At 44.1% G+C, this 574,626-nt stretch overlaps 9 protein-coding genes across 14 annotated transcripts; 4 read left to right on the forward strand and 5 right to left on the reverse strand.

Moving 5' to 3' along the window:
- Window positions 1-34,773: 34,773 nt before the first annotated feature.
- MED21 (mediator complex subunit 21) lies at window positions 34,774-38,433 on the reverse strand. The gene is made up of 4 exons (XM_063395495.1): window positions 38,275-38,433; window positions 37,951-38,065; window positions 37,631-37,731; window positions 34,774-35,469 (listed from the first exon to the last, which is right to left on the reverse strand). The coding sequence occupies exons 1-4, from the start codon at window positions 38,314-38,316 to the stop codon at window positions 35,293-35,295; spliced, it is 435 nt and encodes a 144-aa protein (XP_063251565.1). The 5' UTR covers window positions 38,317-38,433; the 3' UTR covers window positions 34,774-35,292.
- Window positions 38,434-39,402: 969 nt separating this feature from the next.
- Window positions 39,403-61,705, forward strand: TM7SF3 (transmembrane 7 superfamily member 3). Its single transcript, XM_063395493.1, has 12 exons — window positions 39,403-39,559; window positions 45,553-45,707; window positions 47,518-47,668; window positions 48,779-48,899; window positions 49,661-49,832; window positions 50,134-50,311; window positions 51,576-51,662; window positions 52,088-52,168; window positions 52,879-53,031; window positions 54,155-54,252; window positions 54,827-54,989; window positions 55,460-61,705. The coding sequence occupies exons 1-12, from the start codon at window positions 39,490-39,492 to the stop codon at window positions 55,720-55,722; spliced, it is 1,692 nt and encodes a 563-aa protein (XP_063251563.1). The 5' UTR covers window positions 39,403-39,489; the 3' UTR covers window positions 55,723-61,705.
- On the reverse strand, window positions 60,452-71,654 carry FGFR1OP2 (FGFR1 oncogene partner 2). The gene is made up of 6 exons (XM_063395494.1): window positions 71,512-71,654; window positions 68,498-68,634; window positions 67,270-67,387; window positions 66,244-66,386; window positions 63,162-63,275; window positions 60,452-62,807 (listed from the first exon to the last, which is right to left on the reverse strand). The coding sequence occupies exons 1-6, from the start codon at window positions 71,513-71,515 to the stop codon at window positions 62,670-62,672; spliced, it is 654 nt and encodes a 217-aa protein (XP_063251564.1). The 5' UTR covers window positions 71,516-71,654; the 3' UTR covers window positions 60,452-62,669.
- Window positions 71,655-72,919: 1,265 nt separating this feature from the next.
- INTS13 (integrator complex subunit 13) lies at window positions 72,920-90,101 on the forward strand. Its single transcript, XM_063395500.1, has 17 exons — window positions 72,920-73,053; window positions 74,149-74,380; window positions 75,294-75,368; window positions 76,140-76,342; window positions 76,586-76,666; window positions 77,836-77,926; window positions 78,862-78,990; window positions 80,622-80,706; window positions 82,521-82,610; window positions 83,075-83,164; window positions 84,146-84,324; window positions 85,061-85,231; window positions 85,612-85,766; window positions 86,712-86,942; window positions 87,860-87,999; window positions 88,650-88,785; window positions 89,610-90,101. Exons 2-17 carry the CDS (start codon window positions 74,156-74,158, stop codon window positions 89,647-89,649), a joined length of 2,121 nt encoding a protein of 706 aa, XP_063251570.1. The 5' UTR covers window positions 72,920-73,053; window positions 74,149-74,155; the 3' UTR covers window positions 89,650-90,101.
- Window positions 90,102-91,730: 1,629 nt separating this feature from the next.
- LOC134549670 (dystroglycan 1-like) lies at window positions 91,731-100,224 on the reverse strand. Of its 3 annotated transcripts, XM_063395499.1 has the most exons (7): window positions 100,037-100,219; window positions 99,531-99,850; window positions 98,838-99,076; window positions 97,786-98,115; window positions 96,338-96,558; window positions 94,569-94,709; window positions 91,737-93,682 (listed from the first exon to the last, which is right to left on the reverse strand). In XM_063395499.1, the coding sequence occupies exons 2-7, from the start codon at window positions 99,807-99,809 to the stop codon at window positions 92,526-92,528; spliced, it is 2,367 nt and encodes a 788-aa protein (XP_063251569.1). In that variant the 5' UTR covers window positions 99,810-99,850; window positions 100,037-100,219; the 3' UTR covers window positions 91,737-92,525. The 3 variants fall into 3 exon arrangements, with proteins under 3 accessions (XP_063251568.1, XP_063251567.1, XP_063251569.1); XM_063395498.1 differs by having other exon boundaries at window positions 91,731-93,571; window positions 96,338-98,115; window positions 100,037-100,224; XM_063395497.1 differs by having other exon boundaries at window positions 91,733-93,682; window positions 96,338-98,115; window positions 100,037-100,223.
- A 24,857-nt stretch (window positions 100,225-125,081) lies between these two features.
- ITPR2 (inositol 1,4,5-trisphosphate receptor type 2) lies at window positions 125,082-368,218 on the forward strand. Of its 3 annotated transcripts, XM_063395502.1 has the most exons (57): window positions 125,088-125,275; window positions 153,511-153,581; window positions 161,149-161,264; window positions 162,366-162,452; window positions 163,106-163,264; window positions 167,142-167,240; window positions 168,123-168,206; window positions 169,056-169,202; window positions 170,416-170,511; window positions 182,390-182,434; window positions 191,204-191,358; window positions 192,742-192,841; window positions 192,962-193,122; window positions 195,306-195,447; window positions 196,189-196,347; window positions 197,232-197,404; window positions 199,474-199,593; window positions 199,684-199,869; window positions 200,430-200,681; window positions 201,533-201,677; window positions 202,602-202,752; window positions 216,433-216,626; window positions 218,901-219,033; window positions 219,943-220,000; window positions 221,534-221,699; window positions 223,582-223,755; window positions 228,364-228,453; window positions 228,631-228,756; window positions 229,842-229,964; window positions 231,448-231,648; window positions 235,052-235,303; window positions 236,758-236,883; window positions 241,765-241,893; window positions 242,475-242,595; window positions 252,287-252,477; window positions 253,720-253,862; window positions 255,413-255,521; window positions 290,179-290,287; window positions 291,853-292,040; window positions 293,099-293,282; window positions 293,887-294,143; window positions 295,075-295,275; window positions 297,221-297,331; window positions 302,103-302,198; window positions 303,365-303,484; window positions 321,814-321,921; window positions 323,498-323,690; window positions 326,726-326,851; window positions 329,877-330,052; window positions 331,346-331,510; window positions 333,574-333,769; window positions 335,851-335,943; window positions 340,387-340,514; window positions 341,834-341,999; window positions 343,254-343,414; window positions 363,933-364,094; window positions 365,311-368,218. In XM_063395502.1, exons 1-57 carry the CDS (start codon window positions 125,184-125,186, stop codon window positions 365,395-365,397), a joined length of 8,103 nt encoding a protein of 2,700 aa, XP_063251572.1. In that variant the 5' UTR covers window positions 125,088-125,183; the 3' UTR covers window positions 365,398-368,218. The 3 variants fall into 3 exon arrangements, with proteins under 3 accessions (XP_063251574.1, XP_063251572.1, XP_063251573.1); XM_063395504.1 differs by lacking the exons at window positions 363,933-364,094; window positions 365,311-368,218 and adding an exon at window positions 352,411-356,407 and having other exon boundaries at window positions 125,082-125,275; XM_063395503.1 differs by lacking the exon at window positions 182,390-182,434.
- A 23,760-nt stretch (window positions 368,219-391,978) lies between these two features.
- Window positions 391,979-411,522, reverse strand: SSPN (sarcospan). The gene is made up of 3 exons (XM_063395505.1): window positions 411,044-411,522; window positions 400,228-400,314; window positions 391,979-395,422 (listed from the first exon to the last, which is right to left on the reverse strand). The coding sequence occupies exons 1-3, from the start codon at window positions 411,365-411,367 to the stop codon at window positions 395,057-395,059; spliced, it is 777 nt and encodes a 258-aa protein (XP_063251575.1). The 5' UTR covers window positions 411,368-411,522; the 3' UTR covers window positions 391,979-395,056.
- Window positions 411,523-438,091: 26,569 nt separating this feature from the next.
- Window positions 438,092-442,230, forward strand: BHLHE41 (basic helix-loop-helix family member e41). Its single transcript, XM_063395507.1, has 5 exons — window positions 438,092-438,402; window positions 438,658-438,721; window positions 439,003-439,110; window positions 439,331-439,442; window positions 439,569-442,230. Exons 1-5 carry the CDS (start codon window positions 438,341-438,343, stop codon window positions 440,573-440,575), a joined length of 1,353 nt encoding a protein of 450 aa, XP_063251577.1. The 5' UTR covers window positions 438,092-438,340; the 3' UTR covers window positions 440,576-442,230.
- A 13,291-nt stretch (window positions 442,231-455,521) lies between these two features.
- RASSF8 (Ras association domain family member 8) lies at window positions 455,522-530,333 on the reverse strand. 2 transcript variants are annotated; one of them, XM_063395509.1, is made up of 6 exons: window positions 530,170-530,333; window positions 493,567-493,648; window positions 477,792-477,987; window positions 463,787-464,676; window positions 461,669-461,813; window positions 455,522-460,570 (listed from the first exon to the last, which is right to left on the reverse strand). In XM_063395509.1, exons 3-6 carry the CDS (start codon window positions 477,892-477,894, stop codon window positions 460,449-460,451), a joined length of 1,260 nt encoding a protein of 419 aa, XP_063251579.1. In that variant the 5' UTR covers window positions 477,895-477,987; window positions 493,567-493,648; window positions 530,170-530,333; the 3' UTR covers window positions 455,522-460,448. The 2 variants fall into 2 exon arrangements, with proteins under 2 accessions (XP_063251579.1, XP_063251578.1); XM_063395508.1 differs by having other exon boundaries at window positions 493,511-493,648.
- Window positions 530,334-574,626: the final 44,293 nt, after the last annotated feature.

Raw genomic sequence — 574,626 nt, forward strand, 5'->3', positions numbered from 1 at the left:
AATCCTGCCTGCCTGGATATGTAGGATAGCAAGATACTGGCTGCCAGATCCTATTTCTGATCTTCCACCTCCTCCCAGTCGGTATCTGATGTCCTGGTTTACCATGTGTCCCAGCCAACAATTATGCCTGAGCAAGTCAATACTGAACAGGTGTCCCAGGGTGCAGCTTATCAGGTGCAGATTATCATTTCAATTCTACCAGGTTCAGGGACTTGTGAGCTCTTCAGAAACACACAGCCAGTCACTGTAGCACAAGAAAGTTGGGTCAGTGGCTTTTTGTTTATTTTCCCCCACTAATGAGAATTGAGAGCTGTAAAACTTCCTGTGTGGTCTGAAACAAGTCATTAGTTGAATTTGCTGTTGTCTGTAAAGAAATAATGTTTCACTGCCATTTATGCCCTTGAAAGTCAGCCTTCAGTTCACTGGGCCTCTGTAGCCATTTGCAAGTTGTTTCAGTTTAGGAGCATGGGATAAGAGTTAGAAATCCTCTCTGCTTAAGAATTCTCTGCTTAAGAACATTAAGAAGCATTTCAGTACTCATAAAAGTGAATGCTGAGCAAAGGTAATTTGAAAATTATTGCTGTCATTATCAAACTGCAGTACCAGTAAATAATGTGGTATTACAAATGCGGTAAATAATTTGCATCCATTTTCCACATTTTATTACAGTGTCTGTCTGGAATTTGAAGTGCTTCATCCCATCCAGTTTCTGTAGCTATGCCCTGGGGGATGATCAGGGTTTGCTGGTTCTGTTAACTCTTGAAAGCAAAAATCAAAAATGGCAATTGCATCAACTTCTTACAACCAGGGTGGAGGGGGCTCTCCTCTCAATGTCTTCAGTGCCAAATTCAAATCCTCCTTTAACCTCAGAACTAAATCCCTGGAAGTTTAGCCCTGGTTTTATCACTGATAACCCTCCCAAGACTTCAGAGAAAATACTCTGTGCAGAAGGCAAGAGCCCGGGCTGTATCCAGCTCTGGCAAGGCAGCTCAGACCAGCCGAGTCGGCAGGACCCTGCCATGCCAAGTGCACCCTGCTGGTGACTCACCTGCCTGGCTGGGTCAATGGCACCCTGAACTGTTTCCTTACTTACCTGAACTGCAGGTGCCCATGGGATGTGGGCACAGGTTTTGCTTTTGCTAGAGAGAAGTGTAGCAAAGTCTGGAGCGCTGACATGGCCCCATGCTTGCACTGTGCAGAGAGGCTGATGGTGGGAATGCAGATTGATGGTTCTGTACCTCATTTGCCATATGGCTGGCAGCTCGGCAAAGCCCGGGCTCTCCAGCTGTCACACGCCGTGGCACAGCTGACAGCAGCATGTGGCTCACGCTCCTCTTGCCCCCACTCGAGATGTTTTGAGGCTGAACTGGATCTGTGTTGCTACATGCCATCAATTCACCCCTTGGCTTGCCTAAAAAGCTGTCACAGCTGCTTGTGGCTGACATCTTTCAGTTACCGACGTGAAACACTCTCCGAGGGCCCACCACTGAGTTCCGTGTCTGCCTCTGGGAGGTTTCATGGGAATGAGCAGATAAGATTGCTTTTTTCTCTCATTGTGCCCATTGTGGCTATTCCTCAAAAGGCTGGGGCTGCTTTTCTGAGTTTATAAGGATGTAAGAGATGGCTCTGCAGGCCACCCGTGTGTGTGCTCCCTGAGTGTCCTCCCACAGGACAAGTGGTTACCCTGGAGCCGTGGGGCTGCATTTGGATGCCTGTGCACCTGTGTTGTTCAGCATTTCCCCCTAATCATGACAGTCACCCCCCTGCTTCAACATCTGATGCTGTTTCAGGTGGAAGAGGATTTGCCCTTCTTCATCAGTGTCAGCATACCCAGTGCACTGTCAAGTGGTTTCTCTCTGAATTTCCTGCAGCTCATGAGGCTGCTGTTGTAGGACAGCTGCAGCACAAGAGCCGGATTCATCCCCACGACTTCCTTCTCCTGGATTCTGCTCACACAGTGATTTTTCAGAGTGATCTGTTCCAAGGGAATGTGTAACCAGCTGTTGTCAGGATGGACCCACATTATGGACCCATACTGGTCCCACGTATGGCCAAACCAAGTTCAGGAGTAGCAGCTGATACACTGCACACACCTTCCAAACCATCAGTACAGGTCAAATCTTCAGGGTCCTCTAGCCTGGCCATAATGAAGATTCCCTTGGGAGGGCAGACTCAGAGATGCTTCTGCTGATCAGAACTTTATAGATTAAATAAAGGACTCTTAGGATCTCAGAATGGCCTGGGTTGGAAGGGGCCCTAAAGATCATCTTGTTCCAAGGCCACTGACAGAGCAGAGACACCCTCCACTATCCCAGCTTGCTCAGAACCTCATCCAGCCTGGCCTTGGACACTGCCAGGGATCCAGGAGAAGCCACAGCTTCTCTGGGCACCCTGTGCCAGGGCCTCAGCACCCTCACAGGGAACAATTTATTCCTCATATGCAATCTAAACCTCCTCTCTGTCAGTGTGAAGCCATTGCCCCTTGTGCTGTCACTCCAGCCCCTTGTCAAGAGTCTTTCTCCACCCTTCCCTTCAGGCACTGCAAGGCCACAGTGAGGTCACCCCAAAGCCTTCTCCTCTCCAGGCTGAACAATCCCAATTCCCTCAGCTTTTCCTCCCAGCAGAGTACAGTGCATTGTGTCTTTAGGTAGTTCTAAAAGGAGCCAGTGAATGTTTTGGTGAGTTGCTGGGTATATCAGGAGAACACAAGGATCTGTTGACTGACAGGCAGCCAATTCCTCAGATCCACGAGGTGATGGTTTGCTCAGGGCAGCTGTAGTGGGTTTAACTGGCTGCCATGCTGCATGGGCATGAGTCATTCAGCCTGGATTTAGCCTCACGCAGGTTCAAAGCAGGCAGAGCACATCCACACCATGCCTACTCTGCTGGGCTCTGGAGCTGATTTTGGGACCAGAACAGTGTTGTAGATACACTTGTAGCAGACAAGGAGCTGCATTTGTGAACTGGTACCAGCAACATCCCCTCCCAGTGAGATGACCCCATGGTGGGTGTCCCAGAGCAGGGTCCTCCAAGGATGTCCTGTTCCCACCAGGCCCACGTGGGGCAGGGGGCACGCCGGGGTGTGGGCGAGGAGCTTGTCTCCTCCTTGCCAGGTGGTGGCTGCACCTCCGTGCTGAGCTGCACAGCCCCTCTGGGGACCCAGCAGATGCAGCCCTGCACAACAGTGACATCCTCCTTTTGCCTGTGTCCCTCACGTTCAACACAGGCAGCCCTATGGCTGCCTTGGCTCTTTTGGCTTTCCAAGATCAGTTCAGACACAAACCTAGGCTGGGTCCAGTCAGGCTTTTCAAAGGGATCTAGGTGAGCCTGAATCCCTCGATTTTCAGTCTTGTATTCACAGATCCTATAAGGTCCCAAACTGAGATTCAGCCTTTCTAACATATCATTTATGCTTTTCCTCATGTTTTCCTCCTCTAATCTGAAAATTCACATTTTGCTTTCTGTTTGTGCTATTTTTTATCTTTCTTTACTTGGGTCTCAAGCATGCTATGCAGGCAGGCTCTTAATGCTGGCCTTGCTTCATCCATCAGCAGCACTCAAGCAATCCTTCCATGCTGGGCAGCAAGATCTGTTTCCAGACCCCTACTAGGCTCTGGCCCCACCTTTTGGAACACTTTTTGCCAACAGAAAGGTTTCATGCAAGGATTTTATGCCCGAGAGCTGAAATCTGTCAGCTCTTTGTTCCAGCTGTGGAGACAATTTCTTTTCAGCATCAAATGTAGGTGTGTCTCGTGCTCTGGTTTCCAGCTTCTAACAACAAAAGGACAAAACAAAAGGGCTTCTGTTCTCAGATAGCTTCAGAATAAGGTGAAGTGCTATATTTCTTGCAGTCATATCACTTCAAGTGATTTTGCCCTTGAGGACAGCATTACCTCACACACAACAAGAGAACGTCTGTGTGCTGAAATGTCAGGCCTCATGAGACATGGATTTCTCTTTGTAAGTGATGTAGCTTTCCAGTTCTCCCTCCCGGTTGATATTTTATTGGTTCTTGTACACAGCTTTGCACAGGTTTCCTTAACACAGTGGACAGTTTTTATTTAACACAAGGGAGGGATCAGTCACAGCAAGTGGAGCAGACAGGTAAAACTGCTTTAACACCAGTGCTCTCCTGCACAGCAGCATGTTTGCAGAGCCCTACGTCCCCCTTGGCACATTCTTGTTTAACAAATATCTCAATCTCTGTGGCTCTGCTTCAGCTCTGCCTTGTTTGTCTTGTCTTTCCTTGGTGCAAGTTCAGAAGGGCAGCACCTGCCTTCCTGTTTGTACATCAGTGCCTTCACCTCAGCCAGGGGCTCCTGACACTCTTGACACTGTGAGCTGCAGAAGCAGCATCTCCTGAGGCCATTGCTGGAGAAGGGGAACACAGCTGACATCTGATTCCCCAGTGAATCCATAGGCCCCATGCTAATTGCCTTTACACACTAGGCTGCACAGCCTAAGTGCAGGAAAACAGCTTGTGTCAATCCAGAGAACAACTAATGAGAATAACCAGCCATTAACACATCAAATCAGATAATAAATGCTGGAGAGCACATCTGATGGCTCAGAGCCTCTTGTAATTTGTGAGGGTTGTTGTGTTTTTACTTCCCAGTGAAAAAGCAGCCATTCCTGCACAACTTGGCTTCATAGGAAGTGGCTTTTCTGTGGATTATAGACCAAATAAAATGTATGGTGAATTGCAGCAGCTGGGGTTAAAATCCTAGACTTACCCATTAAAACCGTAGTCTTCCAAGGCCATGTTTCACCCTGCAGACCAAGGACTTCAGAGCCAGCCGGGGAAAGCAGAGGAGTCTGGAGCTCTGTCAGTCCAAAGGCTTTTACCAGCAGGCTCAGGTGTGGGGACTGGGGGAGAAGGGGCAGAGAACACACCAGTGAGGGGTAGCAGAATGCCCTCGTGTGCTGCTTCACCCTGGCCTAACTCACACAGGGTTTCTGTGTGTGAAGATTGCTTAGCATTAGTCCTTACTATAACCACAGACAAACTAAGGAAACACATCTGGGAACAGCAATTGGTGGAGTCCTCTAAACTTTGGTTAGATATTTTGCTTGCCAGTCTCAAAGGTCTCCCCAGTCAATTATGTATCTGTGTGACACCTCTCCACCGTAGAAATTGGCAATTGCTGCAAAGCCTTTCTCTTTGGTGTGGGGAATGGCTGAAAATCAGTAATCTGGAGAGTATAAATGCAGAAAATGAAGACTGCTGAGTGCTCTTTAAGCTGGACAGTGGTGAGAAGGGAGCTTGTATAGGCAATGGCATCACTAGCTGGGATTTGCTAGTGATGCCATTGCCTATACAGATGAAGCTGCTGTAGGATCTTTCATGACCCGTTCCCATCACTAGTAGTGTTCCTGGAGTGGGTGACAACCTTTCAGCACCTAACTTCATCCAAGGAAGGAGTCTTGCAGTGGCACAGAGCTGCTGGACACCTTTCTTGGGTATTTGCTCCAGCAGATGGACACCTGGAAGGGGCTGGAGCTGGCTGCTGCCTCATCCAGCTGCTTTGCAGAGCACAGAGCGTTTTTGTCTTGCAAGTGTCTCCTAAACACAGCTGCACCTCCTGCACCATGTTTTCCTCTGGTAAACCACTGAGACTGTGGCCTTTCTCCCGCCTCAGGACTTTTTAAGGATGGATTCTTCCCTCCTGGTACAGCACTCTGGAGGAAGGCACTGCTCATTTTGTTGTGTCTTTTGTGTGCATCCTCTAGGAGATAGAAGACCACAGTTCCCACCTAGGAGCAGAGCAACATAACAAGATCTGCAGCCAGACCATTTTCCATACAAAGCCATCTTCTAAAGCATTATTCTTCTTCTCAATGTACTAATGTGGCTGTAGAGCTGGAATAATTTTGGTATGGTTTGGTATTGAGGCAGATGAATTGTATTCCAGCCATGTACTGTGCCAGGATGCTCTTTCCTGCCAGTTTTTAATGTCACTCACAAGCAGCACATGCCCTCAGCTCCATTTCTTCACCCGTCCCATGGCATTATTAGTTTGGCATAATCAAGCAGTTGACAGCAGCTGCCTGGGGGAGTTTCACCAGAGAGACTGGCAGAAATATTTCCTCTTCCACCAGAGGACATATTTGAAATACTGGATTTATAAAGCCTGCTTCATTGCATGGAAAGGCAGCAAGGATCCTTTCTTGGGGAGTTATTGAGAGATCTGCAGATGAAAATCCTGCTGACAAGTTTTAGTTATCACTAAAATGAAAATATAATGTGTTTTTTCAGTTATTTCTCCTTTTGCCAAGATCTGATCCCAAAATGAAAAACACCAGAGCAAAAGAACTCTTTATGAAAATTACAGGAAAATTGTCCTATGAAATTTGAGACCTTCAATTAGTCCACATCAGGTCTTCAAGGGGCAGAGACCATCAATGAAGGAGGAGGACATTTCTTTTTCTGTGGCTCTAACTTGTTTTCAAATTGCTTTGGGCCATTTCCAGCCAGCCTAAATTCCAGCTAAATGTCTGTGCCTGTAGTGGGCTTAGTGCCTCTGGGGAGCAATTCTGAAAGCCTGAGGGAAGTGCAAGAGTGAGTGTTTTGAATCAGACAGCAGGAAACAGGAGACAAAGATGACACTTGGTGGCATTTAAGCCAGTTGAATATGCCCATTTTTTTCTGTTTGTTTTTTCTAATGGTGATACCAGCTGGTGTGTTTAAACATTTACTTCTGTCTTCTCTTTTTTAGGAGATGGGCTGTGTAGCAGGAGGAGAGAATTCTTTTCTTCTAAGGGGCATAAGGCACAAACTCAACCTCTGTCCAGTGGATGCTGTAGGATCCTTCTAGAAGGAGGATCTTGTCCATGGTTCACACTGTATCCCACAAGGAAGTGGGACTTCTAAGTGACTAGAAAAGCAGCAATTCAGAAACAATCAGCCATCTGAGCTGCACAGGTTAAAAGACAATAAATATTTGTACAGTAATTAGAATATCAAATAAAAGGACATAAAAAGTTCTAGTCAGGAGGGAAGCGGGTGGTGCTGTGTCAGACCAACCCTGTGTGGGCTGGATCTCTGCATCCTCCTTTGTGCAGTGCCAGGGGCTGTTGGTGTGCTGGAACACTCCGTGGTTTCCTGGATTTTCATAGGCATGATGCTGTTGACCATGGGGACATTATGCTTTTTGTCCTACCAGCTCTTCTCAGGAGGAAAATTATGGAAAGTATGGGTGTGAACCACATTGATTGTAGGACCAGTGCCAATCCTCCATCCAAAATATTTCATTTTAGACCATAAAAAGTTCTGTCAGAGTTGCTGCGTGGTTCTGGAGACCTAAGAGCCTTGATATTTTAGGCAGGTCCTTTTTCAGTCATCAGACAGCAACAGCCACTTTCAGTTCTTCAGGGAAATAAAACCAAAACACCGAGTGATGTCAAACTATGACATCTCTCCTCTCTGGAGACTGCAGCCTTCCAGAACACTGCAGGGAATAGGGAAGGAAAGGCAGAGAAAAGTGAAGTAATTGGTGCAGTGGAAACCAAACTGTCTTTTTCTAACCCCTGCTCCTGGGGTTGAGCACCAGAGGCATTACTGGCATGTCCAGGCAGTGACCCCAGAGTGCTCAGCTCCAGCCAGAGGTGATGGATAAACCCACAAACCCCTCCTCTTCCACAGGGAAAAGCATTTGGCTTCTGCTGAGGCTTCTGGGAGGATTTTGTCTTGCTCCCAGCACAGACCCAGCCTTCTCCTTTGTGAAAGGCACTGGCTTTGCTGTCATCTTTCAAACTGAGAATTCCTTATTGCCCTACAGGAAAGTGTGCCATGAGGAGGGGCAGGTCTCTGACATCCCATTTCCTTCTTCCTTGATTCCAGCCCCTGCAGTCTTTCCACACTCCCAGCTCTGGGAAGGCATTAAAAACTGTGGCTCATTTGTTTCTATCTTTACTAGTTGCACAGCCCTTTACACTGCAGTATTTAAATACTTTTAATGTATTTATCTTCCCAGTAGCACACTAAAATAGGGAAGGACCATTATCCAGAATTTACAGATAAGTAACTAAGACATAGGAGCCTTAATTCCCAGATTCTGGGATGCATCAAAAACAGTGTGGCCAGCACGAGGAAGAGATTCTGCCCCTCTGTGCCTGGTGTGCTGCCTCCAGGTCTGAGTCCTCAGCATAGGAGAGGCATGGAGCTGTTGGAGTGAGTCCAGAGGAGGGCCATGAATCAGAGGGATGGAGCAGCTCTCCTGTGAGGAAAGGCTGAGACAGCTGAGCTTTTTCAACCTGGAGAAGAGAAGGCTCCAGGCAGACACCACTGTAGCCCTCCAGCACCTAAAAGGAGTTTAGAAGAATGATGGGGACAAACATTTTGTCAGGGCCTGGTGTGATAGGACAAGGAGTAATTTGTTTTCAGTTGTAAGAGGGTTGATTCAGAGTACCTGTAAGGAAGAAATGGCTTTACAATGAGGGTGATGGAACACTTGCACAGATTGCCCAGAGATGTGGTGGGTGCCCTGTTCCTGGAAACATCCAAGACCAGGCTGGCTGGGGTTCTGAGTAACATGATCTGGTCAAAGATGTCCCTGCCCATGGAGGTTCAAAGAGCAGGGTTTTCCCTGGTTTTATGATTACGATTATAAACACAGCATGACCTTTACACAGAAAGACTATTACAACATATAATTCTATAGAAGTGAAAAAAAGGGAAAAGCTTTGCTGCTTCACAGATAATTTGCTGTGGCTTTTATATTCCCCAACCCTGTGAAGAGCCTTTGTGAATTTTCTTGCCTAATGCTCCAGTAGTAGCTCTCCTTTGAGCTTCTTATCTGTCAGCTAAAGCATTTTAGATAACACTTTTTCCATACACCCGACTTTTCAAGCACCTTGTGCATGCAAACCTGTGAATGAAAGTGGAAACTACAATGTGTCTCTCATGCAGCCACCTAAACACCTTTTTTCATTCTGTTTCCTGTATGAATGCAGCATCATTTCCAACTTGTGCACCCTCAGAAGCTTGGGGGTAAGTAGAATGGTGCTTCCAGTGTATTTTTGCCAATGAATATTTATCTGCACAACAGTCTTTGGCAGGATTAGATATTCCAACAACTGGAATGCACCTACACAGATCCCTCAGATAAAAAGGAATCTTCTCTCTTTTGAATGAGCAAAGAAAATCATAGAATCACAGAGTGGTTTGGGTTGGAAGGAACTTTAAAGATCTTCCAGTTTCAACCCTATGCCATGGGCAGGGACACCTTCCACTATCTCAGGTTGCTCAGAGCCCCATCCAGCCTGGCCTTGGACACTGCCAGGGATGGAGCAGCCACAGCTGCTCTGGGCAACCTGTGCCAGGGCCTCCCCACCCTCACAGGGCAGAATTTCTTCCTAATTTCCAATTAAAATTATCCTCTTTCAGCTTAAGACCATTGAATATATGCATTTAATATCTGCCAAACATATGCTTTGGCTGATCAGACCATGACTGGTTTGCAGGCAGAGAAATGCAGTTACTTATTTGCTCTTAAAGCACATTTCAGAGCATGTCTTGAAGTATTCCTTCAGTCCCCACAGTCCAGTTCATCACAAGCTTTTTGCTTGTTTTATTCTGGAGCATCCAGCTGCAGTGCTTTGAGGTGAGGACACCGGTCAGCTCAAGGGCCTAATGTCTGTTTGAGCAATGGGTACTTGGCTGAGGGAGACCTGAATCCCTGCTCAGGTTCCAGAGTGGGAATTTTGTAAAGCAGTGTCACCATCAACAGTTCTGATTTTTATCCTTTCCATTTTAGTTCAAATTTAAAAACGAAAGCAGGGAATGTAGGGGCGTCTTCACCTCATAAATGCATCTGTAAGGGACACATCTATTTTTTGGAGAAAGTACATGCAGCATGAGAGCTAACTTCAGTACATATCCCCTAAAATTTATGTCGGGCACTGTAAATGGATGGAGCATAAACCAGGGTGGTTGTCCAGTGAGAAGGCTGATTTCCTTTGCCCTTCACCCGTGTTTCATCTACAGACCTGTGGGGAGCATTTTTGGTTTGGAGATAAGATTACCCAGGTGAACACTGTCTGAAAGGGAAAAAGGAGAGCAACTAAGTCTGAGTTATTAAAACATGAGAATAGCTTAATTTCATCCTCTGCTCTCTGCTGACTCACTTTGACCTTGAACAAGGCTCTTTATGTTTGTCTGAGCATAAGAAAGGAGTATTAATATTTTCTGCTTCCTGGAAAAGGATGTGAATATAGTTCAACATTTCTAAGGTGCTCATATGGAAGGCACATGGGGGGACAGAAAATTGTTTTTCCATGTGGCACTTGCAGGAAAACTTATAACCACAATATCCACAGCATCGCAAACTTCCATTCAGGTTGTGTTGTCCCACCCAGGATATTACCTTTTTTACCCCTCTATAATTGCTTTTTTTCTTTTTTTTTTTTTTTTTTCTTTTTTTCTTTTTTTGTGAAAAAGTCAATCAAAACAACTCTTCAGTTCTAAGATTTGAGCTTGGAAAGAAAAAAACATACATTTTTGTCCTCTTACAAAAATTTGGTGATTTTGCTCAGAGAGATTCTGGCATCACTGTCTAATTAGAGGCAGTGACTACTGATTTGGGGTAAAATCCCTTTTGGGCCTTCTGTCACAAAACATCTGGCAAGGAAGTGCTCACAATGGAAAACCCTGGAAATGCCATTTCTGCCACCCTTGAGCCTCTGATGAGGCTGTATTTGAGATGGTGGAAATGTTCTGAACAAACAGTAACAGTATTTTAGGTAGGAAAGGAGACCTGTATTCTGAAAGGAGGATTTTGGAAACCCTGTGGACAGGTGCACTGTCTGTATTTTTATACAACAGAAAGTATTACTTCTTTAGATCTGTCAGTGTGACTTTGATTCCTGAGAAGGTTCTGAAACAGCTGTTAAAAAATAACTTTGTAGGTAGCTCAATGATGTAAACTGATAAAGGAAATAGCCAACAAGGATTGTTGAGAATGGATGATGTCAAGCCTGTGGAGTTTCTGCCTTTGGCTGCTTAAGTGGCCTAGTGGGGGAAAAAAGGAGGATACAACTCATGTGGTATAATCTCAGTCCCAGTGATATTTCTGGCTCTTCTTCATGACATTCCCAAGAGCAAACTAAGGAAACAGAGTGTTGATGTGACTGTGAGAAGAAAGGTGTGCAGTGGTTGGAAACTTGCTCCCAAAGAGTGCTCACAGCTCTTTTATGATGCTCTGCTCTGGCCCTGGCTCTGTTCTGCACTGCTCAGTTTGGAGGACAGTGAGAGAATATGGTCACAGTGTTAGGAACTGGGAAAATAAATCAAGGCTGAAAGTACTATGGAACAAGCATCAGAATTCAACACATGCTTGAAAATTTAGACAGAATCTGAAATGAAAGCAGCTAAAATTCAGCAAAGACAAAGTTTTTCTCCTTTCAGGGGAGAAATTCAGTAAACAAGCACAAAAATGGAAGTTATCAGCCAGGAAGCATCACAGCAGATTTTTCTGATTGCACCCTACTGATTTAAGGTAGCATTTTGTACCCTAATACCTAAATATGAGGACAACAAAGCACTAGAATGGATTTCCTATAATGACAATGAAATCTCTTGTTGAATGTTTTTTAAGAACAAGGGAGACAAACATCTTTTGAAGATTTCTAGGTATCATTCACTAGAGAGTCTCTTTTTATCCCCTCACATTCCTGATGTTCTGTGATCCACACTACAGAGCTCCAGTCAGGTACATGTCAATAATCAGATACTGCTGAGGAAGAGAAGAGCTTTGTTCTGACAATAAAACTCTCTTTCTGTAGGTAGCAGTAGCAATTGTTCCACTTTCTGAAGTAGCAGTGAACTGCCAGCTGGAGTCCTTTGTCTTGGCTGGAAGCAGTAAGTAGAAACAGGCAAGGGAAAATCACAGGAAAGTAACCAGCATAAGAGGGTTAGAAAAGGAAAGGTTGAGAAATGCTGGAGCAGCTTGGAAGGCATCGATGCAGGTGGGGCAACAACTTTGCATGTCCATTTAGGGATGAGCAAAAAAGAATGGGTTTCCTTTTCACCCAAAGGATTTCAGCAGGGTATCAGGATATCTGTCTGAAAGTGTGGCAAAGCGTTACTACCCAGGGATATCGATTTCTTAAGGTGAAGATAAAAACGTCAGGGTGGTGTCCAGATCCTTTTAGCCTGCTTCAGTGCAGGATGTTGGGCAAGATGATCTCCTGAGACTCCTCCCAGCCTGCTGGATCTGTGAATTTATCTCTGGCAAGCATTTCTTTTGGCATGGTGGGAAAGCATAGGGAAATGGAGCCAAATGAATGTATCTGGGAAAATCACTGTCTCTGGTAATGAGTGTGAACCTTGTCTGAAGGGAAGAAAACAACTCTGCTGCAACATGCCACTGCCAGGATGCTTTATAAACATCATTATCTTTATATTGTTTTTGCAACTCAGAGCCTTCCAGACTCCTGTTAAGGCCCTGAATTTCTTCCAGGGGCCAGGCCAGGCTGTACCTTGTAGTGTTTGTGTCCTATTCTCATTTATGCTCTGATAAGTCTCCTGAATTTTGGAGGACATCCCTTGTAAAGCTCTTCATGGGTCAAAATGTACTTTCAGAAACAGAACATGATGCCCACAAGAGTTGCTTTTGGTCTGCCAATATGGTAAAAATTCCACTGAAAGCTCATTCTATTGACAGTTAAATACATTTCTGGAAATTCTCATCTCATTTATTTCCAATTTGCTAAAATCAACTGGTGAGGACTAGGACTGCTGCCAGAACATGCCTTAACATCAAAAGTCTTCTCATCCTCCATCAGCATCTGCTTAATTGAGGCTGTAGAAAAAAGCATCTGCTGCCTTCCCTCTGTTCAGTGGTGAAAAGAAACTGCCTTTGCATTTGACAAGCTGGAAAAAGTTGAAATATTTGACTGTTAGACAGAAAATCATCCAGTGAATGTGAACCCAAAAAATGACACTGTTTCATGTGTTTCTACATAGAAACCCAAGTGCAGGCGACACACGCTGTGCTCTTTCAAAAGCCAAAGAAATTCTCTGCTTTTCCAGTTAGCTGGATTGCTGTTCATTTTTGAGAGGCGAGTCTTTCAGTGACTTTTCCTTTTACCATAATAATTTTTCTGCAGGAAAAACAGTTTCATGATGTATTACTGGGCCTGTCAGCAGGAAGAAATAATGAGCCTCACTTTGCCATTCTTTAGCAGAGAATTTGTTGAGGAAACAGCCCTCACCGCTCTGCAGTTGCATTGATGTGAACTCTGGGATGTGGATTACTGGTGCAGTTACCTGGGGAGTTGAGCAGCAAAAAGATGAAAAACATAGTAACAAACACTTTAACCAGGATATCTGCTTTTTGTGAGGTAAAGAAGAGAGCTTAGAGGCAGGAACTCTTCCATTAACTGGCATTAGGACCATACATCTCAAAGTGGGCATCCAGCAGCTGCTAGATCAGCCTGCCCCCCTGAAGACACTGAAATGGTTCCTGTGCCACACATTTACCCCTGGCACGCCCCTCCATGGCCCTGGGCAAGGCTGTCCTGAGCTCTCCTGATCCAGCAAGGTGGAACAGCTGCCTCAGCCACACAAACAGCTCCATCCTGAGCCATGTCCTGCTGCCTCCTGCCTGCTTGGGGCTCACACACTGAATTTCCCATCCAGGCAGAGGAGCTGAAGCTGCTGGGGAGGAGAACAGCAGTGTGATGGTTGGATGGGACAGAAATATTAGGGAACTCCCACTCTTTGGGAATAAAACTGTGTGCTCCCAGCCCCAACATGGGTTTGCCCTGCAAGAAGAGCCATAGAGGGACTTGCAGGGTTAGTTGGTGCATGGTTTTATCTCAGAGCCTGGGATCACAACACTAGATTTGCCCATCACTCAGACTTAAATGTATAGGGGATTAAGGCTTTGATTCAGGAAAACATTTCAACAAGAAGTCGTATCTTTAACAGAAGAACACTTCAAGGGCTGTGTTGAATCTGTAATAACCCCTTTTCTTTGATACTGTAAAATCTCTGTCAAGAAAGGCAGATTTCTCAGTGTCTTTAACTGCACTAGATATCTTGTGCAGGTAGAACAATGGAATAAGAAAAGAATGCTCTCAGAAGTGAAATTAAAAATACTTGGTACTTGCTAGAAAAATTTTAAAAACATTTAAATATGGAAAGCAATGCCATAAACCTGAATCAATAACTACAAACCTGAAATTCCCATTAAATGCTGAAGAACATTTTGCCTTATTGTAGACTACAGAACTCCTCCCTCCTGACAGCATGGTCTGATCTACAGTCACTGTGCCTTTACTCTAGACACTTCTAGAACAGTTTTACAAGAGGTTGTTTTTTTCCTTCTTCACTTTTTTCTGAAGCTTATTCTGTAGTTTTGAAACTTTGGATCTCCCCACTTTTCTACTCAAATCTCTTTAGACACAACTATATATAACTGAGGGATGAGCTCATCCTTCCCTTTCACAGAGGAAGGCAAAACCCAAACCAGGCTGGTAGACAGGGCAGGAAAAATAAAATGCATGTCTTTTGAGTACCATTAGACATTGGAGCAGACTAATACGGAACACAACAAATTCCCTTCCAGAAGTTTAAAAATCAAAACCAGATCCTTTTCTCAAACCAGGCTTTAACCAAAAAATGCATTACTGAAGGAAATTGGATGAAGTTTAGTTGCTTCTGTTATGGAAAGGGTCAGATAAGATGATACTAATGGCCTTTTCCAGCTTTAGAATTGCTGAGTACTTCATTGAATGAGCAAGAGAGTGAATTTTAAGTAGATTATTATTTTAAATTAAACCTCCCTTGCATAATGTGGCACTATATTCTCTCCTGCATTACCTGACAAATTTTTTCCTTCCCAAAAATAAATAGGGAAGCATGTCAGCTTTCCGCAGTCTCTCTAAAATGAATAATGCACCACTCAAAAGGATCCTTTTTTCTGTTTATTTCTGGCCCAAAAATGATTAGAACCTCTCAAGGAATTTTTAGAAATATCCCATTTTTGCTAAGTAGGCATTATTTTCTGACAAGAGAATTTGAGGGCAGATAGTCATTTCTCTGGAAGTGTGTCACTGACATTTTGAATGTTTGCCCATTGCTATGGGAGATGAGATAAGCAGCATAATATTAATCTCATAGTGAAGAAGTGAACATTTAAAAGTCTGTGAAGGATGGATGACACCATCACAGAGCTGTAACACAACTCAGGGGGTCATTTCATATTTCCAACTACACCTCTGAAGCAACCTGAGAAGGTATTTAATATTAGCCCTGCTGGTTTGGGGGTGGGCAGGCTCCAAGAGGGGCATTGAAGTGTTACAGCACTCAGCATGAAAAGTGCTGCAGGGCCCTGACTGCTGCATGAGGAAGGGGTGAACACAACACAGCTTCACACTCCTCACTGTCCCTGTGGCTGTGCTCTGACCAGGACTATAAAAGGTTCAGGTTGGATATCAGGAAGAGTTTTTTCCTTGGAAAGGTGGTCAGGCATTGGAAGGAGCTGTCCAGGGAGGTGGTGGAGTCCTCATCCCTGGAGGAGTTCAAGAAATGACTGGATGTGGCACTCAGTGCTCTGGTTTAGTTGGCAAGGTGGGGATGGGTCAGAGGTTGGACTCTGTGATCTTGGAGCTCTTCTCCAACCTGAATGATTCTGTTAAAAAAATCATTATTAGTTTGGATAATTTCTGTGCTTTGTTCTTCAAAGTCCTTCTTTTTGGCCACTCTTATTATACTTCTACATTTAATCTGCCAGAGGTTACAATCCTTTCTATTTTGTCCCTTTGCACATGCCTTCAGCTTTTGAACTTCTTTCTCCTGCCCTTCCTTGCTCTGCTGCAGAACAAAGCTGCCTTCTGCCCTTTCCTCAAGCCTTTCTGCAAAGGCACTGAACTATTGTCCTGGCACCGCTCAGCAACTTCCATCCAGCTTGCAGGAATTTAATTCTCAGAGTTGCTCCTTTTAAATCCTTTTAAAATGGTTTTTCCTTTTTATATGATTCCTCTTTCTGGAGCTGAGCACATCTGTAATGGATATGTGGCCTCTATAATACAGTGCACTGCTCAGGTCCAAGCCAAGGGCTGGGTCTTCTCTTACGAACTCCTTGAAATGGAAATATTTAAAAACTAAGTCCTAGGAAGAGAATGTAACCAGTGTGCATTGAGTGAAAAGTATTGAGCCATTGCCTGTGAAATTGCAGATGACAAACCAGTCTGTTTGTCCTGGCATGTGTGAGGTCACCATTTGTGCACGGCAGCTTATCTTGTAATCACACTGAGATGTTCTGGGCTGGAAAAGCTTCCTTGAGGGGACAAGTTGGTTAAGTGGCTGATATTTTCCAGCAAATAAGCCACAAACCCTTCTCTCAAGCTGCAATTCACAGGGTGGCAGGAATAACGCACATGTAAGGAAGTCAGCTCAGTGTGTTATCAGCCAGAGAAAGCAAAAGGAAATAAATGACTTTTGTTGTATCCTCGTAATTTCCCTGAAACATGGGAGCAGCTTCTGGAGTGATGGGAAAGGGCAGCTCTTATCAGAAAGAGTGACTGTGCATTTATCAGTATAATAAACATTGTGGCCATGCCCAGACCCACTTCTGTTCCTGCCTCCTTCACCTAAGGCTAGAAGGAAGGCTGAGGATGCAGTCTTACCTGCAGACCCATGTTGAGATCACAGGAAACTGTCACATCCATTTTCAGTATTCTTTCTAAAAATTCACATCCTGAAGCTTCAAGATCAAAAACCCAAACTCAAGCTCTCGGAGTGCCTGTCATGAATGTGTCCAGTTTGTCTGGAAACAGGCCAGGAGACCTTGCATAAAACAAGTCTGGACCTTCTTTACATAAAATTCCTGTCTAATCCAGAAGGGATTTTGTGTAGGGATGGCCTTGGGTGTATTTGCATATACCCAGGGAAGGGAGCAAGCCTTAACAGTGAAGCCCAGTGTAGTGTTAACTTGGACAGGAAAGTTTTGAGGGCAATGGATCACGTGGGGAAATGATACAAAAATGTAAACTGAAAGTACAGATAGTACTTGCTTAAGGATGTGTTGCAGCAGCAAAACTGTCCCATTTACTAACATTTCCAGGTCTGTGTGAGGGAATGTCAGCTTCAGGGTTCTTACCTGGCCCCATGGAAACTGCCAGTGCCATGGTCCCCCATGCCACTGCGACAGGAACTGTCAGGTGCTCTCTCCGTAGGGGTGGGTGCACAGGGGTTCTTTCACTCAGTAAATCTGAAATCTCAATTTCATAGCTTCAGACAGAAGGAAAAACCATCCAAGTCAAGCTGAATGTTCCCCTTGATTTCTAAGCATTCTTGGAAATCTCACAAGTTTCCATGTGAAACTCAGAAGGATCCCTTGTGGCACTGCTGTGACGGAAAAAGATTCTCCAGGTTTCTTGGCTCCAACTTTGGATAAACAAATTTAGCAAACAAAGAGTAAGTTAAAAGAGAAACAACCTGAACTGCAGCAAGAATTTGTTGTGACAACATCTGGCTGAGGTAACTGCTGCCATTTAACTTATTCCTATGCACTGTCTTCCTCCTCACGTGAAGAAAGAAGCTGTTTAATGACAAGATCCAGGCAGCTTCATGAGGAAGTTACTGGCAAAGGGGGCAAGCACAGGGGATAAGCACAGGGAAATTCCATCTGCTGAGTGCTCTCCCACAGTCCTACAAAACCTACACAAAGTTACATTTACCCTTCTGGTGATGGTCTCCTGACTTTAAGAAAGCTACCTCATTAATAGCAGTATTGTTAAATAATTCTGTCCAAGGTTGGAATATGCAGAGCACCAAGTGAACCAGCTTGGGAAGACTCAGGTTGGGGTGGAAATGATTGGCTAATGGATGCTTGTTCAGGGAATATCAATAACTCTTGTGACAGCTTGACACTGACCTTAAAAACAAAGAATGAAAATGAATTTATAACTGGCAAGCAGAGAAAGGGTTTAAAAACCTGGCTGGGTTTTACCCACATGGCTGCTCTTAGTCAAGGATTCCTAGGAGGAAAAGCACGAGGTCAAGCGGTGGCTCAACCCCACTTTATCTCCAGGACAGTGACAAATGGAGAGCTGGGTGGAAAATAGCTTGTGACATGTGCAGACTTTTCCATGGCTAGTCTGAAACTTTACATTTAACTGGTTCGGAGCATATGGGATGAAGATGGAGCAGTGAATAATAATGTATGCTTCAGTGACTTTCATATAACACTGCAATAACAAATAGGTAATAAAAATGTCACAGACATTGACAAAATACAGACTATCCTGTTCCTTCGCTGTGTTTTTGTCCCTAAATATAACTCAATATTGTGGCCATGATCTTTGCTTAATGGTGACCTTCAAGCTTAAAAACAAATTGGCTTTGTGGCTATATAAACACACACATACACAAAGGCACTCTGCTTTCTGACAGCAGAGGTAAAAACCCATTTCCCCCATAGGCTTTCTTGCTCAGAAATAATAGGAATAAAGTATCACATTTTTTTGCTTTCCCGAGACATTTATGGGAAGTGTCAGAAATACAGTTTTCCTCACTTCTCCCTGAAGGAGTTAGGGAATGACATCTTTAGTAAACACATCTTTAATCCTGTTTCCCCAAGTTGTTACATTGTTTATTCTCAGTTATTGCCTTTTTTTCCCCAATGTTAAGCATAGTATACAGCCTGAATTAGACAGTCTTTTCTTTATTCCTATTGTTTACCTCATGAAACTGAGGCAGAGACAGAATTAATAGAATTCAGGAATTTTTTGATCCTCAAAGTGCCCATCTCTCTCTGGCCCTTTTAATTCTCTTTCCTGCCCCTTCTTTGTCCTTTCCAGCCTCCTTCTCTGGTATCTTAAAACTATTTCAGGATAAAAATCAATGCATGTGTCATGAAGGAAAAAAAATTCTTTAGTGTTTTGGCTATGAATAATATTGAAGAGATTTTTATTTCAAAGATTTGAAACACAGCAAAAGCTAAGGCAAAGCAAAAATGCTTTTAGGCGAGAAAAAAACAATCAGAGTTTGACAATGGGGTGGCTCTCCTTCCTCCCACAGGGGGAAAAAAAAAGCCTGCAATAGCTTTTCCAAGATTTTTGGTTTCAATATGATTTCACACCAGGAAAGGACTAGTATGATTAATCTCTAAAAAAGGAAGATAAAGAGATTGGTTAAGGAGCCTTCAAGGTAAACAGTGGTCATCACTGTAGGTCCCTGCAAGATATTCTTGGGGAGGCTGATGGGGAGGGCAATTTAGCCTTTGACTTCCTCGAGGCTGGGATTTAACCCCAAAGGGAAGGGAAAAGATGTGAAAACCTTCTCCCGTGCTGCACTGCAAGTGCTTCTCAGTTCCTCCTTAGGGCAGGAGCAGCCAAAGGGTACAGCCAGCTTTAGCAGAGATTTTGGGAGCCTGACAGCACTCCCAAAAAGCAGATGCTGTCCTGAAGGCAAAGAACACTGAGCTGCACCATTGAGCAAGTGAACAGAGCAGAAAAAGGAGCATTGGCATAGGGGGCTCCATAAGGAGCCTTTGCTCCTTTGACAGAAATCACTCCTGAGGGGAGCAGCATTTTCAGGATTGCTCTGAGATGTCAGTGAACCCCCTGCCAGCTCCTTGGCATCCCTGCTGCAACTCAGATGTGACCTGTGGGCAGGGCCTTTCTGTACTTTATTTCCAGAAGGCTTCATTAACTCCAGCTGGATTTGCAGGAATCCTGAGTATTTTCTCTAGGAGCACAACCTCTTGGAGCACAAAAGCTCTGACAAACACCTGGAGCTTCTGACAGCTGTATCATTATCTCACCTTCTTTGTGAAGCCAGGAATAAAAGAGAAATCTTTTGTGCTGTATGTATTGCTTTGCTACACTGCTCTTTAAGCCACTCAGATTCTCAGAAAATTTCAGTTTCTTTTCTATGCTCTTATTCTGAAAATTGCAGGTATTGGTGTTTACCTCTGCCTTCAGCTCTTACGGATATAGGTCTTCTGTGCATGGTTAATCACATCTACTTCTGTAAAATAGCTTGTGTAGTGCTGCCTCTTCTCAGTGACACTAAGAGTGGATATTTCCCAGAATTGTTGTGCCACCATTGCTTCATGGTGCTGTCTAGATTACTTTTGAAAACACAACCACAGGTGCTACCACAGATTTCAGAGTTTTATCACCTGCAGGGTCAGCCAAACAGGAGTTTTCCATGTAAGGAAACCCTCTTGAGAGGTTGTCTTTCCCAACTCTAGTTTGTCATCCAAGCCCTAGAGTTAAAAGAGTTTTTTGAAGTCCCACCACAAGCACGTGTAAGCATGAGGCAGCTTTTTCTCCAAACAGCTTCTGTCTTCATCATCATCAGCCAGATTTCCAGGCTGCTCCCTGGGGGTGCAGCAGGACCATCAGGAAGCCCTTGCTGTTGTTTGGTATCAGCTCCACAGCATATTTCAGAAGGGCTTGTGAGGCCATGGTTCTGAGAGGTCTGTGCCTCAAGAGGAAGTGTGAGTAAATATCTAAAGATGCAGTCAGTCTGCGTGAAGGGCAGAGTTCACTCTAGATGGGCTCCAAGAGCAAAAGAAAGAGATTCAAGCACTTGAGAAGGTTTCTAACAAGCTCCAGCCATGGATGACTGGAACAATTCAGATCTAACAATTGTTTGATCATACTTCTAGCTCTGATAAGACATTTTTTTTGTAAATACAAGACATTATGCCTATTGGGCTCCAGCTTCATTTTAGAAAGTGGTTGAAAAATTACTTGGACAAAGCAATATAGAACTGAAAAAAAAAATAAAACAAGCACTTGAAAAAAACAAGTAGTGGTAAAAAACCTCAAAGTAAACACAAGATCATAGTCCTTTTCCATGAAGCATCATTTATATACCAATATTTATCATACTTATATACAATTTTTAAATTATGACTGTTCATTCTGTATGACTACATGACACAGCATTTCAGAGGTTTTTCCCCAGCAGATTCAAGCCATGAAATGCTAGAAACCTTGCAAGGTGGTTCTCTCAGAGCTTGTTCCCACTGCAGAGCAGGCACTTACTGTTGGTGTGATCCTGCAGAGTGTGCACTGCAGGGATCTGAGTTCCCTGCTGCAGGAAGTGAGTAACTCTCTTTGACTTCAGTGCTGGTTACTCATATCCTGTGTGAAGATGAGTGGGAAGGGGGGAAACACACAAGGAGAGGAGGATCCAAGAAAAGAGGGAGACTGAGGTGGGAGGGAGATGCACTGACCAACAGTGAAACCTCAGCCATTAGTGGTCCTCACTGTGTGGCACAACCTAGAGAAATTTCTCATCATGGGGGGAACACAAGTGGTAGGACAGTAAGATGATCCCTAATCATGATTATTTCCTCGGGTTTCTTTTTATAATTTCTCTTTCAGTCGCACATAGAAGAAAATGAAAATGCAGCGGCAAGTTTGTGTTCAGAGACAAACACTTTATGTGTGTGAGGTGGCTGTGCACGTATTTATATGCCCAAGATATAGTATTGGCTTTGGATATTTCAGGGTAAAGCTGGAAAACAGGCTTAGGAGTTACAGCCTTACTGCACACACTACTTCAATTACCACCCCTGACTTGTCTTTGCTTTATGGATCAGATCCAGGAATAACTGTGTAATACTTGACAAGAAGAGCCCTTACTGTGTGCAGCAACGTGTCACTTGGGAATCTAGAGAGCACTTGACAGCTGGATTCAGGCTTGCCCAGTGCCCAGTTCAGGTACAGAAATGCTGGATTATAGAAATGGCCACCGGCCTTGGGCCAGTGGTGACAGGAACACAGCAGCTGCCTTCGAGGGGGAAGGAACCATCTGTGTTTCTATAATATTCACTCTGCCCCTCTAGCAGAGGCATGAAGGGGTTCAGCCAAAGCTGAGGGAAAAGTGGCTGCACTAAAGGCATGCTTGGATGCATTTTTCCCTGTCAACTGGGGATGCTAGGTCTGGCATTTGGGTTCAAACTGGTGATTTACTGCATAGTGTGCATGGGCCAATAAACAGAGCTGGCTACAGCAGCCCCAGCTGACACTGGCATTCTCCAGTACATATAGCTGGGATTGGATTGATTTAATCCCTTGCTTGGACCATTAATTTCTGCATAAGTCTGGAGGCAGACAAGGAGCATGATGAGAAGCTGATCCATTGCTTCCCAGCAGAGGCAGTTCAGGATGTGCACAGTTTGGAGCAAATGGTATTGTACCAACAGGCCAGGCTGGGCACACATAAGTGCTGAATCAGGCTCAGAAAGAAGGCCAAGTCTAATGCACTGTACTTAAAATGCTTCCTGAAAGGCTTTGGAAACCTCCAACATCAGTGCAGATCATGTTCCTAAGAAATGGGTTCAAAAGAGGTCAGGACAGGTTTATTTTTATATTGTGAAAAAGCCTGAGGCACTTTAAAAAGTTTAGCAAACTCTTGTCTGCCATTAAGGAGACCAGCAGTGCCACCTGGGAAATGCTGTGCCTAAAACCACAGGGAGACAGAGATTCCCAAGGGGAACAGTGCTTCCATATTTTAGAGCTGATTTAAATCACTGTGACTGCATAGCCCACTGCGCACACAGTATCCATCCTGGCTGGAACTGTGAGCTCATAGTGATGCAAGGCATCAACACAAACCTCTACTGTCACAAGTAAAAGTATTCATAAGGGAGAAAAAAAATTAGGAGGGTCCTCTCCTCTCCTCTCCTCTCCTCTCCTCTCCTCTCCTCTCCTCTCCTCTCCTCTCCTCTCCTCTCCTCTCCTCTCCTCTCCTCTCCTCTCCTCTCCTCTCCTCTCCTCTCCTCTCCTCTCCTCTCCTCTCCTCTCCTCTCCTCTCCTCTCCTCTCCTCTCCTCTCCTCTCCTCTCCTCTCCTCTCCTCTCCTCTCCTCTCCTCTCCTCTCCTCTCCTCTCCTCTCCTCTCCTCTCCTCTCCTCTCCTCTCCTCTCCTTGAATCTCCTCTCCTTGAATCTCCTCTCCTTGAATCTCCTCTCCTTGAATCTCCTCTCCTTGAATCTCCTCTCCTCTCCTCTCCTTGAATCTCCTCTCCTCTCCTCTCCTTGAATCTCCTCTCCTCTCCTCTCCTTGAATCTCCTCTCCTCTCCTCTCCTTGAATCTCCTCTCCTCTCCTCTCCTTGAATCTCCTCTCCTCTCCTCTCCTTGAATCTCCTCTCCTCTCCTCTCCTCTCCTCTCCTCTCCTCTCCTCTCCTCTCCTCTCCTCTCCTCTCCTCTCCTCTCCTCTCCTCTCCTCTCCTCTCCTCTCCTCTCCTCTCCTCTCCTCTCCTCTCCTCTCCTCTCCTCTCCTCTCCTCTCCTCTCCTCTCCTCTCCTCTCCTCTCCTCTCCTCTCCTCTCCTCTCCTCTCCTCTCCTCTCCTCTCCTCTCCTCTCCTCTCCTCTCCTCTCCTCTCCTCTCCTCTCCTCTCCTTGAATCTCCTCTCCTCTCCTTGAATCTCCTCTCCTCTCCTTGAATCTCCTCTCCTCTCCTTGAATCTCCTCTCCTCTCCTTGAATCTCCTCTCCTCTCCTTGAATCTCCTCTCCTCTCCTTGAATCTCCTCTCCTTGAATCTCCTCTCCTCTCCTTGAATCTCCTCTCCTCTCCTCTCCTTGAATCTCCTCTCCTTGAATCTCCTCTCCTTGAATCTCCTCTCCTCTCCTCTCCTTGAATCTCCTCTCCTCTCCTCTCCTTGAATCTCCTCTCCTCGAATCTCCTCTCCTCGAATCTCCTCTCCTCTCCTCGAATCTCCTCTCCTCTCCTCGAATCTCCTCTCCTCGAATCTCCTCTCCATAGGAGGAGACATGACAGAGCCCATGGCTAGGAACTTTCTGATCTCCCCTGTTCCTGATCACAGCTTCTCTCTGCCCAGGGAGCAGCTCGGTTTTTCTGGAGGAAATGAAGGGTTTTTGGGCAGCAGAGCCAGCTGCAAGGCTGACGGGTTTTTGGAGTACAGTTGAGCCAGGCCCTTGAGGGCAGAGAGCCTTTGAGGGAGCACAGGGACGTGACTGGAGTGAGGTGCCACAGGAATTTGGCAGACACAGACAGCACCTGCCAGGCAAAAATGGGATGTGAAAAGCTTTGCTGAGTGGATGTAGGAAATGCTGGGTTGAGGGAGAGCATCAATGGGATGATCAAACTGGTGAATCCAGCTGCCTTAGCTTCAACTCAGTGTAAAGGTAGAAGGGGTGATGGGTCAAGGAGACCAGATGTAAAAATAGAAGGTTAACAATTGTGTGATGCCTGCAGTATGTTATGTTTATCATCTATTAGTGAATTACTCTCCTCCCTCTTTCTATCTCCCATCTTCTGACACTTGGAATAATTTTAGTGCACTGACATACCTCAGTTTAGAATAATCATCTGTATTTCTCATGAGTCTGGAAATAGAGTCTGACCCCAGGGACTGTGGGAGAAGCACAAAATTCACTGACCAGAAGCAGAGATACCAAAGCCTCCTCCATACAGACACCCACCCTGGTGACCTCAGTACTCAAGAACAAAACATTGTGCACAATGTTCACCTTTTGTTTTCTATTATCTGTCCTATATTTATTTTAATTAGCCACCCAATCTGGCTAGCTGTGTCTGGGGGCTTCCTGGTTAAAGTCTGTTCCAGGAGTATGTAGGTCAAGCCAGCCTATCCTTAAGAGAGGCATGAATTGTATTCCTCTGAAAGCTGTGCCTTCGTAGTGAGTCTGAGAACTCCCTGAAGTCTCTCAAATGGGATTTTATTCTTCTCCCTGCTCAGCACCTGAAGCTGTTTCTAACACTGATATGCCAAAGTAGGTATCTCCAAACATATGTGATAAGTAAACACAGCAGACTTGGGAATGAGGTATGTCTGCAAAACCCCTGTCCCACGGCCTCTCCGAAAAGACATCAAAGAAAGTGTGATCAGAGAGAAATGTCTGGTCAGCTTAACCATTAACACTGAACTATTCAACCTTCTTTATAAAGGCAAACTTGTGGGCAGCTCTTGTGGGATGATATTTTCCTTGGGTGACATCACCCTACAGTAATTTCTTGAAAATAGTGTGATGAAATATGCAAGGAGAAAAGTATTCTGGCCTTTCCAGACACCTGTGAGTCATCCTAGACTGCTTTTTCTACCTCCAAACAGAGACAGTTATAAAAGGTAGTTTTCTGAAAGCCATAGCAGTGACAGAGGCATTAATACAAAGAGTAATTAAAGCACATTGTTGATATATTCTGGCTCTCTCAACCTTTCAGGCATTCAGGCTATTTTCCCCCCAGCTTATACCCATTTCATAAAGTTTATTTTTATTGTATATCTCCATCCTTTGCAATATGAAGGCATGCAAACTTTAAAAACCTGATTAAATGGTTTCCTGGGTTTTGGAGCATTATTGTGCTGTCTGTGAACTGGTGGTAGCTCACTGGCTACATGAGGGAAAAAAATCAGCCTCAGACAGGAAACTCTAAAAGTACAGCTTTCATATTTTAGTCTCGTGTCCAGAGGACACTGTAGCTTTGGTCACCATTGTGCATGTGGCCCTGGTGACAAAGGGACACACCTCCCCTTTAAGCTGCTGTTGAATGACAGCAGGCCCCAGCCCTTCCCTGGTCCTTTTATCCTGTCAGACTGCAGGCACAGCCGGAGTGTGGTGGACACACAGACCCTGTCTGCACTGGGCAACCTGGCTGATTTGCCTTTTGAGTAACTTGTCCCATCCCTGCCCCTCACACACACATTTGCCACCCCCCCAGGTAACAAAGGCCAACTCTGTCTTCAGCTGATGCCCCCTTATCTCATGGCCAGTGTGAAATGGAGCAGTTCTGTGGTTCTTTGGGTAGGTCTGCTTAAAGCTGCTGCAATGAGGGATGTAAAGGAAATCCCTTCCCACTGCTCCAAGGCAAAATGCTGGGTTTGGATGGACAAAGTCACACCTGTCCCTCCAGATGGGGTATCGGTGCAATTTATTATTGCAATAATAAAACCTTGTGCCAATGTTCACCTTCTGTTTTCTAATAACTCTTCTTTGTTTATTTAGTTTAATTAGCCACCAATCTAGCTGTTCTAGGGGCTTCCTGTCTCGAGTGTCTGTTCCAGGAGTATGTAGGTCAAGCCAGCCTACCCTTAAGAGAGGCATGAATTGTATCCCTCTGAAAACTGTGCCTGTGGAGTGAATCTGAGAACTCCCTGAAGTCTCTCAAATGGGATTTTATTCTTCTCCCTGCTCAGCACCTGAAGCTATTCGACCTGGGGTTACAGACTGTTCTGGAATGGTGAATCTTTGCATCCAATTTTACTCTGTGTCTCAGTGCAAAGACTGGAGGCTGTGACTTCACCCTCGCCTTGGATATATTGACTCACACTAGGACATGAACCACATTCCTGCATTCTCAATCTGTCTGTCTGGATGAGTGACAATGTCAGTGATTCCAGGTGAGGTGAAACATTTTTGAAAGAAAAGTCTGGCATGGAACCTAGGGTTTGACAGTGGTGCATGGGTATCCCTTGAAAACTGTGAGCAAACATGACCACAAACAGTTTAAACAGAGACTCTTCATTCTCTGTAATTGTGTTCTTCTAGACTAAGAGACTGACCTGAAGATGTGCTCTCAAAGGACTGAGCAGAGGATTTTGTAAAAAAGGAATCCATCCAGGTGGTCCCAAGGAGGATTGCCTCCTTGTAACCAATTTTAGCCCACAGCTGTCCTCAGCACAGGGTTAAGGAGGGTTAACACACCAGAACAATGCATTTCTGGCAAGTGCAGCAGCTGCCTCTATTGTGTCTGGTCCAGAGTTCCTGAGTACGTCAGGACTGTGAATCATAAGGAAAAAAAAGAGTTGTGCAGTGCAATGTCTCCTCACAAGAATTCCAGTGCAACCCTGCAGTCCCGTTTCTGGGAAATCCCATCCTCTTTGACCTCAGTGGGGGAGAGCAATAAATCTCTGCTAACACCAGAGATCAGGTTTTGTGCGTATGCTGGTCAGAATTAACGTAACAAGGGCTAAACACGGGATGAAAGGGGAAGGGGCTGCCAGAGTTGGCAAAACAAACTGCACAGCACCACACAGTGTTTAGTTCCAAAGAATCCAGTGACACAACCCAAACCACACCACCATGGCTCAGGAGCCACCAGCAGTGGAGAACCACAGGAAGTGAGCACAGGTGATCAAGGGCACAGTTAAGGTGCCCATTCCCTGCAGGAGTAAGAAACTTGTTAGATGAAGAGCCTGGATAATCTAAGAAATAATGCAGTTCTATGCCACAAAGAGGTAACAAAGAATTCTAACAATCCCTGTCACTAAGACTAGGGCCAATGTCTTTTTGAAAAGCCGTAAGTCACAACACATGTGGTCTGAACATAGATGAGTCTGGAAAACGTACAGTTAACTGCCAAAATTCTGATGTCCCTTAGTGTCAGATGGGATGGACAGAAAGGAACCACAAGTTCCCTTTATGAGGGGAACAACAACTCATTTGCAGTTTAACTTCATTATTTCAGAAGTTGCATTATTGCAGCTTTATTCTGGCAGCCACCAATCATAAAGAGCTGTGCAGGATATAGGCACAATCTTGCATTTTGTGGAAATGTTATAATTTCATTACTCTAATGATCAGATTCATTTCTGACTCTGCTCCACAGGATTCTGCCTGATAGATTTTCTCTGAAAGGAATGTTGTTTTGCATTTCACCCCACAATTTACTGTGTATTCCACAACCTGTCAAAGTCAGGCCTTTAGATGAGGTTAATATCCACTGTTACACAACAGACAATTAAATATGACCTAGTCATAAAGAACAAGTCACACAGTTCAAGACCACTGGCATCTACAGATGCTGAGCCATTTTGTTAAATCATACAAGTGCATGACACAACTTTTGGGAAAAGAAAATTGATCCCTCACTACCCAGCTACACCTGAGATTAAAAACACTACCTTTTATCATGCCTCACCTCCTGAATTCCTTCTGTTAGAGTTTGGCAGGGATTTATTACTCAATTACTTTTAATTGGTCAATTAAGGACCAGGTGGAAGGAACCACACAGGTGCAAGTGGATCCCTACTCACACACCTGAAGCTGCTTCAAAATATCTGCAGAAGAAGCAGCCAAACACAATCGTTCTCTGCTGAGAAATACTAATGCCACAGCAGAATTGCTCTTTGCACACTTGAGCACACCAGAACAAACAAACACAGAGCTGCTCTTTCTGCCTCACTGGAGGATTTCACTCCCTCTCAGCACACAGGCCTGTTAGAACCACAGGAGGATTTCTCTTGCTGTTGACCAACACCAGCAAGGGCAGATCCCACCCCGTGCTCCCCGTGAATCTGTCTGGCACACTGAAAGCCTCAGGGCCTGTAGAGTGCCTGGGAATGTCAGCTCTCCTTTGATAAAGCACTCAGGTTTGGGCTCTTGGGCCTGAAGCAAGCTGGAACATTCCACCCAAATCCACTGTAGGCACCTTTCCATAGCTCCCACAGCACAAATTAAAACCATGTAATTTGAACCAGTTCCATCATTTTATGTTCAAACTCAGTGTCTTTTGGGGAAGAACGACATCGTGCATCCTTTAGCAATCAAATTTAGGTGTGACTTGGCTTCTCCATTGCTGAGGGTGAATGCCTGTCCATGCTGTGGCCTGAGCCCTAACTGATGTTGCAGGGAGTGAGGAGGAGGGACACCAGGAGATCTTTTTGTGAGTGGACATTAGACACTCACTCACTGCCCTTGAATTAATCCAAGATGCTCTTTCTCCTTCTCTGCAGTGTTTCCCTTCCATCATTTTACACTGTGCCTCTGTAAATCACACAGGAGCAGCACAGAGAGGCACGTGACACACTTTATGGTGCTGAGGACAGTCAGGATGCCTCCTTAGCTTTACACACACGTACCTGGTACCAGTGAAATACAGGATCTGCTTCCACTCCTTCAATCACCATTTGACAACAGCTGGATGGTTCTGGTGGCTTTTCTATAGCAGAAGTTGGACATATTACTGCAGTCTCACTGCCCTGCCATTCAGGGAAAGCTTCCTGGCAGCAGCTCATTGCCTTATTCAAAACACCACCAAGAGAAACCTCCATTGCCAAAGCTGTGCCTTCAATCCCAAGTGCAGTAAACACCCAGTGTGCTCACAGGCACATGCAGAGAGGTTTATCCGAACACTGCCCAGTTTTCAGAATTAATCCTTGCTTATATTGTTTGCTGACATGAACATTCAAAATAAAATGGCAGGCTGACTGTTAGGATAACCCACACTTTTTCTGATACCTCTGGAAAGAAAACAGAGAACCAGATTGTTTTTCTTTTCAGCAAGATTTGTTAGGGAACAATTGTATTCTGACTGCCCTGACATTTTTTCCTTCTACATCCACCTTCTTCAGTGCTGAAATAAAATCTGCCTTCCCCTGTTTTTTCCAGTGGAAGGCACCAAGCACATAAATTGTTACTTTTTCCTATTCATCATTCTGCAATACCTGGAGAAAGCACCAGAGAAACTCCTGCAGAAGCCCCACCTCCACAACGTCAAATGTAAGAGCTCTCTTTTTTTTTTGAGCTCTTAGCTTCAAAGGTGTTATGCTTTCTTTTAATGAACGTGGCTTCTCTCTCTTGGATCATGGCTTGACAAAACAATTGGGATTTTTCTCTAGCACTTGTGGAAACTTAATGTGCGTTTAATTGCTTTCCCACACAGCCATAGAATGGAGTACATTTTTTCCTGAAAGAGGGCTTTTATTCCAGTCTTCTCTTTTTAAGTGGGCAGGGTGGAGGAAGGATGTCTCAGAGCCAAATTACACAGTCCATACTCAGCTACAAATTTCCACTTCACAAAATGAATTCATTTAGGCCTTCAGTGAAGCATGTAAGAGGCTAAATCCAGGACCCAAGTAATACTTACAGTAAGCAAATATCAAGTTAAATGGTCAGTGGAAAACTGTTTGCACTGTTGTGTTATGCTTTTTGAGTGTTAGGTACAAACAGAAATTCAGAAGAAACATGGTTCTGGTGTAAACAGCTGTAAAATAGACAATCCTTTGTGCTCAGAGCATGAGGTGAATGTGTTCAGCTACTTGTCCATGCCGGTTGAGTGCAGCAGCAGCAAGAATATATAATTCCTGATCTAGCTACAGTGAATAAGCCTACAAGGCTTTCCAAGAAACAAAAATAAACATAAAACCTGCATCTAAGTGTACACAAACAGCATGCAGTCGTTGTCAAGCTGCACTCCTTCAAAGCAAGTTACACTAAGAACACTGAAACAGAAAGAAACTTCCTGAAAATCATTTCCACTGTGGATATCACTTAATGCAAGCACCTAAAGCAGTGCCTGACATACCTGAAATGTGAAAAAAAAAAAGCTGGCAAACTTGGTATTCTGTGCTTTTTGTTGCTAGAACATGGGTTACAGTAAAATGTTGCTGTCAGTCAATCAATAATTTGGTTTTAAGTCAATAGAAGTCATTCAAGCTTTCTTCCATAGATCTTAAAGAAAAAGTTAGAATAAAGTTTTTTCTCTAGCCTCAGGTTTGATGCCTGAAAATTGGGCTTTTGTTATTTCTTATGTAAGACTATATAACAAGCTATGTAAAACACAAATACAATTTCTTTCTGTAGAGGAGTCTGCCTTTGTCTAACAGTGAGTCAGCATCATCTGACATATCAATTTTCTCTAAGTGTAGGATGTGGATTTTGCATATCACACTCTCCAAGGGCACCTGTTGGAAACTTGGGTCGCTACAGCGTGGAATTTCACACCACACATAAGGTCAACTCAGTGGTCTCCCAGCACATTGCAAAGTCTCATCAATAGGAATGAGGCTGATATGAGATACCTCAAGTTTTCTGCCCTCCAGATCTGCCTTTCTATAATGGGGACACAACATTCCTTAACACTTTGTTGGTTCTTTTTGAAGCTGAGCATGTCTTGTATCCACAGGATCAAGAGGAGGGACCTCAGGAGGGGTCTAATTCCACCTGCTGAGCAGAGGTCACTCAGCTGTGAGGTCAGATCAGGTTGGCCAGAGCTTTAAGCAGACAAGTCTTGAAAAACCACCCCCAGGATTTTCAGCTTCTCTGGGGACCATGCTGCAAAATTTACTTGTCCCGATGTTGAAAAAGCTTTTCCTTGTGAACAGTCTGAACCTCTGTTGTTCCAATCTCCTTCTGCCAAGCACCACTGTGAACAGCCTGGTCCTGTCTTTTCATAAGCCCCCACAGGTGTGGGCAGGCTGCTGTTAGGTGTCCCAAAGCCATCCCATGGGCAGGCTGCTGTTAGGTGTCCCAAAGCCATCCCACGGCCAGGCTGCTGTTAGGTGTCCCAGAGCCATCCCATGGCCAGGCTGCTGTTAGGTGTCCCAAAGCCGTTCCTGTTCCCAGCCTAGCTCCCTCAGCCTCTCCTCACAGGGGATGTGCTGCAGCCCATGCAGAGCCTGGGGGCCCACAGCTGTCGGGAGTGTTCCAGGTGCATTCCACCACGTGCTGAACACAGGGAAGTGCTCACTTTCCTTCATCTCCTGGCTGTGCTCCCACTAACACAGCCCGGGATGCTGCTGGCCCATTGTACTCCCAGGGCCAGCTGCTGGCTCATGCTCAGCCTGCCGTGAGCCAAGGCCAGAGCTCCATCTGAGCAGAGCTGCCCTCCAGCCTGCCAGTCTCTGGCCTGTATTGTTGAAAACTCCCAAAATCTTTTGCTATCAAATGTGGGGATGCCCAAGACACTTTCCCCATGGCACACAGAGCAGAAGCTCCCAGATCTTCCAAGATCATCGGCAATAGAAGCCAAGATTAACTATATAGACATTAAGCTAAAATAATGTTAATGCACTTTTCCCAGTACCCTTAAAAGCAAGTGTACAAATTTCTCTGTATTCTTGTCTCTGAAAAAGAGAACAGCTGCTGCGAGGTGTTCCTTTCCTCCAAGCATGGTTGTTTATAATAAAGAAGACTAGGCTTTGATCATTTGCTTATATTTACTAAATTGATTCCAACATCTTTGCCAGTGGGCTGTATGGATTCCCAGCGTGAGATGCTCCTGCTCATTTGAAGTGCCTGAGATTGTTTTTCAATGGAATTTTCCATTATGCTCTGTACTATCTTTCTTCAAAGCACAATTTGTTCACTGGGCAGTACTCCTTGTCCAATATAACATGCAGAACCATTGCTCAACACTTCTCTTTTCTTCCCATGTGCCCTACCTCCATCTCTTCTGGTCTCAACCTAAGTTTCCTTTCTCAACTCTCTCGCAGGTAACCTGACATGTTTGTAACCAGCTGCTGTGTCCACTTTGTCCCCCACCCACCTCGCCTCCCTCTCTCAGGTATTAACATCTGGGAAGCACTCAAGGCTTCTCAGGGAAGACACAATGTCCACAGGCTGGGATGAGCAGAGGGAGCAGCCCTGGCAGGAGGACTCGGGGGTGCTGTGGTGAGAGCTGGCCCTGCCCCAGCCGTGTGTGCTGGGAGCCTGAACCCCCCTGTGCTGGGCTGCCCCCAGAGCCCCAGGGCAGCAGGGGAGGAGAATTCTGCCCCTCTGCAGCCAGCCCTGGGCCCAGCACAGGAGGGACAGGGAGCTGCTGCAGCCAGGCCAGAGCAGGGACACCAAGGGCATCAGAGGGATGGAGCAGCTCTGCTGGGAGGAAAGGCTGAGGGAACTGGGATTGTTCAGCCTGGAGAGGAGAAGGCTTTGGGGTGACCTCACTGTGGCCTTGCAGAGCCTGAAGGGAGCCCACAGGAAAGATGGAGAGAGACTCTTGACAAGGGCCTGGAGTGACAGGACAAGGAGAATGGCTTCACAGTGACAGAGAGAAGGTTTAGGTTGGATATGAGGCAGAAATGTTTCCCTGTGAGGGTGGTGAGGCCCTGGCACAGGTTGCCCCATCCCTGGAAGTGTCCAAGGCCAGGCTGGATGGGGCTCTGAGCAAGCTGGGATAGTGGAAGGTGTCCCTGCCCATGGCAGGGGGTTGGATTGAGATGAGCTTTAAGGTCCCATTCTATTCTATGATTCTGTGACTCCCCCACTTTTTCTAATGCACTGAAAGTAGGAGTGGTATAAATGACCCAGACCATGTAATCCTGCATCCCCTACAGTTCTTGCCTGAGTACAAGGAGATCACTACACAGTGTGTTCTGAACAGGGATGTTCAAACCCCAGCAGTAGCAGCTGGACAAATCAGCACATGATCAAGGGCAAAGGAATCCACACCTCTAGGCCCCCATCTAATGCTTTAAACAGTTGCAGCAAATCAATGTTTTCCCCCCTTTGTGGTGTCAGACCCAACAGAAGATACACACTTTGCTGACCACACTGCACACTGTGAAAGAGCAGGTGAAAATCTGCAACAGCTGAAGTGTTGAAATAGTGAACATACATATGAGGGAACTCATTTATACCTCTGGCTAAGGTTTACTTCCAAGTGTGACTACCTGTTGGATGCTTAACCAGCAACGAGAAGAAAGAGCTTCCACATTTAGGCAGTATCAAGCTGCAGAAATAGAGCAGTTTTCAAGTATAAAAAAATAGAAGGCTATGAAATGAAAAGAACTGTGGTTCCTGAAGATGTTGTACATGGTCTCCCACAGTTCCCAAGTTAACGAGTGTGAAGTGATGCACATGTTAAGCTGTAATAGGGAATCTACTACAAAGATCAAATCCCTTTTCCAGCAACATATAAATCTCAATTTAAGGCATCTCAAAAAAAAATCCACAGAGCCCAAACTTTTTCCTTTCAAAGTCCACTAATTCAAAAAGCAAGCAAACAACAAAAATTCACCCCACCCTAATCCAAACCATCTTGAGATGGACTGGATGTAGTTTTCCCAGGAAAAATCAAAAAACAGGCCCCAGGACTGATTTCAAATGAAAATCTGGCCTCTAAAGCCTCCCCAGGTAAAATAAATAAAGGACACATGGCTTGATAAACTGCCATAGGCCTGGGGCTGTACTGTAGCCTGTTCACCCTCCAATCTTTTTTTCCTTCTGCAGAATCCAATAGTACAGGAGTTTCACAACAGCAGAATAAATTTATGACTACAGAGATGCACATTTCATAAAATATTATTAAGTTATGAAATACCAGTCTCTTTAAGTACTTCCAGTTTTAGTATTTGTTAAGAGGTAGAACACCTTTGTCTTTTTTAATCCTCAAAACACTGTGCTGTGCTACACCAGTTCTTTTGCTGGGGCAGTCAAGTGAGAGGCTGCATCTAATTCCTTAAGGATCAGCATGCTAAAGGCGTTTTTGAATTGCTCTGATTTGTCTGGGTGCATTAGCAACATGTGTACCTTTCAAGTCAATGACAGTGTATCCAATATACACGAAGAGGTGATTTTGATCAGGAAATGAGCAGATGTTATGTGGCAATAACAAGGCTGGTGACTCAAAACAACCGAAAATGACCTGGTTTAACCCTAAGTTCATGCTCTGAACCCTACATTAGCTGCCGGTTTGGTGTGGGGTTTTATTTTAAATACCAAAAGAGATACTAGTATTTCTGTAGTCCTACAACAAAGAGCAAAAATTCATTCTGTGATTGAGTGTGTGAAGATAAAAACACCTCTGTTGAGGCCCTTGGGGACAACAGGAATCTTGCTGCTTATGATCACAGCATTCATATGGCAGCCACTGCTTACACTGAAAAGCAACTTTATGTAATAAGCTATTTTCAGTTTTCTCACTGCTGATTTTTATCCAGTTCTCCAGTGCCTCCCCATCACTGCCTGCTTTAGAGGCACTCACCAGTTGCCAACAGAATACAGAGTATCAGCAAAGCAGAGAAATGGCAGGAGCAGCAAGTGTGTCAGTGGCAACAATGGACTGAAAGGTTCATTTGTGAATTACAAACAATAATAAATGGCAAGATCAGACACCTGCAGGTTTATTCCCCTGTAAATGAGATGCCAATGACAAGAACAATCGCTCTGTAAACATCAGAGTTTACTTATCCTTTCACATGCTCTGTAAAGGGTGGTAAGCTAGCCAATCAACATTACCAGTGCTGTTAATTAAAACAATGACCATCACTGCATTCACAGCACTGTCTCCAGGAAACTCTGGCCAACTCACATGTGTCTGAGGCTTACAGAAAAAACATACCACAGCCATAGTGGGATTAACTTATACAAATACTTCTAATATGTAACAAATTCGATTGAAGTCATATTTGCGAACAGAAAGCTCGTTTTAAGTCAAGGAAACACACATCAATCCACGCAGATCCGGAGCAGAGCCCCTGTGGAAGCGTTTCTCACACAAACCCGCAGCCGAGCCCCGCTCCCGCCGCGCAGAGCAGCCCGCGGGAGGGCCGGCCCGGCCCGTCCATTCCCGCCGCATCCAGAGGCGTTCCCGAGGCTCTCGGCAGGGCCGCGCTGCCCCCTGGCGCTACGAGTCGGGCAGGGGCTGGCTGTGGGTGCCGCTGCGCGTCTTCAGCTGCGACTGGGCGATGTCGGCCAGGGCGCTCTGGATCTTCTCGAGCAGCATGTCCCCGCGGTACACCACCTCCTCCAGCCGCGCCGCCGCCTCGTGGTTCTCCTCCTCCAGCCGGTACAGGCTCTCGGCCTTCAAAGCAAAACCCGCATGATGCCCAAAGGGATTTGGCTTTCTATGTATTTTGCACACACTCCTACCTCTGGAAGCTACTGTCACACAGTCCTACTATTTTTCCTACCCTTTCCCTTAGGAGCAATAAGCTAACCCTTCTAATGCACACTTGGATTTCTGTTTAGTCTTATTCTTACAAAGAAGCCTGACCAGGACATTTTGTTTTCCAACCAGAATCTGAGAACACACAGAAAGGGAGCAAAGAAGCCCCTGAAAGAACTCCAGTGGGGTACAACCCAGGGAAAACTACCTAGCCAGCTACTCTTCTAATTGGACAATATTTATTAGATGTGCTAATTTGTTAAACTCATAACATCGTAAAAATCTGATGCTGGGTGTGCCCATGACCATTGGGACACCTGGAAGCTTCCAATCAAGGCCTGCTTTTTATTTTACTGTTTGAACACTGTTGCAAGAGTTTCCCCTTGACATTAGGCAACAGGGAAAATCAGGGATCTTCAGCAGAACCCTAAACTGACTTTGCTGCTCAAGGATGCTGAGGGAACAGCTGGTGCTCCCTAAAAGGAGAAAGGTCCTGTTGTTGAATAATTGACTGCAACTAATTGACAGATTAGAGCAGAATTTGTACTGTCAGCTTCACCAAAAGGGAACTCAAAAGGGTAAATTGTGTTGAGCATTTGTGTTGTAGCAGCTCCCTTTTATCATTTAAGACAAGACTCAGATCTGAAACTTACACCAAGACAACTTTAGTATAAAAAAGCAGATCAGCCTAAGTACAATTCTATTAACCAAGTATTGTCTACCACTTCTCAAAAATATAGTGCATATTTGAGAGTGTTTCAAGCATCTTCAACACCATTTCTTTGAAGACTATCAGAATATTTGATACTGCACCAAATTAAGCAACAAAAAATAAAAATAAAATCTGGAATCCAAGAGATGGAATACAAGCTAATAAATCTTAAAACCACCCCAGACAGAAAGTATCAGAAATTTTTGTGACATGAAGTTCTTCATTAAGACAGCAAGACACTGTTGAAGTATCACCTCTAAGGACAGCGTATCCCTACGGGATAAACAGCTCCTGCTTCTGGAGCACCCTGCTTTGCCCACACCTCCTGCCACTTTGATCAGATCCTGCCCAGTCATGGAAGAAATGGAATTTGTCTGCAGCAGGCATTCTATCTTCAGCTATTAAAAATGCACTGACAGGAAATTATGCTAGTGTTAATGAGCCCAATTAGGATGTTCAGCAATTACTGTGACTAGCAAAATTCCCAAATTTAACCTCCTCTGTTTAAAACCAAACGTGATGCCACTGCCAAGTAATTTCTCTTTGGCCCATTTGGTGTCAATCTTCTGTTAAACACTTTTGAATGGTTACAGAGTATTCAATATAGGTTTAAAACTTTCAGGAGATCTTAAAGGTGATCATCAGGTTGGTCAGGGAACCAGCACTCTGCATCCTTTATGCACTCCAAAAAGAAAATACTTGATGTAAATCTAGCCGTTAAAAGTCAAAAAGGAAAAAAAAAAGGTTTTAATAGGTAAAACCTGTGAAATAACAGAAAAAACCCCACAAATAAAAACCAAGTCTGACTGGTTCAAAAGAAGACTCCTTGTTATTGAAAAGTGATGGAATTATTTTGTGTCAGAGCTGAAGAACTTAAAGGACACCCTGCAAACTCTTTAACCAGAAACAATGTGAAAGAACAAAAGAGTTCTGTAGTGTTGGTTTAGTGGCTACAAAATGAAATGTGAGAAAATATGAAATATTACCCAAGTGGAAAAAAAAATTAATAAAACAATGTACTAAGCATCAGTGCTGTTTCATCTGTTCTGTTAATATCTGAAAAAAAGGGTGATCCATTTCCAGTACAGTGGTGGTGTGATAAAAGCACCTTTCTTTTTTTACATTTTAACAAAAAACTATGTCTGAATTATTGTCACTGATTGTAATATTTAGAACTAGATGCAAGTTCAGTATTTCCACTAAGCCTACAAAACACTCACAGGCTAGCCTCATGAAAAATTCAGGTTAGTACTAAAATCATTTTTCAATGATGACATGGCTTAGAGATGAAAAAATGTTTAAAAAAAAAAAAGAGGAAGTTTGCCTTCAGGAGTGTTCTGATACTGGAATTAGGAAAACTCCTACCTGCAAAGCTGCTGTGGATTCTTCACTGGGCAGGGAATCTATGAGAACATCGATGTCCTTGGCAGTGCGAGCGATCAGAGCCGCGAAGAGCTGGGCATACTCTGCACAAAACACAGCACAACTCAGGCAATCACTCAGGGAGTTATCACAAACAAGCACAACTTTGCTGCCACAATGTTATGCAGAAAGTGCAGCCGACATCCATTCGCGGCTTAACCTCCCTCGCTCCGCCAGCTACGGCGGGAATTATTTGCCGAGGCCGGGTTTGCATTCCCGAGCGCAGCACGTTCGCGAGTAGCAGCGCAGGAAGCCGGCCTCACCTTCCGTGGGGTTCACGGGCTGATCCTTGTTTATGGCGGTCTGGATGTTGCTGAAGGAGGCCGGGGGCCCGCACTGCTGCAGCACTCCGATGGCGTTACAGAACTGGTCCGCGAGCTGCCGGCACCAATTAACACCGCGTTAATCACCCTGCCCCACCGCTGCGGCCACCCCCGGCTCACGGCGCATCCCCGCCGTGTGGAGGGCGCACACCCCACACCCGCGGCCGCTCCCCCGGCTGGGGGGCTGCGGGCGGGGGCCGCACCCCCGGCACAGCCCGTGCCGTGCCCCGCGGTCCCGGGGGAGCGGAGGCAGCGGCCCCTCACCGAATTGACGGCGTCCTGCAGCTGTGTCAGCCGGTCCGCCATGGCCGCGCCGCCGCTGCCCAGCCTGAGGCGCGGGGCGCGGGCGCCGCCTGCCGGCCGGGAGGAGCGGGTGAACGCCAGGGGGGATCCGCCCGCAGCGATGGCGGGCAGGCCTCGGAACGGGGAGGCGCTGGAGGCACCGTCCCTGCGCGTTTAAGGAAAGGCTGGACTTGGCATCACCGCCACGGTGATGTTCAGTCACAGGGTGAACGTGATGATCTCAGAGCTCTTCTCCGACCTAAGTGATTCTGTTACTGCCACGGCCTGGGCAGCTTTTGCGGTGCAGCAGTTGCTCTGATCCCAGCTGAAAGCCGCAGCAGCTCTCGGGTGCTCCACTCCAGTCCTGATCTGAGCAGGGAAAAGCCAGAGCGTAGTGTCCCCAGCAAGCCAAATCAGAGCCAGCATCTGGCCACCGAGCCCAGGGGTTGGAGAATAAATGCCCTTTGTGCCAGTCGGTTTGTGTCCATCTTTCTTATCTCTGACAGCTGGGTACAATGCCAGCCTTCTCCCAGGTGGACCTTAGAGATCGTCTCTTTCCAACCCCCCACCTTCCGCTGTCCCAGGTTGCTCCGAGCCCATCCAGCCTGGCCTTGGACACTTCCAGGGATGGGGCAGCCACAGCTCCCCTGTGCCAGGGCCTCAGCACTCTCTCAGGGAATAATTTCTTCCTCATATCCAAGCTTTATTTCTGTCAGTTTGAAGCCATTTCTCTTATCCTGTCACTACATGCCTTTGTAAATAACCACTCTGTAGCCTTATCCCAGACGCTGTGGGAGCAGCAATGATACAAACTAATCCCCTCAAATTGTTTTCCCGACGGCACGGTTGGGTGAGGCTTTTGTTTGCCTGCGCACGTAAGCTGGGATGTGGGGGTCTCTTCACGCTCCGAAGTTAAACCCCAAGCCCCAGACTGCCACTCCGTAGTTAAACCCCAAGTCGCAGCCTGCTGCTGCAAACCCCACGGTGCATTTTCCGGAGCTCGTAGCTGTTACCGCGCCCAGGCGCTCCCCTCCGTTCCCCTCCGCCGCCCTTCCCGGCCGGGCCCTCCCGCAGGTGCCTGAGGGGGGCGGGAGCGACCCCTGCCGGGCGGGCCCCGCCCCAGCGCCCGCCCCGCCCCGCCCCGGCGGCCCGGCGCTTCCCGGCCTCGGCCCCCTTCCCCGTTCCCTCCGCAGCGCCATGTGGGTCTGTGCTCGCCCCGCGCTGCTCCTGCTGCTCGTGGGGGTCCTGCGCCATGGCGGAGCCTCAGGTGAGGGCGGTGTGAGCCAGGGCGGGGGGGCGCGGGGCGCTGTGGCCGCCATTAGGCGGCCGGAGGAGCCCGGCTCGTAGCGGGACCCGCGGGGCTGTGCCGGGTAATGTCCAGCGGCAGCGCGGCTCGGGGCTTGCTGCGGCTGCAGAGCCCTGTGGGGTGTCCCCGGTGCTGGCGCTGTCCGGGCGGAGGAGCAGGAGTGCGGAGCAAAGCTGCCTGCGGCGCTGCAGAAGCGCTCTGTGTATTCATGGTTATCTTCATCTTTCATGCGGACAACGAGAACCACCCTCTTTTTTTTTCCCCTTTCCCTCCTTACCCTTTTTTTCTTTTTTCTTTTTTTTTTCCACCTAAATTGCTGTGAACGCCATAATTTTAACTATTTCATGGGTAACTCGGAATAATTTTAACCGCGCCGTTGCGGGGATGCGATGCAGCGGATGCGGCTGGTGTGTGTGGCTGTATTCTCCGTACAGAAACAAGGTGGTATTTGCTACCTGTGAGCATGAATTGACATGGCAAAAGGAACGTGGTTAAAAGTAGGTTTGTGTTTGTTTGCTTGGTTTTTTTCCCCCGACCACGTACAGGTGGTCCTGGGTTCCCCCCACCCTAGGGGATGGCGGGTTGCAAACCACTGTCGCTATAAAACTAGGGAAAGGAGCAAAACCTGCAGTTTGCAGCTTGACTCGTAAACTTACTTGTTGCCCGTACTGATGTAATCTGACTTTATTTGGCATAGGCTTTTTTGGTAATTTCCCTGTGTTCCTGCATGTGACTAAAATAGGAGTTCAGAGTTAAGTGTGCTATAATAAGTATAGTTTGGGAAGATTTACAGTCACTTTTTTTTTTCTGGTTAAACTCTTATCTGTTTAAATAAAGGAAAAAATAAAGTTTCCTCTCAGAGATAATTCAGAGATAAGCAAGCAGTCCTTCATATTAGGGCTGATATAAGCTTCCTCTTCTTAATATTGCTTTATTTTTATGCTTGCTTCTAACCATACAATCATAGAATGGTTTGGAACATTAAAGCTCATCTCATTTCAATCCCCCTGCCATGGGCAGGGACATCTTCCACTAGACCAGGTTCCTCAATGCCCCACCCAACCTGTCCTGGACTGAATGAAGCTTAGCTGTCCCGAAGGAGACTCTTGGAATGCTTTGCAAGCCTGCAGGACAGCATTTGGAACCAGTCCCAGGTGTGGAAGGTTTCTCTCTGCCCCAGTCTCATGCCCAAGATCCTAAGGGAGAGCCAAGTATTCCCTATTTCTTGCAGGACCTAAAAGCTTTGGCTGGGTACCTGATGGTGGCAAGCAGGTGAGAATCAAGGCTCAGGGTTCTTAGACCTTAATGTTTATCTTGACGGATGCTAACAAGCAGTCTGTCTCCTGGACTTGATGAAAATGGGTCATGTGTTGAGTAATTTTTTTACAATATGTAAAAGGCAAAGCAATTATGAGACTAAGCAAACTGCTTTGCCTTGAAGGAACTTCTTGTTGTTTTTCCGTGCATGATCGAGGATGGAGGGGGAAAGTATTTCACTTGTGAAAAGCTAATAAGCTGTGTAATTTGTGTACCAGAGTCTAGCTGATCATTAGGGCCTTTAAACGAGGCCACTTGCTTAATGGTTCACTGATTTGAAATTGTCTTGGGGTTATTCAGTTGTGGACACCCATTTTGCAGGGATGGGCTCTGCTAACTCCTAATCCTTGAAGATTCTGCTTCATTCTAAAAGTGCTGATTAATAAAGTTTTTGCATGATGGCTTGTGTTACCTCTCTGGGCTTCTGATGGACTCCTCAAACTTGGTCTTTGTGCAGAAGTGTTTTATACATTGTGTTTGTTGTCTTGTAGTGAGCTCTATCTTCCTGAGGAGTTCAACTGGCTGTGTTTGCTATATCCAAACCGGGCTGGTTAGTTTTGGAAAAAGTAAAGTGAATTTATAGTGTAATCAGGACTGAGCAGTGCTTTTGTAAAGGGAGCTTATCTGGGTGAGATGTTTCTGTGCCAGCTGTTTAGTCTATGCAGAGATGATACTTTATAATAAGTTCACACATAACTCTTCCCTGACTGATCAGGCTGTAGAGACCTCTAGCCTGGTGAATAGAGTAGTCCTGTGGGATGGGAATGGTGCAGATGGTGACAAGCCACATTCTGTCGTGTCATCTGCGTTATGCATGAAGCTGTTCTGGGCATGAATCTCAGTACACACACAGTCAAAGTTCAGAAGCTTTCAGAAATGTTCCTGCTTCTTTTGGGAAAGGGGTAGGTGCTGTATTTTTGGGAGGGGGTTCAGGAGTGTGGGAAGACAGAGACCTTGTAGCTGGACTCTCCCATCATCCATGTCTGCATGGCCTTACAGGTCTGATAGGATATGGCTGCAGGCTTTATTCTGTTAAGTAACTGTATGCTAATGTTTGTCTTACTCAAACTGGTTGTCAGTCTGAGCTTGCACTTCACCTTCATTAAATGTCTTCATGTGACTACTTGTTGTTGTACTCTCTGCTCTGGAAAGTTCTCCTTAGCTCCTGGGGCTTGCTTACATCAGGGTGTTCTGCATATCCCCGGCAAGGTGCTTGGCATCCAGTAGAAACGTGTTTTCTCTTACTGCACAGAGCCTCTCGGAGGGAAGCATTGTGTTTGAACATGGCTCTGTAGGTGAGGACTGTTCTGTATGGGCAGCAGTGGCATTTCTTCAGTTGTGCTAGGTGTAATCAAGAGCCCCGTGTGGCTAACTGCTCCTGGTGGTGGGCAGTGACTCTTGGCCATTGGAGCTGGAAATGTGGTTTACTCAAAGCATCAGAGGAGCCAAGAGCTTGGCACTGAATCAGCACAATGGAAACGGTTCAAGCTGGGTGTTGCCTTTTGGGGAAACTGTGTGTCACAGGGAAGGGATAACAAATGCAGAGGCTCTGGAATTGATTGTCTTCTTGTTTAGTTAGGAATAAGGACTTTTCACCTCAGAAGAGCTCCAGGACGTTCTATTTCTTTGCTGTCTTTACCAGTTCTGCTCTTCGTGTGAGAGAAAAGGTAGTGTGGGGTGACAGAGTGGGCTGTTTGCTCTGCTCACCAGTTCTGTATGCAGGACTATCTGTGCTCCATGCTGGTGCTGTATATGCAGTAATACATGCTCAGTGCTCCATCTCTGCTCTGCTGCTTGGTTTCAGCAATGCTGACTTCCTTTGAGCATCTGTTCAGTTGATAAGCTCTGTAATAGTTTGAGTTCCTCTCATGTATCTAACCCAAAATTACTCTGATGTGCAGTGACGGTTACAGTTCTTCCTACAGGGCAAGGGAGAGAGCATAGCCTGACACCTCAGAGTGTTTCCAGACCTTCACTGTTGGAAGCAATAGAACAAGTTGGGATGCCTGGATTTTGCTCCTGTCTCTGTTGCTGACTTGCTGGATAAACTCTCTCACTTGTGAGGTGATGTTAACTGTGCTGCTGGTCCTGCAGCCCTTTCTGGTGGGCCACCTCCTGGTGAATCAAGCTTGCCCAAAGGAGAAGGTCGCATGCTGTGGCCAGCAGTACCTGGTCACCGAGGTCTCTGTGTCTGCTTTCAATGGGTGTTTGACAAGACTGAGCTCTCTGTGGCTCAGGGAGTCCAATACCTGTCTGGTATTAGAACCAGAGAAGTGGTGATAGCAACAGGCCTGGTGAATTGTGAGCTGGTTAATTTAATCACCAAATCACTTGCTCACCATCTTCCCTTTCTGTCTCAGTGCACCAGGAGTAACTTGTCAAATGACAGACATGGAAAAGGCTGGAAGAGTGCTGTGGTCTGTGGCCTTGGAGCAATTGCTCTTCCAAACACTTCTTAGAAGGTTCTGTTGCTCTGCAGTGCTCATCATCTTTTAGACCTGGTTGGAAGTGTGGTTCCAGGAGCCTGTGAACAGCAAGCTGAGCAATACTTGCGTGATGGGTGTAGATGTTCTTGTTCACCCTGAGCCTCTGCTCTTGTGCCTGGATTTTGGGGTAATGTGTGTCACATGTGCTGTTCTCAGAGCAGTTATGCAAACACTAAAGCAATATAGAACACCAGTCCTTAATTCACCATGCTAATTAAACTTGAGAGAGTGCCTCTGACATTTGGAATCTCATGATCACGCTGAAGTAGTGGCTGTGTGTCCTGCTGACGAATCTGTCCTTATTTATGCAGAGGCCCCTGGGTATGGGTACAGAGTGGAGGTGAGAAACGAGGTGGAGCAATGCAGTTTTTTCCCCTTGATGTAGATCACACAGAGAATGTGTATGGTTTCAGCTTTTTTTTCTTACAAGAACATCTAAGTGTGAATGACTTGTGGTTCAGGAAGCTCTGCTGAAGGTTTTAAAGATCAAAGAAAAATACTTTTCCTGCATTGTAAGCTTTCATTGTAAATTTCTGAGTGTATGGACGTATAGTCTGTGCCTTCTGAATGCTTTTCTTCAGCATTCATACCACTACTTGCATTTCTGGTAGAACATGAGCTAATAAGGAAAGATCTGAGGCTATCTGAATGCTGCTCAAGGGACTCTGAAGAATCAGAAACTGAAGGATACACCAAGTTTCTTTTGCAGCTTTAATTTTACATTAATTACTGTGTGAAAATTTGGTGTAGAAACTTCTATGTTAACACAAACTGCCGATGATGGGAGCAGAAAAATGGAGAATCTTTCTTTCCTCACAAGTGGTTTATGACCCCCAAATATTTTAGCTGAAGTTGTATTGGTAATGCAGTACTGATATTAACTGAATTTTGGGAGTGAGCATGTAAGGGTTGAAGTTCCTTCCCTCACTGTGTAGCGAGTGGAGGAGGCATGAGGGTGGGAGCTCCTCTCTTTGTACATATCAAAGGGCAAAGAAACTGGTGAGTGATGCAAGTTCATGGCAGGAGGGAGAGAAAAGTAACAGGAAAGTGGTTAGAGAGTACAGGTAAGAAAACTGTCCCGTTCCTTGTGAATGGGAGCCCCCCTGTGTCATCAGCAAGCGTCCCTCGGATGTGCTGCTGGTGACTGTTAGGGAACTTGGCAGTACCAGCCCTTTCCACCAGAGGCAACTGCATTGAGGAAGTGTGTGTGTGTGTTCAGGCTTGATAAGTTTTAGGTCTGTTTGGGTACAGAGGCTGGCAGAGGAATTCAGGGAAAAGCCTGGAAGGCATTGTGCAGTCTGGCTGCAGCTACCAACCAAAGAGCATCTTGTGGCTTCTGTGGCTGCTTCGCTTTCCTCCCTTGGCATCCCCTATCCCTGCAGAACTCAGTGCAGGGACAAGTCAGGCTTGCTTGCAGGACTTGAATGGCAAGCCAAAGCTGATTCTTAAAGATCTTATATCCTAGGTCATGTGGTTCTCTTTAAATTAAAATGACTGTGCATCATGGGGTTATGCTCATTGTAAAAAGAAATGGTCTAAGTTGTGTCTGGGAAAAATCAGTCAGATTTTTAGGTTTAGAGATGGGGATGCAGCAGTCCTAATGATTAAAAACTGTCTGGCAGCAAAAAATGTGGAATAGCTGAAAGTGGGTAAATACATGTGTGAAAACTACAGATTTGACTCTGTCTTCCGGAACTTGACTCCAGTTCCCATGGTCTGTAAGAATTCACCTGGAAAGTCTGGTGGATATTGTGCAAGTTGGCTGGCTGGTACAAACATACCCACCTGTATCTGCCAAAAACCCGACAGTGCTCAGTATCTTCTCTTACTGACTGTTTGGAGTGTAGCTGGCTGGTTGGCTGAGCTGGTGAGCTCAGCTGGATCAAATCCTGACTCCTGGCAGGAAGCCCTGTCCCTGTGCTCAGGTGCTGCAGGGCAGCTACCCTGGCTGTGCCTGTGTCTGCAGGTACAGCTGTGTGTGCAGCAGTCTCTGAAAGCTTGCTACAGCTCACAGGATAAGAGCAGCACAGAGCAACATCCTGCTCTGTTCCCAGCTGACTAATATTGGGCTACTGGAAACTTCCAGGCTTCCCTTAATTGCTTCCCTCTGGACCAAAAACAACCCTGTATCTTCCTTTTTTTGTAACGCAGGTCTTCTTGAGCTCTCCCTGGGAAAATTCAGAAATGTGCTACTTAACCAGACCAGTCCAGTGGAGGCTGTAATCAGGAACATCGCCAGCAATGTGACTGTGGTTATTTTTCAAGTGCATGCTCAGCAGAGTGATGTGGTGATATCCTTTGATAAGGTAAGAGTGTCACTTCTGTTAAGTGCTGCCTCTCTTTCAACAAAGGACTTGGCTCTGGTACATGTAAGACTAATAAATAAATAATGAGTGTCTTTTACCTGCTTGGCTTTTAGACAGTGTTACTGTAGCTTCAGAAATCATTTCTTGTACTTATATGCCACAGCTGCTATTTTGAAAGACTGAATGCTAAAGGCATGTGAGAGCTGACTTGAAAATGTTTCAAGGCTCTTTATTTGATGGAAAATGGTGCTTTTCTCACGTGGCTCTATTGACTGTTGTCCATCAGCTTGTCCTATTAAAACCAGATCTGTGTAAGTGTTTGCCAGATGCCTCACACAGGATCACTTTGGGATGTTTAGTTGTCTGCTGTTCCCATGGCTTGGATCTAACCACTGCAGATATGATGTGTTGTTATCCCTGCTCCTTGTCCTGAATCTAATTTGCCTTTGGTAACTCGGGGAGAAATTCTTCCATGTACTCCAGTGAAAGCTGCTGCTTCTAGGTTATGCAATAAAAGCATTCCTGCTGTTATACCCTGCATCCTAGTAATGGTGGGACAAAATAAGCCTAATCTAAAATACTGATTTTTGTTGTGGTGGTGCTGGGAGGCTCTCACTGGTATTTGAACAGAACATTGACTAAGCTGAACGTGGTAGATCGAGGTCTGACAGCTGCAATCCAGTTCCTCTCTCTCCACCAGCATGTTTGAAATCAGAATATACTGAGTGCCAAGACGTATCCTGGGAAGCTCAGAAGATGGATGACCTGTAACACAAGTCACCCAGCTCAGCCATCCTTGTACTGCTGAAACAGCCAGGATTACAGGGCTGAGGCATTACTGTTAGACCTGTTCAGTCTTTGCTTGCCGTTGGTAGAATCCTCTGCTGCCAGTTCAGATCCTCTTTGCATTCATGGGCCTTACCAGGCCAAGGGCAGTGATGCATAAATGCAGCCCTACTGCTTTTAGGGATGGCTTGCCTCTAGAAATACGAAGTTGAGCCAGACCTTGAAGTCTGCCAGGTCCAATGTGCTTCCTTACAGCATTGCCTGGGGTAACTGTGGCTGCCTTGGCCAAAGGCACTCTCCATGCTGAAAATGTGGCTGCAGGTCAAGTGGTTGTTCCAGCTGTGATACTGTCATTGCTGCCTAATGTTTCCTCAAGAGCCCTGGTTCTGGAAGGGATGGTGGTGCTGGGGATTGGGTCAGTAACTGGCCTGGCCCCAAAAACATCTGGCATTGCTAGGGTTAAGGCAGCTGTCATACAGTCATCTCTGTTCTGGTGGAGATGGGAAGGTGCTTCTGTATGCTGGTTCACAGAACATTTCCTTGTTGCCATCCCACAACATTTTGTGAAGGATATTCCAGTCCTTTCACATTTTTACTGATCAATCCATTGCCAGGTCTACTAGCTAGATTTCTCTGCTACTTGCTTGCAATTTTCAGCTCTTTAGGAGTCCCACACTTGTTACTGGGGTTTTTGAGCCTGAGCCAGGCAGTGTGTGGTGTCAGAGCTCCCTTTTTTCACCAGGTGGGGATGCCATCCAGAGGGATCTTGAAGGGTTGAGAGGTGGGCCTATGCAGACCCCATGAACTTCAGCAAGGCCAAGTCCAAGGTCCTGCATGTGGAGCTGGACAATTTCAAGCACAAATACATTTTGGGCAGAGCCTGATCTGTGGTAACTGGCATTGATGTGTGTGCCTGGCAGTTTTGTGGCAGGAAGGGGCTCTTTTGATATTATCAAAATGCAGAAACTGTGATATAAATCTTCTCAAGGAGAACTACTTGTTGCTATGATGTGTTTCTGTGCAGACTCCGTCGGTGAACAGCTCAGGAATTGGGGTGGACAGAGGGCTGGTGTCCATCCTTCGGCCTGAGCAGACCGTGTGTACGTGGTACGTGCGAGCCCTGGATGCCGGCCAGGTGCTCAGCACTGCTATCTCCATTCCCTACATGGAGAAAGGTACGTGCTCAGGGCATGCAGCTCTGCTCAGACAAGTCATCTGTGGAGTGAAGTGTTGACCTTTCAGTCTTACATGGTGGAAATCTGATGGTGATACCAGAAATTCTTTTGTGATGGGCTGAACAGGTTTTTATTGTCACTGCTGGATTGTGTATAGGATGTACTCCATGGTCTTGCCTTTGAATAGAAGCTTTTGAATAGAACACTGCTGTGCATGTGATCATGGAATCACAAATATGTTTGGATTGGAAGGAGACCATAAAGCCCATCCAGTTCCAACACTCTGCCATGGCAGGAACACCTTCCACTACTCTGGGTTGCTCACAGCCCCATCCAGCCTGGCCTTGGACACTGCCAGGGATGGGGCACACATCTTCTCTGGGCAATCTGTGCCAGGGCCTCACCACCCTCACAGGGAACAATTTCTTCCTCATAGCCAATCTAAATCTACCCTCCTTCAGCATAAAGCCATTGCCCCTCGTCTGGTCACTCCAGGCCCTTGTAAAAATTCCCTCTCCAGCTTTCTTGTGGGCTCCCTTCAGGTATGGGGAGGCTGCTGGAAGGGTCTCCCTAGAGCCTTCTCCAGGCTGAACAACCCCTACTCTGAGCCTTTGCTCATAGGAGAGGCAGTCCATCCCTCTGGTCGTCTCCATGGTCCTCCTTTGGACTAACTCCAGCAGGTCTACATCCTTCTTGTGCTGGGGTAGAGTTTTGCCAGAGCAGACTGGAGGGCAGAACCCCCCTCCCTGGGCCTGCTGCCCACTCCTCTTTGCATGCAGGATGCTGGTGGCTGGCTGGGCTGTGAGCACACATGGCTGGGTTATTTCAAGCTTCTCATCAGCCAACACCCCCAAGTGCTTTTCCTCAGGGCTGCCCTCAATCCATTCTCCACCCAGCCTGTGTTTGTGCTTGGGATTGCCCTGACCCATGTGCAGTCCCTTACAAGAGCTTTCACTCCAACACTCCAGTCACTGGAGTCACTCATGTGTGGGACCTGTCACAGGCTGCAGTGAAACCCTTTTGCTGTCTGCAGGGCCAGCACCTTTCTGTGCTCAGCAAGTGCATTGTGCCTGCAAGTGCATAACTGCAGTTATCTTCTCCGTGTTCTAGATCCTATTCCTGGGGGCTGCAATCTAGAATTTGACTTGGAAGTGGATCCAAATATTTACCTGGACTACACATTAGTTGATATACACATCAAGTTTGCCCCTGCAAACTTGGGATATACCAGGTATGTGGAAAACATCAGTGCACTGAGCAAAACCTTTTGTCCTGTGTTTGGCCAAAAGGCTGAAATAAGACCCTGCTGTAACAGCTGAACCATCCAGCTGCTGGCAGGAATCTTGTTTGCTGCAACAAATGTAAATGGGGAAAAGGAGGAGGGGAAGAGGTACTGCATGAGAGAGATAAAAGTTGAGAGTTACATCTTGTGGGGGAGGTTATGCAACTTCAGAAATGTAAGCAGTCAGTAAATACTGGATCTTTCCACTCCTTGTAACAGCTTAATTTGCTTGAGGAGCAATTGTGTGTTACAGCCAGTTTTATTTCTTTACTAGTACTAAAGCATGATAATGACCCAGAATTTTGTTTAACTTGAGATTTCAAGTTAGAAGGCATTATATCCTGAATGATGCCTGGTGTCACAAGTGATAGGCAGGGAATGGGGAAGACTGTGTTCAAACTGCATGGAAAGAAAAACGGTAATGTTGTAGTCTTTGGCTCTTGTGCCTCCTGGAATTCTTGTTATGGCAATTCATAGGAGGCCTCTGTAAGTGTGAAGGCAGGTACCTGCACAGACACCACCTGTGCCAGGGTGGTTCTGTGTGATGCTGCTGTGCCCTGTGCTCACAAATACAGTCCAGCTTTGAGTTAGCTGCTGGTGTGCACCTCGAAAGAGTAGAGGCAATCCCTGTGGGCAGGGTAACTGCTGGAAACTAATGTTAGGGTCTGGGCCTTGTGCTGGGCACGTGGCTGATGTGTTTTTCATTGCAGAGGTGCAAGCCCCCCCTCCTGTGATTCAGGGACTGGTCAGAGCTCACGGTGGCGGCTGCGCTATGATGTGTACCAGTACTTCCTGCCCGAGAACGACCTGTCTGAGATGGTGCTCATGAGCCACATACGGAAAATGTCTGGGGTGCAGAGCATCAGAGCCAATGGCGTGAAGGTGAGCCCGAAGCACTGGGAACCAGCCATGTGGTGCTCTTGTTTTCTCCTCCCCTGTGCTTATCTTCCTGGATGGGAGACATAAGCAGGCTCCCTGGCCCTGCTGTGGGTGGAATGGCAGCCTTGCCTGCCTTGGAGGCCAGACCTGGGTCAATAGTCTGGTAGGGAGCCTGAACTCTGCCCTCAGGCAGGGAGTAGCAAAACAGGAGTGGGACAATCCTCTCCTCTGACAGAAAAGGCAGTAGTGCTGGAGGGAAGGGTTCCATCCTGTGAGCCTTTAACACAGATACATACTTTTCCAGATGCTTACACTGACAGCTGATGACAAGACCAGTGTCTACTTCTCGTCACTTCCTGGACAAGGCGTGATCTACAATGTCATCGTGTGGGATCCTCTTTGGAACAGTTCTGCTGCATACATACCTGTGCATACCTATGCCTGCAGCTTTGCTGACCTGGTAGATAACTGCTCTTCCCTCAGTAAGTTGGGAATTGTCGGTCCTTGCCAATACCTCTGCAGCTTGTTGTGCTCCAACATGCTGAATGTGCTTTAAGATTGTTTTTCCAATGTATGTGGGAGATCTTTGTTTTACACTGTGTATATTTTGTTACTTTATGGTGAAGTCTATGTCTTGTTTGAGGAGAAAGTCTAGAATGATGAAGTAAGACTAGGGAGAACCATTAGCAATTAAAGGTTTAACTTAATGGAGGTTTAATATGTGGCTTCCAAATCTGAACTCTGTAGTGCCACCCCAGCTTTGTCCATTTCAAATGGATACATAATTTCAATTATTTGTAGGACTGCAGATGCTGGATGTGAAGCTGAGCTTATAAAACACAGACTAGATTAGGCTTCAGCCAGAATTTTCTAACTGTGCTGGTGCTAGCAGGAATCAGTAACCCACAGGTATTTTGAAAGGAGGCAGTCATCTAAAATAAGAATGAAGATAATGCCAGCAGTAGTGGAGTGACTACCAAGTCATGCTGCTTTGTACAAAGCTATATAACGATGGAATTTGAGCAGAAACAGAGCAGAGCTGCCACTCCCCTTATGAACCCAGAAGGGACATGAGCAATTGGTACAATTTGGTTCATAGAGTAAGATTTGTTCTCGTTATTTTCTTATATACTGTAACACAAGTGATTGTTCTCAAACTCGGTGTTGTCCTATGACTGTGAGACAAATTATCTAGGCTAATCCTCTCTAATTCAGAGCACATTGAAAATAGGGTTTACTTCTGCAAGTAGCTTTAATATAGGTAAGAAATTTGCATAGAAGACAGAGGTGAGCCATAATGGGATGCTGGTGATCATTTTTGTTGCATGGCAAATGTATGAGAGGGAGACAAATGGTGAAGGCTGTGGTGATTTAGCCAATAGTTGCTGCCTGGGTCAATAATCTCCATAGCATTGATTTTTATAGATGACTGGATATCCCTTTTTTTAAACCTGAGCAGAGAATTTTCAGGCAAATTTATATCTGTATTATAAAAAAGTTACATCTACTTACAAAAACTTCTCTTGTATAAGCAGGATGCTTTTGATTTCTTAATCAGTCTGGACTATTTCACTGTTCTGTTGAAGATCCTACCAAGCCAATTGTTAGTTCAGGCATTGCAGATCTGACAGAGTGGCAGCTCTCAAGTTGTCAGTAAAGTTTGTGACAGCAACCTGACCTTACCTTAATCTCTTTGTTGGGACTTCTAGATGGAATGCTCTACTAAACCCACCTTTGTTCTTGTAGGTAAACTCTCTACCAAAGTATTCTTCACTGCTTTTGCTGTTCTTGGTCTTTTCACCTGCTTTTTTGGACACAGATTCTGGAAAACAGGTAATGAATATTTAATTTCATCTCAAAATCTGGTTGGAACTTCATAGATGTTACTCTGTGTAACTTAGAATGGTGGTGTTATTACCTTGATAGTTATGCTGTGCCAGTTAGGTCCACTCCTTTGCTTTTACAGGCTCTGAGTCTTTAAGCTCAGAGCAGGAAGTTTCTGAGATGCAAAGAATAGAAACCTAGAACTAGAGTGCTGGGCAAGATAGCTATAAATATGGAATTTTGGACATAGAAATATGTAAATTTGCACTACTATCTGTAGTGCTTGAGGTCAGCCCTACTGAGAACAAAATGTTGTCTGGCTCTCTTTTTGTGAGCTGCTGTGTTCCTTCCCTGTTGTAATATGAAGATATCTGAAGAGCCACCAAAGTGGGCTTGGTATGAAGCTTGCTAAATACATTTTCCTTCTTCTCCAGATTTATTCTTCATGGGCTTCATTGTCGCAGCATTCATCTTCTTTGTATTCCTTACGAGGGTAACTGGCCTTAGCTATGATGGTGAGTAGATGTGTCAGGATATCCTGTGCTCTTCCCAAACTCCTGTAAGAACCCCTCAGGTACAATCTCAGTTGTGCTGTTGGCCAGCCACAGGAAGGATAGCAGGGTGATGCCTGGGTGCCTGAGCTCTGATGGCCATAGAGCTGAAAATGCAACAGAGTGAGTGTTCCTTCTGGCATCACGGTGATGCAGAATTAATAGCTGGATTTAATTTCAGTATCTAACCCAAGGAAGATAAGAGGTGTTTGGAAACTCTGGAAATTTGCAACATACTTTCTTCCTATTTTCACAATGCGTGGGCCTCTGTTTCAGATCAAATGCAGGTGTTGCCTGTAAAATGGAAGTAGATGGTCTGTGCCCACTCTGTTAGACTAGACAGAATTAGTTCTTTGTCTGTCCCACCTCACAGAATTCCTTTGTTGGTACATGTGCAGTAGCTGTAGCCACCTGAACTCCCTGGGAACTCAGGGTGCTGACGTACATGGTACCAAGGCCCCCATGCAAGACCCCTGCTACTCTTGCAGCAGCACATCCCCAGCTGCAGGCTGGCATCTAAGTGAAGTGCATGAAGCACGTTCTGATACTTTTAGTTGTTACCTCATGCAAACTCACTGAAAAGAGCCAAACAAGCATATAAATAAAGCTGCTGAACATGTTACTGCAAGAACTGAAGTTTCCAGAATGCTGGAATTTTCTCTTCTCTCTTTCAGTGCGTCTCATTTTGACAGCAGTGGCTGGAATTATTGGAGGCCTGCTCTTGGTTGTGAGCTGGTGGAGGTTTGGCTCTGTCCTGCTCAGCATGTTTGTTATTGGACTTGTGTTGGGATTTCTCTTCTCATCGACGGTCTTCTTTACTCCCCTAGGTAAGCACTGGAATCCTCTGCTGGGTGAGTGCTGTGTTCCTGCTGTGCTGCAGGCACGCTGCAAGGCTCAAGAGTGAATGGCACTTTCTGGTTTATCCTAGTGGGATGTTTAACTTTCCCTTTCCAGTGCTGGGAGGAGTAGAGATGTACCTGAAAGCTTCTTTCAGCTGTGCTGTAATTAAAGCCACTTGGGGGAAAGGAAACTGATTGTTTTGCAGAGAACTTGGTGACTCTTCCTACTTAAGCTGTGCGCTATCTCTGGAACACCAGCTCTGCTCCAGGCATGCACTTGCTCTCTTGTTCTCTTGTCCAGGACAAATCCCAGTAGAAAATCTACAGTCTAATTTGAAGGCTTCAGGCACAAAGGCCTAAGACAAATTGCTTAAAAGCCAGTAAGCCTGCTGAGCTGGAGTCCCTCAGGGACACCAGAGCATCAGCTATACTTTGTTGTAATTCTCACTCTCAAAACTTCTCTTTTTAAGGTCCCTTGGTGGGACAGTTTTTCGTTCTCCAGTCATCTGTGTTTGACTCAAGCCATGATTCTGTGATAATCCATGCAGTCCCTGGGTGCTCTTCATTAAAGTGGAACAGTGACTCAGCTGGAGGTCAGCTTGTCCCCTCTGGTGAATCCAAAGGCCTTGGAAAGCAGGGGGAGCAAAGAAGGGTTTGACTGATTGAATTTTCCTAAACCTAGAAGAACTTATTGCCTGGTAGTGTTGTGATGGCTACATTTGCACCATACTCTGGAGTCAGATGCAGATTTTTAGCTTAGAAACCCATAGAGGCACCAAAACAGCTTTTTATTGGGCAGCAATACTCTGGTACTTTTCATTCTTACCAGGTGAGGAACATGTACCTTGTCAAATATCTTTGTTTCATGGACAAGATCTTATGTTCCAACACAGAGTACAGGACCTGTGCTCAACTGGGACAGTTTTTCTGTTCTTGAGTAACTGTTCCAATACATCTTAAACAGTCAGGATTTGAGTTCAAAAGCTGGGCTTTTCAGCAATGTACTCCAGGTATTTCTGAATGTACAGAATTTTTTGGGGGAAAGGCTGACCCCCAAACACTGGTGAAAAAGGAAATGTTTCCCTCACTGGTAAATGTGGTGTCTTGGCAGGAGACTACAGGGTCTTTCGTGACGATGTGGTGTTCTGGGTGACCTTTACATGTGTGGCCTTGATGATTCCAGTGCTTTTTGTTGGCTGCCCAAGAATTGTAAGTAATTGTGCTGTCACCTCAGAAGGAGGGAGAATGGCGGGGGTGTGTGGGAGGGGTGTCAGACTTGTTAATGCAAAACTTTGCCCAGTAGGATATGTACAGAAAACTAAGCACAGCTTTGTGAAGCTCAGCACAGGGCCAGTTGCAGGCAGTTAATGTTCAGCCCCACTTGTGCTAAATGGTCTGTAAGCTACGGATTGCTTGGTGTAGTTTTGCCCACAGCATCCACTAAAACCTGCATTTAGTTGGCTTCTGGTGTCTTATCAGCTTGGCTAGATAACAGATGTGTGCAGCTGATTTATCACAGAAGAACTGATAAAAATTACAAAATACTTGCCCAGAGCAGCTGTGGCTGCCCCATCCCAGGCAGTGCTCAAGGCCAGGTTGGACAGGGCTTGGAGCAACCTGGGATAGTGGAAGGTGTCCCTGCCCATGACAGAGGGTTGGAACTGGATGGGCCATTTTAGGGCCATTTCAATCCAGGACATTCCATGATTCTCCTGTCTTAGGGTGTTGGGAAATAAAGAGTATTCATCAGTCTCCTAAAGCTGTGTTTTTTCTCCCTGTCTAGCTGAACATCCTGGCTTCTGGCATAGTGGGCTCTTACACGGTGATCCTGGCCATTGGTTGTTACGTCTACACAAGCCTTGCTTACATCACCTTAGACCTGCTCAGAAGAGTCCTCAACAATTACTTCAACAGAGCTTACACCAATGTGCCTTTTCAAAGGAATGGTGAGTCCTCCTGAGACTTTATTCTCCTTTTAAGGAAGAATCACTGCCTCTTTGGTTCTGTGGTAAACAGTGAGTGAGGGCAGGAAGGGGGTGGAAGGAGAACACAGTACAGTGTGAGATTTAACATCCACATGAGAAATTCTAGTCCTTCAAAAGCGATACTGAGTAGACTTAAAGGCAGGAACCTTCCTGCAGGTGTTGTGACAAAGGCCCCTGTGAAAGGTGCTGCTCAGACTTGGGCTGGCAGCTTGCTGAGGAGTGTGCAGAGTGGGCAGTCAAAGGCCTAATACAGGGAAGAGACTCTTCCCAACTCCCTGTGTATCCTGGCCTCTGCATGGAGTCACTCTGGGCATCTGAGGATGTGGGGATGATACTCCATTCCTTTCTATCACTAAACTAGTTCAGTGTTTGTGCTTGGGAAAGCAAAGGATGTTCTGCTTTGCTACAGGCATCTGTTTCTCTTTTTCTAGACTTCATAATCCTGTCGGTGTGGGCAATGCTGGCCCTCAGCGGGGTCACTGTGCAGCTCCGCCGGGAGAGGAGCGAGGTGCCCTTCCCACCACATCCCTATCTCACCTGGAAGAGGGAAAGGGAACGTAGAAGCACCAATGTCTTAGACCCCAGCCATCATATGCCTCCCCTGAGAGAGAGGATCCACAATAAGCTGCTGCATATCAAAGAGTTCTTCCAGAAAGACCAGCCAGCCGGGGAGAGAACTCCATTGCTTCTGTAACTTGCCAAATAACTGATGGGAATGGAGAGGGAGGATCTGGGAATGGTGAGATGATTACCAGCTACCAGCCAGTGGTGCAGGATTTACCACTGCTAATTTGTCCTGCTGAATAAGAGATGGCTGCTTGCCCAGCTTGGCAGAGCAGTTACCTGTCCAGTACACTACACGCTGTTTGTGACTCCTCTGTGGTGCACTCTGCCTGATGCAACCTGCTTGTGTCTAGCTGCAGATTCCTGTACTCGTGGCCAAGGACAGGCATTCATCCTGGGGGTTCTGCTTTGCTGTTTGGGTACGTGAAACATCAAACAGGCTTTGGAAAGCAACCTGCTGATTGTTCCCTTGCATGTGGAAATGTCTGCTGAGGTGGTGCCCAATTCACTCCCAAGGGTGGGCAGTCTGTCCAGCTGTGAGGGGAGGAAGAAGGACTGGACATACAAGGAGTTCTTCCAGCAAGAACTGAGCATCTCTTTCTAATACAGGTACAAAACATGTGGCTGCAGACACACTGGTTTCCAAGGAGTGTTACTGAACCTTGCAAGCTGAACGAGTGACTTGAATTGAAACTGCACTGAGTTAACTGTTGTACGTGTGCACTGTGGGGCTCGGGAACAGGGACTGATCTGAGACAAGAAGACTTTTTCCTTTGCTTTTGGGTGTTTTTGTAGCAGGCTGGTCATCTGGTCTCTGTGCAGAGATGGCTGCTGAGAGAACACAAGAGGTTTGTCTCCGTTTGCTTTCTGAATAGCCTGTGTCTTGTTTCTGCTCTGGTATAGTATCTTTTTTGATGGTGCTGTTATAAAAGAAAAAAGTAAATAAGCTCTTTGTAGCCAATGGCAATTTTTTCCCCCTGGAGTTGGCTGAAACACTAATTATTTATTTTTAATCATCTTTTAATTTTGCTTTAAGGGATGAAAACAGCATTCAGCTAGCAAGATACTGACCAGGAACCTTGCTGACTGTTTTTCTTACCTATTTGAATTGTATCTGCTCAAAACAGCATGTAATATAAAAACAGATGAGGGACCAATCTCATGTGGTGGCTTTATGCTCTTCCTTAAAAAAAAATCTCGAGAGCCATTTTCAAAATGTCGACTGGAGCAATGTTTTTGGTTCATCCCAAGGAGACCTGGGGGTATTTTACTTGTTTGTCCTTTGTGCCCTGTCCTGGTCTCTGCTGGGGTCTGTCATGCACTGAAGGATGGCTCAAGTCTCCCATCCTGTACCTTGACACAGGGTATGGCGACTCTTCCTCCTTCACCCTGTGTCTGAGCCTTCAGTGAGGCCAGCCAAGTGCCCAGTCCTGCCTGTGTGAGGTGAGTGGCTGCTCAGGTGCCTGCATGGAACCTCCATGAGGGGATTCCTCAGGAGTAGAAGCTTAAGCTCTCAGCCACCACTTCAGATTTTTGGTACAAAATCTGTAAGAAACAGCTCTTTCTGAGGAAACTGGCAAAAGAACCTTTTCTGGGAACTTCACTGAAAGTCAGAACACACTGGCATAGACAAGCATGCATGATTTTTAAATGGCTCTTCTTTAAGGAATGAGAGCTCAAAGACAGTGTCTGAAGTGACTGAACCCTTCTGATGTTTAGAGACAAATCCCATCATTGCTTGGAGTTGGACCATCTGCCTCAAGAGCAAAGCAAGGCTGAAATCCTGCAGTTGGGTCTTGTTGCCCTGTGCTGTTGTGTGGCACATGAAGTAAACAAGGAGCTCTTCCCTGGGTCCCTGCCCGTCCTCCCCGCACTGATCCTGAGCTTGTCTCTGCCGTGTGTAATGGCAAGCAGCAAACACTTCTGTGGTATAGAAATGCTCTTAAACATGTTTACCTTGGTGGGTTTTTATAACTGCTGCAATTAACATTGTGCAAGAAACAAGTTTAACTCTAATTTTCTATATCTTTTATAATAAAGATGTCTTTTCAATGATGCTTTTATAGTTTAGCCTCTGCCTTTGATCTCGTAGGGAGAGTTTGCTTTGAAAAATTCTTCTGGCCAAGGGCTGAGGCGGGGGAGCCTGGCTGGCATTGCAGTGACACCCAGAGGCTGAGAGCGAGGCGTGTGCTCTGTGCAGACACTGAGGGAAGCGCGTGGTCCAGAGAGGCTTTTTTTGAGAGCTTCATCAGATGAGGCTCTGGAGAACAAAGGAATGGTTGTCATCCCCTTCTTGCCTGAAAACTGGTCTGCAAGACCACATAGCAATCTTATAGCAGAAGTGGGCTTTGAACTGTTTTTCAGAGATCCTTTGATTTTCTGGATCCTTTGATCCAGAGATTGTTTCCTTTTTTTAGTTCTGCCAAGAGACGGTTCAGGAATTTTCTTCCATAATCCCTAAGGCACAGTGAGTAACAGTGGTGATGATCAGAATACATGAACTGATCCACTGCAGTGTTGAAGGCTTTTTTTGTGTACCCCTTGAGGTCTAGGGTGAGATCTGGTTAAGGTCTCTTGAAGGTCCCTTCTAGCACAAACCCTTCTGTGATTCTGATTCCCTTCTGTCCTTGCCTAGAGCTGTCCTTGATCTGAAACGGCTTCCAAAAAAGAGGGAGCCCCTCCAGTGAAATCAGTAGGCTCCATCTCAAAATGTGCATTTTCACTGAGCTTTTGAGCTTTTCCTCTCTCTGCCTTCTAACCTGTCAGCAGCTGTAGGTCTGCAGTGATCTTAGTAGTGTTTTTTTGGGGTGAGCTTTAGTGGAACTTTGGTTCCTGGTTGGTTTATCCAGCAAGGAGTCAGCATAAGAAACACGGAGCCTTTGGATATGCAACGTGAGGATTGTGTTAGGTTACTGTGTCCTGACGCTGGGGCTGGACTGCATTGATATATTGATATATCCAGATTTATTTGAATTTTGCTAATGTCCATCTGGTTGTCGTCCCTTCCCACATCCTGGATTGGTAGACTCTGGTGTCTGAGTTTTCTCTGGAAACAACAGCTCCCGTAACACTTCTGTGTGTTCAACAGATGCTTATTGTTTATAATATTTAGTTTATTGCTCTCAGAGCCTGTCTGCTCTCGCCCCCAGCTCCAGGCAGCCAGCTGACTCCTGCTGAGCATGAAGGGCTTTGTGCTTCCTTGCACGCTGGGAGAAGTCAACTTCAAACCAGAGCAATAAGCGAGCTCATTTTAGGGGTGAGAGGGAGTGGCAGGAGAAGAGGGGTGTGTAAAATTTCCCCGCCTGCTTCAGAACTAGATCTTCACAAGGCTGCCTCATGAGAAAAAGCACCAGTTCCAAATTTTCCATCTTATCTGGTGTAACAATAGATTATCTAATATGCTCAAAATGAGCTGGATTCAATTTTTTTTTATCCTGAATGCTGAGGGTGAGAGGGAAAGCCATATGCAAGAAGCAAACACAGAGAATTGTAGGAGGCAGCTGCTGTTTGCTTAGCCAGGAATGTAATGAGTTGCAGATGATGAGTCATTTCAATATTTGTTTATGGTGTTCCTGAACGTAGTATTAGAAAAAGGAAGACGCTGATCACCCTGCATCCGTTGGTGTGCTGTGTTGCTCGAGCTTCCCAGAACTGACTTCTCGAGAACAGCTCTGCTGCTGCTCACTGCTGGAAGAGCCAGCCTCAAGTGGACGGATTGGAGGATTTTTGGTGCTGAGAACACTGCAGGGAAATCACTGTCTGCCATTCTTTAAAAAAGTAATCCTTCACCTTGGGAAATGTAAAGAGAGTGCAGCTGGAATTGGTGGTTTCCCCTGTGCCTGTTTTCTGGCTGGTGCTTGAGGAGTGCTGCCAGCACGTGCTGCTTCCAAGACTGCAATGAAGCGTTTCCCTCCTCGCTGGGCAGTTGGTTAAGGCAGATGTCAGGTGAGTTTTTTTCTGAACGTGGCAAATAAAGACATTCCCTGATACAAGGGCCACACTGGCTTGCTGTGTCTGGGGACAGGAAGGTGGTTGCAGGCACCAGGAACTCAGTCCTTCCTCCTATGCAGTTCCTGTCCAGCCCAACCTGCGCTAAATGGTCTGTAAACTAAGGATTGGCTTGGTGCAGTTTTGCCCACAGCATCCACTAAAACCTGCATTTAGCTGACTTCTGCTGTCTTACCAGCTTGGCTGAATAACAGATGTCTGCAGTTGATTTATCACAGAAGAACTGATAAAAATTACAAAACACTTGTCCAGAGAAGCTGTGGCTGCCCCAGGCAGTGTCCAAGGCCAGGCTTGACAGGGCTTGGAGCAACCTGGGATAGTGGAAGGTGTCCCTGCCCAGGACAGGAGGTGGCACGGGATGAGCTTTAAGGTCTCACCTTCCCTCTGCCCTCCTGCTGGGAGCAGCACAGTGCTCTCCTCTGGTGGTGTGACCGCCCACCGTGCCCTGGACACTCAGGCTCCAGGCTCTCCAAAAAGAACAAGTTCAAGTTTTACACTCCACCAGCAGACTTGGAAATTCCTCTTTCAACCAGAAGAAGTGCTTAAGGAAATTCCCTAAGCCAATAAAAGTTTCATTTGGGCATTTACACACAGGGATCCCAGTACATGCAGTTCTGCATGAAAAGAGTGCCATTAGTTCTGTCTTTTATCAATCTTCTAATCCCATGTGCTTTAAAAAGTCAAGGCTGTTCAATGATCTTAGTTGTACAAACCAGCCCAATTTAGTTTCAGTTTGCCCTCAGCTGAACAGCTGCCACAAACAACAATTTTGGTTACTTTCTTTTTTATCTTGTGTTACCAACAAGGCTCATCTCAGAGCCAGTACCTTGCTTTAGTCATGGAGCCATCCATGTTTTCAGTCAACTTTATTGATAAAATAAGTTTACTGTACAGTACACAATTCTAGCCATAAATCCTTTTCAAGCCATTTGCATTACAAAAATAACAGGTATGCAATGAAAAATAGTCACTCCACACACTGTGAAGGCTCTTTAAAATCCTAAAGTGATCAGGGCAGGGGAATGAAAGGGGAGACGTATCAAATGTGAAGACTAGGAATAGATAAATTAAGTCACATTTTTTCTTTAATTTACAAAAATAATCACTAATCAAGCATTATTTCATAATAGAGCAACCTCAAAGTACTGCCACAGACCAAGAACCCTCTTCTGTATTTGGAAGCCAAACCAGAAGTCAGCCGTGAAGCTGAATTCAGCATCAAATGGATAGAAATGCTTCTTGACATCAGTGCATGGGTGAAAAGATGCTTCTAGAAACAAGAACAACTGAACCCAAAATTCCTTGTAAGTTTGCAACAACAGAACACTCCAGTGAAAAAAGATGTTGCTTCTGGTAAGTCAGCAGCTTGCAAGCCATGGCAGAAATGCAAAATCTAAATGAGAGAAGCACTGGCGAGGCTTTACAGTTAATATAAAAGCAGACAAAAATATTCTGTGCTTGAGCTAAAATGTTCCCCAGAATTTCCCCTCGGCTGCTTCACAAGTCTGGAAATGGCCATAACTTTTTTCCATGTGTGTGAATGTCCTCAGTGTGCACCTAAGCCCAGCAAGAAGCCAAGGTGCTCTGCAGAGAAGCCGCAGCTTCTCCAGTCTAAAGCAGGCTGTGAGAGTGGAGACCTGATTTACCTGTCCTTTCAGCATGTGTTCGTGGAAAACAAGCATTTACTGCCTGCTAATGCTCTTTTCACACTTATTTCCTCTTAAAAGCACTACGGGAAGGAGCAGCAACAGAGAGAACAGAACAAATGTGCTGAGCTGCTGCTATGTCAGTTCAGTGCCACTGAAAGTCCCCCTTTAGGCCTCTGGAACATTTACCTAGAGCTCAGGGAAGCTGTGCTGGGCCACAGGAAGCTGTACTGAAGCTGGCATGCTTGGAACTGTTGGATGCTTAGTTCCTTCTGTGTTGTTGTCACTGAAAATCAAACTTGACTAAATGATGGTTGATTTCAGGATTGCTCAGCTCATGTTGCTTGGTGGGTTATTGAGCAGCCAGAATGTTAAACTGTGGGTGGCAGCTGTAGTTCCACAGTTTTCTGTAGCTGACAGCTTTCACTCTGCTGAACTCACTTTAAAACTTTCCTGATAGAATAAAGAAAGAAATTTTCCTTTGGAGAAAGGAAAATTAAAGAGTATTAATTGCAGGCTGCCAACTCTGCCATGAAGCTGCTTCCTCCTTCCTCTACCCCTCCTTTCTGCTGCCACTGCTTTTGTCCTGTGGAGTTGCCATTCCTCACTTAGGAAGTTTGGGCAGGCAACTGGAGAAGAAAGACATGGGACTCGTGTGGCTTCTTACTGACAAAGAACTGAGATGGATTTCCTCTCCCAAAGGTAAAAGCTGAGGCAGAGTTGTATTGCTACCTGTGTTCCTGAGAACAACAAAGTGGGAACAGCTCTTTCCATGTTCTCATAATACAATTCAGTGCACATAATTGAAAGTATTTTGTTTCATTTAAAAACTCCAAACTATTCATGGACAGCATTCCTTATGTTTAAAAATTGGCCTTGTATTTGAAAGCGATACCCCAAAGCTAAATGACAGAAATCCTTAAATTTTATGCTGCCTATGTGCCCCTCCCATCAGAGGTTTGTTGCAAAATGAGAATTTATTAAAGCCAAAACAAAAGTAAAAAATGCTATGTGGATCATGCAAAGCATATTCATAAGTAACTATTTTCTAAGGCGGAGATCAGACTTGAAATCTTACCTGTATTATCTAAGAGTTGCACTGAAGTTCGTATGAACAATAATTTATATAAATTACTTGAAATCTCACCTTTTATCTGTAAAATGAGTTCATATAAAAAGAATTTGCAATTCAGCAAGTGCATTAATCCATTTCTTACTGAGGTTAGATCTATGGCAATCAATCTGTCACTGAGGGTATTGCAGAATACCAGCTGAATTTATGTAACACAGTGTAAAAGCCACTGAGCTGGAGCTGGATGCATTCTCTTGCTGGTGCCCTATTCAGTAACAAGTGCTTGACCAGTGCCCCCTGATGCTCCATTGGTTTGAGTGTGCAACTGAAGCTTGCTGATTCCCAGAGTCCTTAGCTTTTCCTCAGGCTCAGATCACTGCTTGTCACTAATCCTGACAGGGACGTGCTCTCTGATGCATCCTCTTTCTTGAGGTTCAGAAACGATTCTCTAGTGATTTGTAGAATTTCTCTCAAGCCTTTGTTTTCTTGCTAAAACCAGGGAGAGAAAAACACATTAATAGAACTCCAGGAAGAAATCAGGGTAACTGTTAAAACCTCCCCCTCTACTCCAAATGAAAGCATAAGGAGTAGAACACTGATTTGAAATCAGTGCTGTGTCATCTTCTCCAAGGGAGCACAGAGGTTTCTGATCCTCCTGCTCTCTTGGATGGGCTTTAAGCATCCCCTCCTTGAGATTAAGCTGTAGTGGTACTTCCCCTGCTCCAGCAAGGCAAGGGTGACACAGCAGCAGTGAGTGTGAGTTTTATGCAGTGTAACTTCATAAAACACCTGGGAGGATCTTTACTCCCTTCAGTATCTGTGCCTGTGCAGCTCTCTCCTCACCTCGAGCTGGGTGATGCGCTCCTGCTCTTTGCAGCCGTGCCTTTCATCCACCTCAATGGCTTTTCTCATTACTGCTGCCATCTCTGTGATTTGGTCCACGTGCACTTGCAGCTCCTGAGATACAACATTTAGTATTATCTTAGTGATCTATTTTCTGCATTATTAAAAAAATAAAAATATTGTTCAGCTACTGCGACACTTTTTTATCACAGACCTCAATTTTGGAAAACAAATTCTCTCTAACTTTACGGTGTGGGTAGCCACAGTGGTCCTGTTTATTTAAATAAACCTGGTTTGCCCCACAGTGATCCCTCTCACAGGAATTTGATAGAAGCTTAACCAACTGTGATCCCTGGCTCTAAATGGCTACAAGCTGGTGCTGTGCTTGCCCTGACCAGGCCTTCCTGTGCAATAGGAACTGTGTGTTATTTTGGATATGCAAAACTGCTCCACTCCTGTGAGAGCAGCAGGGAAAGCCACATTCTTTCCAGGTGTTTGAAACCTGATCTCCAGTACCAGCCCATGGACAGGCATTTCTCTCCAAAAAGGAGCAGGTGCAGAGGTCATCCTCACTATGTCACATATTACACAACTCACACCCATCCTCTGCTCTCTAGTTTAGATACTTTTGCTTGAATCCACCTCCAATTCCAGCTTATCTGGGCTCTGGACTTCAGAGGTTCAGGAAGAAGGGTCAGTGCTGCCTTTCCCTGCAATGCTGCATGAGCAGCCTGTGCCCCTCTGCCATTCACTGCTGCTCAGTTAAGCCAGGCAGTTTAAAGGTATTTCCCACAGCTTCATTTTTCAACTTGTCTCTTATTCCAGCTCTGCCATGCTCCCAGTCTAGTTGTGCCTGACCTGGCCTTTGGACAAAATCCACAGTATTTATTGGCTAGTATCAGGCAAAGCAGGACAGGGGGCTGGAATGAAGGAGACTAAAGCTAAATCCCACTTCTAAATTATAAATTTGACAGAAGATGGATACAGCTGGCAGATGATCACCTTGGCTTTAAACTACCACAAAGAACTGCCTGGAATCATAAACTCATCTGACTAAAACACATCCCCTTTACTGAAATAAACACCAGCCCTTTCCTCTCTGCCATTCCAATTGCCCAAGCTGTAGTTTAGCAGTTGCTAAATCCCCACTCTCAGTGTGAGGGGGTGGAGAAGAACTTGCTGTAAATCTTTATTTTCTTCTCAGTTTCCAGTGCAGGTGATGACATGGAACTTTTTTTTTTTTTAAGAACTCTCAAATTTAGCCTGACAGGAAGCTGTGGTCAGGCAAGGATGCGCCCTCGAGGGCCTGGGTAGGAGCTGTGGGTTTCAGATATATTGCTGTCCTCTCTGCTTCCTGCTTTCACAGCGCATGTGGGCTCTGGATCAATACACAGCTTTGGTCACTGATATTAGGTCAGATCCTAACACAAAACTGGAAGGCTCTGCTCTGGAAGGCACATGTGGAAAACTTAGATGGGGTAAAGCCAGAGAGTGCAGTGATGGTGAAAGCCTCTGTGTATCTCTCTCTTTTGTACACATTGGGGTTTTCCTCTCCAGAGAGATAAAAACCAAAAAGGAGCCGCACCCATTTTAGGGCCTTGTTTCAGCTGAGCAAATTCAAACAGCACACTTAGATCAGGGTCACTACCACCAACACACCCTTTTCTCCTGCAAACAACACTATCAAAAGACATTGTTGTTCTGTTTAAGGGAGGTGCTTCTTCATCTGCAGCAACCAATGCTCTTGTAATAATCTGTAAACAGGCACTAAAATAACAGCTGCACTTGGGAAAACAGCATTGCTGGGAACAGGGAGCTTAACTCCTTGGGAATAATGGATTGTTTCTTAATAAGAGAGAATTATTTAAAAAGTGCTTCAACACTGTTCAATCTTCCTGAATATGAAGCTTGAGCTAGAGAATAAATAATGAAACTCCAGAAATCCTTTGTGTCAGAATAAGGGTGATAAATCTCTTTCATCAGGCATTCATGAAGGAAGAGGTTTAATGAAAATATTGAAACCTAAATCTCCTGTTCCAATTACATTGTGAGATATTATTTTTCCTTTGCCCTGTTTTGCCATTGAAGTGCTCCCAAATGAACTATCACAGTCCATTCCAGGATAGATAAAATTTCATTTTACCCTCTTGTGTTGGTTCTCCTGAAGCTGGAGCAGATGCTATACCACGTTCTGAGGTAACTTCTGTTGAAAATTATCTATACCTGTCATTTTCCAAGATTTCATGTTAAAGATACAGTTCGAGTCCAGTAATATTTTTCATACCAATGGCACCAATTACACACATAAGATGTTGTAAGCTGGCAAGAAAAAATCAAATTCTTAAATTGTTTTCCCAGTAAGCAGACCCTAACTTTGCTTTGCAAACTTAAGTTAGCTGAGGGCAAAGATTATTAAACACTTAAACTTGTTTGTCTACACAGCTGCATTGCTGTAATGATTGTTACATTTTCAATGAAATGTAATATTTTGCTAAAAAGCTCCTGTTTAGATCTCTTACTGATCCAGAATAATGAATTCCCCGAAAATTTAGAAGTCCTTTTGACTCTTGAATAACTGAACTTGTGTTTCCTGCTTTGTCCAGTTATTCAAGAGTCAAATGGACTTTTAATTTTTAAAATTTATTTATAATATTTAGGGGAAAATATTTGAATAATTGAATTTTAAAAGCTTTTTCCTCCTACTCTCCCTAAGCACAGGTTTATTAATTATTTCTTGGTGTCACAAGCATAAGTTAAAGCTAGTCTAAAAGCCTGACTATTACTAACCTCTGGCAGTGTAACAGGGCAGTTGCCTTAAAGACTGATGTGAAACAAAAGTAAATTAAACAAATGCAGTAATGAAATGCTACCTGTTGAAAGCTTTAATAAATGAGAAGCTGGTAAGGTTGACTTACTCAACTGATAGTTTCCTGTTTGTGTTGCATGGAGTGGAATACAAAAATCAGGACTCATTAGTAGTACAGTGGGACAAAAATTGACACCGAGTGAGCTTTGAATTGATCCACTACAAACGAGGGTGTTAACTAAAAAACAAAGCAAGACACCTCAATGAAGTTATTACCTTGGAATGTTGCTCTTTTAACTTCATTATTATACTTGGATCATCCTTCTTGCTTGCCATAAGCAACCTGAACATCTGTTCTCTGTACTTGCTCATGATGAGTTCCAGAGCAGACTGGTGCTCTTCGAGAGACGTGCGCAGCTCTGCCAACAGAGGTTAAAATGCAGTTTTAACCAAAACGCAGAGAACCAAATCAAAATGCACGAGTGTTTCAGCTTGAGAACACCGAAATGAGCCTGTAACTGAGAGTCCCCACTGCCTGCACCACGAAATCTGCACAGGCTCTGCAGATGGCTTTAATGGTGATCAGCCTGGGACAATTCCTGGGCAGTAACAAGCAGTCTTTTGTTCGTGTGACTTCTTGTTCAGTCCCTGTGGCTGACAAAAGCCATCTGGAGTGTGGCTGAGCAGCTTTACCCCCGCCACACTGTACTAAAGGCAGGAAGGAGCTCACAGATCTGTTTTAATCCACAGCTTGGTAAAACCAGAGTGGGAAAATGCTTCTGTTTAAAATATACTGAATCAAAGGATAAATGACCCGAGATAAGGCAAGACTCATCTGAATTGAGATCACTGAATACTTTGCTGAATGGAATTGTTAGAGTACCTAAGGCTTTCCTGGAGGAACAGTGCATACCTAGTGTACCGAATTCCAGAAGGAATTATATTTCTGTACTTACACCACAACTTGTCCTGACTGCTCCTGTTATTTTCAGCAGCGGTTAAACACTTCTCCAAAAAGATCCCTATCTTGCAGAATTAAGTTCTATTTATCTCCTCACTTGTGCTGGACATTAGGTAAGGACCAAAAAAAGTCATTTTCCCAAATCTCTCTTTTTCTTCATCAGTCCCAGAGTTGAACTTTAGGACTCTTGAATTGCATCATGATCAGTTAAACTGACAAACTGAAATTAGAAGAAAAAGTTCTTCTATAGCTATGTTTTGAAAAAAGATCAGTGGGAAAAGTCTCACTATTTCCAGTGGTACAGGCTGGAGCTTGAAAAGGACAGAACATTCATATTTTACCTTTGTTTTCCTGTTGCAATTCCCTAATCTGTCTGTTTTCCTGCTGGATACCCATTACTAGAGTAGACCGAGGGCGATGTCTTGCTACTTCATTGAGCTCTTGGATTTCTTCCTGGTACTGGTTATTACAAAAACAAACCAACAAGGCACAGCATATTTGATTAACCAAAGACAGGTATTACTCAGCAGGTCACAAAGCACCAGTTCTACTGTCACTCACAGTCTGTAACCAGGAAGACAATGCTTGCTTTTTAATAAGAATATCAAGCACACACCCGAAGGTGTTGCAGACATCCTGTCCTTTAGAGATGCAAAAGAATCACATTTGTTTTTAAACAAGTTTCACACCTTAGCTCTGTGTAGCAGATATTATTTAACCTTTAGTTAGTGCAGGCCAAGTTCACCATCAAGTAATTTAAAACTCATAGAGATGTGGTAAAGACAAACCATGAGGTATTAACCTCTTGACATTTACTGTGGCTTCCCAAAACCCTAAACCACAAGGCTGTGTGGGTACAAGTCACTCAGGCCCGAGTCAATGGACCCTGACTCCCAACAGAGGGGGAAATGTAATACTCTTGATCTGAAGCCATGGAGCCTCTGCATGACTCATTTTACAGGGCTCAATTGCATGCAGAGTTTTATTATTTTATAGGCCCATTAACATAACTTGGGTTCATTAAAATGACAGAATGAACTCCCATATGGAGAGTCACAAGACATCTTTACGTTTTCCCAGGAGTTGTCTTGTGAAAGTCACACACAATCTAACAACATGCCTAGAGCAGCTTAACATAAGAATACCGATGAGCACAAAAAAGTCCAAAAAGCAATTTGGAAACAAAAGGAAACAGTGCAAAGACAAAGCATTCTGTACAGAAGAAAACATGGCAGAGCTTCTGTATGATTAAAGGGGCACGCTGAAATTAATAAAAATAGGTAGTATTGCACTGGAGAGCAAAGCAAGAGACACTATAGGGTGGTTTGTAAGATACCAAGCCCATTTCTACCAGTCTTCTTCAAATATATGCTTGTTTTCAATATTTAAACTGGAATAACTGTGGAGATGTTTTCACAGTCTCACACTATATAAACAAGCTATTTCTGGATGAGAGCCACCCTCTGCTAGAAAGGCCCATTAACCCAACACGCCGCTGGTTCTGTGCTGCCCAGGAGCCCCAGGGGCTGTAAAGGCTGTCCCTCCCGGGCAGGCAGGGCCGGGGCAGACCTGTTTCATGGCTTCCACCCGCTTGTTGAGCGCCGTGGTCTGTTCGATGAGCGCCTCGGCCGCGCTGTCGTGCTCCCGCAGCCGCTCCACCAGCGCCTTCGCGTCCGCCAGCGCCTTCTCAATGGTGCAGCTCATTCCTGGACACGACAAGGGCGGCGTTGGCACCGCGGCCCCTCTGCCGCAGCACCGCTGCCCAGGGCACGCAGCAGCTGCCACAGGCACGGTGCTGAGCACAGAACGCTGCGCACTGCACGTGCTTCTGGCAGAGTGATACACACAGTAAAACAATGGTATAGCAACTCATTCATTTTTAATGCGACTTTTTTTTTTTAATGTGCCCTCCTAACAGGTATACTGCAGGACAACTGAGGTATAAATCCAGCACAAAGAGAATGCTGAAGGATTACAGTGGCCTGGATGATTCTGATGACTTAAATCAGCAGAGAAGGAGCAGCTCAAACTGAGTAGAGAAAATTGCTCAGGGAAAGTTCAGACGACAAAAGGCTTGGGTTTTGTTCATGTCTATAAATGAACATGAACATCACTGCATGGAATGGAACTGTGACATTTTCAACAGCACGGAGAAAAATAGCAACTCAGCTAATGAAAAGAACCAACTACACCCCTAAAACATCAGCCTGCTAACAGCAGCACTTGTTTACAGGAATTACAGATTTTCAGAACTGCCAAACTTGCAAAATGCTTGTGCCTATTGCCAACAATACTGGCCTTTACACTGCATTTTTTCATATTCGTGCTTGGTAGGTTAAGTTTCAAGACCAAGATTTTCAGCCCGTGTTTTTATTTTCTTTTAAGGAACCTCAGACTTACTCGACTGAAAAGGAAATCTGTTTAAACCCCTTGAACAGTCCTCAGCAATCAACAGGGATAGAAGTTTATAAGATTTATGGGACTTGTTGATATCAGGCTAAATATTTGGTTTAGGAAATGTTCTAAGATACAGAAAGAATGGGTTAAATCCATTTCTTAGCCAGGCTGTTTGCAAAAGTCAAGATTTTTGTAAGCATTAAAGATTATTGAGTCTTTCCTCAGCTACATGAAAAAAAATCACTTCAGGCTGATTTTCTAACTTTCTCGGGCACCTTTACGAATCATAGCCCAGGATCTTTAAGCCAAGCTTAAAGAAATCCTCAAATTTGCCTCAATTGACCTTTTGTCCCTGTCCCAGGTAAGCAGTAGAAGGAAGGATATTTCAAACATTAGACATTTCACCTGTGTTTTCCGGGACTCATGTGCTACCAAAAGCAATAGCATTTTGGCATGTGCACGTTTCCTGTTTGTCAGAGTTTGCATTTAACTTTCCATATGATGTATTTGAGATATCCAGGTCTCCAGCAGACTGCTGTGCTATCACAGGTAGGTAAATTATTCACCCTGACTCAGCACTTGGAGCTCTTTCAAATACGACATGGAAAGGAATCAGACTGCACTGTTTTTAGGGATCTGCTTTTCTTGCTCCTCCCTCCAGTCAGATCTCCTACAGAAACATCCCAGACAAAAGATGACCTTCCACATTAACTGGCTGAACTGCAGCACAAATTGATTTGGTGGAATCCATGTTGCTGCTGAAGAGCAGCTTTTAACTTAGCTCACACCAGGAATTCTCTGGCCAGAATAAACAAAGCTTCAGAGGCCTTTCCATGAGCTGGGAATACATTTGGCATTCAGACTACAATGCACTTAACACCTCTGGTAATTTGTCTGCATCCATATAAATTTTTAAACAGTGTATGTTTAACATATGTACTTTCTCGGTTTTGCCCCACCCGGGCATGCCAGAGAAAGGAAGTTTGTTTGTGGCAAAGCCACTGATGTTTCTTTTCACAGGGAATGTGCTGGGAAAGACGTGTGGAATGCCCCACAAATTCTGCAGTCACTGTCCCCTGTCAGGCCAGGGCCCAGCTCCAGTTTTCAGGCAGCACTTTGTACCTCAAAAAGCAGAATCATCGTGTTTATCATGGAAATTCACAGTGGCCCCAAATCCTGACTATGGTACCTTTTGGGCAAGACACTGGTCCTCATCCTTGAAACCTCAAATACTCTCTGCCTGCCTGTGAAAAACAAAACCATTGCCTGATCCTGAAACTGAGCTAAACCTATGAGTTAGCCTGGATATTTAGGGGATGAGAAAAGACCCAGTTAATCAAATATAATTGATTTAAGCAAATGCTTATCATGTATTATTTTTTAATGAGCATGATGATGGGAGCTGAAGTTAATGATTCCTGAGCCCTGCCCTAGCAGCGATGCCCAGCTGCACAGATGCTCGTTAGTGCAACCTTGTCAACAGGTAGCAGAGCACCAACTCACCCCAGCAACACTCCCACTACACGCTGTCACTTCCTGCTGTTTGCTAATGCCTTTCATTACCAAATTAAACACCAAAGAATAAAGATCTCTGTGCGACCACCGCCTTCTCTTAACTTTCTGCCTCTTTCCTTTTTTTATATTCTTACTGGAAGCCACTTTTTCCCACGGCCTGTGGGTTTTGTAACCACGGAGACCAGCTTCGCAGCGCTGAGCCAGAACGCAAATTCCAAGGAATTCCAAGGAATTTAGGGCTGTGCAAAGGTCCCAGCGTGACAGGAGCATGCCGGGGGTGTCACCGCCGCGCTCCCGGTGTGACAGGAGCATCCTGCGGATGCCACCGCCGCACTCCCGGCGTGACACATCCCGAGGTGTGCCCTCCGCACTCCCGGTGTGACAGGGGCGTCCCGGGGGTGTCACCGCGGGGAGCGTCTGTCTCCTCCTGTCCCCAAAACGCGGCGCCGCCGCAACGCTGAGGAGCGACACCGGCGCCTGTCGTGACCCGGCGCGAGCCGATACACGTGAGGGGTCCCCGGCCCGCCCCGGCCCGCGGGTCTGAGGCGGGGGCAAGGGCTGTCCTCCTCCTTCACGGCGCCCCAATGCAAGACTGACCGCCTTCCCGATCGCCCGGCGGCGCCCACAACGGCAACCCCCCGCCTTGTCCCCGAGCCCTCCACGGAACTTACTCATGCCCGGAGCTCCGGCCGCGCCGGGGGTGAGCCCGGACCGGCCCCGACCGATGTCAAATGGCGGCGTGAGGGGCGGGCGGCGCCTCCCGTGCCCGCCAGGGGGCGCCGTGGGGCGGGGGCGTCACCGGCCGCGAGCCGCTCTCGCGAGAGAACGCCCCCCCGCGGCCGCCGGCCCGAGATCTCGCGAGAGGACGCCCCGCCCTCCTACTGATCCCGAGTCCTGCAGGTGTGAGCAGGGCGTTGAGCCAAACCTCGAGGTTTGTGTTAAGTTGTACATTAGCAGCTCTAGCGGGACACTTAGGATTAAGCAATTGCACTATGAATAGGTTTAGATTGGATATAAGGAAGAAATTGTTCCCTGTGAGGATGGTGAGGCCCTGGCACTGGTTGCCCAGAGAAGCTGTGGCTGGCCCACAGTGACTGGAAGGTGTCCCTGCCCATAGCAGGGGAGATGGAACGGCATGGGCTAATAGGGTCCCTCCCAGGTCAGGGCTTCTGTGTGATTCTATGAGCGTATGCTTGTCTCACCTTTAAGAAAAAGAAAAAACGTCTTTTGGGGACTTGTCTCCCAAAATGACTGGGCCGTGTGGCTGAGAGTCATCAAGAGTGAAGTGGGCAGTCACTAGGGGAAAATTAATGCCGGCGATCGCAACCACCGACCCTCTCCTAAAAGACCCCAGACTCAAATGGAGAGAACTCCGGCTGCGCAGTAATGAGTGTCAGAAGCCAGAGATACACCCAGCAAACGGGATTGAGTACTACTTCCGTAACCTGCAGCCCGTGAACAGGCAGCTGATGCTTCTGTTTCTTAAAATGTATAAATTGTGTGAAGTTTCGGTGCTCGGGCAGCCTCGTGCGGGGATGCTCCTGCTCTTTGCCTACTTGAACACAGTATTCCTCCGCCAACTGGAATCACACGCGCAGCTCCCGCCCTTCGATGTGGGCATCGTGCCCGGAGATCTCGCGAGAATACGGCGGCCTCGGTGGGGCCCGCCCACGGGGCGTCCACGTGCTCTCGCGAGATCGCGGGCTCCTGCCCCCGAGCCGTGTGGGGAGCGCAGGGACGGGCGGGGCGTCCGCGCCCAGGCGGGATCGGGAACAGGAGCGGGGCCGGTACCGGCCTCGGCATGTCGGGCGAGTGATCCCGGCCGGGCGCTGTGGCCCGGGGAGGTGCGGACAGGGGCCGGGCGCTCCCCCCGGGGGAGCCGCGGTGCCGGCGGCGCCCGTGGCCGCGCGGGGCCCCCGCGGGCTCAGGGGTGGGCGGAGCGGGGGGGCCTCCGGCCGCCTCTCCCACCCCCGCGGGCGCCGGGCGCGCAGGCCGGACCCGGGCCCCGCGCTCCCCGCCGAGCCGCCCGAGGAGGGGGAGCAGAGCGCCGCGGGGACATGGAGGGCGCCCGGCCGGAGGCGCCCGCGCCTGGCCCCGTCTAGGGCGCCCCGCGGGCCTCGTCCCTCCTCCTCCTCGGAGCGGGGCCGCGGCCGCGCCCGGACGAGGCGAGGAGCGGGAGCGGGTCTGCTTCACCACAGGAGGAGCCGGCCCAGGTGAGAAACATTTGCCGTCCCCTTAACGCTTTCCAGCGGCGCTGCCCCGGCCCCTCGGGCTCCCCGGCACGCCGAGGGCCGGCTGCGAGTGCTCGGGCCGGGCAGGCAGCGGCCGGCGCTCCCGCCGGAGGGGCCGGGTGCGCTCTGGCAGCTGCAGCCGAGCCCGGGGCCCAGGCCTGCACCGCTCCCTCCCCCCGAGGAAGCCGCCGCCTGACTTCCGCGATCCTCGTTGCTTTACTATTTTAGGTTTTTTGAACGAGCTTATATGTATTTTTTGTTTTGTGCATGCTGTAATTCAGCAGGAGTACGTAGAAAAATAAATTCTTAAGCTAGAAATTGCCGTTTTCGCTGGTGCCCAGCGACAGGACAGGAGCAGTGGCCATAAACTAAAACACAGGAAGTTCCACCTCGACATAAGGAAGCGCTTCTGTACATGGAAGGTGGCAGAGCCCTGGAGCAGCTGCCTGGAGGGAGTGGAGTGTCCTTCTGGAGATGTTCCAAACCCACGTGAAGGCGTTGCCCGCTCTAGGTCACCCTGCAGTAACAGGGGGATGGAGCCGATGATCTCCGGAGGTTCATTCCAGCCCTAAGTGCTCTGTGATTTTTATAATTTCACGCTTGGTGTATTTGTCAGTGAGATGTTGCAGTCCACGTGCAACTATTCGTTTAAAAATAAGACGTATTTAGCAAAGACAAGACTGAAAATCAGCCTAAAATTCTTACTATGCTACTTAAAGGTCTTGAAAACTTCATCATAATTTTTTTGCATGTTACTTATTTTAGGAAATGAACTTTAAATAGAAGCAGTCTCTGTACTTCTTTAAAGTTGATTTTAAATAGAAAAGTGGACAGAGTAATAATGTGCTTTTTTGTTGCCTTTTCAGCAATATAGTTCCACTTTTTTCTATATTTTTCCTCCTGAGAAAAAATAGTTCTTCTGATAGAAAAAATGTAATCTACTAAATATGAACTCTAAAACTTGGGTAGTTCTAGGATGTTATGTGTAAATTGTGCCATCATCTTATGGTGTATTTTGTTTGGTTTTTTTTTCACTGTATGCAATTTCTTTCTGCTTTCGATGTCTGCTTCTTTCAGGAAGAAAATGAAAATATTTTCTGAGTCTCACAAAACTGTCTTCGTTGTGGATCACTGCCCTTACATGGCAGAATCATGCAGGCAGCACGTGGAATTCGATATGTTAGTGAAGAACCGCACCCAGGGCATCATTCCTCTGGCACCCATCTCCAAGTCCCTGTGGACCTGCTCCGTGGAGTCATCCATGGAGTACTGTAGAATAATGTATGATATTTTCCCTTTCAAGAAGCTGGTAAGTTCTGCCAGTCATGCTGCACGTCATGCTCGATACAATAAGGGATGTTTGCATGTTTTATTTAAGTCTTATAATATGTCTGTGTTGTTTAAAGTAAAATATCAAATATAGTTGATCACTTAAAGATTTGTTTCTGCTGTTTATAGATAGAGTCTTTTAATTGGTTTTAGTAGCATATGAATCTTATTACATATTTAGTTTTGGAGTCTTTCACTGTCTTAATGTCACTTTTCAAGTTGGTGCAAAACATGGAGAGGTGCTTTAGGGCAGCTTAGAGATTCATTATTGTGCTCTCCTGAGCTATGACTTTACAAAAGCTTAAATGTGGTATTGTCTCAAGTTGAATTTTGTTGCTAAACACGCGTGGTAGCTGTTCATAAGAGGTTTGGTGTCAGCTTTGAAGGAGTTCTGGGCTTTAGGAAGAGGTGGGATTGCTCTGGAGTAACAGTTTTGAAAAGTGGGAGAGCTTCCTGGCACACACAACTCCTTGTTTAGAAAAACTTCTTTTCTTAGTGCTGTTAATTAAATCTTGGTAGATAATTATCTATGATGTACTGTGACAGATTTTGGAGAATGATGTACAGTTTACATGTTATAGTTTACTTTATTTTGTAGCTATTCGACTGAAAACATGATTAATTCTTAAAATATTAATACTTTGAAAATCTGATTTGATGTACAAATGATTTTGTGGTGTACAAATATAAGTAGAAGTTGTTAATCCTATTACTGAGGGGAAAACTGAACATAGCAGAAGTGTGTGATTTTTGTGGGTTTGTTATTTTGAATTGGGCTTGTCATTGCACGTTATCTCCAGACTAACAGAAAAAAGAGCAATTCATGTTTGTTTAAATTTGGGGAAGTAACAATATAATGGCTGCTGTCTTAATGTGCTTTTTTATCCTTGTAGGTGAATTTCATTGTGAGTGATTCTGGGGCTCATGTGTTGAATTCTTGGACTCAGGAAGATCAGAACTTGCAGGAGGTATGAGTTATAGCTGTTCTTTCATTTTGTAGGTCAGACTTCATTGTGAAGTAAACACTGTGTTCAATATGAAATAACTGATTAATTACAATGTTGGTGGATCTAGTCTGAAATTGTTGTGTAGTAATTTCAAATAGCTGCCTGTGAGCCTGGATTACTCTATAGACAAAATTTGAAAAGAATCTGGTATCTTTAAGTAGAGACTTAAATTTTTAAACATTATGAAGAAATTAGTTACGTACACCTTTTGTAATTTGGTGCTACTTCTTGAACTTAAATTATTTTTAAAAATATATGCATGACAGGAAAATAATTTGTGTTAAATACATTAATTGTTAATGTCCTCTTTATGGTCATGTTGTTTCATACTGAAAGGGCTCATTCTCTGAAAAATTTACTTTTGAGGAAGAAATAAATTTCCAAATTCTCAGAGAGCAGAAGGCAACCAACAATGTTAGAATGTCTTTTGGGTGTTGGATATAACTTGTTAGTGTGGTCAGGTATTTTTCTGTAACAAATGAGAATATCTAGTCACAATGAATAAACTGAATTGCAATGGATAATTTAGGGGCAAATATTTTCCAGAAGGCTGCCAATAATGTTCTTTAGTTGTTGCATGCGCTCTTCTCCCACATTAATGTGCATGTCAAGTGTTCAGATGCTGACTGAGGGGGCGGGGTGTGGCAGGTCCCCTCGGGGTGTGGCAGGTCCCTCGGTGTGTGGCAGGTCCCTCGGGGTGACGGCTGTTGCTTTGTTTGTTTGTTTGCCCAGCTGATGGCGGCGCTGGCGGCCGTGGGGCCGCCCAACCCGCGGGCAGACCCCGAGTGCTGCAGCATCCTGCACGGGCTGGTGGCGGCCGTGGAGGCGCTCTGCAAGATCACCGAGTACCAGCACGAGGCGCGCACCACGCTGATGGAGAACGCCGAGCGCGTGGGCAACCGCGGCAGGATCATCTGCATCACCAACGCCAAGAGGTGCGGACACGGGCCCCTGCCCTGCACACAGCCAGTCCGCACATTCCCACTGGGGCTGCAGGCAGCCTCTTTGCTCAGGCCCTTCTTGGAGCACTCTCACCTTATCAAAGGTTTTGTTTATGGGGTTCTGACAGTAAAAAGCCAAAAGTTTCAAAGATTTCCTGCTTTAAATAGAACATTCAGTGGCTTTGAACAGGAGGATTGGTGGTGCAGCCTTAAAAGAAATCCACCGTTTCTTTGCAGTGACAGCCACGTTCGGATGCTGGAGGATTGTGTTCAGGAGACCATTCATGAGCACAACAAGCTTGCAGCTAACTCTGACCAGTGAGTATGCTTTTTACAGAGTTTCTTGAGTTTCTGTCTTCTAGGAAATATGGATGTATTTCTGTCACAAAACTCACTCTAATGAACTATATGAAAGATTGTGTGAAGTAAAGGTGGTAAATCATGATACTGTTGTCTGAGAGCTGGTGTATGATCGTTGTCTTTCCAGTATCATCCTTCATAGGGCAGGATTTCTTTAGCTTATTACCTTCTATATCTGCTTCAAAATGAGACACACAACTTTACCTTGTTACACGTTCTGTTTTTAATCACTAATTCATCTGAAGAAGTTTTTCTTGATAATACTGTGTTAGTTTATGTTCATCTTTCTTTGACTGAAACAGCTAACTTCTTTGAAACTAGTTTTAGCTTCTAAATGACTGTATTGCCTGGAACTTCCCTTGGGATAAAGGAATCTTGAAATACAGGGTGCATCTCCTCTCCTCTGATAAGTCTTTGTCTAGTTAAACTCTGAAGTGTTTGGCCACAGCACTGTGTTGCCTTGTAAAGTTGTAATAGGTTGAGATCCTATTCCTGGTTGCTCCTCAGGCACTTAAATAGCAGAAGCAGCAATCTCCTGTTATTTCCTGCTGCAGTTGCAGGTTTGTGAATGTATAAAGGATCCTGCCCAAGGGATTAGGTGTTAAATCCATTGTAAAGACAGGGATGTGTCATTCCTGTAGGTACAGATGTGGTACAATGTCTGTATCTCTCCAAACTTCCAGCCAATCAGGATATCAGTATATATCCCATTACATGTCCCATCTCTCTGTCCTGTTTGGGCAGTTGTTCTCGTGTTCCCTGGAATCCCCTCATTCATACCTACACTCAGACCTAAATCCTCTGTAGTGTCAATATTCAGCTGAATAAAGCTGAACAGATTGCACCAGTTAAGGACTTGCTCCATTGATGTGTCCAAAAAGAAGCACAGTGCTGTAGCATCTGAAAAGCAAGAAATGTTAAGCTTTTATTTTTATTCTCGTAAGAACTTATTTTGAAGTCTGTGCTGTTGAATATCGTATCTGTAACCTAGTTTCTGCAGCACACTTTCAGAAACAACATTGTTGTTAACATATGTTATGACTCTGTGTTCTACATACCAGAATTAATTTAATTTTAGGAGATAGTCTGCCACACTGTAGGCTAAGCAGAATGTTTTTATTTTTAAGTCTAATGCAGATTCAGAAATGTGAACTGGTGTTAATCCACACGTACCCTGTTGGTGAAGACAGCCTTGTTTCAGATCGTCCTAAAAAAGAGGTGAGGAGCTTAAAATGAGAAAAGTTATCCCAGGATTAGGAACCATGTCAGACTGAAAATAGTGCAAATTATTCTGGGTTGTTCAGTAGCAAAAGCAGATGTGGTGGTTGTTTGAAACCAAGTACATACAAAATATCTGTAATGCATTCTGCTATTCAGCAGTCTGCTCTGCATTTTAATGTGCTCTCTGTTAGAAAAGACAGCAGAAAAATGTCTTAACATGAAAAGCATGTATTGCTGCCTATTATTTAATGTGTGAAAAGGAGTAAAAAGGGCTACCTTCCTGTGATTCATTTCTACAGTAAAAAATTGTGAATGGAGAAAAACAAATTGTCTACTTCCCTCTGTAAGGCAGCCACTGGGTTTGGGTCTTGGGATGGGTTTTTTTCTTTTTGATTGGCTGGGATTCTTGTTTGGGGTTTTGAGAATTGTTGTTGTAGTTTTTGGTTTGTTTTGTTTTTGAGCCCCAACTCAATGTTCCTGTTGGCTAGGGAAAAAAAATCAAATGCATCTTCTAGCTTGTGTTTATTTGGCTTGTGTGTGTATGATGCACTTACAGGTACACATCTAAAAATTACTTTGCTGCTGGTTATTCAGCAGCTACAAGAATGAAAAACTAGGCCCAGAGCTGCTGCTAAGATTTATTCCCTAGGCTATGATACTAATTCTTCCTATTAACAATTAGTGACTCAAAATTTTTAGCACACTTCTGATTTTTTTTTACCATTTGTAAAGAATTGCATCTGTAGCACTTGGCATAAGCTCAAAATTCAGAATGAAAATAGTGTTTTGCTTCTTGCTTGGTAGTTTTCCCTTGTGTGGGTTTTTGAGTGGTACTTTTAGGAGTATAAATGCTTATTTGAGAGTTAAACAAACTGTAGTGTTGGATGATACCACAGCCTAAACCATGAATTGTATATACCAATTTATTTCAGCTGTCTCCTGTGCTAACCAGTGAAGTGCACAGTGTCCGTGCAGGGAGGCACCTGGCTACAAAACTGAATCTTTTAGTACAGCAACACTTTGATCTGGCTTCAACCACAATAACTAACATCCCTATGAAGGTAATACTGTGTCTACAGCTCTGTGTTAACCAGCTGCATCACTTCTAAATTTGTTTGAAAATTTTTGATGTTTTTTTTAATTGAATTTTTACATTGTTTTTTCTCTCCATATCATACTTTCTGTTTTGTTTTCTTTTCTTAGCCCACATTCAATGTCTGTGATCAGGTTAGTAAAAATAAAGAAAGGGAAAAAAAAGTAAAGAAGGATCACAGAACAAAATGTTGTATTGCTGAATCTCAATTTTTGATGTAGCAATACAAGTGTTATTTCAGTTCTGTTTGTGTTACTTTATATAAATACAGTCTTATTTACCTCAGATCAATTTGTCTGTGATTCTTTTGTCTTTTTCCAGTTGTGTTTAGATCTTCTTGACCCTTGTGCATTATAGTGGCATAGTGAGTCTCTTTTTCCTCTGTTCCATTACCATGCCCACCCAACAAAAAGGTGTTTGTAACTAAAAGCTGCTTTTTCACCAAGGGTTTTCCAGTGGGTTTTCTACTCGGAAGATCCATAAACGTGAAATGGGGACAGGATATACCTAGTTATGGTGATATTCAATTAAGCATCTCGTGCCAGAAGCGATGTCCATATTTTAAATTTTTTTGCTGCTTGGAGGGAAATTAGTGCAGTTTAGAATGTCAGGTGTTAAGTTGACAGTAATTTTCTGATCAGGCAGCAGGAGACAAATGAGACAAAAGTGTCAGTATTCAAACAAAAGAGCCATAGGCAGGTAACCTTCATGATTTAAAAACTTCATTAAGTTGTAACACAGTCAATCATTAATTGCATCTTTGAAAACTAGCAGTATTGTGTGGATTTTATAAGTTAAAACATGATATCAAAGTAGTTTTCACAACTTTTATGAGAGTTTGACATGGGTCATGGCATAAATGTGACTTCAGTTTGCAAATACCTTGTCTGTAAATTTCTGACCTGTGTGCTGCTGGTGTGCCTCTCCTTCTGCCTTTGTCCTTATAGTAATAGACTATGTTGGGTTCTCTGTGTTTTTTTCTTTTTTAAAATTGTTTTTCTTTTTAAACTTAGAGTAAATTATCAGAGTTACTGTTCTGTTTTTGCTGATCCTCTGCAGCTGTTTAAAGATGCAATGTCCTCTTTACAAAAATCCATTGTTTTAGTTACAAACTTGCAGCTACAAGTGCACTTATTATCTTAAATAATAAGTTCAAAATGCGGGGTTTCGTTGGGTTCTTGATTTTAGTTATGAAAAGTAATTGTCACTCTACCCTGCAGTGACCCTGTGTTGGTGCTCAGGAAGTTGTAACTGCTGGGGTTTATGTAACATTTTGTAGGCTTCCTTAACTTCACTAATTTAAACCAAGCAGTTAAGCCTAGTTTTTACCTGTATTTGATGCTCTGCACCTTGTCCTGACACTTGTATAAAGAGGAATAGGTTTTCAAAAAAGGAAGTAAGAGGAAAAGCAGCTGGCTGCATCTTTAAACTGCTCAGGGAGCAAAGTTTCCTCAACATTGCAATCCCGTTGTTGTCTGAGGCACTTGGAGACTTTTTGTTTTCTTCTGGACTGAAAGGCAAATGTAGAATCATTCGTTTATGAAAATGGTGACCTCTAGCTCAAGTAATTCTGTTTCTGTCTGCCTTTCTCTTTTGAAGGAAGAACAACATGCTAACACATCAGCCAACTATGATGTGGAGCTGCTCCATCACAAAGAGGCACACGTGGATTTTTTAAAGAGTGGTAAGTAGCAATGGCCTCTGCAGGTGGCCTTGGATCAGCCTCTTCGGGAGTATTCACAAAGAAAGATTGTGAGCTTCAAATCCATGTAAATGTCAGGCTCAAGTAGCAAATATTTCAGTTATTCCTTGCAACCCAAGAAACTTTGTTTGTAATGTTGGCACTGGAGTTTTACTCATTATTCATATATTTTTGTACAGCAATAGAAATAGAGCAGTGAGAAAACAGGTCAAATTCACATATATTCAGAATATTTTGGGTTGGACTCAGTGATCTTGGAGGTCTCTTCCAACCTAGTGATTCTGTGATTGCTGTGAATTTTGAAGGGCATGTTAGCTGCTTACTTAGATATAAAAAGTAGGTGAGAGACCAGATGTGCAGGGAGATTTTACAAAATGAAGTCACTCTTGTGGATATTTGTGTAAAATTATGCCTTACACAATTGAATTTTATTAAGTAATAATAATTGGCATCACTTACATCCCCCAGACCTGTTTATGACAAGAATTGCTTTGGAAAAAACAAGACTTGTTTGGCTATTGAGATTGTTTTGTTGTATTTCAAATACCTACGATCTTCTTTCCTAAATTTGGAATTCCTACCTAGTATTTCTCTGAAGTGAATTTTGAATAGCTCAACCAAAGTTAGAAAAGCACAACACTTAGCCTTTTGCAGAACTATTTTGTCGATGAAACTGCCTGATGAAAAGCTGTGTTAAAAATCAGCTTATAACTTCTGTGTTAGTAGAATTAAATGTCATATGATCCATAAGTAGCAATTTTGGGGAGTCTGTGCTTTTTTCCCATTACTCTCAGAAAGAGGAGGTAACTCCTTTGTCATCTCCAAGTGCTGTGCTCCCAATTTTAGGGGAGGGACGACTGAAGATGGATGAGCAGCACAGGGTGTCGCAGTAATGACCTCGGCCTCACCTGGTGTTTTGATGTCGAAACCTTAAAGCTTTATTGCCAGGGCTCAGAAGCAGCTTTGTAAAACCTGTTGGCTCAAGGAATTAGGTGTGCTAGGAAAACACAAAAGCAAACCCTGACTGCATATCCTCTTCACATTTTTCCCATCAGAACTTTGAGAGGAAAAAGTCTCTTCTTAAATCCTGTGATTTTTTGGGTTCTTTCATTTGTTCCTAAATACATACTTGAGCTCTGGTGCCAGGAAAGCAGGAATTCAGTTACATTTGTCTTATTTCTCTGAAATGTTGCTAAGGAATTTTCAGGTTAAATAAGTTTGGCCTTTAGGTATTCTGAGAGATAATTTCTGAAATTGTTACAATTAATTTTAATAATAAAGTATTTCCAGCACCTAAATATTTTATTAATATTACTAACACTATTTTAATAATATTTTAATAATAAAGCATCTGTGGTCAATAGAACACATTGAGAGAATGCAGGCTGAATCTGACATAGCAAAAAGACTGGATGATAAGACCTAATACTTGTTTCCCCAGAAAACTAAACTTGTCAAATGTGCCTTTAGATGGGTTTAATTGACTTTGGGAATATAGTATGTATGAGAAACAGTCAGCTTTAGCATTTAAGAATTCTGATTTCTGTGTGGAAAATCATAAAAAAGATACTGTCCTAAAGTCCTGAGCATTTTAGCAGGGAAAAATTGCCTGTTGCTGACAGAACTAAACATATGTGGAACTTTCCAATTGTCAAGTCAAAAAGTATCTAAGTTTTAATTTAGATTCCATTGTGTATATGTTCGTGTTACATACATTTTGTACCTTAAATGTTTAGAATTGTGTTACTGTAGTAAAGGAACTCTGGTTGATCACCCCTTTCTGCCTTTCTGTGCAGGTGATAACCACATGGGTGGCAATAGCAGAGAAGGCACATTTAAGGAGACGGTGACACTCAAGTGGTGTACTCCTCGCACCAACAGTGTGGGTAGGTGACATGGAATCCTCCAGAACTGCTTGGTAACCTGTACAAATCTGAGAACAGGAGAGAAAGACAGGGAAGGTCTGAGGTAACAGAGGAATCGTGCGGCTGTTCAGCTCATGCACCTGTCAGCTATGAGCAGTTTATGTTGACTCATTGAGCTAGCAGGCCAAAAATACAGATAAGAGAAATAAGAGCAGACTGACTGGTCAGTGACTTAATTCAGGAGGTAAAGAATGGGGGTTTCTGCTGGAAACAGGGTTGGGAATGTATGAGATTCTCAGAGCTGTGGATTCTTGGGAATCCTCCCAGTGAGGAGATGGTGAAAGGATTTTTAGATTGAGAGGCATCTAGACTTTTTAGTTCTGCTCATTGTGGACTTGCCTCCTCCTCTTCCATTCTTTTATTTTGTGGACCTTTTTTTCTGTCTCTGGAATGACACTCAACTTTTCTACTGCTTTATTTTTCAGAACTGCACTATTGCACTGGAGCATACAGAATTTCACCAGTAGATGTAAATAGCAGACCTTCTTCATGCCTTACAAACTTTCTCCTTAATGGTAAATTTGTGTCCTTGGCTAATTATTCCATGTTATAACTTTAATTCTGTAAATAGAGCACTTGGCACATTTTGATTTGTATAGCAGTAATGTCTATATACTGTAAAAATACAAAGTTTATTTTAACATGTCCTATAAATAAGAGAAGAAAGTTGTTAAATGTCCTCAAAGGCAAATGTGTTTTGAAACTTAAAGATGGGAGTAAAGATGAAAAGAAGGAACAAGTATTGAAATGGTGGTTTGTGTGTTTGCAAACAAAATAGCATTACAAACGTCCTTTTAATGGAATTTGTGCTTGAATCAAGTAATTTGATTGTCTAAACATGCAGTGGTTTTATTAAACACTCTATCTTAGTGTATTTTTCTCTAGAGAATGTGTAGTGAAAATGTCCTTTGATTGATAAGAATGGTTAGAACCAAAATAATTAGCGGATTTCAGATAAGCTCACACTTCTGATTTTTGCTATTTTGGCTTCCTGATAAAAAGAAACTTATTTGGAGAATGCACCCTTTTATGCTTGGTGTATTTTACTGAAAATAAGACAAAGGCAGCTTTATTTCTCTGGCTGAAGAACAGTATCCATTCTAAGCATTAGTGAGTGATATCAGCTGATACCTGTATACTCAAGAGGTTATGTTATTTCTTTTTGAAAGTTGCTTTTAATGAGATTATTTCTGCAGCAGGGCCATTTGACTGCCTTAGGAATATGTATTTTTTCCTAAGAAAAATATCCTATAGGAAACATGATTGGTTGGTCTAGGAGAGGCCTTTTGGTGTTGCTTTGTAAAATTTTAAGGAGCATATACCCTGTCCTGTGTCAAGAAATGAGGAGATGGCAGTTGCTTGTTCAGCTGGGGGAAGACACCACCTTGGTGGGTTCAGATTCTCTTGGCTGAGCACAAACCTGTATTTATGCAGCTGGAAATTGAAAATTGCAGCACACAGGAACCAATGAGTGAAACTGCTCTCCCTTGCACCAGGTCGTTCGGTGTTGTTGGAACAGCCACGCAAGTCTGGCTCTAAGGTCATCAGCCACATGCTGAGCAGCCACGGGGGAGAGATCTTCCTGCACGTGTTGAGCAGCTCGCGCTCAATCCTGGAGGATCCCCCCTCCATCAGCGAGGGCTGCGGCGGGAGGGTCACGGACTACAGGATCACAGTAAGGGCCTTTCTGTCCTCCCCGCTGCTTCTCCACATGACCACACATGCAGGGCAGTAGATGTGGGAGGGAAATGCTGGAGTGGACAGCATGGGCAAACTTTAATAAATACCTTAATAGGTATTTAGTAGAAAATACTGCATTTGTTGATTGTTATACCTGTTTCATAAAAGACTTAAGTGTGTCAAGGAATGCCTCCTTAATGCACTAGGAGTGTTTGAAGTTCTGGTTCTAGAAAAGCATTTTTCTTGGCAAGTTTCTTCTGTGGGTTGGATACACATAGGACTATATTGTGCTCATTGTCAAAGCACAGATTGCACAGGAGTGGTTTGTACAATAAATAGAAAGGATGAAGTTGGCAGCTTTGAACCCTGATATCAGACAATCAGCGCACATGCATTTTGTTTATCCTTTTTTTTTTTAACACATTTTTGATATCTTTTGTAAACAAGCAGAAATTCCTTCTGGAAAAATGCAGCTCTTCCCATGCATGCAATACCTTGCAGATGTGCAAGTCCTCCTTGTAAAAACCCACACACTGATTTTTACCCCGTATTTCTGTTTTTGTGTTCCCCTGGTTGATGCACGAGAGCTAGAGTCAGGGCTGTGGTTGGTAGGGTCCCATGTGGCAGTGGGGTGGTACAAAGGGATAAGCAAGGCTAAGCTCTTTAGCCCCTTCACTGAAAGTTACTTTGTTAGAGAAATGCCTAATTGTATCTTGTTTGGTTATCATTAGGATTTTGGTGAATTTATGAGGGAAAACCGATTAACTCCTTTTCTAGAGCCCAGATATAAGATCGATGGAAGTCTTGAAATTCCATTGGAACGTGCAAAAGATCAGTTAGAGAAACATACTCGTTACTGGCCTATGATTATTTCTCAGACCACCATCTTCAACATGCAAGCTGTAAGTAACCTGGGCTGTGTACATTTTTGTTCTGCTCCTAGTTTAAGTTTCCCCTTGTCACTTGATGAAATACCAACTCTCTGGGGTGATAAATCCCTTTTTATCAGGATAAAATCAATTTTCAGCTTTATTTTTCCTGAAGTACCTCTGTATTTAATGCAGTAGGCTATCGGAATGCTATTTAAATAAAGTGATTTGACCTGACAGTTGCAGTTCTGCTGGGTAAAGGAAGCATCTGGTCATACTTAGAGTTAGTGCTAAACTGAGGATAAGAGGGTGGGGGTTTGTTGTGCGTTACCTCATTGCCTTTAATTTTCTTTCCCTGTTGCTCTCCTGTGACACACACAAGTTTTCTTGTTCGTTTCCGTTTTGTCTTGCAGGTAGTGCCATTAGCCAGTGTGATTGTAAAGGAAGCAATGACTGATGAGGATGTGCTGAATTGTCAAAAAACAATATATAATTTGGTAGACATGGAGAGGAAGAATGATCCACTGCCAATTTCAACAGTTGGTACCAGAGGAAAGGGGCCAAAAAGGTTACATGCATATCTCTCTTTGTTGCTGCTAGACTATTTTCAGAAATACTCTGTTGACCATGTTTTCCTACCAAATTTTTAAAATGTAGCTGAAAGTAATACATAGTAAACTAAATGCTGTATGTGCACAACCCAAATGCTGTGAGTGCTTGACATGTGTAATTTAGGGGCTATAACAGTACTGATACTGCTGTATGTTAAGGAAAAAACTTATATAATTTTATTACCTAAGAATTTAAATATTTAAAAAAATAAGAAATGAAAGATAGTTATCAGCAAAGGTGAGAAATTGATACAAATAGGACCACTAAAGTGGAATAATTTCAAATTAATGAAAATGAAACCTCAAGTATATTATAAACGAATGGTACATTAAAATTGGGATATATTTGAATTGTTTTGGAACAGTTATTTAAAATACAGGATGCTTGTTTAAAATAAGCATAGAATATTCTGATCCCTCAGTCATTGGGATGTGTTCCTTGTGTTTCCAAGAATTGATTGAAAAGAAACTCAGCTCCTGATTGGCCTACATGACTGGGAGTTGTTGACAGCAGTGTGGTGCAATTCTTTCTTGTTTTTAACCGAAATAATGTAATAATTAATCTGCATGTCAGTACATGAGTGTCCCTCTGACGCTGCATTGTTAGCAAGCACCTGAGAGATTTCAGCAGTGCCTTTTGGTGGTGAGATCTTGTGGAACAATATGATTTCAATGGACATAATCCATTTCAATTCAGACTTTACTCTTGGTGTTAACTGAGGAGTGTCAATGTGGTTTCAAGCACGGAGTAATCCCAGGTGGAGGAACCTCAAGTACAGGAGGACAGATAATCTCTTGGGAGTTGTTTTTGGTTTGGGGTTCTGTTCTGTTAAGTCTGCATTCATTCAGTCAGTGGTTGAATGGTTTGATAATCCTTGCCATGATCTGTCCTGGCCCTCCAGGGACGAGCAGTACCGCATTATGTGGAACGAGCTGGAGACCCTTGTGCGAGCACACATAAACAACTCTGACAAACACCAGCGCGTGCTCGAGTGCCTCATGGCATGCAGGAGCAAACCCCCCGAGGAGGAGGAGCGCAAGAAACGAGGCAGAAAGAGAGAAGACAAAGAGGACAAGGCAGAGAAGCTGGGCAAAGACTATGAATCGGATAAGCCATGGCAGGAATCAGAGAGGTACATTGTCCTGAAGTGAAATCTAACTGTAGCATAGCTTTTGTTCTTAGTTGTTGGCCACTTAGCTGGGTGTTTTAGCTTGAGGAGTTCCTGCTGTTGGATTCCTCCACAACCACACTGTTAGCTATTAACCACACTATCAGAAATTAAACTGCTTTATGGAAATCTGAAGCGTGGTGGAAAATGTGGGACAAGTTTTCTTCTAAGCTGTAGATAGTTCAGTGTTGAGGTTGAACAAACAACCCAGCTTGATTTGGCTCTTCAGCAGTGCATCAGGATTAATGCCCATTTACCTCCTGTCTGTAATTCATGTTGTTATTGTAGCTTGTTTGAGTGGCAAGCACCTGTCAGTCTGTTCTGTATTCCTTCTTTCAAACTACTTTCTACAGAAATCCAAAAAACTCATGGTAATAAGCTTAATTTCCACGTGTTTTGTGCATGCTGGGATCATTTAGGATAGGAGGGCCTTTTCATCGACACTGCTGTCTCCATGCTGATGACATTCCATGCCTTCCTGTGAATGGTCATTCCTTCAACTTTGCTTTCATATGTGAACAGAAATGGGGACTGAGATAAAAGGGATTTGGTGCAAACAGGTCTGAATTCACCTAGAAAAGATAATAGGAAATTGTCTTTCTATATATATTTCTTTTTATTTAGTCTTTCCTTCAAAATTCAGACATCAGTTCTCTCAACAATTGAAGTGAAACCATGTATTAAGAACCTTTTCTTTATGTAATGCTTTATACAGAGAATTACTTGGCTAGAATTCCCTATTGGTTGTCACCCACTCCAAGGGGTCAAAAGAAATTCTTATGGTATGGGTCCTGTATAATTTTGAGGAGTACAGAAAGCTATCAGGAATTATTTCCTGCTCAAGCATATTTTGCCTCATCTTTTCATTCCCTCTGAAAAAGGTTAAAAGGTCTTTTGGATCGGGAGAAAGAAGATCTGGCAGAAGCTGAAGTTATCAAAGACTCCCCTGATTCTCCTGAGCCCCCCAACAAAAAGCCTCTCATTACAATGGATGAAATGCCCACAGTTGAAAAGGCAAAAGGTAAACCAGAACAATTGCAACAGATTATTTCTTTTAAAGGTAGATGTTGTTACATTAGTCTATGTTTTCCAAAGTAATGAGGTGAATCATTTTGGAGTTAAAGCTAAGTCAGTGATGATTATGTTTAATTAAATGCTAAATGTTGAGAAATTCTTGGAAAACCTGTTAACCTCACCAGGTCAATGCAGAAAGGGAGATCCCAAGACACTGTGTGGGTTTGCTGATCCACTCTTGGGTTGACTGGGGGTTGGTGCTGTTAGAGCTACTGTATGTGAGAAATGCAGTTTGAGGGCTGGTATCAGAAATCACTGTCTCTTGCTGATAAATAATCAACTTGCCTAAGCAGTGCAGTTGTCAGGATGGGCAGTTCTCACTGACTTCTCTTCCTTAGTGTGAATTATTTTCTATCACAGTGGCTGAGCTGAGGCTGAGGTCCTGCATTTAAAGCAGAGTCCATCTCATGTGCAGCAGCTCCTCAGCCATTATCACTTTGCATATATTCTATTTATTCAGCCCTTATTGCAAGTTTGTTTAATATTAGTGGTTTTAACGTGTTGTATTACCATAATCTGTAATTCCTTTAAGATGTTGTAATGATGTAATGTTAATTCAAAAATTTCATCACTTAGACTTTTTATTTACAATTTTAGGGCCAATGTCCTTGCTGTCTTTATGGAGCAACAGAATTAATACTGCTAACTCTAGGAAACACCAGGAATTTATTGGTCGGTTGAACTCTGTCAACAACAAAGCTGAGCTGTATCAACATCTGAAAGAAGAAAATGGGTTTGTATCAGGAAATGCATCACTACCCATATCTTGGCAGTAGTCAGCGTGGAGTTTACAGCATTAGATGCTACACTTTTGATGATTAAAATATTTAAACACATTCCTTTGCTTCTCAGCATTGATAGAGAAGCACAGCAGTGTTTGATTTTCTGTTTGCATCTGTGCTGAGCAAGACTGACTGCTGAGAGCTGGGCTTCCCTGGGCCTCAGGGATTGCCCCTGCAGCAAAACTCTTACTATCAGGGGGTTAAACAGTAACTGAGATTTTCTGCTTGCTTTACCTTCCAAAGGAATGGCTGATACAGAAATATTGTTGGTAATAGTGACCTATAAATACTATTGGTAATAAAGTGGTTGAATCTTTGGCTGTGGTGTAATGAAGTTGTCAGTAGTCCATGGTCTATGAAAAATACTGGAAAATCAGACCAGCCTCTTCTGCAGGAAATCAGATGATGGCAGACAGTGATGAGTGTAAGAAGGGTGAAAATGAAGTCCTTGGAACAAATGGCTATAACTCAAATTTTCATAATGGATTCTCTAGTCACATGAATGTTCTCCAGTCACATGAATATTTTGGATTTTGGTGAGGTTGATGGTTTTTCACAGCTGAAATGTATCTCTGCAGAAATCTTTCTTTTATGTACTGACTGCTGCTTAAAGAAATATGAAGAGGAGATACGGTTGAATATGTTGGGGTAGGGAGAGACAGGACAGTTAGTGAAGTAAAAAACATTTATGAAAGCATTTAAATCTGATTTTTTTTAAAAACTGTTGACTGTTTTTCCAGTAACAAGCCTTACCAATTGTTGTCTTGCCTTTCAGAATGGAAACAACAGAAAATGGAAAAGCAGGCCGGCAGTGAGGATCAATTCTGTTTCTTGGGACAAAACTTGGCCAAATTGCAAAAATACTTAATGCTGGAATTGTTCTTGGTACTGTTTCAGTACAATTGTATAGCTCTGGTTTGATTGGTTTTTACATTTTCTAGTCCTATTTTTGCTATGGAGTATGAAATCTGCATATCACGTTAAACCAGCTATGTGCAAATAGGAGCTGTCCTGAAGCCTTTTCCAGTTGTGCTTTAGGATGAAGAAAACCTCTGCTGCCATGGAGTAAATCAAGTAATCAAAAATGTTAGCCAGCTTAAAGTCTTTGCCCAGAAGTATTGGATACTATTTCTAAATCAATGATGACTGTCTTTTAAAAAAAATAAAATTCAAGGAATTTATCATCTGATAACATCATTAATTTTGGTTCATGAATACCTTTTATTTATGAGGATTTCTCAGGAGTTCAGAATTATGGAAAAGACCACACACTGAGTACCAGACACTGAGCTGAGAGAGTGCCAGTCTCGGTTTTCATCTTGAGGGGTGGGAGGGTGAGGGGTTTTCCAGGTAAAAATTGTTGGTTTAAAAACTTTTAAAAAGTGGAATAGAAATGGTCTTTAGAAAGCAAAGCCTTTCAGGTTCTTGTGTTGGAGTTAAGGCTTTGTAAGCAAAAGTACAATAAAACGTTTTGCAAATAATTACTTTTTTGATGGAGTGTGTTCTGTGGGATACCTGTGGTGACGTGTGTGAGAGACTGAGCAGGAATGCTGTGAAGGGGAAGGTGGGTGGGTGGTCTGCCTTCAGTCCTTTGGGTAGAGCCTCTCACTGGGGAGTAGAATGCTCAACTGGGAGAACCCAGGCAGTGTCTGTGATCTGATCCCCTGTCAGATTTTGGGTTGTCTTCCACATGGGCTAAGGAAAGATGAAGTCCTGAAGCTCTCCAGGAGTGTCAGCCTTCCTCTGATTTGCATCTGGCTTCCGTAAGCAACTGAAGGGCTCACAGATTGGATATCTTACAGTTGTTTTGAGACACATCTTTGAGATTTTCTAAAACTAAATCAATGTATTCACCTTCAACTCTAAATACCATAGTTTGTGATGTGTAGATCTGAACACAAATATTCTTCACTTAACATTTGTAACAATTCTTTTTTCAGCTTTGCTAAAGTACCATGAATAATTTCAAGGTGATTATTCAGCCACTCTCATAAAGGTGTGTTTTCAGTTAAATCATTTTAGAAGCATTTTTACAGAGTGATTAAATAGTATTTGCATGGTAGTATTTTCTACCGTATTTTAAAATATTTGTAGCTTTTACAGAAGCAATGTGTAACTCTTGGAGATCCTAGTCTGAAGACTTTTACTGCTTTTATTTTTACTACTTCTTTGAAAACAGAATGTCTTGCATCACGACATCTCTTGATATCCTATCTGAAATGTTCTGATGGAGAAAACTGACACAAAAAAACTGCTTGTGATAACTTTTTCTGGGTTTTAATGAGATTTTACTGCATATCACTCTGGAGGTTTCTCTTATTTACTGGAGGTTTAAGTCTGGAAGATGGGGAGCGTGTAAATGTCAGCTCTGCAATTTGCTGGGCTGGAGAGTTAGAGCTGCAAAGCTCATCCTGTGCCATGGGAATTGTGTGTTACATCTCATGTGCCATTAATATTCAGCTGCACTCCTTGAAAACATACACAGGAATTAAATACTTCATTAGCAGAAGAGAAATTTAATAGCACCTGCTATTAAAATATGTATTTGTTTAGCTTGTTTACTAATTCCATTCTCCACATCTGGAGCATCTGCCAGGTCAGACTGGTTGGTGATGAAATGAGCAGGGCCTGGGGACTGAGTCTGTGCTTGAAGAGTCTCACGGGGACACAAGAGAGGGCAAGGGCTGATCTCTGCAGCTCTGGAAAAGACATTCCATACTCCTCCTGCCCTGCATAGTGGCACTGGTGCTGCTTTGCTCCTATTTCACACTCTGCCTTCAGGTTTAGCAAAGGTTTTGTCGGCTCTAAAAAGAGTTTATAGATTAAATTGGGAAGGTACAGATTAAGTAGCTTAATCTGTAATTGTGATTGGAAACTGTGGTTCATAATTATGGATTGCATTTTGTATATGATAATTATTAAACTGGAAGGATTTAAAAATGTTTAAAAAGTCCTTAGAAATTCTTCTGCAGAACTTTAGGAATTTTCTGTGGTCCTAGAACTGTCTGAGGTGGAAGCAGACAAGAGAGAGTTCTACTGTAAAGAAGGCAAGCCTGGAACTCTAAAATCTATCTTTAAAGGTACATTGCACCAAATTACCTAACAGGAAGAGTTCAATAGCCACTATTCCTTTAGAAATGCTACATATGATGTATTTATAGAAACACTTTAAAAAGTTTTGAGAGATTGAAAAGGACAGAGACAACATCAGGCTTTTTATTTTTTATTTTTTAATTCTAAAATTTCCAGGTGGCCTACAGACTCCAGGGTTTTAGCACCTCTGAATTTCAATGGAACCATCATGTTTTGTGGTGATCCTTCTGTGAGAGTTCTGCCTGTTCTGTTTAAAATGTGTATTTATGAGACTGGGAGACATAATGGAGTGAGATTGGCTCAGCACTGCCTGTGACCCCTCGTTCCCAGCAGCATTAACTTGATGTGTATTTTCTTGTTCTGACTTCTACAGGGTTGTAATTCTACGCCTTCATCAGGAGCTCTCTTTGCCTGCTTCACTTGGATTCTGCTTTTGCCACTGCCTCTTTGTGAGGTGTGGGTCAAATATGTTCTGTTCTAATTTGAAACTTGGTAAAAATCACTAACTGGCTATCTGTGTTGGAGTTTTTTGAGTGTTATGGACAGCTAATGCAATTTCTCTTTTTGCAGATTTGCTCTCAATACCATTTAGCAGTTTTTATAACTGAAGCCTCTGGATGTTGCCTTGGCCCGGGTGGGTGGTCAGAGCCTCTGGATAGTGGGGAGGGAGTTGGTATTTTGGTGGCTGGAAGGGTGGTGTGATGTGAGGGATCGGCCTGGGATACTGCCTGAGGGAGGGAAGTGCTCCTGGAGGTGGGATCCATACTGGAGGTGAGAGTGAAGCTCTGCACTCGTGTACAGGGGCTTTGCGAGGTCTCAGGGCGTCCAGTTCCACATCAGCATGGCTTAGCTGGGAGTCTGTCTGAACCATCACAAGCTGTGCTCCAGGAATCCTCCTGGGACACCTGCGAAGCCAGCAGGCCCCTATTGCCAGCAGCAGGCCAGCAGTGGCACAAACAGTGCTCAGTAAGGCACAAGGGCTCCTCCTCGTCATCGAGTTGTTCTTGGCTTGCAGTGTCGGCCCGGTGCTGCTGCACGGCCCGGGGAGCGGCTTTGTGCTGGCTGGGCAGTCCTGGCTGTAGGAAATGCTCAAAGCCCCATGGATTCTGTACTCTGGCAGCATTGCTTGGACGAAGTGTGGGCTCACAGACCCAGCTGGCACTCTCAGTTTCTCCAGTGCCTGCTGGATTTCTTCTCTCCCGCACCAGCTGGAAGATCTGTTGGCGCTTGCACACACAGAGCTGTTGTACCAGGAGATGAGCGTGGAGCCGGGCTGCAGAGCTGTCAGCACGATGTCTTTGGGACTGCTGGAGTTCAGGAAGAGGGAGAGCTTCTCCAGGAACAAAGCCACCCTTTTCCTGTCCCTCAGGAAGGAGGAGTAGCTGTTCTTGGTCTGCACGGTGAAAAGGTGGCACGGTAGCTCAGGGGGCTTCAGGAGCTCGATGGTGAAGGACTGCCAGGCTGCCAGGCCTCCGGAATCCGTGGCACACAGCACAAACTCCTGAGGGGAATGCTGGAAGTCGATCTCTAGGGGATAGCCGTGCATGGCCTGCTGGGAGGTGTTGAACTGCAGCCAGCTCTCGGGTCCCGACGGAGAGCCATCGGCTGGGAGGATTTGTAGGGATAACTGCGTGGAGTTGCCATCTTCCTTGTCATAAAATGTGTTGGCAGGTACAGGGAAAAAGAACAGGCATCCAGTGGTTGCTGTTAGGAACTTAATGGAATGAACAACCTTTGGGGAAGTGTTTGCTTGCCCTTTAGAGAGGAAGGAGAAAAGGGAGGGAAAGAGTTAGGAGGGAAAAATTGCTGTCTCTTGGTAAGTAATGGCAGAGAAATCTTGTCAGCCTCAGGATTGTGGAGTGTGCTGAAACTTAAACTTAACAGTCTTGTCCTTGATCACATCTTAACCTCATTTGTTAAGCATATTTAGATATCTGTTTATTTAAAGAGCTGTAAATATCCTCAACACTGTTTTGTCTAGTCCAAAGTATTAGTCAGGTCATGTATAGCCCCTTTCCAAACAATAGAATCTAATTCTAGTAACTTTTACTCAGAAATACCACAACATGGTATTGTTTTGTCTTCCATTTCCATCATTATTCATGGATTTTTTTGTGGGGGGAGGGGGGAATTTTGGGAGAAAGTGTGGATGCCTGGGATGAGATTGCTGTGAGTGCTTCACATCTGCCTGGTTTGAAGAGTTGCAGAGAATTTGGGAGCAGACACCAGGTAAGCTGGAGGATGATAAAGTGTGGGGACAAATTTGAAAGGAAATCTCCTCTCTGTGACTGTCAGGTGACGTTTGCTGCCAGGCTCAAGGAGCGAAGGATCACAATACAGAGTTCCTGCAGCTTGTGACAAAAATGGTCTTCTCTTCCTGCCATTGTTACATCTTGTGTACTTGTGCTCTCTGCACTTTATGGTAAGGACTAGTAAAACCATGCCATGTTATTCTCTTCCTGTGCATTACCTAATGTGAATATTAGGGAGGGATGAATTCAGGACACGAATATTTCAGTCCTGATAGTCTGAAGACTGCATGGGTTCTAGTACAGGAAACTAGAGACACCTTGCAGGGTGGATGAAAGGGTTGATGGCAGCTGTGTTCAGAAGCAAGAACAGAAAAGTAAACTTGTTTTACCTTGGGTTACAGTCTGCAGCTCTTGTGAAGCAGAAAATGGAAGAAGAATCCATGCACTTTCTACAAACTGTAGTCCTTCAGATGAGGGAAACAGCCAGGCACTTGGACCCAGGCGTGATGGCAGCAGTGTCTCACCCAACCCTGTGAAAGTGAGATCATTACAGTTTAAGGTGAAAGATCATTTGGATCTATGTAAAAGGAATCTTATGTCAATAATGTCAATAATGGGAACACAGCTTCCAAACTGTATTATCTATTTATGGCATGTGATTGAAAACCTTTGCCAGTTTCTGCCAGCATAGGAAGGACCATGGGAAGAAGGCTGGAGTTCAATTCCCCTTTAAAAAATGAGGGAATGGAAATGGCTTCTACCTCTGGAGAAGGAAGTTTTGGGGTGTTTGTTTGTTTGTTTGTTTGGTTGGTTTTTTTTGTTTGTTTGTTTGGGTTTTTTAAAATATTTCTACATGGCCTGTGCTTGCAAGAGTGCTAATAGCAGTAACGTGTTAGGGCTATTAGGGTTAGGGTTTTGTCCATCTGTGGGCTTTGGCAGATCACAGAATGGCCTGGATTGAAAGGGACCTTAAAGACCATCCAAGTCCAACCCCCTGCCATGGGCAGGGACACTTTCCACTATCCCAGCTTGCTCAGAGCCCCATCCAACCTGGCCTTGGACACTTCCAGGGATCCAGGGGCAGCCACAGCTTCTCTGGGCACCCTGTGCCAGGGCCTCACCATCCTCACAGGGCAGAATTTCTTCCACATTTCTAATCTAAACCTGCTTTGTCACTTTGAAGCCATTACTTCTTGTCCTGTCACACCCCACATGCTTTTGTAAAATAGTCTTTCTCCAAATGATGCTTGCTTGGATGCCTAATTGCAAACCTAAATACCTCAGACTACAGTCTGAGTACAGGCTTTGTGTACAGATTTAATGTAGGTTTAACAAAGTTTTACAAATAAGATGGCTCTGAAGGGCATTAACAAGGCTCTGAATTCTGCACTTCGTAACTGTTTAAAATCTACCATGTGTACATTTTTACAGATTTAATGTAAGGTGACTCAGGCATTATCCCACAAATTTACTGAACTGGCACTACAAACAATCCATCTCTATTGCCTATTATACACTGAAGCCTATCACAGATTCATGCATTTGGAGGAGGAGGCAGACTAAAAGGTGTGTCTGGCCTAATGCTTTACTCCAAAGGATACTCAATTACTTCTGTGTCATGTTTGATGAATATTTATAGTTCAATCCTTTAAAACCCTTCAGAATGTTCTTTAAGCATCTTTTCTAATGGTGTATTATCCTTACTGTGAGAAAGTTTATCTAATGTCTAACTTAAATCATCTTAACTGCACTTGAAGGTCATTAGTGCTGTGTTAGTTCTCAGGGGATTCTGAGAATGCATCTTTCATCTTTTAAGCAAAAATATTATACAAATCCATGTATTTTTTCAGTCTTCTAGACTAATTATTTCAATTTGACATGTTTTCTAGAACACTGACCATCCTTGTGTTCCTTTGGAGCTTTTTAAGGGTCCCATCTTTCCTTAGATAGGATGGTCAAAGCTGGGCCCAATCATTCAGCTGAGCTGTTATCTGCTCCCATCTAAGCAAAACAAATGCATTCCCTTATTGGGGAGACTGCTGCTGGCACATGCCTAGTGCAGGGAAGTTGTGCTTTTGCACAAGAAACTGTATTGGACTATTCTGGCAGGACTCAGGGCAGGAAAGAGAACAAAAGGAAAGTCAAATCCTAAACATACCCGCTATGCTGCTGGGCAGGTGAGAAGTGGCATTAAATGAAGTCACCAGAGGTGCTTCTACAGCATCTGGCTTGATGCCTGAGATGTTGTATGACTCCAAGGCAGGCTCGGTGACATTTGGCACAATCCCACTTGTTCCCAGATCTTTGTCTGCAAGCAATTCCTCTGTTCCACCCGATAGAATCCTTGTGGGTTGTGGCTCTGTTCTGAGCCTGCTGCTCCTGTAAGAAGGAGGGAATGTATTTGTTGGTCTGGATAATCTGGACATGTGAAAGGCAGAAAAGTCTCCTGGCACAGTAAGGACTGGAGTGGTGTCAGGGTGAGACAGAGTGATCAGACTTGGTTTATGAAGTGCTTCAGCTTCACCAGGGACAGTGCTGTGAGGGAAGCTGGCTGAGGCTTCAGCACTGAAAATCAATTTGGAGTAGAGGGACTGTCCTTCTCTCTGGGCTACAGAAGAAGCTGTGCTTTTCCCTCCAGCAAATGAAAAGCCACTGGGCTGTGGGATAGTCACAGAAAGTTTAGACTGAGGTTCACAGCCATTAGTGAACACTTGGCTCAGACTGCTGCTTGCTAGGACAGCTGGGAATGTGTCCTTGATGGGAGATGTGAAGCCAGACAAAGCTGTGGCCCTTACTGAAGCTGCTTGGAATAGTGAAGGGAGTGCATCTGGACAGAGGGATGCAGCAGAAAGCTTTTCAAGTTCTGGAAAATTACTTTTTGCCTCATTGCTGTAATCTGGCACTTCTGATACTGACATTGCTCCCAGCAAAAAGGGGTGTAATTCTGCTGTGGGAGAAAATGCCTCTGCTGAGCTGTGAGGCCACTCCTGAAGAACGTTTATCACCCATGGCCTGGAAAGCTGCTCTGTGCCTGAAGTGATGTCCTGTATGAGATGGTATGTGGGCATCTCTGACTTACTGGAAAGGAAATAGGAGTCTGTCTCAGGCACATGAGGCTCTGGCTGCTCTAACAGCAAGGATGTCCCAAAAGCTCTAGAAGGCAGCATTTCCAGTTCAGAGAAGAGAAGCATTGTTTCAGTAACCAGTGAAGGTGAAAGATCTGGGAAATGAGAGTCTGCAAACACAATGGGTACTGCAGGGGTAGTTGGCATGTCCCATGCTGAGTCCATTTCTAGGGTGACCAGGCTTTCTTGACTTGCAAGGTGGATATTATTCTGCATATTGTAACTTGCCATGGCTGTACTTTCTGCACAGAAAGTTGGTAAGCTCTGAGTAGCTCTGAGTGATAGCACGAGTGGTGTGAGTAGCTGGCTTGGCACAGGAAAGAAAAAAGGCCTGGAAGCCTCTCCTGCAGCTGGTCTCTGGGTAATTCTAGTTGGCTTTAATGCAGGTGTTGGTGTGATCATTAACTGCCTGCGGTGTTGTCTTGGAGACTTTCTTTCATACTCCCCTCTCCTGAGTATTCTCCAGCCTGCAATTTCATACCCTAGCAGCCGTGAGAGGTGATGTGAGTTCACGTTGTGCTGCAGGACCTGGATGAATTCGTGGAGCAGGGCGAAGCCTCCGCAGGTGACGGGCCAGGAGAGCCCCAGGTAGTGTCTGGCGGCGAGGTCGATGTGCGCGGTGTCCTCGGCCAGGACGTGCGAGCCCGCGGCTGCCGGGCCCGTGTGCTGCAGCAGGGTCAGCAGGGAGCTGTGCAGGTGCAGGTACTCGGCCATCCTGCACACCACCCACAGGCGCTCCCCAGCTCCCAGGGCCGCTGCTCCAGCACAGAGAATGATTTCAGCACGAGTGATGGGAGCCTCCTTCCCACACCTGACATTGCAAATCCAGAATTAGAGTGGTTAAGAGCAATTCTTTTTACCCCTCCCTGTTTTTGGGAAGACCCCTGTTTGAATTTAGTCAATCGTTGCTCAATATTTTACACCTTAATCCAAAACTTCCTTCTCCTTGAATATAAGTATGTTTCCCATTCCAATAACTTCACTAATTGCTAAGTTTGGTCCCACTGCTTGTGCAGAGCATAGCAGCATGGGCTGAATTTCCCAAACACTGTCCTCACTATGGAAGTAATTCACTTCAGATCTATTCCCAGTCCATTAGACACCAAATGTAGGAACTTACACTGAGAAAGTACCATCAGACGTAACAAAGAGTGTCTTGTGAAGGCAATTTGGAGCCTCCCTGGGAGCCTGCCTGTCTCCCTGCTCACAGAAGGGTTAGGAATTGGAGCAGGGAGGTTAGATGCCACCTGTCCAATGGAGAATCAGTGTCCCTGTGCTGCTGGGCTTGCATGGGCTCATGCCCATGTTTGCTGTGCACTGGGACAACAAAGCCTCCTGCTTTTATATTCAACATATGCTTGAACAATATTTTGTGGGGGTTTGTTTTGGTTTGGGTTCCCTGATATCACATTTCCACAGCAGGAAAAAACTCACCCTATGTCAATTAGGGAACACCCATCTCTTTTTCTTAAAAATTGTTTTTCCCTCCCCGCAGTGATTAGAGCAGAAGCCATGGAGGCCAGCAGTACTCACTGGAAGCTGTTCGGCATGTGCTTCAAGTTCTGCATTTCCAAGGATAAGCTGCTGTCCTGCACATGGATGGTGAAATTTCCAGCAGCCCTAGGTGTTTCCTGGGCAGGCACCCCTCCAGAGGCAGCAAGGTTGAGCAGGTACACTCCTCCCTCCCCTGCCATCGGCAGCCCTTGCAGCATGTTTGTTCCAGGGTTGAATTCCAACCATTTTGGCAAATCTGCACCACTGGCTAAAGTAACCTGTTGCGTAAGAGGATGGCAGAGAAACAGTGATAGGAAATGATGTTACTACTCCAGTTTTACATAGTGTAAGTTCTAGCTGGACAAAAGTTCAGAAACAGCCACAACTGATCCACTTAAAAATCCTAGAAACCACAGTACCTTGGCTTTTCATGTAGTGCTTACATGTTTGGGGTGTTTTTTAGCACAGTGGCAACCCTTATTGTTCATTTCCAAGACCCTGCATTCTTTAGACTGCTGGTATATAAAACACAGGTGTATGTAGGTTGTTTATTTGCTCAGTAGGGACTGCTGCACTGGCAGTGAATAATAGTGAGATTTTTGCTATCAGTTCTACCTGTTTCTGCTACATCTGAGGCACTTTCTAGAAGGAGATTTTTAGTGAGTTCATTTTAAATGTAAAGTGAATGTGTTTCTGCAGGATTGTATCAGGAAATGTATTGAATAGCATTACCTTGTACTGAGTTATCGTTCCCTGAAAGACCAACACTGGCATTGGATAATAGAATATTTTTCCCATGAAGACAGTTGCATTTGGGATTATTCCTTGTAGGCTCTTTGTTTCTTCCCATGTGTTATTCGATCCCTTGGCAAGATCAGCAGGGGAGCTCTCACAGACAGACAGCAGCACAAAGAGAAGAGGGAGCAAGGCCCTCAGCCCTGGGAGCAGAGGGGACCCCGAGGCAGGAGAGCTGTGCTGGGTGTGCCCTGGGTCCCTGCAGGCATCTTCCATCTTCCTCCAGTGCCACTGGCAGCTGGGTGCTGCTACAGAAGCTGTAGGGGAAAGAGAAAACCCAAATCTTGGGCACGTGCTCCTCAGACCAGCCAGCTCCATCTCCCAGAACACTGCAGGCCAACTCTCTGAGGCTTCTCATTGCACTGGTTAAAGCCCTGCTGGTCTCTTTGGGTCACAGTGACATTTGGGAAGGGCTCCGGGCTTTAAGAAGCCTCGGTACTCACCATCGCTGCTCTGTTCAGCTGAAGGATTTCCACAGGCAAACAACACGTAGCACAAGGCTGGTTCATGGTGCTTTTTAACCCAGCTGCCTTCAGCCTCGCTTCTGCTCCCATCTCTGTTTCTGCTGTGATAAAAGCCCACTCAGAGGTGAAATGCTACACCAGGGCCTCATTAGGGCGGTCTCCAACATAAGGCAGAGGGCAGAGCCAGGAGAGAAACACAGTAACCTGACCTGCCAGGATTTTGTGGTGTGGTGGAAGCAAAGGGAAAGCTGAGTATGGCAAATGGCATTGATCATGGGGACAAAGGCAGGCTGAGACTCACTGTCCTTTCCTGTGTAGCATCAAGGGCTGGTTTGATCTGCATCACATTTGATGCTGCTTCTTCAAGAGAGCAGAAAAGCAGAAATAAGGCTCTCATAAACCTGTGAGCAGCTTCCAGCTTTTAGAGGGACAGTGCATACAATATGCTTGGTCTGTCCTGCTTAAGGCAGCTTTATTTAAAAGTGTACAAGAAGAAAATAGCATCTACTAGCCCAAATGATACAACTGAGAAAGCATGGATGATGTTTTGGAGCCAGATGATTGCAGCAGCAGGGCAGGGAGTGCCCCTTTCTTGGTACAGCTCTGACAGCAGGATGGCTTGAAAACCACAGTCTGCTTTGCTTTGGCCCTACGGACTCAGGGGCCATTTATCAAGCAATCAGGTTTTGCTCTGCTGGTTTTTAACAAGTGTTTTCTTCCTTCTGTTTGTGGGTGTGTTTGCAGTAGTCGCCAAGCTCTCTGTCATGCTCCGTTGTGCAGATCCCTTCCATTTTAGCCACAAGTGGAGCATGCTTTGGAAAGAGCAAGAAGTGATGATGCAAATTTAACATAAAGACAAAAATTGTGTGATATCTGCCAAAAGACAATGGTTTGCTAGAACTTGTAGTGTGTTCGTATACTCTGGAAAAACAGAAACACAGTTGCCCTGCTGATAGGTGTGCAGTGCTTGATGTCATTGTCTGCTTTTGGCCAGAGATGAATCTTTATCCAGCAAAGTCTGTTTCCCTTGCAACCATGAGTAGCTGTGAATAAATCAAAAGTTTGTGGTTCTTTGATTATGCTCAGCCATGCTGAGAAACAAGTTGCTAAACTGACCTCTGCATTTTTCACTGTCAGTCTCCCATGTTCTTTTCTCCTGCAATCCATGAAAACAATGACAAGTCCTCATTCACCCCTTACGAAAACAGGGAATAGGTGGTGCGGCAGAAGTTAAAGTTGGAGATGAGGACTTTATTTAGGGAATATAATTCTTATGCAAGGGAATGGGTGCTTGACAGCTGACTAATCCCTCCTAATGAATTTGCCTCCTGAGAGCTGAGTAAATATTGCCATGTAACCATGCATGAATCACCAACATGCTCTGAAAGGATGGGAATACTCTGAGATCTCTTGGTTGCTGTGAGCTGACAGTAGTCCAAACCACCCCTGGAAGAGCAACATTTGCCCAATTCAGGGATCCAAAGCCTATGGACACACCTTTGCTTCAGGTGGAGGAATGTCAGTGACTGTTTCACCCGTTTGGGTCCTGTCCCTCCTTGGTAACGTTTGTCCTCCTGGCTTTGACAGCAGCAGACATCACGTATTTACCCTGTAGTGTCAGGTGAGGCAGAATATTTTCACACTGCTTGCTTCTGTGATGTTCTGGGTATAAACTTACAGAAACCTCACATGAATGTGCAAGGGCTTAAAATAATTAGATTTTTAAAATTTCTCTCGAGCCTCCCTGTAATCCTCACTGTTGTATAGTTACTGAGCTTGTAATGAATTGTTCTTGTTAAATTGCAACAGAGGCATGTGACAGTCTGTTGGGTAAATGCCTTTTGATAAAAACAAAAATGAGAGTGGGAGAGAGACTTCATACAGGAGCACGTAGTAACAGGACTGGGGGAATGGCTTCAAGCTGTGAGAGGGTGGGTTTACATTGGATATGAGGAAGAAATTCTTCCCTGTAAGGGTGGTGAGGCCCTGGCTCAGGTTGCCCAGAGCAGCTGTGGCTGCCCCATCCCTGGCAGTGTCCAAGGCCAGGCTGGATGGGCTCTAAGGAACCTGGGATAGTGGAAGGTGACCCTGCCCATGGCAAAGGGCTGGAACTGGATGCTCTTTAAGGTCCCTTCCAGCCCAGGCCACTTTATGATTCTCTGAAACTATCTCAAATGTCACTCTCTGTCTAAATGCAAGGAAACTTGAGAACAAATATAGCTAATCTTTCCCACACAGAACCAAGAAATATCAAAAGTTTTATGGAATAACTTCATTCTCATGTGATTTCATGACCAGGGTTTACAGATAATGGTGGGCAAATGAATCAAACGGGATCTTTTTTGGGAACCTGTAAATACTTGTAAAGACAAAAATAACTTGCTTATTTTGCTTCACTTATAGTTTTAGACACCTTTTTCTACAAGTGTGTGCTACATTTATACAAATGTGATTCTGAAACTGGGAGGAAAAGCACCCCTTAATCCTTATCTGAAACACCAAAGTTCACAGCTGAAGGACACCCTATCTTCTGTTTTCTTTTTGGGTGATCTTGCAAAATGGAAATTGTGACTGTCTTGTTTCCCTGTACTGCCCCTGCCTAAGGCACTCTCTTGTCACTCCTTCTTAGAGGAAATGGGGAACAAATGTCCAATACTTCTCTGTCCGTGCTTAGCAAGCCTGTTTGGCAGGGTTCAGGGTCTCCTGCAACATCCCAAATAGCCTAGAATGGTTCAGCTTTACAGCATATAACACAAAGGTAATGTTTTTTTGATGAGGTTGTTTTTTGTATCTATTAAATCCCCAGCACCTGGAATCAAATAATTGCTTGGCAATATTAACCTCCTTTCAAGGCTCTTTTGATATTCCAGCCCCCTTCTCTGCTGCAAAGGAAACCAAGATCTTTTCCCAGTAGCCCTAGAAAACTCATCAAGCAGAAGGTGACCTCAGAACAGTATTTTGGTGGCCTGATTCATTATTTTTGCCATGTCTGAAGCTGGCAGTGCTGGCAGCCCTGGAATCCATACATTGATAACTTGCCAGGCAGTTTCAGAATGGTTTGTGTGGACATAACAGGGAGCCTGGTAGTAGCACACTTTCTGCTGAATTGTTCAGTATGAGTTTTCCACCTTTGACACCCATTAAATTCCAGGAAAAGCCTCCTGTGTTGGAGTTGCCTAGAAACCTGTGGAGATATGCCTGCAAATTGGCTATTGGTGCATTGAGTCTCATGCAAAATGTGGGAGATGTTTTTGCTTGGACTGTTGCGATTATAATATTGCCTGTTTCTGGAAGGCAGAATCCTGGACACTGCATGTTGAGAAAGACAGAAATTAATGTGGTGGGAGAAAGGAGCCTGTATGTTACAACCTGTATGTCACAACCATGGCACTCCTGTGTTGCCAAATGTGAATTAATTAGGAAGTCAAGGTTCTGGTATCCGGGATAAGTGTCAGAAAAAGGGTTGGGTTTCTTTTCATGCCCTTTGTTCAAAACAATAATGCACCCCCTTCCCACCCCCAATTTTATTAATTTTAATCATGCCGGTGTTTTATCATTAAGTGGCTGCCTCAGGTTTTATTTCTTTTTCTCTTATTTTAAAGCAAATGGGAGAAAGAGTGCAAAGGACAAAGGAACAACACCTGAGGGAAAGACGCTGCTTAAACCTTGTCTTTACTTGCTTCTATTTCTCATTCTGCTTAGCAGTGGGAAAGTATTTTCACTTCCCACCCCACTTCCATCCCAAACCCTTATGTTTCCTCTGAGAAATTGTCTACATGGGAAAGTTTTAAACATGAAAGTCAAGGGATGATTTTATACTAAGGTTAAATTTTGTTTTAACTGCCCATGTGAACACTGTTGTTTTGCTACAAGCTTTTTTTCCTCCCAAATTATGTGGGTTTTTTCCTCTTTAAAGCTCAGTTTATGACACTGCAAACTGATTAAACTGATCTGAAAAAGGTTGTACTAAAAGGATTCAGGCACTTACAGAGTTACAGCTACATATCTAGCAGATAAAGCTTTCCTGCTCAGACAAGCCCTCACTATTTCATCTTAGCTGTTTGTTGGGTTTTTTCCCAAGGGAGAGCTAAAAAGTGAGAAGAAAGAATTTACTTCAATGATTTCGCTTTCTAAAGTGCCATCTTTTTGTCTTCCACTTCAGTTTCTTTGAAAGTGAGGAAAATGGGTTGAATTCAAAATGTCCTTTTTTTTTTCTAATGAAAGATCATATTTTCATAAACTCTGAAGTAATATTAAATTTGTGTCTTTTCAAAGTTATTAATTATTTAATAATTCCTTTAAGGGAAAGATCGCCAGGTTGGCCTGCTTAAAGCTGTTGTAGGAAGGTTCTGTTTGTAACAGTGTGCTCTTTGGGAAGGGAGGTGGGAGAAGATGCTAGAGCTGCTCATAAAGCAGGACTTTTGCCTGTACATCCATTAAATTCATTGTGAGACCTGCAAACCTTTAAAACCTCATTAAAACTGCATCTCTCCAGCTGTTAATACCAAAATGGGCTGTCACTTCAAAAGGGATTTTAGAAATCCTGTCAGCTGATACCACTCTGAGCTGTCCTGCATGGCAAAAGGAGCTATTGGCTGAAGTCTTCCAGCAAAGTCTTCGTTGTTGTTTCATTTTTCTTTTTCCCTCTGCCCTGTTTTTGGTCAAATGGAGGTGTCTGAGCAGAGCTGAGGTTTGCACAAACCCCAGGGCAGGATAGAGGCTGGTGTGCCAAGTTCCAGCCTCGTGTGATTTTTCAAAAGGGGGTGGGATTTGTACCAAGCAAGGAGCACAAGGCTTATAATGGCCAGGCTGACAGGACCTTATTTATGGTGCCTGCTGCTACTCCCGGGCCCAGCCTTTGCGTTCAGCCAGTGTTGCTGCCTGCCCACTGCAGGCTCTCAAACCAAGTGCTGTAATAACCCTAAAATGGTTTGTGTTTCACTCAGTGGGCTCAGTTTCACCTGGCTCTCAGCTGATGTGACAGTTTGGACACAGCTCCCTTCCCCTGGCACCAGCCCCAAATGTGTCTCACAGCTCTCTGCTAAACCCAGTGCTGGTACTCCACTAACACAGATGCTGCTGCCATTGCTCTGTCTTTGTTTCTGTCTTCTCTGCTGGAAAGAAGGAAAAAAAATCCCATTTCCAAGTGATCAGCTGTGGATCTTCTCATAAGGAGATCGAACACAGCCGTGCCTGGGAGTGATGGGGAAGCTGCAGAGGAGATGGCAGCGTTGCCCAGCAGGTGAGAGGCTGGCTGGGTCCAGGTGTGCTGAGCACCTCCTTCCCCCTGAGGCGCTTCCAGAAGTGCTGAAAAGCACACAACTGAGCTGTTCTCCCTCCTTCACCTCTGCTTGTTTTGTAAAGCCGCTCATAAAGCTCTCTCCAAAAAGCAAATACCAGCTGAGCCCCCGTGCCTGTCTGTGTGGCAGAAGCCGAGAGGCTGTTGACTGATGGAGGAAAGGAAGGAAATTAACAGCCAGAACCCTCTCACCAATTTCTCCTCCCAGATGTTTTTCTTTCGATGTTTGTTTTACTTTGGCAAATGACTAAACAAATTGCTGTCTGAGTGGTGCAGCTGATGGAGTCTGGTTTCCCTCAGGTTTTTCTGCAGTTCCCTTTCTTCTGACTTAATGATCTCAGTTTCATCCTCTGCTGTATTTTCCAGAGGGAAGGGCAGCCAGGAGCTGAGCAGGGCTGCTTTTGGCTTTTTCCTCCCTAAGTGGGGATGTGGTTTTGAATTTCCATCCTTTAGCCAGCTTCTAGTTCTCAAAAAATCTTGAAATAACATAATTTTCAAGGTCTCCATAAGATCTTCCCCCCTCCAAATGCTATAAACTGGCTAATAATGGGATCAGGCATTTCTGGCTGGGCAGAGGACGGGGTTCTTGGAGGGGACAGGCTGCAATTGCACAAGCTTTGTTTCCTCACTGTCCCGAGGTGGAAGTCAGTCCCTGGAGCCTGCTTTGTAAAAAGGCCCCTTGTTTTCTGCACCACTTGGAGCTGTCTGGGCAAGCTGCTCCTGCTATTGCTAAAAGCACTTGAGCAGAATAAAAATCTGTATCCTCAGCAAAGCACTTGAGGCTGGGCTGCTTCAGTTGCAACCGAGCAACAAAAAGACGTGAAGAAAGCATAGTATCACTTTAAAATAAAGGAGTTTCTATGATAGTTACAGTAAAAGTAGTGTTTATGTTCACTCTTGACTTGGTAATGTTTACAGCTTCCTTTCCAAGGGTTGCCCAGAATTATGAGTGCGATTCAATTTCTGCCTCAATTTTTTTCAGTTTATGCCAATTGTCTTTCTGTAGGTGAAGTTAAGTGTTGCCCAGAAAACCACAGTGCAGGGAAAGTGTTGTGAAAGCAATGATTGAGGCCTCTACAGAGAGGCAGCTGTGACTCTGCTTTCATGAATTATAGGACATGTCTTTCAGGAATTATATGACTTATCAGTGATGAAGCCAGATCTTTGATAGGGGATTGAAAGTAATCCCTTAATATTTAATATGTGAGCATTAAAAGCAACCAATTTGTCAGATTTTAGAGTGGGTTGAGACTTGCTCCAAGGCCCTGGTAAGTATGTGCATGACTCATGTTGAGGTGCTCCAGGGTTTTCATGGAAGCTTATCTGTATAATAGGGAGAAAAAAAGAGGAGTGGAAAAGCAGCTCTTGAGGGTTTGAATAAGTTTAACAGAGGGAAAGTGAGGGAGCTATAAACTGTGTTGAACTTAGGGGACAGAGAAAACCAAACCCATTTCGTTTGTATAGATGCCATGTGCCTGAAATAAAATTATGCATGAAATAATGTAAAAAGCCTTGAGCTGAGCTTTGTAGCAGCTCTTATAAAAGACAGCAGAGGTTTTTGTGGGGTTATGTTTTCACAGCCGGGTCTCAACAGCAGGTTTTGGTGCTGTAATAAGGCTTTTTATAAACTAGCTAAGTTTTTAGGAAAAGTTCAAGCTCTTTTCTTACAGTCCTTCAGAACTTCTGCAAACTAAATTATCCATTTAAAGTTCTAACTATAGATCTAGAAGCCTTACTTGAGGCACTTATTTCTGCAAATATTAGTCTGGCTATTTTTATTTTCTTTTCCTCCCAGGCTGTTGTGCCTGGATGCTTTTATTTGCATACATAATGTCTGTTCTTGCAACAGCCCCTGCTCTGGAAGTTGCCAGGGTAACAGCTTTGTCTGTTGTTTCCTTCTGAAAGCAGGGTGAGAGTGGCACCCCGACCTCCTGGCTGGGTGCTGGACCGGGAGCCAGCAGAGCTGGGCTCCATCCTGGATGCTGGCATCTGCCTTCGCCCCAGGTGCCCTTGGCAGAACCAGCAAAGCATTTCAGAGGTGTTAGGTATTTATGTATTATTTATTTGTTTGTGTGCCCGTTGTTGGGCAGCCACCCAGTCCCTGCCTAGCAACCTCTGGCATCCACAACATTTACTTAAAGGACCCTTCCCACATCCAAGGGCTTTCCTCACGTCTCGCTGTCCACCCCTGACCCCGCTTCCCCTTGCCCACACCCCAGTGGGACTCCAGGCCTCCCTGCTTCCCCCTAATTCTCTGTAGCTCCTGCCATTTGCCTCTTGGTGTCTCTATTTCCCTTCTGGCCCAGGTTTGCCCTGCTGACTTCAGGCCTGGTTGTCACTCTGGCTTTCCCTCTGTTGATCTGTAATTGCCACCAAGCCGTTGGGCAAATGTTGACATTTTTCAGGACCAGCTGCTTGGAGAAAGGCATCTCAGGACGGTTCTTCTGTTACTGAAACTTGCAAACGTTTTCTTTGTATGTTTCTACCGCTTTCCTATTTCTCAAATATGCCTGGACATGTCAAAACGGTGATGATCAGCTTGCATTAAATAAATTAGCTTAATACTGCTTGACATCATTATCTTTAGCTCATCCACTGAAAGCACCTAAAGAGAAAGGTTGGTCTTGGTTTTTATTGGATTTGGTTTTGTTTGTTGGTTTTTTTTTTTTTTTTTTTTGGTTTTTTTTTTTTTTTGGGTCTGAGAGATATGGAGCTGGAAAAGAGAAGGTTGTGTGGAGACCTCACAGCACCTTCCAGGATCTGAAGGGAAGAAGATGCAGAGGGACTCTGCATCAGGACCTGGAATGACAGGAAAAGGAGTAATAGGTACAGATGGAAAGAGGGGGAATTTGGGCCAGATGTATGGAAGAAATTCTTCCCTGAGGGCAGTGAGGCCCTGGCACAGGTTGTCCAGAGAAGCTGTGGCTGTCCCTGGATCCCTGGCAGTGTCCAAGGCCAGGCTGGATGGGGCTCTGAGCAACGTGGGACAGTGGAAGGTGTCCCTGCCCATGGCAGGGGGGTAGAACAAGATGATTTTTAAGGTCCCTTCCTAGCCAGGCCATTCTGTGGTTCTAAGCTGAGTTTGTGGGACTGGAGCACTGAAAAAAGCCATTTATCTCCCAGCTCCGTTTCTGTGTGTCTGCCAAGTGATAATTGGGGGGAAGAGGAGCCCAGCCCTTACGATGCCCATTTGGTCCGTGACTGACAGATTTATGATAGGCTGCAGTTTCCTCCGTTTGTCTGGCAGCAAGCGGCAGGGCCGGGCGATTGTGTGCCGGCCTTCCCAAAGGGGAGCGCTTCCAGCTGGATCCAGGGCACAGGAAATGATCTAGAGAAAGCCTTTTGGTGACAATTAACAGAATTCCTGCTGATAACTTTTTTTTTTGTCCTCTCCCTCAGAACGTTTTTACAGCAAGCTCTAAATGGCTGTGGAAAGGCATTGGAGATGGGTGGTTACAAATATTTGATGAATGTGTCATGGATAAGGTTTATTTCTGTTGAAAGTATAATTATTTTTTTAAATCCACACCTCCTTAGTATTTTACTTGATGACCAGAGCAACATTAAAATTTATTTTTCTTCCAAGATGGTAAAGCCCTAAAACCCAGCCCAGTCTGGCCTCAAGCAAGGAAGAGTTATTGTAAACTGCTCGTTTTGCCAGGAAAAGCAAGGGGCTTGAGTCCTGGGGTCATCAAAGTAGTGTCAAATTGGGAGAATATGCTTAAACCCCTCCTTCTCCCAGTTTCTCTAATGCATTCCTGTGTGAGGCATCTCTCTTGAAAAGGGGGAAAATAAATATTTATTTGTGATTGCATGGGATCATCTGTGGCAAAGGAGGGAAAATACTGGTATTGGCTGTTCTCCCTCAAAAAACTTTTAAGAGTTGCTTTAGGTGCAATGTTTGAAACCAAGTACCTTTCCTTAAAACTTCATGGTCCTCAGATCTGAAATCTTTGGTATTGGTTATTCTCATAGAAAAGGAGGAGGAAAACAATTTTTTTGAAGGGCTGATACACATGGGGATTAAGCAGCTCTGTTTTCAGTAGACAAATTACAGCTCAGAAAATTAAATTTAAAGTAAGATGAATATTTGTCCTTGGGAATTTGACACCTGTAAGCAAAAACCTCTTTGTTTTGAGAGCTTAAGGTGCTGCTGTAGGCTTTGTGCTGGATTTATGCTTGAAGACTTCTTTTCTCCAGCAATTTTTATTGCCCTGGAGTGTCCAAAATGGGGTTTACTAGAGAAGGGCAAAAGAGAGTGAAGCTGGTGTCATAAGAGGGGTCAAGTTTTTCTGCTGGCTTGTTCATGTTGTCAGGGGCTCTTGCAATGAAGTGCTACAGGGGAAAGTGGCCTTTCCTTGCCTGAGCAGTGAGCAGAGCACAGGCAAACTGCTTTTATCTGTGGTGCAGCTGGTTTGAATACTGACAGCTCGGACCTTTTGATCTGCCATAGCCTGGCTGCTGGTTTTGTCTGTGCAGGAGCAAGCCCAGGAGCACAGAGTGGAGAAGGAAAACTGCAGTGGTCACAGAGGATGGAAAACAGGCAAGTGATGAGACCATGGAAAATACAGTAAGAAAATGTAGGAAAAATGGACAGTCTGGAAGAGTCAAATATTGCAGTGGTACAGGAGAGGCCACATCCTCATCTGTACTTCTGTGACTTCTACCCAGAGGCAGCTTGGGCTTCAGCTAGAAAAAAGTGTTTTCTTTGTATACAGAGATTTCAGTAATACTGGGGAGCAAAACATCTTGTAAGAGTAAGCTAGTTTTTCAGCTTCAGAAATCATCCTGTAAGAATTCCCTTTGTGCTTTTACAAAAGTGCTCCCCTTTCCTTCCCCCACCTGTGCAGGTGAAGAAGGACTGGAGTCCTGCTTGTTTGGTTGACTGCATTTTTGTTTTTGAATGAAAGAAATCTATACATAAAATCTGTATAAATCTATCTGTGTCTCCTTGACATGCATTAGTGCTGGCCCCACAACAGGCAGGGTGAGCACAGCAGCTCTGCCTCACCTACAGACAACAGGCATGTGAAAAATCAAGAGGAAATCTTCACCTTGAATCCAGGCATGAAAGGAATTGTTCCCTGTGAGGATGGTGAGGCCCTGGCACAGGTTGCCCAGAGAAGCTGTGGCTGTCCCATCCCTGGCAGTGGACAGGCCTCTCAGCAACCTGGGATAATGGAAGACATCCCTGCCCATGGCAGGGGATTGGAACTGGATGATCTTTAAGATCCCTCCCAACCTAAATTATTCTATGATTCTATGTGAACCCTAAATACTTCCACTAGACCCAACTGCTGCTGGGAAGGTATTGGGGTTTGTAAACCTGTGCTACCCCAAAACCAAGGGCTCTGTGATCCCCTGGGGATAACTGGAGGTAGGGCAGATCTGCAAACAACTGTGTGTGGCAAGGCTGATCCAGGCACTGCTCACAGGATGAAATGATGCTGAAAATAATGTGTCAGCTCACAGCTTTGAAGAGAACCTGCTGGTGGGTGAGAGAAGGGTCCCTCCCTACTCAAGTCAGAAACCCCAATTCCCTCAATTCCCCATTTGCAGCATTGGCTTTTAAGAGCTGTGCTTGTCAAGAGGCTGCTCTGTGGTGGGATAACCGCACTGTTTTAATTTTATCACCTCTTTTTCAGAGGAGGCTGAAAATGTCTTGTCCTCGCTCTTGGCTTGGTGGAAGAAGGAAGCCAAAAGAAGGAGGTGATCTGGCAAAGCCAACAGCTGCTTGAAGCGCTCCAGGCCTGTCTATGCACATCCTCGCTCCTGAATTCCTTGGGTTTCCAGAGTAGCTAGCCAGAATGCTGAAAAAGCTTTCTCTTTAATCTCTTGATCTCCACTGTGTGTCTTTGGCAGTGCAGGTAAAACAGAGGTGCACGCTCCATGTACTGGTGTTTCCACCGGTGTAAACACGAGAGTCTCGGTAATTACCGAGAACAATCTGAGCGAAACATCTTGTCTCTACAGCTGGTTCCTGTCCCAGGGACACAGGAGCAGGCAGGGCAGGCACACTTGGCCTGCCAGGTATCACGAGTATCTCTCTCTACTCAAACAACAAGAAATGAGATTCATTCACTCTTTGCTCCCACTAAATTCCAACTCATATACGAAGGGAAGTTTTGTCTGACAGGTTTGCTGGGAGTGATGGTGGAGATTGCTGTGCTTTCAGCCATCCATTTGGTATATGCATCCTAAATTCATGAGGTGGCTCTCCCCAGGCTGCAGCTTTGCTTCAGGAGCTGGCAGGCCCCAGCCCTTGGCATCGCCTCGGTTTTCACTTTTGGTGTTAGAAAAAATGACGAGATGCTCCAGTGTTTGCTCAGGTCCAACCCCTGGAATAGGACACCACCTTTACTAAGCCCCAGAGAAGGCTCTACTATTTTATTTTCTCAATTTTAATTTTAAGCAAAGAGATAATCCAGCTGAAAACCAAGAGGATGACATGATATTAAGAAGAGTGAAATTTGGTGTGCAGATTACAAACCAGTCTGAATCCCACTGCATGAAAATGTTCAGCAATACTGCAGAGCCTGACTGCTTCCCCCCAGGCTTCAGCTGCAACTGAGGACAAATCCCAAGGAGAATTCTGTCCACTAGTAGCAACAAGACTCTCCCTCCATGTGTGTCAATATCTACATCTACATCTGCATCTGCATCTGCATCTACATCTACATCTGCATCTGCATCTGCATCTACATCTACATCTACATCTACATCTACATCTACATCTACATCTACATCTACATCTAATTTTGGGCTGGCCAGAAACAGAACAGTTTATGGGAACTTCATTTTTAGGCAGTCCTTGGGTCTGTTTTGCAAGAGGTTTCTATGTATGTCTGTGTATGTAGGATTCTCATCTGTTGAGCATGTAGCAAGCAAATGTAATTGAGCATGAGGAATGCAATTATTTGGACTTTGTCTACATTAGGAATATTCTCCAGCTGGGAGTTCAAGATTTCTTTCTCTCCCTCTTCTCCCGTGCTTGAGGCCAGGTGGTTTTGGATGGATGAGGCAGCAAACTTGAGGCAGAGTCTGGAAGCTGACTCTTCAAATGCAGTGCTCAAGGTGTTTTGTGGAGCAGAGGAGACTTAATTACTACAGAGCTTATTTGCCATCTTAGCTTGACACATTTTAGAGGATATACAGCTGTTAGAAAAAATGGTTTTGAACCATCATCAGTAAGTGCTGTAAAATAAGTGCCACAAGCCAAATTATTTTCCACTCCAAGTCGAATTTGCTTCCCTTTTTTCCTGTCTCTAATCCAAGCCATGATTAGTAATGCTTACCTCTCCTAAGCAGCTGTCCCATCAGTATAATGTTTGAGCTTGTTGCAGAGCAGTCACAGCTTGCCTATCCTGCCTGCCATTGTCTTCCTGCAGGTTTGGAGCTGTTGTCTCACCCCCAGTGCTCCTGGGAGGAAGCACAGAAGTGGGTCCTTTGTGGATGTGGATTTTTCACGGTTCTGCAGGTCCAGAAACAAGGACCTGTGCTGTGGAGCTGGTGGGCTGGAATGGAAAAGTGGACGCCAAAAGTGTAATTGTCTGTTTGTGAGTTTGTTGTACCTCACTGTGAAGGTGAAGCAATGATGACCTGTGGGACATGACTCTGGTTCTGCCATTGGTTTCATACACGTAGATTTGGGAGGGAAGAGAAAAAAATACCCTGCACAAAACACTTTCATATCAATAAACACAAAATACTGTGCAAAAGGCTAAAGTTAAACTTACTCCTGTTTTGGAGACTGGGGGAGACCTTCAGGCATCACAACACCCCTAGGGGGGATTGTGTGTGATACTAAAAAATAAATTAACAACCTCATGTTGGAGAAATTACTATCCTTGTCTTTGGGAAATTTTCATTCAAGCCCTTCACAGTGGTGTTACAAAGCATAATTATATGACTTGAGGTGCTGTTAGATAGATGCAAATTTTCTGGGTATGCTATCTCTCCATTTAATCAGTTATTTGTTTGCCATTTGGGTACAGAAAGTACTTTGTTTAAAAATTAGTTGAATACACTTCCAGTAACAGCATCAGTGGGAAATAATGAAAAGTAGCTGATTTACTACTAGTAAAGAGCATCCAAGAGCTTCCTGGTGTATCTCATTTACTCTGAGATTTATGCAATACACAGCTAATTCCACACACAAACAAGCCATGCATGGCTCCTTGTGTTCTCTGTTTATGCCCATTTATCTTTAACTTTGTTAGAAACACAGAAGCTGCCTCCTTTATTTGCTGGGTGTTCCCTTTCATTTGAATCCTACTTTTCATTTTTTGTGGATATCTCTTTGCTGTTAACATTGTTGTGTGTTGTGTGGTACACTGGTACTTTTTTGGAAATGGGTTGTAAGAATTTTGCAGCAAGTTCATAGATTTTGTTCAGGGAATACAAATCATCCTTGCTGCAACACTGAACTGATACGTGATGCTGTGGAGTTCATCAGCAGCTGAGGCTGAGGAGTTCCTCAGCAGCTGAGGCACACACACGGGAGTCTGGGATAGAAGAGTGGGCACCACATCCAGGTGAGAAACTTGGAAAAAATCCCACTGAAAAAGGTAAAGGTTTTTCTGCACTTCAGGGGCTGAACAATATGTGCGCTGATTTTTCCTTATTCTTTCACAGCCCTCACCTGAGGTCACATATAAAGGTGAAGTTGCTGCCTGGTGTGTGCAGGATGTCATCATGCTGAGGTCCTAATGACTGGCAAGGGCTCTGAGGGAGAAGAATAAATATTCACTGTGAAGAACAAATGCCAGTTATTAGTTTGGCATCTGAAGGAAAGCAACAAGCCTCCTTTCTCTGCAGAGTAATGTCTGGTTTCCTTTTAGGGGGAGATAAGGGAGGGGTACCTGCCAATAAGCAGCAGACACTGCCCTTCCCAAAGTCCTGCACCTCCCACATGGAGATCACTCTCTGCCATGTGTATGACAGCCTTTCAGTAGGGGTTGTCCCCTTGCAATATAAACCCTCTCAACTCAAGCATCAATAAAGGAATCATGCCTCTGTGCTAGCTGTGAAAATAGAAATTCAACTTGTAACACAAAATAAAACACAGCAGTCCCTCCTGGGGTTCTGCACCATGTGTAGAAACTGGCTGGAGAAGTATTCACCATGGAGGAATATCCTGTGCCTGACCTGTCATAGCCTGCTCCCTCTGGGCTCTGTGCCTCCAGGTCTGTGGAGTTTCTGTGCAGTTGTTTTGATGAACAGATACTGCAGCTGGATGGGGATGATCTGTGGTAAGAGCTCTCTTAATTCAAATTTGACTGTAGAGGACTACACCAGTCAAGCCTGCGTCCTCTTTTTCTACAGGATGGGTTTAAACCAGACATCCTCTCCATGCCTTGATGTATCCTTGGGATTTAAAGTATGGGATCCAGTGGATTTGCTAGTGCCAGGATTTCCCGGTGGTTTGAGCACTAACTTGGGACTTGGAGACATCTCCACTGTGCCTTTGGATTCATCATGTAAGTCTCTTTCCAAAACCACTTGAGATTCAGAGAGGAGCCTCTCAGATTTAAGTCAGATAGCAGTCTCTCAGATTTTTCAAAGGCAGATAGACAAGTTAAGAGCCAGTGTCTCACTGATCTCTGCAAGTGCTTCAGCTGGGTCACAAAATAAATAAATCTTCCTACATGTCTGCTTCTCGGTGACTTAATTCATAAATATCTTCCCAGATCTCTCAGTTCTTCCATTCCTCCCCTGACTGTACCCTACTCAGGTGATTAATACTTTGCTTTCTCACATGGGGATTGTCAAGATATGTTCATTAATGTGGTTTCATTAATTATGTACGGTGGAAATGGGGGATAAATCAGTTTTTCAGATGAGATGGCCAAGAGGAAACTTTTATCTCTCAAAATACACGGAAAGATTCTTGGTGCTGGGGAGGGCTGCTTTTCTCCATGGCTTTCAAGATCCCCCGTGCTCACTGTTCACGGCTCATGTGCGTGATCCAGGGGCTGGAAAGGACGAATGAAGACACCAGGAAGCAGCAGCAGCCAGACATGACCTGTCCCTGCCAGGGAAGGATGGAGTGGCCTTGGGGCTGTTGCAGAGATTGAAAATAGGAGGTACAGGGGTGATGGGGAGGAAGAGCTGAGTGAGGATTAAATGAGAGCTTGGCAGCATGTTCTGGGAGCAGGAGTGGGCTCATCCCAGCATGGGAATGCTGCAGAAATGGTGCCTTACTGGTGCTTTTCACTGTCACAGAAATGGCACCAAGGACCAAGCACATCCTCTGCCCCCTTCCCTGTCCTGGAAAGGGGTTCAGCAGTGTCCTCGTGGAAGCATTTGCCTGTTCCTCTTTTGCTTTACCAGCCAGCTGCCAGGGAGGAAGATCAGGGGATTTCTACAGGCTCTGGTCGCTACGTGAAGTATGTTCTTCTCCTAGATGTCAGATAACAAATTGTACTGTGAGGGGGAAACTGATAGAAATCTGCATTTTCCTCCTTTTTGCCTTTACATCCTCATTTTCACATTAATAATCTCTCTAATAAATTTGTGGGTGAATGCCCATCCAGTCTGCCCTGATGTGATCCAGTCCTATACCTCGTGAGACTGTTCTTGGTGCTTGCAGAATAATGAGTGTGCACCAGGCAGGACATGTCCTGTTGGTGTTTTTATGTCCCTGCCACTGGAGAGGTGGCACTTCCCAGCCTGGTTGTGAAACAGAGGTGCTGATGGTGCTGATGTCAGAGGGCAGGCTGCACTTCTGTGTTACCCATCCCCTTTCAACCAGCACTTTATATCTCTGCAGATCGCTGAGGAGATAATGTCAAGGGCAGTGCTAAATGTATCCATGTGCATTATAAATGTTGGGGTTTATTAGCTATCTCCAGCAGTTTCTTTGCCTGTGACATGCATTTCTGCTGAGCTTTTTAAGCAAAATCCAGTTTCATTGGTAAAATAATTCATCTGCTGCTATCTTTTCCTTTCTTAGGTTGGCAAAATAGAAATAGTGGGTGATGGTTCTGCTTTCATTTGTGCATTCGTTTGTGGTTGCCTACAGATTAGTTAAAATCTAATTTCCTAAACACATTCCTATTTCTAACTTCCACTGCTGGAGAAAAGCAAAACATCTTGCAAGAGATGCTGAGGAACAGGAGGTTATTTCACCAATTTAGGTGAAATCCACTGAAACATGGATTTATTACATCAAGCATCCACATCACGGATCTATTTAAATCTTATGATGCCGGAGGATATGAAATTGCATGTCTCAGCTTTTCAGGATTTAGCTGTTCTGCTAACTTTTGCCGTGGCTGAGGAAGACACTCAAATGAGGAACATATTTAAAAACTACCCACAAAGTAAATGCAAACAAAACCCTGTGAGTTCTCACGGACAAGGCATGAACATAAAACAGTTTTTTCTGACTTATGTCTTACACCTTTAATACAGTGTTAAATACTGGTAGGGGACAGAGGCAAATGCACATGGCATTCCTAAATGAAGAAGCAAATCAGATATTTCCATGTGATTAGTATGCAGGTTTTTGTTTATAGTTGTTTTTTTTTTTAAAGTTCCAGATAAATTTAGCAGTTCAGCATTCAACATACTTTTAGGTAAGATTTTTATTTCAACCCACTGCATTCTGGACTGGTAGGAAGAGAGAGACTCCAGTGTGGGCAACCCAAATATGCTGTATGTTTTGATGATGCCCATAATTCCATATTAATTTATAAAAACCCACCAAAATTGTTTCTCCTTTCTTATTCTTACTCAAGCTCTCATTTCCTGGGCACAGCTGGGCTGAGGTGACAGAAATCCTTTGAGAGCATCTCCCACATAGGGCACCTCCTTCATCTAAGCATAAAATCAGTTTAAATAATGGTGGTGTGAACCTCAAATCTTGGTCCATATTTGCCATCAAAGACATTTTCTGTCTACTTGGAATCACAGCCCAGTCATTTGGCTGTGCTAATTAAATAATTCCACAGTGTCCTGGAAAGTAATGTGCATTTGGGAGAGGTAAAAGTAGAACTGACCTTGGAAAGAGCCAGCACAGATCAGAGGTGAGGGCGTGGGAGGCTGAGATTGTCAAAGAGGATTTCTTGGACCTCCCCATCCAAAAAATCGCTAGACACACTGACCAATACAATTCCTGATCTCTGATTTTCCCTTCCAAACACATTTCTGAGAAACACTAATTTTTGAGGTGAGGGAGAGGAGTGATGGCTTTAAATGGACTTTAATGACTCCAGACCTCCCTAAATGACTCCTCTGGAAATGCAGTGCCAACTACCCAAAGCCTTGTATTGCCTTGTGTTCCCCTCCCTAAAATGGTATTTTCAGTTTATTTTACCCATCTGAAAGCTAGAATGGGCCTAAGGTGAAGATCTGTGGCCCCTGCTCTCATGAGGGAAGGCTGGTTCTGAAAAAAGCTGGTTTTCCTAATGTTTCCTTGCCTGAACCTGGACCAGATAGAACAATGCACTTCATCCCAAGGTTAGAAATGCTGGCGTGGCCCAGGAGGGATGAGCCTGGTGGCAGCTGATTGACTAAAACTAATCACAATTTTTCCCCCCCTCTGGTAATTTTTAATGTGCCCCCAAAAGCAAAAAGCTGTCCACAGCCCTCTTTTTTTTTCACTCTCAATATGGCCAGTATGCTGGTGAAAGGAGACAATTCTGGGAAAAAAAATAGAGCTGTGTTTATTTTGCAAAAGCTTTTCAGAAAGGAAAAAAAATTGTCGATCAGAAAAAACATTAAAAGCACAAAGCTTTTTAAGCAGTGCTGAAGTGTAAAGCTTCCAGAGGTTTGAAGCATCTTTCCTGAGGCTCTGCATGATAAAATTAGGAAAGGTAGGGAGGTACTCCTCAGGTATGCTTTCCAAGGTCCATGGCTGCAATTAAACTGCAGCCATACAGCAATTACAGATATTTTTCACTTTTTTAGTTAGCTGCTAACAATTGCCACCTTACCCAGCTTGGAAATACAGCTGCATATTTTAGACCTCTTATCAGAACTGTCGTTTTTCTTAGACTTTACTGTGGAAATTTTTGCAAAACTTTCTTAATTTTGGAGTTGAAAAAAATTTGCAACATTGAGTTTATGTGGGATATTTGCTTGCATGGTTTAAAATACATTTATTTTAAATATCTGCTGTATATTTCTGGTGCTGTATCCGCACTGTAACTGGTGCCATTGGGTCAGCCAGTATTAATGATAGCACTCAAAACACAATTGCTTTTTAATTACAGTCACTGTCCTCTACAGGGGGCTTTTTCTTTCCCCTTTTATGACCATGATTCACTTTTTTTGCCTGTGTTTTCAGGTTTCTGAAGCCTCAGGACAGCTGGCAAAAGAGAAAATTCAAACAAGGTATGTGCCCTTTTCTCTGTTTGGTGGGGAAAGGCTTCGTTTTGAAGCAGCCAAGCAGCACAGCAGCCCCAGGAGACAGTGGCTGATTAACAAGCCTGTGGGGGCTGGCAGTGAGGGCTGCAAGGTTGGAAGCAAACCCGGTGTAGCCGCTGGCACTTGCTCCCTGCAGGAATAGTGAGTTCATTTTTGTGCGCTTCCTGATGCTCGCTCTGCGGTCGGGAGCTGATAGAAGGCAACGCTTCAACTTCCTGAACCCTCTAAATAAAGCATCCTTTCTGTAGGGCTCGGTTTGGGGGTTTTTTTTCAGAGAAAGGCACATTGTGCTTTCTGCTTTGGTTAGATTTTCATGTTTGGCCCTTTGAATGGAGAGCTTTGGTGGTGGAACAGTTGGAAACTGATTTCAGAGAGGCTCAAATGTCTGGCAAGGGGAAATATCTTCACTGGAATGGCTTGGAGCTGCTCTCAGGAGTTTATTTACATAGCTGCTGTGTTGTGCCACAGCTACAAGGGTGGCCAAACTTCCTCTTTAATCTAAACTCCTTTTACTTAAGGTATTAATTCACAAATAGCTTCAGTTTTCTTTATTTCTAGGTTTGTTTCTTTCAAGAGATTATTATGGCAAGGCAGTGATAATTTAAATACTTGAATTAATATGTCTATTAGCTCTTGTAAATTCAGATGTAGCAAAGAGCAAGTCAGACAGCCTCTGTCTGTTCATTCTCACCATGATGTGACCCGGTGTGCCTGGACAGTGAGGATGCAAAGCTCACACCCATTTCCTAGTGAAACCCCCAAGAGCTCGCCTGCAAGAGGTGTTCATTTTCTAATGTTAAAAAATGTGTTTCCCTCCAAGGGAAAGTCCTTTACAAGACAAGGTGTTAGGAATTGAGCTGGAATTTCCTGTTCCTACCTAAGCCAGGTTGAATGAAGTAAGTAAACTAGGACTGAATGCTCCATATTCTGGTTTTCTCATTATTCTCAACCACGTAATGATGCTTATTTTGCATGATTCACTGCTTTATTACATTACTAAATCACACTTGTGTCTGTCAGGCCTCTTTTTGCCCGGGGTACTCTGTTGCAGTAATTTTTTTTAACCAGATGTTTGATATTTTGTATGGCTCCAATACCAACATACTGTTTGAAACAACATCAGAAAGAGTTAACTCCCACAAGGAGAAAAAAGGCAAAATGAGTCCCCACAGCTGGCTATCTCTCAAGAAATCAGCTCCTGCTCTGACGTTTGCTATAGGCAAAGTAAAACAAAGCTCTTGCAGCAGTAAATCAATTCCTGTGTGCGGGTACTGTCAAAATGAGCTGTTCTGGAGCTCTCTGATCCAGCCTGTGGGCCAAGTCACACTGATTTTATACACCCCAGTGTTTTGAAATGCCATTGTGCTCAGGGAAGAACTTGTCTGGCTCAAATATGAATATCCACAAGGTAACGGGTGTCTTCAGCTGCTGTGGGAAACTTCGTTGGGTGCCTTGAAAACCCAGGCCTTCCTTAAGTAAGCTGTTAATTGTGCAATGCTTGAGATGAGCTTATTAAAAATACTCCAGCTACTGATAGGTTTTAAAATCAGAATTGGATTTTAAATAACAAAATGTCTGGATTCTTTTTTCTTGTCTATTAGAAAGATAAGAAACAAACCCAAAGCTTTGAGTCCAAACTTTCATATAGCTTCATGCTAAAGCTTTGGGGAGCCTGCCTGGATTTTGGCCTGCTCCCATCTACATCTATTGTATTAAAACAGTTAAAGGCATTCTTCTCTTCCCCCTTTTCCCCTGCAGCTGGAAAGCACTCTCCTCTGCTCTCCAGAAAACAAACATCAATGCTGCCTGTTGTATAAGCTCTGGTTGGTTCAGTTTGCTTCCCTGGAGTGGCCCATATATCTGTAACTGCATCCAGCAGGGAGGCTCTGTAGGTGGGAGATTAAAACCTTTCCAATCAGACATTTTTCAAATGCATAAAAATCTCAGCTTCTGTCAGGAGCCTCCCCTGTTTAGACAAGGTGAGCAGGAAATTCAAACATCTTCCTAAGATACGAGGGGTGGAAAAAGAGCAGGAATAGGATGGCATTGGCCTATTTAACTCAGTGAGTTTTTGGAGTCTGAGGACTTTCTAATATTGTGTATTTTCACATCTAAGGTGGATGCTCAGTGCTGCAATGGGGTGTTTGTGTTGACCTCTCTGTGGATAAGCTGCTTCTCCTCTGCCTCAGCACTGGAATGAACATCAAAATCTAGGACCTAGACATCAAGGTAAAATTTCCCTGCATTAAAATACAGTCAAATACTCCCATAAAGAGATTTAATGTCAGAGTACCACTGCAGAAATGGCTTGAATATTTTCTTCTCTGAAAATGAGTAATAGATTAGAAATGAGAGTTGACAAAGGAAGACTTCTTCACTTTTAGAATGCACAGAGGAATATCCCTGCACCAGGGCAGTCTGTCAGCACCAGCTGATGGTTCCTGCATCTGGGTCCTGTTTCACAGCAAAGCCTGTATTCCCAGCTTTGGAACCAAACATTACCAGAGATAACTGATGGAAAACATATCGCAGTTATTGACTAAGCAGCCTCACCTTCACCCTGCAGATAATTACAAAGTTAAAACTGTAGTAAAAATATCCATATTTATCCAAATAACCCATTTGGTGTATTTCTGCTCCAGATAAATGAAGAAATATTCCATTATAATTTCTGGCCCTGATTTATCTTTTTCTATGTAGACTTGTTGTGACAAAATCTCTTTCATTTTAATTAAAATTGTCCAGATACCATCTTCATAAAACTAGCACTCAGGCATAATCATTATTTTTAATAGAAGGGAGTTAATGCTTGTTAAAAATGCTGGAGGACTGTCCCTACTTATGTTTCCTGAATGCAAGGAAGAAGGGAAAAGGTTTCTCAGATCTGCTTTTCGAGGGTGCTCAGATCTGCTTTTCTACCAGTTTAAGACCTGGCCTACAAAAGTGAGTAAGTGCTGGCTTATTTTGAGCACACAAATCATCACCTGGTAACTTCAATGGGATTATCAGGGTGTTTCATTGGCACAGTTTAAAATGAAGCCTAAATACTTGACTGCCTTTGGGATATGACTTTTTCTGCAAAACTGCTGATTTCACTGGACTCACTTTTAGTTAACAGCTTTCTCTGCTTGGATTGAGATTTCCAGTTCATTCCATGTGTATCACTGGAGAGTTATGAGGTGGCAGCCGTGTTCAGCTGCTGGCACCATCCAGCCTGAGCCAAGATGAACCAGCCTAGAAGTGAGGGAGAATGCAGCCTGTGCCTTGGTTTCCTTTGGGGGGGAAAGAAGCAAAGATGACTCCTATCAAAGTCCCACAAAAAGTGTAGCACTCCTATCAGTTTCCAGCTTTGCCACGGCAAGCATATGCCAAATATTATCTGAAGTGACCTGAATGAACCTTCTTGCAGTGCCAAAACCTGTGGACTCCTTTCTGCCCATGCAGGCAGAGCTGTCAAGGACACAGCAGTCCTGCCTCGCTGCTGACAGCCCTCGGGGATGTCTCAGGTGCCAAAGGACATTTCAAACAGCCCCAATAACTTCTGTTTAGGCAACAGAGCTGGCCCCTCCTGGCAGAATGGTCCCAAATGGGGCTTTGCTCCCAGGCACACCAAGGACAGACAGCCCTGCTGCTTGGCCAAGTTCTGAAGTTCATTCTCAGGAATACTCCCACTGATCTAAGGCATGCCAGGATTTCATTTACTGTTTGGAAACGTGAAACCACCCTGGCTAAAGTATCTTAATTAGGCCATTAGAGCCTGGTATAAAATGGCTGAGATAAACAGGGTCAGGAGGGCAAAGGATATTGTCAGTGCATTGTAAAGCTTTTGCTGCTCAGCTCAAACTGTTCAGAACCACATTTCCATGAAATAAAACACCTGAGCCCCCTGTGTGGTGGCTCCTGGAGGGCCCTGGGTGAATGCTTTTCACGTAGTCAGCACGTGGGCAGGGAGCCAGAGCTTCTCTGTCCTCTGGTGCCTTGTGCTGCTTGGACTTTCAGTTTCTAATTCTGGTGTGTTTTAAATAAGTCCCGTTTGGGGGTTTACTGTGAGTGTTTGGGGCAGTTTGAAGGGCCTCATCTTTGGTTTTCCTGTGCAAGGGCTGGTTCCCAAATGAGGGCTCTGGCACCTGTTCTCTTCCTATGGCTTTTCCAGGCAGGATTTAACAACTGTGATGACTCCAGGAGACTGAGCTGGAAGAATTTGGGGATGTGTCAGATCTAGGGCCTGTATATGTGTGTACACAGAATCACAGGATGGATTGGGTTGGAAGGGACATCAAAGCCCATCCAGTCCCACTCCCTGCCCTGGGCAGGGACACCTTCCACTATCCCAGCTTGCTCAGAGCCCTGTCCAACACAGCCTTGGAGACTGCCAGGGATGGAGCAGCCACAGCTGCTCTGGGCAACCTGTGCCAGGGCCACCCTCACAGGGAAGAAATGATTCCTAATATCCAATCTAAACCAACCCTTTTTCAGTTTAAAGCCATTCTCCCTTCTCCTATTGCTCCATGCCCATGTAAAAAGTCACTCTCCAGCTTTCTTGTAAGGCGCTTTTAGGTACTGGAAGGTGCTACAAGGTTTCTCTTGTAGCCTTCTCTTCCACAGGCTGAACAAATTCCACTCTCTCAGCCTGTCTCCACAGGAGGGGTCTTTGCTGGTGTCTTTGTATCCCAGCAGGTACAAAAGAAAGAAGAAAATCCAACATATTCACCATGAAAGAGCAAAAAAGGAACCTCTAGAATGGCATAACATAATTCTAGATGGTAAGACTTTTTTTTTAATTTGGGGACTCATCGTTTCTGATCTCAACAATTTATGCTCAGAAGCGCAATAAGGTTGGAAGTTGCAGATTTGAAAGATTAAATCTAAGTGTGAAACCCTCAGCTTGTTACTCACTACCAGCAGTCTGCACGCTCCTGTGACTGGATAAATATTCTTACAATTTTAGAGTTAGTACATGATCAGGCTTTTTTGTTTTTCTTTTTATTCCAAACAATATTTTTTAAATACAGTGGTTAACAAATACTGTTACTGAGTTTGCTTGTAACTAGGAGAGCTCTCTCAGGTAAATTACACCTGAAAAATCATAAAAAGGTAGAAATGGTTTGATTCTTAGAACTGTTTGTGAAAATCACATTTTTTGTTTAAAGAATGCACAGTATTTTTATGAACAAGAGTCCCCTGCTGGGGATAGCCTTACCTTTGAACTGAACACCTCCATCCAATCCTGGGTGCGTGGTTTGGTGGGCTGGTCCTTGGTTTTGGGCAGGGAACTGAAGCAGAGCAGGTTTGTGCAGCCCAAACCCCCCTGAGACCCTTTAGCCACCGAGGTGTGGGCTGAAGCCTCTGGCAACCATGCCCTCTTCCAGCTGGGCGTGTTGGGGGATCCCTGGCAGCCCCACTCTGGTGAGCGTGGGGAGCCCGCAATGGCCTGGGCAGAAAGGGCTTCCTCCTCCATGCTGAGGGTGGGTTTTTTATTGTTAAATTGGTGGTCATTTTCTTATGGAAATGTGTGCTATTGGGGGTGAGAGCAGCCCCAGCTGAGAGGGGCCCTCAGCCCTGGGTGTCCCTGTGTGCAGGGAGGGCTCCGAGCAAGGCCCAGGCTCTGCTCCGGGGGCCCAGCAATGGCACCAGAGGAACGGACAGGGACTGATCCCAGCAAGTTCCACCTGGGCAGAAGGCAGAACTTCTGTCCTGTAGAGTGACCGAGGACTGAACAGATTGTCCAGAGAGAGTGTGGAGTCTTCATCACTGAGGATATTCCAGAACCAACTGGACACAATCCCAGCCCCGCGCTCTGGGACGGCCCTGTTGGAGCAGGGAGGTGGCAGCAGCTGACCCGCTGTGGCCCCTTCAGCCTGACCCAACCTGGGATTCGGTGAACTCTTGCACAGCACTGCGGCACGGTCTGCTTTTTTACTAAAACACTAACGAAAGGAGTTGTGGTTCCTGAAGTTTGCAAGCCATAAAATAGAGGGTGACACTTCTGGCGACCACGCCAGGCACACTCCCTCAGCGGAGCGGGCGGCTGTGGGGAGGGGTCGCCGTCCCCTCACGCCCCTCGGCTTCGGCTCTGCACCCCTCAGCCGCTGCCCCCAAGGGTTCCAGCCCCGGGCAGCCGCTCGCAGGTAATCACTGACCGGGGGTCTCGGCAGCCCCTCTCCCGGCCGGCGGAGGGCCGGGCTGCCTGCCCGGGGCTCGGTTCCCTGCCCGGGGCGGGGCGAGGGCGGAGCGCGGGGGGCGGGCGGGGGCCGGGCCGTGCCGAGTCGCGCACCGCGCTCGCGCTCCTGTCAGCCCTCACGGCGCCTCAGGGGCCGCGCTCAGCCCCCCGCCCGCCCGCCCCAGCCCCCGGCCTCCCCACGGATCGCTGTCATTTGCTTTGGTTTTATTTTAATTTTATTTTTTTTTCAACCTCGAAGGGGAGGAGCGCGGAACCCAGCTGGAAAATGAACCAGAATGTCTGAGAAAATGTCCAGCTTTCTGTACATCGGGGACATCGTGTCCCTGTACGCGGAGGGCTCCGTCAATGGGTTCATCAGCACGCTGGGGTGAGTGCGGGCCGGGCGGCGGAGCCGGGCGCGCTGCGCGGAGCCGGCCCGCGGGCAGCGCCGGCGGCAGCGGCACAGGAAGGGGCGGCAGCGCTGCTCGGCGGAGCGGGGAAAGTAGGAAGTGATGGGGAGCGGCGGGGGATGAGAGAAGTTCCCGAGCCGGGCCCGGGCGGCCGCGGTGCCGGCGGCGGTGCCGGGATCCCCGCTGGGCTCCTGCCGGGGCTGCGCCCCCGCGCCGGCCCCGAGCGCAGCACCAGAGCCCGCTCTCTGCCTTGCCCAAACGCCTTCCTACGGTCTTCACGTATAGCTGACCTTTTAATTGATTAATTAATTAAGTTTAATTGCCCGTCCGAGAATTTTTGACAAAAATGTAAAAGGCAAAACCTTTGCTTTCTTGCTCATCGTCGTATCCAGCTCGTTGAATGTGCATCCCTTTATTTCAGGTTTGTGTCCAGCACAATCTGATTGTCAGTGATGAGAGCTTTATAATCAGATGTTTAGCTTCATGGGGATGCTTTTCCTGTGAGCTCTTTCTCTTTGCGAGGTGAAAAAGATGTATTTTAGCTGTGGTTACTTCACTGAGCCGCTGCTCGTTTCAAGTTTTCATTGACCGTGACTGCTTTAAATTCCCCTTTTGGAATCCAGGAGGGAAAGCCTCAGCCCAGAGTGACAGAGATGCACCAACATATTTCTTTGCGTTGATACATTTTTAAAAACCATCCTGTATTTCGGTTGCAGTGACCTGTCCCGAGGTTGCTCTGATGTTTGTAGGAGAGCTGCAGGAGCTTCAGTGACTTTGTGGCATGTCCTGAAACCTTTGCCACTGGAAAGAGCTCCTGTGCTGCATGGCTGTAAGTGACGTGGTTGGCAAGGCAGGTCAAACTCTAGTAAATGTCTGCTTAAACGTTAGTGGTACCCTCGGAGTAGCAGTGAAACTTGCTAAGGCAAGTTAATGTGTCCCTGGGGATCGCTCCTGTGTTTGTGTTAGGCTCCCTGTGTTCTGAGATCCCTGCGACTGGGGGACTGTTGGTGTGAAAATACAAACAATGAATGTCTAGCTTAACTTGGTGTGCTGTTGTTACTGGAAAAGAGCTAGTGTTCAAGGTCTTTTATATATTTTTAAATCTTATTATTGCATCCAATCCTTGCTGTTCACTCTTTTGATCTGTTGACAAGTGTTTATCCATGGTGTGTTCATCTATCTGTTAATTTGGCGCCTTGTCTCTCCATGACTCCCCATGTTGTCTCACATCTTTTGTTTTGCTGACTCCTACAACTTTAAATTCTGTCTGAAAAATTTTGCTTTCTGCAGCTGTTAATTGCTGGATATTGTTTCTTATTCGTGTTCTCCCCAGCACTTCCTTTTTGCTGGCATGGTCTGTTGTTGGTTGGTGGTGTTGTTTTGTCTCATCGCTGGGTTCTGTTATCCGGAGGAAGCTGAGTGTGCCGTGCTTTTGCTTTTCATTGTGTTCCTCCTTTCTGAGAACACCTGCTCGTGTCATGGATGTTTCAGCTGGGACTGGTGCTTGTACAACTCTCACTTAAATACGAGTTGGCATCGCCTGTCACAGGGTTCGCACTGCTGATCCTCCCCCGATCCCTCGGAGTTCAGGCAGGACATTTACTCCTAGTTTTATAGAGGAGCAGCCAAGATCCAGGCTTGCCTAGGGCACATGGGAGCTCTTCACTAGAAGAGACAAGTGAGCTCGAGCCAACATTTTCTATCCAGGCTCTCTTTTAGCCAGAAAACCCAGCACAAGAAAACTACCTGGGATGAGATAGGAGTTCAAGAATGCTGATGTTGGCTTTTCAGCACAGCTTTTTTGTGCCCTGCTCCCTGGCACGGTAAAGGCAGAACCAGGAGGTTGGAGTGGAGGAGCTCCGGGAAGGTTGAAGTCACCAGTGGAAAACTCCCATGGCTACTCAATGGGAATGCTGGCCCCTCTGCTGGTAGTACAGGAGCTTGGACTGAAATTTAAAATTGTGATGCCAGGCGACATTATCTGTGCCAGCTATTGCAATTGCTTTGGAATGGCTGCAGCAACACAGGAGCCAGAAAAAACTCCTATGTTCAGGAAAAAAGCTTGGCCAGCTGCACTTTTGGTGTGCAACTGTTGCTGAACTCCTGCACCTTCTGCATTCCTGCAGGTTCTCTGCAAATCTCTGGAAAGAGCAGGCCTCACCTTCCAAAGGTGCCTTTAGATGGTGAGGAGTGGGGTAGGATTGGAAATGATCACTTGCTTCCTTTGGCTGATGTGAATCCTTGTTTGATTACTCTTGCTGGGATTGCTCAGGGTGCTGTTCGGAAAGGTGCCAGCACCTCTCTTACACTGCTGAGTCCACTGGGGAGTCCCATGCTGTTTCAAAAACTTGAAATCCAGCTCAGGGCTCTGTTCAGCAGAGAGCAAGTCCTGTTTATATTAAGCTGTCAAAGGCTAATTGTTTCTTAATCAAAGTGCGAGCAAGGCCATTCTATAAATAAGGTAAAAAAGTGCACAGCACCTCTCCAAACAGGGTAAGTCTGTCACATCAGTGGACATCACTCCTTGAAGGGTTGATCCAACTCATGAACATGAGTTTTGAGGGAGATTTCAAAGCATAGGATGTTTCTTGAATTTTGGAGTATTTTTTCCTCACTTGCCACTGCAGGAATTTTCACATGCTCAGTGTTCCCAGAAAACTAAAAGCTGAGAGGAAGATGTAGCTGATCATGTGTTGGGCCAGGTTAATATCTACTGTAACCTGAGTGTGGAAATCTTGCTCTGCTGTAGTTTGGGAGGTATAAAGCATCTCTTTTTAGGAGACAGAGGATCTGTGTCCAGGTGAGCATGCTGAGAGGTGCTAGGTGAGGGCAGGAGTGCCTTTCCACACCTCCTTCTACAAAGGGGGTTTGAGAATTGCTGGAACTATATTCTGTAAGTGGGTCCCAAAGGCTTGGAATACTTCTTGGAGCTGGAAGAAGCCTGTGTCCTTGCCCTCGCCCTCCTTGTCTCTGAATGGTTTCAGTGCTATGACAGCTGCTGGATGTGAGCATGAAGGCTCTGCTTTCAGCTTTGATCCCTCTTAGTCAGAAGAGGAAGCTGAACCTCTCTTCTGCATCTGGGGTTAGTGCTGTACGCTGGGATGGGAACACAGAAGTTGGGCACGGCTGCTCCAATTCTTGCTCTATATATTAAAAGAGAGCAGTTTTGGAAGATGAGGTGTAACCATCTGTCTCCAGGAGAATGTTCCAGGCTGTGGATCCCACAAGGAGAGGGGCACCTCTGGATCATGGTAAAGGAGAGGGTTTCAGGCCTCAGCATTCTCTGTTGGCTACTGCAGACCTTTGGATTTTTGAGGTACTGAGAGCCCAAGAAATTCCCTGCTCTTTTTTTCTGCTTGACTTTGGGTTTCTTCTGGGTTTGGATGCTGCTTTGGGGTGATGATGATGTGTAGTCTGGCTTTTCCAATCTCAAGGCTCTCTGGGTTTCCTCACCTGCCCTCCTTCCTTTTACAAAATGAGAATGCTTTTGGATGTATGAGCTGACAGTCGAGGAAATGTTTGGGAAAAGCAATTTACATCTATTGGTAGCATTCTGTCATTGCAAGGTAGGTTTGATACTGGATTATTGAACTGTGCTCATCCAGTAGGGCTTTCCCTTGTTTCTTTAGCTTGTGATGTGTTTTGGCTTCTGCCCAGTTGGAGGCCTTATGTTCCGCAGGAGATGTGTGGCAGGGCCAGACAATGAATCCAGTGATCTCACATTGTCCTAGGCTGGTGTTGAGACCACCTTTCCCAGTATTTTGGCTGTGAATGCTCTCAGTGATGCATGGTGGCAATTAAAACTGCATTAATCACCTATCAGTACAATGGGGGCAAGAAAATATTCTTGCCTGGAGAGGTGGAAAAAAAAAAAAGTAAGTAATGCCAATGGCCAGGATCAGCTGTAGGAAAGTTTGATGATGGGCCTGTTCGTCACCATGGGGAGCTGCATGCCTGTCTCACCTCCATAAATGTGCAGTGAGAGATCTCCTGGGACACAATTAATGGAGCATGCGGCAGGACCTGCCTGCTCCCTGATAGATGGCCCTGGATGACGAGGGGTGCTGAGATTTGCTTCTAATTAGCAGCAAAAAAAAATTGTAAAATATTTTGGACTCATTTCCTTGCATGTAATGTTGATTTGTCTTGAGCAACTTCTCCTTATTTGTGGAAGTGCTTGCTGGAACTTTCTTACTCAAAATATCCCAAGTTTATTCAGGCTTCTTCACTGGGTTTTTGTGAATTAGTTGTCTTATTGAACTTGGGCTTCACAGAGTGGTTGAGTCAATCGTACTCTGTGAAGAGACAAGATTAAGTAGGAAGTGCTTAAGAAGCAGCATAAATCAAAATGTTGCAAGTATAACAAAGGTTAAAGTATGTCACCTTGGTGGCTTCAGGAATGGTGCTAAGAGAAAAGATGTAGTGACTGAAGATGCTTCCAGGACACCAAGTTAGTGTTTTCATCCTATGGTTAAGGAACAGGGTATCTGTCCTTTAATTAATAGCAATTTTTTCTTTCATGTGCCAGCTGGAAAAAAGGTAATTAGTCAGGAAAGAATAAAAAGCCTGAAGAAAGTGAGAGTGGCATAACTAGAATTAATCATAATTTGATTCTGACACATGGAGAATCAAATAATACCTAAAAGAGAGGCTCCCTAAAATGGAGTCTGAATTTCAGCTTTTCTGTGGGAAAAAGTACTTGTATGTTTTGTTTCCTAGGTACTTTATCCTCTAGACTGATAGAACCAAATTTGAAATTTGACAGTTTTGATTGTGTAATTCTGATTGGTTTTTTAAATACTCTGTAGGATTGGTATTTTCAGGAATATGTTCTCTTGGTTGTCTCTCTAATGCAGCAGCCCTGATCTGAATTCTGCAGCTGCTTTGAATATATGGTGATGTACACTTTTCAGCTGCACAGTGTATTTCTTTTCTGTGATAACTAATAAGCTCTATTAGATGCATTATTAACTACTTTCATTGATCTTACAATAAATGCCATGTAAGTGGAGATGTAGGCATATAAATACACCTCTGTATCTCACATACCTTGCTATTCAATCCATATATCAAAGCTCATATCCTCTGTAATTATCCACTCTCACCAGCAATTAGGCACAGCTCCAGCTTTTATAACAACCTTATTTTGATGCTTGTTTCAAATACTCAAACAGCAGTGCCATCTTTAAATAAACAATGAGACAAAGCTTTCCACAAAGCAGCCCCTGGGGAATGCAGCAGGCCATGAGCCCCAGGGGAAGTTGGTTTGTTTCAGAAGTTTTACTTGTTCACAGAGCGCAGCCTTGGTGTGAGGGAACATAACATTAGACTTAATTACAACAGTATGATTTATGAGGCTGTATGATTAAATGTAATATCCTTGGTTCAAAGGGCTCATTCTCAAACAGAATTGGAGAGAAAAAGGGGGTTGAGGAAAGAACAGATAGATTGATGTGGAAGTGAGTTTAGCCATAAGCTCTGTGGTGGTAACTAGAAATAAGAGAGGACTTGGATTTTGGACTGAGACAGGACATACAGCGTCTGTAGTTCTGAGCTGGGCTGTGGGTGATGTGGGGAGTAGTCAGGAAAGAGAGGGGAGATTTTTTGACCTTCGTGACCTGAACCACCTTTGTATGGTTCTTACTAGCAAAAACAGTTACCCTGTATTTTAAAAGTACTGCAGAGGAGGAAGTCAGTCAATCTGTGACTTCCCAGCCTGGCAGCTTGTTTGCCAAGGGGCACATGGACCTTGGCTCAGCCAAGTGTTCCACAGCACAGCGAGGTCTTTGGACCCCTCCACTGCCGGTGCTGCTCAGCTGAAGCCTGAGCCTGTTTGTTGGGCAGTAGCACAAAGCCATCTCCTCTGCACTTGAAAGTCTGGTTTCTGCTTGCTTTAAAGGTCTGCTACTTATTGTAGCAGAAAAGGGGTGAGAGTGAAGCTCCATCACTTTGATACACTAGCTATCAAAATGGAGAAAAGAAAACCAGCAATATTTCAAACTTTACTCTTTACTTACTGTTCTCCACTTGATCAGAGATGCATATTTTAATTCCACTAAGGAGATAATCCCCTGATGACTGATTCCTTTAAATCTTCATTTGTTATTTGTAAATCTGATTCCATCTAATTACTTGAACCAGCAGTTCCACCACTATATAGATGTGTAGGCACTTCCTGACACATCCTGGTTTCAGCTGTTTATGGTGCTAAACCTTCATATTTGAGACCCAGGGTAGATGCCTGGAGCTGAATGTTTTGCTGTGGAAAGTTTCAAGTAAAATTGCCTTTCTGAGAACAGGATTAGCCAAAAAACCCCAAACAACCACCAAACCAAACAAAAAAGCATGTTATCCCCATTTTTTTTAAAAAACCCCAAGAGTATTGAGGATGTGTGCCAAGAGTCTTCTTGAGCTGCAGGGCTCTGTCCAGCGCCACTTCTCCAGCATGGGGGGCTTGTCTTTCTCTGCTCCTGAGGAGTTCTGCCCTGGTTTAGCAGGTGTAAGTTGAGGAAAGATTTCATCCTAAGGCTTCATGGGCTGTCGTGATACCTGCCCCTTGCTGGGGGCAGCAGTTTTACCTGGCAGGGGCAGCTTCTCTCTGCTGACACTGAGCACCAAGAGCCCTCAACCTGACCTGCATCCGTGTGGGGGGTGAATCCCAATTCCCAGTATTTCCAGATTCCTTTCCTGGGGGAGGTCACAGGAGAGCTTCAGTTGTCCAGATGCTTTGTGTTCCCTGTCTCTGGAGAAAAAAAAAATCTGGTTTTAGTGCCCCTTCTTTAGTTCACTTCAAATATGAAACAAACAGAGAAATTACATTCTTGCAAGGTAAGGCTTTGGAAACAGAGTTAAACAAGAAAAACACAGGGTTAAAGTGTACTCATTCATGTCTGATATTAAGTACTGTGTGAGGTTTTGAGGGGCTGTTTTGGCTGTGGCAGCCAAAAGGTTGTGTCAGGAATGGTCTTGTTGCTCTTGTTGGTTTTGTGACTCTTTCTGTGCCTCAGTCTCTGTCTACCTCTTACTCGTTTGCATGTTTTGATTGCTGTTGAGTAGAAATAAAGCGTTGTCCAAAGTATGTGATTTAAAAACAATTCTTATTTATTGCTTAGTAACAGAGGGAAGAGGACCCTGAAGAGTGGGCTATAGGCTGCAGAGAAGAATGTGAGGAAAACAGCCTCCCCTGTCCTTCCAGTACTTTCTTGCTGGATGATGAAAAGGAGGAAGAGTGGTGTGTTGATGAATTTAGGATGAGAAATGAGCAGAGCAAGTGTTAGAAGGGAAGTGGGGCTGAAGAGGAGCAGGAGCTGCAGTTATCAAGACATCTGCAGCCCCTGTTGAGAGAGAATAGCTCTGAAAGCTACTGACAAACTTTGTTCTTTTCAAAGGGAAGAAGTCAGCCATTGTGTTGTTTACTTTGCTATTTCAAATGTTTGAGGCCTCCATTAAGGCTGGTGAAATTTCAAATACTCGAATAGTTGTTTGTTTTTGTTCTGATGAATGTTTTATATCACCTTCTCCAAGAGAATGTCTGAGGTAAAATGTCAGTTCCTCACAAAGAAATTGTAGCTTTAAGATTGCCTGTGATGCCTTTTGTAACAACAAAAGTTAGATATAATGAATTGTGGTACTTGGTAATCTTATACAATAGTTTGGGCAATTCATTTGAAATGTCCCTTTAGGTCATTGCTGCTGCCAGAGTGAAGGTATTTGGTTGAAATTTATATGAAAATAGTTGGCAGAGGAGGCTGGAAGAGCATATCCAAATGTGGTGGTTATCACTGTGGGTGCCTTCCAGCTCAGCTTGCTCTGTGATTCTGTGATTTGACACCAAGTTAAGCTTCCTCCAGCTCTTTTCTGTATGATATTAAAACAGTAGTCAAGTTTTTGTTCTTTGACCTCTGACAGATAAAAATCAATGTCATTTAAAAGGAAAATCAACAAACAAACCCTGAAACGAGGCTCTTTATTTGAAACTCAAAATACAGAAACTTCTTGTGATTCAATGCTTGGGCTTCTTATCTTGATTTTCATTTAGAGGCTTGTTTGAATTTCAAACAGCTTTTTTATTCCCTGCACTTGACACACACAAGTTAATCAGTGCTGCAGGGGCAGTTGAAAGCATGCAGAATTAGGGAAACAACTGCTTAAACTCTTAGTAAGCCCCAGATTTTTTATACCTGCTTCCCACAGTTAAAAGACAGTAATCCAGTTCTTAAGAGTAAATTTTGGGTAGCTGTGTCACTTTGAGCACTGCAATGTGGAAAATTTAACTTGGCAGCTTTAGAGGGCAGCAAAGTTGGATGTAAGCAGGATAGTTTTGTCCTGAATCTTGCAATATCTGACTTGATTTGTAAAATCCCAACTCTTACAGCTCTCTTACTTTTTGATATCCTCAGCTTCTCCCTCGTGTGCTTTGCTAAAATGTTCTCAGTCATCTTTTCAGTCTGGCTAATATTTGTTTGCTGTTCAGAAACAATAAATAAAGAGAGGAAGCAAAACCGATGTATTAGGAAAGACTGGATATCACTTTTGAAAACACTGAGAGCAGATCTTTGTTCAGTTGTGAATGCTGAAAAATGTTCAAATGCATCACTAAGCAAGTTTCATTCTTATGATCAAAGAATAAAAGTTTAAAGCCTTCATAGAAAGTTGGGGTTTTAAAAAATCCTTTTTAAAAAAAAGAAAACAAAAACAAATCAACAAACTGTGTGGAGTGAAAAAGGTTAGTGTTAGTGGTTAGTGGTTAGTTTTCTTTGATGTTTTGGATAATTATTTTAGGTTATCAGTTTTTGCTAAGGTGGTCTCTGTTTCAGCTGAATGTACTGTCCTTGCTTTGCTGTCTGGCTCTGAGGGTGCCAGTCCATAAATTCCTGTTCCAAATGTGACAGGGCTCAGTGAGCTTGGCTCTTTACAGAGGACAGAAAAGTCAGGGTTTAGTGGAGAGTTTTGTGGAATTTCCAAGGGATAGAATGAGGTTTTCCATCAGACTTGCTGGAATAAAAATCAGGTAGGACAACCTCTATAATGCTTCCCAGGTTGAAGATAGAACTTAGGAGGTCAAACTTTCCTGTCAGACAGGTTTCATAAGTCCTGAACTGATGTATAAGTATTTTGGATTTTAGTGTTGCTGTGAGGACTGTAAAGCTGATCACTTTACTAAATACAGGAAGTCCAGGTTTCAAATAAGATTTTCAGGTATCTCTGTAGATATCCTTACTTATCATTGTAGCATTCTATTTATAAAGAATAACCTTGCCTTTAAATCATAAAAGTACAAAATAACATACAGAAAAATTAATGATTTTTTTATTTTTGTGGTGAGGAGGTAACAATTTATTTGTGTCAGGCTGGCCAAGCTGATTAAAGGGTTGGAACATCTCCACTGTGAGGAAAGGCTGAGAGAACTGGGATTGCTCAGCCTGAAGGAGGCCACAGGAAAAATGAACTCTTGACAAGGGCCTGGAGTGACAGGACAAGGGGCAATGGCTTCACACTGACAGAGAGGAGGTTTAATTTGGGTATCAGGAAGAAACTGTTCCCTGTGAGGGCGGTGAGGCCCTGGCACAGGGTGCCCAGGGAAGCTGTGGCTGCCCCATCCCTGGCAGTGTCCAAGGCCAGGTTGGATGGGGCTCTGAGCAAGCTGGGACAGTGGAAGGTGTCCCTGTCCATGGCAGGGCATTGGAACAAGATGATTTTTAAGGACCCTTCCAGTCCAGGCCATTCTATGATATTATATATTTTTTCCTCGGAAAAAGTAAGGCACAAAATCATTGCAAAGCTTCATGACATTATTCCCTGTATCTAAGTGCTTTAAGATGTAAGTCTTACACCTGCAAATTTGTGGACTTTAACTGCAAATATGTCATGAGACAAATTTTCAAAAGAACCTGTTGAATAGGATACAAATTCTGAGTTTTTACTACCCTGGCTAGATCTTCAGGAGTATTAAAAGCTAAATTAGGATTTGATCAAGAAACCCCTCAGAGGCAGGCACCTGGCTGTTCAGATAGGGCACTGCTGTGGCTGCTGGCCAGCTGCAGGGTCTGGGTTAGAGGTTTGCTCAGTTTGTGTTAGCAGTGACTTCCCTTGCAGAAACAAAACAAGGTCAGGACCTGGCAGGCAATTAAGTCTTGTCTGTATTAACTTTTGTAGTTGAACAGGTTTTTCTGTCACTGAAGGCAAGGACCAATGAATATCCCACACCCCCTCCCCCTGTAATATCTAGGATACACTAAAACCACGGTATGCAAAGTTTGGTTACTACGGCTCGTTTGAGGCTGTGCACGGGGCTGGTGGAGTCAAACTCTCCATTTCATCTGATCCATTTCCTTTCTCTGCCAGATTAAACTGTCCCTGTGATTAGGCTGCTCTTAATGGAACTGTTTTCCTTCAGCAGAGCTGGAAGTGGGACAAGTGCTGGTTTGAGTTTTCAAGCATGGATCTAAAGTATATTTGAAGGGAAACAGTGGATTAAAGGGTGGGACATGAGCAGAGGAGCCACTAGCACAAGGTTGTTGACAGATTGTGGAATACAACCAAAGACTCTGAGTTCTGGGCCAGTGCTCTTTCATAAGCATTGATCTGGAGAGCTGTTCAAATTGTTTCATGTTGGTTTATCTCACAGTAACTGGGCTTACGCCAGTAGTGACAAAGCTAGTTAGTTCATTAAGGTTCCCATGTGTCAAAAGTTGTGTTGTTGTATTTTAAGTATGCATCTAAAGACACAGAATTTATAATTTTGAGAAAATTGTGTGCTGAAGATAGTCTTACATTTGCTGGCATTATTGTTACGCTCACCCATTGGGGGGAACCTTACTGACTGATGAGTATAATTAATGTTCTTCATTTGTAATGGAGGTGAGGGAGAAAATTCTGCTTCCTTTCCTGCAACCTGATAACTGGAGCAATAGAAGTCACCATCCAAAGCACTTACACTTGGTAAAGCTGCATAAAAACTGGGCTGTGTTACCCAAGAAACTTCTTAGAAAGAAATTCAGCATCATCAGAGTAAGGTGTACAGGTCTAAATGAGTGCAGAGAACACAAGAGAAAAACACGCCTGAAGGAGTGCAGGGAACACAGGAGAAAAACATCAGTCATAGACCAGAAAATCTGCTATTTTTTGCAAGAGCAATAAAATGAGTGTGCCGCTGAGCACTCCTCTCTGAAAACTGCTATCAAAGAAATTCCTGCTGTTTGATATGGCCTGGGTTCAGGAAAACAAGAATTCACTAGTCCTCAGACTCATTGGACTCAATGATCTTAGCGGTATTTTCCAACCTAAATGATTCTATGATTATATAAAACTATTCCGAAATGACTGATGAAAAAAAATTACCTGACACCATTTCAGAATTTTCTTTATGGCAGAAACAGCCCTTAAGTCTCCAGAACTGACATAATTGCTTCAGACTAAGAGTAATCTGGTATCGTGGGATGGATCCAACTTCCGAATTTGTGACTGGTATTCATTTGGATCCATGGCGCAAGAAGCAATCACAGAAAAGGAAAGAGATGAAAGAGAATTGATTTGATTTCTAATAGAAGAACTGGAAGCCTTGGGGGTAGAATTTAAGCAATAATAAAAATGCCATCTGGAAAAAAAGCTGTGTGCATCAGTAGGAGTCAAAGCAAAGAGGTTTCCTAGTGACACTTCGGGTGATGATTTGCAGGAAAAAGTGAAACCTTTTATGGGCAGCAATTAAAAACTGTTAGGGAAAAAGGGAAATGAGCAGCAAATAAAGCCACTTTCAAACAGCAGGATGGGGTCACTGAATTGGTCTAAAATGTATTTGCTGTGGTTCTGATCTACTTTTCCACAAAATATAGGTGAGGAGAGCTTTGGACAGCTTTGTGTTCGAGCCTCAGCAGAATCTTGACTTTAGAAATGACCTTGCAGAGCAGTTACTCAGCTGTGGAAGCGCAGGGGTGAGAAGGCAAGGGGCAGCTTAGAAGGTGGCAAAGTAGGACAGAAATTTTTGAGCTCTTTGGGGAGAACTCCTCTTGGTGCTTAACATTTCAAATGTTTTCCTTTTAATTTATCTGAGGAAGGAGTAAGTGGTCAGTGTTATGCTGAGGCATCCTGAGAGCAGGTGACACATTTCGCTGTAGGAATTAATAGGGCTGTACTTTTGAGGGTGCTCACCCTGATCTGGGAGCAACAGGGTCACTTTGATGCCTCACCCAAATGAACTCTTTGCAGATATTGTCTTAGGCAGAAGATCAAGGAACTATTTCAAGGAATGAGTGCTGAAAAAGGCATTGCTTTTTCTTTCCTTCTCATAACTTGCAAAACCTTCTGAATAAAGTGCAAAGCCTCCTGAATCATTCACCTGATGAATGTATTGCTCCTGGAACAGATTTCAGACCAGCCAAAAGCTTTCACAGGAGACCATTTGGACTCTTGCAATCATATTGAAAGCATAGCATTCCCCCAAAGTGGCAAGATCAAGATTTTCTGATCTCATCAGGCAGGTTTGGAATTTAGAAATGAGGTTGTACACAGGCGGTTACATTCATTCAGAAATTGTATCGTGGCTTTGAAACTGCTGAAACTGGGGGTGCTGGAAGAGTCATGGCTGATTTGAAAATTGTATGACTTGGTGGCATGTAAGCACAAAGTGGAAAATGGTGCAGGAAATGTGACGTTGGCAAGACAGATAAAAGAGAGAGCCCAGCTCAACAGTGTCTTACGAAGGCATCACTGGAGCGTGTGGCTGAGGAGCTGAGGGTTTTTTTTTCTGCCAGAGGGTTGGTAGTTATGACTGCCCACTGACACAGTCGTGATTTATTTCACAAAATCACCCGGTGCTTGTGAAGGCAGGCACCAAAGGGCACTGCAAATAGGAGAAACTTGACTGAATGACTCTTGTAGATGTGTAAACAAGAGTAAATCATCTGTGGATCAAAGGAGAATTAGGAATTCCAAGTATTTTGCTAAGTCTTTGCAACTGCAGGCGTCCAGAAAAGACACCGTACCTCAGTGTGCCCACAGGCTGATGGGTGTGGGTAGAAAGGATCATTATGGACTTCTACCTTCAATTCTTATTATATAGATTGAAGGAAATGAGGGCACTGTGTCTCATTGCTTTTGAGGAATTTAAAACAGGAGTGGATGAGAATATGAATTATACTCCAGAAGTTATTTTGTTTCAATATAAAGCAAATCTCTACATTATGAACAACTTTGGGGGTGATGTGGACTGTGTAGAGGACCAAACACTAGGCTGGAAAACTTGTTCCAGCCTGTTTGGTAACATGGAAATCTCTTAGTTGGAATTTTACAGGAGAGCCTATGAAGTCCAGGGATTGACTGGATGTGAGTGACACGTAATGAATCATGGAGAATTCAGTCCCAATTGCCCTTTGTGCCACCTTTTCCTATGTGGCTGAAATATCTCTTAAAATAGTCTACCCTTGTAGTGACAAGTACATAGACTGAGAAGACCAAGTTCATGTCCAGATCAAGAATAAAGATTTCCAACAAGCTGAGGTGAAAGAAAGCATTTTTTTTTTCAGTAGCTGCTTTTCATCTATTATTTCAGTTTAGCAGAGGTCATAGAAGAATTAAAGGAATTTTATCCCTTTAGCCTGAAAGGACTGAAAATATCTTGTCAGCTCTTCTTTTCAATCACTTCAGTCCTCTGAGGATAGCAAAGATATTGTATTCACAGGTTTGCCTGAGTGATGAAATGTCTTCAGGTATCTTCAAATGCTGTCAGAGTGGTCTCTGCACCTTGGCTGTGGGTATCTGTGTTGGTGGATGATGTTACCCATTGAATGAGCTTTGGAATTCTGTGTTTTGGCTGGGTTTTTGTTGTTTTTATGTACTTGTAGCTTGAGGGATCAAATCTGAGTGTTTTTTTTCTATAGATTGTTGAGGGCACTCATTTCTGTTAATAAACTGGTGCAGGTTTTTTCTCCCTGACTTTTGCAGCCAGAAGAAATATGGATATGTATGGTATGTTAAATACCTTAAATACCTTAAATACCTTCTGCGAGTTTTCAGTCCTTTTCCATATAAAATGGGACTGAACTATTGTGAATGCAATGAGGTGTGGGTTATTTAATCTAGTTGAAGAGGAGAGGGAGGAGGATTTTCTTGTGCATTGTAAATATTGGTGGCTCTTTCCACATGGTTTGGTCCTACTCTGGGAATGAGGAACTTTCTCTTTGGAGGATGCTATTCCCACCTTAAACTGGCAGCTGGGTGTCCAGATGAAAATCTGTATGTCTGGATTTTTGATTCATATTAGCCCTAATGTGGCAGGAGATGCTTTCAAATGGGTCTTGCCTAGAGGGAATTACAGGGGATGCTGTGAAGTCTCATTTTACTTCTTCCACCTTGACTACAGTGTGTGGAGAGGAGGGAAAGTGGATATTTGTGCCATCCCTTGCAGGTAGAGAACTGAGCACTTGCTGGTCAGTTGTTTTCTGGGCCCTGTGTTGCCAGAGTAAGTCAGCAGAGTATCTGATTTAAATGCCATTGAAAGTCTGCTCTACAGCTATGACAGGATCACTTCAAAGTTAGTTGGCAGGAACTTAGCAGAACTTTGGTGAGTGAAGTGCTGTGATACTTTTTTCAAATTTCAGGATGACAAGTTAGAGACAAGCTTTTCTGTTGTGTAAACACAGATCTTTAAACACAAACAAATAGTTATTTTTGGTGCTCTTTTCCTATGACAAAAATTAAACTTGAAAGGTAAAAATAAACAAAAACATGTTCTAAAACTTTTTCAGATTAAAGGTTAGAAAAAAGAAAGAACAAAGGCTTGAGCTCACTTCCAACTCACATAATTGCTGACACAAAGCTGCAGTCCAGCCAGATGAACAGCACATTGTGAGGTACAGGAATAATTTGTAGTCCTTTTAAGTAACCAGAGTAGGAAGCAGCATATACATGCAGTGGAATAAATACTTGTCTCTGCTTCAATTTTTCTAAGAAATATGATAATATTTAGGTTTAACCAGTATCTGTTTCTATCTTAATGGATCACAAGAGAGCAGTTAACTTCTGATGTCTTATTTAGGGCACTGTATTGATGGAAGAATTTATATGTGAGTAAACCATGGTATCAGCCATGGTTGTGTCTTTTGCCTTGGTGAGACGTTCTTCAAACCACCAAGGCTGTGGATATACACTTACTCTGCAAGCTGTTTTTTATCAGTGGCTTCACATTACTGCTCCCATCAAAACAGTTTATGTGAGTGTTTCTCAGCCCTCTCTAAGCAATATGAGCTCATATACTTAAGCAATTTAGTAGATGATTTGTGCTAACGGGGTTGACTGTTGCTTAGAGACCCTCAGGCTCTGAAAGGTACTAATGTGAAATGAATGACCCAGATTAATGTTTACTTTTGCCCTTGCCTGCGTTTGGGTCAGCTTAGTTCTTTTTTTGAATGTTGTGATATATGGATCTTGTAACTCAAAGGAGTGTCAGGTATGCTGTTTTATTTCCATCTATCAAATCAGAAAATAGTGGAGAATTCTGCTCCAAAGAGGTGCTTGGGGCAAGGCTGGTAGCTGGGATTTCCAGTCAGGGAGGAAGCTTGGGAAGAATGTGTCTGTTTTAGCGGGAGGCCAGACCTTCTGCCACTCAGGCTGAAGCGTCTCAATGTCCTTTTAAACGGAAGTGTTAATCAAAATATAGCAGACTAATTGCTTATGTGAGTGGATGAGATTATCCCAGACAATGTGGTGCTGTTTGACTTGGAAAAGGAACTGTGTAACCATATGCAAAGCTACACCACAGCGACAGACGATTGGCTTTTTGATTAGGTCATAAAATCTGGGAGGTGATAAAAATGGAGCGATTTTTGGGCTGGGTGCTCTGCTATCTTTTCAGATCAGCTTATAGCTGTGGAGTATTATTTACTATGCACAAGTGAATAGGGAATAGTAGCTGAGGCAGTGGGCAGGTTTTTAATCTTAATGTGCCAGGCAGCAGGTTAAGCTCTTGTGATAATGTGTCTGAGAGCTTTGTGGAGTGATAAGGAAAAGGCTAGAATAGTTTTACTGTGGTAAATATTATTGCACCATGTTAGATTAGAACTTTTAAAATGGGGGTTGTTTGTACCAATTAGTTTAACTTGAAACTAGATGTGAGCTTTGGTATGCTTGTTTTTGTGTCCAAGTTCCCTTCGCAGGGAGAGTGTGCAGAAGCAGTTGCTGCTACAAAGTCTCTATGGGAACTGGGGGTGTCATGAAAATAAACCTCAGGATCTCAGGCGTGCCTGTAATTGCATTTAAGACCTTACACTGACACAAAGAGATGGAATACACAAAGCACCCTGAAAAACAGAATACCTTCTTCCTGAGAAGAGCTGCTAAAATGTATCCTATTTACTTTGTCTGCTCTGGACAGAGAGAGCTGACATCTCTAAAAAGGGAAACAGGGGGCTTTCCATTGCATTTCTGTGTGGTCCCCACCATCCTGGTTGAGAGTTGGTCATGCAGGAATAAGGACTGGTGGCTACTTAGTCCACCACCCATCACATTCTGACCTTGCTCCAGTTCACTGTGGGAGCTCCATGGTCTTCTTCAAACCAGGTCATTTCTTTTCTCCTGTCATCCCTCATATTGTTTCTGTCCCCCTCACTCGTGCCTTGGAGCCCTGTGCCATCCCATCGCCAGCTTTTCCCATACCTTGGATTCTGCCCTTCCTCACCCCCTGTTGCTTGAGGGCATCAAGAACTTCTCTCAGGACAAGCTAAAACCCCTGTGTGCTGCAGCCAGGGCTCTCTCTGCGTGCAGAGGAGCTCATCCCAAGGCTGTCCCTCTGCCACGCCTCCTGCCCAGCCCGCCGAGCAGCTGCTTGCCCGGCGCTCTGACAGGTCCTGCCGGTGAGTGCAGAAGGGGAAATGTTATTTTTTTCCCATGTATACAATGAAAGGAAGCGCCGTAATAAATGGAGTGAGGTAAAAAGGCTTTCCCGGCACATTACCTTCTAACACTTCTTCATCCTGTTTCTGTGCTCCAGGTCCCACTCTGCTGTGGGGAGTGGGAGTGAATTCCCCACAGCTGGCTCCTGCCAGCCCCCAAGGCCAGGCTTCCTCAGGCAGGGAAAGCCCTGCTTTGTCCTGTCAGGGGGATGAGGACATCTCTCCCTTGGAACTGGGCAAAGGAGGGTCTCTTGCACCTTGGCGCACTGGAGCTGGTGTAGGGAAGTGCTATTTCATTGCTAACAGAGCAAAAGGATTAATAAAGTCTCCAGAAATTATGTAAAAGACAAGAGGGGTGGGTGGAAGGGTGGAGAGAGGAAATACTTGGAGATGTCTGCAGGGCTTCCTGTTTGCTTCTGAAAATTATGACTCAGATCCCCCAGAAACAAAAGAGAGGGGTTTGAAAAATGGTGAGATTTTAAAAAAGTAGTTGTGTGTGCATCTGTTCTCTTGGTCTTCTGGTTTTTGAGTTCTCAGAACTGGAGGCCATTTTTCACTTTTTTCAGGGCAGTGGTGACAGCAAGGAACACACACTCTTTTCCTTTCCAGTGAAAGTAGAGGGGTTTTTAATATCTCTCAATGCAGCATGAGGAAGGAGACCAATAGAAAAGATACCAAAGATGGCATGGTTTGGAATAAAATTTGTGACAGCATCACACTTCTTCTACAGTTGATTGCTTTGGCTTGAAGAGCTTTTGCAACAGGGTTAGGTGTAACCCTGGAGCTGGTTTGCCTTTGCTTTCTGAGGTATACTTTGGCACAGGAGGGAGAAGGTGCGCTGTGTGTGCCCGGATTGTGTTTGATACTGATCCAGAAGTAGGAACTATGCTCCTTTTTCCCAGGTCAAACACAGTATGCATCTTTAAAAGCCATGGATTCTGTGGGATTTGTAGCATGAGTGTTGATAAGTGTATGTGTGTACAGCAGGATTGCAGTTAAAAAGGAAAAATGAAGTGGATATCATTGTTCCGCTTATCATATCACCAAGTGCAGGCTTTTCTAGAAAACTTGATTTCTTTGTTTCTCTGCCAGTTAATTCCCAGTAAAGGTATGTAAGTGATAAAAGACTCCAGTTTCCCAGTAGAAAGTTTGATTATTTGCAGTTGTTTTTCCTCCGTTAAGGTGTCAGGATAAAGCTGTGCGAGGAGACCTGGAAGCATTTCCTTCAGCTGAAAAGAATGCTGCCGAACTGGAGGGCCTGAAGGTAAAAGGCCAAACTCATTTCTTTGTAACAGAGCTTGTTGTTAGGACACACCTTAGAAGGTGATCTGACTGACAGCTGACAGCACAGCTGGAGAGTCTGAGAGCTCCTTGGTGCTCAGCAGTGTCATTGCTGAGAGCTCAGGTGGACCAAAAAAATCTGTATTAATAAATAAACTTTCAAAAATAAATATCACACCTGCTCTTGTGTGCTCTGGGGTGCTGGATGCAATAGCCTGTACTGGTGTAAGTGTTTCCTGGAGTGATTTTTCCACTAATGCTGTCCCCAGACACTCTGCAGGGATGGGGCTGGAGGGGTTCTGGAAGCTCCTCCTGGAGTGTGCAGCCACCCTGGTTCGAATGCTGAGCTCTGCTGAGCAGATGTGGGGTTTTCTGTGCCTCAGAGCCTGGGAGAGTCCTTGGGCATGTGAGACTCCTGTTGTGAGTGTAGCCTCCTTGTGGGAGATGCCAGCCTGCCTGGTGGTCAGTTTGAGAAAGATCTGAAACAGTTTTGAGGTGGGAACACGCTTGTTATGTAGTTTTCCTGAACTTTATGAGACGTTCCCACAAGTACAACAGGCTCCTTTTCCACCCTTAACTTCACACCTGTCCACTTGCACAGAAGTGACTGTTTTGCCAGCCTGCTTGTGGCTGCTGTTTCGTGACTTTCTTACTTCCCAGCTCCTTCCGCTGTGGCCACAGCATTCCCAAGCATTTCCTCTTCAGGTTTCTGCTCTGTGCTGCTACGTGGGGCTCTCAAGAGAGTGTGAACAGGTCGGAGGTAGGTGTGGCAAAGGGCTCCCAGAGCTGCTCTCAGCGACTGGGAAAGCAGCTCTGAGACAGTCTGGAACAGCTCCCAAAATGATCTCTCCCCGTAGGAAACTGACTCTTCTCAGTTTTAAAACAAGTAAATAAATAAAACCACTGTGACTTCTCAGCTGGTTTCTGTTAGGAAGGGTTTTTTTTTCACTTGCTGCTGAAGAAAGAGAAGAGCAAAGAGAACATGCAAAAATACCTATCCCAGCTGCAAAAATTTGTAAACATTTATTGTTGCAAAGTGAAAATAAAAATCATAGAATCCTTTGTGGAGAGAATTGGAGCACGTGTTAATGTGGAAGTGTCTCCTGTGCACCATTCTCATTGCCACCAGTGGGAGCTGAACACATCAAAGGGTGAGCAGACCTTCAGGGTATTCTTGCCAGCCAAAGTCATTGTCCCCAGGAACAGAAGTCAAGGCTGAAACCAGCAGCAGGGTTTTGGGAGCTGGATTGCATGCTGGCTACAAGCTTGGTGGTTATGCTGTTCAACCTGTCTCCTTTTATGTGAAGGCAAAACCAGGCAGCACCGTAATTCCAGAGAGATGTCTCAGCAAGGGGGTGATCAGGAAAGGTTCATGTTCCCCCTGTAAAGCCCAGGTGTGCACCCAGTGCCAGGATATTGCACATGTCATGGAGAGGGGCTGTGAGTGGGGGAGCTCAGGATGTTGTTGTGTGAGTGTGCTTGGTGCTGCAGACATCTTCTGGGGCTGCTGAAGGAAGGTACACTAAAGGAAGGATATCAAAACTGCTGGGTCAGGTGCTGAGCTGCTGCAGAAAAGGGCTGTTTGACTTGTTTCAGTGGAATTGCATGTGTTCACACACATTGTCCCCATTGTTGGCCTCTGGAATGAGGTGAGTCCTTTCTTTGTTCGGTATCCTGACATATAACAGATTTTGTAACATGGAAGGTCTTGTTACCTGTATTGTCTGAAAAATTGGGGTTTTTTTAACTTAATCAAAAATTAGGCACATAAAATTTACCTCTCCTGTGTGAAGTGCACTGCAGAATGTGTAAAGTGTCAGCATTTTGGTTGAGCAATATTTTCCACTCACATTTTTACATAGTATGACGTGTACTGGATTATTGCTGTTTGTGTTACAAAATGGAGAAAGAACTTGGATCATTTTCCAGGATTTACATTCCAACCTGTGTTTGCAGGACTGATAATATTTTCATGTGTATTTGTGTATGTATATGTTTTTCTAGGCATGTGTTTGCCTATGTATATGTTGTCATTCCAGATGCTGAAGTTCATTATAGGCCTTACAGTAGCATCTGAGGCTGGTTTGTCTGCTTAAACAACAATATTTTTATATTGTGCTATTTCAGCAAAGTCTCCTAATTTTTTTCCTTTGCTTATGCTTCCTTTCTACAGTAAGTGTTGCCACTTTGATGAGTAGGTGTGACTGCTTTCATTATGGGGATGAAGTCACTTTGTGATCACTGGACAGATATTGGCATTTCTCAGCGGTGTTTTCCTGGGTATATCTCTCCATTTTCATTAAATGCTGTTAACAGTGAAGGATCCAGCCTTTCTGACTCCTTTTAATAGCACATAGTTCTTCAAAGCAGTCCTTTCAAGTGGCCATTCACAAATATGCGCAAAGCTGAGGAAAGAACCTCAGATTCTTCTGCTGTAAACTAAACGTAGAATTTCTTTTGATTTGGATTATTTTCCCTATGCTGCTGGCTTAGCTTTGCTGTGTCTGGCTGAATAGGTAACTCTGCAATGAGTTCTGCTTGGTTTTAGGAGCAGTGACACTGTTACTAGTGTCTCTTTTCTGAAGTCACTGTGTACCATGGAAATTTAAACTGCTCAGTGTGACAGGGACTGGTTAGTGGGCTACATGCCTAAAATTCACATAAAGATGCAAGGTTGCTTCTAACACCCTCATTTTTAGTTCACAGTGGTCCCAGTGTCAGTGTTTCTGTGTGTTAGGTTGATATACCTAATAATTCTATTTTATCTGTGCTTTCTTATATTGAGAGAGCTGAGTTGCAGACCTGTTATGGGTGGTTTAAAGATGTGAGCAAGCAGAGTTAAAGTCATGTGTGTAATCTTGATTTTCTCATTTACTTCTAAGTTTGGACCAAATCCTGGACTTGTTACGGTGTTTGCATTCCATATGTAGTTAGCTGGATTAGGTGGAAATGCTGCAGAGGTTAGACTGTAATTAAATCTTTGATGAGTGACCCTCAGTGTGAGGTGCTGACACTGCTGCTTCTTTGAACTTCATCCCTCAGTGCACTTGTGGGAAGCTGGGATGATGGGGGTGAAATCCTGGCCTCAGAGACATTGGTGGAAATTTTGTCTGTTCAAAGACAGCCAAGATTTCACCTAAAAGGAAAATGTTAGTAATGGAAAAAATGCTCAGTCCTCCAGGTGATACGCATTATTAGTGGGTCTGCAAGCCACTAAAGAAAGCCTTCAGAAAGCTTTCCTAATACTCATTTTATAATTCCAGGTTTTTTTAGCTTTAATACAAATTTCATCCAAAAGAGGGTTTGCCTGTGGAAGTGTTTTCCAATTAAATGCTTTTAGGCTGTCGCAACATCCTTGTATGACAGACTCTTACTTTTCATATTAAAAAAAATAGAAAAGAAACAAAGGAAGAAATCAACCATTTCCTTGGGTTTATGAGAATGTAATTTGTTTATCAAAGGCACTGAGACAGACTGAAGCCAAAACCTGCCTGGTGTTGTAGAGAAGTACAGCAGGACTGGGTGTGCCTGGGGAGGGAGCTGGGTGGGATAGGCTGGCACACCTCCTCCCACTGCCAATTCCCCATGGAATCACTGAATATCCTGAGCTGTAAGGCCCACAAGGATCACTGAGTCCAACTCCTGGCCTTGCACAGAACAGCCCCAAGAATCACACCCTGTGCCTGAGGGCATTGTCAAAACATTTCTTGAGCTCTGTCAGCCTTGGGACTGTGACCAATTCCCAGTCCTCTTCTGACAGCAGAAAATAGGTGTGCTTGGCACCACTGAAATGACTTGATGTATGTTGTATTTATGTGAGGATCTTGAAATACTGTGCTAATGTTCATTTACTTAACAAAAATTAGTATGTCCAAACAAAGCTCTGTACCATTTTCTTGGTGCATTAATGGCTTACCTATTATGCAGGCCAAGAAAATTGCAAAACTGAGACTAAAATCTAAGAACCATGCTTTCTCCTTTCCTCTGTAACCTCCAAATAACATTTTATCCCATTGTAATAATTTATTTTAGCTCTGTTCTTAGAATTTAATTGAAATTGTGCAATGTTTTAAATGTAAATATAGTGATAAAAAGGGATAAACAAGTTCTACTGAACAGAAGCTTTTGCAAGCTAAAAGCATGACTGGATATAACACAATACAATTGAATAACAAAATGACATTCAGGATTTATAGCTGGATTACTTAATTGAGCAGAAAAAAATTCTGCTTTTACTCCCCCCCCACTCCCCCTTGGCATGCAAACCTGCAGGTACAGTTACAAGAATATATGAATGTACTATCAGATAAGGGAAAAACTTTGGGGCTAATTATTTGTGCAGTTATTAGTGCAAATGTGGAGCTGCCTGCATGTATGGTGGTATTTTTGTTTCCCAGTATGTGCTTGGGATTGTGCTTGCTCCCCTTGTGTCTCCATTTGATAATACAATTTGATAATACAATTCCAAGTGACCCACACAAGCATTTTTTGGGATAGTGGGAACGGCTGAGTGTTCCCGCTCCGTGTGGCTGAGATAAAATGCACCCACATCCTTGTTTCACATTGAAGATTGTTCGTGGTGAAATTTGTCTGCTGTTTTAGACACCTTGAGGAGTTTGGAATGTTTTAGATGCATACAATTTTGCTTTCCCAGTGTAAGGGTGTTTATTAAACAACTCCTTTCAACCTGTTTTATGCTTTGTGTTTGTGGCAATTAAAATTTGTTCAGAAAGGAAACTATAAAGTTCTTCAGGTTTGAGGCAGGCAGGAGCCAGACTTTCTTGTCTCTGTGCTGCTGTACCTCACTGGTATGAAGTTCTTTAAATATTGTGTTCTGTGTCCTCCCATTTGTCAAAAGGACTTTTTAGCATGTAATCTTCTAAATGGTACTGAGATTTAATAGCTCTGCTATAAGTGCAAGGAAGAGCCTTTTCATTTTCTGTGCGAGCTGGGATTAAAGTAAGCGACCCTAAAAGATGTGAAAAGATGATGGTGAAAATTTTGACTTTGGGAAGAGACAGGAAAAAGGACACATTTCACACAGCGTGGCTAAATCATAGAGCTGTAAATCATTCGAAGCAGGATTGGTAGTCAGAAAGGAGAATGAACTCACATTTTGGGAAGGGTGAGGTAGGATGACTGTAGATTTTTGGCAGGACACCGCTTGAAGCACACAAGAAGTGGGCTGACCTAGATGCCTGATAAGAGGCTCAATGAAATGAAAAGTGGGTGGACTTGGAGAAGAACTGGGTGGATCTGATTGTTTTGGCACTTAGGTATTTGATGTTTGATTTCCAGGGCAGCAAAATTTTAATCACCTATTGTTCGTTATTGGTTGGTTTCTTGGTGGTATGACTTGCACCTCTCTTCCCAAGCAGTAGCTGGGATGTGTGGAGCACTGGAGAGGCTTTGTGCTGCAGTTTGGGAGGAAAGAAGTGTTCTGGGTGGCAGGTGCTCTGGAGGAACATTTCTGTGGAGGAGGTGGTGTGAAGGGACATCTGAGGAGCAAAGTGAGGGAGGCTTTGGGGGCCTCCCCTTTGCTCATGAGGGGAGGTCGAGGTTATGTGGTTTTGGATTGGAACCTCAGCATTTTTTGTGAACAAATATGTTGCTGGGCTCCACTGGCAGTTAAAATATCCAGCTTCTCTTGCTGGATATTCTCTTGCCTGTCAGCAACTTTACCCCTCTTCCTGCAGCTGTCCAGGCCTTGTGCTGCTCAAAAAGGCACTGAAATTATGATACCATTGAAAGAGTAAAAGCTGAGCAACTTGAGTGTCTTAGGTTGGAGACATCACCTCTAGCTTAGTTCATTCAGGTTTTTGAGGAGTAAAATACTCCATAGATGAATTAATGGTACTGAGTGTGTAATAGACATCAGCAGCTGGGTCTTGTATGTTTTAACAGTTTACACACACACACATGCAGTTCCATGTATGGGACAGTCTGTGTGCTCATGTGTTTATTCAGGTATTGTTGTACTTAATAATATTGGCTATGATTATTGGGTGGAAATATCTGTTGGTGGGAAGAGACAGAATACATTTCAGGGTGGTATTTTTGAAACTCAAGGCACAATGCTAAGATAAATTATAGTATGTGGCTGCTTTCTTTGACAACCTAAAAAGCATCTTATGTTATGAAAGAGAACTAAAATTCATGAAACCCACCATAATTCATTTTCTATTGTTTTCTCACATTGGTTTTTGTTCTTTCAGAATGCAACTGTATCTCAGTAGTAAATCTAAAATAACTCATCACAGGGAACAGTCCTTCTAGGATTACAGCTGTACAACTATTCCTTGACTCTTGCACTACATCTGCAAGTTCCTAGAAACCTTTGGTGTATTTACCTTTAGCCTGTGTTAGGTAATCAGGGGAGCTTGCAGGACACAAAGACTTATGGAACATATATGATTCCTATCTATGAACGCAGGCACCGCTAGACTTGTGCCAACACACCTTCCTTATCAGTTACACTGCTGCTGCTCAGTCCTGCTCCTCCCACCCCGGTGTCCTTCCTCCCATTTCATCAGAGAAGGGACAGCGTCAACTCCACCAGATGATGGGGGAGAATGGAAGGAGAGGAAGAGAGGTACAGAACTCTATAGGTTCATGCTTTGACCACTTGACATAGGGCAGAACCTTCTTCCTGCAGTGACCTAACACTGAACAGATTGTCCAGAGAGGACATCTGGACAGAGTGTCCTCACTGGAGATATTCCAGAGCTGTGTGGGCACAATCCCGTGCCCTGTGCTCTGGGAGGCTCTGCTGGAGCAGGGAGGTGGCAGCAGCTGCCCCACTGTGGCTCCTTCCACCCTGATCCATCCTGGGATTCTGTGATGGTAGTGGAGAGTTGCAACTGCCTTTGCTTTCCCCTCCTGCTTCTGTGGAGAAGCACACCTTATCTCCTAGGCATTGCTTTAGGTAGCTCCAATTCTTGTTTAATGAGCCTTTGTACACTGTAGCTGTGTACACTTCTGTACACTGTGAGGCCTTAATGGCTTAAACACCTGCTGGTCTGTGAGGTTGGCTGCCTGTGGCATTGTGATGAGGAACTGCCCTTGCTTGCCCTGCAGTGAGTGGAAAAACTTCCACTGGCTTCAGTGGGAGAATGACTGGGCATCTGTGACAAGCAGTCCCATGAGCGTTGTTGCTTTCAGCCCCTAATTCTGCAATTACGGAATACAAAGGCTCATGCGTAAAGTCCTGGGGTGTAATTACTGTTTTCACTCTCCTGATGATTTATCTTAGGCCCCACCAATGAACTGTACAGCTTAATTACAGCAGTTACTTGGAGCGATTGTGCAAAGCCCAGGTATTTACTGTGTTCAGGAAAGAACTAGCTCAGCTAGAGATCATTTCATAAATGTGCAGGCATCTCCTTTGTCATTTATGTGCTGCCAATGTATGGAAAACTGAAATGCAATTGTGTTGTATGTGCCAGGTGCTGAATGACAGCAGAGAGCACAAAGCAGTATTGTCTGCGCTCCAGCTGAGGAATTAAACCCCTTGAAGTTTGTTAAAGCTTCTCTGATAGTACCACAGTTAAGTGACTTGAATATTGGCACCATGACTTGGATCACTATGTTTACATAGCTTGCACATTTTATGGTATAATACAATAAATATAATACAATAAGCTCTGCCTTTATCTGAAAAGCCTGGTCTGGTGCACTTTGCCCTCCTATTCAAACCTACAAGCAAGTGATCCTAAAGCCTGCTGTGGTGTGGTCTGACAGTCACTGCAGGTGCCCAGGACCTTTTGCAGCCAAGCCTGTTGTTTGGTTTCACACGTCTCAAATGGATTTGTTAACAGGTTACAGAGGTCTTGAATTGCTGCTTGTTTAACACAGCCACCTTGCAGGTGCCAGTAACAAACCAGCAGCTCTTTTGGCTCATTATAAAAGTGGGATTTGAATATTTTGAATTACATATCAGAGGAAGTGGTCTGTGTTTGAGGAGTCTCTTCTGTTCCCCTCAACAGGGCGGGCTGAAGTCTTGCATCATGTGCAGCGTGCAGCTCAGCTCTCCCTACTGTACAGTAACAAGCACATCCAGAGCAAACAAGGAGCTGTTAGACTCCCTGAAGGTCATGGAGCTGGAATACAGGATGAATGGCATTATGTGGAAATGCTGGAGATTAAATTGTTAATTTAATGACTGCTAAATAAACAAGGCAATACTTCCCTCAGATTTTTCTCCTGTTTTATACGAAACAAAGGTGTGAGAAGCTGAGGTGCTGAGCAGGGGCTCGGGAGATAATGTTCCTGCTCTGTCATTCCACTGCCCTGCCACATGTCAATCAATTGTCCTGTGCTCTGATTTTGTGTCTGTAGGATGGAAGTGGCACCAGTTCCTTTTTCCTTTGTTTTCTCTGATGTCTTTGGTTCCTGCATGCTGCTGAAGTCATTTATGGTCCTTATCTTTGTGGCTTTAGAGAATTCTCAGCAGCAAGTGATTGATATTAATTGTTGCATGTCTGTTCTCCTCAGGGACAGTGTGTTTGAGCACTGCAGCTGGCTGGCTCAGGGAGTGTGCAGGATGTCATTTGTTTTCCTCAGCACCAACACTTTGTTTTCTCTCTGGCTTTTGCTGCACTGACATGCCATGGTGAAAGTTTTGTAGTTCACCCACAGTTGTGGTTGTCACCAGGGTGCACAAGTTGTCACTAAGGAACACAGGAGGTTCCTTGTGAGTTGTGGTTGGCTTTTCTGTATGCCTCCAACCTGAAGTGCTTGAAGTCAAACCTTACAGGTTCCTCCTTAAAAACCTTTGAGAGATTTTGTTGAGAGTGAGAAGTACTCCTTGGCATTAAAATCCTTTGGCAAGGCTTCTGTTAAGGTAGTCCTTTCCAGTCAGCTCTCTGTGACTGCACGTTTTAGGTGCTGTTTATAGGAAGCTTTGGCCTATTAGAACATGGACAGAGCACAGGATGCCTTCAGGACTCTTCCTGAGTCCTGCTTTCCAAACCTCACTCTGTTCTTGTTAAGCCTGGCCTAACCTAGACTGTGAAGAACACAACTCCCGAAGAGCCCCTGCTTGCTCCTGAAACGGCTTCTTCAATTCCCCTTCCTCACTGACACCTCATGCTTGCATTTAGGTCTGTTATGAGGTTGGAACTGCTGACTTCCAAAATTCTTTGTCATTTTTACTTCTGGGAGCTGCAGTGGACACTTTGTCATCTTGCTAGAGGTAGAAAATTCATGGGTGTGCTGCGCTCGTGGCTGGAGGCAAAGCCTTCACCAACTTGAGTGAAAGCTGAATGCATCTATTGTGCAACTTGGCTGAAGCCAATTTGTGCTTTTTCTGGCAATTTCCAACAAAAATGCTGCTAAGAATGTTGCTGTGAAGTGGCAGGGCAGTAGTGTGTCCTTAAATATGATTTTCCTGAATAATTGTTTTAAATGGGCAAATTATTTACAGGATGCTTCCTGAAAGGAAGCTGAATTTATGTCTAGGAAGTTCTGAGATAAGTTTAACAATTCATATTTTAAATTTTTATTGTTTATTTAACTTCTAAAATATTGCAAGAAATATATTAGATTTGTCATCTAGATTTTCTGCTGTGGATTAAAGAAATGCTTATTCATTTTAGCACAGGAAACTGTGGTCTTGGGAGTTTTGATCAGAGCTGAGCCTTAATTCCACATGTCTCCTCAGAGGAAAAGGATGGGAAATGGTGAAGAGGAAAATCTGACAGCAAACTGTTTCTGGTTGAGGGTTAATGGCTCTGATGAAGGAAAACATAAATTTTACATGGAGCATCATTGTATGTGATGTGACAAAAGGGATTTTAACTGGATTTAAATGATCTGAAACACAGACCATAATTCAGTGCAGTAGAAGAAATCCTCTCTCTATAAGGAAAATGTAGACTTTCTTGGTTATGCTTAGTAAGTGAATAACAGAGTTTTTCAGGTTTTTTTTTTTTTTGTATTACACTGGAGAAATGTGGAAGTTTTTGGATCTGTGGTGTGGCAGGCATGTCTGTGCACTTACAAACACTGATGGCATGTTTTAGTGAGTGTGATCACTTTTGTTTTTCTAGGTTAGTGGATGACCGGTGCGTGGTGCAGCCGGAGGCAGGTGACCTTGCTAATCCTCCAAAGAAGTTCCGAGGTCAGTAACCAGGGATCATTTCTCTTTCATGACCGACTGATGCTGTTCTAACTCCTTGGGCACTTTTGTCATGTAACTTCCCACAGGGTTTGTGGACACAGGGACAGAGCTTCAAACTGGAACATGAATGGCAGATTTTGAGAACGAAATACAAAATTTGCAAAGCCACAAGAGGCAGGTGGAAAACATGGGGAAAGGGCTGAATTTTCCTGTAGTCCGAGAGCTGCTTGCTCTGTTCTGTGTGTTGAACACTGAACCCCTGCTCTGTTACAAACTCTCTGCTCCAGCCCTGCTCTCACTGTAAATGGGAAAGAAACTTGTGAGGTCCAAAGCTACTTGAGCTGATGGATTGTTTATTTTTTTTCAAGATAAGATACCATTTTAAGGAGTACCCCCAAATATTTTGTCAGCTTTTTGTTTTGCTTTTGCTTAAAACTGTATCTGATTTTTTTTCAACTTGACCTTGTAGATTTGGATAATTCTGCTCTTTTGCTTATTGGAAAAAGTGCACTAATAACATTTAGTTTTTACTTCTTGACTGCTAAAACGTACTCTTAACTATGTCAGAGCAGAGCCTTACTAGTCTGATCCGGGCCTCTTTTGGCTTAAAAGGGCTTGGATTCACACTGGTTCTGAGGTAAAGAGAGTATGACTTGCCTGACTCAGAGCAAGGGAAATGTGTTTCGTGGCTGTTTGTATCTATTTTCAATCATCTTTAAGATCCCATCCAGCTCCAAACCATTCTATGATTTTCAGGGGTTGCACTGACATGCTTAACCATAGTATTTTATTTGCAGTGTTTATGCTACTATTGCAAAAATAAATCATTTAAAACATTGGGAGGGGGAAGTTCTGCTTTCCCAGAGAATTCCAGACTTTTTTCCATTATATATTCAGGAAACATCAGCAGTTGGTTCCAGTTCCAGCTGTGAGCATTCAGCACACTGGCAGATACTGGAAACCAAGAAAGTGAGGATGCATACTTAGAAACTAGCAGTAATAAATTTCAGTTGTTTGTGTGACTGAATAACTTTAAAGCAGAGCTGGGGGTAGCATCCAGTGTGGCTTTCAGGCTACTTAACTGTGATTTCACCCTCTCACTGCCTGCAAGTACGTGTGTAACTCACAGTTTCCAAGTTGCACAAAATATCACGTGGGGATTCTTTGGACGATATTTCTGTCGCTGGACTACCCCGATGTGTTCCTAAAGTTGAGCATATCCAGGTTTCTAGATGAGACCAAGGTCACTGGGAAAGGTTTGTGATAGCATAGTGGAATACACCCAAATGCCTACAACTAAGGATCTCAACAGAGCTTAAAAAGACAACCATAATTTTTTCACTATCTAGTGTTTGAGGGCTTGATTTTATAACTTCAGTACATTAGAGTTCTTTTCTTGCAGCTCTGTGTTGTTCGTTTCTAACTTCAAAAGGCAAAGAAAGCAAAAGTTGATAGGTTTCTGTGTTGATGATTTGGGCACTTTGATGCAGGGTGGAAGCTGACTGAACTCCCAGCACTAATTATTCGCCATCAGTGGTGGCAGCACATGTGGAGCAGATGTCAGAGAGGGCTGGGACACTGACAAATGTACAGCTGTTTTCTGCTGCTGGGGAAACCAGGGGCTGTACTCCTGAGTTACATCCCAGCTTCTGTAGGGGAGAGGTTTCCATTAGTCGTGGGCAGTTTTGGCTCTGTCCCTTATTGTAACCTCTGCATGTTGCTTGCGTAACACATCCCTTTATCTCCAGTTGCCTCTGCTCCCTCTTCTCTACAGCATCAAACCTTTCCTTTCCTCTAACTCAGATCCTCCTCTTCTTGGGGATTCCCTCTTCTCCCTCTCTCTCTCTGCCCCAAAACTCTTTAGTACCTACTCTCCTCCTCCCTGCTGCTGCTTAGCTCCCTTTGCAGTCTTTCTTCCAGTCACTCCTTTGTTGTCTCTACTTTATAGTGCACCATAGCTTAATTTTGGGACTGCTGGCATGGTGGTAGCATGCAGATTTGGATGAGCTGCAACACAGAATGATTTGGATTGGAAGGGACCTTAAAGCCCATCTCATTCCAGCCCCCTGTCATGGCAGGGACACCTTCCACTATCCCAGGCTGCTCAGAGCCCCATCCAGCCTGGCCTTGGACACTGCCAGGGATGGGGCAGCCACAGCTTCTCTGGGCACCCTGTGCCAGGGCCTCAGCACCCTCACGGGGAACAATTTCCTCATATCCAACCTGAATCTACCTTTTTTCAGTGTGAAACCATTCCCCCTTCTCCTGTCATTCCATGTCCTTTTTAAAAGTCCTCCCTCCAGCTTTCTTGTGAGCCCTCTGAAGGTACTGAAAGGTGCTATAAGGTCTCTAACACCTGCAGGAGAAACAAAATTAGTGAAAATATAATTGTCGCATTAATTTATTCAACCCACCCTTCTGTAACAGCATGGCTGTAGTGTTAGGGGCATCAAATATAATTTTCCTGCTGCTTCAAGTATCCATAATCCATGTGTGTTCAGGAGGATGGCTGCAGGAAAGATAAACCTATCATTTGGATGCTTCATCCTTCATCCTTTAAGACAAATTCTAAGTGTGAGAATAGGTGGAGCACTACTGAGAGCCCAGCAGAAACTTGCTGTCTAATTGAGATTTAGTGCCCTGAACCATGAAGATGTCTTTACCATGAGAGCAACCAAAAGCACATCTCTGCCATGCTTTGCTAAATTTCTTGGCTCTGCTCAGAGCCCTGAGGCAAAAGAGTTGCTAAATATTATTCTTACAACCAAAAACCTAAGCAAAATCCATATTTTTCTCCTCAAGAATCTTCTGGGAAATAGCTTTCAGTTAAAGCAGCAAAGTTAACAAACCAGACAAAAACTGCTTTAAGTAGGTTCTTAACATGAAAGGAAGACTTAGGCATGAATGATTAATTGAATGATTAGACATAAGCAACTGAAAATAGCATCTGAGAGCAGGATGAGGAGGGCCTCCTCACTAATAGGAACTGCTGTCTGTATGGTTTACAATGTTTTTATCACTGATAGCTGAACTGGCGTTGATTTGAGGTTAGAGCGCGACCTGGGAGTCAAAGAAGTATGAGAAAAACATGTTTCTAACAAGATGTTTAGATTTCAAGGACTGACTCTGAAAATTAATATCAGAGAGGACTGTGTTTGCTCTTTTTTGGTAATATTTTATCAACCCTTTCCCCAGTGGGAGGGACAAAAAAGAAAGACTGTGGTTTTGAACTGCTTCTATCTCCCCTACAGGGTTCACTCAGAGACCAAATCAAGGTACTGAGCTATTGGCCTGAACTGAAAGCCTATGTAAAGAGGCGTCTCAAAATAGCAGTTTCATTTTTGTTATGTGTTTACTTTCTTTTTTTTTTGAGTGGGTGGTTGCTATTCTGGTTGTTTCAGAACATCCTGCAGCATGTTAAGCTAAGGAAAGATGTGGTTGCTTCTCATTTTGTGTCCGCATGAAGAAGCTGTGCTCCCCATTCCTCTCCCAGTCACACTGGGATGCACATCCAGGTTTGCATCAGTGCAAAGGAGGGTGGGATTTGGTCCCACACGTGTTTCCTGGAGCCTGGTGAAAAAACCCCACAAAACATTTACTGTATTGCAGTGGAATTGAAGGGGCTGATCAAACCAAGTGCTTCATGTCTTCATTCCAGCTGAAGCTGGTGAGATCCAAGGCACTGAGTGTGGTGATAGAAATGCAGACCTGGGTTCACAGAGACTGGGAAGAACAGTGTGTGCCAGGAGTTGTGTACCTCTGAGGAAAAGTCACATCATGAGCCACACAGCTGCAGGTTCCCTTAGTCTGGGACCCTAAACAGGCTTCAGCTTGATGCTCCTGTCCCTAGTGGGAAACACTTTCAGCTTCTGAGGTGTAAAATAGCACAGATAAGACCTGCTTGTTGGTCAGATTTAGCAGCTCTGAAAAAGGAGCATGCACCTCTCTCCTATTTTAAATGTAAAATGCCTTAAGTTTTTAAACTGGCCTAAACTTCCTTACTTGTAACTTGTATTCCCTTCTTTTCTTGGGGCTTCTGCAGTGAAAGTGTTGCTTGAGTTCCTAAATATCCTCCTTTGCCTTTCAGGTTTTAGTCTGATCTAAGGTTTTTCTGACATTGTTCTTTTCTCTTTACCTTCCATTACCTTTCTCTACACTCCCTCCTTTCTTTCTCCCACCCTTTTCTCTTCCATCTGCCATTCTTCTTTTTCCTTGCCTTTACATAATTTTGGTTTATTCTTTTATTTTCTTCTTGTTTCTCCCAGTTCCATAATTGCTTTTATTTCCTTCTTGGACTCCTGATAGCTTTTTCTGTTGTCCTGCCTAGGACTCTTCATTGCCCCACTCCTTGTTCCTTCACATTTTTTCCTTTTCATTTTCACACTAGTTTTTTTTACCTTTCTGTCTATTTTTTTTCCCAAAACAAGTAGATTTGTACACACTGTGATTTTATCACCCTGTTGCTTCCACTTACCCATTTCTCTGGTTTAAGTAAAGCCATGTGATAATTTCTCTAGTTCTGCAAACCAAAGAAATCTTCCATGGTGGGCAAGAGTTGAATTTCTAACACTTAAAAAAAACCCCAAAAAAGCCAAGAGAGAGCAGGGAGAAAAAGCGTCTCACAAATATTGTTCTAAACCATCTTTATCCAATATCAAGAAACAGTTAAAGGGTATAATAGGAATTATTTTCATTTTCAGACTTCCTGAGTGAAGGTGTTATTTGCTTACCTTTGATATTAACCTTAATTAATCCTCAGGAAGAGAAGCATTTATGTAAAACACCATAAAGTAATGGATTGGGAGCTAGGACCATCTGGGAATGTCTGGAGAAGTCAGAAGAGACGTTCTGTCTCATGAGTGGGTTGCTAGACTGACCTCCAGGAGGGAATGGCTTTTTGATCTGCTGTGGGGTAGAAAGTTGCTTTATAATCTTATGCTTCAGCTTCTCTTTTTTTCCTGTTTATTTGAACTGAAGCATCTCTAGGGCAGGCACTGTTCCACACCCTCTCAAGGTTTAGGATCATGAAGCTTCAATTTACATATTGTTGTTACACTCATAAAATAAATGGAAAAACCCCCAGAGAAAAATTATGAGATGACCTGGTTTCAATGTATGTGGAATCCTAAAAAGTAAAATAAAATAGGAAAAAGCTTGTCTGGAACAAATAATTTTTTTTTAGTTGATAAATGAAGGGAAATACAATTGAAGTAATACTGATTTGAAAAAGTGGTAGCACTGTGCTCTGGTGTCCCTCTGCAGAGTGGTGGCACTGTGCTCTGGTGTCACTGCAGAGTGGTGGCACTGTGCTCTGGTGTCACCCTGCAGAGTGGTGGCACTGTGCTCTGGTGTCACCCTGCAGAGTGGTGGCACTGTGCTCTGGTGCCACTGTGCAGAGTGGTGGCACTGTGCTCTGGTGCCACTCTGCAGAGTGGTGGCACTGTGCTCTGGTGCCACTCTGCAGAGTGGTGGCACTGTGCTCTGGTGTCACCCTGCAGAGTGGTGGCACTGTGCTGTGGTGTCACCCTGCAGAGTGGTGGCACTGTGCTCTGGTGCCACTGTGCAGAGTGGTAGCACTGTGCTCTGGTGCCACTCTGCAGAGTGGTGGCACTGTGCTCTGGTGTCATCCTGCAGAGTGGTGGCACTGTGCTCTGGTGTCATCCTGCAGAGTGGTGGCACTGTGCTGTGGTGTCACCCTGCAGAGTTGGGACTCTGCAGGAGGATAGGAAGCACAGTGTTTACTCAAAGTAGCAGGATGTGTGGGGAGTAACTGAGAAATGAAGACTGGTCCTATAAAAAGAAGGTATTGTTACTTCAGAGAAATAAATGTTTCATGAAGCCTTCTGAGAAAGCATGGTACTTATAGATTGTGACAGAAAGTAATAGCAGACTTTTTGTCTTATGAGCTGAAATCCTGATACTTCAGGTAAAATATCCTATAATATACAGTACAATTTAATGGTACACAGCACTTTGAGGGTTTTTTCCCCTACCTTCTTGGTTTTCAGGATATTGTAAAAATGACCTGGGATTTGTGTACTCTAGGTTGTGTGATATAATTTCCATTAGAAATGTAAAATGAAAGAAAACACCTTTGCAGAGTGGCTGGGTTTGCTTTGATAAGGATTTGTAGGACTTTTCTGTGGAACAGCAACTCAGGGCTGTGAGGAGGGAGCAAATCCGTGGGCATTTTGGGTCAGTGCCAAGGAAAGTTCTGCCACCGAGGGTGATTTTGTGTGAACAAGCTTTGCTGCTTGAACAGGGGCTGGGTCAGTCCTCAGCCAGTGCTTGAGTGTCTGTGCCAGTGAAATATGGAGGGCTCGTGGCTGGGGACAGACCTTCCTTTGACATCCACAGACTGCAGCCCATGCTGGGGAAGAGTTTCACCCTGCAACACCCAGGCAGTCCTGCATGTCCTTATCACTCCCACAACAGAACTCTTCCCTCTTCTTGCCTGTTGATCTATGTGGTGTGTGAAAGGACAATTACCAACATTTGCTATGTGAAGTGTCTGTCAAGTCTTGCTGCTTTTAGAGCAGTTGATGATTGTGACTATGCAAGACTAGATGTTGTTTATCATTCTAAAACTAATTGGCTTCGGATGAATCACAAGCCTCTATTTCCAGTTTATAGGACTGTCACTAGACAAAAAAAACCCCAAAACTCTTGAGTAGAGAATTTCACAAAATTCAGTTTTTGCCAATTAACATTAACTTTCAGTTATTGATTATGGTGTTGGGAAATAAAGATGAACAATTGAACAAGCATTTAGGGAAGAACCCCTTGGTTTCATTCCAGACATCTCTCTCCTTTTTTGATCTGCAGCCCCCTCACTCCACATGGAGATAGGATGAGGGTCAGTGTATTGAAATTCTCTTTCTTTTGCTGCTCCTCATTTCTTATTTGGCATCTCAGCATTGGCTGCAGTCTCCTCCTTCTTCTCCTCCTCCTCCTCATCCTTTTCTTTCATTGGCATAGCCATCCTGTTCAGGTGGCTCCTCTCTCCTCACCTGCTTTTTTCCTGCTCTGTTGGACTGTGGTCATGTTCAGCTTGTGTCACTTTGATTAAAACCCCCTAAGAATAAAAACAACTCAGTGGAGGCATGTGGAGACCCAAGCTCTGTGTGATCCTGCTTGGTGAGTGGCTGCTGAATGCCCCTGCCACCCTTGGATTCAGCTGGAGCTGGATTCAGGAGGAGCTGGGCAAGCCAAGTGTGTGGCACACAGACAGCAGGACCATGCTGCCAAGGTTTCACGTGCCTTCAGTCAGTGCATCTGTGATGTTGGGGTGATAATAAAGCAGCAGGCAGATATGGCAGGATCACAGCCTGGGGCTCTTACAGAGATTGCACGAAGTGGGAACGTGTGGGGCTTTAAAGGCTTTAGGTTCAATCTAATGTTGTACCACCCTATTTATGTATCATTACCTCCAAGCTGACTCGGTGGCTGTGTTTAAACACCAGTATCTGGACATTTCTGGACAAAAAAACCCAACCAAAGTATACTTACAAATGAAGGAAATGTCCTTCAACATGACTTAGGAGTATTTCTTTCAATCTTTCCCCAGACTGCCTTTTCAAGGTGTGTCCTATGAACAGATATTCAGCCCAGAAGCAGTACTGGAAAGCCAAGCAAGCCAAACAAGGAAACCATACTGAAGCAGCACTGCTGAAGAAACTTCAAGTAAGAGACATCTGTATTTGTAATCTTATCTCAATCTGCAGGCTGTAGAATTACAATAGCACCAGAAAGAATAATAACAAGTGCCTTGGGAACCACTGTGATGGGTATTATTATGCCACCATAGCAACTCTATATTCTCCTTAGCTCTCCTACCTCCTGACTGGCATTTATAGCCCCTGGCCTGGTGTTTATCTCACTTTGGGCTGGAGGTTTTGCCTTTGCTGTAAGCAAGGTAGTGCTTGCAGAAGTTTTATAAAGTAAAAATGGAGTTATTAAAATCAGAATGGAGCCCTGCTTTAAGTAATGCTGAAAATCCTTACCAGGAATTAGGCAGAAGAGATGTCCTCAATGCTTTAGCCAGGAAATTTCTCAAAAGTGTGTTTGTCCTTGCCTTCAGTCTAGGTGATTCTTTTGTGAACCCTTTTGCAGATTCTATTTTGCCTTGAATACAGTGGATGGAGCAACTCCTCTGTTTCTGAAAAACAGCTTGCCTGATGTTATAACTGAGTGCAGGAGCCTGAGTGAAAACAAGGTCCTGTCACACCTGGATGACAGTTCTGTGGGCAGTGGAGAGGTCACCAGTGCTTCCAGTTAAAAACAGCAAGGAGGGCGCGTGGTGTGTGGCCAGAGTTACACAGAAATTAGTGCTAGAAGCTGAGAGTTTGCTCTGTGGCTGTGATTGACCCAGACCATTGTGTTTAATCTTGATGTTGCCATGTGTGACCTGTTTTTGTTTTGTTATAAAGTCCACGTGTTTATATACAATTAAACCCCAACTAGTAAAAGGAGTGTTGACAGTGAAAAGCTAATCATAGGCCCTTTTTTGTCCTCTTCAAGATGAAATAAAGCACCTGGAATTATTTTTTGGGCTTGAAAATTTTTAAATAGCTTGCATTTCAGGTGTGACCCGTAAATTGTGACAGATTCTATTTTGGGTAATAAACAAACCAGAATCCGCATGAGGATTTGGGTGCTGATATTTTCAGTACCGAAATGCTTGTAGCTTGCAGGATTTAAATGCAATGCAGTTTTGTTTTTGCACTGTGTATCTCATCTCAGGTACTTTTTGTAGAGTCTAAAGAAATAATCATTCTCTTGCAGCATGCAGCAGAACTGGAGCAAAAGCAGAATGAAAGCGAGAACAGAAAACTGTTGGGTGAAATTGTAAAATACAGCAATGTCATCCAGGTAAACCTATTGAAATCCATCGGCCTTCTCAGTATTGGAAAGGAAACAGTTGTTTCATTTCAAGGTTACAGTGAAAATGAAACTAACTACCTGCTGTAATCTGGGTTGTCAAGGGTCAGGTAAACAGAACTTGGTGAAGTTTACAATATTGTGCTTTTCTGCCTGTTTCAAAGCCTACCAGAAGTGCTGCATATTCCTGTTTAAATAATATGTCATAATAAAAATTCTATGTGTATTTCTTGGTGCTGCAGTTTAGAATCTGAATGTAAATATGTGTCTGTTTTCAAGACTTATTTCAAAACCATGCTATAGAGGTGCTGTGCAGCTCCTTTTAAATCACTGAAGTAATCTGTATTTCATGGCATATAAATGAGACAGGAGCTATGTTCTTAAGTGCAATACAACTTTTCTGTAATGGATGCAATTCCTGAAGGGAACCCTGCAGTGGACCCTTGCCCTGCTGTGAAATTGATCCCTGACACATTTCTCTCAATCTGAGATATATCATCTATTTTCCTAAAGTGGTGCATACTTCGATAAGTGCCTTCTAGTTTTATTATAGAAATCTCTGCAGTGTGAAAGCCTGCGCCTCCTCTTTTGACTGGAGGGAGAAAAAGCCACTTGTTTTTTTAAAAATTATTCTTTGTTCCCAGCTACTGCACATAAAAAGCAACAAATACCTCACAGTCAACAAGAGATTGCCAGCTCTGCTAGAGAAGAATGCCATGCGGGTGTCCCTGGATGCTGCAGGGAATGAGGGCTCCTGGTTTTATATCCAGCCCTTCTGGAAACTGAGGAGTGAAGGTGACAATGTAAGTGGAAATACTGCATGTGTTAAGAAGGAGAAGGGAGAAGAATTCCAGGAGATACAATTTCTTTGCTGCAGGCTTATTTCATAATGGATTCAGTTCAGGAAAGAAGAAATTAGAAGAGTAATTGGGACTATTACCTTTCATGTGTAACTGGAAAGTGTTACTGAATTATATGGTCTGGAATCTGATGTGTTTCCACCTTCAAGCAAGCTCCTCTCTGTTGGGGCATCTTTGCTAAGTCTACCTGTTGTGTGCAGATTTGCAAAGCTGGCAAGAAATCACAGTTTATGCTAGAGTGTTTTTTTAAAGGTTTTTTGTTAAGTTTTATGGGTAATTTTTTTTCAAGAGGTCAGTAGAGAATGTCTCTAGGAAATACATCAGCTTTCTTTAAATCTGTATTCCCTTCTGATGTGAAAATGGTATCTATGATTGGAGCTGGGTTGAATAGTCTGGAAAGTCTTTTCTGGGTAGGTTTCGGCAAGAGTCTTGCATAGTGATGAGAGGAAGAATGCACAGGAGACCTGTTTGCTGCAGATCTGAGGACTGTGCCATGAGATCACAACTCCCTTCTTCATTCTGTGGCTTGGTTAAGTGCCTGATGTGGAGAATTCAGATCTGCTTTTGGGAAGGCCACACGATGATGAACTTGTGTGGTTTTATATTATAGACCTGGCTGGCAATGTTTGGCTGCTTTCCCCTGTGCACAATCAGTGAAAGCCTTCTTAGGTTTGTAGAAGGGAATGCCTCTTTTTTTATGTATTTTCTCTCATTAATTTTGTGGTTACCCAGCCCTTGGGATGCTCTCCAGGATGATGAGTGTGGTTGCTTGCAACTCCTTTTGCAATCTGTTGTGGAGAGCTGAAGGATTGCATTCCCAGCTCCTGGTCAGATATCCCTAAAGTCAGAGTCTTTCCCTGCTCCGTGTAGTGATCAAAAGGGTGTGCTTAAATCCTCCTTTTTCCCAAAGCCCATTGCAAAGAAATACAGCAAATACAGCCCTCAGGGGGGCCTCTGCATGGCTTTTCAGCTGGGGAAAACAAATGTGGCTCAAACATTACCCTGGTATTTCTTTTTCTTCTTTGAAGAGAAAGAAGGGTGGCTTATTATTTTGGCCTAATTCCTTAGAATAACATCAGTTCAGCATCTCTTAATTAATTTTACTAATCTTAATTAATGCCTGGAAAATAAGTATGTGTGTCATGCTCTCCAGAGGGAGGACATGGGATTCCCACCTGTCATCTGCAATGCCGCTGTGAGCCCTCACAGCTGAGAGCAGCAGAACCATCCTAGGCCTTCAAAGCCATGCTCAGTCCTGCAGAGGTTTTGATTCCATTTCCCACTGCTGTGCACACATACGGGTTTGGCAGCAGCCCTGCTGATGTACACAGCCTGCAGATCAGTGCAGTGATGGCAGCACCCCCACTCCACAGAGCCCTTTCCGAGTCCGCTCCCTGTGGGGATTTACCCGGCAGGCTCTGAGGGCCCAAACCGGCCGAGGCTTCTTCCTAACTCAGTGGACCCAGTTCCTCTGAAAGGAGGAACTGCTCCTTTTCTGTTTCCAGGTTGCCTTTCAGAGCTGGAAACTTGCCATTGTAATTTACAGAGGGAATTTACAAAGGGAAGTTGTTACTTTTTTCTACTAGGCCCAAACGGAATTGACAATTTTCTTTGCAAATTTCCAGTGATAAGCATTAGTCCTCTGGTAGTTCTCTCGTAAGTGCTTTTGTACGTTTCTACCTCTTCAACAGGTACACAAGCCAGGCAGGTGTTTCACAGAGGACAGGAGTAGCAAGTGATGGGGGAAATCCTCATTTTCCTCTCACACATGGAGGTTGGCTCCAGCCCTGTACCCACTCCTTCCTTTGCAGTTACTCCCAGACATGGAAACCTTTCAATTTCATGGAGTTAGCTTGGTATATCAGGCCCTTACTCTGCTTGGAAACTTTACTTTTTAAACTTTGTTTCTCTGCTATAATAAGGAAAGTCCCTAAGAAAAAAGGTTTTATAAAGTCTTTTAAGCAAAAGAAGTGAGTATTGAATTACTGTGTGGATGACTGGCTACTGTGTCAGGTAATGCAGGCAAGGTAGAGCCAAATATGCCATATGTCCTAAAAGAAAAGGAATCTGGGAATCTCATACAGAAAGTCATGTGTGTGACTCTTCTGGTAAGTGATTACAGTTTTTTAGCCTTGTGAAATATTTTAGAACTTAGTTTTCTGAAAGAAGGTTAGCTTAGTTTCACCAGCAGCTGAATAATTTTGCAAGTCAGTGAAAATAATGAAAGAATATGACTGAAAATTTACAGTAATTGGCATAACTACAATATTTTTTGCAGACTTTTAATAAGTCTTCATCATTTTTGAAGCTGCTCTTCAGTGGAAGATAGGACTGATTAAGGCTAGAGCTGCTTCCAGATGGACTGAACAGCAGAATATGCCCTGATAGCAGGATTGGTGCTATGTGGATTGCACTGCAGTTATCTGCTGTTTTAGTGTGGGTTTTTGGTTTTTTTTTTCCTTTTAAAATAAGATGCTTAATGATGTGCTTTCTTACTGATTTATTTGTGATGGTCCTGGTGTAGATGCAACAATTTTGAAGTCCTGATTCCACTTTGCAGGATGCAAACCTGGTGTTATTTTGGTTAATGAATTGTCTGGTCATAACTTCTTTAAACAGGCTGTAAGTAATGTCTGTGTGAAGCATGGCATGCAGGAATGTATTGCATAAGAAATGTGTCTTACAGGCATCTTGTCATTATTTTGGTTCCCTTATTGAACTTGTTCCGTAGGATTTCTGTGTATGATCTGAGCATGGTGACACTGTCTTATGCTACTGTTTATTTTAGCTGTGTTGGTAAAGAACAGGCAAACTTTCCTTTTCACCTCTGTGGTGAGTGGGCCAAATTCACCTGCACTGAAGTTGCACAAGGCTGAACTGGGCTCAGCTTTTTCAGAGGAAATGTGCTGATCAATGCAGAAAGTGTTTTTGTTTATTTGTCTTCTAAAAGAAAGCATGGCTTGTGCAGCATTTCATGTAGTAAAAAATCACATGTAGCCACTTGTCTTCATGTGTGTGTGCTCAAAATTGCTGTGAACAACATAAGCAAATCAGAATCCAGTGCCAACCAATCTGTGTGGATTGATATTTTTTCATTTTTTGTTTTCCCCCCTTCCAGGCATGAATTGAATTCTCCATATGCATGTCTCAAGCAGATTTTAGGTTAATGAAATTTTTGTATATCGTTTTGTATATTGTGAAGAATTGCAAGAGCATGGGAATGTGCTTGCAGGGAGCCAGCCAGAAATTCCTCTTGCAGAGAGGTGGTCACTCAGCTGCTGTACCTGCTGCCTGTGCTGAGCTCAAACACCATTTAGGGGGCAACAGCAGAGGGGATGGAGTGTGTTCACCTCTTTCTGAATTTCCAGTGATTTCTGTGCCTCTCTAGGTTGCAGTCAAGCAGTCTGAATCACACAACTGCTGAGTCTGTCAGGACATTTGCCAGCAGATGGTCTACAGAGCTGGGGGCTCATGATTACTTTCTAAGCTTTCTCTGCAGTAAAGAGAACTTAATGTAACTTTTGGATGAAGTGAGTTGCTGCTGGAATTTGTAGATTCATATCTATTTCATGGTCTGGAGTTTCTGCTGAACCAGGGGACATGCTTATTGGCAATGAAAGGGTTCAATAGTGGGAAACCTTGAACCCAAGTGATTGCAGATTGTGGGTGAACAGACCTGCTGTGTGACTTGCCTGCAAATAAGTTCACTGAGTGCCATTCCTACAGCATGCATTTGAGTAATTTTCTAAATATGCTACATTACTTCATTTTATTGGATAACTACATAGGTCTAAATTGCAGTTTTATTTCTGACTTACAGGTTGTGGTGGGAGATAAAGTTGTTCTCATGCCAGTCAATGCGGGACAGCCTCTGCACGCCAGCAACATTGAGCTTCTAGATAACCCTGGCTGCAAAGAGGTGAGTTCAGGGGGGCAGGAGGGGTAACTGCTGATCTGAGATGGTTCTAGAAAGACTGAAAGAATTGGGATTGTTCAGCTTGGAGAGGAGAAGGCTTTGGGTGACCTAATTGTGGCCTTGCAGTGCCTGAAGGGAGCCCGCAGGAGAGAGACTCTTGACAAAGGCCTGGAGTGACAGGACAAGGGGCAATGGCTTCACACTTTGGAGTAGGTTTAGATCGGATATGAGGAAGAAATTATTCCCTGACTCAGGTTGCCCAGAGCAGTGTCCAAGGCCAGGCTGGATGGGGCTCTGGGCAACCTGGGATAGAGGAAGGTGTCCCTGCCATGGCAGGGGCTTGGGACTGGATGATCTTTACATCTTTTCCAACCACACCATTCTGTGATTCTGTGACATGTTGTTTTTTACTGGTAACTAGAACTCACCATGAGCCCACCATGGGCTCAAAGCCAGCATTAAAAACTGGTTCCATCTTAGCCTCAAAAACCCAAAAAAGGTGAAAGATTCTCACTGCAGTGATGTCCTGGCACTGAAAACTCTGTGAGGTTTCCTTGAGTATCTCAAACTTTGAACGATGTAAGATTAAATCCTCATTCAGCATCTCTTTGGGATTTCTTGGTAGCTGTCAGCAAACAGAGCAACATTGCCCACCCAGTCTTCTCCAACATTACAATCATTAACACTTGGGAGCTTCAGGACTAGTGTCAGGAACTGTACAGATACATAGATAAGCCATGTGCCCTGCAATCCTAGATGTGGTGTGGTCTTTCAGAAGAATGGAATGTCTCAAAAAGAAACTAACATCCCCTAACACTATAATTGCATCTTTTTTTCTTTCTTTTTTTTCCTTTTTCTTTTCTTTCTTTTTTTTTTTACCTGTAGGTAAATGCTGTCAACTGTAACACAAGCTGGAAAATAACTTTATTCATGAAATTCAGTAGTTACCGAGACGATGTACTGAAAGGAGTAAGTATCATTTTAAATTGGTTTTTGAATCCAAAAGGTCTTACTGTATTTGACTGTAGAGAAATATTACCTGGTGAATAAAAGAAGAAATGAGGACTTTATGGAGATGTTCAAAGTGGTATTACAGGCTTATAGATGAGATATGATATAGATGTAATAAGACAATGTAGCTTTGCACGCTGAGGTATTGCACAGTTTCATGCCTGTAGATTAATCTCTGAGATAATTTACGTTTTCATTTCAAAGACAAGTTTAATTTGTCCTAACATGTACCTTAACAAGTTATTATCAACTGGCTATTTTTCAGTAGGTGTCAAGGTACCAGCAGTTTTGGAAGAAGAATTTGAAAAGGACAATGGTATATTTGTGTAGACCCATTTAAGGATGGTGTTTCAAGTCTTGGGGAGAGGCACGAGGAAACAAAAATGATTCCAGCAGAAGAAATAGAGAGGGGGCATGGGTGTTGATTGCAGAGTAGAAGAGATAATACAATGTTAGAAAAATCTTTTTACTTCCCTTAAATAGTAAGAGAGATTAGAAATGAAAAAATCAATTTAGTAAAGTTAACTAGAATTAAAAATCACCTTTAGGTTAATTTTTGCTCACTGTTCATTGTGGTGCTTTCCCAAAAGGTCATGGGTTTCCTGCAGGACTGAATTATCCCATCTGATTTCCAGACTTGGTGCTAAGTTGGATGCTCTTCACTTGGTACCTGCTCCAGCAATAGGAAACTCAGAAGTATTTTCTTCCCATCAGCTCTGCTGGCATCACTGGAGCTGTTACAAATAGAAACTGAGTCTGGTGGCTTTGCCTACCACTGAATAGTGCTTCTTTTTCATATTTCTGTAGGGAGATGTTGTGAGGCTGTTTCATGCAGAGCAAGAGAAGTTTCTGACCTGTGATGAATATGAGAAGAAGCAACACATTTTCCTCCGCACTACGTTACGTCAGTCAGCCACGTCTGCAACAAGTTCTAAAGCACTGTGGGAAATAGAGGTATGTTTTTCTTCTTTTTATAAATATTTTAGGACCTGAAGGCCAGGGTTCAATAAAAAACTTCATCACAACATGACTCATTCATAGGCTCCTGATATCATCACACACCTCCCTGTAACTATTATTATTTCAAGAAGTGGTTTGTGTAGGATGAACCCTGAGAAGCTGCTTTATTGCTCTGTGTGTGTGAAGAGAGGAGGCTTTCTTACTATATTTACCTGCACTAAAATGAGGAAGAGTCAAATTTCAAATTCAGACTTGACGTAAATGGTGTGATTTTATCAAAGCCAATCAAAGGACACTCACCTCTCCTGAGTTTTGAGTGTTTACGTTTAACTTCATGTGCAGTATAAAAAATGGAAATCTATGGCTGACAGGAAATCTCCCAAACATCACACAACAAGTCAACATTTGTTTAAAGTTAACCTGAATAAAGGTGATGTTGTGAATGGGGGTGATACTGAGAAGGGAACTAGCAAACATTTTTGTTCAACTAAGAAACATTGGAAATTGGTAGATCTCAAATTTTTGCTGTTACAGTAATGTAATTCCTATACCCAAAAGTTCTTGTGTGATGAACAAACTTTGTGCATTTAGAACAGAGTCTTCAGAAAAATGGTTGTTTTTTGTCTGGATAAGGATTGTCTGGAGTACAGTGTATTGGAGATTCCTCCTTGAAGGAGACAAACACTGCTAGATGTGAAGAAAGCAAATAACCTACAGCTCAGTCAAGGGATAATAGAAGTAACCTGAGATATTTCAGATGATATGAAGATATATCACTTGAATGAAAAATTTTTAGAAGCCTCTAGTATTGTCAAAAATAGAGCTGGTATAATTAGTTAAATAATGTAAGATGGTTTGAATTTTTCTTTTAAGTAGTGCCTGGTAGTGTAGAACAGCTCTCCTAGCTTTCTTGAACTGCAGATTCACACCATGTCACTTAAGAGCAAAATTTGGCTCATCGTGTTTGCAGGGAATAGATTAATGAAAGCATGGAAAGTAATAGAAGGAGTATTTCCTGGCACTTGGCAAGAAGTAAATGTAAGTAGTTTTTTATCTATGGTGAACTTCATGTAAGCACAGAATTCCTCTCTTTGGCAGGCTGTAATGATGTAATTTGCATACATTTATTAGGAGTGAGCTGCAGGAAATGTCAGTGATCTGAAGTATGATCTTGAGGAGCATGATTAAAATCTAATTCTTCTTTTAGGTTGTCCACCATGATCCTTGCCGGGGAGGGGCAGGACAGTGGAACAGCTTGTTTAGATTTAAGCATTTGGCAACTGGGAACTACTTGGCTGCAGAGGTAAGAATGCCAATTAAACCAGTGTTTGTGTGCTGCCTAACCAAGTCCTTCTGGTTCAGAACTGCTGTAGCAGGTCTGCAGTGTAGATCTTCACCAAGATCCCACACTGGGCCCCTGCTGGGTCACTCTGTATTGCTGTACCCAGAGATTGTGGGGCAAACACCACTGTTAAACATCCACCATGTTTATACTGAAAACCCCTGGGTTCATTTATCTCTCTGCTGCAGTTTGCCCTTGATTTTTGGAGTGGTGTTGTGACTGTGTATTGGTGTCATGCGAATTCATTGTGATTATATAGGCTGCAGGGTTTTTGCCTTTTGATTAAAATTTGAGTAAAAAAAGACCCCAGGAAGTCTCTGCCCCTTTAGATGGAATGGAAGGTCCCAGAGGAGAAGGAAAGTCTTGCAACTTCTCTGGTTACAATCTGGTACTTTGTATTAAGGCAAAAGAGTATTGTGACTCCCCAAAAGAGCAGCTTAATATCTTTTAAGACTGCTTAAAAATAAAATATGGCTCTTGACAAGGCAGAATACAGCAGATAATATGAAGTGTATGAAATGGTACAGCCTTGGATATTTTAATGGTTGCAAGAAGCTGTGAACTTTTTAAGTCATACCTTTTTAAGTCATACCTAATCCGTATCCACAGGTCTGTGTCCAAGTTTTATCAATAGAGTGAAAAGAAGCAGGATTTTGTCCCACTGATTTAGTTAGGATTGCTTATTTTAACTTATGCTTTGAAGTATGAGTGCAAAAATTTACTGCAAGAGTAAACTTATAAATCACTATATCTTAGGGAACCCCTGAAAAAAGACTTGCTCTGACTGGGTTGAGTTAGATATACAGCAGTGCAACTTCTGTATGCAGACAACTCCTTAGTATTCCCAGGGTGCTGCTTTCATTTTCCAGCTCCTGTAATTGCCTGCACTGAGGAAGAACAAACACGAGCTATCAAACTTTCATTTATTTCTAATTATGTCAAGGCTATTATCAAAACATAAACAGTGGACTGCTAATAATAGCTAATTTTCAAGAGCAGCCAGTACTCCCACCTGAGAGTGGGAGTATTTTCCTTTCTGCTTACAGTGAGTGATGCTCCCAGTAGGAAGATTTTACTAGCTGAGCTTATGGAGAGTCAGTAAAGGCATTGAGCATACTGAAGGGCTTCCTTCTTCCACCAGGTGATCTGTCTGGGGGATTTTTAGGTGAAAAATCTTCAGGTGAAGAGGTGCCAAGCTGCACTGAATGTCAGACCTGAGCTTAGGTCCTTTTTAACTCTGGAAAAGAAATTCCCATCAGGCAGACTTGTAATATGGAGAATATAATTGGCAACAGTGGGTTGAGAGCTGGAAGAGATTTTGGGTTGAGCAGAGGTGATATGCTGGGACTGGAGAGCTGCATTAGTGACTGGAGAGCTGCATTAGTGACTGTGTCTGTGAGGTGTAAAATATTTGTGGTGGAGATATTAAAGGTACTGCTGTAATAAAACCCTGTGAACTGTATTTTGCACAGTTCATATGTCAGGCACAACACGTCAGCCAGCCAGACACGTCAAAGATTTATGAACAGGGAGACAGACACCTCGTGTGCGTGACCTAACTTTAAATCAGTTGGGCAAAGCCTACTGAACACTTATCTGTGCTCTGGCAGCACAGGGAGATTACTCATGGTATGGATTATCAACAGCGTCACACGTTGCCATGACCTGATTTTGTTTAAGCCTCCATGATAAAGATATCCAGAGCAGAATAAAAAGTACAAAACAAGAAGAAAATTCACAAATCTTTTAAGCATTCTGTTGTTGGCTAATGATGCAATTTCTGTCACAGTTTGAGCTGTTGTAAATCAGTGTTCATCACTGTTCATAACTGTCTTTTTTCTTACTTCATCCTCCCTTAAATCAACTTAATGTGAGCCATGAAGGCATCTGCAGGAGAGTCTTGCATGGGTCAACTCTCAGACAAGGTGCAGAGGTGTCATTCATCTGGGTGCCTCTCTTTTCTCCTCTAATATCTTGTGTGAGCAGCCTATGCCTTCTCTTTTCCTTGGAATTGTCCTGTGCCAGATGTAATTGGTCAGTCTAGTTTGGGATTTGGGGGCTTACTACTGAGCCACATTGTGAAGGGATGCCCCTGCAGCTTGTTAAGGCCAGGGGATGATCTGGAGACTAGGAAAACTGAAGATGCATGCCTCAGAGAACTAAGGAATTTAAAGCTGATAAAGGTGTTTGAATACTACAGAAAGTGAATTAATTAAAAAAAGAAGTGAGGCAATACCGTTGTTTGGTAGGTACTTGGTGAGTACTTGTAAATTGAATTGTTACAAACTTGAGAGTATGAAGTCAATATGTGTAAATCCTAAATTCCACGTTCCTTAGAAGTACAGTCAATCATCCCGCTTTTGTTACCTTTCAAAGCCCTCTGATATCTTTGACTTCTGACAGTCTCACGTAGTAGTATTTCCTTTAGTCCTCTTTCCACTTGGCATTATTTAGCCTAATTTTAATTACTGTGCTTTGAAGTTCTTTAAGACCTACTAATACCTTAAAGCAAGCTAGATCCTTCTCCCAGACTCTGGGCTGAAGGTGAGCCACCCTGAGGGACCCACTGCTGAAGGAGTCACAGTGGGAGACACTTGGTGATTCCACACAAGGTGATTCCTGCACTGTCATTCCTCTGCTGCTGTGCACACCCTGGGTCTGTGTGAGCACACTCAGGGTGTCTGTGTGCTCTCACACAATTACTTACCACACAGGAGGAATATACTGAAGAAAGGGTTTGATGTTTGGTGGTAAGATTTGGGACATTGGAAATCTGGGTATGTGGTAATGATGTCTGACATTAGGAAATCTTAAGCCACAGGCTTTGACATTCCCAAAAAAGTGGAACCAAATAGGCAGCTGAAAAATTGGAAAGAGAAATTGCCTTCTTTGGAGACAGCGGGAGTTCTTCTGTTAGTGTCATAAGGGCTTGTTTTCACCCCAAAGAGCTGAGCCAGATCTTCAGCAGGAGATTTAGGCACTAAGCCACCAGCTAAGATCCAGGCTGCTGAGTTTCATTCTCAGAACAGAGTTTTATTCTCATCTTCACAGAATCAGCAGTCTTTTAGAAAAAGTTCTGCAGAAGATCCTTTTTATAGCCCTGGTTACAGCAAAATGACCCAAGTTATTTTGAAGCTTTACACTTATAAAGAGAGGCTGTAAGGTTAGGTGAAAATTGGATGTTTCAAAGTGACAAAGATTTTCCCAAAAGTCTTTTCAGTGCATGTAGCCCATGTGGAAGGCACCCAAAGCTATCTGTGTGTGTGTGAGAGTGAGCTGCAGTTTGCTTGAGCAGCCTTGCAGATGCCGCAGGTTGGGACCACACAGCTGTGCCTTTCTCATGAACATGCATAACCTTTTCAATATTTTAAATTGCCAAGATAAAAGTCTCTTTGAACTGAATATCAGCTTATCAACTGTGCTGAACCAAAACATGCACTTTTAATATTCCACATGTATAGCAGCTCTGGTTCTGTGATTTCTAAACTGGGCAATTCATACTGAAACTATTAATACTCGTTTTATGAGGCTATACATGTGCCCACACACAAGAAATGTAGGATAAGTCTGTCTTTTCATATGAAGCATCTCAGGTGTGGCTAAAGTAATTACAAGGTCTATCTGCATCTATCAAATCACATGCTGGTCTCAGATATTGCAGTAGACAGTAGATAAGCCACAGTGCATTGCTTGTGAAACCTTGTGAGCACGTACATAATCACATTGCAGAATTTGTAAAGAAAAATCTCTGATAATTCTGTTTTGCTTACTTGAATAGAGTAGAATGACTAGGTACCCTTGGCCAAAATATGGCAAAATCAGGTGAGGTCTTTAACACCAAATTAGCTCTACTAAACTCAATAAGTTAAGACAAGGCAGGTAAAATGGCAGCCTGAAGGTTCATGTTCTGTGCTTCTCCAGAACTGTGGTCATAAACAATTACTGCTGTGGAAAACTTCTCTGGCTTTCTAAGAGAGTTCTCCTTCCTCTCTCCATAAGGGTGAAAGGGAAGGGTTTAAGCTCTAAAATGGATCAACTGTGATCAAAGTTTTGTTCTAAACTCTGTTCTTAAAGTCCCACATAAAACATCCTTCCAGCTTTAGGATTATTTTAGCACTAAATACTCAGTGGAGTTTCTTTTGAAGGTGGGAACGATTGAAATCAGATGGGCTGAGCAGCACAGGATTACACACACAGGAGATGAAATGACAACTAGATGAATATTAATTGAACAGGAAGTCCAGTCCAACTTGCCAAGGCTGTAGTTCAGTGGTGGAGCTCTGCAGGGGCAACACAGGCTTCAGAAATGTCCTTTTTCCTCAGGTATTGGATTGTGCAGACACAAGGTGCTGTCCCTGAGGTGGTGGTGTCATGGATTCTGGTGCACGGGGAGGAGGGCACAGTGCTGGAACAGTGTCACTTGAGCTAGGGCACCAGAGCACGAGTGTTCTGGGTGGGTTAACAGGGGCTGCTGAAGCCTTGCAGGACTGTCAGCTGATTCTCACCATACTGGGGTGTAAAATACTTGCTGAAAACTCTTGGATCAATGGCCAATAGAAGTTACTCATGTTTCTCTTTCTTGAATAATTTCTTCCCATATTACCTCACTCTACTTTTCTGTCAAAATTGCCCCAAACTGCCCCTTTCTTTTCAGAGAAGCTTATGTACATCATTTACTTTAAACTGAGAATTGCTGTTAAATTTTGCTTTTACAGTCCATGGCGGGGGGGTTGGAACTAGAGGATCTTTAAGGTCCCTTCCAACCCAAACCATGTAATGATTCTGTGATTAAAAATAATAGCCTGCCATGTTATAGATATTGTTATGGTATGCATTTATGCAGATGGACAGGACCATAACCTTCACAGGAAATTTAAGCCTGTAATAATCACTTGATTTGGATCATGGTGAAGATAACTGAGTACATGCTCAAGTTAATATTGAGAGAAAACAATCCTCTCCTGCCTTCTGAATAGTAAGGATTGTCACAAGAATCCCACAAGAATAGAAAACAAAGCATTTAATGAGATTTTAAGAAAGATTACATTATTGTATGGGTAATACTCAGCATTAGCTAAGACAAAAGTAATGTAGAAGGGAAATCAGTTCTTAAACTTGATGCTGTAAACCAGGATTAAACTCCTGGAGCCCCAAAGAAACTGTCTCTGTTTTATGGACTTTTCTTCCACTTCCTTAAACTGCTGGAAAATGGAGTCCCTTGTAGGATGTGTTATTAAGGCATCTGAGATTGATTATTTGAAATCCATAACTTAGGCCTTTTGTTGTCCACTTGCTGAAAACTGGACTACTGACAGACATGTTTTTTATTTAGGAAGCAACAACGGAACCACTGTTTGCCAGTGTAATTTTATTTTCTTTTTTTGAGTGACATGGAAACAAACCTTTGCAGAAGGACTTGTTCATGCTCTGGTCATGCAGAGAGTGAGAACACAGTGTTAAATGCTCTGTGGTTCCTTCTGCCTTCAGAAGAGTGAGGCAAGTAACAAATGAAATAATGAAATGAAATGAAATGAAATGAAATGAAATGAAATGAAATGAAAAAATAAAATAAAATAAAATAAAATAGGCCCTGTTTAACTGAGATGTGAGCTACCTTTACTCAGGAACAGTTTGTAAGCTGAAGAAGATGCCAGGAGATGGCAGCATCTACCAAGGCCTCCACACGTTTCCTCACAGTTTTCATTCCTTGGTACTGTGGGACCTCCTCACCTGGAGACTGCTTGAAAATCTTCCTTTGGGGCTGGTTTTTCCCAGTGTCTCTTCACTAAATGTTAACACAGCATGCTGGTTAATTTCTGTCTGTTTGGCTCAGTGATTAAAGGTTCTCATAAGAAAAAGGTTTTGCCAAGGTGGCAGGTAAACTCAGCACTGGAAGCTTTATTTCAGTTTTTCACTGTCTCATAGGAGTGTGGGTTTGTTTTAAAGCTCTATAAGGAGTGAAGGATAATTTACAGCTATGCATGAAGAGATGGAAGAGATCCAGAGGGCATCCAGAGGAGGAAGAGGATGGATTACTGATTTACAGAGCCAGCCTGACCTGTTCTGCAGACTTGGATGTGGCTTTTTAAAGTGACAGATCTAGAAGGATGTCCATTTAGCAAAACCCAGAGCTAGATTTCTGCAGGATTTTTAAGAATCTTGAGAATGCAACTATATTTCTTGACCTGACTTGTCTTGACTTTGGTGCAATCTGTCAATGTGCAAATACCTTCATAAATCTGGATCTCAGAGGAACATTTTTCCCCCCATCCAACTAATTTCAATTGTGACCTGTGAGAGTGTTCAGCTTTTTCAGTCCTGCCTGAAGCTGGCTGCATTTGGGCCGTGTTTGTACATCTACAAGCTTTAGGAGTAAGGAAGTACAAAGACGTTAATGCAGCATTTATTGACATTTAGTCATTACAAGGTCTACTTGTGCTATTAAAAATACATCTTGCATTTTGATGTCTTTCAAAACAGCAAATGTGGACATGTGGTCTGTTTTTAAGTGCATTATTTTTGTTTATTTTTTCAAGATCCCTTGAGAAGCTTTTATTCAATTGTGTTTGTGCCTCTTTATTTGTGATGCTTGATGGAGGTTTCCAAGACTTCCCTCCTTTGTTTTTTATTATTTTTGGGGTTTTGTGTGTCTGTGGTTTTTTGTTTGGTTTTTTTTTTCTTTCTTTTTAACAGTAGAAACGTCAGTCATGTCTAATTCAATCATCCCTAGTTACTCCTGTAAGGACCTCTAAAAGGCATATGGGATATTAATATTTAGAACATCACTCTTGAAGAGATGAGGATGCTTTCTTTTATATAACACAGGTTGACACGGAGCTGCTGAAGCTCAGACTAAGTTTAAGGCCCAGCATCCAAGTTACACTAAAGGATCTCTTAGACATTTTTCTTTCTTTTGACTTCCTCTGCAGAATGGGATATGGGTGAGTGAGGCTGAGCACTGGTTTCAGGTTCTCTGCCCTGGATCCCAGTAGAAGAAATGGAATTTCCCAGTTACCACTCATAACATGGAGCTACTCCAGCTTATGCTGCTTGTGTGAGACCTTTAAATCTGTGCTGTTTAGGCATGGCAAAATGCTGGCCTGCCATTGCTTACACAGCACTGGAAATGTTATCAAGATGATCTTCTGGTAATGAGGGTGAAAAACCAGGGCAGAAAGGTGTTGGTGTGCTGCTTCTCATTCCTGTCTTTGACTTGCAGGGGGGCCTGAAGCAGACAAAGAGGTTCAGCTTTCCCAGTGCTCCCTGGAAACTTATCTGATCTGCTAAGACACAGCTCAGGAGGAAAATACAATCCTGAAAGAGCAGGCCTTTTAAGATTTTTAAACTTTCCTCGGAAGATGATTATCAGGAGCTCTGTGCCAGTGCCCAGGAAGGGTGAATGGAGTTTATCGAGGTAGTTGTAGCCAGTCTTTGTCTGGCAAGTTAATAAGGTGGCAAAAGTCTCTTGAATGTCACTGCAAGTCTTTGAAATTGTGCAAAAGTCCTTTGGATTTATCGAAAGCTAATCAGTATGACATTAACAAAGAACAAAGCAAGCCTAATGAAGATGAAAGATTTGAAAAGTGGATTATTTTTCTTTTGTCCAGGCTTTTCTTCCCCGAAACACTTGCCCTTGTTGACTGGGTAACGGGCTGTGTGTTAACAGGCTGGTTATCAAATGAAATGGGGACTCTTTGAGTGTGTTGAATTAGATCCTTTTATTCTTTGTCTATCAGGGTTTCCTTCATAAATGCAGGTTTTTACCAAGTCATTAAAATGCTCATTTAGCTGAAATTTGGCAATCTAATTCTTCCCCTGACAGGATGTTTTAAATATTCTTTACCTAGTCAACAAAATTTGATTAAAATCAGCATGGGTGTTTCTTTCCCCAAACTCCTCTCTCTCTTTCTTAATTGAGTGTCCAAAAATAGCCTGTTTGGGTACTTTTCATGCATTCCTCCAAGAAAACAACATTCAGCAGAAATGTGGAACTTCAAACTTCTTGGATTGGAAAGGATATCTAAGTGTGTGAAGATGCAAAAATAAAATTAAACCAGGAATAAACTGTGAGATGATCTGCACAATAGTAGAACCCCAGGAAATTATGCACTGTGGACTCGTGAGGTTTGAAAACTTTAAGGTACAGCTTTCAGTGGCTTTAATCAGTAGAGATGACAGAGCCTGGAACTTCTAGTGCTCAGTCTAGTGGAATCCCTCTCAGGATTAGCAGGTCACTTACATTCTTTCAGCACCAAATATCAGAAGTAACACACAAACACACAGAGATGAAAGTTGTCTTCCTGCTATGCAGACTTTACAGGTTTTGTAAAGTCATGAGGTGAAAATTCAGGAATGAGATTCCTTGCCCTTTCAAGTAGTTTTAACCAGAAATAATTAAAGACCGTGTCTATACCTCAGTTTTCCACGTGTAAATGCTGATTTCTATTATGAGTTTGTCATACATACTCTCTCCTGGGGCCTCCTGCTGCTCCAGCAGGATGAGGATGTTGATACGTGTATGCATTCAGACATCTGAGCTTTTCACATACCACCCTGTACCAAGGCTGAGCCCGAAATCTGTCCAAGAGACACCAATGTTTGTACTCAGGAGGACCACCTGCAGCACTGACCCTGACCTTCAGGCTCTCTCAGATAACGCTGAGTCCATCACATGTTCGGGATTTGGCTTCTTGTAGAGGAGTGCGAGTAAATGGTATTTAAGTGTAGATTTAAAAGAAGGTATTGCTTTCTCTGTAGTTGCAAATCTGTCTCTTAACTCCCAAAAATGAATGTCAATGAAAAACTCTTATTGTGGTACCTTGTTCTTTCCCTTTCATGAAAAAGTGAAAAATGGCTATACCTGAGTCTGTTGAAAAACAAGCAGAAGAGGATTAGGATTTCTGGATTATTCTTTATTGGAAAAGAAACTGATGGAGATATACTCTAAAAAAATAAGATATACTCTAAGAAAATAATATATAATGAAGCTATTACAATAATAATTTATACAATTACACTTGCTTAACTCTGCAGTTTGCAATTCATCATGGTGCATATTGGCTGCATGCACTTTCCAGTGGCATTTTGCAGGAATAGTCACTGCTGTATTTCAGCTGCAATTCAGTAAACTGCAATTTCAAGACATCCAATGACACAAAAAAGCTTGAAAACTATTGAGCTTTATTGAGGCCTATTTTAGCACAGCATTCTTACTTTCTCAACACCTGCAGAAAATTTTACTTGATTTCATTAGTAGCAAGATAAAAAATATTAATGTTGTTCTTTTCAAGGCTTCTTTTGTTTTGGCCGTTTATTGAAGAATGTGGATGTGATCTTACATAAATCAGAAAAAGCATTAGATCTTGGAGTGCCACTGTGTCCTTAGGTCATTCTGGGCTGGGATATTGAAAGGGACTCAGAACAGGTGTAATATGGCACACAACACTGGATGATTTATGCCCCTTCCACCTGGAGAACGTAGCATGGCATAACAGCAACTGGTCTGTTTTTTAGCAAACCTCAGCACCAACAATCTCAGCTGAAATGAAAATGAAAGTGGCAACTGCCACTTTCAGCAGAGCTGAAAATGGGGCCATGGATGTCAGCCTGAAAACTGAGTTCCATTGTGTTTATGGTTTAATGTCAGCATCTCAAAACTTTCTCTAAGCAGTGTATTTTTGGTTTATTGTTTCTGTAACAGCAGGGCAGGAAGAAGCATCATTAAGGATGCACTTGATTTCTCACCTGAGCCTTCTGTCTCCATCACTCTCAGTCCACAAGTGACCTGTTTTGGAAGTTTGAGGGCAGTCTGTTCAGTCATTTTTCAAGAAGGCAAGAAGTGTCAGGGGAGGGATATTTTTCTAATTTCTCCTGCTTACTGCTTTATATATTACTTACTGCTATATATATTATTTTTTTTAATTGCCATTATGTTGAAAGCAAACAGCTGAAGGATATGAGAATTCAGTTCATACTGGGTAGACAACTGTATTCACTTGAGCCCTTCAATGATAACCTGTGGGATCGAGTCCTCAGTGCCAAATTCTCTGTGTTTGCTCTAGTAACAAACACAAGATGACCCAATCTTTTTCTTGCTTGCTTGCAACCAGCAATATCTGAAAGTAGGATAGAAATTTACCCTTTCAGTACCTTCTCTGCACCCGTGCTGGAAGGCCACAGTGCATGCCTGGGACTGAGGGCCAATGTCTGCTAATTTTCTCTCTTCTTTATGGGGGACCAAAGGCAGAGAGCTCAGCTTGGCTGCTAAAAATGGGACACCAGGATTATTTTAAGGTGTCAGGTGAACAAATGTCATGCTGAAAGAACTGTGGAAACTTAAGAAGGAACCAAAACTATTTGAAAACAGTTACATATGTGTATAAGTTTTAGGTTTTTTGGTGTTCATCTCTTATTCCTGTTGCTGTATAGCAGTAGCAAGAGGGACTTGGAGTTGGGAGACCATGACAATATCAGGGAGGAGCAAAATGCAAGATTTGAGACAGCACAGGGAGGAAAGCAGGCTCTCTAAATTAGGTTTTTAATGGTAACACAGTGGCTAATGCAAAATATGAAATGGAGACAGAATAAACCTTTGGTCATTTCTGTGTTAGCACATCAAGTTGTGACACATAGGGAAGGTATTTTCAGCCATTTGATGAAGATCTGAAAGTTTTTCCCCTTTCTTCAGGCTAATGTTGTGGAGAAAAGCAGTCATTTTGAGGGGTTCAAGAGATATAAATTATTGTTTTCTAATAAAAGCCTTATAATCTTAACAAAATCTCTTCACAACAGTTGTCTGTGTAATGTTAGACGTATGATAATGTGATATTGAAAAGTTCCACTGGGATTTGTGCATCTTGCCCTGTGCAATTCTCTTCTGACTCTTCCACACTGGTAATGCCAAATTCAAGCCAAGAAAATGACAGTACTCATCTGTAAGATGTATACACACTGTAATTGCCTAAGAACAAAACTGTCTTATATAACTTATAATCTCACTTCAGCATTTTCAGTGCTTTGATGGCATATCTTATGTCAGGGAATATTGGTAAATATTGACGCAAAATTGTTTCTTTGTGTAAATCAAATCTTGAAAGATTTCATGTGCAGCCAGTGAGTGGGTGTGTTTGTTTTTGTTTATTTGTGAACATATCTGCCTACATAATCCCTCATCTTATAGGCTACATATTTCCCTTGTCAAAAGTACAATGATATGAAACAGCTGTTAAATAGTAATACTTAAATTTATTATTGTATAGCATTTTTCATCCAAGCTTCTCATTTTACTTTAGTATTAATTAATGCTTGATAATCCTGATATGACATAGAAAATATTATCCCCATTAATAATGGTTAAACAGAACCACAATGTAATTAAATAATTTTCTCTAGTGTCACTCCTGTTTCAAAGATGTGTTCATTCTGAGTTCACCATCTTCTGTACAATCTCAGTAGACATAGAGAATGTTAGTTTTTTATCTCAGTCTATCTGCCCAGGGTCATTCCTGGCAGTGATTGTGTGTGCATGTGTGTGGGTGACTGTAACTGGCTGCATTTAGAATAGTAACTGTGCTTTCTTCATCCTTTTTGGATTTTGTTATTTGAGATTGCTCTTGAGTTAACAGGGTTGATTGCAAGATGCTCTTTTAGAGGTGAGGACACAGCCAGCTAAGTCAGCCAGAAATTGAAGCAGTAAGTCTTTTACTCTCACACTGCTTCTAAAACTCCACTCTCCTTTTGCAGGGTGGAAACATAACCGAGAACTGAACCAAACCCTCTCCCCCAGTTATGAAATGTCTGAAAGCTATCGAGATAGTATTTGACTTGTTTTCTTTTCCAGCTTAACCCACACTACCCAGAAGGTAATAATGAAGGAAAAGCTTTGGTAAGTGGAATTTATATGTTGCATATAACCTGGGGAATGCTGTGTCCTTAACCCAGCACATCCTGACAAATGGAAGCCCTTCATAGCTTTCCTTTTCCTTACGTGTTCCAGCTGCTGGGATTATTTTCCATATCCTGTGTAAGGTAGGAAGCATCTCAGAACTGGCAATTCAGAAAGTTTTCCCCCATTTTGAAACAATGATAAGAAACTTATTCAAATTCTGCATCAGAGTGGCATTAGTTGAAGCTGTTGTGCTTGTTATCTGACTGCAGGTATGAAATGTATTCATTCTTCTTAGCTCAGATGTGTTGCTTCATGGCAACAGCCTTTGCCTGGTACAGCACTGAGAGCATTTTAGCTAATTCTGACTAATGAGGCAAGGCCAGACACGGAGATTATAGTGTGTGAAGGAAGTGGAGTTAAAACCTTGGGGTCTTATTGTTACTAAGTCAACAAATATTCCCGAAAAGAATCATTCCTCCATCGGATTCATAAGATTGCCTTGGAAAGACTGAGATCTTCTTCCAAAAAATTCAATTTAATTTCTTTCTGCTTGCCTTCCGGCTTTTGTTCTTTAAGAGGACACATTTTCAAGTTTTTCTCTGCACAGGGAAGAAATTTTTGATTTTTCATGACACGAAACCCAAGATTCTTACATAATCGTATGCCTTGAGGACTGCAATTTTAATAAAAATGGAGACTTTCATAGGAGTTGGCAACATTGGTTTCCATCTTCACTGATATTTGGCATTAGTGGTGATTGCAATAACAGCTAAGCTGTCTAGAGAAGTGAGAATTCTCTCCTATGAAAGTACAGAAGTTCCACCAGTTGTTTCTTTTTTGTGTTGTAATGAAACTTGAGGCCTTTGGAACTTTGGAATAGAAATCAAGATCAGTTGTAGAATTCCCCAATGAGTAGGTGTTAGACCCTTGTCACTGAGTATCCAATCCTGTTGTACCAGACTGTACTTATTTATGGTGTAGGTTTTCCCTCTGTAGCCATTTCAGTTCATCTAAATAGTTAAATACTCCCTGGACTGGATAATGACAAAGGCACAAGAGTAATCTAAGTGTGAATGTTAAAAGTGATTTCACTATCAGTTTGGCTTATTCCTCCTGGGTATTGGTTTCAACTAAAACCCCTGACCAGATAAATCATGTTAGAGAAATACTTCCAATAAAAAAGTAATCAAAGCCGGTTGATGATAAAAACTGATGTCTCTGTGGAAATTTTAATTTATGCAGTCAGCACTTCCCTGTGAAAGATGTTTTGTGAAAGAACTTCTAGCAATTTTTGGTAACACCTCCATGTAAATCCAAGCCTACAGGCTCTATTAGCATGGTAGAAATCCCTTTGGATCCTTCACCCCTTTATAATCTTGTTGGAAATGATGAGTCAGCAGTGGCTATTTAAGCCTTCATTCTGCCCTTGAGCAACCAAATAGAGAAACTTCACATCCTTGTGCAGGAATTTTCTTTTATGTTACAATGATGCAGTGTATTGAATTGTCCCTCAAAAGTAAAAGAATCTTATAATATTTGGAGTTCTTTGAGTGTCAGCTATGTCAGTCTTGTATCCAATGGCACATATCCTGGAGCACACAGGCTTTTCTGGGGTTATCATCTAGTGTTTCCTCTGCCTGGTCACTGCCTAACTGGTTCACTGCAAAGGCATCTTCTTTGCCATCTTTTGAAGCAATTAATTTTGAAATACTGCCCATGAAGTAAATCTAGAGGGAGGAGGTTGAACTGGACCTACCCCAGCAGAATTTGAAGTCTGAGTAGCTGCGAAATGGGGGATGAATAAATGAATCCTTGTGGCTGAAGGGCTGAACATGTAGCCTGTGCTCGAGGCCAAGGTGGCCAATGGCATCCTGGGGTGCACTGGGAAGAGCAGTGCCAGCAGGTCAGGGAGTGATCCTGCCCCTCTGCCCAGCCCTGGGAGGCACATCTGGAGTGCTGTGTCCAGCCCTGGGATCCTCAGCACAGGAGGGACAGGGAGCTCCTGCAGCAGGGCCAGCAGAGGCTGCAGAGATGATTCAGGGCCAGGAAAGGCTGAGGGAGCTGGGGCTGTCCAGCCTGGAGAGCAGCCCCAGCTGAGAGGGGCCCTCAGCCCTGGGTGTCCCTCTGTGTGCAGGGAGGGCTCCGAGCAGGGCCCAGGCTCTACTCTGGGGGCCCAGCAATGGCACCAGAGGAACGGGCAGGGACTGATCCCAGGGAGTTCACTGACCATGGGAAAAACTTCTTCCACAAGTTGCCCAGAGAGGGTGTGGAGTCTCCCTCACTGGGGAAATTCCAGAAGGGTCTGGACACAATCCTGTGCCCTGTGCTCTGGGATGGCCCTGCTGGAGTACAGAGATGGCACCAGCTGACCCAATTTGGCCCCTTCAGCCTGACCCTTCCTGGGACTCTTTCTTTTTTCTACTGGGCTATTGGATGAAAGGGTAGCAGCTCCCTCTCTGTTGTCTGGGTTTTAAAGGCAGCACAGCCATCTGTGCATTCTGTGCCAGCCCTGAACTCCTCAGCGTGTGCTGGGGCTGCTTGTGCATGTTCACAGCCTGGTTTACATGGCCTGATCCCAGTTGCTCAGGCAACTGCATTTTGGGAAGCAGCAACAGAGAAGGGTTTTCCATGATGCAGCAGTGGGCAAAGACACCAAGGTTCTGCCTAAGCACATCTTTTCTGCCTTGCCTTAAGTGACTAGAGTCTGAAAGGGTTTTGGCTCCAGAGAACATAAATATTACAGGAAGTCACCAGGACTTCTGTTCCCAAGCATTAAAGGTACGTTTGGACTGAAGTTCATTGCTTGTTTATGAGCTGCTTCTTGACAGTCCAGCCAAATTGTCTTGTGAAGCACTGCTTTTAATTCTGGCAAAATTTGGCCTCACAATGAGTTGATTAATATTCCCACATCTAAGCTCCAGAAGACTTTTTTAAAAAAAAAAAAACAACAACCCAGAAAGACCTTTTTGTGATTTAAGGGTCTTACAAAAAAAAAAAAAAAAGGCTTCTTAATCTCTGAGAGTCTAGGAGATTTTAGTGTATCATGTATCAAAATGCAGTGCTCTGTGTTACAGCTCCCACTAAACCCAAAATTGGTGGTTTTTATGCTGCAAATTACTATGTTTTTTCTAAGGGGAGAAATGTACAGCATCAAGAAGGATGCTACAAACATCAGGGAAATGCTGGAAACAGCTGGGAACCTGGCATTTGTTAGTGCCTTTGTGTTAAAGGCTGACTCTGGATGGGTACCTTATCTCCATTTGTCTGCATTTTCATGAGAGGGCTAATTCTAACCAGTTCCAATCTGTCTTTTATTTTTGAGTTTTTTGTTAGGCTTGAGACTAGTGTGCACTTACTTATCTTGTAAAGAAGTTGGGCAGTCCTACCATGGGCTGCCATGTGCAATTTGATGTATCTCCTTTGACTTCTGTTTATCTATTTTTATGAAATCCCAACATTCTGCAATTCTAACTTTTCCCTCTTGCTGCCAACCTAGGAGAATTATTTTTCTGATAAACATTTTAAATTAATTTTAAAACAAAACCTTCCAGAAATGACATTTATTGAATTATATATTTTACATGGGTGATGCAGTTTAAACAAGTGGAATAGACAGTCTGAAAAACATTGAAAGGAAAAGAGAAAAGAAAAATCACCAGCTTAAAAATGGCAGCTTATATAAAGCCAGCAGTCAGACCACTGGGGAGGCTGGGGGAGAAGGGGAGACACGGATGCCGGCACATTATTATTATTCTGCTGTTGCACACGGGTCTGAATCAGCTCTGGAAATGCATACATTGTTTCTTACAGAATGTCTCTGGCTCCTAACAACAGGATTGCAACGTGATGTCTCTGCTGAAAATGCAATGACTCACAAATGAGTCAACAGTGAAGGTGTTACAGGAGGCTAACTGCTGTGCTGTCTGCCAGGGCTCCTAGCAGGCAGGAGCAAGGCTGGCCATTCATTTACTCCATTTGCTTCTCATAAAAAATTTTTAAAATAATCTAACCTATGGAGTTCTGCTCACGTTACTGTTCTGTGAAAATGCTGGCTTTGTAAGAGCCTCCTAAACTGGGTTAACATATTGAGATACCACATTGCTTTGGATTTAACAGGCATTTTCAGAACTCTGGCTGCTATTAAATTTAATTTCTGCTGAAATCTGTAGTGCAGCTTAATGTATTCATTCAGGAGCAGGGCATTATCTTTGTCTGTCTCTATGCCACAAGAGGTGTCTTCACCAATTGGAATTGTAGATCAGGTTTCTAAAAGAAAAGGTATTTTAGGTTTGTCATGTTTTTGTATTGCTTTTTGCAGTTGAAATGAAGGCCCTTCTGTAAGCAAAACTACATGTGAATATCTTGAATTTTAGGTATGCCCAAGTTGAGCTAAATAAGCAAGATTTGGGATAGGTAGCAATTAGTAACAAATTCTATTAAGAGCTGTGAAAAGGGTTATCTGGTGGGCTGTAAGTCTCAAGGAGGACAAATCTGATTGGACCTGATTATTTTGTCATTGATTCGAGCATGGGATTTGTCTCTCCTTACATTTGTCTTCCACATGGCAAGCAGTATGTCTGTGCTGTTTTTCCTCTTTAAGCTTCTTTTTAAATCTTGATGCACTGTAAATCAGTGGTGGTAGCCCAGGAGTTACAGACTTTGCTGTGGGCCTGGATCAGTATTTCCCCTTCTCATCAAAATGGTGTTTTTCCTCACTATTCAGGACTTTTTTTTTTGAATGTTCTGCCTTTGCTTCCCTAGGTAGGTCCCACCTGGAGAAGTGCCTTGGCTGTGTTGTGGGAGTTTGCTCAGTTCCTCTTCCTGGGTGTGATTATTGAACTTCGCTGCTGCAGAACAAGTCTGGGGGCTCACAGTCCTCTGTGCCAGTGCACATTGGGGTTTTCTTAGGCTGAAGGAGCTGACTGTGCTCTTTGTACCACTGATACTTACACCAGGTTATTTGGAAGGCTGGGTCCAGCTCCTGCCAGGCAGAAGCAGACTGAATATGTCTCTTTTATATCCTCATGAGTGATTTAACCAGCGCACAAGAGCGAAGTGATTGCACCTTCCTCACCTTGGATATGTGTCTGATGTGACTTGTGGCTAGTTTGTTGTAGTTTGGGACAATCAAAGCTATATACATTTTCCTTCCAGCAATGTACTATTTAGAAATATTGTTTTACCCACAGTTCTCTATACTGCTGGCATGTAATTCACCTATTTTGTTTTGTTTTGTTTTGTTTTGGTTTGGTTTTTTTTTTTGTTTTTTGTTTTTTGTTTTTGTTTTTTATATAAGTGTTGGGAGTGCTTTCCTTGGCTGTCACTGACCACATTGCCAACATCTCTGAAACTGTTCCGTTGGCTTTCTCTTCACACTGCTTTAAGTTGAATTTTCTTCTCTCTGCATTTGAGTTCCTTCACAGTTCTTTTCTTCTTTTCTCTTAATTGAATCCAGTTTTGCTGGCTGCATTTGCTCATATGCCAGTTTCTACCTGAGCAAATGTCATCTTGTTTTCATCTGCTTAAGAATGCAGTGCTTCTCCTGAGCTACTGTCTAATTAATTTAAACTAGCCTAGTACTTTCACTTTTTTCCACATCCTCACATGGACTCATCTGCTGATTCAATAATGGCTGGGTTAAGTGCGGATTCTGACAGCAGCTTACTAAATTTAATTTATCGTGAGAAGCTTTCTGTATGCAAGTGTCTGTGCATTCTCTCTCTCCCACACAGGCATGTGCACGTGCACTGGGACATAAACTGAGACACAGATGCAAATCCATGTTTGTTCCTATGTAATGGCAGCATTGCTGTCTCTTGTGTAGCCCTTTTATGCAACTTGTTTCCAGAGCTGTCAGGTTGGGGGTCACTTCTTGTTAGATTTTTTTTTTCTATGAGTAGTGCTTAACTCCCATAACCCAGGCTGAGTTGTGAGATTCAAATTCTAAAATAATGCTTTAAGGAGAGTTCTGAGGTTTGTGGGGGAGTTCAGCCTGGAACTGCTGTACAGCTCTCGTGCAGGTCTGATTTTGCTCAGCTAAGCTTGGCATTGAAGTTAGCAGTGTTGCAGGCACTGTCTTGCCCTTTGTTGAAGTAGAATTTCTTTTCAGGCTAAAAACCAGATCTTGGTCCTATGTCTGCCAGCTGGTAAGCCTGATTGGTGGGATGTGGGGCTGGAGAGCCAATTCCATTGCTCAGCTGGATCTGTACAACTGTTGGAGGCACCAGGGAATGGGCAGGGTTAGCCCCAAACTGCTGGGTGAACTTCTCCACAGAGCTAATGGTTGGTGTGAACTGCTAAAGCACAGGAGACCTGCCTTTGACTCTGCCTCCTGCCAGCTCACCCGGTTTATACACTGATTCTGGTGTTCTGTGGTGGGGAATATCCCTGTGCCCAGCCTGGATCAGGCATCCTGTCCATGTTCCCTCCCAGTATGGTTTCATATTTTGGTCTGTATTTTACCCAGAGCCCCAGGATAAAAAGACAACCATACAATTATGAAGTGTCCTGCCTTTTTGTACACCTGTCATTTCAGTTTGGAAATTATAGTGAGTTGGGTAGTTTCTGGGAAACCCCTAACTAGATTTGAATGTAAGTTGTGGAAAATTTCAAAAAGTTTGGATGCTGTTCTAAACTATCCTGTGCTACTCACCCTTTTGCAGATCTCTTGAATTTTAAACTGAATTTCCAGTTTTCTGTTTTGTTATGAAGTGTAGGAAGTAGTTTTTCATTTAATATTAGACTGACTCACACCTGTTAAGCTCTCAGAAGGATTTTTTTATTGTTTCTGTGGCTTTTCAGTTTGTGTCTTATCACAAGTAAGTAAAACAAAATGTGTATGGAAATCACTAAAGCAATTTGCTATTCTCAATCTTTGCATATAGGTTAATTTTTTTGGCATTTTTCTGTAGTATTTTTGGGCATGAGATACAACAGGATGTGGGGACTGGCAGATGAGTTTACCCTTGTTCAAGTCATAGGAGATGGTTGCTCTTTGTCTTAGCAAGCCTTCCTCTCAAACACTTCTGGCAGTACTCTAATGACTAGAGGAGCCTAAGAAAACTTTCTTTCTCTATTTTTTTTCTACTCTCTCCATCTTTGATAGAAGCTGTGGGATGGAAAGCTGGCCTTTTGTAAGCTTGATAATGAAAATATGGATGTTTTGGAGGGATTCAAAAAGTGCCTTGAAATGAGTTGATAAGTAACGCTTTCTCCCACAATTTCATTCATCCTTGATTTTGTTGCTTAATCTCAATTGGCAATATGGATAATCAAAGCTTTGCCCTTGATTATCTCTTACAGTTTGGTTGTAATCAAGCTACCAATGCAAACCAAGTACAGCCTGGCCTTTTATGTTCTACAGCTCTTCCTTAGTGGTGTATTGTAAATCATTATAATTGCATTTCATGCTTCCAGGGTTGGGTTTTTTTTCCTCTTTCGCCTTTCCTCATTCCTCTTCTCCTCTCCCTCTGTGATGTATTTTGTGTATGTGAAGGGCCCTGGGCTGCCAGTCTCTTAATTGGTTATCAGTCTTTTGTAAGATGTGTAACTCAGCACCCCAGAGGAGCAGCTTTTACTCACACCAGTAATTCTGTTGGTTGCTGCATGGATACAGACACAGATTCCAAATTACTCCTTCAAGAAATGTTCTCAGGAACAGGAAAGGTGGCACTTGGAGTCTGTAGGCAAAGGTATGTAGGTGACTAACGATACGAGGATGGTGCTGCAGGGTCACAAAACTCCTGTGGACTCTCAGCAGGCGGTGAGAGGAAGATCCCACCTTAGCTCTCGTGCCTTGTTTGCATTACTCTGTCCCTCAAAGAGAACAACTCCTGCCCCTGCAGGGGGTAAAATCAGACCTGGGTTGGACCCAGCCTCGGGTGTGTTATCAGCCTGTGCTGAGATTTGTAATACAATCCAGCTGGGGCTTTGCTTCCCATAACAAGCTGGTCCTGATGGAGCAGCTGTTCTGGCTCTTGCTGTTTAGAAAGTGTCCACAGGACAAGAGGAAACGGCCTCAAGCTGTTCCAGGGGAGTTCAGGTTGGGCATCAGGAATAATTTCTTCTTGGAAAGTCTGACAGGCGTTGGAAGGAGCTGCCCAGGGAGGTGATGGAGTTCCCATACCTGGAGGTGTTCAGGAAACAACTAGACATGGTTCGAGTTTAGTTGACAAGGTGGTGATCAGTCAGAGGTTGGACTCAATGATCTTGGGGGTCTTTTCCAACCTAAATGATTCTGTGATTCTCTGAAAGTGTGCTGCTGTGATACTACCATCTGAGAGGAAAAAGCCATCAAACTTACATAAAACAACAATGAATTTAGGCAAATTGCTTACTTTTAAATGCCCTCCTTGTCTAAAAAAAAAAAAAAGCTAATTTTCATTAATTCTGTTCTTTCAAACATGGCCCTTTCCAGACCAGCACTGGGTAGTTGCATCAACTGGGAGTGAGGAGTGAGGGGTCTGCAACTACTGCAGGTTTTTTGAAGCTGTAGGTGTCAAATAGAGCATATCCAGTGCTGCAGTGCCTCTATAGCTTGGGGCATGCTGTTGTTCTAATGACTGCCTGAGACCTCATGGAGCAAAGTGCATCCTTTGTGTCACTCCAAAGCCAGTCATGGTAGATTCTTGCTAGAAGGTAAAAAAAAAAAAAAAAAAAGAAAAGAAAAAGAAAAAGTTCCAATTCAGATGTATTACTTGCCTGCAAGGTAATTGAAGAATTTCTAATGGGCCCTGATGCAAGCAAATAACCCTTGTGCCTAATCAGCAGAGAGACGGCGACCTTCCTGCTTCAAAGAAGAAACGCCAGGCAGGGGAGAAGATTATGTATACTTTGGTCTCTGTGCCACATGGAAATGACATCGCATCTCTCTTTGAACTGGATGCCACCACCCTTCAGAGAGCTGATTGCCTGGTTCCAAGGTAAAATAAAAAAAAAAAGGAAATGAAAAAAGGGCAAAAAATAGTGCTGCATTGACAGGGTTTCTTCCTGGCTTTATGCTGGTGAGTAAAGCAGAAAAAAAATCAAACATGAGCAAGTATTATCCCTCTGTTAAAATTTGAGGAGTGTTCATGGATAAATAAGGGATGTATAAAACATGATACTGCTGCTGTGACTGGGTAAAACAATTATAAGGATAAAACAAGTGACAGAGAGAATCTGTGAAGAGAAAAAATAATAGTCTAAATATTGCACAGATCTGTGTGAGGATAGAATTGAGCCCTGTGCACTGTTTGAAAAAAATGTACTTTTAATAGATTTAACTGAATTGTTCCCAACAAAATAATGTGTGTGGTGAGCTGGGCTTCTGTTTCCCTGACAGATCATGATGCCACTGAGCACATTTGTTATTCAAATGTATTCAGCAAGTGGCTTCTGGGTTTTGATTGGCACTATTTGAAATTTTAGCTATGTAGCATAGCTGAGATTGGTTAGATAAGTCACACGATGTTGGTTGTGACTGAATGGGCCTGCAGACACTTGGGGCTGGTTGTTATGAGGGTGGGTTTTAAAGCTGGGTGCCCACAAATACTGATGTATGTGGCTTTGAAGTGTGTTTGCTATGCTAAGTTCTGCCAGATAATTTGCTTACTTGAATACTCAAAAGCCCATCAGCATGAAAGGGAGAGCGTGAATGGAGACCACAGTGAATATATTTCAAAAGTAAAATTCAGAGTTAAAATTGTAATTGATTTCTCAGCTCTGCTTTTTGATAATACCACAGATTATCATATGGAAAGAATTTGGAAGAATCTCATATCTGCTCTTTGTTCACTTGATTTTCAGTTGAGAACTGGTACTGTAAATGCTTGCTCTGGAACAAGGGCTTGCAGATCATAATGATGAAGCTGTGAAACCACGGTCAGCTTTACTTGCTGGCTTTTGTGCTGTGACAGCTTAAAAGGGTTCATTATTCTGCAGAAAAGAAAATAATAAAAGAATTTGGTTTATTCATAAAATGTATTTCTGTTCAGATGGGATTTTATAACATCTTCCTTTTAGGTTTTTTTTTTCTTTAAAGCATATTTTACTCCTAGACTTACATAAATACTCAAACCCAGCATTCTGCATAATCCCAGGATGCTGGCTGTTCTTGTTGCATCTCTGCTGTGAGTGAGAAAGAAGGAGTCAAGGGAAAGGGGGACTTCAGCGTGTTTTATGTCCACCTCTCCTTTTATTGCAGTGGCTGGTGTGGCCCCTGCTCTCCAGCCTCATGCCACAGGCAGGTGTTGCAGGGCATCCCACTTGCCCATGTGGGCTCAGGACTGATCCATCTCAGGTGCTGTTTGCTCTGCCCCCTTTAGGAACTCCTATGTCCGACTGAGGCACTTGTGCACCAACACGTGGGTCACCAGCACCAGCATCCCCATAGACACTGAGGAAGAGAGGCCAGTGATGTTAAAGGTAAACAAAATCCCAAACTCATTCCTGAAGCTGTCTCACTTCTAACCTCTGAAATGTGCATAATAATTCGGATAAAGGTAAGAGGATTGCTCACCCACTTTAAACCAAAATCTCTTGCAGATTGGGACGTGCCAAACCAAAGAGGACAAGGAAGCTTTTGCCATTGTATCAGTTCCTCTGTCTGAGGTCAGAGACCTGGACTTCGCCAATGATGCCAATAAGGTTTTAGCATCAACTGTTAAAAAGCTGGAGAATGGAACAATAACCCAGAATGAAAGGAGGTTCGTGAGTTTAATTTTTTGCCCTGCTAAGTTGGTGTTTGGTTACTCATGATAACCATGGGTAGGTGATATCCACGTGCACAGAGGCAACTGGGAGAGGACACTTCAGTTCTGAGAGTGCCAGCCTGGAGTTGGAGTCCACCTCTGTTGGTGCACCCTTGCTGTATCTCAGGTTGATCTGTGTATCTCCTGTGTAAAACAGGGTTAAACAGCACTTCTCCAGCTCACTGACCACATAACTAAATGGGTAGTTCCTGGGGAAATATCTTTGGATTTCCTTGATAATCTGCTTCTGAGCTGTAATGTAAGGATGCATTGCATCTGATTCTGATGTACAGGAAAGCAGCCCTGTAGGGCTCTTGACTTGTGGGAGGTTCACCACACTGCAAATCTGCAAAAGCCTTGGAAGGAAGTCTCAGTGTGACTGAGAAGCTACGCCAATAATCCCTTTGCTTTCTTATTTCTATTTTCCCCTGTTCTCTTTTTCCGTTTTACATAATTTTGGTGTTTACCCCTTGTATTCATCCCCATTTTGTCTGTGGCACTATTAGAATGTCTGCTCTTCACACTCTCCCCTGAATCAAGGGATTTTGTTGTACAGTGTTGTACATTGTAGCCAGATATATTCTGCTGCCAGTGATGTAGTTCACTATTTGTCTTCAGCTGCCTGTGGTTAAACTGAATATAACATATCTGGCAGTGTGGATTTATAACTCTAATACATCATATGCAGCTCTTTTTTTTCTGAAAATATTAATTTTTGGTGACGAAACAGAATTTTTGCACTCAGTTTCCAGCAGCAATTAGACCAACTGGTTTAATATCCTAACAGGCAGATTTGTAATGGCCTGGGTGTTGGGACTCAGCCTTGAAAAGCTGCGGGGCCATTTCATGATTGAGTTGACCCAGAGAGGGATACAAGAGTGTCCAGGTGGGATGTCCCTGTGTGAACCTGTCAGTCACTGTCAGTATTGGCAGGTCTTGATGTTGACAGATTGGTGCAACAAACATGTAAAACATTTCAGAGCTGTTTCACTACGGTGCCATTATTTGTTCTTGTGATTTCCTTTGGAAAACCCCCTAAACAATCTCTTTCCTGTCTTATCACCTTCTAACATAGAGAAGTGGGAGTCCTAACAGTTTATTCCTCATTGCTGCATCCCTCAGCTGCCTTTTCTACTCTGTCTTGTGAGTGTGACACACACCTTGATGTGTTCTACCAAGGGGCTGAGGCTTTTAGAGCTGCAGCTCACTCAGGGTTTAGGTGAGCAGCCCAGCTCACCTGTGGATAATGGGAACTTTGTGTCTGGCTCCCACAGATAACTGAAAATCTCTTGGGGATCTTCTGCCTCTTTCATAGCTGGCAGATTTGTTAGTATAGACTAGACATTGACCAAACTGAGATGATGCTGAGTATTTCATGTAAAAGATTGTTGGTGCAGTTAAGGGATATTCTGTGAAATCCGTGGACATCTGTGTTTCTCACTGCATGCATGGCAAGGTGTTAGTAACAAGGAGGCAAAGATGTCTTTGTTTTCTTTTTTCCCCCCATTTATATTCTGTCTTTTTGCATTTTCTGAAGGTGGGAGAGAAGGAATTACTACTGCCTCTGTCGTTTTCAGCACCTGCTTCTGACAAATCTTTTGTTTAGCAAAGGGTGAAACAAATACAGTTTCTTGGGTCAGTATATATAGGAAAACAGTTATATATGAATATATAAATGAAAAAGCATATATATGAAACAGTTTCATGGGTCAGTAGGGAAATTATCTAGTGGCAGAATGTTTTTATTCCTCTAGTGAGTCCATCATCTTGTTTCATGGACCCATGATAAAGCATAAAAATCCTTGCTAGGCTGTGGAAGTTTGTTTTTACTGCTCCTGGGCCTTGAGGCCAGCTGGTATAGATTTTGGGTCTCTAAATACTGTGTATCAATCCAGCAGCCTGTATTTTTCTCTTGTTTTCCCTCTGGTTGTTGTTTAATGCCTTGATAAACAGCCCTGTGATTGATTTAAGCTTCTGCTGAACCAAGGCTTGGAATCCTTAAGTACATGTCAAACTTTGCAGTGATGGAAGTTCCATTGTGCCAGGTAAAGCTTGGCATAAATGTGATTTTTGTTCTTAATGAATCCTAGCAAGAGTTGAGTGACTGTTTATAATAATGATTTGTCTATTCATTCTAGGTTTGTAACCAAGCTACTGGAAGATCTAATTTTTTTTGTTGCTGATGTGCCCAATAATGGGCAAGAAGTTTTGGATGTGATCGTTACCAAGCCAAACCGGGAACGTCAGAAATTAATGAGGGAGCAAAATATATTGGCTCAGGTATGTCCTACTATGTTAATAACTTAATACAATTAATAACTTAATTGTATTTGCAAACAGATTGCAGGAGAGAGTGATGTGAGAAAAAGTTATTTTTGGATAACCTGGCTTATGCCGGGTTGGGTTTGTGTCTGGTTGGATTGGGTAGAAATGACACTGTTTGATCAAAGCTCATCTCTTGGTCCCTAAATCAGAGTCAAGCACAAGGGGCTGTAGAGGGCTCCTAATTTCATGTGGTTCTGATAAGATTTAAGGTCATGTTTGAGAGCAAATTGTTCACAAAATTTGAGACAAAAACATGGTCCCAATCCTGCAAGTGTTTCCCACATAGTGCCCCTGTGGAACTCCGACTTTGCATGAGGGCAAACTTGCAAATAAATAAAATTAATGTCCTTTTTGAGAAGTCAACAGAAAGAAATTTTAAAAAAGGGGAGAAGGATGAAATTAGACAGCAGCCAGCATTGTCCTCCTTTTTCATCATTAAATTATCCAAAGTTAAGATATGTAACTAAAACTGTTTAAAGTTGAGGCTAGTAAAGAGGAAGTAATGTCAATCAACTCAGTGGGAAATGTAAAGCTAACCCCAATTGCAAAAAGCTGTGATGTCTCAGATTGTGTCCTCACTTGTGTTTAGGCAAGGCTGTTGGGCTGGTCCTGTCAGAGGACATTTCCATTGGCTGCTGTAGGTTCAGCAAAAATCTGGGTCTGGTTTTCACTCTCAGTGATTTTGGTTTTGAACAGATCTTTGGCATCCTCAAAGCTCCTTTTAAGGACAAAGGTGAAGGATCGATGCTGAGGCTTGAAGATCTGGGCGACCAGAGATACGCTCCCTACAAATACATGTTAAGATTATGTTACAGGGTTCTAAGACACTCCCAACAGGACTATAGGAAGAACCAGGTCAGTGGTATTGAGATAATTTTCCTCCAGTTTCTATAATTGTATGTCCTGTGTTTGACACGGCTCTTTGCTCTTACAAGTGGGATTCTGTGGTAATAGGAAAAGGCCTTTTTTTATGTGTGTGTGTAGCTTAGTAGTGTGTGAATTGAAAGTTCAACAATAAATATCACAAGTTCACTTTGTACTTTTGCAGGCTCAGACTGAGACTGGGGTTCACTGCTTCATTCATGAGCTTTCTGTTGTTAAAAATTTGTTCTTGGAGCCTGGATTGTAAAGTGGGAAATCTGTAAAGCTGTCTGTTTCTCTTGCTTAAATATTTGTAGAGGGATGGCAGTGAGTCAGAACAGAGGTTGTTATATCAGGCAGCCTGATTTCCCACTGCTGGAGACTCCCTGTGAGCAAGAGGTATTTCAGAACATGGACTAAAGGGACTGGAGATAAAAGCCTGAACTTCTGTGTGGCTTCTTTGTTTTCTTTCCAGTGTTTTACAGAAATATTTCTGTCCTGAACAGAGAGAAAAGGAGGAGGGAAGAGTCAGGAAAAAGGCTTCTTAAATGTTATAAAAAGTTTTCTGTGTTTCTTTCTTGCTTTTTTTTTTTTTTTTTTTTTTTTAAGAGGTTGCCATTTCTTGAATTTTGTATATATTTCCATGGATTCATTTCTTTGGTTTCTGAAAGAATAAGAAGAGAGTTAGTAATCCCCTATATGGAATCTGTTCCTCAGGGTACATATTTGAGGTATTCAGAAGTTCTTTTGTTCAGGCCAGTTCAGAGAGGAAAGTTTTGAGTGTTATTTTGATTGCTAACTGAGCTGGATGCCTCTGGTTCTAAAAGAGAAAACATTACTGCTCAGCAGGTCATCATGGGAATTTTTCCTTTTTTCAGGAATATATTGCTAAGAACTTCTGCGTCATGCAGTCCCAGATTGGTTATGATATTCTGGCAGAAGACACCATCACAGCTTTGTTGCACAACAACAGAAAACTGCTAGAGAAACACATCACAGCTAAAGAAATAGAGACATTTGTGAATTTACTCAGGAGAAATCGAGAGCCAAGGTTTGGAGTGGTCCACCTAGCATTTTTGCAGTAGCTGTGAATTGCATGCTGTTCATTGCTTTGCTGTCTCTTTCTCCCTGTTTTGACCTGGCAGACAAAAACCCCACCTTGTACAGAAAATATTAGAACTACCTCTAATTCTTGGAATTTAACCATATTCACATTTTAAAGCCAGAGCTGACTGAAAAGAGGGCTTATACTTACAGGACAACTTCGAAAATTTGGTCTCAGTTCTGACTGGGGCAAAGAGAAATGAAGAAAAAGTTTAATTTCTCCTGACTCTGCAACTTTTCTGTGAAACTGCCACTGACTTGTGTTGGTTTCCCTGCTTATAACCCTGGTGTATACCATACACTCATGACAATTTTTCTAAGCTTTTGATAATTTCAGTTTTCCTGCAGGTTCTGATTCCAGGTCAGACCTGAGAAGGGCTTGGGACACTGAAGATCCCATAAATCTGTGTCCTAGGCCAGATTTTGTTCCGAATTAAAATTTCTGGCCTTGAACTTCACTCAGCTGATTTTTTTTAAAATAAGCTTCAGGTCAGAATATTAAAAAAAGATTTATTTTTAAATGGAAAAATGTTTTTATTACTGGATTTTCAGTTGTAAAATTAGCAAAGTAATACAAGTATAAGAAATGAACATACTGAAGGCCAAATACTGTCCTCTGTAATTGTGCATACCATTTTCCAGATAGCCATTAAGGATATTGCTGAAAGCCTTGGTGCTTCACTGCCTCAATTATTTTCTATATGCCTGTTTTGCCTCATTCTGTAATCTTCTTGCCTCTCCCATGCTCCGCTTGGCCAATATGAAAAGGAATCACAAGATCAGCTCTGTCTCTGAAGGGTCTGTGTTTATTGAAAATTGCGCATTGCGTTTTCTTGTGGTGGAGGAAGTAATGGAATTTGTGCCATAACCACATCATGTAACTGCTGTGTATCCACTTCTTTGCGGAATTCAGGAGCAATAAGTGTTTCAAAATTGCCCCTTGCCAGAATGGTGTGATCTGAACGGTAAAGACTTGATACTGATTTTCATGGAGAGTCTTGTACATTTTCGCAGCACTGTTGGGGTGAGTGAGAATTGTGGCATTCTGCTCTAAAACACGAGCTACAAACTTAAAAACCTTCCTGAGTTTTGCCTCCAACCAGGTGACTTCCCCAGAATTCCATGCAATTATGTGCTGTTTGCTTAATTTTATCCTTGTGATTGCTATGCACTTTTAATTACCAGTTGCCCCAGAGCTTCATTTCAGTTCTGTGTGGATTTTTTCTTAAGTCTACCCTAAAAATGCTGTCTGTACTCACACACTGCAGTTCCCAGACTTTAGTGGGAACTGTGGTCTGTGCTAGAGGTTCAAACCATTGGATCTGTGGATGGCTGATAGGAGATGGTCAGAGTTTGTACCTGGATTTCTAAGGAAGTGGAATACAGCTCTTGAGCACCTTGTTCAGTTTTAGCTACATTTGCTAGAGGAGTGGTGGACTCAGAGATATTTAATTCCTATGAATATCATGGAGAGTGGAAACTACATAGAAGGAAGAGGCCCATTTTATATTGCAGTGTGTCAAAGGCTGCAAAATGTATTAGTTATTGCACACACAGGAATCCCTGAAAAGAGACAAACCCATGTACCTAATGAATGTCCCAGCTGTGAGGAAAGCTCAGCCTGAACCTTGTTAAACATCAGAAGACCTAAATTTGAGAGACAGTCATAGGAAACTGATTTCCCTATAAAGCTTTGTTCTGTCTACTTTACATGGAGTGACCTCTTTGCATGCAGAGTCCTCCTACCTACAGGTCCTGACAGATCTGCACTCTTCTCTGGTAGTTCAGCATTCCCTGGCAGTGTTCAAGGCCAGTTGGGTGGCGCTTGGAGTAACCTGATCTGGTGGAAGATGTTGTGAGTTGCAAGAGTATGAACTGACAAAGATCCTATATCGATAAATATCATGACACAGAGTCCCTCTAGTCTACCCATCCTCTAGTGCTGAGTGCTATTGCCATTCCCCAGTAGTACTTTAAGTCTCATGTTCTGCTGCATCTGTGGGTTTTTGACTGCAGATTCTTGGATTATCTGTCAGACCTGTGTGTATCTAACACCACAGCAATACCAGTAACTCAGGAACTCATCTGCAAGTTTATGCTGAGCCCAGGGAATGCTGACATTCTCATCCAGACCAAGTGAGTATCTGTAATCAGAACATGCCACCTTTTTGTTGTCTGCCCCAGCACTTTGCTCGTGGCTCCATTGTGACTGGTTTGTGTTTGCAGGCTGGTTTCAACCCAAATGGACAATCCCTTGGAATGCCCAGTCATCTCGGATGACATTGATGAAGAGGAAGTGTGGCTTTACTGGATCGACAGCAACAAGGAGCCTCATGGCAAAGCCATCAGGCATCTGGCTCAGGAGGCAAAGGAGGGCACAAAAGCTGATTTAGAAGTTCTTACCTACTACAGGTAAAACTGCTTATTCAAGGGAAGAAAATGTAAACCCTCCGAGGACCCCCAGTGCTGTTCTTATCCAGTTCATTTGCCAGTATCAAAAAAGGAAATCAGGTCATGCCAGAAACTGAGATTAAAGTTCATTTCAAGTTTTTCTTGTGGGAGTCATCACAGTCTCTGCTGCCTATTTCAGGCAAATCTCGAGTTTCCTTTGCTCATCACATTTCTTTGTGTGTCTTTTATATTTTGCCTCTAACCTTCTATTTATTGGGCTTTAATTTTAGGTTGTACTGCCCTGGAAGCAAGGCATGGTCTGAGGACAGAGTGTCCTGAGTGTCTTGAGGATTAGAGAAGAAATGGGATCATGGAATAATGTTTTATGAAATTGAATCAACAATTGAACAAATAGTTTTTAATGTCAAGTTGCTCCCTTGCTTAACAAAGTCACTCTTGTTATTTTTTAGGATTTATACAAGAAAGGCTCACAACAGGCTTGTAACATGAGATTCTGAGGTGTGTTCTTTCATTTCCAACCTATTTCCTTGAATACCACATTATTACCTTTTTTCTTAAAGGTACCAACTGAACCTCTTTGCAAGAATGTGCCTGGACCGCCAGTATCTGGCCATCAACCAGATTTCTGCCCAGCTCTCAGTAGACCTGATCCTCAGGTGTATGTCTGATGAAAGCCTCCCCTACGACCTGCGGGCTTCCTTCTGCCGTCTGATGCTGCACATGCACGTGGACAGAGATCCCCAGGAGTCTGTGGTGCCTGTCAAGTACGCCAGATTGTGGACTGAAATTCCTACCAAGATCACGATTCATGAGTGAGTTGAAAGTATTTCAAACTAAAGTACAAAAGCTCTTTGTAGGGTTAATCTTGGAACAAATCGGTTGTAGATGTCCAATGTCCACAAAACATATGTGTGAAAAGGCATTTTGTTGCAGAGGACGGAACTATTAATTATTGTTACTCTTGGAAACTTCTATGGGCAGCTTTCAATCATTAAATATTTAAATTTTATTTTTCACTATGTTCTTTTATTGAACAAGCTGTGGAAGATGAAGTGGCCTTTCCTCAGACCAGCTGCACTCAAGTAATCCAACTGTGTCTCACATGGCAGGTTTGCTAGGCTGGAACACAATTTTATACCTCAAGTTCAACAGAAAGCCACAGCTGGAAATCCAGAATTAAGACACAGCTGCTGTCCAGAAACAGCTCACAGAGGCTTTGGCCTTCACTTAGTAAAGTACTTAAGCATGTGTTAAATTTAATTTTGGAGAAAGGACCATTGATTTCAGTGGAAAACCTGTCTGGCTTCACTGATTTGATGGAGCAGCAGCACGGGGATGCTCCCAGCCAGGGAGTATCTGGCTGGAGAGACAGAGGAAGAAGCACAGCAGTGCAGCAGGCAGTGTTGTTTCTGTTAATGACCTTGTTGAATTGCCACAGCAAGATTTAAGGGTCTTATCTGCCACAAGAGTGGTATTATCCTGTCTATGTTCTTCCCATTCACTTCAAGCCTTCCTGGTACTGTTGGAGGAAAGGTTTGTACATCCACTCTCCTTATCTCCAAAGAGCTCAACTGAGTAATTTCAGAGTGTCATGATCAGTTTGTTTTTCTTTTAGTGACAGCTGATCCTGAGGTGTTTAATTTTTCTTCTTTCTGTATTGTAGGTATGATTCCTTCACTGACTCTTCAAGGAATGAAATGAAGACAAAGTTTGCACTAACAATGGAATTTGTAGAAGAGTACTTGAAAGAAGTTGTGAATCAACCCTTTCCATTTGGAGACAAAGAGAAAAACAAACTTACATTTGAGGTACTTCTCAGCTGTCTGCATCCTACTTACAGTATTACTCATTTCGGATAAGTTGACATTGCTTCTTTCAAAATAAAGCCAGTTGTAGAATAAATGTAGGTGTAAAATAGCCTAAAGAAGCACCTGTTCCTAATTCCATTCTTCTTGGTGATGACTGGTACAGCAGAAAATAATATTCTTGTCTGCTGTATTTTTCCAACCCTTCCTTCCTTCTCTTGAGGTGTTTGCATTTCAGTGGAGGGAGAGGGGATTTCTGGAGGGTGAGTGGTGAATATTCCTGCTCTTTCTACATTAGTGAAATAACTTTTGAGGATTCTTCAGTATAAGTGAGTGCTGTTTTCTGTACAGGGTATTACACTCAGTGAAACACTCTGAATAACTTAATCCTGTGGTTTAAATGTTGTTTGAAATTCCTGACAGAAACTCTACATAGGCCTGGATTTTCTAGGTTTCAAATAGCAAAGAATAAAGGGGAAATGCTTACAGCTTTTATAGTTCTTCCTCCAGCCTACTTCTCTTTGTTGCTTTTGCCTCTGGTCACCTGAAATCACCTCTGTGCAAACTTATCACTTACTTTTCATCATCACTTACTTTTCTGCTGACTTCCATCTTCCCCAAAGCTTCTGCCTCTTTAAATAATTTCCCAGAGTCTTTCTTCTTGGTCTTACATATTTTCACAGATGCAATTTTTTTCCTCTGAAGCCTTCCTAAATCTCACCTTGGTTTTGCTGTCTGCTGTAACCCGATGGACCAATTGCTTTGTCTAATCCTACAAACATTTAACATCACTGGCCTTAGTCCAAAAATCAGTGGGAAGACCTGTGCTTGGAATGCACTCAAGATCTGAATCTTGTAGAAGCTGCTGCATGAAATGCAACCACAAACGACAAAGGCACCTTCATTTTTAATTTCTTTTTCTCATAGGTGGTACATCTGGCTCGAAACCTCATATACTTTGGCTTTTATAGTTTTAGTGAGCTTCTCAGACTGACCCGGACACTGCTGGCAATTCTAGATATTGTTCAAGTGCCCATATCATCATACTTCGAAAGGCTGAGCAAGTTTCAGGATGGAGGTGAGATGAGCAGCAAAGACTGTTACTCCTGTGGGTAATTAGCTTTTTAAGTTGGAAATAATTTATGGAAAATCTCATTACTCTTTCAAGGTTCTGTATTCACACATCAGCCCACCTACAGGAATGCATTACGGGGATATTAAGATGGTCAGCTAAAAAATAACTTTTTGAACAGAGCTGGATCCTTTATGACTTGTGGGTACTGCAGTGGTGTTGCTGTTCCTTCGCTTATTTGGAACTTTCAAATTTTGTTCTAAACCTCAGTGCCCCTTGCTCTGAACATCCTGAGGGAGTTCAAACAGGGTTTTCCTGGGCACAGGGATTATGGTGGTTCATCTGTGGCACAGCTGATTGTTAATCTTCTTAGCACTGCACTGAAAGGGAGAAGGAGATGGTTCTCATCCCACAGTGGCAGAAGTACTCAGTGCAAGTCCAGAGGGGGCCATCCTCTGCCTGTGTTTGTCAGCTTAGAATATTCTTCTTTGAACCCAGACCACAGTGCCCCTCTGACAACACTAGGACTATTCTGTATGTCCCACTGCCTTTCCTACCATGGTTTAAAACTGAGTTGAAGAATGAGCATGCCAGGAAGGTGCTGAAACATAGCAGTTTAGTTTTCCTGCGTGAGTGGAAGAGAGGTGTGACAGTCGTGTGGGCTGAGGGTCCAGAAAACTGACTGATGGCAAATTCTGTTTTAATATGTAGCTGGTGTTGCCAGCCAGCTGGCTCACAGCACCAAAATGGATGAGCTGTCTTGTTGGAAACAATTATTTTGTGTTTTCTCTGGGAGACCTTTTCCCAGCCTTGAGTTTTTCTAATCATCATTTTGCTCAGTCACTCCCACAGATGCCCTGCAGGAGTGTGCTGTTCTTCACAACTTTTTTCCTCTCTGAGGTTCATACACTCTGGAGAGGTGTAGACTGTCATTGTCATCTCTGAACCAAGAAGTCATATGCTTGGTTCTCTTGATCTTCTCTCCATCACTGCCAGCAGACTTTACTGAAACGCTCTGGAAGTCTTTCCTGCAATGCAGTGCACACCAAGTCGTGCTGTAGCTGGCTGCAGTCCCTCCTCAGCACTAGAGACTCTATGCCCAGACACTTGGAATTATGTTTTCCTTTTTTTGTCCCTGAAACACTGCATTGCAGACTCTCTTCTTCAATGGCTCTGGACACAGTTAGACTCCAGACACAATCTTGGCATATTGGCAACATGGGACATGCAGATGTGGTTCTTCTGCTTAGTTCTCACTCTGCCCAAGCCTTTAATCCTGATTATACATCTCATTCAGTGTTTTTACTCACATTCATTACCCATAAAATCATGTTTCATCCTTAATTCCCTTTTATTTCTGTTGAAGGGTTTCCTTTCAAGATGTGCAAGAGAGGAAGGAACCACCCATCAAGGGCAAACAGACCTGCTCTCAGTTATAAGAATTTCCTTAGTAATTCCATGCAAATCAATGAATTTGCTTTGAAATAAATGAGTGTGAAGGAATGCTGCAAATGGTACCACCATGCAAATGAAAGCTTAGTAGCATTTTTAGTAATGCTCAACCATGTCCTGGAGCCTTGTTGGAAACTTTTTGTCAGAAACCTGATTTTGTCTCATGTTCTTTCAGCAAAAAAGGCACAGAACAAAGGTGTGATTTTTTTATGAGCTTCAGCCTTAGTACAGATTATTTAAATTTCTTTCCTGCTGTAGCTGTCTCCATGGCTGTTTACTTTTCAAACACTGACCAGTTCAGGTCAGGATGTGACAATCCATGAATGTTCTTTTGGTAGCTACCTATGGGTTGGTTTGGTTTGTTTGGTTGAGGTTTTCCCCCTTTTTCTACTAACTCTGTGTCTAGAAAGCCCATTGCTTTGGAGGGGTTTTTTGCTGTGCAGACTGTTGTCAGTCCTGTCTGCAATCTTACAGGACTTTGGGGATATTAGCTCTGCTGTCTAGACTTAAAAACAGGCATTGAAACTTTGCCGTGTTGAGACAAAATGTCTTTATGTAGAAATAGCTGTAAGACTTCCTGGAGAAGCCTTCTACAATCTTAGTAAAAGAAAAGGATGTTTTTGGATGGTCAGATCTTTTCTTCTACCTCCCTTTTCATTTCTGATTCAGGAGCTATAAACCACATAAACTGTGCCTTCACTTTGCACTGGAAACAGAATGGTCCTGAATATATAACTGCTGTGTCCAAGCATCTTGGTTTTCCTCCTGCTTTCCCTGGAGATGCAAACTTACCTGCCCATGAGCTATATAAAGATGCATGTGTCACAAGGATGAAGTTTAAGCAGTTTAATAACTCCTGTTCACTATTTTTGAGCACGCAGCTTATAAAACTTCATGTTCAAGAACATATTTCTGTCTGAAAATCACATGACTCAAGCAAAACAGGGGAGCACTTTTCCTTGAGGAGAACCACACAAGAATCAACCAGCATCATGTTGGTTGCACATTGCACCACTGAGGGGTGGTGCAGGGCTGGAACCTCTGCATGTGTTGGACTGTAGATGATCCCAAAGGTGACTCCAGAAGCACAGGTGTTCCCTAGGTCCTGTGGAGTCTGGATCCATCTTGTCCAGGATCCACTGGGGATCCTGAGGAATGAACAGGATCCCTGGTGGCAGGCACAGAAATTGGTCTTGGAATTTTTTTGTAGATCTCCCCTCACTCTGAGAGTAAGGATTGTTCACCATGCAAAGCTGTAGGTGTACACTGGTTTTCAATTTTAAGTAATTATAAGATTGTACACCAAAGCTTTCCTTTCCCTTTTTACATAGATACCCTCTCTTATAAAACTGTGTTGCTCAGAACATGTTGTTTTATTAATTACCTGTCCTGGCTTTTTATTCTCTCTTTAAATTTACAATACTGGTCTCCTAGGCTATTAAAAAGGATTAAAGTAGAAATTATCTCAGTCTGGGCTTCTTTAGATTTTGGAAAATGTGATGGAAATTTCTAAAATCAGAATGGTCTATTGATTTTTTCCAGCAAGTGTTTTCTTATTCATAACTTCCATGAAATACAGACAGATGGATTGTTCCCTGCCCTCTTTCAGGGTGGTGGGAGCTCTCTCTCCAGTCAGGTGGGTGAGGGTGTTCTTGCTTTAGAGGAGGTCAGATTCCACTCTCCCATATCTCTCCAGACTGCAGCATCCTATCTGGCAGCTTCAGTACTTATAACAGCCATGCCAAGCCTCTGCAGAATATTGCAGGTAGGTGTCCCTCCAACACATCATTACTCTAGGAATGTGCAGGTTACCAATAGCTCCTTTTTAAAGAAAAAAAAAAGCTTCCCTGAGTGTCAAAAATCATTACATTGATGTTCTTTAAACAAACAAACAAACAAACAAAAAGATATGGATTGTTTCTGTTGTGATTTTTGGGTATATGTTGTAAATGTATGGAAATTTAAATTTTGAAGTTTATAGAAGTTGTGGGGCTTTGTTTGGGTTTTTATGTTTGTTGATTGAGTAGTTTTTCGTTAAAGCTTCCAGTCAGGGATCACAAATGTTTAGGCATAAGCTTTAATTCAGTAAGAACATGTATTTCATTCCTTGAACTTAAGGCTTTGAAGTGTAGCTCTAAACTCCAGTTTTGACAAACACTGAAAGCCAGTCATGATGCCTGAGACTGACAGTTTCTTGGTATAAACAAATATGTTTAAATTTTATCAAGCATTAGGGGCATGATCCTGTAAATCTTTTGTAGAAAAAGTGCTACTGAATACCAGCTTAGGTTCTGTATATTTTAATTTTCATCCCTATTTAAGTGTAAATTTGCATAGATTGATAGGAAATCTATATTTAACAACAAGAGTTTTTCAATAGTTATGCTGATTCAGAAATGCAGTTATTTTCATGTTCTAGAAAAATGACTTAAAAAGATGTTTGCCCAAATGGATAAGTCATGTAATTCCTATTCTACAGCTGTAGGAGATAGAAGGTAGCATCTCTGTAGAAGTTAAGAATTTTGGTCAGAATCTATGTATTTTACATGATAGGTTTTATATTTTATTTTTCTTAAAATGTATTGATTTCTATGGGAAAATCAATGCTGAATAAATCTGGGGACAGGTAGGCTAAGGTGTCTTTCCATTAACTTGTTCCATGTCAGTAGCAACAAAAGCTTCCAACATCTGATTCTGGTAATGTGAAGTTTTTGGGAACTGGTGAGCTGAATTCCTGACTGGTTTGACCAGTCCACATTGTGAAAACTGTCATCAGGATTTTGGGAAATATATTAATGATGGGTGGAAGAATGTGGTGAGTCTTGGCTGTAGAAGGCTTTCCTGGAGGTGTGCACCTCAGAATTGAAAGAATCAAATTTTCAACCAGCAATCTTGAGCCTTCTTCCCTGTTTAATATTTATTTCTTGAGTACACCCACTTACTTCAATAAAACTACTTGTTAAGTAAGGAATTATGTATGACAAGTGTTGAACTGTTGAGGCAAATCTGCAACATGGGATGTATTTTTAGGCTTAGGCAGGAAGACTTATTTAACCTTTTACCTTAAGAAGCCCTTTTTCCTTCTTTGCTTAAATTCAGAGCTACCTTTGTGACTGAGGTAGTCCTTGATGTTTTCTGGGGGTTTCTCTGTCTTGGGTTGGCAAAGATTCAAAAAACACCGAATCATAGCATGGCTTGGGTTCGAAGGGACCTTGAAGATCATCTCATTCCAACCCCCTGCCATGGGCAGGGACACCTTCCACTAGCCCAGGTTGCTCTGAGCCTGGCCTGGAACATGGCCAGGGATGGGGCAGCCACAGCTTCTCTGGGAAACCTGTGCCAGGGCCTCAGCACCTTCAGAGGGAACAATTTCTTCCTGATATGCAATCTAAACCTATTCTTGTCAGCATGAAGCCATTCCCCCTTGTCCTGTTGATCCTTATATTACTGTAAATGTTAAGTCTGACTTCCTCTAGAAGGCTTAATTTTGTTGCCACTGTCAGATATTTTAACCAGAATTAAATTTAATGTGCATGTAATTTTCATGTGTGACCTTATTTCATGTAGACAGATTGGAGAAAGCTGGCTAAGAAACATTTATGAGAAAAGATCCTGTAAAAAGTAAGGATGTGTATTTCTGGAAATGCTTCTTATGTAGATTGCACCCTAAAAATTAATTGACTTGAAAATCTTGCAATGAACTTCTTTTTTTGTTTCAGTCAGTATGTCTTAAATTTGACTTATTTTTGTGGATATTTGAAGCTGTTTTCTGTTTCCTTTTTTTCCCTTTTAGATTCTAAAAAATTATATGGGTTATATAAAATATACTACCTGTATCCTAAAGAGGCATTTTTTTTCTTAAGGAGAAAATGAGGATTTCATTTAGTGGTGCTGTCATTCTGGCACCTTTCAAGAACATTATAATCTCTTGCAGTTTTAATTAAAAGGTAAAGTCATTGCTTTCCTAGTAAGTGCACCCTGCTGTATCATTCCAGAGTAAGGAGCCAATCTGCCTTGTCCAATACTGCTAATTTATTCTCTGTGAATTAAAATGCACATCTTTCTCTAGGTGCTATTTGCTCTTTCAAATAGCTGATTTTAGTCAAACCATGCAACTACAGCATATGTCAGGTCTGAAAGAGGAAACAACATGGTCGTAGCAGCAGGTAAGCTACACATTTACCATGCAGCTCTGTGCTGTTTAGTTATTTTGCTTGGGAATGAGAATAATGACATGCCAGAGAACATGTCCTTGAATTTGAGCTCCATGTGTCTTGGGATGCACTTCACAGCTGAAAAAGCCCTCAGTGGTACAAACCTGGGTTATCAGCAGAGTGTGTCTGTCCATCAGGAGCTGTGCAGTTTTCCTGAGCCAGTGTCCACTGACATCAGTGGGAGACTTTTGGTTCCCTTTGCTCAGTCTTTTTGAAAGGACAGATTTTCAAAACTGCCTATAATAAGCTTAAATTGCTCCCACCTCTGTGATTCTCACAATAAATGTGTTGCCCACAATTGCCCAAGGAGATGCCTCTTTTTACCTGTTCAAACTGTGGTCAGATATCCCAGCTGCTTCATGTTGCACCTGGGTCTGTACCTTGGTGGTGTGTTCCTCCTGCAGACCGAAGGGACACGAGATTCCACCCTGCCAGGGGCAGAGCAGGGGAGGCCTCACCTTCTCCTGGAGTCCTCAGTGCTGGTGAGGTCTGCTGCCTTCTCTCTGCAAAGGAGTGCTTGTGTTCCTGGGTGTCAGGGGACTCTTGTCAGACTTCTGTCACTGTGACACAGCCCAGGAGCCTCCTCAGCTCCAGCTCCAGTTAGGTCACGTTTCCTTCCAGCCCTTTTGGCTGCAAGTAGAGGTTCACAGTGACTGGAAGCACCAGTGAGGCCACTGAGGGTGGAGAACAAGGCTGCACTTGCCTTTTCTGTGGTCCCTATGGGTCCTCTGTGTCCAAGAAGGACCAGATTTCATCCAGGACCATTAGAAATCACTCTACTGCTTCTCAGCCCTGCATCTGTGTCTGTTACCTGCACTTTTGTCTAGTTAACAATTTGCAGTATCTTCTTTGAGGCATACTTGGATTAGCAGGGCTAATGAGGCAGTGGCTGCCTGGCAGACTGGAGCAATAATTTATACCAGCAGTTTACAAGAAAAGAAAGGTTACAAGAGGAAAAAGGAAAGTTAACTGTGTTAGTCACAGATATCTCCAGAGAGGAAAATGCTCTTCAGTGCAGAGTATGGCCAGACCAAAGGGTAGGTCAGTCTGAGAGCTTAATTCTGTGGCATGAACCATTTCTCTTTCCTCTTTACTCTTTCCCTCATTATAAGACCTGTGCATTAATGGGATTCCAGAGACCATTGCTCTTCTAGGAATCAATATCTGTCTTACAGATGTAACTCAGCTAGGAGGCTTGATTCCCATGGTGCTTTTTATCCTCAAGGCCAGCATGCTGATGTATGTCATTTTTCCTTGGACTAATGTCCGTGGCATGAAAACCATGCTTGACACTGCTTTGTGGTTTTGGGGATAGGCAAAAAAGCCCAGGACCTGCAGAATGTCAGGAGAAGGTGGAGTCTGGTGGAGTTTCACCATGGCTGGGCAGCTGAGAGTTTATATATAAAAAAGGGAGGGTTTGTGGATATGTTGTGGTGAAGTGGAGACTGGAGTGGCCAGATCCACTCAGGGGCTGGGTAGCAAATGTACGTGCATGGCATATTGTAAGTTTTTTCCTTTGTTTTGCCTCATTACTTCTGAGGACTTTAATATATGGAAGTGATCCTCACTGTGTATCCTTAATGCCAGGCATTAGGTTTTCTGTAAGCCTTACCTGAGGTCAGCTAGTTATTGAGCGATGAAAAATGGTTTAATGAAGACATAAAGTGTGATTCTTGGCCTGTTTATGGTAGGTTCTGAAGTCTTTATGAACAAATTCTGTAGAAAACCTGTAAAAATTAATACCTCTTTCACAAACAGAGCTATAAGGCTTTAATGCTTCTGGCAAATAATATACAGCCCTAAAGAGTTTGAAATAAAATGTGTTCCATTAGGTAGTGAAGTGTTGTTATTATATGGCCTTAAAATGGCTGTAACTTTTCATGCAGAAAAATTAAATTGCATGAAGCAACGTAGCCAAATCAGCAAAGAAATTTAGAGCTAAAGCTGCCATTGGATTCTTAATCTTGCCCTTGGTATTTAGACGTTGCTGCACACGTGGTCCTGACGGAGGATCCCCGAGGACTGGTGGTGTGTGTGCTTTAAGGTGGCACTAAAGCTTTCTTGGGAAGCTTTTGGTGGAGCAGTACTGTAAATCCCACTGAAATCCCCAAACCCAAGGATATTTGGAGTTCTGCTGTTGTGGATACTGCCTTAAAACCTGGTTGAACACACTTGCACTGACACATGGGTTGAGACAAGTTCCTGTGTTCTGGTTTTGGCTGAAGTATCAGTGTCCTAATCAAAAGCATGCTGAGGTTTGATGACATCAGAGAGTTGTTTCTATAACTTAATAGCTACACAGACCATCTGAGAATGGTCATATTTTTGTAAAGCCTTTGATTTCTTCCTTTTGCCTCCTCTTTTTTTTTGTAAGCAAGATTGAATAATATATTTGATTTTTATGGGCAGGTTAATGAAGGTTGTTTGGGTAGTGGATGCACATACACTTGTCTTTTCTGGTCATTAACAGATTTCCTGAAGATCTGATCAGATCTTTCAGTACCTGAAGGGAACCTACAAGAAAAATGGAGAGGGACTACTTACTCCAAGGGCATGAAGTGACAGGACAAGGAGAATGGCTTCAGACTGACAGAAAGAAGGTTTAAGTTGGATATTAGGAAGAAATTGTTCCCTGTGAGGGTGGTGAGGCCCTGGCACAGGTTGCCCTGAGCTGCTGTGGCTGCCCCATCCCTGGAATTGTGCAAGGCAGAGCTGGATAGGGCTCTGAGAAACCTGGTGGAAGGTGTCCCTTTCTGTGGCAAAGGGGTTGGAACTTGGTGATGTTTAAGGTCCCTTCCAGCCCAAGCCATGCTATGATTCTGTGTGGCAGCTCCCATTGAAGTACTTTGTTTCCAGAAGCATTGAGCATCCAACTGGTCCAGTCCCTAATGAAAGCTGCTGGGTGTTAAAATCCTTTTGAAAATATGGGCACTTGTAAAATTTCTGTGTAGGGAGAGGAGCACTGTGGGAAACTGTTCAAGCTAAAAATAGCTGAGCAGTTTCCAAAACGGACTCCTAGGAATCTATCTTTCATCCCTCTGTGTTGAAGAAGACTGAACAGCAATGATAGTAAGAGCAGGCTCTGTCCCCCCATGGAAACTAGGGGCCAGATCAGGTGCCTGTAGGTAATTTTTAAATAAACAAGGCTGCATGTTGGTTCCCTAGCCTCTTGGGGATTTCTGTGGAGCAGAGGAGTGCTGGCTCTAAGGGTATCTGCCAGCTTTTGAGGCTCACACTGACTATTCACCCTCAGCTTCTGCCCAGTTCTCTGCACTGTGTGTGAAATACCCAAAATTCTGTGGGTCCTGGAGAGCAAACTGAGGATGCTCCATAGCAATGGGCTGGGAACAATTGGAAGAAAAGGCACGAATTGCCAGCTGCCTCTGACAGTTGTTTTTCTTAGTGAATATGGTATTTTGTCACTTACCATCCATACTGTATTGCATAGCAGATTGTTGTTTACTTTTATATTCTGCTTTTAGAATTTTTGCAACCAGTAAATGACTTATCAAGAAAATATGTTTATGTGGAAAATGAAGTGTCAAATTATCCACTGTTTCGATTACTTGGGTGGTTGTTATTTTTTTCCCATAATTGACTCCTCTGAAAAGCCTTTCTTCTCAGAGAGGCCGCTGTGTTGTCAATCGTGCCAAATTGTATGAGATTATGTGCTACAGTTTTGTGACAGAAACTGATACTCATTAGGAAGTTGTGATCACTGTAATAAAAAGTAATGAAAAGGAGATGCACAGTTGTCTATTCAAAACATGACAAGCATTCTCTTCTCTCCTCTTCTTTCAGTGTCTGTCAATCTGCAGCTCCTTTAAATTACCACTTGTGCATAGTGAATTCACTCTTCCGTTGACTAATCTTGTTGCGACTGTACACTCAATAGGAGACATTTCTAATGGGTCCACTGCTTATGGAAGGCTTTTGGCATCTGACTTGTGTTGGCAAAGGGAGGAACAGAGAAGAAGTGAAAATTGAAAAAAGATTCAAGGAGATTTCCTTGCGTTCTTTTCCTCTGTTGGTCAGTCACGGCTCTGAGCACTTCTGCAGCAGTTTGCTGCTGAGACAAGTAGTTGGTTGCACACATTAGCACCTCACAACATTGCAAGGACTGTTCTCTCCCTGCCACGCTTCACAGCCATATATAAATGTTAGCACCGTGACCTCCAAGAAAACAGCCAAAGATGAGGGCAGCAGGTTAAGGGTGGCAGTACCATATGGAGGCACAGCTCAGGCTTCTCTTTACTTATCTCTAGCAAAGTGCACATAAAAGTAATCAGGCTTCACATCTACTTGCTCTCTCTCCTGATTTATCTCAGTTAACTAGCTGAGGCAGTAAGTTAATTTTTCCTTGGTCATTGGTATTCAGGAAGCACTTTGGAGATGTGACTAAGATCAGAGCTCCCTTATTTTAGTTGTTGTGTGCACATGTACTAAGAACTTAAATCTCTTTTATTGAGCCAGTGTATTTTGTCTTGCATTGTTGCAGGCTTAGCTGACAGAGAGCCCGTCCCTTTTTAAGCTTGCAGTAACCTTCCTGCGTGCCTTACCTCAGGGCAGCACACCCTTCCCTGCTGGGATAACTGTGCTCAAGCAAGACTGCTGCTGGCCCCTCGTGCTTGTGACTGACAGATTTAAATCCATGCTTAACACGGTCCAGGCTTCCAAGGCTGGACAGACAACGCTGAGCATCACCAGTGCTGATTATTGGGGGATCTTTTGGAAGAGAAGCTGCTGCCCACTCCTTATGTACATAAAAGATCTCCATGGCTTCTTTCACAAAGTAGAGCAGCTCCTCTCAGTGTTGAGACACATCAGCTGCTTCACTGCCATCCATGAATCTGCTGCCTGACTGCTGTCTGCTCCTTGGAGAGGGTTGCATTTCATTAGCACCCTGCAAAACCGAGTTGTTGAAATACCTTTATTGAAAAGAAATGCTGAATTGCTCCAGTTGCTGCAGCATTTTAACTCTGGGATTGTTCTCTTCAAGCCTGCTCTGAATTAACTGAAAATTATAGTCAGCATCAGGCAGTTGGTTAAAAAGTTTTCAAAGATGACACCTTGCCTCCCTGCTGTTACTGACAGAAATAATGCAGTATTGAATCACTACCCATTTCAGCTGTAAATACTGAACTGGATTAAGTAGACTTTTCTCTTACTAAAATCCTTTCCTATGCATTAATGAAATGCTGTTTGAAATGGCAGGGATAATAAGTACCACCTTAATCCTCCTTCACTTTCCCACCTCCATCTTTTGAGATCAGTTGCATTAAGGTCAATAGTGAAGGAATGCTGTGGACAGAGGGTTTATCCTTATTACTGATGCTATTGGGAAGCAGCTTCATAGCTGCCTTTCACTGCTTTGTGCCACCTTGGACCACTGGTGTTCTGTGAGTAACAGGAAAGGACAACAGTCACCTCCTTGCTTTTTATTCCTGGATAAAAGGAAATATTCCTTTTCTAGGCGTTAGCTGAGTGCCTCAGAGTCTTTGCTATTGCAGGCCTCTCACTGTCCTTCCTAGAGGTGAAAAAAGTGGTCTACTCATTTATGGAGGTCATCCTGAAATGCAGAGACAGTGACTAAGTCCTCTTCATGGAAGGAGTTGAATACCATTCCCTGCCATGCCCGTGCAGCTATTACTCCAGTAACAGCTGAGAAATAAGCAAGATATGGTCTGGGCAAAACCCCAGCTTTCTTTCTCCAGGAACAAGAGGTCCATCCAAGATGTTGTCTGTTATCTTGTCCACAAGACACTAACTAACTTTTTTGTTAGCTTTACACCAAGTAGATTTCAGTCTTGAAGGGTGAGTTAGGAACTTTTCAAGATGAAGTGGAATTCTTCTTCCTCATTTGGGACAAACTGTAGTTGTGTCTTGTTTTTGAGAAGAGTATCTTCTGGACTTGTCTTAGACCTAAGTGGTTTCCTTATCATTAACCCCAATGACTGAAGTTTGTTTTAGAAGAATTCCTGAGCTTTCCAAATGCCCTCTATTTATATTTCCCTCTGCACAACTGAGCAAAAGGGATTTTGAAACAATGTCAGGAGAGATGATGGTAACTTCTCAGCTGAGGTGTGTGGCAGCAGTATTGCAGGCCATGATGCAGCTGCCCAAGCTAAAGGTCTTGTTGTGGGCTTATCTGGCAGTGTTAGCACAGAATGAAATGGATTTCATTTATTTCATGGTTTAAAGATGAAGAAGATGCTGGTTTAACTGAAGGTACTTTGAGAGCTGAAGGTCCTCCACGTAGTACTGTAGCTTTGCACAGGTACACCGAGTAGTGGTCAATACACATACTTGCTTAACAGACTGGGAGAAAGGAACTGGGAAGTGGGAGAAAGATATCCATCCCATATTATTCCCACACGTTTTACCTGTTTTGAAAGGAAAACACACCATTTTAATTTAGTGTCATGAAGGGTATTTGTGATGGTTTTATTTGCTTTATACCTGTTCAGTCACAACTTCCTGTGCCTGCCTAATGTGAGTTTGTAGTTTGACTTCTAGGGTTTTTTCCCTAACATCATGCAAAATCAGAACTACATTTTTCCCCCTCTTTTTATAGGGACTTGAAGTACTATTTTCAAAAGACTGATTCAGAGTGATTGCACACAAGACCAGATGCTGAATGGGACCTCAAACCTGACACTAATCTGCCTCATTCACTTTGAAAAAGCACCCTCTTTGTGTTTTTCGCTTTTAAAGTCAGGGCCAAAGGCACCCTCTCTCCATACACATTGTAGTTGAGCTATATGGATTGAAGAAAGAAGAGAATAAGAGGAGGATTTTGCCAACAAAATAAAATATAGCCTTGGCTTTTTACAGCAGATTATCTGGGAAGAGGGTTTCTTCAGTGTGAGTAAAGCTTGGCCATGGCATGGTGATTAAAGTGTACTGAAGGACAGACTAGAACTATTCAGGCTTCTCTCAGCAAAGCTACATTTCCTTCAGTCTTTTCTCTGGTTTTAGTGTAGCCTAGGTCCTGGCACTCTTCCTGTTAAGAGATGCTGTCATTCCTTTCCTTTCCTCCATTCATTTCTATCTGTGCTTTGCCAGAAAGGAAACTGATTCATGTAGGTAGGGAGCACGATATTCTCACACTTTCTTGTCCTACCTTTGCAAGGAAGTCACTGATTCACTGAGATGCTCTTCCTATCAAAATTCACTATAAAGGCCAATGTAATCTGTGGGAACAGATGGTATTTCTTGATAGATTTTGCAGTGTACCATTGCAACCTGGATAAAGGTTTTGCCACATAAGTATAAAATAACTTTTTCCCTCCTGAATAACTTACGAAAGGCACTGTGATTACAGATACTGGTTTGACCTTCAGGAGTGCCTTCAAGCCTGGAATTCTGGGACTTTCTTTTGAAGGGGGATGGTTGGCTGGTTGTGTCAGTTTGGTTTGGGTTGTGGCCTGTCATTTGAACCACACAAAGAGATTGATCAGACTGGCACACCCTCATCTCTTTACTCTCTTTCAGTGTGAAAACTCCTCCCATGTGGCTCCAAATTGCAGCAATAGATGGTATTAATAAAATACCAATAAAAGTTTTCTAATGATAAACATAGGTACTGGAACTGCTTGCCTAGGGATGCTCTATAATACTGGATATGCAACACTCAGTTTGCAAATATTCTTAAAAATGGGTTAAACAAACCTCTTTAAGAAATTATCTTAGATGTGGATAATATACCTTCAGGCAAAGGAATGGGTGAGATTTCTCCAGTTCTACTTTTTATCATTTGTTGAGCATGTTAACAGAAGTCTGGAAATATTTTGGCATATTTACCATCTGTTGACCTGTAAGAAATGATATCTTGGAAAATCAGCGTAGAAAATTTTTGCTTAATTGGGTAATTTGAATGAATTCAGGAACTGAGAGCTTCTTTTTCAATATGCCTCTTGAGACTGGAAAGGGATTTGACAACATGTGTGTATGTGTGATACATAGCATTGTAAACATGCTTTAGTCCTAGGAAATATGTCTGGTTTTGTTTAATACACAGGGAACAATGTCATGAGGACCATCCATGGGGTGGGAGAGATGATGACCCAAATGGTGCTGAGCAGAGGGTCTGTGTTTCCCATCAGTACCCCTGACATCCAGCCAAGCATTCACCCAAGCAAGCAAGCCACCACTGCAGACAGTGAAGATGTCATCGTAATGGACACCAAACTGAAAATCATTGAGATTTTGCAGGTAAAAATGAGGGGTGGCATATTACACTGCAGTCCTTTCACAGTTCTTTACTCACAGAATGGCCAGTTCTATGTTCCTACTCTTCACTGGGCTGCTCTCTGTAGAAATAACTCCTTGATATGAGGAAGGGTAGTCCTCTGTGTGAACAACTGTAGAGCTGTGGCCCTCACCTGTTGTACCAACTTCACTTTTGAAGGAACAGGATGCTGCAGAAACTTTCTCACTGTAACTGAAACGACAGAATTTGTCCTCTGATCTGCCTCACTGATGATTCCTGAAGACAGTGTGTCTATTTCCAGTTTGTTTCACACTCATTTTGATTTAAGCATTTGACCCCTCTGTTGCAGTAGCTGGAGGAAGGGCAGAATTGGCCCTGGCCCCACTGAAGTTGTGCAAAAAAGTGCAGTTTTGCAATTTTGCAGTGCATGTGATGCATTTCAGATTTCCACTGCTGGGCTGAGAACAGTCTGTGGGCTGCTGTGATTTCTCCCAGCTGACCTGATGGGCTGTGTGACCCCAGCCTGCCTCCTGAGACTCGGTTTTCACTTTGTGCTCTTAAGAAGTGAAGTGGCGCACGCTTGCTCTGTGTATCGAATCCCGCTTTCTGCAATTCTTAGGTCCTGAAGGAATGTTTCAGTGTTTTCCATAAATTCTCTGGATTTGTTGGTACCAATGTCACTTCTGAAGGATTCCATTTGTGCTGACTGCTCATAAATTATTTAAATTAATTACTTGTCATCTGAAAGGCTATCAGTTGTTAGAATATACTCAATACTGCATTCTTTGGTTCCAGGCCTCCTTTACTTCAAAACCTACAGTGAAAGACAGAGAGTTATGAAATTATATGACCTAAATGACACCATTCATGCTTTTCATTTTCCTTGTTTTTATGACTGAATTTCTCTCTGTACTATCTTGCTTTACTGGTCAATGCCTAGGAGAATGATTCCAGGACCTTGTCCTGTGCATTCCCTGAGGGAATCACATTTTGTCTCACCCTTTCCTTTTTCACAGCACATTCATTGCAAGAGCACTCAGGATTGAAGAGCACTTAATCCTAATTTTTTACTTAACCTGTGGTTTGTTAGTTAAGGATTAGTCACATGGTCAAATTACTTCAGATAAGCAAGTGGTCATATGCTAGGTGAATCCCAGTAAATGTGCATATATATTATCCTAGCCCACAAGAAATACAAAATAATTCAGTTTCATTTAAAATGCAATGAAGAAGGATTAATTTAAGTCATGTTACCTTTCATTTCTGTGTTATTAGCCTCAACGGCAAGTAAGAATATTCTAGATTTATTTTACTAACATGTATAGCAAGTACAATGGTGATTAAAGCTATTCTATTCTCAGAAATATTTCAGTTTATAGTAATTTAATTCTCAACATATCTTCCTATTGCTTTAAGTAAAGACTGTTTAACTTATGATTTCTATTCTGCCCTCAGCCAGAATTAAACAGATGTTCTGATAGACTTAAGTCAAGCATGCAGGGACTCGGGAAATTTTTATTTTTAAAAATCTGGCTTGTACAGTTCAGGGGCAACTTAATCATGGAACCAAAATAGACAAATTTTACTACAGGGGGTCTGGGAAGGATGTTTGGCTTTAGCTGTAGATCAAAGAAACAGGTTGCCACCATTTGCTAAGTCACTTTTCAAATCACCAGTCATCTCAGCCTTGGAAACTCAGCATATGTCTTTCATCCCCACTGATTGTAAAGTATGTTAAATGATCTTAAAGGTGTTTGATTATGTACTTGCATTTCCTATGGGTAAGAAGCATCCATGTGTATAAGTGTCAGCCCTTAATTTGATACTATTGCTTCCAGCCTAGTTGTTCTCCTCATTATTCCAATATAAAAGTAGCACTTCTAGGTCTGAATTAGGATTTTTCCTCTATGAGTTTCCACTTTCACAGCTGAGGAACAAAAAGGCATTTTTCAGGCATCTGAGAGGATGAGCCTTGAGCTTGTTGTGCTTGTTCTCTATTCCACTCCATGGGGCATTGGAATTCCAGCTGAAATATGAAATAATTGTTGTCAACGTGAGTTTGAAGGTTCTAATCTGGCTGGCAGGCAGTGAGGACAAGGCAGCTTGTTGGAGCCTCTGGACACACCCAGTGGTACTCAGCAATCCATAGGGTGGAGTTCAACAAGTCTCAGGATGGGCAGGGTGAGGAAAGGAATCACAGAAAACCGGTGAATGTAATGGATTGTTTTTTCATAGTAGACTTAAATTAATTTGCTTCACTTTTTCTTTTCTTGTAGTTTATTCTCAGTGTTAGACTGGACTACAGAATATCCTACATGCTGTCTATCTATAAGAGAGAGTTTGGGGAAAACACTGAGAACGTTGACTGCTCTACATCATCCCCACCTGACACACCAGGCACTGCCTCAGGTAAACCTTGCTGTTTTCTTTCAATGCAAATTCTGGGTAGGCGACTGCAAACACTGAGCTCAATTGCAGCAGAAAGACACAGGCTGCTGCAAGTTGAAAAGCTTGTGAAAAAATAAACATTTTAAGAAATTCCACAATTTTTTTTTTGCTGATCTGTCCTCCCCGAACAGAAAAGTGATTCCTTTTTCCCCACCATGGTATTTTGTTCTTTTATCTGTGCTCTTCCTGAAACACTGCATGGTGGCAAGTAAAGAATGGTTGGGGATGGATGAAGACAGGTTTATGTGAGGTGAACGTGGTAGAGAAATGATTTGGCTTTCCAGGGAGCCTTCCCATGCACACAGAAGTGCTCAGAAGGTCTGTGTGAACACCTGCAAGTAGGGGAGAATTACTCTAGTTGGAGGTAGGCATATGTATAATACAGGGGTCCTAAAATCTTAAGTAATAAGTTATATTAAAGCCATTCTAAAGCAAAATGATAGTAAATAACTTGGTTTATGGTAAATATTCTAAAGTTCATGCATATGCTTTGTTGGGGTTGGCTCATGTAAGAAAAAACGTAAAAGTTTGACAACCTGTGTCATTTGTGTGTCACTGCTGGGGGCCAGTACAGCTCCTTGCACCATGTGGCTTTGGTTCATCACAACAATTCTCTTCTTCAGGAATACTAATACACAATTTAACTCTGCCCCATATCCAGTTTGTTCTCTGCTACTCTTGTAGAAAGCAAATTCTGCATAGTTTGGGAATGACTAGTTAGACATTTACTTGATACCATCTGCTGTAAAGAGGAACAGAATTCCATTTTGCTGTGCAGATTAAATGATGATCATTGGCGTGTTGTGTTTTGGTTGGGTTTTTTAAATTTTTTGTTTTGTTTTAATTTTTTCTTCTGTTTTTTTTTCCCAGCAATTGTTCCTGACATAGATGAAATTGCAGCTCAGGCTGAAACCATGTTTGCTGGCAGGTATATTCTCTGAAGTTTTACCTCTATGTATATTTATATATCTTTTTGTTAACCTCAATATTTCTCATGGCCAATCTCTGTTCATTCTGTGTTTTATTTTTTTGGCCCTTTCTCTTCCTTTGCTGGCTTGTTAATTGTATAAGCCATACTTGAACAGAAACATGCCAGGAAAGACCTGGATTTCAATCAAGCAAACAGCCCAGCTGGCCTGGATGGTGTGGGATTGGCTATGACCACCCTCTTGGTTGTTAGAGAGTTGGTAGAAAGTTTTTGTCAAGTTCCCAAAGGTGGCTGGGGAATGGTGTTGAGGTGGAATGGGCTAAAACACGCTAATTTTCTGTGTATCTTGTAATGCCCCACATAGGTGCTGAAAAACCACTCCTTTTCTGGTGTGCCTTATGGCTAAAGCCCCAAATTTCCTGGGTCAGCAGCTTGCTGTTGATCCTCAGTATTTCTTGCAGACCGCATGACCTGTTGTCATTGCACTTGGTGTTCAAACTCCTTGGGACAAGGGTGTCAACAGTAATCTCTCCTGTGACTCCTCAGATCAGGAGTGGACCACTTGCCATGATCTCCTGGTCCACCAGAGGCCTGTAGATCACAATTTATGCTTGCAGAATTTTGGAAGGGATTTCAGCTACAATGTGAACAGAAAAAAATAACCCATGGAAAACACTCACACTGGAGAGTTGTTACCATTATCACTATATTGGTTTAATTTTACGGATGTAATTATAACTATACCAGTAAAAATTAATTCCATTTAGACAAGGCCATAGACTTAAATGTTTTTCTTGGAGCTGAGGAGAAGGATCCACAATGTGGGCACTGTCATCTTTCCTCTTTCAGTCCCTCATGCATTCTCAATCCTTACCAGCACAAGCAATGCCTCCAGGCCTCTCCTGAACTCCCATAATGTAAAACAACACACAGCCCTTGGCATCTGCAACTCTAAAATGAACAGAGAGACCGAATGGTTTCTTGGAAACATTATTTCTGCTTTGATATGTTAAGTGTAAATCTGCTTTCTGCCGTTCCACATTATGAATATGATTCCAGAAATATGATGCTTTTGGCAATTCTTGCTATTTTTGATCTTATTTTTTCTTAAATGAAATTTTAATAGCAGCTGAAAAAGGAAGGAGTGAAAAGGAAAGGGTCAAATTAATCTCTGATAAAATGAAGTTTACTTCATTTAATTTGGATTGGGGATGAGCCTGGTTCAACTTATCCACAACATAAATGAATGCTTTTACAATATAGATTTTAATCACAATGTTTGACACATTTCATGCTTACTTCTGCTCCATGGTGTCCATTCTGCTACAAGACTGCTTCAATAACTGTAGGATAGAAGTCCTTATAAAATATGTTAAAGTCATATTTATAATTTCCTTTGTGCAGCATATTTGATTTTATTTTAAGAGCTCTGTCGAGTGAAGATTGTGTATAGAGGCATATTTATCTCAAGAGCTTTTTTTTTTCTTATTTACTTTAGTCTATTTGGTCCTTTTTCCCCCATTTCTGTTGCAGAAAGGAGAAGAATGCAGTTCAGCTTGATGACGAAGGGGGCAGAACTTTTTTACGGGTCCTCATTCACCTCATCATGCACGACTACCCCCCGTTGCTCTCGGGGGCTCTGCACCTGCTGTTCAAGCACTTCAGCCAGAGAGCAGAAGTTCTGCAAGCATTCAAACAGGTATGGATGGGCTGGTGTTATCCCAGGAAACTGAAGGCAGGGAGCCTTTCCAAAGGCTGCTCTGCTACTGAAGTTGCTGTTTGTGGCATTACAGTGGTACTTTCTCAGAGGTCAAGTGTCAGCAGACTCCTTTGGCCGTATGTGCTGGTGTATATTGTAGTTCTGTGCCCCCAGAAATTGTTATTTCTGGCACTGCACCATTAGGGAAAACGTAGGTCTGTGGAGAGCCTGTCACAGGATCCCTCAGGGACAGAGCCAGTGCCTCACGTTTGACAAGCAGTGAGACTTCCCTGTCGTCAGGGCCATTCAGGCAGGGTATTGTTATTTTGTTATTCACCTGGTGCTTCTAATTCTGACTCAGGTGTCTTTGCACGGGGCTCCTCTGCCTGATCCAGCTCTGCCCAAATAGCAGGAAGGCAGGGGTAGAGCCCAGCCTGTTTTCAGCTTTTATTCCATCCCTGTCTAGCAGTGCATGTGCAGGCTCCATGTGTCCGTGGATTAGGATGGGGAGATCTGATGTCATGGGGCTGCACCACGGAGATGCCTCTGTTACGTAACCCTTTCTAGCATATGCTGATAAGAACATCTGATGCTTATTTCAGGAGCTCATGTTGTCTCATCGTTATGTAAGGTGGGGAGGTTTCTCTCCTGTGCAAACAGATGAATGATAAAGACCTGAAAAGCTTTTGTTTAATGTTTTTGTTGTGCAGCATAATGGCCTCCCACCAGGTATTTAAAGTTAGGCTCTGCTGGTTAGTTGCATAAATAGCTGTTATTCCCAGGTACGCAAGGACTGATTTGCTTAACGTGTTTTTGTGAAGGATGGAAAAGGCTCATGGAGAAATAAACAAAAAAGACTGTAGAGCACATGGAATAAGAATGCCTGCAGTTGAGCAACTTTCATAAATTCTGTAAAATAACAAGGTTTTGCCAAGCCAAGAGATATGATGATGATGAAAACTTTATATTATAAAATAGTGAATATTTGCCTGGATGTCATATAGTTTTAAAAACAACATCTCTATCAGTGTTGTCAGTGACCTTAATCTTTTACATGAGTATGATTTCTTAATAATGTTTATTAATTTACTATAAAGATTGCTGATAGTTTTTTGGCATATTATCTTCATTAATAATCTTGGGACAACAGAGAGCATTACAAAGAAAGAAAATGTGTGGGTCATGCTAAATCAAGAACTACACATAACAGTGAAAAAACCCAGATAATTTGAGCAGTACAGAAAAAGGAAGAAATGAGATTAATCTTAATAATTAACAACCACTCAGATGGTGAGAAATTCCATGAACCTGAAAGTCAGTTTGTCAGCTATATTCAGAGAAGTTTTCTAAGCTGGTCTAGCAGTGTGAAAGTCTGTTATTTTTCAATATTTGAGTATGGTGGTGTAGGAGATAATTAAAATTGCTGGCCATTCTGACTTTCCTTTGGATGTCCCTTGTCATACCATCCTTTTTTTTCCCTTTTTTTTTTGTGAAGTACAGTGCTGAAGCAGTAGCTATCTCCATTAGTTTAATAGTGTGTAACTGTATTGTTTAATGCCATGAGGATCATGATCAGTACATCAGAGCTCACTCTGCACAGAACTCAAGAGCCTGTAAATCTGCCTGTGCTGAAAATGTTTTGCAGTGTATTCAAGGTGAGAGAATGTTGTGAATGTTGTAATTATCCTGTTTTGGGCAACTACAGCCTCTGGCTCTGCTGAAGGTTTTTGATGAATGGGGGCTAAAAGCCTGTGTGTGCCATGTTTCAATTGCACAGGGCACCTGGAAAGAGAGGCTTAGAATGGGAACTGTCAAGCAAATTACCCAGCCATGAGTGCTGGTGCTACTGCTGTAACAGCTTTACAATTTTCTACATTTCCAGGTTCAGTTGCTGGTGTCCAATCAAGATGTGGATAACTACAAGCAAATCAAGGCTGATCTTGACCAGCTACGTCTGACTGTAGAAAAATCCGAATTGTGGGTTGAGAAGAGCAGCAATTATGAGAGTGGAGAGGTGGGCGATAATCAAACCAAGGGGGGAGAGGAGCCAATGGAGGTGGGTTTAAAGACTTTGCTGTCAGAATTGTTTCAATATTGATAGGTAGTTTTATGAACAACTGCAAAATTGTGGTCTGGTTACGCAAAGTGGCAAAGTGAGAATGTGAAGTATTCTGGCTGAACTTTAGGAACTGACAAAAAAGGAGATAACACCTCTGTCACCAATATATTCAATAGTGTCTGCTGGTGCTTTCAGTAACTGTGTTCTTACATCACAGAGCTGCCTTCCTTTCTGGGTGCAAGCCACAGTGTGCAGCAGCACTCTGGAAATAATCTGGGGACTGGCAGTTGGGTTGAGTTGTTGGAAGAAAAGAATAGACAGTGTCCTGCAACTAAGGGAGAGAAGCACAATCAAACCCATGCTTTCAAACATCTCAAGTGATTCCACTCTTCACCACATGAGACTGACCTAAGACTGTTGAGATTTTGTAGGTGAACTCATGTTTTAATTTCTTTGGCCCTTGTCCTACCACTTTGTGAGGATTTGCTCTTTGTGTACTCTATACTGTTTGATGTACAACTTGAATCTAGGACCTCTTCTTTTTTTTATATTTTATTTTTTTTAGATTTCATTGTTTGGATTTTTAAATTTTGCTTTTCAGTGCAAACTGAGATCACCATTTAATCATTTAACTCCAGCATGAGCTTTTAAGAAAACACAAAGTGTTGCTGTGATTGAGCTTTATGCCATAAGAGTAGATAGAGCAGGCTTTTCCACCAACATTTATTCCCACTTTTCCCTTTTCATCAGAGGAGGTGGAGATGAACAGCTGTGATTTCTGAGACAGCATTTTCCTTGTTCTCTTTCCTGGTGCCAAAAAGGATGGGTAAGGAAGGCCCCAGGGAAGTAGAAAGCCAGGTAGATATTATACTGCATTGTGAAGGCCACACATTTGGAAAAAGCTGGAGCCATGGAGAAGAGAGAGGATGCTTGCAAATATCTGTGACACACACGTGGCCTTTTAGATGGGAAAGCAGGTTTTTGGTGGCTTCATCCAGGGGCAAATCGAACACTTCAAGGAAGAATGCCAAATTCTTGTAATAGTGTAGGTCCTACTCTGTCTCTGATTTATCTTAGCTGATGTTCTGATACCACATCTTTAGTGGTGTCAAAGTTAGGGAGGAATCTGGAGTTGGAGCATAAGTATGTGGTATTTCCTTCCTTCTTTCCTCAATCACAGCTCTAGTAAGAAAAAAAAAAATGTTCCTTTATGTATTTAATGAATTGAAAAGGTACTGGGGAAACAGAATTACAGAATTAATAAGAATTCAAAGCAGAATTATAAAGTTTTTTAGTTATAATACATTTTAGAAGTGTAATTTATTTCCTATGGGTAGCTTTGATAGCAAGGAAACTCCAGGAAAAGGGAGCAAAACAATGTGTTTGAAACAAAGGCACCTCTCAATGGGATATTTTGAGTGGTTTTTTTCCCATGAGGCACCTGTGGGTCTGTATGGATTAGCAGTGCTTCAGTAGATGCACAATATTATCTCTGGCAGATCAGAGAGATTATTGTATCAGAGCAGTAATACGTAATCTGCTGGTAATTCCCTGAGAGCTGTGCCAGGTTACAATAGCTCACAATATTGTCCATCATTGTTTCTCCTGCTAAATTCTTCTTTAACAGTGAAGAGGTGTTTTTACCTGGCAAAAAAGTAACATTAGACAGTCAGTACTCTCTTTGAGGTCTTAAATCAGATGTAGGAGGTGTGATGCTGGGCATAATCTGCAATGTGTGAAGCAGGTGGCTAACTTTAAGCAGATAAAAATCCCATGAGATCCATGCTTCCTTGGAATGGATACTGGATATTCAGAGCTGGATGAACTTCTAGGTCTTTAGGGAATATACCTCAATTGCCTGTGGCTAATTTTTCCCAAACAACATTAAAGTGCACACAAGGACTTAAATGACATTCTAGAACATCCTTACGTTAAGTCCACGTTTCTGTTGTCACACGAAGCCTGTTGAAGGATGTGCATAAGAGTTTAAAAATACCTTTTTTTTTTACCTTAGTCTTCTTGGGTAATTGTTTTCACCATACCATCATAACCTGTAGGCCTTTTTTCTCTTTTTTTTTAAGTCATATGACTTCAGGGATTTGTAGAAAAAAGGTCTTGTTCTTATAAAAGTATCCAGAGTTTTACACAGGAAAAATGGCACATCTTACATCCATGCAGGACTGTCTTGATAGGGACTGGAAATCAGAGTTGGAAAGAGTACTTGGAGTTAGGTCAGACATAAGTGAGACACCAGTAGGGTTAGGAAGAAATGCTGAAATTGAGCTCACATAAGAGCCCTGCTTGAGAAGGGGAAATCAGATAAAGCCCGATCACTTCATTCTTCCTAGGAAGGATGTTCTGTATCTGTACAGATACCAAAGACCATGGAAAGTGATTTTTATTGTCTTGTCCCTGGAGGATACTTTGGTGGTGTAGCACCAGATACACAGCTCTGAGAAAGAGAGACAGGCTCAGTGAAAGAACTTTAAGGAAAGAAGCTGGAAGAGAGTACAGTGGCATTTAGGGAATTCCTCATCTTTTCCATTTGCTGATAAAGTTCAGCGAGGTTTCAAGTGGTCTAAACTTTGAGCACCTGTAAGCACCTAGTGTTCCCTTATTTGCTTTCTTTTGTGGTCTGTGGTTCTGGGAATGTTTGAACAACATCACAAATACGTCGAGGCTGTGAACTGAGAATTCTGCGTGTCCTTCATTCCCCTGGTAAGGAAATACAGCCTGTGGAGGGCAAAGCTGTGCCAGGGGACACTGACACGTGCCTGGCACTGCTGTCCTGCTGGGATGAGGGGGACTGGTCAGCGGTGGGAAACTGCTCAGACTGATGCAGAGTGTTATTCCAGGACTTTTATGGATAGAGGAAATAGTCTCTTTCAGAAAATACAATTTCCTAAAGGTGGGGTACTCAGGTGAGAACCTTTCTCACTGAGATCTCTGTGCCTGCCTGTCCCCTGTGGAAAAGTGTGACAGGGAGTGTCTGTCATGGGGCATAACGAGGCTAGAGATGCAACCAAGTGTCTTTGGTATCCCAGTGGTGTGATTATCTCTTGGTAACTACATGCCTGGCATACTCTTATGGGTTCAATAAACAATTGTTTATTTTATTAAGAGAAAGGATTCAGCAGTTTAATGCTGATCAGTACTTCCAGATAAGACATACAGTTTACATGGATTGTAAAACTACTTTGATGAAGGAAGGATGCTGATAAAACTAACAGGTAAATTAATCTTGGTTAACCCACAATCCCAGAACGGAGGAGGGTGGTTAATTATAGCAAAAAGCCTGAAACATCTCCCAAAGTATTGATTCAAACAGCTAGAGAGATGGCAGCCTGCATACTAACAAACCTAAACAAATAAAATCTGCTCTTGTTACGTAGATCAGCACTGAACAGCAGTGCTGACACTTATAAACAGCTTCCATGGCCAAATGGTGCAGCTGTTCTTACCTCCCTGGAAATTAGGACCAGATGGGATTTATAGAACTCCTGAACTTCACCATCAGCTAAGAAAGTTCAGAGAGAGGTTTCAGGATATATAAACATTCAGATTGGCGTGCATATGTTTGTTTTAGTGTATTTCTCTTTTCTAAAACAGTAGGAAGTTTGAGGACACAATGAAACTCAGAAGTACACCTTTTTCTTCTTTTTTTAATGCTGTTGCACTGGTTTACATCCTTGTGGTCATACTGTGAGTCAGTCTCAAGATCTGCTAGAGTTTTTCTTCATGCTTTATAACTTCAGCATTCTAAGTCCAATATTTCAATTTGCTTTTTTTTTCCTGTTAAGAAAGGCTTACCACAGCTGACAGCAGAAACCCCCCCAACACTGTCAGTATTCTTAGTGGCAGTATTTGTGTACATGTTCTGCCATGTTTTGATTGAGAGGTATGCATGGAAAGGTGCGTGGGTGTTGGCAGTTCCTTGCTGACTTCATTTCTCTTATTTATCATACCCAGCTGGGACTTTCCAGAACCCAGGGCCCAGAGCATACAGCAGCACAACTTGATGCTGCAGTTTAACATATGGTTCCTATTTGTTTTTAAATCTTCCCTGCATCATCCAGAGATACAGGCAGAAGCATCCCCTTTTGTGGGAGGAACATCTCTAATTTCCACATGCTGCTTGTTCCTGTGCTGATGAGACCTCCACCCTGCTTAACTGTAGAGGTTGTCTTAAGCTCTTTCTCCAGACATTTTAGTGTTCACATACACAGATTTTGTAATCTTTCCAGCTGTATTACAGATTTTTGGAGCATGTGGTCACTACTGAAATACACTTTTGGTCCATCTTCTTGCAGTATTTAAATTCCTTGGTGTGCCTAGTCTGCAATTTAGGGACATTTCAGGATGATCAGAAGCATGAAGACATAGAGTAATTGCCTCAAATTACATTGGAAATTTGAAACAGAGGAAGGACTTTAGTGTAAATCTTGTCACTCACTTGATAAAAAATAAACGAGTTTTTATTATCTGTGTTATATCAATTCTGTATGAGCTGCTGTAATACTTTGTCACTTGCTGCTATTAAATACAATTAATTCATGTTGAGGAAATTGCAATAAATCTCCACTTGTCATGTGTTCTTTACTACAGGAATCAAATATTTTGAGCCCAATACAGGATGGGACCAAAAAACCCCAGATAGACAGCATTAAAAGCAATAACTACAATATTGTTAAAGAGGTTAGTATATCTGCCAAGAAACTTGCTTGACATGTCTGTTTGATTAGTAGTTTGAATAATTATTTTTAAAGAAAGTATCTGTGTTTGTTTTTATGTGACTTGACTGGTTTCTTTTCTTGCTTGCATGCTTATTTATGTGTTTGGTTTGTTGTTGTTTTTTTTTTTTTTAATTTATAGATTTTGATTCGACTCAGCAAACTTTGTGTTCAGAATAAAAAATGTCGGAATCAACAGCAGCGTTTACTGAAAAATATGGGTGCCCACTTGGTAGTCTTGGACCTTCTGCAGATCCCCTATGAAAAGGTTATTTTCCCAATTTTAGTGGTAGAGAACATGAACTCAGGGAAGGGAAAGGCCTCAGCAGGCCCAAGAATCAATGGAAAGATTTTTTAAAAACGGAGTTGTTAGCTGTGGTACAAACATGAAATGATGATGTCATTTTCTAACTTAAGAGTAGTGAGCTTGGGCTCAGTTTAAATACAGCTGCTTGCACAGTTTTATTTAAAATTTAATATTTATTGCCTTGGGTACCTGGATGTCACAGTGCTGTCATTCCTGTACCCTTTCCTGAAGCAGGCAAACCTTAGGACCAAAAGCTTTCACAGATCAAATCTGAAATATCTTCTTTGTTTTTATGGTGGATGTCTCTAACCTATTTCCAATTGCCATTTTTTTCACAAGATAAAGTTATTTGGTACTGATTTGGTTGAATTGAGCATAGAAATTAATGAATAGGCTTTGAATAGCTAGGCTTTGAAAGAGCACATCTTTCTAGATCTTTTAGGAATCCCTGAGAGGAGGTATAACCTCTGCTGGGTTATGTTTTCCTGTTATATGTTATATTACTGGGTTCAGCTGTTGTCAGTAAAATAGTGCTTGTCCATACAGGTGGTTCATCAAATCATCCTTAGGATACTATGTGAGAGGAATATAAAATGGGGATGAAACTAGAGATATATTTGTGTGGGAGTATGTGTATGAACACATGCACACATACATCTGTTTCTGTACGTAGCTATAGAAAAGCCAAACCTTTGCCAAAGCTTAAAAGTAATGCAGAGAGACATTTTTGGTTTGTTTTGCTTTTTTCTAAATCAAGCACCTTAGCACTCTTTTAAACTAGGAAATTATAACCACACATGAAGAAATCCTACTTTGATTTTATGCTCCTACCTGTGATTCCCTATGGTGAAGTTGATTCAGAGTAAGGTACAGCTGCTAATGGACTCTGAAGGAAACTATGTTAGTTACTTTTTACCAGAGGGAGAATTCCTGCCCTATAAAGGCTCAGGAGAATTGGTTTATTCCTGGCTGAATTTATGTTGTATGGTTTTAACAAGGATGTTTAGGTATAACCAGCTGATTTTGTTTGTCCTTTCTTCCTGCAGAGTGATGAAAAGATGAATGAAGTTATGAATCTAGCCCACACTTTTCTTCAGAATTTCTGTCGAGGAAATCCTCAGAATCAAGTTCTCCTCCACAAAAATCTCAACTTGTTCTTAACTCCAGGGGTAAGTATTTCATTTGAAGTAGAATATGATAATTGGAATTAAATTTGGGTTTGCTGAAACATCCCAGTGCTAAATAAATAATTTCACTAAATTATGCCTCCCATCCCCTCTCCTCTCTCATTTCCCTTAGTGTTGCTTTTTATGTCATTGGCTTTAATGTTGCCATTTTAAAAGTGGAAAACAAAAAATGAAGAAACCTGGGGTTTACTGGAAGGATCTATGAATATGTGTCACATCATTGTGTTGAACTTGTCTCTGATTTTATTCATCCTGACTCACTCACTGATGAACTATAAAGTCAAGGTAGAAGATACCGTGGCTGCTGTCATAAACCTTGTGTGACAACAGAATCAGACCCTTACATTTTTGTTGATGATGCTCCCATTTGATTCAACTGATCTAAAGTCTGACCTTCTATTAAATCATTGTCTTTACAATACATCTTTTTATCACAATCCCTTTGTATATATTTGTGTGTGTTTACAGACATATTAATACAGAATGACACTTGCTCAGTGGATCTACCGAGCAAAACATGCTTTTATTAGAAGAAGTTGTGAGTTTGAGGGTTGCAGACCCTGGCCTGTGCACATTAGGAACTATCGTTCTGTTTTTATTTATGCTCTTTTGTGACATTAGTGAACAGCCCTGAGCTGGCCACAGTGGGAACCAGGGCCTGGATTCCATCACATCCCACACTGACACTTAACTCAGGTGCCAAGTGTGGAGCCAGCTTGCACTTGTATTTCTGTTCTTTTGAAGCTGATTTCCTGATCATCCCACTTACTGTGCTTTTATGCACATTGTGGAGCAAACTTGGTGTGGATTCCTATCAGATGGCACTAATACTTTAGGAGTACACCTGACCCTCAGGAGCCTTTAGTCCAAGGGACCAACCTAGAGCAAAAGCCCCAAGAATGCACAAAGTCTGGGTGCTGTGTCCTCAGCTGCACCCCTTCTTGCTCCAGATGTGTTCCTCTTGTTCCATGCTGCTCACTGATTCACAGCCCTAGGCTCCCTCTGCAGTCGGTGTGGAAAGAGACATTCTCTTTGAGACCATCAGGTTGTGTGTGCAGGGACTTGCCTGCTGGAAATGCCTCCCCTGTGAGCCCCAGCGAGAGCCAGAGCAGCTCATGATCTCATCTGGTGGCCTCGTTGCAAAGTTTGATGGCGAGTGGGGCCAGTGTGGTCTGTGGTGTCTCGTATTCCAAAGGCCCTGCAGAGTGCCCTAGCAGTGTAGAGTGTGTGTGTGTGTTCACTTCCACATGGACACAGGTTTGGTTTATGCCCACTTTAGGAATGTTTGTACTCATAGGGGAATGTGGAGAAATCCCCTCAAAACTGGAAGCTGGACCCTGGGATCATGGAAAAGGATTTCTCCCATTTCCCTTGATCAGTGCCTTCCTCTGCTGGAGAATCCTGTGCCTCTCTCAATCTCGAAGCAGATCTGCTGTGCTCATGAGGCTGTTTCTGATCTGTTCAGCTCCTGGAAGCTGAGACCATGAGGCACATCTTCATGAATAATTACCTCCTGTGCAACGAGATCAGCGAGAGGGTGGTGCAGCACTTTGTGCACTGCATCGAGACGCACGGCCGGCACGTGGAGTACCTGCGCTTCCTGCAGACCATCGTCAAAGCAGATGGCAAATACGTGAAAAAGTGCCAGGACATGGTCATGACAGAGGTAAGCAAAGTCTTCACATGTTAATCACTTGAGAATTTTGAGGCTGTTTTTGCTGCTCTTGATACCAATGAGATATAACGGCATCCTCGCTTTAGAATTTTAAGCGGCGTCACAAATAATGAATATTTTAGCAGACGTTTTGGGGAGTTTGATCTAATTTTGTAAGGCCATCTGTATAACTACTCGAAAGAAAACATGAGTGTTAGCATGGTGATACAGAGATGTCTATTTGTAGATGATGTAGCATGGAAATCTCAGAGTTACATAAATCTTCATTTTCCTGTAATGTAATTTAGGACCACTTTTATCAATGCTTGTGGCATGGGTTTGCCATACAAGAGGCTCTTATTTCTATGGTTTTGTCTAAATAGTGTTGTAGACCTTTTTTTTTTTAGCATGAAGCAATTCTAAATCCTGGTTTCTGTCTTTTTTGGGGTTTGGTTTTATTTCAGAACATTTCTGTGAGGGTCAGTAGAGCTGCTCTAGCTTTAACTGGCTGGATTCAGAGTCTGATCCAGCAAATTCAGCCAAGTGGTTTGTGGACAAATCTTTATGCCAATAAATTTCCTAGGAAAATACCTAATTGACTTTCTCTGCAATTAGGATTTGATATATTATGAGCATGATAAATGAAGTCTTCAACTTGCAGACACTTGTGCATTTAACTGTAATTATGTTAAGAGTTCCTTGAGATTAGTAAGTGGGTAAAGTTGAATATGGTGAAAAGTCATGGTAGGATTAGAGTCCAAGGAACATTTTTTATTTGCTTTACAAAGTGCTTTTTTTTTGGCTTGGTTTGGTTTTTTATAAGAGATGTCTTCACAAAGGAATCAGAGATAAGCTTTAGTTTTTTGTGGTATGAACAAAACAGAATCCCACTGAAATTTTATTCCACAGCAACACGAGGAAAACCTTCTAATTAAGAAAATAAAGCTCCTGCCTACATGGATAACCTTTAATGAAATTCACCTCAACCTTTTCAATTTGACTGAAGTATTTTAACATGCAATATCAATTACAAGCCTTTGATTTACATAATTCAAACACTTCTTGTGCCTTTGTGGTTTTAGATTTTTCTGCTTCTACCGAAGGCTCTTGTAGAAGTCTTTTTTTATCATCAAATAAAATTTTCAGATTTTTCTCTATTTCAATATATTTTGCTATTGACCTATAGCAGCACAAAGAGAAACTGTCATATTGCATTTTCAAGCTGACCCCATGATGAAAGTAGAAATGAACTTGGATATGGCATTCACATCATAAGTCCTGCAGGAGTTTCTTGGGGGGAGGGAGCAACCTTGTTTTGATGAAATAGGGTAAGATAATGATCTGTTTTTCAAAAAGTAAGAAATTACAGGTAAGTAATTATGATTTCTTAGAAAAGGATGCTAATTGTGAAACTTGAATGGCAATCCACTCTAAAGGGAACAAATGGCTGGAACTTGCCACAGAGTTGGGACAGTTTCTCTGTAGACAACTGAGATGTACTTTGTGACCTTAAACAAGTGCTGTAGCTTTTCCTGTGCCTCCAGATGGGGCACATAAACAATTCACCACAAGACAAGATAGAATATGACTGTACAGGTTGCCTCAGCTCCTCCTGCATATTCTTTCACCCACAGGAAGTATATTGTAGCTTATTCCTGTTTACTGGGAGTGAGGGATAATCCTCATATTTACATGTTCTAGAAAGTGCATGCAGATAAAGGAGCACCATGGCAAGAGAATACTGTCATAAAATCCATTGGACATCCCCAATCTGGCTGATTTCTTTGTTCTCATCTCCTTGGTCTCCATGTCTGCAATGATGTTTACCAACCTGGAAGGTTCCTTAGGGCACCTTTTCTCATTACAAGCAGGCTTTGAGGTTCCTGGCAGAACCCTGCCTGTCAGTGCAAACACTATTACAGAAGGGAAAGCAGAATTTACTTTGGGCCAGATCAATGTGGCAGCAGAGTTTTCTACTACCTGTAGTATTCTGAGGTAATATTTTGCAGAGTATCAACAGCTGCTCCAATACTGGACAGCCTTTATTATATTACCATAGAATTCTAGACTTGCTGAAAAATATACATTATGGGCAGAAAATGCTGCTGGGTTGTTTTGTCCTAAGCTCTCATCCCTTTAAATTTTTTTTTGTGTACTGTGGATTGTCCAGAAAATGTCTGAAAAGTCATGGTTATAGAAATACTGTAGAAACCGAAAGATAAATGAGAGATAGGAATTGCAGGAAAGACTGAATTCACAATTCGCTCCAGCCAAATGTCAAAGTAAAAATAAGCAACAAGCAGGGAAAGCACAAACAGAAAAGCTGTGAATTCAAAATTTGAAGTGTGGAAACCCTGGAAAGTGTAATGAAATGTTTTTTGACTTTTCATTCTGGGAGACTAATTTTAATTCCTGTTCTTGCTGCTTTCCCATTTCTCAGCAGCTCCAGCAACCTTTATGACTACCCGTGAATTGAGTAAGCTGGGATTTCATATCAAATATGGACTGGAATAGGTCAAGTGCCTAATTCACAAAATAAGTGTGATTTTTGAGCTGCCAGGGTGTGTTCTGTACTAGGAGGGGTTTGTGGGAGCTTATTTCACCCACATTGAGAGTGGATTGAGCTTCAGAGGACAGTGGTGGAGAGAGGATTCCAAACAGGGTTAGAGCAGAGCTCTTCAGTGAGCTGTGCTGAGATGGGGCTGCCGGCATCCAGCGCCGCTCTGGATCCTCTTGAGATGAGCAGAGCACTTGTAGCAGAATCAAACATTTATCACATACACCAGTTTTCTGTTAAGTGAAAGTGCTGACATGGCACTGACAAAGTCATGACCCACCTGCCAGATATGCACAGGGTGGAGGAATCTCCCTTTTTTTCCAGTACTGAGCCAGGGCAGGGAAAAGCTGGGTTCAATTCCTGGGCCACTGGCTTTTTGCATGAGGCAGCGTGGAAGATTTAATCTCACTGCACCTCAAGTGCCTATCTATGAAACAGGGATAATAGTGCATCCTGGGCTCCCAGCAGGAGGTGAGGATAATTAATTAACTTCACACAAACATAGAGATGGTAGGAATAATAAGGATGGCGTGCTGTCTTAGGTAAAGACAGAGCTACACAGAAATTAAACCTCAAATTCACCTTGCATTAGTGTGAGTTATTCCAGATTTGCACTTCTGTTGATAAGAGCAGAAGTTTGCCTTGGGTATTGTTTTGACATGTTCATTTGGCAAACGGCATCAGAATAAATTTTGTTTCATTGTTTGGGTTTTAGCTAGAGAGTTTCCGCATGCTTAGAGATGAAATAAGAAATTAGAAAAATTGTAGAATCGTTTATGTTGGAAAAGGCCTTTAAAATCATTGAGTCCAAAAGGATTGCAGCGCAGGGCGCTCAGAACCTTGTGATCTCTTTCTCAGCTGATAAACGGCGGGGAAGACGTGTTGATATTCTACAACGACAGAGCTTCCTTCCCGGTGCTGCTGCAGATGATGTGCTCGGAGCGCGACCGAGCCGACGAGAGCGGGCCCCTGGCCTATCACATCACCCTGGTGGAACTGCTGGCCGCCTGCACCGAGGGCAAGAACGTGTACACAGAGATCAAGTGCAATTCACTGCTGCCCCTGGATGATATCGTGAGGGTAGTGACCCATGATGACTGCATTCCTGAGGTACGATTCACAGGGAACCAGACTTCGCTTTCTTAGGATCACAGACAATATTTTATTGCTTATAATGTGCTGACAAGTTGAATATTTGCACGGGAAATGGGCTGGAAATGGGTGGTGCTTCTGAAGGTGAGTAAGTGAGAAAGGATAGACAGTATTTATTCCACAGAAAATTCCATGTCCTTAATGCTCCATTTGTCAGCTTTTCAGACACTTTGTTTTGTTTTGGGTTTGTCCAGCCACTGGCAGGGTTTAATGCTCTCATGACTTCTGGCTGAAGCTGTGAAGACCCAGCTGAGTGTTGGGTAAAGCCAATGTTTTGTCGCTGCCTGAATTGCTTGGAAATGATGGATAAAATTCTGTCCATGCTGAAGTTAGTGGGAATTTGCTTGAAGTCTCATTTTATTAAACTCAATTGCAGTCCTGCAAATGTTTTTATCGACTGCATACGAAGGCACAATTCTGCATGTGCCATGCTAAAGTTGGACTGTGATATTATCTGGTGGAAAAATGGGGCTCAAAACAACAGAACTGGGGCCTGCAGGAGTTAAAACTCCCTCTGTGCCATAGAAATTGCCCTTGTGATCAAATTACCCTATTATTAAAAAGAAATATGTTTGCTTTGCCCAAAAGTTCCCCTTAACATTAATTTCAACAGATGGTAATGAGATAAAAAATCCCAAACAAATGAAACCCAAAGGTCTGATCTGAGCTTTTCTCTTCACAGCATTGAACATATGCAACTATCTCATCTCCCTTGACCGTGACAAGAAATTTTCAGTGCATTTGCATATGTTTATATTTAATCTATACATTTTGGGCACTGGATATCCATTTTTGTGCTGTGCACATGCAGATTTGTCATGCCAGAGAGGAGTGCAACTGCAGTCCTCATCCTAGGCCCTGTGCTGCCATTGCTGCAGTCCCAGTGCACCACAGCCTTTCTCTGTCATTTAGATCCCAAATGCAAGTGCTGCATTAGGATTGTGGAAATACAGGGACTTCGGTCTCAACCGTGCAAAAGACTTTTTATTTTATATTTGGCAAGCCTGTCACAAGACTTCAACCTACTCAGTCAATTGGCAGCTGCAGGGGTGTCCTGCATTTTGACAGCCTCTAGCTTTGGAGCCAGGCCTTGCTGGTCTTAATATCAGTTAAATACCAGAATCATTACTGGTTTGTTTTGTGGGGGTTTTGTCATTAGAGTAAGGATGTTTGCAAAACCTTTTCATTTTTCTTCCTGTGGTCTTTCAATAAACGCATTAAGGCATGTGTTGCCCTGCTTCTCCCTAAATGTTCAGAACCAAACATATGCATCATTATGGTTGTGAATGTTTGTTAGCATTGTTAGTAAAGGTTCATCTTTTATTGTTCAGTATTTTTGCAGATAGAAAACATTATGTTAATTGTTTTTACTGTTCCATTCTATAGTGATTGTGTTTTTGCTGTTCCTGCAGGTGAAAATTGCATATGTTAATTTTGTTAACCACTGTTATGTGGATACTGAAGTGGAAATGAAAGAAATCTATGCCAGTAACCATATCTGGAAACTTTTTGAGAACTTCCTTGTTGATATGGCAAGGGTAAGTTTCACCAGGTGTTAAATATTGCAGAATGGTCATGGGTGACAATTGAACTGGCAGTAATGGGGTTTTTTTGTGAAATTCTTTTATTTTGTTAACAATTTTTGTTCAAAGTTGACAATAGGATAGGTGTGATTGGTTTGTTGGTTTGTTTAACAAACAGTCATTTCTATGATCTTTATCATCATTTGACCTGCTAATTACTAGCAGCCTTCTCTTTCTAAAAGGGCATCTTGGAACCCGTGCCTTTCTCTTTTCTTACAGAGAAATAAATTGGGTGAGTGAACATGGTTGAGAGCCTGTGTATATCTTTTGGGAACGTGCATTACATGTCATTATGGTGGTGACTAAAAACCCCCCACATCTGTAATCTCTTCCTTTATTCTGCTGTTATAGTGAGGATCACGGATCAAGACCTTCTCTGGCTCGTGTTCCTTCTTTAGTCTCTATTTTATTTAGTCTTTTATTCTCCTGTCACTGCATTCTCATTGCCAATGTGGAAGGCAGGTGTGGAGCTGTGGTCCCTTAGAATACTAATTCAAATATAAATTACAGCTGCAAGATGACAGGGCACAGTCAGTACCACAGGCCTGCCATTCCTGTGGTCCTCAGTGAGCCTCATGGTGTCAGTACTTGTTGAATTAAATTTTAAGTTACAAGTTGAATTAAGCTTCCTTTCCCAGGGATTTTGAAGGCACAAGAGCAATCTTATGACTTCCACAGGGATTAAATGCAATAGTAGAGCAATGAGGGGAAGCTAGTGTGATGTAATGATTATAGCCTGCACGACACATCATTTTCTAGGAGGTTAATGCTTCTTGTAATTATAAATAATTACAATATTAATGACAAACAATGGTGTTGCTCGTTCTGCTCAAGAAGTAGAACCATGGGGTTTTGGGGTTTTTCCAGTCCATGGTCCATTACATTTTATAATTCTTAAGTTCTCACTCCTTGCATTCTTCATTTCATTGAAATGAAGAAAAAAAAGGTAAAGAATCTCAGTTTGGTCCAGCAGACATTGACCCCAGAGTAACAGTGTGCCACAAAATAATTCCTGTGAGACCTATTGGGAGAAAATATCATGAATTTTAGCTAAAAGAAGAAGGAATGCAGAGACTTGGGCTGTACAATAGGTGCTGGGACATGTTCATTTCTCTGTGAAATAGAAACCTTATACATGGTTGAGGGGGAGGTTATTGTTGTTGTGGTGGGGTTTTTTTTGTTGTTGTTTCTGTTTTGGGGGGTTTTGTTTGTTTGTTTTCTTTAACCTCTTTATTTTTCCCTAGGAGCAGGTTAAGGCAGGGATGTTTGTGCTCTCTTTTATTGGTGGTAGCCATTCTCAGCAGTAATTAGTCCTCTTCAAACCCTGTTTTCTTGCTGTTTTGTCTCTGTGGTTGTGTTACACAGTGAGAGCCCTCCTGGACAAAACAACCTGGGTTGAAAATTAGGATGAGAAACATCCTTGGAGGAGCATTCTGACTTTTAACCTTACTGGTTTTACCTCAAGAAGTATTTCCTTCTATTTAATTCCCTTTCTGGGTTGCCCTTTCCTGACATGCCCTGACCCTGACTTTCCAAACAGACTATCTCTCCTCCCTAGCCCTTGAACGTGGCCAATTTTCTGTGCCCCTGGGCTAGAAGCAGACAAGTAGAAAGAGGGCTCTGTCCAGGTTTCCTTTCATGAACCTGGAGACAAACTGCACTGTGCTAAATGCTGGAGGCTTGTCCTGATGCTGGTGACCATCGAGCTTGTTTTCACACCCCTCTCTCCTAAGGCAAATTAGACTCCAGGTTTTCAGAGGTGAAGAGAGAAAATGCTGCATTTTGTGTGCAGGTGCTGTTGGCAAAATGCAGCTTTATTCTGCTCTCCTGCAAGCGTGTCAGAAGTGCTCTGGTCTATCCTGCTCTCCAGCCATAGATAGCTGTGTTTTCCAGGTTATGGAGTGTATTTGTTCAGATTTGGTGCTCTGGGGCCTCAACAGAGCCCGTGTGTTATAAATACATCAGCATTCTGTAGCTATCAGGACAGTTAGAATGCTGTCAGGCTCATGAAAGATGTTACAATAGCTTTCAAAGCATTTAGAAAAAGAGCCCTTTGATCCTCTGTGTTCCAGTGAGCTAAAAGGGATGCTTTTGCATGGGGGAAGGGGAAACACTTTTCTTTTAGCTTCTACAAATGCCTGTCAGTGGGTGAGTTTGTGCGCTTTGAGTCTGTTATTGGAGAGCACCAAGGTGAAAGACGGAGAGTGTTATCCTCAGGTTGGGTTCCTTCTGTTACAGATATATATTAAAAGAAAAAACAGCCTGATTTTTTTATCTGTTTCTGGATTGAGGAAGGAAATATTTTGTCCCCAGTTGTCATTTTCCTTTCAACAACGTGCTACATTGCAAAGCAGGCATGAGGCGGATCCGTGGATAAACTGGGTGTGCCAAAAGCTGTCGGGCTTTCAAAGACACCCTGCTTCTACAGCTTCTGCCAACCTACTTTCTGCTGGGTGTGACTTGCAGCCTTGTGCTGAGCAAAGTGGGTGCTGCTGAGGGAAAGGCTTCCCTTTCCTGCGTGTGGCCCAGCCCGTGTAAGTCAGCAGCTGTAGTCTGAGCAGGATTAAAAATAAGAGCCGGGGATCTGACAGCTGTAAAGTCATCCTGGCTTTCTCTGCAGAATTTTTTAAGTATTATTCATGTGAGTTTTGGTCCCAAAGCCTCTTAAGGGGTTTTTAAACACTGCTTTCTCAATCCTCATCTCCATTTCATGCATTTCATTTTTTTTCTTCTTCCACGGAGGAAGATCTTTCAGTCCCCAAAGGGCAGAGGGATAAGAACAAATGAGAGGATTTCCAAATTCCTTCTGTGCTGGGAATTTTTCAGACCAGTGCTGGAGCAGAGTGGCATTCCCACATATGGCTCTGCTTTTCAGACAGCTGAAGGGGAAAGCTTAAAAGTGTTCTGAAATTTAGTTTTGGTGATTTCTGCATTTGCTGTGCTAGCACTGCACGTGTCCCTGTCTTCCTATTGGGATTGCAAGTGCTGAGCTCAGAGCTACTGGTTCCAGCCAAAACTGGCATGCAGATTAATTAAAGGCAAAAGAACTTTCAGAGATTTTTAGTTCTATGATCTCTTAAAAATAATTAAACAAGTTTTGATTATTAACTGAATCATTTACCTTCATGCAGACTGGGGGTGGTGGTGGTGTCACACTTTTCACAAAACAGAAGGGCTGATGAGTTTGCTGTTTCATTTTAGCCACTGTTGCTTCTCCCTCCAAAATCTTTCCTGGGGTGATAAAAAGTGCACTCTGTGGAGGCATGACTGATTTATCTGACACATTTTAGATAAGCAGACAAACAAACTCCTCAAGATGCCTCATTTGTCTAAGTCTGAAGTTATCTTTGGTTATTCCTCTGCCTACTACATGACAATGCTTGTGTGCTAGAGCCAAGGTGCTTCTGTGTTCCCCTGAGCTCTATCATACCCTCAACACAGGTGCTTTTGGATGTCATGTCAGTAAACTTCCTTAAAACATTCCGGGTGAAATTGCTGTCTTGTAGTGACAGTGGCAGTGTGTAATTAGAGAGAATCTACCCTGTGTGAGATTCAGGTGCTGTGGATTATCTCTCTGCTTCTGTCACCAACTTTTCCCTGTGACCTTAAGCAATTCAATCAGCTTCTCTGGACTCCCCATCCCTGAAGAGATGTAATGGTAAGTGTGTGCCACTCAGGTTTGGGGTTATGTGTTAAATGTACAGATGGCAGTGAAAAGGCTGGAATTTTTGTATGCAAAATAAATTCTGCTTTTACATAGATTCCATAGAACATTGCAGTCGTCTCTGGTTTGCGTAGGTGAAAGAGAAAACAACTCTGCCTTCATTTCTTGTTAAACATGACTACAACTGCTTATTTAAAGGCTGTTGAAGAGGTAGTATGACAACTGTCTGTACTACTTATTTGTCCAGTCTTCCCTTTCTCACTGTTTTTGGCTCTCTGTAGACTCCTTTCAGTACTGTGTACACTGACACATGCAAAGTCAACATGGCTCCGTTTAGATGTTCACAAGTGTCAAAGACAAATAAAGGAAATACTGAAGGATGTAATCCACACCAGCAATTTTTCCCTTTCTTTAAGTGTGACATCTTTATGAAGCAACAAACTTTAAGTGTCGTACCAAAGGGAGTCTTCAAGAACCTTTTGTACAAATCTTCCCACTTCCTCCCACCATTTAATCATCCTTCTGTGCTCCAGAGCTGTCCTGGTATCATCCATTCCCTTCTTTCATTATTTTAGCTTGGCTTCTGTATTTTCCCCATGTGGCTTCCCAAAGAAATGCTGCCTCTCTTCCAGTACCATCCTACAGCCTGTTGGTATTGAATGTCTGTTTCCCTTCTTTCCCTCTAAAAACATTTTTCCTGCAAATGAGCTTCACCTTTGCCACCCAGCTGTGGTGATTAATTGTTGAGAGAAGCTAAATGTTGTATGAAATCTTTCTAACCTCAGTTGTTTATGTCTCATCTGTCTCTGAAGCATCTTCCAACCAGCCCTGCAATGGGAGGAAAGGTCCATTTTCTTCTTGAATCTGTCTAAATGTGTAAGTGGCATGCAGTGTGCTGATTTAGGGGGATCTTTGCTTCATGGTGTGGGAAAGAAGAGGCAGGCAGCCAGAAAGAACTAGTTCAGAAGAGAAAGGTGGACCTCCAAGAAGAAAGAAAAGCTACAACAAATCCAGCTTCAACTCTAACATAGTTCTCTCTGATAGACACTATACAAAAATCTTTTGTTTTTACTTTAAGAAGAAATATCAGATGTGTTGTAATAAATCCAAAATAAAGAAGCTTGCTTATTGGGGAGAACTAAATCTCATTGTTTCCTCCTCCTTCCCTGCAGGTTTGTAACACAACCACAGATCGTAAACATGCAGACACGTCTCTGGAGAAATATGTCACTGAGCCTGTCATGAGCATTGTGAGTGGCTTCTTCAATTCACCATTTTCAGACAACAGCACCAGCCTCCAGGTAAGGAGAAGAGACACAGACAAATAAGTTATTCAGATCGTTAACGAGATACCTTCTGCTACCTGCATAGGAATGCTGTCTCTTTTCATCTTCCTTTTATTTCTCTGTCCCCTCTAATGGCACTGACGACCAGCTTAATCCCTCTTTAAAACACTTAATTCTTCATTTCAATCATTTACATTTCGAACTAGTAGACAGCTCAATGTGGTCAGAGTTACTTCTGGCTCTTGTGAATTCACTGGAGGGGGTTTCCTTGCAGAAAAATCTTTGTGTGAGGGAGATGCTGTATCCTGTGACAGAAGGGACACATGCCTGAGAACAGGAAAAGCTCCTCTGTCCTTCTGGTGTGTACTGTGTTTGCTTGATATCAGTGGCAATCTGAGGAAAAATTGCATGATTTGGATTTTTAGAGGCGCAGCATTGATTTCTGCTCCTGCCAGACCTAAAGATCAAAGAGAATTTAATAGAGCTGTAACTTGAGTCTACGAGTTAAAACCCCCTTGGTTTAGGTTGTGTCAAAACCTTGGGCAGCTGTGAGGAGATCCTTAAGAGTAAAATTCCGTGTTTGTTTTTGTTTTCAGACACACCAGCCTGTTTTTATTCAGCTGCTACAGTCTGCTTTTAGAATTTACAACTGTACCTGGCCAAACCCAACACAGAAAGCCTCAGTGGAGTCCTGTATCAAGACTTTGGCTGAAGTGGGTAGGTGCCAGGTTTTACTTTGATTATTGCTCTTCGTGTTTAAAGGTCAGACTTGAAGCTTGACAGTTTTTAATTTGACTCTACCATCCTGAAATTGTGTCAGTCGTGATCTCAGAAATCCCACTTTCTGAGGCTAAATTCTTCCTTATTTTATAACCCATTCAAACCTGCCCCATCAAATAGGGTTGTTAGGGTGGAACTGGTAGGGCAGAGGGATGAGCTTGCTAAGTGAGCCATGACTGAGCTTTCAGCCATCAATTTTAATTTGATGGTTGAAATTCTTGATGATTTTAACTTTTAAATTCAAGCAAGTTATGATATTAAATCAAAACTTAAGCAAAAGAGTCCCTTTTCAAATATCTTTTTTTAAAACTTCTTATCATACATTAAAAAATATTCTTTACCAGAACATTGCTAAGACTGGCAAAATTTTATTAAGTTAAATTTCTGTAAATATGATTTTAAAGTCTTCGGCCATGACAGAATAAAGGATTATTCAATGTAGTTTCCAAAATCAGTGGTGCTGGTTGCTTGTAGAATAGGATTCTGCTCAGTGTGAATGAATGCTGACTAGAGGCAGAGATACATAGAAATTGGCTAAATTCTGTTGTTGATACATTTATTAAAAAGTATTACTAAATAATGGTAAAACAATATGAGAGGGTCCCAGAGCCATCTGCAGCACTGTAATAATCAACTCTAAATTTAGATTTTTGGAATAGCGTTCCAGAAGTATCATTGAACATTTTAGCCAAAACATCTCATTAACTTTCTGTGTGAATGTGAATAGGCAGTCACCTAAAAATTTAGCAACCTTCAATTGTTTTATTTGTAGTGCAAATGATTTAATTATAGATCCATCTGGCAAAGGAACTTTGGAGGTTGAAGACATTTTATTTCCTTTATTCTATAGCTACTACAGTCTCACATAAAGCTCCATCTCTACAAATTCTTGTTTTGTGTGTTTAACACTTCTGTCCTTGCTCTTCTCTGGCATTTCTGGAAACAGTCATCAATAAAATACTTCCTTTGGGAGTCTGGGGAAAGGGGGAGAAGCTGGGCGTGTGAGAGTAGATTTGAGACCAGCCATGCCCTCTGTGTGCTTGTAGACAGCTCAATGTCTTCATTTCTGTAGAGCTGCATTTAAAATCAGATTCTAGCTCAGAGAGGCTGTTGTGTTATCTCATCAAGATGAGGCTGTTTGGAGACATCTGAGTGTGGGTTTATTTTCCATTTGGCTACGTGCCCACAGCACACAGCTGATTCTAGCATGAAAAATTCCCAGCAATTTCCAGCAATCCAGAGCTCCACTGATTGCTGGATGAGTCAGGCCAGGCTCTCGCTGGGCTTTCTCTTCTCCCAAGGAACATGTGCTAGGACAAGAAGAAAAGGCCTCAGGTTGCACCAGAGGAGGTTTAGGTTGGGTGTTAGGAAAGATTTCTTCACGGAAAGGGTTGTTAAGCACTGGAACAGGCTGCCCTGGAAAGTGGTTGAGTCATCATCCCTGGAGGTATTTAAAAGATGTGTAGATGTGGCACTTAGAGACTTGGTGTAGTGGTGGACGTGGCACTGTTATGTTACTGCTTGGACTCTATCTTGAAGGTCTCTTCCAACCTAAATTATTCCCTGATTCTGCCCTGTTGAGACAGCCAAGCTGAACCTGTCCCCACAGCAGCTTGAGAGGGAAACCACGAGTCACCCTAAGGGGATGGCAGATCCAGCTTCATGCCAGGTGTGCCAGCACATGAAAGGGCTGGTGGGCTTTGGTGGGCAGTCTTCTGTGTGCCTCTTGTTTCTGGGGGCTCCAGGAACAGCTGATGTCTGGAGTTTGCTTCAGATATGTGATTTTATTCCCTATTTGTGGAATTCAATTTCCATCTCCTCTACAGTCCTTTCTTTCATCCTGTTTTCTTTTTTTCTGGAGATGGCTTGGAGTGTTTTGTTTTGTGTTTTGTTTTGTTTTGTTTTGTTTTGTTTTGTTTTGTTTTGTTTTGTCTTGAAGTAAGATCTTGTGCTGTCCTGTGGGTCCAGGCTTTTTCTTGTTTCTCTGGCTTCCCACCCCTGGGACCCCAGCCATGCCTTGGGCACTCTCAGGCGTGGCAGAGCGGAGCTGAGCTGCCAGTGAAGGGCATCATTCCGTGTCCTCCTCTGGGACTTCCCTGCAGCAGCAGCAGGAACTGCCAGGCTGGCAGCCTCAGAGCAGCTCCCTGAAGGCACACAGCTTCCCCATTGCTGATTTCCCTGCCCATATCATAACAATTGTTTGGGGATTCAGCACTTGCAGCAATATCCAGGATGGTAAAATTGTGTCAGACAATTGCCGCGTTTGTATTGAGTGTTTTATTTTGACAGTGCAGAAGGGAAGAGGTGAGGAGGATTTCCCCAAAAAGCAAGTTAGCTGGAGAAGAAGTAGAAGCAGAGTTTTTGACAAGCACTGCTGTGCAAAATTTGCCTGGCCAGTGGAGATTTTAACCGCGGGTGGTACTCGGTGCTTTTAGACACGGTGGCAAACATGTCTTGCCTGGGTTAATGGAGTAGGCCTGCTCTTCTCTATGGAAATTTTTGGAAAAGCTGCTCCAGCTGGGAATACCAGAGGCTTTTACAGACAAGGCCCTTCTGTGATTGCAGTGAGTGCCTGGTGCCTTTCTCTGTCGAGTGTTCCTTTGCCCAAAATGATGCTTCACTGTGAGAAGCCAGAGGCATCTTCCATAATACAAACACAGCAACCTTCTCGTGCCTCTTTTGCTGCCTGCATATTTGTACCTTTTTTTTCCCTCTACTGACTTGAGAATATGACAGCTTTAATGTCAGGGCCTTCGTGTTTCACAGCAAGGCTTTAAAAAACGTCTAAAAAGATTTTGCCTATATCAGAGATGGAGTATTGGATAGATTTACAGCAGGAACCAAAGACTTCTGATGGAAAATAAGGGTAGTATAGATCTGAAAGAACAAACATGATTTTTTTAAAAAATTATTTTTTGTTGATATGTCATTGCTCTGGATTTACAAATGAATCTCAGGGGAAGAAAGATCATACACAGATTTCCCAAGATATCAAAGATCCATATAATGACAGACCCACTTCAGAGCAAGTTTGGGTAACACACTCTGCTCAGTCCTTTCCTGGTTTGTTGCTGGCAGGTGGATCTCAAGAGCTTAAGATCATTACATGTGCTTTCTGATGAGCACTGTAAGAGTGTGCATTACTTTCCAGGTCTACAAAAGGATATCTTGCAGAAGCTTATTTCTTATAACCCTGGTACTTCAACTCCACTTTACCACCAGGGAAAAACTGCATAAGCTCTTCAAGCCTCCCTTGCTGCTTTGTCTCCAGGCACTTTCCTGCCTCCAGTTCAGCAGGAAGCATAGAGGCTTGCTCCCCTTCTTCAGCAGTCCCCTCTGTGGCTCCAGGAGGTTTGGAACACAGGTACCAATGTGCACCAGGTTACTATTGCTCAGGAAACATTCAGCTGCTTGGCATGAACAGAAACACCTGTGAAATTCCATATACCTATATAGATATATACATACATATATGTGTGTGTGTGATTTGTTCATGGATTTCTGAAGCAGGTTATCATACTGTTGAGAATGAACACATACATAGATCTTTTTGGCCTTTTTCCTTTTATTACATAGGACTGAGCTTTTGCTTGAAAATATAGTCCAAAAAATGAATAATCAAAACAGCTCCCATCTCCCTAGTAAAATAGCAACAAATGAAAAATATTTAAAAGGTCTCCAGACCTTTGTGAAAACTGAGGAGATAAGACATCCAAATATTTAATTTATTTCAAATGAATTCATTATCAAAGGACTTTCAGTTCATGCATTTTATGATCTTTGCAAGGTTGAGAAGGGTAGAGGCCAGTCTCAAAGTCTGCATTTTAAACCAGCTACTGTCTTTCTCTAAAGATTGGGGAATATCACCTGTCCTCACAACCAAAGATTGCATATCTTAAATTACACATCCTAAATGGTATTGAAGCAGGGTCTTTCCCGACCAGTCCTTCAGGACACATGCAAAGAACTGTCTTTGCATCTTAATTAAGGCAGCAATTCTTGTATCTTCACCTCTGAGCATCACCTTTCTTTTCTGTAACAAGGGCAAATTCAGTTGTCTTACACCCTTGTCTCTGTAGTATCCATTAGTTTTCTCCCTTATGTTGTTAAAAATTGAATCTTTCCTCTGGTACCGTGTCTATCCCAAGGATGTGCTCTGTCTGTGCCTGTGCTGTGACCACCAATAATGAAATAATTGGAATTTCCCAGATGAGCAAACAGTGCCAGATAGGAACCTGCATTTTGTTACACTGTGTCTCTTGGCAGACCCTTTAAAATAAAAATCTGTTAGCAAGCCAAATTGCATTAGTCACTGTCAGATTATGTTCTAGGGTGTTATGCAGGAGAAGTGAAAGGAGAATTCTTGTTTCCATCCTACCGAATTTGAGGTGAGCCCTGCAAGATTGCTATTTCCTAGGTTCAAAGCTGGAACAGGTACAGAGGAAGCACTGCTGTGGTGGTCAGGGAAAAGGAGAACTGCGTTACAGGAAGGGAATTCAGAACCTCCATGCATTTTCCCTAGCAAAACACAGACCTGTGTTGTTGCTCTTTAAAAGTACTTAAGAAGATAAATAGTCGCAGAGACATTTAAGCTGAAGGACAGTGCTGACCCAAAACCAACTGGACATAAATTACACTAGGTTGTAAATAACCTAAATAAATTTAGATTGTAAATCAGAGGATTGGAACCAACTTTGGAAGGATGTCCTTGGTCAGTGGGTTGACAGAAAGTGGAGGGAGGAGGGATAGCAGATAAGCTGCCATCATTTTAAATGGGGCTCAATAAATTTTTCCAAATATATTAAAGAGCATAGGTTGTCTGTAACAGAGCAGATGGTTTGAAGGTGTAGTGAAGTCCTTTCTGGTTGAGTATTTATTCCCTAATTTGAAGTCACCAATACCTCCTTGTACAGAATCCAAAAAAAATCTCTCCTCTGGTTCTCCTTAACCATGCTTTTATGCCTTCTAAAGCCCTTTACTTTTCCCTGACAAATTACAAATAGGAAACATTAAACATAAAATCTAGGTCACATTTTGTTGCTTATTTGAAATTATTATGTGTATTTTAATGTCCATATAGTTTAATTTTCATATAACAATTTTTCAGTCCTAAAAATACATTTAATTCACTTCCCATTTGAATTTTAAAATCTTTTTTCCATTTTATAAAAAGCTAGACCTTTATTTTCAATTTTTAGTTCAAATAAAATAATTATCCTGTTGTTATTTTTTTGACAGCAAGAAGAATACATTTCAGATGAAGCACATATTTTATTCTATTTTAACTGTTTGTGTTTCCCTAATTGCAAGAAAAATTCAATGATGATCTTTTTACAGGCTGATAAATATTTTAGTGTAGATTTTCTGTTGGAAAAAAAAATCCAAGTGAAGGATACAAGATTGGCAGGTTTGCGTCTTGTCTACACAAAGCTTTTATTTCCCTTAAAAAGTCTTGCTGTTGCTAGCATTAGTGTCTCTCCATCCAAATGCATTTGTTAAGCAGTCAGTAAATGATTAAGGAGCTGGAGGGACTGATTTATGGAACAAAATTAATTGAACTAAATATGCATCACTCGGTTACGTGACAACTGGGAAGTGTGGGAGAAGATGATAGAGCTGTCTGCAGCTACCAGGGGGTGTAAACTGTGAGCAGAGCAAAGGATGCACAGCCAGGTACAGCTGGAGCTTTCTCCTGACCCAGACTGCCCATCACACTCCTCCTCGAGGGGCTCTTGGGGACCAAATGCCTGCGTGTCCCCCTGAAAACCCTCCCCAGGGATGCTTCGGGGTTAATGAGCTGTGAAATCACCACACACTGGTGTGTTCTGTACATACTGCAAAAGCCAGTGGAGTGAAATTTAAAATTAGGCAGCAGTAGGTGGAAATAGCAAGAGCAGTGAGGTTCCTTATAGAAAGATAGATTATTCTGAAGAATGGGCATCCAAGGAGAATTACAGGCAAGGGGCACTTCCTGGAAATCCTCAGGACTAAATTGGTCCTTAGACTCAGGCAGCAGCACAGTGAAAGGACAGTGCTTCGGGAGGTATTCCTGAAATAGGTCCAATTGCTGTGCTTCTGTGAAGAGAACTACATGCAGGTAATTTAATAAAATAACACCTAGGCCCATTTCAGCCTCTCTGGACTGTGCTTCTGGGGCTTTGCTGGCGCTTGCTCATCGAGACTGCCTTGATTTTTACCTGCTTGATTCTTGGCATTGATGGTGCCCTTTTCTTTTGACTCTTTGAGTACTATTTCATTGTTTAACCAGTCAGGGGAAGGAAAGCTGCTGATCACGGAATGCCCACAGAACCATCCTGCATGGGGCAGGGCATTTTGCTGTGACCTGGCTGAATTCATGGCACTGCGTTTCTGACCATTGCCATGGGTCGTGTTTGCTCGCTTCTCTTGGCTCATCTTGTCTCTCTTGCTGAGAGATAATTGGGAGCAGCAGATGGAGAGTCAGTAGTCTCAAAGATTTCCCAGAAATTCCATCTCCTGTGACACTGGCACAATGGTGTTGTGTATTCAGGATGTAATTAGCCCCGTGCACAGTGCCCCAGGTGGGAAATGGGCACTGTAAAAGCCTGGATGTGCCCTCCACTGCAGGGCAGAATTTACCTGGGCTGAAGGCATCACAGAATCACACAATATTTGAGCTGGAAGGGACCCACAAGGATTATTGAGTCCATCCTGGTAAGTATCCTGTTGGATACTTATGTACAGACAGCCACGTAGCTTTTTCTAAGTTCACCAATCAGATGAAAGACAGAATTTTACCCCCTCTTGGCTCCTTTGTCTACCAGCTCCAACCATACTTTGCAAGTTTGAGTGCTGTCCAAAAGTATTTCTAAGTGGAACAAAAATAAACATGCTTTTAAATATTTGATGTTGATACTTTAAGGGAGATTGACACATTTTGAAGAGGAAAGCAGCCTACAACACCTAAATTAAAAATAAATATTTATGTTCACATTTGTTCATCAGCTTTCCAAAATGTAAAAATATGTTTCATGTTGTTTTAAATAATGAAATGTGAAACAAATGAAAGATAAACTTTCTACAAGCTGAAAAGAAATAAGAAGACAAAGGCTTTGTTTATAGCTTAGACTTCAACAGTGCCCTTTGACAACCAATACAAATCTTAATTACAAATGGAATTATACATGTAAGAACTGCTCAAAACAAAGGAGTATTTTTTTTTCTCTCTGGTTTTCTTTGTGATAGTTTTAATTAGCTGCAACTCTTTGAACAATCATAGTCCTTGACTGCTCCTCAGACACTGATGGAAGTTGTTAACTTCAAATGGCATCTATAGGCCTGCAGAAGTCTGGGTTTCCTCTGAACAGTGTGCTCCCCATTGCTAAATTTATTCTTCGATATATCAGGATTCTGCAAACATTCCACTTAATTGAGAAGTGAGCATTGTCCAGTAGCATTGCAGTGATTGACATTAGGACACAATAAATTGGATTAATAGGCTGCAGCACCCTACCCACACTGGCAGAACTTTAATGAACTTCTCTAGTAAAGTAGGCAGCAACAGGGCAAATGTGTTTTGAAAAACAGCCCAGTTGAATTATATGGAAAAACAATCATTAGAAATAATGGCCAGCCATACATGGCATTTTCCACATGTAATCAGGAACCTGCCTTCAAAACAAATGGAGAGTGAAAAGGAAAAGTCAATTTGTGTCTTCCCAGCTTACCCTAATTGTTTTTTCAGTTCCCTGTGGCCAACCATTTAAAAGAAAGTGCCTATCAGGAACGGAATTAGAGAATTCTCTTCCATCCTAAAGGAACAGCCTGATCCGGGGGGAAGCCACAGTCCTGCATCAGGATCCAGCCTTGCAGTGGGAAGAGGGGAGGGTGCCCTGAACCTGTGGGATCCATTAAAGGGAAGAGAGTTCCCCTGACAGAACTCCCTCGCTGCAGTCTCTGAGGCTGGGAGGTGTCACAGGCAGATTTAGGTTTATAATAAAAGCTGCCATTGCCATCTAGTCCTGAGGGGAAGAGAAAGTTTGTGCCTGGGCTGTGTGACTCACTGTGCTTGGCAGCACTGCAGCCTTCATTCAGCAGGGCTGTGTGGTGCCTGTGCCTGCACGTCCTCCCGTGGGGCTGGAGGCACGGGCTGTTTGGGACAGAGGGCATCTGCTGGCTCCACAGGTTCAGGAATAAAGCTGCATATGGTTTAGAGCTGCGAGGGAGAGCTGGGATATTTCTGATGCCTTCCCCCACTGTGGAAAGCGTGTTAGTGTGGAATGGTGGGAAATGCCTCAGAGAAACATTGTGCAGAGTTACAATTTGGGCTAATGGTTTATTAAAATTCAGCTTGTTTCAATAAGGAAAAACAAAAAATTAGTTCTTATTGTTCATTATTACAAAAGGATTAGAACTGCTCAATTTTACTTTTAAGTTTTTATTAAACATAAGCTGTACCACAGAAATTAAGTGAAATGACATGGAATACAAAGCCTAATCACTGGAACGTGACCTGATCTTTCAGAGATATTGATCATAGAGTCATGCAATTGTTTGGGTTGAAAAGGACCTTAAACAGCATCCAGCTCCACCCTCTGCCATGGGCAGGGACACCTTCCCTATCCCAGGTTGCTCAGAGCCCTGTCCAGCCTGGCCTGGAACACTTCCAGGGATGGGGCAAACTCTTGCTTGTTAGTTGAGTTTCAGACCACTCGTGCTGAACCAGAGAACAATGTCACTCTGATCTCCAGTAGAATGGAGAGTAGCAGCTTACACAGATTTTACTGGGGGAGAGGGCACATACCTTCTAACATTCTCTTTCAAACTTCCTCTTCATACAACAGTTCAGGATGCAATAGTAGTTTAATAGAGGATGCCCTGTAAGTCTCTCCTCATTTTTTTTTATTCTCTCTTCTGTCATTTCTCACCTCTTAACTCTAAAAAAGAAAAAAAAATAGCATCTTTTAGCTATAGATTAAAATTTTTAACTATCAGTTAGACTATCAGATGTTTATTAACAACTGGATATATTGCAGTGGCATCCAGGCACCATCCAGGAATCCAGGGCTTAGCAACCCTAGCAGTGTAGGAAACCCAGAGAGAAGAGGTGACAGTATTTTTCAAATTTAATTTTTATGCACTTGGTTCCTCAAGGTCTTCACAAGAGAAACATACAGTAAAGCAACAGGGAGTACTTGCAATAAATTGGATAAATGTGCATATGTCCACTAGAAAGAAAAATTTCTGAATTTCCTTCTGAATAGAGTGAAACTAACTGTTGAAATAATAACATTCCTTTTGTTACTCTTATTAATATCTCTGGATTTTTTTCAAGTTAGTAGAAAAATTATTCTGTTTTAAAAAATAAATGTCTGTGTCTATGAAAATATATACTGGAAATGATCCTCATTTCATTTAAAGTAGTACAGCTTGCTTTCTTTAACTAGATTATGGCTGATTTCTACCACTTAGGTGTGCTTATTTTTAAGGGATTTTATTTTTAGGATCCTTATTTTTAAAACCTGTTGAAGTGTTATCACTCTGCCCCTTAACTTCAGTTGGGATCAGGCTTTTGCATGCCATGATCTCTGTAAGATTTTCAAGTTTTTGCCACTGTAAATGTAAATTGGGTTTTTCCTTCCTATTAAAGCCAAGAACCGTGGGATTGCAATTCCAGTGGATTTGGACAGCCAGGTGAACACTTTGTTCATGAAGAGTCACTCCAACATGGTGCAGAGGGCAGCCATGGGGTGGAGGATGTCAGCCCGCAGTGGACCTCGCTTCAAAGAAGCTCTTGGTGGGCCTGCCTGGGATTACAGGAACATCATAGAGAAACTACAGGTACAGAAACAGCAAATGGCTTGGGCAGCAGTGGGACTGCAGTTATCTCACATGTGCCAGATACGGAAAATACCAGAGACAGGCCCAGTGCATTTTGAGTGCTGGATGAGAGGAGCCACTGCACTTCTGTGTGGGGGCGGCTGAAGGCTCAGCTCTGCAGGATCAGTATTTGGCTCCTGCAGAAGTCAGAGAGGAGGAGGAGGTATCACAGAATGAGCTGAGCTGGAAGGGTCCCACAAAGATCATCGACTCCAACCCCTGGCCCTGCTCAGGACACCCCAACAATCCCACCCTGTGCCTAAAAGTGCTGTCCAAACACTCCTGGAGCTCTGACAGACCATTCCCTGGGGAGCCTGTTCAGTGTCCCAGCACCCTCTGGGGGAAGAACCTTTTCTGATATCCACCCTAACCCTCCCCTGACACAGCTCCAGCCGTTCCCTCAGGTCCTGTCCCTGGTCACACAGAGCAGAGCTCAGGGCCTGTCCCTCCTCTTCCCCTCGTGAGGAAACTGCAGAACTGCAGTGAGCTCTGACCTCAGTCTGCTCTTCTCCAGCTGAACAGACCAAGTGCCCTCAGCTGCTTCTCATGTGGCTTCACCTCGAGGTCCTTCACCATCTTCATGTCACTCCTCTTGTCACCTACACTGTGGTGCCCAAAACTGCACACAATATTCAAGTTGTGTTCTCCTCGAAATGATGCTCCAGAGAGCAGCATCTCCTTTCTGCCTTTTTAGGCCACATGTCCTTTTCTGGCTGCAGAGGAGATACTGGAGGCTCTGGGTCACGTTTGTGTCTCTGGAGATGGCCATGACATGGAGACTATCCTGTGCATGCAGAGCCTAAACAGCATCAGGGGTTTATGACCCGAGAAAACAGCAGGACCCAGACAAATGGAGGGGCCCTAAACACCAAGGACACAACACCTGAGAAGACACATTAACTGTGTCTGATGAGCATTGTTTTTCCAGCACACCATCATCCTGACTGTTGCCACAGGTTTTGTGAGCACTAGCAGAGAGGAGAAATTCAGAAGAGAGTAGCAATGGGCACCTTCTCCCCCTTGCCCTGCGTGAGGAGTGGCCTGAAGAAAGGCTTGAAGTGGTTTTACAGCCATCTGGGTTGCCCAGGGCTCCTGCAGCTGGGCATCACACTGGGCCAGGCCGTGCATCCCACCAAACTGTGCAGCTCCATGGCGATGTTGTTGGAGTTCTCAGTAGTTATGGATGTTCTCCTGTCCTCCCAGGACGTGGTGTCCTCCCTGGAGCAGCAGTTCACGCCCATGATGCAAGCTGAATTCTCGGTGCTGGTTGATGTGCTGCACAGCCCAGAGCTCCTGTTCCCCGAGGGCAGCGATGCCAGAATAAGATGCGGCGCTTTCATGTCCAAGTAAGTGTGCAGAGAGGCCTATTGCTTCTTTGGAAACAATGGCAGGGTTTTAACATTTTCAACAGCACTTACCTCTGTTTTCAGCAGAGACTTAAGCAAGCAGGTGTCCAAGTTCACTGTTGAAAGCTTGAAGTGAGGTCTTTTGCTCCATATTTTATATTTCTCAGTAGTTTTGTTTGGAGAGGACAGAGAGAGAGAGGTTGCTTGTCTTATCTGCTGGAAATGGGATGTTAGTGGCTTGTTAAAATTGTGGCAGGCTCAACCTACTTCTGTTTTCTCAATGGGCTACTTTTGCTATTACATTTCACCAAATCTACAACAGAAACTTAGATTTTCCATAGCAGAATTTTCAAGAATTCATAATGAAGGAGTGGGCTGCTCAAGGCTTGTGGGTTTTTTGTTGGGTTTTTTTGGTACAGCAAATCGATATTTTTATTTTAAACTGCCAACTGCTCTTTGAAAATACATTTCACTGGGACCCCTATCTGGTCTTGAATTATTAGATGTTTTATTTGCAGTCTGTGCATTGGAATAGAGTCTTGCAAATTTTTTATTAGTCCTCAAATGAGATGCCCTCCCTGCCCTTGAGAAACTATAATTTAAACAGAGATAACTTGGGGGAAATGAATGCATTTGGCAGCTCTCCTGATTCCTTGGTTATTTGCATATTCTGCAGAGGTAGCATTATAACAATATACTTTATATGTTTGGAAAAATCAGAAATAAAATTAATTTTGAGATTATCTCATCCCATGTCCCCTGTCCAAACTCCTGTTTGAAGCCAGCATCAAAATGCAGAAAAAAAAACCCCAAAACCTGTCCAAGGTCTTCAGATTTCCTTCATTCCTATTTTCACAAACATTTCTCCAGCAATGTGTGAACCAGTGCAGGGACCTGTGCACAGATCTGTTCTGCACAAAGACACAAAGGCTGCTTCTGGTATCGGCCTCAGCTGACTGAAATCCAAACTCCTGTCACAGTCATAGCTGGAGACAGAAATGGACCTTGATTTCTGGCTTGCCAAGTGGCTGTGTGAATGTAAACAGCAATTACGTTTCATCCAAATGTCTGTATTTCTGAATGCTTCCATGTATGGTTTTTTTGGAAATCCTTTTGGCCGAATACCATTTGCTAATTACTTCATAAATATTTTATAAGCATCATAGAAGTTGGAAGGTGTAAAGGTTGTAGCTTTTAAAGTTTGCAAGATGCATGGTGAACACTGGTTGCCTTTAAATAATGCTTAAAATCAGTTACCTTTAAATAAAGGAAGGATGAAATAACAAGTATGGATCTTAATCTGGAAGTCCTCATAAAAAGTGGTTGTAGAATTCTGCCTTCTGTATGGGCAGTAAGATATGCAAATTGACACAAAAATCTCCCAACACCTTGAAAGTCCCGTTTCCTTTTTAATTATGATTTCTCTTGACCACTTTTATTTCCTTTCCTTGAGGAAAAATACAGTGATGGGCAAATTTTGCATAAAGAAATTGTAGTATGGCTTAGCAACAATATGCAGGGTTCTTTAAGTTTTAATATTTTACTTTCAGGTTGATTAATCACACAAAGAAGCTAATGGAGAAAGAAGAAAAGCTCTGCATTAAAATCCTTCAAACTTTACGAGAAATGCTTGACAAGAAAACCAACTTTGCAGAAGAGGTACTGCTACCACTTTAATAATAAATATAGAACTAACAGCACGGTATTCATAACAGAATCTGACACGATTTCAATTTTGTGCATTTTTTAGAGATAACCTGGTGTCTTAGGAACAGTGTGGTAAGGTAGGAAGTTGGTTTGGAACAAAAGAAACTCTGCCTTGCATAGTTTTGTGTGAGGAACTTGATAGGAGTCAAGGCAAGAAAGATGAAATGAATTAGCAGTAGCAAGTATTACGGTGTATAATTATTATATATTGGATATTCTCTATTTCTGGAGATTAGCCTTCATTTGTCACACCCGACTTTACCACAAAATCAATGGAAATAAGGGATTTTTAATTGCAATTGTACAGTTTTTCCCTGCTGCCTGTGGTGTCAGACTTTTGTACTCCACGTGCTTTTTAATGCTTGCAAATGTGTGAAAGGAAATCTGCAGTGTTTAAGCAGAGCTGCCAGTTTGGGGAAGAAGTGACATAGTCTGTACTCTGTAAGTGTCTAATTATTTCTTGCATTCCTCTCTCCCTTCATTGCCCAGTTTCCTCTTGCAAAACCAAATCTTTCAAATGCCTCACTCCTTTTGCCTATTCCTTTGGCTGTCAGTAGGCAGATTCAGATGTAGATGTCAGCTGTCCCTGTTCTTTCTAGCCTGACCCGGTGTCTTTTGTGTAGTTTCCTCTTATCCATATTTCTGGGTATTCCCCAAATCCTTTCAATGTTATTCACTCTGAAATATGAATCATGGAGCTATCATCTAATCTCTCAGTGCTGACATCACACCTGCCCTGTGCAAAAATAACCAGTGTAAGCAGAGGAAACCAACCCCATCTTCACCTCCTCCTCAAAGAAAACTGTGGTTAGGCCTGGGCAGACAAATTCTTTTTAATGTCATAAAAAGAATTTCACAGGGGAGGAAGATATTATTATTATTTATTATTATTCATCTTTATTCCAATAGCAAACTGGGTGCATAACACCACTGCATCACGTGGGAAAAATAATTTGCTTTTGTAACTGACCTTTGCCAGACCTCTCCAAAAGAATTACATAGACCCACCATGAGTTAACCTCATCTGAGGACTACAGGGGAGGAAAAAAGGCAACACTTTTAATGTAGGACTTGAAACAAGCAAGAAGATTTAGTTGCTCCTTTTACCCTGTTGTGGGTGCTGATAAAGGGAGACAGAGTTAAGGGAGGGAATTCCCATCAGAGGGAATGTTCTCCATCAGTCTGTAAAGGCTCTGCTTTTCAGGAGTGGGTAAAGGAGGTGTATTCCCAAATCCCTCAGGTGATCTCCCCCATGTTGGGGGAGCATGGTGGGTGGAGAAGCTCTTTCTAAATAGAATTTCTCCTCCGTGCTTCCTCTGGAGTCCCATTGATTTTACACTGAGTAATGTGATGAATCAGTGCAAACAAATATGTGAATAAACAAGCTTGGATATGCTTTGCAAGTGCTTCTCTGGCTTGCTACTCTTATGAGTCATTGTTCAATGCCATGGACTTCAGAACAGTAAAAATAGCACAATGAATAGCCTCATGTGCATGTTTCCCTTTTTTTTTTTTTGTAGCTGTGATCTCACTGCCTGCAAAGTTATTCAACTACGGCATGCAGACATTAAAAAAAAAAAGAGTAGTACACATATAATGGTCATAACCAGAACAAAGCTACAGAGGGATCTGGGACATTTTGAAAGGAAGCCTGAGTTTGATAATCATCTATCAAATTGTATTTTCTGTGATAAACCTGACAGAAATGGTAACCCTCCAGTTTCTGCAGACTTTCTCTCAGTGAGAAAGAAGGATGAAATAATGAAATAAAATTTCCTCATCTTGCTTCATGTTAATTCCCACCACTGAGCATCTTCTACTGTCTTTGTCCTTCATTTGAAGGTAGCCTATGTCATCTGCTGAAGGAACAGGAGGCAAAAGGGGAGTAGGGGCTTATTTCACTGATTTTATACCTGCATCCACTCTGTCAGCTCTATTGTTGCACCTCTCCTTGGGGGTGAGTTTCAGGTCTCCAGTGCCCTCCTGGCTCCACATCCTTGGATTTCCTTGCAGTCAGCCTTTGAGGCAGCACTCTTGTCTTGCCTTGTCTTGCAGCATCACAGCATCTAATCGTGCTGGGAATCAAAGTTCAATTTCAGAAGTTTGATGTAAGGTATATAAACGACACATAAAACCTCCTGGCCATTGACTGGCTCTCATAAGTAATTGTGGGTGATTATTGCAATCTTCTGGGAGTCCTGCATTGAGTCCTAGCCCTGGTTGTATTGATTAGGTCACTAACTGGAGTGAAACCTGATCTACAGCCCCCCTCTTCCAGAACAGCGTTAAAACACTTGGGGAAAGCTGTGTGGAGGGAGCTCACATTGCCTCTGTTCAGATAGCTACATGTATTTATCTATGTGTATTTATCTAAAGCTCACTTCAGACTGACTATTTGAGAAGAAAAGCAAGAGAGACAGAAAGGACTGTGCTTGGACTAGATCTACCCCATCTATATTTGGGGCTAGAATCGCTGGCTGTTTTTATACCCATTTTGCAAAGCCAGAAGGCTCTTGGACTGGGATTTCTGAATTTAGTTAGGCATATCTTTTTGTGTTTCATCGTAGTGCTTGATATTAATTTAATTTCTGTGTGAATGTTGCCTCTAGACCTATTTATAAACCTCAGTTTGAATCTGAGTAACATTTCCAAAAGCACCTGAGACACGTAGACTGATGTGTGCTCACTTTCCAAATGACTGGAGCAGTTTAAAATCTTAGCATTACCTTGCTGCCCTTCTTAAAGTGCTTGTCCATACAACAGAGCTGGTGGGCCAGGAAGGGTGGTCCAGCAGCTTCAAAGAGGGTTCAGAAGCTTAAATTAAACCCTCCTCAGTGAACTGGATGAAGTTGTTGAACTCTTTGATGTCATGGTGCTCATATGGCGATGTCTTGCCTCACTCCAGCTGCTGGCATGGTAATGCCTTGGGTATGGACAACCTTCTGATTTCCCAACTGTTCATAAATCAGGTCAGCACATCTGGGGGAAAAATATCCTGTCTGCTACCATGTGTGTATGTTACATCTGATCAGACGTGCTAATGGATGATGGGGTGTTACAGAATGTGGCAGAATCCAGGCCCGTGTGCCCCTCCCTAAGGCAGCTCCTCTGAGAAACACTACTGGAAATGAATGGAGCCCTTCAGGAGGGGGTGCCTGTGCTGCAGAGCACACACTTTATACTTTTTCTTCCTGTTTTAGGTGTTGAACTTCAGTATAAATAATAGAAAACTGCGTTTTTAAGTGTCAGTAGAACAAAGACTCTGTAAGCTGCTTAATTGTCAGAAATACGTTGTTGTGCTTTTTTGCCTTTTTTGGAAAAACTCATGAAAAATGTTGGTTTTCTCTTAGACATTTGCACTAGTTCATGATCTAAAATCATGGAAGTAGTTTTGTGGCTTTTTGTTTTGCAGGGTTAATGTTTCTGCATTCCACTTTAGATATGATATGTAAGCTATGAAATGTAAGCTATGAAATGTAAGCTGTCCTCTCCCCTTTGTTTGCAGGACCACCACCAAATATACATGTGAAAAAAACAGTACAGCTTTTGTGGAAATACAAACTTATTTTATTCCTGTAAGATTTGGTCCCAGATGTGGCCACTGCTGCCTCTTGGTCATTTTGTGCCAGAAAAACTGAATCTTTCATGTGGAGCTGTTGACAAAACTCCAGTGAGTTTGTCAAAAGCAATAGTTCCAGTTTATTATTGTATTGATCTACCAGTCAAGCTGAAGCCAGTGGGAGCTGCAGGTCTTTTTCTGCTGGGGTAAATGGCCTCAATGGGTTTTAGAAGCCAGGAGATTTTGTTGGGAGCCACTACAGTGTCCCAGCGTTGCAGTTGAATCACAGACATTCTCAACTTAAACTGCATTCTATTCTATAGCCTCATTTTTCAAGATGATTTGACTTATTTCCATGTGCAAATTAGGCAGCATTCAGATAAACAGCATTTGTAGGTAAAAAAAAAGCGGAGGAAAAAGAGAATAATTGTGAAAATGTGTTGCTTGCTGAATGTATCATACCTCAAAAGAATGCTTATTTTAAATAGGAGAGCAGGATCCAAATTCCTTTATCTGTGTTACTACTCACATTTTGGGTTAGTGGCACTGCAGGCATTTTGAAGAATTGCATTTAATTTTTCCCTCTTTCTGCTGTCAGTTTTATTTGTGCTGATGTATAAAAATACCTGTGCACTGGCCTGTTTTTCCCTGTTGTCAGGAGTTCATTCTCCTCACTGAGCTCAGTGTGCCTGTGAGGTGATAGGGGGTCAGAAACACCACAGGAGAACATGTATGCTTAGTGCTGTTTGTACTGATTTTTTTTTAAAAAAAATCACTTATCTATTTTAGCTGATAAAGGACACTCTTGCAGGATCCTGCATTAAAAGCTCATTCCTTAGGACGCCAGTTCACAGGGAGGGACTGGAGGTGCAGGGAAGAAGAATGTTTGGTTATCTCCAGCAGTGCCAGCCTGGTTGTGACCAGCACTTTTGGTATGGTTAAAAAACTGCTGTTTGTGGCTTTGTCGTGGGAGTTAAATGATGAGTGAAAACTGAAACACAAGAGGGACAAACCCCTTGGTCTTGGAGATGCTTTGAGGGGTTTGCATCAGCTGCAGAACCAAAGCCTCCAAGAATTCATTGCAGCAGAGGATTCAAGCTTTGCTATTGCCCTGAATCCTCTGAGCCAGTAATTGCAGTGGCAGGAGCACCAGAGCTTTCAGATATGCAAGACTAAACACTGGATGTGGTCAGAACCTTAAAGTGTGGTAATTTCTCATTAGATCCACACACTGACATTTTACAAAAGAGAGAAAACCTACAGAAAAACAAATGAGCAGTTTCACTTTTCCCCCTCTAGGCTTCAAGCTGGGATAATTAAGCAAAGGGACACCAGGAGGCATGTGATGGTGTTGTTTGTTCTAGCCAGGTGTTGTCAGCCACAGTGCTCAGAGCCTCGGGCCATCAGCCACTGTTGTGTTGTTATTGCTGCACATTTCTGGGGCTGTGACAGGCAGCGTCAACCAGAATATTCAGAATTAGCATCTCTCATCTTTGGGGTACCCCTTATCCCTCCTGTGATGTGCATTGTTCTGGACTGAAGGACAATGCTGCTGGACAGCCCCCAGATATTTTGCTGGATTTTTGATCACGCACATTTGTTGCTGATGCAAAATCCTGTGAGAACTTGGTATATGAAAAGCGTGACTTATTTTTAAGGGTATTTTTTTTTTCTGTAAGTAACAGGCCCTGGGATTTGCTCCAGCTTTGGACCTGTCACCTGCTGGTGTCACCTTCAGAAGCCTGTTCAGAGCCACTGTGCTCGGGCCATTGAGGCACTTACACAGGTCTGTGCCGTGGGTAGTTTCAGGCAGAGTGCATTGCTCTTGAGCTGGACAAGAACTTCATACTCAAAGTCGTGTATCAAAGACAGGTAATTCAGGAGACATGATCTAGTGGAAGGCAGCAGCAGTTTAGTCTGCTGCAGGGGCAGTGAACACAGACCTAACTACACTGCAGTCATGATTTTGCCCTCTCTTTAATATGCATCATTGTCAACTCACCATGATGCAAATAAAGCATCTCAGAGACCTAAAGGTACCTCTGTCTCAGGTGATAGTTTAGTGAGCAGTGGTGTTCACTGCTCTCTGGTACTTACTCTTTTCTGTTTCAAAACCTTGGTTATTTTTCCCTTGTTTGTTCTTCAAGTCACAAACAAATCTAATGGCAGGATGCCCAAGCTGTAAAAACACATGGTTGTTAACACATTTCATCCAAAAGATTGTAGTCTCTCAGCAGCTCATATTTATCAAATTTTAAGAATATGGTATGTTGTTATCCAGTTTTCTTTCAGAAATATTAAGCCCCAAATCCTGATTGATAAATTATTTTGAAACGTGTATCATCTGCCCTTCTCACATAAATCATCTCTCCTCTAAAGGAGCATCTGATGCTGGAGAATATTTTTTGTAGCTACTGATTTAAACAGCATCAACCAAACCAATAAAACTGGAGTAGCTTTTTCCTTGCTCTGAACTTCAAACGACTCATTTCTGCTCTGGAGTTCCCCCATTACACAGTGTATGGGACAAAGGGGGTTTGCCCTTCTTATTCCACATTAACTCCTTCCTATGGATGTGATCTCAAGAAGAGCAAACCACCAAGAAAATCTTAACTGCCTGCAAACTGTTTGACATCCTTCTCTATTGATATTGCTATTTGTTAAAAATAAATAAAAAAGAGTGCAAGAGAAGAGAGCTGTCTAATAAATGAAACTGTTAGAGCTCTGAGGATGATTCATCTCACCTTACTCAGGTACAATATTCATGGAACTGATCAGGATCCTTTTTGTGAACAACAGCAACTAGATTTTCTTTTGTTGTTGTTTTGAATACATGTGAGATGAATTTCACTAAAGACTCCATTACATCCAGAAGTTAAATTCCATGCTCACTATAGCTCTTTGAATCAAATTCTACATCATGAAGACAACAGGATCAAGGTTTTCTCCCTGACCTGTTTTATTTCTATATTTTAAATTATGAATAAAACAGATTTTTTTGATTTTAGTGGAAGGTTCTAGCAGATCCTGGATTGGCAAGGGACTAGGTAAATGACCAAAGATATGTTGTAAGTTAATATGTAAAATGGCTCAACTCAAGTTTTATCATATGGTTCATGTCTCCAGGTGTGTGGAGTTTTGTGTGAGAATGATTCATGTGCATAAATAGAAATATTTATTTTAGCTTATTTATTCCTATTCCTTCTCTTTTTCTTTCACCTCCATGGTGGAGTTATATTAGAAGATAAATATTAGAATGTTCATTCAGTGTCTTAGCATATTCTTTTTAGTGGAATAGATGGTCTTGTTTAGAATGATATATGTTAATGCTCTCAGAGTTACTTAACAGGAGGAAAAACATAATTCCCATGGCCACCCTAATTTTAGTGTTTGGTGGTTGTTCAAAGCTCCCAGCTGACATCCCAAGGAGCCTTTGTACTTATTTGCAGAGCAGGAGCAATGGGTGCAACAGGGGTTTCCATAACCCTGGGAGCAGCTACACTGAGGTGGGAAGGGAGTCCAGAGGAACACGGGAGAGAAACAAACTGCAGGCACCCTGAAGTTTGAGATGGTTGCAAGGATTTTTGGGAGTTAGGAGAATAAAACTGCATCAACCTTTTTCCTGACTATGATTCTGGAAGATGTTTCTCCCCACACGCTTCCCACTCCCTTTTCAGAATTAATTCCTATATGAAAAGGCCACATTTATGAGCAGCTTCAGTGCCACTGCCAGGTAATGGTTATAATTCTTACTGGGAAGCACAGAGAGTGCTGCAGTATCACAGAGACCACAGTGTGGCAACTGTGGACTTTTCAGAAACATCTCCTGTCTGTGGGAGCAGGTCAGCTGCTGCTGCTGCACGGCTCAATTCCCACAGCAGTCAGATCTCTGCAGCAGTCGTGGAGGGGGCGAGAGAAAATGTCTCCTTTGGGTTTGAATTTCCTTGGAAGGGGAATAGGGTTCTTTTGTTTTCTGGGTGGGTTTGTTGTTGCTGTTGTTGTTGCCGTTGTTATTGACTATCACAAATTTGCTGCTGCTTTATTTAATATGTTTGAGCAACAACCCTGTTTGTACTTTGCAGTCGCACCAGAGATAGCAGTGAGCAGAATTCAATGCCTTGTATTAAGGATGGCCAATGAATATTTATGATAGACCTAGGGAGCCAGTAATAAAAACGAAATCGGCATGATGCCACTAGATCCAAACCTTTGATCTCTGTTTTAAGAGAAAATACAATAAAGCAGGGGATAATGGACTCATTATAATGGAATGGTTAGTTATGGTTACTTAGGGCAGCGTGAATAGGTGGCATTACACAAACTGCTCTAGTCCAATATTTATGATCCAGAAATGTGTTTCAGGCATTGAGTTTCTACAGAAAACATCAGTTTATGATATTGTTTTGGTTTAGTCAGTCCAAGCACAAAGAATTAAAGATATATCCCTTTCAGATACCAGGATGAGGCATGCTCTTGCCTTACTAGGGACAGCAAAAGCACTAAGAACCAGCAAGGCCCTTCCACTCGACCTCCTTCTGTGCTTCTGCTCCTCATCCATCACCCTGTGAGCAGGTAGAGGGAGGGCTGAGCATTGCAGAGGGGTGGAAATTAGATTCCACTCCCTGCCCAGGCTGTCTTACCAGGTACCAGCTGTGAGGGGACGCTTGGGATCATCAGGAGAGAGGGGACAGCTTCCAGTTTGATATCACCAGGAGCATGCAGGGGCGGTGGCTGGAGATGTGTGCCACAGCTGGATGCATCCACCTCCACCAGGAGCAGGGAGAATCTCCTGCAGAGTGCTGAGACAGCTCCTGGGAAGCCTAATGAAGGAGCTGGTATTCGCCAGGGATGGGGAGCAGGAGCGAGTGAGCTATTTTTCTTTTTAATGGTTGCAATTACTTGCTTAACACCCCTGCCACACCAAGCAAGAGGCAGAGGAGGGCTGATTCCAGGCTGTAGATGAAAGCTGATCCCGAGGTCTCTGTCTAGCCAGGCAGGAGGAGGAAATGGAAACTCACTGTTTTCTGATTAGTTTCAAACTGATGTAATTTCTAAGGGACTTCATCACTAATGACATCTGGCAAGGGATTAGTCTGTAATGTGGCCCATCTCCCCCTACTCCCCCTTTTCAAGAAAAAGAAAATATATGCTGTATTGAACTTCGGAAAACAGCTATTAAGCAACCTCAGTAACGGCTTCTGATAGGATTTCTTTTTCTTTTTTTTTTGGTCTGATGAGGATTTTACCCAGCATGTTTGGCCTTGGAGGAGTGCCTGGATGGTATTGCCAGCTGGAATTGTCAGAGCTGCTTTGTCTTCTGTCCCAGGAAAACAGAAGCCTGGCAGGCAGTCACTCTCGCTCTTATTTCATATCCCTGCTTAGTCAGAGTTGCCAGCCCCAAGCACTGAAAACCCTGAGTCAGGCCACAAACAAATCACGAGATTTGGCTTGAAAATCATGAGATTTTTTAATTACAAATAGTTTATTTGGGATTTCTCTGAGTCTTTAGAGTGTCTGTTCTTCCAATTTTATTGTACAAATCCCAGAGTTTGAGGTATGCTTTGTTGAATTACACACGTGTTTATTTACTTGAAATAAAAGCCAGGTTCATTTATGGTTACCTGGCCTCTGGAGTTCATGAGGAAAAGACCAGAATACTTGGAGGGGATCCTTTCTACTGCCAGAGGTGCCAGCAAAAGGCATTGTTGGCCTGAGCTGGGGCACAGGGAGATGTGCTCAGCAGGGTGGGATGGGTATTGGTAACTCCAGGTACAGAGCTATCACTGGGGGCTGTGGACAGGGCCTTGTCACTCTGAAAATTCCTTTTGGCAGACTTGTACAAAGCATTTTGTCCCCAGTCACTGAGCAGTTACACCAGCAAAGTCTCCTTATATTCCTTTTTCCTGCAAGCTTTTTACCCTTCCTCCTCCCACCTTATTTTTTACTACTTTTCTCCTCTTTCTTCCAAAAAACTTGATTTTTTGACTCTTTGGCTGTCTGCAGTAGCATTTGTGTCCCATTAGCCCTCCATACAGTAGGGTTGGATACCAGTCTGCCTGTCTCTGCTGCAAAAGAAATTTAGATAACCTTGACTCTCGGGTCTTTCAGTTTTAAGACTCCTTACTGCTTCCAGAGGAACAACAAGCTTCCCTTGAACCAGGTGTTTTCTCAGCTGTGACCAGTTAGAGGTTCCCAGCTCTAAGGTTCCTCCCAGACCGCTCTACTGGGTGCAGTTCAGCATTTTAAGAAACCAGACTCTTCAAATATACAAATATTTGACTGTGGCTCTCTAAAAATGAAAATCTTTGCATTTAAACAAATGCTGGAAGCCCTGCACATCATTGGGAAGTTCTTCTTTTACAGTTTTTTCGAAAGGGCTAAAAAATGTTCCTGGAGAATAGACTGTGCAACCATGAGGATTATTAATTTTGCAAGGAGACTCACATTAATGAGGTTGCTTTTGTGAGGCAGAGGATGTTAACAGTGGTAATTCACTACTGGCAATAAAGTGTGGGTTGGTCAGTGAATTCACCCAGGATGGCACAGAGGATTGTTCTGGTTATATGTCACAGTCTTTCTTAAATTTGCCTTGGTTGTTGCTGGCACTTTGTTACAGCCATAAGAATTCTCACAATAAAACCAACCATGAGGACTTAGAAAGGGCTGTTTGAAAAATGGAAGTTGAACCATTTCTTCTTTTCCTTCATATTTAAGTATTCTTACAGCAAATAACATCATGCATGGGAAAATCTTCGATTTTATTGTTTGAATTTTTGTTCTGTGTGGGGAAATGTTTTCATGAAGAAAAAAAACCCAAAAAAACAGTCAGAGCAGCAAGTTTAGGAGATTACTTAGGGTTGGGGTGTGCTTAGACAGAAATGAGTAATTTGCACTGCAGAAATCTGGGCAGAGTGGTCGATATTTGTGCCTGTGCAGGGCCTCAGGTGAGGGCAGTGCTGGCTGTGTGCGGGCACAGGGCTGGGAGGTGACAGCTGAACTGCCTCCTCCTGGAGTCCCACCTGATGCTCAGCCAGGCTGCCCAGAGGGGTTTGCCATCCCCAGTGTGGTCTGCAGGGAGCCACTTGACTTAGATGAAGCTGTTTATATAAAGAGATTATTTCCATACATGCGGTACTGAAAGAGCTTGTTTTAACTCAGTAGCAAATTCTAGCACACTGGGTACTCTAAATGCAGGTCTTTTACTTCCCTTTTCTTAAAAAAAAAAAAAAAAGTTTAAAAACCCCCAAGAAGTCAGCTATTTGATATATACTTTAATTCATCATGTATTTAATCTATTTTTTAAACTATAAACAATTTGAAACTAAAGAAATAATTCCTTTGTTTCTTTAAACTTGCTCTCTCTTTCCTATTTTTGCATATACTTTTTCCTTTTTCTCTATTTTTTTCCTGATTTTTAGCTGAAGAAAGACTTTATTTGGGAGCAGGAAAGGAAATCCTGCTGGAATAATGTTTTCTTTTGATCTACCCCACAGTTTATGGCTTCTGTGTCTTAAGTTCAGTCCTTTGATCACTATCTGTCTGTTTTGCTGCTAAGCCCTATGCAGTGTGATTTTACTGTTGAGCCAGCTGGGGCTCTGCCCCCTGCAAGAACCGTGAGGTTGTAAAATCAGAGTAAATTAAAAGAGTTTTCTCAAGCCTCTTCTGCATGATTCTCAGCTCTTAACTTCACAGCTGAAAAGTGGCTGCTGTCTTGCCCCTGCCGATGCTGTGCCCGTCCAGCTCCATCTTCCAGCAGGGGCCTCCAGAGCCCCAGGAGGTGGCAAAGCAGCACCAGGCAGCTGCAGCCCTGCACAAAGGGGCTCTTTCACACGCGTTCCTGCTAGGAAAGCACATGTGCAGCTTAAAACAAGTTCCAATGCCCATCTGACTTGAGCAACAGCCATCCTGGGGAAGCTGTCTTATTTTTTTTTTTTCCCCTGAGATTGGTCAACAGATATATTGCCCCCATGCTTGTTTCTGACTCGGTGAGCGCTGTGTTTAGGACCAGAACTTCGGTAATTTCTAGATTTTTTTCTGGTGAGGAGGGTTGCTGAAGGACAAGAGAAGGGAACTGAGGTTGCCCCTGCCAGGCTACTGTGCACAGGGAGGTGCCACCACCGTGGGCATGTGTCAGTGCAGCACAGGGTACTTTTAAGTAGCACAAGCTCACTCCCGTTTCAGGCTCCTCTCCAGAGGACTGAGTGACTCACCTTGAGAGATCTCTCTGAAAGTGGAAGCAGGACTTTGCATATGACAGTGCAGAACCTCGCAGGTTGGCAGGGCGCCCGTCTTCTCCTCCCTAAATCAAGGAGTGTGCTCCCGGGCTTTGTGAATGAAAGATTTGTTGGGGGGAAAAAAATGGCATAAAGTCTTAAAAAAAAATTATTAAGCTTGGCTTACTGTGTAAATTCTTGTTCTGAAGTTGGCTTCTATTAGAAAAAAACATGCTTTTAAAAATTTGCTGAAATGTTGGCATACATGAAAGGAGTCGCTTCTTGAGTTGTTCAGACTCCAGAGACTCTTCCTGCTGTGTTGGCCAGCTTGATTTGCAATGCCTGTTCTCCTGAAGGAGGATTTCTGGGTCAAGGTGGCTCCAAAAATCTGCAACCCAAGGGGGTGATCCAACAAAAGACAAAGCAGAAGGGCTTGTATGGAGCACCCTCCCCTTCAGACGTGCCTGGGCACACAGGCACTGCTGGCCAGCGTGGCTGGGGTGCCTACCAGCTTCCGAGGATGTTGGTTAGGAGACCTGAGACACGTGTTAACCCCACGCTCCTGTGATCCGTGGCTGTCATACCTGTGGAAATGTTTACAGCCGTCATACCTGTGGGGATGCAAACCTGCCCACGGTGACACTGGGAGGGACCCCCTTGCCTGGAGGGCATCTGGCTTTGACACGGGGAGGAGCATGCTTTATCCCCAACAGCCAATATCCATCCATTATCAAATGCCACCTGCCTTGTTTGCAGAAAACCCCTCCAGATGACACTGGAGGCACTTCCAGACCCAGCTGGGTGCGTTCCTTTGTCACCAAGGCTGGGAGCTCCAGAGGTCCCTTCTATCCCTAACCCAGGGACTGTGTGAGTGATCAGTGTGGTGACTGGTCACCACATCAGGCTGGTCCCCAGCCCTGCCCACACGTGCCAGGAGGCCGATTTGGGGGAGAGCCCCGGGGGCACAGCGGTGCCCGGCGGTGCCCGGGGCCGCTCCCTCGGAGCAGCGCTGTGCCGGGGGAATGCGGGCGAGTGCAAGGCGCCGGCTTCCACCTTTAGAACCGGCCCCGTGCTGTAATCGCCTTTGCCCGGGCAGCGATTTAATGAGCTGTTTGGGCATGTGACCGCGGCGCATGTGAGCGGGGCCGCCGGGGGAGGCGCGGGCGCTGTTATGTAATGGGCGCAGTGTCTGGCGGCGGGGCCGCGCTCCCCGCGGGCTCGGGGCGCCGCACGGAGCTGGGAAATGGCTCCCGAGCTGCCTGCGGGGCCGGCTGCGCACGGAGCAGCATCCCCGAGGCGGCCGGGAACTGCCCTTATGTAACGCGGCGGGGGACACACAGAGCCCCCGCTCCTTCCCCTCTGCCCCCGCCTCGCCACAGAGCGTGGATCAGCGTTTTGTTTATCAACCTGCCCCTCTCCCGCTTCGCCGCCGCCTCCAGAAGCGGCTCCGCAGGCAGCAGAGGCGCCTCCCCGTGCTGGGGATGCGGGATTTGGCAGAGGATGCTGGAGTGCAGGCTCTGAGGTTTGGGCGTGCAGGTGGCCTGTGAGGAGTTTCCATAAATTATTGTGTGTGTGACTCCCCGGTGGCATTGCACAGGGGTGCCTGTGTGAAGCTGCAGATGTTCTTGCCATCAGCTTCTCACCTTTTATCTAGTTCTCTGTAAAGGAAAAAAAAAAAAAAAAAAAAAAAAAGTTCTGTGACTGTGGGGACAAAAACAAACAACACAAAACCAAAACCCAAACCAAACAAAAAAACCCCACAAAACAACAACAAAAACACGCAAAAAAACCCCCCACCACGAAATGTGGAACATCTGGGGCAGCTTTAAACTTAAGTAACAAATTTTATTGATAACCAGCTGAGGAGCCAATTGATATAACACAGCTGAAAGACAGAGGAGTGCTTCCCCCATCCCCACCCTGCAGTATTCACCATTTCTCCAAAGTACCATTTGAAATCCCATCCTTCCTCCTCTGATGGAAGCTAATGTTCATTGTCTTGCCCTTGAAAAGAATAATAAAGCTGCCCAGGAGCTGTGAAGAAAGCAAACGCTCCAAAATTTTGAGCTGTATTAAATCTCCTCTACTTTCTAAGGGCCAGAATATACTGCTTACAGGCAGCCTGATTGCATGGCAGTCAAAACATTTTCCTCTTAAACATTTCCCCTGCCACCACTACAGTAAGAAAATAGCCATTTATAAAGCTGTGCTTGCAACAAACTCCAGTGCTGTTTGATAGGATCAGGTGTACTGGTTGTGCATCTGGGGAATATTCAACAAATAATATCACTTTATATGATACAGATTCTATTATCCTGTATTTATTGTACTTCCAAGAGGAAGTTGTTGTTGGAGTTGTTTTTGTATTAGTAGGCATCACAAAATGATATTTTGTTTTGTTGGTTGAAGAGGTTTTTGTCTTCCCTTCTGTTGCTTTTCCTCTATTTTTTCACTTCACCTCTCTATATACAGCAAACCCATGTTTAAATATACATTGTTATGTATAGTTACATAACCCTGTCTTGCAAAGTGCTGAAAAATGATCCCTGGCTTTATCTTCTGAGTATTTTTTAAAAGTAACAGGTTTTGTGTATAATCTAGCACAGTCAAAAGACAGAGGGAGACATGCTGCTGCTACATAAGGATCGTTTTCCACAAATCAGAACAAAAATAATAGAAATTATACCCCAACAAATATCATATGCTGTGTTTTTGCTAGCCAGTGAGTCTTAAAACCAGACAGTATAAATGCATTTGCTAATGAGTGGATACTGAGTTGATTTAATGAGTTGTGATGCAGTTGGTGACTGCTCATTATCATCAGAGAATTTAACTTGCTGCAGCAACTCAGAAAATAAATGAGTACAGCTCAGACTGGACTGTGTTGAGAGTGAAATGAGAACTTTTCCTCTCTGCAGCTTTGGCACTCTTTGGTTTTTCCTGCTTCATATCAGCCATGCTGAGCTGTGTTTCAGGTCCTTTGACCATCCATTGCTGATCCTTCCAAAGATGGGTCTGGAAGTGGTGCCAGACCCTGCCTCTCATGAGCAGAGGGAGTGCCCAGACAGGTAAACAGATTCAGAGGTCTTGACAGCTGGAGATTAACAACAGGCCTCCTCTCAGAATAAAGGGCCATTCTTCTCGCAGGGTGTGGACAGGGAATATTAGGACTCTGGTTATCATCTAACAGGCATTACAGGAGATAAAGAAGCTCCAAAGGTGAGGAAAGCTCGCACTACAGCTTGAGCAGGTCAGGTTGCTTATGAGCAAAAGCATTCCAGGAGTCCTGCTGGACTCTGCCAGTGCTAAAAGTGTTGAATGGAATCACCTTACCCAGGTAGCACTTACAGAAAGAAAACAGCAAAACCCTTCCCATTCTGTAGCCTGCATTTTATGGGGCTTCATTCCTTAAATACTGATGTGCCCTCAGAGCTGTGGGCTACTAGATACTGCAGAAGCACAGCACATAAATAATGACATTTGTTTTATTTTGGAGTTGTTAGAAAATCAGTGTCCCCGTAGGGTATCAATACAGTAGAAGAGGGTTTGTGTGTTTGTGCTTCAAGAGAAAAGTTCTTTATCCTTAAAATAGACGGTTGCAGAGAAAACTGATAATTTTTTTTCTTCCTTCGTGCAGAGTTTTAGAATCTGGTTCTGATTGCTCGGGCTTTGCTGCTATTGCCTGATTTTTACACAGTGCTGGAACTCAGAGATGTATGCAGTGAAACTTTAAAACTTTGTTGAGTTTTGGAAATGTTCACCTGTTAAAAAAAAAAAAAGAAAGAAAGCCAGCCTACAGAGAGTTTTAAAAATAGCCCAAGTCCTCCCGGAATTCAATTACAGATGCCTGCCAGCTGCTTCCCCTGCCCAGGACACACATTTCTAGTTTCTCTGTTCCTCTGGATGTTCCTTGCAGGGGAACAGCCCGTGTGACATGACTGATGAACAGAGAGATTGGAGAGAGAGGTGCTGGGGTATGGCCCCCTGCCATCCTTCCATCCCACCTGCTGCTTGGGCTGTCCTTTCATAGTCACGATTTGAGCTGTGCGATTGTTGTACAATGTGGATGCCGGCTGTGCGGCCACTGCTGGGACTGGCACTTTATTCTCATGCTATGTGCAATGACTTTTTCAAAAGCTTTTTATTTAGCCCCTGTAGCACTGCGTCTTACAAAAAAAAAAAAAATCACATTATAAGAATCCCATCTTCTTGGATCTGTATTCTGTGTGAGTTCACAGGCACACATTATGTCCCCCATTTGCTAAAACACCGAAGTGCAGACCCTGAGCTAAACTGCAGGCTTCATTTCCCCTGGAAATACATGCAGATGGTTATAAATTTGTCCATAAGTGCCCATGATGGATTCTCCCATATTAGGGACTTGGCCCTTAAGGAATTGTTTCCAAACTTGTGGTGTAGGATCAAAATTAAAAAAAAAAAAAAAAAAAAAAAAAAAAAAAAAAAAAAAAAGGCAAAACACCATAACTCTGCTTACTTATTAAATTACATGGACTGTCTTTTGGTATATATCATCTTTTTTTTTGGTCTGGTTGCAGATGATTCAGCTGTCCAGTTGCAGGAGAACATTTTCCAGCAGTGTAGTTTGGATGTAATCCTCTTTCTGGTATTGTCCTGTTTTCCCCCCATAGGCTTTCTGTGTGTGCCCATCTGTGTGTGGCAGTGACAGGAGCTTTCCACCCAGTCTGGCTGTCTGCAGGATCTCACTGGTTCTGTGCTGCCTTGCTCTCTTGGGTATCGTTTGACTCTTTGATTGGGAAGAATATGGTTTGAGGGTTTGTGGCAGAAATTCATTTACTAATTCATAGGGGAGGGAAGTGGGGGAGGAGAGGGAAGGGAAATAATTCTTTGGTACAGAACAACAATCCTCCAAGGACATAGTTACAGTATTTCTTGTTAAAGGACAACGTGTTTGTTTTCAAATTGTGTAGAAAATGCAGTGATTCTGTGGCTTAGGCTGTTGCCTACTTAGCACACAGCTATGCTGCAGATACAGCTGTTCTGAGCTGAGCAGTCCCTGCTTGATGTCTGGTCCCACTGATTTCACGAGACAATTCTTATTCACAGGTCTTCACATAATATGTCATGGCTGCCTGAGAGCTGGAGGTATGAACGCGTTGTTTGATTTGAGATTTCTCAGTGATTTTTAATTTTGGTGCAGAGATCCCAGCAGAACTGATTTTAATTAAGAACCTGATCCATAGCTCTTAGATTTAATGATGGGATGTGCGTGCTTACAGTGTGCAGTGCTGCCCTGCCTTAGGGATCTCTAGGCTAGCTCCAAATTAACCCATTTCATGAATTAGTTTCACAAGCAGAGTTTTGCAGCTTCCCTTTCTGGTGCTGTCTTGTTTTGTTTTCTGAGGTTCCTCTCCATAGTGATGCATGGATGCACCCACAGCCTGTTATGAACTGAGGTCAGATTTGGTGTTAAAATCAGGCTGTTTGATATGTAGATTTTCTTTTCATCCTAAGATTTTAAGTTAGGCTAAAGGTCAATGCTTCCAACTTTTATTTTTGAAGGAGGCTGATCTCTGTGTGATAAAAGTGACGAAGCTGATGTCTGAGAAGCAGAAGTGCACACAGCAAGTCACTGGAGCTGACAGATTTCAAAGGGGTGTAGCTGGTTGTGTAAGCCACTAGCTTGGATGGTTTGATGTAATGCTGTTTCCAGACACTGTGGGGATTGCATGTGCCAGTGCTGGTTGTTGCCAGACAGAAACCACAGCAATTCACCCTCAACATAATTACCACCTACAGCAAGGCTAGCAGCTTTTAAATGAGGAGGAGTGGGATTCTTTATCTAGGAAAACACCAAGGAGTTTATGTCTTTCTGTAAATCCATGTAATCTCTTCATTAGAAGGGCAAGGAATAGTGACAAACCTCAGCCAATGCTGTGCATAATGAAGTATTTTTTAAATACTTCCTTTGATATTAAACTGTAGCACAGGCAGAATCCAGAAAAATCAGGTAGCATTTCTTGCAATTCATACAGCATTAGCAATGGTTTTGGGCATGCAGCACAGCTCTCTTACATGGGAAGCTTTATTGTACATTTTGAGTACTTTGTTTCCCTCTCTCTGGATACTAAAATTAATAATATTGTAGGTATTGCTCTAGCCACTTACAGGCCTCTTTTGGATGGTTGGTTGTTTAAAATATACAGCAAAGTTGTTAGAGGGGAAAATGCCAAGTTAAAAATTTGTATTTAATTCTTTACTTCCTTTTCTTACCTACTTTACTAATTCCTCTCATTAACAGATTAAGAAACAAGTTGTCTTGCAACTACAGAGGTTGTTTGTGTGTGGATGGGGGGATTGTCTCCTTCGTGGAGTACAGACATGCAAAAACAGATGCTTGGGATTTGGTTGTTTTGCTGTGCTGGTAGGAGGAACCGATCAGGGGAATGTAAGGTGGTTTCCTTTGCACCTGATCCCAATCCCATTAAAGCCAGTAAAAAGATTTCTAATGTTATTAGAGCCATGATGGGATCACTCCAGCTGCACTTTCCTTGTTCCCCTGCTGCTAGCATTGCCTGCTCAGTGTTCCCAGTGGGATCAGTCATAACAAGCAGGAAGTTTTGCACCCTTGCCCACTGGGAAACTGGTGTTTACTGGTTTAAAGGTTTCCCAGTCCTTGCACCTGCTCCTGACCATTACAAAACTTGTGTAGCTGTAGTAGAAGTGCTGATGGGGAGAGCCGCAAGGGGACCTGAGCACCCACAGTGCTCTTGAACAAGCCAAGTGGGCCCCTGGCGCTGCGATATTTAAAATCTGCCTACCTGCTTTGCAAACAGAATCAATTACTTTGCCATTTATGTGGTCTGTATTATTCCTTCATGTAACTATGGGCACAAAGCCTGATATTGAAAAGTGATCTCTTGTGGCACAGATCTAGGGTTTCAGTCATTTGGATGAGCCCCTTTTGATTTGTGCCATGAAGGCTGAAAGATGGTTCTGTGCTGGCGAAAACTCAGGGTGCCTTCAGTGCAAAATTAATTACAGTGTAGGGGAATGCACCCACTGCCAAAAATATTTGACAGAGCATGAAAGGAGTCCAGTTTGCTCTGTTAGGTATGTCTGCAAAATGCTGGAGGGGTACCTGCTGTTTGCTTATGAAACATTGCAGATATGCACATCTGTGCTCGGCTGAATCTCATGAGCTGAGTGCCCCTCTCTGCATCCCACATCAGCTCCAACTTCTTGATTGCTCCTCAGCCTGTAACTTGCAGCTCTCCCACCACGATGTTCTGCTGTCCTGCCTCATGGAAGGGTTTGGCCATCACAGCTTTGCAATAAATATATCTGTAGTCTTGTTGTTGAGGCATCTTAATTAATGTCATAAGAGCCAGCTATGCTTTTGATGTGTGTGAGCTCCTGGCTGTGGAATACTTGAAATTGTCATAAATCTCCTTGAGATGGATTTTTCATCCCCTGAAACATAACCCCAGCCCCACTTGGACCTGAACTTCTTTTGTGTGTAATTTAATACCAGAAGCAGGAGAAAGCATCTCAAGTGATTTCCTGTGAACCTTTGCTCGAGGTGAGGGAGGAGACAAATGCATTCACTGTCTGAAAAATGGTTGGCTGTTGAATCAATAGATCAGATAGTTTGATGTGAGGGAGTGAATCTCTTTTGCCACTATTAGAAGGGTATGAAGCAGATTTTCTTTTCTCATTGAGACTGTCTGACAGGTGCAGTGGTAGCTAGGCCAAGAGATGGGTTTGCATTTGTTATGCCAAAAAATCTCTAGCCTTGCTCGAGGCTGAGGGCATTCAGTAGGCACACAGCTCACTGTCCAGCAGGCACAGTCAGCATCTCCCCACAAAGACCCAGTGCTCTTTGAAGGATGTGGGAATACATTGTAATATCTCATGTGAAAGCTCTGTCCTTCAATGCAATCAGTGTGGGTGATACCATAAACCCTGTGGTATTATTTACAGAGTAACTTGCACTGTTAGAGGGAAAATTTAAAATAATTGTGGTTTTTTGACTCTGACTGCACTTCCCTCTGCCTGTGCTGTGTTGGCTCAAGTTTGGAGTCCTAATTTAAGTAAAACTTTAGGCAGGAGGACAATATTCTGAGGCAAGCTGCCTACCTGCAGGTCCCATTATCATCAGTTCGAGTCAAAGACCGTAGCATCCTTCAGGAGCAGACTGGAAATTAAGGCCTGCAAGATCTGGCCATGTCCCCTCAATCCTACTTTTGTTTTTTGCCTTAGGATAGATTTATATTTGCATGTCACAAAGCAGATCATAATGGCTATCTCAGAGCTCGTTGTTATTTTGCAGTGTTTTTATGAGGCCAGCAGCCTAATGCTGCAAAGTTGTTTGTAATGTTAAGCTTCTACACCTAAAGCAGTGAGGTATCCATGGTAACTGTCTTGCCTGTACACAGTCCCTCGGCAGCCTTTTCACACAGGTCAGAGCACGCACATTCCCAGAAACCAACTCAATTTAGTCTGCCTTAAACATCAGCTAGTTTTAAAAAGACATTGGCTCTGACTTTTTTTTTTTTTTTTCTTTTTTTGGTAATAGAATTTCATTTTAATTAGCCATTCAAGCGTTCTGCTAGTGAAAACAAAATAAAGCACCTTTGCCACTGTAAATATGTCTGTTGCTCAGACTCATTCAAATTAAACCTAAGTCTTGTGCTAAAAATGTTAAGGGCTTTGCAGCAAGCAAATTCCAATTTAAAGTTTCTACTTAACACTGCAGAAACATCCTGCTGTGAGATTTAGCAGTAATAGCAAATAGCAATAGCATTTTTTCATCTAGGTCCTCTGTCAGTACTTGGTATACTCAATTTCCTTTGACTTCTCTTGTAGTTGAGTCCAAGATTAGACTTCAAAAATTATCCTACTTCCTTCCCTATCTCCTTGTTGATTTGCAGAATACATGTTCATTAAGATGAGTTTCTGTTCTTATCTATAATGATTTTTGTAGTTGTCTTAGGTACTTATCTGCATATACCAAAGCCTGAGGAAAATTCTCTACAGAACCACCTGCTATGCTTGGAACTTTTTCATCTGCCAGCTTGCTCCCATCTCGAAGTTTTCCTGTCTAATTTTTTTGGACTTAAATTTGCTTCATCTTGGTTTGTTCTGTCGGTTCCAATGCTTTTGCTATAATGAATCATCAGGTGTGTTTCTGCTGAGAGTTTGGGTTGGTGACTCAAGTGTGGAGGAGAAGGAAAAGGCTCAACTTTTAACCAGATGCTTCCTTCCCAAATGCTCATTGCCCTTTCCCAGTCTCCTCCAGAGCTGCTTTGTTAAACAAGAGGCACAATTATCAGAGTAACTGAGGGGCAAAAGCTACAAATCAATTGTCACATGGATTATATGTCCTTGGTACAGCCAGGGGACAGGGAGGAAAAAGGCAAATTCAGAGGGGACAAGGAAGAAGAAAAAAGATGGAGGAGAGTGAAGCAGGAGAAACAAAATCCAGATCCTCTCCTGGTCTCCTGCATCATCCCTTCTGCACTATATAAATCTGTCAAGCTTTTGGCTGAGTCTCAGCAGCTCATGGTGCCACAGTTAGAATACTAATACTTGCTTTGACTTCCACGGAGTTTTAGGCCAGAGAGGGACATTAGGTATGTAAGTGGAGGCATCGGGTGACACTCAGTCCTTTGCAGTCAAAAAGCTGTTTCATCATCAAGTGGACTCACAGGGAGACAAAAAGGCACTAATATGTATAGGAAACTAATTTATGTAACAAAGCCTTTGCAAAGTGGTAATTAATTAAAGGAACTAAATAATGGTGACGTTCTGGTCAGTGTTATTTAGGGCTAAATGAGGGATCTGGTGTTCATAGGCTGTCATCAGAACTGAGAAGGCTGGAGCTGTGGCTGTCTCTGCCATGCAGAGACATTCTTTAGTGCCCTAGAGGATGAGGTACTTTGGATTTTGTTAGTACAAAACAGAAGAGTCTTCTGGGAGTGAGAAGGAGAATTCGGAGTCACCTGGCTGAGCAAGTGAGTGTGTGTCCCCAGGTCCACACCAGCAGAATGTCTCACTGGTAAGGGAGCCTTGAGCTTCTCTCTAAAAAGCTGCTTTTTGTTCAAAAGTTGAAGAGTTTCTACCATTGTTTTTTGTATAAACCAGTAGTATTTTGCTAAGGGTATTGATCAGATAGATGAAATGCAGACCTTTTTCACGTTAGGATTTTGGTAGTGTGTTTTCTTGCCATGGCAGTTCTGTGTTTAGCTTGTTGGAGTTAGGGTTCCAGCTGATATTTTGGGTCACTGTAGTGCTCTGCATGTCTCTTCATCAGAGATTTCATAAAAACCATTTTCCTCTTGAACCTACATTGGGTTGCACTGTTTTTTGGATCCAATACAAATAGACTTGGTACACTTAATGGTCTCTTTTAAACACATGTGGATTGCTAAAGAGGGTCACACCAGAGGATTAAGAGTGTTTCTTGCTGTGTGGCCATCACCAGATGCTTCAGAAGGTCTAAGAACCCCCACTGCAGGCAGACTTCAAGTTTTCTATTCTTCCTGAAGTCTTGGGATAATCCTTAACAGTAAGATCATAAATCTGTGGGCCCTAAAGCAAGAGATTTTGTTTTCTTTCCCATAGTTGTTTTTTTAACATTTGCTATTGTAACTGGTTTTACTTGTCTATAGAAATGCCCAAATCCTCTTCTGAGTCTTGCTGAATTCTTGGCCTTGGTGACTTCCCATGGCCATCTAATTATGTGTGGGCTAACAATTACTTCTTTATCACTTTTTCCTTGACCCTTTTTACGTTTCATTGGAGGCCATTTTTGGGTAGCAGACAGTGATTCCCAACCTCCAAATCTCCACCCCGTTAAAGATTTGCTGTGCTTTTGCCATGTCTTTTCCAAAGTGAGCAATCTCAGTCTGTAATACCAGAATTTTTCCAGACCTTTGTATGCTCCCAGCACTCCTCTGAGCCTTCTAGGAAATGGCAATCTGTTGAAAACAGAGGACTTAGATGAAAATGTGTCACTGACCCAACTTAGAGCACTAATTTTGTCTATATAATTTCCCACCCTCCTCCATGTTTTCACAAGGTTTTTTGCTGCATTCAGAACAGAGGATTTTACCAATAATCAGAATAGCCTAAGCAGTCAGTTCTGTAGCCCCTAAAACTGTTGGTGGATTTTGTTTTGTGTTCATTAAAAGCACTGACTTGGTGCCATGCCTGTGCAGTTTAATTCCCAGTTACTGGAACTGTAAAATTCTTCTTGGTTTTCATAATGCTGTTGAGCCCTGATGTTGGGATGTTGCATGGCATTTATCAGAGAGATGTCAGGAGTGGGGATATCAGTACCCTTGAAACACATGAGAAAAAAAATGCTGCTACAGGACTTCCAGAGCAGGTTTCCTACCGGCTCCCAGTCAATCTGTGCTGTACTTAACACCTCTAAAGGAGTCTATGACATTGTATTTCCATAGCTACATGCTGTGCATGTAGGAACATTCCAGTGATAATATATTTATCCTTGGAAGCAGTAGACACTTAGGCATTATAATGGCAACAGCGTCATAATAGATCTATGCTAAAATCTGGTTAGATGAAATAGCTAATGCACAAGTGCTGCAGTCTTATCTGGGACATAAATAACTCCACAATTTTAGCAAATATTAAATATAAAGGGGCAAGTTAATATTATGGGTGAGCAGCTTGCATATTAAATTCTATATAAACATGCATATGAAAAGTTGAGACAGGCTGATGAAAATGTGACTTCATCTCCCCCTTGTCTGTACCTTCGAACAGCTGATTTAATTTCAAGCAAATTTTGGTCATTTTTTTCAATCAATTATGGAGTGGCTTCAATGTTTTTGGGTTTTTTTCTGTTCAGCATAGAAGATAACTTTTTCCTGATCTTGGGAAATTTAGCTTTTAGAAATTGTTGTTTCTCCTGAAATAAGATGACAGCTAAGACACTATTGAGCTCTGGTGTGACAGCAAATATATCTCTGAAAGTTATTAAAATAAAAAATGTTACTCTCTTAATACAACGTTTCAGTTTTCTGCAGCAACTTTGGCTAATAGAAATAGTTTATGAACCTTCTGCTGCAGTGTTGCACAAAGTCAGAATTATTTCCATGGCAGTCTTCAAAGGATTTTATTGGGTTTATTTGTTTGAATTCATGAAATTTTAGACTCCAAGAGTGAAAAGCTAATATTGGTCTCTAATTTAAAAGGACTGAGAACTGCTTTGGAAACAGAGAGTTTTTTCCTAGCAAAAGTTGCCTTCAAAAATCAGAATGTCTGTCTGTCATTTGGAAGAGAAGCTCTGTCATAAAAAGTTCAGATATGTCAGGAAAGACCAGCTCCATCACTGAGTCACTGCAGGTTTGTGAATCAGTAAATTATTATGGGGAAAATCCTGGATAATCCCTGAATGAGCCTGGAGAGGTGCTTGGCCTGCTCACTTATGAATGGCATTAATGGGAGATGAGGTAGCCTGGCCTAGCCCAGGGTCTGAGCCAGGACCTGGTTACTCATTGCTGAGGAGTAAACCTACCAAAGGCCTTTTTTCCAGCCTCCTGAGGAACTCAGCACCAGGGATATTGTAGAGCCCAGCTCCTCTCTGTGGCAGCACAGCCTTTGCCAGGGCAGGAACAGGAGCTCAGATCGTGAATGACATCGTTTTAGTCACAAGATGATCTATTTCTCATACTTGATCAAGAGGTCCTTTCCTTCTGGTGTGGCTTTACCTCCTAATCCTGTATTGCCATTATTTTTTAGCTACTTAGGAGTGGATTTGCTGTTTGAGGAAGAGGAGATGTGGCTCCTTGTGGTGACAGCCAAGTGTCAGCAACTGTGTCCTTGCTGAGAGTCGGCAGAAGGATCTGACAAAAATCAACAAATCTACCAGAGGAGGTTGCTTAATATTTATTTGATATTTGCCACCTCTGGCAATCAAAGTCATGAGTCAGGCTCCTAGAAATGATGAAACTACTTTGGTTTGGTTTCTTAACAATCAAAACCCCATCAACATATTTTAGGGTTTTTTTTTTTTTCTTTTCTTTTTTTTTTTCCTGGCCCTCTTGGTCTGGCCACACGGGTTTCACATTTTCAAGTACTATTCCCAGGACCAGGAGCAGTAGAAATTAGCATGGTGGTGGGGTGGTTGATTTTGTTCTGGACTTCTCTTCTAATGTAAACTGGAATTCTCATACAAAACTTTAGGTGCTGAACTTCAGGTGCCAGCTATCATCCTGGTATCATCCTGAGAAGGATTATACAGTTGGGAGAGTTGACATGAATAGAAAATTCCTGATCAAATTTACTGGAAATTTATTCAAGCTGCTACTACTACTTTTTTGTTTTGTTTTGTTTTTAACTGGGGAACATGAATTATAAATATTTTCAAATTATCCCTGTCAAAATGGATAGCTAATAAAGCGCTAGACTCGTAGTGTTGTCTAACTTTGCTCTACTTTTCTGTTTGTCTGAAATGCCACCTAATTTCATAGATGTAGTGAAACCAGTGCAGGAGCTGGCTTTGTTCCAGGTGGGAGTTGTTCTCCTCTGTTTAGAAAAGGAGGGGGAGGCTTTGTTTTCCCTGCTGTGCTGTGGAACGCAGAGCGAAGGGACGATCTGCCCATCTCTGCAGTCACCACTTAGGACATCTCCTGCTCTATCCTGACCACACCCAGATTATTTTTTGGAGCTGATTGGTGTTGGTTTTCCAGCAAAGTGGATGCTAAGACAATGTTTCCACAAACCACTGATAACACTTCAAATATTTCTGCTGCCCTGAACTGCTGCAAGGTTGGTTCCCTTCAGCGTTCCTCTTTTACTGTGCAGATGGAAGCTGCTGGAATATGTTTTGACCAGCTGTTTTACTCTGCACTAGCCACAAGTATATTTGGAGACTGACACAAGCACATATACACACGTGGCTTTTTCCCCTTAATGCCTACAATCCAAGAAATCAGCAACAATTCGGTATCTGTTTCCATCTAAGAATGCAAGAGGCGTTTCTCAGAAGTGTCAGGTGCGTTGATCATTTTGTCAGACTGGCTCCCAGGGCACTCTGGATGCAGGGTTGCTGATCATTGTCCAAAGCACATCTTTAAATCATGGAAAGACAGAATCTGGCAGTTCCATGTGTTGAATATAGTGGTGTTCAGGCAGAGGTGAGTGGTACTAGAGGAAAAATGGTCAGTTTTGACTTGGTCCTAGGATTATTTTGAGACAATTCATACGCCCCTTGATTATTTTGCAAGAATGCTGAGAATTAGTTTCTTTTAATATCACTTTGAAAAAAATAATATAGACATATAGAGCACTTCTAACAGAATAATTCATATTAACTGTCAACATTTCTGCTGGTTGGAGAACGTGACAGAGGACATGGTTTAATGTCATGTACGCAGTAAAAGCAGAAACCATTAAGAACCAATGAGAAGTACTCATTTAGTATTCTATTAGTACTACCCACAACTCATGTCAAATCCAAAGAAAAATTTCCAGAAGTCTATAACCTGGATTGTAAAATAAGTCTGATAACCTGATTTGGGAAGTGCATAGGTTCTTTCAAAGGTAAGCAGTGACATAAGTACAAATTTGTAATTTCAGAAGTGTCATCATCAGTCTTCAGGGTGACCTCATTGTGGCCTTGCAGTGCCTGAAGGGAGCCCACAGGAAAGATGGAGAGGGGCTCCTGACAAGGGTCTGGAGTGACAGCACAAGGGACAATGGCTTCACACTGACAGAGAGGAGGTTTGGATGAGATATAAGGAAGAAATTGTTCCCTGTGACGATGGGGAGGCCCTGGCACAGGTTGCCCAGAGAAGCTGTGGCTGCCCCATCCCTGGCAGTGTCCAAGGCCAGGCTGGATGGGCTCTGAGCAAGCTGGGATAGTGGAAGGTGTCCCTGCCCATGGCAGGGGGTTGGAACTGGGTGACCTTTGACCCTTTCAGCCCAAACCAGGCTATCATTCTATGATTTTGTGGTCTTTACTACTAGACAAGGAAGAGGTCAAAAAATCAATGGAAATGTTGGCAGGTAAAAATGTGCAGAAAACTGAAATACAGAAGTGCCTCCTGAGCAAATTTGAAAGCCCTGAACCAACAGGTGAAGATTCTGCTGTATCTGATCCAAACCAGGGCAGGCACTGCATCTGCAGAGCATCCCATAGCTAGTAAATCAGTTATCTGAAATCCTCTGGCTTTGAAGTTCAACATAATAGCAGCATGGCAAAAGAGAATAATGTCATGAAATTGGTGTTTGGCCACTTCTATTATTTTCCATTGCTACCTGTTACAAATTGCACGTAAAACGTCAAAGCACAGTAGTGCTCATAAGTATGCATCTGGAAATTGTCTGTTTTGGTAAATATTCACATTAGGGCACTTGGGGGTAATTTTTTTTTCTTGCAGCGCATAAGGAGTTCCACACAGAAATCCTGTTAAAAAATAATAGGATTTGTGTGCATAACTCCCTGTGCATCACTTTGAAAGTTTACCCCCTGCAGCATAAGAGTTAGATAATTTTAGTCTTTGAAAATTGTGCTTCTCAGATCTAGTCTTTTCCTACAGTCTGTTATTGATGGTGCAATTGTAAATGCTTCTGAATAATCGTGATCAAATCTTACATTGTTTTCCTTCTGTGGAGGAGAACTTGAGTTATTGTGTGTTTCAGTGCTTTGTCTTGTACTGGAGGAAGTATGAAAGGAAAAATTACAGAGGTGCAAACATGACCTGGTTTCTAAGTGCACAGTTTATATGCACAAGTGACAGATATAAACAAAAATGTTTGCCCACAGCAAAGACTTGTTCTCTCTCTATATAAATGCATATATACATAACTGGAGATCTGATATTTGAACTAAAAAAAAAAAAAAATCAGCAGCTGCTAAGACTTTATGGCCCAGTAGAAAAATTGTATAATTACAAAATCAAACTGTGTTTTTCCAAGTGTTTTCTTCTCAGTCTACATCTAAACGTCCCAATGCTGAGGTTTTCACTAACCCAAACAATTTTTCTCTCCTGCTGTATTCCTAGTGGAGACACTTTTTAGAGTTACTGCCAAAAAAATCTTTCTCTTAATATGATGCTTTCCTGAGTTTCTTCAGGGTGCAAAACTGGACAGTAATCAGGCAAAACCTGTAGGGTTTTTTTGCTGTGTATCCAGTATTCTTTTCCCTATCCATATTGAAAATGGACTGGCAATAGCAGTTGTTTTGCAATGGTTTGGCATTTAAGCTTCCAGCTTTCTATGGAACATGGAACTGCAAGGGAAAAAAGAATTAAAAGACTGCTGAAAAAATGAACTCCTTTTTAGAGCAACTGTAGTTTGGTTTTAAAGAAGGTAATGCTTGTTTTTTTTAATCTGAACCTGTTCATGCATCTGTGCATTAGTTACAGTCTCAAGTTTATCAGTTAGTATTTGTGATGCAGGCAATTTGTACTGAGACAAGTGGGATTCCTCCCAGTTTTGTGTAGGATTGAACAATGGCACATTTTAAATGTGGGGTGTCTCTGCCTAATGAGAGACAGCTGAGAGGTGTGGGTGGCCAGCTCTGCTCTCCTAAGAGAACTGTGTCATGAAGTCTGGTGTATATTTTGGGTTTTTTTTTTTCTTTTTAGACTTGGATAAAAGGCATTTGCCTGGCAAAGTGTGTGTCTGCTCCTTCTCCTACTTAAGTTGCTGGCAAATCTCCCGTTGATTTTAGTGGAAGCAGAACTGGACACCAGCTGGATCCAACTTCATATTTGAAAGTGCTTTTTTCCCTGGGGTGCATAAATGCCCCAGTGTGGAAATAACTCTGCTGTTGGGTGTCATATTTTATTGCTGAAAATATATGATTTTCAACTATCAGTTGGCTATGAAAACATCTTTTTGCAAAAAGATCAAAACCAAGAAAAAGCTCACTCTGTGTAAAAACAAACAAACAACTTCCCAAAACAAACAACTTCCTCCAATTTGTGAGCCCCCTGGAAGTTGCTGGCATCATGAAAACAGAAATTTTCCACTTTGTGGACATAATAGGAGTCAAGACTTCAGGGCTCTCTTCCAAGCCGGTGCTTGTGCAATACCATGCGTGTGGTAGCCGTGGCCTCAGCTGATCCCTTTTGGAGATGGAGAGATTTCGGTGTCATCTTGCATTTCAAGAGCAGGTTGAATAATAATTTAAAGGGTTATAAAACCACGTGTGGTATCTTCACAGAAGCCACTTGCACAAAACTCCTTCTCCCACCATGTTTTGTCTCCAAGAGAAATAAGGGAACAAAATGAGTGAAAAGCAATAACAACAAAAGCAACAACCGAAAAATCATCCTGAAGCAGCCCCTCAGACCAAGAAGAATAGAAGTTTCATTTATAAATAATGACAAGAGACATGTAGAAGAAGTAGGTGTCTTTTAAACAGCCTTCATAGAAAGCCAGGCTTCTAACCTCATCTATATTTACTACAGGAAAAGGTGGCCTGATGTCTTCATAGATTATGTGAGATGACATATTTTTGTCACCCCGCTTGTTCTCCTAATGTAGACCACAAGATCTTCAAATAGTTTCTGTCTGAGAAGCCACCTAGTCGTGGTTTAGTAACTGCCAGCAGTGCAGACTATCACACCTCTTCTTAAGCTGTTCCAATAGCTAAATGCCACTACTGTTACATAAAATAAAAATAAAATTCATAACCCACAAACTGAATAACCCAGCTGCCTCTGCCACTTTTCTAGCTGAATTTCTCTGTTTTCAGCTTCTCACCAGTATGTCTTGCACCTTTTATCTTTAGACTGAAGTCATCCATTATATCAGATTTCTTATGTAGATAGTCAGAAACAGAGTTCATGCTTAGGCTGATAAACTCAGTAGATTGAAAGCCTTGAATTTCTGATGAAAAGGCTTGTTTTATTCTCTAATCACTCTCATGGAGCTTCTCCAAACCTGATCCAATTTGTCAGCATTCTTCTTGAGCTGTGGACGCCAGCTTGTGATGTGGTATTGCTACAGTGATGTGCCCCTGCCTGTGAATCAGTGAGACAGTCTCTCAAATCCCACATAACAGCTCTTCTTACCCTGTGCAGAACTGTGGGATCTGGGGACTCGTCTTACACTGATTTTTCTCCTAGGCCTTTTCATTCTTCCCCAAAGCCATGATCTCCTAGAACAGAATCCTCCAGTTTTTTGTGTGTTCTGTATTTTATTAAGACATACAGAGGTTTGGACATAATGACACTCATATTGTTTACTTCTAGTCAGTTTAATAAATGATGCCTAAATTGTTAGTGGTGACTTGATCTTGTCCTCTCTTTTTTTGTGTGTCCTTTCCAAACACAATTAATAATTATTTTCTGTATTATTTAATTTCATTAAGAAAAGCCCCAAATGAGGCAGACAATGCATACTTCATGGGTTTGCCCATTAGAAGCCCATACATTTGTTTATGAGTTCTTGCTTTAAATTGCACATTGAATTCTGTCAGTCACTGAGTTGTTAAGCCATTTGATAACTCTCCTTCTGGGCTTACTTAATCAAAAAATTTGCCTCACAGGATTGTGTCACACTGCACAGTTTACCAAACTTTTCCAGGATGATATTTTCATTATTAGGAAAAGCAGAAGATAATCTTCAGAAGTTTCAGGAGGTCTGTTTTGGTGAACCTGTATTGAGGCAATTACTTTACAACATGACACCAATATTAAAACTGCCATCAGTATATAGTAACTTCCTTTAATTTTGTGTTAATGGAATGCAAAATCAGCCATTCCTTTGCCTCTCCCAAAACTGATATCAGACTCATGGCACAGGGTTGGATATCATTAAAAAGTGTAAGTACTCCCTGGTACTTTTGGAAAAGTACCACTGCATGTCTCACAGTTCTCAAGGATTTTGTGTCTCTTCCAAACTTTCTGAAAACCTGTATTAGTAGACTAGAGATCCCCAACAGCTCCTCTTTTACACTTGGCTTGTAAAATATGAAGATTTAATAAGCCTAGTTTTCATACCTCCTCCTGGATTGATGCTGAAATATGCTCATAACATCATTTACTGTATCACAGAAATACTGGTTTGATGTAGCTGCCTTTTCTGTGTAACCACTGATAATCTGAGCATTTCCACTTCATTAATTTAATACAGAGTGAGAACCAGGAGACATCACCAGACCTTCTAGTTCAGCCACTGAAACATCACATGTTAAATTCCAGTTCCCTAAGGAGTGTGCAGAGTTATATAAGGCAGGACAGATAAGTTTTGGTGGTGCAATAGGGAGAGCTGGTGCTGATGCAGGTATCCATGATAACCCTTAGGTGCCTCTCTCAGCCATTGCTTCCTGGCACATCCTCATGTGGAACCAGCCTTTTCCAGGCTCAGAGAGGGCAAGTGAATAAACCATTGTATTAGGGCATTTAAATCAACTTAAAGACCAACGAGTATAATGAAATACGGACTGAGAAAATGGAATTTGTTTGTGTCTACATGTTCCTACTGGAATAATTATTCCCTATTGGAAACTTTTGCCTGTCAATCCCTATCTATTTAAAACTGCAACAACAATATCCAGTTGTTGCTTTCTTGTGTCCTCAGTCTTTATCCTAGCTTTTGTTAGGGACAATGCAGTGGTATTCATCAGCAACAATAAGACTGTTATGTTTCCTCGTGTTTTTTCCAAAGCTATACAATGTTCTAGCCATTATGGAAGGATTGCAGTCAGCTGAGTGATGTTTACATGTCACTTCCATACCCTAATAGGAGGTATAAAAAAAAGTGTATTGTAGCCAGCAGGGGAGAGATGCAGCTTGGAAGGTCAGGACTTCTGCCTCGTATAGAAACACAGTCAGGGAAGATAGCACTGCACTGCCTGGTGTGCTTTTATTTTTGGCCTCTGCTTTAGTGCCACGAGTGTCAGTAGTAGCTGCAGCAAACTGCTTATTCATGCTGCTGCTGTGATCGTTTGCTTTTGGGCAGCATTAATTTTGTGGCTGTGCTAAGTTAGGAATCCATTTCCAAGGACATCAATGGTGTGGCTGTCTGGCTTGTCCTGGCAGCAGCTGGTCCCGTCCGTGTGATGGGGCTGTTCTTGACTGTGTTTGCTGGCATTCCCATAAAAGCATTCCCACACACCTACACCAGCGGGATCAGCACTTTTTCTGGAAGCAGGGTCTTTCCAGCTTTTTCTGGGATGGTGTCTCACAGTCACATGCTGGAGGCAATGGGTGTTTCTGGTACATTCCTGGGGCGTTTCTCTGTGTATTTCTCAGCCCTGGTTTGTGTGACTGGGCTCTTCTGCTCTTTGTAGTGGCAATGCATTTCACAAGACTCATGGAAGTCATATGGCTGCCTGAGGTCATCACAGAGGAGATGAAGATCCCAAGTTTGCAAATATGTGGGTTGTGCCTGGGGGTGCATTTCTGACACAGTTGTCAGGCAAAGCAGAGGTTCCACCCCAGTTCTGCTTTTCAAACATGGCATCCTTGACTCTTGACACTTTGGCTTCTGGGAACTATAACTATTGTGTGGATTCATGGGAGGCTGAGAGAGCAGGAATCCTAAAAATTAAGAGTTCTTGGAAGAAGAAATGAAATCTGTTCCTTAGTTTGGATATGGGTGGAGCAGGAGTCCCCTTTCTGTAGCCAGCTGGAGAAACATCTTCGTATCCCCTGGTGGTTTTGAAGGTAACAAGGCAGGAAGAAGAAATGAGATGTGCTGGTAGTTACTTGCTTCCAGGTAATCAGACCCCAGTGCTTAATCACTCAGTTTATTAGTCAAATGCTATTTTATGGTTTTAAACATTCTGCTTGATAAAATTAGGGCTGTTTTGGTTGAACAATAAAGCTTGTGACCACAGGTAGTATTCTTAACTATATATAGATGGCTTTTGGTGTTTCTTCCCGTGACTGCACTGTGACTGTTTATATAATTTACCATTAGTCATCTACAGACTGCACAGGTTGCTGGTTGAGGAGGTTGAGTCAAACTGAGTGGTTAGTCAAGTGCTATGGCAAATGCCAGCCTTGCTGATGAAGAGATCGTGCCTCAAGGCTGTGCCCGTTCTGGATTGGGTCCTAGTAGGGAGTTAGGAAGGCTTTCTGCTCTGTGGTCCCATTTGTGTGACATTTTTATGATTCTGCAATATATATGCCTGGGAAAGCTTGAAAAGGGGCTTTAGCCTTTTTCTCAGTCCATGTTTATTAGTTCTGGTGGGAACTCTTTTCCCATCAATAATATGTTTTTCTTCTTCAGGAGACAAGGAAAATGAGATTCACTTTGCCATGAGACACTAGGTTTTGGTCCCAGCTAGAGACAGGATGTTGAGCAGGAGGAGCTGGTGCTCTTACCCATCTTAAAATTGCTCATGAGCTTGGTTACTATACCTTGTACCACTCCAGATTAAACCCCATCACAACCAGGCTGGGAAGAAATTTGTCTCTTTGTGAGTTCCTTAGAGACTTCTGATTCTTTGCCTTCCTGTGTAGTGCAGAGCACACTGGATTAACCTCATCTGAAAAATCCACCCAGTAAATTCCCTGTAGGTGACGCTTCTTGTTTTTCTTGCAGCTATTGTATTAATAATTTTTGATATTTTACTGTAGGCCTTGGACTTTGCTTGGCTGTTTGAGGGAATTTTGTACAGACTATAATCAAATGAAAACATCAAAATGTGAGAACTAGGAGAGAGTGGCTGGTTGGTGTTGTCAGGCAGCACACAAAGTCCTGCATTTTTGGCACTTCTTTCAGGTGGACAAAGCCATTGTCTTCAAGGCCCATGAAGCAGTGAAGCCCCTCTTTGTGGCTGCCACTGGAAATATTGCCAAGTTAACAGAGAAGTGGGAGTGTGAGAGTGCCTTGGACTTGCTTCCCCACTGCCTGCTGTCTGTGGTAGCCACAGAGATGTTTTGATTGAAGACTTGACTGCTGCACTAATGTGCAGGCACTGACAAGCTGCTGAATGATGAGAATGCTTCTAGTGCATGTTTTTTAGAATTTTTTCATTAAAACCAGCAGTTTAGTAAAAGTAGGGAAAAATTATTCAGTTTTACTGCTAAACTCTTGAAGTGACCAATTTCCTCCTTCTGTGCTGAGCACTTGAGACCTTACTTATTCCTCTTTGTGAAATCTGAGGTTACACATATGCCTACAGTTGTTATGTCACCTGCTGCCTCTGTAAAGCTGAGCATTGACTGCAGGTGTTCTGTGGAGACTGAAGGCAGAATAAAAATGCCAAATAATTGGTACCCCTGACTCCCGATCCAGTGTGTCTTGTATTGCAGAACATAAGTAAAATGAAAGAGAAGATCTTCAGAGAGCTGCATGCAAATTTTGACTGGTTGTGGTTTTGGAAGTCAAGGAACAAGGCAATACAGAGAATGCTTTTTAAGCTGTTCTATCAAATGTCATATCTGTGTTTTAATATTTTATGTGATGTGGCTTCTTTCAGATGATCAGCTGGATTATCTGAGATCAGAGAAAGGGAGTGGTACTACTCAGCTGCAGAAAATAGGAAGAAAGTGCTGCCATGGCAGGGTAGGGCACAGACACACTGACTGCAGAGCACTGGCTATTTGTGGAGCTTGTTTCAATATACGCGTCTCACAGATAGCCAGTCAGAGTTACTGTAGTGAAAGTGTTTTATTTATAATCAATAAGTTTAAAGCAAACTTAAAAAAAAGTTTATACAATCCTATTTTAGAATTTTACCCCTGGGATTTCTTAGATAAGACCGTTAGATATTTTTCCTCGACAACTTTCCTACTTGTGTGCTTAGTAATTATAATGGAATGACCTACTAAATTATGTATCTGTGTTAAACAGCTTGCTTTTCAAACAAAGGAAATTGGCCACAACTCTCATTTCTTCTATTTTTATCTTTCTTTTAAAGGGCAACACTTTAAGGAAAATCCTCCTGTATCGGTACTTTAAAGGGGAATGTGGAAGTGGCATGAATGGGCCCCTGTCTGCCAGCTACAGCAAAACTGCACAAGTGGGAGGTAAATCAACACACATCATTTCAAGAGTGCAAAATTAGCAGCACCATTTTTTCTAATAGGCACATTGGACATGCTCCAGGCATTCAGTTGGTAAATAAATCAAACACGTTCTGTAACCACTTAGAAGAGAGGTAGTATCAGGCTCTTCTATTTTTAAGTTGCACACACTTGTCTCAGATTGTGCATTTGGAGGTACCAAAGTAGGTTCCAGTAAATCCCCATCCAGAAATTCAGAGAAGCAGAAAACTTTTGAAGAGAGATGATGTTGTTTCTGGAAACAAAAGAAATTTTTTTCATGGTCCAGATCCTTTACTGATAAGATCTAAGGAAAAACTTCTCACAAAAATACTGGTTAGACAACGCAACAGAGGTTGTAGAATGTGTCAGTTCTTGTTACAACTTTACTGGACAAGACTGATGAATCTGTCCTATCTTCCTGTGGGCAAGAAGTTTCAGTAGATGGTGTCTGTAGGTCCATTATAATCTAATTTTTTTGTATCATTCTGCTGTAGAGGCCACAGGAAGTTACTGCAGAGTGGTTTTTGGAAAACCCATAATAATGGATGTCATAGGAAGTGAGGCTGGAGCTGGGTATAGAGCCAGGTCAGAAATGCATTTTGCATTTTCAGTGCACACTGAAGGCATGCCCAGATTTGACAACTTTTGCAGATATTACCCTCCTTAACTATTTCAAAGTAGACACTGAAAATATTTGCAGTCTTAACATCCTATATGCCAAATTTCACTCTCTAACAAACATAAGACTGAAGTTTTGTTTTTTTTTAGTTCTCTCTAAAAAGTGTGTCTGTGTGTATGGCTTCATCACAAAGTCTGAAGCATTTTAATCAGTTTAATCAAAGTAGTACTGGCTGATTAAAGCAGTACTGTATTTTTACTAATCAAGTAGGTGCAGTTACATCTTTAGAGAAGTATAACAGGAAAGATGATCATCTGTGATAATAAAAGTTGGTTGATTTAATGAGCTAATACAATTTAGCAAAATTTCTTCAACGCACACCTTTAATTTGGATTAACTTAAGTCTGTGTTCTTAAAGAAAACGTGATGATGATGATGATGATGATGATGATGATGGTGAGGATAATGGTGATGATCTAGGAGTTGGCAAAAGCATTTGACTGGAAGGTCAGACCCATAACCAGGGTGGATTTACCAGGATACAACTGTAGTGTAGATTAGGCCTGGGACTGAAAAGCAGATTTAGAAAGAGTCTCAGAGTACTGACCCTACTCAGAGTTCAGTGTATGCAGCAGTGGAATTAAAAAAGGGTTCAGTGAACAAATCAGTGTCCTTTCCAACTTATTTATTGTCTGAATATCATGACAGAACAATGGCTTGGGGATTTGTTTTATTTCTTATTCTTAGAGCCCAACATTGCAGTTTCATACAAAAATCTTATTTTGTATGAAGAGAATTTTGCCTGACAGAATTTCAAAATTAAATTTATTACGTTGCTATTGTGTGCTTTATCACTACTAATAGGTTCATTTTCATCTATGTGTATGAAGCAAACACAAATGGTATTTATTATTTGTCTAATTTGCAGGTGGATTTTCAGGACAAGACGCAGATAAGTCTGGGGTGACCATGTTTGATATCCAATGCCTCCTGGACAAAGAAGGTGCCTCAGAGCTGGTCATAGATGTGATAGTGAACACCAGGAATGACAGGATTTTCTCGGAAGGCATTCTGCTTGGTATTGCACTGCTGGAGGGTGGAAATACGCAAACACAGGTACTTATTTAATCTGCTTATTCACATATTGATTCTCAGGTGCATGTGGTGTGCAGACAAATAAAGAGAACCTTTTTGCTGTGAGTTCTGTGAAAAGTTTGTCACTAGAATATGTACCACTGTAATACAAATGTAAATATGCCCTATTACTGTGCAGTAGCTCTTCAGCAGAAGAAAATGTTTTTCAGCTGTCCCTCTCTGTGTAGCACCATGCTGCTTTTATTCTGGTCATTGCCATGTGAGTATTATCCCCAGTTATTTTATGTCACTCTTTGTAAAATTAAAAATTATAATACCTCTAAGTGTATAATAACAAGTTATTTTCTGGAAACCCTCTGAGACATTTATCAAAATCTCCAAAGAGAAAAAAAAAATGGCCATTTGAGAGGATCAGTATCCCATAAAATATCTACTTTAAACTATGGTTTCTAGGTTTTTTTGTGAATTATATCCCTCTCACCCAGATTTAGCCAAATCAGATGATTGAGGGAAGAGAGAGAATTGATATACTGAGAGAAGGCTGGGAGAAGTGGGATTGTTTATAAACTTTATAAACTGTTGTAAATGGTCCTCAGCCTGCTGGACAGTTATCCTAAGGGACTCGACTTAATAACCTAAAATAATATTTAATAATAAATTCTGTCTGTAGCACAAAAAAATTGAACATAATCCAAGCTATAATATTACATATTAGATGTTCCACGCTTTCACTTGTTACATAATAAGTTACTTTTCACTGTTATTTGTAGATGGAATATCATGACTAGTAAGCCTGGAGAAATGGAGAGTGTCACAAAGTAATTTAACTTCAAGTACAATATTGTGACATTTAAAAGACTGCAAATAGCACTGCTCACCATTTTACTAAAATTTTAAAACATTATCATCAGTCTTTGTTATGAGCCTTGTATATCACTTCGTGAAAGAACTGGTCAGGCAGTGGCCAACATTTGGTCTGTGTAAGTGATTATTCATCATTTGTTTCAGAAAAAAAAAATGTGCTTTTGTATTTCTTCTTCCTTAGAACATTGATATCTAAAGGGGGTTTTTTTTTGCAGTATTCGACTTACCAGCAACTAAAGGAGCAGAAGAAGTCAGAAAGGTTCTTTAAAGTGTTGTATGATCGCATGAAGGCGGCTCAGCAGGAGATCCGATCCACTGTGACTGTGAACACTATTGATTTGGGGAGCAAAAAGAAAGAGGATGACAGCGACCTCACCATATCTGTTCCCAAAAAGAGAGGTAAGGGGGGAGCAGGGCATTTTCCCTGGGAAAGAGGGGAGCAGGGCATTGTGTTGACACTGCATGTGCTGCACCACTGATGCTCTGCTGAGTTGATCAATAAGCTTTAATATTAATCATTGCCAGTTTGCATCTTTTACCTGGTTTTCTCTGAATTATGGTCCATCTCAGGTTGGCTACGAGGAATTAGCTTTAATGAAATCAGTGAAGCTCTGCTAGTTTGCATCAATAAAAGATATTGAGCCATATTTTTAGAGGAGCAGAAGCAGAGGCTGCTGCTATTGGGGATATTTCACAAGAGCAAGCACAGGAACTGATTTCCCACCCTGTGGTCTTCCCATTGTTCTCATCATTTATTGTATATGGGAGAGAAATAGTAGGGCTTTTTGTGTTAATGTTCTGTTTCAGTCTGGTTTGTGGTTTTTTTGGAACGTGCTATCCCTGCATGAATGTTGCTTTGATATTCTTTGTGAGTTGCCTAGAGGTCTTTGAAAAGTTAGGCACCAACAAAGAAAAAGTTGCATTCATTATTATTGTTTTCTTATTGTTTAATCAAATGGGGAGAAAGACTTTCAAAAATGAAGGAAAATTGTCTTGTTTTCAGTTAAGGATTCAACCCTGCATCTGAAAGAGGGAATGAAAGGACAGTTAACAGAAGCATCTTCTGCAACCTCCAAGGCTTACTCTGTGTACAGAAGGGAAATGGACCCAGAAATAGATCTGATGGGCTCGGGAGCAGATGCTGCAAATGCAGAAGAAAAGTCTGCAGAAGAAGCAATCATGAGCCCTGCCATTGCAATCATGCAGCCAATACTGAGATTTCTGCAGCTGCTGTGTGAGAACCACAACCGAGAGCTCCAGGTAAAGTGTTTTGAGCTGAGCTTTTATAGGGGTTATTAGAGGGGGGCTGCACCTTCCTAAGGGGAGAAAAACATGCCTGTGCCTGGCCCCTGTTACAGAATAGGGCTGTCTGAAATGTTGGGGTTTTGGTCCAAGGGATAAAATAACCCCTCTCAAGAACCATTTGGGTTCTGTGTTGGAGGAGTGCATGTTTATATCCTCAGAATTTCTTAGGGATCCCAGCACAGCCACATGGCACTGAGAAGGGTCTAAATGTCCCTGTTAGTAAAGTTCCTGTGCACAACTGGTGGATCACTTACCACAGACTTGAAAAGCACAGGAAGTTTCTAGGTACTGTCCTTTTCCCAAAGTATTACAATTGAAGGCTTTAAGATGCTCTGTGTGTCCCTGTTCTTTTGGTAGAAATTACTGTCCCCATAGCAACCTCTTCAAAGTGTATTTTCTGCAAATCCACCTCAGTGCTGTGGGCAGGAGCCTCCCTTCCAGCTGTGGCTGGGGTGGTTTGAGCTGAGCTCCACACTGTGCCACCAGACCTGCTCAGCTGTGGGGCAGCAGCTTCCAAGAGAAGAGCTGCAATGGGTGGGTGGGAGCAGATCTGCAGGACGTATAAAAGAGATTTAAGGCCAGTGCAGATGTTTGCCAAGTTCACTTTCCTAAGCCCTCCTTGCTCTATGATTTAATCAGATAATAGTTCTCAATTGCTGCATTAAGGCCTAATATATTTTCTATGGTAGTGCAGTGTACATTGGTACCTGAGACACTGTGGTCATATGGTTATAAATTGTATCCTTCAATGTTTTCATAAAAAAAGACTTTGTTTGCCTTGACTTCTCTCTTCTTTTTTTTTTCTTTTTTTTCTTTTTTTTTTTGTGTGTGTGTATATGTGTATTTGTGTGTGTCTCTGTGTCTGTTCCTTTCCTGCACCTACCAGAATTTTTTAAGACATCAAAACAATAAAACAAATTACAACCTCGTTTGTGAGACCCTTCAGTTTTTGGACTGCATCTGTGGGAGCACCACAGGTGGGCTGGGCTTACTGGGGCTTTACATCAATGAGAGGAACGTGGCTCTTGTCAACCAGACTCTGGAAAGCCTGACGGAATATTGCCAGGGCCCGTGCCATGAGAACCAGGTAGGGCTCAAGAACTGCTGGATGCAGAAGGCTGTACCTGAGTGTTGGTGTCTGGGTGCTTATCACAAACCTTCCAGTATTCCTGATAACAGAAATTCACTTGGAGCTGCTATGACTGGACTTAACATGCTTCAAGCTTTCATGAGGCCTGAGCAACCCTTTTAAGTCAGAATCCAAACCAGACTCTTCCTGCAGTAACTCTTCTTCCTCCCAGGGTTTGCAGTCCTTTTGGAAAGAGTTTCATGTTTTATGTTGCTCTGTCCATGGCTTTAACCTCACTTTGTGAGACTGGATTTGGAGTCACAGTTTTGGAAGTCCATTGCAAACACAGACTTATGTTCTTCATTTTCACACCATTTTGCCTTTGCTGGTCTTTATGCACCTTGCTAACATTTACTTTACTTTCTGCACATAACTGCCACAAAGTTTAACGTGCCCTCCTGCCATACCACCTAGCAGCATCTTTAATTATAATATCAGTAATGAACTGAATAAGACTAAAGACCATTTAGGTCTCCTGTGCCTTGCTCACTGCAGCCTTTTGAAGTCACACAGTTGTGATTTTTGGTAAAAGTCTCTTTAGTGCCGTGCTGAAGAGCTGTAGAAAGGTGAAGGATGTGATTACATGCTGCCATATTTGATCTGAAGAGAACTGCAGTAAAGTCGTCACAGTGGATGAAACTGCAAAATTTTTGCTATGGATTAGCAGTGGGAAAATTGTGGTGAGCAGAATTACAGAAGTAATCTGTTCTCTATGCTAGAAATAGCTGAAGAAATATGTGCAATATTAATACTTCTTTATTAATGTGCACCAACGAAATGTAAAGTGCTGTTACTGCCATTGCTGGTAATCAGCTGCCTTTAGTTAATATTTTAAAAACAAACAGAAATCCTTTAGTGGACTAAACTTTGAACAGTCATATTTAATCCAATTATGAATGGGAAAAACAACTGTAAAGAAAGTATAGCTACAGGACTGGAGATGAAAATAATGTCACAAGTTAATGTGTTCTCCAACAAAGTTACGTGAGAAGCACTGGAGGAACACTGATATGGAAGGGAATGATGAATTACACTTTATTACTTAGACCTATCTGCTGGGAAGTTACTCAGGATTTGAGTTACACTTGTTTACACCAACTAAGTCTAATTCAATATATTTCAGGGGCTCTGTGCTCCTGTTTTTATTTCCTCCCCCTCTGTCTTTCTGGAAGACTTTTCCTTTCCTATTGTCTCATAAACCTGCCAGAGGAAAAAGTGCCATAGGCTCTTGTATAGCTGACTCTTATGCACAAGGCCTAGAAGGTCCAGAACTCCAGCTGAGAAGACATTTGGGAAGTACCACTGGTCACAAACACAGTTTTGAATTCCGTATCCAGAAATACCCTTCTTTGCAGCACATGTCCAGATGCATGGAGAGAACTTTGATTTTCATGAATATTTTATGCTGTAACAGCAATATTAATGCTGGCTGCTGAGGGCAAATGAAGAATCTGAGCGTGCAAATTTGGTTGTGCCTGCAGTTGAGCTTGTCTTTTATGTCTGAGGCTGGCGTGTGCTCAGCTGAATCTGGCAGTGCTCCTGAGGGCTGCTGTCTGCAAGTTGTACCACTTGGTGCCAAGCCCTGCGGGATTCTCTGGGGGTAGATTTTAGCTTGCACCACCTTTTTTCCAGTTGGGTATTTCACTGCTGGCAATGTTTGGGTTAGTTCTGTACACACAAGTCTCCCCCAGCACTTCTTGTGGCTTGTTTTCAGGCTGTTCTGCTTTGGCTGAAAGGTTATCACTGTTGCAAGGTGTTTTAAGTTGTGGGTCCTTCTTTTGGAAATTTCCTGATGTGCATATTCTCTTCCTCTCTCTGGGTGTATTGTCTCCCTCTTTTTCCCACTCCTCCCCTCCCTTCCTTCTGCCCCTGCCCCATTCCCTTCTCTTCTCTTATTTTGCAGACATGCATAGCCACCCATGAGTCTAATGGGATTGATATTATAATTGCTCTCATCTTGAATGACATAAACCCTCTTGGCAAATACTGCATGGACTTGGTGCTTCAGCTCAAGGTACAGTATATGTAAATTTGTTTATTTGAATTTGGGTAGCAACAGAAGACATACCTATGGGAGAGCTCTAGGCAGCCTGACATTTACTTAATCTTACCATAGCACAATATACACAGAAGCCTTAAAAAAAAAAAAAAAAACTTGCAAAAGAGTTCATCTCAGCTTCTGAATCCTTATCAGGCCCTCTGCCACAGGCCTTTTGACCCACTGCTGTGTTTGGAACTATGTCCTCAGCTTTTTTTTTTTAAAAATCCCATCAGTCAGGCATGATACAGCTAGCATGAAAAGTCTGTATTGTGGATGTGAAATCTCTCCAGAGGGATAAATAGCCACACCGTACAGACATGCAACAAGTCAGGCATTCTCTCTACATACCGAACTCTTAAAAACTATTTGAGAAGAAAATGCTGTGAGAAAGAATAATACATCAGATGACCTGCAATGTCAAATAAAGTTGAAAACAAGGTTCAAGTAAATTGTACTTTATTTCCCTTCTCAGTGTCCTCTGAGGGGAAACACAAAGTGTAGAGTGTGAGGGCAAAGCCTGGAGTGGGAGGGCTTGTAATGTAATTTTGTTGTGTATTCTGGGGAGAGCTGGACAGGCTCGTAGATAAGTTTCTCCTGTCTGTGTGCCAGTGCATGCAGAGGGGAGCTCTGCAGTTGTACTCTCTGCCAAGCAGGGTAGACTCTGTCCAGGAGGAGCCCTGGGTTATTGCCTTTTCTTGCCTCCCAAATTAAGTATTTCCATTGCAGATGGTCTGTTTCCTCCCCAAACCAGCAAATACTTTGTGGTAGCTGCATTGCATCATGTTGGCAATGTTATACATGTCTAATAAAATAATTAATATAGCTATATATCATGTACAATGAAACATTGAATCAACAGTGCCTTACATATGATTTTAATAACTGTAATTACATTTTTGAATGGCAATGTAATTCAGACCCCCCTCTAGCAAAACACTTAGGCAGACATTTAACTTTGAACATGCAGACAGTTCTTTTGAAGTCCAAATTTCAGTCTCTGTAAAGATGTAGCTGTGTTCACTCCAGTGCCATTTTGATTTATCATTGTCATGAGGCTAGCAAATGCTTGTAGAACAGCTCTTCTGTGTAGTAACCAAAAACTGAGTTCAGACACACCTCTGCAAGGACCAGTGTGACCCTGTTCACAGGAGGCTGGCTGTGCTCAGACTCACTCAATTGGCAAAAACTGTGGTGAATGATCACAGAGGTTTAGACTGTGGAAATGATTCAGATTTTGCAGAATCGCAGAGTCATTTGCTTTAGTAGGGATGTCTCGAGGTCAGCTCGTCCAAGCCCTCTGCTCAGGCAGGATCAGCTAGAGCAGGTTTCTCAGGACCACAGGACCTGTCTGGCTGAATATCTCCACAGCTGGAAACTCCACAACCATTTTGGGCAGCCTATCCCACTGTTTGATCCCTCTCACAGTTTAAAAGTGTTTTCTTGTGTGTAGATAGAATTTAATGGGTATTTTATTTTGTCTCTTTTTTTCCCCCTCTTACTGGATACTGCAGAGAGGGGCCTGGCACCTTCTTCTGCATTTCCTCCCACCAGGTATTTATGCACATTGATAGGATCCATCTAAGCCATTCGTCCAGGCTGAACAGTCACAACTTTCTGTGTCTCCTTAAATGAAAAATGCTCCATTCCCTTCATCATTTTTATGGCTTTTTCTAGACCCATTCCATTATGTTCATGTCACTTTTGTACTAGAACTGGACATGTTGCTGGGCAAGTTGTGATCTCAAGAATTGGATCCAAATTAAAAAGTTGCTGGTTTTGATTTTGAGTGGCAACACATTGAAATAATAAAGCAATGAGTTTACCAAGTAATGTTTAACACTGACACTCTGTCAGTGTTCATAGGCAACTTTGAAGTCGCAAATACATAAATTTTGCAGTGAAAATACAGAATTCAAAGTATACAGGCCCATACATTTACACTTACAAACAAGCTCAGACACTGTTTTCAGGGAACATTGTGCATTGAACTTACACCCTCCAACCAAAGGAAAGGCAATGCCGTTACCTTTTCCCATGCCATCTTAATTTAGCTTGTTTTGCACATAGTTTTTGACGTGGTATTTAATTACATCTTCATGCATTATATTTTCCAGTGGACTCCCATGTAATTTAGTGAGCAGAGCAGGCAGTGTCCACTGCGTGCACAGATGGCCAGTGTTCTATTCTGCCTCTTTTTATTTCAAATGTGACCCCCTGGCCTTCCTTACTGACCAGTGTGTAAGCTCTGGCACACAGTAAGAGCTCAATATCTGCCACATCTGTGACAGGATGAAGAGACATTGTCATTCAAAGGGTACAGAGAGTCTTAAGAAAAGTGTCTTCTTTTTTCCCCTCATAGCTGCATCTAGTTGCTCCACTCACTAATTTGTTTTTCCAAAATTTTTATGAGGAGATGAGATGAGAGCCCAAGTAAAGATGAAATGAAGAGTAGAAGGGCTTTGGGCTGTGCTGGTTTTTAGCACCTGAAAACTGATTTTTCACCTTCTCAGTGTGTTATGAACTTTGTGCTGTATTTTTCAAGTGATGGATATCTTTTCCTTACTGATGTTTGGGATTAGAAATCAGATCCTAGGCTCTCCAACTGTGCAGAAATACACAGCCAAATAACCATCTCAAATGCCTGCTGCAGTTCTAGGCCATGGCAAGGCACTTTTGCTGGGTCAGTAGTGAGAAGCTGGCTATTGATGACACCAAGTCCTACCTACCCTCTACCTTTCCCAGCTTCCTGGAAGCTGCAGCAGGCTTCTGTCCATCCCTGGGGCTGCCTGCACTGGAAAAAAGCTTCAAAGTCCTCCTCAGCCATGAGTGAGTGGACTGATGCCTTCCTCCTGTTTCCTCCCTTTCCTTACCAAGCTACCTGGGAGCCTCTCGTGGCCCCTTCCCTCCTCCTCAGTTTGAGATCTTACCAGTGCTGCCACTACTGACTTGGTCGCCACTGTAAGGGAAGTCTGCAGCAGAAAAGGAAGCATGCTGCTTTTCAGAGAATCATCCTGTTAGGAATCCTCATCAAAATGCTGCCCTCTCCCTCCCCCTGTTCTCGTTCACTGCGCACATTAAACGTCTGCACTGTTGGTCGCAGGGTGAAGAGTCTGACTAGACCGTTCCCATGGATGGTCCTGATTTGATTTGGGAACAGAAGGAAAGGGACATGGCAAAAATCATCTGGAGTGCTGTTCTCCATGAGCCAGTCCCAGTTAGATCTTTTCTTCTCATCTCTTGTTCCTTATCTCATGCCCAGGCTTCTCTGTCCTGGCTTCTGTCTCTGTTCCCAGTCTCTTCTCCCAGAAGTTTCTAATTCCCCAGTTAAGTCTTCATTCTAATCTACTCTTCTTCCATTTACCTTCAGTATCATCCTTCAGTCCTCCAGTCAGAGGTGTTTAATCCTCAGCCTAACACTGCCCTGAGCAAGCTGCTTTGAGCAGGGGCTGGACTGCTGGAGTCTTAGTTCCGAGGGCAGCCTTTAGTGTGTGGTTTTATGATCCAACCTGCACAGTTTTGTGATTCTGTGCTCACCAGGAATAACCCCTGTGGGCTTTTAGCTGTGAAATTAGTGTGTTTCTGCTCTATAATACTCAAATTGTAATTTACGAAATGCTTCTGAGTTGGACAAGTTTGACTGGGAGATGACAATTTGTGTGATTGTTCTGTGGCCTCTAGTGCTACATATTTTCAGCTCTATCATCAAAACTTGGAGATACAAAGGCTGCTTAAAACACAAATTACTTGAACATGTAGGGAGTAACATCTCTCTTTTTGCCCTGGTCCCAAAAGCAGATGAACCCTTTTCCTCTGAAACTACCCATGCCAATTACCTGAGGCACACTGGAGAAATCTTGTCTGGAATAGTTGATAATGGCAATAAGCAGCTCAGAATGAGGCTGTAGAGTGGGTTGGCAATTTTTCTGGCCCTTACCTCTTCCCTTGGGACTGCCTCCTGCTTCCAAGTGTTCCAACAGCTCAGTGTGTAACAGGGAATGATGGGGATGCTGTGACAGGTCACCTGAGGCAACCCTGCTCTGCCAGGAAGCAGCCAAAGCTCCAGAACTGTTCTTCCTCTCCACTTCAGCTGATTCAGCTGGAAGACAGGCAGGTCTCTGAAATCTGAGGCACCACTGGGCTACCGTGGCTAAAGCTCACGCTGTGTGATCCTGAGGAGCGGTCTTGGTGAAAAGCAGCCAGTTGGCAAAGCAAAGATTGTCTTTATATATTCCCCCAGGAATATTTAGCAGTGAAACAAAGTCTCGGAAGTGTATGAAAACAGTTTATTTTACAGCTTTTCAAATAATAACCAGTTGGACTTCATAAAAACCAAAGGGGAAGGAAACCTGCCTTAATGATAAAACCTTTTATGTGATATGTTTTGTAATTACCTCTGTTGAGACTCATTTCAACAGAAAGCCAAGGCAAAAATTGCTAGGTGGGCAATAAGGAAAGGAAATGGAATTTAACTTCTTGTGCACAGTCTGCAGCAGCACTGTATTTAAGTCAAATATTTTTCAGTGTTTAAAATTTTCCTTCCAGTATAGTGCACAGAGTTAGTGTTACAGTATGCTGACGTTAAAAAAAACCCTATTAAATATTTCAGTAAAATAAAAGATGCAAATGGTTGAAAATCTTATCCACTAAAAAAGTGGTCCTCATAATCTCAATTAAAACAAATGCAAGGGTCATTAATCCATGAAAGAGAGTTAAAATTTGCATTAATTTGGTTTTGTATCTCTAGAACAATGCCTCCAAGCTTCTGCTGGCTATTATGGAAAGCAGGCAAGACAGTGAGAATGCGGAAAGAATCCTTTTCAACATGAGACCAAGAGAACTGGTGAGAAAACTTGTGAATATTCATAAATCTTTTGGCTGAAAAAAAATCTGTCATTAAAACATTTTAAAAATGATCTGTATCCAAGCTGAGAAGTGTTGGCAGCGTATGGTGGCACAATGTATCAGGATAGTACTAATTCACAAAAAGTACTTTAAAAGGATCAAGCATGCATGATTTCAGTCTTTACGACTTCATTATTTTTATCCGTTCCAAGCACTTTTCTGTAATTGTTTCCTAACTAAATTATCATATTCTGGTAGACTGTCTTCAAGTGCAGTTTGTCAGGGGCTGGCAAATTAAGCTTGTACAGTTTGTGAAGCAGTGCTAACAGAAATGTGTGTGTAGACACAGAATATATTTAATATACATGTATGTTATTTATTTATGTCTCATGAACAAAGAGAGCTCCAAGCAGTGGTTGCTGTGTTTTGGAACAACCCTGATGTTTATGGAGGTCTCCAGGAACTTTAAATGGGTTGGAAATCTGGGGAACTCATTTCCAATACGACTTGACTGTGTAACAACAGAGACTGAGCAATCTGAGAATTCTTGATGGATTCTGGGGAAGATTCTGGGGGCATCATCCCTACCCTCAGGCAGAGTCCCATGCCTGCTGCTTTCAGGGCATCACCACTAAGATGGCATCTCAGCAGGACGAGGCCATCCCTAGGGTACAACCTCAGGATCAGGCCTTGTGTGGGGAACCCTATGGTGGTCCTGTAAGAGGCTTTTGAATATTTGGAATTTCCCCAGCACCCTGCCCAGATCTTCCTTTCCTTTTTGGTTTAGATGTGTTTTTTCCTGTGAAATTGTCTGACCTGCCCTGGCAAGAGGAAGATCATGGCTGCACTCTAAGTGCTGCACAACACTCCCTGCCATATCTAGGCCTGTTTTAGAAGCATTTGTGACAATACCTGCTCACAAAGGCTCAGCATTCCTGTTCCTTCCTCATGGCTGCTGATGAAAAATGTGGTAGTTTGGAGCTTCATAAATCCTTCAAGCTTGTCTTTATTCAGACAGTGTTTCTCAGGCTGCTCGCTCTTGTTGCAGAACTGCAGGGCACCCATCCAGGCTGGAGCTGAACAAAGTGGCTGTGTTCAAACACAGTGTGTTTTCCCCAAGAACCACATTTATTTCATCTCTCCCTGGCTGGGTTTGTGTTGCAGGTGGATGTGATGAAGAATGCCTACAACCAAGGTCTGGAATGCGACCACGAGGAGGAGAATGGAGATGATGGCATCTCCCCAAAAGATGTTGGCCATAATATCTATATTTTGGCACATCAGGTATGTCTTGTTTTGTGATGGCCCCCAGAAAAGCATTACGTGGTTGAACTCTACATTGTCACAGGTGGAGTCATGCACGTCAGTGGTAAGAGAGAAATAACAATGTGTTTATTGATAAAAACCAAAGTTTGATAGCAGAGGTGACAGTGGGTTAACAAGGTTCAGTGGCAAGGCACACTTGATTGTTTACTGCATACAGGACAGGCTCAGCCAGCAGTGTGAGGGAGACCCTCCCTCCTGAGTCATGATGTTAAGGAGGGATCTCCTTGCATTCTAAACTCCTTCTCAGAGGGGAGTTTAGGTGCAGCTGGATCCAGACTTAGTCCCAGATTTGCCCAACAGTTTATGTCTGAAGGTTTATCTGCACATGATCAACCCTTTATATCATTTAGCCATCAAGATTTCAGAGTTTAGCATGCTCTTACCCACTTACCAAGAGTCTCTTGTGGTAAGGAATCCTTCAGTCTTGATGAGCAACCTTGAGAGCCATCCGCTGCCCAAGGGGTGATGGTCCTCTCACTGAGGAGAAATTTCACACAATTTGTTATTTGTGTGAAATAGCAATGTAGAGCAAAACGGTGACTGTCCACTTAGCTCTGTCTTCTTTTAACATTGACAAATCATTTATATCAATCAAGTAACTGTGTTCCCATTATTGGTGTATTCATAATAGTGCCTTCAGTTGTGATACCAAGTGAACTTGATTTCAGAAGACTCCTATTATTTTAGATATATTACTTTGCCAATAAGAATAATTGGGCCTTTTCACTGCTTTCTCCTTTCAAATTATGCTGTAGTGCCCTCAAGCTTTTTTCTGATCACTTTTACTTCTCTACTGGTAAAGGTAGAATGTACACTGAAGGTTGTTATTTAATGGGCTATTTATTCTTCAGAGTAGCTGGTGTCAAAAATAGTTTATCTTTCAATTATGTTCAGAGTATTGAAAAGTTTTTTTGTAATTGAAAGAGTAAGGACCATGAATTTCTTGGCTATGTCATAAACTACAGCATTTGATATTTCATGTAAGAGCCAAATTTAAAAAAATATTTTTCCCTAAGTAAAAGGGATGGGGATAAGGGAGTGTTCCTCATTCATAATGTTTATTAAGTATTGTTAGGAATTAAACACTTAGTGGAAAAAAAAGAAAAGAAAACAATATATAGTTAAAGTAGTATTATGCAATGTTTCTTTCAAGCAAGGAATGCAAAAAAGCAGTTACTGAGTTATGCTGGTGTGCTCCCATCACATTTAAATAAGTAGGTATTGTTACTGTGTTGCTGATGGTGTGGCTGACCATGTTCTACTCTCCTGCTGTGTGTGGGGTTGTTCCTAAGGTACCCATCAGAGATGACAGTATTTTTAGAAAGCATCTGCAGCTCCTTACCTTGTCTGTATATAATCCTTGTCTGAATGCTTATGATGAAAATTTAAATGCCTGCCAAATCGAAATGTTGGTGTTTTCTGTCTTCTGCCTACAGTTTGTGTTAAATTACTTAACAAGGTCTGTGACATGGAAAATATGGTTGGGGGGGTGGGATAGAGGCCTAAAGCTGTATGTGAAATATCTGCTGGGGTCATTTTACACAAGAGGTCACTGCCAGGGGTACCCCAGCTGGCTGAGGTGTAGGTTAAGCTCTGTCCCTAGGTTCATATCCACAGTGCTGGAGAGGTCCATGGTGCCACTCCACAGCTATTCCTGATCCATAGCTGATGTTTCAGTTGCATAAGGGTGGATATTTTTACAGCAACGTACTGAGCTCCTTCCTGTTCTGTAAAATTAAATGTCATGATTGGCTCTGTATGCTGTAAAAATATCCATCTTTTTACAAAAAAAAAAAAAAAAAAAAGAGAAAGAAAAGGGCTGTTTTCTTTTTCTTGCATTTCTGTAACATAGTACGGGTGTTTACAATAGCTTTGCACCCATGTCAAGCCCCATATCAAAACAAAGCAATGCAAGGACAGGGAATTTGGGGCCTTTCTGTGTCCTCTGCTAATGAAAGGCTACAGTTCTTGGCACAGACCTGCTGATCTTTGACCCCAAACTTCTTCCATGTGTGCCCTTTTTGCTCGCCCTGGGATGGGCAGGATATGAGCATGGACCCTTGTCAGTAAGGCCATTGTTGCTGTGTTCCCTTGCTGGCCTCAGTCTCCAAACACCCTCTGCTTTGCTGTCAGAGTGTCTTTTGGTGCCTGGACCTTCTGCTGGGCTTAGCTGACCCCATTTATGTAATATTTCTTTGCTGTGGCCGTTCATGTGACTCACCTTTTTCCTACAACCAGTGTGGCTCTTCGGTCACTTTCCTTACACTTCCTGGTCACCACTTGCTCTAGTTACAGCTTTTTGGTCCCTGTGTAATAGCAGAATCAAGACTGAGAGTTCCCCTTTTTGCTGTTCCAGCCCTCAAACACAGACAGTTTATTTTGGGGAGCTCCGACTTTCAGTTTTTGTCGTTGCGCTCTTCAGGGCAATGCTGGGTTCTGCATTTTGCCACCACTGCATCCTTCCTTGCCCTTCCTGTGGTTGATTTTACCAGAAGCATGAGGCATTCTTGTAAATGTTTGACCCACAGTGCATAGAAAGTTGTACATGTGTCACAAGCAAGGCTGAGATTTCTGTTAGTAAATCTTCCTCCAGCCCCTGCCCTAAATGTGCACATTGTGCACACACAGAGGAGTGTGGGCACAGGAGCTGTGTCATGCCAGTGATCACACGTCTTCCACATGTTTCTTTGTCCTCTCTTTCCTTTATTTCTTCATCTTCCTCCAGCGTGCCACGTGCCATGGCTGTGCTGCTTCCCCTGCACTGACCCCTGGCTGTCTGGACACTGCTGCTCCTCACTTTTCCTGCTCCTTGATGAGCAAAGGGGAGAAGGGAGGGCCACTGGGCAGGAAAGCAGAAAGCAGAACTGAGCTGTCCATGAGGAGCTGCCCTGAGCTGCAGTCCTACTCTGAGCCTGGTTTTGTGGCTCCTTCCAGATGTGGCTCTTCTACTGCTGCTTGTGGAGCAGTGACACGAACTGGTGCTCGAGGTCACATCCTGGAAAAACAAGCCTGTTATTGGTAGGTAGAAAGGGTTCACAATTTTCCTGAAGATCCACGGAGGAAATTCTGTTTTCTTCCTGTGGTTCAAATGTCAAGCCTCGACCTTGCTAATTCCTTGCAGTAGTCTCGCCTGAGTGCCAGAGGTGTGTTATGGACAGTTCCATCACCTCTTACACCACATCTCTTCCAGCCTCAGTCAATAAGTATGGTATTTTTACTGCTGTCCTCTTAAGAGATTGTGTTAAAGCTGGTCACACTTTGTTTTACAAGGTTAGTAAGGCTGTCCCTGAAGAGACTTCATCTTGATGTGATGTCCCTGTAGGAAATTACGAAAGCTTTTGACACAGCAGCACAAAAAAAAGTTTCATTCTTGCTCCTTATCTGCAGAAGCATTAGTGTAGGAGAATTAAGTTTTTAAATGGTTACACAAGAAAGAAATTAGAAAAATCTAAAGAAATCCCCTGGCTTTTCAGATGACTGCTTGAGCTGGCTGCCTGTTTGTCATAACAAAGTACTTCAGAAGTTTGTAAACTAAAACACAGTACTTCACTGGCAGTATTTCCATGAGGTTCATGACCCCTTTGATATACTATGAAGCAAGATAATGCAGTGATTACAACTAGAGGCTCCTGTAGTCTGCATGCACACACACACATGCAAATATACACATATATATGTATTTGTGCTTCTGTTAGCAGAAAATACTTTGGAGTGTTTATGTTTTTCAGCTCATGCAAACTGTCTAAATCAGGCATGGAGCCCAAGCTAATCCACTGTACCTTTCAGCACGGGCTTTATTCATGAGGGTCACAAGAATGTGAAATAACTTTACATAGCTTTTTGTCAGCTTGCAGCATGGCAAGAGTGCACTTTCATCTGCCTGCAGAGCTGTGGAGAGACGTCCTTGATCTGGAAGGCTGTGAGTGGCAGGGGCAGCAAACTGTAACAAAACTTTCAGATTCCCAATGCCTTTTAAACTCCTCTGCCTGGTTCCCAAGGCCGTGGCAGGAGTGTAGGGGTACTGACGCAGCGTGTCACCCCTTTGTGATGCACGTTCTGTGCTCTCAGGCTAGCAAAACGTTTTCTCAATTTTAAGTTTCTGCTTAAATACAGGAGAGGGAGCACAGGTCTTGGAACTCCACAATACCTTTGTCACTTCCAGGTAAATAGAAGGATATTTGTTTGGTTGTATTTTTTAAATGAGATTAAGCTAAAATATTATTTAAATCGCAACCAAGTAAACTACTTACATTTATACAATTATACCTGGTGCCACCAAGACTTAATGAAAAATATTTCCTCACCCCATAAGGTTAGAAGAATTATCACTGTCTGATGTCAGTGTAGTGAAAACAAATTTGAACCAGACTATCTTCTGATAGACTAACACAGTTGGAAGTGTCCTTCCATTTATAAGTTCTTAAAATAAACCGAGGAAAAAGGTAAATCTGCTGTGAACTGTAAGGTTCTCACTGCAGGTACTGCCAAGGACACATATCTTCCTCTCTGGTGCTAATTTTAAATGGGCTTAGCAAAATAAGTCATTCAGCCTTATATATTTGTTAGTATATTAATAACAGAATCAAGGGGTTTTTTATCAGACTTGGCAAGCATTATCAAACTAGTGTCTTATTGCCATGTTTACTTCATTGCTTAACAGTGTAGACAGATGAAGGGTATTTGCTAACTAGGCAATTAAAATGGCAATAATTGATGGCATAGATTTATAGTTTGGGAGTAGAGATACACTACCAGCTATTTTTTAAGTTACTATTTTTGACATTGGAAATAGGAGAGGTTTGATAATGAGACTTGGATATGATACATTTATTAAGGATAAAATAAATTCAGTTTTAAAAAAAGTTAGCTATCCAAATAGGAAAAATTCTAAGAAGCGCAAAGCCTTTTGTTTCTGTGGGTTTCTCTTTAGTCTTTCTCTAGCTTTCATCAGATCTGAGTACACCCAGGACTGGGACCACCTTTGTTTTCCACATCAGTACTGTGCCTACAGCTGCATGGTTCTGGGACTCCTACATGCTCCAGCAGAACAAAGAAATGACAATAATAGTTGTTTGAGAAATTTTTAAAGAATTAATCCTACTTTTTGCAAGATTTTGGAGCAGTTAAAAGCTCTCGTTGATTTTATTTGCCCCTTTTTAAGTAGGTGGTATTACCTGGTGTTACAGATAAAGGCACCAAGGCAGAGGCAGGCACAGACAGCAAGTCAGGAGCTGTCATGGGAAGCAAATCTGGCTTGTATGATCCCTGGTGCTTTGCTTTGACTGCCACGTTGGCTTCCCTCCTGTGCTCACTCAATCCCAGCTACTTTGCTAATGTGGAAAGTTGGCATTTATTGGGCAGTGCATAATCATTGAGCACATTAGTACTTCAAAAGTCTTTTAGAGACATGCTAACGTGTGTTTTTCAAATAAACTTTCCCGTGCTGCTGCTATTATGGGTTGCTGAGGCAAGAAAAGCTTTCATAAGGTAACGGATGCAAATGTGTTCATGTGTGTGAGGGAGGTATTGTAAGGCTTAAGGGGGGTTTTGTGGGTGGTTATTTTTGGTGTTGTAGTTTGGAGCAGTTCCTGGATTTCCTTCACTGTGCTGTATTTTAACTTTTAGACAGATTCACTTAGACCTTTGTCCTTCTTTTCCCTCGAGTATGTGTGTGCATGTATAAAATAAAAGACAATTATTAAAACTTACACTAAAAGGTAGAGGTAGATTCTTGTACTCATCCATTTGTCTTGACCTGAGTATAATTCAAGCCAGGTTAAGGGTTTCCATGGCAAGAGATCTTCCATGGTTTAATGTATGAGGAAGCAAGAAATAACACTGTAAATGTCAGGCTCCAAACCTGGAATAGGATCACTGCATGTGACCCCTCCAAAGCTTTCTGAACTGAGTGGGTTGTCCCAGGTTCACCATACACTGTTCTGCATGAAGTGTGATTGTGGTCAGACATAAATTCAGGGTGAAATTTGGCTTTTTGAAAAGAAATGTTGCTGAAGAAGGCAGAAATTCATTGCTCAGTAGTGTGCATTGACAAGCACCTTCTCTAAGACACAGCAGAGAAGCACCTGAAAGGCTTTTTAGGAGAGGGAACTGGTGGCACCAGTTACAGCCCAGCAGTCTGCTATGGGCATGAACTGGTTGGAACTTTAATACCATGGTTTTACCATGGAAATGAGATAAACAGAAGTCAAGTGGAAAAGTCTTGCAAGAGCACCTTCACCCTTGATAGTGGTTGCATTACCGGCCCGTAACATTTGCCTAAAAGAAATCTCCCTGTCCCTGAGAGCTGTGAGTTCCCGGAGCATTTTGCTCTGAAAAATAGGCTCATCCAATTGGGAAGCAACTTTGAGCTCAGGCAAGGATCCTCCAGATGAGCTAAGGTCTGAGGACCACACTGGTGCAGTAAATTTTTTAAGTTTGCTGAGTTCTTTCTGCTCATCCTCTGCCTCAGGTAGTTGCATGTCTGTCTTTACAAAACACTAGGTTGTGTCTAGGTTCTGATGACAAAGATTTTCAGTTGATTCTGTTTTGTGAATGAAATGTCTTCGTTCATTTGAGTTCTTACACATCTCTGACTGGTACAAAATAAATAAATGTTTTAGTGTATGAGATTAGGACTTCGGAAAAAAGACCACTGGTTATATTGAGTGCAAATGGAGATGGCTCACATTTTGTGTAGCAATGACCATTGTCAAATTGTGCAGCTGATGTGGAGAAGAAGCAGTTGGCAGGTGTTGTTGGAGATTGTCCTCCCAAGTACCAGATGACAGATGGAGAAAAACATTGTACACAATTAAATAAATTAAAAGGACTACCTTTTGAGGCCAGAAGATGATGGACTCTATCCTGTATAGACAGGATAGAACTGTCTTTCAGGAGGAATAGCTGTGAGTTTGTGTGATGAGGATGCTCTCTTTCTGCAGGGCAGGTAAAATTTTCAAGCTAAAGGATGTCATTTTTTGCAAGGCTATGCTGAGCTTTGCATTTTTTTGGTGTTTTTTGTTGTTTTTTTTTTTCTCTGTCCTTAACAGAGAAGCTCTTGCTGTTAGCAGTGCCAAAACAAAGGGCTAATGGGACCAGTCCCAGAAACCATGACTCTCAGGGGACTCATAAGCTTGGCTGCCAGACCTGCAAGTTTTCATGGAACTTTTATGCTCCACATGTTGTTTTGTAGTTATCATCCTGATGAGACAGGCTGTGGCATCAAAATGACACCGGCTAATTAAATGTCAGGAGAGTCCAAAGATGTTGCAAGGCTTTTACACTGAGATTGCCAAGATTGAAACAGAAGCCAGTGAGGCACATCACCCTCCTTGTGGCTCATTAGGATGGGATATAACTCCACGTTCAGTCAGCTGCAGGATGGAGAGACAGTATGGAGGCTGCCACGAGGGCTTGACACTAATGAGCACCTGAAAGGTTAAATAAATGTCTGTGGCTGATGTTAGGTCTCAGGTTATAACCTTGGCAACTTGTCCTTTGATGTGTTCTTTTTCTCCCCTTCTCCTCGGAAGCATTCACCCCAGAATCATCTTCTGGCTTTGATAGGGATCTACATGGGGACCTCTGTTTTCCATCTGGTGTTGTGTTGACTTAGGCTGCTAAGAGCTGCTAGGATTCAAGCTACAGCTTTTTACTGTAGGTTGGCCACAAAAGCTTAGCTTATTTTAATTTTTCTGGTTTTACTTCTCTAGAATAAGATGAAGTGTCTATTTTACATATGTGTGTGATTTATTATATGTGATGTTAATGAGGGATATATCCTGTTTGACTGTGGCAACTTTGCCTTTCACTAGTGCACAGGTGGCCTTAATATTTCTGCTTTGTGGGTTTCTTCTTCTATCTTTAACTTCTGTAATCCTTGTGTTTTGTGGTTTACAAGATTTTTTGTCATTGGAAAATATGTTGAATTGGTGTCGGGGCCCAAATGTTACACCAGAAGAAATATCCTTTCTTTGTCAAATGTCTGCATTGTGAAATCTTCACATTAGTCTGTGGTTTTACTCTGAAAATTGGCTGTGGGACAATGAAATACTGTTCAAGATATTCTCTGCTCTCAGACTCTGTTTACAGCCCTGTCCTAGGAATAACCACACTACATTTTTATTGCTGTCTGAAGCAGCATGGGATGGACAGAGGGACTTCAGTCGTGCTTTGGTTCTCTGACACCCGTGGGGCATTTACCTCTCTTCCCACTTGAAGAATGGGTCTTCATTTAGCCGTGTCCACAGCTGGTCTGTGTGGGAATGCCTCCACTCCAAGTGGGCAAGCAATACTGATTTATACCAGTAGAGAACTGGCCCTGTTGCCCTCAAACCATACTCTTACCCTGGAGCTGCCGGCTCATGTTTGTCATGCTTTGAGAGTGATGGTATAGGGGTCACAAGGAGGATGGCTTGACTTAAAACTTTCAGATTGAAATTGCTTGGAGAAGCACTATGTAGAATTAAGCACAATTTTCCTTGTAAATTGAGTAAAGTCAATCCAGAAGCTGTTGAGGGGCAATAAATGCAGGACCACACAATGCCATCTTTCCAAAGCCGCCCTTCAAACCACACTGCACATTCAGCCAGCCCTGAGTGCTGTGTGCACATTTCACTGGCTCAGAAATGTATGTAATGTAGCTATTTTGTTCAAATTGCTGCAAACTCCCCTTATTAAGGAAGTTGAATTACACAAAGTATGGAGTTCTTGCTCGTGAAACAGAGCTGGAGCTTTTCCATTAGGGGTAACCTTCAAATCAACCAAGGTGTACCTTTTTCTTCTACGTACAGCCCAACTAAAACATTTTACCCTATGCTGGGGTTTTGGTTTGAGGGAAAGTGAGGATAACCTTGGAAATACCATGGAACTGAAATCTGGTCTCACGAGTATCAGAACTGTTCTAATAGACCTCAGATATCTGCATTGTGAAATCCTGCACCCTAATTAAAATTGGAGGGGGCATCTTCTCTAACAAAGACATACCTTTTTATGTTCAGTAGTCATTGAAGTAATTACAGGTTAATAAAAATAAAGAGCATTAAACAGAATGTCAAAATATGTCTGTTCCTCACAGTTGCTCCGTTTTAACTCTCATCTCCTGTGATGTCACAATTTAATTAGGTATCTCAGTCACCATAGAGTTTTCCAGACAAGATCTGAGTTTGTAATCTACAAATCAGCAGAGCTCAGTTGCCATCCTCTGTATTTCATTCATTTAACACTGTGCAGAAAAGTGAAAATGAGGTTCACCTTGCACTTTCTCTGAGGCAGCTTTATGAGATACTGAATAAAAGTGTCCAGCTGTGAAATTCAGTTTTAACAGCTGATTATGCTTTTCTACACCAAAAGTGAGATGATCAGTTACCTATGATCACCCTCAGACCTGCACACAGATAAGCATCGAATCAGCCTGGGGCTAAAGAAGCCTTTTCTCTGCCTTTTTCTATGGGCAAGGATTTTCAGAGTTTACTTTACAAATGATGGTGTAGCCTTAAATGAACTTTATTTGGAAAATCTTTCCAGCTTTTTCTGTCTTTGAGTCTGCAGAACGCCATTTAAGTGCTAGTTAGTTGGGTAAAAGAGCATCATTTGTGAATATCTGATAAGGAGAGATAGGAAATTTTTACTCCCACCAAGAACTCTTATTTCATAGGTGCCAGGTGAAAGTGCTTTCCTGAGGACAATAGCCATAATACAGAGTTAGAAAGAACAACTCATCATTTTACATTCTCTTCTCTCTGGTTCTATGCTGCTACTTTTATTTTTTTAGGAATGTTTTGCTCTGCTGATTGGAGGGGGAAGCAGAGATTCAACAGCATGGATGAAAACGCTGGAAAATCTCACCATTGTAATTGTTTGAGGGGAGTCGTCTCTCAGTTCCTGTCCACCTCCACACTTGTACCCCCCCGTTTTGTACCCTACAATGTACATACATCAGGCCCAGCAGACAGCAGGAAATCCATGTCTGCTGTGAATTCAGCAGGTTTCAGCTTCAGCTGTTTCCTTGCTCCTTCAGTCTCGTATGTTTTTGACTTTGAATGAGCAAGTTATGCTCCTCTGTGTGTTGCGGAACTATGTGTTGAGAAGGTGAGATGTGAACAGGGCTGGCTATGAACAGGGTTTTTAATTTGACATCGACGTAACTTGAATCACAGGGTCTGAGCCATGGTTCCAGGCTGCAGCTGAGGAGTTAAGCCCCTTTAACGTGCCTCATTGAAGACAGTGAGATGGCTTATCCTGCCTTTGCAGGGGCTGTCTTCCAAGCCACACCTGCCTATGGCAGAGCTGGTGATGATGCCAGGTTGGGTTGGTGAACTGCATGCAACTGAAGGGGTCACAGTGTGCCAAAGAAACCATGGCACTGTCCTGAAAATGTAAGAGGGAGGACAAGTTTAGGTAGATCCTGAAGAGGAGGATGAGTCCGTTCTGGAAGGATCAACCCATGAGGAACTTTCTGCTCATGGTGCCAGAGACAGCGATGTTGAGTGCCAGTCAACGTCTCCTGGTCTTATGGCACACAGAAGGAAGTCTGGCCATATTTAAAAACTTGAAACTGTGGTTCCCCTCACCACAGTGCCCCCAAAGTAAGAGTCAACAGCAGTTCCTCCTTTTGTTTGTGCTAGCCTGCCTTTTCTAGAGAAGCCACGTAGTAGACAGAAGAAGATAGCTGGCAGAGAGTCCCATTCTGCAGAGAAGAGAAATATACAAAGTGAAGGGCTTGGGAGCAAAAGCATTTTAAGAGTTCCTGGAAAGGATGTGCCTTTCATAGCTCTCTTATCTCGGGCGAATTTATGTATTTTGGATGTGTATAAAGTGTGGCTTTTAGAGGTGAACAGTTCTCTCGCTGTGTGGATTTGGGATCCCTATACCTGCTGGTTTGGGCCTTTCCCAGACTGTGTCTATACCACATTGGTGCCAGTGTTTTTGCCTGCCTTTTATGGAGTAGCATGTGGCTGGGATCTTCTCCTTCTGCTCTGAAAAAGACTAATTGGGAAACTCTGCTCTTCTTTTCTTTCTTTTCCACTGAACTTTCTTGTCACCTCCCTATAATCTTGTCTGACACTTCCATCACCCGTTTTCCTTCCATCCTGTATTTTGCAAAATTTTGCTTATAGTGATCACGGGAGGAGTAATCATAACTGAATGCAGTTGTGTCCTCCTGTTGGAATATTCTGGACTGCATACTGCTGTCTACATCCTATGTCCACTGCTGTCCAGTATGGCCAGAGTCCATACTGGACAGCACAATCCACACCAAAATCCAAATGTATGCATTGGGCTGGTCTGACTCAAGCAGGCACAGCTGCCCGTGACAGTTTACACGTAGCCTGTGGAGATGTTTCACACCCATCCACCTCAAATTAATTTTGTTTGGTTGCAGCACATTTTGTCTGACCTGAACTTCCCCACACATGTGTACACTTCATGTTTTTGGAACTCAGCTTTGCCTGCAAAAGAAATTAGAAAGGAGGCAACTGGAAGTAAAGTTCATTGAAATATTAACAAGTCATTTTGTCGTCTGCTGGTTTTCATCAGGGTAAAAAAGAACAGCAAAACCACAACAAAAATAGCAATGAAATTACTATGGTGGGCTGCAAACATAATAGTGATAGAGTTCACTTAGCTGTGGTGGTTTCTTTTATGTGATAATATTGAGGTGTTTTATTTCTCCCCTGTGAGGTAGATCACTATTAGCCACAATTTGTAGTGTGCCCCATGTGGAGGCTGGGGAGGAGAGTTGGTGCCTCAGAGGTTACACGAGGCCGTGGAAGACCCAGCAACAGAATCCAAAGCGTCTGGACCACCCAGGGACCTGCTCACGTACCACAAGCCATCAGGGAAAGATTAACTCCAAACCCTTTTGGTTGCTCTGTACGGTATAATTGTCTAAATGAAATCAATGAATACTTGATTTGAGAGTCTCCCATTGCTCCATCCCTGCTGTTCCTAATGTTTGTTAACAGATTGCTTTGTGGCAGAGTGCAAAGGTGCCGCTCTATAAAACTGTAATGACTTCTGGAAAGGAAGTTGCCCTGTGTATTGCAGAAAGCACCATTCAGTCTTGATTGGAACATGGGGAGCTGAGAAGTTGTTATTGCTTTTAGTACAGCTACTTGGAATAAAAATTTCTGCTCAGTTATGGTTAAGATGACATCTCCTTTTTCCCTGCTTTTTTCTGTCCTTGTTTACCAATGGAGTTGGAATGTTCTGCTGTGCCCTGGGCAGGGAGCTGGCACATGGTAAGGTCCTGGCACACCAAGGAGAGGAGCTCCTTTTCTGTCTCCTATGCTCCTCTGTCTGTCACCCATCCTGTTTGCTGCTCCCTTGACTTTCCCTTGGCTGTTTTCTCTCAGTCCCTGGTTTTATTCTTGTCAGTCTCCAGCCAGCTTTTTTATCCTTTCTTGCTCTCTAAGCAGAAAATGAAGTGTTTGGTGAGCTGACTGGGTTATCCCTGGTGAGGGGGTTTGGTGGTGCCAGATCTGACACTGCCTGGCTCTGGGAGCCAAGGGACTGAAGAGGACAAAAGAGGAGGAGACTGAGGCTCTAAATGAGCCCCCGTTGCACAAGCCTGTTGGCACAGCAAGGTGAGACTCGTCTGAGCATTATTTTGCTGTAAGTTACATTTTGTCACAATTTCCCCTGGTGAAAGACCACTGGCCTTTGGGCTGCCAGCGCACACTGCAGGTGTGTGGTTACTGACAGGGTAGGGGAGAAGATAATTCACAGCAGATCTCTCAGATGTCACACCTCGGGCATCAGGCACAAACACTTGCCTCACTTTCCCCAAGGGCTGTCGCTCATTAACTTCCAGGCCTGTGGAGTGGCCTCCCTGCCCCGCCAGGCTCGAGGGGGCTCGCTGGCACCCCAGAGGGGGAGCAAGGCAAGGGCAGGGAGGGCTCTGTGCAGTGTGACAGCTTACAAGCTTGTCCACACCAGTTCCCTCCCCAAAACAAGCCCCAGTCTTCAGCACAGTCCCAGTGCTGCCTGACCCAGTGCCCTTTCCCTGCCAGGAGTGCCCTGAGTGCCAGGTATCTCCCCATCACATGCCAGCCTTGCTGCTGCCTTACAGCTGGGAGAAGAACTGAGAGAATTGGAACAAGGATAATAACTGTAATAATTATTTCAAGAATTTTGTTTCTATTTTTTTTAAATGTTCGTTATACTTCTTAATAGTAATACTGTAAATGTAAATTGTATCAAGACACAGGAGCTGTTTGTGCTATTTGTGTCTTTATTTCTGCTTCTCAGCCAGTTATCCAGTGCTTTTTGTACTATTCCATCAACCTTTCCTAGGAAATCGTTTAACATGTTTGACACTTAGCCTGTGAACTGACTCTTCCATGAAAACCCTGATTGCTTACAGGACACTAAACCTCACTCATTTAGATCCCTTTATACCATTCTAGTCATAAAAAATCATCTTAGTTCCCCCTCTCCACCCCTTCCCCCATGTTTGGCAGTTTTAAAATGCTGAGGAAGGAAATAAATCTCTCAGAATTTGGAGGTCTCCAACATAGTGTCTGTAGATTGTATTTCTTGTATTTCTTGTCCTTTGGGGGGCTTCAGGAAAGCCTGGTGTAATCAGCAGCAATTTTGACAACCATCTCAGCTGTGTACTGGGTAAGACCTCATGCCCTTGATGAGAACTTGAGAGGCTCCTGCAGTTTACAAGTTACAACCAGGGACTGACACATCCTTATTAAAATACGGAGGGGCTCTGTGTTTTACAGAAATATTGAAAAGTGGAGAAAAACTTTCTCTTTGCAAGCAATTTTTTCCACATGCACACATATATTCACACACTGGTATTTTGGCAAACCAATCTACTATACCACGTCAGTGAGTTAATGACAGGCTGGTGAAATGAATGTTCACAGCTTTAAATCAGTCTTTTCCTTAGGAGCATTTAAATAACTTCATTTTTGTTCAAGGTAATCTTGACTATAAAGCTACAGGCCTGCAGGAAACCCATATATTAATTGCAAAAGCTGGTTCTTCTGTGGTTTTCCACACTGCTGATCATATATGGCATCCCAGATGAGTAGCAGATCTGATTTTATAGTCATGTTGTGCCAGGAGTTTAGACTGAGTATTACTTGTAATTCTGTCATTTATCTCTACTGTTTCTTTATTAATGTCTTCAGCGTTCTTGGCCTGTCCTCAATCTTTCACATTTTGTACTGATGCTTTATTACAGTGTTTTCCAAATTTTTTTTAAGTAAAAATCTTTCACGATGAACAGCAGTCCTTCCTTGGGAGCTGACTGAAAGCCAAATGATCTTTATTCATATAGCTATTGCCTTGCACATCCCCTCTTTGGAAATCACTGTTCCATTATGTGCTATTGTTTCCTTGTCCCTACACGCCTTGATGAGCAGTAAAATACAGTGTTGACATTTAAAATATTGTCACTGGCATGGCTGATATTTGAGTGAGTGAGTGAGGGAGTTTTCTCCACAATGGTGATTTTTCTGGGGCTCTTTGCAAATTCAGGCTCTAGTGATGGTTATTTTTTTGTATCAGTTACACTTGCAGTGTATTTCTGAGGTGCATTTTTGAGCTTTGCTTTACAAACACGAACGGAACTGTTCTTCTCATTGTAGTTCCTCTCAGCCATGTCCATCCTGTGTTTTGTCCTCCAGCTGCCCCAAAAGATTTGTGCAGTACACTGGATATAACACTTCACTGCATCAAAGCAGTTAAATATGAAAAAAAAAACCCACTCAGAGCTTGCACGGCCTTTACCCGCCACGCACAAACTGTCACCTAGGGTGTATTATAAACTTGGATAAGCTTCCTGTATTCTAGGTTCACAGTTTGTCACTGCATTGTTATTTTCATTGCTGTGTCTTTGATCTCACAAAAAGCCCTGCCCTGGTCAAGGCATCTGTTGACACAGTCCCCCTGGCCCACGTGGGCCTTTGAGCTCGTTATGGGGCGAAAGAAGGATCATGACAGCAGGGCTTCAGAAAACACCATGGCTGCCAAATAACAGCATTCCTAAAGCTGTTCTGTGTCACACTGTGGGCCTCTGCTTTGGATCTGAGCCCTCTCAGATTGCTGTCCACTTTTGTTCATCAGTGTGGCTGTGGCAATACAGAAATATTAGCAGTAGTTATTGTTGTGTCGACGTGGAGGAACCCATCCTATGAAGGAACTGCAATATGAGCAGAAATACGAGCCCTTTGCCCTGAGCTTACTGTCTGAATGTCTAGAGTACACAGAAGGTAAGTGGGTATTGAGAGATCTGGAAGCTGAGAGAAATGAAGTTATGAGTGAAGAAGATTCAGCTTCACCAGCTGAAGACTGCTGGTGCTTTTAGGTAGGTTCCCCATCTGAAATGTGCTGCAGCTCCTCCAGCTTGGTCAGCAATCCCTTGTTGTTTCTGATGTGTCTTTTCTGGCAGCTGAGGCTGGCACAGAAGATCCAGGCTTGTTCTTCAGGTCACTTTGTCCAGTGGCTGTGCTGGAAAGCCCCAGCTGTGCAGTGCTGGGCTCTGTTCACACATCAGCACGGGACAGTCACAGCCTAAAGCACAGCCTCAGAAAGCAGAGTGCAGATCACCAAATACTCACTGTTTTAAAGAGTGTGGCTGCTGTTCATGTGAAACCTGGTAGCAAAATATGCTCAATCTCCAATCCCCAGCAGGCTCTGAACACCCTGTTCTAGCCAGTCCCATTGGAGCATGAGAGGCTGACATGGTTTTCCCTTCTACTCCATGTGATAAGGGAATTTCTGTTACTGATACTTACCAAGAGAGGCTTCTACAGTAAAAGTCATGGACAGTTCAAAGCATATCAGGAAGCAATACCTGGACTTTTCATATGGTTAACAAATGGCATTTCCAATTCTGTATACAAGTTCAAGTACGAATATAGAAAGTTTTTTGTGGTACTAATGGAAATTTCTGAATCTATAGCAGGTCCCTTACTCGAAACTGGCAATAGTCTTAATAAGAAGAACTATCCATATGTCCTTGACTTGTCATTTGTTAGAAAACTCAAAATCTTAATGGTTCACATTGGAAAAATAAAGGTCAAGATACAGGCAAAGTTCCTCTGTATTACAGAAGATAATAAAAGGGGAATATATTTGCTCCTTCAAATATATGCTAATTCATCACTCCAAGCACGGTGTGATTGCATTCTGTCTAGTCAGTGCTCTTCTTCGTATCTTAAAGAAGAGATATAGCCAAAGTAAAGGGCACTTGGAGATAGATAGGGAAAATAATTGAGTCACAGAGAGTCTTCTGTTTGAGGAGGGATGGGAAGGATGGGGATTGTTTTAATTTGAAGAAGAGACAAATAAAAGAGAACGTGACTGTAGTGTACAGAATGATGAATGATATAGAGAAGGTGAACTGGGGCACTCTTGCTTGCCCTTTTGTAAGTATAGAAGCAGAGGGACATCCAATAAAGCAGAAAGGCAAAAGTAATAACACTGTTGGAAAGGCATTTTTAAACAGTAACTATCTTGTTTCCAATGGCTCTTCTTCTTTCTCCACGATTCTAGATCATGGCTTGAGGGGCATGCAAAGACCTCTAGGAGATGAATTCAAGTTGTCTTGCTAAGCAGTTGTGGTCATGCTGCAAAACTGCTGGTTGAATCAATTTATTTGGCTTGTGTGAAGGGGAAGAACTTGTCAAATAGTCTTAAAGAACCTTTTTAGTCTCAAAAATAGGTGTGAGTTTAGGTAAAGACGTTAATGTGTGTAATGATACTATCCATGCATAAGCTAGATACAGCTAAAAAAAGTAACTATTCAGGACAGAAATCTACTACTGATAGAAGGAATATTCCTCTGCAGTTAACCCCCATGTCATTTCTTTGCTGGTCTCCCTGAATATCTGCTTGTGACACTTTTATAGAATGCTGATGTTGGGCCACGTTGGCTCAGGCTCTGCTGTCAGGACCAAGCAGACTTCCATCCCCAAGGAAGTTGTTGGAAACACATTTATTCTTCCTGAATATCCCTTTCTGATATTCTCTTACTTTTGGATGTTCCATTTTTTATTTATCTTTATTTAATAAGTTTGTATTGAGATCCAGAAGAAAATTTATTTTGATCAGTAGATTCTAGGGAACTTCAATAAATGGACTAAATTGTATATGTACCTCTCCCCTGCGTTATTGTCAAAAAAAGGGAGATAATGAGACATGCAAATTCCAGATGAGTGAGATCACGTTCTGGTTAGATTATTACACTATCTGTTTGGACCCATTGTCACTTTTAGCCTTAATCCCTGTCAGCCTTTTTGTAGCTGTGCAATTATTTTATAATTCCTCGCCAGGCTGTGCTATTTTGTGTAGCACAATCCTGGCCCACCTGTGGTGACCATCACTTCAAAGCCCCAGTTCCTGTGGTCATTTTGAGTGCATGCCTGCCTCATTTCTAATGGTCTGTTGTGGTAATGTCAGAAGCTGTGATGATTCAGCCCTGGATCACATCTGCAAGGTGGCTTTTCCTTTCCTGCTGCAGTTTTTCCCATCTTAAAACAGGTGAAATGCCTCAGCTGTTCTGGATGGAAACCACTTGCTATGATGTAGGGAAAACTGAATTTTTAGTAATTTCCTTATGCCTTATAATTAGGTCTTTGTTTTTCACTTACCTACAGGACATTGTGAATGCATTTGCCAACATTTTTCTAAATAAACTTTTGTACAGCAGAGGAGCATTTAAAATATCTACTACTCAACACAGAACAGATGTATTTTATCAATCATGTGAAGTGTATAACCTGTAAAAGCTTATAGGAGATACATATTTGTGTTTATGTGTGAATGTATTGATTTGCTGTGTATATAAACTGTACACTTAAGGATGTATTTGCCTGGCACTACATTCCAGCTCCCTCAGAAATAGTTACAGCCCTGGAATACCAACCTACAATACCTAGTTTAGCCATTTGAAGTCACTGAGAAAAATTAATTGTAAATGTAATTTAGTACTCAGAGGTATGCAAATTTTATGTCTAAACTCAAATGAAAAGAAGCATTCAGTCTAATTTTTTGGCATTTGTCAAAATCCCTCCAAAAACCATCCAGCCTGCAGGCTAAGCTGCCTTTCATAAATCTCAACTGAAAACTTTCTGCTGACTTCTTAAGACTAAATAGTTTTTATTGTTCTCGAGTAATTACATTTTTGTTGTTATCTGTGGAAAGAGCCCCACTGGGTTGAGCATGTAAGTATATGGGAATGGGGGAAGGAGGGTTTGTGTTAGTTGAGATGATGAAGCTGAAAACATAGCAGCAGGACATAAATCAGATTTTTCTTCTTTTTCTAGTTGGCTTGTCACAATAAAACACTGCAACAGATGCTGAAGCCAGGGTCAGATCCAGATGAAGGAGATGAAGCCTTGAGGTTTTATGCCAAACATACGGCACAGATAGAGGTAAAGGAGTGCTCTCCAGAAGATGGACTATGAGACAAGTCTGCATCTTGCATGTGGTGTATCTCCTCTTTTTAACCTTCCAAATGGTGTGGATTATTTACAAGGAGAAGGTTGAATAATATGCTTTTGGCTGTGGGAGGTAAAGGAATACACCTGTAAGAAGTGGCTCCAAAGCATTGCTTCACAGTAGCTTTCCTGTGTGTTACCAAACAGGTTTTGTCAGGGAAGTAATGCCTGTGGATAGGAGCTGTGTCATGAAGTCAAGAATCATCTTGTATGGTACATCACTTGAATAAATAATCATGAGTTTCAAAGCCACTGATGCTGGCTGATCAAATTAAAACTCTGGCTGGAGTACAAAGAGGTTTTGAAGTGGTGTAGACATTCAATATGGCTTTTGTTTAAAATACTAGGGCTTGGCCTGGTTCAGCAGTTCTGTTCTCTGTTTTAAACTTTACACCTGCCATGGATTGGACTTAGACAGAGGTCCACAGAGTTATCCCACCACAGGACAAGTGGAAGCTCCACAGCCTTAGTTGTTCAGAGTGCAGCTCCGTGCTCCTCTTAATGCATTTTAATACTTTGGGTGCTGCTGAGATCTCTCTTAGCAATTATCAGCCAGTTTATCTGGGTTTATCTTGTAAATTTAGGCATTAAACAAGCACTGTGGTCAACTTTTATGTGGCCAATAGCTTCTTCTGGAACAGTGAAACTCAACCCAGCATTGCTGCTATACAGAAGAGATAATTGCTTGTCTTTGAAAGCAGTCCTAGACCTGTTTGGTGTTTCAGATATTATCTCCCCTGTATTAACGTATCTCATTTGTTTGATTTGAAATTCAAATAGTGGTGCTTTTTTATTTTCACCAGTGGCTGTATGGAGTCATGGTTGTAGGAGTCAAAAAGGGGTTTCTACCCATTTCTGTATTTTTAGTAATGCAGAGTCAACGATCAGAATGGGGAAGCAATTTTGATGGCAGTGTGGTGAGATGAAATAAAATCTAGCTTGCTCACCAGTAACTTGGTAGGTGCTGAAATGCAAACAATTCAAAACCTTGGGTTTTGTCAAGTAAAAAGAAAAACACTGACAAGATATGGGTGCTGCCTGAGTAGCAAGGTGCTGTTTCTGCATGTTCACCTTTACAACTTATCCTATCATAGAAATAGATTCAAGATGAGAAAAGCATTTTGTAATCAGAGCAGAAAGCCCCTGAACTTCTCCACTTTTTACTGGGAGAGATTTGTTTCAATTTGCTGACAAATTGGAGCATTCTGAATTACAGCATTTTTTATATTTGGGTAAGTCTGAACCTAGGTTTTTCTTGAGACTTCTATTTGCCACCTTATTCAGGCAGGCTTTTGAAAACAAAAACAGCTTTACTCTGTTTTGGGATTGATTAGTTCAACTTTATTGTAATGTTCAAATAATTAATACATTATTTTATTTGTATTTTAAATAATACAAACAAGACAAATTATTTTATTTGTAAATAAAAGGGGAGCTGTGAACAAGAAAAGATATGACAAAATGATTGGATAGTCAGTGACTCTGACAAAAATGTGCATTTTGTTTGTAGATTGTTCGCCACGATAGAACAATGGAAAAGATTGTCTTTCCTGTCCCCAATATTTGTGAATTCCTCACTCGGGAATCCAAAAGTCGGGTGTTCAATACGACAGAGAGAGATGAACAAGGGAGCAAAGTCAATGACTTTTTCCAGCAGACTGAGGATCTGTACAACGAGATGAAATGGCAAAAGAAAATTAGGAGTAAGTACTGTAATTTTTAAAAAATAGCTTCATTATGCTAAAGCCTTGCTTTAAACCTTCAAATACTTTCATTTTAATGATACCCTTTTCTCTGTTCACCCTGACACTACAACAGGCAAAACTGTTCTGGGCTTGAGAGTGTAGGTCACCTGAGATACTTGCATGCTACCATAAAAGAAGTGTAATATGGAGCAGTTTTTAATGTGCTCAAGATGATGTTTTGGACTCCAAAAGTTAAATGGAGGGATGGAAGAACTGGGTGTAGTTTTACTAGTCTTGATAGCATTGCACCTAATTAAGCCAAGGCCCCTAATATTTAACAAAAACATGTGTAGTGCATATTTGAGGTTTGCAGATTCCTGAAAGGCCATTAAAAGACTCATAAATGTCAGTCACTTAAAAACATCTCTCACCAGAACCTCATCTGCTTTAAATCTGCCCAGCTCCCATGGAGTCAGTCCCCTCTGCCAGTCCACATCAGCCTGGCATGACTGGGCTGCAGGGTGTCCAACTGGCCCATACTGGTGCATGTCCCATGGTCCTGGGAAGGCAAAGTCTGGCCTTGAGCTGCTTGGTCAAGATCATGGGGGACACCAAGAGGAGGGGCAGGGGACCCCCACCAAGTACCCTGAGTGTCTTCAGCTCCCTGGTGGGCAGAACAGCTGCTGGCCCTTGGCAGGAATGGGGCTATTGCCAATGTCCCTGGAGCAGGGGGCTCCTTCCAGCTCAGCCACTGTCAACTCTGCCCTTGGCTTTTGGAGCAGAAAGTTGTACTTCATATATCATAAAATCGCAGAATGGTTTGGGTTGGGTTGGGAGGGACCTTAAAGATCACACAGTTCCACCTCCCCTGCCATGGACAGGGACACCTTCCACTATCCCAGGTTGCCCAGAGCCCCATCCAGCCTGGCCTTGGACACTGCCAGGGATGGGGCAGCCACAGCTGCTCTGGGCACCCTGTGCCAGGGTCTCACCACTCTCACAGGAAACAATTTCTTTCTCATATCCAATCTAAATCTACCCTTAGTTTGAAGCCATTGCCCCTTGCCCTGTCATTCCAGGCCCTTGCCAAGAGTCTCTCTCCATCTTTCCTGAAGGCTCCCTTCAGGCACTGGCAGGCTGCAATTAGGTCACTCCAAAGGCTTCTCTTCTCCAGGATGAATATAAATAAAAATGCCTAAAAGTGATCACTTCATTCACTGCTAAAATGCAGATGCTCTTGGAGCGTCACACATCATCTGCTCACAGCAATTGATCAGGAAGGAAGGAAGGAATAGGGTCTAGAGCAGCAGGATAGTCAGAGCAATGTGGGAGCAATTCTGAGTGCAATGGAAACATGGGTGTTTTTTATGGATGCAGTTTTGCAATTCTGCAAAATTGCATTCATGCAATTTTTTATATGTCAATTCCCAGGCTGTAATTTTCAGCAGCAGCAAGTCTTCAGCATGAACCCCATCAACCCAAGTCTGCTTCTCTTGGTGGCACCCTAAAAACTTAGTAGTGACAAACTGACAGTAATAGAAGTTGAAAAAGACGATTCCAGAATCTGCAGTCTATTTGGGAATAAAAGTAATTGTATTGTAGAAAAATTACTTCTGTAAAAAAAATCATATGTGGGGGTTTTGTGTTAGAAACACAAATAAAAGAGCCAACCCAACAATTAGATAGACCAGATCTGCCTAATGCTATAAACAAAAAGAATTTCTTTATTTTTATTCAGAACAGAAATTTCTCAATTCCTTTCATCAGTGGAATAGCCCACAAGTCTCCACATTGGGTTTTTTTTTAATTATTTGAAAAGATAATACAGGTTGAAGCTGGGTTCATTCTTTAGCCAAGGGTCTGTTAGCACGAAGTCTGTGCTGCTTAAATTGACAGATGTCATTTTTGCAATGGCTCCAAATTGAATCTCAGCAGTCAGCAGCACAAGGTTATCACAGTGAAATCTGAATATTTACCTAATTGCTATTAAAGACTATTTAGACTAAAGTCTGAGACAATCATATGCAGTTGAAGGAGTCTGCTGTTGGTAAAAACTTAGCTGGGTGCTCTGTGTAGTTGCAGGAAGTTTTCAGTACTTTAAAATCTCGTTAATAGGGATGCATCATGTTTGAAACCTCTCTGACCAGAGATGTTTTCACAGTATTGCACATAGGATCTTGTTTCAAATGTTCATTTAAATGTATTTTAGTGCATTGATACATATGAAGTGCTTGCCTGAGTCTTAGCACCCTCTGATCTTGTTCCTGGCCTTCTTGCTGAACCATGTATGTGACTCTGGACACAAATTCAACCCTGTTTTGCACTGTTTCTCTTTTTAGTCTTTTCTAGCTAGGCTAAGGTTCTTTGGGATAGGGACTATTTCTGTGTGTTTGTACAGTGCTTCACATATGGAGATCATGGCTTGTTTGAGTCCTTTTAAGCACAAGTACAAGCTGTTTGTCAGCAGGTGACCATGGGCTTCTGAGCATCACACAGGAAACAGTCAGCTTTTGTAGAAACAAAACCCAGGCAGACCAAATTTTGCCTGCTTCCCAAGCAGAACAAAATGTTTTTAGTTTGACAGAGGTGGGGAAAATACTGCAGTTCTGAAACCATCCTTATTCCATTGTTCTTTGCCTATGTCATCAGTGTACTTGGTCCAAATAGGTCATCTGGGTGATACATTCTGGCTGTTCTGGTCAACTGGCATTCAGAGTGCTAAAATCTATTTGTTTCCTTGATTTTATGTCCCCATGCACAGAAGCTGCAGATTCAGATGCAGCTAAAAAGACTCCCTTGCAAAATATCCAGGCCTAAAATCTTAACAGAGGCAAAAATCCAGTATATAATAAACTGTATTATGATCTTTGGATTAAAAGCTCTACTTGAACCTTTGTTTTATGGCAAACCTATGTTTAATATTTGTCTTTTAGTTAATTTTAAAGATCTGCATATTTTCTACATTAATCTGTATTTAATTCCCTTGGAGCTATTGGTGATTGAGTTTCTGCTTGCTTTCAGCTTATTGATTGCTGCTTTTCTCCCCTTTCTAGATAATCCAGCCCTGTTTTGGTTCTCCAGACACATCTCTCTGTGGGGGAGCATTTCCTTCAACCTTGCTGTATTCATCAATTTAGCAGTTGCTCTGTTCTACCCTTTTGGAGATGATGGAGATGAAGGCAAGTAGAGTTTACCCTTATTTTTTGTTTTAATTTTACATTCTTTGATTTCTAAGGTAACAAATAAAGCTGCATTTTCAGGTGCAGTCATATCTAGAAGCCATTTAGTGTCTCCTAAGTAGGTACCAGATGTTGTCTGAAATGTAGTGGTTGATCTGTGTGTCACGTGGCCTACACAATGCAGAGCAGAATGAACACAGCATAAACTGGAGATTATCTAGATGATCTCAGCTAATTTTTTTATATTGCCATATTGCAGTGTCCTACTGCACACATTTAGCTGCAGCTTCTGAACTGAAGGAGGATTCCTGGCAGCAGAGGGACAGAGATTCCTTAAGCCTGACCAAATTGAATGACTTGCAGTCTTGAAAACATATGGAAGAGAATTATTTGAAAACTAGCTTGTTGGCTTTTGACTATGTTGTTTATTGGGATAAAAGGGCATAACTGTAGCAGAGGATAAATGTAAAAATACTCTCAGAACTTATTATTCTGTCTCTGCTTCATCCCATGTCACAGGAAATATTTAATGAAATTTTTTTATTTGCTATAAATGCAGCAGACTAGCAGGAGGCCTCTTTGAAGCCCAAACAAGCTTAATTAGGATAAAGGAGACTAAATAGTTCAGAATACTGGTAATAGGAGCAGAGCCATTCACCTCTGCACCTTTGATTCGTGGCCAGTCAGTAATGTGACTGAAAGTCACCTCTGTGTGGTGGCATGTGAACTGGGCTGGTGGAAGCAGTCCAGCTTCTGGTAGACACATGTGCTTTTCACAAACACCACAAGTGGCACTGGCAAACATTCCTGCTGGCTGGTGGAACAGAAAGGCAGCAGATTGAAATATATTGGCATGGGGGCCATGCTGCCCTCGCAGCCCACGGGGTGCTCTCTGCAGCTCACAGCTCAGGCAGCTCCACAGCCTCCTGGAGGGAGGCAGAGCTTGCAGGGCTGTGCCTGGAGAAGGGAAGCATCTTGTCCACGGTGCTTTGTAAACTGGGGAGTCACTCAGAGCATGTTAGAGCTCATGGAGGATGAGAGGAGAAATGAAGGGTTAAAAATAAACCTTTTAAGCTCCTAAATTTTAGCTAATCTATACTCGTGGAAATCCTCTAGTCTGCAATCAGTAGGTATTAATACTTATTCTGAACTGCAGATTTGTATGGCATTAGTTTAAGTGGCCCCAGTAATCCAGTGACAGCGCATTTCAGGATTCCATCTCGTGGGGCTTGCAAAGCCAAAGCGACTCCTGAGCAATAGGGAATAGGTGTGGCCAAATTGGATTAGCAGATCATGAGGCAGCCTCCTTCCTCCCAGCCTCCCTCTCCACCAAAGCCTGATCCAACAGCTGGAGATTGTCTCCCATTTTTCCCCTTCACCCTGTGTAAATCCACCTCTGTTCATCTGCCTGAGGTGCCTTGGCTGATCTAATGATCCCAAAATTCTGCCATTCAGTAGGTACTTGCAGTTCTTATGTAATATGACATAAGCAAAACAGCTCCAGCTGAAGGCTGTTCCTGAAGGGAGCTGGAAAGAAAGAAAGGAGACAAGAGCACATGGTGACAGGACAAGGGAGAATGGCTTCAAGCTGACACAGAGTAGGTTTAGTTTAAATATTAGGAAAAACCTCTTCCCTGTGAGGGTGCTGAGGCCCTGGCACAGGGTGCCCAGAGAAGTTATGGCTGCCCCATCCCTGGCAGTGTCCAAGGTCAGGCTGGATGGGGCTCTGAGCAGCCTGGGCTAGTGGAAGGTGTCCCTGCCCATGGCAGGGAGAATGGAAATTGATGATCTTTAAGGTCCCTCCCAACCCAAACCACGATTTTGAGAAGACTCCTTGCCTCCAGAGTGCCTCTCTGCACGTGGTGCTGCTGTGGGTCCTGCAACGTGAAATTGCTGGACCTGTAGTAGGGAAGAAGGAAAACTGGTTTGTGAAAGAACCACAGAGAATTTTGGCCTTACCTTTCAGATGGGCTTGAAAGTAATTTTTAAGGATCCATTAAAAGTTTCCAATCATGTTGGCAATGAAACTCTGACACAGCTGACCTTGAACCTCCCACCAGGGATAGAAACACTCCTGAACTTTGGAAAAGTTCGGATGCCATCTGAATGTTGAGGCTAGGGCCTCATCTCATTGTTTTCTAATCCCAGTGATGCCGCTCAGCTGTGTATCTGTTGCCAAAGAGATAGCATGATTCCTATTGTGAGTCTAGCTAAATTTTCTATTCCCTTCTCCCCCGTCACTGACCTCTCAGTTCATCCCGTAACAATAGAAGTCAGTGTACAAGTGTGACAGCGCCCCGAGATCTGAATGTGCTTTTTATATCACAGCACATGGTGTGTTTCCAGGGCTTTAAGCAGAGGGGTGAGGGGAAACAGGGGCATCGCTCGAAACTCGTGGAGCGCCTGCAGCCAGCATCCTGCGGAGCAGCAGGGACTGGCTGTGCGGGCGGTGCCCGCCCGGGACCGCTCCGGGCACTGCAGGTGCTGCCCGGCCCTGCCCGGCGCTGCCCGGAGCCGCTCCCGCTGTGCCGGGGCCCCGCTGCCGTGCACGGGCGGAGGCTCCCGCGGAACACCCGCGGCCCTGCGGGAGGGAGCCGCTTTCTCGCGGCTGGAAACGTGGCACTGCAGCGCGCTGCCGCTTGCTGTGCTGCCCCCAGGACCGGCTATTTCTGTAGCTGAGCAATCACGGAATCAGACCGGAGGGGCCCTAATGATCCCTGCAGAAGGGAGCTGATTAGTGGCTTGCTTCAGGAGAAGGGTAAACTGTTCCATCTCTGAGCACTCCCTGGATTTTAATGGAAATTTCATTAGCTGCTTGTATTATTACCTGTGCAAAAAGCAACAATACTCTGAGAATAATAGCTCCTGCTGCAATTAGGGCAAGCCGTGGTCAGCAGTTGTGATGCATGAATCACGCTTTTGTTAGCTCTGCTGGCAAAGGAATTGATCTTTTGGATTCGTTTCTTGGTGAAAAATGGAGTCTCCAAAGATGCCTTTCTCACATCTCCCTTTCTCCTCTGTACAGGCACGCTCTCGCCGTTGTTTTCCGTGCTCCTCTGGATAGCAGTGGCCTTTTGCACAGCAATGCTGTTCTTCATCTCTAAGCCTGTTGGCATCCGACCCTTTTTGGTGTCTGTTATTCTCAGGTCTATATATACTATAGGGCTCGGTCCTACCTTGATACTCCTTGGTGCTGCTAATGTAAGTACTTCAAAAGCAACCAGAATTTCCCTTTCAGCAGAAGGAAAGATATTAAGGGTCTCCTATTAAAAAACTCCTTTGATTAGAGCTGTGTAAAAACTTCTTTTTCTGGTTCATTGGTTAAGCCAAAAAAATAAATCATTTCAAGTCATCCTGAAACAGCAGTGTCAGCGAAGTGGGAAGCTAAGAAAAAAGCTGGTTTAGTTTTGTGCATATGCAAATATTTTAAAAACAAAAACAATATGAAATTTAAAGAAATATTGCTGCATAAGGGCAATCAAATCAGCAGTTTCTCATGTTAAAAGAATAATTTTCTCTACCAGTGCTCTCAGCACTATTGACACAAATTTGTGAAATGTTTCTGAGATCTTAAATATATTCTCAGGAAGAAAAGAGTTTTCAAAATTAAAAATTCTCTCAGCCCTTTGCCAGATCCCTTAACTTAGACATGAATAAGTTTGCATGCTTACTGAGCTTGGTAAGATACACAGTCGTTCTCACAAGTCATCTATTTAAATTTCTGCCTGACTGCTACAGCTCTAATTCACCCCAGCACGAAGTATTGGGCTGTTTGCCACCAGTTCTGTATGTGAGAGTTTCACACACTGAAAAACACCCAGACATATAGTCAAAGGTAAAGGCAAGTAAGCAGCACTTGCCCACATCAAATTTGTGAACAAAGGAGTCGTGTTGAGTCCTCATTCTTTGTCCTGGACTGCCAGAGAGATGAGGTGAGACCCTTTCCTGTTCACCTCTGCACTGCTGCTCGTGTGCAGGCAAAGCTCAGGAGCCATGGAGAATCTGCTGCTGTTGTTTAAATGCTATACTTCAAAAATGCCCTCAGTTCTGAGGGCTTTTCTAGGGATTTTAAATTGAAGAACACAATCTGAAGGAAATAGATCTCACACACCCCCACACACACTTTCTGTTGTGTTACTATTGTTCTCTTGGTAGTAGCATGCCTAGCTACTCTACATAGTCTCGAGTCTAAACTCAAAATTCACTCCCCAGCTGGATTTTAACGCCTCGTGACATTAACCCTGTCCACCTATTCACTAATGTTATAGGAATAAATCACAAAGTAATGAGTGCAGTGTTGGAGAGGAGATCTACTTCCACTCACCCTCACGGGCTCATTCCCAGTGTGCTCTCAGAGCTGGATTTCTTTCACCTCACTCCAGCTATCTAAAGGTTGTTCATTTGGTCAAACCAACCTATCTAGACAGCAACCCCAACAATAAATATCAGGATTTTTCTGATGGCATAAACCTAGCCTTTGTTCCCCCTGAACAGCTCTGTAACAAAATCGTGTTCCTGGTGAGCTTTGTTGGGAACCGTGGGACTTTCACCCGTGGCTACAGAGCGGTCATCATGGACATGGCGTTTCTCTACCACGTGGCCTATGTCCTGGTCTGCATGCTGGGCCTCTGCGTGCACGAGTTCTTCTACAGCTTCCTGGTAAGTACGTGCTGCTGTGGAGGGGAAAACTTTGCAAAAATAGAAAATACCGTTACCCGTGCAGCTGTCTTCAATTTCTTCCTGACAATCAAGCCAAATCTTGTGTATTTTTAGCATGCCGTTGTGTTGCTGCCCCTTAGGAGCTGCTGTTTTTATTAGAACCTGTTTGTGTTATTTTATCTGTTTTAGAGCTGAAAGTTTGCTCCTTTCTTCTCAGACAATCATCACCCAGCCCACTCCTTCCCAGCTTTCTCCATACTCTGTGTCCACGGTTCCTGTAGCTTCTGTCAGTCCTGACATTCCGGGGGCAGTTGTCCAGGGCTGTGTGCATCATACCTGTTCCAAAGGATCCCATTCCTCATCCCCAATACACGCTTAACAAATTACTTGGGAAATGGGGATGGCACGCCTCTGGTGCAGCAGGAAGATTCATCGCTTGAAATGTATCCCACTTCATTTTCTTTTGTTGCCATTACCCAGATGGAATGCCTTTTAATAACGTGGTACAGGTGCAGTGAAAATGAATCACACAAAATTATGCTAAACTCCACTAACTGTTCCCTTCATGCTGAGTAGCACTAAGAGGTGTTTCACTGCTCTTCTTTGCTAATCCTTTTGCTCTATAGTGGAACATGTGAAACTTGTAGGGAGACTGACTAAATTGTGGTCATTTACATGGGTTCACTTTCCTGTTGTGTTTTTTCTCAGCTTCCTGAATAGTGGTGAACTCCCAGCACTTCAAAGATGTGTTAAGCACACTAAAATTTTCAGGGGTTCAGTACTAACTCAGGTAGAGCTCCTGTTGAAGTCAGGCTTTCCAAATTTGACATTAAAGTCTACTTCAAAGTTTGGGCAGATTTCAAAGGAGCCAAGATTGTGGCTGTAGCTGCAGGACCCTCTTCAAATGGATATAACTCTCCTCCTTAAAAATGCACAAATTATCTGCTGTTTCTTCAATGAGTTAGGTGATCTCTATCCTAAAATACTTTGTGGAGTGTCAAGCAGCTTAAGAAACATTTTATGTGCTCACTGTTTTTCAGTGACTGCTATTGAGCAATGTCCGTGATTCATGGACTTCATCCATGTGCCCACTTTGCTTCCAGGTGTTCACTTACTAGTGGATGTAGTCTAAACTCTAATACTTGTTCATAACTGTCTCCCCTCTTTCTTCCTTTATTATTAATCCTTTCACAAGGCTGTGGATTTCAGATCTTCTAAATTGTGGCTAATACCTTCTTCTGTGAAGCATTTTGATAAATCATAGTGTGTCTCTTTATATCTGTAATCTGAGTGCTTTAAAGTAGAAATACATGCATTATAGATAAGGTCCAAAGCACTATAGAACATCAAGAAAATTGTAAGAGAAAAAAAAGTTACAAGTTCTTGTAAAGCTTCTGTCACATTTAATTGCTGGTTTAGACTTCTGACATTTAAAGCAATATTATCTTAATATATACTTTTCTTTAAAGTTAAGTACCAGGAAAGCATATAGTGCAGGGTAGAGAAGAATAGAAGTTTCTAGTCTTATACAAACAGTGCCATGAATTTACCTTTGTCCTAAAAAGAGGTGGCCCCAATCCTGTCTGTGTGGCATTTACATGATGCCATGAGCTCAAAGAAAGTTTACAAATATGTAATTACATGTATGAATACATTTTTGAGTTGCAGCCTGGGCATGTTTATCAGAGATATAACTCGAAAAATTATTTTATAGATATAGATCCATAGTATGAAGACACTTCTTAAATTTTAATCTAGCCTGGTTTTAAACACGGGGAAACAATGGATCTTGATGGTGGGTGTTGTCCATCTCTGAATCAGGCTCAAATATACTTTGTGCCTTTTGGATTTTGCTATAATTAATTTTAAAATTCAAATTTCTGTGCTAGATTTCCTCCTCCATAAGTATGCCCAGCTCCCACTGAAAGCAATGTGAGTTTATGGAGCTGAGAATGTAGAACATGGCTCAATGCATGTTTCAATAGTTCAGATTGTTTTCCTGTGTAGCATCTATATATTGCCTCATTTGTATTCATTTTTCCTCTACTCTCTGCCTTCCCCAGCTGTTTGATCTGGTGTACAGGGAGGAGACATTGCTAAATGTGATAAAAAGTGTTACCCGCAATGGCCGTTCAATTATCCTCACTGCAGTGCTAGCACTCATCCTGGTTTATCTCTTCTCCATCATTGGCTTCCTCTTCCTGAAAGATGACTTTATCATGGAGGTTGACAGGTTGAAAATCAGGACCCCTGCTGCAGGTATTGTTTTTTATATTAAAATTTGCTTCCGACTTATCCCTTTTTCTGTCAGCCTAACCTAACTTTTCATCTAAGGACATCAAATTTCTTTATTTGTGCCTGCATGACAGCAGAATTAATTCCATATACCTTAGAACTCAATTAATTATCTGTATAAAATTTAATGTATATAGGGTTGCTTTAGTCTGGGCTTATTTGTTGAAATGCTAAAATCTAACACATTTGATTTATTATGTTTGCTCCACAACTTGTGATAATGTTAAAAAAATAATCTGTACTTCCTAAGTATTTTCCTAAGTGAAAAGCAGCTCAATGTCAATTGTATTGGTTCTCTCCCACCTTAAAAGCAGCTCATAGGAATTTCTGTGTACTGTATGAGGCATGTGATCTTAACATGTTCATTAGCTGCATTCATTTCATTGCTTTTTAAGCTTCATCCAGCAGCAATTTATTACAGAATTCACATTTTTACTGATATGAGCATCTTTTAAATTCAGTGTGTATTTCATGATCGTTGTCATTAGTGTATAATCCTGGCTTCAGTAAAGTCATTGGGAGGTTTGGAACCAGTTTTAAAAAGGCCAGGATTTCATCTTTCTGGAATGAGAGACTTTAACAAAGTGAACAGAGAGTTACAAACTTGCTTTGCTAGAAAAGAGCCAGGTCTGGTCTCTTGAGAGCCTTGTATGTGCTGCCAACCAGCCTGCTGGGAGCATGGGCAAGGGAACAACTGGCTGCAGAGAAATACTTGAGAATAGCCAGTGATTAAATTCCTCGAGGCATGATTTTCCCAAATGCTGAGCTCTTCAGACCTGTACACAGGCACAGAGCTGGCAGAACCCAGCCGGGGCTGTGCACGCTCAGTGTTTGCCAGTCTTTTCCTGAAGCTGTTTTTTCGGGATTTAAAGCTGACAAACAAGGCAAAGGTCATTCAAGACTCATGGGCCTGGTGTACTTCAGCAGCTGGTTCAAAACCATATTTTAAAAAAAGGAACCTGACAGATTTCTTTAGCATACTGTGATTTTCTTTTTTTTGCCACTAATCATCCATTAGTAGCTAAATTAGCTTATATTTGACTTACCATTCGCTTTTGGGACAGAACTTAGGGTGTGAAGCCTCATTTTGAAAGGTAGCTGTGACCATCTTAATAAAACAGGCTGCACACAGCTCTGGTCTGATCCAGGGCAGCAGCTCCTGCGTGTTTGTGTTGCTACTGTTGAGTTCTTGGCAGATTTTTGTGGTGTGGGTATGCTCTTGCTGGCTTCATACATTGCCATTTCTGATCAAAAACTCATCAAGAAAATATGCTGACTGCATGTTGATGGAACATTATGCTTCCCAGGACAAGTGCTTTAAATTTTTTCTTTATAAAGTAGCAGAAAGAGTAAGTCAGAGTGCATGTTTTCTGCATTACACATACTGTCTTAGCCTGTTATTTTGTTGTATAGTTTTGCCTTCATTTTTTTTCTCCTTAAACCTTTTTGTATCTCTAATTTGAAATGCAGAAAATTGTTGAAGGTGCACAAGAGAAAATTGGTTTGATAAAATCAAGCTGATGTACACATTTACCACTTTGGGAATGTTAAATTAGTGTTTTACACAAACCCATACATATTTACAAATGAGTACCAAACTGTGTTATAATCCTTGAAAACCCTTAAATATTCTATGTTCAGGATAACTGAACGTCAGCTTGGTGTCCTTCTTGTCAGCCTTTGTGAATAATTTATCTAATGGTTTTAAAAACTGACATTATTTTCATATCTGACAGTTGTTTCTTGCTTTGAATATATTTTGTTCTCACCAGAAGCAGCTGCATTTGATGTAGATTCATTAATTTCAGGAGATGAAATGGGAATAGCTGTGATATACAGTAAATATAAAACTGTGTTTTTGTTCATTGTGATTGCTTTGAGCTGTTGAGGCAGACTCTTTTGAGGAGGGAGGAATCGCTGGTGTAATTTGTTCTGTTTTTCTTCTTAACTCTCCAACCCGGTGATTCGCTCCGAGAAAATAATGATTTAAAACTTAACATCAGTGTTGTACCTGTCTCTTTGTCAGCATCCCGCTTTTTCCACAGGTATTGGTGAAGTTCCCACTACAACCCTGACATCAATGATGGGAGCCTGTGCAAAAGAGAACTGTTCCACGAGCATCCCAGCTCTTAACCCAGGTCAGTGCAGAAGTTCCCTCAGACCGATGATCACTTAGAGCAGAGGGATCCCTGGAAATGTCCAAGGCCAGGTTGGATGGGGCTTGGAGCAGTCTGGTCTGCTGGAAGGTGTCCCTGCCCATGGCAGAGGTTTGGAATGAGATGATCTCCAAGGTCCCTTCCAGCCCAAACAACTCGGTGATTCTCTGATCTGTGTGTTGCTGTTGCAGGGACTTCTGCTGGTGTGAGAAGTGAAATGACTGTTGTGAGTCAGAAGTGCTCAACTTCTGCAAGGTTTGGAGCTCAGCTGGCAGCTTTGCCATTAATGGGAGAGCTTCCCACACCTGGTTTCCAAATGCACTGACATTAATTTTGTTATTAAAAGAGCTTGCTGAATCATTATGCTTGAACATTCAGGTTGCTTCTTGCCAAGTGACTCAGCTGAGAGAAGCTGCTTGCTGCTTGTCTGCAGCATCCTCACCTGCACACTCTGAATCACCGTTAGATCCAGTTAGGGCCACAGAAATTCATTTTCATGGCGTAGCATATCTATCAGCAAGCTTTTGCGTATTTTTTCTACAAACATCTGGGCCTGGGCTGTATTGTAGCCAGAAGTCCTAAGAACCCAGCCACAGGCCCACATGTCTGTCTCACTCTTTCCTTGGGGCAGTCTAGTTGAGGTGGCTGGCGTTTCACTGCAGGTATCAAGTTTGGTTTGATGTGTTGTGGCCTTTGCAGTGGAGGTGTGTGCACAAAGGATGGTCTGTAGGCTCAAAATATTTATTGCCACAGTTGTCTGTGGTTGCTGGGGGCTGAAAGAGAGGACATAAATGGTCCCTTCCTGTGTGCCAGTATAATGTTGTTTCATAAGCTTTATTCTTCCACTACTAATTTTTGAGTTTTTAGGATCAAAGCCTTCAGGGAGAGGGCTATAAAAGTAGGCTTTTTCTCCCCAGCTGGTGTGTAAACAGGCCTCATAAACAACATGGGAAGCTGTCTGGCTAGATAGAGAAAACAGTCTAAGAGCTATTGGCAAAGCTGCTGCATTCAAAGAGTAATCAATCAGTCAAAGAGATGCAATGTGGCTTTTGCCAAGCTTTTTAAATGATAGAAATCTCACATTTCTCATTGTTTGGGTACTGCTCCTTTAAAATCAAACCATAATGAAACAGGGCTGTACAAAACATCTAAGTGCACTCTTACTTAATCTTGAAGAAATCTTTTGTATCCAGTACCATTAAAACCCACCAACGTTCAGCAAGCACAGTTTTGGTCACCCTAGCCACCCAGTCAAAAGAATTGTTCTACTTTCTGCCTTTTCCTGGGACAGATTTCCCCTCTGGCAAAAGTGTGAGCATGGTGGAATGCAAAGGTATGAGATCACCATCCCTGGAAGTGTTCAAAAGGTGTGAGGATGGGGAACTTGGGATGTGGTTTAGTGAAGAACATGGTATGGTTAGGTGAGTGGTTGGACTCAGTCTCAGGTCTTTTCCAACCTCAGTGGTGCTGTGATTGTGTGAGATTTGAGGAATTTCACATTGCAGCACCAGAGAAGTCCACAGCTGTGTGTGGGAGAGAGAAAATGTTCTGGCATCTCAGGTCCCAAGTGAGACATGAATTATGTTGCTTTTCAGATCAGATCACTGCTGATCATTTTTTCTGACGGTACTCTGCTTCTTCCTTGGGTTTCACTGGTGGAGCCTGTGCTCAGTCATCGCTCTTACTGGTGAGGGAGTTCCCTGGGAGCCAGTGTGCTGTGCCCAGAGAGGCTCCCCTCTCTGCAGCCTGCTGCTCACTGCTGCTCTGTGCTGTCAGCATAAAAATACTTCATCTCATCTGCCTCAGAGTCTCCCTCTCTCCTCTCCAAAGACATTTCCATATCACTTCAGTGTGTGCCTGGTGCAGGGCCTAATCCTTAAAGGAACTTCACATCCTGCCGTACGTCCCCTCATCCTCTGTACCGCGTAAAGACCTGTGCTAGAAATGTGCACAGATACCTGTTTGTAAAAGGGGACATTTCCAAAGACTCATTCCACTGCCAGGCCTGGTCCTGCTCTGTGCAGGTTCTGCTGGATCCATGTGGGCACAGGCGTGTCTCACCTGATGTGCTTGTGTGGCCCAGGTAGCTGTGGGCCATCAGATGAGGAGTTTTGAAGTAAATCTTCCTATTACCCTTCCCCTTGCCCCGTGATTAACATTGTGGGGTGGTCTGAGTGCTTAACCTGTTCTGCTTGTGAGTTACATTTGATCAGAAGACAGCCAAATGCTGTCCAGACCCTCACAAGCCACTTGCCAGGGTGGAACTGCTTGGAAAAAAAAACCCCTGAACCTTAATTAGTGTCAATAGGGGAGTCTTAGCAACAGTGCGCTCTACAGATCCACTCCTTTCTTTTAAGCAGGAGCATGGTTGGTGTCTAGAGGGGCTGAGCCCACACTGGGAATGCTGCTGAGCATTGAAAACAGACAGCTGGGGCAGAACATGTGCCTGTAGGGTTGCCTGGCCACCAGATTGAAGGCAGCTCTTGTTGCTCCACATCTGAGAGTGGAAATAGAATGGCAAAAACAGTGTCTGTACACTCCCCACAGCCTACATTGCTGCACTAGAGGTTTCTGCCAACTTTGGGCTGTCTGGTTCTTTGGCAAAGATCTTGCAACCTGAGCTTGCTTTTCTGGGAGCTTTTCTGGGATGCTGACACTCTGTTGCAAGATGTGCAAGGTGAGGTATTTTGTTTCTCTGGAGCCTGGCTTGCTCTGAATTAGCATCTCAGTGGACAGGGAGAGTTGGGTGTTAGCGCTGCTGGTAGCCAATTCTCTCTTCAGTTCTCAGTCCCAGATTATCCTCTCTGTTCACCAGAATCTGATCATCTGCTGCTTCCAGCACCTGAGTCTGGTCTTGTGAACAGTGAAAAGATTGTAGTTGCCTAAAGGAAATAGAAGCTGTGGCTTTTTTCAAGGCTTTTAATTTATTTTGTGGATGGTCTCCTTCTTAAGCACAGCTCAAAAAAAAATGCAGTATTGTTCGAAAGGAGGAAATAATGGCAGGGTGCAAGAACAAAGATTAGTTGGTATGCATAACAGCAGTATGCAAAAAAAATCTAGATATGACAGGATAAAAAAGGTTTCTTGTTTCAATCCTATCAGTTTCAATATCCAAGCAGTTATTTTTAAATCCAGGATTATTTGTGGGAGTAGCGTCTGTAATGACCGTATAGTTTAACAGGGAAGTCTGTCCTGATGTCTGCTTTTGCTTTTCTTTTTGCTCAAAGTTCCTTCAGCAGGGAGTTGTTTCTCATTTAATTTGCCTGTGGAGCAGAAGCAGTGGTGGCAAAAGCAGCAGCCACCAGTGCTGTCCTGCCCATCCCAGCCGGGATCCATGCACCACAATTCGGGAACCCACATCCAAAATTAAATTTAAACCCAAATTACTTGTCTGAAATGTGAGTGCTCGCAGTCAATTCAGTTTATCAGAGTCTATCTCAGTGCCCCAGATGTCGTGGTTTGGGGCTGTTAAATATGTGTTTCAGTCAACTCTCACAGCAGGATGTTGTTTTTTATTAAACTGTGTTACAATGAGTGCGGGGAGCAGAGCGAGTGTGAATGGCTGCCTTCCCCGCCTGAGCCAGCGTGTCCCTAAAGAGAAGGGAGGGAGGAGGAATGGCAGTGACAGCCCTGACCCTGCAGGACACAGGGAGAGCTCAGTCGGGGCTCCTGGAGGGAGGCTGTGGATGCAGTGAGTGTGTGGTGGGAGGGACTCTGGCCAAGGTGGACCGAGTCCCCCTGGGGTTGGTGTTCCAGCCCAGCTCCTCTGCACGTTCAAACATCTCCTGTACAATAGTACCCTCTGTGGCTCGGCCAAAACCACGCAGCAGCTCTGCAGCACAGATAAGGACTGAATCCAAGTTCTCAAGCTGAGGTCAGGGACAGCCTTTCCTTTAATGTCTGTCAGACCAGTGCTTGGGCACGTGTGCTGGTGGAAAGATCATGGACAGCCTGACTCGAGCAAAAGCCAGCCCCTCCTTAATGGTTTAAAATGCTAACATGACTTGGCTTGTATATGAGTAGGTAGAGGAATGATTTCACAAGAAGACAATCCTTTTACAAATGTGCTTCTAATTCTCTCTTTATATTGCTTCTTGTCTATGCTGCATTTTTAAGGGGCCCACTGGTAAAGCAGTGGCAGGACTGCAAGGAGAAGGGGTGCTCCCCTGAGCAGAGATGGTGGCTCTGGGTCATTAACAGCTCTGGTGGGAGCCCTGCTTGTGATTTTCTACATCTCTCTTCAGGCTCAGTGTGCCTGATGTGCCTAAGTATGTCACCAGCAGCGATGTGCACATGGGTGGGGATGATCAATGAGGTTCTGGATGAGAAATACGAGAGGCAGATGTGTCTTGCAGTTGCTTTCTCTAACAGAATTGTGGCTTTGTTTGATGAGTGGTTGCTTGATGCTGTGGTTCCTGTTTGCAGGTGAAGAAGAGGAGGATGGAATAGAAAGGACCTGTGACACCCTGCTCATGTGCATTGTGACCGTGTTAAACCAAGGCCTGCGGAATGGTGGCGGTGTGGGAGACGTGCTGAGAAAGCCTTCCAAAGATGTGAGTGTTTTGGCTCAGGAAATGCATTACTCCCTGTGCATCTCATGAATGCCAAAGTAAATTTTTGGAGGTTATAGACAGTGTTTGTATCTAGTCTGATCTCATGTCACACAGTTGATTTATCCACGTAATTTTTAGATCCCAGATGGGATGTTTAATGGGAAGAGCTAAGCTTGGTGTGATGATGATACTTGAAGAAAAAATCTCTAGGTAGTTGTTTGCCACTTCTGGAAAAATGCAGAATATCATAACCTTCAAAGCACTGCTAAGAAGTCAGCCCTGGGAGGCACATCTGGAGTGCTGTCCAGTCCTGGGATCCTCAGCACAGGAGGGACAGGGAGCTCCTGCAGCAGGGCCAGCAGAGGCTGCAGAGATGATTCAGGGCCTGGAGCATCTCTGACAGGGAAAGGCTGAGGGAGCTGGGGCTGTCCAGCCTGGAGAGCAGCCCCAGCTGAGAGGGGCCCTCAGCCCTGGGTGTCCCTGTGTGCAGGGAGGGCTCCGAGCAGGGCCCAGGCTCTGCTCCGGGGGCCCAGCAATGGCACCAGAGGAACGGGCAGGGACTGATCCCAGCAAGTTCCACCTGGACATCTTTGCTTTTATTCAGCGTGGCATCTGCCCTAGAATAGGTCCTGTTGTTTACTTGTACTCAACCTGCATGAACATCAAACCAGAATTTCATATTTTATGGCATATTTTCTCTTCCAGAAGTTTCTTCAAAAATGCAGTTCATTTAAGGACCTCCCTTCATATTTGGGTGGTTTCATGGATTTTTATTTAGGTTCAAAAAGAACATCACAAATAAAGGCAATCTAGCAGCACTTTGCTTGATGAGCCACACTATATGTGTTATAAATAAACTCAGGATAAAGTAGGATCTCAGCAGGGCTTGCAAGAGTCCGGAGACAACTCAAATCTGGATGGAAGGGCTCCCTGTGCTGGTAGTAGGAGTCTATATCGTGTCTCACAGACTAGGAGGTTCTGGGGGAGCCAAAGTTTATCCCCAGTGGAATCTGTAAGCACTTACTGGGACTTTGAAAGTGACCCTTTGAAACTGATCCTTGCCACTTAGCAGCTCTTTAATGCTAATTATACTGAAGCACTCCACAAAGGGTAGTGCTGTTATTGCCATGAATGTGTGGGAAACTGAGCAATTGGGTGACTTCAGGTCTCTATCATGGAAAAGGACTTGGGTAGTCCCTCCCTACTCCTGTAAGGCTAGCAGAATTTGGCATATGGAAAGAAAGATCTGTAGCTTTGCTTACGCTAATGTGAAAATGTTATTATTTTAGATTTGTGCTGTTTTTATACCTTTATAACAGGAGCCCTTGTTTGCTGCACGTGTTGTTTATGATCTTCTGTTTTACTTCATTGTCATAATTATTGTTCTCAACCTGATCTTTGGAGTCATCATTGATACATTTGCTGATCTCAGGAGTGAAAAGCAGAAAAAGGAGGAGATACTAAAGACCACCTGTTTCATCTGTGGTAGGTGTCACTGATCTCTTGAGATATTTGAGGGTGAAAGGAGTGAAAATGAATTATTCATCAATAAATAAAGCTTGGACCTCAGGCATGGTTCTCTTCTACAAGGAAAGTCTGTAAAAATCCCAGGGGTTGATTCCAAATTTATTCCCTCTCAGTAGGAGACAGCCTTGGTTTATGAATCAAAAGCTAGCTGTGCTGAGAGGTGGCTCCACAGTCTCCACCCAGAATCCGAGGCAGAGGAGCCGCGTCTCACGCTTGCATCATCACCACTAACGGAGACGGGGCAGCTGCTGACTCTGTTCCACAGGGCATGCTGCAGGGCAAAGTGCAGCTTCTGTTCCACAGCACAGGGCATTCCAGAGGGGGAGCATCGGCAAGAGCTGCCCATTTCAGAAGGTGATGTCAAGCAGGGAACAAAAGAATTCAGTGGAAATCATCCCCACTAAGCCCACGGAAAGTCACGCGTATTTTGAAGTGCGCTCCCAAAGAGGGACCGACCTTCACTCCCTGTGAGACTTCACAAATAGCTGCTTTTTGTAGGCTGGGTGCTGTTTCCATGGTTGTACTGACAGGGATGAATGCTGTGCAGAGCACAACATGTCTTTAGTGTCTGTGGACAGGAAATCCAGGGAGGAGAGCAGACACATGGAGGCAAACATTGGTGATTCCTCTCCTTCCTCACTTCTGGTATTCTTCTTCAGAGATCTGGACCATTACAGGAAAAAATCAAAAACATTTCTTATGACTACAGCTCTGTAAAGACTGTGTGACAACAGAGCTGCAGGGACTCACCCTCTCTGCCAGGTTTAAGCTCACAAACAATCTCACTGAAGCTTAAGAGGAACTCTTTATATGTTGATGGTAAAAGTGTGCGTAAATCTTTGGAAGATCAGGGCCTGGACTGCACACTATGTGCTTCCCAGTATACATCTAGAAAGAGCCAGAGCCAACACTTATAAAACACTTTATGGCCCTCAGCATGGAAGGCACTGTAAAACTGTAACATATTTATTATATTGTTATTGTTATTAAGAGGAAATATCACAAAAGATAATAAATGCTGCATTGAAAGACTTCTGTCAGGAATGCCTTCTGGCCTGGTATTTCTTGCCTGGCAGTTATGGGTTTTAAACTAAGATCTTTCGAATTTATGATCCTTTAAATTAAATTAGGTTCCTTTCTCTAATATATTTAACAGATTTGCGTATTTTTACATTGAAGTTTATTTTTTGGCTTTATGTTCTCTTTTTGCAGGACTGGAGAGAGACAAATTTGATAACAAGACCGTTTCATTTGAGGAGCATATAAAGGCAGAACACAACATGTGGCATTATTTGTACTTTATAGTTCTTGTCAAAGTTAAAGATCCAACTGAATACACTGGCCCGGAGAGCTACGTGGCGCAAATGATTGCGGTAAGTCAATCTGGGCATGTGCTTTATGCAACTGAGAGATGCTCCTTGCAGCTAGGGCAGAGAATATCTTTATTTTCCCTTCTCTCTCTGAACAATAGGAGGCATCGATCTGTATTTTTTAAGATCTTTTCACGTGTCTTAGTCTGCAACAAAACCCGGTCTTAATGAAAAAGATGAAGGTGCAGGCTGCAGTCTCCAGTTTGGCGTCGCTGCTGTCATGCTCTGTGGGTTCTGCTGCCTCATTAGCCAGGGCTGGGGCAGGAGAGCATGCATCATAACATCTGCTGCTGCTCCAGCTTTGTCCAGTGTCTCTGGGCTGCTGTCCAGAAAAATAACATCTCCTGCTGCACACTGAAACACGGGGTCAGTGCTCAGGGCTGGTGCTTTTCTCCTATGGCTGCTCTGAACAAGCTGAGTGAAAAGACCAAGCAGAGCAGGCACAGGGATTTGAAGAGCCACAGAAACTGCCTTGTGGAGCAGGGAGAGTACTTGGATTCAGAGAGAGAAATGTGATGATGCTGGGCCAGAGAGGTGTTGGATTACATTTTGTTTCCAGCCTGCTGCTGAAGAGGGTTCGTTCTGCTGAGTGAGAGGAGTGGATTATCAAGGCTGCCTGGCTTGGGGCTCCATTTCTGAGGAATTCTGCCTGCCTGCTGGGATGCTCTGGTGCAGCATTTTTTTCCTGTGGACTTGCTGGCAGGTATTGCACCACTCAGGGCCTGTGCCAGTCTCTGTGGTTGCAGAGCTGGCATATGTCTGAATCCTGGAGGAGGCTGTAACCAAATGCACATCAGGCTTCGCTGTTGATGCATTTCTGGAGCCACATTTTGTATCAATACTCTCTCTCTGTTATCCCTCATCAAGCCTTTGACTGGACACACTGCCCAGCCTCATTACTGAGGTGCTGGGTGGCCTTTGACTCCCCAGTCGAGCCAAGGGGAAGATTCTTCTCCTTTCACTTCAGCTGTCGTCAGTTGAGGCGCCAGGTTTCAATCGATCCCAGCTCCTTTCTGCCTTGCCAGTGCAGAAAGCTGGGTTATTTATCCTGCCTTCAGATGGGTGTCCAGGATAGCTGGGCTGACTCACCTTTCTCACTAAAATGGTTCGTTTAGACAAGATGCCTAATTGGGAGCAGGCTAAAATTAGAGTTGACTCCCAAGCACTGTGCAGGCTGAAGCAGAGCTTACCTTGAAGGACTCACATTAGTGGAAATGGTGGTGTTTAGACAGGAGTGTGTGTTTGATTGCTGCAGTGAAATGGAGCTTTTGTAAGTGCTACAGCCACTAGAAGGGAAGCTGCTGTGGCAGGTGCAGGTGTTGGGAATTCAGTGCTCAGGTGCAGAGGGACAGCCTGTTTCCTCCAGTTTTGAACCAGCAGTCTCACTGCCCAGCTCAGGGTGTTTATGCTGTAGGCAGGGATGGATCTACACTTCTGCAGTTTGGTGGGCGAGGTAGAAAACCTACAGCAAATCCTTGTAGACTCTGTTGCCTTACAAGAAATTATTCATAGTGGCAAGTTGTCCTGTTACACATGGACATATTTTAGCTTATGTCAGAAATGCATTTTAATTTGTGGAATCAGACTCTGAGGCTTGTCTCATTTGTTCATTCCTCCTCTTCCTCTCCCTGCAATGTTTGTAGGATTTTAAACGTTGTGGTATGTATGTGTATGTGGTATGTATTAATGTTTCATTCCAAAAGATGCATTAATATTCATAGTAAGAATATTCATCCTGTGGCAGCAGTGGTTTGACTTTTCTGATGTGTAATTCACTAATGTATTTTACTTCTGCATTAATGGCTGGAACTCCTCTTTGACTATCCAAAATACTAACAGAAAAGCACCAAAAACTCACGTGACCTCGAGCACTGAACTGATTTATCAATACCTCTGTTCCTCTGTGGCAGAATGCTGGTTATTTACTAGCAGTAATCCAGATTTTGGGATTATTAAACTCTCTTTTTCCATGAGTATTTATTAAGTTAAAGGTTATTTTGGATGATGGAGAGGTACCTATGGACTTAGAAATGTAAAGCTTACATGGAATGAAAGTATAAATGGTAGAGTGGGAGAAATAAATGTCTGAACTAACTACAAGTATCTGATATGGGATTAGTAGTTGTGTCTTTGTGCAGTTTAAATTCCTAGTATGAAATCCAGGGAAGATGTGCTGCATAGCAGAAGCAACTGGAACTTCTTAAGTGAACAAAAAAAGACACTTTCTGTTGGAGCCAGAGAATTTACTGTATACCACATGCTACAAGGAATACTAAGAAATTGAAAAATATAATCTGACTGGAGGAATGGAGTATGATATTTGGCTGGAAGAAGAGATTTAGAGATACAGCTTTGCTTAGGACCAAAAGAAGAGTCAAAAGGAAAACTCTCAGAGGCAGTTTTGCAGCTGACAAACATTTGAGCTGCTGTAGCAAATGTGTTTGGTGTGTCCCAAACACAGCCTGACAGTAATGAGTTACACCACAGGCATGCGAGGTGGGCTCAATTCCATGCAATAATTAAGCCTGAATATGGCTTTTGCCATGAAGACAGAGAGAGAAGCTGATTCAGACTCTGTGATAGCCTGAAAGCTGTGTGACCATCCTTGTGATGCTGGGAGATATGACCAGGTCCCAGGTAGAACAGCACATCCTGGTTAGGATCTGGCAGAAAAGAGACTTGAAATTAACCTTTCACAAGGGATTTGCCAATGGAATCGACTCATTGCTGAAAAAGGCTTGTTGGGGGTGCAGGAAATATTTATAAATATGGGTGGTTGGGATAGCAGGGCAGTCTCGGGACCTCTTCGAAAAGGACAAGGTGGAATGAGATTTTTTTCATGCTATACAGAATATGGCTGAAAAAAATCTGTGAATCATACTCCTGGAAGAACTCACTTCATTCTATTAGTTTTTGTTATGGTCAGGAATGCCTTCTATTGCTGCTTCTGTAGCTTTAATGGATTCTGTGGAATTTAATGGAATTCTGTGTTTTCACAGCCAAATCACTTAAGGAGAACTACCCAAATCCAGTCTTCCAAGTCCTTCAATTCACATATGTCAGGATTTTGGAGTATGCTGCAGTAACTTTAATAGAGAGTAGAGTTCAGCTCCAAGTATCATCCTCACTATCCCTACAACTGCCGTGAGGAGCCAATTATGATTTGCATTTGCCTACTCCTGTCTTGCAAAGTATTGCAAAAAGCAACATTGGAGTAATGATCAGTGTTATCTAAGCACCAGGAAAAGCATCTACAATTTCTGATAGTCCTTTTCTCAGGGTCATCAGAGCCCAAAAATAGACTGTCTGCTTTGTGACTCTCAGTCTTTTCTATGTGTTGTTTGTCCAGCAAACAGCAAAGCATCTGGTTTGAAGGCTTGCTGATAGCACAACAGATAAAAAACCAGGAATACTGTGATTCCCTTGTTCTGGAATGTTATTTGAAAAGCTGGGTGCCAAAATGGATGGGAGTTATTTACACATCGTAGTTCACCTCTCCAGTTTTCCAGCTCGAGAAGGGGAAAGAAACACGTGGGTGATATTGTACACACCCCTCACTCAAGTGCAAGATTCTTGCTGGTTTCCAAGTTCACCTGTATTACTGTTGCAGGGGTGGGGTGCTTCAAGGCTTTCTTGTTATCTTGCTTGTCTCTGGCCTCAGAAGACCTTGGGTAGAGCACTTCTTTTGCTTTCTTGCTCTGGACTGTGGACATTGTCTCTGCAAACTCCTGATGTTCCCTGTGATTTTGCTTTTGCCAGCAGCTCTGTGTTTGCTTCACTGCTTAGCACACTGCCCTGAGCAGTGATTGAAGTAGGCAGGAGCTATCCAGCTTTCATAAAGAAAGGTATTAATTTTTCTGGGTTTTTTTCTTTTTAGAAAAAAGCATCAAGCATAAAATGTATTCTAAAGCAACACTCAGTTTATGCACCTCAGACTTTATGGAGATGTTGGTGGGGATAAAGCACTTCAGCTGTTTCAGCACTGCCCTTTCTTCTTGCACACTATCTTTTATCAGTTATTGGGTGAAATATTAATGAATATTAAAGCAGGGCAGTAGGTTTTATTTGTTTGCTCTCCAGCCTCTTTTATGAAATCAGACAGGTATTATACAATATCCAAAGAGACAAACTTTGAAAAGCTGGCTGCATGCCTTGTGTTTACACTGAGAACCTGCATGAATGATTCCACTATTGAATTTTTCATTCCTGTAGAAAAAACCCTGTTTATCTGACCCTTTTGACCAGAAACACCATCCCTAGCAAACCCAGAGATGCACACAACTTGTATAACATCGATACAGCGATCTTTGCATGTTCCTTGTGTCCATTTGTCAGAGGAGACAGTTTAATGTGATAACTGGAACAATGAAGGTTAATGCCCAAACTTTTATACTTTGCTTTTCAGAGGTGTAATTTGTACACACATATTTCACCCAAGCCTTGGTTGCTGGAAATAGATATATGGAGGTTAAAAAAGAGGACATGATTAGTTACTGAATTTTTTGTAGCTCAACAGAGATATGAATTAGCCTATGATTTGTACCTCCATTCATTTGCAAAATAAAAGGCTATTGTCTTAGCAATTAAATTAATTATTTTGTCCTCTGGAAGAATGAAAAACTTTAGCAAACGAAGCCCTGAAAGTTTCATCCTCGCGTGCTCTGTCCACAGTTCTTGGCAAGTGTCGTAATGGCTTTTATCAGCATTAGTGCTACCTGTCATAACTACATAATTACACCACCTAATTATATTATTACTTATTTACCCTAGTTATGTAATTGGATGTAATTGTGCAATTATGTAACTCCTCAGTCAGCTGAAAAATGCTCTAAAGCCAGCCTGTGTTCCTAAGAGTAAAGAATACTGCCCTGAATTGGACTATCTCTCTAAAGCAAGGCAATCTTTGCTGGGAAATTACAGGTTCTTTTCTCCATTACGGTCATTGGGACCACGAACCTTTTATTCCCATCAATGTGGCAGGGAGGAAGCAGTAGAGACAGGTTGAGCAACACCTGCCTGAAATTCTGAACAATTGTCTTCTGATTCAGTTCTTTTAAAAGCACTTTTGTGGCACAGCAATGACCTGGCATTGGCTGCGTGACAAAATATTATAACTAATTATTTTATTGTTATTATTATATGATTATATTATTATAATTTTGGTTAATATATAAGATATAATGTATTATATAATAAGTAATAGATTATTATACTGTGCTATATTATAATTAAATAATAATTAATTAATTAAAAATTAAAATAATTTTTATTTAAAGTATTTTGAAGGTGTTAGCCTTTTTTTTATGGTTGTTTTTCTTTTAGACTATTAAATAAAAGAATTATTTAGCCATGTCAAGAGGAGAAATGCATTCCCCTTTTGAAATATTCTGGTTGTTTTGTTTGCTGTTTTTAAAAACCAAAGCTTTGCAAATCCAGCTGAATTTAGTGCTCCTCTGAGCTGGTGCAGTTGTTTCTGTTCTTCCTGCCTCTGGCCTCATGGTTTTGCCTTCTTTTTCTGTTCGATACCCAGAAGTGGGTGTTAGATTGAAGAGCAGCCCTGGGAATAATGCCAAATGAGCCATTGAGAAGCCTCACAATAGTTGTCATTCTGCCGGCGCTGTGTGCTGGGCAGCGCCAGCCCTTTTCCCTTGGCACCCTGCTCTCTCCTGCCTCTCTGCTCTGCCTTCTGCCGCCTTCCCACCTCGGGAGGGGAGCTGTGGTGTGAGCCCTGGCAGCTCCTGGCTGCTCCCAGGGCCCAGGTCACAGCCAGGGTTGCTCCATGAGGCTGCAACCCCCTGGTTCAGGAGCAGGGCGAGGGGACAGGCTCCCTCCTGGAGCCAGAGCTGCTTGCATACAGCCGCTGGCACACCGTGCAAAGGGGCTTTCTTCATCTTAGCCAGCCCTGCAGGCTTAGCACTGGCAAAACAGCCGAGGTGTGAGCCAAGGGTGCCCATGGAGCCCGACAGCTGTGGGTCAGGAGGCCACCTGCCCGTCCCCTCACACCTTGGGAGAGGTCGCTCCAGGGTTACTCAGTGAGCAGAAGGCATTTCACTGATGGCAGACCCTGCTGTGCTCCCCTGATGTCTGACAGAGGCAGTGGCCATCCCCGAGCAGACCACGTGGAGCTTCTAGAGCAGGCAGCTCCAAGGGAAATTCAGGCAGGAGAGGTGGGGACAGTGAAAAAGTGCTGTACAGAAAGGGGAAGGGCATGCTGACACCATGGGGGGTTGTGGAACAAGCTGTTCTTTACTGCTGTCGATTTTTGTCAAAGAATGTAATAAAATTATATGGACTAAGAGGGCTGTTGACCTCTGCTCTTAAAATAAAGCTTCTTTGGAGAAGGAAGAAAAAAAGTTCTGACATCCAAAGTTCTTCTATTCTGTTATCCATCACCCTTTTGAATTTTGGAGGTAAAAGTTTTCTCTGCTAGTTCTGTAGATATTCTTATTACATCCAAGGATCACAAAACACTGTATGGGTAGAGAGAATGACCTAAAGCAGAGAAATGTCAATCCAAGGTAGCACAAATGCTGCAGAATGGCATTTGGGATCTCGGGAAGACACTCTGTGGGCTTTTCACATGCACTTTGATGATTCATCCCAGACAATTCCAGGAGTTTCCTCCCCCAGATGTCCACCAGACCCTTCTGCCACAGCGAGAGCAGAGGCAGGAGGACCAGGGACGTGTTTGTTCACCCCTGAGCTGCTGCAGTTCACAGCCCAGAGTACTAAAGTGAAAATTGATGGGCACCGAAGTCACGCCAGTCTGAATTGAGCTGGTTGAGGAGAGAACATGGCACTGGTTCTGCTGCCTCTGTATAGGTGGGATAATATCAGCAGGGAGAAAGGGCACCAGCTGATCAGACTGACCCCTTCAGCTGCTGCAGCTGAATCTGCCAGGGACAGTGAGCTGCAGCTCCTAAACTGGCTCACTATCAATAAACTGTATTTCTGAGGCTGCTTCATTATCATAAATTCTAGTTCAGCGTGAACTTTCTGATCTGGCAGCTCACAGGCTTGCAAATCCTTACAGGACTCGTGCACACAAATGTTGTGCTGGAGTGGGGCATGCGGTTTATAGCTTTTGGGAAGCTAATAATGCTCCCATTGTTAGGGCTGGGTTATTTTACTTTTTAAAACTGGCTTTGCTCCAAAAACTAGCAGATGTTATCAAAGCCAAACTTGCAAGGATGAGATGTATGTACATATCATTAAGCAATGCAACTTTTTCTTAATTACTTTTAAAAGGCTGATGCGATGCATGTCACGTTATGAGTAATTACTTACCATGGCAGTAACACCGAGAGCACAAAAGCCAGCTGCTAAATAAGGTCTGAGATCTCTGAGAAAGGCTCATTTCCTAGCAAATGCAGTGTTGGTTTTGTCTGCAGTTGGGTTTTCATAAAATAAGCAATTAAAGAAATACGCCTAAATAGATGATTTACAGCTCCCATTTTTTTGTTGTGCTCAAAATAGGAGAGCGAGTGAGAACACAGCTCTGTGTCCTTCCACGTGGACACTGGCCCTGTGGGGAGTCCAGGGCTTTGGATTAGGTACACCAGGTCCCAGAGAAAGTCCTTTTTCTGCATCAAGGCCTGCCCCAAATCCGCCGAGGAGCTCAGAGCTGATCACTATTGAGTGATACAGTCACTAGAACAGAGCTGAAATTGGGCATTACACAGGTCCAGCCACTGCTCGGGTGTATGAGGGGAGGTCCATCTACCCTCAGATACTCAAGTGTTATCCAGGTTTTACATGTACAGAATAAATTGACACGCTGTCTTCTCTGCTGCTAGGTATTGAGTTCTTTTTCTATTGTTGCTTCTCTTGTTGCTCAAAAATAATTTTCATTTCTGTGGGAAGACCACTGCTATTTTTGCTTCTCTGTACAATTTTACCTCTATGCTATTATCTCATTAAAGTGCTGAACACCTCCCTCTCCACTTCGTAAAATAAGCAATCACAGTAACGTGCCTAATTAGCTGCTTTCTTGCTCATTTGTGTTTCTCAAAGCATGAAAAGTTAGCATCACGTGAGGACTTTGCATCTTTGCACAAAGCTCCTATTCTTCAAGAGAGCTGAGCATCTTCTCTTCTATTTGAAGGGTTCTGCATCTTCCAGCAATGGGCTCTTTGGTCTGCCATAAATAATTTAGTTGGCCTTCTTGGCTCAGTGATGCATGGGTAAATAAAGGGAAGGGTGGGCTTCATTTGGTACCTCCGTGCAAAAGCTTGAGATTTCAGTGGGTTTATCTTTATACACATCCTTTTCAGACAGGCAGAATTAATTATCCTGCTGCTGCTTGAACAGGAGGCCATGGATCTGATCCTGCCTCCTTAGAAATGATGTCATTAGCTGGAGCAGGAGAAAGCTTGGTATCCAGGGCAGGTGCTGCAGCACAGGCAGATTTGCTGTGTGCAGTGAGGGGATGGTGATGACCTTCATCCCCCAGCTGACTCAGGGAGGGAATGGCCATGGCACAGAACCCTTGTCTCTGCTCAGCCCTTCACATTCTTGTTAACTTCTAAAGTACAGTCCTGTCCATTTCCCTCTTTCCTTTGAAATCACTTCTGTGTACACAGCTGTGATGTAATTTCAAGTTACAGAGCAGAGCCTAGAACTCCTCAAAAGTATATTCATTGATATTTGGGGGCTTTTCCCCCCTGAGATCCAGAATCAGCAGTTTGATGCTACCCAGACCTAGTCTTTTTGGCCCATGTGATATTGTGGCTCACTTGTAAGCTTAGCTTGATTTCCTTTGTATTTCCAAGATTTGGCCACCTGTCTGTTTAGGCTTCAAAGATTTTGCTACAAAGATGGGTTCTGCTGTGATAATACAGTGTAGTCACAGCCTCCCTGTCCTCCTTCCAACTTCTACTCGTTCAATTTGCAAATTAAAATAAATGAGCCGAGCTGGGTTCCTGTTTGTTTGCTTGCTGCTGGCCTTAAAAACTCAAGGAGGGGTCTGGACACGAGGCTGTGTTCCTTGAAACTTGCAGATCCCCAGGAACAGGGGTGGAGGTGTTCCAGCTGGAGCGCCCTGGAGCCGAGCTGCGCTGCTGGCAGGACATGGCTGCAGTTCCCTGCTGGAATCCGCTCTCGCCTCGACCTGCCAGCGACTGGAGCTGCTGACTTTCCAGGCAGCCTGCAAAAGCCATCTTTTATCCCTTTGTTAAAGCAGCCTGTGGCTTGGGATGGATCTGTGTGTGGGCAGACCTTTGGTCTGTGATTCCAAGTGATGGAAAGGCTCTCCAAGGCGCTGGATAGGCACCTCCTGTTGCACTTAAAATCCTGGCAGTGACAGAGCCCTGATTCTCCTGGGACTGGCTGCACTGGCTTTGCCAGTGAAAGCTGGACCTTAACTGGGATCACTGCTAGTGATAAGAAGTTGAACCCCAGAGGAACAATGTGATGAGCAGATTCTGAAACGTGTCAACTGAATTAATTTGATTTTGCTCGATGAGAGAAGCAACAGACACAAAACACTTCAGTGCTGTTTGAGAACATTATTGCAACATTTGAAAACAATTATTGGTCTTTGTATTACAGTGGTACTAAGCCTCTGGCTGCTTGAATGGGAAAGAGACTGAAAAACTGTCTACAGCCAAGGCAGATAACTGCAGATGCTGAGGAAGGGAAGGACTGTGGGGTTCCCCAAAAGCATGAGGGCAGTCAGTATAAGAACAGAGAGATGAATTTGTTGCCTTACCAGGAACTCCATTTAAAAATAAATAGACCTGAAGATGTTTGGACTCAAAACACAGCAGTGAGATTCTGCAAGATGCAAATTAGGGAAAGGCTACAAAATATGCAGTTCTGCTTCTGACCTCTCACAGTGCAGAGGCAGCAAGATTTGGGGGATTTGGTGCAACATTGGCGTGAGGTTGATTTACAAGGTGCTACAGATATGATGAAGTTACTTGTTTGCTGAATCTATCATGGGAGGAAAAATCCACTGGCCCGTATTATTCTGCATGGATAAGTTTCTGAATTTGTGTAACTTTGGACTCATTGTGCCATTTATCTTTTGGAATCAGCTTTATGAGATTTGTGTCAGGCTTTTCGATTTGGTTGCAAGGCTGCTTTGCAGAATCTTCTCTCTTGTTTGTGTGGTGGATGTGTGTATGATAAAAAGCTAAGATTGCATCATCTTTAATAAAAGCAAAGATGTATAGCCTAAAGAAATCAGATTAGTTGTAGAGAAAGAAATCAATCAGGTTGGCAAATTGCATCTGTGGGACAAAGTGCAAAATGTTTGTTTCATACAGTATTTATTGAACAAATTTGTTGAGAAGATGGTTAAAAATGCTCTACAAGAAAAAAATAGGAACCATTTTGTTCAATTTAAATGGCATTGATGTATTTTTTATATCATGAATTCTTGCAATATTACCAACAACAATCCCTGATAAAGTACTTAACACAATTGCCTCACAGGGCATTTTGAGATAAAAGTATATATCGGATATCGTAAAGTGGCTGCATCCAATTTATATATAATGGAACACACTACAGCCATCCTCCAAAATTCAATAGATCAGGAATCACATTACACTTCTGTGAGTTTGGGGTAGTAGGAGCCTTAAAGAGCCTCCAAAACAAACAGGCAACTTTAAATCATATTTAATGAACCCCATGTATTTTATACACATGTGATTAAAATGTTTTGTTTCTGTTTTTCATTTTTCTGGGTGATGCTGACGAAAAATAAGTTTGAGCCTGTGAAACCAATCATCTGCTTGTTCTCAAGCGAAAATTCCGTTTAACTGAACACAGCAAACCATTTAAAATGCTGGACTGAAAAGAAAAAAGAAAAAGCAGATCTGTGCAGAGGATCCATTTTAATATTTCCTAGCAAAAGCACTGAATGAAAATGTAGTATAGGCTGATAAAGGGTCATGCAGTACCATGGTGTTTTTTTCTTTTATTCCTGTATGCTACAGCCTTGAGAACAACCCACAGTAGACACAAACCTGGACGAGTAGAGGGCCCATTTTTGCTGGTTCCTACCTATTTCCTGAGGGGAATAAAAGTGCTTTGTGCTTCCATCCAAGTGGATAGATGGCACCTTGTGCAGTGCAGCCAGACCTGCAATGGGGCCAGTCCTTGGCCATTGTGCCTGCATGGCCAAGGAGTTGTTCTTGTGCAGAGGAGTTGTTCAAGGAGTGCAGAAGAAGCCACAGGCAAGCCTTTGAGCAGAGCAGGCTGATAGTGTTCAAGCCCATTGGGCTGGAAGGCGGCCATTGGTGATGTTTTGTCATGAGATGCTTCGTAGAGAAACTTAAATCTTAATCCCCTCTCCTCTGAAATACTCGAGCATTCGTGATCTTCCAGGTCTTTTCCAACCTTAATGATTCCATGATTTTGTGCATGTGTAAGGTATGTGCATGATTGTACCATTGCTTAAAAATCTGTTCTGTGTGGTGATAGTCAATAATTCTTACTAATTTTCAAAGAAAGTGTTGTTCTTTCTGTTGTCCTTTCATACTGCCCCATGTGCAAAATGCATCAGAGTGGAAATGGGCCCGAAGCAGGAGCATTCAGATCAGGACTCAAAATGCCTCTGCTCTGGCAGTATCCTAAACCAGAACAATTGCACTGCAATCAGCAGAGCTCTGCCTGTGTAAAGCTGAGAGCAAGGTCAAGTCCTGAGCCTCTGAAAAACGAGTCTCCAGCTGAGTCTTTGTATTTCCCAAAGATTCTGTTACACCAAATTGAAGCTAAAGCCAGGAAATGGACAGTACTTGCAAAATACAAGGTGACAGGACCAGAGAATTAAAGCTAAATGTGAAAAAGAAACCAAAACAAAACATAAATTTCAACAAATATGCTCCTGGATCCTGTGCTTCAATAGCTAGGAAGCAGAGGTGGTGGCTTGGAGTTTACCATGGAGTTAGACTCTGATCTATTGGATCAAAGGAGAAGGCACATTGACAAAAGCAGGTCCAAATGTGTGGTGTCCTCACCAGCTGGATGGTACACGTGTGTCTGAGCAGGAGACATCGTCTGTGGCTGGTGCTGCAGGGGTCGCTTTCATTGCAGTGGGATGGATGCCGCTGGCTTTGTCTGGAGTTCAGCATCTGGAGAGTGCTGCTGGCGTGTTTTGTGAAGGAAAATCAATATTGACAGAGGAGTGGGAGAAGCAGGGGCTCCAGCTTGCTGGTATGGGAGTGTGGGAGTGGGCAAGGCAAGGGCCAGAGAGGCATCGGAATTCTGATCACTCTAAACAAAGCCTCCGGGGAGCAGTGCCGCCGCTGCCGGGCTCAGCAGGGTCTGGCCCTCAAACCAGCGGTGAGCTCACCGAGATGTGTGGGGAGCAGCAGGGGAAGCACAGGGAGGAACAGCTCAGACTTGGGGGCGTTTTGGTGGCAGAGCTGGGGCGGCAGGGGCCTCTCGGGCCCTCTGCTGTGCCAGGGCTGCCCCGGGAGGCGCTGGGGGAGCTGAGCCTGTGGGGCTCCACGGCAGCACCCCGGGCACGCCCCAGCTGGGAGGCACAGACAGAGAGCTGCCACACTCCCCTGCACACGGCTGCCCTGAGCTTCCCACGCCGAGGCAGCTGCAACTGGAGCAGAGCCTCCCAGGCTGCCATTGCAAGGTCCTTTCTTTAAGGACATGTGTGCCTAATGTCAGAATATTGAAACCATCCCCACGTGAACAAAGTTAGTGATTCATTGCTGTTTCAAACCTCTATCTAGCCACAGTAAATTTCTGCTCAGTAGTGACAGTCTGTGTCCACATGCAGGCTATGATTTACAGTTCTGTGTTTTGTATCAACAACATCTGGTTAACAAAAGAAGAAAAAAAAAAAGCCAAGAACATTTATTTTCTAACCTCTGTACCAGATGTTTCGTTATGCACAAGATCCAGGGATTATATCAGAAATAATTTAATTATTTTAAATGAATAATCTGAAATGTTTTTCCTAAAGTATGTCTCGTAACCACTAACAACCTGAAAACATAGGAATGTGGAAAAATAAACTCATGTTTTACACAAATCTATAATTGTATCTGTTTTAAGGGCGCAAATATTACAGACCAAATCCTAGCTTTTGATGCTAGTGTTGGGATTCTTGAAGATTTGCACAGGACAATATCAATTATCAGGGTTATGAGAGAGATAAGGTGGCAGAGAGCAACTGATGCAGCAGAAGAAAGCAACAGCTCGGTGTGCCATGGGAAGGGATGACACCAGAAGCAAACATGCCTTCAAGGAGAGCAGCACTGGGGTGGGACACAAGCTGAGGCTCTCCACGCACACAGGAGCTGTGCCCTGGCTCTCCCATGAGTCCCCTGTGGTCCCTGCACACCTGGGTTCCACCTGGACAGTGGCTGGAATGTGCCATCTCATGGACAAAGCTGCTTGGCTTGGTTTCTACTGTGCACCTCCCAGGGCAGCTGCTGAAGTGGGATCCCTCCCGTGTGGCTGCTCAGCCCGGGTCAGGGTGGCCTTTTCCTCTCTAGGGACACGCTGTGACTCAGACCTGCTGTTGGCACGTGGCTTGCCCACAACAGCAGGGTGAGAGCACATTCAAACTTACAGAAAAAATTACTGTCATGATCGTTTCCATCTTTTGGAGGTAAATGCAAAATCCTTTAGGTGTGTTTGATAAGCAGAAATATTGTGGTGCTTGTCCTTTACAGAGCTTCAATTTTGAGTGTCAAAAGTGCCCCATAGAGAGAAAATTCTTTGCAATTTGGGGTTCATTATCATTCCTCACCGTAATTTGCAGGGGTATCATAAGTGGGAATGCTGATACAGAAACACTGAGACATTTGTAACTGCCTGGCCTGGATATCAGTCTTGAAGAACTAACAGTTAGTCAGAATTACGGTGATAGATTCTGTTGCAGCCTTCAAAAACATTCAGCCGAGTTAAAATGAAAGTAAATGCATCAATGCTAAATCAGACAGTGGCTCTGTGTTGTGGTTTCAACCTTCTTTCAGGGGGTAACAGGTTTTCCTATTTTTCTGGGAGCTGTGGGAGCTATGGCATGTATCAATCCAGTGTAGACCCAGCCAAAACTATTAGTTTTCTTGTTGCATAAAGATTTATCTGTAATTGCCAAGGTTTATTTTTATTTTCTTTGAATTACTGTTCTGGATGCATATAGATGCATAACAATTCCTAGTTTCCCTCCCTATATTCTTGTACAGCACAGATTGCTTATCAAATACAGTCTTAACATTAAAGTGTCAAACAGGATTTGCAGAAAGCTATTTGGGTCTGTAGTTTAGGATGAACATTTATCAAATTGTGGATTAGCTGAATCATGCACTGAACCAAATTATTATTGTCTGTGATTAAATCACAAAGTGGTTATTGCCCTGTGTCATCTAAAGCACATGAAAGCTTAAATCTTGAAAATCCCTTTTTAAGGTGGCTATAGGAGCTACATAACTCTGGACTTTTAGGACCAGACTCTGTCCCTAGACAAAAAAATAATAGCTTTCAAAAGGTCATTTGGACTGATCCCTCTCTGCTTATATGGGCAGCACATTTGGGAAGGGAATGGATAGGTTTGTTTGCATTTCAGACATACAGAATAGTTCTCAGTAAATAGATCTCTTTGTACCCAGAGCTAAAGTATTTATTCAAGGTGCTGGCCCAGCAAAGGAGAGTGAACTGTTCCTTCTTGTGCCTGAGAGAGCAGGGGCTGCCTGCTGGAGAGCAGTGATGCCTGCTTTGTTTGCCCTCGTGCTGAGGGCACAGAGGACTGGCAGTGCCACTCCTCAGCCTGGAGGCCACAGAGTGACCAGCAGGGTCTCTCCTCAGCACCAGTGCAGCAGAATTTTACCACCCCAAAGGGGCACTTGAGGGGCTACAGTCTCTCTAAAGAGGCTCAGTCTTCCTAAAGCTGCGGGAGCCTTTTTTGGGGCTGCTGCTGTGGTTGCTGCCTGCCCACAGAGGTGTGTTCCAGGACAGCCCAGCCACAGGAAGGTGCCAGTAGCAAACCTTTCTGGTGATTGATATCCACGCTCCCCTTGTGCACCCTTCTGCAATCATCTAGATGAGGAGCAAGACAGCTTCCAGCACCCCTGTTTTCTCAGCCTTGCTGCTAGGGCACTGCCCTCCTGATGGCAGCCTCGGTGAGTCCCCGGGGAGAGAAGGATCCTGGCAGAGCTGTGGGCTGGGGGACACAGAGGCCACTCCCCTGTCCTGCAGCAGGGCAGGTCACAGCCCAGGAGGAACCAGGAGCAGTAATCACCACTCCTCTTGGTGAGGAGGGAAGTCCTGAAAGGCTTGTTTTCATGTTGCAACAAGGGGTCACGGGGTGGAAAGGGCTGAGAGTCACTGCATTAGAGCGTGCTGGAGAGATGAGTCTGGCACAGCTGACAGTGGCGTGGCACTCACAGCCTGTGGCAGTAGCACCGGCTGAAAGTACGCATTAGGCTGCCTTTGCTCCTCTACTTCATCCCCCTTGTCCTACTCTTTGACCTATTTTCTCTCACTGTTATCTAGTAATCTATTTTTTAAAGGCTCAGACCAGTCTTTCCTGCTGGTTGCAGCTGATCCATCTCGCTGCTAGCCTGTGAAACCAGCACCTCCTGAAGAAACATCCCTGTGCCAATTACTCCGAAGGCATGGATTCAGCTCAGCATGAGAGCTTGATTGAAACCAGTTGGCTGTGCCACCAGGACAGGGATGGCTCAAGAGAGGCTTGGTACAAAGTATAGAAACTCTGAACAGATTTCTTCAGTCTTTTCTCCATCCATGCTCAACCGGAGCCAGCAAAGGCAGAAAAATGGCAATATTTTACCGAAGGGAGGACTTACCCCACAGCTCTGCCATCCCCCGGGAAAGCCCACAGAAGGGAAGGAGAGAGTTGCATGGAAAACTGCAGGAGGCAGACACAGACTTTCGGTCTGAGTCTGCCTCTCTGAAGACGGAGGGTTTGAGGTTTTCCAGCGAGCGCAAGGAGCAAATCCTCTAAGCCCTGTGATTTCCCAGGCATGTGCCCTCGCCGTGGGCACCTCGAGTACGTGCACCCAGAACACTTGCACAGAGCCCTGGCCCTGGGGGAGCTGTGCCTGTTGCTGGAGCCCTGCCAGCTGAGGGGGAGGATGGAGGGAGAGAGGACGCTGGATCGCCACACCAAATGTCTGCTCTGCTCGTGTGCAGTCTCTCTGGCCCGCAGCCTTTTGGCTCACCCCACCTGCCTTTTTTCCTTTTTTTTTTCCTTTCCCCCAGCTGAACTGGCGGAGAGGAGGCTGCAGCTCCTTTCTGTCCCTGCAGCTTTCCTGTCTGGCTGACGCTGTGCCCTGGACACAGATGTCTGCTCAAATATGAATCCTGCGAGGCACAAGTTATGCTTGCGGGAAGAGTGTGGAGCAGGGAGATGCTGTGATCCGTAGGTGGGCTGTGAATTGCTGCTGTCCTGTGCAAGAATGAAATAACAATAACAACTAACAACATACTGCCTTAAACCATGGTTGTTTGGAAAGAAGATTCCGGTACATTTTCACCATTAATTATTTGTCCAGGCAGCTACTTGGTTTCAAAGCGTCCCGTCCACATAGCTCACCCTCTGTGAGCTCATTAATGCTCGAGCTGTGTCACCTCGGGCTAACCTGGTGGCTGTTGATTGAGTCCCGTGACAGCTGTTTGCAGAGGTTTGCCCTGCTCCCTGCCAGCAGCCTGCCTTCCTCCTCCAAATTGCCTTTGGTTCCAGGCAGGGTTCAAATTTCTGAGTGAACACTATCCTGGGCAACATGGTTGGATTTCTAAGAGTTGTAGGTAAGACACGACAGACAACATCCTGCACACCCCCAGGAGTGCTCCTGCATGTTACAGATGGAAGGTGTTGGTCAAGGTGAACCCTGGACCGAGCCCATAAACATTTAAGTCCCAGAACAAATGTTTAGGTTGTACAAACATGTTAATGACCTCCAGTTAATTGGCAAGCAATTACCTTGAAGTAAAAATAGCTTTCCCTTTGCTGAGCAGTCACAAGAGTGCATGTCCCCCTATGAACACTAAAATTTTTGGCCAAGGAGCCTTGTCCAGTTTGACTTCTGGATCCTGGCAGGATTGTGATCAAAAGTTTCTTGTCCCCAGCACCAACTGCTGTTTGTTTGTGGTAGAGACTCAGCAAACAGAGCTGTCTGCCAAAGCTAATTTTCATGGTGCCCTTTAATAAAGTTCTGCAGTTCATAATGCAATGAAAAAGTAAGATCATATTGACTGGCAAAAGCGTGCAGTTCAGCACTGGAAGGTACCTGCTGTGTGCACTATAAAGGAACTATCAGTGAAAGCTAGGTGAGTATTTTTAACCTAAAGACAGCTTGGCAGGCTATAATGTGTCTCCTACTGAATTCTGAATTTTTCTGATCCTTTGCATGACAAAAATACACAGCTGGACTGACTTCATTAGATGTGTATTGCAGCTGAGAACCAAGAGGCCTGCACCTAACACAGCTCTTGGGACTCCAAGTGGGACCTGTGGGCAGGTGTTTGACCTGTTGCCTCTCTGCCACCTACAACATCATACAAGCCAACAGCATCTTTTCATGAGGTCTCCTGTCCATGCAAACCATCAGCTTATCTTAGAACTTGGATCAAGTCCTTGCTTGATCCTCCACAATACTTTGGGGGAAAAAAGGCCCAGATTTTCCTGATCTGTAACTGAATCACACCTGGGTTTCTTTCCTGGAAGAGACTATCACAGCATTTCTAGGAAGGCAAAAGCTGGGCACACGTGAGTGAGCAGAGTCTGAAGTCCCGTGACTCTGAGGCTGGCGGTGGCCGAGGTGAGCTGGTGGTGCAGGGTGGTTCCAGCTGAAGGGCCACATCTGCACCCTGTGCTCCCCAGCATGGCATAGAGCGAGTGAGGTGCTCACTGCCTTTCCATCCCTGTCTGCAGCTGCTCTGGCCATGCCTCTCCCCAGGCAGTGCAATGTCATGCTGAGGAGGAGGGAAGCAGGTGGCACTGAGAGCCTCAGGAGAGCCAGGGTGTCTGGCATCCGCACAGATTCCTCTGGATGCTGCAGTGTGGTGCGGGGTCAGTCCACAAAAATCTTTCCAAAGCAGCCAGAGGTCTCTGCCTTGTGTCCTGGAGGAGTGAGGGAGTGGCAGATGGAAAAAACAAAACTAGCAAAGTGCATTTCACAATCCTGGCAGCAGTACTCGGCAAACAGAGGAACCACAATGGTGGAGTCTCAGACTGCTCTCCCTGTGCAGCCTGCCTTTAGGAACTCTGGCGTTGTTGTGAGGCTTGAAAGGGCTCCTGTTCCTCCGCTGGCTCCCATGGCCTTGCATTTGGTATCTTCAGGTGCTTCTAGCAGGAGGAGCCGTAATGAGTGCAGATACCAGAGCTTTCCAGGAAACATTCAGGTACAAGTGTAGCTCTGTTCACTGTAGCTGCCTTGAATTAAAGTTCTGTGCCTGTAGTAGCAGACAAATTTGCTGGCAAACATTTGGAGAAAAAAAAAAAAGCATCAATCCAGAAAGGCACTGTGCACAAACTAAGCTTAGTATAAATGAGTACACCTGTGCTCGACACCAGGCACGTGATGAATGCTCTGCTACATCGTAGCCAAAATAAATTTAAAATAAATATCGGCGTGTACTGGTGGAAGATGAATGCTGGTCTTGTAAGCAGGACCGCATGTGGCAGGAACAGGAGCCTCCCGCTCCGCGTGTCAGCCGGGGATATCCACAGGGAGGGTCACGTGCGCTCCACTCGGGCTCACCAGCAGAGCTGGTGAAAACAGGTTTTGATTTGAATGAGTTATGACCCATTGAGAATGGCATCATGCGTAACCACAGTAAATTGTCATAATGAGATCACGAGGCTCGAGGAGCGAGCGGCGAGCAGAGAGGCCTCGTTCCACCGGCGCCCACGGCTGCCAGCCCGGGGCTGCAAAATGCAACCCGGGACACGCTCCTGCTCCCTGGGCATCTGTGCTGATTCAGCGACAGGACCAGGGCTTGCACAGCCAGGCAAAAACTCATTGGAAGTTTTGAGTTAAAAAGAAGAAAAGAAGCTAAAATTCATACAGCTTTGCATTTAGTCTTATCCAGAGAAATAGAGGGGACTGGGCCAACACAAAGAGTGTACAAACATGAATGCTGTTAGTGCTGCCATGCTCACCCAGGCTTAGCTTGGTTGTTTCTAAATTGTGCTGTGTAGGAGGGGAGGGCTTGGTGATCAGGGCAGAGCACTGCAGAGGTGAAAGGAAATCCTCCTGGAAGCACGATAAAGCCTTGGGGTGTCCCAGGCTCACAGCTCTCCTGGACTCTGCTCAGGCATGGCTGCCCTGGGCTGCCCAACTGTAAGTGCTGCAGAATCATCACTGCCCTTCTCTATTTTCACAGGAAAAATAGAGGCAAAGTCTATTATGGTCAGTTTGACAGACTTAAAACTTTACCAAATACTTGGACAACATAAGCAGCTCCTGCCTTCCAGGTGTCTTGCAGGTGGGCTTTTGGAAAGAGCTCTTTTCCATTCCTCCCAACATAGTGCTATTTGTGTGAGGCCATTCACAGCTCAGGGCGCTGGAAGAAACACACTTTAGCTCATTCTGCTTCTCTTCTCAAGTTATCAAGTGCACGTGGCCCAGCCACACCCTCCTACTCCCCGTGAGACGCAGGGCAGAGGTGCATGCATGTAACACACTGCCTGCTGCAGGACCTGCAACTTCCCTTTGTCTCAGGGCAAAGCAGGTTGCTCTCCACGTGGCTGCCACTCCTCCTAGTCTTACACCCTTCCATCTCCTCCATCTGTCAAGCTCTGCACACAAATATCTGTGCCCCTGAGCCATGGAGACAACTGGGGCTCGTGCGGATACGCAGCACCCTCCTGACTCATATTGTCTGTTCACAGCGGTTTTGTCATGGCTGAATTCATAGCCTGAGTCCCTGGATACAGAAACACCCAGCTCAGGGCTGTTCAGGCAGTGCAGGCTGGCCCTTGGCCGTGGGGTTGTGCTTGCATTTATCCAAGACACACAGTCTGAGCAGCCACTGAGGCCTGAGCCATTCCCAGGACCCCGATCTCCTTTCGTGGGCAGCTGGATCCAGGTCCTCCTGCTCTCCCAGTAGAAGTGCTTGAGGCTGCTCTGGAAGGCTCTTGCCTTGTTTTCCTGGTGTTGGCTTGCTGACATTGCTGCAAGGACAGCCGAAAGAGATGGAGACCAGCCAAGATGAAGAGACACAGGGGAAATGTGTCCCTGCATACACTTACGAGCAAAGTGTAGGGAGCACTGAGGCTTTCCAGGTGTACCAGAGGAGCGTTCCCAGTGGGGGCATTTCTGCTTGCCAGAGCCACAGGTGAATGTGCCAACCCTGCCCACACTGCAGGACTGGTGCAGATGCGGAGATTCTCCAGTTGGTACCTTCTCTGTGTGAACCAAGAATAAAACTGCTTGTTTGAAATACTTTCTGAATTTACTGCCTAAGCCCACTTGCTGTGTGTCGTCCACTGAGCAGAAGTCCTTCTGTGCTTTTATTCACCAGTCTCATCTTAGTAGCCCTGCATAAACCCCTACTAACACACCTTATTTTTCTAATACCCATGTAGGAGAAGAATTTGGACTGGTTCCCTCGGATGAGAGCCATGTCTCTGGTTAGCAATGAAGGCGACAGTGAGCAAAATGAAATCAGGAACCTGCAGGAGAGGCTGGAGTCCACCATGAGCCTTGTAAAACAGCTCTCCAGTCAGCTGGCTGAGCTCAAGGAACAGGTAAGTGCCCTGTGTGGGTAGCAAAGTGAGCACGTGTGGCTTCCATCAAGTTGCAGTCAGGACAGCATTACAAAAGAGACTTTTGTCTCAGGAAGGTTTTATCTTTCCCTCCAGCAAGCTTTCTGGATAGATATACTGATAAGGGTTTGGAGTGAAATTGTACTCCGTTAGCAACAGCAGAGATCAGGTAGGGAGAAAACTCTGAGAGGGGATTGGTCATGAAATGCTCCTGGTGAGCGTGCAAGGGCAGAGGGGAACTGCAGAAGGGATGAGGGGCTGCATGACCTGGCAGTGAAAGCAATGTGGCAGGAATAGCTGCATACCGATGGGAGCATGGAGGGAAAAAAGCATTCTGTGTCAGGCCCTTGGGCTTTTCCCCCACCAAGAACATCAACAGTGCCCCTGTGAAAACAAATTGCAGAGCCTGTCGCTTTGCTTGTGTCACCCTTGTGCTGGTGCCCCTCCTGAGGCTCCCTCTGCTCTCCTGTGTGGAGCACAAGCTGCTGGCCTCCCTTAAAGCCTCCCTTACAGCCCTGCTCCTGCCCACGTTGCCTGCCTGGTGTGTTTGCTCTCCCTTCAGGATCAAAAGGCCAGCTCCTTTTATGCTACAGGTGCTAGTCACCTCTGCTTTGCTCATTACAGTTTCAGAAAAGCATCTGTGTGTTTCCTTTATGGGAAGCACTTCAGTGACATCGACAGAGTTATCTAATTATTCCCCTTCAAATCCCTCCTCAAAACTTTTCCCTGTGAAAAAGCCAACAAAGGTTTAGGCTGGATGTGCTGAGACCATTGCTCATTGTGCTTACCCTCAGCATCCTGGTGGGATTTTTCTCATCCCCCTCTGGCTGAATCTGTTCTCTCCTGTTTAAATTTAAACTCTGTGTGGCTGGGGCCATCTTTCAGTTCTGTGATTCTACAGCACCAAGTGCAAATGCTGACCCTCTGCAGGGCTACACAACACAATAGCAGCACAAATAATACTCTGTAAGACCTGCCGGGGGATAAGAATAATGTATAAATGAGAATAAAATGTCCATGCTTTGCAGGAAACAGATCTCCCACTTCAAAGACATCCCTTACTTGTAATTTTCTATGCTGAAGAAAAGAATTCCACTCCCTGTTGTTTTGCTTATATGTATCTTGCTCTGTGACTGCTAAATAATAGTAAAAAAGGGAAAAAAATCTCAACTCGTCTCTCTCTGCCTTTCCACCTTAGATGACAGAACAAAGGAAGAATAAGCAGAGGCTGGGCTTTCTTGGATCAAACACACCCCATGTGAATCATCACATGCCACCACCCTGATACCACGGGGAGAAGCCGTGACTAGCCTTTCATCAGTATTCCTGCTTTATTATAGAATAAAAAACTGAGATTGAGAGGAGTGAACAGTGCCTATTGTTACAAAGTTAAAAACAACCAAGTGCCAAGATGTTAAGTGGTTTAGCTCTGGGAACAATTTGTAGCTGTTTTTCATGGTTGAGAGGGACCACAACGTAGAATGTGAGCGATACAAGGCAGCTCGTTTGTATTCCCTGCCTGGCCCGGCTCGGCTCTGCGGGGCTGCGGGACAGAGGCGGGACAGAGGCGGGACAAGGCTGGGACAGCGCCTGGCCACGTCCTGGGAGCCCCTTTCTCCCCAGAGCGCCGGGGGAACCGAGCTGAGCAGAAGAAGGAGAGGTGTTTATTGAGGCAAACACGACAGCCTGGCTCGGCATCAATAGGTCGTCTCTGGCTCACTTGCCAAATAGCGACATTAGTCATATTTGCTTGGCATTTACTGTTTTTTAATTACCGTAAATGTGTCAGTCCGTAAGCGGTGATGTTGCTTCAAGTAACTTCAACTAGGAGGGAAAGGGGAGAAACCTCAAAAGACTGGGGGAAGGAAAAAAAAAAGGAAAAAATAGAAAAAGTTGCAAGGAGAAACATTAACGCTTTTGAATTTTAGCTGTCACCATGCAATTTCTTATTTATAACATGGAGCACAATGGATCTACAGCTGTGGGAATGTTATGCACATAACACTGACAACATAACTGGAAATGATTTCTTTCTCCTGGCTTCATATGTTCTCGAGTAATGTGGCCGTGAAGGTTTCACGTACTGAGGAGTTAAACTGTGTTTTAAATTTGAGTTCCAATGGAGGATTCAGGGGAAAAAAATTATACCTGTAGTTTGAAGCGTGTATGGGATTTTAATTTTTTAAAAAAGCTTAGAAATGTCTTTCTGTACAGAACTGTAATGGTGTCATTACCTTCCATAAACTCATCTTCAGCAAGAGTTGACTTGATAAATAAACACCGTGTTCTGCCAGCTTTCCTCTGAGCTAAAGATCATGGCTGGATGGTTTTGCCTGCCCTTCCTGCCTCCAGGGGTTTGTGGGGAACAGGGGGGCAATATCAGAGAAGCTCCTTCCAGCTCTCAGCCCTATGAAATGCAGCAGGTAAGTCACCAGTGCAGGTTTCTGCTCTATCCTATATTTATAAGGATGGCTTGAAAGAAAAGTTACAGGGTTTCCACAGAGCCCAAGGGGATCTTCGGTCTTTTAGGAAAAAACATGAGGGGCACAAATGGGAGGTGTGTTCTCAGTTCACTTTCATTTTCAGTGGGTTTTGGTTAGCAGATTGTTTCACATTTGAAAATGCACGTCTTGTTACATGGAGTCACTTTTTAAACCAAAACATTCTTGCAATGATTTGCCCCTGGAAATTGTTCATTTTCTTATAAAAGCCATTTTGATCAATGGAAAAAATATTATTGGTGTAAATATTTTCCAGTTTCTTCCTGGAGAAATGCTGTTGTCCTGCTTAAGGCACAATTGAAACTATCAGGCCTAGAGTAAAGGGAATGAAGGGGTATTTCAGTCTCCTTATCCCAAATCCAAACTGGTTCTTAAAGCTATTTTTTTTTCCTTTTTTGTGGCAGTGATTTGGCTGAGATAGAAGTAATATATTTTAGCAATATATTTATAACTTCTACCACTAAAACATCTCCTGTTGGCTTCCATTGTTTCCTTCAAAAATAGGGTAGAAATCAGAGGTTTGTGTATATTACTGGAAGAAAATCTCTTCCTGTTGCCTTAGTCCAGAGAGCACCCTGATTGTGAGATGTGGTGGCCAAAGGAGTTGCCCACAAACATAAACTCAGCAGTAAGCTGTAGAGACTCAGACCCTGTAGCTGTGTTAATTCAAATTAGTTCATACAGTTAATCTGCTGTATGATCTACTCACAGCTTCTGTTGCAACAGCAATTTCCTCTTCCTCACACGTGTGGTTCTAAAACACAAAGCACAGTTCAATTATAAGATAAGTGAAACTCTCATTATTTATGGGGTTGGCTAATACTGGAATTGGTTGGCACTTTTGTTTACACTCAGAGAAAGCAGCTGCACCTCTGCACATCAGGGGAGGCCTCTGCTGCTGGAGCTGGAAGAACTTGAGGCTGGATGGGTTTGTGCCCCGAGCTCAGGGCTGCAGTTGGGTGCTGCTGGTGCTCCCTTTGTCTCACACCCCAGACCACATCCCCTCGGGCTCGGGAGCCCAGCTCCTGCTCCTCAGAAGGGAGAGTTGCAGCATCAAATCAGCGAGCAGAGGCTGGTTTGCCTTGGTGCCTTCCTGCTGTTCATAGCTTCCCAGAGAGATCTCTGTAATCAGTAACAGTGGGTGATGCTACTTGCACAGACGATAAATGTATTTCACTGAGAATTTCAACATCTTTGCTCTTTCTGTCAAAACTTGGGCCCTGCCCTGCTCCCATCCATGTGAGCAATCTGTACACTCACACGTGGTAAGGCAAACAGGAGGCTCCTTGTGTGGATAATGGCTGCAGGGCCAGGCCCCAAGACTTAAAGATTGTGAAATATCCCCGTGAATGAATTTATAACAAAATTCATTGTTTTATACATATGTGTATATCTTTGTTTAATGCAGCTGGGGTAACCTCTTCCTAAGCAAGTATCATTTACCTTACCTATTTATATGAAATGATTGCAAAGAAGTTAAAACATCTAAGAGCTTTTAATGCCTTAGAGAGATTTATAATTATAAGCTCCTTGACAGTTAAAATCTACTTAAGTAAATGTGTCCATTGCTGCTGAATGTAACTTTTAATAAAGTGTGTCATTTTATATACGTCTGTCTCATTCTTGGTGCTAAGGCTGGGGGAAAATGTCTGCTCTGGTTTGGGAAGAGCAGGCTGGGGTTGTGGGTGGGGGCCCAGGCTGTGGCTGTGCACCCTTTCCTTCAACCCATTCCAACTGAGAGAGCTTGGGCTGAGGTCTCATGAAAAGAGGAGGATCCCTTCCTACAAGTCTGTGACTGGTCAACTACACCATACAAGTGCTCTTTTTCTTTTTTCCCAGCTGTTTTTTTTACAGATAGTCAATACTAATGAGGAAAAGAATAAGTCCTCTTCTTAGTGAGAAAAAGCCTGCTAATTAATTAGTAAGAAAAATCCTATTAAATAAAGCATGTTGTTTCTCTTGTGCACTTGTTCCACCAACTTACTGAGGTTTTGAGTAGAATTAACTCTTTTTTCCTATTCTCTGGTATGATTTTAAGGCTAAATAGAAAGGAGCTTGTTTACTACTAGGTTTGTTAGGTGGTTTTGGCAAAAGGATATCGTAAGAGAAAACGGGGTTCCATGCAGCTTTCAACCTAAGATTACAGCCATACTTAAAAAGCTCCCAAACCAGCATTAAGCTTCTAAGCCCAAAGGGGAGCAGTTTCAAATGCAGGACTGGGAACCCAATGCCAAGGCTTTTCTTTTTCAAAATGTTTGCCCCCAAGGCACATTTCAATTCAAGAGGTGTTTCAGGGAGCAAACCTCTCCCTCTGCACTGGCTCAAGTGAATTCTGCTCCTCCCTTTCCACCATCACTGCTGCTGCTGCTGCAACAAAAGCATCTGCAGGCGAGGATGTTTTCTTTGGAAAGCACGTGCTTGTTTTCTGGGGAAGGCTGCCAAGTTTATTTTTGAGGGGAGAAAGCTGAGGTTTAAGGCTGCTAACCTCTCCACTGCCCCGGGATTCCTGCAGGAGCACAACTCCTGCTTGCAGGTGCCCGTGAATATCCTGAATTTGCACAAAATAATTCCAAACGCCTCAAAAGGAACCCAGGCTGTGGGGGTTTGAATGTGCAGTGGTGTATTGCTATCATAAGCTCACACTTGCCCGCTCTATTTATATGCTGCATTTTTTCAGGCCAAAGCAGGAAGCTGCAAGGCAGAAGACAAGCAGCCTTCCTAACTTTGCTAGTTCAACGTGTTCCCGTTGCTGCAAACACCCAAGAGTTAACTTTCTTTTTGTACTGGAAGTTTCTTTCTCCATGTCTCCACCTTTGTCTGCTGCCACTCAGGTAAGGGGACACCTGGGCATGTCCTGGACCACAGGGTTTACTGATAAAAGCAATAAGCTAAAATGTGTGGGAGCATGTTGTTCTTATGACTTAATAATTCTGTTTAAACATTGTAGGTCATCAACATCCAATATCTGACTCAAAGTAAGCAGAAGATTTTCCTTCTTGTGGTCAATTATTGCACGGACTTCATCCCCTGGTGGAGCAGCCATGTGGCCTTTGCCAAGGCAATGCACACCTGTGTGCCAGGCTGTGGGGTCAGCCAGGCCCTGCCCTGTGTGGGCCTGTCACCATCCAGAGCTCACCCAGTGACAACAGCAGCGTGGGGATCCAGTTACAGCCCAAAGGCTCCAATTCCCTTTATAAATTACCCCCTTCTGGCCCCCCAAATCTGCAACATTTATAGGCTTTGTCCCCAATGACACTGAGTTGCCACAAAAACTGGATTTTGGGCACGGTGTTTCCTGTAATGGCCTTCAACTGGGAAATGTCAATCTGAATTTCACAATCCTCTCCTAGGAGCACTTGCTCCCTCACCAAAAATATAAGGATATTTTTCCTTTCTTCTTCCTCCCTGCCCCACCAGCATTACAGGATGAAACACCAGGGACCTGTGTTAACTCAGTCCCTGCTGTAGAGACCCACAGCTGTGTTCAACAGAGCACAGGACACTTTGAAATAGGGTTTAAAAAAATCCTTTTTCAGTGAGTCGGTGTTGGGTGATGGAAGTTGGCTCAGAGTTTGTATTGGTTTTTTTCAAGTCAGCTTTTGCTGGCCTTGAGGTTGGTTCCGGCCCGTTGCAGCCCACCGGGAGCTGCGATGGTGGCTTTGCCTGGCGTGAGCACTCCCACCCCAGTTTGATAAAGCCAGCAGAATTCCTGGTGCTTCCCAAAGCCCCTCCCAGCCTTTCCTCTCTCTGTTCTGGGAGCTGAAGGTGTTGGTGCTGTGTGTGACCGTGTGTGGTGTGCGCACACGCAGCCCGGGCCGGGGGTATTTGGGAACACTGGAACGGGAACGAGGACAGGCTGGCTGTGGCCCTAAACAAGCAAAGCTGGTGTAAGCGCTGCCCTCCCATCTGAAATGCAAATCCTGCGGCCTGTGGCAGGGCTTTGCTGCTGAAGGAGGAGTCAGGAGAGGGGATTCTGGTCCCTGGAGCTGTCATGGCTCTTCCTATGCAGGTGTAAACATCTGTCCAGGCTCCTGGTTGTCAGCTGGGATGTGGGAAGACGCTAGCAGGGTATTGTGCACCTGGCCTCAGACTGTGAGAGTTGTAAAATGACGTGTTACAGTGCAGGGAAAGGAAGGGAAGGAAGAAAGTTCAAGGGAAGGTCTCAAGAGTACAAGAAAATGCTGTCAGGGATGCTGATTTTACTGGTGGGGTTTACTAAAAGTTTGCTTTTGAGTTACTGTGGAGAATTAGCGTTACCAGAAGCTGGCTGTCCGTGTCTTTGTCAATCCTGAGTGTCTTTTCAGAAGAGAGGATTCCTGTTCCACTGAAATCTCTCCTGCTCAGAATCCTCGGTCTATGAAATCTGGAGTTTTTTTGCCAGTTTGTCCACAGCACCTCACTTGGCATGAGTGCTCTCTTACAGGGATAGCACAAATGTAAATAAATAAAGAAATATAAACCGAGCTGGAAATTTACTGAGGACAAGCTGTCTTGCAAAATTGCCTGTGTTTCCTGGCTCTGGATGGGATGGAAATACCACAAAACTCGCTTCTCCCATAGTAACATGATACTTCTGCTTCCGGGCTCCACGCAGAGCGGGAGGTGGAAGCGTGCTCAAGAGAGGAAAAAGAAAAGCAAAAGCAAATTGTAATCAATTTTTAACGTGGTAAAATCAAACTCCTCATTAGAATGCTCAAAGCGGCCACTGTGGTCATCTACTCAAACGTCTTGTGTAATGCAGATAATCCATCTGCAGATTATCCATCTGCTCCTCTGTGGCCCAGAGCTGGAAAAGGGAGCTAACCTGGCCTGGAAGTCTCCATGGGAAGAAGATGTGGGGTGACTCTGCCAGCTGGTTCTCATCTGACTCCTCTGCAGCCCATGAGCTGCATCCTGGCCAAGCAAACCGGGTTCCCCACGGGCCATGCTGGTTCCCATTTCTCCAGGAGAGGGAAATCCAGTCTAATGCAATCCTGGGATGCAACCTTGTTCTGCAGCACAGGCATTGCAATAACAGCCCTTGTGTCTCAGCACATGGCCTTGGGTGGTGGCTGGGGCACTTGGCCAGCGAGCCTGTGGAGGCAGAGCCGTGCCCACCCCGCCCAGGTCATCACCTCCAAGGCAAGGAGCACATATGTGAAGCTGTCTCGTGGTCTGAATGTGGTTCTTCTGCACTCACACCAAATCTAGGCAGGTATGGTGCTGCCAGATCACTTTTTTTCCTGCAGATGCCTTTTATTTTGCCTTGTTCAAGTGGTGAGGGCTCCCTCCCCGATGGCCTTCCCTCAGCCAGAGGCTCACAGACAGTTTCTCCAGGCAAGTGACAGGGTATCTTACAGGGTCCCTGTCATTTTCCCCATCTGGCCAAATATTTGGAGGCAGAAGTGGTGTCAGCTAAGGTGGCAGGGAATGAACAAAGCAGTGTCACTGCTGGGACAGTGTGATGTGGCTGTGATACTGCTGTGGCAGATAATGCCCATGGAGAGCAGCCACACCCTAAAGAGATGGGTGGGAATTTAGGGCCCTGCACAGCTCCTCTCCCCTGATCCAACCTCCAGCACAGCACCTTCCTCAGGGTGAAACAGGGCCATTGATCCAACCTGCCTTTGACACTGCTCCCCCCTCAAAAGAGAGGAGTGGAGGTCTGTGTCCTCAGCACTGCCCGTGTCCCCAGTGTCCCCTCCTGCCTTTGCCAGAAAATGTCCTATTAACAGCATCTCCTGAGAACTGATGGAGACCACACATGTCCTTCCAGCCAGGCCAGCAAATAACCTTCAGCTAAGTCTGCCCAGGGCTGTTTTGGATCTGGTGATCTGCATTTAGAAATAGTCTCGGTATTTTTAAATGTTGCCTGAAGCCATCTGCTCCCCTCTTCATTTTATGTTTTAATTGTCATTTCTAACATATTATATGAGCTATTCAAAATCCAGACAGGCACTGGAGGGAAGCGAGTGAGTCCCAAGCTGCAAGACACAGAAATCTCTGAAAGTCTTCCCTCGGTTTCAAAGGGCTTGGGGCTGGCACCCCCATCAAGGGAGCCCGAGTGGCTGCAGCTCTGTGGGATCCTGGCTCTGGGACACACCCCATTAATTCCATGACTGCTGCCAGGGCCAGGGACTTGCTCTCGGCTGGGGCCAGGCAAGCCCCTGATGTCTGCGGGGCTCCTGGTGGCCGCTCTCACGGCCGGGGCACAAGGAGGTCAACTGATCTTCTCAGGTCACCAGTGCGTGAGCAAATGATTCAGCCCAGATTTTCCTGGCTCCTAAACCTTTGCTCAGACCACAAGGCTGCTTAGTGACTTAGCAGGGCTCTGAGGAAGTCAGCTATAAATTGCAAACACGCCATGGCCGAGTGACTGGCTGCGGTGTTTTCCATGTGCCATTTGTGAGTCCGGAGGGGCAGGCTGGTAGCTGGGGATTCCTGCCGGGGTGAGGAACGTCACTTCTTTGAAGAAGCAATGGTTTCAGACAAAAAGAATTGTTTGCCTTGCTTTCTACTTCATGGCAAAATCTTTCCACCTCTGTGTTTTCTGCCTGACTCTGTGCAGGGCCCTGTGCTGTGACCCTGCAGGGAGCTGCTGCTTGGAACTTGGACTGGTTTGTGCAGCCCGAGCTCAAACCACCCCAGGTGACAAACCCGAGCTCAAACCACCCCAGGTGACAAACCCGAGCTCAAACCACCCCAGGTGACAAAGCCACGGCCTGAGTCCTGCAGTTCCAGCAGGGCAGGATGGCCAGAGGGCACCCTGATGTCCCCAGGGCTGAGTGACACCTCCCAGGAGCACAGATGTCCCAGGTCAGGCTCAAACACAGCTGCACACCAGCACGCCAGTGGTGAGAGGGTGGGCATGGATTAACCTGCTCAGCCCTGTGGGATGGCTTCAACTCCAGCTAAGATCCTCGGTTTTTGGGAATGAGGCTAAATGAGCTAACCTGTGCTGGGAAATGTGCTGCTGCTCTTTGAGGACATCTCCGCTTACTCTGGTGGCAACCACCTGAAACCCAAAAATATTTCCTTTTAGGAGATGCCTCTTGATTTCCTCTTGCTGGTTGTGCTAGACTCGGAAGCAGACAAGGACCAGTAAGTGCAGATGGGAGAAAGGGCTGCAAATGCCCCAGGCCAGGCTGCTCTGGCTTCTGAGCATCCTCACAGTATGGGGAGTTATTACCACATCACTCTATTTTAATAATAATCTATTATACTTCAAACATATGAAATAAAGCAGAGCACTGAACATCAATCTGCCTGAACAAGGGTTTTATGTTTGTCTGGGGTTTTTTTAGGAGATCCCTGGACATCAATGGGCAAACTGAGGGAGTCAGACGCTACAAAGAGAAGACAAGAAAGGGAGCCCAGCTGCAGGCCCCCTCTCAGCCCTGCAAGGAGCAGTCCAGGACAGCTGGCACTAATTGGCACTTTCCTTGGCGGCAGATGAAGTGTGGGGAGACAATGGGGCCTGGGCTGGTTCCTTGTGCCCGGGGTGATCCCCAGCACTGAGACTGAACTCACTGAGGGCACAGCCAGGGGAGAAAACCCCACGCTGGGAGTGCCAGTCCCTGTGCACAGGAGGTGTGCCCACCCCAGCACATCATGGCAAACACACGTGAAGAGGCAGCAGGGCCCAGTGATGACCCCTGAGTGTGGCAAAGCCCGTGGTCACGCTGGCTGGCCTGAGCAGCTGGTCAAGCCCGTGACCCCCAGTGAAACCCTCAGCATCAGGCTCCCTGCAGGGTCCCATGCTGGGAGCTCCCAGCAGGAGGGGAAAGGGCTTATGGAAAGCTCTGTGCGGTGCTGGTGCTGCTTCATGCAGAGCTGGGCAGAAATGTAGAGCTGTGACACCTGGAACACGGACAGGCAGCTAGAAAGGACAGGCAAGAGCAGGAAACGTCTCCATAACAGGATGTCACTTGGCAAGGAGGGATAAAGGAAACATAACTTTTTTTTAAGAAATGAAATTATCATGTAACTTCTGGATTGCGTTATAACAGGGATTTTTGTGTGTATGAGCAGTAATTCCATCGGCACCACGCTTTTTTGGTGAAAAGTGTCTTCATTATCTTAGACATCTATTGGCAGCTCAGAGGCACCGTTTCCTTTTGAACTTTGTGAGCAAATTCAAGTGGGGAGGGGAGAAAAACCATCCCCACTTTCCAAAAAGTTCTCCATGGTCAAAAGGGCCTTGAGCTTCAGCTGCACTGAGGCTCTGGGCCAGTTGCAGCAGCATCCCAGCAGTGTGACATCTGAACCCCTGCATTTAGGATTACCACCCAGGTTCTCCCAAACTAAAGATACTTTTAAAATTATTTCATGAAATCTCCTTGTTTGTTCCCTGGAGTGGGAACACACAGTTGAGGCTTTGGTGCCTTCCCTCGTCCCTCAGCAGAGACAGGAGAAGCAGCTGAAGGACTTGGAAGCTGCAGGGATGAAGTGGAGCTCTGGGGCAGTAACCAGAGCTGAGCTGAGGGAAAACAGCTGCGAGCTGGAGAGCAGCAGTGTCCAGTGCTGCCCTCAGGGAGCAATGGGAGGGGTGGTCCTTCACCTCCGGAGGTCCTCAGCCCTGCCCCTGGCGGGATTTGTCCCCCCTGCACTGCCTGGAGAGGCTGTGCAGTTCTGCTGCAGCTGGAGAACACAGGCTGGTGGGGAGGGGAGGTGGGCAGGAGAGGAGCCCGGCAGGATAACGAGCTCGCAGGATGCGGGTGCACGCCTGGGCTGAGCTGCCACAGCCGCCTGCCAGCGCCCAGACAGACACAGGGAGGCACAGGATCACCGAATGATTCGGGCGGGAGGCAGCGTTAAAGGTGGTCCAGCCCAACCTCCCTGCGATGAGCAGGGACATCTTCAACCAGATCAGGTTGCTCAGGGCCCGTCCAACCTGACCTTGAATGTTTCTGAGGGTGGGGCATCCACCGCCCCTTCGGGCACTCTATTCCTATGTAAAACACCCTCACTGAGAAATACTTCTTTATATCTAATCTAAATTGACGCTCTCTTAATTTAAAACCATTACCCCTTGTCCTATTGCTACAGGTGCTGCTAAAACTTTGCCCCTATGTTTCTTATTAAGCCTCCTTTAAATGCTGAAAAAACAGCAATGAGATCACCCCAAAGCCTTCTCCTCTCCAGGCTGAACAATCCCAATTCCCTCAGTCTTTCCTCCCAGCAGAGCTGCTCCATCCCTCTGATGCCCTTGGTGTCCCTGCTCTGACCTGGCTGCAGCAGCTCCCTGTCCCTCCTGTGCTGGGCCCAGGGCTGGCTGCAGAGGGGCAGAATCCCCCTCCCCTGCTGCCCTGGGCTCTGGGGGGTTCTGGGGTCCAGTGCACATTGCTTGCCCTATCCAGCCCCAGCAGCTGATGTCCACTTTGCACTGATCTGCTCAGAACTAGCTCCTGGTTTCACACATCTTTGCACCTCCCTTTGCAGGCTGGAGAAAGGATTTTTGGCAATTCCATGACTGCGCGTGCAGCCAGGACCAGCCCAGCAGCAGGATCTGGCCTGGGCTACACTCAGGTTTACACTGAACTCTTGTTTCCACCCCTCTGTTCTGATCTTGGCATCTCTGGGGATTTTCCTGTAATAATCCTGTTGGTGCCATTGACTTAGACAATAGTAATTGAGCTTCAAACTTAATTACAGTATGGGAACAAGCTGTCACTTGATTGAAGACATTTCTTGATTATTTATTGAAATAAATAATCTTACCTGGCTTTGTGACTTGACATGAAGGGATTAGGATATCTGTAGACCTTAGGATATCTTTTATGGCTGTATTTCTATCCTTTCTGTCAGGTGCAGCACTTCAATATAATACCAAGCCCTGGCTACCAGAATGCTCCCAGAGATTCTCCTTTCTCTAAACTTCCATTAGTGGTGGGTTTAGAGAAAGAAGAGATCAGAGAGGGATTCTCTCTGATCCCTCACTTCAAGTCCTTCCTTCTCCCATCCAGCTGATCCTGCTGCCAGGCTGCCCTCTTCCATGGAACAGGGGATGCTGGGCAGGCAGGATTTGCTGTGGCTGCAGGGTCACACCCTGGGCAAGAAATATCTCAAAGGATTGGTAGGATGAAACAGGGGGTTCAACCATTGCTTTTACAGGGATATTTGGGCCTTCCAAACAAGCATTGTGTCCACAAGCTTGTCCTGGGAAGCTGAAGTGGCTGAAGATGCTCTGCCTGTAGTTAAGGGAACTCATGTTCTTCTCCCAAAAGTACAGAGCAGCATCATTTATTCCAGAACTGCTTGCTGGAATTCCTCTTGGGAATTCCATATCACCTCCAAGAAGAGATTCATTCCCTCCAGCCTCTGCAGTTACCCTCTGTAATGATCAATGTCTTGGGCATTTGGTTTGAGAACAACAGTTTTTAGAGAGCAGTTCTTCCCTGATGTGACTGATGTCTGCCTCTGTGACTTCACAATCTGAAATCCATCCTTTGCCAGCTGCTCCAAGCCCAAAAAAATGCATCTGGACCCACAGAACGTTGAGCTCCAGGTTCAAAACACAAACATGGTCCTCACCTGCCAGGAGGCTGAGCTACCTGAGACCGTCACTGACTCAGAAAACTTGAACTTCTGCCAAAATCCACAATCAATGCCCATTTATATTTTGCTGGAGTTGTTTTTTACCATAAATCCTGGGTTTATGAACAGAGACATAAATTTTAAAGCTGATGCTTATTTTATAATCCCAACCTGGTGATTTTTTTGTACCCACTTAGTTGTGGGTGAATCACACACCTTTGCTGATGCACTCACACCACTTTCCTCAGAGATGTATCAGCTGTAGGTGTGTCAGGGAGAGAAAACCTTCTCTTGCTGATACCTGAGCCTGAAGTGCAGTACGTTTCAGTTCTCCTGCTTACGTTTCAGTGAATTCTACTCTCAAAATGGAAACGTGGGAGTCCTGGTTCCTGCCTGCCATGTTACAATGTGCAGAAAATTACAGGAGTGGGATGCACACCCTGGGGGTGCCTCCGTGACCCTCACCCTGCTCCTGTCCACCAAGGCAAGGGGTGTGTGAGCAAAGCTGCATCCAGGGCTCTGCCATCTCCCCTTCCTACAAACTCAAACATGACCTCACATCTCAGCTTTCCTCGTGTTGTCCTCTTTGTTAGTCCCTTCTGAGTCTGGGTGAGTGCTCAGAGAACATCCTCTCTTGTTCTTCCAAGGGGCCAAATGTTTTCAAGCTTTATGCAGGCAAAGTTTTCCTGTCACATTCATGAACTGAAGCAAACAGACAAGCCTTATGAAGAAGGACCTGGATGGTTTCTGTCCCATTAAGGGAATTTATGAGAAACTTGGTACGGTTTTAGAAAAAAAAAACCCCAGTGTTTGCTGAGATGATGGACGTCTGTTGAATATTAATCTTTTCTGGGTATATCGCATGCTTTCTTAAAGAAAGCCTAAATTATTCAGGAGTATTTGCATGCTGAGATACGGCAAATTTACAGGCAGTACAAATCAGACTTTTGCATCTTAATATGAAAGGAAAGCAAGTCCCAAATTTGGCTTCTTAATACTTGATTGGCCATCTCCTGCTAAGTGAGATAATTAAGCTGCTCATTAAGACACAACATATATCATGCTGGAACAATGGCCACTTTAATCCTTATACACAGCATGAGCAAAAAACCTGTGAGATGCCACAAATCCATGGTTTGGGTTATTCTTTTTATCCATGTGCTCTTTTACAGGATGGCAGTGGCAGGAACGTAACCGGTGACAAACAGCAGCCTCTGCCCCGGGGAGGTGACAGTCCCTGAGGGCTGGGGAGGTTAGTGGTGACCAGGGCTGCCCTGGGGGGTGTCCCCCACTTTGTCCCCCTCTGTCCAGGACAGTGATGTCACCCCGGGCTGCACTGGCCCCGTCCCCGCTGCCACCGCGGCGCTGGCGGGAAGCGCCAGCCTTATTTATGTAACAGCTGCTGTTTTTAGGTGCTGTCACTCACACGTTCGCTGGAAAACATGGTACTTGAAGAGCTGCTACACTAGTACAGCATATGCCGGAGGCAAAACTATATATATATTAAAAAAATAAAAAATCCTTGTAAAAAAGGAATTAGAGCAGGATTATCGCAGTGTGTCAGCCTCCCATCCGCAGCCCAGCCGGTGCAGCGCCGCACCAGGGCCACGTTTTGGAAGTGCTGTGCTGCCTGGGTTCAAAGCCTTTGTGGATGGAATTGATTATATTTTATTTCTCTGGTCAGGATCACAGGAGATGCTCTTAGGTGATCCAAACTCCTGCTTTTGTTGGCAGCTCTAGGCTGGTGCTGGTGATCTCGTGTGGAGGAAGGAGCTGGGACTCAGCAGTCAGGCAAAAGCAGCCCCTGTCAGGCTGGGGCTGAGGGCACCCTGCCCTCCCCTGCTGCCCTCCACCTGCCTCAGGGTCACAGGTTTCTCCCCATGTCCAGTGCAGGGAAAAAATACTCTCAGGTGTACATGCACGGGTTTTAAATGCTTGTGGTGCATTCTGACTGAAACCCAGCATTGCTGGTTCTGAATGGAGATATCCACAACGATTTCCAGCAAAATTGTAAATGCAGTTTGTGATGCAAAAACAGAGCTGCTGCTGGAAAATGTCCCATCAGACCAGGACAGTGTGTGACCTCCATGGATCTGAAGCCTTTCAGTGATGATGGCTTACCATCAGAGCTTATCCTTCAGATTCCCATTGCTTGTTCCCAAAAGCAGATCTCTGCTATAATTTAGGTTGTTTTAAATCAGCTACATCAATTTTCCTCTGTCCCCCAGTTTGTAGAGGTGAATGTGTGTAGGCACCCTGTGGTTCCTCGATGCCTGGAAACCTCCCTGCTGGCTCCAGGGGATTTTGGATTTGGCTGTCCCAGTAAACTGTCCTCCACGTCCTAACCAGCACCTCATGTTCCCCACCCTTTCTTTTCCACCACACACACATTTAATACACACCCATGAGCAGCTGAGTGTGAAAGAAGGGTGAAACCTGAAAGAAATTAAGGAAATAGTTGAATAGAGTAGAATAGAACAGAAAATAATATTTCATTTGGAAGGGACCTACAATGATCATCCAGTCCAAGAGCCTGAGCACTTCAGGGCTGACCAAAGGTTAAGGCACGTTGTAAAGGGCATTATCCAAATGCCTCTCAAACACACCAGGGGCATTGACCACCCCTTTAGGAAATCTGCTCCAGTGTTCCCCCACTCTCTTGGTAAAGAAATGCTTCCTAATATCCAGTCTAAACCTCTCCTGCACAGCTTTGAACCATTCCCATGCATCCTATCCCTGGATACGAGGGAGAAGAAATAATGAAGCCCTCTTGCAGGGGAGAAGATGTCAGATGGATGTTTGGTGGTCTCTGTGTACCTGGGTGATGGCCACATCTTCCCTCAGCTTTGCCAGCTGCAGTCTGGGTACACAGATGTGGGAGGAGGAGGAGAAGGGTGCGATGGATGGTGCAAAACATCAAGGATCTGCCACGTGTCCTGCTTCCTGCCTGGACCAGAGGAGCCAGGAGGGAATCCACCTGATGCCACACTTCAGGTATTGCATGGAGCAACCAAGAAGCCATCGCCTCAGCCCCACGCCTCTCCTGTGTGCTTCAGGCCCTCCTCAGTGTGCCTCAGAACCTCTCCCCCAAAACCAGTGCAGGGACCTGCAGCAGCTGTGAATCTGCCGGCTTGCAGCTCACCCAGCTGTGTTTGATTTACGTCTGGAGCCACTTGGAAGTTCACGTCAGAGGAAGGAAGGGGCAGAAGTGGCGCAGGAGGGACGGCTTGAAAAATGCCCTCTGCTGGAAGGAGCCAAGCCCCAGAAGGCAAACGGCTGGGAGAGCAGTCAGGCACTGATTTTCTCCCTCTTCCCCTTGCCCTGACGATGCCAGGCTTCCTGCAACTGCTGATTATGATGATGACAGTGTTTCTGGTGTGTGTATGTGTTTGTGCACACGTGTGCAGTGGTTTCTTGCTAAACCCCGCTCGGCTGGACGCTGCCAGATGGTACAAAAGCTTACCGGAATTTCATTTTCAAATAAACCACAGACTTGGATGAGCTAATGTTGTTCCACATAGAAAGCCACGAAATTCAACAAAGTGATGTTGTTTCAGGACGAGGACATGTCAAGTGAGGGAACCATCCGGTCGGCTCTGAAAGAGCTACACACTCCGCGCCATGATTTTGGGGTCTGTTTGTGTACAGATGCCGGGCATGCGGCACTGCAGCTCGGCCTAAACCTCTCCCCACAGCTGATGCCTGCGGAGCAGAGCCTTGGCAGAAGTGGTGCAGCAACCACATCTGCTCATAAGCCTTCCTGTTTTGTTTCAGCCGCTCCTGGAAGGCTGGCGGCCCCCAGGGTCTCTCTCCCCACAAGGACAGGTACACCAGGGCTGCCGGGGGATGTGGCTGCACACAGATACCCTGTGCCAGGTGACCTCCTGTGATACTCAGCTCCTCCAAGCCCAGAGGCCTGGGGGTATCCTGGGGACCAGCCTGGGACCAGTTGTCCGTTTGGGGTATGTAGCTCTGTGCTGTCACAGCTTTGCCAGGAGTGCTGGCTCTGGGTGGGGTGAGGACGAGCCACTTGGACACCAAGGGATAAAGCAGCAAAAGGACTTCAGCACTGCAGTGTTCCTACACCCAAAAGCACATCTCCAGAGGTCTTCTCTCCCTCCTGTACCTCCAGGGTGAGAGTCACGAATCTGACAGCAACAGAGGCTGAGCAGGGCAAGGATTCAAGTCAGCCACAGGAAGAGAGCCCTGCTCAAAGACCCACCTCTCCCTGCATCACTGCCCCGAGCTGTCTGGCAGAACCCAGGAACATAGTTTCTGTGCCTTTAGTCCCAGACAGCCTAATGCTGGCATGAACAGTGCTGTGATTTAATAACAAATTGGCAAAAGCCTTCCCTCCCCAGCGAGAGCCACCTCCAGGCTCTGGCCAGCAAATTAGGTCTTGGCCTGGCTTGAGGATGTGTGGCTGGGGAAAGCGAGCCTGGTGCTGGGGGCCAGCAGCCACAGCACAGCCTCCCACGGGGTTCTGGCACAGGACAAGCCTGGAAAAGGGCTTCAGTGCTGTGCCAGGGAGAGTTTGCAGCTCCCAAGCTGGAGGACCCAAAAGCACAGCGCTAAGCGGGGGCAGGTCCCCAGCTTGGGAGAGGCAAATGGAGTCACCACCAGTGCCCTGAGGAGACTCACCGGTGGTGGTGGCATTTTTCAAAGACTCGTCACTGCAAGAAGCACCTACAGTCACATTTGCCAGAGTTAAGATTTAGTTTCCATTTTAAAATACATTTACCACTGATGTGCTGCTGTGGAGACCTGGGTGGCACCGGCTCGGCGTGGCGGATGCTGCACCTCTCTGCCTTGGGCTGAGGGTCTCTCTCTGGCTGCTTTTCCTGCCTGTTTTCAGCTGTTGCCATGCTGACAATTTATTTCAGCCTGTTGTTTCCAGGGATGTGGCCTTCCTGCTCCTGAGGAAGCATCCAAACCTCAGCAGAGAGAGCAAAGACATACAGTAAAGGCATTTTTTTCCTTCTTAAACTCTCAGGACTGCAGGATGGATTTTGTTTCAATTGCATCTTTATAAATAACTTTCTATTTCACACTCACCTGTTCATTTTCTGTCCTAGTTAGAATCAATATCACTGATAATTGTCTGTCAGAGCATTCATACATCACTGGAAGGTGACTAACAAGGGAAAGTCTTTTTATCTATATTTTTTCAGACCACTTTCAGTGAATTAACCAACAAGAGATGGCAGATTGATGTAGACTAGGTCCTAATTTTTACTCACAAATAAATGAATTCTCAAAAGGAGAAGCAATCAGAGCCTTCCTGGTAGCTCTGACAGCTCCAGCAGGAGGGTCATCCAGAGGAGATGTGACCTCTCTTCCTGAACCCTCCTGCCTGATGGACGTCTGCATTGCATCCCTGGCTGCCCTCAGACTCCTGCTTGTGCCTCCCTGACCAGCTCTGCTTGCAGCAACTGGCCTCCCCAATGATGTTCTTCCCTCCTCATCCTCCACCCAGCATGAGTATTTTCATGGCTGAGCTTCTTATTTGACGCTAATCTATGTTTGGAAAGTTTTCCTAATCAGTCAAAGTGACTTTGGCTGGACCTACTGTTAAAAGGATGAATGAATACCTCGGGACAAAATGTGCATTTTACTGGTGAGCTGTCCTGTATTTCCTTTTATTTCTTCCACCTTCCTGTTGCACTGGTGCAAAACAACCTTGTGAGCTCCTTCTTAGCTAGAAGCAGCCAATTTGTTCCTCATTTGTACAGCACCAAGTGCTCTGGAGCCACTATCCACTGTGGCACATTGTTTTTTACAGCACGTGAGCCACAGACATCCCAAGTATTAGCACACACAAACCTCTGGATAAATCCTTTTGCTGAAACTTCTCCAAGCAGCTCCATGGGGTTGCCCAAGGGGGAGAATGAGCCAAGGTGCCTAGCTTGCTTTGGAGGCTGAAGAGCAGCAGCTAATGTTCAGCAGCACACAGCCTGCTCAGTGCTGGTGCCCTGTGGCCTCTCCTCAGGGTGCTCAGGACAAGCCTTTTGCCCAGCCCTGTCCTGCTGGGGCCAGCCTGCCGGGACCCTGGGGCAGGGGCTGACCTCCATTTGCTCCGTGCCTGTTCTCTGGGTGGCCCTGGTGACAGCTGCTCACGACAGACGAGCTGCAGGTCACCCCTGTCCTCTGTCACTCTTCGTGGGGAGCACGGCCTTGCGCAAGTCATGTGGTTGCGCGATGATCGGCGGCAAATAAATCATAAGAAATTCATCCAGGAGGAATTTCTCTTGCTCCCTTCTTTGCGGAGTTACTGGGACCCTGTCCAACAAAATAACAACATCTTTGAAAGCAGAGGCAGTGATTTACAGTGGTGTAAATCAGAAATGCTGCCCCAAGCCCAGCGGGTTTGCCCCACATGATTCACACCCTTGTTTGCAAACACGAAAACCATGGTTCCCCGCCAAAAGCTTTGCAGCCTGGGGAGGGAAAAGGCTGGGAGCAGGAGCACTGGGATGCCATGGCTCTCTGGGGCCATCCTGGAGGTCAGCAGCAGAGCTCTGTGGGTCCTGGATTTGTGCTCTGCTGTTAGCACACGTGGAATTGTGCTGCCAGCTTCCAAATGACCCAAAGGACAGCTGGTGGTGCCAAGCTGTGACAGCCTGCTCAGGGGGTGACAGCCCCCAGCAGGGGCATTTGTCAAGTCTGGGAGCTTGGTCTATGATGGGTAAATCATTACCCCTCTTTCCTCGCCTCTCTCCCAGTGTTTTGGGGCTGGTTTTCCCACAAGAGCTTTGCCTCCTGTGGTGCTCAGAGCCACACAGGCCATTTACTCTGTGTGTGGAAGGGAATAATCACCATGGAAATGAGTAGCTATCAGCAGTGAATCTTCTAATCCCACAGGATGAACTTCAGGCTCAGTCCCAGAGAAGGGGGTCCTCCTACCAGCATCTGATGACACTGCTGAGTGCCAGCCTCTCCCAACCATGGTGCTGCTTGTGAGGGTACAGCAAGGACATTTTGGATGGAGGCTGTACAGTATCTTAGAGGAGAAGAGGAGGAAGAACAACATTTCTACTTTTTTCCCCCCTTTTCTTGTAGATTTTTTCTTTTTTGCTTGCCCTAGTTGCTACCATTATAACACACATGGCCCACTCAATAGGGAACAACCCCACCAATTTCAAGCAGCAAGGCTGCAAGATGGGGGCCATCCTGCTCCTTGCAGTTGACACAGCCATGCTCAGGCTTTCAGGAGCAGAAGCTGGGTTTGGGTGGTGCCTGTAGAGGCAGGCAGTGACATTTGGAGGAGGGCTGGGTTCCATATGCTGGGCTGTAAGTGTTGGGGTTGTGCTGCTCGGAGGAGCCTGTGGGATGCACTGCGCTGCTGCCAGAGCCAGTGTGCCCAGCAGTCACACATTCCCACTGCTTGCACAACGCCTTGGGGGGTTTGCTTGGGCTCCTTGGCCCCCAGGGTGCTGCTTTGCACAAGCACTCGAACCCTTGTGCTTGAGGGAGGTGCCCCCAGCCCTGTGGTGCCCCAGGGATGAGGAATGGCCACTCCCAAGTACCACACACAGAGAAGTTCACTCCGGTCACCCGGAGGCTGCTGCTGTGATTTAAGGCAGGAGGGGCTGATTCATTGCTCTCAGCACCCAGAGCAGTGTGGGTGGCTTGGTTTGTTTCTTGACTCCCCTTTGGGACACTGCCAGTGAGGGCATCCCTGGAAGCACAGGGTGCAGCTGATGGTGACAGGGCTGGCAGGAGGATGACAGCTCCTGGGAAGGTGAGCAGAGCCCCTCCAGCCAGCCAGGATGCCCAGGTGCACGGGGAACATCCATGCTGGGATGCAGCCCTGGCATGGTGCAGAGAAAAAACCTCTTCCAGCTGCCCCCACCACCTTCCATGGCCTTTGCCTGTTCCTGATAAAAATAGCCACTTGCCTCTGTACCGTGCATGCAGCAGGCAGCTGGGCACTGGGACTTTCTTTTTCAGCTGATTGCATGGCATCTATTTTAGCAAGTAGCTGCTCTCGAGAGGTTTTGCTGCTGGAAACACCTGCCCACTGCTGTGCCTGCCCCAGCCAGCCCCGGGGCTCTGCAGGCAGCTGGTGCTCCCTCTGTGTCCCTGTCCTGCAGGGCTGCTGCTTCCCCATGAAGCCCACAGCCCTCAACTGGTCACTAAATTTATCATGCCTCAAAACTGGGTCTCCCTTCATCCCTGCAGGAAATCAGCTGGGCCCTCTGCCTTCTGGGTGAGCACTGCAACCAAAACTTATAAAAGTAGGTTTGGGGAAAGGGACCCACATTCTCCCACTGTCCCGTGAAATGAACGGGTTCAAACTAAATTCCCAGGGCAGGGTATGCCTCGCTTCAGCTGTGCTGGAGCATTTAAAGTGTAGGTCCAGGAACTCCACAAAGGGGTTTCCAAGCAGGAGGTGTGCTGTGAAGAGACATAGCAACACATCCTCTCAGCCCACTCCTTGTCTCTGGAAGCAGCAAAGGTGCTGGGGGCAAACTGGTTCTGGCTTGGGAATGTCTCATGTCCAGCCTCCTTTCTCCACTGTGCCTTTGAGCTCCAGCCTGTGGCTCCACACAGCGTTGCTTTTTCCAGGAACAAGTGCTGACCATGGGAATGATGGAGCAGACACCTCAGTGGGGGTTCTGTGTTGCACCACACAGGGCAAGCCCCTGATCAGCCCTCAGCAGAGGTGGGAAGGTGATATGGGAGTTAAAGGTCTCTGATGCTTTCATTTTCAGAGGCCAGCAGCAACTCTGGCTGCCTTCATTGTGGGTTCATCTCAGGGCAGCTTCAGCTGAGCTGGCTTGCAGGGCCTGTAGCTACCTCCTGTTCTGGAAATCAAGGCCTTTGGAGACCTTTCAGGTGGGAAAGAAGAGAGTGGGTTGCTCTGCCATTGCTGGAAATGCAGCCCAGGAATGCAGCCATGCATGGTCCCCAGAGGCTCCCCGGGCTGCAGCCAGCCTCATCCTGCCACTGCTGCTCAGCAGCACCCCTGAAACCCAGGCTGCCAAGGTCCACGAGCAGGGATGGGGCACAGTTCTTGTGCTGCAGCTCTCCCTGTGTCCCCTGTGGGATGCACACAGGGTTGGGATGGGCTGGAATGGGTGTAGGGAGGGCAGGGAAGGAGCTGAACAGCTGCTGCCTCCTTTTCCTCCTGCCTGTGCTGGAGGAAGCACCCTGAGAGGAGTCAAGTTCCTTCTGCTCCCACTCTCTTCAGGCCTGGAGTCTGGAGGATAGAGTGGAGGAGGAGAGCAGATGAGTGCCTTTGGTACTTCCCACGGTCAGTAATTTTCTCATCCTTCTCTCACAGGCTCTCCCAGACCCTCTCTCACAGGCTCTCCAGTCGGAGGCTGGAGGACATCAGGCCATCCCTTTCATGGAGTCAGCAGCCTCCCTGTGGACGCAGGTCCTGCCTCTCACATAGCTGCATGAACACTGCTCTCTCCCTGGCAGCCTGCCCAGGCACTGCCACAGCTCAGGGGCGGCCCTGAGCCCCGAGGGCCTCAGCAGCACAGACCCACAGCACCCTCAGGTTTTTGGCATCTGCCACCCCCCTGCAGCCCCTTCCACGCACCCACTGCCAGCCGACGTGCCACTTGCCCGAGACACGCCTGCCATGGCTGGTCTGAGCCCTTCAGCCTCTGAAAACAAAGCTGTGGGTGCTGCAGGGAGGCAGCGAGGCGGAGGGAGGGGTGCAGGGCTCCAGCTCCTCTGGCCGTGTGTCCACCGGCCAGGCGAGCTGCTGCAGCCAGCCCGGGATGGGGCAGACCAGCCGCTGCCAATTGACGTCAGAGGAGTGCCGGTGGTTTGTGTGAGCTCAGGGACTGCTTCTGCTCAAGGTGGGTTTCCAACGCCACACAGAAATGCTTAAATCCCCCCCTTCCCCTCCCTCTGCCCCAGGAAACAAGTGCCTTGTTTCATTCCTCGGCTGGTTTGGTTATGGCGTGAATCCTGCCCATATTTTGGCTACTCAGTTGTTTGCTGAGGACCAACCAGCCCAGATAATGTTAGCAAAGAGCAGGGCGTGAAAGAAGAGGGGGGAAATAGGAAAAAGCCAAGTTGAATCTCCTCTGCCTCAGTTTGTGCCACATGTTTCCAGCAGGACTAAAGCCATGTATTTTTTTCCTTCTCGCATTGCCTGCGCTGTTTTTGAGGCTTGTGAAAAAGCAGGATGCTGAGTTCCTGCCATCCTTCTTCTCCTCCCCTTCAAATCACTGCATGTCCTGTGCGATGTGTCTGGGCCAAGGCAGTTTGTTTGAACTTGCTGCATTTCCCCTTGACTGCTCAAGTTTTCCTTCAGCTGCTTTATTTTTATTTTGTGTTGTACTTAGTAGCTACAATCCCTCTTTTTTTCATTTGTCTCTGGCTGGATTTGACAGTGACAGTGTCAGTACATTTTCCCTAAGTCCAGACCATAACTGCAACATATCTTTCCAAACGTGGAGTGATTCCTACAGGGAGTGCTTGGAGGAGTCGCTGCCTTGATTTCCATGGACTTTGGATCAGGCCTGTACTCTCAGAGCACTCCATACATGTTGCTGCCAATCCATGGGGCTGGACCCTTTAAGATTGTCCAAAACAAACACTCCCGGGGTGAGATCAGTGCACAGACCATCACGTGAAAAGCTCTGTGATAACAACTGACTGCATGTTTGCTTTCACATGGCATTGATTCTTATTTCCCCTGACTATTTTTAGTCTTCAAGGTTGTCCCTTAAATCAACCCACTTTTTAAATAGCTGGTGTTGCCCCTAGTGTGCTGCAGCAGGGCTAATGATGCTTTGTATTAGGTGTGGGAAATATGAATTAGTTTCTCATCCATTTCAGTGGTGCAGGAAATATGAGTTAGTTTTCCTTCCATTTCAGTGCCTAGAATCAGATCCCCATACAGCCACTGAAAGAAAAACCCCATCAAACTCCACACCAGCCCCAATCAACATGTTCCTGTCAGTGGGGAAAGCCTTACAGTAAGGTGTGCCATGCTCAGACAAAGACAAATCAAACAAATCTTTATTCTTCGTCTACTCTACCCTCTTTTTCCCTCCAAGGATGAGGATTTGTGGCCCCAAGGCTGTCTGGGGATGAGGAGTGGAGCAAGCCTGGCACTGAGCCCCAGCTGGAGTGAACCTTTCAAATGGGGTCAGCTTCCCTCAGGGATGAGGATGAGCCTTCACACCCTGTGATCCTGCATGCCCTGCAAGCCCCTCTTGCTCAGTGCAACACCTGAGCACAGAGGGGTCCCTGGTTGTTGTCTGCAGCTCCTGAATTTTCTCTTTCAGCCCTAATTTGATGTTAAGACCAGGACCTGCTGTTTCCACCACACAGTAGCCCCACTTGCCTCCTGGACTAATGAAAATACTCTTGTTGTCTATTAGCAGGCAATTATCCCATGGGATTTTCAAGCTCTGGATCTCTGTCATTTTTTGATAGTTTGCTGTAAGCAACAGCAGAATCAGTGGCTGAAGAACTCAGGAGAGGTCTCAGGAGCCAGTTTGCAGATCATGCCACCCCTGCCTTAGCTAGGCAGAGGCAGCTCACATGGAGCCCACAGACCCCGTGCCTTCTGTGGGGTCAGGGGAGGATGTGCCAAGAAAGTCCTGCCTCACTGGAAAATGGAGAAGCAAGAGAAGCATGGAAACCTTGGTGGCTGACTGAGAAAAATTCTATTAGAAATAAAGTGGAGATGCAACTCCTGTTAATTCAGAAGCACAGAATTTTGGTAGCTGAGATCCTACAATTTCCTTTTGTACGCAAGAAAAAAACATGCTGAATCTATGCAAGAAGTAGCCTTACCAGAATATATATATATAAATATATGAGTATATACCATAAACTGCCCTTTCCCATCCCTTGCCTCTCCCAGTCAGGTTACAAAATTTCCTTCCTTTGGTGACAGCAAAGAAGGCTGGCTGCCTGGGTCCCCACCTGAGGCAGTCTGGAAGAATCGGACAAGCCATAAAAATACATTAATTTTCACATTCCTAACCTAACAACACTTTGGATCTTGAAAACATGAAGTGCTCAAATTCTGGGGGTTTATTTTCTGCACGTTTTCACTGTTTCTAAGTGCGTTGGCAGATTTGGGCAGCAAAATGGGGTGGGAGGATTTTGTATTTCCTCTTGGGTCCCTTCATGTGCGTGCTGCTCTCCTGCCTGGATTCACAAGGTGGAAGGGAAAGTGTAAATGTCTATTTTCTTCCCTTTTCAGCGTGATTGTTCCCTAAACTATCCCACCAAATCCCTGGTGACCAGTAGTGTCACTATAAATGGGGATCGCTGCAGGGCTTGGTTGACTCGGACACATTATGGATCTGGGACATCAGCTTCCCCTGCCCTCCCCATGTCTGCTCTGGCAGCTGTGGAACTAGAAGAAAATGTCCCAAAAAAATATAAAGGTGGTTTCCACACACCTCTGCATGCATGCAGCTCTGGCTGCAGTGATGCCCCCAGCCAGCCTCACGGAGGACAGATCAGGGAAACGATTCCTCTCTTCATAGTTTTGGTGAAAAAGAAATCCTACACTGAAGTGAGGAGAAATCCCTCTTCAGTTAGCTTTGGGCTAATTAAAAATAGTTCTCCTTACACAGCTGTGAGAGTGAAACGGGGTTAAAACCCTATCTCGCTCAAATGCCTCATTTCCAGGACAATCAGGGCTCGTAAAGCTGAGGGCTGCCTTAATCGGTGTCACTCTCTATATCTCCTGATCCAGAGGTCAGCCCAGCACTCATCAGTCATAATCCATCTGACTGAAGGAGAGGCAGGTACTCAAATCACCCTCTGCAGGTTATTGTCTCCTCTCAGGCCGGGCTGCTGCTCACATGGGGTGGCTGACTCTCAGAGGTCTGTGCCAGGCAGGGATACCTGGGTGCACCCAGGTGAAGCAGGGTTAGTTGGGTGGCTTCAGCTCCATGCCCTCTCTGCAGCCAGTCACTGTAAGCCTTAGGGGCTGCTCCAATGTAAAGATGGCTTTGTGGAGTATTGAGGTAACAAATTAAATAGCTACTGCCCATAGCTTCTTTAAAAAGAAAGGAAAAAGAAATCACCAGCTCCCCCACAAGTCTGAAGTCTAGATGAGGATTTCAACCATTTGCATGGACAAAGGCATGGAGACCAGGTACCAAAACCAAAAGAAAAACGTACCCCAGTCTTTGTAGATGCAATCGCTGTTTATGATGTGTGGCTACAGAGGCAATTTAGCAGAGGATAAATGCTACTGAGTAGCAATTACTAGAGGCAGCCATTTAGCAGAAAGCAAAAGTCCCTGGGGAGGAGGAGCTGCAGAGGCCTGAGATGAGCTACCCCTCAAATTCACCTTCTCGGAGCCCTTGCTAAGGCGCTGCAGTCTGCGCACGGCCACTCCAAAGTGAACTGGCGAGGGTGCTGCTGGCTGAGGGTGCAGCACTGCCCGACGTGACACAGGACAGGGCTTCCCTACGCCCCCGGACAGCTCGGCCCTGCCTCGGGGTTTGTGTTACAGGCCAAGAAGGAGCAGAGATCCTGCTGCAGCCGCAGGAGCGGTGGGCCCGCGGTGCCTGCCGTGCCCGCTGCCTTAAGGAGGCCTCGAGCCTCGCGCCCGGGACTGAGCTGCTGTTGTTCCTCTGTGCCTCCCTCGAATCCCCCTAAGCCAACACCCTGTGCTAAGACCGAAAAACATTTTCCAGACGCAAGCATGTGTACGTGTGTGGGTGGGTGGGGTGCAGGGGACTATGAAAATTTCAAGGCGAGGTATGACATCCTGGCTTTCTAAATATAGAGGACCTGAGCTGCGGCTTCTCTCACACGCTAGCAGCGTGCTTTCTCTTTCGAAAGGCCCCCGGAGCAAATATTACACTGGCTTGGAGCGTGAAAAAAGGAGAAAAAAAAATTAGAAAAAATGATCCCTGCGAGTTGATGGCAGCTCCCGGCGCTCTTGCACAGAGCTGTTTTTCAGGCAGAGCTCCAAGCGGTGCCCACGCAGAGCGGCCGGGCCGGCAGCGCAGATGGCCGTCACATGAGGGCTGGTGGCGGCCCCAGCGTGGGGCAGGGCCTGGCCCTGCTTCCCCTTCGCCCACCGGCCCCCGGCCCTGCGGGGCAGCAGGGCAGGGACGGGGGCACAGACCCTGCCGGGGCTGGGAATGTGACATTTTGGCTCCCCGCGAGGCGCCGCGTCTCGGTTCCCTTTTCGCTGCCGTTATTGCTGCTTTGGTATTTGCATAGCACGACACAAAAATGCCTCAGAGCCAGAGGAAAGTGGTGGCTGCTGCTTCTCCTTTTAAAAACTCAAGCAGTTATCCATGCAACGCCATCACTCTGTGTGTGTTCAGGGTGGAGGAGCAGGCGTGACACCAGAGGGTTATGGCCTTTGGAAAAGTTCTGCAGAACTGAATTTAATCGAGACTGATGATCTCTAAGCCAAGCTATAAAATCCAGCGGAGAGTTATATCCCAGTAATAGACCCTATTAGAGGGTCTAGCACAGTCTATAGAAAGGATCTCCTCTCTATTAAATTCTCTAGGGCTTGAGTCCTCATTTACACAAAGGGCCCTTTTAGCTGTGTAAAATGACCATAAAGTAGGTGTAAAGATGATTGATGCCGTCTTTACAACCCCTTCACACTGGGAAAACAGTGTAAAGTGGCCAGGTTGCAAATGAGAATCACACCTGGGCTTGTGAGAGTAAATTATATCGAGCTCTTAGCAAATTCTGTGTGTCCATAGAGGTTTAATCCTACCCCTTTCTGTGGAACTCACCTAAAAGATAAATTTCCCAGGCTTATAAAAAATCGTTTTCTTCTTCAACACCTCTGTCCTTTCCAAGCCTTTTCATCCCAGTCTTTTTCCTGGTGCAGTCCACGTGGACTCTGACACTGGGAAAAACCTGGGAGGTGTCTGGATATGCTGTGGTAGGTGAAAACCCTTTAATTAGTACTCTCCAAAATACTTAATTCAAGCAAAATACATATTGTAAAACCATACCCAGGGGGAAACTAGTTCCTAAACCTTCTGTGTCTGTTTCTCCATCTCTCCTGTTCTGGTTTTATGCTCTTGAGATACATGAAAAGGAAATAGATCAAAATGCCCCGTATTTATTCATTAAGTATATAAACCACCAACAGAATACATGATGAATATTTCTTTCTTCCAGAGCAAGGGGTTAAGCTGCATAGTGCTGATTAGCAAACCGAGTCTGTGGCTGGAAGTGGGGGGTGAGCTGATACGGAGGTGCACAGCTTGTTAAGTGCAGCAGGCTCTGTTATCCAGAGCTCCCTTCTCCTCCCTGCCGACACGCCGAAGGCATCTACAGCAGCTCTGTGATCATCCCCGCTGCGTCTGCCGTGCTCCAGAGCAGCCCCAGCAAATCTCAGCCCGGGGGCGAGCAGGCAGAGGCCAGGCACCGCCTGCCCAGCCCCATCGCAGCGCCTCTGGGACCCAGCACCTGGGAGGGCACTGAGACAGGCAGTGAAAACATGCGGGTGAGGCAGGGGTCAGGGGATTATAGAGACAAAGGGCAGCTCTGGTGGAAATGCCGCCAGCCAGGGCTGCAGTGCTGCACACCCAGCTATCCTCTGAACAACAGGGATGGGCAGGGGGAAGCATGTCCTGCTCTGCCAGCAGAGCCTTCCCCTTGTTGTGCCAGCCATGCATGCAGTGGTGAGGATGGAGGGAGCCCCAAACTCAGCTGTCAGACTCGCTTTGATCCCTTTCCTGCTTCTTGTTATCTTCTGTGTGGAGAGAGGATGCCACGTTTTTGGCTGGAGGGAGGGGCAGGTGCACCGAGGGCCGTGCAGGCAGGAGGAAGGTACATCCTTTGCCCTGAGCTTCCACAGAGAGCATGGCTGGGGGCGTGTGTGGGATGGGGGACAAACCTGAGCACGCCACAGGGTGAGAGGCACCCTGTGCACCCATCTCCAGGCAGGATGGCCCTGGCACAGGTCTGTGAGCACTGCTGGCAGCACATTCCACCAGAGCCGTGGGACATGGGCTGGCTCCTGCCAGATCTGCATGGATGGCCCCAAGGATCAGTCTGACATCACCAGCCCTCCAATCCGGCTCCTCTCCAGTCTCAGCTTGCCCCAGCAGTGCCTGGGAGGCAGACTGAGGTCTTTGGATGGGTGGTGACACGGGCACCCTTGCAAATGTGCCCTGCAGCCAGGCTTACGAGTGGTTGTTACTTCTATGTGCAATAAAAAAGGTCATTTGGAAGCAGATCTCAAACCCCCTCATGTTCTGCAGCTCCTCGCTTTGTGGCTTGGCAGAGAGCACCTTGGTGATGCTATGTCTACTCCAGAGGTACTTTCCATGACTAAAACTACAGCCCCTACACCCAGCAGTGTTCTAGGTGGGCCACAGGAGACTTCATTATGCTGTGATCTTCTGACCCTGGAGGCTTGATGCTCTAGTCCCTGGATGATGTGTGATCACCATATAGAAGACAGTTTTTTTGGTAGGATTAGAGCTCCTTAGACAACTGGGTTTTTGACTTTCTGATGACTATTTTTGCTGCAGAAAGTTGGCTGGTTTTTTTTCTTTGAAGCCTTATGTAAATTTCATTTTCTTCCTCCTAGCTAATGATTATGGCACAATTTTTCTGGCATGTGATTGCTCCACCCCACCTCAGAGACATCCTTGTTCTGGCTGGGATCGGGAAATCCCTCGTCATGGCAGGGTGTGAACACCAGCTGGCTTGCTCTTGCACAGATATGGATCAGGAGGCAGTGCCAAATGCTGCCAATTAGGAATTGCTCCTAAATTTAGATGTCCACGCCGTGCAAGTGGAAATGGCAGTTCAAAGGACAAACCAACGTAGTTGTCTTGGTACAAGGCTAATAAGATGTAAAGCACTTCTAGAGCTGCACTTTCAGGGTGAAAAGCATTGCTTGAATACACTTTGTTTTTCCATCCTCATTAAGAAATCATTATTGTGTTGCCCTCATCATTATCAAAGATGTCTTTGGGAGACTGGCAGTCTTTTCTTGCTTCCCTCCCTCCACCCCATTTTAAAAACATTCATTGTTGCAGGGATATATCTTTCAGGGCTGTTGGCCCAACTCCACTGCTGGTGTGTAAGGCTGATTGTCTTCAGAGGAGTTACACCAAAAATGCATTTGGCCTTTTGTGCTTGGAGTATAATTGGTGGAACTGGCTAAAATCCGGGTTTGTCAGCCTGCAATTAGAGCAAACTATGGATGTAGTACTACTATGGATGTAGTTTTCAACATGATTAGTGATTTAGGGTCCCTCTACTTTACGAGTGCAACTCAAGGTTCCTTAAACTAATCTTTTCTCCCAAACATCAGAAATCTGCCTGGGGTCTTGAGCAGGGCCCACCAAAGAACCTTCAGTGAACTCACTCATATTTGTTGTTTATTAGTAATTGGGTTAGGTAGCCTATATCATTAATCACTCTGAAAAGTTACATGTATATTTTATATGGCAGCCATCAATATATTCACTTTGGTGTTGGTCTCAGCCTGCACTGGAAGAGGTCTTGACCTCCCTCATTACTTTCCTGAAGGTTGAACTCCCATCAGGTTAGCGTGGATTACACCCAGAGCACCAAGATATGATATATTTCTGAAGCATGTTCCCACTGATATAATTGAGCAGTTTGGATCAGATCCATATCTGGCAGAAATTGGCGTAGCTTCTCTGAAGGCAAGAGGGAAATGGACGCTATTTTGTAATGGCTGTAGCCCTGCAGATGAGTTCTCAATGATTTTATCTATGGCTATTAAAGATCCTCTTTGGGGAGCATTTGTACCGCTGCATCTTTAGGACTCCATGACCTCCAGCTAATCTCACAAGAGGCCTTTTCTCAAGAGCAGCCGTACAAAATGCTCCTAAAATGATTGAAAAAGGTACTCATTAAAGCCGTGTGAGCATTTTTCCTCATCACACACCTCCCAAGCGCCCATCCCTCCGTGGTGCCAGCCCCATCCCCATCTCTGGCCACCACCCCCTGCCAGCCCAGGCCCTACACTTGCTGCCCGTGGCCCTCGGCGGCCGTGAGGGGCTGGAAGCGAACGCCCACGTAGAAGACCTGGTAGCGGTGCTTCCACACCACGAAGCACGTCAGCAGGCACACCAGGGCCGCCACCAGGTTGAGAGCCATCTGCAGCGGGAGGTGCAGGCCGAGCGCGCCGCTCAGGCCGCCGCAGTCGCCCGCGTCCCGGTACACGAAGGTGCGGCCCAGGGGGTCCGCAGGGTCCAGCTTGCACTGGCAGGACTCCCGGACGGTGTCACAGGTGAACTTGGTCAGCTGCAAGTAGTGGTGGGCAGCAAAAGCCGCTGCCAAAACACAGGCGACCAGAGCCAGGGCACTCAGGAGAAAATACAGCAGCTGAAAGAAAGGGGAAAAAAAAAGAGATAAAAACACTTCTTCCAGCTTCACAGAGGTTGAGGAACACACAAGGAATGCAGCACTTGTACATGCACACCCACAATGTACTGTCTGGAGATTGGGTGCTTCAACAACTGCAAGGCTCATTATGATGAGAGGTTCAGCAGGTCATCTCAAGAACTTGCCTTGCATGTTTTATATAGAGCATTGCCTTGCAATTTTGAGGCCTGGGGAGAGCACCAAGGAACTGGAGTGTCTATACATCAAGAAGCTTTATGGAGAGGGAGGGAGCATTTTGCTCTCCAGTCATACCTGCATTGACAGGACTCATGATCATCAGCTGAGACAAATTAGTGCCTGGAAGCAGAGCTGAGCAGACTGAGCCTTGAGCTGCCATCTTACCCCAGGCTCTGCTGAGCTGTAGGTGTTTTGGAGACTTTGCCCATGTGTTATTCTCAGTTTGCATGTCCAAATAAATCTGTTTTATACTTGCAAATCAGGCAGTGGGGTGGCTGATCTCCTGCTTTTGGCCCTGTGGATGCACTCAGCCTGTTTGCTTCCTAGGTCCCACTGTGGAATGGGAATGCAGATCTCCACAAAAAAGTGTGTGCTTGCTCAGTCTGCTTCCAAAACCTGTCCCATAAACATGGGGAACTCTTTCACAGGCATGAAAGGGCAGCAAGCACCTTTCTTTTCACAGTTCTACAGTGTGAGAAGGACAAGGGTCTGCTCGTCACCTCCACTGCTCCTCACAACAGTGGCAGCTTAAAAATAGCATGGCTTTTATCAAGGGTAGCTCTGCAGAGTCCACCCCCACAAACACATGGAAAGTGGCAGCAAGTCAGAGCCTTTGACACTCCGGGATTCACCTGAGAGCTTTGGATACCAGCACATATGGACTTCCCTTTGCTTTTGATAGCTGGAACTGGCAGTTGCTGCACTGCGTACAAAATATGTGTGAATGTATATTAAAATCATGTTCTGTGTTTAGCCAAAATTACTTTTTTTTTTTTTTTTGTTCTGTTCAGCACTGTAAAAACATTTATTTTCCTTGGCGTCTTATCTGTCAGACACATGGCATGGTTGGGAATCTGTTATTTTAAACAGCAGCTTCTCTCTCTCTTTCTCTCTCTTAACCTCAATACTGCAAGTAAAATATCAATATAAAAGCATTTTTTATGACCTTGAAACTGCAAGTATGTATGTCTTGATAAAATTCACACTCCTGGTGTATTTGTCTTATATCTACAGTGTGAATCAATCTTCTGTTTGGTTGCCAGCTTGAAAAAAAATATTTGGGATTATTGCAGGTCCTGAAGCACTATGTGCATTTTCCTCTTCATATCACCAAATTCTTACTGAAAGATCTTAGTTTCCAAGACTTGGCTGCTGTTAAATTTAATGACTTCCCCTGTGGCCTTAAACCAAGGGCAGCTTAAAAATGAGGGTGGCTCATATTAAACGCAATTACTTTGCTCCCACAGCTTTCAAGGCAAGGGTCCATGGGAAAGGTGAGGCTGGAAAATGGGGCCACCTTCTCATAGGAAGCATACAGAAGATGGAGTGCTGCTGACTGATGGACCTCCTCCAAACGAAGGTGTGGTAATTCATAAGCCAGTGGCATTGTTTTCAAAGATGGTGCAAATGCGTTCAATGGGGAAAACCAAAAATGCACAAACGCTGGTTGTTCTGTGATGCAGAAGTCCTGGTGGAGGTCCCTGGATGCAGCCCAGCAGAAGACAGAATCAGGCCTCCCTAATAGATGAGATACTAAACCAAGACTACACCGTATGCCTGGTTCTCTCTTGGCAGGTATTTTATTTAGCTGCCAACTTCTATCCAAAGTCAGGACACAACAGCCTAATCTATGCTCCAGGTACAGTAAGGGAGAATTTTTCTGTTGTGTTCCTAAAGGGACAGAAATCTCAGAATCTGAATACACAGGCAGCTCTTGTGATAATCCTTGGAGGCGAAGGGAGATGCATGGGAGACACAGGGCAATTTCCAAAAAGCTTATTATTCTCACAAGATGTTTGCAAAGGAATCTCTCTGCGAGCTGCTGAAAATGAACACGTTTCCAAATATCAAAGGTGAGCCAAATGCAAGCACTGCCTCTGAGGGGAGCACAAGGCAGTGAGTGCTGAGATTCCATCAGCAGATTAATCACATGCCAGACCTGGAGGCAACTTCAGCATCACAAACACAACTGCGTGGTGGGCTCTGCCCAGGAACCAGGACTTGCCACTGGAAAACTATTTTTTAACAGCTTCAGAGGGATGGGCACTGCAATTGCTGCTTAAATAGAAGGAGAAAAGGGAAGCGGGGAGAGACAGTGTAGAATGAGGTCAGAGCATGGCAGCTCATCCTCCTTCGTGTTCCTCATATGAGGAAGAGACATTTTAGCAATATTTACTGGCAATAGTTTTCCTCTGTGACTAAACTGAAATGGTTCCTCATGGAAAAGGCCCCTCATAGTTACCAGAGGCGAAGGCAAAGAAGTTTGCAGAGGTGGATGAGGAGGCCCTTTTTGAGGGCGGTGGTGGCTCAGGCACGAGCCCCTGCAGGGAACAGGAACCGTGGTGTGTCACAGCGTGGGCTGGGCATGCAGGAGCAGAGGGTGTCACCACCCCGGAGGGTGCCGTGGGGAGCCCCACAGGGAGTGATCTGTCAAATGTCAGCACAGAGCCCAGGAAGGTCACAGGATGGCTGAAGATTCTCCTGTGTAGCACTGGCTGTTGCTGTCCTCCCTGAAGGGCACAGCCACCCTCCCCTTGGGTGGCCTCCCTTTCTCACATGGCGTGCCGTGGGTACCCACAGCAGTCTCAGGAAGGGACTTCTGCTGAAAGCAGTTCTCACACCTCCTTCTTTAACAGGATCCAGGGCTCATGCAAGTGTGAAATGAAAGAAGCAGCTGCTGAGAGGGAGGAAGGCAGAGAGGACTGCACAGGTCTCCTCCTGTTTTCCACCCCGAGGCAATCGCTCACAGTGATCAGAGGATCACCTTGGGGGTTGACCCAAGTCCCCCAGGCCTCTGTGTGTGTGTGTGTGATCCTCCTCTCACAGTGATCCTTGGGCTGTGCAAGGGAACTTAGGGTGCTTAATGCACTCCAGGGAAGCTCAGCCAAGATTTCCCTCTAGAATGATGCTTGGCTGATGGGAATCAGTGACCAGTGCAAGGGCAGGACCGGGGCCAGACCCTGTAAGGACAGTCGGAGCAGATTGGGCTGAACCCAATTGCAGTGCTTGATGAAGCATCAGGCCCTCAAGGAGAAAAGAACAACTCTGAACAATCTGTCTCATGACTGCAATCTTGCATCCTCAGCCTTGTCATAGCTAATGCTCATTTTTAGTTCAGAGACAGCCTTTAACTGAAATTCAAAGATTTGAGAATTGATACTGGAGATGTAGATGAGTCCTATGTGATCGAAGCCCTGGAGAAGAGTTTTAGCTCCTACTTTGTTAAAATAGGTATGAGCCCTTCAGACAGAAGCCATTGGTCCTGTTACCCCAAACTGTGGGATAACAGCTCCCAGCAGGGACATGGGACAGGAGAGGTGAACAGCCTGGGAATGCTGGAGTTCTGTGGCGTGCTGCAATAGGAAATGATGGGAAGGGGGATTTGGGGGAGGAGGGTGCCTTGGGCAAGCAACAGTCCGTGGGCTATTGACTGAACTCGGGAGATTTAAGATCTAATTCTTCCAGGTGAGGAAGAATGGCCCATTTGACATCACCTCGGCAGCAATTCCAAAACGTCTCCTCTCCTGCGGGGAACGATGGCTCACATTCCTTACCGTCAGGGTGGGCGGCAGAGACATCGGAGCTGCCTGGCCCGACACGCCGTTCCCAACGCGAGGGATGACTCCCTTCCTGCCTGGATGCCAAATTCAATTTAATGCTGCGGGGCAGGCAGTAAAAAGCCTGGCGTGGCAGCCCCCGCCCAGCCCAGTAACCTTCCTTGGGGATGGAAAGGTGACGGGGGACAATGGAGAGGCAGCCACAGGGCAGGCACAATTGTCCTTCTCCCTTTCTTTCTTTAAGTACGGGAGAAGCTCGACAAAGACACAAAAGACACACCGGGGTCTAATTTCTAAGGGAGGATGGATGGTTTGAAAAGCTGCTCCTTGCATTTTGTTTCCTTCTGCCTTTTTTCCAGTTAATAATCACTGTTATTTTGTGCTGCTTGCGTCGGTATTTTTCTCGGTTATTATGTGTCTGCAAAATATTAAGAGCTCTGGAAATTACAATAATAAGGAAAAATAGCCCAGGAAAAATGGTGTTAAAAACCAGTGTTCTCAGCCTTGCTCTTCTAGTTGCTCACCAGTGTCAGCAAAGAAATTTTGGAGATGAAGGTAGGGTATGGTGCAGTTCCTGCAATGCTCAGATGGGATTTTGCTTCGTGGGACAATGCACGTCCTTTCTGAGTACTTTCCCATTAAATATTAAAACTTGGTTTAAGTGGACTCGTTTTATGTCACTCTACTTCTTACCCAGCTCACTATCTCCACTTTAACTACTTAAACTCTCTGAACACTTCCCAAATTATTCCAGCTTTGTCTATATTCCTAAAACATGGTAAATAAAATGGTATCTTGTTCTAATTTGAAATGTTATTAGAGTTTCCCCTTTATAGGATACAGTTTCTTCCTTGGCTACCTGGAAAGTAAAAGAAAACCACTCCTGCATTTCAGGTGTATTTTCACTTCTTTTCCTGTGGTCTTAAAAATATCCCCAGTATCATTTTTTCTGATTATATTTAATGACATGAGAAGCAAAAAAAAAAAAAAGTTTAAAAAATGTTAAGGTACCTTCACTGTGAACTGCAGACATGTCTTCTCATCGGGTTGGTACGAAATGCAAAGCATAACAAATCCCACTAAGGCCACCACACAGACCTGCAAGGGAAGAGATGTAAAATGTGTCAAGGTTAAAGAAAAAAACCCTACAAAACACAATTTTTTCCCCCCAAGGCAGGACACCTTTCTGTGTTTGCAGGACCATAACTCAAGAAGCAGTGTGGAAACAAAGCCATCAAAGATACAGCATAGCAACAGCCCCCAGCATGTGTGTTGATTTTTTGCCCATAAAACTATCAAAAAAGAGCAGAAGGCTTCTGAAGTTGGGTTTGCAAGTGCAAAGAGCACCATCCTATGTAGATCTGGGTGCTGAAGGGGTTTTTACATCACCCATGCAAGTTTTAAACCATTAAACTATGGCTGCCACTGGGTAAGAAGCAGCAGAGTTTATTGCAGAGGCTTTCATCCTCTTCTGGAGTGGACACCTTACTAAAGGAGATGTCCATCTCCCCTGCAATCTGAAACTGTGTTTTAGCCCTGTGGCAGTAATTGCTAAAGGTTAAAAGTAATAGAAAAGTATTTGCACACTTGTTTATTCATTTAGCCGTCTTTATTATTAATTCTGGATTTATCTGCAGCAGCAGATACTCACAGGTTGGCATTTTCCAGGTAAGAAGGGAAGATCCTCCTCTGAGGAACCAGCCCAATAAATGTGATTTGCTTTTTCATGTTTAGAAAACACAGTGTCCCCACACTGTGCTAAACGCTCCAGTCAAGTGCCTTCCCCTCCCACTTTTTGGAGGATCAGTGAGCAAACCTCACAGGCGGACTTAGGAGCAGCAGACTGCTGCTTTTTGGCAGTTCATGCCCTGGATGGAGGAGCTGGGTACCCAGGCACCAGTGAGGGCTCCCTGTGGGGTTGGATCTGGGCATGAGAGAGGCTGCTGGCAGCTGGAGCTGTGTTTGGAGGAGTCTGTGCATGTTTCAGCTGCCTTGGAAAAACAGGTGAGTTGATGGCATGCACATGTTTTTAAATGACCCTTCAAATCACACCTTTAAAAGTCATTTTAGGTGTGATGAGCCTTAGTGGGGACTTTGGATGAGATCAGGCACTGTCCTTTCAGAGGTCCTCTCTACACACAGGGCCAGGAGCAAGTCTTCACCTCCCTGCTAGGAGCATCATGGTTATAAATTATTATAAGCTATTAAATTCCCAGTCACTACAGCAAGATTCTATTTTTTTACTCCCTCCATTTTACTTCTGAAGTTTGGAAGAGTTATCAAAAATTTGAGGCTTTCTGCTTGTCCAGAGCAGTGGGATTTGCCCTCTTTGGCCAGAGCCATGTGTGAGCTGCCTTTGCCAAGGTGGGGCTGTGCCACAGGGATGCCTGCAGCAGTGTGGGGCTCCATCATAGCCCCATCCCGACCTGCATGCCCTGGAAGTGCTGCTCACATCCACATTTCCAGCTCCACAGGGAGCTTGACCTGAAGTGAGAAATCCCCAAGTGTCCTTTTGGACAGTAATGGATAAACACGCTCCTTTTATGATCTGTTGCAGAAAGTATCAAACTTTTTGCATCTGCAATGCTGGTGCAAGGCCCAAGACAGCAGCCCTGCAAAGGAGAAGTGCCTCCCAACACACACAGAGCCATGTCCCTCAAGAACCTGGGGCATTAGTAACACTTTTCCCCATGAAGTTTTATTTCATGTCATTTCAGTGGGACATGAATAGGAAGTATTGCCCGAGAACATTTCTAAAGAATGCGTCAGTATTATTTACTCCTTTCCATGTCATGTGTATTTATATTCTGGTCCTGTGACTTACACACAGCCTCCAATTTATTTGTTTCTTTCTTTTTATTGTTGACAGCCATAGCTGACAGGGTTGTCTGGGGAAAAAACAACCTTTCTTGTCAAAGGTCCTTCAGTCCTGGGGTTTTTTTGCCCTGTAGTGCTTCTGTGTGACTCAACCATGTTTTATTTCTCAGGATTAATCACCTATGTCCTTGGTCCCTTGCACTGTATATTAATCTTTTAATTCAATTAACATGCCTATAAAACTTAAACCTTAAGAGATCGTATTGCTGGTAATATCCAAATGATAAACTCCCCCAGTGCCTGTAATGGCTGAAGGAGAGAACCTGCAGCAAGGGAAAAAACAAAACAAAACAAGAACAGCTAAGCAGCTAAACACAGTGTCTTAACATCATATCCCTAAAATTTATGACAAATCATGGGGGCTCCTCACATCAAAGCTGGACCTAAGTATTTTCAGGATCTGGTGAAGAAGGATCTTGTTACGAGCAATAAATTGAATTTGCTTTGCTTCAGCCACACTAGTGGGCATTTACCCTTGCCTGGACTGCGAGCCAGATTTGCCTCCAGGTGACTGCCATGAGACATCACGGGACTGTTCCCACTCCCTCCTTCCCCTTCCATTTAACCACAGAGGGCTGACAGAGCTGCATTCATTTCCGAGGGCAGAGACCAATGCTGGAATTTTCTCTCTGCCATCAAGTGCCTCGGACAACTTTTGCAAAACTCCTGCTGGCTTCACACATGGCTGGATCAGACCTCCCTCTTCAGAAAGCTTCCCATACAAAGGGCTGTCAGTTAAAAGGAGCTGCATTCCTGCACACGCTTTCTGAAGGTCCTCTGGGATTTAAATAATATACTCAGGGACACTTGAAGAGGCACATTTGTGGAGAGGTACTTATAAAGGATTACACTGGGTCAGGATTCCGGCAAGTCTTGGCCAGGATATTTTGGAAAGCTTAAGTATTTCTTTTATAACAATAGAGTAACTTTTTTTATTTTTTTTAAACCAGAGATGTGTGTTTTTCTAAGTGGCAGTAAAAGATATTGTGGCTGAGAATTATGACCCACATATGTTTAACATTTCAGCTCTTTAAAGGTAAATTCACTCCTTGGAGGAAACTAAAGCGTGGAACATTTATATAGGAAATAGCTCTATGCTGCTATTTTATACATTATTAATAGATCAGCCTTGAATTACACCTGTGAAATGTAACAGAACATAAAAATCTGCTGGTAAGTATTTTTTAGGAGCCTCTAAGTAACTATAACAGCTGCAGGCATGTTACAGGTTCTGCTGATGCTGATTGCTAAGCAGCATTGGGTAATCCTGCATCCTGGTGCTGCAACAGCCACTGCCACAGCCCAGTGTGAAGCACACATTTCCCATGCCTTACTGACTGAGCACACAACATAAAATGCAATTGAACCCACTTCAGCACGTGCTTGCCACCAATCGATGTGCATTTGTTACACAAATAAAACAGATTCTCCCAGACCTGCAGGACAGCGCTTCATTAGATCAGCTCTGGTCAACTGTTACCAGAAATCTAGGAATTTGCATTTTTGTGCATATTCCAGCTCGAGTTTATTTCAAGATGCTACTTCAAAATTTCCATATGGACTAACACACCCCTTGCTGAATAGGTAGTGACGTGAAAGGTTATCCAAGGGAAGAATTTAATTTTGGAAAGCGCTGCCTAGAAAAAGACCCAAATGTGATACAGAAGTATTTAGGAAAGGTAAAGATTTCATTTTGCTGAAGGCATACCCTGTGAAATCCCCCAGTTCACAACCCAGGAGAACAGCTATTTACTAACACTGGCTGAAGAGCTTAAATATTTAGGCTGTACAAAATTTTAAAATAATATTTCTTTTTTGGGGAAGCAGTAGACATCCCTCCCATTGGGCAGGAACACCTCAGAGCTGAAGAGTGACTTAATAATTATTGGTTTTTTAAGCCACAATCAAAATAGGAGGAGAAAATTTCCAGCTTGCTCCCACCCCAAAGAGGGCAGGGACCTGTTGTTGTGTTCTCCCACCTGCTCCAGCAAGGATTGAGCACAAGGTGTAGGAGCAGCACAAGGACACCCCGTGACAGGGATGAGGAGGGTTGTGTGCAATTAGAGGGAACATGAACATGTAGGGCACAAATTTCCGCTGTGGTTTGCACTCATTATCTTTGCACGCTGACATATTCATGTGGTTTTCTTTATTCCGACAGATTTCAAAACCACAGATTGCTCTAATCTGTCTCCATCTCTCACTTGTATGCTTGTGAAACTGGTTTTCCTTTTGTTATTGCTACAATTTTAGCCCAAATGCAGAATAGGTGGTTTTCTCTAGTGAACTCCCTCCAACCCAGAGCATCCTGAAAATCTTAACTGTGGTAAAGCAGGAAGGTTGGAACATCCAAGAAATGAAGGCAGGGAGACAAAAACCCGGCTCTAAGGAGCATCTTGGGTCTGCGCCACTTCACAAAGCAAATGCTGCAAACACTCACAAAGCCCCAGTATAGCTCTTCATATGGGAGCTTTGTTAGCGAGAACCTGCTGCCATAATTTTTAGGGGCAGAAAGCAAACACACTGCAGGACAAAACCTCCCCTGGGTACACCTTGCAATGCCACACAGCACTGCTGAAACCCACAGGAGAACTCTTCCTATTTAATAAGAATGTAAACTCAAACTTCAGGAGGAAAATTGCTGTTAACAGAATTAGGAAGACATTTCCATTATGGACAAGTTATTTTGTAGTTGCTCACTTGGAGACACTGGGGATCTTTCTGTTTTTAGGGACACAAGTAAAGAATGATCTCTTGCAGCTGTCTCTGGAGTTTCTGGCTCTCCCTCACAGGTGATACTTGGCTTGATGGTTCTCCCATCTTACCAGATATGGCAAGGCTCAGCTCCCATCTACACCTTTGGAGAAGCCACTTTATCCACAAATCTAACACTCCCACTGGACACAGGTTTTGATGCAGCAAAGAACCTGTCCCTGTTGGCTTTGCCATTATAAACCTGGATCACCTCTGGTGCCAGACATCTCTACCGGCTGTTGCAGACAGCAGCACTGGAGTTCATCTGCTTTACGAGGTTTGAGGAAGCTGTGCTGAAAGTGGGTGCTGCAGGCAGCTTTCACTGCCAGCATTCATCAGCCTCAGGTCAGCCTGGGTCTCACAGTCACGTGGGAAAGAAGCCAGTCTGCAACACAGAGGTACTGTGCCCTAATTTCTTTTTACCCCTTATAGATTTCTTGTTAAATTTAAGGAAGTTTAGTTGCATATAACTTACTTCCAGAAATAATAGCTATAATAATAATAATGACAAACATGTCTATTGTGGTTGCAGACAAAGGCCACCATCATCTAGGAAATCATTCTTTTAACAGCCATAAACTCCACAATAACTGCCCATCCCTGCCCCACCTACAGAATAAAATAATGATGTCTTTACTATAGGTCCCTTCAAGCCATGGAGTAACACCCCCTGGCAGACCCACAACTTTCTCTTAAATCCTGTAAAGTCATCAAAACTCTGCAAGAGCATCCACAATCAAACGAAATTCTATTTTTTCCATAATGATCTTTGCTGTTTAGGACAGTTGCTCATCACTTGTGCCAAGGTAAGATTTAATTCCCCCAGCAAAGGCTACAATCACTTACACAGCCAGGAGCTGGAGCAGCAGTCTATTGCTGCTGTTAAACCAGAAATATAGTCCTGGCTGAACAAAGGCCTGAGGGATCAAAAATATAAAACAAAATTAAGACTTCACAGAGCCAGCAGTGATTTTCAGCCTGAGAAATGCAGCATGGCTGAGAGTACTCGTGAACACCACTCCGAGGTGTATCTGTGACTATGACAGCCACCATCTCCACAGTCATGAGACTACCTGGGCTGGGAAAACCTGTTTGATATCCCTCTCCAAATTTTACCTAGGCTTTTTGCACAAATTCCAGCCAGGAATTCTGCAGTTAAATGTTGGGCAAAGCCACAGAGGAGTCCAGGTATCAGACACCTCAGGTGTGCAGTTACCTTCTCAAACCATTCCTTCAGAATGTTTGAACATTTCTCCCCATCAAAGTTTTCCACTCTACACCTGAGCAAAACAAAAGTGTGAATTTCAGTTAATCAATGTGTAATTACTCTTGGAAGAGGATGAGATTTAATGGCAGTGTGTTCTGAAGAGTCCTGCTCTGGTGCTACACAGGGCTCTAAACAAGCACTGGCCTCTTCTTGAAGGCAGTCCTCCCTCAAACCTTTTGATGTTTGCCCATGGCTCATTGAAGCTAGCCTGTACCAAAAAATATGGATGCCTGCATGGCTTTTTGTTGGCTACTTTGATGGCATCAGGTTTTAAGAGTCACCTTCTATTTGAAATTGAAAACAGTTTCCCTAAAAACAAGGAAAAGTTATAGAGACATAAGCATTTTTGACTCCACGTAAATGAAGGTCAATTAAGCTGCTTTTTCAGTTGAAAGTCTGCCTGCCTTTTGCACCACACAGCCCCACATCAGCCTCACCTCCACCAGGGCAGAGAAGCCAATGCTTGAGCACTGACACCAAAAAGCCACAACCCCTTGAGTAAAGCTCAGGGACCTGGGGAAACACCTGGGGATGGGGAAGGGCCAGAGCAGGGAGAAGTGTCAGAGCTTCTGGGCTGTGGGCTCAGCCCATGGCAGATCTTTAGGGAGGCTTTTTGCAATAAAATCAGTGGAGCCACAGTTGCTTGAGCTGCTCGTGAATCAGATTTTTAAAATGTTTTCAAAAGTCCTGGTTTTATGAACACCTATACACATACATTTAAAATAACTTCCTGACAGAAATAATAAACACCCTGGATAACCATTCCTGATGAGCACTTCTATAACTTTCTTAACTCTCTGAGTCTGCAAAACAGGGCTGAAAAGGGAGCTTGCCCATGAAAACTCTGACACTCTCCACTTTTGATGGCAGTGGAAATAATCTAAAGTAGGTTTTTCAAGGAGAAATACATTGTTACTTCTTCTGGGTGTCAAAAGGCCACAAGCTAATGAAAAAGAATGAAAAGGATACCATTAATATCTACTGTCTCTGCACCACTTTTCATCCTAGCACCTCAAAGCGAGGGGTGAAGGATGGCCACTATTAACCCCACTTTGCAGGGGAAATAACAAAGTCTGAGCAAGGTTAAGTAACTTGCCCAAAGCTATGCACCATGCCAGTGGTAAGACACAGGAAGAAATGAAGCCCTGTATTCATGAGTGGGTGTGTGAAGAGTTTGTCCAAGCTCCTACAGAGCAGCAGGAAGGAAGAGACTGCCAGAGGTCCTGCCTGCAGTTTGGAGAGCTCAGGATGGGTCACACAGGCAACTGCTTCAGACCTGGCACCTTCACTGTAACTGGCTCCAGGCAGGTGAAACAAATGCTACCCTCACTGCTTTAACTGCATTTATCTGCCTGTCCTTGGCAATGAGAGAGTGGCTTTTTACAGGGAATAGGTTGCTGAAGCTGAAGCAGAAGTGGTAAATCCTGTAGGCTCCCTGGTTCCTGTCCATAAAATTTTCCTTTGGTTTCTGACCCATGCCCCATGCATTTTGGACTAAACGCTTTTTGGTTTTAACTGGGTTTTAACTGGTTTTCATGGTGAAATGCTCTTGGTACAATGCAAGTTGCATCATTTCCTTCTGCAGGGGCTCATGAGGGAAGGGCCAATGGGTCTGGGGAGGGAGCCCTGCAGGCTTGGAGCCCTCCTCCACTCCCTGTCAGAGGACCACTGGCCACATTTATTCCCCAGGATGGTGAGCCCAATCCCTGGCCTGCTCCAGCCTCACAAACCTACACAGTCAGGTTTTGATCCCATTTCATTCAGACTGCCTTGCCTGGTTTTCCTTGCTAGCATTTTCTGCTGGCTCCTCCTCTAAAAACAGTTCCTTTCCATTCATGGTAATGCAGTGAAGCACTTGATATTCAGCAAGGAATGGTGTCACCATTTTGCCACTAATAAAGAAAGAAAAGAAACCCCAACTTTCAGTCAATCAGGGTCTATTTAACACATTAGCAATTTTCCTTCATTTTTCTGTCACCCTGCATCAACAGCCATGGGGTCAAATCCAGCCTGGTGTAATGCCAAAAGAGTAACACCAGGAATGAACTTCACCCATTATATCTAATGCTGCTAAAAAGGTCTTGATAATAGATTTTTTTAAGTTCTTGATTTAGAATTCTAATCAAGTCCTTTAAAAAGAGCACTTGAGTGGGATGCTACTAAAACAAATATGCTCTGGTATTTTACACCACATCTTTCTGTCCTGTTGCTCATTTCTGTGTGAATTCATGAGTTTTGGGAAGTCATTTTCTGCCATGTGGTTTGTTCTTGAGTAGCACATGGGTCATCCATCCCCTATCTAACACCTTCCATGCAGCGCAAAATCCAGCCCACAGGACATCCAGCCACATGCAGGTCCTAGCCAAGGGTCCTTCTTCATGGACCAGTTTTCCCAGCTCTCCAGAGATCAGTCCTCAGCACATTCCCCACCACAGCACACCAGCAGCACCCTGTGACTGCACACCTGGAATTTCCAGCCCAGCAGTTTCTGGCCATCTCTGCCTGATGTCCCAGTGGGCACCAGTCCCTCCATGGAGACACCACAGCACAGGAACACAATAAATGCAGCATCATGTGGCACCTCCTGCATTCTGCCCCTCAGATGTGCTTTGCACCGCTCCCGTGGTACCACAGTCAATGCTCCACACAGGCTCTGCTACTGGGAGATCTGGGGCTGCCCCACCACTTCATCCTCTCCTCTATAGCACCAGTTTCCTTTTCACTTCCCCCTGACCTGGTGCCAGATCCCTCCTTCCCTTCTGCTGTGGGCTGGGGGTACAGGAGAGCAGCATGGCTGCCCAGGAGCCTGCCCAGCCACTTGCCCCAGCACAGTCCCTGTCATCACCCTGAGGGTAAACAGAGGGGCACCAACAGCCATTTTGAGCCAGGGAGGAATCAAACCACGCTCGAGTGTGCTGGTGACTCAACATGTCACCAGAGTCCCCCAGGTGAGAGTCACCATGTGACTCAGAGCATAGGTGCAGTCACCCTTCCCCACAGGGCAGCCCACAGCCTGCACTGCTCCTCCCGACAGCCAGGACACCCTGCAACATCAACCACAACTCCCACAGTCCCAGGAAATGCTTCCCCAGGGATTACCCTGGCTGGTGAGTGCAAAACATGACCACCAACCACAGCTGAGAGCTGAGTCTTGCTCCAAGGCGGGAATTAGCTCAGGAACACACATGGAGAATTATTCCTGATTTTCAGGGGGGAGCTCTGAAAGTGCCTGAGCTTCGCCTCATGTGGGCATCTAAATGTCACCACTGCTGGCAGCTGCTGCTAAAAACAACAGGGGTTGGAGCTCTGTTTTCAGAAAGCAGCAACTTTGGTGGGGTTTCAGGCCTCCCCATTTCTGGATGTCTCAGATGAATGCAGCTTGGGCACTGATGACATTCACATGGGCCAGGGGCTGCTTCGTGGCTTTTCTCATATCCCTGGCTATACATTAGTTCAGTCCAGTTCACTCTTTCCCCTGTTTTTTTCTAGCAAAAAAGCTATTTCAAACCTGTGATAGCAACAGTGCTGTCTGGAAAAGACATAATCAGAGCTCCACAATCCTCAAAATAAACAGGAGGAGCGAACATGCCACATAGTGCTATTTTATCATCTGTATTCTCCCCTGGTTTGTAGCAGCCAAAACTTCCCAGGAGGAAATTCCTCTTCCAAGCAAGGGCAGGCTCCTGCTCCACAAAACACCACTAAACTCTTGGATACCTCTTAAGTCAGAAGAGAAACACGAAGAGATGAGTCAGAGGAGCTCTTCCTCTGGGAGCTCAGGCCCTGCTCCTTCCACCCTCTGAAGGGATGCCCAGCAGGATTAACACAGCAAAGCCCAATCAGTTCAGATGCTCAGATAATCCTCTAACAATGAATTACATTCACAGAAGTTGCTCCTATAGCTGTTCAGCGCTTTGAGAAATCTTTTCCCCATGTACCTAAACAGGAATTTATTTTCTGGGAATTCTTACAGTCTGACAACACCCAGAACTGTGTTAACACATCAGGGCATATTTGCAGGACATATTTTCCTGAAACCTGTTGCCTGGGGAAGAAACCTGCATGCTCAATTATATCGGAGGCCTATTCCAGGCTCATAATCACTGATCCTGTCCCCCCACAGGCAAACCTCACGTCCCCAAGCCCACGGCCAACAGAGTCACGCCACGATGGCACCACACACCCCATCCCCATCCCTGCAGGGGGGCTGCTGCTGGGGAACAGCCCAGGCTTCCCCAGCAGGGATGCCTCTGAGTTACACCCAGCAGGACGCTGCCCTCCGCCCAGTCCCCCAGCCCACCCGGCCAGGCTGGCGTGTCACTCCAAAGTGATGTGGCAGGAGCCACCAGCAGGCCCTGGGAAGGGCTCCCTGTCCCTGCCGTGCCCACTGGTGCCAGCCCCTTGCTCATGGCCACATGCAGTCAGGAGCAGCAGCAGGAAGAGGGTTAAATCTCAGCAGTTCTCTAGCACAGCACAGCGAGGGAGCTCTGGAGACAGACATTGCTCTCCTCGCCCAGCTAAAAGTTGCAAGTTACAGAGTTATGCTCTCATAACCTTCCAAAAACCTGAGGGTTATGGTTTGGTGGGCAAAGAGGGTAGGCAGCACAAGATATTAACATTTTTTTTCCGCATCACCAGGCAGGAGTTCACTGCAAAGCACAAGCTAATACGTACATCCAGTGAACAGCAACCCTGTATTTTATTTCAGGTCTGTTGGGTACTGCAGGGAAGAATATGAAAGGCTGTGTTATTCTGCAGGAGCAGTTTTCCTTGGGAAAGTATAGCCAGACACTTAATCCCAGGAATATTTATAGTTAGCATAACTCAAATGGTGTTGTGCATGCAGTTGGTTAGTCTAAAGTGGAGCGTCATGCAGCTTGCATTAATGCTGGCAAAGGCACTTTATGGAGAAACAGACTTTATGCTTACAATTATCCCAGCCCAATATGGAGTGTCTCTGACTAGCAGAGAGGAACTGATGCCTGCCATAAGGAAGCCCAGCACTGTTACAGAGGTGCCTAACGCCAGCTGCAGCAACGCAAGCAGCAGCGGGAAACGGCAGCCACAACAAGTGTGGGATTCCTCCTCCTGGCCAGTTTTGGGATCCCCCTTGGCTTTCTTCTGCTTCTTCTTCTTCTTCATCGCGGACTCCTGCGTCGAGCCGGCGCTTTTCTCCCCTCCGGGTGCCTTCCCCGCCTGGCTCTGGGTGTTCGGGGACGTGCTGTGCCGGCCTTTCTTCTCCTCCTTTCCCATGCCGGCGGATTTGGGGCTTTCACGTGCGTGTGTGTGTGCGCACGCCGATGGGGGTGTGAGTTTCTGCCCCCCGAAGCTCCGCTTTGTGCCGGCTGAGTTGTTCCTGGTATTTGAATCAAGGAGGCTGAACAAATATGGAAAACATTTGGAAGCAGATTGTCAGAGCTCCGAAATGCCACATATAGCCCGGAGAAGGGGGGGTTGGAGGGGGGTAGCGAACTGCCAACGTGCAGGCGCCGGCTGCGCACGGGGCCGGGCTGTGCGCCCGCACGGCTCCGCAGGTGCGAGCGCACCCTGGGGACCTGCCGCACGGGCGAACAGCGGGGCGGCAATCCCGCACGGCCGGCTGCGGAACAACAGGGAAATCTGCCTCGCCACGGAGCCGGGAACGCTCCAGTGGCAGTGCAGGGAGCGGGCAGGTAGGAGCTCAGGGCACCGTGGCTCCCCGTGGCTGGGGGCACACACGCACCGCCGTGCCCGTCCCACACACCCGCTGAAGTGCCTTGAATCGATGAGTGCCAGCGGGAGGGAGTTGTATGGAAAGTACAGAATTAATACAGGTGAGAATACAAGTTCATGTCCTGGGGAGCCAAAAGGGATCCTGTCTCTTCCCAAAAGTTGCAAAAGCACAACTAGGCATGTTTTATGATGAAGCAGACAGGGACCAGCAGTGAGGACTGGTGCTTCTGGGCAGCCAGTGGTAGAGCATGGAGCAAACATCTGCTGAGTGTGTTTCCAGGGCTGCAAGTTATCCATACCAGGAAGATTGTTTATGTTACCTAGAAGAGAGAGGGATGTCTTATTGTGAACATGTGGTCACTGCACTTTGTCCATATGTGGGCTCACGCTGATGCTTGGAGCAGCACAGCAACAGAAGTGGTGGAATTTCTCCTGAAATACTCAAAAACCGCTCTGTGGCTGAATCCAGTGTTGGGAGCCCTGGCAGAGCCTCTCAGACACTGCAGGGGCTCACCCATGGAGATGCCAGCAGGACTGGGGTCTGCAGAGACTGAATTCTGGCTCTGTGAAGAGGAGTGAGCAAGAAGAGGTGGGTGCTGAGTGGTCCTGTGCCGGGGCTGTGCTGACACTCCTGAGATCAGCCAGGCCACAGTGCACAAATCCTGCAAGGGAAGCAGGGAGGCTGTGGGAAGCTTGTGCTTAGCTCAGGCCACAGGAATTACTCAAAAGCTTAGGGGTAAACAGGTGTTTAAATGCTTTGCTGGCCCGGGGCCGAGTGTGTACAGCCTGATCTACGGCATCGCTCCTCCATGCGTGCAGCTCGGTGTCCCCGCTGGCACAGGGACACCCTGAGGACACGTGGGCTTGTGCTGCTGCCCCACAGACACCACAGAGAGAACCTTAAATGGCCCAGCCAGCTCTGTCCCCAGCACGGGGCTGTTTGGGTTTTTTTTTTCCTTTTGCATAGAAGCAGACAGCAGGAGCAAAGCATTGGGAGGAGTGGGGCAGGTGGAAAGAAGAAGTCAGAGACTGGAGAAATGCCCACCAAAATTGCCCTTGGATGTGGCAGAGCAGCTCAGCTGGGATTAGCCAAAATGGTGAGGTCCTCAGAGAGGATCTTACACAAGCTGATATAGCACCAAGGAAATATTTCCTCCGAAACACTGGCAGTGCCTTCTGAGAAACTCCTCTATTTCCAGCTCCTTATGGTGTTTAGCAGCAATGAACTGTGTCTTCTGTATTAATAAATTATGATGTCACTTTGTTTTATGGATTAAGCAATATCCTCTTTGGTTATTTATAATACCAAACGGATGAAAGAAAACTAGAAACAAAGTGGTTTCAGATGCTTTCTGCACACATAACTCTCGTGCTACATCCATAGAGCAAGATTAAGATACATTGTTCAAAAAAGGAAGAGGAAAATAAACAAGAGGTGAAAAAAATTTGAAAAAAAATTCCTTCTCCTCTAGTCCTGTTGCGTAGAGTATCATGCTTTCACAGTTTCCCACCAAGATGTTTTGTCACTATCATTCACTTTTTAAAATATCCTTACAGTAACTTGCACTCACTGGTGTATCTTGCCTCTCAAAGCCACACACAATTATATTTAACCACAGCTTTGAGAAGGACAGGGTGTTCAAGGATCATTGCCAAGGTCAGACCAGGAAGCAGTGGCAAAGCTGAGGGCATGTTTGAATGATGCCCAGTTGAACATCTACCCTAATAATACTTAGAGTGAAATGAAGTTAGAGTTTTCCTTTACGCCCATCCATTTCCCTGATTCTATCCCACAGATTTTTATTCTGGTTTTTCCCCCAGGAAAATCCCTGGTTTAGCACCTGGATTTGTGCTGGCAGCTAGATTTATGATTGCTGTCTTCTCAAAGGGGCCAAAATCCAATGTCTTTACTTGTGCCGACATTCATAGTGATTTCAGTGGGAGCAATTGTCTGAGGAGGATGAACAGGATTTAACCCAAGGCAAATAAAATTAACAAGAACTTACCTTACTGCCAATAACAACCCTTGTTTATCTCTGGGCTGGGGAATCTCTGGTAAAACAGGTGCCTAAATATCTTTCTGTACAGCAAGTAACTAAAAAAATGAGGCCATGCTGAAGGGAAACAGGCAGAATATCTCCTACAGGGTATAATGTGGGATGTCCACTTGGGTCCCAGATCCCTGCAGCCTTTTTGAAAATTCCAGCTGGTGCCCAGAGTCCTCAGGGCAGGAGAAGTCTAGGCCAGCTCAGGGGACCTCTTCTGTGCAGGGACAGAAAGTTTTGGTTATGAAACCATGAAATGTGCTCAGCATAGAGCAGAGTTGCCTTCTCCCAGCTGTTGGGTCCGGAATAGCTGTGCCATGCAGTTTTTCCAAGGAAAACAAAGACATTAGTTGCCATCTACCCTGGTCACATCGAGACGGGGAGCCTCTCCTTGGCTCCTTTCACACTTAAAAGCATATCCTTCTTAGAATCACCATTTCTAATCTCTGCAGCAATACACGACTATTTAGAGAGAAAATTAGGGGTCAAATACATCAAAAAAATTCTGGGCAGGGATATTGCTGATTTTAAATGATTGAACAGTGTGTTCCAGAGGTTCTTTTGCTGTGGCTGGCTGTCCCTGCAAAGGCAAACTCAGATATCTTACATGCTGGGAAGTTTAATGGGGATGGAGAAAAGAGACGGATGCAGGATTGATCTTCCATACTTATTATCTGAACCAGATTGTGTTTGCTGATTCCACTTGGCATTAACAATCAAGTGTAAAACAGCTGTGAAGGAACTCATAGCAATGACAAATTAAAAGAATTACATTTTTGGAAATGGAAAGATTAAACGAGGACACTGAAATAACACTAAATTTTCTCAAGTAATACATCTTCCGGATGTCACTTGGATTTTCCCAGCAACACAAGAATAATCATTACCCTTTTATGCCCAAAGGCCCTGATTAAGTATGTTCTTAAATTAAGCACATGCTTGAATACCCTTCCTGGATAAGGATTTCTTTTTGATTCGAGCCCAGCTAGCATCTCTCATGTGGCACGCAGTTGTAATTTCATGTCCTTTACACAAAATGAGTCATGTTGCACAGCTTTTCCATGGCCAGACACCATCCTCTGTAAAACATTGCCTGCTCTTGTTCCTCTCCTTGCCAGAAAGCAGCACAGCCCGGGTGACAACAAGTCAAAGAGCACACACAACACCAGGCGTGGAAAAGGCGAGGTCTGGGCTGCAGCTTTGTGGTGACACAGCCTTTCCTACTGCTTCTCCTAGGGCTGGGGACACACAGCACTGCATGGGACTCCAGAAAGCTGGGATGTTTTCCCCACTGCCATCTCTGCCCTGGAAATAGAGCGGGGCCGGCGTGGTTGGGCTGCCAGAGACGCACAGGCGCTCACTCCCACATAACCGCACTTACACAGATATTTTTCCCAGGCATCAGCACCCCGGCCAAGTGCCAGTGGCGGGGTTGCAGCACAAAATCCAGAGCAGCAGAATTTACAAGGAACAAAAGCTTGGGCAGGGCTGTCCTTGTTGCCCCAAGTGCTGTGGGATATTTGGCTCCCTTTGCCCAGAGGGCAGCTCCACACAAAGCTGCTGACACAGAGGTCCCCTTGGAGATGCCACCCTCAGCATGACAGCTGGAGTTGGGAGGGAGCCAAATGTGCCACAGCCAGCCAAAGGATCACCACTCTCCAAGCCAGTCTGGGCTAAGGAGAAGACAAGATCCTGCCTAGCCCTTGCTTCTTGTTCCCCTGATCCCCTCATCCCACAGCAAGCCATGGACTGCAGAGCTGGGCCAAGCACTGCCAAGTAGCCAAGGCTCAGCACAAAGACTGGGCCAAACTGGGAGGGGAGGGTTCCTCATTAAAGCAAATTATGGAAGGTTCTCCCCGAAAAAAGGTTTAAAGTCAAGCCATGATTTCCAAAACCTTATGCCTATTGACAACAGATAATAACAACATGTAGCTCTTGAAAGAACATTTGCATAGAAGACAAGGCCAATTAGAAATGGGTCCAACACATGCAATCCAGGCTGGCTTCTGCCACAGCCACTTTCAAAGTTCAGGTCATCTGGAGGTGAGGCTTGTTTTTGACAGGCTCTTCTGAGGTCAATTAATTTGTTTTGAGTGTCTGTAGGCTCTGCTGTGAGAGCTGGGTTGTGCCAGGTGACCTCCAGAGGAACCATCCATCCCATAGTATTCTTTGCATGTGCTCCGTGTGCTCTTTTGGCATCACTAGGGGTAAGACCAAGGTACAGAGCATTTCCGTTTAGCTGGCTAGGGTGACAGATGTGGAAAGAAGTAAAGAACAGGAGTTGTTTAATGTCAGGGTACTCCACCCCTGGAGGCCACTTATTTAACAATAAGTTACTCCCTCCATTGCCTCTGACCATGAAGTAAATTTGTGCACATTAAAAAAATCAGCTTGGGAAGAAACTGTGCCTTGCAGTCTCCAAAATGATTGTGCTACACCAGTTTAAATTCCTAGACCTTTGCTTTTGCTAGAGCTCCCTTAGATGCCTCAGGCCTGGGGTTCTTCATCTCCAGCTGTGGTTCCCTGAATCCAGACAGTGGCCCAGGCATCTGTGGGGGTCTCCTGTATAAAAATTAACAGTGCTTAAGCTGACTATAATGATCTTACTGTTCCTGCCTCATCTTCTACTTTTATGGCAGGTTCTTTGGGGTAGAAGGCATATATTATCACATTTCTGCATGAAACCTGGGTAGGATCCTGAGGGGCTACAACTGATAGTCCCTCAAAAGTGGGCTGGAGAAGGAAGAAGTGAGAAGCTGCGATGCTACACAAAAGCAAAGCTAAGCGCTGCAGCTTGCTCTACACATCACCACGCTCTGGTATTTTACACCAGCCCAGAGACCTTTGCATCTTCCTGAGCAGGGTTAAGGAGTCTGAAAACCAGGGATGACCAGTTTACAAACGCTCTGTACCCTTTCCAAAGCTGGTCCTCTCTTCCATGCATAGTTGAAGTGACTACCATCCATCAAAATATGTTAATGAGATATTATGGCTGTTAGATCTTCTCACCAGGTGTTGAACACTACCTGGTTAAACAGAGGCAAATCCTCTCAGCCATGCTCTTGAGGATAACCATTGGGTCTGTTCTATATCTGTGCTCACAGGGATGCATTCACACACCCCCATGCACATACAGGGCTCAGGATGCTGCCTTAAACCAAATACAGAAGTTCCAGGAAATCTGCCTGTGGCTTTACACCAGGGTATAGGCATTGTGGGCAGCAGAGGGAAGGACAAGGGCTCCTGCTCTCACTTTTCCTTAATAAGAGAGATAAAATGAAGGGGCTTCATAGCAGTGGGTGCCAAATGTGCTCAGCTTGTCCCATGCAAATTGATGTTTTGTTATAAATTTAGAAAGGCTTTATTTTCAAGAGACATGTGAAAAAAACTGCTTCTGAGCCAGTGTAATGCTACCAGCAGCTCTAATAAGGTGTTCTCTCCAAAGATCCAGGACAAACTTTGTGGAACATATTCACACGTATCTCATTTCTTGCACTTTCTGGAACGCAAAGACACTCAGGGCTTTGTTTCTGCAGCTGGCTCAAGGTCTCATGCTGGCACTTGGGCAGTCTCACTGTGTTACTGCTCCAGCAGCACTTCAAGGCCTGATGTACTCACAGGCACTGCAGTTGCCTGAAATACACTTTTGGGTCCTCTGGAAGGCACCAGCTGGAATTTTCTGAGGAGAAGTCAGTCTTTTGAAAGCAAGTGGCTGTGACTTTCCTCCATCCAGGGTGGAGGTGGTGGCTTTTCTCAGAGTCATCTTTGGAGCCCTGAGGTGCCTGAGTGCTGATTTCTTCAGCCCAATTGAAGTTGGTTGCTGACCTTGGTATGGCCAAGATTTGCCTTTACCTCATGGCTGGTTCAGAGGTGGACCCCATGGTCTTCCCTGGAGATAGCAGATACGAATATACTGGGGTTCATCTTTTCCAGTCTCCTCCTGAGCCTGCCTTGACAACTACAGGGCCCAGTAGATGCTGGTCTCACAAAGAGCTGGTTACTCCCAAAAATCAGTATCCCTTTGCTTCCTGCATTGCTGCATCAATGTAAACCATCTCCAGAAATGACCAAAGCTGCCTGGCTTTCATCTGAGGTGAAACAGAGGCCTGGGGGCTGGGCTAGAACTGTGTGACAGATTTGGGACCCTAGTCTCTGCCCACCCCTTCTCTGGAACAGCCCCCTGGCCCTTGTCTCTGCCCTCCACCTGGGCTCAGTTTCCCTCTGAGCAGCAATACCAACATGGCTTCATGTTGTAATGTAAAAGGGTTCTTGAGGACACAGAGCTCTCTGTGCTGCCAGAATTACTGCATGTGCTCCACCAGATGTTAAAGAATATTCCCTCCTGTCCCAAGTTACTCTGGGTATTATATTTCCCTGGCTTGACATTGTTATGAAATGTCAGAGCTTCGCAACTTGTCTGACTCTCTTTTGCAATGTTCCCAAGGGAGCACAACCACTTCCAAAGCACTGCTTGGGTCCGGCAAGGACTTGCACCATCTTTTCCTCCAGAAGAACCTCAACCATCTCTGCAAGATAGGTGAGGCATAGTGGGGTAGGAGGTGAAAGCAAGATGAACTGATGTGGAAGGTAGTTGCTGGTGGATTTGTCTGAGGGCTGCCTGGGGACTGCTTTTAGTCCATATTTTTCTGTCACACAAAAGAGGGAGGAGTGCGTGGTGAAATTTCCTGATGACACAGACATGCGAGCTCTTGTCAATACAGAGAGGCCCCAGCCTATCAAACAGGAAGAACTGCGTGACCTCGAGGGTGGGAACAATGGGAATAGGACAAAATTCAGTTGTGCCAAATGTAAGGTTTGGCACGTAAGGCTGAAGGGTCAGAGTTTCTCTGGGAAAATAAAACCTCTCAGGCTCCTTGGCTTGTCACAGGATTGCCTTGAAATGGCAGCACAGCCAGAGAAAAAGGTAAATGTGAGACAGGATGAATCAAGTATTTCCCAGAGGGGCCTGAAAAGTATTGGTGATGGAGAACAAGTACTGGTGGGCTCTGTGAGGCAGCTGCACTCAGCTTTATTCATCTCTGTTAGAGAAAGATGGACTGTGACAGGACCAAGTGTAACTAAGGGTGCTCCTGTAAGGTGGGGGCTGCAGACCCTACTTAACAATAGGAAACTCAAAGGGATTGCCTGGTTCTGCCCAACAACATTAGAGGTTAGAGAGGACACGATTGATCTATAAATATCCTGTGTTAAACTTAAAACAATGTTGGCACAAGGACAAATACATACAAATGGCCATGAGCGTGTTTAGCCTGGGAACCATTCTGGCCATTGGAGCAGTGAGGGGGAGGAACAGCAAGGAACAACTTGTTGTAAGGCACTGAAGCATCAATTTTTGAATTGTACCATTTGACATGGGGCTTGAGATGATTCAGTGATGCAGGAAGCGCCTTCCCTCCCAAATCCCCATTATGGGCACACTTTTAGAGCCTTCTTGCTCATATGGGTGCCCTAACTCGGCCACAGGAGGAAAGGCTGTCAGTCCCCTGACCAGCTGTGCTAGGGCTTGGCATAATCAAACTCCTAATTTGTTAGTGGCAACTATTTTGATTTCATGCATTTCTGACAGAATAAACTGGAGGCTTAGAGTTCTGTTTCTTCTTTTTTTTTTTTTTTTTCTTTTTTATTTTTTTTGTAGTTAATACTTTGTACTTATATAGCATCTTTCATCTTTCAAAGTGCTTTACATACATTAATTATTTAATTCTCCCCGTACCCCCTTTGATCTAGGCAAGTATTATGATGCTCAGTTTACAAGTGGGGAAAGCAAACACAGAACAAATCCTTGCTGCCAGGCTCATCCCACCCGGACTGATGCAGCTTTGTGGCACAAAAAGGCAAGGAAAGGTTCCATGATGTGCACAGGGTCCACAAGCAATCCAGTGGAGGAGGCAGGGTGATAACTCTCCCAGATACCCCCTTGTTGCAAAGAGGGAGAAGGCAGTGAGGCTGCCAGTGAAGGCTGTGTGCAGGGCCAGTCACAGGATGCCATATGGATGATAAAGGACTAGAAAATGATGTGCCCTGTGCTCCAGAGAAAGACCCAGAATTCAGTTTCATCGGAGCATGCAGGGCAAAGCTCTCACAGTGGCTAGGTGACTAAGGCCCAAGGAACAGGAATAAATGCACATAGTTAGAAGTAGCAAATGAATAAGAGCTGACATTGATCTGTGTAGACATGCATTCAGTGGAATGATGTGAGTCTTCCCTCTCAGTTAAAAAAAATACCATCTGATGTATTTTTGATTGTTCTTGTGTTGAATGTTTACGTCGTTTTTCAGAGTGACTGTCAGAGTCTGATTTGGAGATTTCATTGCTAAATAACAGAGCTATTTTTCTTGCAAATTCACAGAGTGATGTTGTTTGTGTGCTTGGGCTGCTGTGACAATGTCAGGACACTGCAAATGCACTCTGCCTTGTTCCTAAGAGAAGTCTCACATGCCCCCTCTCCTTTTCCCCCTTTTTAAAGGACATTTCTGTCTCACAGGGGCTAGCAGTGTTGTTCAGGAACCTGGGAACAGGAATCTGGGAACAACACATTTGAGACCTAGTGCTCATTCTGATGCTGGTTTGGTGTCTGACACTGCTGCATCTCAGTGGCCAGTGCCCAGAGTGGGAGTTAAAACACCAGGGAACTGATTTTGACAGGTACTGACTCGTTTTGAGGCCAAGAGAGTGGCATTTAGCACTAACTCACTGTCCAGCCTTATGGGACAAGGAATTGTGGCCCTGTGCATCCTCCTCCTGGCACAGCAACCACAGCAGCTCCTGTGATCCTCTGGGTCAGTCAGCAGTATCATATAATGTCCTTTTGTGGGGAATAAGGGGGGAAGGGCCTGAATTTAGTCACATTTTTCCTGCAGCTAAACTCTATTCTGTTTCTGCTAGCATTAATTCCTAGAGAAGTAAAAATGGCTAAGGTTTTTTAATTTCATGGACATTTTGATATGCTAAATGGTGCCAAGAGAGAGTCAGTGCAAAATTAACAGAGTTCAAATCCCCATGGAACATGGAAAATGTAGTTAAAATAGTGCTGCTAAAGATTTTGTAATTAGCAGAAATTATTTTAAAGTGTAGCATTTTTAATTAGCTGTGAATGCCACTCACTCCACATCAGTATTACCTACAAAATTGGCTACACCTAAGGCAGTTAAGCTCCTCACCTGCACAAATCCCTCAGGAATCACAGGTTATAACTGAGATCCATAGAGCTGTGCACTAACTGAAAGGGAAACTGTGATAATGGAACAATGCTGAAAGCACAGTCTTTTAACAAGCACAGTGGAGCCAAAGATGCTGCTGCAATTGTCCTGTTGTGTCACTCCCTCCTGCCAGGGATCCTCTGTGTTTCTTGGTATTAATTTCCTATTATCCATTCCTTAGGACCTGTGTTGAAGCTGGATTCTCCCCTACCCATTCTAGCTCATCCCAGCTCACTGCACCCATGGGCTTCCTCAATATTTGGTAATGGTCCTTGACTCCAGAAAATCTCCTTCTGCAGCTGTGAACTCGTCCTTCTCTCCAGGCCCTTCCTCTTTCTTTGGGAAGTCCCATCGTGTGAGAAGAGCAAAGCAGCACACCTCAGTGCCCAGTCTGACAAGGTGTGCAGGGAACTGGCAGTGTAGGAAGAGACAGAGGCTGCCCAGATGGTGAGAAAGGCTCTCCTGAGGACCCTCAGTGCAGCAGGTCCGCAGGGTGCTCAGGTTGTCTCCAGGTAATGCCAATGGGATGTGCATCCCTGGATGTGCCTGGTGAGCTGGGTTGAGGCCTGCCTGAGGTCACACAGGCAGCCTGTGGCAGGGATGGGAGCTGTCCTCCTGCCATCTGAGCCCAGGCAAGTGCCTTCACAACAAGGTCACTCATGCCTTTAATTCCTCTGCTGCAGAGGAGTTATTAGCTGTATATTAGAAACACTATGCCCAGGGAAATGTAAGCTTCAGTTGCCTGCTCATGTAGCACTGTTACAGAGACATTTGTAAAAAACACACAACACACACAACAAGACAACAGAGAGAGACAATTATAATGGGCTGTCCATGTGGCTGAAAGCCCACTGACCATCCTGTGACTCAGGACCATCATTCACAGAGCTGTGCCCCATCAGTGCCAGCCTGGGGGCTCTCAGATATCCAAACAAAAATGGGTGGGTTGATGGCAAACGGTGAGGCCCTCTCCTAAACATCTCTTCCATGTCATTGCTGCAGAAGAGGCAAGGAAGAGTATTTCTTTTAGGATACACAACAACATTCGTGAAATCTCAACTGATTTCAAATATGGAGCTTCCAGTTCAAGCTATGTTGAAAAGAGCACCAAAAAGTTTGGGGGTTATTAATACATTGTGACTAAAACTACAGGAAACTTCAGATGGAGAGGCCAGCTGTGTGGGATGAAGAAAGCAGCAACAGATATCTCTTTTAAACCAGCTTTGGAAAGTGAATTGAATTTGTACAGGTTAGTTCAGTCCTGGAACTTCTAAACCTCTCAATAATTCACTGTGCAGCTGTAATAATTTCTAACACAACTTTTTGAGTGCAGCTTTTCAAATCACAAAAGGACAGAAATCCCATGGCCTCATGCCCCTCTGGCAGTCCCATGGCTCATTAGCAGGGCTGTAAAACCAGGAGGCGTCAGCTGAGGCACCTCAGACAATCCAGGGACTGACAGCAGCAGGGAGGTGGTGCAGGATGGGAAGCAGTGGAAAGACCCATGGTAAACCCCTGACATGACACTGAGCCCTCATGCCAAATTTCAAACCCCTACTCTAAAGCAAGGCTATGCTCAAGCCATTCAGCAAAAAGGTCAGTAGAAGTACTCCATGTGGTGCAAACCAGTTTCTTCTGCCCTCTCCTCTTGTACTTGGTGCCAGGTGTTGGCCCAGCCCATTTGGCTGGATCTTTCCCTCAAAGATGTCAGAGGCAGCCATACAGCATGGAAAAAATCACCTCAAAATTCTTGGCAAAGCTTTAGTTGACTGAAAAGGGGGTTTATAATGGGATGTCTTGAGTAACTTGAAAAGCAAACATCCCAACCAGAGCTGTCTATAGTGCAGTTGCCTGTACAAGGTGTGTAAATGACATTTTTTTTAGTGTTTTTCCAGCTGCAGTGAGTTCACCCAGCCTTAAAATTATGTCAGTGGTATCTGTGACTGTCATCTGCCTCCTGCCAGCACAGCCCACTCCATATGGGCGCAGTCACAGGGGGTTGTGCCCTTGGACATCCACTGCTCCGGGAGTCTCCAGCCTTGAGCTCAAACTACAAGGCAAAAGCAAAAACAGCCTTTTGTCTCAGGCATCCATAAGCAGCTTAAACAGGCAACAAGAGGGCCTCCTCTGCAGTGACAGCAGTGTTTTCTGGCAGCTCCCTGCTGGCTTTGTCTGGTGTCCAGGGCCCAGGAGCTCTCCTCTGGGCAGCCACAGCCCAAAGCTGAATTGGAAACACTTGAAGGGTCTGTTTTGCTCCCACAGGCAGCATCAAAGGGATGCTACCAGCCAAACCCTCACTCTGATGACTCTCCATATGCCGTATGAGTACCATGGCTGTGCTAGATTATTTTTTTTTTTGTCTCTCTGATAGGTGTAATAGCTCTTACAATCCCTCTCCTACGTTTTACACCTGTTCTATCCACCAGCATGGCTGAGAGCAGACTGCCTGCTGCCAGCACTGTGGATCCCTACCAGGGATTATGGACATACACTTTCCTACACAAAATGAGGTCTCTGGTGCAGCTGTGTAAGGAGTCCTGGCACGGGCAGGTCAATGGCCTCAGTGACACAGGGAAGGTGAGGGTGGAGGCCCGGCTTGCCAGGGTGAAATAGAAGTTGCAGGAAGGAGTTGCCAGACCCTGGCTGATGTCTCTGCTGTAGGTCTTGGCCCAGATCAGGGTAACAAAAGCAAACCTTATCAGTAACTTGACTGAGACAGCTCCTGATTTCAGCACAGTTTTATCTATAGTGTGAATCCCTGTGCCCAGACCTCAAAATATTCCATACCACATCTGCAGTCCTGGTGAGGAACAATAAAGGGGAGAGAGGGATGCCCAGGAGGGCAGGCAATTCTGTGCCTCCAGGGCCAAAGAGACTCCTGCTCGAGAGGACTGGAAAGCTCTTGTGCAAAGATGGATCATGGGGTGGAAGAGAATATTAATAAGGGTGGTACTGACGGAGAGCAGAGAGCAACGCCCGAGGGAGGCTGGGGCAAGGAAGTCTAGGGAATGGGAATGCTTGATTTGATTTTAAAAATGAACAGTGAATGGCAGGAGGAATGGGGATGTGCTCAGCAGAGCATTGCAAGATTGGGATTCACTGCCACTGGAGATTGCCGAGACACAGAACTCAGGAGGTCTGAAAAATGCATGGGCATTTATAAAGGTTGTGGATATCTCCAGGGTTACCTCACTGGAGATAATCAAGCAGAAGGGATATAAACCAGAGCTCTTCAGGGGACATGCCAAGTGATATATGCCTAGGGTTAGGAAAATATTTTCCTATAAGCAAGTCAGGATTGGCCATTCTGGTGTTTCTCGTTCTGGCTTTACAGGACTTGGCAACTGGGCACCTTCAGAGAGAAGAGAGTGGAGTAGATGAGCTGAGAGCCCAGTCCAAGGCAGCAGTCCCTCTGGTCCTGTGTCCTGCTGCGTGAGAAAGCATGCAAGGAATTATAATTCCCTTTGGACATGTGACCCAAATTGCAGCGGGAATTTGCATTCCTGGTGCCTGCTTCCATTTCGTGTCTGCCCCTCGCTGCACAACAACACCTGCAAGAGGGTTTGTTACCGTCTCTGAGAACACAAGCTCAGCAATCTTCTCAGAGACATTAAGAACAGTGTCTACAAAGGAAACCAAAAAGTAAAGAGGAGTCAAAAACATGTCAATGCTGTGAAAAAGCTTGTCCATACAAAACAAACTTGCTCAAAGAAAAATCAGCTGTCACTTTAAAATCTGACATTAGGTTTCTCAAATCACAGACCTTAATCAGGAGTAATACTTGAAGAGGAACAAAGAGAATTTATGATGAAAAATCAGGACAGTTGAGTGCTAGGCTCAGCGGGACTAACTGCATGACAATATGGATAAGAATGATAATTACATTAGCTTAGCCTGAAATGACTGGCCAGAGCTGGGTTTTTCGGTCAGCTGAATTTCTGAAATGACTTAGTTTACTTTTTAAGCAAATTTGGAAGGAGAATTACAACTAGATTAGGACATGCCCATCTACTCTCTTAGGGGAAAGGAGCATTTCAGAAAAGCATCCTAACATTGGCTTAGAGCTTTTTTGAAACAGGTTAAACCAAGAGCCCCTATAGGTCCTTTTAAAATGTCATTAGGAGGTGAAGGTAGCTCCTACTGATGAAATTTAGAGGATGCAAACTCACGATGCTCTCACTTTATTCTGCACATTGTACTTTGACCCCAAGCACTAGTCAGACCCTCCCCATGGTGACATTTTTACTTAATCCAATTTTTACATTATATTTACTCTTTTAAAAATCAGGATGGCTTCAAACAGGCACTAATCCTATGCCTATTAAAAACAAGATACCTCTACCTGAGTCTACATTTTCTGCAATAGGAAACTGTGGGTTTATCTCCCAGCTCTACAGTCAAATTCTGGTCCAAATTCCACCCCAGTGATCCCAGTCCCAGTTACAGCTGTGAACTCCATGTTGCTGAGACCTGGTGGGAATTGTTGGGGGTTCCCAAAGCGGTGTTCTCCCAAAACAGTGCACTGTGAGATTGCAGAGAGGGGCAGTAGCAGCCAGAGCAGATGGGACAGAGGGGGCAGACCTTCCTCCACAGCCCGTACCTGGACCGCTGCTCTCACTGGTAAGCATTGCTCTGATGGAACATGAATTTTCCTTTAGCAAAACCTGAAGCCTGAACTGGGTGGGGGGCATGAATCAGGCAAGGGAGATGTGAACTGCAACAAAAATTGGCTGATCATGGCAAATCCGCTGCTGTTCCACTGCAGCATCAAATATGTGGCAGTGCTACATCTCTTGGTGCTGCAGAGAGGGACAGAAGCTCTGTAGGACTGGCCTATCCCTGCTCTGGGGGGCAGGAGGCAGCGAGCCCTGAGGCACAGGCAGCACTAGTTGGGACCAGGCATCTGGGACTGATGTTTCTCTGCAAAAGGGAACGAGTTACTTCAACTTGTTCTGCACAAAATAACCAAAACATCTGTGCCTCTAATTCCTCCTTCAGCAGTGGCAGCTCCGGCGCCCTGATCCTGTGGCGCTGTCTGGCAGGCAGCACAGCTCTCCTGCAGCCAGCCAAAGCACCAGCTGCTCCTGGGTGTGCTCAGAACACCTTCCCTGAGCAGCCTGGCTGCTGTGCAGGGTGCTGGGGGCTCTGTGGGGCTCAGGAGTGGCTGGACAGGCAGTGTCCACGGTCACACAGGCTGCCTTCACGCCACCCGGCCAGCACAGGCAGCTCCGATTGCAACACAGCCCGCCTCGCTCACTGCCTGCTTTTATTCATCTTCCTCAAAGGCTTAAATAAACAAGAAACAGGTTAAAAACAAAATCTTGGCCGTGGCCCCTTCCTGAGCTGCCTGTTCCATGATGGCTTCCGGCCCCGTGCGGGAGCTTCCCCCTGCAGAGGGAAGCGGCGCCGTCCTGCAGCTGCCTCGAGTGGGACATAAGGCCGCGTACCTGCCTTTGATATCGGTGCCAGGCCACTGGGGCAGCGCTCTCCACACTGTCCTGGTGCTTTCCACATTGAGTGGGAGCTCGAGTGCGCTGCTGGGAGCTGGAAGAGGTTTGCCTTCCCAGGGCCGTGGCACAAGGACGGTCCCTGCCAGCTGGGTGCCAGCTCCATGCAAGGGTGCATTTCCAGAAGGCAAACCTTGCACACCTCTCCAAAGCCTTTTCTGAGGGGAAAAGGAATTTTATTCCACTTGCAATCTGTTACGAGCATAAAAACAATCTTGGAGGAGCCCATCAAGCCAAGAGTTTTTGCCCTCAGCACCGGCTGTGCAGACTGTGCTGGATTGAAGCTCCTCCGGCCATTTTGCTGAAGGGCCATTGGGAGCTCATTGCAATGACTCCCTGCCCGATGGCACTGTATGACAGCTGGGCAAGGCTCCCGGGGCTTTCGAAATACTTCACGTGCACAAAATTGCCTCACAGCACCTTTGCAATGGATGTTTTCTATTCTTGCCATTCAGAACTTCCAGAAACAGATAAAATTATTCCAAGGTACTCCGTGCCAGCTACTGTGTATTTCTTCCTGCCCCAAGCTCCCTACTTTCTTGACAAGGCCCAAATGATTTTCCTTACAGAGCATTTGAGGTCTAGTTTTCTCTGTGTATTAAAGAGCTTTATGTCCATCATATTGCTGCTAAACCATGCCACTATCTAGCACTGGCAATATGTTCCTGACTAGGGCTTTAGAGTGTTATAGATAAGTTATGTGGCGTTTTCCATTTAAATTAAAATAGATCAAGCTAAACTCAAGGGAAGCTGATAGCTGCACTTTCATTTTATTTCATTCTATTTCCTCTTTATGATCCATGTTACGCTAATAATCAAAACTTTGATTATAGGTCCCTAAGGCACCATGTTGCACACAGGCCAGGCTGGAAGCTGCCTGCAGCTCTCCTATTGCCAGGGTTCCAGCTGCCAGACAGTGGAAAGCAGGGAGATTGATATCAATGTGGCATCTTGGGGTCTTTTTCCTCCTCTATGGAGAGAGTCTCTGCTTCTTGTCTCACCTGGTCTGAATTCTCCAGGCATGAAGATATAGATCTGAAATTTGTCTGATTCTGGCGTCTGTTGCTGGTGGCAGTGGAGATCTGGAACGGCCAGCGTGGACTTTGCCATGCTGGGCTGCATTCAAGTGCTTTGAGGGGGCTCTTGCAGTGGACAACCCCAGAAAGGAGGCAAAAATACTCACTGTTGAGGGTAGTGCTCCTGGGAGTGGATGGACTGGCCTCACAGAAGATGGACACATAAAGGAGACACATTGTCCTGCTGCAGGCACTTGCCAGCCCTCAGCTGCTGTCCCCTTTCTGCACAGGTTCAAGAAACTCCTCTAAATGGTTTTGGCTACACCAAAAAAAGGTGTTGAAAATGAAAATTATAGCAGGAATGATAACACTAATCTGCAAAATGGGAAGGTAACAAAAAACTCTAAGCTTTCTTGTATGCCTCATATTTGTGGGGCTGAGGAATCACGGAATCATAGAACAGCCTGGGTTGGAAGGACCTTAAAATTGTCTAGTTCCAATCTCCTTGCCATGGATGGGTATGAATGGGGATGTGGTAGTGGTCCTGCTTGCCTGAGTCTGCCCAGCTGAGCTCCCACATCTCAGCTCATGTCCAAGAGCAGGTGTTTGTACCTCACAGTGCCTCTGATCTTCAGGAAAAAAAATGTCCTGGTCAAGGTCTTATTGCCTTGCTAAAGACTTCAGACAGTGGGGGTTTTGAAGAGTGGTTTGTACCATACAGGAAATCCCACAAGTGAGACCTTTTTGCAAGGGCCTGGACCCTGTGCCAAGATCCGTGGGCTGAATTTTGGCCACGGCCGTTTTAGAAAAGTCACAGAGTAAAGTTCAAAGAGAGTATTGAAATGGCTGCATGGCTTCTCCTTGCAGCAGAGCAGATTTGTGGGGACCTGCTGCCCACCCTGCTCTGAGTGGGAGGGTGGGGTGACCATCACTCACTGCTTTGCCTGGCTTGGATGTCACACCTCATCCGCTTACTTCCATGAGTCCTGCACCCCTCCAGCCTATGGCTTCCTCCTCACACCTTGTTAGGACAGCAAAGGAAGCAAATAAAACAGAACACTGACCTTTTCATAACACAGACCTTTTCCAACTTTGACATAAATTCATGAGCTTTAATGGGCACATGCTGAAGCCTCGAGTTTGATGATTTAATGCCTTTCTCTTTGCCAAGGCCACCAGCAGGCCTGGCAGGTTTGCACTTGGGGTCTGGGATGCAAAGCATTTTTATGTAAATGTGATTTGGACCCTCATGGCTGTGGGGTGTGTGCACATGTGTGTGTGGGGATGATGGAACAGCGACCTCAGCAAAGCCTGGCTGTGGACAGGGGTCCCTGGTGGTCCTGCTGGGGTGCACAGGCTGCACACCACCTTCTGCCCAGGGGCCAACACTCAAGCCAAGCCATGGAGACAGCGGGTGCCAGCACATCCCACAGGTGGGCCGTGTGGGTGGCATTGTCCCTATCTTGGGATGCACCCCGGGCTCTTCTTCCAGCACCCTGCATCCCTCCCCATCAGGGTAAGTGTCCCTGCTGCTCCTGAGATAAAAGCACTACGCCTGGGGAAGACCCAGGGCCACTGCCACCCCTGCTGTCCCTGCCATCAACGTGGGAGATCAGGCGTGGCCTGGGTGGGCAAGGGCTCATCGTCAGGATGTGCCTCGGGCACGGCGCCTCTGCCCAGCCCTGCTTTCTGACCGCACAAAGAAAACATTTGCCCAGACACAGCCCGGCCCCTTGCCACGTTGAAAGCCTGGCTGCCGGCAGCTGGAAGGGGTCATGCAATGCCTCCCCAGCAGGACACAGAGCACAGGACCGGGAGACGAGTTAAACGAGGCTGGGTTTTAGAGCCTTCCTGAAATCCACCCTCATAAAAGGCAGCTGTCTGGAAACCTGCTCATCGGGGGGAGGAGAGTCTCCCTGTGAAGAAGGGAGGTTTGCCAGCCCTGCCACTGCCGCTGCTCACAGGCAGGCAGTGCTCCTGCCCGGCTGCAGCAGCCTGGTAAAACACCGGAGAAGTGAATAGCACTGCGGGAAAGTGACCCTGCAAGCAGGATTGGCAAGAGCTTCAGAGCCCCACACACCATGGAATAGCTCCCTGTGGCACTGCACGCCCCAGGGAGCACTGCCAGCACACGGGACCAATCTGCCATCTGCTCTGGGAGCAAAGGGCAGGCTGGAGAGCAGGGAATTCAGGCACAATGGTTGAGGGGGCATTTCCCAGCTGGTACAAGGTCCAGAGGTATCCTGGATACATCCTGACAAGCTAGGATGGGTCTAAGGGCTGACTTATCTTTCCCTCTGGGGCGGTGGGTTTTAGTGTTCATCACACATGCCTGCCCCTTCTCCTGAGTGTCTGTGCTGAGCTCTGTGCTGTCCTGCTTGTGGTCTGGGGCTGGACTGCAGCTGGTGCCTATGCCTATGGAATACTCTGGCTTTCCAGTCCCGTGCTGTTTATACAATTCAGAGGACTTTTCCTTGCTGGCACATTTCAGGTAGATCTGGGGTAGTGGCTGAAGCTAACAGGTACCAACAGATCCCCTGATTTCTCCTCCTGTCCATCTAGCTAAAAAGCTCAGCCCTTCCCAGAACCCAGGAGGACTCATACAACAGCAGTTGGGGGTCTCTGCTCAGAGCCAGCCTGCTCCAAGTAGCATGTGTACCCTAAAACACACACTGGGCTTCTCCTCTGACTTCTCTCACATTTTCTCAGCATTCATGTGTCTACAGCCAAGTCTGGAATGGAGTGGTTTCTGTTCCATAGAGGAGGGAGACTGTCCCACCTGTCTCGCACACTTGGATTTAGAAGGACTTGGCTTCCCTCCCACACCTGACCTCTCAGCCTCCTCCTTTATTCTGAAGGAGCTCAAAATGACAAGGCTCTAATAAACCCACCATCCTGTGAATGAGGGAAAATAATTTAAGAAGTGATGAATGACACATTCTTATTTACTGTAATTACACAGTGTGCTTCAGCAAGGTATTTTCCTATCACTAATCCAAAACATTTGCACTACCCTTTCTCGTAGTTTTCTGCTCCTTGATTTCCTCCCAGGCAGCCCCTCACAGAGTGTTCTCAAAGTGCATTCAGTGTTCCTGCAAATCTCTGCCCCTTTGGAGCTAGCAGGGAGGAAGGAATCGGTGCTTCAGCTTCTCCAGCCTCAACTTTCCACAGCTACATTCACAGTGAAGGAAGGACAGGGAAAGGGTGAAACCCTGATGTTTTCTTTGCCCAGTGTATTGTTTTTCCTCCTACATTTTCTAACGGGCCTTGTGACAGCCTGGGACCCCACGGTAGTGTGTAACCACCATAAATATCCAGGTGAGCACCATATAGCCTTATACAGCAAGTCCAGCAGTGTTGCTCTAGGTTTATCCTTTTAAAGACTTTCAGACTGTTTCCTCTAAGACTGTACAATATCCCAGATTTCCACTTGATTTAAAAAAAAAAAAAAAAAAAAAAAAAAGGAACATGTGCTTCTATGCATGACCCAAAACTCTTTCTTCTTCTCCCAGAAGTCCATAAAAAGGCATGCAGAAGACCTTAGGTTTTCATCAAAATGGTGAGGAAGTGCTTTGCTTCTCCTGGGGCCTCCCAAAGGACTGGAATATGTTGGGTGTTACCACTTGAGGCAGTTCTGAGGAGCAAGCCGCTTGACTGGAAGAGTCTGAAAAAAGAAAAAAATCACACCAACTCTTCAGGCTGTGGTCACACGGAGCTGTTTAGGGATCCCAAGCACCCTACAGATCTGCTGAAAAGTTCTGGATTCAGAGTTTCTCCCCTTGAGCTTTGTGCAATCCTCGCATTCCCTCTAGGACTTGGAGGGAGAGGATGTCTTACACTTGGACATCTGGCACTGGTGTCCTAACAGACAAGCTCCAGGGCATTTTGTGAAATAGTCTGCAGCCTTTAGAATCTGCTTCAGACAGAAACCCAAGGACACCAGGCAATGCAGCCCATTAATGGAATGAGTCTGTCAGATACTGTTTCATGGGGTGTCTCTGTGTTTCTGTGGAACTGTTATTTGCAATAGGGGCATTCATCTCCTACATGCATTTTCTACATCCTTCCTTATTCTTAACCAGTGTAGGACTTTTGCCCTTAGCTTAGCTAAAGCATTGTTGGAAATGTACAGAAACACAGTGTGGTTTAAAATGTTTGCCAGCTTTTAAAATAATAATCTCAGAACTTCCTGCTCCAGACATCACCTAACAATGTGCTCTATAGGTTGTTTCCCTGCATTAGAACTTTTATGTTTTGTTTGACCTTTCACTCTAGACTTTTCCACCATGACCAGAATGCTTTTCCCTCGGTATCCAACACTCCATTGTGCTCCAAATGTATGTATATTGCCCTCTAGGGCAGTGAAGTTTCCCAGCTCATTTTCTAGTTGTATCCTACTAGGATTCTTTCTGTGATGAACCTTCAGGATCTCACATTTCTCTTCTGACACTTCCCTTCCTTGGTTCTCCTGAGTGAACTGGAAGTATTTGCACATCTATAAGTGGTTTGAGAGGAAACAACCATCTCCCTCTCTGTATTCATCCCTCTGAAGAACCAACTCTTTATGACACTGTTGTACTGCATCCCAAAGGTTCTGCCTGGATTAGGCATCCCTGCTATTCCACTTATGACCAGAAGTGTAGTTAATTGTGCAGTTCCAAAATTGCCATTTTCCTACAGGCTCTGGCAAATTGCATTTGGGAATGCCACAGAAAGAGCTAGTGCAGGGATTCATGGCCTACAACCCTGCACAAATCAGTACACTGATTACACTGTTCCTCCTGTGCAAATACCACCAGAGCTCATCAGTAAATTTAACCACTGGCAAGAGCTGCACAGGTGGAAACTGCTAAATCTCATTCTGCTGGCCACTGAAATGCTCTCCATCTGTCACTGTGCCCAAGCAAGGTTTTGCAATGTTAGCACATCTACAAACAACACATCTCCTTCTGTAACAGGAGCAGAGTCCTGTGGACCTGCAGCTCTGGGGAGCGGGCCAGCTCTGGGCAGACTAATTTTTGCTTTTTCAGTGGAAATTCCCCATCACCAGTTTGTGCAGCAGCTGAAGTTACCTGCTCTTGGAACAACTCCCTTTCCTTTGGGACCAGTTACAGACTGTCAGCCTTGAACTTATCACAGGCCATGTTGTCCATGTACCTACCACTTGTTCAAAGGTCTTGGTGCGTACCCATAAATAGCCTAAGCACAAGAGACCTCTTGGAAGGTTGAGGGCATCCAAGGTCTCCTGTTGGCAGGATGTGCCCTACCTTCCCCACCAGCCTCTCCAGTGCAGCTGGGGCTTTACATAAGCCCCCAACCATCTCTGAATTGCCAGGTCAGGCTTTGCTGAGAAAGCAATTTTCCCATCCTTCCTTTCCTGTCCTTTCTGCCTGTTGATATACAGAAACACTTTCAGATCTCTTGTAACTGACCAAACTGAACCCATCATCCAAGGAGCCTTCATGCTCACACAAAGCTTCTTTACAGGGACTTCTGAGGGGGAACTTAGGGGGAAGGTTGTTTAACTTGTTCCTGGTTAATGCATCTGGAAGGCATCCAGCAGACAGATGGAAATCCTTTCTGTATTACATACCCAAGATCTGACTGACCTGTTGAGGAAGAGTTTCTGAAGGTCCCAGGATTCCAGGCAGGCTTCAGACTCTCCCATCAGTCAGGGCTGGCCATGACCTCAGAGTAGAGCCACCTTTATTTTTTACTGTCCCCGAAGGCAGGACAGGTCCTCAGCTACCTCCAAATAATTAGCTTCACTGGAAACACACTTTTAAAGGGAATCTCCAAACTGATGGGGTAGGGCACAGTTCCTGGTGTTTATCAGGACATCACCGTGCCTCACTTATTGCTCCAGTGCCTTGTTTCTGACCTTCCCAGGTTTGGAAGTGCCTACATTCTCCTGTCACCACTATCCACTACAAGCTGATTAGCTCAGTCACCGGTCACCATTAGCCCTCAGGCTGGTTTGGGAGACTGGCCCATCTCCGGAACACCCATTTCACATGGCCTGAGATGGGCCAAAGTATACTGGACTGTGATGAGTGTCCTCCTGGTTTTTGCACCAGTCCTTCACAAAAGGGTGGTCCTGACTCTGTCCCCCAGCTGGGTCTCCCCCCTTTTCCTCATTTTGCAGCTCTACAAAGGGCTCACTGCACGTAGTGTCTTGTCTTGTCCCACCACCTTCCCACACTCAGGTTATTTTATTTCTGCTTCTGAGCCCAGCTCTGTTTTTGCATGGCCCCTGTCTCACTTGCTTTACATAGGTTGGGTGTGTGTGGTACTCTCTTGGTGGAAGTTCTCTTTTCATGTCCCCATGTGAGCCACAGAGCAGCGCTGACAGGACTGACCACCTTCTCACCATTGCCTGCTTCCTGGCCAATGCTCTGCTGCAGCACATGATTTAAATACTTGGCACATTCCTCAGCCTCTTAGGGCATCTTTGGCTTCCCATTAAACACAGAGATATCATTCCTGGTTCAGGAAGTCTCTGTCCTGCAGGGCACTGGGATCTGGGAGACCTGCACAGGGAGCTTGCATTATGTCCACGCTCTGTTTGTCTGCTCCTCCCGAAGCATCTCCTCCTGGACTCCAGGACTACAGGACCTTTTCTCTGACCCAGCTCAGGTTTTTATGTGCTTGCATTTCTCTTTTTCCCCAATCTCAATCTGGTCATCCCCTTACTGAAAAATCTATGAATAGGTCAATGTCCAATCTTCCCTGGTTGAATAACTTTTTATTCAGCCAAAATAATCCAGATCCTTCAGCTGAATTCTCTTTGTCCCCCACTTTGTGGCACATAGCTGACCAGCTCTCGCTGATTTGATGGTTGATTCTAGTCATACAGCCAGACTAGATAATTTAATCTCTTTTCCTGAAGGCAAGTGCTCACTGACATAAGAGCTGACCCCACCAAATTGGCTTCTAGGCCTCCCATTTCAGAGTCATTCCCTCATGCCGTTGTTATGGACAGAGCTGAACAAATCTCCCAGATGTATTTTCCTCAAACACTGTGGCTTTTGCACTGATTCAGCTGGAACAAATAGTCTGATTCCTTCCTCCTGGAGACTGGAAATGCTGGTGGATGTTGGTGATAGGCTGTGTGCTGGCCAGCTCTTGTGTGCAGCAGGAGGCTGTTTTTTCTTGTGGTAACCTGCAAGCCTTTTATTTCCTTTTCTCATCGATTTTCTCAATTTCTTAACTCTTTGCTGTGGTTCATCTTGGTTTATAAATTGGCCAAAGCTTTTGTTGTGTCTCTTATTTTCTGGGAAACATTATTTTGCATGATACTCACACTGCTAATCACCTCTTTGATCCATCCTGCCTCTTTAAACTGGGAATCTTCCAAAAGAATTTTGCACTCTCTCTGGACACTGAAGTCTTTTATCCTTGTCTGCAGGTGACCTCTTATAAAACTCTTAGAAGTTTCCAGATGTTGCCTGAACTCCTTTTGCAAAGTCTCCAGCTGTCCTGGCTCATGTTTTGAGTCTTTGATAATTTTCAATTTCCGTTCCCACTTGGTTCCAGAGGAATCCCAGAATTAGGACTTCTGCTAGAAGCTGAGTCTCACCCTGGGCATTCTTTCCAAAATGTGAAGATCTGCAGGTTGTTCCAGAGAGGATGAAGCTGGCAAAGAAATGTTCCAGAAATGCTCCAGGTGTTCCACAAGGAGGCTGCTCCAGAAATGCTCACACCCACCCCTGCTCTCCTCCCTGTCTGTTAGTTACAGAAACCATGCAAAGCCCTGCTTTCCTGCCCATGGGAGGGATCACCTGCAGGGAACTGTCTTTTCTTTCAGAGTTGAATTTCCCTTTGAGTCAGCACTCCCCCAAAAGGCCTCCATGTGCTTTATTTTAGGGTTAAGCTCCTTCTTTGACTGGGGCTGTTTTCTTGATGCTTTTTCAAGGACCAGTCCAGTGAAGAGGGGAGGAACTTCATGCTGACGCTGCTTGCTTCTCTCCACTGACTAACAAGAGAGCATGCAGCTCTACCTTAGATGTCCAGCACAGATGACTGACTTGGGGCAACCGATGATGTCCTTGATGAGCAAGTTTCCCTTGCAGTCTGTGGTCCTCCTTCCTGAGGGAACTGCTCTGTGCTCCAGGCTTACTCGGAGTAATGTCCCAGGGGAGATTTAAATTGGATATTAGGAAAAATTTCTTCCCCCAGAGGGTGGTTGAGCACTGGAACAGGCTCCCCAGGGAAGTAACCATGGCCTCAAGACTCAGAGAGCTCAAAAGCATTTGAACAACGCTCTCAGGCACTTGGTAGGATTGTCCTGTGCAGAGTCTGCAGCTGGACTCCAGGGTCCTTACGGGTCCCTTCCAACTCAGAATATTCTGACTCCATGAACATATGTAACAATTTGCTTTTCTCACCAGCAGCAGATTCTCGCACTCACCTCTGCAGCAGTCCTCAAGCCTCTCCTTCTGACTCCCCACCCCTATAACCTATAGGCACATGGCACACGTGTATGTTATTTATTTTTGTCCCCGGTTTAGCTTCACGGACAGTGTGGAGATGCCATCAAGTGAACAGGGAGAGAGCTGTACAACCCCGCAGTGCCGCTTGCTGCTTGCCAAGCAGGAGCCTCAAACACCTCATCAGAGCTTTCGCTGCTCCTAAAACCTCATTCGCACTTTACAGACGGGCAGTGCGGTTCGGCAGCCCCCGCCCCCCCCTCCGCACACAAAAATCACGAGTCACTCTCCTGGCCAGATTACCTGTAAAGCACGCTCTTTAGACAGGAATGATGTGAGGTTCCCGTCTCTGTTTTGGCAGGCAGGGGCGTGTTTGATGTTTATTGGGGTACTTCCCCGCCTCCCCTCGCCGCCGGATTCTGTGGGAACCCGCGTTTGGAGGTCACGCACCTCCAGGAGCCGGAGCCCGCGGAAGGGAGGGAGCAAAACTGAACCAAATGAAAAGCAAGCGGTCAGCTCTGGCGGCGGGGATAAACACATCGCTATGGATCGCCTCAGCTGACACTTCCCGCCCGCGGTTCCCGCCGGGAATATCAGAGAGAAACCCGCCAGCCCGGCTCTGAGAGGGGGCGGTGGTGTCGGGGGTGTCCGCTCCCCCCGCCCCGCACGTGGGGCCGGGGCCGCCGCGCTCCCCGCACACGCCGCACACCCCGCACGTTGCAGGGCCACACATGCCGCGCCGGCGTGCAGGCACGGCGCACACGCGGGGACACGCGGGGACACACACGCCGGGACACGCACAGCGGGGACACACACGCACGCACAGACAGCGCCTTTGCCCGGGGCACGGGAAAGAAGAGCATCCCGTTCCCTCGGGCACCGGCGCCCCGTCCTTCCACCGGCAGGAGGGTCCTGGCGGGCTGCCCGGCGAGGGGCGGTGGGCTCGGGGCCAAGCGGGGCTGGAGGGGCACCGCCCACGGTAGCCCGAGCAGGGGGTGCCCGGTGCCGCCCGGTGCCGCCGCCTGCTAGCGGGGGGCGGCGGGGCAGGGCGGCCCGGTGCAGCCCGGCGGCAGTGATGTGGCAGCAGGTCGGGTCACGTTGCCGGCCCTGTGCTCGTACCAGTGTGAGACGGGATTAGGGAGGCGGCTGTCGGTGCCGCCGCCGCCGGCGGGAGCGGGGGCTGCGCGGGCGCGCCCGGCGCGCAGGGACGCGGCCGGGGGGCGGGGGGGTTCCCGCTCCGCCCCGTCCCGGGGCTGCTGCGGCCGGTCACGCTGCACCGGTGCAAATCCTCTGCCAATGTCACCCCCTGCGCCCCGCAGGCATGCAGGCTGCCCGAGGGCAGCGTCAAGAGCAGATGTGTTTACATTAGAGATAGACATATTTTTATATATGTGTGCCTCTATACGTGAGTCCGTCTGTATAGAAGGAGCGCTTCTGCCGCGATCTGGCGTTGCAAGCAGATCCGGCTCCCGTCCAAAGGTCGGGAGAGAGAGCTGCCGGCAGCAGCGGCGGCCGGGCGGGAGCAGCGGGGGACGAGAGCTGCGGCACGGCGGCGCCGGGCCAGGGCGCGCTCCGCGGTGACACGCGTGTGCGCCTGTTCGTGCCCACGCATCCTATGGAAATCTATAGAAAACGTATGGCGAACGTGACCCCCTAATCGCCCCCTCCCCCAAGAGAGGGGCTCGATTATACCCCCTTCCTCCCCTGGGCACGTTTTCCACTGCAGGTCTCCTCCCCGTATACAAAGAAAAAAAATGTAAGAAACACAAGAATGAAAGTAAAATTATTTCATAACTATTAAAATCAGAATAATCATAAAAATCATAAAAACACAGTGAGAGTGGCAATCATGACGGCGGCAACGCTGACGATGACAGCGGCAGCGGCGGCAGCACTAACACGGGGGGAAGCCGCTGTCTCGCAGGGCGGCCCCGGGCGGGCGGCGGGACCCCCCCCCCGTCCCCTCCCCGGTCCCGCCCCCGCCCGCGCCGCACGTGAGCCGGGTGCGGGGCTGGCTGGCGGCGCGCGTGCCCCGCGGGCAGGCGCGGCGGCGGCGGCGGCGGGAGCTGCGGGCGTGTGCGCGGGGAGCGCAGCGAAGGCGGGCGGGGGGAGCGGCAGCGGCGGCGGAGGCACTTGGAGAGGGGGGGGACGAACCGCCGCACACTTTTGGCCACTGCACGGGAGAGGGGGGACGGAGGCTGCATGTGCGCAGCGTCGCTCGCGGATCTCCCGAGACTGATCTCAGCATCCCGCAGGCTCAGTCAAAAGCAGCGACGAAACATCAGCCGCTGCCAGACATGGATGAAGGAATCTCCCGCTTGCCAGAGAGGCAGCTACTGGAGCATAGGGATTTTATAGGGTAAGGCGCCGGGGCAGCATCTCCGTCTCGTATCTCTACGGCGTTTCGTCTTCTTGAGAAAGTGCTGCGAAGCGCTGGGAGCGGCGCCGGCTCCCCGGCGGGGCGCGGGGCTCGCCGCCTCCCTCCGCTGGCGGACCCGGGCGAGCTTGCCCGGCCCTTCGGGCAGAGCGCTCGGCGGCCCTGTGCCCACTCGAGGAGGTGCTAGGCAAGCTGTCGCTGCACTTGCCGATGCTGGATCTTTGTGTTTTTCTCCAGGCTGGACTACCCTGCCCTGTATATGTGCAAACCCAAAAGAGGCGTGAAGAGGGACGAGAGCAAGGTAAGAGTAAGTTTTTGGGGCTCTCTTCTCGCTTAACCGCTTATTTTGGGTTCGCTGAATTTTGCAGCATAGCTTCGCTCCCAAAACACCCCCGGGGGGCTGCGCATACAACTTGCCCCCCGAATCGCAAGTGGGTTTACGAGCGAGCTGGCACGGCTGGGAGAGCGATGCCTTGACGATAATTTGCGCGGCATGTGGTCCGCATGACATTTGTTTTGGTTTTGATCGGCGTTCCGAGGGACTCTGCCTAACACTTGGCTTTTCCGGGTTTTGCTAATTAGGAAACCTACAAACTGCCACATAGACTGATAGAAAAGAAGAGGCGAGACAGGATTAACGAATGCATTGCCCAGCTGAAGGATTTACTGCCCGAGCATCTGAAACTGACGGTAAGGTGCCCAGGAGCGTATATGGCCATGCGGATGCAGGCGCCGGCAGCCTGCCCGCTGCGCAGTCCCCGGGACGCCGGGCTGCCTCCTGCTGCCCGCCCGCCGTCCTGGCCCTAGTGCCTCAGGGACCGGTCTCACCAAAGTTAACGGAGGAGGCGTTTGGCGGTAGCCAAAACGTGCCAGGAGGTAGCCAAGCCGCCCCCTACCCTTGCCTTTGCAGACGCTGGGACACCTGGAGAAAGCGGTGGTGCTGGAACTGACTTTGAAGCACTTGAAAGCGCTAACAGCCTTAACAGAGCAGCAGCACCAGAAGATTATTGCTTTGCAGAATGGTAAGCGGGGCCCGGGGGGCACCGCCGCTGAGGCGCACCGGGGGCGGGCTGGGTGAGGGGCGCGGAGTGGGGCACCCCAAGCCGGAGCCGCGGCTAAACGCTGTCCCCGCTCGGTCTCCCCCGCAGGGGAGCGGTCCATGAAGTCTCCGGTGCAGGCCGACCTGGACGCCTTCCACTCGGGCTTTCAGACGTGCGCGAAGGAAGTGCTGCAGTACCTTTCCCGCTTCGAGAGCTGGACACCCCGCGAGCAGCGATGCGCGCAACTCCTCGGCCACCTGCACTCCATCTCGTCGCAGTTCCTTCCCGGCCCTCAGCTCCTGTCCCCGCCGCCGGGCCCCCTCAGCAAGGGATCCTCCTCCTCTTCCTCCCCGCCCGCCCCCCCCTGCGCGCCGGGCCACAAGCCGGAGGGCCAGGCTAACTGCGTGCCCGTCATCCAGCGGACTCACGCCGCCGAGCTCAGCGCCGAGACCGACACGGACACGGACAGCGGCTACGGCGGGGAGGGCGAGGCGCGCCCCGAGCGCGGCCCCGCGGCGGCGGCCGGCGGAGCGCTGCCCGCGCTGGCCATCAAGCAGGAGCCGTCGGGGGACGAGGTGCCCCCCGCGCCCAAGCGGCTGAAGCTGGACCGCGGCGGGAGCCCCATGCCCGGCCCGCCGGGGCTGGCGGCGCGGGGCGCCGAGGCGGCGGCGGCGGCAGCAGCGGCCGCGCTGGTCAGACCCGACGCCGCCCTGCTGGGCTCGCTGATGGCTCTGGGGGCGGGCGGCGGCGGGGCCCCCTTCGGACAGCCGGCGGCGGCCCCTTTCTGCCTGCCCTTCTACTTCATCTCCCCCTCGGCCGCCGCCGCCTACATGCAGCCCTTCCTGGATAAAAGCAGCCTGGAAAAGTATCTCTACCCCGCCGCCCCCATCCCACTCCTCTACCCGGGCATTCCGGCCCAGGCGGCCGCTGCGGCCGCCGCTGCCGCCTCCTTCCCCTGCCTCTCCTCCGTGCTCGGCCCCGCCGAGAAGGTGGCGGCAGCCGCCGCCGGGCTGCCCCCGACGCCCCACCTCCCGCACCCCTTCGCTGCCGCCGCCGAGCCCGGCGAGGAGCCCGAGCCCGCCGCCGCCGAGGAGCCCGGCGCCGAGGGCCCGTGAGACGCGCCGGGGGCTCCCCGCCGCCGCTGCCCTCCCCTCGGACTGAGGGGCCGCCGGGCCGGCACTCGCGCCCCGGGTTCCTACGGAGGGCAGGGGTCGCCGGGGCCGGCGATCGCCGGGAGCTGGCGGCCGCGGGGTGCCGGGCCCGGCCCGGGGGAATCCCGCTGCCGGGGCGGCAGGTCCCGGAGCGGCCCCCGCAGAGGACCGTCGAGGATAAAATTTGCTACTCAGTATTTTTTTAATGTTTGGCTTTATAAATGCATAAATAAGGAAAACAAAACAAAACAAAAAAAAAAAAAAAAAAAAAAAGGAAGAAAGAAGAAAACATAGTAAGGATACTTTTTTTTTTCTCTATATAGAGTAATTAAATGTGGCACCTTATTTGGTTTATACAGTATGTCCCTGAGTCCCACTTGGGAACTTGCACTTGTTGTCCGGGAGACCTGGATGGGTTCAGGGTGAGGGCGGGGAGCGAGGCGAGGGAGGAAGGGCAGAGCCCAGCACCTGTGCTAGCACTTTATGGAGAACTGGAGCATGAGGATACACCCTGAGCCCAAACCTGCAGTGCCTTGAGCACCCGGGGATGCCGCTGGCTCCAGCAAGTTTTGGGTGTGCAAGGGAAGGAGGGTGAGACCCATTACATAATCTTCTGTTTATTTTTTTTTTTTTTTTTGGCTAAGGTATACAGGTGTGGCAAGTGCATTTGTTCTCACCCCATCTTTATTTCAGTATGTTACCAAGAGATTTTTTTTCCCCAAACCTTGCTGTATAAAATGAATGTTACTGCACTGAACTACAAAAAGAACCCCCCTTCTCTCCCCTAAGAAAACACAGAGCAGCTTGTCAGCCTGAACTCATTTTATCCTAAATTCCAAGTGACACAAACTGGAGGCCGTAGGTAAACACCTCGCTGTGCAATCAGAAACAATTAAACCAGTTGGGGTAAGTTTCCCATATGGGTTCTTCCCTCATCCCATGCTCAAATACTGCGATTTCCCTTTCTGGAGACAAACCAGACGCCAGATAATCACACAGATAAAGCTTTTATAATAAGGCTTAAACCAAGACCTTGCCTAGATATTTTTAGTTTGTTGCCAAGGTAGCACTGTGAGAAATCTCACTTGAATGTTATGTAAGAGGTGAGACACCACAGCCTGGCGAGGAGTGTGTGCGTGTCCGGGGTCCGTCAGTCCGTTTGGTGCATCTGCTGCTGCTGTTGCTACTGTTTGCCTCAAACGCTGTGTTTAAACAACGTTACAAAAAAAATCTTACTAGCCTACAGAGTGGCTGTATGTAAATAGTTGTTAATACATCCAATTAATGATGTCTGACATGCTATTTTTGTAGGGAGAAAAATATGTGTTAATGATATTTTGAGTTAAATATCTTTTGGGAGGACTTGCTGAAAAAGTTGCACTTTTGTTACAATGCTTACGCTTGATACAAGCTTATGCTGTCTTAAATTATTAAAAAAAATAAATCCTGTCTGCAAGAAACCAGCTGTTTTAGAACAGTTTAGTATGTGATATATTAGAAATCAATCTTTATATTCAGTATTTTCCAGCACTCCATGAATTCTATTATCTAAATATTTCCACACTATTTTGTGATTAAAAAAAATTCTTACTAAGGAATAAAAACTTTAATACACAAAATGGGGCTGTCTACTAATTAAAAATGCAATGATAAGACATGATAATTGATGCAGTGAGCTTCAAACTGTATGATTGTGTGGCTGCTGATGATTTAATTCACATTTTTAATCTGGGTTTGAATGTGCTGGGTTTCCTTTAACTCTCTCTGGCAAACTCTGGTTTAATATGTGCACATTTCACAAAGCAAAGTGTGGAACACACAAGTTTCTTCCTGACATCTACCTTTCTCCCTCTTCTTTTTGCAAAATACTAATCTTTAAAATTAACACTTGAGAGCCCTGGTGCTGCATGGGAGCTCTCTTTGCTCACAAGGAACAAACTTGATGATTTGCCTGACAATCTAATGACGTACATAATCCCTGCAGGAATGAATGATGGGTGTCCCAGCTTGGAAATTCTCTACAAAAACAAATTTTGTGGCGGGGGGAGAGGAAAAGGAGGAATAGAGTGGTGGAAGCAGGTAGATCATTCCTAGCATGGAAATGCAGCACCCTAAAAGTTTTCACAGTTCGAACAGCAGAGCTGTAGATAACCTTTCCTTGCAAAAATCCTTGCAGGGAAATAAAATTGAAGGAACCCCTCAAACCGTAGCCAATGTTTACGTAAGAGAGAGATGAAGGGAACGTTCCGTGCTCCCTCTGCTGGTTCTCCAGTACCGGTGACTACACTGACAAGGAATGAAGTTGGAATGGAATAAAAAGCTCCTAAGACTCGTGTTAATTCCATCAATCTCTTAAAATACAAGAGAAAATATAAATTGGATTAAAAATAAGCACTCCTTTTAAATTACTCAAGTAGGATTGTTAGGAAATAGGCGTCTTCACATGGAAGCTGTAGTAAATTTAATTCCAATTAGAGAAACAGGTGGGCTATCTACAAATACCAATGGACACACAGATACTTTTTTTCCATAAATAACGGACCAAAGGCTGCTACAGTGCACCACTCTACCTGCCGAAGTAAATTACTAGATAGGGAAATGGGGAAAAAAAAATCTCTGCCTGGCTCCATCTGTCTTTGGATCTGGTTCTGCTCCCTGTGTTGTCACAGGAATGAAAGTGAGCTGGGCTCAACCCTTCCCCTCGGTAACTTTGACCTGCATACTTGAACAGCTTAACACTTGTTAGGCCAGCATTTAGGCTGGGACGAAGGTGCTGGTGTGTTCCAGCTCCTCCTGGCAGCCAGGGAATCGGCCTGACTGGGCACAAAGCCCTTCCTGCCAGATCACTACACGAACACAAAGGGCGGAGCCACAAGCACTTCACAAAAAGCTGTGCCCCTCCTGAAGAGCACAGTTTAAAACCTGAGCATGAGCAAGGCTTTAGGGTCCCTTCAAGTTTCTTTCCTTTGGGAATATGAATCAGTTTAGGTTTCACTGGGCTATAGACCCAGATCTTTAGAGGGCTCTATCAAATTCAGTATTTACCATGTGCAGTAACAGGAAGGCTTAATTGTTTAGGCCTTGAAACAAATGTGCCAAATGACTTCACACCAAGATGCAGCATCAGTGAAATCTATTACATTTTATGACATAAAACATAAAGACAAATTATGTGTGTTCAGATAATCCCAATGCCTAACAAAAGCAAACACAGGGAAAAAAGGTTTGTAATTGAGGTTGATAACCCACTGCTGCTGGAGTCAAAAGGCAAATGACAGGAGGGACCCTAGTGTCAGCCTTAATTATTAAATTCCAGGTTTCCTCAGATCCCTTTGGAGCCTAAATCAATTTGTATTTCTTGAATGTTCTTGAGATTAAAAACAATCACAGAAACACTGGACAAGAGCATCCCATCTTTAAATATACATTCCCTTATGGAAGTGCTGAGAGTGCAGGACTGGGTGTTACATTTACTGTTTGCACTTGAATCCATATCTGCTGTCCCATAAACCACAAGATAAGTGATGCAAGCTTGATTTCTTAAGCAATAAACGTTGAAAACAGATTTTATAATCCAGTATATTATAGTGGCATGACAGGCTCCATTAGAGTGCATTAAATAAAGATGGTTGGGATTGTTAAGACAATGGAAGGCAGTATCATGTACCTCCAACTGAAGGACAAGGAATTTTTATATTTGGAAGTGTTACAGTTACAGAACATGACTATCAGCCCTGTTTGAGAAAGGCCTGGCCTACCATTTAAGCCATGTGAGTCCTTTTCTAGAGCACAGTGGCCCTTGGAGTAGGTTCTGAGTTTGTGTTTTGGACCTTGTTTGTTTGATTTTCACTTTGGTCAAGCCAGACTGAATGTCTGACATCCAGCAAGCCTGGGGACTGTGTGCAAGTTGTGTTTCAGCACCTCTAAATTCCTAGCCTGCCCTGTAACCTGGGTCTTGCAACGCATTTCCTCTCCCCCTCAAACCTCAGCTCCTGGAATCATGTGATCCCTGCCTTCTCTGAAAAGTTTCCTCCCTTCTAGATGCGGGAATGAACATGTAAGTACAACTTCGGAGAAAGAAAGTAACAAAAATGCCAAATTTCCTCTCTGCAAAAATAGCCTTGGATTTTTTTAAAGCCAGTTTCACTGAGAAGTCTGAATCGCTGTTGACTGTCTCTGGTTCCCCTGCAGGCTCACAGGTCGCTGGGAAGCTGCAGAGAGGAGCCGGTGGCTCACCTGCCGCCAGCAGCAGCTGCGTGAGCCCCGGCCACGTGTGGGCTGGATGCGAGCAAGGGCGAGCTGCCCCGCTCCCTGCATCCTTACAGCGGCCCCAGCGTTTCAGCCTGCAGGGCTGTCAATCTGTCACAAGCACTAAAGTCACGGCAGCCCCGATGACGGCGCTGCCGCGGGCTGCGGGAGCTGCCCTGCCTGGGACAGGCTGTTCTGCCTGGCTGAACTCACGGGGCACCCAGCGGCAGCGCACCTGCTGCTGCCGCCTCTGCGAACATTCCCCTCCTCGCTGGCCCTGCCGGCACCCCTGAGGATGCAGGCGATGCCTGGGACACGCGAGAAGAGATCCCCTGAAGTTTCAGCAAGCAGGGACTTTGATCCAAGGTAGCTCTACCGGGTCATAGGGACCAAGGAGAGCTGTTTCTCCTGCCTCCCTAAAGCTCTGTTGGTTTTGTTTTGTTTTTTTTTTTTTTTTTTTTTTTTTTTTTTTTTTTTTTTGTTTTGTTTTTTGTTTGTTTTTTGGTTTTTTTGTTTTGTTTTGTTTTGTTTTGTTTTTCCTTTTGCTAGATGTTTTTTAAGGATGCAAGCAAGGCACTCTCATAACTAAGTAATTTCTAGGGAATAACCACAGGAAAAGAGCCACATAAATACGGTACCTTCTTCCTCAGCAGAAAATTGTCTCCCTAAGTGTGTTTGGATGAATAACCTGCAGCACAGAGCCAGATGAGCTGACAGACGCTGAAATGGATTCTATTCTCACTGTACAAGGTTGCCAAGGCTCCAGCCCTTCTGTGGGCAGCAGGCACAGCCTTCCTTACATACGATGCTGTTTGCAAAGGAGCCCACCTAGGTGGGAGCAGCAGCCCCTCTGCATGGGCCTAATAATCATAGACTGGGTTGGAATGCACTGGCTGCAGGTGTGGAGCCTGTGAGTAGCAGCCCTGATCAGCATTTCTGTGGCATGGAGATCACAGCTTCCAGCAAAGCTCATAAGGCTGGGCCCTAGGTTCCAGCTGCAAGAACTGGAATATGAGCATGTCCATCAAAAACTGTCATAAACCACCAGGAGCAGACTCTGTAGCAATAAGGCAGCCTGAATGTAGGAAAAAAGAGCTTCTCTTCACAGAATCCCAGGAGGGGTCAGGCTGGAAGGGACCACAGTGGGTCCATCTGGTCCCACCTCCCTGCTGAAGCAGGACCATCACAGAGCACAGGGCACAGGACTGCGTCCAGATGGTTCTGGAATGCCTTCAGTGAGGGAGACTCCACATCTTCTCTTGGCAGCAAGATTTACAGAAGCGTTTGCAGGACTACCAGTAGGAGAAACTGAGTGTCTCCTTTTAATATGTAAGTTGAACTCATTTGTTCTGCACGAGACTGAGAGGCTGGAAAAGAACTAAAGCGGAAAAATCTTTTAATTCTTTGCTTAAAACGAGAGGGCATCAGTGTTGAGCTGCATGGGAGGAGGTTTAGGTTGGACATGAGGGAAAGTCTTTTCACTGAACGGATAATCAGACATTGGAACTGGCTGCCCAGGGAGATGGAGTCACTATCCCTACAGGTTTATAAGGAAACACTGGATGTGGCACTCAGTGCCGGGGTCTGCTCAGCACGGTGGTCTTTGGTCATAGGTGGGACTCGATGATCTCAGAGGATTTTTCCAGCCTAAACGCTTCTGTGATGCTGTGAAAAGAGAAGGTCTGTCTCACTTGTGCACGCTGGGTTTGTCCGGAGGGCAGGAGGGCCCGGGCAGTTCCTGCGCACTCACCAGGCGCGTCAGTGCGGACGGCAGTCCTGGGAGGCACCGCAGGGGGCCAAGGGGCCGCTTGGCAGTGACTTTGCCAGAGACTCCCCGGCAGCCCGGGCTGTCGCTGGCGGTCCCGCCCCGCTCCGTGCCGTGCCGTGCCGCCGTCCTTCCCCCGGCCCGCCCGGCGCTCCCCGGCCCCGCCTCGGTCCGAAGTGCGCGCCCGCCCCTCAGGCCGCCGTCACGCGCGCGCCCGCGTGACCGCCGCGCACGCTGCCCGGCACGTGCGCGCGGGGCCCGCCCGCGGCGGGGCGGGCGGGACGGGATGGGCGGGGCCAGCGGCGGCGGCGGCTGCCGCCATTGGCCGGCGCGAGGCTCGCGCTCCGCCCCTCCGCGCGGCCCCACCTCCCCTCAGGAATGGCCGCCCCTGTGACGGGCGGGGCGGGCACTCCTCTGACAGAATCACAGGGTCTGCTAGGCTGGAAGGGTCCTGTGTGATCTCCGAGTGCAACCTGTGACCGAGCACCACCGCGTCAGCCACACCGTGGCACTCAGTGCCACGTCCAGCCTTTCCTAAAAAACCTCCAGAGCCAGTGATTTCACCACCTCCCTGAGCAGCCCATTCCGATGTGTGATCACCTTTTCTGTGAACAAATTCTTCCTACTCTGCACTTTTGGCGTCTCACCTTGATTATTGTGTGCAGTTTTGGTCTCTGCAATGTAGGAAAGAGATGAGCTGTTAGAGAGTGTCCAGAGGAGGGACATGGAGATGGTGAAGGGCCTCGAGGTGAAGCCACACGAGGAGCGGCTGAGGGCACTTGGTCTGTTCAGCTGGAGAAGAGCAGACTGGGGGGAAACCTCACTGCAGTTCTGCAGCTTCCTCACAAAGGGAAGAGCAGGGACAGGCCCTGAGCTCTGCTCTGTGTGACCAGGGACAGGACCTGAGGGAATGGCTGGAGCTGTGTCAGGATGGATATTAGGAATAGGGTCTTCCCTCAGAGGCACTGAACAGGCTCCCCAGGGCTGGTCACAGTCCCAACCTGACAGCTCCAGGAGCTTTTGGACAACTCTTGGGCACGTGATGTGACTCTTGGGGATCGCTTGTGCAGGGACAGGAGTTTGACTCTATGATCCTTGTGGGTCCCTTCCAACTTATCTCATTCTGTGATTCTGTAATCACCTCCCCTGTCCTCTCAGAAAGGGCTGCAAGGGGTTCAGAGTCCCGGCATTCAAGAGTTTTGCTCGATGCACATTGAGCAACCAGAAGGCAACATTATGCACATATGAGCCAGTTCTGTACAGAAAATCATAAGGACCAAGAAGTTTACAGCCTTTGAGGGCATCAGCTGGAGGATTAATAAATCAGGGAAAACCTTAGTAGAGGCTGTTTTTAAACTTAGATTATTCTGAAATAACAATGTTCTTACTGTGATATGGAATCACAGAACTGCCTGGGTTGGAAGGGACTTTAAACACCATCCAGTTCCACTCCCCCATCCACACCGTCCACTATCCCAGCTTGCTCAGAGTGCCATCCAGCCTGGCCTTGGACACTTCCAGGGATGAGGCAGCCACTTCTCTGGGCAACCTGTGCCAGGGCCTCACCAGCCTCACAGGGAAGAATGTCTTTTTAATATCCAATCTAAACCTCCTCTCTGTCAGTGTGAAGCCATTCCCCCTTGTCCTGTCACTCCAGGCCCTGTAAATAGTCTCTCTCCATCTTTCCTGTAGCCTCTTGTAGGTCACTTTATTTCAAAAATGTTGGTGGTGACAGCACTGATGCAGTGGCACCTGTTGGACAGAACAGCAAGATCAAAAGATAGCACAGCCACCTGAGAGGGTAAACTGAGGCTTCAGCCCTGATATGCTGCATGATTATGCATTTTATATTGTAAAATCACTGTAATAGAAACAGATCTTCACAGGAGCAGGGGCAGGAGTTGTGGTTTCCTATTCCCCAAGTGCAGATTCTAATCAAACACGTTAAAGCTATTTCTCAGTAAGTAACTGCTTAATCATTCTGTACAAAGTAGGACAAGATCCACCAGAGGAACAGTGTGCATGTCTCTGACAGCAGCTTTTGGCACAGGGAGCAGGAGATGCAGAGGTGAACCTCCTGGGAGGAAGAATATTCAATCCCAATCATCTACTGAGAGATAAATACTCAAGGTCCTGAACCGTGACTCAAAGGCAGGGCTGCGCCTCTTCCAGCACTTTGTGTGAGGAGTGGCGCCCTCTTTTGTTCCAGGGACAATCTGCTGGGACTTAGGGAATTGAAACCATGAATGCGAGGTGAGTTTCTTTTCTCCAGTGCTGCAGACTCTTACAAATGCTCTGGTTTGCACACAGGGTCTCTCACGCAGAATGCACTGACTTCATTTTCCAGAGCAAAGTCAGAAATTAATCGTGTAGAAGCAAATGGACCAACATGACTAGGAAAAATAAAGCTTAAAAATTAGAAAAGTGTGTAGAATAAGCAAGAATTCCTTGAATTTTTGAATGAGCTGCTACAATGGTAATTAAAGGGTATGGGAATGTGTGTGGACAAGGACCAGAGTTAAGGCTGTCTGTGTTCCCTTCAATATCTGTTCTCTGAGAGAGAAGGAGCTACCTTTGCTTATGAAGCTGCCATCATTAAGTAATGTTCCTGGGCAGTCCTAGTCTATCTGCAAAGGAAAATGTGTTTGTGAGAACCTGGGCTGCATGAGGAGGCACAGCAGAGAAGTTGTGTCTGGAGTGCAGTTTGCTCTGCAGAGTGCAGAAACAAGAACATAAAGTTACATCCATGTCTGCAAAACGTGAAGTGGCTTTGAAAAAAGCCTAACTGGTCACAGGGCTAATTCTGATGTTGTAAATGACGAGGTAAGTACAGTTATTTAAAATGACCTTTGAGAGCAATCTGTATGCCATGCCCCAGGAGCCAGCTGTGGGAAGCACGTTCCCATCAGTATCCTGCCAGGCCCAGAAGGCATTTCCAGGACTCCAGCTGTTTGCTATGATTGCTAAACATGCAGAGTCTGCAATACCTGCTTTTAAAAGTACATAGTAATGTCACAGGCTTGCTTGAGCTTAGTAACCCCAGGGCAGTGCATTCCAAGGAGTGGAGGGCACTTCAGCTGCCTGGCGGAGCCAATGGGAAGGAACTGCATGTCCCTGACTTCTGTTTTCCACAGAGATCACCACCTGTACCTTCAGGAACAAAGCTGCCTGGGCTGGGGCAGCACGGTGGTAGTTTAGTCCCTAGTGGGTACAGTCACATCATAGAATCACAGAACGGCCTGGGCTGGAAAGGACCTTAAAGAGCATCCAGTTCCACCCTCTGCCATGGGCAGCAACAACTTCCACTATCCCAGCTTGCTCAGAGCCCCATCCAGCCTGGCCTCGGACACTGCCAGGGATGGGGCAGTCACAGCTGCTCTGGGCACCCTGTGCCACGGCCTCACCACCCTCACAGGGAGCAATTTCTGCCTCATAGCCAATCTAAACCTCCTCTCTGTCAGTGTGAAGCCATTGCCCCTTGTGCTGTCACTCCAGGCCCTTGTCAAGAGTCTCTCTCCATCTTTCCTGTGGGCTCCCCTCAGGCACTGCAAGGCCACAGTGAGATCAAACCATCTTTATTTATACAAGCCTGTGAAGAGGGATCTCCTCCTTTCCCCAGATGTTCCTGATGCACCCACACAGCAGTGCCTTCAGGATGCAAGCCTGACTGCTTGACTGAAGGCACCTCCACAGTGAAGGAGAGTCTTGTGAGCTTCTGGCTGACAAAAGAAGCATTAATATAATAATAAAATAACTAACCAGAGTTTCCCAAAGACGAGACTAGAACAGACTCAAATCATGCAAGCAGCTGAAGTCCTGCCACATGCTGAAACCAGTGTGCTAAAAGCAACAGTAAATGAAGACAGTGATTTTGCAAAGTTTTAAGTTTGAAACAGATTAATCAATTAGATCTCAATGGTAAAATCTTTATTGGTTGAACCTGGCACAAAGTTGCTAAAGGAGAGAATAAGTCTCATCTGTTTTGAAGTGCTCTCATTATTCACTTTAGAAGGGGTGTAAGTCCTCTGCTATCAGGAAGGGGTTTAACCTCTGACTGAAGGGTTAGCGAAAGCTTTCTCTGCAAGTAGGTTATTTTTGTAATGCCACACCAAGGGTAGTTTACTAGTAAGCTGCATGTGCCCAGTCAGCTCTTTCTATAGAGCTCGAGGCAGAATGTTTGGCCAAGTGGGCCCCCATTGTGAGACAACTCTGTGTTGGTCAGAACAGCCTTTTTAGCAAATGACCCATGTGCAGAAGTCAGTACATGGAGATGAAGGGCTTGTACTCCTTCTGGGAAAGCCCTCCACATCCCTGGGCTTTAGTTTCCCAAGCTGATAAAAGGGATAATGACATCTAATTAGTTGACTACATACACATATATGTGTGTGTATATATAAAAATTGTATGATTGGGATCACTGTTATAGTAACATAAGAAAGTTATTTTTTCCTTGGGAATTTTAGGCTGCGTTCTGCCGCTGAACAAAGATCTTACGGTACTCACACTGCCCAGGCTCCTGCTTTTGCAGTTGCTCACAACACCCGAGTTACGTGCTTGTCCCATGTGACTCTACCCTGGCGGCAGTCCACTCTTCCTACCAAATGACAGAGATGTTCCTAGAAATAAGTGCTTCCTGCTGTAAAGTTCCTCAAATAATGTACAAAGGTAGCAGCAGGAACTTTAATGAGCAGGGCATGAGATAAGGTACTGCAGGACTGATTATTCATTGGCCTGTCAGGTGCCAGCAGCTGCATTAATTATTACTGAAATGCGTTCAGATGGCAACATCTTTAAATGATCTTTGACCTCAGAACTGGGCAGTAGGGACTCTCTGTGCTCAGACATGCTGAAGGGTGCTCATTCTGGCCAAGATTCCTGTATAAGTGCAGCTGAGGTGTTTGTTAGTTAATTAAATTTATTTGGAGCATGAAGAAACACTTTGGAGTTGGCAAACAATGAAAAAAGGCACCTTCCTACAATTCTAACTCCTGTGTGCTTTATCTCTTCAGCCACTAAAACCAAAGGGCACCTGAGTATCAATGGAAAACTGTGCAATGGCAGCCTGTCATGGTGCATTACTGGTTACATGCACATTGCTAGAACATTCTAAGACTTGTGGAAACACTGCAACATTTAGGACCACCAAGCAAATCTCAGTCTGTTCAGTCAATTGTTTCTATCGATTAGGTACAACACACTCCCAAGTAGCACTTGCAAAAGGATTTAGGCTGCCTCTGGTAATAGCAGCACTTTGCAAGAAGAGAGTTGAACAGAAGTTAAAATGAGGTTTTATTCCTTTATTTGCTTTTCCTTTTTACCCCTTTAGAAAAAGAAAACTACTTAAAGCTAAACAAGAATTCACCTTCAGAATCCCCAGTTCCCCTCAACACACCTGCATCTTGCTCTCACTGCAAGGTTAAACTAACTCTGAGTGACTTCTTGTCACCCTCTTATATCTTGGTAGGATACACAATACACTTCATGCTGCAGTAGCTGGATGGCACAGCCAAGTTCAGGACCACATTGTGCTCAGTGCTATTTGCCAAACAAATAGGAATCAAAGTGCTGTTCCCCACGTGGCCTGCCATATATATAGACAAAGTCAAAGGGGATGAGGCAGTATTATCTCAGGCTTACAGGTGGGGACTCCAATCCACAGGGATTATAGTAGCTTGCCCAAGGTCACACACACAGGAAATCTGTAGCAGAGCTGGGAAATGAAACAAGAGCTTCCCAGGCACAGGCAAATAACCAGGCACATGGCAGTATCTAAAATGGAATGCTTCAACCCTCATCTGTACAGCTTTCAGAAAGCTTCCAGGCCTGCTCAGAAACTGCAGGAATGACATCATTTGCTCACCAGTTACACTGACACTGTGAGTAAGACACGTCTCTTTGTAGGTATTACTGTGTCCTTTCTGAAGGAATGTGAAGTTGGGATGCTGGGTGCCTTACGCGGTTCCCTCCCACGTGCTGTGTGTTCCTAGAAAACCCCGCTTTCCCCATTGCAGTGCGGGCTGCTGCACGTACTGCTGCCCTCTCGTGTGGGCCTGCTGGGAACTGCAGCGTTGGCACAGCCGAGCAGACCCGAGTGTCTGGTGCCTGCCCCCGGCATCACCTTTCACCCCAGCCCTACACTAATGGACAGGGCTGCCTTTCTCCTTTGCTCTGTCACTGTCTCCTCCACGCTTGTTTTGTGTGTGACACAAGCGACGTGACAAGGGAAAATCCAGGTCATAGTCTTGGCAGCCACGTTGCCTATCTGCCAGGTCAAGGAAACACTTCAGACAATGTTGTAGTAACAAAATGTTGTCAAAGGTCAGCTGGCACTCTGGGATTTCCCTTCAGTGTGCCAGGAGGGCCAGTTCCACCTCATCGATCAAAGTTCACCTCAGGCTGATTGGGACTGCTAAAGCCAAATCATCTGTTCTGAGCACATAACATTTCATGAACAGCAGTTTGATACACACAATAAAAGTTGTGACAGGTAGTAATTTAGGAGAAGCTCCACAGGCAACCACGAAGAAATTCCAGTTATTTCCCACTTAAAGGCTGGCCTGAATTTCATTTTAGCAATAGCTCCTGATGGTACTTCTGTGATACCCTGTCACTGGCTCCAAAGCTGCATGATTCACTTTCCATCACACTGGCACTGAAAGGGATTTCAGGGCAAATGCTAATCAGGTTAAAGGTGTTTTACTTTGTCTACATCTCACTCCCTTCCTTCCATCACCCTCACTTTTTTTTTTGTTTTGTTTCTGTTTTAACCAGCAGCCCTCCTTTTAAAAATACCTAGGCAGGTAATTATCGGCACTCATTTGTGTTGCATTGGATAAGGTGGGGGCTTTTAAGCACACTTTCCACAAGCCCAGCTGGAGCTCTTAAGAATACCTTTTCTTCGAACTTTTGCTCATTAAAAATAAATCATAGAAAACTTTTCTTCCCTACAACTTGACTCAGGATTGAATATTAGATCTTTTATGCTGCATTTCCTGCTAAGTCTTCCAGCTACTATCTTCCTCCTTTAGCAGAGGGGTAGAACAAGACAAAGCATTTAGTTGGAACAATAAGCACAGTCTGGTGGAGTGGTATTTCACCTCCATCAGCTTCCAGATGTCTGAACAGAAGTGTGATGACACTGTGATGACACTCTCCCAGTCTCCCAGAGATCCCTGTAGCCTTTCCTCAGCCAGGGATTCAGATCCAAAAAGCCTCTAGAAATCAAACTTCTGATTCCATGGGGGAGAAACTCCAGGGCTGCCTGTGTGGCAGCAAGGATGGAGGCACACACAGAGCCACCAGAAGTGGCATGAAGACACTGGCAATGCCTGAGTTGCTCAGACATGTGGTGAGGTTGCTCAGTGAAGTTTATCAGCTCTGATTGCTTCAGTTGCTGGTTGCACTAGTAAATGCCAAAAAGGCTCCTTTCCAGCCAGCTCTGGACAGCACACAACTCACTGCAAAGGATGGGACAAAAAAGTACATCGCATACCCACCTGGAAAAAGGGAACAAAATAGAACAACTGAGATTGTCTCCATCCAGTATTTCTGGAGAAAATTAATGATGAAGCAGTGGCTGACCCAGAAAATACTCATTAACACTAGCTACAATATCAAAGGTAGCAAATATATCATTTTCAAGCAAGGCAATAATGGGGACCATTGCTCATTGTGCCCTACTTCAGACACCAGACATCTTAGTTGAAACAATCATTAAAAATTTGGGTTATAAAGGAATACTACCTAGCTGACACAGACATGACAGGCAGAAGAATTCAGTACGGCTTCTGAAAGAAATGGATCATTGATCTGGTCTGGTTTTGCAACTCATTAGTGGTTCAGTTACACTGAGCTAGTTAGTGCTGCAGCAGCCACATACAAATACACCACTTTGTTCTTTAGAGGCAAAGCAAAGATCAGAACTATTAGCTGTAGCCCTGGCTCTGCTGAGCCTGCTGGGAAACCTCAGTTCCCACAAAAGCCAGCCAGCCGACTGGCACAGGAGCAGGAAAGGGCACCTTTCAGAGCACAGGGCCTGCACGACTGCCACAGCCCTGACAACAGGGCCACGTGCTAGGGCTGCAGTGCAGCTCATGGCATTGTCCTATTGCCAGTCAACAGTGCCACTACTGTAAGCTCACTTCTCCTCACACCTAATGAGATTAGGCTCCAGTTAGCTTAGGAAAATCCATTTGTTGGGATATTAGACTAAGGACTGCATTTGGATGGCTTAAATCACAAGTCTTCAGTTGTATCAAGTTCCCAGCCTTGATTAGCTCAAATGATCTCAAGCAAACTTCACACCCTCTCTGGTGTCAACACAGTAACTACACCAGAATCTGGCATTAAAGGCCTTCTGCTCCTTGTTCAAAGATTAATTTCTTTCTGCCCCCTGAAGCATCAGGGCACCCTGCATTTGTTGTGGGCATAATCTGTACATTCAGTTCCTCTCCCTCCAAGTGAACCTCTACCTCTTTGCTTGAAGTTACACTTTCCCGGAGTCACTGACTGATTCTGTCATTTCAGGATTACAGTTAACTTTAATAACAGTTCCTCAGCTGAAAACAAGCTCCTCTTCCCTTTTGCAGTGCCTGGGCTTTATCTCATTGAGATTACACCACACTTACAGTAAAGGAGCTTTCTTGTCTCTGCCACAGAGGTCCCACATAACCAACTCTGTGTCCCACACCCCAAGGAAATGACTACTTAGGAGAGCTCCTGTGGCCTAATGCTCAACACAGGTCCATTTCTGGAACTGTGTGAGCTGGACACACCAGCCTTGGCCTTGGCCCTGCCTTCAGGCCCGGTGTTCTGTGACAATGTCCCAGCATCTCTCTCACGAGACATGCGCAACATGAACAGTGCAATCCCAGCGAACCATGAACTGTAAAGACCCAAAGTTTCAGAGGGGAATTTATTGTATGGGAGCATATCCAGTATTTTTTGTCAACCATTCATGAGAATAATAAAAAATAGAAGCTTTTTAAATGACAAAAAATATAGTTACATATAATACAGATTTCCATCTTGCATTGAAGCGGAGCAGTAATAAAATGCTCACTTGTGTTTTCACAGTTTGTGTTGCTTCTCTACGTTAAAGCATCAGCAACTCAAGTGTTCCAGTCAGGACCCCGAGTTAGCAGTTTCATGGGGTGACGGTGAGGGTGAACGCTCTCAGCATTCTGACACATTTCACAAGTACAGCAGGCACACTTGATCCTTTTCAGAACTACTAAAATTTTCAGAGGTACCAGCTACACTTGAGGCATCCTTGCTGTAACTGAAAGGGTTTTGTATCAGAACGCATTTTTTAGGCCCCAGTCAGAAACACATATGTGGAACACTCAAGAATGTGCTTAAATCCAATCTGGTTCACAGGGCTCCGAGCTGATCCTTTGTGTCCCCCTTGTTCTGCCCTCACAAGCACCACACATGGGCATAAAGCTCTAACCAGTACTTGGTCACATGTGTAAAGTGCTTGCAAGACCACAAAGGATTTAACATTCTTCAGCACTCCACTTAGAGACCTAAAGGCATTCATTGCATGCATACATTGGTATTTACTACACATACTTACACCCAGCACCCACTATTATTGCCATAATTCTTTGCTGGTATAACAGCTCATACACCAAATTTCACTTATTTAGTTTTCTACAAACATGGGAAAAAAAACACCTGAAGAAAGCTAGAACAGCTTTCAATCAGTCACTATATTGGCATTGAAAGCTTTATTTTGAAAACTTTAAGCAGCAATACTGAATAAATAGACAGAATGATTGTTTTGTCATCTCCATACAACTGATGGCCTTCATCCAAAACATTAAAATACTGTAGCAAATAGAATAAACATGCACATTTCAATGTTCTAAAAAAAACCAAAAAAAACCCCAACAAACAAACAAAAATCCACAAAAAAGGAGGTGTAATATAAAAGTAACACTTTGACACTTTTTTAATACAGTACAGATCATTAGAGACTATTTTTTTCTGGAAAAAATATCTGAATACAGTTTTGTTATTTACATGTATCATTAAGGCCCAATTCACTCAAGTTAATGCACATCAGGAATTTATATGCTTCAAGGTAACTCACTAAAAATTACAAGACTGATGTTTCTTTGATCATACTCATATGATCCCAGTTCACCAAAATAACGTAACACTCTTCACGCTAAAAACAAGGCAAGTGCTGCCCCAAGAGTAGATTTTTATTTCACTAAAGGATCTTTTTCCCTCTGACCTCTATGTTTGCATATTGCTAATGCTAGTAGTGGTGGTTCTCTTCTTCAAGAACTTCCTCTGAATTTGCCAGGGTTTAGAAAAGCAAGCAATCTCAAAGCTAACATACCATTTCCAGAAGCAATTCAGGCACTTGGGAACCTAAGTCCCACTGAAAGATACCGGGAGCTGACTTTTCAGAGTGGGACTTGGTTTCTCCCTTGCTCAGGCGTTCAGACTGTTCACCTTAGCCTTAACCTACTGGCTTTTCAGATGGTCACCCCCCTCTTTTCCCCTAACAACATAGCATCTCCAGCAAAAATAAACTGTATCCTCATGGATGAGAGAGGTAACACAGTTAATTTCCGTTAGTAATAAATTACAGGAGTTCTCCATATAAATTCCCTGTGCACTGGAAAATAGTGCTTGTGTATTCAACTATCTAACGCAAGCAAAAAACCCCATTTTTATCATGCTGCCCAGTAAATAATATGGCACTTGTTAAAATTAGTATGTGTAGCTTCTTTTCTGCTAATGCCCCAGGAGGTTTGGAACACTTCTGAAAATGGACTTTTTGTACAGTTGTGAAGAAAGAGTGCGTTTCCGCAGTTGATCAGAAGCAAAACTCTAAACACCGTAGTGTGAGGAATTTTTCTAACTGTTACATGTGGGTCAATTCACATTTAATGCAAGGGCATGCCATTTCTTTTTGGTTTATTTACAGAGAGGGTGAAAATGCTACAGAACTTCAGCGTGGGTGAAATTCAATAAGCAAGAGGAGTATGGTGGGGGCAGGGGAATTTGTCAGTGTCTCACAACTGGCAGGTCTGGATACCAAAGCCTCTCCTTGGCCACAGAAGTGGCTGAAGCTGCCAATGCTTTTCAGACCACCTCGACATGTGCCAAAGCCCTGGCAAGGAGGGGCCACTCAGGGGTGCTGCACTGGTCACTCCTGAGCCAGCTCCAGGCTGGCCCCTGTGTCCAACAGCTGCTGCAGTCAGCAGGTGCCACTTTTTAACTCAAACGTCAAATTCTTCCCTCGATTCTATGATAAAGCCCTCCAAAGCTGCTTTTCATCATTTTCCTCCTCCCTCCATCTTACAGAATAACCTGGCAGAGAAAGACAGCAGGTTTTATGATGCAAGAGCCCAATTCAGCTCAAACTGACATCTGTGGGAGATGGACCAGTCACAGGATATGAGCAAATCATTAGCTGGGGTAAATATGCTGATCTACCTTAAAAATACTTCATCTCAGGACAAGACTGTTCCCCCCCACCCCCATGCAGCATAATTTGGGCCAGACTTTGCAAGGTGCTGAGTGCCTCAGTTCTCTAACATCAAGAGGTGCTGAAGATGCAAGATATCCACTGGAGAGGGCCATTTCATTTCTGTAAATTGAACCCAGAATGTAAGGCATATATGCTCAAGTACCTTGGACAGATATTGTCCCCAAACTATGTATATTTTACACTTTATATATATATATATATATACACACACACATTCCTCTTTTTCTTTTTAATACAAAGTTATGAGCACAGAATTGTGATAAACTAACAGTAAAATGGGTGAGCACTGCAAAGGTTCCTCAGGTAGGAATCTCATTTTCCAGTTGCTCACAAGGGAAGATGAAAAAAAAAATACCCGATAAGTTAAACAGTAAAAATTCATAGTCCATTTGGAAAGGTCCTTTATATATTCACAGCCTTATCTGTTGCTGTTAGACTAAATACAGCAGCATTTTTAGAATATATGATGCCATTAATAAGTGGAAAGGAAAAAAAAAATGCATTAAACACTCAAGAATCCTTCATCTTCTGCCATATTGTTTAAAACTTCCATTTGTCAGGAAGCTCCTTTTTTAGAAAAGGAGACTTAAATTAACATTTATCTGCACATCAGTGAATCAACACAAGAGGATGCTAGAAGTTAAGTATTTTTCTATGGCTAAAAGCTTGGAGTTTCCTAGCAGTGGTGAAATCCTGACCCTGCCAGGGAGGACATGAGGAGCCCAAGGTCTTCAGCACTGCAGTGAGGGCACAGTGTCCCCCTTGTGCCCAGGGGATCTCCAGGGTGGGGGTGATGCTGTGAGTTGCTGTTAGACAGGAAATCCAAACCAGGGAAAGCCCATCCCTTCCCTAACTCATCCATGAGGCCAGCTCCCGACGTTTTCAGTGTGCCCCACTGATGCCAGTCCCTTTCTCCACAATCCTGGTGTGCCCTGCAGCAATCTCACTTCAAGGCCTGCAACCCATGAGCTATTTGGGAGTGGCTACTTTCTGCAGAAAACTCTGTCTAATTCATTCTTAGCTTTGATTGCATTAGAGCAATATCAAGATGCGATAATGTTCTCTTTTCACATTTTGTGAAAAATGACCATCAAATGTCATTTTTCAAAAATTACCTGTGAATTTTCTGCTTGGAAGCTTTACATTCTGTAAGTGACTGTCTTTCAATGGGACCAGATGTCTCCACCAGGGAGCGGAATGAAATCCTGGCCTCACTCCTGTCAATACGAACTCTGCTAGTGACTGCATGGGACTCTGCCAGGTTTCTTCCCTTCACAAAACTTGAGTGGATTCTGGAAGGCTGGAAGTGGATACTCATTTGTATTGTGTCTTTCTTCCCCTCCAACAGCAAGATTTGTAACAGAACAAGAACACTGTAATGGCTAGTGAAAAAAATGAAGTACAAAATGACACACAGTGAAAGCCTCCTACTCTCTTTTGGTAAGATATATGAAGACAACTTCTTACATTGTTCTTTTCTCAAAAGGCATATACAATGTGGCAAAATATTTCAAATATACATTCTATATAATAAAATATCATCTAACTAGTGCATCCTCAATCATATGCTGGAAATATTTTTACCAAGCCAAGGTTTAAAATCCATAAATCTTTTGAACATTAGGTGCTTCATTCAAGGCAGATACAACAGCAAGTAAATCCCACAAGCTCACTTTTCAAGCTTTAAAAGGTAGCAATGGATGGAACGTGACATATAATGACCCACGACAGAAATGAACAAAGTTAGTGGTGAGAAACCACTGCAATGGTTCAGCACCCCTCAGAACTCTGCATTGCAGGTTGCTGTACTTGATCAGATGGGGGATGTCGGTACACACAAAATAAAGTCACCTCGTCAGACTGACACACAGCCATACGTGATAATTCACAAGTTAAAAATAAAAATATAAAAGGTCAACATTCACAGGTCCATTGACTAACGGGAATAAATTAAACCTCAGATAAGTTGCATACATAGTTTCCTTCACCCTCAGTCTTCCATTCATGCCTATACAAGGAACAATACTTTCCCAAATACTTCTAAAGTAGCAAAAACACTGAAGGTTTTTGCACTCAAGCTGTGTTGACAGCAAGGTCATCCTTGCCAATTACGAATCGAGACAGTTCCCGTCTCTTTAGCATCAGTGCACAGGTTATGGCTCCAAGTGGTGTTGGAGGAAGAAGAAAAAATAACACGGTGGTGTAACAAAAAACCAAAACCAAACTTCTTCCATTCGTCATTGGCAGAATAAAATAAAGTGTATCTTGTCCAGGGTACCTTGCTAGGTCCTCTCTAGAAGAGGTATGTACTGTCATACATAGATGCCCTCCGGGTTAAAACCAGATGACAGGGGGTTCTGGAGGATCCGAAGGTTACTGGGGAGTTGCCTCGATGAGCCAGGGCGCTTCAGTGACCCAGACTGAAAGGTTGGCTCTGTATGAGAAAAAGGGCAATTAGGAAAGTCATCAGCAGGGGTGCACCTCTCCTCCTCCTGCTTAATGCAACACAGAAAACCCAATTCCTCATGTAACAAACTGCTGAAGTGCCTGGCTAGGAAGTGAGGAGTTCTAAGGTGCACACTTCCTGCTCGTTTCAAAACAGAACGACACCCATGCAAAAGAATTACCCTCCCACGAGAAACATGTACACAGTCACACACACACTTAAATGGTGATGTGCACAAAGAGCTTGAACCTGTAAGATAATTCAAAGCTTCAGCTTCCTGTCCACTTAAAAGAGTTCACACAAGTGCTGCATTTGAAGGTCTGGTTGTGTTTTCTTCTCTCCCCACCCGCTTGCCCTCCCAGTGCATTTTGGTTATAAAGTTTTCTCAGCAGAGGGACAGACCCAGCACAAAAGAATGCCAAGACAAAGAGCCCCTTGGAAGCAGAGTGCTGGAAAATGCACGCGACCGTGCAGGTGCCACAGCTCTGACACGCATTCAAAATACTCCTGGGCTCTGCCCAGGAAATTCTGAATCCAGATGTGGGCACGTGCAGGCTGCACTGATCTCACTGGGGGCCAAGTCAATTCGCACCCGCCGTACAGCCATCTGTGCAGGACTTCTGCATGGCTGGCAGCCCAGCTGGATTGGCTCCTATTCCTGTGCGGCTGCTGTCTGGGATTTCTTGGGATCCAGACACATTCCTTTTTCTGCTTTGACAACACCCCCACCAGAAGAGGAAGAACCCAGGCGAACAGCAAAGTCAGATGTACAATCACATTCCGTGCTGGCAGCCAGCCATGGCAGCCACTCTTGAAAGCTGCAGGCCTAATGCATTGCTGATGGGACAAACGCATGCCCAGGCACAGTGGGAGAGAAGTTCTCCACATACTGCTCTTTATTTAGAGCCTGCTAAACCCTTGGAATGAAAAGAAGTACTCGACAATGGGCTCTCGTAATGTTTTGCTGATATCTTTGCTAAGGGAGCACTCCCCTCACGTAGGAGTGCCAGCATTAAGCGGCAGTAAAGGCACTGCCCGCCCCTTCTCCCTCCTTCCCTCCCTCCCACAGCATTCCCAGGGATGCACCTCTCTCCAGCTCCACGTGTGGGGCCTCCACCTCCATGGGGTCTGCCGGCAGCACCGTCACCTTGGTTCCTGTTTGCTGGATGAACTGCTGCAGGTTCACCTGGCGCAGCTCCTTGGTCAGTTGCTCCAGTTCTTGTTCCCTGTCCTGCCAGGAAACAAAAAACATCTGCTGAGCAAATAAAGCAGCATTTCATGACTACATGTACAGTTGGGCAACTAATGCTTCTCCTTTTGATGAGAAAACCTTCAACTTTTAAAGCCCAAATGCAAACTGAAGAGATGAAAGGTATTTTAATCTTGTAATTTTTTAATTGTAATTTAAAAAGTGAGTCAACACTCACTAGCACTTACTAGAATCACAGAATCAATTAGATAGGAAAAGACCTCTGAGAACGTTAAGTCCGACCCATGATCCTAATTGGGTTTTTCTTAATATATTTTATTTTTGTATTGCTTCTTGGATGACTAGCAGCTGTTTCTCATACCACCTGAGAAAAACTTTGGCACGTCAGCAAATAAAGGTAATAGTGAGAACACTGAAAAAATAATCAACCGAGCAGCAGTCTGGCACCAAGTCTTACTCTTTCCTGAAATGTCCAGCATGGCTTAGACAGCACATTTTATTCTTCTGATCTTAAAATGAGTAAAATTCTTCTCTTTTCTTGTTCTTTGCATTTTCTATTTAAACTTTTTTGGCCACAACCTTCTCACTCTGCAAGGGTTTTGTGCAATGAAGCCAAAGCCTGGCTGGTTCCCCACCCCTTCAAAGCACAGATGATCATTTAGGATCTTCCTCTGTACTTCTGTCATGATATGCAAAACTTACAGCTCTGATAGATTACAACAGTCTTGGACTATTATTATTCCCACACACAGAGGCTGAGCTGCTTTAGCAGATATCTTTAACTTTAGGTATGCAATAACATATTTATCTATTTTCTCCCCTACAAAGCTCCGTAATGCAGAGCTCAGTTTATTTTCTTGTGGACTTCCAGATTTGTGCACCTTTAAGTTTAGAACAAGACTGAAAGATCTGAATTGAATGGGAACTTTCCCAAGAAAACCTAGACTATGAAAAGAACCAAGCCAGAGATATTTTGAACTCCATCATAGCCTCAGTAAATGTGACTGAAGATGGATAAAACCCACAAAGAGGACTTGAAACTTTCCATCAGTGCAAATCCTTAAGCGTAGCATGTCTGGAAACTTAGCACAGATAAACATGGCCAAAACTGCTTACAGTTTTTATCCAGTTTGCTTTGGATGAAAAGATTACTTTTCTCCTCCCTCATCATCTAGTAAAAACAGCTCATGCTGACATGGTTCTACGGCAGGAGTAAGCATGCAAAATCCCTTCACATATTCACAGAGGAATCACCTTAATGCCACTGCAGTGCTGCAGAATACACTAACTGGGAATCCTGGGAATCAGCAAGCGTCACAACTCCAACTGATGTGTGGTGACTTAGGACTATCTTATGTGGCACATAAAAGTCCCAGGAGCTCCAATCTTTCCTCCACCTCATCCAGCTAGCAGCTGGAGATCCTTTATTCTTTCATGCTCTATCAAGTTCCAAGTGGTATCGTTAACTTTAGCAAGGAAACAGGGACTGGATTCTCTTTTGACACGTCCCACAAATGCCTGAGGTGTAGAGAAAATAAAATCTTGAACACCGGTGAGTCAGCCAGGAAAAGAGGGATGCTGTTCTTTAAAACCAAAACCCTGTAAGGCTGCAGGTACTTTACTTTAGCTCTGTACCTTTCCAGGTGCTGCTTTTGGACTGTTCTTTGTTATTAATCTCTTTTGGTGGCAGACAAACCTAGCAAAGATCAGAAGTTTATCCTCAGGAAAGGCTATGATGGTGCAAATTACTGCTTTTCTTCTCAGACAGTTTGAATGAGCAAGTTAAACACAGGTGAAATAAAAACAGTCTGCTCTTCAAAAAAACCCTCACAAACTGAAATGCACTTTGAAAATGAAAGCAACACATCCCCTCTCTTACCTCAATTCACTTTGGAAACTGTCTTATGTTGTCTTTCATCGGCTTCAGATTTGTGTAAGAGAAATTAGTCACAGTCTTTGACTTTCTCTAGCTATGGATAAAAAGACAGTCTTACCTGTAACCGCTTGGTAGCTTGGCCCAAAGACCTTTCTACCGCTTTAATGCCGTTTTCCAATCTCAGACTCTGCTGGCCCTGAATATCGATTTCTCCCTTCACCTTCTCGATCTTTTCCTTGACCTCTTCTTCATTCACCTGGGATTCTTGAACTTCTCGCTGCAGCTTCTCAGCCTCAAGGCCACTCTCCATGTTGTGGATCTGAGACACGTAGTCCTTGAGCTTGCTCTCGCACTCCAGGATCCTCTGCCTCATCTCCTGCAGCTGCTCTGTCAGCTGCTTTTCGTTCTCCTGTTCGATCTGCAGCTCGTTTTCCCAGAACTCTTCCTCTTCAATCTCCACTTCGTTCCGTTTGATCTTCTGCTCCAGTTTGAGGATTTCTTCTTCCAGGCTGGCGTTGTACTTTTGCTCCCAGTAGCGGATCTCGGCTTCGTTGGACTCCAGCTGCTTCTCGATGCACTGAAGCTTCTCCGTCTGGAGGTGGATCAGTTTCTTCAACTCATCCGCTGTTGTTTTACAGTTGTTGAGCACCTTTTGCTTGAACTCGGATTCCTTGCTCTTCCCAAAGATGTCCATTAGCCCCTTGGCACCGCCGGTGAAGGTGAGGGATTTCCTTTTCGGCTCCCTCCTCTTCATGGCCTTGTCCCCGGGCGGCCGCAGCTTGGCCAGGGGCGGCAAGCTCTGCCGGTACAGAGTCCTCTCGGGGATGCGCGCCACGCCGTCCGACGTGGGCCGCTCGCTCAGGGAGGGCCCGGTGCGCCGCAGGATCAGCTGCACGTCGCTGGCGTACTGTCCCCACTTGTTGAGGGACACGATGGGGTTCTCGTGCGGCGCCAGGTGCCGCTCCGTGTCCCGCCACTTCTCGATCAGCGTGTAGCGCCCGGTGCGCCCTGCAAGGGAGCACAGCGTCAGCGCGGCCGCGGGGGGGCGCCACCGCGCCGCCCGTGAGGGGCGGCACCGCGACAGGAGCGGGGCAGGCGCGGGGCAGGCGCGGGGCAGGCGCGGGGCAGGCGCGGGGCAGGCGCGGGGCAGGCGCGGGGCAGGCGCGGGGCAGGACCCTCCCGCCCCTCACAGCCGCTTCAGCGCCTGCCGCAGCACACGCTGCCTCACTCAGGCTGCCCGCACAGGAGTTCGCCTCTAAACCCTCCCCGCGCAGGGCGGGAGCGGCAGCAGTGGAGAAGGATCGACACCGTGAGAACCGGCGGAACTGCGCAACCCCGGGGCTGCCGGCCGGCTGGGAGGGACTGAGAGTCATGGAATCGCACAATGGATTGGATTGGGACGGACCTAAAGATCATCCAGTTCTAACCCCCTGCCAAGGGCAGGGCCACCTTCCACTATCCCAGTTTGCTCAGAGCCACATCCAGCCTGGCCTTGGACACTGCCAGGGATCCAGGGGCAGCCACAGCTGCTCTGGGCACCCTGTGCCAGGGCCGCACCACCCTCACAGGGAAGAATAAAGTGAATGACCCGGCAGTGTTGGTAACCACCACATAAAAACACCCAGTGCAAACCTCTAGACCAAGGACAGGAGTCCCAGATCTTTCATACAACCACGCAGAAATATCGAATGTGGAGGCAGTGTGTTAAACTTGCTGTTAAACTTCCATCAGTCAGAGGCAGCTGTTAATGACTGGCAGAGCCTCAGTTCCCCTGTTGACACCCTCCAGTTCACTCAGGCACTGATCCAGCCTGGGCAGCACTGCTGATGTGACAAACCTTCACTGAGGAGAGCACAGGGACAACAGCAGCAGAGGCTGCCTAAACTGCAAATGAGCAATCGGGATCCCTGCACAATCTCTTTGCCTGTAACAGGGGCTCCCACATCCCCACTAGGGTAACCCAGCCTTCAAGAAGAAGCTCAAGTCCTTTCATAAGTGTTGAAAGTTTTTCTGAGCACCTTATTGACAATACAACTTATTTTCATGGCTTCATGTCTGTTCTTATCAAACACACTTAAATTCAGCTCAGCAGTCTTCTTCCTCCAACACCAATTATGGGATTTTTTTCTAAGCATTCTCACTACTCTGAAATACAGCATTCTTCCACTCCAGAAGACTTTCCCCAATCAAAGTAATCTCACTGAAAAGCCACAACATTATTTACAAAAAGATGGGAAAGATGAACTGCTTTTAAAGCATTTGATGCTAATGAATTTCTGAACAGCTCCACAATTGCCATTAACCTTAAAAACATCATTAGCTACTTTAATGCATTACCTAAATTCATTTTCATGAGAAATGATCATTCAAATGATTTATTTCAGCACATAAAAGCCTGAAATATCTGTCATATATGCAACTACAGAGGGGAGAAGTTGGAAGAAAGTAGTAGTAGTTATCAGTAGGAAAGCATTCGATGTGTTCTTTACCTTGTACTACCTGCCCAACCATCACACTTTTCTCAAAAGGACAAAAAAATCCTAATCTCAGGCTGGAGATCTGCCCCTGACCTCCAGTCACAACACTCACATGGACTCCTCACTTCATATTTGTAGGAAACAAGCTGCACTGTGGGGATTAACACACTGTGCACCACTCTAAAATCGGACGCTGCCCTCAAAGAGCTTCCCGAGCTACAACTACTGTGTTAGAAATGTTCCTCTGCTCTCACTTTCTCACAGTTAGCTCCCAAAGCAAAGAATAGGAACAAAAATTGTCTGCAGAGGCACCACCTGGAAAACGGGCGGCTTTGGCTCGTGGTTCATCCCAGAGGGATTGGCTGGACCAGTCAGAGACCAAAATGCCCATGTTCACTTCCAAGTTAGGAGTGAGGGCTGAAAGATTTGGCTGGTGGAAGGCAGCAAAACTAGGCAGGCAGCATGAGAACAGCAATCCACCACCCCAAATGCTGTATAAATGACTCTGGGTAGGGACTGAGTAAAAAAAGTGGGGAAAAAACCCCCAAACCTATCAGCATACTAACATACTTGGATAACACTCTCAGAAAGAGATTTAAGGCTTATTCTAATAAAGTTCTTCAAAATCAAGTTTATTAAGGTATATGGTATAAAGCGGGAGATTTTTTGCTAACTCACAATATTGCTAATTGATCCATGAAGATTTATAGCTTGTAGGAGGCATTGGTGGTGTTATAGGAAAAATAAACCTACTAGTGTTTGCCACAGCAGACGAACAATAAATCCTGGAGAAGAAAAATTAAGTAAAAACATACCCCAGGACAAAGGCTGCACTTCACTGCTCTGGTTTTTTCATCTTAGAAGTTTCCAGCTTGTAATCATGGTTGTGCTACTAATGTTCATGTTGTGTCAGAATCGGTCAAGTTCAAAGAAGTCATGAAATTGCAAACTGGAGTAGGTACCACTAGGGGAGCGAGCAGAGTGCAATTTCTATTCACTCTGCTATTAAATTCATTACTTAAAAGAAATGTAACAGGAGACAAAAGGAAAAAAAGGAAGAGAAATTAGAAGGGGGAGGGGAATAAAGTTCTAACAACCTTGACCAAAAGTGAATTGAAGAATTAAGCACAGACTTGCCAAGAACTATTTTCATCTTAGCTTAGAGTTCCAAATCAACATGCAGCCCTAAATAATGAACTCAGCACTCAAGATCCACATAAAAGAAAGTGTTTTGTAGAAGTAATACTTGCACCGTTCAACAAACACACCTGGAGCTCAGGACTGCTCTAAAGCAAAGCTGTTCTCTTCCAAGATCATTACCCAGGTCTAGTGCTCAGCCTGTGCATGACGCAGATTAACAATACCCAGACAACCACAACTGTGATATTTGCCTGCATTAGAGGGGATTAATTCACAAATGAAAGGGTGAATGAGTTAATTCAGAACTAATGACAGAGTATTTCAGAACACAGGCAGAATGCAGGCGTCCCTGTAGCAAACTGCTGGTTTTGATGTGCAGCCACCACTGACATGGAGGAAGCAGCAGCTTGCCTGGGTTGTTGACGAGGAGCAGTTCAATGCCTGCATGCTGCTTCTTGCCCTGTGTGTTGTCCACAAGCTTCTGGACACCAAAAGCACCTGGCAGAATTCAGTCCACCTTCATTCATGCAACCTTATTATTTTAAAAATTAAGTTACAGTCACATTCAGGTGCTGGCCATGTATCAGCAATATATGGCATTCCTTAAATTACAGTGTGTTACTCCCAGCTGAATATTATATTGAATCCCACCCAGAATTTTGCAGTGTCTCCAGGAAGGTTCAGTGACCAGTTCAGCAGTCAATCCCCCTAAAACTTCTGAAATAAAATGTTTCTTTAACTGCAACTAGAACAATCTGGACTTTTTTTTTTATATATACTTCTATCAAAGCCTTGTATATATGGGAATGGTAGAGAAAACCATACAGACAGGCCTAAAAAAGCACAAGCAGTGCTGTGTTCTCTGGTTTTCTCTTTACAAAACAGAATTCAAGGGCTGGAGAAAGCACAAACCTCTGCACCCTATTTCAGGTCCAGCTACTTCATGGGCAGCAGGGGAAAGGCATTTCTTCTCCACTCTGCTGAGGCCCCCCTGCAGGGCTGCAGCCAGGCCTGGGCCCAGCACAGGAGGGACAGGGAGCTGCTGCAGCCAGGCCAGAGCAGGGACACCAAGGGCATCAGAGGGATGGAGCAGCTCTGCTGGGAGGAAAGGCTGAGGGAATTGGGATTGTTCAGCCTGGAGAGGAGAAGGCTTTGGGGTGACCTCACTGTGGCCTTGCAGTGCCTGAAGGGAGCCCACAGGAAAGATGGAGAGAGACTCTTGACAAGGGCCTGGAGTGACAGGACAAGGGAGAATGGCTCCAAATTGACAAAGAGGTTTAGATTGGATATGAGGCACAGATTGTTCTCTGTGAGGGTGCTGAGGCCCTGGCACAGGTTGTCCAGAGAAGCTGTGGCTGCCCCATCCCTGGAAGTGTCCAAGGCCAGATGGGACTTGGAGCAAGCTGAGACAGTGGAAGGTGTCCCTGCCCATGGCAGGGGGCTGGCATGATCTTGAGGGTCCCTTCTAACCCAGGCCATTCTGTGATTATTACATGGTCCCTAGAATGGAGACCCTACATGTACTATATGGTATCACAAACCAATCTCAGAACAATCACCAAGAACTTGTATCGGTTTTGCAGACAGCAAATGACAAGCAATAACAGAAGTAGGTATATATTTATATCCTTAAAGCACAGTGCATCTGCACAAAGGGCAGTGTCAAGGTTAATAGTTTAAGTTCCTACCTACAGCTCCCTAAGCACACAAATTTATCACAGGTTCTATTAATACAGGAACACCTTTAAAAGAAGAATTTATTTCAAAATTGAGAGACATCAAAAAAGGAAATACATGGACTCCAGAATGCTGATGTTCTGACAGCCTGCAAATACCTGTCGTGTGTGGTTGGAACCTGGGCTTCCTGTGGAGGCCCAGGGGCCTGCCACCAAGGTGACCGTGCCTCAGGCCTGGAGAGGCAGAGGCAAATGGCGAGAGATGCTCCTCTAGACTAGGGAGAGAAAAGCCTCCCTCCCATGGACCTTTGCAGCCATATATTAATGACTTATAAATTCTCTTCCTTCATTGGTCTCTTAGTTCAGGGCACCCCTGTTCAGCCCCTGTTTACCATATATTTACCCCAGAATGTTCTTCCTTCCCCTGGCCCCCATTGGCTCAGTTTTGCCACAGTGCTCCATCCCTGTGGCCCTACTGGTTCTCCCAAATCTCAGCTACACCCCCGCTCCACTTTCCTTTATCCCTATTGGCCCTGGATCCTCAGAGCCGCCCCTTTTCCCCCTTATTTAACCCTGTGCCCTCAGACCAGTTCTGCTCCTGTCCCTGGACCCCTTCAACACTGTACCCTGTTCCTGCTAGTACACTGTTTTGGGATAACCACACGAGGACCTGTCCCTTGATCTCGTCAGACATTTTAGCAGTGTCCTCCGGGCCCCAAAAGTGCAGGTCACTCTCAAGGCCTCGTTGCAGCATGCTGCAACAACTTCCTGTGACATGAAATGGAAAACTGAACTCAGTGTCCTAGATCTGGCTCTGCTGCACAGCCAAACACAAGCTCTGGACCCAAGTGCCCATGCCACGTGCCCAGCCACTGTAGTCTTAGCTTGGGATTGATGTAATTTGCTAATTTAAACACAGATTTCATCACAATGAACTGTGATTAAACTAATGAAATATAGGTACAAGGTAATGAACATTTTTTTAGACTCTCAAGAGGCAGATTTTTAAATTATACTTCATGAAGGTAGTAGGACAACATTACTCACTTTAAGCTCCTCTATATGCTTTAATATTTGCAGCTGACACAGTAGACAGAGCAACCATTTCTGCTGCCAAAAGTGAAAATGAAACTCCAAAGGAAAGCAGCAGTAGCAACACTCTTGGCAGGACTGTAACCTGAGAGGTCATTAATTCCCTCTTTCAGGGCAGAAATGATTCATCCCATTACTCCCACCCAAAAGACCGTGATCCTCTACAAGCAAAACATTTCAGGCACTACATTATTTTTTTTGCTATGCAGGTAATGTTATACACCATGAAAAAAAAACCAAACAAACCTATCTGTGCCTTATCTTTCCCATCAGGCTACAAATGTATATGCCAAGAACCAAGCAAGATCCATATTTCCATTGTCTCCTGTGCTTCAGAGCCAGGATGTACAGTGTTGCAGCAGCCCCCTTATTAGAGATTAAAAAAGAGCCAAGGCACAGCCTTCTTGTTTATCATGACATGAAATGAGTCCTGGTTTATTCCTCTTCACAGCTCATCTTAACTCCAATTCTTCACTGATTCTGGCTGCAGCAAGCCCCTACTGTAGGTTTCCCTTGCAGCCTCTTTCTGCTGATTACTTCCTGCTAAACTCTGACTGCAGGTATCAGTTTGCAGATCCTGATTGCAGGCTTTTACCTGGATAGACTGTGACTGCAGGTTTCAACAACAGGCTCTAACTGCAGACCCACACTGATCTTGCAGAGGTGATTCTCTCTCCCCAGGACCCTGCTTCATGATTCTCTCCTTCCTGCTCCTCAAGGTTCCCCCTCCATGATGATCCTCCTCTTACCAGCCAACCTCCTCTTTTATCTCACTCGTCCTTATGGGGTATAGCTGTTACTCATCAGGGGCCAAGCTGTATCGGTTAATGAACAAAGCTGTTACTTACCAGGACTGAGGTCACCTTACTCCCTTCTCCTACAGTACAGCAGTGAGTCAGTGCAAGCAGGTGACTCATTGCCCTGGTCTCACATAAATAATTTCTAAGAAAAGTGGTGGGATAACCAGTCTTAAATACGAGAGTATCTCTCCTTCCCTAGAAAAGGGGTTGGGGTGGGCAGGAGCAGGTCTTTGTCACCAGAGGTCATAGAATCATTTAGGCTGGAAAAAACCTCCAAGATTATCAAGCCCAAGCTGTGCCCGATGCCCACCTCGCCACCCAGTGCCACACCCAGTCATTCCCTGGATGCCTCCTGGGATGGGGACTCCAAACCTCCCTGAGCAGTCCCTTCCAATGCTTAACAAACTTTTCCATGACTAATTTCCTGCTGATGTCCAACTTGAACCTTCTGTGGCAAAGCTTGAGGCTGTTCCCTCTCATCCTGTCCCTTGTTCCCCAGGGGCAGAGTCCGACTTCCCCTGGCTGTCCCCTCCTGTCAGGGAGCTGTGCAGAGCCAGAAGGTCCCCCCTGAGCCTCCTTTTCTCCAGGCTGAGCACCCACAGCTCCTTCAGCCACTCCTCGCAGGACTTCCTCTCAAACCCTTCAATGCAGTCTTGCTCCCAGTTTCTCCTCTTTCCCTGAGACCACCAGGATGCACTCAGTGCCAGGGAAGTGCCCTGGCAGGCACATTCCTAGGTTCCATTTTCCCCAGGGGTCCCATCACCTCTGCTGCACAGCAGCTGTGCCAAGAGCCTGCCCTGCAATGTGGCACTCTGCACAGTCTTGGGGAAAAAAAATACAGGTAAAAAAAAAATCTGCACCTAAGACAGAAGTTTTAAGATACCCACACTAAAAGGGAAGTTGCACTAGTCTCAGTCTTGAGCTGAATCTGAATGACCACCCCAGACTTATCACACTGTATAATAAGAATAAACACACTGTCACCTATCTGCACACAGGTCTCTGTGGAGGTAAAGCCAGACCTGCCAACACTTAGCTCAAGCCAAAACTAGACTGCCCAGAGCTGAAACTGAAAAATACACACCCTGCACTTGGATACAGCTGTCTGACCCACTTGGTTTACCAGAGAAGCCTTCCAGCCCTGGGCTGTCTTCCTTCACAAGGCAATGCAAAGAAGTTGTTATTGTATGTGGGTAAAATCTTCTAAGAACTCTTAATATGTGGAACATGTGGGTGAAAATGCTCTGCCTTACCAAAGGGACAACAGCGTTAACTCCTGAATCTTTAAAAGCACTGACAGAAAAGTAATTGCTGGCAATTTTAATCAACCCAGCATGATTTGAACTCAGTGTCTTTGAAATATGATGCTGAGATTTCACTCATACGATACTTAAGTTAACATCCATAGCAATTTAAAAAAAAAAATACCATTCTGGCTACCTGAGAACTCATTAAATACCCAAGATTAAGAGAGAAAAAAACCAAAAAAACACAAACCTTCAAAATAGAGGTTAGAGTTTGCATTACTCAGGTTTCTTAACTCATGCTATATTTTGCAACCACAGGTATGAAATACAACAGAAAGTACAGAGTGAGAGGAGGAGTCCAGTCCTAGGAAGCAAAACGCCCAGAGGCTCCATTGAAGGTCTGCTGAGTTCTCCAGGCACAGCCAATCTCTCCAGGTCTTTACCAGGACTGAAGCCTCAGTTCATTACTATTGTCCTTGCTCTCAAAAAAAGGGTATGCAGGAGTTTATCACAACCTGACAGAACAAAGCTCTGTCATCACTTCATACTTGCAACTGCCTTTTGTCCAAGCACTCTGAGTACCACACTGATTTTAGAGCTGTGTCCTACATAGGTGAAACAACGGGGAAGTTTGGCTGGGACCACACAGCAACATGTGGCAAAGCACATCCAGCAGCCCAGGTTCCTCCTGGTGAGGTTACTGTCACCAGATTTCTGAACCAGAAGGTTTCTATGATCACACCATGGGATCACCACAAAGCACAAATTTTTTGTACTTATGTACAAAAACATAAGTAATGTCACTACTTGAAGTGGCAGAGAATGAAATCTTGGGGTTGACAAATCACAAATTTTAAGGAGATCCTTAACATAGACACCTTCCACTATCCCAGCTTGCTCAGAGCCCCATCCAGCCTGGCCTTGGACACTGCCAGGGATGGGGCAGCCACAGCTGCTCTGGGCAACCTGTGCCAGGGCCTCACCACCCTCACAGGGAACAATTTCTTCCTCATATCAAATCTAAACCTTCTCTGTCACTGTGAAGCCATTGTCCCTTGTCCTGTCACTATATGGTTTTGTAAAAGAAGTGGTTTGATCTTTCCAGATACAACTCTGGCTGAGCTGTAAAATGCTCTAACATGTTTGAGACAACATTAACACTTTAATACATTCCACTTATCTTTGAGGAAAAATACTCAACTGGAATTAAAACAAAACAAAACACCCCCACGCCCTGATGGCTGCATTTGTTTAATTTTTAACAAAGAGACAGCTGTACTTCTTGTTCAGTGAAGCACCACTGATTCTCCAGTCAGAAGCACCAAAATCCACAGCACTACTTAAAGAAGGTCTGCCAATTTAATTATTTGCCACTGAAAATTACAGGGAGGAGGGCAAAGGGTTTCTTTTAGTAAAAAATTCAAGCTTCATGTCTCTATACTGAAATATTCTCTTTCTAGGAAACACATGTCATTCTGAGTGGAGGAGATGAGTTCTAGGCTCCAGGGATAAAAGAAATAACAACAAATGCAATAAAAATCCTCATGGGGCTGGAAGTGGGAGAGCAGCACTTTGGAAGGAACAGGACAAGTGTATTTGTGACTGCACTATTTGTCACCACATTCCTTTAGAAGATTTATTTTTCTTGTTTGAATAGAAAACAACAAGTAAAAGCCAAATTAAAAAAAATCTATAATTAAGGTACATTTGCCTAAACCACTAGCTAAAATGATTAGCTCACTTTCTTTAGGATAAACCTGCTTTCCCCCCCCACTATTACAGTGATTTTTTGAGAGGAGTCACTGTGATCACACCCATTTCAAAACAGACCTTCAGCTGAGTTTACCAACCATCTCATCACACACAAAGTTTAAAAGTATCAACAACTCTCTTTTTACTCTTTTTCAGTTGTTCAAATTATGAAGGGGAATCAAAATGACCAAGCAACGTTTATATGAAGCCACTCTGTTTTTCACAGAATGCACAGAAAACTTTGTGGAGAATGCACTATTAGATGCACATTTTTAAAAGATACAAGGATGAATCTTGGAGAAGGTCATCTGTCCTGCCAAAAATATTTTAAAAATAAGACTCATGGTTCATCTATTTAAACTGTGTGCTGAGGTATATTTTTGTTTTGGTGAGGGCTTTGTTTCTCATGATGAAACAATCACTTCTCTTATTTGTATTAAAAAGCCAAATCTTCTTTGTCCCTTGCAAAGTTTGAGTTAAAAAGAAAAAGCAGACGCAGATAAAACTCATAAAAGGTAGTATCAAATGTTCTTCAAGATCCCAGTGAGGGATGATTTCACTCTCTGGAAACTTGTAACTGAATAGTTTTATGTCTGCCTTGAATAGAATTCCAGCCATCCGCCCTCCAGCTAAGGTAATTCCAACTCCTTCCAAGTTAGAGATACAGACAATTTTAGTATCCAAAGTTATATCCAACTGATATTATTCTCTCTTGCATTCAATAAATTACATACACGTTTTTAAAAATAAGCTTTGTTGAGGCACCAAAGGAGACAAATCTCCCCTTTTTTTGTTTTGAAGAATGAGGGGGCATTTGAGATCGAGATTTAACTTCAATCCAAAAGAAAAATTAAAAAAAAAAAAAAAAAGAAGAAAAAGGAAAAAACCCACAACCAACCAAAAAACCCTAAAATTCTTACTTTGGCTAGTCATTTCCTGTTCTGCAGTATCTGCAGTAATCAAGAGATGGGCAGCAGCAGAAAGGGAAGAGCTCACAGTGCAAAAACAGGTAACACAAATGTTATTTATCAGGAGTCCAGCCCCAGAGAGAGACTTTTTACTGGAAAAGCTCCAATTTCTAAGGAATCAAGGAACGTTAGCCAGGCAAGTTAAGTGACAGAATACCATGGCCAAAGAATTAGACACTGGATATGGGACAGAACCTCTTACAAAGTCTCATAGCCGATATAACTTGATTTTTATGCTAAAATAGCCCTAGAAAATATAAAAGAAAGCAAAAAATACCCAATAAACTTTTGTATCCTGAAGTTGTTACTGAATTTTCATGACATGGGGGAAGAGTTGGAAAGTGCATAGATGGAAACCTTTTTTTTTTTTTTTTTTTTTGCTTTTATCACAGCAGGAGATCAGGAGACAGGGCCCTGCATTTGATCAAGTGACAGCAAAAGGCACTTCTTAAAATACAAGAAATTCCATTTAAGGACAACACACTCTGACTGCCAGGGTGAGTGAACAGTGCTGCAGTCAGGTCTCCACACTTGTGCACATTCAGAACCCAACTGCCCTGGGTCCTGAGCAACCTGCTCTGCCTGGCCCTGCTTTCAGCAGCAGAGCTGGATACCGTCCAAAAGTGCCCTCTAACCACAGATTTGGATTTTCCTATTTTTGAAATACAGGACAAAGCTTTGTTTTTCACATGTCTAAAACAGAGGTAGCTTCATTTGTCCATGAGAAATTTCTTAGCTATGGATATCTTAATCCAGGTATCTTTGTCTGGTGCTTTCCTCAGTGGATATGGCTGTAAAATAAGCCAGTCTGCAGATATTCCAGACACTGCACTTTAACAAAATCATATTTCTTGCAATTCACCTTACAGGCTCAGGGAAGAAGACTGTGTTGTGTGTGTTGTATGCTTGAGTCAAAGACCTAGTAATAAACTGTGAGGCACAATAAAACAAAAGGAGCATCTCACCAACTTTACAGACAGACAAAATAGTCCTGAGTGCAGCCAAATTCTGTGACTGCTGAAGGAGCCAGACTGCAAAGTGGAAAATCCCATCAGAGCCAAGCGAGGAGGAAGCCAACTAAGACTGGCTACCTTTCACCACCAAATGTCAGGTGAGAGCTAGAGTGATCCATTTTCACAGATTGCCATTCAAATTCAAGTGACAATTACTCCTGGTAAGCTGGGACCTGCAGCCAAATCACAGGGCAGCCAGATGGTTCTGTCCTGATGAATGGCCTGACAGGAGGGCTGGGAAAGGTAATTTATGTGGTGCTTGATACTGTCCTAGCTGCCCCTGAGAGAGGGGAATTGTTCTGGGGGTTTTCTAGAGAGGGTATTTGCCTTGGGAAGGAATTTGCAAGGGATTATCTTGATTTGGCTCTGGTTGCAGCTGAAATTTATCTCAGCATGGAAGCAGAGTCACCTGTCCCAGACAAACTGGTGATGTGTTACAAAAAAGGAAGTCTGCAGAGGTAACAAAACCTGTGTGTGTTTCCAAGGCTGAGGGAGTCTTAATGGAGTTCAGGCTAATAACTGAGGATATAGAAGAAAACTCAAGCAGAAATTACACAGGAGAACATTAAATTACTGTCTAGAACTGGGAGTCTGACATTTCTGTGGGAGAATGCAAAGGAAACAGAATGAAAGGGATATTGAAAGCAAAGTGAAGAACAAAAGTATCACAACCATTTTATTATTTCTAAACATGTATCACTTATGACTAGAAAATGATCATGCTAACAGAACTGTTTCTCAAAAAACCTGCAGGCAGAAAATGAGACATGGAAGCAATTGATGAACCAATTACCATTAAACAAAAAGCTGCAACTAAATCAGTAAAGAAACACATTTTACAGTTTAACATCAACTTAGAAGATTTGAGAGACAAACTGACTTTCTACAATTTTTAAATGAAGATTTAAAAGGCATTTGGTGCATATAGATAAGCACATGCTAGCATTTTGTTCAATCCTCTTAAAGTATAAAATAACTAAGTCCCAGTCTTCTACTCCATCAGATATAAGTAGATGGAAATTATGCTTAAAAGTTTAACATTTAAATAAATAAACATCAATTTCAGAGAAATTGACTTTATGCTTACAGGGAGAATACCTTGTTGACATTCACAGGCCTAACTTGCTTTTTTATTAGAAAATTATTATTTTCCAATTGAGTCACACTGCTAAGACAATCTTGCAAAACAGCTGACATACTGAAAAATACAGAAGCTCACCTTTAAACTATTAATTTTAGGTAAAACATAGGTTTTAATGCCTAAATTTAAATAGTATATAAAGCAAATTATAACATTTTAGCAAAGAATAAGTATCAGCATAGGAAACGCTGATGGGATGAGGCTGAGGCTTATTCAGGATGCACTTAATCACTGAGAAATATCTGACAAGACTTTCCTTGGTGGAGCCTGAAAGATTTTATTTTTCTCTTCTAAACTGTTCAGCAAAGGGATGAGAGTGTAGAGTCTTCCAAGTTACCCTTTCATGAGCGGTGAGTTATGTGGCATGCAGGAGTCAGAGGAGACCCTGAAGGATCTATTTCATTGATCTACACTATTCCCAATATAGCTAAAGATACTTACAATGGGTACAATTTCAATGAACATCATTAGCCAACCAATTTATTGCACTACTTTTGTATTTTCTTTGGCACTCAGAATATTGACAGTTTAGCACCTAGTCCAGGCTGTATTCACAACAAACAATAGCAGCATTATTATTATTGCTTAGAGAATAAATTTTTATTGAAGAGAAAGTTATAGACTTCAAAATGTTTCTTTTCTGTCTTTCCAGTCTCCCTCTGGCAGGGGAAAAATTCAAGGCTACAAGTTCACACTCCAAGATTATCCCCCTGTGCACTGCATTTTCTGTTCTGCTGGTACCCAGTGCTCCCCCACCTCCCCTGGGTTTAGCTCCACAAAAAAAGCTCCACCCCACTTCCCAGCTAGCAGTACTCACCAATAGCCTGGGCAAGGGCTATTACAACTTCCTGGCATGTTGTGACCTCGGTGACCCCACACACGATTCTCTGCACTCCATCCACCCATACTTTGAGCTCCATGGTTCACCAGATCATCCAAGAGCCATGAATGCAAATCAGTCAAGTCATTCTTGCAGCTGCATCAGAGACAACGCAGTCCTCTTCCCACAGCAGCTGGAACAGAGAAAAATCCGGGTGTTTAGAGCAAGGAATCACCAATTTGAAAAGTTGACACTTTCACCTTGACACCTATCAGGTAGGAGAGCCAACATAGCCTCCTTTATTGAAAAACAACAGGAACCACTCATCCACACATTTTGAGGGCAGAGTGGCTGGAAAGTGCCCAGCAGAAAAGGACAAGGGGTGCTGGTCAGCAATGGCTGAACATGAGCCAGCTGTGCCCAGGTGGGCAAGAAAGTCAATGGCAGCTGGCCTGGGCCAGCAATGGTGTGGCCAGGAGAGCCAGGGCAGTGACTGTCCCCCTGTCGTGGCACTGGTGAGGCCTCAGCCCAAGTGCTGTGTCCAGTTCTGGGCCTGGCACTGCAAGATGGACAGGACTGGGCTGGAGCGTGTCCAGGGAAGGGAACGGAGCTGGGGAAGGGGCTGGAACACAAGTCTGATGAAGGGAAGCTGAGGGAGCTGTGGAGGCTCAGCCTGGAGAAAAGGAGGCTCAGGGGGAACCTTCTGGCTCTGCACAGCTCCCTGACAGGAGAGGAGAGCCAGGGGAAGTCGGGCTCTGCTCCCAGGGAACAAGGCATAGGACAAGAGGAAATGACCTCAAGCTGTGCCAGGGGAGGCTCAGGTTGGGCATCAGGAGGAATTTCTTCATGAAAGATTTATCAAGCATTAGAAGGGGCTGCCCAGGGAGCTTCAGAGTCCCCATCCTTGGAGGGAGTCCAAGGAAGGACTGGGTGTGGCACTCTGTGCTCTTGGCTGGATGACAAGGTGGGGACTGGGCACAGTGTTGGTGTTCTTGTCCAACCTCAATAATTCTATGGTATCATTCCATGCTTTAACAGTATCTACTTCTGCAGACTTACCTGAAGTTTCATTATAGTTTATTTCCTAAAATTTTATGAGTTGTTACAAAAAGAGCACCCAGAGAAATAGCACTAAATAAACAACTCCACAATAAACTCGTAACAGTTTACAGTAACAGGTGCCCCTGTTCCTTTATATGCTGCCTGAATGTTTCCAGGGACTAGTAAGGATGCTTTCAGTGTTTGTTCAATAATTTCTAGCAGGTGGAGCTGTAGCAAAACAAAGGGGAAACGTTTTTAATTACAGGCATCCATGGGAGTCCAACTGTTGTCTCCCTGCAGAAGCAGCTGAAGGTTTGTATTCCCAACAAACCCATGCACTTTGTACAAGAATCCAGAAAGCAAAGTGAGCAGACAGATTGCTTCTCTCTCCCTCTAAAACAGGGGGATGCATCAGGGAAAGTGTTGTAGGGCTGGTGTAGGTAGGTGTTGTAGGTGAAAGTGCCCTGCCAGCATTGTGCTGGTTCTGTGAGGAACCAGACGTTGTCTAATGTATTTTCCTAAGTTTTTCCATAGGCACTGCAATGATACTATGCAAAAAAAATTGTAGTAAACCCAACAAAAATTGTTGTCCTCAAAAGACAGAACGTTCCCTCAAAAATGAAACAAAAACCAAGCCACCAATAATGATGATTAAAAAACCCCAGAAACTAACAAGAAAGCAAATAGCCAAAACCCACGTACAAACCAACCAACAAGAAAAAACCAAAATCAAATAAAGAAAACCTAATCAGACAGCTGAGCTGCTTAAGCAGATAGAGGGAAAATAAGCAGTGATAACATGATAAAAGAAGCTCATGTACTTAGGTAATCCCATATGGATAAAATGATAAAACTAGAGACAATATTTTTGAAGAATTAAGTACCAAGAAAATGGATAACACAGGGATGGAGTAAAAGACAGCTGAAAATTATTTAGGGGAAATTAGTGAAGACAGGCAGGGTAGTGTTACACGAGAAATGTGGAATCTCACAATGCTGATGGATTGAACAGAGCTGCACCGCGTGGAGGCAGAAATGGTGCAGAGAACACTACACAAATACTTAGTGCTGTTCAGACTTACAGTCTAACCAGAGCTGCTTTCTCCTGGGGATGTGAACATCTCTTGCTGCATCTAAAAGATGCACCACTGCAGCCCCCGGGCTAGAGGGGAAAAGTGACTTCCCACCTACAACCAAACAGTTCACCCAGCAGATGACAAATACTGACACAGGATGACCTGGAACATCTTCACCTGACAGGCTGGGGCAGCAACAACCTGAGAACCACAGGGGTCCCACCACACCAACAGGACGAGTTTTAGCAGAAAAGCACCAAGCAGTAAAGTCAGGCCAGCAAACACCCCAAAATCTCTGCCCAAACCTACCTGTTCAGAAGTGTACGTAAAATTTGTATGTAAAACCAGATCTCAAATAGACTTGCACACTCAATAGAAAAGTGATCGCTTTCAAGAATATCAGTGTATACTGAAATAGTCTTTTGAGACATGACCAAGCACCTGAAAACCCAAAGCGGTTTTGATAAACATTTTCCCACATAAAGCAAGGTAATTCAAAGAAAACTTCTATCTACACAAGCATTAACCATGTACAAACACAGAAACACTTCAGTCAGGTTAACACCATTTAATGTACCAATAAACTAAGCAGAAGAAAATCTTCTACCAGCCTGTAACATTGCAGTGACTGAAGAAAACACCTCACAGGCCTCATCAATGACCTCCGCTATTTATTCTTGGACCAGTTGTCTTCACAAATAAACAGACCTCACATTCCAAGCCCAGCTGTAAGAAACTTTATTAATTAACTTAATAACTTGCTGAGGGTTGAACAGTTCAGGTTTCCTGGCACTGACCAAGCCATCTCTCCATGTGACAATGCCCACGTCAGCAAAGCATCCGACAGCTCTAATTGTTTTTCTGTCTGTCAACATCCAAAGTATTATCTCTATTTAGCAAGCCAGCAAAAGCTTTTTTCCCCCCAGTCAGCACACAACGTGCAGTCTTGTGCTCAGTGCAGATCAGCTTTGGTCATTTGTTTTCCTACAGTCCATCTTTAAAAAAAGCAAAGACTAAAGAGGAGCATCATATAATAAAGAAATATTTGCTGACACTTTCAAGTTGGAAGTAAGCATTCAACAAAGCTGCAAATGATCTGAACAAAGTGCCTTTGAATCAGTTCAAGCTCAGGGGAAACATTCCCATTCATTTCTTACAGGACAAATAGTTTTAATGGACTAAATCAGACAAAGAATTTGTGGTACGTGCATCCCTCAGACCAACAGGCAGGGCTGAATTAAAGGAGTGTGTTAATAAAAGGGCTGGTCAGGGGCAGTCCCCATCCCTGGAGGTGTTCAAGGAACAAATGGACGTGGCACTCAGTGCTCTGGTTTAGTTGACAAGGTTGGACTCAATGGTCTTGGAGGTCTTTTCCTCCATGGATTCTGGGATTTCATGTGCCCCACAGGTGCTCACAGGATTACTTTGGGGACCTGCCACTAAGAACATATACTCACATCAGAAATGTGAGATCCCTGTGCTGAAATCACTGTGTCTCATTGGAGTTTCTAAGCCCAGCTCATCTGTAGTAAGTTAAAAAAATAGATCTAGGACTGGTTTGATTTCTAGGATTGTGCAGTAGAAGTTCACAGAGAAAATTTTCTGGCCTTCTGTACTTATCTCTGCTTCTCAAATATAACTCAGTAGCACCTTTTTATTAGCCTTTGGTTCTCCTTCATAGCTATTCAGTTCTTTATTTGCTGTTAGTTAACTTTCATACCAGTAAAAGCTGATTTGCCTCACCACTGAGGGTCATCTGACAGCTCCAAATATCTTTTTTGACCTGAAATCTGTGCCCAGAATTCACATTGTGCTTTTATCTTAGAGAAGGCAAAATAAGCTTTACCTCTAATACTGTGCAAATTTATTTCTGAAGCCAATGGAAGGATTGGAGAAAAATCTCACTTCAGGTTTCTCAATCCTGTAAGTTCAAAACCAGTTCACCTTATGCATAACTTATTACAGCAATGACTGGGAATTGGAATGCAAAACTAATTTAGTGAGAGGCACACAAGCCAAAACAAGCCTGTAATCACAGCTTTTCCCCAGTGTGTCAGCTGTCAGCTCCATAGCCACACAGTTCTGCTTGGAACCAAGCACTGAAAATCTGGCATTCCACAGTGACTTCCTTCCCCCACTTCTCCATTACCTTGCCTAAAGCCTCCTCAATTACCTTGTTTACACCAAGCATTAAGCATTTTCCCTAAATTCTCCTTTTATCCTAATTGCCTGATGGTATCTTACTCTTTCAGATATTTGTTCAGTTTTTAAGCATAAAGAAAATTGAGTATATATATATTTATGTTCATATACACGCACACAAATATATATATATAACATATATATTCTACTATTTAGCTACCTCTCTGCAACTTGTTTACAAAATATAGAAAAGGCTGAAGCTTCATAAAAGACAAGCAGATCAGACTAAGTGTAAAGGATTTTTCTGGCATTTAAGAAGAAACACTATTCCAAGCAGATGTTTGCAAGACATCTTGTCATAAGCGTTAAGTCACAAGGAAACCCAAGAGCTAAAATCAGGATGCCAATTTCAGCTCATTTCTACTTTTTAGAAGGTTTGCATTGCCTGAAAGCATCATGCACCTCAAATCAGGGCTAAAACCCTGCTGCAGCAGAATTCTGACCAACCATTTCAGTGACTTTCTGTAGCCACAGCAAGCCACCAGCATGTTGTTTGATACACTTGAAAGTCAGGGTGCTTTCATTTGTAATTAGCTATAACCAAATGTCATTTGGAGTTTGGCATTTACCCTTTATTTTCCACTCCCTGTGCAGTATGACCAAGTTGTGCTCCTTGTTTTTCCCTATTATGACACCAGGTAGGGCCCTGGACAAAGAGACAGCTTCTTCCACCCATGCTGTAAGCCATTAATAAGAATCATTAGTCAGTGCTAGTAAGGCTTGATTGGAAAATACCAAACAAATGAGCACAAAGAAGCCAGTCCAGCTACCCAGAAAGAGCTTATAAACCATCCAGAAGAGAATGAACAGGGATGCATTTGGAAGGTCTTCCCCACCAGAAGAATCCTGGTATGGAGCCAAGTAACATGTTCTAGATGAAGTTAACTGCAAATACAGAGTTGGCTACTGGAAATAAGCTCCCTAGTACTTACCAAAAAGCCTCCTCCCCACAGCTGATGAAGAAGAAATATCCTACAAGATATGCTGCCTCCCATCAGTAAATGGGCAAGAATATTTCATCGCAGGTTCAAGTCAAAGACATCAAAAGTGAAAGCCTTCTGCAGGCAGAACTTTTATCTGGAAGAAACAGGTTGTGGGCTTGAAAGCAGCCCATAACTTTCTTTGAAAAGAAGAGTGTTTACTCAGAGGTAGCATCCAGTGGCTTTTTGTGGGACTAACCCTTGTGGAGGTTATTCTTTTGTTATTCCAGAAGAATGCTTTGAGATAATAAGCACTGCTTGAAACAAGTAAACCAGAGGTCCCACAACCATGAAGATGACAGTGTTGAGAACGAGCTTGAGACAGAGTTTAAGACCAAGGAATTTTCCTCCATGAGACTGGCCAAGAGATGGTCTGACATTTGTGCCAAACAGGCCAAAATCCTGATGTCACAAGTGAGATATAAACACACACAATACACACTCCCCCCCTCACCTGTGAGAGGACAGCACAGCACCAACACAGGAGTTTGTACAGGCACTGACGTGCAGGCAGTTGTTTCTGGCAGCCAAGGCTGCACAAAATCATGCCTCTGGATAACCCAAAATTCCCCAAGTCACAGTTTCCCAGACAAATTACCAGTTGACTTCCATCCAGGAACCCTCAGCTGCCTAGGACAGGAACTGCTGCTTGCATTGCAATTTCTCCTGCTGCAATACAGCTAACAACTTGGTGGGAAAAAATGAGGGAAAGAAACATTGTTCTGAGGCACGAATGCTACAACTGGTATTTTGCCTAATTACAGAACATTCCCGACCTCTCCCTGAGCTACAATCTCTCCTTGAGCTGCAATCTTTACAGCACAAAAAAACCAAATTGCCTCTTCTCTTTGTATTGGTGAGAATTAGCTAGAAGGAATTAACTTGTTTTCTTTTGAGGGTGGAGGAGTGATAGGAGGAGGTAAAGCAATCAGCCACACTTCTTGTTAGCTCTTGCAAAGATACACTTAGTTAATGGCAACTATTCAGTTATTACTTGAAATAATTCTTCCACCTTGAAAACTCTATTTTTGTCTCCAGTACTTTAACTCTAAGACTGATCTCTGACTTCAGCAAGTGTGTTAAGCCTTTAGGACATCTTCTTGCACAATGTTTTAATCTAAATCACATGTGACAATCTGAAGAAATCAGAGACACCACTTAGTAAAGATTTAACTGCAGCACAGCACAAAACATTCATCCAGCTTGGGATACAAGCAATGACATTGCTACAAACCTTCATGATCATGAACTGTGTCTAAAGCTCTCATGGCCTTCATAGAAAAGTGAGTTCCCAACCAGCTGTCACAAACACAGATTGATGGCTGGAGTGATAGCACTCCTGTCACACTCTGTAAGACTTTGCATCTTTGGAGCTACCAGGCTTGACCCAACTGTGCTGCAAAACATTTTCAAATCCTCACAAAATATTGGAAAGGAAACAATCCAGCAGGTGAGCCAAGGAAACAGATGGCTTACTAAAGTCCCTTTGTATGTGGTCACTGCTGAGAGCATAACCTTGCATTTTTAACAGTAACTTTCACACTCTTGACATTTATTTAATTCAACAGGAACAACAACTCTGAAATTAATACTCTCCCTAAGATTAGATATAAAAAGCATCTCAACTCCACACGGACTTGTGGTACAAAAACCCATGGGTGTTTTGGAAATGGTGACAGCACTCAAGTCAGAGATTCAAGGATCCTTGCTTCTATTAGATTTCAGTCAGAGAGTTTCTAAAGCAGAAATTTAAAAAAAATAAAACTTAAAAGCATTATATTTAGAATATGTATCAGCAAATCAAAACAATATCTGATGCAGCATTTCCTTCAGCTCTTGAGACAAGATTTAGTGTGATACAAGTGTGAACTTAATTCAAGCAGGCTTACTCACTAAATCCCAAACCTGAATCTGTTTCAGGATTAGGACTGATGTATCACCTTCATTTTACACAAAGCACTCCTTTTCCTCACTCTCTAGTTTAGCTGTTAACAAACAAAAGTGTCAGTATGAAACACCACAGTCATAGAGAGGCAGGATTGAGTGGATTCATCCTGGAAAGCCTCACTGGTGACCACCATTCTAGGAAGAGCTGGATCACAGAATTACATAATGGTCTGGGTTGGAAGGGACCTTAAAGCTCATCCAGTTCTAACCCCTGCCATGGGCAGGGACATCTTCCACTAGCCCAGGTGCTCTGAGTCCCATCCAGTCTGGCCTTGGCCACTGCCAGGGATGCAGGGGCAGCCATAGCTGCTCTGGGCAACCATGGCCTCACAGGGAACAGTTTCTTCCTAATATCCAACCTAACCCTCCTCTCTGTCAGTGTGAAGCCATTGTCCCTTGTCCTGTCACTCCAGGTCCTTGTCAAGAGTCTCTCTCCATCTTTCCTGTGGGCTCCCTTCAGGCACTGCAAGGTCACAGTGAGGTCACCCCAAAGCCTTCTCCTCTGCAGGCTGAACAACCCCAATTCCCTCAGCCTTTCCTCCCAGCAGAGCTGCTCCATCCCTCTGATCCCCCCCTTGGCGTCCCTGCTCTGGCCTGGCTCCAGCAGGATAGCTGGTGGCAGCACAGCAGAGGTTCAGAAAGCAGCTGGGACAGATTTATTCTGTGGCAGAGGAATATCCTTTTCCAGATACGTTAGCCAAGGAGCCTGCACTGCATTTAAATGCTGTGACAAACAGCTCAAAAAAAGACATGTGCATTAAATAAACATCTCCTGATTCATCATCTCAGTCAACACGCAGACATTTACTGCACTGTAATGTCTTCCAAAGCTGTGTAAGTATTTGTTCCTCATTAGTAGCAAATATATAGTGCATTTGAGAACACAGCTTTATTACACACCACTTTATTAATAAACAGCAGCATTAGGTGTAAGTAACATCTATACATCTCTAATATGGTCTAAGTAGTGTGTGGGAGTGAAAGAAAACAAAGAGCAGAGAAATAAGCAAGCTGGTTCATTGCAAGGGAAATATTTATACAAAACCTACAATACACACACCTTACTTCAAAGTTGCCTTAGACCTCAAGATGCCCTGGCTTCAAAGGAGACAAAATAGGTCACTCTCCAAACTGGTTCCAAGGAAGACACAGCTCCACCCGCTCAACTCTTGCCCTCTCCCCTCACGGCTTGTCCACAAACACACCCAGCTGAGGGACTGCAGACATTCGTGTGTAATTGCCAATATTTACACTAATGAGGCAATGAGCTCATCTGCTCCCTTTTGGCAGGACCTGCATTAACTCTTGGTTTGGTAGGGCTGGATCTGTTCTTTACACTTCAGTCAAGCCCACGTGCAGCATTGGCTTTGTCATTTGACTGCAGCCACCCTGAGTCTCTGCTGTCAGAGAGGTGTTCCCTGCACCTCAAATGTGAGCTGAGGGCAAATTTCAAGAAAGAAAAAAAGCCAAAAAACCAAAAAAAGAACAAACAAACAAACCAAAAAACAACAACAAAAAAACCCAAACAAAAAACCAAAAACCCCACAACAAAACCATCATACAAGAAACTCGTTACACTTCCTACATTTCAAAATATAGACCAAAACACAACACCTTTTTCTATATTGTGGTGAACCTTGCATACAAATGAGCCCATTCCTCCCCTTCCAAGTTTGCACTGAAGGATGCAGGAAATAAAATACATCCTGCAATTGAAATCTACTTAAATTTGAATTAACACAGGTTTTAAAAGTCAGTTAGGCAAATGGTTTAAAGCCAAGGTATGACACGACTACCAAAGTCTCACTGTAATGAAATGCAATTTCTGAAACAGAAACAAGGTGAGGAACTCTCAACTTAATCAACATAACTGTTCCAAAAAGTTATCATCTCAAAGTTTTATTCAGTGAGCAGCTACATTACACATTACCTAAGAAATTTCAAGTTGCTCTCCTGGCAACCTAGAAAAGTCTGCAAGACAGAACAGAACTTATTACTACGAGGAGCCTTTAAACAGTTAAGCAAGATAAATGAGCAGGGGGAACCCATCACTTTCGAAAATTTACACTTGGCTGTGCTTACTTCCATATTTCCCCAGGCACAAAAGAACTTCTTTGCTTCTTCTATTCTCTATTTATAGGACTCAGCTGGATCATTTAAGTATTTCTTCTCTCTTGACAATTGTGAGCTTGGCTAATTTTATTAGAGCAAAATCTGAGGTAATCATAACACACAGCAATTACTTATGGGCTGAAATACTCAAAAGTGCATTTCTTAATTCATGGACTCATGGAACGGGTTGGGCTGGAAAAAGTTCATCTTATTCCCATTCCCCTGCCATGGGCAGGGACACCTCCCATTATCCCAGGCTGCTCAGAGCCCCATCCAGTGTCCCAGACCTGGACACTGCCAGGGATGGGGCAGCCACAACTCCTCTGGGCACCCTGTGCCAGGGCCTCACTGGGAACAACTTCTCCCATGTATCTAGCCTAATCTCCCCCTCTTTCAGTCTGAAATTCTCATCGTTTTCAGTCTGAATTCCCATAGTTCTGTGGCAGTGCCCCAGGCAGCTCCAAGATAAGCCTACAGCACTTTGGCCAACTGGCCACACTGCACAGAATACATGCAGAACCAAATCCCACTTCAGGAGGTGAGGATGCCTAGGTTCTCTATTCAGCTGATAATTTTAGGGAAACTGTTACAAGCTTTGTACTTTCTAAACCACTGACTCTCTGTAAGTTTTGCTGAAACTCACCTAAGCTCCAAAACTCACTGGGAGGAGCAAGAAGTACAGACATGAACATCATACTAAACACACTTCCCCCTTGGAAGTCTTCTAAAGATCACATACCTCATTCATAGAAAGAACCAGCAAAGAGCTCTTCAGGAAAAACATGATTCTCTGCCAAAAAACTGACAGCAATTAACACAAGCCACAGCCAGCAGCGCCAATGGAAAATAGATGTTAGGTCAAATTTAATATGGCATGGGGGGAAAAAAGTTTTCATTTTCCTGCTCCTGCCTTCTTTGTCCGTGGCAACAATTTTTAAACCAGCACATATTTCCATTAATTGATTGCTCTCCATATTTGCAGACAGCATCTACATTCTGCACTTTCTGAGACAGAGCCTTTCACTGCTGGCCATGCATTTACAGGCTTTCATCTCAGCTCCTAATGGCAACATCTTCCTCCTCACTGCACCCTCAGCAAGCCCATCATGTCCATTTGCCAAGCACAATGATGTCAGGACAGATTTCTGGAGTCAGCAGACTTGCCAGTGCAGCCAGGGAAAAGCAGCCCTCCCCTTTCTTCACTTGATCCACTTATTTTCACTCAGGAAGTCCTTGCACACTGATCTCTGCCCCTCTTACTCACTTCTTGCTCAGTTAGCCCAGTGAACTCTTTATAGGTCACTCGCCAGAGTCACCTCAGACATGCACATGTAAGTGCAACTGCACCAAGTTACTCTTTAAATCTCTTTATCCTCCTTCACTGTCCCTTAACCCACTTCTGCAGAGCACCTGCCAAAACACAGTGGATCAGCAGAGAAATGAGACCCTACTGCTTTTCAGGCTGATTGAGTTTACTCTATTCACTCCCACGCCTTGGGGAGGGTGCACCTTCTCTTTGGGGGTTCTGCTGCCTTTCAGAGGCCAAGACAAGCACAGTTCTGCTTTAAAGAGCTCCTGCAAAGCACCCAGAAGATGGGCAATGTAATCAAGCCCTTCTGGAAGTATGCTCATCCCTCCAGAAGTAATTGTATCATCATTCCTCCTATCAGGGTGGATGTTCACAATTTTTTTCTGAACTTATGAGATGCCTGGGATGCCAGACACTGGTACTGAAGAACACAAACATTAGAAAAGATCTCCAAGATCATTGAGTCCAACCTTTGACTGATCACCACCTTGTCAACTAGGTGCCACATCCAGTCTTTTCCTAAAGATCTCCAGAGATGGTGACTCCACCTCCCTGGGCAGCCCCTTCCAATGCCTGACCACTGTTTCCATTATGAAATTCTTCCTGAAGCCCTGCTGGCATAGAGCCCAAGTTAAACAAAACAGCATCTCAGCACCGAACTGCTGTGATGAACTCTCCGGGTTATCATCACACAATGAAGGACAAAGTCCAACTTGCATTTCTCTTTGGAAGCAGAGGAAAAAACAAACAAACAATCAAACAAACAACCCCCCCCCAAAAAAACCACCACAAAACCAAGAGATCTGACTAGGACATTTTTAATTTCCCCTGGTCTTTCTTAAAAACCACCCAGCATTTGTGGATTCTGTTTCTCCACAGAAAGAGAGGAGAGGCTGTGCAGTCTAGAGAGCCACTGGCAGCACTGGGTAAGTTAACAGACAGGGTTAAGGATTTAGAACTGTGTGAGGGAGCTGAACAAAAAGAGCCTGGCCAGTTTTCTTTTAAATAAAAAGTGGTTGCTTGGAGTTCTAATCTTTACTGATATGCAGCTATGGAAGTGTAAAATACCAGGTAACATCAGGAGGCCAAAATGGCTTATTAGGCACAATTACCTAGCAAGCAATCTAAACCCTGGAAATTATTCAAGGGGAAGTGCCCACAAAATGTTTGTACTAATCATAAGATAGTATACAAATAAACACCTACAACTGTGCAAAATTTAAAGCATTAATCATATGTTTTACATTATAAAAGCATCCAAAATATAAAATTTAAATTAAAATTCTACTACATGAGTCTCCTCAGACCTCATAAAGGTTACATGAAAGAAATCTTAAGTTATTCTTTATAAAATTCTTATTTATAAAAGTACAAAGCCAGGCTGACAGAGTGAGGTAAGCCAGGCATTCACATTTCTTTTCCTATTTAGTTATGAATGACCTGAATATTAACTTGCAGGTATTTGTAAGATTTTTGCAGTTTAACAAAGGAGATACATTGGACTTCATTTAGCTGCTTTTTTTCTTCCTCACTTCAAGGTATCAAATACTGAAACATGTTTCTTTAAGAACTACAATGCAAAACGTAAAACTTTATTTCTTTAAAGCCCAGAAATTCTCATTTTTAAACATTGTGCAACTATCCTTTGTAGGAAGCAGTATGCAGAACTGCCAGACCTACATGGAACAAAGAGAAGAGATTGTATCAAAATGACATGCCTCCAAAAAGCTGACTTTCTTTCCTGCCAGAGAGAGAAATGACTAATGTGCATTGCAATTAGTGCATAAAACAATACTATCTTTGCAGTTGCAGACTGGGAAAAACTACAGTTTGATGTTTACACAGCAGTAAATAAAGTGGGAAAACTTTTGAGTTGGGTAATAAGCACATTTTTCCTCTCAAATGTTTAATGACAGTGAATCATTAAACACCCATGAGGTGAGGTCTTCCACATTTTGCTACTATGAAGATTAGAATATTGCAGAATACCCTAGTGCTTGATAAATTAATAAAACCCAAAGTAACTAATTTGAACTTTAGAGTCCACAGGAATTGCATAACTGTTTTTTCCACTGTTCTACAGCGAGTGAGAGGATGCAAATCTTGCCAAAGCTTGATAAATTAATGAAAAAAAGGAGGAAATGGTTTGCCTGCAACACCCAGGGCTTGGATGCAGCAACCCACATCTCAAGAATCAAATATTTTCCAAGCAGAAAAGCCAGGGACTACTGTCTCTTCATGTAAGTGGCATTTCCACACACCATCCCCCCTGCCATTTATTATCAATACTTCGGTCCTTTCCAGACATTCTGTCTCCACTTACATTCCATTTTCAGTTTGCCCTCAGCTGGCAAGTACAAAATGAATCCCAAATCTAAAAAAACACTGGAATTTTTTTCCCCAACTATCAGATCACATTTCTTCAGAAACACTTTCGAAGTATTCAACTTGAAATGCATTTCAAATACTTGAAGTACTGCTGCTCCAAATGCAAAGAAACCATTCAGATGTGGATATAAGATACAAGTTTAAAGTAAGGGCAGATTTACACAGGACTATAAAGTAAAGGAAAAGAAGCCTTAAATGAGAAAGCAAGAAGCTGCATGTAATAAAAATGTGACCAAGTGAGGAAGAAGAAAGAAATGGACTGCACATGCCACGGTATCTTCAGTTTCAGCTCTGCTACCCCACCAGTCTGAACAAGTGCAACACAGACAGCGAGCAAACAAGAGACACTTTGTGCAGTGTGCAGCTCTGGAGTGGGGAAGAGAGACTAGAGATGAAAAGTATCTCTTGTAATGCAAAGAGAAGGCAGCAAAACTCAAGGATCCTAGCAATACCACTGTCAAGGGATCTTGTTTTTCTCCTGTAGTGACTCAGTGCCGAGGCAGCAGGAGAAAGGTGTGCACCCAGCAAAGATGAGACGGTCAGGAGAAGCAATGAGAACCTGAGAGGCAGCACTTTTCCCTGGAGAGAATTCCTCACCTCAACCAGAACTCGCCAGCACATCAGAGCAAAAGTCTCCCCGAGCCAGAGATCCTCTCAGAGCACCCAGGAACTTCTCCCACCTATTACTGCCTTTCAGTGGATATCCATCAAAGGTGAAGGGCAGAAAATCATGAGCTCAATGAATGGAGTATTTTCTGATTCATGACCTGGGGCACTCAGATGGAAAAGGAATTGCACTCTGCTTCCATGGTTCTGGAAGGGAGCACACGGGGTTTTTTAGCCCAGTCACCAGAAGTATCTGCCCAGCTCAGGTAGGTCAAAGATATCTAAATCATGACAAACACAGGCCACAAAACAGCTGGAGGATACAAATTAGGTCTCAGTGCTCACAAACCAACAAAGTCTGGTTTTATTGCTTATCAAACATCCCAGAAAATGCAATATGCAAAATGCAACTATGCAGAAAAACATGACGTAGCATTCTGTGAGTGAAAGCTTCTGAAGTGGGTCTCAAAACAATGTTTCTGTCAACTGTATTTTAGACTTCGTGTGAGTTAATTCAATTTAAAGCATCATTAGACCTACTCTGAGCTTCAAAGAAAAAGTTGTCTATTTTTGTCCACTTTTCATATTTAAAGTTTAAGTATTGAAAGAAAAATATTTCCCAAAGTTACTCCTCTGACTTGATGTCCACTTGTGCTGCCCGAGTAAGTAAGTTCTGCTTCTTCTCTTCATTATTTTATTTATTGATTAACACTGAATAAAAGTCAATTGATTTTTTTTTCTTAAAAGTACAAAATCTATTATTGCTCCATGATTTCAGCTGGGGGAAAAAAAGCTTTATTAGAACCCATACTACAAGCTGACCCTGTTTTGTGTGTGCCCCAAAAACAGACGGCAAAATGAAGTCACATAACAAAATACATTAGTGGTGTGAGGATGGGCACCATCCTGGTGAACTTCCAGCAGGCAAATACCTTGTGCTCTCACACAATAAAATCATTCAGAGACAGTAACTCACATGACTTGTTTCAAAGTGACACATAAAGGAGTGACACTGCAGTCACCTGGCAGCCAGCCACAGACTCGCTCCACTGAAAGGAATTTATTCAAAATAGAGTCAACAAATCCTTAAATATTTTAACTTGGCAGAAGAGAACCTGGCTCAACACCACTACATTCCAAGCTTCCTGGAGTTCCAGGTTAACATACATATGTATATGTGCTCTGGCTAAGTGTCACCTGGGAAAAACAAGAGGCTGGTGTCTGTCTAAATTCCGTGTGCTGGTTCAGTCAGCAGGACTGTCCCATGGCTGGCACCACCCCCCACAGAAACCATCACACCCCTTCACAAGATGATGTTGTTGGCTGAAGGCAGCAATTAACTCTCTGGAAATGTTTGCTTTAGAAACAATCCACTGATGTGCATTAAAGAGACACAAAGTGCCTGGAATGTGGGGCTGAAAGTGTTTTAATGAATAAGCCAAAACACCTCTCAAGTATGAGGCAACTTAAGACAAGTGTGAAGCTAGAGTCCAGCCAACACAGCATTCTGGGTGCTGTACAGATGGATCCACACACATGAACCACCCTTCAGCAAAGCTCCTCTTCACCACAGAGTGCATTTTATATGTGTGCATTGATATTTCTACTAGTTCTACAGTATGTGAAGGATAATGGAAGTATCCATACAAGGCTGCTTTGGTTCAGCTTTTCCTGTAGTAAGATAAAAGCTGTTGTACCTTTATCCTTATCTGTACCTCTGATACACAGAGCATGAGACAAGCTGTCATTGTGGCAAATAAACAAAGAATTTTAATTTATTTAGCTCTATTTATTTAGTCCCTCAGATGCTTCAGTGATCAACAGTCCTGCTATAAATACTGCAACTGGAATAGAAGGAGTGGTCAAATGGCAATATACACACAGAAATGAAAAAGGTGGTGTGACTGCTATGGAAGTGTATCACTGAGAAGCTGATGTGTGCACAAAAGGCAAATCAGCTTTAAACAAGGCCTGCAAATGGTGACAAGCCAGACAAGAAGCCATTCTCAGATTCTTTAAGTTTTAGAGTTTTCAGAATGCTTTATATGCAAGTACCTTCCAAAGGGAGCAGGGAAACTCTTTCTTGGAGGGTTCTGGTGCTAAATTCTTACTTGCAGATGAAGACAGAGATGTTGCTTATGCACGATCTGCTACTCCAGGCATGAGTGTCCACTCTGCTGAGGAGGGCAGTTCCTAGAAGGAAAAAAAAGAGAAATATTGTTATACATTAGTGAAAACAACCTTCTCGAGGATGAAGTTCTATTCTCCCTCCTTCAGTATTTTGGAAAAACACAGTGTTCTCCTGGCACCTACAAATCTACAACAGTCAGGTACACACAAGGCAGTATTTTATTTTTGAAAAGTTAGTTTAAAAGAAATGTGGAATACTGTTCTAAATTTGCTACTTCTTATACCTGGTGTGACATGTTCCTACTATAAATAACTGTGTGGTAAACAACATTTCAACAACTTTCCAGAACATTAGGGAAAAAAAACCCCACCAGAACCCTTAGCATTGTATTAGGTAGTCACGAGCATCTACCACTGGTAAATTGTAAATATAGGAGATTGTGAAATAATCTTCTTTCCCAATTTTCTTTTTAAGGAAAATAATCCTCAGACTGGAGCGCTTCCAGATGTATAACCCTGCAAGTGCTCTGGAGCTGCACACCCTGACTCCCTCACAGCAGTGACTCACGTGCAATGCATGCACAAACAGCCAAACAAACTGGGCAAAAGGTAACAAATCCCAAACTGCTGATTAAGACTAATAATCAGCTTGGAAGGGATGCTTACTACAACAATGTTTAACAACATCACTGTGACAGACATTGCCTAATATTATGGCACAGCCAAGGAGAACATGTGAGATGTAGTTATTTTTAAGCCTTCATGACCGAAGATTTTCTCAATAATATTTTAAAGGAACATATCTATTATGTGTAACTCTACATGGGAACATTATAGAGTGTAGCATGGAAGAAGAGTTCTAAATCAGAAAAACTTTCCACTGGTATTTCAGCATCTCCTCTACCACTGTTGTCAGACACTGAATTTTGTCCACACAAATGTTTGTCTCCTAATATCTTTCCGATAGAATGATGTAATAAGTACCAACTCCAGCATAAGAACATCATAAGAGTTTAGAAAACAACAAAAATCTCTTAAAGATCCGGAAAGAAGGGAAATCTATAAAATACTAGACCATGCACACGATGCATCAAAGCCCTACAGGACTAATTGCTTCTCTCATTATAGCCTGAACTCCACAATAGGACATTCAGGAGCTCCAAAAGTCTCAGGCACATATCAAATAATTTCCACCATGACTGACTGAATATGCAGCTTTCATTCACAAACCTATATTAATTAAATTCCTGGGTTGCCAGAATATGTTTTTGTGATGTTTTGTGCTTTCCACTCTGCAGACCCACTCACATTTACTAGCAGTTCACATGAGCCTTTTACCCTAGCTCTGAAATGAACAGAATAATTTTTGGTGAGTTTATGTCTCTCAGTTGAGAAGCTGTAATTTAACAGAAGGAAGAGATGCTTGTTAAATCTCCTTAATGTATCTGATTGCAGTTCCATTAGAGAACATTCCTTTAAGTTCTCTACTCAGGTCTATTCACCACGTAGTTCTAAGTAGGGTCAGTCATAGAAAATGCAGAACATTCATCTAACCCATCATATCAGGGTAAATCACTTGAGCCCCAGTTCCTTACCAATCCCCACTTACACATGTTAGATTAGGAAAATAAATCTGGTTTTAGGATACAGATGGTGAATTAGTTAATCCAGAGGCACAGATGCTTGCATTTTGCTAGAGGAGGGAGAGATAAAGAAGAGAGAAATAATTATCTCACCCTGAATTACAAAACTCAGCTTTGAGATGCTAGAAGTTGCCTTCATCTACTGCAAGCTGATCAACTGCCAGTAGACAAATAGTAATCATTTCAATTACTGCTGTTTGTTAATTACCCCAGAACACTTTATACAAGAGCCAAAGAAGAGTGGATTCTGAGCCCGGGGATGGAGTGGCCGTGGTGCTGATCCAGCCACAGGGACCAACACTTCCCTCCAACAGAGCGGCATTATCTGCAGCTCTACCGAAACCCCAAAGCTCTTCTCAGACCACTCTGCAATCTGAGTGGGAAGAAGTAAGGATAAGAGCTACATTCTGTCCTCAGGGACCCCTATTAAATCAGATTCCCAACATCAGCCACTTCCTCTTTGTTTTCCTCAAGCCATATGGCTTCCTGACAAAATCCGTACGAACAATAAATCCATTAATCAAGCCACTGCTGGAGGAAAAGGCGCTTTTTTCCCCCCTTCCCTTCATCAATCTAGACATTTTAATGGAGATGTTTTATGTATTTTATTTTATGAAAGTCCCAGGGAAAATACTAAAGTGGTCTTTGTTCTCACACTGCAGCCCCAGTTCCAGTTCATACTTGTAGAAGGAGATCCTCGCATAAAGTGCAGAGATACAGGAATAGAGAGAAGTCAGTCAAACCAACAAGAAAAGAGTCCAGCCTAATTGAATCTTAGCAAGCATACAGCATAAATTGCTGCCTAGGTTCGCTGGCATACTGTCTCAAAAACCCAAAAGTTACAAAAAAAACCCAATTAACAGAAGTAGGTAAAATAAGAGAGGCATTAAAAGCTTATTCCCATAAGGCTCTGAGGCGATGCACACATGCAAATGCCAAAAATAGCTCAAAGGAAGAGCTTATTTTAAGAGATGTCACAAAAAAGGACTTCCCCAGAGGACAGGTTTCTTTCCAAGGTGAACCAAGATGACCAACCTGCTACACAATCAATCTGTTTTGGCACCTCCACAGTGGTAAAATGGTGCTGGTGACGATGTGAATCTCAGATCAGGAGGAAACACACACTGCACATGCAGGGAACTCAGTGGGAGGGAGGAAACAGAGAGCAGCAAGATTTCTACCTCTTGTAGGTGGGAAACTCCCTTTCCAACAGGTGTAAAGATCTCCCACTCCTCTGAAAGAGGGGAGAAGAATACTAAACCTAAACTTAATCAGGCTCATCCTTTCACCAAACTAAACATACATTTGAGGGAGTGCTGGAACTGCAAACTGCCTTTTTGATAATGTGTTCTCATGGGGGCTTTTCCCAAAACTTCTTAGACTGAACTCTTATTAGTCAATAGTCTGCAGTGCAGGAGGAGTACTGGGAAGAACACTAAATTTCCAACTTAGGTGGTCTCTTTCAGTCACACACTTCTAAAGCAACTATGACCCTTCCACACACATGGAACAGAAACAAGACTGGCATGGTAACAAATCTTTTTACCTTAAATCATGTTTTATTTTCTTCACAGGTGGTCCACAGCTTACTGGAGGATCAAAACTGTTCCCCAATTCATTGAACAAAAACAACCCTCTGTTTAAATGAAGTTCAGGAAACACAAAGCAGTTTATGACACTGACAAAGACCTTACAGAGAAAGAGCATTAAAAAGGTGTCAAGTTCACTTTTCAAAACTTGGAGTGGGGTAGATTTTTTTTTTTGGTGGGGGGGGGAGGTGGTGTTAGTGGTTTTCTTAAAATACAGGAAAGCAGCATTCTTGATTAAAAGCAGAAAATCTTTAACATTACATCCCTTTCTGTCTTTGTTGAATTAAGTAACAATTAACCACAAAGAAGAAAAAAATATGGCAAGAAGAGCTCGGAATGTTTGAGTCGTTATCTCCAAGGAGACACATCTAATGTTAACAAGGTCAGAACATTTCAGTCAGTTCTTGTGGGTAATGGGAGATACAAGATGTTAGCTTCTGTTCCTATCAAGGCAATGACAACTCTGAAACACTGCAGATATTACTTGGAGCCTACACCACTATGAATTATTAGCCTCGAGGCCACAGCCTAGAAAGATACATCATCACACCTGAAGTACAGACAGATCTCTAGATGCCTTGAGGTAGTGATGAAAGGTATGTTTGCTTTGGACAGGCTGGTGGGGAGAACCAGGTGCTGCCAGCTAGGGAGGCCTTTTACCACATCTGGGGCAGATGGTCCCAATTATTTTCTCATCACTGGTAATCAGAAGTCATCCTTCAGCAGCTATATAATAACCTATGTAAAAATAAACCTGGCATTGGTGGGTGGCTTCTAGCAAGAGGAGAGCTTGCCTGTCACAAGTCAGTCAGTACAGGCAGTATCCTGGCTTGGAGTCTCAGTTTCTGTGGTATGAAGCTCTGCAGGTGCAGGACGGTGTCTTCACACAGATGTGAAAACAGAATGGTGACAAGAAAATTTAGGGGCACAGCAGTGGGGAGGAGAAGGCAGTTTTCCCTCCTGCCAGCTCGCTCTTCTGCCCCTTCTGACCCTATTCATAAACAGCATGCACTCCCAAATTAACAGGATCTGTATCACCCTGCTCTGGCCACTGCTCTTACCTACAGGGACAAAACTGACCCAAACTGGAAGCAAGACACATTACTAGGAGACTATAAAGAGCATCAATCCCGTCATGTCTTCACTGACTGCAGCCACTTGTTCATATCCTCACCTGACTGTTGAAGGTGGCCACTCATAAGATCCAAAACATTTATTGTCTCTCTTCCCTGAGCAGCCCAACACCTCAAATAGAACTGAGAGAGGATGTGTCCAGCCCTTCACTGTACCATTAAGTCCCATACTCTGTGTTAGCAGGAGCGACACCATTCTCAGAAAAGAAAGTGCTTCTTTGTTACTGCTATTTAGCTCTTCTCAGGAAGAGAAAAAAACCTGCTTATCTTCAAATTCAGCCCTAAACTACTCCTTATTTGCTCACAACACTGTATCCTAGTTCTTGAAGCTCTACTGTGGTGTTGAAAAGCAAGTGCTACAAAAAAAACATGTTGACACATAAACCAAGAAGACTGAGATTAAAATTATAAAGTAGCTTGATGTAAAAGAAAAGTCTTGACTGACATCTCCAGAGTCCTGCCTGTCATTTGTCTCCTTGCAAGTACATGAAGGGCATTTGCTTTCCAGGAACAAGTGACTTGCATTCATTTAATACATTTCTAAGCCTTTAGAATTCCAGTTCTTGAGAAATGAGAAAGAAGAAGAAAAACACTTGAAGTGATTTATTTTCTTTTTGTTTAAACAACACAGCCCCAGCACATGAGCTCAGAGGACATCAAAGCAGAATACCCACAGGCAGAGGACGTCGCTTTCTCTTTCTCCAAATGAACACTGGTTTGCAACCCTTGTGATCTAAGCCCATGGAACCCTTTCCCCAGGATGAAAAGGGGGTGCTGATACAGCAGAGAACCATCACAGCTCACCCACAGTCTCACCTGCACATCCTACTCTACTCCTCCATCCCTGCAGCTGCGCGTGGAAAACACCAGGGGAATTGCACAGAAACCAGGAGTTTCTCTTCTTGTCAGCAAGAAAACTTCATTCTTTCCAACACCGAAGGCACTGAGGGGTCACACTCACTGACAGGAGGAATGCTTCCCTCTGCTTCCTTCAGCAGCCCCGGAAGCACCATGGTCCCAACAAACTGCTGATCAGAGGATCCCCTCCCAAAACACTGCCCTGGCCACACCCTGTGGTTCCACACAGTCAGGCTCACTTTATTAGGTAATTAGCCAACAGAACAACAGAGAAAGTCATGGCAAGAATTTGCTTTGTTGTTGAAAACTTCTTTTTCACTCCCAGTCAACCCAAGTCTGACCTCTGATTTAAAGAGAGCAGCTCCTTACTTTACATTCCTGCCTCACCTGCACAATTTCACACTTGACTACTAATTCTTCAAACACAGCAAACTCTTGCCATACCTACCCATGACTAAGTATTCTGCACTGGTTCTCAGAAAAGCATGTATGAGAAAGCATGTTTAAAGAAAAAGAGCAAGAGACTGAGTAACACAATCAAGCAGCATTTAGCAGAAATCAGGATTAGTCCTGGCTATTCACATAGCCACTGACCTGTTTGCATTGGAGGTTAGCTCTTGTTATTAATCCTAGTGGTTAGAACTACAGGAAGGCATTTTAAAGGAATGATTCAAGTTAAAACATGTATGTCATTAAGCATGCACATCTCTGAAAAAATACAGTTGGGCAAGTCATCCAGATATTTAGGCAACATAGAAGGGGTATCACATGAAAACAGAAGTACAATGATGTGGCATTTGCTTAATTTCTTTCCTTGAGGATAAGTCTATTTAACAATAACTTTAAAAAAAATGGAATAAGATACTGGTTTATTTCCATTTGGGTAGTTAAAAATCATGTAGAATTAATGAAAAACACCACCAAATCTCCCTTTTCACAGGCGCTGTGGCTGCCCCATCCCTGGAAGTGTCCAAGGCCAGGCTGGATAGGGCTCTGACAAATCCGGGATAGTGGAAGGTGTCCCTGCCCATGGCAGGGGGTTTGGAACAGGATAAGCTTTGGAGTCCCTTCCAACCCAAGCTATTCAGATTTTCTGATTCCTTTTCCACTGAGCAGGGGTCCCTGCCAGCAGAATGACACGCTGGTGGCAAAGCAGTGGCTCACCATGCAGCCTGTGAGTGCAGTACAGCCAGAATCCATCAGCCCCCCCAGTTTGCTCACAGTTGACATCACAATTCCTGAGTAAACAATGCTCCACTTTCTAGGCACTGCCAGACAATTCCCATTTCCACATCATATCATTTATAAGCAATTCTTGAGAGCCTGTTCTATTTTTGAAACTAATGAAAGACTGCTGCTATCTTTGCAAGCAAAAACCCTTCTTTACTGCTTCTCTGGGTTGTTTACACAGCATCCCTTTGTGTGATGATTTAGCCTGGTTTTGTATGAGCACCAAGGCAGGTTAGTTTGCAGAGCCCACATCAGGAGCATAAAATAATTAAGATATCAGGATTTAACAGTCACTGTTTGTAAATTCAATTTGGTTCAGTTGAGGATTAACCCAAGCCAGCAAAAATACCCACTGTCAAATCAGTTTCGTCTGTAACATCAGCAAAACATTCAACATTGCTCTGCATTTCCAAATAACCCTTTCAATACAAGAGAGCTCTCACCCAAACCAGTGATTTTCCAGGTTTAAAGGTTAACTTCAATTACCCTTTTCTTGGCAAGGAGTCGTAACCCAGTGCTAATAACCCCGATTCCAGGCTTCTTAGAATTGCACAGGACAAAGCAAAGCACTTATGACAGAGCTCTCAGCAGCAGCAATACCTAGCAGGTGAGAGAAACCCAGCCCTGTTCTGAAGGCCTGCAGTGCTCTCTTTTGTGAGTGCCACCTTGCAGGCAGTGCACTGCTGCAGCCTTCCATTTGATTCCACAAACATCTTTTCCCCTTTTCCAAAGCACACAGCTCCACTGACACTTGAAAGCAGAACTCTGAACTGCATCCTTCTTCCTGGTGGCTCCATTTCTGCCTGCCCACATGGCACCCCTCAGTTCTGAGTGAACTGGGTCAGGAATCAAACCCACATTTGTAAGAGCCAGGAGCTCACAAAGAGTCCAGCAAGATGCATGAGCCAATGAAACTACACTGCTGGGAGGAGAAAAGGAGCCAGTGAATTCTGCCCTGGCCATGCCAGTGCTCATCTAGAAGGAAAGGACAGCACCAAGACAAACCACTTGCACTCATGAGAGCAATCAAAAGCCCACCTCTTGGTTCTGCCTTTGTACACAAGGCAAAGCTAAAGTGCTCAAGGGCCAAAGAGACTTCATATTATCATCAATGCATTAAGAGATCTTTATTTGAGATGATGTCTTGAAAAAAACTTCATTAATGTATGTGAAATATGGAAAACAAGAAAACTACATGTTGTTGTCCACTTTATGTTGAAACACCCTGAAAGTAACTCAATTTCAGTATTAGAATAATACAGTAAGTTTGTTAAGCAATGATTTCTTCCAGGCAACTTGTGTCTGCAAGTAGCTTCCATCTAATGAACTTCAAATGTCTTTAACTGGAAGCCCACACTGGCTAATAAGAGGTGAAATACTGAAGTGTGCAGCTGTTATGTGTTTCATGGCTGGAAAAACCAGCCACAGATGGCACCTGCAGAGAGCAAAGCCAGGCCTGAAAGCTTGCACATCTCCAGCCTCCTCCACAACCATTTGTCCTTGGGGAAGATGAGTGCCCTCCATCAGTCCTTCACCAAACATCCCTGTCCTGTGCCATTGTGTTCCTCTCCCAGAGTGTGTGAGGAAATATTATCAGGATTATAACACATCATTTCTTAGTTACTAACTAAAGAAATAAACATCTTACAGCAGCTACTGCTATTATATAACCACAGATTTCTTTTCATGTGGAGCTTTAATCTCTCACTTCATTATGTAGTCAAGAGATGCCAAACATCCTTTTTCTTTCCTTGCAATTACCCGTGAGTCAATGGAAGACAAACACAGAGCTGATTTTTGCTGGATTTACTGCACTCTGTCCAAGGAAATTTAATCAACCCTCTGTGCAACAAATTCCAAGTACACTTGGACCTCGCACAGGTGCAAGTGTAAGGCAAATGCGAGAGAGAAAAGTTAATTTCTCTATTGCAATCCACTGCCTCCTTCCCAAACAGCAGGAAGTAAAGCCACAGCATTTGTCTCTCTTGAGACTTTAACTTAGGAGAAACCCTGCAGAAAGTGATCAAGGCACAGCAGTTTCAGAACTAATTACACTCTCTAGTTGGACACTTACTGGTAGTTAATTAGCACCTGGGAGATACAAGGGCCAACTCATCATCAGCTACCAGGAAATACAATTTATGCCATTAAAGTCTTTGAAATTTATTTTTTATTTGGTCATATAAGGGTACATAAGTTCTTGCGTCATCTACCACAAAACTTAATTTTTGTCATTGGCAACACAACTCAACACTTAAAAGGTCACTAATAACCAAGAAGAAAGCATCACTTTACTGTCCAATTCTACCTTTCAGCTTATGAGACAGGCTGGTGCTGTCACTGTTAAATCCACCTCCTCCCTCAAACCAGTGGGGTTGCTAAATGTAAAGAACTAATTTTAATGTAAACATTTAAACCAAGTTTTCTTATACAAACATGACTCCTATCAGTCAGTACTTGAATTCTCTGAAGAAGGTGTATTTTTGGGGTAAGATGCAAGGTATGGGATGGGAGACAAGGAAAAGCCACTTGAACAGATGACTGCTCAAGTCTACTAGGTCAAATAAAAAAAGGAAAGTAACCACAAAAAGGTTGGTCACAACAAAGAAGAGAATGGGCTGGTTGCTGTACAAGCAAAGTGAAAATAAATGTAGGAAAGCTCAGTGGCATCCCTGCCCATGGCAGGGGGTTTAGACCAAGATGATCTTTAAGCCCCCTTCCAACCCAAACCAGTCTGTAATTACAGATAACCAGACTCTCCAAGCACTGGAACAGTGGAATGAGAGAAAATCTTCATATTACCAAAGCTTTTTCTTCACAAGATCTTCCAAGCAGGAAATCCTTTGTTTTTTAAGTTTTCCTAACTGACTAATGAAGTATTCACATTAACCCCAGAGTCAGACCAAGGCAGAAGTCAGCACTTGTATTCAGACCCTTCCTTACAGTTGAACAACCAGTTAATTAACTTTTTTTGTTTGCTTGGTTTTGTTAGAGGACTGTCAGACTCATTACCTAAATTAAGTGCTCAACACAAGCTGGATGTAATGGAAAGATTTCTTTAGAGTTCAAAAGCAGGACTGACATCCTGCTGCCATTAGCAGAAATAACAGGAAAAGAATCAAGATAGAGAAAAGCAGCAATAAAGCCCATTGTGTCTGTTACACTGTTTTCAGACTTCTGTGGAACTGTCTCTCTCTTGATTTAGAGCAGCAGCCAGCAAACCTCCAAATTCCCTTTGAAAAGGTCCCATGCACAGTAACAACATGTGGGAGGTCCAAACTTGTGCAGTTGAAAGCCAAAGAGCTGCAAACACACGAGACCAACATGTTGTAAAGATGTACTGATACCTTTCAGAGTCCTGCTCAGTCAAGGGAGACCTGAAGCCAAGTGGCCAAAAAATAGGCTGGCCTGGCCTGCTGATACAAACCAGTAAGTCTGGCTCTTTTGATGACTTTGACACTTTTTTCCATGTGTTTTTATCAAAGCTCTTCTTTCAATTACATCTAGACACAATTTTATAAATTCTCCTCATCCCCAAACCTAGTTGTTCGCAAAACTGCAAACATTTTGTTACAAGCTATTGCAAATCTAATTCACAAGATCACAGAATGGCCTGGAATGAAAAGGACCCTAAAGATCATCCCATCCCAGCCCCCTGCCATGGCAGGGACACCTTCCACTATCCCAGCTTGCTCAAAGCCCCATCCAACCTCATCTTGGACACTGCCAGGGATGGAGCAGCCACATCTGCTCTGGCAACCTGTGCCAGGGCCTCAGCACCCTCACAGGGAACAATTTCTTCCTGATATCCAATCTGAACCTGCTTTCTGTCACTTTGGAGCCATTGTCCCTTGTCCTGTCACTCCAGGCCCTTGTCACAAGCCTCTCTCCATCTTTCCTGTGGGCTCCCTTCAGGCACTGCAAGGCCACACTGAGGTCACCCCAAAGCCTTCTCCTCTCCCGGCTGAACAATCCCAATTCCCTCAGCCTTTCCTCCCAGCAGAGCTGCTCCATCCCTCTGATACCCTTGGTGTCCCTGCTCTGGCCTGGCTGCAGCAGCTCCCTGTCCCTCCTGTGCTTGAGACGATTTTACTCAACACTGACTCAGATCCCATCCAAATTACACCAATTCTGATGAGTTTTCACACCTTCAATTTCCAGAATTTCAATGAAAACCAAGAAACAGCTAATTAAAGCCTTACTTAGGATAGCTTCTTCCCTGGGGGCAAATGGAATCCACCTACACACTCAACTTACAAAACAGTCAATAGCAAAGTGTAAATACTGCCTGAAACTAACACTCACAATCAATGAAACAGCTTTTGAAACTGCAAATATAACAAAGAGGCTGAATAGAATGTTTTAACCTTCTTGGAAAATGACAAAGACTAACAATGTTAAACGGCTTTTGGAGGCTAAGAGATGCACAGCTTGTTGTCATAAAAAGTCTAATTCCAACTCATTTAAAAATACTCTTGCTACTACATCCAAACAGCAGGTGGGTACACAACAACACCAGACAGCTGAGACACAGGAACCATCAAACTGTGAGCACAAGACTTGCATGGAGACCAAACTCCATCACAAACCCACAGGACAGCACCACCTCTCTGAAAATTATTTAAGGAAAACATCTATTTCTCTCCTTTATGTTTCATACCACTTAATGAAAGGCTCAAGAAGATAACAAGTGATGAAACAAAAAGCTCAGGTCTTGGGAGTACTTATCCCATGACAGGATAGCTGGGAGCTGAACAAGCAAATCCTCACTAAGTTTTCTGTATTTACTCAAGACACATACAGACAATGAATTTGCCTGGTTTGTTCATCCCTTTGCTAATTCCCACAAGGACACAAGACAATTCCACCTCCAAAGAAACCAGTACAAACTAGTAATTACCTCCAAGTGCCTCAATAATGCCCTTAAGCAGGCAAAAATTTCCTCATGGAAATGCCATACAGGCACCTAAAATTCCACCGTGCAGCAACAAATATCACCAGAAGGTTTGCATTTGTATTCCTTCTATTGTGTGCTTTCTTTGCACCACCAAGTGCAATCTGCACAGCTTACCCTTTGAATTAATGCTTTGTGAAAAAACCCACAAAGAACACTCAGTTATTAATAATAATCCTTAAGTATTATGTTAAGAACACACCAACTCAGTTGACTTAGCATAGTTATGCATTAAAGCTATCAAAAGCTTTAAAGGACGTTTACATAGTTTCTAAGATTAGCCAAATACTAAGTGAAAATCCCACTTTATGGTGAGAAAACAGGCCATTTCTCAGTACATTAATGACATCTTAATTTTTTGAGTTAAAAGTCACATTCAAACATTTTTACTAGACACTGCTGCCTATAATCATGGGACAACATCTGAGTTCAGGCAATCTCTTCAGCTGGAAGAGACATCTACAGCAATGAAAATTTTATTCAGCTTCATAAAAAAGTATCAACCTACAGCACTCTTTATAACATAATACACCAGTTGCACACAATATTAAATTCAGCTGCAATGATTGAGAATCCTCTTTGCTGACAGAAGCTCAAAAAATAATTCATTTTTCACCTGATCGATTACAGCTAAATAATTCTATACTGTAGACTGGTTCTCTGCCACAGCACCAACTCCCTGTGTTGAGACTTCTCTGAATTTCCAATATCAGAGTTCCCAACAGAAACTATTGCTAATTAGGCAACTCCTGGAGTTCTATAAACAAAACAACCTTCTACAAACTGGTTATGAGGGCCTAATCTTGACTTGCCTCCTGGATGCTCTGTGCTAAAGAAAACACAGAGCAATGGGGTAACAGTGCCAGGCAGAAGCACTTCTAACTTGTCACCAAAAAGACCTATTTTGCTCCCAAATCTACCAGTTTTAGGTTAGTACTACTTCCCTTTGCCAAATTTCTTCCAGGAACACTGTAGCTCCTTGCTCTTTGTGTTAGTCCAGGTTTGCGAGGCACCAAGGAAAAGATGTAGAGGCCAAGTAAGGAGTTTTAAAATAATTCTGTATGTACATGATTATCACAGGAGAGTTAGTATTTCTGGCAAAAGGACTACAACAATGTGGTTGGCAAAGCATTCCATCAGATCTTTCAAGCATTCACAGGAGGCATTGAGAAACAAGGGGAAAAACCAGCATGAAACAAAGTAACACAAGACTTTCACCGCTGTGCCACACAGCGACAGAACGTGACTCACCCACTGCTTATCTCTGGCTCCCATCAGCATTTTCAGGAGCAAGCCTGCACCGACACAAGTGACAGCCTGCTAGAAGTGAGAGAAAAACCTAAATCTAGAAAAATCTAATAGCTGACCCCCCCACACACACACAAAAAACCCCTGAACACAGCCACGCTATGAACCAAAGCTTGAAAAGATTTGACACAGCACGAGGAGAATGAGCTGCTTCAGGAATTAATCACCCCGCTGTGCTGGTGGTAGAAACTCTGTTCTTCAGGCATTCATTCACCAGGAAAATGGGAGAGCCACTAATGGCCAGAGCAGGAGTCCAGCAGGACAAAAAAAGTGTTATACAGCCTTTGCAAGTGATGGAGAGAGGCTTTGGAAATCCAGATGTTCAGCACAACAGCCCAGGAGAGCCACGTTCCCAGGCACTGGATGCACTGATGCTCGTGGTGCCTTCTCTGCAGAAGGCAAGAGCAGAGCGAAACACTACTCTTTTTTTGTTTCAGAAGATGAATGAAAGTTTAATTAGCCCAAATCTTCAGAGGAGAGAGCTGAATTTTTTAAAGCCATACCCAACAGTGATGAGGATTAGGAGTAACAAGAGTTATTCATATTTGATGTGTAGCAGAGGAACAAAACTATCAAACTCCACCAACATTAATACAACCAGACATTCCTGTTGTTCATTTTTCTTAGTTGCATTTTTGAAAGGACATTCTTTTTTATTATTATTTGAAAATAAGAAATCACATTTCTCTGCTATTTATTCCAGTAATTTTTGTCCTTCTTACCCTTGAGAATAATTTGATGTAGAAAAGCAATACTTTGCATAGGACATAGAATCCCACATGAGAACAATTTACTAGATTTTACTAAAAGGGACCTGGCATCACCATGAAATTATTTCTTTGCTACACAAAATATTTTTAGATGGATATAAGACAGGACAAAAACATTGGTTCAGTCACCTCCAAAAGGACTCATTATAATAAAAAAAAAGCACAGAGGTAAGACATTTTACCAAGCTATCATATTCACAATAAAAAAACCCTCACTATATAACAAACCCCATATTCTTTATGTTTCATTCTTGAGAAAACCAATTTTAAAAAATTAAAAATCAGTTTTTAGAGTGAAGACTCCAAAGCTACAATGATAATATCCCAATGTGCTGTTATGCAATTCTTAATAAATAAGTTTTGGAGACACATTAAAATCAGAATCAGCATTTTCTTGACAGTTTGCCATTAACACACAAATAATTATTTCATTTCTGCCAGTGTAGCAAGCTGGTAGCAATCCAGCTTAAAAGTTATTCCATTTCAAGCTTGTTTCCTACCCAACATTAAGTGAAATTGGTTTACATTACTTGACTAATGCAGTAAAGGCAAGACTCCTGTCACTTGACTGTGTGAGAGTGTCTCATACATTGGATATTACTGCATAGCTGAAACAAAAATATAATTTAGATGCAATAATATTGAACATTGCAGCACCCTATGTCCCAGAAAAGCCCTTGCCCACAGCAGCAGCTTTGCCCTAGATGAAGTCTGAGGTGTAGCTGGAAGCCCCACAGGGAAACCTGAAGAGTAAAGCATACCCAGACCACCACTTCCCCATGCAAATAATTGCACCATTTAGAACTGGAAGTTCATACATCAAAACAAAGCTGTGTATTTGGAAAATAAACCTCTCATGTGCATTTTTTAATCCCAAAAGAAGAAAGAATTAGACTGAATGGAGAGTTCAGAAAGTTCCTCATAAGTATAAGGAAGAATCAGTGGTGTTCTAAAGTCACAGCAATAATGCACAGCTACAAAAAAGTCTCACCCAAAACCAACCAGAAAACCTGAAAAACAGGAGAGGAGTACCTGTGGTACACTGCATCAATTAGAATTAGAGTGGTTTCAGTTGGAAGGGACCCCCAAAATCATCTCGTTCCAACCCATTCCACTATTCCAGGTTGCTCAGAGCCCCATCCAGCCTGGCCTTGGACACTGCCAGGGATGGGGCAGCCACAGCTGCCCTGGGCACCCTGTGCCAGGGCCTCAGCACCCTCACAGGGAACAATTCCTTCTTAAAATCTGTTCACCATCATTCAGACTACTTTAGCTGTTGTTGCTGTAGGAAGGGGAAGATCAAATCTTTTATCTCCATTTGCAGCAGGAAGAAGTAACCCACGTGCAATCCAGTTCAGAGCTACAACAGATGCACATCCAAGTACAGAACCAGCAGGGCTGCACCAAATCAAAGGTACCAAACGCCCCAAAAGGCAAGTTACAATGCAGCTACAGAAGGGAAAATCCCATGGGGTTTTTACACCCCATATGAAGCAAAACAACAGACTAAGCCATAGCTTAACACCACTGCTAAGCTCCACAAATATTTCACATTAAAATCAAAGTAGGACACAATATCTCAGATTGCTGTTTAGACTCCAAAAGGAATAATCATTTGAAGCACAGAGCTTGATTCTGTTCAGCCAACCACATTAATTAAATGCATACTGCCTAAAATAAACCTGGAACTATGCTCAGTGTACACTGTCATAAAGGGGTGTAGGGGAAATCCATCAGTTGAAGACATATGCTCATAAACCAACCATAATTACTATTCTAAGGACTTCAGAATTGATTTCTTATGCATATTAGTTGAAAGGCCAAAAGCTATTTTTATAGCATGGTTTATGGTCTACATAAACTCTAGAAATAAAACATTTAGAGCTAAGTCACAAGGCAAAACCAGTTTTTTCACCCAAGGTGGTGGTGTCATCTAACTCTTCATCTCCTCCAAGCCAAGAGTTAGAAGTCATCATCTTCTTCTGGAAGCAAACATAACTGCAGATCTGCCCCCACCAATATCCCTGTGGGTTCAAGAGGCATGGAGAAGTGGTTTTGTCTGCTTTTGCTCACAGCACAGTACATGAAACCCTCACACAAAGTAAATTATGTTACACTCAAGCACAAGCCCATACCCGTTTTATGGATAGAATGGCCAAATGTCTGTGACCCAGAGCATCCTGAGTGCTTCAGCTGTTTACAACACAAGGCTATGACATGTTGCTGGTTTTTTCCATCCTTAAACAATAATTCTGGTGAAAACACGTATATTCTGAGTACTAATGAGGTTACTTTTTAATGCCATTAAAAGCCACTTGACCAGGACTGAGTGTGTGCTAGATAATGGATCAGAACATTCTTTACAGTAATTCAATTACAACATAACTCCTTGAGCCTTCTAAAAATAAGGAGCATAATGGAAGGAGTGACTACTGGAGAGTTAACTGCGTCCAAGAATGACGTGAAAGAGAATCTCAGCTCTAAGGTTCTGGGTGGGACAAGGGGCTCCTTGCAGCAATCAACAACTGACTACTAACACCAGAAAACAGATTTTGTTATTTATTTGTTCATATGTGATCATTTTAATGTCTATTATCCACACATATTACATGAAGGTGGACAAGAGTTCAGCCTTTCTGTATTTCTGAAGTTGCTTACTTGCATCTCTGCTTTCTACACACACTGAAGAGAGCCCAGGGAACAAAATCCCTGGTAAGCAATCTGTTATGCTCTAACAGCATGGCAGAAAACCATTTTCAATGAGAACAACATAAGGTAACTCCCACTTGTGAAAAGAACAAAATCTCACAGGATTTTGAGCTAGTCAGTAATGACATTTCCATCACACAAGGCTTTCATGCACTAATACTCATCTTCTCCATTATTACTGGCTTTTAATTTTTTTTTCTTTAAATCTGTGACCTATGTAAGTGGTGAGAAGTCAAGTAATTATAGGAGAACTCAGCACCAGGCATGAAACAAGCAGCTGAATAATTGCCCAGCTGGGCACACAGATATCCTGTGTTGATCCTTTAAATAACACCCGTGGCACAGGAAGAGAAGCTGTGCTGAAGCTTCATTCAGGTTTTCATATTTCTCCATTTAAATTAATGTACAAGATCACAAACACCAGCACAACAAAAGGATTTCTGCATGTTAAAGCACCTCCTCAAGTAACATTTCAAAGGAGATTAGAAGCTCCATTGGATTACTTGATGTTCCTGCATTTGGCTGCAGGTAGTTTGGGAATGCTCTCCCTAAGTAAAGGTTTATTACCTTGCACATGTACCTTTTTAGAACTTGCCTTTAGCTTTTGGACTTACTGATTGCTGGAACAGAGAACAGAAGCCATTGCCAAATTATTATGGCAACACCTTTCAAACATAAGGCAAATTTCTTAATACAAACAAATAAGATTTCTTGGCTTTATAGGAAGCATCAGAATTATTTAATTATGTTAATTTCTGGCTGTTTCTCTCATAACCCTGTACATGTGCTGTAAGAAAAATCCAAGTCTCTTTCCCTCCCAGCTCCTGGTTTATACTGGCAAATTCCAATTGAATTCCAGACATCAAAGCAGGGAAGAGCTGCCCATATTTTAGAATGAACCTGGAACCTTCTACCTGCAGACAGACAAAGCCATCAGAGCAATGATGCTGCATGTTCCTCCCCTTAAACAAGCCTGCCTATATAGTGCACCTGCATATACTGCACCTAAAAAAGCACCTGGAATTAAAGAACTCCAGGCAGAAAGATGGATCTCCAGCAAATTCCAGCTCATGACAGAAGAGTATGTGCAAATCAAATGATTCTCCCTTTTCACTCCTGATACTACTTACCTTTCTCATCTTATAATCTTTAGAGAAAAAAATACACTAATGATTAAACTGATACTTCTGCCAGATAAGAGGAACCTTAAAATGTACAAAATTACATCTAAGTTCTTAATTGTAAACAATTTTTTCCTTAAGTGTTTGGAAGGCATCTCTTCCAAGATCTCAGGCAGTGCTTCAAAACCACCTTGCTCGTTTTTCAAAATCAAAATGGCACCTTGCTGTAACTTATTTACAGAGCTGAAAGCTTAGGGTTTTTTAAAATTTTGTTTTAAAAGTAGTCCTATTTACCTACCAAAAAGAGATTACCTTCCTTCAAACTGACTTATTACTGCACAAAAAAAGTGAGAGGAGCTCTCTCCTTCATTGTTTCTGTTCAAACACATCCAGGACAGCCAGTTATGCCCACAGAACACAGCACCTATGGGGAAGAAGGTCACCTGCCCTGACTGACAGCTGAATATTTTCAGATCCAGAGAAGAGAACTTGATGTTTAATGCACCTGATGAAAGCTGAACTTCAATCAGTGCTTCTGGTGAAGCTACATGCAGGATTGGCACCCAAACATACAGAGTTAATAGCCCACAAAGGCACTGCTGCACTACTTTTACACTACTGTTCTGCACCAAGAAAAAAGTGAAAGAATTTCAGGTTACAGGTCTCTAACAACACTGCTTCCCCTCATACTCAATATACTGTTACTATGGCATGTTCTTGCACATTAAAGTTACAGAAACACAGAAATGCCAATCCATAAAGAATACTTGCTTTCAAACAGAGGTTGCAGTGATTATAATGCTCCCAGAGCAGCTCTAAATGAAAGTGGAACACTGATACAAGTATGTCTAAATCATCAGCAAGATTTTCACTTCACCAGCCAAGCTTCAAGAGCAGAAAAGTTACCTTCCCACACTTACTGATGGACCACAGGACTGCAGGTTTCTGCTCTCAGCTCCACATCACAGTGGTACATTCTTTAGAGTCTCCACAATCTCAGCAATTCCATTCCACTCGGAGGCAGGAAGAGCCACCAGCTCCTTCAGGGCTTCTCCCAGAAAGTTCAGCCTTCACTGCTTCCCTCCCAGGCCTGGCACAGCCCTTCTGTCAGCACAAACTCCAGGCAGATCTGGCTTGGCAGCTCTGTTTTGCTGGCAAGGGCAGCACCAGAACTCAGAAAATCTTCATGATGAGCCCCAGGGTTGCTTAAAAGAGTGTGGATTGATGATGTCTTTAGGGTTAAAGTTGCTGCTGCAGATGATGTGTGCTCAGCAAGGGAGGACACCTGCACTACTGCAGTCAGCTAATTAAATAAATTGGGCTTGCTTCAGCACCTGCAAAACCACACCAGCCATGAAGAAACCATCCCCACCAGAAACTATGATCTTAGACATCATACACATGACAATTCCACAATTAGATAACACAGCACAAGCTCTGAACATTCAGATTTCTGTTCTGTAAGCAGCTGAAGTTCAGCATCTCTCAGAAAATAAATGCATGAAGTAATTATAGTTATAATTTCTCAGTCCCCACAAAATATGTGGTGCTAATATCCTGACATGACTCTCAGTTCTGGAAGGTTTAGTGTAAGTGAACAATTTTAGTTTCCCCAAAGCCAGCCAGAAACTGAAGTTGACAAGTGAGAGTACTAAACTTCCAGTTTCCATGGAAATGGAATTGGGATCAGTACAAACAGGGATTTCAGAATGTAAAACCCAACGCTCTCCATCTTCCACACTTTACTTGAACATTCATTTTCCTGGGTAATAAGGGGTCAAGAGAGGCACAAATGCCACACACATTTGTGATCCAGTAACTCACCCTGCCCTGTGGCTCCCCATCTTCATTTAGAGGTTGCCAGTCCCTTCTAAACCAGGCACCAGAGCCATCAATTCAGCAGCAGCCAGGCAGACACATTTATAAACACGACAGGTTCCCAGAACCGTGCATCTGGGAGCACAGACTGGGTCCCACTTACATGATGCTAACACACATGAAATAGCTGCTTTGCAGCCCATGCTGAGCCACCCAGAGCAGGGGAGTTGTGCCACACAGCACAATCAGTAACAAAATTCTCATTTTTATTGTTGACATGACCCAAGAGAACTGCACAGCGACAGAACTGTTGGGATTTTCCAACTGTAACTCTCCAGGCAGGAACCCAAAAACAAAACAAACAAAGTATATTTCATCACCACTAATGCAACACTCCTGCAGCAGTGGCTGCCCAGTGCTGCAAGGGAGAATTCCAACTGCAAGGGTGCTCACTGGCAGCTAAAACAATTTGCCAATGGTTTTTATGGCTCCTGTTCCTTCTGTTTGGCAAGAGCAGAGGAAGAGTAATTTTCTGGAAGTATTTACATTGATTTTGCAGCTGATGACAACACTCCATCTGCTCTCAGACACTTCAGTGCCTCTGCCAACTTCTTCCCTAATGTGGTGCTTTCTCCAAGCTTTGCCAAGGCTTCTCTGCTTCCTGCACTTCTTCCCCTGTGTTTGAAGGGGACATTTCAAGTTGAGATGTGAACATCTAATCCCTGACCAAACCCACAGATCAGCAAATTTATTTCAAATGGACTCCCCCTCTTAAGACCATCATCTCTAGAAGCCTGAGGATGTGGCTGATGGCATCAACAGAGCCGACAAAATCTCTAAAATAAAAGGGTCCAGGCCAATGAGAATATGCAGAATTTACAAAGGACCTAAACTAATTCTTTTAAGAAAAGCCCAAAAGTGCCATGGGGATCAAGATTTTCCCTAGCATTTAACTATGCAACCTAATAAAGCAATATCTTCTCTATGGCAAATAGTTGCCTACCCCCCAAAAATACAAAATTTATGATACTTATGCAGGAACTGTAATTCTACCCACAAAACTTGTGGTGTAAATCAAAGAAATGGAAGGATTCAGTCTGTACCCATTTACCTGGCACCTTTCATAGAGTTAAACATTAAAAGAAGCAGCAAAAGCAAATAAAGATTTGGAAGCCTGATTTTCTTTTAAACTTTAGGGAATTTATCAAGGCAGAAGCATACACAAATAACTTGGCTGCTGTCTCCAACTTTTATACAATGACCACACTACCTTGATGCCATGCCTTATCATTCAAGATAAAGTAGTCCTAAAAATGCGAGAGCTCATCTTATAGCATCATATAAGTGAAAAATAACACCTCAAAAGACACATACAGCACTCTTTTTAAGATGAATCCACCATAGGAAAATGGATTGCAAGGTCAGAGATTCCTGAGAAGTGGCTATGACTTTCAGCAGCTCACATAAGAATTGCAAGTATTTAAACCCCCAAGAATGGAGATAAAGAGCATCAACCTGCTCATGTTTAATTTGAAATTGGGAAAGTATCTTGGTGTGAAATGGCATTCCTAAGAAATAATCCCAGCAGGGTAAATGCAGGAAATAAATGCTTTAATCCCTTTTGTATCAGTACATATTTATTAGGCCCTGTGCAGAGATAACCAGGATCTGTGGTGTGCAAGTTGGATTCCACATCTAAAGGCTTTTTCTAGCACAACACCTGTCTCAAGTTATCTGTCCTATTTGCTGACAACCAGAGAAAGGATTAGCATGTTTACAGGCATATTCTTTCTTCTAACAATTTGCCCTTTTCTTCTCATTTCACTGACCACCTAAATAGAAGAAAAAAGCAAATCACAGCACATGAAAAACAGGCATCAGCCTCATTCCACTGCTGCAATTTGTCTCTGTTACTTCAAAAACCCAGGACCACGGCGATAAGCCCAGAAAAAACAATGGACTTGAAAGGAGCCTTTTTCTCCTCCAGAACCCCTACAATATGTAAGCAACTTCCTGCTTCAAGTTACAGGCTCAGAGAGAAACTGAAAGCTGAAAAAACTTGGAAACGACCAACCTCTTCTCATTTAGGCACTGGACTCAGGTTTGCTTTTGTAGCAAATAAAAGACCAATTCAGCAGCTACATCAAATACAGCAGCTTGTTTTGGCAGCCTCGTTTTTAGGAGATCAGATTTAGCTACTCAGCTTTAATACTCTTGGTTTTGAATTAACCATCTGTTCTGTAACATTGAGACAGACCTGGTGAAGTGCAGTGTCAATCTAAGGGGTCTTGAGGCTAAAACACACAAATACATATATATATATATACACCCACAGCAGGCAAAAAGAGTCCACCAAAATAATAATCAACTTTCCCTAAAAGGAAGATGTAGCGTTGATTTTTCTGTCTATTCCAGGGTTTCATTTTGCCCAGTTACCAAGAAGAACTTGGGCCAACCCAGCACACATTTTAATCGATTAACACAAAAAGGGAACAACTCTGCAAGGCTTTAGAACAAAAAAAGACTTGCATTTACAACAGCTGTAGGTCAAAGATTTTAATCTGGGTTCTTTTGAGAAGATTGCCAAAAATAAACATGCTATTCCTCTGTAAATTGTCACTGTAAAGGAAATGCAAAATTCTCACATGAAAATGTACAGTTAGAAAAAGCTCCATAGGGAATGATAGGTATTTTTAATGTATTGCTGTGAAAATATGGAAGCTTCTTTTTCCCCTTTCAAAAAGATAGATGCAAGTACACAGTTGCTCTGCTATTTAAAGTCCCATCAAAAGAAGACAGGATTTATACGTGTTGCTTGACCGGTGAACTCTTAACAAACACTTTAATCAACTGATCCCTTTAAGAGAATCACATCATCAAAAAGCCATTTATTTCAGTGACTCAAATGGCTGAAAGTTGGCTAAAGCATGCTGCAGAAACACATGACAAGCTCAGAGTTCCCAATTTTCAAAAAACAAAAAAGCTCCCAGCAATAGCAGTGCATTTCTGTGCAGTATCATCAATACCGTGGTTTGCAGCTGATCCGCTGCAGGAGGCTCTCCAAGATGCAGCAGCTCCTACTCCCACCGTGGTCAGTAATTAGGGCTCACCAGTCCCAGACTGCCACCTCAGTGACCTCCAGGACCCGCTCACAAGAGCTGCTACAACAGCTCTGGCCATGAGCCTGCACCTTGGCGTAAGGCTGGCAGCACCCAAACACCACGGGGTTTATTTCAACTCTAAATTAGTGCAGCTCCACATCCCAAAGCCTCTACTGCAATCAACTCTCCTACTCCCATCTATTTTCTCAAAAAAACCCTTTTGGATCCCATCCAAATGACCTGTTACTCCTGCAGAGCCCCCTGTGCTCACTCCACAGCAGCTCCCCATGGCACAGATGATTGTGACTGCAGAGGTGTTCAGCAGGGGCTCAGTTCCAGCTCTGCCCACCCTGGCTGGCACTGGGCCACTGGCTGCAGAATCAGTGCAATATGTGCATATTCAGAGCCCCCTGCTCAAATTCCAACTGATTATCACTTTTTCATAAATAAACTAAGGAGCTAAACCATAAGCTTCCAAGACAAGCCAGCAAGCAGTTAAATCAAGTCTTACATTTTGCCAAAACCAGAAAGGAAGAGATACCAAAGTAATTCTCAGGAAACCACCTGAGATACCAGAGTGACTCCAAGTTTCTATGTAATCTTGATTTAGAAAACAGAAGTTATCATTAGGGTAGATAACTATTGATGCACATGACTAAATAATCAGCAGATGATGCCAGAACACACCACTGTCCTGACATTTCCCCTTTAGCCTCCCCCGACTCACTGTGTAACTTCCATTCAATAAACTTTTAACATAATGGTGTTTAAATTAAGAAACTCAAGGTTTTGCAATTCAGGTGCCTTTACATAAATAACGAAGCACATGCTGTGACAGTCAGGTATTTGCCAAAATTTCTAAGAACTGATGCTTTGGTTGCTGACTGTTTTTGCACGGGTGACCACTCAGTGAGTTGCCTTTGTGTCCTTACTCCTGCAGAGTTTGATTTCTCTCTAGTCCATCTAGCATTGCCTTCTACCTGAAGATTACTTCATCTAGAAGTAAAAAACAGTTAAGAATTAATTAATTTGTCCCTTTTTCATAGCATGTTGTAGCATTGCTTTATCAGAAAAAAGAATCAATTAACTGAAAGGAAGAAAATCAGATTTTTAGGAAAAAGATACATCAAGCCACCTCTCAACATCAGCTATATAAAAATTAGATGACAGTACTTGAACCAAAGAGGAACTCTTTCACTCAATAAATAAAGAGACAGCAGAATGGTTTGATCAAGGATTTCATTTCAAGAAAAAATTCTAGTGATTTAGCACCTAGTGAAGCACAGGATATTAATCACTTATTCCACTTCAACTTCATTAAAAATCTCTTCTTCTGCTCACACTTCAAAGCTTGCAGCTGAAAGTCTGATTTGTCCTGTTGGGTCCAGCTTGGGATGGGTCTGTAAATCTCAGAGTTACCACCAGGCAGGGACAGGCTCCTCTGTGACAAGTCCAGACACACAAAAGAGCACCCACTCTACTACTCCTTCCACAAAGCAAGCTAGTCTGTGAACAAGCAGCCCTGAGATCCTGGATCCATTACCAGGCATGTATTTTTCCCATATCACCTTACTCAAGTATGTACATAAAGATTCCTATAGAAAAATCTGTATTTTCAACTCCTTGTTAAAGATCTCATCACAGAAATGCATACATTGCATTCTGTTAAAAGTACTTTGGGAAAAAGATTTTTTCCTTCTCTTCTTTATCATCTCTAGTATTTGCTATGTTTACAGCTTCTTTTTCCAACTCAATAATTCATGGGTAATTCCAATATATTATATATCTGTGACAAGTTTCCCTAAAGCACAGTTGGTTTGCCTGCTGCATTCAAGCACAGAATCATTAGATTCCATACAAAAATCCAGCTCCTGGAAAGCTGAGAGCTTACCCTACAGTTTAGAGGAAGGTCATAAGAACTTGCCCTACTCCACCTCTTTAAACAGATTCTGCAGCAGCCAGAAAACAAGATGCAAAGAAAATCCTACATGTTCCGCCTTTATCCAATAGAAGTGCCGTAAAGATAAGCCAAAAAAAGAGATTTTTTAAAAAAATTACTTACAAGCAAGGATTTATTTACCCCTCTGGCTTAACTGCTGGCAGTATCAGCAAGGCAATCCCATTACCGCTGACTGTGGCTGCGTGGTACAAACACCTCTTAAAGAAAAAGAAAATAAACCAAAAGCCAGAAGCCTTCAGGCTGGAAGGAGCTGCTGGAGCCCAGCCTCCTGCTCAAAGCAAGGCCAGTGCTCCACTCAGACCAGGCTGCTTTCACCAGCTGCGTCTGGAAACTGAGTCAAAGGATGAAGATGCTTCCCTAGAAAATTAAAGCCTTCTTTACATATGCTCATTAATAATGACACAGATCAGAAACCTCCCACTAGCCCTAAGCCAGTGACAAATCTTAAATCGCTTTCTTTAAATACTTCTACAGTTAATGAAGTTTAGAGCCACTCAATTACTACAGTTTCCCAATGCATTCCTGGAGTTTTTAATAAAGTGCAAAAAGTATCCCCTATTATTGATGCTGAAAACATTTTCAAGCAAGTTGTGCTCACAAATGACTACATCAACACAGTTGGAGTCTCAGCTCTGAGGACAACCAGTGTGCACTCAAAGAAAGCAACTGCTTTTCTCCCAGCCTGGGACAAGGTGGAATAAATCAATACGAGTTTTGTGGAAATAACCTATGTAGGTAAATTTGCACACTAGTTTTTAATATCACCCATCACAACTGCTTTGCTGTCCCTTCAATCCAAGACACAACACGAATAAATCAGTTCCCAGAGACAAACCCAAATAAGCAAACACATAAAAGCAAACTTAGCTAAGTGATTTGTGTCACAGTATTTGTTTGGGGATGATGGCTCAAATTGACTTGCACCCAATCACTCTTTACCTCACTCTCTACACACATTCCCAATGCTTCAAATAAGCTTCAGCATTTATTACATGAGTAAGAGCATTTTACATGAAGACCAACAGATTAATTCCTACATAGAGTATATTTTTAATAGCATAAGCTGACAAAGGAACACATTTTTACAGACCTACTTAAATCCATACTTTAAGCCCTTTTTTTTTCTTCCCTTTCAAATAAAACCCACGTCTGGTAAATGTTAATGGAAAAAAAACCCAACAAACCTGAGATTTCCCTAAGAAGAGGCAAATGCAGGCACACAGCACCAATTTCCACATAGTCAAGCTCTGCCTCAGACTCACACATTGTCAAATTGGTGACAATGAGCAAATAGGTATAGGAGAGCAAACAATATTGTTCAGAATTTCAGGACATGCTTGGCCTTAGCTTTAATGAAATTATGTCACGTGAACAAAGCACAGAAAGAACATCTCTCAACATATCCTCAGGTTCAGTGTGGATAGCAGAACAGACACCATTTGCACCTCAAGAGTGCTAAGAAGTACAAGGTAACCAGTCAGGAACCCTGATGAGGGGCTCAGCACAGCAAAATGGAACCTATTATTCTTTTTAATGGAACGGATTGTAAAGAATTTCTCAAAGGATACTACTCCCCCATCAATTTGCTACTGCATGAATTAAAAAAAACCAAACAATAAAAGCTTCCAAATAAATATTGATTCTTTACTTTATGATCTCTTTTGAAAGGCTGTATTAATTCTCAACATCAGGAATAAATTCATTGCAGGAAATCATATGACAAAAACACATGTTTTGGAAAAGGACTATGAAAATGAACTAAGTCAAACTACTAATGACTTGCCTTGGCTTTAATGTCTTACTTGAATGTCAGATGTAGTAGAAAGGACTCATGTTGGAGCATTATAGTCATTTCCCTTTTCCTAGTTCAACAAGCACAGGACTGACTTTATTAAAACATTACAGGAGTGAGTAAGATGGGGAGAAGAAGAACACAATACAGAGCAAAATTAAAGCAGTGGTTATACAGCAAGGTTATTTTGAACTTCCATCAGAAGAACACACAACCCTCCCAGAAAGCTCTGTATGCTCAAACAGCACTGGGGCACTGGCATTAGAGCTACGGACCTGCAGGAAAACTAAAGCAGAAGCTGCAAGAAAAGATGTAAGAATAGCCAGTGGTTTATTTGCCACACAGTGTCCGTGTACCGACTGCTGGATTACACTTTACACCTTTCCCAGCTCCTGGAATCCACAGGGCACAGGAACAATTCACAGCTACCTCCAATTACCTTGTAGCAAATCTGACTCTTCCAGTCAGCTCTTCTCATTAAAAAAATGAACCTTTCCTTGATACTTGTCCCTTAAAATGTTCAGTATTCCACAGGAACCCCCCAGTTCACATTTCCCTTTGCTTGAGCTCCTTGCCAGCAGAGGAGCTGTACCCCAGCTACGTGCCTGCTGTTACCCCACTCAAGGTGCCAGGTACATCAGCTTCACACCTTCCACAGGCATTTCCCCTGGGTTATGTGACAGCCACAGCACACAGGCCCTGGTGACTCACAGAGTGGCTTGCAGGTGGCACTGTTTGGCCATCATCACTCTGTACCTGTGCCTTTGCCACTCCAGCCTGGCTGAGGAGCGTTTCAGGGTGCAACAGAGGCTGTCATGTTGCTACACAAGTTCATCAAGAACTTGTTCCAGAGCTGGACCTCATTACAGGGACATTATCCTGGGAATGCCAACAGTCTCACCCACTGAGGATGGGACATGCACCTACCAACTGCTGGTTTAAGGTCTAATTATTCATCTAGTAGTCATACCTTTTATTTTTTCAGGAAAAAAGCCACGGATAAATAGTGGTCGAATGTCCAAGGAAGTTCACCCTGTAATCTTGTAGTAAGGTTTGAACTCTGAATGCAGCAACTCAGATGGCTCCCCTTGCCAATATTAAAATCAGACCAGAGATTCCCATCTGCCTTGCACCTGAAATCCCAGAATGAGGAGGCTCCACATTACAGCTACACCTTGTGCCATCACCACAGGAGATTTAAGTATTCTTTTATTCATGAGATCTTTGAACCCTTCCAGGAATGGGGCAGCCACAGCTTCTGTGGGCAACCTCTTCCAGTGCCTCACCATCCTCACAGGAAAGAATTTCTTCCTAAGGTCCAATCTTAACTTCTCTGTCTACAAACTTGAAGCCATACCCTCTTCTTCCCTCTTGTTTAATTTTCTACTCTATTACAGAACTGTCCTCACCCTACCTACATGCTTTCTGTCCACATCAGCAAGAAAAAGAAGGCTATTCTTAAAAATGGTGTATACATTGAATGCTATTCTCATTCATACTGCTCAAGCTGAGGGTAATGGAGGTCTTTTGAAATAAAATACAGTTTGTCCAGAGATCATTGTGGACTATTAAAGTAAACCATGCCCAGGAAGCATATAGATTTCCAATTATTTAGGCTTTTGCATATACACTTACAATGACAAGCATGAAGGGCACTGCAAAATAACAAAGAAATATCCTTGCAGCATGTGTTTAAATAAATCCAGTCATCCTCTGCTATCCACAATTAAAGCAAACATATTTTTATGGAAGTTGAGCCAATATTTGAGTTTTTTAGAACAAAATTATATTGTCTAGAGGTGACAGAGCATTTGTCAAGCACTTAGGAAGCCATGAGACTAAGACAGGAAAGTATTTTTACCATTTCCTTCTATTTATGTCACATTTTTATCTTACAGTGTGTAAATACAAATTCAGAAAACATTAATGACTTGAAAAAAAGTCAGAACTTACGACACTAGCTTATGTTCAGGGAGGGAAACACAGGGCTCTTGCAGCTGGTAATACTGGTATATTGCAATATGAAAATACAGCCAGCTGCAGTTCTTTACCCTGTGCTGAGGATGGATATTTTTATCATGACAAGTAGTGTACGTAAAAAATACTTACCTGCCCCAGGCACATGAGTATAAGAGTACAATAAGAAATCAAAACACTAAGGAATGTGAGTGTATTTGACTGTTGTGCACATCTGTAATGGTTAATGTTTCCAAGCATCTCCTGGAAAAATAATCAAAGCTGAAGAATAAAGGGAAAAGCAGCTGATAAATGAAACTAAGCATCTTGTCAAGAAAGATAAAAATGTGGTTAGAGGTCAGTGAAGGACAAGGGGAGGGAGAGAGTGGAAGAATTCTAGAAAATTTTGGTTTGGTTTCCCTAGAAGGCTAAGGCAAGAGCTGCCAGCAACAAAAACGCTGTCTCTCAAGGAGCAGGGGAAATGAGCACTGACAGGATGTCAGGATCACAACAGGACAGGTGCTTCGTGCAGGCTAAACCCAACTCCCAGACAAGGAAACAGCAAAGCAAGTGTTCCCCTCGCTCTGCTCCAAATAGCTCAGCAGCACAGGAATTGCAGGAATGCTCTGTGGCTGGGAGATGTGAAGGGAAAGTGCGGTGTCTTTCCCTCCCAACCAAAAGCAGAAGCTGTGCTGCACCTGGAAAGCCACAAAGCCATGAGGGAGTGTTTGGGAAGCAGAGTGGCAGTGCAGAAAGGGGTGGCAGGGCCCTCAGGCACACACAGGGAGCACAGGAGCGAGTCACTAATGGGAAGTGCTAAAAGAATGGCAGCAGGAGAACAGCAAGGCTTGGGAAAGAGCCCCGTTTCAAAAGGCACACTGCAAATCCAGCACAGAGTCATGGAATCACAATAGTCTGGGTTGGAAGGGATCTAAAGCCCATCTCAGTCCAGCCCCCTGCCATGGGCAGGGTCACCTTCCACCAGCCCAGGTTGCTGATCGAGGCTGATCAGGAGCTTTGCAATGAGCAATGACAGAAGACCAGCAACTCCTAATAGACCCAAAGCCCCTTCTGTCTTGCTAAGAGTTTAAGTGAAACCAAACCCACCACTGGAGTACTTTTAAAACTGTAATTTCTGGCTGCTGGCAGGAGCCCAGCTCTCTCACACCCTGCCTAAGAAAGGTGAGCTCTTCCCTTGATTTCTGCCTCAGAAAAATGACCAGCCCAATGCACACAGAACCAACAGCAAACTCACAGCTCTCCTCCTGCAGCTCAGATCCCCTCCTGAGGGTGCCTTTTATCACCCAGCCTTGCCCACCTGGACTGCAAGTTCCTTGGATTCACTAAAACCACAAGGGAGGCAAGCAGCAGGCCTAAATTAGAATATTATCTTAATTCTTGAGTTATGAGGTCAGACTGGGTTTTCTTACAGCTGATCACCATCACAGATGTCCATCCTCACTACTCCAAAAGCCATCTAAAGAGAGTTCCCTGTGGTCTCCCACAGGACAGCTTAACCCCAAGTAGCACTGCTGTGTCTGGATCAAGCTGGTCTGTTTCTGGGAAATAAGGGAACAGCAGGGTACCCGATTTGTCATGACAACTTTGCACATTTCATTTTGTTTTGCTCCCCTCTTCCATTCTTGGAAGAAGAAAAGGTCAAAGACTTCTAATTTATGGTATATTTCAGTTTGAAACAAAGGCTAAGTTCACAGCACATGAGGGAAGAAGGTAAACTTCTAAGCAAATACAAGAACTGCAGTGAAAGAACATTAGTAGTAAAAAAGAAAATGCATTTTCTATTCAGGGTATTCCATAAACTTTTGTTAATTCAGTAATTTTCTGCCAGAACTTGTTCACTAGAATGAGTTCTGACAAAAGATTCTGCTACACTCTACCAACTCCTAAAAAAATTAATCTATGTTCCCTTGTATGCTAAATAGCCTTTGTTATCTCTTTGGAGTATCAGGTTACCAATTCCAATCCCATTAACTGCATGAAAACACTCCATTGTATTCAGCGTGACTGTTCTTTGTTAGTCCTGTGCTCCTCTGTGCCACTTCCACTGCTCAAAACACAAAGTCTCCAACTCGGCTCATTCGAAGTTTCTGTCCTTGCTCCCAATGAAAACAGTGCAAATGCTTGCATTGCCTTGGAGGCACTGATGAAGCCCAGGGCAAGCTCTCTAAAAAGAAGAAATAACCAAAAAATCCACCACAATCACTTCCTGATGGGCAAGAACAAGGGCATTCAACCACTGCCATATGTTTCTCTCCAGATGGGAATTATTATTCCAGGTACTACTGCTAGTTAATATTGCCAGCCACACAGCTGCAATGGCACATTTCAGCATTTGCTCTCTTGATTCCCAATATCGACTTCTAAATATTATCAGTAGTGGCATCTTCCTCCTTTCCTCTCCAGGAAGACTGACACATGCAGCCACTGATGAGTTCCTTTCAACTTTCCTTCATATGTCACATAGGAGAGCAGGAAGAAAGACAAGGACAGACACAGATTTTACAAGTGTTTAAGTGCCTAAAAAGGTGCAATTTAACATGGAACTGGGGGATTTGCATCAATGAGTGCTCTCTCCTCTCTTTGCAAGGAAAATAGATTTCTTTATAACATTCACTTAAAGCCACACTAGTCAGAATTAATGTTAGTATTAATCTACTGGATAATTACTATAAATTCACTAATTGTCAAGATACATGCAGCTTTGGCTTCAAACTTAGTATTTAAGAGCCACAGACTGACAAGCAAATATCTACCTTTTAGAAAGCAACAAATTCTGCTTTGCTCTCAATAATCCCATTTTACTCCGAAGGAGGTAATCACCATCAGCACAGGCATGGCAGGAGGGAGTGGAAGGGAGAGGAGAGAAAGCAGATCCGATCTGCTGAAGATCTCCAAACAGCCCTATGACAGGAACAGCAGACCCTTCAACCCCTAAAGCCATGCTGTCTCCCACTTCAGCACAGACACAAAACATCTGGCTGCCCGGTGGAATTACAGCCTCTTTAGCTGTGCTCACGGAACTGCTGACTGACAGTAAAACCTAAAGTTTCCAAAGGTTCCTCCGGAAACTCCAAACTCCTTTTGAATAACAGCTTGGAAACATTGACAAACACTTCAGGAGTCCAAAAAGATTTTGGCAAAACACTTCCAGTTCACTTGAAGCAAAAGCAAGTTGCAGCTCTGAAGATTCCTGGGGAGAACACAATACGAAGAAAGCACCAACAGCCTGGCCAGTTTAAAACCGGGCAATGCAGAGGCACAGCGAGGTACAGGCTGGAAACACATCAGGTACTGTTGCAGTTAGGGAAGTAAAACTCAAGGTTACATCGAGTACAGCTTTCAAAGCAAGTAAATACATTCAAACTACAATGTCAAGCCTGGAGCAAGGGCAGAAGCTGGAAGTCAGTTGCATTACACATTTCTGGAAGTTTCCCTCCCCTTTCTGCTCAAAGGGGTAGTAAGGCATTAAAATCTGATGTCTCAAAATACCATGAAACCACCACGACTGCCAACATGGGGAGAAAGAACTCTCCTTTCAAAGGCACGGATGTCACATCACACTACTAAGGAGGGAGCAACACCACAGCAGAGGACAACATTCAAGCTCACCTTTAAAGCTGTGCTGCTTGCAGGTGAAAAACAAATCCTGGGGTGCCTCACAACTTTCCCAAGCTGAAATATCCTCTTAGTGCATCTGCATGAGCATTTTCCATTGACAAAGAAGGTTAAAACCCTCTTAGCTGAAACACACATTGCTCTATCTACAGTGCTCATTCCAATCCTCAAAATTAATGCCAGTCTCACAGAGAAAAACTTCACAGGTTATCTTCACAGGGATCTTCACAGGTTATCCACAGATTGCTTGTAGCTTCTCTGCTAATATTTTCTGAGTTCCACTATCCAGGACTACACAGAACACACAGGCCATGACACGAAGACTCAGTCAGCAATGACAGGTGTAGATTGTCTTGCACAGGAGACTCCAATATTGGAATTTAAGTAAAAACGTAACTTTAAATACTTTGAATTGGCAGCATCCTCCTGTATTATAATGCAGTACACTGGAGTTTTATTAGTTACCATGGATGAAGTTGTGAAGTGTTTCCCTAAACTCAGTTTGAATGAGCACAACGTAATTGGCTGCAATGTAACTTTACTGCTCGCGTTTTGGAGCTACAATTAATCCAGTAAGGTATATCACTACCTTTGGAGACACAAGTGATGAACAAATCACTCTTTATGAACTACACCACACGTTTTGGGAACAACAAGAAAAAAATTATCTAGTTATAAATATTTACTCATTTAAACTACAGACCTACCTTGCTGCCCACACAGAGGAGACTACAGAGATGACCGTGTGTCCTCATTACCATTCCTCTCTTCTTGTGCTAAAGATAGCACAGAGAGTAAAAATAAATAAATCCTCAACAGCATTAGGAATTAGACAATGTCATGTTGAAAGATACCCCAAATGAGGAGCCTTATCTCTCCTGGCTGGCTGGGAGGGCAGAGGGCTCTGACCCACAGAAGGGAGGCAGCACTTAAGCCTCCCCTAGGTGGTCTCTTTGCAGCAGGCTCTACTCCCAGCTGCAATTGCTTGCCAGTCCTAACTGGATGCCTGAACACTCTGAGGAACAGTTCAGCGAAATATTTAAACAGATGGATGGTACAGGCCAGTGGAACAGACCCCGCTTCTCCCTGGCTGCAGCTCTGTTTCAGCGCATTCCTTTGAAGTCTGTGCCACTGAGGAATCAACAACAGCTGAGAAACATGTGTTATCATACACCACCGAGCGCAGCCACGGCGCTGCACAGGGAGATGCTTTTGTGCAATAATCCTGCACAACAGCAAGCATTACAGGGTCTTTTGTTGTGGGTGAGCCCGTTTTCCAAGCACAACAAGAAAGTAAACAGATTGCTCCCTCCTTCAGGAGTGACTCAAAAGCAGAAAGGTGAATTCAGCGGATTTCTCAAGCGCCTGCCAGCGGAAAGCTCACAGTGCCTGTCTCCTGGAGTCCTCTCAGATACACTAACACTCTCCATATTCATGTCATCACAAAGATGACCAGATGCTTGCAGAGATCCGAGTGAAGTAACAACTCAGAGGGGTCTGCAGTTCCCCTGGCAGATGTGACAAACCCCTGTACCTACAGCTCCAACCCACCTTCTTTTCCCAAGCAGGACAAGTTCTGTGATCTCAACTTCACAGGTGACAAACTGGAGAGATGGAGCAGGATGGCACTGCTCAGCACACACAGAGCAGTCAACCCCCTCCCCACACCATATCAGCACAGAGAGAGATAACGCACAGCCCTCAAAACAGTCAAGGCAGAAAACAACATGAGCATCCCATTATCAGCCAGGAAAACCACTCCTGTCAAAGGCATGAGATCACCACATGCTTTGAAGGGGAATGGGAAGGGTAGGAAAAATTAGTTATTTATGAAACTGAATTTGAAGCCAGATTCAGTGTCCAGATTCAGAATCATGGAGCTGGCTATGTGCATATACAGGAGGACAGCAAGTTGTACACACACAACACATACATATACACAAACACACCTACACTTGCCTAATAAGAACTTTCTACAGAGCCAAGTCTCATTTTCACTGAGGAGAGACAAGCAACAGGTTAGAGCCTCGCGTTTACAAAGTATCCCAGTCTCAAACCTTACAGGAAGGCAGGCACTGAGATGACAATAAATCTCATCACATTGTCAAGTCCCAACCCCAGCACGAAAAAAAATTACAAGAAAACCCAGGCTTTCAAAAAGGCCCCAGAAAACCATAAGACATTTACATTTAATGTCAACATAGAAGACTTAAAGACTTAAAAACCCAAGTAAAAAACTTAAAATTAGAAAGTAAACACACTGGTGGACTAAGCTAAGTTCATAATTAAAGACCTCACAAAATAAAATTACCAGGAACAGCAAGCATCACGCTGAGGGGGGTCCTCAGCCCAGTCCCCACAGGACAGTTTTCCACCCTGTAATTCAATTTAACAGTTTCTTTCTGGAGAGGTCAGCACTGTCCTTCATATACAGCTTGAGGCAGATTTAAGGCACCATGGAAAAAGCACACACCGATATTGTCAGAGGTATTCAGGGGAAAAAAGAATAACCCCAGCCTCAAAACCTCTGTAGCAATGTAAAAATCCAGCGTCACTCAAAATAAACGGTGATGCTCAAGATCGCCACAACTTTCCAAGAATGAGTATTAGCATGAGCCAAACTACCACCTGATCAGCAACCAAACCCACAACTGAACAATCACATGCAATTATTGCTACAAATCGTGTGAAAAAGCACTTGAGAGAATCAGGGAAATCTCAAGTATCCCAGGAGGTGCAGGAGCTGAGGCAGGAGGTCACACTGCCCTGCGATGGCAGAAGCAGGAACAGAACCCAACACCATCCTCAGTGCTCAGCTCTGCGCTTTCAGCAGCTCAGTCTCCTTCACTCCTTTTCAGAGCTTCCCTCAAACAAACTTTAGCAAGTTACATTAATCAACTTAATTTGGCTCTTCAGAATTGTTGCTGGTGTTTCCCGTAACAGTTTGAGATAGTTTTGAAAGACTTTAACTTCTTGCTAAATATGACTTGGTATTTTTCTCCTCCTATTTCCCACTATCCCAAACTTTTTCATCTCCAGGAAAAGATTAAAAACAAGATTAATTCAAACAACAGATCAAATTCTGCTGGGCTCATGAAGGTGGAAAGGATGGAGAGATGACCTAACTGTAAGAAGTGAACCCCGTATATCTCTCAGTTGTCCCAAAGGGCACACAACTAAATACGATGAATCCCAAGCAGTCATTTCAGTTCTCTCAGCAATTCATTCCGTATCAAAGTTTTTTTTTTTGCTCTAAGACTCAGAGAAGTATTTCCAATTTCATGTCTAGCCCACTTTCCAACGAGATATCATCAAACAAAAAGTTAATCCGAAATTAAATTTTCTCACTTCTTTAAAGAAAGCGGGGGAAAAGTAAGGCTGATTTTATTTGCAGTTCAGCCACACGGTGCTTTGGACTTTTGGCACGGTATCTATCAAAAGAGGCAATGTAACAGAAAGAAGAATCACCTCCAATCAAAGGAGTTGACAGTTCATTCACAAGCTACCTATCCTCTACAGAAAAAGACACAGCCCTTTACTTTCACAGCACTTAACAAAACCGCACCGCTCCCAAACACAATTAGCTGGGAGCCTGAAAGCCCTTAAACAGGTGTCTCTGCAGAAATCATTAGGCAATTGATTTGCTCGCTCTCCACAGCCCGGCAAACACTCAATTTCAACACTGGCTAGAGCTGAGGCAGAAACTCCCAGGTCCCAAACAGACTCCCTAATCCCCCTGAAGCACTTTTTGCCAGGGATGCGAGCGGCTTCCAGAGATTCTGTGAGATGTGTCAGCCTCCGCCACACCTGCAGCTGGGCACGGGAGGCGTGACAGGTGTAATTCCAAAGGGGTCACCGCGATCCGTGACCTTCCCCCGCCTCCTGGTTTTCCACACTGACGGAACGCACGAGCAACACCGAAATGCGGTCCAGGGCTGCATTTAAATCTCCGCTCTGCTGGACAGAAACCAGGCTGGCACACACCGGACCAGCACAAGCCCAGACCGGAGCCTGGAGCAGACCTCCCCAACAACACTTGAGAGCTGCAGAAAACAAGCAGCAGAATCCATTTCCTTACCCTTTAAAGTTCATGTCTCGGTATTGTCCTACCGCACTCTATTTGCTTAAGCTTTTCTCATCAATAGTACCCCATGAGAACAAAAAAAAAAACCCCAAACCAAACCAAAAAGTCTCACGCATTCCCTGCTGGCAAAACACATTTTCTTCTAATCTTTCTTCTTACTGGGGAAGAAAAAGAGAGAGGGAGGGCTTGGGGCAGAATAAAAGAGATTAATCGTGAAACAAACCGGCACTGCCCGGAGAAGGGGGAGAAGAAAAAAGACCAAAACAAACAGTCCACGTAGCAAAAGAGAAAAAAAATGAAAAGGAGAAAAATAGGTTTAATTTTCTTTCCGGTGACAGGAAGAGAAGGGGAAAGAAAACTACTACAAAGATTTCCCAGCGTAAGTAAAGTAGGTTTTGAATTCCCTTTCTCAAGGACACCGAGAAACATCCCTTACTTTTCCACGCGATGCCCAACGGAGAAAAACCGAATGCCAGGAGAGAGGAAAAGCCGGAGGAAGCCGGGGAGGCAGCGAAGGAAAGAAGCGAAAGGACAGGGGCGAGCGCGAGAGGGCTGGGAAGAGGCGAGAGGGGGAACGGCAGAGCCGAAAACGCCAAAAAAAAAAATTAAAAAAAAACAACACCAGGAAAAGAAACCGAAAAACCCATGAAAATCCGAGGGGGGGAGATGGGAAACGGGCGAAAGGGACGGGAAAGTTGGCGAGCGAGGAGGAGGCAGGGAAGGGTCACAAACCTCCCGCAGCGGGGACGAGCCGGGAGCTGCCGGAGAGGGGACGCGGAGCGGGGAGAGGGAGCCAGGGACGGAGGGAGCGGGGCAGGGGGAGCGGGGCAGGGGGAGCGGGGCAGGGGGAGCGGGGCAGGGGGAGCGGGGCAGGGGGAGCGGGGCAGGGGGAGCGGGGCAGGGGGAGCGGGGCAGCACTTACCGCCCGTGCCCTGGCTCGCCGTGCCGGCAGCGGCTGCGGGCGCCCGTCCCGCGGCGGCTCCCGGGCAGCGCCAGCGGCCGCCGGCCCCGCCTCGCTGCCCGCGGGGGGCGGCGCGGCCGGAGCAGCGCCCGGGGCTCGGCGCGGCCCTGCCCCGCTGCGGCCCCGCTCCTCCCCCGGCCCCGCCGCGCCGCGGGGGTGGGCGGGCGGGGGCGGCCTCCGCCTCCTTCCTGCCGCTGCCTCGCTCCCCTCACGGGGCAGACATGTAACGGAACTGGGGCCCAGCACGGCATTGTGGGAGCTCTTAAAGCCGCAGCCGCCCCCGCCGCCCCGGCGGCCGCGGGAGGCGGCGGCGCTGCGGCCTCGCCCGGGCGGAGCCGTGCCCGGCACCGGCGGAGCTCGGCCCGCCCGCCCTCCTCCACACCCCGCTCCAAAGCACAGGGCGAGCCCCGGCCGCGCCGGAGACCTCAGGGTACTCGGTTGTTGCCACGAGATTTTATTCCTTTTTTTCTCCCCCTGTTGTTTCTGGAAGGAACAAGAATGCCTTTGGTGCTTGTTTGAACCGGGGTGCGGGAAGCCGGCAGGCAGTGTGCTGTGTTGCTGCTGCTTTGGATTTTGATGATGGAAAATTCCCCGGAAAAAAAAAAAAAAGTTATGAATCTCAGAGCAGCAAAGTCTGCAGGCGGCTGTTTGGGGCAAAAAAGTTTTGAGTATGAAGTTTTAGTCAGTTTTGGGAAAATGATCATTTTTAAAAAAATGGGAAACCTATTTGGGAATGAACTTCAGCGCTGTGATGCACAGGCATTTTTCGCTGTCTGCAAAGACTGGCGCAGGGTCTGCGCTCACTTCTCAGCAGCAGCAGCAGCAGCAGCCAGTCCCAGCTCTGCCCTGGGCTTGTGGCCTTCCTAAACTGCCTGTGCCATTCCAGGACACGCTGGTCACTCCAAGAACAGTCTCATTGAAATGACTTCTTTTCTTGTTTGTGTTGTCACTATTCCTCTTGCCAGTTTTGAGCATCCCGAAGTGTTTTTATAGAGGTGTTTTTTTAAGTTCCTGATCCTTCAGAGGAGAGCAGGGTTTTGCTTCCACACAAACGATGTGCTGGTGCTACACCTGCATAACTTCAGTTTAGATACAAGCAAATAAATATTTGTGATATTTGGGGCTGGGGATGTTTGTACAGATATTCCTAGTAGGTCTGGACCTTGGGTTATGATCACATCTTTCTTCGGGGGTTCATTTTGCTAACAGATTTTTTGTAGGCACACCTCCGAAGTTCCTGCTGAAAAAGTCTTCAGAAGGCTGTCACTTTTGTTTCTTTGTCTGGGCTTTTTTATCCTCTTTTACAGGAAAAGGTGCTATACAATCTGAGAAGAGCCTTAAGCACAATATGAAGTGAAGGTGTGGTTGTAAAAATTAGATTACTTTGTTGGGGATCACGTGCTTTCTGTGGTCAGTTACACTCACACAACACAATCACCTTCAGTTTAAGAAACTTCTAAAAAAACAACACTTGAGGGATAAAAGGAAAAAGGAATGGTGTTGATGACCAGTTCTGCACTCTACTGGATGAGATTTGTTTGCACTAGGCATTTTTTACTGTGACTTTCAAAAATGTTAGACAACATCCTAAAAGCTTGATGCGTTTTCTAGGCAGATTCTTTGTTGCAAAATATTTAACCAAATATACCTGTCAAGATCCCGAGGGCTGCTGTTTTCAGAATATACCACTGCTCCCTTTTGTTTTTTCGTGAAGCCTGTAAACACAACAGGAGCCGTAAAACTCAAGGAAGAAATTTTGCCAAAATTCAGGCTTCTCAGGGGGTCGTACAGAGTGAATGATCTGGGAAGCTATTGAAGCTATATGACCTGGGAAATTATTGTTAGGAGGAGAAAAGCCTTTTTGAAGGAGTTAATGGTTTACTGAAAACAAGTACTTGATAAGTCATTGAGTTTGTGGTGTTTGCCTGCTCCAGGTGTTCAGCAGAACCGGGGCCACAACATCAAACATCGTGTTTTCTATTCAAAGTTCACTCACCAATTAGTTTCTCAAGCCCAACAAATAATTTTTATACACTTTCTGTGTAATTTCCTGTGAGAAAGTTTAGTGAATGAAAACCACCCCTTTATAGAGGGGAAATTAATGGCCACGATTAAGAGATTTCTGAATGTTCAGCACATGCACAACAAGGCATAAAGTGTTTATGCTCAGTGTTGTTGTGGTGTTTGGTGGTGTTTGACTTGCTGGCTGAGCACTGGCATTTTTAATATTCTAATGTCTTATTTCTTCCTATTTTCCATCTGCAATTTGGTTATGAAATCACCAAAGAGAACACATTTCTGCTGCTTCAAAATAGCTTTTGTGAATTTTTCAGAGCAATTTGTGCACAGCTTGATAGGCCAGGACATCCAGAGAGGGCATCAAATACATTTTTAAGAGTGATTTTGTACATCAAAAATGTAACTCTTTTGGAAGGTGAAGTGGTGGCAAAAGAGAAAATGGAATTTCCGTGTTGCTTCGATTCCATGGATTTGACCAAGGCTAGCACAGGGAAGATGACAGCGGTCATTTAAGCAAAAAGGGGGAAATCAGGCTCAAATCCAGCCATGAAGTGGGGCTAAAATTGTACAAATACCTCCCTTATGTAACATAACAGCCCAGCTGCTGTTTTGTGAAAGAACAAGATTCCTTGTTTCCCCAGAAAATTGGTTAGGAAGAAGTTATGGAGTGATGCTAAATTGTACCAGCCAAGGGCAGAACTTTGTGCTGGTGCAGGTTGATTCTGCTGTGACAGTTCTTCACCTCTGGTGCCCACTTCAATCACTTCTTAACTTTGTTACTTTTAATGCAATCCCAAATGATTTGTGTCACATTCACCTTCACTCAATCCTTTTCCCACACTTTGCTGGAGGAGGGTGAGGAGGATCTAGCCAGAGAAGTTCTCAGATCTGTAAGAAAGCAGTTTTCCCATAAAGATCCTGCTTTGGTTTTGCCAAAGGGGTAATTTAAGTATCCCAGGAAAGGAGTAAGACACCCTTTGGATTCTAGTTGCCCAGGGAATTCCTTACACCACACAGCCACACACATGCAGAGCCTTACACATGTTCTCAATGAGCACAGAAAGGAGAAAATAGGAGAAACATGCCTTTTGGTTATGTAAGTTTTCCAAGAACGATGCCTTTTTCACCAACACCAGGAGGAGAATGTTTCTGAGGTTCCTTAATTTCCTCCTGTCCTTGATCTATCAGCAGCTACCACTGCCCTTGCCACCACCATTTCACCTTGAGAAATGCAGTGTCTCGGTGGGCTCTTCAAATTTAATCCAGATATAAAATCCGGCTCATTGAGAACAGAAACTGCTCTGTGTGACCAGTGACAAGTGATCAACGCTGCTTGCACTGTCAAGGCTTTGCAGGAAGCTCTTCATGGCTGGAACAGAACAAACTCTGTCTCTGCAAATGCTTTCCTGAGGAAAAGTAGGGCTGGATCCAGCAAATGATTTAACTGTGTACATATATCCGAGCATGTGAATAGTTTCAGTGGGACTGCTTGCATGATCAAAGTTAGGCACGTGCTTAAGTACTTTGCTGAATTTGGTCCATAGCAAATAAATCTGAACCGATACCCAACAAGCAGAAAAACAACCTAATTTGGAGTGGGGTTAATTTATGTCCAGTGGTGTATTTGATTAACTGTGAAATGAACATTTCAAGAAGCTGGTTTCTTTTAAAATAGAGCTGCTGTCTGATTTTCGGGGGAAGCAAACAAACATCAGATTAAAATTTAAATGCATTCTTCAAACTCTTTCTTCTTAGTTTTGTTTTTCTTTTCGGTTAATATTTATTTCTTGGAGCCTGAGGAGCAATAATTCCTGGTTGTTTCTCCTCTGTGTTTTCTAGGTCTTGCCTTGCTGTGCATTGAGTGTGAGTGATGTGCTGTGTTCAATATACAGAAAAATGCAATCTCAGTCTTCAAGTGGTTGAAATTCAAAAGACAGATATTCTAAGATGGGAAATGGGTTCTATTTCTGTTTCACACAGCAGATTCTGGATACTCACAGAGACTGCAGATTTCAAGACTCGGGTCTGTGGAAAAGATCCAAACAAGCTCAAAAAAGAATCCCAAACCAAATTCTTCCCCTTTTCTTCTGACCTGGCCTTGAATGTTAACTCACACTAACTAGGGAATTAGCCTTGAATAAGCAACCAGAGCAAGTTTATTTTTGTTGTCAGTACCAGCAGTAACTCTCCCAGTTCCTGGGTCCAGCCTAAGCACAATATGAATATATTCAGGGATAGTTACTGTTCTGGCAGGCCAGATACTCAATATTCATGAGAGTGGCTCTTCTATTTATTGTTCAGGAATGGGAATCAGGTGAGCCTGGTCCTGTCTGTTCATCAACAAATGGCTTTTTTCCTCTGATTTTTCTTGATTAATAGAAAGTCATCTTCTTCCCTCAGAGATAGAACAGCTCACTCAAATTAGAGGAACATGTTGAAGTCTGAAGTGGGGGAATGTTACAGAGGAGTGAAACATTACTAGCAGACCTCACCCTTGTTCATTTGCCATAAGATTCTAAGATTTGGATGAACACCTTTAAACCAGTTTTTAAAGGCCTGTTTAAGTCAATCGTTATCTGGCATGGTCGATAGTAAACCATAATTTTTAAAGTGTTTTTCTTTGAGTTTTGTCTCCTGTAGATCACTGCACAAGTCTTGGCTTTCATTAGAGGAAAAAAAAAAAGTAAGTTTGTAGTTGCCATGGTTACAAAGAAAAGCAAGAAAGATGTGAACCTTGACAATTCTGAGACCAAAATGCAAATAAGAGGAAATCTAAATGTTGTATGACAAGGGAGGAGAAATTACCAATGTCAGTCTTCAGACATTTAGTTTGAACATAATGACAACAAAAATGCTCAGCCTGTTAAGTATTATGCAAGTGCTTCACATCACCTTTTTGCCAAGCTCTGGAAAGAAATACCTCTATAAATCTCAAGCAATTCAGGAGAAAATTATGTACTGTGGCTCTGAGAAAGTGACCAGATATCAGCTAAAACAAATTAATATCTCTGTGGGGACTTGCATCTCTCTTGGCTGGAGGACCTAGATGGTGACAGAAGCATTGCACCAAGCAAGGACTGAGAAACCAGCTGAAGATCAAACTGTCTAAAACGAGTCTTCTGTTGAAGAGTTGGTTCTGCAGAGCAAAAAACTCACACCTGGAAAGAAATCCAATGATAGGGACAAAAATAATTGACCTAACTAGGAGGGAATGACAAGGAGAAGGTTTTAATTTAGGAACCTGGGAATGTGCCCTTGAAATGGGTGTAATATTTAATGTAGGAGTTAATTTGCTGGGTGTCTGGAATCTGTGCCCTTCTCTGATCAAGGACATTTAGACAGGGATATTCTTTTATAACACACAGAAAAGTTGTAAAACCTTTGTAATTCCAACGTTTCTTTGGGTTGGGTGTTTTGATTTTGTTTTTCCTGTAAAACACAGCAGAATCCTCTCTCTCTCTCTCTCTCTCTCTCTCTCCACCTGTGACACAAAACTTCAGGATAGAATATCCTAAAGAATGTGGAATCCTATGTAGAATATCCATCCATGGAATTGAAAAATCAGGAATATTTAAAGGGTCTGACATGGTACTGTTACTTTTGATTTAGGACAATTATCATTTCCAGTGTAAGATATGGCTCATCAGCAATGTATTTGAATATATTTATAACTATATTCACTTTCAGTTTATAAATCAGTTTTGTCGTTTTTCTTCTGTAAAGCTGGTGGGTGTGCCAAAAGACATGCCTGCTTTTCTATTATGCACAGATTTTTATCATGCACATAAAAAGGAACACCAAACCCCTTTCTTATTTTGACCTTGTCAGTAAATTCTAGACCCTCAATTTTTCCTGCTGCACAGTATTCAATTTCTATTGGAAATGATAGGAATTACCTGTCCCCTAAAGCAGCAAAATCATGGCTAATATACTTTAAAATACAAAGAATGCAAAATTTCAAAAAGCACCTCAGTAATTCCCCAGCTTAAGCCCCATTTTCATAAGTAAGTTAGGGCCAGATCTCCAAAGCTTTTGGAAAATGCAAATAGATGCCTAGAGGGCTTTCAAAACACACATTAAAATGGAGAAGAAAAAAAAAAAACACGACAGAGTAAAGTATTGCTGCTGAGGTTTCCATCTTAAGAAGTTTACATGGGAAAAAAAGAAGAATTTTTTACTTCTCAGGGATTTTTGGAAAAGCTTGGGAATAAACACTGACACTTCACTGCACCTCCAGAAACTTTGTAATAGAAGTTTTGGGCTGTCCTACAAGCCTGTTGCAGCAAGAATTGGTGCTTTGCTCTGCAAGGTCTGTATTTAACCTGAGTTCAGCAGATTCATTTCTTTGTCAGAAAGTTTCCCTGTTGTCCTGTAAAGTCTTTGTCTCAGTCTCACTCCTTGCTTTTGTGGTAGGTTGGGAAACGTGAGAGGGCAAGATACCCTCTCTCAACAAAGAACTAATTTCCTGATCCTTATGACCCTAGTGAGCCAAGCTTCCCCACAGAGAAACAAATTGGATGACTGTTTTAGGATAATTGGGTGGTTCTATGCCTTGTGAGTAAGTTATTGGAAATCAGAGCTGTGAAAAGCTCTTTCCTGGCTTTACCTGTTGTTGCCCCTCATCGAGCCCTTTGTTTTCGAAAGATTTCATTTATTATCTACTTCAAACTGAAAAAGAGCAAAGAAATTGGCAAAGTTTCAGATATTTACATTATCAACTGGTTGTTATTTGGTTTAAAATTTTCTTCCTGGCACTTCCCTTGTCCCTTCTCCTTCTTTTACATGGTATCTTTTTTTTTTTTTTTTTAAATCTTCAGAAATCTTGTAAGCCTGTGTGATGCTGCATCCACAACCACACATTCATTTACAGACCTGTGCACATCCTTGCTGGATTAGGGTGTTGTGTCTTAAACTTTAACAGTCTTGGCTTCTAATTCCTGTTGGGAGCAGAGAGTGAATCGAGGTGGGAAATGCTCAGTATTGTTTTGTGCCTGTGTTCTTCCCCCAAGGCACAAGTCCTGCAGATTTGTTGTGCAACACCCTGATTCCCTGTCCTGTGGGAGCGTGGGGGGATCTGAGCAGTCACGGCAGTGGGGTCACACCCAGCTTGGACCCCCACACACCCCACATCTGTCTGATGTTTGCTGGCCCAGGAGAGAGCAGAGCTGGCATCCCTTCCCAGCAGTTTTCTGCACAGCCAGCACTCAGTAGTCTCCAGGGAGGAGAAGGGAGATGCATTTTCCAGCATCCTGATCCAAGGGACAGCCTCCCCCCAAAGCCTGGGGCATGGATATGCCCACGGGAACAACTGGAGCAGAGTGTAGGGATACCCAAGCCAGTGCTGGATAGCTGGGACAGTGGTCATGTTAGCTCAGGCCCAACCTGAGATCAGGGCAGGCTAATTTCCTTTTCTGGGAAATAATCCCAACACAATGTCCTCTTTTCTGTACTAGGGAAGTATTTTAGGGCAGTTATTTATTTGGAGCAGCTCTTTTGCTGAGTACCAAGCCCAGTCTGGCCCAGCCAGTTCCCTTTTTGCAGCTGCACACCTTTTGTAACTGGGAAGGACTGGTGAGCTGCAGAAGGATGTCAGAAGGGGGATTGTTGCTGCTGGTGTTCCATCGTGGTGGTGGTGATCTAAAGTCCTTTTGCAGGAAGGAAAAGTCACCTTACAGAGCACACAGATCCCCATGGGTATTCCTGCAAGAGGCAGGAGCAGAGCCCTGCTGGAGGGAGCTCTCTGGGGCTGTCTGCTGGTGGTTGAAGGCCAGTGAGGGGCACTTTCTCCTGGCTGGAACTCCACCAGGGAGCTCTGAGCTGCAATATTCTGGTTTTGCCCAAGAGAAAATATCGTGCTCTTATGTGGAAATATAACAGCAAAACCTCTGAAAATGTCCATACTTATAACTGTAATGCATGGAGAAGGGTAATTTTCATTTTGGGTCCAAGCCATTGGGTTCTCAGCATTGCTTCAAAAAAGAGCTGTAATGATTTGTACTCAATGACCATCTGGTCTTTAATTTTGTATACCAAGTAAAAATGAGCACTGGTTTCATTTTTTTCCCTTACTACTCCTGAAGCACAACCCTCCAGCGAACAGAATGATGAATATTCCAATGTCCTGAACATGATGGATTTTAATTTCTTATTAGAGGAAGCAGAGGAAGAGAGAAAGTAATAGCTTCAGAGAGAATGGCTCTGTTTGTTTTTTTAAAGTACCTGCATTTGCCTGGTAGTCTGCTACGTAAGTGAATTTCCTTGAAATCTGATTATTGATGTACCATTTTTTTATTATTATATCTTTTATGTCAGGCAGCCCACCAGCACAGTTCCTCAAAAGAGAACGAAAATGGTGTAAAAGCAGAGTAAGGTCTGTAATGCTAAATGTCAGGAAATATAATAACATCAAATATAGTTGGTCAAAACTCAGCAAAATTGTTAAATTATTGATGTTTTTCTGAGGAATTCATGTGTAAGAGGGATCTGTTAACGTGACTCGGTAGAAATTTCCAACACATAGACTTAATTTAATTTGTTCACTAAAACTTCTAATGTAAATGTGGGCACAGGAGGAGTAAGTGATGCAGGCACAGCCCTCTGACACCGACTGGATGTATTTTTTTTCCCTGCTGTAAAATCACAGCTCCAAGCTGCTTTCAAGGATCTGCTCCGTAAGGAAAGGCAAGCAGGAAAGCTGAAAATACGCAGAAAATTGATTTAGGCCAATTTTTATTCTTTCAAGCAATAACAAGTAACCTCTAATATCTTTGTTTTTCTGACCTGTCCCTGACTTCTGCTGTTTGTTTGCTTTTTCATGTCCCTGGGTTTGTGTCATGCCTAAACAAAGAGAAGGACTGATCTTTTGTTCCTGGTCAGTTTTAATTTGTTTTCTATGACCTGTACTTGCAAACAGCAGAGGTGTGAGCTTTGAAATGCTAAGTAAAGCTGAAAAACAGGTCTTGAATAAGAGTCTCTTTTTAGGTATTGTGGAGTCTTGAATAAGACTCTCCTTTTAGGTATTGTAGCATCTTGAATAAGACTCTCTTTTTAGGTATTGTAGCAGAAGAGGGTTTCTCAACTAATTACCCAGCCTTTCAGCCAAAGACAGGAACAAAGGAAGAGCCAAGCTGCTATAAGATAATCATTCTGTTTATCAGCGCTCTACAAACACCACTTGTAAAGTAATGATAAGCCCTTTGCACTCGGATAATGCAGCTGATGCAGGCATATCTCCGAGATGCTGTGCAGATCTCCCAATTCAAAAGAGGCTCTTGCCTACATTCAGGTGAGAAATGGTGTTCCAGATGGTCCAGTGAATATTTTAGAGGCTGGCAATGAAGTCAGAGGCATTTGGGGCAAGAAAGAATAGTTCCTGTAGACTGAGAAATGAAGGAGGGTAATAACAGGACATTGTTACTTGGAACACACAGAGAGGGATGGGCTGACTGTAAGGAAAATTTGGTTTAGACAGAATTTTGTTTCTTAGTAGTGAGAGGGTTAAGAAGATGATTCTGTTTGCGTTTTGCCAGTTAAATCCTGCTGTGAAGCTGCTCTTGTTTTCTTTCATCATAATTTCATTTTGTTTTTCTTTCATCCAAAGGCACCCTTCCTAAAACAATGTTCCCATCCCTTTTGGGGAAAGTTTGCCAAAGTCATGCACCTCCTTATGCCTTGCACTTTGTGAATATTTCATCTTCCATAAGCTGTGCCAAAGACTCTCATCATGAAAACAAGGATCTAAATAATTCTGGAATAAATGAGGGCTATTTTTCTCTTTTTCAGTATTAAGTGTTTATTAACTTCAAAGTAATAATAACCTTGAAAAGAATTACAAACCCGAATGCTTTGAAAAATCAATGCTTTAATTCAGAAGTGCTACCATAAAGTATCTGGGATGATTTTGATTTTTTTTTTAAATACATTGCCTCCCCATCTTATGCAAGCAATTTGTAGATACCCACAAGACCCAGTACCCTCAGGATTGGCCTGGCATCTCTTCCATGAAAAAGAATGAAGTTCTCAGAAGAGTATATGAATGTGTGGTACTATGAACTTTCACTGAGGGAGGGCATGTCTCAAATCTGAGCAAGGATTCCTTTTGAATTTATTTTCTCATGGTCAGTATTTACTTTCCCTGTGGGTGAAAGAGTGCTGGTGCTGTTCATCCCACGGGAGGTGCCTGCCCCCATAGTCTGCAGCCAAGGGGGATGATCAGGCAGGGCTGGTGTCCTGTGGGTGTCCTGTGGGTCATTCCCCTGCTCCAGGCCCCTGGAGCAGGTACAGCCCACGGGGGATTGTACATCAGGACAAACATCTGTGCCTGGCACCGACCCAAAGAGGAGGAGAGGTCAGGGACCTGTGGTGGAAATTGGTGAGAGAAAAGCCGAGAGGACAGGGATGTGAAGGGGGGGCCTGAATGGAGAGTCCCCTGCTCAGTGTGTGACACTGACAGGTCTTCTTTTCTGAGGACTCTGCATGATTATCACATTGGTCTCCAGGAAACTAAGGGGCCAATTTCACCTCCTCTACTCTTTCCTCAGGGCTTGGCAGTGGTTTTGGAAGCCAGGCACCGTGATTTGCTTTGTTACAGGGCAGGCCAATGCAGGCCATCACCTGGGAATGTGATGGAAATGGTTCTCACTCGGTATCGTGTGAGAAAACTCCTGGAGTGTCAGCAAAACCCCGTGCTTGCTGCCAAGCGAATTTATGTGTTTCCATCTTCCTAATTTGTGCAGACACAGAAATCCCCCAGACCAGCCTTAGTTTTCAAAGCTGCTGAGAGAAAATCCCTGCTTTCCTCTGGCGCTGGAAAAGTCTGCGGGCACAATCAGGTGTCCTTGGTGTCTGCCTTGGGCCTGCACACGCCGTGCCCTTCCCTCTGTGCCACAGGAGAAATCCCTCTGTGCCACCGCCAGCACAGTGCGAGTGTCACACAGCTCCAGCCAAATCTGTTCTGACTCGAGCCCCCAAAGGAAACTCCGCACATCTGTAATGTATTTATGGCTCTGCTTGCTCATTTGTCCTCCCTGTGGTCTCTTTTAATGAAGGCTATGAAAAATTAAACTCCTTCATAGGCTCCAGCAAGCTAAACAGCCACAGTGAGTGAATGCTGTGTTCCTGAAGCACCATTCTGCAGTTACTGGTTGACAGATTTACCTGGTACATGGAAGGGGATCTGGAATGAGCTTCCTGCACAGCCAGGGCCAAACTGTGCCAGGAGCAGGGCTCATGTGAGCCCCATGCTGGGACTCAGGGCAGTTTTATGGCCCTGAAATGGGCACTGCTCTTTGTGCAGCAGTGAGTGAATTCACAGCACAAAACTCCAGAATTACATTTTCCTTAATTACGCAGCAGCAAAATAACCCAGAGAGGGGATGTGGACCCAAACACCCCTGATGGTGTATGGAGCAATGAAAGGGAAAGGCTGGAACTGTTGTTCTCTATGCTGTGTCTTTAAAAAATATGAATATCCCACAAGCTGGAGGCTGCCTGTTCAGTCACTCCAAGGTGGATATAACTAACACACTGTGCAATTTACATAAGACTTATCTTTGGTGAAATTCTTTTAAAAGGATTCCATCAACTTAAAGATTACTTTTCCCTGGGTCATTAAAGTTAGGCACATACTAATTTATTAAAGGGTGATGTATTATACCTAGGAAGTGATGGTATCTGCCAGAAATTCCAGGGAAGCTCAGAGGTCTTTGTGTGATGAGCCAGGCTGATAAGAGGACACGGTGAGACAGCTGCGTTAATGGAGCTGCCTGTTCTTCGGGCTGGGGCTGCAGTGCTGTGACAAGATTCCTTTAGGGAAGGTGGCCTGGAGAGACACAGCAGTGGAGCCTACAGCAGGAAAAAAAATGAAACACATCAAATCTTATTTACCGGGCAACGCTGCCACACATCAGTGCTAACGCTGCTTAGCATGTGCCAAGTGCTGTCCAGCCATGTGCAAATAAAAAGCTCCTCTTTGGACGAGCTTTCACAGTCACAAAAATGTGCTAAAAGCCTGGGTGGATGCTCCTTCAAGCAACCGGCCTGCCAGGAGACCTGGGGAAGGTTTGCAGTGTAAATAACCCTTTCCCGAGTTATCTCTGCGTAGACTTTTGCAGCTAAAATGACCCCGTGGGGATACAAAGGTGCCCAGATCACCCGCGGTGGAGGAAGCCTGGTGATGCTGCCAGCCCATGCGATATCAGCAAGAAAACTGCGTGTGCTGCAACTTCAGAAGTCAAACCTGAAGGCTACACAAACTCCATCAGCAAGGGGATGAGCCACTGAGGCTAAAAATTTGGCTGGGGAGAGAAATGCTTCAGTCTAACAAGCACTGGAGGAACAACGCTCAGGGAAGCACCAGCATCAGCAAAGGGACAAGGTGACAGATGTGAACTGGAGCAAGTCTGATCCCTCAGCCTCACTCAGCACCCTGGGATTATCCCTGCAGGTCACTGAGAAACTCAGAGTAGAGCTGGTCACTAGAAAAAGGAGGGGGGAAAAATCTCAGTGGGAATCAAAGGTGAATTGTGTAGGTTACTGCAGCAAACCAGGATGGAAAACCCATGGCTAAGAGTGGGGAGGAAAGAGCAAAGGCAGCGTGAGAGGCCCTGGGAGTTGGTGTGGGCTTGGACTTGGCCTCTGTCAGCAGGACTGTGTAAGCAGGGAAGCTCCAGCCGTGCCTCGCTCTGGGGCTGGGGCTGGGAGTGGAGGCTGGCAGGGATGCAGGGACAGCATCGCAGTGCGGACGAGTTTCTCTCATGGGCAGGAAATGTGTGCAAGGATTTCCCTCCTGTGAATGCCAAACTGGGCTACAGGGACAGGGCAGAGGGAAGGAGTAAAAAAACCCCATGCTTTATGCTGAAATTATTTTGTTAATTATTGCAATTCTAAGCCAGTCCTGGGGTTTAAGAATAACAGCCTCAAAGTTCAGCATCAAGTGCCCTACCTGATATCTCCTGTTTTGAGATCACAAATCATTTCCAGATCTTTGGCTTCTAACAGGCACCATCAGCACAAACCTTTCCCCCAAACATTCTCTGATTTTAACCCCTGAGAGGGCCTGGGAAACTCAATTGTGATCTGCTTTTCCCCTAAATCAAAAAGAGGGATCACTGAGAACTGAGGGCTGGAATGCCATGGGGCAGGAAAGGCTTGTTCCAGAGGGCAGAGCAAAGGCATTTTCATGCAAGATCTACTCGAGGCTCCATCATCCCACAGCACAGGGACACGAAGCCTCCTCCTGCCCTGCCCAGGAGCAGCAGGAGCAGGGAGGAAGGATTTGGGCAGCTCGCCCAGGAACACAGTGACAGGCCCTGACTCAGAGTGTGAACAACCTTGCCCTTCCTGTGGATGTTTCCTTGAAAGGAGTGACTTAGCCTTAAGCAAAACTGGAACACCAAGAAATCGTTGGAATTCAGGAACCACTTGTTTTTCTTTTGCACAGTTTCAGGTTTTTTATTATCTTTTTCTTTTTAAAGGATGAGCCTTATTGCTCTCTTGCTCATTTTCTGGTTTGAGCAATTTTGATGTGAGGAAGACACACAGAAACTTAATGCACATAATTTCTGTGTTGTGAGACAGCTTTCAAAGGAGCTGAATGTGGTTTTTTTTCAGTGCTACTGTCAATAAATCTTCGGGATTTGAAACCAAAATCTCTTTTCCTCATTTTTTAACAAACCTGCCTTCACTGGGAAGTTTTGATCTGAGCACGGAATCTGAATTGTGCATTGGGCACTGACTTGAGATGGATTTGTGGTTTAAGCAAGGAACTTCACCTCTTCCCTAGTTTTCCTTTTGGAACTATTGTTTCTCTTCCAGCAGAGCTTTATAAACAAAAAGCAAAAAGAACTTGGAGAAATGTGCTGCTGTTATACAACTGCTAATCATTACTATTCTTCTATTGTATTTGGTGACGTAAGAAAGCCCCAGCCAGATGCCTTGAGATCTGAGGAAATGTCTGCAAGGCATCTTTGTGGTAACACATGGGTGCAGATTCCATTCATCATTTCCTTGACAGTTTAACTAACTACTCCCAAGCCAAAAATGATCCCTAAAATCCCTCCCAGAAATATTAGCTGAAGGACAGGAGCAAGTCACTATAAAAGCTCAGGCAGCCTGTGTGGAAATTCCAAGGCTCAGGGACTATCAGGAAAGGGGCTGCAGAACGTAATCAAAAAATGCTGCCTTGCTATGCATAGGCCTAAATTCTATACACAGGGATTTACACCTCCACTGGACACAAAAAAAAAAAGAAAAAAATGAAAAAAATCAGAGTTCTGCACATTGTACACAGTTGGACCATTCATCCAGAAACTCTGGTTTGAACTTTCTGAAGTACCTATGGGATTTAGAACAAATCCCACTAAACTTCAGTAGAACAGGGGCCCTCGCACACTTGAATAATTGAAAGCGCCAGTCAGAATTACCAAAAACATGTTTGTCAACCTTTTACAATTTGCAGCACCTTGAAACCTTTCTTTTTCCAGTGGAAGTGTCACTTCCTGTATAGTGATTTAATACTGCAGAAAATAGGTTTTCTTTTCTTAGCTACCCTCTGCAGACCCCTTAAAAACACTCCATGAACACACAGATTGCAGGTTAAAAACTGTAACTTTGACATATCTCAAAATATTTATTGTTTTCTCTAGAGCCCTTTGTCCTGGCATTGCTCAAACAATTATACAAAAGCCAGGGTCTAGCTCTTGTGGTTAGATGAAGCTGAAAAGCATCAACTTTAAATGTTTAGTACTGAATTTTTTTTTTGAATGCCAATTGCATAATGTTTTGAGCTCTAGCTTTACAGCCTTTGAATGTTTGGTGTTGACAATGATGTATTCCCGATAGCACACACCTTGTGTTGGTCCTCTATGCATTGTATAAGCCCCATGTTAACACCAAAATTTTGTATTGACATATGGGGGGGAGGAGACACTCTGCACATTTATTTCCTGCTGAATACCTTGGAAAACCTGGGGAAGCATTCTGTCCAGGACCATCAGAACATGACATTATTACATTACTGAGTGACCTGTGCAAACTGAGGTGTGGATCCACGCTGTTTTGGGGGATGTTGTAGAAAACCTGAACTCTGTTCTGTAGTGAAGAATGACAACTTGAGGAGAGCACGGATAGCCAGGACCAGGCCATCAAACACAGCTTTAAAGGTTGTATTCCTCTTGGCACCAGAAGGAACCACAGCCACGAGCAATTTGCTTTGTGTTTATGGCTTTTACCTTGGTGTGCTGTTTGTCTTCTAATAAACTTCTTGACTCACTAATCATCTGTTCAGAGGGGCTTTCTGAGCTGTGACTGGGGAAGAGATGGATGCATCCAGTTCTGGAATTATGCAGTGAAATGCTACTCTGCATATTATAGCTGCAGCATGATATATTAGCCTATAAAACACAGCATGGGGAAGGCTGAGAAAAATGGGAAGGAGGGACTTAGTGAGCTGTGTGATGAAGGGAGGCAGTGCAGGGAAAAGGTGTTAGCCTTGCTGAGGCCTAGCAGGTAATGGGAGACAATGGAGGAAGGGGTTTGGGGTGAAAGATCTGTGCTTGACGTGGTCGTAAGAGAAACAGTCGCTGCAGGACTGTAAAGAGCAGCAGCTGGAAGTGATGATGAGCTGTGTGATGCAAAGAGACAGAGCACCACAATAATCCCTTCCAAGGTGCGGGATGTCCCAGATGGATACAATGGGAACTGAAAATCACAGGCCGAAGATTGTCCCTGCACCATGGCCAGCCTGACAACAACGGGGACACTGGCACCATCCTCACACTCTGCAGTCATGCCTGAGGCTGGGGCAGTGAGAGGATTTTAATGACCTGGGAAAGCAGCAAGGCCCTTTCTGACACAAAGTGATATGTGTGGGGGGGTTAAAAACAAGTGAGGGGCAGTGGGTAGGTGTTTAATTAAACTACATCCAGCCTGAAGGCAGTTCTCAAAAAAACCTTGAGGTTCTTCTGTGTATCAGGTCAGATTTCTCCCTCAGCCCCAAACTCACCAAAAGTTGACCTGAAGATCCTGACTGGGCTGTTTTTCTAAAGGTTTGGGTGACTCTGGTTTGGTGGGCAAAAAGACAAGCTTACAGATACATTTTGGCATTGGAAAGGAATTATTAATTGTTACAGCTTGAAAAAACAGATTACTCCAATGTTAAATATCTGAAAATATTAATAAAATGAAACAGAGACTTTTAAGTCTGAATCACAGATTAAAATCAACTCCAAATGAGGATGAATCCAACATTGCTCCTTTTTGGAAAGTGCTTGTTAGCCTATATGAAGTTAGCTGGGCTTGCTCAGATGAGGTCTGCCCTTTGATTTTCACCATTTTGGTCAGTTTGGAAAGTGATTGGGTTGTTGTGCTCCGCAGCCACGCTGAGGTGTTCACAGCTGAAAGGCAGCAGTGTAAGCAGAACTGCAGGAACCTGAGCACTGCTTCATCTGCTCATTTGTTTCAGTGGCTGGTCCCATGGCGCAGTTCAAACAGCCTTTCATGGCTGCTGAATGAAGGGAATTCTTGGGAACATGCAGCCAACAGAGCAGATTTGGCATCCAATTTGCTTTTAAACCTTTGGGTATTGCTTATAGGGTGATGTGGGATAACGGTGTGACTGAGCATTAACATTATAGAAGATCATTTCTACTCTGAAAAGAGAAATTTTTTAAGTGCCAGGAAAAGCTACACAGTCACTGAAACCTTTGTCTGGTCCCTTGTTCTCTGAGCCACTCTGAACATGTCTTTACTTCCATGACCTTGTACTTTTTTTTGCTTTAGAAAAGCAATGGCCTCATTAAATAAACCAGACCAAACAGGTCCCTGTTGCACACCCATTGTCTGTGTGCTGAGGGTCAAAAGGACAGAAATAAAAAGCCATTACTCTGGTGACCCTTGTGATATGCATAAGGAACATGAAGCAAGATTATCTATATTGAGAGCAGGAGTTCTCTGAGTTTCAGGGACCTATTTTTACACTGGATTAGCATCTCCTCTGCCCTTCCAAGTCTTGCTAACAGAACATCAGCATCAGGAGAGTGACCCCCTCTCCTGCTGAAGCAATTCTGCTCTTTGGGGTTATGGATTGCCACTAGTGACTGTGAACTTGCCACTGGCAAGACTGGATGCCCTTTGGAGCAGGTATTTGCTGACAGCAGAAAAGCAGTGGACTCCTGATGTCCTCTCCAGGCTCCAGAGAGGGATGTGTTCTAGTGATCAGCTTTCTGCCTGCCTGTTTGAAGCAGCCAGCATCCTCTTTTCATTTGTGGGATGTTATTCAGCCAAGTGTGGTCTGTGGGTTCTCCCATCACCTTGGGTGGGTTTTGCAAACCACAGGGAGGTCCCAGGGGCCACATCCTGGCCCCCATGTCATGCCCAGCTTCCCTCTCCCCACCCCACGTAACCTCTGTAGACCTCAAGTCTCCATTCTCTGCCTCAGGTATTATCTCACAACCTAATCCCCCTTTCTTGTTCCTTATCCTGTTCCTCTCACTGCTGTACAGTTCTGGTAGCTTCCTTCTTCATGTGCTTCAGGAGGAGAGAAATCCTGGGAAAGCAGGGGAAGGAGGGTTTGCTGTTTGCTTTGGTGCCCCATCCCTGGGCTAGAGGAGCAGGAATCACAGAATCATAGAATGGTTTGTGTTGGAAGGGACTTTAAAAATCTTTTTGTTCCAACCCCTGCCCTCTATCCCTTGGACCTACCTCTGACTGCTGGCACAGAGCTCATCCAGTCCCTTTCTGTGGGATTAGTGAGGTGTGTGAAGGGGCCCTGTAGGAGAGAGAAGTGACACTGAGGGGACTGACACAACCTGGCCAGGAGAAGGAGCCAGGCAGGGACCTTCCCATTCTCTTATCCCAGAGCCCTTCAGCAGACTCAGCAAGTCAGAGTGGTGTGGTCTCTGGATCTGGCCAAATGATGCCTGCACTTTTTCAAAGCCTCCTAATGTCATTAAATTGGGGCAGGCTTTCACAAAGGCAAATTTCATGTTCCTTTTCCAAAGGCTAAGGGCATTAAAGCCTCTCTGAAAAAGATTACCAGAGTATTTTGACAAGGCAAAATACAGCCTAGCCCTGGTCTTAGAGATAAGAGAAACTTCTGGCTAAGATTTTCCCATGTAGTTCAGGTTTAGGTAAATGATCAGCACGGAAGTTTTAGCTAAAATATCTGATGTTTGGTAAATGTACTTGAACAATCTTAACAATAGAGCTGTCAGCCCCACCTACAAGAAGGGCTTTGCACTGTTTTGCCAGAAGGATCTAGGATTGGATGGGCATAAGGCAAAGCTGGGAAAATAACAATGTTAACTATTTTCCAATGAGTCATCAACAGGTTTTTAAAAACTTTGTAATAACAATGGTTTTTTAGAAACACGCTAGATGCTTTTCTTCAGAAAGCAGCATTATGATGAGGGAGGAGGGAAATGCATGTGCTTTTCATCTGCAGGAAACACAAAGAGACTACCTAATGTAAAGCAGGCCTTAAAAGAGACAAATAAGCATGTTAGAGAAAAATACTTGAAGAATAAATCTGGAGAATGTCATTTCAAGTGTGCACAGAAATGCTTCCATATCTTCTGATGTATATGAGGCAGGCAGAGGAAACTGCTCCCAGAGCCACGGCAGGGCTGATAGATCGGCTCGCACACCCGGGACTGATAAACACGTTTTGTGCAAATCTCCTTCAGACCGTTTCCCTTTTCTTCTGATAAATATTTAAAAAGAGATTTGTCTCACCAAGATGACTTTAGTTTGAGAAAGTGAGCAGGGAGTTTAATATGGATGGATCTGAAAGAGTTTTACGAACTTTTTGTTTTGTTTAGTTTGTATTTTATACAGCGGGCAACTGGTGTCACTTACAAACTCCCACAGAGAGTCTTTGCTGCTGCTGCTGTGGTTACAAGCCACTCACAGGCAGAAGCCTGAAGGACTTCTGGTACCTTTATGGTCTCCCAGTTTCCCTCTTTTTCTCCTATAGCCTCTGCCTGTCTGCAGAGCCCTGGAAAGAGCCCTGGCCCCACCCTGCTGTGGAAAGTTCCTGGAAACCATCAATCAGGGGGAGTTGCCTTTAGCAACCAACAACAAATCTGCCCGAGTTCACTGCGGGGATGGGGAGTACGTGGTTATTACTGTGTTGGTGTTCAGCTGAGAATTCCTGGCATCGGGAAGGCTTAACCTGTGGGATCTTTCAGAGGGCAAGTATTAGGTCATGTCTGCAGGGTGTGTGATGGGAGGCTCCTCCAGCCTGGCTGCACCCCAGCCACTGTCACTGAGAGCAGGAAGAGATCCTGAGCCAGTTTGGAAAGAAAGGGCCATGAGATGCTGGTCTCAGTTGCTAAAAACACCATCAGGCAGCCTTGCAGTCCTCAGCAAGGCTTGAAAAATCTGCAGGGGTGGAAATGTCCTTGTCAGCCTTTCTAATAGCCTGAATTATAATATATTTTAATGTTCTTATTGCTGACTTGTTATGTAAAACCTTAAACACCTTGTCAGGGGAAGATAGGTGTATCTATTAAAAGACATAGGTCTGTGTGTTCTATATATATATTTTTGTATCAAAAAAGCATATTTGCCTGTGGATATTTTACCCAGGTGGCCCACAGGTACTGTGCTGTCTCCAGGCTCAGTTAGGAACACCTCCCATCCCTTCCCAGCACAGAGAAATGAGACAGCATGAGCTGCAGGGTTATGGAGCAGGGATGCACAAACAGAATTACAGTCGTTTTTAAGCCTTATCCAGGGACCAGGTGCTGCCTTCCACAGAGAGGGGCTTAGAAAAGTGCAGCAGCCTCTGAGGGTGGATGTCAGCACAGGGGTTATGGATTCTGACCCTCCCAACTCAAAATGTTTCCCTAGGTCAGGGCAGTGTGGGTTTCAGCAGCTGTCCCTGTGTTAATACCTGTGCCCTTGGGAACAGGAGGTGGAGTGGAAAAGGAGGGAAAACATGAACATACACTTAAAAATCAGCTCAGGTGTCAAGGGGGACAAAGTCAAAGAGGAGGATTTCCTTATTCCTCTCCTCCCCTAAGCCCCAGATGTGGGGAAGGAGCCTGGTGGGGTGTTGGAGTGAGGCAGAGCTCTCGTTGTGCAGATCCCAGGATCTCTGCTCATCCTGCCTTAGGGGAAGTTCAGTGATTTCAACACCATCTCTGGGATTTTCCAGAGGGCACAATCTCCCAGTTAGTCATTCAGCCTATTCTCCCAGTGCTCTTTTGAAAGAATCGAGGCATTTTCAGAGAAGTCAGAGGGCATCACTGGCTTGGCTTGACATTTACACTTGTATGTTTTTATCAGAAGTCAGGGGAATGGCTTTCAATGCTGGTAAACCTGAACACAGTGAATTTTGTTTTCTCCTCGAGAGTTTTAGAGCTCACTTCCTCAGACCTATTCACAACCTAAAAATAACTCCCTTTTCATCAATTCATTAACAAGCCCCTATTGCAGTGCACTGCACCTTGTTATTGATGTTCTTAGTGGTATAAATAACTGCCTGACCACTTCTGCTGGACAATCAAATGCCAGAGCATATATTTATTTCATGATAGAGCAATCAATTTTTAATTTTCCCCCTCTCTTTTTGCAGCTGTCTAAAAGCTACATGAATGCCTGAAGTCAGAGGAACTGCTGCCTACAAGCACAGGTTCTGCTCCCTGAGTATCTGCTCTATTCTTTGGTAGGTCTGGGCATCTGAACACAGCAGGAACCACAAAGGCAAAAGTGGAAGAGACTAAAATAAAATACCCAGTTTTGCATTCTTTGGACTTCCTGGTGATAGGGTGGTGAATTTTTACTTTAATTTAGATTCACTATGAAGTGAATACATGCAGTAAATTTCCCAACAGATAAAGGGAGAAATATTAAACAATATTACCCTCAATTACCAATAGATGAACATTTTCTTCATCAAGCCCAGACTTTCAATCTGCTGGGCTAGGTGAGAAGGCACTCCTTGCTTTGAAGAGTTTAAAACCTAAAGAACCAGAGAGTCTTCAAAGTCAGGCACAGTCCTCTCTTCATAGACAGATAAATTTGACCTGCAGAAGTCCTGTGTCCTTCTGCACACTATCACTCCTTTTTTCATAGTTTCTTTTAAAAATAAGATGAACTTTGCTAATTAGAGGCATTGTACACATGATCTTTTCTTTGGCAAGTGTGTTCCTTAATGTGTCAGTTAAAATAATTCAATTACCTTTGGCCCTCTCAGTTTATTTAGCGATCTCAAAGTACCTCAGCATACACACAGCAATCACTGATAAGGGAATGAAATTATGAACAATCCTAATTTGTATTATGCTGTGTACACCAAAAAGCTGCTTTTCCATAATCTGCTTATTGCCTTTGTAATCCTCACAAGAAGACCTCTGAAAATCTCCCTAGAGCATAAAGATAGAAAAGAATCAAATGGGGAAGGGGCAAAGGGAAACAGGTTTAATGATTGAAGAAAATCTCGTTTGAGCAAAGGCTAATTAATGAGCAGACAGAGCTTCATCTGGTTCTGTGTAAAGGCTCCAAACAGGGCTAGAAAGGAGGAAACCAGTGGTGCCTGTCAGATGTAGATTATCCATCTGGACTAGACCTAGGCAAAACCTGAGCCTAGGATGGAGCGACTTTGCTGTAAAGGGGATACAGGAAAGTAGGCAGAGCTAAAGCAACATTAAGCCTCCAGTCCAATTCAGCAAATACCAGTTTCCCATTTGATTGCCCTGATTGAATTGAGTGCTGAGAATTCATCTGTGTCCAGCAGAAGTAAATGTGGTTTAACTTCATGTGGGGGGAATTTGTCCCTAAAATAGAACCTATCTGTGGGGACAGCCCTCTTGCCATGCCATGGGCAGATTCAGTCATTTCAGCTCTGTTTTTACCAGAGCTTTGAGCTGCACCAATCTCTGTGAGGTGACACTGCCATGTTTGGCACAGCCCAGTTTCTTTGCTGGTTTCTCCCATATTTCTGTGCCACTCAGTCCTTGGGACAGAGACTGGAAATTAGTTCCTGTTAGCCCTCTGTGTGCCAGTGTGGTAGATGAACACACAATGCTAGACTTAAAGGGAAATAGGCTCCACACCTATGACTTGCACTCAGATAGATTTAAATGTATTTTGAACGGTTTCTTTTTTATTTTGGGGTGCATTCCTTGCTCAGTACTATTTGTTCCTTGTAGTAAATCCACACCCAGCAGGGATGAAGGAAAGAAAACCAACCACAGGAGACAACCAACAGCACAGAAGCAACTGAGGCCAGTTCTAGGGAGAAGTAAGTTCTGGGAAATTTAATGCTGCTGGGCAGGCTCTGGGGGTCTTATGGACCCTGCTGACCTGGTAGACCCTGTAGCAGATCCCTGGGGGCAGTGCTGGTGTTGGTTTTGGTTCCTCCCCTTGAAAGAGTTTGCAAGTAAAGGCCCTGTGATGAAGGCAACATCTTTTTTTTTGGTGCAGTCTCCCTGAAAGCAGAACACAGTTTCTTCAGCTTTGTAATTCAAAAGTATTTTAATTCTGTAATGCCATTTATTCTTCAGGCTGTGAATTGACCATAAATAGTTCTCAGCAAGAATTTGCTGTTGGGACTGTGGTATTTATTAGAGACAAGTCAGATAAAGTACCCCAGGCTAGACTGCAGCCCTTTTGGTCTCTGTTGAAGGCAGTGAGGAGGCTGGGAGGACAGGAGAAGGTGTCCCCACCCCAAAACACATCACAGCTTTCCACACTGAGTCCTCACTGCCTTGACAGCCTGGCAGGGCTGGGAGAGGGAGAGGGAAGGACTTGGGCACAGCACAGACTGTAAATCTGCACCCCAAGAAGGCTGACAGCTTTGGGGACTTGGGAGCACACGCACCAGTGGAGCTCAGCAGATTGCACAACCCCAGAATAAATGCATAAAATAATCACAGTCACTGCTGCAAGGCACACATATTTACAGGCATCTAAAAATAATAATGATTAAAGAAAACTGCCTTGAGTTGAGACAGTGTTCAACATTGCTGTGCACACAGCATGGATGAAAGAATCTTCAGGTCTTGGAATTCAGTAGTCAGACAGTTCTTTGCAGCATTTTAAAGTTGATAATGTTCTTCATCCTCAAAGCAGGCGTACCTGATTTTGTTGTACAATAATTCTGACGCCTGCACGCACTAACTCATCTTTACCCAGTGCCATCAGTGGCATCCGTGGGGTGGGTCAGTCTTTGGCCACAGGAGTAATTGCCTGATTTGGGTGTGGTATGTGTCACCACTTTTCACATCCAGAAAGGCACAGATCCCAGCATCACTCCAGGCAAATCTGCCCTCTCTGATTTGAGTTTCCCATATGCTTTATTAGTTTAAATGTTTACAGTGAACATAACCTCACAGAAGAAGCCATAGCACAGCGGATGAGAAAACAGCTGAACTGTCTCCAGGGACCAAATCCTGAGACACTTTGCAGGCAGGTTTTGGCTCGAACACTGATGCAGCAGGATAAAAGTTTCTCTGTACAGGATAATTTTATTGGAAGCAAAGCAACCCAAGAGCCAACTCATCCACCAGTAATGTTGTCATTTTTTGTTACTAGGAGAAAATATATCCCAGTGATTACCAGTGTGAGTGTCTAGTGCTTATTAAAAATAAATCCCATTCTTTCTGGTCTAGTCGAGAACTTTCTGAAATTCTTTTGCTGCAAAAGGGTGACTGATGTGGGATGCAGAATACTCCTATTTTTAGTCTTGTAGCTATACTTGCCAATCTTTGAAGAGCATTGATACAAACCAGAAACAGCTGGATCTTCCGTCAGCAAAATGAGAAAGTAGGTGATGTGTAGTCATTGAATTAAGGAGCTTCAATGCTGCCCATAATCACTGATTGCATATTATCTAATGGCAGAAGAAGAGATATTGTTAACATCTGACAGTTTCAATTTCAAGTATTTTTAGGAGACGCATCAATTGAAGCACTGATTAGGCAGAAGTGGACCAAAACCATCAGTTGATTGCTTTTAGATGTTACAATCTATTTTTGAAATGAATGAAAACAAGTCTATAAATTTATTCAGCTGCAATTTCAGTCTGCCCATGTGTTGTGATCTTGCTCTGTTTTGCAAACACCAAAGGGAGTTGATTTATGTCAAATGACCAACCTCCTTTTCTCCCCTGTATAAATAGTTCCTGTAGCTGATTTCTGTTGGGAAAGAGATCTGTCTTTTATTTCTGTTCTGTGTGTAGATACAGTTTAGAGCAATTAGCTGCATTTAGGATTCTTCAGATTATTGTCTATTCTCCTGACAGGTCAAGAAAAGTAAGCTCTGTTTAGAAAGAGACATTATGAACATGTCCAAAGCAGTGTCTACAGCTGGGTTCAAGTGCTGCATTTCCAAGGCCTTTCTCTGGGAAGGAAATGATGATTGATACTAATGCCTGTACACATTAATCAAAATGGGTATTTTCTTGACTGCCTATTCAAACAACACCTCTGACACCGTTTCCAGTCAGCGTCCCCAAGGCTCACAGCAGATGTTTGTTTGATGGCCTCTCATCTCCAGTGTTGTTCAGAAAGTCCATTTGGAAATAATAGCTCTATTTGCAACCACGGAAAGCCAAGGCAACATTATCAAAATCACTTACCCTGGGCAATCCAAATGAAAGCCCTGAGGGGGAAGAATATGTAACCACCACATCCATTAGAGCTATTTTGGGAAAGTGTTAGGAAATAAATGTGTTTGTGTTCTGAAGATCCCTTTGTCTCTCCTTCCCAAAGCTGCTGATGTATTTTCAGTGCTGCTGGGTGCCCAAACATGCACTGGATGTTCTTAGTGTTGTGTAGTTGTAGCTGCTGCTGTGATGCTTCATTCAGTAAGGCTACTTTGGTGTGTTGGAACAAGAAAATGGTTTAAAATGTGATGTTGGTCTGGTTTTAATGGTCTGTTAAGATAACCCCAGGTTCCTCAATATTTTCAGACTGCCTGAAACTGTGCCTGAAACTGAAGCTAGTGAGAACTGTGTTTGAATAAATATTTAATAAACAGGGGACTGACATGATTTCCTTCACCATCATGAAGAAAGATTTTTAGGTACCAGAGGCTCTCCATTTGATTTAATGTCTGAGTCACTGGCTCAAGCTAAATAGTCATTTAACCTTGACAGAGCTCAGTTTAAACTTGCCTGTGTCAGTGGGAGAAAAATGGTTCAATGGGGAACTTTAATGTGCTTTCAACACAACTTGACCTTGTTTCCACCTGTGTGACCTGTGAAAGTCAGGATGCTGTCAGCTGGACCACGACTTCAGCATAGCTGTGCTACCCAGAGAGAGCTGATCCATAACAGCATTTGGCTCTTCAGTGCTGCCTCTCAGCCAAAGTGTTTCTCTACGACCAATGAGATTCATTAGGGTTAGTCAAAAGCTTACTTTCCTATTGTTGTCAATTCTTTATTCCACAAAACTAAAATAAGGTTTTAGGGAAGGAAGATAATTTTTATTTTTCCCTCGGAGTTCATTGAAAAGCTTTGGATTTTCCTTGCCAAAACAGAGAAATAATAATAATAAGAAAAATCTGGCTTGTGCGATTTTTTTATTACAAACAGCCCAAACATTTATACAAAAATAGGCATTTTCTTGCAAACAGCATCTGTTCTACCCAAGGTTTCTTTTAGGCTCCATCAGCTTTCAGGACAGCTCTAATTCTTATTTCTGCCATATCAAGAGGACATCTGGGGCTCAGACAAATGAGGTCTGGTGGCAGAGCCCCGAAGTGTCCTGTTCCCTGACATCCACTCTCATGACTGAGCCTCTGCAGGAAGAATGACATTCATCACTGCTCCCAAGACAGCTCCAATATTGGGAATAGTCTTTATCCTTGGAATAGAGAACCAGCCTGGTAATGGTATATCTGCAGAAAAGTGCTGATGCTCTTTGTTTTTAAACATCCTCTGGAAAGATTCTGCTGCAGCCCAAGCTGTTGAGACTGCGAGGAATATAATTTATTAATAATCATATGTCTTTCTTCTGCTGCTGTCTATTGAACATCCCTTTAAGAAGGGATGCAGAGGAGGAGGAAATGTAAATTATGTTACTGAGGGCTTCCTGTCCCCCATCAGAGAAATGGCACTTGGCAATCAGGGTCCTTTAACACAGTCACTGGGCATTTTAAACAGCAGCTGGGCTGAACTGGATCATGCTCCAGGACCTGTGTAAACATTAGACTCTATCTGCCTGTTGTATAAATTTCCTCTTTGGGGGGCACCAGGAAGGGTCTATCTTCATACTCCCTCCTGCTGCTTTACCCACACTGGGTTTTCCATAGAAGTGTATTTTGTGCTTTGAAGTAATTTATTGCTGTAGCTTCCTCAACCTCATTTGAATCAGGATTTAAATAATTTGGTTTCTAATATTTTCTTCTTATTTGCACTGCTGTTATATACAGGCAGCTTTTGTAGGACATAGCTAGGGAAAAACATATTTTGAATATTATAATCTCTAATTTAGCAAGTAGTGTTAATTTACAAGGATTACATGTTTTGGGTTGTTGCTGATCAGTGAAAAGATCCAGGGAAAGATGAGTGCTGCAAAAAACTGAGACATCTGTTCTTAATGTGTGTGTTTTCAGTGTGACTTGCCAGCAAGCTGTGCCAGCTCATTATTTTACATCATATGATATATACATGGCAATATATATACCTTAATACTTTTGCCTCAGGAATATTGACTACAGACTTCCCTTTCTCTTTGACTGGTAATCTCTACATATATTTTATGCAGATTCCAAGGCTTGTTATTCCACCTCTTCCTAATTTATTAAACCAATGTAAGCTTCAAGTGTCTATATCAGGTTATGGATGAGTTTCATTAAAATTTGCAAGGATAAGTTTAATTTGATATGATCAGTGGCAGACCAGGTGCCACAGCAGAAAATGTATTTCAGGGATTTGCAAGAGTGCATAGGAGCCACAAGAACATGTTCTTTGCCCAGATTTGAGGCTGTTTTTACCTGAAGAAGAGGGACCTTAGAAGAAACGTGAGGAACCAGGTTCCACCGTGTTGTCAGGAGCTGGGAAGGTGCTTGGCTCCCAGAAGAGAAGCCTGAGGCCAGAGGTGGGTTCAGGGTGCCCTGCTGGGACCTGAGCAGGCAGGAGGCAGGTCAGGTAGGGCTGCCACTGCTCCTGCAAGCAAAGACAGAAATGATCCCAGCAGGGTTTCCTGGAGCAATTGTCTGGCTGCAACAGTCACTTCTACCAGAAAACACCAAGCTGCTCTCAAGAAAGTGTGCCTCAGTCCCTTAAATCCTTCAGAAAATGGCTTCTTTAGCCAATTTTAGCTTCCTGTTTGGTTTCGACTCTGAAGTTTGGGCATGTTCCTTTTCTCTCAGGAAATGTCTGTGAAGGTATCCACAAACTTTATCATCCCTCTGTGCATTCTCAGCCTGTTTAAAGGGACTGGAGAAAAGAAAAGGTAACAATTTAGTAATCCTGGAGGTGTATTGAGAGACTAATCTGGACTGCAGTCATCCATCCTCCCTTGCTACTGAATTAACTCACTGAGTGTACCCAGTGCATATAACAAATAATGAGAGCTCATGCTGAATTCACAAACAACTGCAGAGAAGTCTCCAGGTTGTTCCCAGTGCCAGTATACATCATTCCAGGGAATGTTCTGTGGTGTAATTGTACAACACAGGCCTTCCCTGTAGGACCACAGTACCTGACTCTATTTCCCTGAAAAATACAAACCATGGATTCACATTTTTGTAGCACAACAGGCACTCCTCCCTGGGTCTTGGAAATGCAAGAGCTGGAAGTGAATACTGGTGTAAGAGACACACAGCCTCCAAAAATGATTTTCCTGTACATCTGGGCTCTCCCTAGTGCAATGATGAGATCCTAGGCTTTTTTTGGACACCTTTCCCTGAGGAGTTGTGAGCCCTGGGAAGACCTGAATAGCACAGGAAATAGGGAGCTTGGTGTGCTCTCAGAGCCTGGCTCAGTCTTGGCAGCTGGTTCTGTGAGGACAGGCTGGCTAAGAGCAGGGGGCTCTGAGCCTTGAGCAATGCCTGCTGCTGTTTTGAAGTTAAATGTAGCTGTCAGTACACTTTGGGAATGATACTGGCTCACGGACATGGCCTGGAAGTGAGGGTTGAGAAAATAGAAGATATCAGTGGCTTTATACTATGTTGTTATCACCTAGCAAATACTACAGCCTAGGAAGTGCCTGTAACTTGTACATGGCTTAGCATGGTGTCAGGGTCTTTCAGGTAAGAATAACCACGAGTTATGGTGATAATATGATATGCTGGACTGGGTTGGTTTAATTTTCTGTGGTTTTGTTTGTTTGTTTGGTGAATTTTGAATTTATTTTTTAGGTTTAGGGGTGTGTTTTGTTTTGTTTATTGGTTTTGTTCTGTTTTTTGTTTTGTTTTGTTGTTTTTTTCCTCTTTCTCTTCAATGGCAATAGATTATCTATTTGTTTGCCTTGTCTGGAAGGCATTTATAATGATCAGTGTCAATATTTATGATGAAATAAAGCACTCTAAAATGTGTTTTTGCTGAGACTATTTTTCACCTGGCATTAATTCACTGAGTGCGTAATACAGTCAGATGTGTTAGCCAAGAATAAACTCAGGCCCTAGTGTAGGGCTAAGGATGTTTAATGTATCTTGACAGTCATTAAGTAGTTGGTAAAGGACTAGCAATGAATTCATTATTCTCCTTATGAATCAATTCCTATTTATAGCAAACTATCAAAAATTCCATATTATAATATGGAGATTGAGATCATACATAATGGTTCTTTCACCAGAGGCAGCCATGAAAGGACTGGTGAGACTAGAACAAATTACGGTTAATGATAGACTCTTTCTCAGAGAATTAAACACTTTAATTGGTCAATCAGGTTGGGCATTTGAGAAAGGAAGACTTGCAATTATGTGAAAGCCTGCCTGCTGTAGTTTGGCAGCCTTCTGGGCCTCTGGCAGTTTTTCATCAGGATTTAGATTTGTCATCGTGTTCTAATCCTCACAGCTACACCTCGCCAAGAATGAAAGCTGCTTCTCAACCTTGTGGGGTTTTGGGGTTCCTTTGGAGGAACGAAGCTGGTAGATCAAGATTTTGGTATTGATGCACTGCTGTCTTGGGGTATAATTCATTCTCAACTCCTGTGTATCAGCTGGAGTGTCTTTTGAAGGCTTAAGTGAGGTGTGATACCCAGACCCTTCTGCTTGAGGGTGAATTTCACCTTCTCTGCAAACACATGAGGCAGTGGCATCAGATCCTTGTGAGTTTTGCTGGAGCACTGAAGTCAGGGATGTCAGGGTGGAAGCACTTGCTGGCCATGCTTGAAGACGTAGGTTGTGTCCTATATTCTTATTTTTCATCTAATTCACAAGAGATCACTAAGCATTAGCTGAAGACCCAGTATGTGCAACAAAATCCATTACATGTGTTCCTGGGGAAAAGCTTTCTTCACTCTATCTCAGCTGGCCTCCAGTTAAACATCAAGATAACTCCATGTAGTGTTGTGCCTTGCAAGTTTAGTTTGTCGTTTGTTCAGAGAAGGGTTTCTGTCTCAATCTGTGTTTTACCACTCTGCTCTCTACACTGCCCCGGTTCTCTAGGCTTTGAGGTGCTAATGTTGTGTTGTGAGTGTTTTTAACAGGCTGTGTTACAGCATCTGTAACAAAGCAGCATTGTGCAGGTTTCTGGGTGTCCCGCGTGAATCAATGAGCTGGAGCAGCTGTTCTACATCAGAGAAAGCTCTGCCTTCTCCCCTCTGGAGAGCTGCATATTAGAAGTGAGGCAGGATTTTGTTCAAAGCAAAACAAGTCTCCACCTTGCAGCAGAGAGTAGTTCTTGCTCGATGGTTGTGGGGAGCACAATTTGCTTTAGGCCTGGCTACTTACTGCTAGCAATAATTGCATGGCACCAGTGAAAGTTCATGTCGCAGGCTTTGTGCTGTGCTTGTTCAGAGAGCTTAACAAATGAAGAAAAAGAGAGATTTAGCTTTTGAAGCACAAGGGAACACGAGGGAGACTTAGCTTTTCCCCACATGGGAAGGAAGAACAAGGGAGGGTAGCTCTGGGGACACCACAGAAGCCTCTGTGCTGAGCTAAGCAGTCTCATCCTTCGTCAGGGTCACAGCCCAGTCTGCAGCTTTGCATTAGGGGGCACAGAGCTGGAAGGCTGCAGAAAACTGATGCAGTGGAATATAAAACTTGGTGGACTGGATAATTTAGATGTCAGGAGAGAAAGAGGAGGTGGACCTTACAGCCCCCAGTCACACGGACTTGCCGAGGCACGGCTGAGGCGCTGTGAAGGCAGCAGGTGTTGTCCTGGTAGCTTAACTTTGCTGTTATCCTCTGGGATTGATGAGGGGCCACACATCCTCACTTTCCCCAGGCAGATGAGTCCTTCATCCAGCACTCAAACCATTTAGAAAATGAGCTGTTTGTGGGTCCTGAGAAAAAGTAGACACTGGTGGCCAGTGAGAAAAGCCATCAGCGGCCACAACAAAACCCTGGAGAAAACCTGTACCAAAGCAGCTTTGTTCTCTGTTGCCTTTCACAGAGCACAACCCACTGTTCCCTACAGACTGCCATTCCTTCCTGTCCCCTATGAGAAGTCTTCTTTCAGCTCAGCAGAGCAATGCTGAGGGCAGGTGCTCCCCAAGCCATGGCAGGGCTGTGAGGAGAGGGCTCACCCTGAGGAGATAAATGCGGCTGTGGCACGGCTGCAGTCACACCTGGGGACTTCTTGTAGGGGATAAACACTGTCCCTACATGAGGGAGATCAAGTCCATCACTGGATAAAGCTGGATTTTGTCCCTATGCAGGGTGGAGGAGCAATGAAGGCATCACAACCTCTCTCAGGGCAGCTGGTGGGAAACCTGTGGAGGCTGAAGGACTGAAGGGGAGCCTCCATGCTGCTGGGTGTCACCAGGAAAAGAGTGTAGGCAGCAAAACAAGGACATCATGATGCCTTGAAGAAGGTCAGAAACCACCCTTGTCAGTGCTGAAGCAGAGCAAGAACCACTGGCCAGCTGAAGAGCCCTGTGCCTGCCCTTGCCCAGACCCTGAGTCAGCCATGCTGCCCTTAAAATCCAGCTGGTTATCAGGTTGCCAACCAGCCTGGCTCTCCTGAGGAAGGAATGAGCCTCCTCTTCCCAGAGGGCAGTTCCAGCTGCCCCCTGTCCTCTTTCCCAGTGGGAGGTGCAGGCAGCAGCCTGGCAGTGCAAACAGGCAGTGGGCAGCAGGGCTGTGCCATTGCTCCCGTGTCAGCCTCTGCTTTGCTCCAGCCTGTAATTCCAGTCCCTTTGGGAGCCCAGGTTTGCTTAGGTACAAGGCAGTTTGTTGGAATTCACCACGGCTTATTCGCCAAATGCATTCCAAATATTATTAAATTAAATGTAAATGCTTTGGAAATACAAATGCCAGCCAGTGTTTTTATCTCTCCTGTGTTGCTTAGGCATACAGAAGAGGGGAGCTGGCTCACAGTAGGGTTCTCAGGAGTCTCCAAGCTTTTAGTGTTCTGGCATTTAATACCCATAGCCACACTTCTCATATTCAGCTGATAAATTGGCCCTGCACCAAGGGAGCCCGTGTTTATTCAAAATATCCCAGCCTTGCTCATTATTGTGACAAATCCATACTCCAGGCTTGCTGCCAGCTTGAGAGACTGGGTTCCTGATCGGCAAACTTTGACGACAAGCAATTCAATATAACTTGCTATATTAGCAGATGAAGTGGGAATGAGCCCCAGGGAGATGAAAAGCCAGCAGAACTTCTGTTAACAATTAGGCAAAACTGCTGCCTTTATGTTGCATTTGCATGAGCAAAAGCTTTTTGATGCACTGGGCCTTCACCTTCTGTCCTTTCTCTACAAGAGGTGCATGTCACCTAACAACTCTGACCTTCTGGCCTTGCCTGTTAGGAAGGTGTCACTGCTGTACTTTAGGAGATGTTTGAGAATTCCTCATTTTTTCCACTGTAAAACATAAATACTTCTGTGGGCTTTAAAAAGCAAATTATTTCTTGAACAATTCTATGTCTTCTCAAAGTACAGGAGCATTCACCAGGTCGTGCTGGTCTCAGTTTCATACTGTGCTAGAAAATGGAGGGGTGTCCAGGTGAATTGTTTTCAGAGGCCTCACGTGTTTTGAACTTGTTCTCCTCATTGTATTTGTCTCTTCTCATCTCCTCTTGCTGTTAGTTCACTGTTTTTCCTGCCCAGCTGGAAGCAGTTCCCCACAGATGTCCATTGCCATGCAAAGATCCTGGTAAAGAAAAAGTCATATTGTCTTCTTCTTCCCCACTGTGGCAAGCAGGAAGTTTGGCAGATGATGTTTCCTGACAGGAAGCTGATGCAGGGCATAGGAATCTCTGTTATCTCAAAAAAAAATCACCAAGCAATGCAATTTAACATGAAACTACTTTGGTGTGATTGACTCCAATTGTTATTCATAGCTTGGTCTCACATTTGCATTGTTATCTAGGAATGAAATTGTCACATCTCTGTCCCACATAAGATTTGTGATTGCCTTGCAAGCTGGAGAGTCAATTTAAATTGGAGGCCCAGTTAATAATATACAAGATAATCAGTTTCACATGGCTGTTCTCAGAGATATTAAGGAAAGTATCAAAGAAATACAAATACCATATGACATGATTAGTGTCAAACAGAAGGATTTGGGATCAGCACAGTGTCTTTGGTATCTACCTGGTAATTATTACTATGATTCCCTGGTTTAATTACATTTATACCTGCAAGATTACAAGATAATTATACTTGAATTTATTGCAGGAAACTAGAAATTGCATGGTTTGTTAGCAACAGACAAGTAGAGTATAATTGGCAAACACGACATGGTTATTTGTGCAACACCTGAGAGCTTGTATTATTACTTCAAAGATCCAAGATTGTTGTGTGAGAGGCAAGCATGAACCCCAGCCAGTTTAGCACCTGGTAATAGAAAAGCAAAACACCAAGGAAAAAACTGCATTGTAAAGTGACCTGGCAGTTCTCCAGGGCTGGAAGCAAAATCTTAAAAATTAGGGTTTAGAAATGCAGCAATTTTCTACACCCTATTTCCCTTTCTATTTGTGATTTTTTTTCTTTTTGTCTTTTCTAGGCTGAGATACCAACAAGAATTTTTACCTTTATTATATTGCATATATTGTAGGTTTGACTAAAAAGTGTCTTCTGTGATTGCAGCAAGCTGGCCTTTGATGACCTGAGCAGTTTCCATGTGAAAGAGGGATGTAAATCTGGCCATCTTATTCTGTGGTTTCAGGGGAAGATAACACATTCTGATGGATAGAGCCCAGGGCAGAATGTAACACACTTGCAAAGGGTTTTTTCTGCCCTGCTCCTTGAGGTATTGCCTTTTGCCTCCTGCAGACAGATGCTCTCTCTCTGCTGAGACCCTGCCTAGTACATTGCCTCTCCAAGCTCAGTTAAGCCTCTGGGCACAGGCAAAGCCTGCACAGGTTAATAAAGATGCAGTGGGAGCCCAGTCAGTGATGGGGATGTTTTTCTCAGTTAATTGGCAGTAGCAGTGAACCATGTACCCCAGGGCTGCATCCTTCACACGCTGGCCAGGCAGGTTTTGCTCAGAGTCAGGGGGCGTTTGGTCTGAGTGGCACATGAAGGATTCAGCTCAGCTCCTGTAGAATCAACAGCACTGTTGTGGTACAAAAATGTCACTCATTTGAGACGCCAGCAATGACCTGGGCTGGGGCACCAGCAGTTTTGTCTAGGAGTTGCCTTATACCTACTGTGCTTTTCTAGGTAAATATTCTTGTACCTTGGCTTTTTGTTCCTTGCATACTTATTAAAAAAAAAATAGAAAAGCAAAAGCCTCTTGAAACTTATAAGCCTTTTCCTTGCCAACAAGTCACCTAGAGGTGCCTTCAGGTTTGCCAATGTCCTGGGACTTGAAGAACATTGAGCAGGATGTTGAAGTATCCAGTATCAGCATAACCTTGGACATCTCCACACATCCTGAGCTTTCCCTGGTGTGAATATTCCCTGGTGCCTGTGTGCAATAACAGCAGTTTCACTGTGTGATGGCACTCTGCAGCATTTGGCAAGAATTGTTTTCACAATGGCAATGCTTCATTTCACCTAGAAGCCTTGAAGGGGTTTCAAATATGTTTAAGCTTTGTGGCTAGGCACTGAGTGGATAAGCAGTTATACCTCCTATCGAGAATACTTAAGGGTAGGGGTGCAAGGATAATGAAGAATTTAGTTTGGTACACAGACAGTGTTAAGAATAACAGAAATGAAGAATTCTGAATTCTTTGCTGTACAAGAACAAGGCTAGAAACAAATTCTCCTACAGCAGAGCTCAGTGGAAGATAAATTATGATTATCTATTACAAAGCAGAGGGTTTTTTTCCAAAAGTGTTTGAAGAAACCAGATGACTTCTGAGGAAAAATGTCTCCTTATTTGAAAACACTTTATTTTCGCCTTTGGGAAAAGAACCATAATAAGGATTTAAACAAACCCTACCAAGTGAACTTAACTTGCCTCTGTAGCACCTTCAGAATCGGAATAATTCCTTTGGTTACATGTTCTACATAGCAATGGGCTGCCTTATGTGACCCAGTTGTCTTTTTGTAGTGTGCATTCAGCCATGCCACTGAAATTGGGAAAGATCTTGGGCCGAAATCTGTGATCCTCAGGCTAATATTTCACACAGCTTTTTTTCTTTTTCTTAATTCCTAAAGTTTCCACTCGTTGAAATTAAAATTAAACAAGCAGCAGTTTTTAATCTTCAGTGACAATGTGTAACTTGTTTGTACTGTGACTGTCCCTCTGCTGCTCCCCAAAAGAAGAGCTTGAGTCTGGTAAGGGAGGACTCAGTCCTTGCTGAATTGAGGTTCAGCATAAATACATTTCTGCAGAAAGTCAGACTGGGGCTGCCACCCTGCAGCAAGGAGTTTGCTTGCCAGGAGCTGAGGCAGAGGCTCCTCCAGAGTCACTGTGGGACACTGCCCCCAGCACTGGTCCCAGCGAGCAGGAAAACAATGGCTCAAGATCCTTACGGAGCAAAGGAGCGGTGACTAAAGAGGGTCCTAAAGCAAATAATGATTTTCCTCTCAGCCAGTGAGTGCTTCCAGCAGATTTGTTAAGGAACAAAGAAGGGAGGATCTAAGTCTGTTTGCACCCACTTTGTTTTCTTCTGCTCTTTGTCTCTGCAGTCAAATGGGTGCGTTTTAACAGATCGGCAAAGACTGCTGCTTTTGCAGCGCATTTATTTTATAAATCACCGAAACCAGCCTGCAGGCTAAGAGAGCTGCACAAGGCTCACCTTGCGAGGGGTGGCCGGGAAAACCTTGCTGAGTGACATCCTGCTTTCACCGACACGGGATGCCAAAGGCACCGGGAGAAGCAGGGATGCAGGAAGGGGACAGAGAGCTGCTTGCCCTGTGCCTTGCCACAGTGACAGACCCAAACTGGGGCATCTGAGAGATAAAGCAACACTGGTCACATAACGTTTCAATGCCTGGTCCACCCCACTTCCCAATGCTGGTGATTCGTGCTTTTACATTATTCACTAGAGTGGATTCCTTAAAAAAAAAACCAAAACCAACCAACCAACCAAACCCACAACAAACAAACAAACAAACAAACAAACAAACCACACAGAAAACAACAAAAAACAAAACAAAACACCACAACCAAACACCCCCCCCCCCAATCACACAAACAAACAAAACCAACATCAGTTTATTTCTCCTCACTCCCTTCCCCAAACATCAAGGCCAAGAAATTACAGGGCCAAGTACTGCAACTCCACCACCAGGTGGAAATTCAAAAAGATGATTGCTTACAGGTCCAAAAAGGAACCTTGCCCTCAAAACAGGCATCTTCAGTGCCTCCTGATCGTGCTGTTGTCTCCACAGAGCTGAGTTTCCTTCAAAAGCTGATGAGCACAGACTGATGGAACCAAACTGCTGCAATGATGTCGGAGTGTTTAAATGGCCGCACTCTCAAATGCTGTGGTACAAGACACTCCCCAGAGTGCACAATTTCACTTCACCATTTTTATCAGCTGCTCCTCTGGCCTGCCGGCTCTCCTAAGCCATCTCTGGTGCTGCTGGCCCGAGTTCAGCTGTGGTTCCCCATTGCTGAGCAGCCACACCTGCTGAGGCACCTGGCAGAGGGGACATTCTCCTCCCCTGGACGTGGCCAGGCAGTGTTGCCTTTGAGGCAGAGAGAGTCAGGAGCCTTTGTCTGCTCCTGGAGGCTGGTTGTGATGCGAAGCTGCCCTTTTTCAGATGTTTCTCTGTGAGTATGTTGCGCTTTAATACCACTGGTGATTTAAGATATGGATGGTTTTGCCTGAATGTAAAGTTGCTCCTGCTTTGTGTACTTACTTGCAGAGGTGTATTTGTGTAGTGAGCAGTGCAGTTGCCTTGTGTCAGAGGGCAAGTGCTGACACTTCTGAATTATGTTCCTAGGTGATTTATCAAAGGTCCTTTACAAAAAGAATATACAAACAAGCTTTGAATAAATATCTTTTGAATAGACATAGTTCAAGATGGCATAACATTTATGTAGAATTCAGCTTTGCTTGGGGTACACGTGCTCTTACTGCAGGAAGGAGGAAAACTGTCAGGGCTGGGGGAAGTGTTGCTCTCTAGAGCCAGGCCCTGTCACCTAAGGACACTTCTCTAAATGTTTTTCTGGAGTTCTCAAAGAGCTAAGGAAGCTGTGGCCCCAGTGGCTGCCCTAGGTATGTAGCTCTACCTCTGTGTGAATTTAAGCAAACACTTTCACTGTGCACTGCAGTCTGAAAAGAAGAAACTGAAGCCTCCATTCTGATGCTTTGATGTTCCTTCACTGCTAAAATGTGCACTTAAAAGCCTTAGCACTTTCTTCTGCTCAGGAGTGGGTTGTTTGTGGCTCTATTTCTTTTGATAAACCGAGTGGCCCAATAGGAACTGACTTGCAGCACTAAATAGATGTTGTTTAGGACCTGAAATCCACAGTATATGTATTTTGGGCTACTCTTAGCCTCCTCCAGCAGGCTGAATGTCCATTAGCAAATGGACCTGATCATTCTGTTCAGCTGCACTTGAAAGGAATCTTCTCTGTGTGCTCTGAGCCTCTCTGTGTTATCAGCTAATGCCACAGTGAGGGGGTGATGGGAAACCTGCTTTTTTGGGAGCATGTCTTGTGTTCTAACCACATCTAATATAGATTGACCTTTATGCCCAGCATGCAGTATTACTTCCCTGGAGCCCACCGGCTGATGGAGGTAAAATAATGCTGGACTTAGAGCTGGTAAAAGGTGAAAATCCCTCTTCCACTCATTGAGTCAAAATGTATCCAGGCCCCTGTATTTGTGGTGGGTTTGGCTGCAGTGGTTGCTAAGGGAAGAGTGAGTGTTTCTTTTGAGGAAAATGAGAAAGCAAATTGTTTGAACAACCTGAAGTGCAGGCAGGAAAATCCAATGTATTATTGTGGTGAATTCAGTCATTTAGTTTGGAAGGTGATGTGATGCTTAATTAATTAGTGTCTGCTAAGAGTTTTAAGATTCTGTGAAGAAGTTACCTGAGATTTGTTGAGCTTGCTAATGGCCTTATGCTGTAAGCTTTCAGGCTAGATTGTTATTTAAACTGAGTGCTAGAGCTGTTTCATTAAAGGGTCTGTCAGCACTTATGTTATTGAAAAGTGCTTTAATATTAATTCTTGTTCCTGGTGAGCATGGTGGGAATGCATCCACCTGGACTGACGACTTCCCACCCCACGGGACTGAGGGGTGTTTAAGTTCTTGTTAGTCCTGGAACTGCCTTTATCAGTCTGGCAAATGAGAAAAGCCTCTTCCCTACTGTGATTTTTGGTTGTGATCAGTTAATTTAGTACAGCTGAGGCATGGGAGCTGAAGGTGGGGAGACAATGGGAGAGAATGAAGAGAGTTGAGATAATGTATGAAATGGTGTTTGGGTTTTTTAAAGAAATACACACAAGAATGAAATCCTGAGGTTGAGGGGAGATGAGAGAGGTCCTCGGAATGTCACTAATTCAAGGTGCAAATACTATGACAAAAGCTGTGTACTTGGAACTATTTTATTTGGAATGAGTATTGCCAGGTTCTGGTTTTCCATGTTTCCTCCTGAAACCTCAGGGTTGACTTTTCCATTTAGTCTACTTTTGTTTTTCTGATGAAACCACTAAAATAACAATTTGGCAAGAGAATCTTTCCTGTGCATGAATTCAAAAGGAACAAGCAAAGCATAAATTAGCATTTGTATTAGAGAGACACTCGAGAGAATGGTGTCAAAGTCACAAGACAAAAAGCCCTGTGTGTGTTTTGGTGGTCACCTTGCCGATCCATAACACACTCTTGACATTGACAATGAAAGTCCAACAAAAGAAGAAGGAGTGGTTCTATGTTTAGGTTTCTGACTTTGCCCTCTAGAGACCTGAGTATTTCCCTCCATCCCTTTATCCCTGGGCAATCAAGAACAGCTTTGGGGCACTGCTAGGAAGGGAAAAGCCACTTGTGAGGCCATGAGTTCTTGTTAGTAGGTGAATATTGATGACTTCTGCAAGAAATGAAGGTTGTGGAAAGCTGTGTTGACCTGATTCCTCACATGAGTGTTTTGTAAGCTGTTTTTAAAGCACCATTGACATCTTGGAAACAACAGTGGCTTTGCTTTCCCCTTGTTCCTGGATGTGTGGCGGGGACTGACTTAGCCAGAGGACAATGTGGGTTCTTGTGCCTGTATTTAGGATGTCTGTTTTCTGCCTAAATGTGAGCTGCTCCATGACTTGGATGGTTCCAAACTAAAGTAATAAGGTATTTGAATGCTTTAGTAATGGTTGTCACTTTGGTTCTTTGTGTGGACACACAAGAGGCTGCTGGGAAGAAAATGTAAAAATTTCTTAGGATCATCGTGTGTCAGGGGTGGCTTTTAATTTTAAAATAAGTTCATTTGCGTTTTAAGCTTACTCTGGCACAGCCAGAATTTTAAGCTTACTCTGGCACAGCTTACTCTGGCACTACTTCCTTTTATTTATTTTCATTGTTGAAGCCATTCACTTTAGGAGACTCTCTATGGGAGCAGTGCAGGAGTCATGTCAGTAACTGCTTATGGGATTTTGGGGGGGTTTTTGTGTGGTTTGTTTTAAGTGTTAGAGAACACTTAAAATTGCACAAGGTGAGATGAGAGCCGAACTTGTTGATCAGGAAACCCGTTGTTTTCTAGTAATGGGCAGATAGGAATTCTGTTTCTGTATGCACATTGCAAAGGAGCTGCTGCAGAGTGAGAAGGCTCCAACCTCCCCTCAGAGGCACAGTGTCAAAAGCAGGAGCATTGACTTTAACTTAATTACCTGAATGGGAACAGCAAAGGCAGTGATCAGCGTTGGTTGGGTTTAATACCTTGCACAAACACAGGGATATTAAAAGTACATAGAATAAAGAAGCAGACAGGAGACTACTGGAGTCTTCCTTTAGACAGGGGGTCCAAGATGAATCTCACTGTTCCTCTGTGTTGTGTTGTCACTACAAACAGCCCTGGGACATCACTAGTTCAGCTCTTCTGGACACAGGAGATCTTCATTTGGCTCTTCCACCTCCTCTGTGGTAAAACCCAGTGCTCATCAGTAACTGGTTTGACTCCAGGTGCCTTCAGGAGTAGAAACAATGACAACACAGCTACAGGCTGTGTGCAGAGTGAAGAACAGCACATCCAAAGGAAAGGGCTGATTGTTAACACTAGTGTTGCAAGCTGCTAGATAAGATGGGATTGGTCTTTTACAACATGCTGTATGTGAAAGTGGAACACAGAAAAATGGGGGGGGTGGGGTTGGGTTCAATGGGGGTTTCCTGTGGTTGTTTCTTTTTTCCCCTCCCTTCTGTTGTGGACTTGGGTAGGAGCTGGCTCTGGCAGGGCCAGAGGGTTTGTTCAGCACTAGTACAGGCCTGTTTCCATGAGGTGTTCCACTCCTGTGACCCTTTCCCCTCCCTCTCCACACCTTTTGGTATTTCCACAATACAACTCAAAAGCAGAAGCACCATTTTGTCCCTGGAGTCTGTCATTCTACATGGAGGCAGAGGTATAGTTCTGAAATGACAAAATCTGCTGCTTATGACCTGTTCAGGTGTTTTATCCTGTCCCAGTGGAAGCATTCAGGGGGGTCAGGCTGGGGACTGCCTGCCACCTTGCACGGGGTGTCAGCAAGGATGTGGTTACCTGGTGGGAGTTGCTCCGAATCCGAGGTGCTTCCTCTCTGTGGAGGAGGATAAAGCCTTTGGAGAGGAGCAATGAGAAATGGAAGGTTCTCAGTGACAGAAACAAAATTACTTGAGAGGAGGAGCAGCCCGGTGCACCGGGCCTGTGGCCATCAGCAGCAAGCCCAGTGGAGCACTGGCGAGGCGAATAGCAGGGCGTGGCTGCGTTAACCATCCCTGCCGTCCCTCTGTCCCGAGGAGCAAAAATCTCTGGGTGGCTGCCAGGACAAAGTTTTGGCACCTGCACCAGGCTGACACAAAGTCCAGGCTGGTTTGCAGCTGGAGGTGGCGGGGTGAGCGGGGCAGGGTGGGATTTGCTTATTTTCAGTCTTTTCATCGGTTGGTTTTCTTGGCTGTTCCTATGCATGTATAAACATTTCCTCCCTGTGTTCCTCTGCCTTTGTTGTTTCCCCTGATGAATTGATGTTGCTGCTGTTATTTGAATGATGATGGGCTTTTTTCCTCTTTATTTTCAAACATGAAGCGAGGTGAATTAATGTGTGGGTGGAAAATGCCACAGGCGAGAGATGTTGCCCTTGGCACGAAGGGGAAGACCTTTGCCAATCTTCCTGAAGTCCTGTGCTGCTGGCTGAACTGTTCTTGCACCAGGCTGAGATGGATACATATAGAAGCATGTTTTTTGTGCACGAGGGCCACGGTCAGAGCTGAAGTTTAATTTAAAAAAAAAAAAACCCACATTTTTTGCCTCTGTTTGCCCTTTGTTTCTGTAATGGCAGCACCTAGGGCTCTAGATCTGGATGTTGGGAGGTGCTCTGGATCCAGACCTCACAGACTTGGCTGCAGCATTACCTGAGGTCACTCTGATGAGGAGTTTGCTCGCTCCTCTGCCTCCTTTCCCCCACAGCAGCCCTTGATGTATTAAGCAGGCTGCTGGAACCAGAGCCATGTGCATGATGTAACTGCCCAGCACATGTTGAAGAGCTCTGGGAATCTCATCAGCCAGAAAGTTGGAGCATGCCCTCTCCAGCACTGTTTTTCCCCTAGCCCTTCCTTGCAGAGGTGGGATTAGCTTCTGACACTACACAGAGCATTTGGGCTGTCTCTGAATCCCTGCTGGTGCTTGCTCTCACTCCAGAAGAGTGTTTCCATCTGAGGCATAAACTGTTACCTGCAGTTTAGCCCCAGCCAAAGCTCTGAGGCAGCTGGAAAGAGCAATGATTCACCTCAGCCAGCTACTCCTTATAATTCATATCATATGTATTTGTGTGTCATAATAATGAGCACAGTTGCTTTTCAGTGGAGTAGAGTTTCCACTCTTCAGCAACAATAAATATTGCATAGATATTTTTTCTATGTAAAATAAATAACCAGTGCTTGTTATTAAAAGATAATTCTTGGAGTGTTAATATCTGGTATTGTTGCATAAACAACGATGCTTTTATGTGAATGAAAGGTTATCTAACTCTCAATTTTTTCCTCCACTTTTTTTTTTGTTTGTTTTTATAATTCAATCCTACATCTATTCTGGTGGTTGGTTCTTTTCTTTCTCCTCACATTTCCACAATCTGTTGTGAAAAGAAGACTGTGTAGTTTGCACCTCCGTACAGAGATGATGGGTGACATGTGATATAATTCTTTAAAAAGTAATGGAATGTTAAGGCTGGTGTGTGTGTCTGTGTGTGGTGACAAGCCATCCTTTCAACTAGAAAGCAAGAGATGCTGCACAGGGCATGGCTATGAGGAGTAAAAGCATTTTTAAGGACTGGGATGAAAGCCTACTGCTGACTTGTAGATGATTAGTTGGAGGGTGTGGTCTGAACAGTTTTACATCATTGTCATGTATCTATATTTACTCCTTGGGAAGCACTAGGTTGCAACTGAAATTTTTTTTCTTTTGTTGGCTTGAAAAGCATAGTAAATTTACTGCTAGGTTTTTTCCTCCTGCTTTCTACTCTTTTGCCCACAGCAGTTTGTAATTGAGTCTAACAAGGAACACAGGTATGTTACAGGTTCCTCTTTGAAAACCAGGCCTAGCAATCAGATAATTGGTTCCTTTCAGCAGATGCATGCCTCCAGAACCTGAGTGGGGTTTTTTATTTGTGGTAATAAATGCTATATGGCCATGTTCTTTACCAGTCTGTCCCCACGACTCTCTCCATTTTTCTCTTGAAATACTAAAGATGCCAGCATGGGAATGGGGCTTGTGTGGTCAGAAGCTCTTCCCATCCCCCTAGAAGGAAACTTTCAGGATGCAAACCCAGATTTAATGGCTGAAGCTCAGAAAACCTGAGAAGCCAAGGGAGCAGGGGCAGAATTAACTGAAGGTTGGGCTGGAGCAGCCTACCATCAAAATCTGAGCCTCTAATGTACAACATGTGTTCCCGCTTTCATTTGTCTGCTTTACGAGAGTTAATACTCAGCGTTTGCAGGGTTCACAAGGGGGCTTTTCTCCCTCTAGGCTATTAGCTACAGTAACGGCTTATTTAGAAAGTTAGATTTTCTCCCGGCTGAGGGAAAATGTGGCCCTGAAGGGAGGAAAGGGGGAGGAAGAGGAGAAAACAGAGTATTTTGTTTAAGCAACTTAACAATACAATGCCAGAGGAAATGAATCAGAAGAGAGTGATTTCTGCAAGCGTGTATTTTTTGCTTTATGAAAACAAAGGAGTTTAAATCCTGGCCTCCCGAGAGCCAATAGGGCCCATGTTTAACTTAGGATGGTAATGTGGGGTCCTGGTTCCGTTGCTACGGGCAGAGGAAGGCATTTCCAGAAGAACAAAGGGTTGTTAGCTTGGCTTCTATCTTTTACAGCCTTCTAGGGGCACTTCCCAGGATTGTCTTTTTTATTTAGGTTTTTTTTGTGTGTTGTAGTTATTTTTTTTCATAAGAAATATCCTCCTTCTTCCTTACCTCACACCTGAAAACACATGGTTCTCTTCTAATGTCATCTTCCACAGAAAACGAGGTCACGTGCACCTCACACCATGTGGCCTTGGGTTGGTGGCACTTGGCACAATCCCCTGGTTCCTTCCTGCTGTGGGCTTATCCCAGCTCCGGGGAGTCTTAACACAGCCCTAAGCTGTGCCCCACCAAGGAGCTCTAAGGGACCATCTGGCAGGGAGGGCCTTTGGAGGACTGTAAATAGACCCCTGCTTTTCTTGGACTTGCCCTTTGTGAGGAGGCATGGGGAGGTTTCCTTCCTCTCCGTTTCCTCCATTAGTGCAGTTTGTTCCTTTGGAGAGGGTGGAATGGGAGGATGTGCTCCCAGCCCCAGGGAGGCTTGGAGCAATCTGCCTGTGCATGTATAGTCTGTAGATTATCAATGCCCATTTGTGGGCAGATTGTTGGTGTGGTTTTGTCTGTGTGCGTTTCCAAACCATCCCGGCCCTTTCTAAGGGTGGTTTCCTGGAACAAGCCCTGTGTGGGTTTTGAGTGGCTGATTCATGATTGCTATCCTTAGACTAAGATTGCTGGGTGAGAGTGGTGTTTAATCTTGGCCTTTCACATGGACTGACAGCTGTTTCACACCTCTGGTGGTTTTTCACAGTGCTTTCAGTATGTGCTGATGCTGAACTGGAAATATTGCTCTTTTTCCCTGCCCATTAGGGCAGATGAATAATTGACTATCTGCAGATATTCTGAAACATCAGCTCCTCTTTCTTCCTTCACTCTAAAAACCCTTTTTTCATATATGCTGGTAGATTCTGGTGGGCTTTTTGTGTGTCTTGTGTTGCCCAGCTCATTTATCCATAAATGGTGACAGCACTTAGGGAGTGGAATTCTGCTTGACCTTCCATAGCCTGTGCCCTACCTGCCTCTCTTTGTGCAGTATTTCCTGGCTCCTGCCTGCAGGCCCTTGAAAGCAGCAGTGAAGTGTTTTGAAGCAAGTCTCTGAGCTCTTCTCTTGCCTGTTTGGAAGGAGCAGCATTTTCCCTGCTGCAGCACTGGCGGTGGCCAGGCACAAGGTGTGTCCATACATAGCACGCAAGTAGGTCAGGGGAAAGATGTTTTGGATGTCCTACATGACCCTGTCATTCAGGCCAGAACACAGGTTCTGGTGGGTTTTGACTTGATCTGAGGTAATGGAGCCCCAACAGGGGCTGGACATGGGGGTGATGCCAACAGGGGCTGTGCAAGACCCTCTGTCCCCAGAGCCCAGGGTTGCAGTACCTGGTGACAACCTGGTGACAAGAGGTTGTCCTCTTCTCCAAGGCAACCAGTGACAGGACAAGAGAGACATGGCCTCAGACT

This window comes from Prinia subflava, chromosome 4 (assembly GCF_021018805.1).
Source record: "Prinia subflava isolate CZ2003 ecotype Zambia chromosome 4, Cam_Psub_1.2, whole genome shotgun sequence".
In the NCBI taxonomy this organism is placed as follows: Eukaryota; Metazoa; Chordata; class Aves; order Passeriformes; family Cisticolidae; genus Prinia; species Prinia subflava.

What these genes read in the sequence shown, in the direction of transcription:
- LOC134549670 (XM_063395497.1), bottom strand. Translation starts at nt 99,809, where the DNA reads ATGGAAGATGCCTGCAGGGACCCAGGGCACACCCAGCACAGCTCTCCT. An exon ending in GAACGATAACTCAGTACAAG is followed by an intron (nt 99,077 to 99,530) that starts GTAATGCTATTC and finishes CTTACGCAACAG; the next exon opens with GTTACTTTAGCCAGTGGTGC. An exon ending in GCTGCAGACTGTAACCCAAG is followed by an intron (nt 93,683 to 94,568) that starts GTAAAACAAGTT and finishes TCCTCTCTAAAG; the next exon opens with GGCAAGCAAACACTTCCCCA.
- BHLHE41 (XM_063395507.1), top strand. Translation starts at nt 438,341, where the DNA reads ATGGATGAAGGAATCTCCCGCTTGCCAGAGAGGCAGCTACTGGAGCAT. An exon ending in CCGAGCATCTGAAACTGACG is followed by an intron (nt 439,111 to 439,330) that starts GTAAGGTGCCCA and finishes TTGCCTTTGCAG; the next exon opens with ACGCTGGGACACCTGGAGAA. An exon ending in GATTATTGCTTTGCAGAATG is followed by an intron (nt 439,443 to 439,568) that starts GTAAGCGGGGCC and finishes TCTCCCCCGCAG; the next exon opens with GGGAGCGGTCCATGAAGTCT.
- TM7SF3 (XM_063395493.1), top strand. Translation starts at nt 39,490, where the DNA reads ATGTGGGTCTGTGCTCGCCCCGCGCTGCTCCTGCTGCTCGTGGGGGTC. An exon ending in GCAAACTTGGGATATACCAG is followed by an intron (nt 48,900 to 49,660) that starts GTATGTGGAAAA and finishes TTTTCATTGCAG; the next exon opens with AGGTGCAAGCCCCCCCTCCT. An exon ending in GGTCTTCTTTACTCCCCTAG is followed by an intron (nt 53,032 to 54,154) that starts GTAAGCACTGGA and finishes GTGTCTTGGCAG; the next exon opens with GAGACTACAGGGTCTTTCGT.
- SSPN (XM_063395505.1), bottom strand. Translation starts at nt 411,367, where the DNA reads ATGGGAAAGGAGGAGAAGAAAGGCCGGCACAGCACGTCCCCGAACACC. An exon ending in CATATTGGGCTGGGATAATT is followed by an intron (nt 400,315 to 411,043) that starts GTAAGCATAAAG and finishes CTTCCCTTGCAG; the next exon opens with GTCTGTGTGGTGGCCTTAGT. An exon ending in GTCTGCAGTTCACAGTGAAG is followed by an intron (nt 395,423 to 400,227) that starts GTACCTTAACAT and finishes CCTTTCTTTCAG; the next exon opens with CTGCTGTATTTTCTCCTGAG.
- MED21 (XM_063395495.1), bottom strand. Translation starts at nt 38,316, where the DNA reads ATGGCGGACCGGCTGACACAGCTGCAGGACGCCGTCAATTCG. An exon ending in GCCCGTGAACCCCACGGAAG is followed by an intron (nt 37,732 to 37,950) that starts GTGAGGCCGGCT and finishes TGTTTTGTGCAG; the next exon opens with AGTATGCCCAGCTCTTCGCG. An exon ending in AATCCACAGCAGCTTTGCAG is followed by an intron (nt 35,470 to 37,630) that starts GTAGGAGTTTTC and finishes TTTGCTTTGAAG; the next exon opens with GCCGAGAGCCTGTACCGGCT.
- INTS13 (XM_063395500.1), top strand. Translation starts at nt 74,156, where the DNA reads ATGAAAATATTTTCTGAGTCTCACAAAACTGTCTTCGTTGTGGATCAC. An exon ending in CTTGCAGCTAACTCTGACCA is followed by an intron (nt 76,667 to 77,835) that starts GTGAGTATGCTT and finishes TTTATTTTTAAG; the next exon opens with TCTAATGCAGATTCAGAAAT. An exon ending in CATCTGAAAGAAGAAAATGG is followed by an intron (nt 88,786 to 89,609) that starts GTTTGTATCAGG and finishes CTTGCCTTTCAG; the next exon opens with AATGGAAACAACAGAAAATG.
- FGFR1OP2 (XM_063395494.1), bottom strand. An exon ending in GGGTGGAAGCCATGAAACAG is followed by an intron (nt 67,388 to 68,497) that starts GTCTGCCCCGGC and finishes TGTAATAACCAG; the next exon opens with TACCAGGAAGAAATCCAAGA. An exon ending in AGCGCATCACCCAGCTCGAG is followed by an intron (nt 62,808 to 63,161) that starts GTGAGGAGAGAG and finishes CCCTGGTTTTAG; the next exon opens with CAAGAAAACAAAGGCTTGAG.
- ITPR2 (XM_063395502.1), top strand. Translation starts at nt 125,184, where the DNA reads ATGTCTGAGAAAATGTCCAGCTTTCTGTACATCGGGGACATCGTGTCC. An exon ending in AATACAGCAATGTCATCCAG is followed by an intron (nt 162,453 to 163,105) that starts GTAAACCTATTG and finishes CTTTGTTCCCAG; the next exon opens with CTACTGCACATAAAAAGCAA. An exon ending in GTGGAAATACGCAAACACAG is followed by an intron (nt 292,041 to 293,098) that starts GTACTTATTTAA and finishes TTTTTTTTGCAG; the next exon opens with TATTCGACTTACCAGCAACT.
- RASSF8 (XM_063395509.1), bottom strand. Translation starts at nt 477,894, where the DNA reads ATGGAGCTCAAAGTATGGGTGGATGGAGTGCAGAGAATCGTGTGTGGG. An exon ending in AGCCCTTGCCCAGGCTATTG is followed by an intron (nt 464,677 to 477,791) that starts GTGAGTACTGCT and finishes GCTCCCTTGCAG; the next exon opens with GGCGCACCGGGCGCTACACG. An exon ending in ACACGTGGAGCTGGAGAGAG is followed by an intron (nt 460,571 to 461,668) that starts GTGCATCCCTGG and finishes TTTCTCATACAG; the next exon opens with AGCCAACCTTTCAGTCTGGG.